At 42.0% G+C, this 476824-nt stretch overlaps 6 protein-coding genes, 1 long non-coding RNA gene and 1 other non-coding gene across 12 annotated transcripts; 3 read left to right on the top strand and 5 right to left on the bottom strand.

Moving 5' to 3' along the window:
- Positions 1–3738: 3738 nt before the first annotated feature.
- Positions 3739–261062, bottom strand: Stx8 (syntaxin 8). Its single transcript, XM_048365223.1, has 8 exons — positions 260933–261062; positions 255153–255252; positions 251110–251204; positions 243768–243878; positions 205506–205630; positions 191101–191193; positions 103354–103455; positions 3739–3920 (listed from the first exon to the last, which is right to left on the bottom strand). Exons 1-8 carry the CDS (start codon positions 260947–260949, stop codon positions 3850–3852), a joined length of 714 nt encoding a protein of 237 aa, XP_048221180.1. The 5' UTR covers positions 260950–261062; the 3' UTR covers positions 3739–3849.
- LOC125366625 lies at positions 115009–115128 on the bottom strand. Its single transcript, XR_007213917.1, has one exon. It is a non-coding gene; the product is annotated as a small nucleolar RNA ACA64 (small nucleolar RNA).
- LOC125365723 (cytochrome c oxidase assembly protein COX11, mitochondrial-like) lies at positions 131580–132407 on the top strand. Its single transcript, XM_048365961.1, has 2 exons — positions 131580–131666; positions 131799–132407. Exons 1-2 carry the CDS (start codon positions 131580–131582, stop codon positions 132405–132407), a joined length of 696 nt encoding a protein of 231 aa, XP_048221918.1.
- An 851-nt stretch (positions 261063–261913) lies between the features above and the next one.
- On the top strand, positions 261914–296313 carry Cfap52 (cilia and flagella associated protein 52). 2 transcript variants are annotated; one of them, XM_048365856.1, is made up of 14 exons: positions 261914–261997; positions 269517–269716; positions 270367–270503; positions 272468–272596; positions 275010–275109; positions 276419–276535; positions 281106–281206; positions 283991–284161; positions 285780–285928; positions 288357–288502; positions 291572–291723; positions 294055–294157; positions 295327–295438; positions 295935–296313. In XM_048365856.1, exons 1-14 carry the CDS (start codon positions 261928–261930, stop codon positions 296108–296110), a joined length of 1863 nt encoding a protein of 620 aa, XP_048221813.1. In that variant the 5' UTR covers positions 261914–261927; the 3' UTR covers positions 296111–296313. The 2 variants fall into 2 exon arrangements, with proteins under 2 accessions (XP_048221813.1, XP_048221814.1); XM_048365857.1 differs by lacking the exon at positions 269517–269716 and having other exon boundaries at positions 261928–261997; positions 270371–270503.
- Positions 295239–298515, bottom strand: LOC125365652. Its single transcript, XR_007213733.1, has 2 exons — positions 298274–298515; positions 295239–295445 (listed from the first exon to the last, which is right to left on the bottom strand). It is a non-coding gene; the product is annotated as an uncharacterized LOC125365652 (long non-coding RNA).
- A 117-nt stretch (positions 298516–298632) lies between these two features.
- Positions 298633–346844, top strand: Usp43 (ubiquitin specific peptidase 43). Of its 3 annotated transcripts, none has more exons than XM_048365854.1 (15): positions 298633–299243; positions 308683–308814; positions 313181–313284; positions 319309–319401; positions 320892–321027; positions 323776–323905; positions 325723–325858; positions 326967–327081; positions 330559–330662; positions 330971–331048; positions 332109–332235; positions 332347–332680; positions 336207–336365; positions 337738–337905; positions 345410–346844. In XM_048365854.1, exons 1-15 carry the CDS (start codon positions 298734–298736, stop codon positions 346492–346494), a joined length of 3411 nt encoding a protein of 1136 aa, XP_048221811.1. In that variant the 5' UTR covers positions 298633–298733; the 3' UTR covers positions 346495–346844. The 3 variants fall into 3 exon arrangements, with proteins under 3 accessions (XP_048221811.1, XP_048221810.1, XP_048221812.1); XM_048365853.1 differs by having other exon boundaries at positions 332347–332695; XM_048365855.1 differs by lacking the exons at positions 298633–299243; positions 313181–313284 and adding an exon at positions 299332–299420 and having other exon boundaries at positions 332347–332695.
- Positions 346845–373468: 26624 nt separating this feature from the next.
- On the bottom strand, positions 373469–386880 carry Dhrs7c (dehydrogenase/reductase 7C). Of its 2 annotated transcripts, none has more exons than XM_048365675.1 (7): positions 386738–386880; positions 386370–386529; positions 382272–382384; positions 380701–380914; positions 378608–378700; positions 375295–375450; positions 373469–373746 (listed from the first exon to the last, which is right to left on the bottom strand). In XM_048365675.1, exons 2-7 carry the CDS (start codon positions 386521–386523, stop codon positions 373538–373540), a joined length of 939 nt encoding a protein of 312 aa, XP_048221632.1. In that variant the 5' UTR covers positions 386524–386529; positions 386738–386880; the 3' UTR covers positions 373469–373537. The 2 variants fall into 2 exon arrangements, with proteins under 2 accessions (XP_048221632.1, XP_048221633.1); XM_048365676.1 differs by having other exon boundaries at positions 380701–380911; positions 386738–386879.
- A 5337-nt stretch (positions 386881–392217) lies between these two features.
- On the bottom strand, positions 392218–418883 carry Gsg1l2 (GSG1 like 2). The gene is given in 7 exon segments (XM_048366055.1): positions 392218–392316; positions 392318–392477; positions 393218–393225; positions 393227–393317; positions 394826–394991; positions 396445–396492; positions 418829–418883. Coding segments are annotated over 7 exon segments (627 nt in total).
- Positions 418884–476824: the final 57941 nt, after the last annotated feature.

The following is a 476824-nucleotide window of genomic DNA, read 5'->3' as shown; positions in this document are numbered from 1 at the left end:
GCCAACTGCTGGTTGGATTTTAGACCTATTGAAGACTGCCATTTCTTGGCAGTTTGATTCTCAGCTTTGATCATTTTAGGTCAAGGGTTCAGTTCACAGGGACTTTCATGATATGGCTTCCTTTGGCCTCTCCATAAAGATGTGCTTGAGCTGTGACAGCAGCCCAGCCAGGCCCTGTATTGACGACTGCAGCCCCTACCCAAGGCCTGGAGAAAACATTGTTGATCAGGCACACAGTAGAACAGGACCGTGAACAGCACGCTACCATCCAGAGCCTTCCACTCTGCCTGGGGTGACTAGGTGTTGACATCCATCCAACTCAAAAGAATACAGGAAGGAGGCTGGGTGGCTGTCAAGCACTGATCCATTTTGCAGACTGAATGGTGAGGCACCAGAGTCAACTCCGAAGCCCAGGGTCTGCAGGAGGTCCCCCGGCACCTCCCAGGGATGCTGCCGGGCATGGGGATGCCTGCCTGTCGCAGACATACTCCTCAGCCTCAGACTTCCCTGAACAGACATCTTTTTCCACGCTCTTTTTAAGACTAAATAAAGACATAGAAGAAATGCGCCAAGAAAAGCAGGGAGTGAAAGGAAGAAATACTGTACATGGACAGATTAACTCATTGCTTTATCAATTGGAGACTCGGCAGGACAGCAAGTCATTTCTGGAAGGAGGTCAATGCCTTTTGTTGTTGGCACACGGTGAGAAGGAAGCCTGTGAAATCTGTGGCACAGTTAGAGGAAAGAGGAGCTTGGGTTCACCTTTATAAGTATGGGGAATCACTGAACTTCAGCAGGACTAGGTTAGAAATAACTAGGTAAGAGATGATTTTTTTTTATGCAAAAAGCTGCCTGCATAACACTGAAGTGGAAGGAGGAAATGGGGTGGGAAGGAGCAAAGGCACAGTTCCCACTGGGAGGGAAGAAGACACAGCTATAGTTCTTGAAGTCAAGGGGGCAGTCAGCAATTCTACAGCAGACTCAAGGAAGGAAAGTTTCAGGAATCTGAGCGCCATGAAGCAAGCATAAAGCCTGGCTGCAGGCAGCAGAGAAAAGGCATGTGCAGGATTTTAGGTATCAAAGCCACAGAGGCTGCTTCTAAACTCAGGTTCTGCCTGTCTTGAAAGGAACAGGTTAATGATTGCTAAGGCTAAGGATAATGATTGTTAAAGTTTAGTACAGTTATTAATTATTAAGTCTAAATGGAACCAAAGTACCAGTTGTACCTGGGTATCTGGATTTCTTTATATGGTATCCAGACTGAAATGCTTATAATTAATATTCAGCTAAGTTAAACAGTTCTATGCTGTTATTTTAATAAGGTTTATTTTCATTGAGAAAGCACTTGAGATGAGGGCTGTAGCCCTGCCTTTCTGCTTTGTCTCCATGAGGGATAAGACCAGCAATTGCAGAGTGCTTGCGACAGGTTGCCAGGCCTGGGGGCCTGACAAGATGGGGGAACCAGGCTTTGCAAATCATGCTGGGAAATGCACATGACTTTAAGGTGGTTTCACAGTGTTGCGTGGCAGCCTCCCAGGTAAGCCTTGCCTGGGAGAGCTTCTTAGCTGAGAAAACCACCCTTGAAGAAGATGAAGGGGGTCCAGGGTCTCCTGCCTGGCATGTTTTTAGCCTCGGCAGCTGGCCTTTGCTATCCTGGGCCTGGATGGGGGCGCCTGTATTCTGGTCTTGCAAGCTGCTTTTCTTCCACTCCCTGCCCGTGGGTCCAGAGAAGGAAAGTTACTTGTCCAGGGTTACACAGCTAACAGTGTGAGGCCGGGCCCAGAGCCCATTCTGCTCAAAGAACAGAAGCTGCTGTGCGCAGACATGGGCCCGGTGTTTTCCTGAAAAGGCCTTTCAGTGAGCCAGAGCCAGGCTCTGTGGCTCTGGTTCAAAGACGCCCCACAAGTTGCTGGGGCTCTGTGCTGAGCCAGTCAAGAGGAGGTGAGAAAGTCAAACAGACCATCAATGCTGCTTCCCTGGAGCTCCAAAGTGGGGGGCTCCAAGGAGACACTGTTTGTACAGATTTGGGGTTTCACACAAGACAGGAAGAGGTGGCTCTGCAGATTCTTGCTCTTCCCTTGGGTGATCCATTAGTAACCACTTACTTCATCCTCAGAAATGTGTCCCAGCGCACGTTACCTCCAAGTAGCCCTGGCCTGGCCAGCATGGCCCTTCTCCTGCAAGCAGGCCTGCTCCTCCTCTCTCACCCGGGTGACAGCGTAGTTCATTTCTGTGGCTGTCTTGCTCCTCACCCTCTCACTCTGGACCAGACATGGCCTCTGTGAGCCTGCTTTGGGGGCTCAGCATGTTCACGAGGTCTGTGGGTGGCAGGAGCTCTGGCTTGGCCTGGCTCAGTCTCATACCTTCACGAGTTTGATCTCAGGCCTGGGGGTAACCTGGAAAGCTGAGGCAAGGGGTACATTTGTAGGGGTGTCTCCCCCAGTCCTCATAGTACCTCCAAGGTGGGTAGGGGATCTGCTCATGTTTCCAGATGAGGAACATACGTGGCAAAGTAAGTTGCCTGTAGCCACACTGCCGGCAAGTGGTGAAGTTGTCCTTGCTGTTCACTTTATTTCAGCAGGCAACCAGTTCTGGCCAGTAAGTTGTGAGCTGGGGCTGTGTGCTAGCTACTGGGCTATTTTACTGCTGGCCTGTGGCTTCCAGAGTCCCCTTTGCTCTGTTGGCATTCTCGGTGGCCATCTACTGGTTGTAGAGTGAAGAGATGGGGTCGGAGCCAAGCAGGTGTCTGGACTCATAGGTCTCAGGCCTTTCCAGAGCACCAAGGTCCCGGGGAATAACAGCAGCCCAGGCTGCACCTTGGCTGTCTTCCTGGTGCCTTTGCCTAGAGAGGGTCTCGGGTGGTGTTCTGTTCAGGAATGCCCAGGACCCCTCCTCTGGCAGTTGCCCCCACAGGCTTGTTCTCTCCTCAGTGAAACAGTGATTGCTGTCATGAACCCTAATTGTTCCTCCTCCTGCTGGGGAGGGCGAAGCCAGGCCAGCAGCTCACTTTGTTTTCTATATAGAAAGGAGAGAGGGTGTGATGCCTAGCCCCATGTGCCCTTCTAACTCAAGACCACCATCTTGTTGGTGTGGCATCCCCTCCATGCCCACCATCAGCCTGGCCTGAGACATGCATATAGACACACGAGCACACACACACACACGCTGTCGACATGCATGCACACAATGGTCCAGGAGCCAAGAAGACAGTGCTCCACTCACTTCATAACCCCACCTTTCTCTGAACCCTAAACAGAAACTTTACTACCTGGTGGCTCTCCGAGTCACCATCTTGAGCAAAAGACTGAATTCTAGCTGCTTGGAAAGATGCTCCAACCTAGAGAAGGGAGTTGACTGGGACTGAGGCAATGAAGAATGTGTTCCCAGGCCTGGAGGCAGGGCCCAAAGTGGAGCCCAAAACTATTTATGAACAGGAGCATATAGCACCAGTGGGGGGCTCTGGGTGGGGCAGGGTGACTGGTGTACACACTCAGATGCATCCAGGAGACCACCTCTCCCACATGGCCCTCATCCCATCCACCTGACGCCCCAGGCACAAAACACGCTGCATGACTTTCCTAAGCAGACCAGACACTGCCACAAGGACATCCAACAGACAGGGGTGGCAATGACCACTTGAGGGGCATTTAGCTAGGCCCACACAACCAAGGTAGAAACCAGAGGGCTGCAACAGGGCCGATGCTTCTCAGCTTTGCCACCCTCCTGAAGCAATGCACATCCAGAGTCCGGAGCTTGGGAGGAATTTATTGAGAGCAGGTGGTGTATACCAAAAGGGCGAGGGCTTGCTTTCCTCACTGGCAGGTGTCTCCGTGGGTGGTCCCTTTATTGCTATCGGTTGGTTGGCCAGACTGCAACAACCACAATAGCCACAAGCAGCAATAAAATCACCATTATCATCCCTGAAAGAGAGAAGCCAGACACACCTCTTAATGATTCAGACCAGAAAAGTGTGGAGAATGGGCAGGGAGGGTGGTGGGCATGGGTGGCCGGCAGGCTGCTGGGTGCAGCAGGGAACCTGGAAGCGGCCCTCACCACTTTATGGACTGTGCCCCCGTCCTGGGGGTCAGGTGAGGAGCCTAGGAGGAGAGGGGGCAGCATCCTCACTCTGGAGGTGGTAGAGGTGTGCTGACCCATGGCTCCAGCCTTGGTAGGTCACCCGGACCCCAAGGATGGTGGAAGTTACTTAAGATGGCTACCCCTGCTGCCCAGTTGGATTCTGCATTGACAGCACAAAAGGTTTAGAGTTTACAAAGCTACAACTCTAGACTTCATTGCCTCCTCCATCTGTGGAGCTTTACTTTGTCTTCTTGAATCAGAGCCCCCTCGAGAGGGGTCAGTCCTTTCTGGATTAGTATTTTCTAGTATTTTGGGCTAGAGACTACTGCAGCCAGTGATCTTGAGTCTCGCTCTGCCTGCCGGCCTCACCCCACCTCCTGAGGTCACTGTGTCCACACTCACGACTGCCCACTTCTCACCAAACGCGGAGGATGTGGACCAGGGAGAGCGAGGCCCTTCCACCAGTGAGCCCGACGCCACATTCACTTAGTTCAGTAGGAGACACCAAGCCTTGCCCCACCTAGGTGCTGGAGGCAACCCCAGGGTGAGCCCAGCCAGGGTGGGCAAGGAGCAGGAAAAGCTCCCTCACCCACATCTCTGGGCCTACTGAGGCAAGTGAGAGCAAATGGGGAAAAGTAGAGGAACAGGGCCAAGCACCTGGGCCAAAGGGGAAGACAGGGCAAGATGGAGCTGCTTCAGAGAGTGTCAGCCCTTAGGCTCCTGCAGGAGGCTTTGGCTGCCCCTCCCAATCCCAACAGCTCCAGCCCTCTCCAGCAGCCTTGCTACACCCCGCTATTCTGCAGAAATCCATGAAGATGATAAAGTGAACATTCCACCTTCTCAGCTGCCCTCAGCTCTACTTCACATGCTCAGGAGTCACGAGGTGGGGGTGGGGGGGGCACAGTGGCCATGGTACTTGGCCGGAGACAACAGAGAACATTTCCACCACATCACAAAGCTGCACTGGGGGACAGAGACAGTGGGGGTTATTGGCACCCATAATGGTGACTGAAGGCAGACTTGCTGAATAAATGCTCTGGCTATACCCAGGTAGTTTCTCAGGAAGTTGTGCCTTCCTTTCCTGAGTTGGGTTTATACAATTATGTTTCTTGGAAATTGTCTTGGTGTTTTGGGTTTTTTTTTTTTTTGAGTACTTGAAATTATGGGCCTAGAGATGCTCGCTATAGTCTCACAAAGTCAACACAACACCATACTGAGGCTCCTCTTTCCACTTTCTTTGGTGCCAGCACTAAGGCTTGAACTCAGGGCTTTGCACTCTTGCTTAACTGCAAAGCTGGTGTTTTACCACTTGAGCCACAGCCCAGTGTCCAAATTTTGCTGGTTAAAGAGTCCCACAGACCTTTCTGCCTGGGCTGACTTTGAATCAAGATGCTCAGGTCTCAGCCTCCTGAGTAGCAGGGATTACAGGCGTGAGCCACCAGTGCCTGGCTTCTTTCTGCATGTAACACCACTTACCTAGGCATTCTCTTACATGGCCACCTAGTTGACCAACCCTGTGTTTCTTTTTATTAATCCTTTCTGAGAAGAGCATTTATCTTTGATAATCTCTCATTTCTTCATTTTCTGCTTTTATTAACATTACGCCTATTAATAGACTTTCTTTGGATTAGTACTGTTATTCTTTCTCCAATTTTGTTTATTGAAAATTAACTCCTTCATTTTCCATCTGTCATTTAACTATTATGTCTATAAGTCCTCAAGTTTTGAAACTGAACAATTTCCATTAGTGTCTAAGTTCTAAATATTTAAAAATACTCCACAGTGATTTCTTCTTTGGTCCAATTATTTCTCAGAAGTAGGATTTAAAATTTCCAACTATAGTAAGACATATTTATCTATGTATATATATACACACAAGTGTATATATATGCATATATATACACACATACTTTGTAGTTAATAACATATATAATATTTTCATCTGGGAAGATTGGATTTCTCTTGGAGACAAAGTGATCACAATTCCTACTAATGAAAATACTGTGGATCCTGGGATGTGGAAATTTTAAACCCAATTCATGAGCACAGCTTACTGATGGCTTCAAACACTGAAAGAGGACCTGAAACACATGGGAAGCCCCTTGTCATTTGCCTGGGGTAACAGAGTTGTTTAATACAGATTCTTTTTATAGGTGAGGAGTGTGGAAGGGCAGGGTCTTGCTACATAGTTCAGGCTGGTGTCAAACTTACCATCCTCTTGCCTAGAGTGCTGAGATTATGGGTGTGCAGCCACCTGTCCATCTCCACACCCAGAAGATCCCATCTTTCTAAAGTCCCTCCTCTCAGGGACCCTCTCAGTGTCTCTGCCCCCTCCTCTGGCCTTGTCTTCATGAGACATAGCCTAAGCCTCTATATCACAGACTTGCAGCCTGGGGTCCATGAACCAGTTCTAGCTGTAGTCTCTTTTTTGTACAACCAATGAGCCAAGACTAGCTTTTATGTGTTTAAAGAGTCGTCAAGAAAGTGAAAGATACTGTGACATGCTGTGTGTGGTCTGCAAAGCCTAAAACATTTTACAGATAATAACTGGGCCCTGCTGTGCATCACAGAGACAATGACCCAGCTGTGGCACCGCTTTGCTCCTCTCTCCACTTACTTCATCTAAGGAGCTCCTTTTTGGGGGATGGGGAGCGGGGATGGCAATAGGAATTGAACTCAGGGCCTCTTGCTTGTTAAGCAAGTTTGTTCTATCACTTCAGCCACATCCCCAGCCCGATGTTTTTAAATTTAGGTCAGGATCTTTCACTTTTGCCTGGGTTGGCCTTGAATGTGCAATTCTCTTACCTCCACTTCCCAAGCACCTGGGATTACAGATGTGTACCACTTTGTCCAGCAAGTCCTTCTTGTAAACTTCTCTATGATCTATTTGGGGTATAGCTACGAGATTTTGGCTAGCACTTCCAGAGGGTTGCAGTAAGAAGGGATGTGTACTAGTATCTTAGTGCCATCTCTGCCTTAGGCCAACTTCTTACCAGGACAAGAGCAGCAAATCTTTTCATCCATTTTTGTCACCAGAAATACCTTCGGGGTAGCCATCAGCTCCCTATGGGCAGGAGTCCCACTACTTCCTAGTGGTTCTGCTATGCATGTGGTGTTTGGTTGAGGAGAAGGGAAGGTTCGTGTGGTTTGGTGTCAGAAGACAATGGGCTTGGGAACAGACTGAAGTGTGTGTGGAGGTGTTATTCCTGGCACTCTAGGGCCTGGGTTCACCTTAGGGTGGGGGGGGGGGTCCTGACTGCTTGGGAAATTGAGAAAGTGAGCAGAGGGAGTTTTGGAAGATACCCGGCTGCTGCAGCCCAGGCAGGCCCACGGTGGTGAGTACTTGAGGCCACCCAGTGTTGAGTACCATGCAAGTCCTTGAACAAAGCTGGGATAGCCCAGCTTTAAGTGATGCTCAATTTTCAAATCAGGGTGATGATGGGAAAAGCAGAAGCAGTGATGAAAGAAATCAAGAACTAATCATAAAGACAAAAACCCAACAACGAGTGCTTTTAGTTTATATTCATAAAGACTGACTCACAAGGGAAGGCAGACCCCCAGGGCTCTAATGGCTCCCACTGTGCTCTAGCCAACACTCTGTGCTCCTGCCCACCCCCTGGCTTCTACATATGCCTCCCTGTCTTCCTGGAGGCCTCTTGCTGGGGCCTAGTTAGTCCCCCATACTTCAGCATCAGTGTGGCTTCTTTGAAGACTGCCCTAGTAAACTCCTGCTAACTGGGCTCGTTTCAACCCTGTCTCCTGGGTAACCTGTGTTACTCTCACTGAGTGGGTGCCCCTGCCACACGACATTCTTACACAGGGACTTTCTCATTCACCACCACATGCCAGTGCCTAGCACAGAGCAGACACAAAAGATGTCCTGCAAAACTCAACAAGAGGATGAGGCAGGAAGACCATGACCAGCCTGGGCTATACTTTGAGAACTAGGGACATGGCTCAAGTGGTAGAGCACCATCTGTATGTAGTAAGCAAGCTGAGTGAGAGCAAGAGGCCCTGATTTTGAGCCCTAGTACACACACACACTCTCTCTCTCTCTCTCACACACACACACATACAGACACACACACACACAGACACACACACACACACACAATGCAGCACTACAAATTTGACTTAAGCTGGGTGCTGGTGGCTCATATCTGTAATCTTAGCTACTCAGGAGGCTGAGATCTGAGGATAGCAGTTTAAAGCCAGCTAGGGACAGTCTGTGAGACTCATATCTCCAATTAAACACCAACAAAAAGCCATAAGTGGAGCTACAGGTCAAGTGATGAAGTGCTAGCCTTAAGTAAAAAGAGCTCAGGGACAACGGCCAGGCCATGAGTTAAAGCCCTAGAACCAGTAGTGTGTACACACACTCACATCCCAAATATTATTTGAGTTTGAGGTGTGGCTCAACTGGTAGGGCATTAGCTATGAGTGGACAGAGAGCATGAGGTGCTGAGTTCAAGCCCTGGTATCACCACATCAAAAAAGAAATGTATGGACTATCTGGAGGGGACAAGTAGATATAAGGAAGATGGTCCAGTAAACAGGGAAGGATGAATATCAAGAGACACGAGGAGAAGGCAGACAGGGATTCGGGTCTGGCTCCAGGGACCGGTCCTGGGACAGTTCTAGCTGAAGGGTGGGCAGGTCTATCAGAATAATAGTATAGTGATTTGATTTGCCTGACACAGAAATTGTGACTTACATAAGCTGTGTCTCTGTAGAGGCATGCCAGACAGGATACAAACTAAGCTGATAGTAACAGGTAATGAAACTGGTGTTTGTCCAAAAACAAAAATAATGACAAATGAGACTTAGCCATCTTATGTCTTTCAGAACAAACAAGGGTTGTTGGGGAGATTTCAAATGGGTTCAAGGAGAGGACAGTGACAAGCAGAAGCCTTGGGGGTTCTTTGGGTGAGAGAGATGGTGTTTCCATATCTTTTTCTTTCTGATCTGAATCTGGAACTTGAACCCAGTACCTGACACTTTCACTCAATGGCCAGTGCTATACCAACTGAGCCATGCCTCCATCCCCCTAGGGCTAGCTTAGGCACCCGAATGGGGTCTCCCTGAACAAACTTTCAGGAAGAGTAAAGCAGGGGCTTTCTTTTTTTTTTCTTTTTTTAGGTTTAAATTTTTTTAAATTTTTATTTATTTAAAACAAATTTTCTTGTCAAACTGATGTACAGAGAGGTTACAGTTTCATACGTTAGGCATTGGATACATTTCTTGTACTGTTTTTTACCTCCTCCCTCATTTCCCCTCCCCCCTCCCCCTTTCCCTTTCCCTGCTGGGCTAAGCTCTACCTCCGTCCATGTGGAGGTTCTGGGCCTATCTGCCTCTTCTGTGTGGTCCTCTACCGCTCTCATGCATATCCTGTGGCCAGTAGGAATTGACTGCGGGAGCGAAGTCCACGGGAGCTCGGTCAGCGTGTGGTTGCGGGACGCCCTGCCCCATTCCCCATACTTGCCAAGGAAGACACGGGTGTGTGGGGTCTCGAGAAGCCTCAAGGGGCGTTCTGGCTTATTCAAGGGAGGGGATAACAGTCTTATACCAGTAATGACACGAGAAGGAGAGGGACTGGCCAGGTGCTATCAATAGGCTAATGAATGAGCTTTCTAAAGTAGGAAAAGCTAAGCCCACTAGCCATGCTCACTTCTGTTTTCTACACAAGGAAGCAGAAGTCTGGAAAGCCAGCATAGGAATACAGGTGGGTCTGACTCTTACTTGTACCACTGGGTCTGGCTGGGGGTCCTGAGATTTAGTAGGCAGAAAGGCCTATAGTCATCTGAGGGGCTGAAAACCTGGGAAGGAGCTGCCTCTCACTTTTCCCCTTCCACTTTTTATGGTGGGAAACAGACTGAGGCTATGCTGACCACGGCAGTTCACTTAGCTCTTCAAAGGTCAAATCCAGGGCCTGTCTGGTTGCACCTGTGCCCTCACCTGCTCCATCTCCAGTGGGCTAAATTTGGAAGTACATCCCAGCTTATTTTCCCAAACATCACTTAAAATGAACATCATGTTCAAGAAGCACTGTAGTGCAGACATGTATATTTCCTTGGGATGGAGGCAGACAGTGCTCCAAGCTTTCAGGATTCCAAGCTGAATGAAGTCCATTCTGCTGGACAATCCCAGGAAGGAACCTGGCTGAGTGAGATGGAACTGCCCAGCGAGCAGCCTCAGGGGCGTTTGTCATCTATCCCCCTGGCCAGGGATATGCTTGACATTTGGGAGTGAAAAAGACAGTTGAACTTCTGGAAAGCTGCCAACTTCTAAACAATGAATGTTCTCTGCCCTGGCCCCAGCGCAGGACACCTGGAGATGCTCTGGACTTCAGAGCCCCGTTTTCTCTGGGCTTCACTCAGCTCCTGCCCTGGCACTACCGGCACCTGGCAGGGCAGATGTTCCTTCCCAGGATCAAGAGTCCCTTTCAGGGACAGATGCAGGATGCCAGGGTTACCAAAGTGGAAAAAAAAAACAAAAACAAAACAACATCCATTTCCCTTGGTCAGATGAGGATTACTCAGCCACATACAATATTTACAAGTCCAGCTCATGGCAATTAAGGGGCAATGCAAGAAAACTTTATTCAAACTGGGAAGAGACATTGACTAGGCTCTCAGGAACAGGGGTGTGTTTTCTGGATTGTTCATGGGGATTAATGGGCCATATTCCTCCTCCCCCCCACCCCCCGTGAAGCACTGGAAACCAGCAAGTGACAGTGCAGCATAGGTGACAGCTCTTGGTGCTTACCGCCATGGCGAGGGAAGGAAACAGGAAATATGAAGCCAGGATTTTCTTGGAGTGTAATGGTAGATCTCTTGGCTACTTCTACTGGTAGCTGCAGGGCATGTGGGAGGTGAGCATGAGGAGAGGAAATGCGGGGGGGGGGGGGGGGGGGCGGAGAGGATGATGTACTTTTACCTGGAACTCAGAGCTTGGGCACTGTCTCTAAGCTGTTTTGCTCAAGGCTAGCACTCTACCACTTGAGACACAGCTCTACTTCTGTTTTTTTGGTGGTTAATTGGAGATATGAGTTTCACAGACTTTCCTGACCAGGCTATTTAAACCATGACCCTCAGATGTCAGTCTTCTGAGTAGTGAGGATTACAGGCCTGAGCTACTGGTACCTGGCTGCAAGTCTTTTTATCTGATTGTGTTCTAAGGAAAGCCTTTAGGATTGTGGCAACTGCTGACTGTCTGAACTAAGATGCAGCACTGATTTGTCTGTTTCATCTGTCACTCTGGAAAAGGACCACAAACAGCCCTGAGGCAGCCAATGGCCTCTTAGGAGCAGTACTCTTTTACATGGCTCAGTACTGGTGGATATTCCCTTCAGTGCCTTCTGTAGGTGACATTTGCTTAAGTATTAACTAGTTGGTTCTTGCTGATCAAACAAGGATGTTTTGCAGCAGATTCCCGAGCCAAAGTAGGGAAGGAGAAGGGACAAAAGTGGAATATTTGTTTTTAAAAGTTCATGTAAATGTCCCCTTTAATCCTGTAACTGGGCAAATAAGCTAAGAAAAGTGTAGACGTGAGCTGGTGAGGTATTTGCTTTCTGATTTCTGGATTGAACTGGGGAGAGCAACTACACCCTGAAATCCCTGAGGAGAGCTGCCTGATCTGGAATTGTCCGCTCTGCTCAGCAGCTGGTGGCGTGAACACCTGTCGCCTGCCTCCACTTCCTCCTGCCACTCACCAGGCTGGAGAAAAAGACTCCAGGGGTGGGAAGAAGGGCACCCACCCACCTCTGGCCTTACCCTTCTCAAATCTGCTTTATTTAACATTCTGTTAGATTCCCTCTAATAACACCTTCATTAATATACCAGGCAAACTAAGCCAGGTGCTGGTGGCTTATGCTTCTAATCTTAGCTACCTGCAAGGCAGAGATCAGAATTGTGGGTCAAAGCTAGCAAGGAAAAAGGCTCCTAAGACATTATCTCAACCAATAGCTAGATTAATGATGCATGCCTGCTATATGGGAAGTTAAAACTGAAGGTTCTAAGATGGGAGTTCCAGGACAGCCTGGGCAAAATATTTCACAAGATCTCATCTAAACAGACAAAAGAACTGGGCATGGTGTTGTAGGTCTGTCATCCCAGCTATTGTGGAAATTATAAAATATTGGAAGGTATAAACTAAGAGGATTGTGGTCCAGGATGGCCTGGGCAAAATTCAAGACCCTATTTCAAAAACGACTAGAGCTTTTGAAAAGGGTTGACAGTGGGTTTAAGAGGTAGAACACTTATGTAGCAATTATGAAGCCTTGAGTTAAAACCTCAGTACTGTCAAACTCCTTTCCACCCCCAAACCAAAAACTGAAAGCAAAAGCCTTCCCTGAATTTCTCAGTTTTTCCTGGGCCTGGCATCCAAACCATCCTTCCTCTCTGTTTTCAAAATAGATCAGCCTTCCTTGCAGCTCCGGGGTTTGACTTTCCATCTCCTCCACTCTCCTCCTGTTCTCTCTGTGAACATATTCATCCTGTTTTCAGACAGCTCAAGGACCCTGGCTCCATGCTCAACTTAAGACTCCACGAACTCCACAAATAGTGTTCAATACTTCCTGCCTCCTCTGGATACCAAGAAGCTCCCACAACAAGGCTATGACTGGCAGATAGTCATCTTTCATCTTTATATTCTTATGTTATTAGTGGTTTGGCCCTTATAACCCAGGATCTCTAAAAACAGGGATCAGGGAATATGGCCTAGTGGCAAGAGTGCTATACATGAAACCCTGGGTTCGGTTCCTCAGCACCCACATATATAGAATATGGCCAGAAGTGGTGCTGTGGCTCAAGTGGCACAGTGCTAGCCTTGAGCAAAAAAGAAGCCAGGGACAGTGCTCAGGCCCTGAGTTCAAGGTCCAGGACTGGCCAAAAACACAAGCCCAAACAAAACAACAACAGGGATCATAGTATCTGATATGGAGGAGGGACAAAGTTTTTACACTCAGGGACAAGGGACTTCAAATCTGCCACTTCCTAACTAGGGGACATTTGAGAAAGTTTTGTGTGTTTGCACATGTGTCAGAACTGGGACTTGAACTCAAGGCCTTGCACTCTCATTTAACTTTTTCTGCACAAAGTTTGTGCTCCACATGAGTCATACCTCCACTTCTGTCTTTTTGCTGGTAATTTGGAAATTAGTCTCCCAAAGACTTTCCTGTCCAGGCTGGTTTCAAACCTTGATCCTCAGATCTCAGATTCCTGAGATTACAGATGTGGAAGTTTCTTAACTCTCTTGAATTTATAACATGAGATCAAGAAACTACAACTTCATAGGTTTCTTGTGAAGATTCAAGAACACAAAGCAATGACGACTTCCAGACCAAAACTGGCTCTTGATAATGGTAGCCATGCTGACAGTATCGATGACTCCTGCCTAGCCACTGCCCAGAAACAGTACCTTGTGGAGGGGACACGTATGAATATCCTGCATGAACACCAGTCTCTCAGAGCAACCACACAAATAATGTGTCATTCAATCTGAGCGAGAAGCAACAGGAACAAACACCGAGGAACACCTGGGTGGCATTTGGTGTAGAAACAGAGGCCAATTCTAGCCAAACCCAGTGGTGACGATGGGCGTCCAAGAAAGGTTGGAAGTTCAGAGTGGAATATCTGGCAGCATCTGCCTTGGTTATTAGCTACAGGAAGGGCAGCTGTGCTGGGCGAGTCTGCTTGGAGGCAAAAGGCAAGTGGAGCCCAGCCAAGTGGACACCAGGTGAGGGGAGCTGTGAAGAGCTGACACGTAAAAGCCTTTGAGGAAGCAGAGGTCAGAGCGGGGGCACAGCTGAGGATGGGTGTCAGAGGCTGGAGCAGAAGGTTAAGGCGAACTAAAAGGGGAATCCAATGTGAGCTCACGTTCAGCTGTGCTGGGGTGGGAGGGGACCAGGGCAGTAATGACAACACGAAGATTAGCAGCAGAGTAGGGAGAAGAGCAATGACAGGTGAGTACCACAGGGCGTTAAGTGTACAGGCTCACAAAGTTTACAGTCCAGATCCCATTACTCTTACCACGAGAGGAGGAGGCTGTAGGGTGGCACTCTGCCCCATCCATAGTTAAGAAAATTGGGAATCAGAGGCCACAGGTGATAAGAGCTGGGACTACAGCAGGACACATTCTTAGGGAGAGAGTGTCATGGAGCTTGGCCATACTTGAGCTGGGCAGGTCTTGGAGTGCAGGATGAAGTTGGCAAACCATAGACTGTGATGCACAAGTTACACACTGTGAGACTCATCAAAGTCACACTACAAGACAAAAAAGTCAGCCAACAAACAGGATCTGCCTGTGTTTGGGTTCTGACTGAGAACAGCAACACTGGAATTAAACAGATCTTCTTTTATTCAGTTCTGTGTCACAGCAATTGAATGTCATCAATAGTCAGTGTTTTCAGGGCAGATCACAGCCTGAGAGCACAGAGCAGTGGGGAGAAGGCCCACAGAGCCCAGTCTGGCCTTGCTCCAGTCTCTGCGGCCAAGTTACCCAATACCTCTGCCCACAGCTGCCTCTGGGCCATGCAGGACAATGCATGCATTTCCCAAGGCTGTGGGGGACTGTATGTGGTTTTGACAGAACCCAGGGCCTGGCACATGGCTGGAGCTGACAAACTGGTGGCTGTGTTCTTTATTCTGGAGGCAAGAACGGTGGACTTTGCTTCTTAGGAATGGCCGGGCCAGTGCAAGTAGGGGAATTGGTCTAGGTTTGTGCTGAGGTGACTTGGGAGGGTACAGACACTTTGTCCTCTCCTAAGTGGCCCAGCCCCGCTTGGAGAGAAGCCACCTTCCAGGCTCCATCCCAACACTGACAAGAGGTAAAGCAAGTTCTTATGGCAATATGTAACAGGAGAAGGCCATAGCTATAGGGAAAGAATGGTGCAGAGAGAGACATCTGGGGGCTGGAGGGAGTAAAAGCACTCTGAGCAAGAAAGCAGAAATCAGGGGAAGTGACTTGAAAGGAGTGGGGGTTGGGATGAGGGGGGGAAAAGACTAGCCTAGAAACAGGAAATTAAAAGGAATTAAGACTGCAAGAGAGAGCCAGGGCAGAGGAGCTGGACGGCGGCCGAGTGTAAGGCAGGCTCCAGAGTCTGGCTTCGGGACTCGAGGCACAGGCACCCAGCCGGGCACTGGTGTCTGTGGAACAGCGGTCATAGTCCCTGGACCATGATCAGGTGGACACCTGGTGCACACAAACCCCTGTGGGTGTTCATCTCATCAGCTAAGAAAAATCATGTCATAGTAAGAGGTCAGGTTTGGTCAAACTTCTGATGCTGAAATCAGAGCAAAGGTATGGTGATATAATCCTAGATACTCAAGAGGTTAGATATGAGGATGGTGGTTCAAAGCCAGCCCAGGCAGACAAGTTCATGAGACTCTTACTTGCAAGTACCTGGCAAAAAGCTAGACGTGGAGGTGTGGCCCAATGAGCAGAATATCCACGTTCAGCAAAAAAAAAAAAAAAAAAAAAAAGAGCCAAATGAGAAATTCAGCACTGGCACCACACACACACACACACACACACACACACACACACACACACACACACACACACAGAGAGAGAGAGAGAGAGAGAGAGAGAGAGAGAGAGAGAGAGAGAGAGAGAGAGAGAGAGAGAGAGAGAACTTACCCAACAGAGTCATATGTATGTTTGTTGAGTCAGGACTCAACAAACATTTGCTGAATGCCTACTGTGTGTCAGACCCAAAGGGCAAAGACACATATTTGGTTCTTTAGGAGTCTGCCGGTCTCAAGAGAGAGGCAAAAAATCAGTCCCAGGCCTATCCACCCTGTAAACAAAAACAAAACCCTGCAGATGATAACTTTCCTTACAGGGAGTAAGTAAAAATTCAGCCCTTATGGTTGCTTCCTGCACAGAAAGTGCTGAGTAGTTCCTAGGACCCATCTGGGTTCTTAACATGTTATTCATTTCCCATTCCAAAATAAGTTGGGCTCAGCAATCACCACAATTCAACAGCAGAATCCAATTGTAAGTAGATAATCCTTCATATCAGCAATCAAAAGTAGCGTAGCATGAGTTGTCAAGTCAATAATTTAATGCCAACTCTCTAGTGTATCAATATTTGCTAAGAAACATCCCCTCCCCGCGCTGTGTCTTACCCCTGGGAATGCGAATTTGTCTGGAGTTTGGCAAGAATTCAAGTGTCTTGGAAAAACCAGTCAGGAACTCTGCTATGGATATCTTGTTTTGACAATTCCCTCTTGACTGTGTGTCAAAAGATTTCTGGATGGCTCCAGGCAGGCTATAGATTCACCACTGCAAACCTCTTCATTTGTCCTGCTTGGACTGAGCTAGATCACCTGGCACCAATTAGGAACACCTGGCCAGGTGACCCAAGGGCACTGCTGCCAAAGTTTTAAGCAGTTTTATCAACCTATCAAATGCATCTGACTCTGCCTTGTGAAAAGCAAATCATTTAACCAATATTCCAAAGACTACTACTACTAGGTGGTATATCTGAGTCACTGAGTTTTGTACTCAGAACATGATAGTCATGGCCTGGCAATCATGGTTGTTCAACTGACCCTACCTACATGCAGCTGAAGTAATGGTGCCCAGGAAGGCCAGTCCGGTGTGCATTCTGAACTAAGCACAGATGGGGTTCAGTCACAGTAAGGTTGTAGTCAACCCATGATGGCCACAAATAGCCCCAAAGGTCCCATCTCAGTTCTGTCCTTTCTGTAGGCTTGACTGACTCAATCATCCCACAGACCCTTGCAAGTAACATAACATGGCTAATGTCATCGTTACTGTTTTAAACCTGAAAGAACAAAAGTCACTTCCTCTTCTTTGTAATCAAGTTCTTTTAGTAGAGAGATCATCAGCAAGAAAAACTGTATGTCATTATTTGAGGAAATGTGAGAGTAACATGAGAATGGGATCATTTTCCCATTTAGTTTGACAGGCCAGTTCCAAAGGCAGTGCACTTAGGTATGTGGCCCTGAGCTTGTTCTGAACTTGTCTAGGTCCTGACAGAAACAGCCATCACTATTACAAGGCCTTCCCAGCTCCCAGACTCTTCTATTTTACACCCACATGTCTTATTTATAAGTATTATTAACTTAATGTTATAGATGTTGTCCCAGAAGTATAAAAAATGAACTCAAGTTGTATAGTAAGAGATACTTGGAATACATATTGGGACAGAAGAGCTCACCCTGTGCAAACAAAAACATGGTAGGGAGGCACACTATTTGGAGTTTTCCTGTTAAGAATCCTTCTTTCTCCAAGGCAGCCATGTAGAGGGCCCATTGGGTGCCTGGTTTGGGCAAGTTCATGGCACATGCACAAGATTCCTTCTAACATCATGCTTCTAACAGGAGCCACGTCCATCACTATTATTGGTACCAAATACTTTATCTACACTTTGCACATATGATATATATTATACACTGAGATGCTCAATAAAGGCTTAAGCAACAAATGAGTTATAAGATTCTTACAAGCTCAGGAAAGCAAAAGCTATTAATATCCTATGCATTCAGCATGTTAAGGGTGGCTTTTGAATTAACACATTGATTGAACACTTAACACAATGAACAAAACAATACGCACTCACTGACTTGATGGGGGTAGGGGAGGCAAAACACACAAAAAAATAAGTAAATGATGTAATGTACCAGAAGATGCTAAGTGTCATAAAGAAAAATAAAACTTATCTCATCTTGGTACAGATCCTAGGTAGCAGCTCAACAGCATGCACCCCCTTTCTCTCAGGTTTGAGGAGCCTGCAGGGGAGAGAGTGCTAATATATTCCAGAAACCAACCATCCATCAGTGGGCTTTGGAAACACACTGTGGGTAAGATTAGGGAGCATTCCTACATGGCATTAGGAAACTGCCATCTTTAAATGTTAATAATATGTAAGCTCAGAAATAACACATTACGTACGTTTGTTGGAATGAAGGTTGAGGTAATGACAACTGGAAGCAGACAGGGGGCTTATTATGGAGCATAAGGAGAGAGTTGGAGAGGAACAATTTCTCAATGGATTCCAGAACTTTCCAGGCCAAGGATACTTGGGCAGTGAACTGCTACCTGCTTGGTCATTGGGGGATCTAGGGTCTCAGATGAAGCAAGAAGCAATGTGTGTGTGTATTGTGTTGCCTTTGCAATACCTTATTCATCAAAAGGCCTGCTTTGATGTTCCATGCCCAAATGAAAAGTACATTTCTTAAACTGATGGCTGCTGCCTTTCTCAGGGGCCGTCTTACTTCATCACAGTGCTGGCTGAGAGCTGCAAAGTGTTGATCACCAGCTGGTTGTTGAAATCGAGAGGAAGCCAGGTTGTGGTGATAGAAGTTATGATGAAACAGAAGATGCAGATGTCATCCTGAGTTTGGAAGAATTTTGGTAAATGCATTTCTAATAAAGGTGGGATTGCTAGCCCCACTTCTGGGGTGCTGCTCCCATCTAATCTCAGCATTCCTTTGGCCTCTAAGGTGACATAGACAATATATAACCAAGGCTCACAGCAGTAAAGGCAAAAGAAAGATAACTGTTAGAGGCTGTGGGAGAAAAGAAAAATAAGAGCTGGTGAGAAAGCAGCCAGACAGGGGCCTTTCACTTTAAGAGTTTTTTCCTAAATAGCCAGAACATAAGTCATAATTATTTGGTGTGGCTGAAGTCTTTCCCGATCATTGAGGCAAAAAAAAAAAAAATTGGCTCTCCTGTGTTCAAAAGGTCACCTCTGCTTTTAAGTGGTCACCATGTACCCTTCCTAAACTCTTGTGCCCACAAACTTCCAACATGTGTGTTACTTCCCACACATGCAATAAAATGACAAGAGGATATTGATGGATACATGCGTGTATGAATGCAGGGTTTCTTTCTCTGGTAAGGCTGTGTAGTCCCTAACTGAAGTTGTATCATGGGCTGAGAAGTTAAGTGCTTACATTCAGACTTTCATTCAGATCTGTCATTTGGATAAAGGACCCAAAACTCTAAGCCTAAAATTGGGAGAATAATAACCCTTGGCTCTGTTGTCATGGAGATGAAGCAAGATAAAATGCTGAGTGCTAAGCATATGACCCAGCATGTGGTACTCTTGTAACTGCTCTGGCTACAGAAGTGGCATTCATAATAGTGAATCCTTGGATGGAAGGCATGCTGATTGCTCCCCATCTGTGACCAGCTTAAGCCTTCAGTGCAGGTCACGTCCTCAACATGGTACCAAGGGACTAGAACAGGGACCTCTGAGGAGAACCTAGGCAGTCCCCTCCGTGTGCGATTGACCATTCTCAGCAAGACCAATATGACTACTTGACTTCCCTTGAACAACCTTCTCTTATCCTTGCGATAGTGTAGCATGAAAAGAGATTTTGAAATTTATGTTCACACAAAGTTCTCCAACAGCCTGTATACCTCTATTAAAAAATATCTAAGTTAAGAGCATGTTGATCCAATGCAATTCACATTTGTTCTGTCCTCCCTTTGGGAGGTGTATCATTTGCTCACAAGTGCTCCACATACTCTACTCCCTAGGCCTTGGGACAGAAACTTAATGCTACCTTGCAGCCAGGTGCTTAGTGACAGGGGAGGCTGGGAACTACCAGGCATACTGGTCAACTGCTAACTTTCCTCAAATAGCAGGATGAGAACCATTTGAGCTGTGAGCATGTGGGCCTCACCAACACTGGCAGAGAGAGAAACAAAAAAGGAAGATTGTGAAGCAATTTTATACTAGATCATGGCAGAAGGAAGGGCCTTTTGCTTAAAGCAGCAGTTGGGCTTAGGGTCAGCCACTCTAGGAATTCACAATAACAATGAGGCAGTTAGGCCACAAAGCTTATATATCCAGAGAGTGCATGGTATGAATATAGACCTTATCACCAGACTGAAGGACCCTGCATGTTCCTTTGTTGTGGAGGAACCTTCAATGCTGGCATTCCATTTTTTACTAGATGCAAACATTTTATCACCACCACACCCAAGGTATCTTTCTATGAACATTATGTCATCCATGAAACATGACCTTCACATAGGGAGGCTTCTGCTTTTAGAGTCTGTATCACTATAGCAGCAAATGGTTGTTACTCCCAGGTGAAAATTTAAAGTCTAACTGGGGTCCTCCAACTTCCTTCATAGCTCTACAATACAGATATCTGAATATTATGAGCAGATTTCACAATTAAACCTCTGAGTCCACTGGAAACAACAAGACAAGATATTAGACCCTAAATTCTGGACTGTGGTTAGCCTAAACTCTTAAGCAATTTTGGCACAGAAGAACCTAAGAATCTGAGACCCAAGGATTCACCATAGTAGTTGAGAGATGCAGCTGTGGGCAGCAGCTAGGAGTTCAATCACTTCTGAGGATAAAGCAACCAAGACAGAGCCTTTCTCCTTTCTCCTCTTACAATGTTTAATCTGTGGGTCTGGGGTGAAATGCCTGGTATTGCATGTGCTTAGCATATGTGAGGTCCTGGGTTCAATTCCCCAAAGTAGAAAAATAAATTAAAAAAAAGTAAATACTGTGTTCAACGTGTAAGGGGCTGTGCTACAACATAGCAAGAGGCATACTGATGACTCCCAGTGAATGTCCAGGGCTCCACATTAGCCTAGCAAGCCAACACCAGGGATTTGTGTGTCATATATCATGGGAACAGCACAAAGTATCTGCCTTCTGAGTGTATGCTGTTAGTGCCAATAATAAAAGGTATGTATGAGGATAATATTAAAATGATGCCATTAGTTCCTGCTTATCCACTCTTCTGGAAAAAAGTAGAAAGATTATTCAGTATGTCAGTTTGGCTTTGAAATATTTGTTGGCTTATGTTAAACATGATCTGTTAGGTATTTCAGAATCTACTTCAAAGCAAAATAAAAAAGGTGAGTTATGACACATTCCCAATGAAATGATCCAGTTTTCCCACCTTGGCCTCCCACTCTCAACATGTTACATTCTCCCACACCTTGGTCTTGGCAAGGAATGGTCACACTGCTCCAGAACCTCCACCAGCTTCCATACACCCAGCTCACAACACTGGCTTCAACCCTCAGCTCAAAACTACTTCCTTCCCTTTCCAGGGACATCACTCCCGGGTCCACAAGTGAGTTAGAAATGCCTTTCCTATACATACCAAACCCATACGTTACAGAAATTAACGTGGTACTTGTTCAAAGTAAACACTAGTCGGGTTTGTGTATTACCATCCCTGAGAGTCTGTAAATTATTTGAAAGAGCAGGCTAGGTTGTTTCTGAGTCTGTGTCTATACACATTACAACCTGTGTCTACCAATGACAGGTTATATGGTAGTCACATTACTTAATGACAGGGCTGTGTTCTGAAAAGTGTCATTTGGAAATTTTGTTGTCCAAACATCATGGAGTATATTTGCACAGACTAGGATGGGTCACTACATTGCTAGGTGACATCATCTTTTGGAACTACCATTGTATGTGTGGTCATTATTGAATGAAGATTGTACAGTATGTGATTGCACAGATCCAATATATATTTGTGGTTTGGGTGAATGACTAGCACATTGTTTAGAATTAAATACTGCCTATGATATTAGAAATCAGTAGCATGGATTTTAAATTACTTTCTTACTCAGTAGGTGTTAATAAGGAGACACTGTAGTGGTACAACATTACTTGGCACATGATATGTGCTCCATAAACATGCTGACTAAGAAAATGAATAAGTAGTGAATGATAGTATATAAACTATGAACAAACTAGGTGATTATGAAACACTAGTGTTAAAGAACTATAAAGGGATTCAACTAGAATAAGTACAGTTGGTACTGTTGAATTCAAAATCAATTTATGCTAGTGAAGTGAGCATAAAATTCTAGGAGAACACAGTTTGAGCTTTCACTGAATGCTCATGGTTTCTTTCTAAGATAATTTGGACTCATAATTTCCATTCCTATTAAACTGAATGGCCCTGGTTCACATTTCATTCAATCCCTGAAGCTCTTTATCATCCTCTCTTTGAACACTTTTTTTTTTTTTTTGGTGCTGGTACTGGGGCTTGCACTCAGAGTCTGAGCTGGTTTTTTGTTGTTGTTGTTGTTTGTTTGTTTGTTTTTGCTAGTGGCTGGTGCTCTACCACTTCAGCCACAGCTCCACTTCCAGCTTTTTGAAGCTAAGAGTCTCACAGGCTTTTTTTTTTTTTTTTGCCTAGGCTGGCTCCGAGCCAGGATCCTCAAATCTTAGCCTCCTGAGTAGCTAGGACTACAGGTGTGAGCCATCAGAGCCTAGCTTGAACACCTTCTAGAGAAGGAAGTTACAGCAGATTCTCTAAGAACAGAAGAGCTGATGCTGAGAGCATTGCTGCTTGCAGTGTGAGGGGGACCACACCTATCTATTCCCTGAGAGCTTGAGAGAAATGAAACATCAAGGATCCTACCCAGGGAATCTATGTTTTAAAAAGATTCTCCTATGTAAAATTTAAGAACCATTGGCTTAGAGGTTAGATTCAAATGTAATACAGCAACAGAGCTGTTAACATGATAGGAAAGACTGAGGCAACCGAAGGAGGCAGTAAAAGGTAGGGGTGGTAGCTAGCCAGCAGGAAGGCCACTGTCCTGGGGGAAGGGGAAGCTCAATGTCTGTTACTGCTGATGATTCATCCATTGTGACAAGTAGGGCAGCTTGGAATGTGTCCTGAATGCAAAAGTCACAATTCACCCCTGACTCTTATGCTAATATCCCTTGGCCTCTTTTCCTCTCCAAAATGCTAGTTTTGCTCGGAGGTCTGCAGGGCCCAGAATAACAGCTATAGAGTGGCCCCAAAGGGCTGATTCTGCTTAAAACAAAGAGAGGTTGGAGGAGCAATCTCTACCAGATTGCCAGACTTTTCTACCTAGTGTGCTTGCTGGCCGAGAATTGACTCTTCTCCCTCACACAGTGTATGGAAAGGCCTAAGAGGAGGAAGAAGGATGGAGATGAGGACTACCTGGCAGGAAGAAGCTTGGGATGCTTTCAGCTTCAGATGTGATGGCTGCACGCCAATGGACCATGTGATCATTATGTCTCCATATCAGGATCCTATCTTGAACAACATGGGCATTTCTAGAGTACCCAAAGATCAAAGGTTCTAAATTCTAAAGGTATAAACTAAGTCACTGGGGGTGGGACTAGTCATAGCTGTCTGCTACCCCAGATGACATCTATAGCACTGGAGAGCTAATTTTCAGGTACATGCAGCCTCTCCTCAAGCTGTGTGGGTGAGGAAACCGGAGAGGGAATGTCTAGTGATTAGTTCCGTATGGTCCTTACATTCTTGAAGTCTATTCTTTATACCCACTGGAACACTTCTGCATTTTTGATGGCAGGATTGCAATATAAGTTCTTTCCCTTCTGAGTACTGTCTTTTATTGACACACTAAAATACCCCAGGAGCAAGCTTTGCTCACACCCCTCCTTCTCTACTGCCACACTCACCACACCATTCTGTGTTCTCTTTCTAAGAATGCAATAAACATTTCAGCACAATCTTTTCAATCCACATTATTTATAATATTCTGAGCATCCATTGAACTTGGCTAGAATGCGAAGTAATAAATCAAACTTAACAGCAACAAAAAAGGAAAAGGGGGAAAAAATCACCCTTTGGCGAAGCTAAAGCCTGAGACATTTCATTCCCCAAAGGGTTTCCTTATGTTAGGGAAATTGAGATGGGGATGAGCTTGGAGGTTTAGAATGACATGGAGCTGGGAACTCGAATCTTTAGACATAATCATAACTTTGTATAAATTTCAAACAAATTTACCTCTCAGGGGTGTCATGAGGATAAATGAGATACGTGGGAAGCACTCTGAGTGCCTGGAATAAAAGCAATTGGAGCCCAATTCTCCTTTCTGGGTCCCAAAGGTCATCTTCTCAGAATAAAGAGGGCCAGAAGCCCCTTCCTCTCCTGGATCTGTGGCCTTTGCTAATTAGTGACTCCTCTACAGACTTCAGTAAGGTGGGGGTGAGCAAGGCACACAGCATGATGAGGACACCTGGTCTCTAAGTCCCGAGTCCAGTTACTAACTACCCTTAGTGAATATCTCTCCCCCGCCCCGGCCCACTGCTAATGAGGACCACACCAGGCCACACACAGCCAAGGATCCATGGATGATTCTGTTTCTGCTGGGGATGGGAAGTGGAACTTGTCCCCAGACTTCCACCCAGCAGTCTGCCTTTCTCCTCAAAAGAAAAGGATCAAGCCCAGGAGCTCACAGATTTCAGAATTTATCTAAATGAGTATGGTGGCCAGCACAAGCCATTGGCTAATTGCATAATTGGCTTGAAGCCCTCTTGCTTTGGTGATTTCCCAACCACTCTGAACTTTAGAATGGAAATCTCGGATGCACAGTCTTGCCATAGAGTGGGTAGGCATTGTGTCTATATGGCTAGAACTTGATTCAGTGGCTCTGTTGGTGGAAAGCCTAACATGTTCAGCTTTATGTTGTCCCTTTTGGCAGTTTCCTGGATATGAGGTGCCTACTACTTTTCCATTCTTGTTAAACAACATTGAAGATTAGAATAAGCCAATCACAACTCACATTTTTGTCAATATACAATCTAATGTTGGTTCTCTTCCTCCTCCTCCTCCTCCTCCTCCTCCTCCTCCTCCTCCTCCTCCTCCTCCCCCTCCTCCTCCTCCTCCCCCCCCTCCTCCTCTTTTCTCTTTTCTCTTCTCCTCCCTCCTCCTCCTCCTCCTCCTCCTCCTCCTCCTCCTCCTCCTCCTCCTCCCCCCTCCTCCTCCTCCTCCTCCCCCCTCCTCCTCCTCTTTTCTCTTTTCTCTTCTCCTCCCTGCTCCTCCTCCTCCTCCTCCTTCTCCTCCTCCTCCTCCTCCTCCTCCTCCCCCCTCCTCCTCCCCCCCTCCTCCTCCTCCTCTTTTCTCTTTTCTCTTCTCCTCCCTCCTCCTCCTCCTCCTCCCTCCTCCTCCTCCTCCTCCTTCTCTTCTTTATTATTATTATTATTATTATTATTATTATTATTATTTATTTTTTGGTCAGTCATAGGGCTTGAACTCCTGGGCACTGTCCCTGAGCTTCTATGCTCAAGACTAGCACTCTATCATTTTGAGTCACAGTGCCTCTTCTAGCTTTCTGGTGGTTCATTGGAAATAAAGAGTCTCAGGGAGCTTTCCTGCCCTGGCTGGTTTTGAATGGTGATCCTCAGATCTCAGCCTCCTGAATAGCTAGGATTACAGGCATGAGCCACTAGTGTCCGGCTCTGATGTTAGTTCTGAGGAAATTACTTATTACAACTTGCCCTTCTTTTGCTTCTGATGACACACCATCCTCTAGGCTCTGACCTATCAGGAGTGTTTACTCAGTCAGACCTCTTGCTGTATTTCCAATTTCACTTCATCCATGAGAACATTTTCCCCTTAGTCACAGCCTCTAGACGCTATTATTCACCCTCCTAGCTTCTTCACTGCCTGGCAGTGAGCGCTGGCAGGGAGACTATCACAGCCCTCTGACACCACTTTTAGTGTCCTCTTTCTGGACACTATTCCACATCATTATCTATTTGCATGCTATCATCTCTTTATTCAGGTAGTTCGGGATGAATGGTCCATGGTTATAGAGTAATATGCCCTGTTCAAATGCTGGCTTCCTCCATTTTTCATCCGTATGATTATGAGCAAGCTATTTAACCCATCTAAAATACAGACTGTGTATCAAGCATCATCTCCAATCCTCTAGCATCATCAGCATCACTGCTGTTACTTTTGAACCTGAAGATGACAGGTGTTAATTAATTTTTCTTTGGTTTCTATTCTCTCTTCATTGTTGAGCCTAGACTTTGAGCCCAGGTTTGTTTCACTCTGATGGCCATAGAGAGTCCACAATAAGCTTAACATCATGTACAAAAAAGGCCTAACAACACTGTTATGAGTGGAATGTCTCCACCAAAAACCAGTGTTAAAATTTAATATCCATTGTGATGTAAGAGGACCTCTGAATGGAGAGGACTTTGTTCTTAAGAACAGATTCTCTGGAGAGTAGGTCTGTTAGAAAAGCCAGTTTGGCTTTATCTTGTAGCTGTGCTTCTCCTTGCCATGTGATACCCTGCTTGGCTTCAGGACTAGGATGAGCCCCCACCAGCAAGAAACCTTGCAACATATGTAGCCCTTTCACCTGGGGCCTCCCAAGTTCCAGAACGGTGAGCTGGATAAATTTTTACTCTTTTTAAGACTATTCAGAGTCTGCATTTTTAGTTGCACAAATAGAACATGGAATACAAATACCAATAACACAGCTATGCGACCACTTCCTTTGCTTTCACAGGCAAGAATCCAGGGCTAGACTTGAATTGTGCACTGTCCTTGAATTTTTAGTTCAAGGCTAGTACTCTACCACTTGAGTCACAGCTCCACTTCTGGATTTTTGCTGGACAATTGGAAGTAAGAGTCTCATGGACTTTCCTACACAGACTGCCTTTGAACTGTGATCCTCAGATCTCTGCCTACTGAGTAGCTAGGATTACAGGTGTGAGCCACTGATGGCTGGTTCTATTACTGACCACAGACTAATCCCAGTATCAATAGGTCTCCCTTTTGTTGCCCAAATCAATCCTCTTCCTGTGAACACTAAAGCTTAATCACATCTTTCCTCGGCTTCCCTTTTAAGAGCAAGAAGAGACAATATTTGTAGGTAAGAATGCTTGACCTGGAATAACAAAATATGATCAACAGAAAACTATTTGAACTAAAGTAGAGAGGTTAAAAATACACTGATAGGTAGGTAGCCGGCAGGAGGGGGTTACGCTAACAAAGAAAATGAAGGAGGCTCAATATTGTTGAAATGGATGATACACAACTATAACAATAGAACAATAAAACTTGTTGAAATTGTTTTGTGGAAAAGGAAAGGGAGGCAGGGAAAAGTGTTGGGGAAGGGGGAGGAAAAGTTCATTGGAATACACTGTAAACATATGGAAATGTAACAGTGAAATCCTCCCCTGCATAAGGTAAGCAAATAACAATATAAATACATTGACAATTTCCACCTTGCTCCCCTGTTCATGAACTAGTTATTGTCAATTAGAAAATAGACTGAAATAAAATTGCCAGTAACCAAGAACAAAGAACAGAGGAAGTAATACTAAAGGGTAGCATTGAAAATTTTGAAAATTCTAAAAATTTTCTGGGACTTTGGTAGCAGTGGGCTTTGAACTCAGGGACTTGTACTTCCTAGGAAGTCACTCAACCCTGAGCCCTACCCTCAGACCTGGAGATTCCACAACTTTATTGACAGCCACAGAGGAAAAGGTGAACTAGACAAAGACACTATGCATTTCACCCAGTTCTGCTGACAGACTCACAGCTACTCCTATGAGTTGCCCAAGGGAATTTGTGAAAATGGTTTGCTATTCCTTGACCCAGAAAATCCTATGAAACCATACAAAATAAGAGGCTCAAATGTTCACATTCACTTTATGAACACCCATGAAATCACCCAGACCATCAGGGGGTAGGCATAGCTGAGAAGCCACAGAGTATCTAAAAGATGTCACATTAAAGAAGCAATTTGTACCACCCAGGTGTTACCATGGAAAAGCTGGTAGGTGTGCCCAGACCAAAGTGTGGAGCTGGACACAGCATCAGAAGCCCAAAGAGAGTCGACTTTTTGCTAACCATGTTGACAAGCACAGATAGTGATGCTGGCCAGGTGTAGGGGCTGGGTGTAAATTCTCTTAGCATTGAACATATCTAGGTAAACAATGTATCCAAAAAGCTGCTACCACACTTACAGAGCTCATGTGGGTTATCTCATTCCTGAACTCTTCACCCCGCCCCCCCCCCCCCCCACATCAAGATGACTCTGACTGGAAAGGAACAAGTCCTTTTAGCCAGAGAGGCAGTTTCAAGGAAGATAAAGATAAAATTTACATCTTGGGAATAAATTCAGCATAAAATATATGCAAATAAAAGTAAAACAGGGGCTGGGAATATGGCCTAGTGGCAAGAGTGCTTGCCTCAAATACATGAAGCCCTGGGTTCGAGTCCTCAGCACCACATACATAGAAAATGGCCAGAAGTGGTGCTGTGGCTCAAGTGGCAGAGTGCTAGTCTTGAGCAAAAAGAAGCCAGGGACAGTGCTCAGGCCTTGAGTTCAAGGCCCACGACTGGCCAAAAAAAAAGTAAAACAAACCAGGAGCCGGTGGCTCATGCCTGTAAGCCTAGCTAGCTACTCAGGAGGTGGAGATCTGAGAATTGTGGTTCAAAGCCAGCTCTGCGCAGGAAAGTCTGTGAGACTCTTATCTCCAACTAATCACCAGAACACTGGAACTGGTGCTGTGGAGAGCTAGCCTTGAGTGAAAAAGCTCAGGAACAGCACCCAGGTTCTGAGTTCAACTGACACACACACAAAAGTAAAACAAAAAACAATCAAATTACAATGAAAAGGGTGACAGGATCTTTCATAACTCAACTAATGGGAATAAAACTATCCCATTCTGCAGAATAAGAAAACCAAGGCCAAGAGAGCAGAATCTGGATATGTGGGCAATTTGGTGATATAACCCCGTTCATTGCCAGGAGTGACTTAGTGGATCTGGCTAACCAGGCCAAGTGTCCCCATCCTCTTTCACTGCTCCACATTCATCCCTCCTGAAACTGTACATTCTGTCAAAGAGGACCTTTCCTGATAAAGGAAGAAAGTTCTCTGGTCAAGGGAACATGAGTACCTGCATTCCCCTGCTAGGACCTCTTAGAATACATTCTGCTTTCTGAAGAGCAGGATGCATGTGTACGTGGGTGTGAGGAGCAGAATAGATCACATAGGCTCTGAACGTTGTCACAATAAATCTGGGCAATGGAGAGTCTGAAAAGTTTTAGCAGGGACAATTATGGAGAAGGTCTTACAGAAGCAGGTCTGAATTTTCCAAAGCTCCCTGAAGCATCAATGTGGGAAGATAAGGGAAAGAGTAGAAGCAGAGCCAGATAAATGAGTTAGGACACAACAGGAGTGACGCACAAGATGAAGGGGGCTGAGGAAGGCTGTGAGTGGGAAAGAAAAGTGTATGGACTCCAACAGACATGAAGGAAGTGCAATCAATGAGAACTGGCATCAGACAGGATGTGGAGCTGAGTAGAATCAAAGGTGATGTCTTGGGATTTGGCCTGATGCACTGAATGGTTGGTGGTCTTGCTCATCAAAACAGAAAAAAGAAAAGGAAGGCTAGAGAAGATCACAAGCCCACTTCTGGACATCCTGCTATTATTGCAAGCAAGGTTTGACAGCACAAACCTTTGCTTTTCTTCCACTGGGATTATAGAGAATTTGTTTTTGGATAGTAAGCCATTGTTAAAAATTTTGCTATCTTGGTGGAGGTTAGGTGTAGAATTACATCAACAGTCAGCATCCTGGATATGAAGCCCACTAATGTGTTAAAAGAGCCCTTTTAGGGGGTCTACCACAGAAAGCTGGTGAGTCTCCTGGATGGACCCTTCTTGGAGTCTTCTTTCCACTCACTTGTCAACAGTCAAGTCTGATGTCATTCTGTTTCCTCTATCCCTGGGGCTCTCACATACACATTTTCTTTTTTGTATATTTGACATTTCCTTACCATTTCTGTTCTGTTGGAGGCAGTAATGGCGGAATCTCTAGGAGATGGGTCCTGATAAGTTAAGTCATTGGGGATGTGCTCTAAAGGGAATGCCAGGAGCCTAGACTTTGCCCCTCTTGGTTCTTGGCTGCTATGAGGCAAGCAGCTTGGCTGTACCACATACCGCCTGTCATGATGATCTGCCTTTGCCACAAACCTCAAAATAACGAAACCTACATCTGTGAGTAAAAAGTCCACATTTGTGAGCCAAAGTAAGTCATTCCTCCTTTAAGTTCATTTTCTCTGGTATCCTGTTACAATGATAGAAAGCTAATAGTGTTGCTAGGTATCTCTGTTCTTCATTTGTCACTATCCATATCACCTTATAACTTACACTTGAATATTCATCATAGTGTAAACAAATAGTTCAACCAACGAGCCCTTCTCTTTATTATATATTCCTCTGGCCAACCTATATGGTTAAGACACAAATGCTCTTCTCACCTGGTAGAAGCATACCCAACTTAAAAAGTCTAAGAAATGGCAAGGCAAGAAATAAGTATGTATGGGGCTGGGAATATGGCCTAGTGGCAAGAGTGTTTGCCTCGTATACATGAAGCCCTGGGTTCGATTCCCCAGCACCACATATATAGAAAACGGCCAGAAGTGGCGCTGTGGCTCAAGCAGCAGAGCACTAGCCTTGAGCAAAAAGAAGCCAGGGACAGTGCTCAGGCCGAGTCCATGCCCCAGGACTGGCAAAAAAAAAAAAAAAAAAAAAAAAAGAAAGAAATAAGTATGTAAACAAGAATACATGGAGAGTAGCTTTATGAAGATTTCGTTTCCTCTACTCAAATTGAAGAACCACACATTTCTATCCTCCAGCAAGTGACAAGCTAAGACACAAGCACAAGTAGATGTCATAGGGGAATGGTGCTTGTCATACAGAGCAGTGGTCATAGAGAATGAGTCCAGGAGACCTGACAGTAATCGTCCAGGGGAAAATTCACTCAGAATTCAAATGAGTAAAACCCCAAGTAATTAGTATCTGAGAGATACTGTGTGACATTCACAGTATGTTCATAGCAATTCTGAACTTCTTATCTATCAAGCTTATTCCAACAAAATTTGTGGGAAAATTAGGAATTACTTTTCTTGGGATGAGAGGATAGCTCTGTAGGTAGAGCTGATGTCTAGGATCCATGCTTTGGGTTTCATCTCTAGCACCAACACACACACACACACACACACACACTCAGAAATTAGTTTTGTTTAATGAATTTTTTGCTATCTATAACTAATCTGTGTTTGAGGTAGACTTTTCAGCATTTTCATGACACTAGATTAACATATAAACTCAAGAGAAGCACTCACTGGGACAACATGGAATGTCCTGTTTGGCTGTGAATAGAAACACATTCTTTTCATAAGTTTAATCTGTACCTACCTTTTAAAATTAAAACCATTTTTTAAACCAACTGTTTCCAACATCTTGGGTCTCTATGGGTTAAATTACAGTGTTTCTTTTCTAATTTTGGAATTATTAGCCAAGCACAAATTTATTATGGTCTCCTCAGAAGTCTGATAGAAATTGTAACCTGAATAATATTTGAGGATTTTCTTTTGAAGCTGAAAGCCAGCAATTATAGTATTGGAAAATACTGTTTTTCCCATGCTGCATTTCCTCAGGAGAGGAAATGATTTTTGAGAATACTGAAGCCTTTTTTATTCTAAAGCAGGCTAGCAACACCTGTACACAATCTTCCTAGACAACAATAAGACTTTTCTGAGGTTTCATGTCATGACCATTTAATTTAATAGCTCTGAGAGTTTAAACAGGACACTAATACCTCAGTTAACTGGCACGATCAGTGAACTGGGGATTCCCGTTAACTTAATTTTTCCATCAACTAATAGTAACCCATTTATGCAATGAAATTTCCTCAGCAGGATATAGGGAACTGGACAACTCTTTTCAGGTATGCATGGTTTGTCTCTCAGTTTTATGTTTTTTTTTTAAATCCACATTTTGCCCTTCATAAATCTTCAAATTAATAAACCAATACTCAGCTACTTGTTGAAAAGCTCACTAAAAACAACAAACAAAAAAGATTAAAAAGCCAGGCACCAATGACTCATGCCTATAATTCTAGCTACTTACTTGAGATATAAGGATCACTGTTCAAAACCAGCTCAAACAGGAAAGCCCATGAGACTCATCTCCAAAAAGTACCAAAAAGTTAGAAGTGGAGCTGTGACACAAGTGGTAGAGTCCTAGCCTTGAGTAAAAAAAGCTAAGGGACAGCGCGGAGGCCCTGAGTTCAAGCCCCAGGACAGGCACAAAAAGAGAGAAGAAAAAGAAAAAAAAAGGGGGGGGAGGGAGATTTAACTCAGTTTTAGCTAAAGAATGCTAACTCAGAAACAAAATATTTTCCTCTCAAAGCATATAGCATTTATTTAATGTGCTAGGCACTGACCTGCACCCTGAGGTTTCATGGATAAACAATACATATTGTTTTGGACCTTAGCAGCTCAAAGTTTACATATAGATTAAGTAGGAAACTTCAAAAGAATTAAGACGGTTATTTAAATATTTTTTTTCTTTAAAAGCATATAAAGCTACGCTTGCTATTGAAAACCCAGGGCAAAAGAGAAAACTTCCCCCCTCCCCCCACAGTGTAACAGATCAAACCTAAGGCCTCATGTATGACAGGAAAGTGCTATACTCCCAGCCCTTCAAAAAAGCTCTGAAACAGTGAGAAGGAAGTTGGGTGCAGTAATTGCCTCTAGACCTTTTAATCAACAGAACAGAAGGAGTGATTTTATATGCAGATTTCAACTTAATATAAGTAGAAATCTTTAAAGTTCTTAGAAAGGTCATAAATGGGTAAAATCAACATCAAACAAGTTTTTGATTTGCCTTGGTCAGGGGGCTCAAAGACCCTATGGTACTTATCATTCTCTCCCTTAGTTTTATGTTTTAATTAACACGTGTGAAGTCTTTCAAAGTCAAGATGAGGATTGGTTTATTTCCTATGATTGTTTCCAGGAGGCAACCTTGATCTTAGGATCCTGTTTTCTGGGATCCTAACTCCCATTCTTCCAGCTTCCCGTGCCTCAATCTAGCCACTCTGATTTGCTGGTTCTAGGATGGAGCCCAGAAATTTGCATGCTTAGGAGGAACTGCTTCTTACCATCAAGCAAATTTGGATCTAGATAATATGGTATACCTACTAATCACAAGCTGAGGGTGGTACTTGGAGAGAAAAGTAGGTCCCATGGCCCCAAGACCCAGGGAATCAGGTTCAGTAAGCTTAGGTTTGCACTGTTAATAGATATCTCAGTAGTTTGGTAGACAGAAACATTGTGTTTGGTGTAAGCCACCAAAATCTATTCCGTAAATGTTGAATATAATATACATAAAAACAGGAGAAAGTAGTCCAAAGTAGTGCTTTAAGGAAGGAAGGGAAGGTAGACACTAATGCATCACCTCTAATTCTAGCTATTCAGGAGGCTGAAATCTGAGAATCCTGGTTTGAAGCCAGCCTGGTCAGGAAGGTCTAAGAGACTTATCTCCAATTAACCAGCAAAAAGCTGGAAAGAAAAGGTGTGGCTCAAGTGGTAGAGTGCCAGCCTTGAGTGAAAAAGCCAAGTGAGAGTATGAAGCCCTGAGTTCAAGCCAACATACTGACACAAAAATAAAATACTAAGTTAAAAAAAAAATTTAGGGCTGGGGATATAGCCTAGTGGCAAGAGTGCCTGCCTCGGATACACGAGGCCCTAGGTTCGATTCCCCAGCACCACATATACAGAAAACGGCCAGAAGCGGCGCTGTGGCTCAAGTGGCAGAGTGCTAGCCTTGAGCGGGAAGAAGCCAGGGACAGTGCTCAGGCCCTGAGTCCAAGGCCCAGGCCTGGCAAAAAAAAAAAAAAAAAAATTTAAAGGAGGGATATTTCTGTGCATCTGTGGCCCTAGACTGCTTGCTGTCTTAGATACATCTAGACAGAACATTGCTCTAAGGCCTGCCTCCACAGTCAGAGTCAGACAAGACTCTGTGGACAAGATGCCCCTGTAAGCCTGGAGCTGGTGGCTCATGCCTTATTCCTGGCAGATAAATCGAAGAGACTCTTATCGCCAGTTAATCAGCAAAAAGCTGGAAGTAGAACTGTGGCTCAAGTAGTAGGCCATCAGCTTTGAGTGAAAAAGCTAAGGGACAGCCCCCAAGCCCTGAGTTCAAGCCCCAAGACTGGCACACGTGTGCACTTGCACACATATACTCACACACAGCTATACATGGGGATGAATTTGGGGCAGATCTTTTGGAACGATTATGACATGATCATATCATGCCTGAAAAAAATCACAAATGAAACTATTATATGTACCATCCATCCCTGGTTTTCTTCTTTTTTTTTTTGCCAGTCCTGGGCCTCGGACTCAGGGCCTGAGCACTGTCCCTGGCTTCTTTTTGCTCAAGGCTAGCACTCTGCCACTTGAGCCACAGCGCCACCTCTGGCCGTTTTCTATATATGTGGTGCTGGGGAATCGAACCCTGGGCTTCATGTATATGAGGCAAGCACTTTTGCCACTAGGCCATATTCCCAGCCCCTATCCATGGTTTTAAATGAACACATTATTTACTACAAATTCTGCTGAAATAAACCTGTCTTCATAATTCAGTTGCTAAGCACTTGGGCTCAGGAAAACAAATACTTTAAAGACAAACAATACCTTCATATTTTCCCTTCCAAAGTGACTAAACACTTCTAAAAAGCTGTAGCTGACTTCTGGAACTTCCACGTTATGGTACTTCGCACTTGCCAATGACATAGGGACCTTTTGGGAAATGCCAGGGGAAATATCAGACTGGTGAGGCTTAAAGAAAAAAAGTAGGACTAGGTCATAAATGGGATGAAAATCTACACTTGAATACTTCCCTAGGAACTCTGTAAATTTCAAATAGTTGAACTCCAAAAGTACCTCAGTTCAGCTGTCCTCATTTCAAACCCCTGCCCACATGGCTCAGAATTACAACTGACAAATACAGCATGAGGACAAAGTGATTTAACTATTAGCACAAGATTCTTCTCCAAAAGATAAGAAATGCACACATTTTGGCCCACACACATACACTGATCTTTGACATGTAACTATTAGTATACAACAGTTACTTTGGCTTTGGAAGGCTATTTTGGCTTTGGCTGTCTGTTGTGCCAGGGTGGGCAGTTACAAAAAAATATATATTGTCTTGACTATGCCAGACCTGACAATTTTATGCATGTGTAGTACAAGCGGTTCTTTTGCATTTTGGAAAGAAAAAGGACTTTAAAAAGGTTTAGTGGGGAGGCTTGGCAGTGGTAGTTCACCCCAATGCATCTTTCAAGTTTGATAGCTTGTAAGCTCATAGCTTTGGTTCTCATCTTCGATGTTCAGACAACTCGAAAGCTGCCCATGGCAGCTGCAGAGGGAGAGTCTTTAAATGAAATCAAGAAATAATTGCTTGAGGGAACAAAGGCAAGGAAAAAGAAAAGCTGTTAGCTGAACTCTCTGGCCCCATGGGACTGTGTGTGGTATGTATTCCTGATTAATACTGCTTGGTGTAGCAAGAAGAAATCTCTGAGCAATCCCAGAGAAGCAGAAAGAGTGGGGTATGGCAAGTAGAGAGTAGACTTGAGAAGTGGGCCTGGGTTTTAAACTTCAGTTCTGTCACTAGTCAGCAGATGATCTGGAGACAGAGCCCTTGCCTCTCAAGGTCTTCCTTTTCTGTAGCAAAGCAATAACAATACCTACAAAATAGAAGGTACGGTTAGGGGCTGAGTGCTATATGCTGATTTTGTTAAACATGGCCAATTGCACACCCATGGTTATCTCTGTCCCTTTCCTAAACTCTAAATCTAGGGTGCAATTATGGTAGAAATCTACAAATCAAAAGAACAGAAGAGAAAATGACATCCAACAGATACAGCAGTAAAATGTTGGAAGGCAAATGTTTAAGGGGGAAATGACTTGCAGAAGGTCACCAGGTCTAAACTAATAGTAAGTCCAAAGCAGAAGCAAAAGAGCTCTAGGTCTCCTAGAAGGCTCAGGGATGGAAGGCAGGGACATGGTGGGGCTAAAACCTAGGGGACAGGTTAAGAAATATGTGAGGACCAAAGTTCTACTGCAGACTCCCTTCCAGAATCTTTCACAACTTAGCAACCTACCTCTACTCTATATTCTCCAGAGAGCAGTTCACATAAGACACTAGATCCTAGAAGCTCAAAACAAAGGGAAATAGGAATGAGAGCTTCATATGGAGAGTTATTTTCATATAGAGCAGTAAGTTTCCTGCCTGTTTTGCCTGCTGGGCTCCCTGACATTAAAGCTGAACTTCCATTCACCAGGTAGATACCACAGGGCTCCACTCAGTATTTGGACTAACGGAAGAGAAAAGGCTGACATACTAATACTAGAGGATCCCCAATATAGTGAGTACGGTCTTAAAAACACTTCTGTAAAATCCCTAACTCAATGAACCTACTCACACCTATGGAGCTTTCAGTTGCATTTCCAGAGCTTCATTCTTTTTTTTTTTTTTTTTGTCTTTTAATGTTTTAATCATCAGGAGCAGTGCAATTCCTTGTAGACAGTTTCACATAGAAAAAGTAGACAGCTTCTCCTTAGAGAACAAGCTTACTAGAGAACATGTGTCAACTGAATGGGGCCCAGGGGTCCTCATCATTACAAACCAAGTGTTGAGGTAGTTCATTCTCACCCAGCCCATTCAGATCCGGGTCTTCCCCATCTCCTAGGGGCAGGGGGTTCCTCGAGTTTTCTTGCTCCCACCCAAGCAGGGAGGGCTAGTGTCCAACTGAGGGTTCTCCCTCCACTGGCCGGGGGTCCAGGCTTGGATGGCCAGGGCTTGGACAGGCCCAGCCACAGAGCTTCATCCTTGAAACCAGAACCAAGTAACATTTAAAAATCAGAAAGTACTAGGAACCAGTGGCTCATGCCTGTAATCCTAGAAGCTGAGACCTAAGAGTTGCAGTGCGAAGCCAACCCAGGCAGAAAAGTTTGTAGACCTCTAAATCCAATTAATCACCAAAAAAAGCTGGAAGTGGAGCTGTGGCTCAAGTGGTAAAGTGCTAGCCTTGAACAGTGCCAGGCTCTGAGTTTAAGCCCCAGGAATGGCACATACACACAAAAAAGCCGGAAGTGGGGCTGTGTTTCAAATGGTAGAGCAAAAAAGCTAAGGGGCGGTGCCAAGGCTCTGAGTTCAAGCCCCAGGACCAGCACCAAAAAAAAAAAAAAAGACAGTAGCAATAAAGAAATCCAATTGAGGCTGGGTACCAGTAACTCATACCTATAATTCTAAATACTCAGGAGGGTGAGATCTGAGAATTGCAGTTTGAAGTCAGCCCAGGCAGACAAATCAGGGAAATTATTAATCTCTAATTAACAACCAAAAAGCTGGAAGTAGAGCTGTGACTCAAGTGGTAGAAGCAGCACCTTTAATTAAAAAAAAAAAAAAAAAAAAGCTCAAGGACAGCCCTAAAAGCCCCAGGACCTGCACCAAAAAAAAAAAAAAAAAAAAAAAAAAAAAAGGAGGGGGTACCAAGAGAAGAGAAGACAGAGGCAGCAGAGGTCTAAAGATAATACTGGGGAGAAGTACTATAACAGAGATGGTATATTAAAGGGAGAAAAGAAACATATTATTATAGCTTCCTCTTGGGCCCAGGAAGCACATAGGTGCACATATACCCCTTCCCCAATCTCAATAACCTAACAGTGCTCTCAAAAACTTTCTCTCAAAACCAACTAAAATTGTGTTCATTTTCTTCCCAAAGGGAGAAAAATTTCAAATCACATCTTGCTACTGTATAGAGAAGGAAATGTCATGAAATCTTTGAAAAGAAAAATTGACCAGTTCAATTTAATAAAAGTTTGAGTGAGAAAGGAAAAGGTTCTATAAACAGCAATCTAGACTGGCCTGGATGCTCTTTTGCAATGTGGTGAGCTACATTAATAACCAGAAAGACAAGAAATGACAATAGGAATTGCTTGGTTGGCGCATTTTGTCTTTTGCCTTATTTGGGTATAATTCAGTATCTTCAACCTCAGTTGCATAGTTACAAGAGCACACTTAGGTTACAACTTGTACATAAAATTAGGTTGTTAATTCACTACAACTGTATTCCCTGAGAGGCTTATTGATGGCAATGTCCTCTGCTTAGGGGGCATGCATATGTGTGTGTATGTGTTCTAATTTTACCTAAGATTAGATTCAAGAAAGAATGAGCATATCTGGTGAAGATGAGAAGAAATTCTGGGAAGAAATGAGGAGGTCATTAGACCTAGAAATAGGATCAACCCAAACAAACACTGCTATCAACCAAATGAAGATGGTTGTGTATGTTCTTTAGTCACTGCAGAATCACATGCTTCAATCACTGTAATAAATATTCCATACCAAAAGAAAGCTTGCCTTTCTTGAAAAAAATATGTTTCTTTCCTTTTTTCTTGGATCTTATTACTGGGTGATAAACTGTATTCCCGTTTTGTGCTGGTTTTCCATGGTTCTATTTTTGTAGTAAATTTAATATGGGATTAATTTAGGTATTTAATATATTCTATTTATGTTCTCATCTACATGTAAACATTTTCTATTTTTTAAACAGCTTTGAGATTTCACATATACATCTTTTATTGTTAAGTTCCTGTGTGTCCTCTCTTTGGAATTCATAAATTATAAATATATTATGAATTATAAATCAAATCTATCTTGGGATAAAAGTTGGCTATCTTTGTGGAAATGTGCTCCACAGAATTCTTAAAGAGATTGAGATATAGACCCTTGGCTTGCTAGTCAATCTCCATTGCTTACTCTTGTATCCTTAAGTCTTGGTCTGCAAACCTTGCTAGTCAACTCTATTGTTTGCTTAAGTCTTGGTCTGTAGGCTAAACTTAGTTAACTTATCCATTTATTTATGTGTGTGTATTTTGCTGCTTTTTCTAAGGAAAGTTTTTTTTTTTTAAATTAACCCTTCCAACTTTGCCTTAGTTGAACTACAGGGATTGAGTTTGTTTTTCTCACATACTATATATTCCTGAGCATAGGATGTGGCATTGCCAGCTAACTAAAGCCCTTAAGAGTTGAGGGCAGAGGCACTGTGAATCCAGAAAGTACAAAACTGGCCTATAAGTGCATGGATGCTGTCCCTATCTAGCAGGCAAATCCTTCATATGCTCAAAGAAGGACATCAAACAAAGAAATAGACACTGAATGTATGAATCCTATGACCACAACAAGGTCAGTGACTCAGTAGGGCTTTCTTTGGCTGACTATGGAGGCCCACCCCTGCAGCTTAAGGGTATTACCACCATGTGGTGAGAGAGAGAATAACAGGTACATAGTACCAACCGGGTTCCTGGTTCAATGGATTTAGAATGCTTTTTCCAAGCCACAGCTAGGAACAAAAATAGTTTATTAAATTTGTCTCTTTTATAACATAAAACAGACCTCACAAAGACATATTCCTAGCAGTCAAAATAAGAGAAAGTGCTCATATATTTCCCTCACTAACTAGTGGTTAACATGCTTTATTATGAGGCCTAAACGAAGAAGTCTCCTCTTCTCACCTCCAATGAAAAAGCAGCCGATTTCCTGCCTTGGGTATGGACTCCTTAGCAGCCTTACACCTGACCAGTAAGCAGACTCCTTGGAGGCTATTTGCAAGACAGATTCAAGTAATTGACAGAAAGAAGAATATAACATAAATGTATGGTAAATTTCATCATGGATAATGGTTGGTTAAGCAAATTTAAATTCAATTCACTAACCCTATAGAATTGGGTTGACATACTAAATAACATTTTGGAGATGGCAGCCATATATCTCTGTGTCTAGTGGATGGATAAAGAAAAATATAGCTAATGTTGAACACTTCCTACAAGCCAAGTATTGTTCTAAGAACTGTGTTATAACCCATACTTGTAAACGTAGCTATTCAAGAGGCTAAGATCTGAGAAGATCCTGGTTAGAAGCCAGCCTGGGAAGACAAATCTGAGATTCCTGTCTCCAATGAACCTGCAAAAAGACAGAAGTGGAGCTATGGATCAAGTGGTTGAGCACTAGCTTTGAGGACAAGAGCTCAGGGACAGTGCACCGGTCCCGAGTTCATGCCCCAGGATTGCCAAAAAAAAAAAAAAAAAAAAAAAAAAAAAAAAAGAGAGAGAGAGAATATGAGAAAGCTCAGTGATAAGTATCAGGAGACTAGGAATTCTCAGTTGTTGGTGTTTAGACTGAAATATAAACTCCAAAATTCATAGAGAAGCCCTTAGCCCTCCATGGGACTAAATCTGGAGAAAGGGCCTTTAGAAAGGGAATGAGGGTTAAATAATCAAACCAGACTGGTGTTCTTATAAGAAGAGATGGGGAATAGCCTGGTGCTGGTGTCTGTCTCACTCCTCCAATCCTACCTACTCAGGTGGCTGAAATCTGAAGTTCATGGTTTGAAGCCAGCCAGGCAGGAAAGTCCCTGGAGCTATTTACCTCCAATTAACTACCAGAAAGTGGTAAGTGAAGCTGGCAACTCAACTGGTAGAGTGTCAGCCTTGCATAAAAAAGCTAAGGAATAGCACTCATGCCTTGAGTTCAAGCCCTAGTACTAGTGCACATGAGAGAGGGGGAACAGGGAGGGCTTTCTTGGCTGACACACACACACACACACACACACACACACACACACACACACACACACACACACACACTTTGATAGGAAGACAGATGACAGAGTAAGAAGGCAAGGAGTAAGAATCCAAGGAGGGAGCTCTCCCTCACCAAACCTAACCTTGCTGACACCTTGATCTTGGATATCTAGTCTCTAAAACTGTGAAAGAATACATTTCTGTTGTTAGCTTGTTTTACATGCTGGAGGCTGAACCTGGGGCCTTGTGAATGCTAAGGACATCCTCTATCACTACAATACACTCCCAGTCCCAAATTTCTATTGTTTTAAAGCAACACAACCCCATATTTTGTTACAGTAATTCAAACAGACTAATATAGTAAACCACAACCTTAAGGCCTTCAGCAAACAAAGTCAGAATCACCTCTTCTATCGTGGACTTTTTCATTCACTGTCACTTCTTCCTTGATGCTTCCATGGTTCCACTGACAGAAAGTGGCTGGGGCCATGGCTCAGGTGGCAGAGTGCCTTGCCTAGCAAGTTCAAATCCCAATACCTTAAAAAAAAATGCTTGCTAACTGGGATGCAATCAGAAGCTATTTGTTAATTTCATTTTTTTTTTATTATGTGGTCCCAAGGATTGAACCCAGGACCTCATGCATGCGAGGCAAGCACTCTGCCACTAAGTTACATTCCCAGGCCCCAGAAGTACTTTGTAAAAGGATGATATGGGACCCCACTGGGTATTAAGCAGCATTCCTAGGAAGCAAAGCCACCTCCATGAGCCTTAAAAAGCCAGACACAAGAGTGGTCCCTAAGGAAGGATAAATAGATGAGTAAGAAGTCTTTTCTTGTCCTGTGTCTTCCTAGCACACACAGGTTCAATGTGCCCAAGATCCCAATGTGAGTGGATTACTGCTGAGTTGAAGTCATCTTCTTTTTGTGTCTCTATTTAGAATGTGGATATCACTCACTGGGAAAATTCCCATCTTTGGTATCTGAGCAGGCTGGACTCCAGGAAACAAAGGCAGCTAAAGGCCCTTAATGACTGGAGAAAGAAAGTGGGTGTTAAGTATAGGACTGTTAGTTGGAGTATGTGGAACCTGACTTCTGCACTCTTGCCAAAGGCCAGTCTTGGAACTTGGCACAGGAGATCCTAACAGTGAAAGCCCAAGTTTTCCTGATTTAGTTTTCCTGATTTTCCTGAGTGCCCTTCCAGTCTCTTTTTTCTAGCCTCTTCCTTCTTGACTCAGCTTTCCCTCTCTCACGTAACTCTGTAAGCAGACATATTTCTGTTCCACTTTGGAGACCCAAAGGCCCTGAATGTCATCTTGCCCTACAGACACACACTCCTGTACACTCCTGAAAAGACCCAGTGCCCTCTAAGGAATAAGGGCAATTGTGGCTGGAAGGAAAGGTTCTGGAGGGGATTTACAGTGTGTGACTAATCAGCCAGATGCGCCTACCTAACCACCTGGTTTTTCTCTTGTGGGAGTTCTGCATGTGCCCATCAGTTTCTTTCCCTCTCTATTCTTTCCAGGTCCTTTTCTTTGCCTTAAGTAGGGAGGAGCCATAGTCTGAGGGCTATCATGTCTTCACATATGTTCTTAGTTTTCTGATGGCATAGGTAACCAAGACCAGCCTTCTCCAGCATGCTATTTAACACAGGCACCATGACATTTTCTCAGATCCTTATCTCATCACAGTTTTCCATATGTATGTAGGTCCAGCTCCAGCTGGTATAAATGTGGTCACATGATTAATTCTGAACACATGCTATACAGAATGCTGACTTTTACCCTATTGGCAAAGCAAATTAAGGTACTGAATTTCGTGTGTGTGTGTGTGTGTGTGTGTGCGTGTGTGTGTGTACACATGCACGCCAGCATTAGGGCTTGAATTCAGGTCCTAGGTGCTTTTGTCTCTTTGGCTTTTTTGCTCAGGTTGGGTGCTCTCTTGAGCCACAGCTCCACTTCTGGTTTTTTTTTTTTTTTTTTTTGTGGCTAACTGGAGGTAAGAGTCTCACCAACTTTCCTGTTCCAGCTGACTCAGAACTTTGATCCTCAGATGTCAGCCTCCTGATGAGCCAGAATTACAGGTATGAGACACTGGTACCCAGCTAAGTAACTGAATTTCTGCTAGGAAGTTCAGATGATTTGGAAAGAAAGTGAACTGCTTGTGTCTGTCTTCTTTCATTTAAGGCTGATCACACCAGCTCTTGCCTCTGGGCAATGGAGCAAGTGATACCTCCATCATTAGTCTGGTACTCTGAATGCAATGTAAACTCCTCTACATTCAGTTTGGGTTTGTTTCAACCAGCTAACTTTTCCAACACTATAGTGAAGAGAACTGTAAGTGGTTCTTTAGTTGAGATCTTTAAACCTAGGCATGGTATGAACATAAATCACACAAAATAAACACTTATTGTGCCTATTTTTACAAATTTACAGACTTGAAAAATTTCCAATTATTTCCTGAGCCAAACAAATTAGAAACGATACATATTTACAAAAGCATTATCATGCATTACACATTCTCATTCCTTTGCAGAAAAGTGTTTACTTTCCCAAGAAAGTACCATTTGCAAACACAAAACAAAATCACAAGTGCCAACTTTTCTGAGTAGCATTTTTCTTTTATGCAAATACTTCTTAAAACAACATTTCCTTCCTATCTTTTCTTGTTCCAGTACTAGAGCTTGAACTTAGGGGCCTGGGCACAGTTCCTGAGCTTTTGTTGCTTAAGGCTAGCACTCTACCACTTAGGTAACAGCTCCACTTCTGCTTTTCAGTGGTTAGTTGGAGATTAGAGGCTTATAGGCTGGCTTCAAACCTCCACTCTCAGCTCCTAGAGTAGTGATTTATAGGTGTGATTTATTTTTGTTGTTGGTGTTGCACTAGGAAGAAACCTAAGGCCTTGTACATGCTAATCAGGTATTCTAGCACTTGAGCCCCCAACTTTAAATTCTAAATGTCATTCACAAACATCTTTACATTCAAAACCCATGTCATCTATCACTACCCCCAATAATGTGCTAAAGTTAGCTCAAGTTCTTCACCAACTCCACTCCATTTTTTTTTTTTTTTGGTGCAACTACTGGTGCATGAACTTAGGAAGCCTCATGCTTTCACTTCCAGGTTTTTTGTTTTTTTTTCTGGTTAATTGGAGATAAGAGACTCATGGACTTTTCTGCCTGGCTGGCTTTGAACCATAATCCTTGACTTTCAGCTTCCTGAGGATTATGGGAATGATTACCCAGAGACCAGTGACCCCAATCTTTGCTTTTATTTCCCCCCCCCCAGTTTGGAAAACGTATCCCCCAGATTTCATCCAAGAATGACAAGCTTTACAATGTCTAGTGCCCATCTTTGGGGAAAGCTAAGCATAGTGAGTAATGAAGGAGAAAGACTGTCTTTTATGTTTATGGAAACATAGGCTGTTGTATTCCGTGAGCAACTCAAGTAATTTGATGAAAGAATTCAGATGTTAGGCCTCTGTACACCTAACTCAGGAACTTTACTAGGTTATATAAAAATTACTCAAAGAGAAAAGCTTTTAAAAATTAGTTGCTACTGAAGGTGACAAAGGAACCATAGTTAAGCCTAGGATAAATGATAAAATCACCATACTAAGATAAAATATACAAACTAAACTGGTTCCTTTTCATTAGGCAGATTTTTCTGAGCTATTCTTACTATATGTTGCTCATTATACCTTCTGATACAATATTCTGTACCTTTGATAACAACTGCTTTCCTTAATTTTGATGTAGCTAGTTTGGGTTAAGTTTAAACCTTAGGAATGTTTGCTAGTCTCCATGATAGATCCTCTTCCTTGAGCTTTTGTAGTATTCATATGACCTGTGACATTTTCTAAATGGCTAAGTGTACTGTATGAGAAAATAGCTTTTGTATATTTATCTTATAGCTAGAAAAGGACTTGGTTTTCTTTTCTGTGTTTCAGTTGATTCTCTTGAAACTTCCAGGTAGGCAATTGTAAATATCTGCAATTATGATAATTTGGGTTTTCTTTATTATTTAACTTTATGCATACTACAGAGAATTGGTTTTTCAAATTAATGATATGTATTACTAGGGAGAGGGAACATTCTTACTTTGTCCCCAATCTCATCTTCTAATTTTTCATCATTAAGTAAAATAGTACCATTTAGTTTTGATAATTATTATTTAGCATGATAATGAATGCCCTTTAATTTCTAGTCTCTGTAGAGTTGCCTTGTTACAAAGGGCCTAGGAGCAGACAGAGTTCTATTAAAGACCCCTTCTGAATATCTATTAAGGTGGTTGGAGGGCTTTTTTCCACTTATTAATGAAATGAATTATGCTAATACATTTCCAAATACTAACCTCTCTTTGCATTCTTCAAATTAATATGGCTTGGGCACAGGGCTTTATTCTTTTAATAGAAAACTGGATTCAATTTACTTGTGTTTAAGAGTTTTCTCTTTTGGATAATTATAGTTATAAATGAGATTGGCCTGTAGATTTGTTCATATGTTATCCTTGTTGAATTTTGATATCAGTTATTCTGACTTCATAAAGTGAAACAGGAAGCCTTTCCTTCTTTTCTGTATTCAGAAAAGATTATTTTTCCTGGAAAGTGTGGAGGAATTTGCCTATAAAACTGCCTAGCACCACAGCATTTAGGGGGAGATAATTCTTTGTACACTCTGCCATTTCTGTTATTATGCCATATTTTAATACTATTTGGAATTTTTTAAAACTATTCTTGGAAATTTATAGTTTTCTAGAATATCATCTTCATGGTGCTATTAACTGTTATAAGCCTATAAATTATATTCCCTTATTTTATTTTTGCAGTGCTGGTAGTGAACCTCACACATGCTAGAGAAGCATTCTAACCACAGCCTCAGCCTTGTTTTAACTCATCATCTGTCTATTCTACCACTGGAGCCACTCCCTTAGCCATGTGGATGTTTTTTAAAAAAAGACTTTGTTGTTATTATAAAGGTGATGTACAGAAGGATTACAGTTACATAAGTCAGGTAATGAATAAATTTCCCTTTGTATAGTGTCATCTCTTTCCTATCTTCTAGTACCATCCTTCTATTTTCACCCGCAAGTTGTATAGTTCACTTTCAACACAGTGTCCAGTGCCCTGTGGCTTTTGGGAGGGTGGTCTTGGACTACTATCCTCCTATGCTTCTTGAGAAGCTGGGTTTATAGGCATGTACCACCAACTCTGGTTTAAATGGCCTTTTTTTTTTTTGGTCAGTTGTTGTGGGGCTTGAACTCAGGGCCTAGGCTCTGTTCCTGAGTTCTTTTTGCTCAAGGTTAATGCTCTACCACTGAGCCACAGCACCATTCCAGTTTTCTGGTGGTTAATTAGAGATAAGCGTCTCATGGACTTTTCTGCAGGGGGTGGCTTTGAACCAGAATCCTCAGATCTCTGTCTCATGGGTAGCTAGGATTATAGGCATGAGCCACTGAAGCCTTGCCTAAATAGCCTTTTTAAATAGTTTACTGATCATGTTTCTAATGCAAAGACCTCCATTTTTTTCCTTTTGGTCCTGTATTAAGTTGTTTTCATCTCTTACATGGGATCCTTAAGTTATTTATATGTTTTTTCTGGCTTATATACATTTATGTTCCTTGTATGATTTGAATTGAAAAGTGTGCTTAAATAGCCATCCTCCTCTAAAAGCCACAGAATATAGTATTTTTTAAATTAAAGATGGCAACAGTTGCATTCTTCCTGTTGCTCATCTCCTAAAAGTAATTTCTAGGCACCAAGACTATGAGTGCTCATTGTTCAAACCCCCCTCCCGCCCAGTTCACACTTCCCGGCTGAGACCTTATACCTCTTCTCCCTCATACATAGTGCTGGCCAGGCTGGTTTTGTACTTAATGACATCTATTTGGTTGTTTCAGTTTCAAGGTCTGCTACAAGGAGTTTATTCATAGCCACCCAACTTGATCCTGAAAATTAGGTGGTAGGAGATTGCTTAACTGTTTTGTATTAAAGTAACTATAATAGGGCCTGAGGATGTAGCTCAAATGTAGACTGCTTGCCTAGTAAGTGTGAGACCCTGGGTTTGAATCTCAGTACTGCAAGATAAAACCCTATAAAACATTGTAATTATATTTAGTGATAAGGAATATGTACATATATATATATATACACAAATATATATGTATGGCATTTCTTAAAATAAATACTTAGCACAGCATTCTAGTACATGCCTATAATCCTAGCACTAAGAAGGCTAAGGCAGGAAGATGAGTTGTAGGCCAACCTAGGCTACATAGTTGGAGGTACTCTGTACCTTCAACCAACTAATTAACCAACCAACAACAACAACAACAAAAAACTGCTTATAGATAAAATTTAAACCTTCTGGGCTGGGAATGTGGCTTAGTGATAGAGTGCTTGTCTAGCATGCATGAAGCCCTGGGTTTGACTCCTCAGTACCACATACACAGAAAAAGCCAGAAGTGCTGCTGTGGCTCAAGCGGTAGAGTGCTAGCCTTGAGCAAAAAGAAACTCAGAGACAGTGCCCAGGCCCTGAGTTCAAGCCCCACAACCAAAAGAAAAATTGAACCTTCAAGAAACCATGACAAGAAAGAGATGAACTCATACAAGAATTGGTCTATTGAGTATGGATGAAAGGGTACAAAAAAAGTCTAGAAAACAGGGTTTTTCCTGGGCTTGGGAAAACCAACTCCTGCTGGGGCCATCAAGAGCAGGTGAGAAGGCAGGCACTGGTGGTTCACATCCTAGCTACTCAGGAGGCTGAGATCTGGCCTGTTGGAGATGATGTCCCAGCTCAAGGGGACTTCCAGCCTTTGAGTTGGGTACAGTAACTGAATAGACAGTGTGTTCTTGGTGTAGACAAAAGATGCTGTGGATATGTGGGTAATAGAGAGAAATACACCTAAGATCTATTAGGATCCATTTTCTTCTATAGGAATAGAGTACATTTGTCAGCTAGGTGGCCATGTAGATAACTTTTCAGTAATGAAAAAATGCAGATGTGATGTGGCTAATTCTAGGCCTGAAAACATCAGCACTGCATGCTTAATGCTCTTTTCCTGTACCTGAAGTGTGGTTACAATTTACCCACAATCAAACCTGGACTAAGTGGATAAACATGCACAGCACATGGGGGAGAAGCAAGACAGAAAGGTAGGAAAAGCAAAACTAGGGTTGGGCATTCAGCTCAGTGATATAGCACTTGCCTGACATTGTAAGGTCTAGGTTTCACCCCTAACACTGGAGGCGGGGAGGACAGAAGTTAATACCACTTTTTTTGCGGGGGGGGGGGGGGGGCCGCAGGTCCTGAGGCTTGAACTCAAGGCCTGAGTGCTGTCCTTGAACTTGTTTTGCTCAAAGCTAGTGCTCTACTACTTGAGCTACAGCTCCACTTCTGGCTTTGTATGTGTGTGGGTGGGGAATAGTTAACTGGAGATAAGAGTCTCAAGAGCTTTCCTACCTAGGCTGTCTTTGAACCACAATCCTCAGGTCTAAGCCTCCTGAGTAAGTAGGATTATAGATGCTTTGCCTGGTTTAAATTAAAGGTTCTTTTCGGGGCTGGGCCAGAGGTTTGGGTGGAGGATGAGGGGATAAGGATATATGAGATAAGGATATATGAAGGAGATACCTAGGAAGTGGAAATATTTAGTACTTGTACAAATACATGTGTGTCAATTCACATGTCCCTTCCACACCTTCATTTCCACTTTAAGGTCACAGGCATTCCTCTCTGTCCTTTCAACAATACAGTGTGAAGAGCTTCCTTCCAGGGAAAATAAATGTTTTTTCTTAAACAGAAAATCTAGGGCTGGGATGTACTTTAATGGTAGAGTGCTTGTATAGCATGTGTAAAGCCTTGTATTTAATTCCCAACACAAGAGAAGAGGGAGGAAGATGAAGGGAAGGAAGGAGGGAGGGAAGAAAGAGAAACAGGAAGGGAGGAAGGGAAGAAGGGAGAAAAGAAGACCACTTTGCAATTGCTGGTTGATACCACTGTCATATGAAAAACTCCAGGGGTAAAGGAAGGGGTGACAATGCCCCCCCCAAAAAAACTTAATCATTACTGATGTATTAAACAGGAACTCCTCTATATAACACCTTAATAATAACAATAAAGTTATATTAAAAAAAAACTCCAGGAGTAGATGTGTAAATGTCATCTAAAAATTATGATCAGACCATTTCAGGAAGTCTTTCCCCCCCAGGAAGTGATTATTCTAGTTGTTTGTTTGCAAAGAGTGGCCTATTCTTTGAATTCTGACTTAACAATGAAAGAGGCAGGGTGGGATGGGTGGTGGGGGGGCGGTGGGAGACAGGGTCAGCAAACAGTGTGATCCATTGGAAATACAGAAACAGTAATGAACCTAAAATCTATGAAGTAGCCAACATCCCAGCTACTTGTAAAACAGTGAGTTCTAATCAAGAGACATTTTTTCTCACTCATTTATACTGCAAGCAGAGACATCTTCCGTGAAGCAGACGTTTTTAAAATTTCAGCTTTTCAAATGCATGGTACTTGTGATAAAGGGAGTTTTCAAGCCCCCTTCTTCACTTAACCTGCCAACTCACATGGGAAACCATTAGCTCAGGCTGCTACAATTAACTCAGGGCTGCTTCTAGAAGGCTCACACAATTCCCAGCTACTTATCATGCAAACAACCTGGGAGACTCATTTTCCTTGCAATGCGGTAGGAGGGGCAAATTACTGAGATAAGTAGATTATTGGGGAAAAAGTCACACTCAGAGGCCTTATGAAATGATTAAACCCTGGGAAATTCATCCCACTAAATCCCTGGCCCCTGATAGTACGCACATTCATTACTGGACCCTGTATAATCTACAATGAAGAACCTTCTTAGAAGCAATAAATACTCCCATCCCCCTGAATTTTCATTTAACTTTTTAAACACTGAATTCTTCAGTTTTGGTAAGTGAGAGTCATCATATAAAGCAAACGAAAGGAAAGAAGGAGGTCATCAGACTTGCAAGATTTTTAAAAATCTCTATAAACAGGAAGGCATCAACACTAAGAGCAATAAATAACATCTAAGTAGGTGAGTGTGGTCTCTCTGACTTCCTTCGTTCCATATCTTGCTCTCAGCAGAAACAATTTCATGTTGATTAATACCACATTCAAACCTCTTGTGACAAAATATATCTTTGCAAGAAATACTTCTTCACAGCAAATATTAGTCAATAGTCAAGTTGACTTAGTAGTCAATTTGATGAACAGCCTGAAATGTTTGTTTTTTTAGAGAGAAAACAGCCAGGAAAGTGACTTAAATTAATGTAGCTATGAGCTAGAGACAGAAAATGAACCTAATTTTCTGGAAAGAGGTAAAAAACAAACATACATCAACAAACAACCTTCTCCCAACTTCCCAGCAAACTCAGCCAAAAATCTAAGTAACAGAGCTTTGTGGTAGAGGTTGTCAGTATGAAGGACAGAGGGTACCAGAGCGGGGAGGAGTCCCATGGTGCCTAGGGTGTTCCAAACTACAGCAGTGGACTCACAAGCACCTTTCACAATACTCAAGGAATCTCCAATTTACAGTAATGCTGAGCCTATTTAAAAGTGGAACGCTGCTGCTGCTGTTGCTGCTCTGTACATAGGCTGTTCAGTGATTCAGGAACCTAGGCTTCCTCGACCTGTGTAAAAGAAACTGTACTAAGGATGGCTTAAGCCAATGCTGCCTGGAGGGTGATGACCAAAGAGGTTGAAGGTAACTGTTGGGGCAATACCAGTGGATGAAAAAGTAGTGACTCCATTCATTCAGTCTCACTTTGTGACAAGGTTTTCCAGGCTGGTCTCAAATTCAAGCTTCTTTCTGCCTTAGCCTCTCCAGTGGCAGGATTATTGGCATGCCATCACCCTGCCTGGCCGCCAGTACTGATTTTTCTTAATTTTTATTTTTTCTTTTAAATGTGTATCTTTTTAATTTATCCTTTCTAGGGAATATTTGCTTTGGGGCAGGATACAGTGTAATTTGTTTCCCTGTCTCAATATGAAGCCTTTAGTAAAGGTTGTAACTTATCAAAATTCTGGGAGCTGATTTTATGTGAGTAGGGATGTGGCCTGTTGGGGAAAAGAAAGTGTGATATTCTGAGTTTTTGTGGTTTGGTGCTAGTCCAAAGTGATCTGGTATCAACATCCCAAGATGGTATTCTTTGTTTCTGAATGTGTCCTTCTGGAAAGATGGAACAGAATTGCTATTTGAAAAGTCAAAGAATCATTGGGGTAATAGAGAAATTCCATCAGCCTGGCTATTTAGTAGCTGCCTGGAATATTTATCTGTAATGGTATTAAACTATATTTAATAATGGAATTAAGATTCACATCAGAATAATATAGGAAAAACAATTTTCATTTTTAAAATGTTGTGCCTAAATTAATGGAATAGTACTTTGAGAAACTGTAGTGACAATAACCATGAGATAATCACTTACAGACAAGTAGGGAAAATATTTTCAGTCTCCATATAATGATTCAGATATCTTGGCATGACTGAACTTTGATGAAAATAGAATGAGGGAACACAAAGAGTACAGTTATTAAGAACATACATAATGTGAATTACAACTCAACCACTTACTAGCTGTGAAGCCTTGGGCAAATCACCTAATCTTTGTAGGCCTCAATTTCTTCATCTCTAAAACATGGACATTACACATCTTACTGGACTGTTGTATGGATTTGGTGAATACCTTAAAGTGCTTAGACTTGCCTGACAGGTCAAATGCCTTATAATAACTATTTGCTAATGTTTTTTTTATTACTAAATATAGGGAGAAACACTAATATAGGGAGAAGTTACTAAATATAAGGGACACCCCAAGAGGCAATCACTGCACAGGTAGGCCAAAAGGATGAAGTTGAGTTCTGTTGTGGAGCTGGAATGGATACTCATTGGGTTGGTGCTCATATGGGAAGCAAGCAAGCTGGGTGAGTAGAAAGTCAGAGTAGATGTCAGATGAGATTAGGTTTTTAATGATGACAACATCCACTCTGGCTAGCTTATCAAGAGGAGATTTTTTTTTTTAAGTGGGAGATTTGAAGCTTATAAAATCTTTAGGATAATTAGAAAACTAAAATTTCTAGGGACACAAATCAAGATTGAACCAGGAGAGTTCCAACCCGGACCCCATTGCTGTGGCTGCCTGCCCAGGGTTACATGTGACAACAGGACTAAATCAGACTTTGCTCAGCTATCTGCAGAAAGCCAAGCCCTCTCAATCACCAGCCCCCCGCCCACCCCCCCCCCTTCCCCAAAGATCTAAGCCCCTGTGCACAGCTCACAACTCCCACTGGTTCTTTCAACCTCGTGTCCTGTTAGACAGAAACTAGCCACCTGTGGTAGGGAGTCAGAGAATAGGACCCTTCTTTCAACTTTCCAAGCTCTATAGCTGAGGAAGGAAAACCAGAAGGCAGCTGGGGTGAGAGGAAAGGAGCCAACCAAAGCCATTTGCCAGAGATAGCAGTAAGGAGGGTTCAGGGACAAAGACAGGAAGGAGATGTTGGTGTTGCAAGGCATGGACTACTCTGGCAGATTAGGGTGCTGTGAAATGAGAGGGAGGTGGCATTCTTCTGGTTCTGAGATAGTAAGAACTACTTCTGCTGAGCAAGGTACTGTGAGAGGAAATGAGTATTGTAATCAAGTCAGTACAAGAATCCTTTTCCTGGGAAAGGGAGTCAGTTCATCATGACATAATATGAGTATCTGAAAGATTCTGGCTCCAATCAGGATGAATAGGTTTGTGGCCTGGACGACTCCAAGCACTCCCTTCCTTGCCTCCACTTCAACTCTTTGCTTTCAAAGAGTCTTAAAATTTTTTTTTGATTGTCCTTACTCCATACACATAGTTGTTAATAAGTAATCTCTTCCTTTACCTTAAATTCCCATAACATTTTACCCACTTTACCTTGTATTATTAGAGTTATTTATATAGTTGAATGAACAAATCTCACCTACTGAACTAAGCTTCTTCAGGCAGATCGTATATCTGAATGACTTCTATGTTCTTCCTGGCAACTAGTACAGTATATTGCACTGTAAAATCTTTGAGAAATGGTGAGTGAATTGTTATATACACTCTGCAATGAATCATTGAACAATTTCCAATGTTTCTGAAGAAAAGCATTGCCAATTTGAGGTTTCTTTAACCCAAATACAAAACCTCTAAAATATGCTCATAATTCTGAGCCTTGTTCTTCTACTTATATGACAGTCTCCCCATAATATTATCAGATTGTGAATATCCTCTTATATCAGCATATGCTCTGTAGTATTTATTATAAGACATACTCAGAATGTTTGTAGTTGAAGTCCAGATATTATCTAGGCTACAAAGACAGACTGTGAACTTTTGTGTTATTATTATGTGTGATATTGTCATACACTCATACATACACACATATGCGCACGCACACACACACACACACACACACACACACACACACACTCCCAGGTCTTCAGTTTACTGGCAGTGGATCCTAAAGCTCTTAGAATCTCCAAAGTGACATCTATATCTTAGAGCTGAGTCCTCCAGTAGGTGTGCAAGGTACAAGGTACAAGGTGTGCAAGGAAGAAAGAGGGATGTGAGGCCTACCACATCAGCTTGCTAATATGGTACAACCTGTCAACCTTTCCATTTCCATAGTCATAGACCTCAAGATGCATCCAGCAGTTAAGCAAAACCTATAGCACATCACAACAAGTGTAAACTATACAAACAAACTGACTTTAGAGAATACAGAAATAATTTTAGCCAAAGTCTGGGATTTGAATTCAGAGGCTCATACTTGATAGGCTACTACTTAAGCCATGCTTCAAGTAGAAAGAATTCTTTTTTTTTTTGCCAGTCCTGGGACTCAGGGCCTGGGCACTGTCCCTGGCTTCTTTTTGTTCAAGGCTAACACTCTACCACTTGAGCTACAGCACCACTTCCAGCATTTTCTGTTTATGTGGTGCTGAGGAATGGAACCCAAGGCTTCATGCATGTAAGGCAAGCACTCTACTGCTAGGCCACATTCCCAGCCCCTCAAGTAGAGAAAACTTGAAAATAGTACACAACATTACCTAAACAAAACAACAACAACAACAAAAATCCTAGTTAATATTCTTAAAGAGTGGAACAGGAACAGAGTGCATACTTTTGCATGTGTGAAGTTCTGGGTCCAACCTCCAGCACCAAAAACATAAAATAAGTAAAAAAGAAAATGCTCTTAGAAATTAAGAGATGGAAACCCAGACATGCTGACATTTTGAAACAGTAACTATGGAAGATCTTAAAAGCTTTTAGGGGGGCTGGGGATATAGCCTAGTGGCAAGAGTGCCTGCCTCGGATACACGAGGCCCTAGGTTCGATTCCCCAGCACCATATATACAGAAAAAACGGCCAGAAGCGGCGCTGTGGCTCAAGTGGCAGAGTGCTAGCCTTGAGCGGGAAGAAGCCAGGGACAGTGCTCAGGCCCTGAGTCCAAGGCCCAGGACTGGCCAAAAAAAAAAAAAGCTTTTAGGGAAAAACAAACAACATTATGACAATAATATGAATAAAACCAAGTCAGAAGCAAATTAGACTGGCATCAGACTTCTCAAATCAGCAATACTATATATTATTAGACATTAAAACAAGTTCTGAAAGAAGATAATTTATAATTTGGAATTTTATATCTAAAACCCCTCATATCTGTAATCATAGCTACTAAGGAAGATGAGAGCTGAGTGAGGATAGCAGTTTGAAGCTAGCTGGGATGAAAAAGTCCATGAAACTCATAATTAATCTGCAAAGATCTCCTAATTAATCACCAGAAAACTAGAAATAGAACTGTGGTTCAAAGTGGTAGAATGGTAGTCTTGAGGAAAAAAGCTCAGGGACAGTGTGCAGGCCCTGACCTGAGTTCAAGCCCCACTACTGATGGGGAAAAAAAAAAAGTTTTATACCTAGTCAAAACAGCAATCATAAACACAGAAGAAAAAAATTTCACAAATGAAGTGATAAAGCATATTACTTTTATGCCTTTTATTTTTCAGAAAGTTACAAATAAAAACAAAGGGGGAGGCAGAAATAAAAAAGAAAAGAGATCAGAGAAACAGAATGAGCCATAGGATAATAGTGAATAGAAATCCTAGTAGGGCAACAGCTCTAAAAGCCTGAGGTGGAGGCTATATTTCAGATTCTAAGCTGAAAGTTCTAGAAGGGAACTCTGGGAAAATTAGCAGATGAAATGTAAACAAGAAAACGAATGAATAAATATTCTTAAATATTAGCGGATGAATTTTCCCATGTGAGAATTCTACAAGTACATGAAACTAAATGAAAGAACAAATCATTAGTATGTGGGAAATCAACATTATACAAGATTGCAGGGCTTCGCTCTACCCCCCCCCTCCCATCCACGTGTGTGTGTGTGTGGGGGGGGGTGCTGGGCTTGTCTGCCTCTTCCATGTGAGATCCATTCTCGCTCTCTCACGTCTTCTGGCCAGTAGAGATTAATTGTGGAAGCGGGGTCCCAATGTAGCCTCAGTTTGCATGTGGTTGCGAGACCCCATGCCCGCCAGCCCAAGGAAAGACACGCGTGGGAGTCCGGGAGAAAGCCTCTGGGGCGTTTTGATTTATTCAAATGAGGAGCCAACAGATATACCCCCAAAGGCCGGCACAGGAGAGGGGCCACTGGTTGGCCACAAGGGCTATCCCTCAAGTGATGTCAAGGGACTTCCTCTATGGGCAGAGACCACAGGCCCCTAAGGACTGGGTTCTGGGGTCCCCGGGGGCTTCTCTTCCTTTAGAAGGTAGAAGGGGATGGGCTAAAGCCAGCTGTCCCTCTTAAAGGCACAGCTGTCCCCAACACAAGATAAAAATTTAATAGGAGCATTCCACCTGGTTCAGCAAAAAAGATTATTTGAAGTCATGATCCCATTCACACTGGAACAGGAAGCCTGAGGGCTTCAAGATGTCTACAGGAAAAAAGAATTCAGAAAAGCTTCCAAACAAAATAAAGGCAATTGGAAACTCTAGGAAATATAAATGGTAATATATAATTACTTAAAGTAAGCTGGTACAATCTTAGAGCAAGCAAACTAGGAACAAGAAGCCAGTGAGCTTCTAGAAGAATAGAGTAACTTCCAAGAAACAAAGAGTTGAAAGTTGGAAGGCATCAGTGTATGGCAAAAAGCCACATTTTTTTTTCTCCCAACAAGAATAAAAAAGAAAAAATATCACAAGTGTAACCACAACATATCTTAGGAAGAAAAATTTAAGAGAATTAAAATGTGTCATACATTTTGTGTGAGTATATGGTGATACTGAACTTGGGCCCTGAGCACTGGTTCCTTAGCTTTTTTTCTACTCAAGACTGATGCTCTACCACTTGAACCACAGCTATATTTCTGGCTTTTGGGTAGTTAATTAGAGAGAAGAGTCTCACAGATTGTTCTGCCTGGTCTGGCTTCAAACCACTATCCTCAGATCTCAGCCTCTTATTGAGAGCTGGGATTATAGGCATGAACTACCAGTGCCTGACCTGTGTCAAAATTTTAAGCTAATGACACTAGAAAATAGATGTGAAGGGTCTCCTTTTATTGACATTGAGATTATGACTTAGGAATTGCACAGAGGAAAATATAATCACAACCATTTCTTTGCTTTTTAGTGTATAATAGTCAAATAGGTATAACATGAAATTGGTTTAAATTGGCTATCAATTCTAGAATCAACTTAACATTGCAATATAAAACTAGGCACAGATGGTACCTACCTATAATCCTAGCTACTCAGAAGGCTGAGATCTGAGAATCACAGTTTGAAGCCAGCCTGGGTAGACAAATTGAATGAGATCCTACTTATTTCTGCAAAAAGCTAGAATTAAAGGTATGGCTCAAGTTGTAGGGCACCAGGAGGTCAAGCCCCAATATGGGCACTAAAGCAAAAAATAAAAATTGTAATATAGAAATTTAATTGTGGTTAAAATGGAATACAAACATTACCAATAATTGATATTTGTATAAGGCAGGAAGATGAAAGAAGAGGGAGAAGACAGACAAACATGCTGCCAACAATTAATGGGACAGGAGACATAGTTTTAGTATATTAAACTAATGATAGTTATTATACAGAGGAATAAAAACAGCGATATTAGAAAGAGAAGAGGTATGTGTAAGGTCCACCCCGGGAGGGCTCCATAGAGATGCCCCCCCTAAGTCTTCACCCATTTATCAGGGTAACCGACATACCTGGAGGCAGTTACTTCCCCCTTCCCTGAGGTCACATCCTAGTCTACCTGGTCACACCTCCCTGCCCCAGCCCTAGATAAGGAGAGGGGGGAGATGGGGCAGGGGCAGGGAGAGACCAGAGGGGAGGTGTCACCCCTTCTCTCCGGCCTTGCATCACCTCAGCCATGGGCCAGCAGTTTGGTAATAAACTTTCTCTCCTGCCTGAATACCACATGACATTCTCCTTTAACAGCTCTTACAGTATGTATGGAGTATGAATGAAAATCTATATGATTGGTCAGTACTACCTACTCAGGAGGCTGAGATCTAAGGATTACATTAATTCAAACTCAGTGGGGGCAGGAAAAGTCTGTGAGACTCATCTCCAGTTAATCACCAAAAAGCCAGAAATGGAGTTGTGGCTCAAGTGTCAGAACACTAGCCTTGAGCAAAAAAAGCTAAGGGACAGCGCCCAAGCCCTGAAATCAAACCCCAGTACTGGGGGGAAAAAAAGTTGAGAAATAAAAATAATGTGCAAAAATTCAACCTATCGAAGATAAAAATATGCAGAAAAATAATTACACATGAACTGGTCACATGCAGACTTTTCCCTGTCAGCATCCCCTAAACAATACAGTATTTTCAACTACTTACATAGCACTTACACTGTATTAAGGTATATATTAAGGTATAATATGTAATTTGGAAATGATTTGAAGTATATGAGAGATAAATGTAGGTTATGCCATTTTATACAACGGACTTGAGCAACTGTATATTTGGGTATCTACAGAGTGTTCTGAAGCCAATGTGATTATATATTACTTAGTTACATGGGAGTACTTACCAGAAAAAGGAAAATCAAATAAAGTGGTTGACTATGGGAATCAGAACAGGGCAGAAAAAGGAATGGGGCAAAAGAGTAGTAAACAGATTTTTTTCCTTTTAAACTGTGCATGTACTATTTAATTCTTGTAAAAGAAGCCTTAAAACATACATTTTTATCTTAGAGCCTAAACTTTTTGACTCATGACTGTCAACAGATTAACCTTTGACATTACTTTTCACATATTCTTTCCAATGTCAGTATGATTTCTGTTCTTAGGTTATCCAGATGCTGGCCAGCAGTACACAGGTCCTAAAGTGGAAGAGTATCCTGATGCATCATCCCACAGTGCATCTGATGCCTGGGAATAGATAATGGAAAGGATGTGTGAAGTTTAAACTGTCTGTTATGGTCATCTCTGAGGCCATCTACCCTGAGTCATTACAAAGAGGAAGATCTCCTTTTGGCTTACTGTTGGAATAACCCTGGGTCTTAACCAGACTTCCATGGTCCCCACAGGACAGAATAAGTAAAATGTCTTATATTTTCCTTTTGAAAGGACTAGGAACAGCTCAAGGATTTGCACAGCAGAATGAAAGAGGAGCTGTCACCGAGTTCCTTAGGACTCACAGCTTGAAAGGAAAGAGGAGGCCCACAGGGGGCCTGAGGAGCAAGCCCAGCAGGGGAGACTGAGCACTTCCACAGCCCAGGGGGTGGGACCAGAGCTCTTAAAGCCACAGATCTCCTCTGTGGGCACAGAGACCCTCACAGCAGGGATCCATTCACACCAGTCACCCTTGGAGACTGCTATTTATGCTAAAGAAATTTATCCCACTCCATTGTATGCTTCTTGTCCAAAGTTCTCTTGGATCCCTTGTTTACGGCCTTAGTCCTATATTGTGAGCAAAGCAATGGACAGGCCATTTGAGAGGGCAGGGATGGCTAATGATGGGTCTGTTAGCTCTGCAGTCAGTCTTTCCTTTGTGAACCAAACCCAATTTGGGTGCATTTGCTTAAAAAAAAAAAAAAAAAGCAATAAACCTCATTTGGGAGATTGAAGAATGAAGAAATGTTAGTTGTGTTCTGTTTCTTTTAGGAGAAAAAGAAGATGGAAAAAGAAAACTACTGGGAAAACTATAATATTTTTTATTTGTTTTCTTGGATGTAGAAATACATAGCCTATTACAAGGTACTGGTACAAAATACTGCAGCTATATCTCCTTAAGACTAGAAAGAACTTAAAAAGTAGATAGACCTTTCATCACCAGAGAGATGCTAATTTTTATGAAGCCCCTTCTGAAATACTTTCTTTTGAGGCAGAACTTAACCATATGCTACTGCTTTCATGAATTCAGTGAGCAAAATCCATATAAATCCTTTGAGTTGACAGATCAATTATTCCTTCTAACAGTTAATGAACTAATAACCTTGGAACTTTCTCCTTTTGTGGGCTTAAAATAGGGAAAAGGAAAAGACACCTTAAATGGGGGGAAAAATCACGCATTATATAGCCATAAAATAATTAAACTCATTATTGCTTTTTAAAAAGAACTATACTTTGCTCAAGAACTGTTTTAAAATTAAAAACATCAGATAAACCTGTATTTTATAAACATGTTCCCCTTTTCTGGCCTGGAACCCAAGGTCTTTTGCTCTTATTTAGGTTTTCCACTCACGGATGGCACTCTTCCATCTGAGCCACACCCACATTTTGCTGGTTAATTGGAGATAAAGATTCTCTTGGATTTGTCTGTCAGGGCTGGCTTTGAATCTTGATTTTTCAGATCTCAGCCTCCTGGTTAGAATTACAAACACTGGTGGCTGATATAAACTTAAAATATGCCTTACTCTCATACTGAATTCAATCAAGAGAAAGGAGGTGAGAAATGGGGGACAGCAGCATACAGAGACAGGCTTTAAAAGACAATAAGAATGATTGGATAAAGCACTGTCATAGGCTCTCTCAATTGAAGAGAACCACTCATATGTACAACACTGGAAGAGGGGGAAGAGTACAGGCAGAGACCATGTTCCTCCAGGAGGCAATGGACTCTGTTAGTTGAGAAAGGAAGCCAGAACTATTGTGTTCTGCTGATGGAATGGGTAGGTATTAGAATCTGGTGGTTACCACCGGATACATGTACAACACAAAGGGCACATAGAGGGCAGGAGCAAGCGGGTACAAGGAAGGGAAGTGACAGAATGGTAAGGACATGGGCCTAGGAGGTAAGTGCTGATTTCAAGAATGAAGTGGTGTTTGTTGGGGAATATGGCTTAGTTGGGCAGAGAGGCACGCATCCTATATTGTGGTCGAGCATTTTAATCAAAGAGAAAACGAAATACTATTCAGTTAAGCCAATGACTTGTTCCAGGTTAACTGGCAGTACACACAGTTACGTAAAAACAAAGTCTAGGATTTTGTTTTGTTTTGGCTTGAATTCGGGCAGGGTGTGTGGGGGTGGGGGGTGGCCCTGTCCCTTAGCTTTTTTTGTTCAAGTCTAGTGCTCTACCACTTAAGCCATAGTTCTACTGCTGGCCTTTTGGTGGTTAATTGGAGATAAGAGTCTTAACAGACTTTCCTTCTCAGGCTGGCTTTGAACTTTGATCCTTAGATCTCATCTTCCTGAGTAGCTAGGATTACAGGCATGAGTTACCAGTGTCCAACCCTGTGTATTGTTTAATTGAGGAATTAGAATGTGGCTGTGGTTTAGCTACTAGTTGATGACTACTCCGCTCCTTTCTTTTGGATATCTCAGATGGTTCACAGGACATCACACTTTGTGTCCCCCTGGAACATAGTGTGACATGTGCAAGGAGAGATGGGTTGGGAACATAGCTTCACTATTCACTGTTATTTGGGTTCAGTTGCTGTAACTGTGGCATGGGGGAGTTTTAACTACATCTTAAGTCATGAATAGGAAATATAATTACATAACCTTGATACTAGCCTGTATGGGCTTTTAGAAAGGCCCAAACCCATTGTGCAACAATAAAGACCTGGGCTTTAGGATAACTATCTTGATAGTGCTAATAATTTATGAGCAAAGATCCCCACACTTTCACTTTGTAACAGGCCCTGCAATTTGTGTAGCTGGTCCTGGAGCATAGAAGGAGATGTCCATCTTTGGCAAATAACTGTTAGTGAAGCTGAAAATTTGTAACAGACACTTGCCCAGTTTGTAGTTGCCGTATCCAAATCCATTTCTTACCTCTGAGGTGCACTTTGCTATCTGAGGCTGGACAGGAGGCAGGGCCAAACAAACCAAATGTTAGCATCTCCTGCCTCCCTACCAGCTGGGGCACAGCCAGTCAGGAGCTACGGCTGTAGAGGTGTGATGCTTAGAAGAAGAGAGTTTATTTTGGTGAATTCTGGCAGCAGGATCAACTAACTCTCTAGGGACATCACTGGTAGCCTGCCTTCTCACCTATGGCCCGTGGTCTCCAGCACGGTAGTTAGTGATGGTGGAGAGCAGTTGTGGCAGTGAGATTCTCTGTGAGATGGTTCTGTTGTTGGGTTGTGGTTACAGTTCTAGCCAGCTTCAACACCTTCCTATTTCTATCTAGAACATTCAGACTTTTCAGTGATTTATTTTTTCACATTAGTCAATATCCTTTTAATAAAGTCCTTTTTTGCACTTAAGTGGTCAGAGATGGTTTGTATTGCTTATAGCTAAGAGCTTATTCTGGCATAGAATTACTTTCTGTTTTGGAGTTATTACCCTAGTAATCCCTCAGCTGACTTACAGCAAATGGGCCCTGTGTCCTAAGACAGAGCTTCCTGAGCCCTGGACCCCATGTGCTGGCATATAACTTGTATATGCCAACACAGAAAAGGTCTTGGAGGTCACCAAGTCCATACTCTGGAAACAGGAATCCTTTCAGAATAATTCAGGGCTGGAGTAATATTCAAATAAAAATCCTCCTACAACCAGAGGATATGCTAAGCAGAGATCCTTAATCATAGGTGACAGACCTTGAGGTGGACCACTCCCCAGTTAAACCGTTCGGGGTCAATAGCCATCTGAGGGCTTATAAGGATATCCCTATCTGTCATCAAACTGTCAAGGCTGAAGTTTGAGAAAATTCCCCATCTCTCATGGCCCAAATAGGAAATGTCACTCCCTCAGTGTATTTAATTAAGATGGTGGCTGAATCTTTGAATCACCATCTGAGGTGCTGATGCCTTTGGTATCTGGATCAAGAATTTCGCAGGGAATTACTGCTTCTTCTTTCTACAGGAATGTGCTAGTAACAATGATAATCTATGATTTTTGCCAGTAAAAAGAGTTCGGACAAGCTCATTTTCCATTTTCTGAACTTGCAGAAAAAAAAATTACTTCATCTTTGGCATCACTCCTCCATTTCTATAGAGCCACTGGCTAGGTGACTTCTGGTCACAGAGAAAGTGACTTAGGGCCCAGGACAGGGTCATTAGCCTCTGTCCTGAGCAGAAAGACCTAATTATGAGGATTTCACTGGAAAGCCCAAGAGGCAGCCCACCCAGTTGGCCCATGTGAGCAGGAGCCACAGTGGGGGCTCCTGGAAATGCAGGGCCATTAGACCACCAAGACAGCCACAAAGCTGGCCTCTAACTGCAACCTACATGGCAGGGCACTTAATGTCCTGTCCTAGTACAGAAAATGTCAACCGGACAGGGTTGACAAAAGGCTGCTAGATATTACACATCGGGAAGAGAGGAGGTGAAGAAACAATGAAGTGGCTGTCATTTATTGTGTGTGGGGGTGGGATTCTGTAAGGCCAATGAGGTAGAGGGGAGCAAGGAGGTTCAGACAGCTCAGGTAAATAAGTACCATGGCTGCAGGCTCAGAGGGTGGGTGCCTGCAGTTGGTTACAGCCAAGAGGAAGGTGAGAAATTGTCAACTCTATTCAGAGGGGGAGCAGAGGGCAGAGGTGTGGATACCCTGGGAGGTCCCAAGGGCTTCAAAGGGAATAGCAGAGATGGCCAGGCAGAAAGAGGAGGGAGCATCCAGCTGGCTTACCCAGAGTGAGTAAAGTACTCATACCCAGGGCTTTTATTTGAATTTATCACCTCTTATTAGTGCCTTTTGAAATGCGAATTAGCTGATTAACTACTGCTCACAGCCTTCCAACTGTTCTTTATTCTCCAGCATTCAGCAACTTTGTTCTAAATAGGGTAGGCCACAGTAGCCCACCAGGGGGAAATTATTCTCAGGGTTACAAGAACAGTGACCAGGCAACATTGGGGCTTGGGCTGGATGGGATACAGATGGGGGTGAGGCTGTGCCTGGAGCCAGGCTCTAGCCATCCCTGGCTTACATATAATGTGCTAGCTGGGGACCCTGTGTACCTATCTCAGTGCTAGCTCCATGATCACCAGTATGACTTAAGTTTTAAGAACAGAACCCAGGAGAACAAGGCCAACTCTTTCCTGCCCCATCCCCTTTGCTGTTTACTATCTTCATTTTACAAAAAGGTCATTAGTTCTACGTCCCTTAGGGAATGGCCATGCACTTGCTGGAACGCTGTTTGGGATGTGGGTTCACATGTATGAACAACAAGGGATGGCCTCTGGCAGATTCCGGCTTGCACTTGCTCCTGCCTCCAGTTTGGCAACACGACACAAAGGCAGCCTGGCTTGTATACACTTTCCAGCCTGAGCTCCTATTCAGAGGGGGCTGCAGCTTGCACGTAATGGGCCCCCTACAGACAAAGCCAGCAAGTTTCTTAATTAAGTCTAAGTGAAAGACAGATCCCGCTTACATCTTCAGAGAACCTTTCCTTCAAGAACTTCAAAAACACCCTAGACTGCCTATCAAATCTAGGCACGAATAACTAGTGAACAAATTTCCCTCTTTTTAAATATAGAAAGCTCCCCCCTCCACTTGCATCAACTCTTCAGCCCCCTCTCACTTTCCCTGCAATTTTAGACATGCCTCTGGTTTATAAAACAGGAAACAAAGGGACTTCTTGTGTGTCAGAGAAGCCCTCAGAGGGTCTGCATTTCATTCCGGCCTTCCCCAAGCAATGCACTGTCTAAAGAGCTCTTTAACTGGTTTAGTCTCATTAACATTTCCACAAGGTATAAAAGGATATGCTTAAAAACCAGCATCTGTGTGTGTGTGTGTGTGTGTGTGTGTGTGTGTGTGACATAAGGACAAATCCTAGTATAGAATATTTTAAAAATTAGTTATTACCAAATTGACTTCTCAGAAATGTGATTTTTCACATCCCTTCTCACCCTCCTGCTGCAGCCAGCCTTTCCACCCCTCACTCCAGAAAGCCTCTTTCAGACAGACCTTTCTGTTTTTCTGGGCTTTGCTGTGATAATGTTCTTAGCAAACAGAAACCAATTATTCTGCAGCAGTAAGTCACCAGGAGTATGAATTGCTTTAATTTTTTCCCCTTTTTAGCAGCTGCCCAGGGTGGGTTGGGAGGTAGCTACAATTATGAAGCCCGAATGAATACCAAAGCAGCACCCAGACTGGGTGTCCTGCCGGGAAAATGATGCTCAGAAATAAAAGTGCGTTTTTGTTGCAGGCAGCTAATCAATGAGTTTGACATTGCCCCAAATGGGCTTTCTGCTCTGAATTTGCCTTGCCAAGGCTGTTTCCCCCAATGTGTCCTGTGCACCTGACTAGCTTGTAAAAATGTCACCTTACTGTTAAAGTGCTAAACACGCCCTGTTTTTCTCGCTCGCTCGCGCTCTCTCTCCTCCTCCCCCCCTTTGCCTTTTTCCTTCTACAATTCTTTGCTTTCTCATTAGAAATGCCCAGCAACGTCCAGCAGACAAAGAGACTGCAAACAAAGTGTATGGAAAGGGGAAAAAAATTAAAAAGGAAAAAAAAAGTGCAGAGGAATTCTTCATTCACTGATCTCTAGAATACATTAATATCTGAAACTGTTGGCACAGTCTAAAATACTTGGGCAGCTAACAATGCAAGCAATGATTCGTAGTCTGGGATCTTCAAATAAACCCCAGTGCTGTCATGGCCACCAGGAAGGGGAAGAATGGCGATATTAGCTGACCTTCATTTTGTTGTTTTTTCAGACCTGACTGCTGGACCTCTGTTTGCTTGTTACTAGGATTTCTTGGCTAAAAAATTCTAGCATTTCCCAGGCAATACAAGAGCTAGTTTATTAGGTAAATAAACCAGGCCTTAAGCAGCCTTTTCTGTTCCATAATGGGAACTAGGCAAAGTGGAAGGAGGGCCTAGTTGGAGTCAGGGGGATGACTCAGAAGCACAGATCTCATCTTTTCTCTCTCACCCAAAGCACCAATGAACAATGAGATGAGAGTTTACAAATCATCAAATCAATAGCTTTGGCTAACTTATCCAACATCATCCACAGAGGAGGGAAGACAGCTCACAATAAGAAGCAGAAGGAAATAGCAGCTTTAGAGAGCTGTATCTTCCATAATATTTCACTTCCCTCAAGTTTACAAGTACCTGCAACTATTTTGCAATAATGAATTTAAATTGAGTGGATGGTATTGTATTTCATTCACCTACTATAATCGCTTAAATGTTCTTAGGTTATTTAAACCACTCTTTGGTGGTAATAATCTTACCAGTGTAATGAAGTCAGTAACATGGAACTGGTTCATTTAGAATGTGGAGATTCAGAGGGCTTTTAGGCTGTGTAGACTGTATCACAACTAGTGCTGATTGTATGTATGTCTGTTTACTGTCTTTTTATCCCTCACCCTAACTGTGACATAAGTCCCATGAGGGTAATGACCACTGTTGTACCCTTCGTTATCCAATACAGCACTGAGAACCCAAAACATACTTGCTCGGGGAATTGATTTTTTTTTTTTTTTGGCTATCTTTGAAAAAATGCATCATATCTTTGAAGGTTTTCAGTTACCACACCCAAAGGCTATAGCATGAAAATGAGATGTGACATAATAGTCCCTTGATATCCAAGAGAACAACTGGTTCCAAGGGTTCTCTACTCTCAGGATACTTTCCATAAAATAGACTATTTACATATAACCTATGCACCTCTTTCCACATATTTTATCTTTTGTGGTGCTGGAGATCTGACCTATGCTCCCAGCCTTCTACAATTCTAGATCCTCTCTAGATTAGTTATAATTCCCAAAGTCATAGAAATGCTACAGTTCTATGCTACGTGTTGTTATAGTGCATTGTTCAGGGAATGATGGCAAGGAAAGAAGTCTGTATGTGTTCAAAACAGAGACAATTTGTTCCTTAAATGTTTTCTATCACCATTGATATGGAAGACTGTACTTCCTACGGTGGGGACTGTATGAAATAAACATATGAATTCCAGTTTCCTAGCGTTCTTAACTTTCAAATTAAAAATCTACCTTATAATACATGTTAGGAAAGTTTATTCTTGCTTCAAGTAGGAGGCTATGTAGATAGATATGATATATAAACACTTTCAAAAAGTTTCAAGAGTTGTAGGTCACTTTGCTTGAAAACATAAAGACAAAAATTTCATACTTCAGGAAGTGGAAAAATTAAACCCCATAGCAAATATGATAGGATTATAAAACATTGAAAAAAACACACAAGACAATTCATGACTTTGGAAGGATGGACCCAAAATGTTAACAGCCATTGTTTGTAAAGGGTAGATTTTTATTTTATCATTCTCTATGTGTAAATTATTTTATAATTGGAAAAAAGCCTTTGGTAAGCTTTCTATAGAAAGATATTAGTAAATGAGCCACTATCTTCCTAAAGAATTTTGAAAAATATTTACAAATGACACTGCATTAATAGGCACTCAAGGGATCTCTCATATGTACAGAAATGTACATATATATGTGTGTGTATGCTAAACATTTCCCCCTTCTGTAGTGGATAGAGTGGGGTGGATTGGTTATTTGTTTATATCTTGAGACAAAATCATTGTAGGAATCTCAGGTTTTCTCTTTCTTGGCATGAAGCAACCAGGTTTCACATTTCTAGTTTTAAGAGATTATATTCAAGGATGCTCAATTACTTTGAATAGGTGAGACATTCCAGGCTGATGGGTATTCATACCTGTCAACAGTTGTGAATTAGTATTTCAAATCTCTTCTAAAGTGACTTATGAACTTGTTCCTAGGAGGCTTCAGCACCTTGCGGAAAAGCTAAGGTTGAATGTGCGCCAGGGTGAAACCCTTTTTTTTTTTTTTTTTTTTTTTTTTGCTAGGGAGCATGGCCAACAAGAATGCCAGAGGCATAGCTGCCAAAGTCAACTTCCACACCTATAAGTGCAAAACCATTTTGCCAGGAATTAGGATTGCTTTAAACTTTTAATTAGGTACTTACAGTGTGATGAATATATCTGGGGCTGGAGTGGCACATTTGGTTTTTAAGGTTTTCCCCTTAGAATATCATTTTGTTTCTAAGGCCTATAACTAGAAAGTGTGAGAGAGAAATGAATTTCAGACAGTTCAGTAAAAATATCTGCTTGAAAATGTAACTTTAATATAAAGTGAAATTGGGGAGTCTTAACTGCTCAGGAAACAATAAAAGTGAATTGATAACTTTATGTCTCAGAAAAATTTGTAGTCAATACCTTAAAGGATTGGAAAGTGGTTTCTAAAATATGTGATCTCTACAAATATATGTGGGAAATTATCTTGAAAAGTCCATGGAAAAATATACATCCATTTAAGGAAACTTGAAGTATTAAAATTAAAGAGCACAGGCTGTTTTCCAGAATGAAACACCCTCTGTCAGCTGTAGAAGAAAGTAGATTTCTCAGTATTTCTGAGAAGGGGGACACTGGAAGGGGGCTCAGCACATGTCTTCAAAATCCTGGGAACCACTTACTCTTTTCCCTCATTTCAGCTTTGCTTTACTTTGTGTGACTGTTCTGTTTGTTTGTTTTCTTTTTAATTGGTATATCATCCACTGGGCTTCTTCTTTTTATTATCTGTTTCATTTTTGTAAATGTCTTTCAAGCTCCTTACTCTTAATATTTCAAATCAGTGTCTTAATTCAGGTATGGTAACTTCTCCCTAAACGTAAGTTACAATTCCTAAAACCCCCTAACTATTGTTAATGGATATTTAGTTAAGGAACTCAAGGTTCCTTGGGGGATGGGCTTAAAGTAGTGTGTGAAAGTGAGAAAGCCTCTATAAAAGGGAATATAAAAGGCAGAACTTTGCACAGGGACTCTCTTCAAGACATTTTACATTTTGGAGGTGATACTTTAGCACTGCCCAATCACTCCTTTAAATCAACCTCTCCTGCAGTTTCCAGCCAATTCCTTCTGCTCAGCTACATATTACACACACACACACACACGCACACACACACACACACACACACGCGCGCGCTCTAAACATTTCCCACTTCTATGGTTGGCCTCTTCCAAATGCTTTAAAAAAATGTCTATACATCAAAAAATTTGGGGTGTGTGTGCAACTGGAGTTTGATCGAAGTTGAACTTTTCCCCTCTACCACTGAACCATACCTCTAGCCCCTATATTCTAGATAATCTGAAAATCTATGGTTGACTGATCCACCACTCCTAGTTTCAAGCTAGATCCAGGAATAGAGAATCCCTTGAGTGTTCCAGTGCTTTGGTGACAGCTACTTCTGCTCTTACTAGCTGCCACCTTTCTTTCAAATTTTCCTTGCCCAGTCTTTTACTTTACTTATTCAATTAAGTAAGAGTCTGTCATGTCAGGCATTGTGTAAATAAGTTCTCTGAGCCAGGTCCAGTTTGGTTTGTATCTTCTGCACCTTTGCATACAATGGATGGCCTTTAACTCTTCTTGAATGAATGAATGCATGAGCAAACTAGACACATTCTCTATTCTTGGGTAGCAGAGAGTCTAGTGAGAAGCAAAGGTTAAACAGGTGTTTATGATAGGGTGTATGATAGGGTGGACAACCTGTTGTCGTCTATTATAATACAGACTTGAGGGTCAGAGGAGAATTTCTGGTGCAGTGATTAAAATTGAACATGATAACTTCCTGGAAAACTCTAAACTCTAAATTTACTATATTCTGGAGCAACTAAATCATTATTATAGAGAAGACGACTCCAGATATCAGTACTTGTTTAGCTCTCTGGGTGAGTCTGATGTGCCGCCCAAATAGGGAAATGTAGATCCTCTCCAATCAGTGGTTACTGACGAAGCAGCAGCATCTATTCCATGAAATCTGGGAATTACTTGGAAATGCAGAATCTCAGTCCTTTCCCCAGATTCACTGAACCAACCTGTATGAGCTATGCTGGAGGCTGTGAATCTGGGGATGGGAATGTGGCTTAGTGGTAGAGTGCTTGCCTAGCATGCAAGAAGCCCTGGGTTTGATTCCTCAGTACCACACAAACAGAAAAGCCTGAAAATGGTGCTGTGGCTCAAGTGGTAGAGGGCTAGCCTTGTGCAAAAGAAGCTCAGAGACAGTGCCCAAGCCTTGAGTTCAAACCCTGGGACTGGCAAAAACAAAACAAAAAATTAAAGTGAAATCTGGGGGCAAAAATGTTAGCATAGGGAAATGATAACTGGAAGCTTCCAAAATTCAGGTGACTGGTACCCTAAGGCTAGACCATAGTATACCTAGGGGAAAGAGAAGAAAGACCATGTATATTGGAGTCAAGGACTCAGTGTGACCAAGGAAGGGGGAACTAAAAGAAAAAAGTAGAGATTCTATCGGAGATTAGCCAATTCTGTTTATCTAGGGAAACTGCTCAAACTGCTAAGGAGCCTGGACTTCATCTTTAGGGCTCCAGAGAACCACTGAAACTTGGGAGTGATATGATCTTGGCTCCTCAAGAGACACTGCCCTCCCCTGCCTCAGTGCTTCAGTTCATTCCACTCCTTTAGCCTGAAATTCCTTTCTCATTTAAAATTTCCAAGACCCCACACATTTTTTTTTCCTGCATTAACTTCTTGTGCCTTCCAGTCACAGTGGCGGGAGTTCAGTTCTCTAGACCCTGAACTTCCGCAACACTTTGGCCTAAGAGCATGGGCACCCTATTCTATAGTTATGGTACTACTGTTCTATCTCTCTTAAAACTAGATGTCAACTTTTTAAAGAAGAGTTTCCAAGGACACCTATTTCAGGTTCATCTGAGAGTATTTGTTAAAATCAAACCAAACTGCAAAAGCCCAAAGTCCCCTGAATTGGTTTCTCTGTGTGTAGGGCCCAGATGTTTGTATTAAAAAAAAAACACAAACATTCCAGGTGAGTATCAAAGCCAGAGAATCATGCAGAAGACATGTCTCCTAAGATTGGAGTCATCTCATAAATCCCAGGACCTACACTCTACAACCTTGTACAGACAAATGAATAAAGTAATTTTAAGTCCTCTCTCTTGATCCATGATCAAAGTATTTGTAAAAAAACAACCCAACCAAGAAAACACAGGGAATTATACACAGAAAAAAAGTGTTGTGGTTCTGGACTCTGACTCAGTTGATTAGCGGATACCCAGTATCCTCTTAAGAGCCAGGAACGCACCTGGTTTTCCTCATAAAAAATATAGGATAGACTAGACTGGAATCAAAGCTCCCACAGTGTTGATGGAAGGACTGAAAGAGATATTACATCTCTGAAAGCTCCAAACAAACTTCTTGCTCTCTTACGACTATTACCTAGTATTTGAAATTGGTCATTTAGGAACCAAGACACACAGATCACATTCTACAGGCATCCCGGTGGCTGAATGGTTCTTTCTCCCTCACAGTGGACTTAAGCAACCTGACGGTGGAACTCTGGAGCTAAACCTCAGTGCAGCTCCACAGAAGGGACTCAGAAAAATGATGAGTGGATGAAAGATGACCATGTCACCGAAGCCCAAATGTAATAAATAATTACTCATTTGGAATCTGCACCTGTGTGGGAATGCACTGCACACCTGCCTAGGCCAGTTCCTCCTGCTTTTTTTTTTTTTTTTTTTTTTCAGTTCATCCTGTGTTTTTTTTTTTTTAATTCAGTCTATCAAAGGGGCAGCTGCTTCAGTTTCTCCCATGACCTTCTCTCCTTCATCCAACTAGGAAAGGCCCAATACACAGACCCTCTCGACTTAGTAGCCATGCCAAAGACTTATTACCCTTTAATATCAGGCTGATAAAGTTCCCTTTAGAATTTTGTTTCATTGAGCATTTTCATAAAATGAAAATCAAATATACTAAAGGCAACTGGCTGTGAAAATTAACACGTATAGGGGCTGGGGATATGGCATAGTGGCAAGAGAGCTTGCCTCGTATACATGAGGCCCTGGGTTCAATTCCCCAGCACCACATATACAGAAGACGGCCAGAAGTGGCGCTGTGGCTCAAGTGGCAGAGTGCTAGCCTTGAGCAGAAGGAAGCCAGGGACAGTGCTCAGGCCCTGAGTCCAAGGCTCAGGACTGGCCAAAAAGAAAAAAAAAAAAAAAAAGAAAATTAACAAGTATAGTCTTAATTTTGTCTGTGAGAGCAAAAACTGATAAATACTAGCATATTTTTTCCTCTTGTCTAAATCCTAACTTCAGAGGATGAGTGTTTGCTTTTTAGTTGTCTGAAAAATTCACCCTGACATCCTGAAAGGTAGAATTTCTACTCTATGTTTTACTAGTCTACTGAGTGTGTTTACTATTTCATGTCTATGCTGCTGCAGATGAAATGATTTTACACTGTAATCTAAAGGGAGTATGTAATCCATTGCCTTTAAGGTATTATGTGAAAATTTAAAAATCAAACAATTTCATAACATGGAGTTCATTTCACTTAGCATCATCTTATGTGTTCATAAGGGTATAGCTAATGGGCTCTTGTGATCCTCTGCTGTAACTTGCCTAAACCTGTACTAATTACTCCCAATAAGGGAGACCATAGAGTCCATGTTTCTTTGGGTCTGGCTCACTTCACTTAGTATAATTTTTTCCAAGTTCTTCCATTTCCTTACAAATGGGGCAATGTCATTCTTTCTGATAGAGGTATAAAATTCCATTGTGTATATGTACCACATTTTCCTGATCCATTCGTCTACTGAGGGGCATCTGGGTTGGTTCCAGATTCTAGCTATGACAAATTGCGCTGCGATGAACATTGTTGTGCTGGTGGCTTTACTGTGAATTTGTTTGTGGTCTTTTGGATAGATACCCAAAAGTGGGGCTGCTGGGTCATAGGGGAGTTCTATATTTAGCCTTCTGAGGAATCTCCATACTGCTTGCCAGAGTGGCTGAACCAGTTTACATTCCCACCAACAATGAAGTAGGGTTCCCTTTTGGCCACATCCCCTCCAACAATTGTTATTGTTAGTTTTCTTGATATATGACATTCTTACCGGGGTAAGATGGAATCTCAATGTTGTTTTGATTTGCATTTCTTTTATGGCCAGTGATGTAGAGCACTTTTTCATATGTCTTTTGGCCATTCTCATTTCCTCATCAGAGAAGTCTCTTTGTAAGTCTTTAGCCCACTTGATGAGGGGGCTATTGGTTCTTTGGGGTTTTGTTTTGGAGGAAGGTAATTTTTTTAGTTCTGCATATATTTTAGATATGAGGCCTTTGTCCTTTGAATGGCCGGTAAAGATCTTCTCCCAGTCTGTGGGCTTTCTGTTTATCTTGCGAGCTATGTCCTTTGCCGTGCAGAAGCTCTGCAGTTTGATGCAGTCCCATTTATCCAACCTTTCTTTGATTTGTATCCTTTCTGGGTCTTTGTTAAGGAAGTTCTGTCCTGCGCCAAGGAGCCCAAGTGTTTCTCCTACTCCTTCCTTTAGTGTTTTCAGGGTGTCTGTTTTGATTTCGAGGTCTTTAATCCATTTAGAATTGATTTTGGTGCAGGGTGATATATAAGGATCTAGTTTTAGTTTGTTGCATGTGTTGAGCCAGTTTTGCCAGCACCATTTGTTAAAGAGGCTATCTTTCTTCCAAGCTATTGTTTTAGCTCCTTTATCAAAGATTAAGTAGGCATAGTTCTGTGGGTTCATTTCTGGGTCTTCAATTCTGTTCCATTGGTCTTCAGGTCTGTTCCGGAGCCAATACCAGGCTGTTTTTATTACTGTAGCTTTATAATACAGCTTGAAGTTGGGTATTGTAATTCTTCCAGCACTGTTCTTTCTGCTTAGGATTGTTTTTGCTATTCTAGGTCTTTTATTGTTCCATATGAATTTCTGGATTGCTTCCTCTATTTCATTAAAAAATGGTGTTGGGATATTAATGGGTATTGCATTGAATTTGTAGATAGCCTTTGGCAATATTGCCATTTTGATTATATTAATCCTCCCAATCCAGGAGCATGGGAGGTTTTTCCATTTCCTTAGTTCTGACTTAATTTCGTTTTTCAAGCTTTTAAAGTTCTCATCAAAGAGGTCTTTCACTTCTTTGGTTAAGGTTATTCCTAGGTATTTTATGTTTTTGGGGGCTATTGCATATCACAGTTGTAATTACTTTGAACGTACCATGTGTATCTGTAGCATCTATTATAAATGATGTTCTTGTATCACCTTCCTGTGGTTGTACCTACACTTTCTCTGCAACATTATCTGAGTATATTGGAAACCGTGTATACTGGTATTAGAACTAGGAAATTGAAAGGGAATACCAAAATTGAGAGACTCAGGGTAAAAAAAGAAAAACAACTACAAAAGCAATACTTGCAAAACTGTTCGGTCTAAGTGAATGGAACACCTCATGGGGGGAAAGGGAAAGGGGGTGGGGGGAGGGGGGTATGAGGGACGAGGTTACAAACAGTACAAGTAATGTATCCAATGCCTAATGTATGAAACTGTAACCTGTCTGTACATCAGTTTGATAATAAAAATTTGAAAAAAAAATATATATGGGCTGGGGATATGGCCTAGTGGCAAGAGTGCTTACCTCGTATACTTGAAGCCCTGGGTTCAATTCCCCAGCACCACGTATACAGAAAATGGCCAGAAGTGGCGCTGTGACTCAAGTGGCAGAGTGCTAACCTTGAGCAAAAAGAAGCTAGGGACAGTGCTCAGGCCCTGAGTCCAAGGCCCAGGACTGGCAAAAAAAAAAAAAATAAATAAAATAAAAAAATAAAAAATAAATATATAAATAGGCAAAAAAAAAATCAAACAATTTCACATGGAGCTTGAGGCTCCTCTCTCTCTCCTTGTATTACTGGGCCCACACTGACACCTGGTGAGTCACCTGGGGCTGATCCAGGTGCGGTAGGCTCCCTTGTTGGATGTTTCCATTTGTTTGACTTGTTTCTCTGCTTGCCCCAGTGAATGCAGAGGAGGTGTGGACCTGGCCCTAAAGATCCTTATATTCATGAGTCTTTGATAAATTTAAGAGTGAAAGTACATGCTTGGCACAAAAGGAAAATAGAGTATTAGCACTGACACAACGTGCCAATGCAGTTGAAGGGAGATGTCTGTGGCCAGGCCACCAATGTAAGCAAGTGCTGAGGGGAGGAAGTGGACAAGCATGGAGGACTGGAACTGGTTTGGCATAAATGGAAGGTTCTCATGGGGGTACAGGAAGAAGGTGGCAGATTTGACAAAGGGACAGATGTAATAGAGACTGCCAACAGCTTGTCAAAATAAGATCTGTGTTTCAGAGCAAAACAAAGGGCAAAATAAGAGAAAAGTATAACCACTGTTGTCCAGCACATAAGAGAATGGTGACAGAGAATGTAAAAAAGGACCTGAGTGCATAAGAAAGGCTATGGCCTGAGGAGTCCAGGCCACTTGGAGGAAGAACTTAACTGTGAAAGAAGTTGAGCCACAGGAAGAATGGTGGTGCCCCAAACAAATATTGTAGAGCCAGATCCCATTCTGTACCTGACTGACCTTACTGTAAGTCCTACCCCCCACCCCTCGCTTCCTGGTAAAGACCATATCCAACTGTGAGTTATGAGTGGAATTTTCAGTATCTAATTGTGAGTGTGATTTCCAGTATTTGTGAGAGGGATTTCCAGTATCCAATTGTGAGTGCAATTTCCAATATCTAATCAAAACCCTGCAGCTGTTCACACATCCCCCCTTGCTACACCCCTATGGCTTAACCAATCAATTTTAAGTGCATCAATCCCTTGAACTGACCAATGACCCTTTCCAGATTCCTTCCCGCCACCAAATGTGCCAAACATGCTTAAGGATTATTTTTTTTAGTTTTCCCGCGGGGTGTGTTGATTTGTTAAAAGATGCTATGATGTATGCTAAGTCCCTGCCTTCCCCCAAAACATGTATAAAACAGCTGGGAGCCCGAGGCTCAGGGCCTCTTAGCATCACTAGTGTGCTGAGTGCGCAGAGGACAGAGCTAGTTCAAAATAAATGCCCTTTTTGCTGCTTGCCTTGGTCTTGGTCTCTGGAGGTCTTTTGGGGGATCCCAACTCGAGCATTTCATTATGAGGGTGGGACAGGCTTCTGGTTTTGGTTTCAAGTGTATGTGATGCATGTGTTTATGGTAGTGAGTGAGGGGCTGCAGATGATAAATGCCAGGAAGTGACAGGATGGTCAAGAGACAGATGTGCAGACAATTGTGGGGATGCACTGAATGGCAAGGACAGCTGGAGAGAGGGGGATGAAGATCTCTAAGAAAGAAGAGCAGATGCCAGAAGACATTATGGATCATAAAGCCCAGAATTACGTCTGCTCCAGGTCAAGAAACAGTAGAAGGGCTACATATGTGACTCAATGGCAAAGTGGTTATCTAACATGTACAAGGCCCTGGGTTCGACTATCAACACGGAAAAACAATAAAAATGGTACCAAAAGAATTGTCCAATATATAGCCTTAGAAAGCCAACGACGCTAATGCCCTGCATAAGCCCAACAACTCCTAAGTTTTTATGGAAACTTTGGAATGATGGATGGGGTTCAATTTATCTAGGGACAGTAAAACCTGACAAATTGTAACAATGGCTGGTCAGGATAGGTAAATAGCCAGGATAGAGTTATGATAAAGTGATTATCTACTTAAATAGTCAAACTGATTAAAATTGACTCCACCAAAATGTCAGACCACTAAAATACAAACAAACTAAAATCTCAAAACACCAACTCTACACTTTTTTTTTTCTTTTTTAGCCAGTCCTGGGGCTTGGACTCAGGGCCTGAGCACTGTCCCTGGCTTCTTTTTGCTCAAGGCTAGCACTCTACCACTTGGGCCACAGCGCCACTTCTGGCCATTTTCTGTGTATGTGGTGCTGGGGAATTGAACCCAGGGCCTCATGTATACGAGGCAAGCACTCTTGCCACTAGGCCATATCCCTAGCCCCCCCAACTCTACACTTTTAGGCACATTCATGCTTATCAAAGCTTCAAATGTAAAGAATCTCAAAGTCAAAGATACCAAAATAATCCTGAGCCGTAAACAGGCCTTGGCTTATTATTTCACAACAGATTCTCACACACTACCTTTTTGTGTCCTTTCCAGTTTTCAGAAGTTTGCTATAAATTTTGCCATCAGATCAGGGGTGCTAGATGTCAGGGCAGCGGTGAGTAGAGATGAGGGCAGATCCCAGCACTCCTAGCAGACTGCTCCCAGACTGTTCCTGGTACATGATACAGTTAGCTCCCTCTTTCTGCTCCTTGCCCTCTTCTGAGAGATGTATCTCCAACCATGCTTCCACTCCTTGGCTTGAGTTCTTGTGTGAAAAATCATCTTAATCACAGTAATCTTAATATGAGAGTTAGGCATAATGGTACACACCTGTAATCACTTAGGAGGCTGATACAGGAGGACTTCAAGTTTGAGAGTGGCTTGGGCTACAGAATAAGACCCATGCCTTCAAAAATAACAACCACAAAAATAACAAAAAGAAGAAAGGGAAAGAATCTTGATATTAAATAAAAAATGTTGAAGGATGGGGCAGGGAAAGGGGAGACTTTTGTCAATGGGTACAAAGTTAGCAGTTACAGACGAAAAATAAGGTCTGGTTTTCCATTGCAAAACATTGACTACAGTTAATAATAATTATTTCCAAATATCTACTCTGTTAGCAGCTCTGAAATATACAAAACATGAGAATTATGGTCATCCTCCTACAGATCTTGAAATCCTATTCCTCTGCCTGAAACAGCCTTTGTATACATTAGGTCCAACCAGGAAAAATGACCCCTTTCCCTTGTTCTCCCTCCATACACATGTGGCCCCTTCTCTAGAAGTCCCCCTCCAACACCTGTGTAACCAAGGTAATGGAGCACGTGGGGCCAGGGGGCGGTCCCCCAGGCTCTGAGGTCATTACTGTGGCCACACCTCCTCCCTGCCCTCTTCCTATATAGTCAATTTCCATCACTAGTTTCACCCCTTGCAGCCTTTCCCTTCCCTTTTACCCCCTGCACACCTCCATCTCGTGTAGGCCGACAGTATGCTCTCTCCCCAATAAACTCTTTTCTGCCTGAACCATGTGGCAGCCTCCTTTCGGTGACCAATATTTCACCATTTTACTCTCTACTGATGTAAATTTAACTTTAAAATTACCTTACATAGATTTTTAGCACTGGGGATTGGACTGAGGACCTCATACTTCCTGAGCTAGTGTTGTTCTGCTTGAGGTTCACCCAAGCCCTTGAAAATTTAATCTTCCTTACGTTCCATATCTAAGTGAAATAATGAAATATTTGTCTTTCTATGCCTGACTTATTCCACCTATGACTACAAGTTGTAGGTTCATGAATGTTGTTGTAACAGGATTGTCTTCATTTTTTTTTTTTTTCCAGTCCTGGGCCTTGGACTGAGGGTCTGAGCACTGTCCCTGACTTCTTTTTGCTCAAGGCTAGCACGCTGTCACTTGAGCCACAGTGCCACTTCTGGCCGTTTTCTATATATGTGGGTGCTGGGGAACCAAACCCAGGGCTTCATGAATATGAGGCAAGCACTCTTGCCACTAGGCCATCCTCCCAGCCCGTCTTCATTTGTTTAAAGACTGCATGGTATTCAAATTATGTGTGTTTATGACATTCATTTTATCCCCTTCATCCATGGATGGCTGTTTTGAATAGTTCTGCTGTGAACACAAGTGTGACAGGACCATTTCAACTCAGTGGTTTCAATTCCTTGGATCTACACCCAGAAGCAAGACAGCTGGTATTTCTGTCTATCTAAGAGAGAATGTGTGTGTGTGTGTGTGTGTGTGTGTGTGTGTGTGTGTGTGTGTGTGATTATGTGTACACACACTCTTAGATACTGGGGTTTGAACTCAGGCCTTAAGCTCTTGCTTGGCTTTTTCCGCTCAAAGCGGGACCTCTGTCATCTGAGCTACACCTCTACTGCCAGCTTTTTGATAGTTAATTGGAGTTTCTTGGATTTATCTGTCCAGCCTAACTCTGAACCTCAATATTCAGATCTAAGCCTCCTGAGTAGATATGACTACAGGAATGAGTCACATGGCCTAGCTGCTTTTGTCTTTTTGAGGCTATTCTAATGAACATTTCCATCAACAGTGTGTAATGATTCCTTTTCTCCACATCCTCACTAACACTTTGGATGAATTATTTTGAGGTATAGATCTTTTCTAGCTTCATGCTTCAGAGCTAGCCATCTGCAATGGATGATCCAAATATATTTTTTCCCACAGGAATCTGGGTGCTGGTGATTCATACATATCTGTAATTCTAGCTACTCAGGAGGCTGAGATATGAGGATCATAGTTCAAAGCCAGCCGGAGCAGAAAGGTCTCTGAGACATTGAATTACATACAAGAAAAGCCCGACGTGGAGCTGTGGCTCAAGTGGTACAGAGCTAGCCTTGAGCAAAAGAAAATCAGGGACAGTGCTCAGGCCTTGAGTTCAAGCCCCAGCAACAGGACAAGAAGAGAAAAAGAAAATGGATTCAGGGAAGTTTTCTACAAATAAGTCACTGTTGGTTCCTTTGTATTAAGACTAAGAAAAGTAATTGTGTATAGGAAAGCAGACTCCAAACAAGAACATGGGGATTTTCCTTTGTTCCTTTTTGTGCCAGTACTGGGGCTTGAGCTCAGGGCCTGGGCATTCTCCCTTAGCATTTTCACTTAAAGTTTAGTGCTTACCATTTGAGCCATGGCTCCACTTCTGTATTTTTTTCTGATTAGATGTAGATAAGAGTTTCACAGACTTTTGTACCTGGGCTGGCTTCAAACTGCTACCCTCAGATTTCAGCCACCTAAGTATCTAGGATTACAGGTGTGAGCCACCAGTGCACACCTCATTTTTTTTTGTCTACCCTGTCCTTCCCATCTCTGTCCTTAACTCAACCATGTATTACCACAGGAACCTACAACATACAGCAGTCTTACTGTCCATCCCACTTAACCTCAACCTTCAACACACTGGTATGTCATGGAAAATTAAGAACTTTCATGAAGTACCACAGAAAGAAAAAGTTTAGCAAACAAAGACCACAAACCACAGACTCTGACTACATATGGTCAATGTTTTTGACAAAACTCAAAAACTATATTAAAAACCCAACAAGGTGGGGTGGGGGGGCTTCCAGCATATGAAAATCTGACTGCTGATTTCACATGCACCCAAATATAGTATTTTAGAAAAGAAAAAATAAAAAGAAAACAGAAAGCAGTAGGCTAGGAAGTGAGCAGACCCTCTGGTGCTTCCAGATTGTTGACTACTCACAGGAATACCAGAGGAATGCTCTGCCTAGGCCTGGATTATGGCAGTGACACAGAGGGACATACTCAGAAATGGCCCCCCTTTCAGCAGCTTAAAAAATTCAATGTATCCTCAACATATCCTAACTACTTTATGTCTTTGTTGTACTGGGGATTGAACTAAGGGCCTCATGCATGCTAAGTGCATGCTCTACCTCTGTGAAACACAATCTGCTCCTTTTTTTCACTTTAATAACCAGTCTATATCCAAGTGGTTTTAATCTTTTAAACCAGGAAATAACTAGCCTTCCCATATTGCCAGTCTGCTTGATACAGTGGCCTGGACTAACTAACTACCCTGTGAAAATTAATCTTTGTTTTTTTTATCAAACAACGATGTATAGGATCTTTTTTATTTCCCCAGTTCAAAATTAGTGCCTTGCACTTATCAGGCAGGTGCTCTACCATCTAAGTCACACTTCAAGCCCGTTTTGCTGTACTTATTTTCACATAGGGTCTCATGTTTTACCTGGACCGGCCTGAGATGACAGTCCTCCTACTTATGCCTCCTACCTAGCTGAGACCACAGTTAAGATGAGATCTCACTAAATGGATAGCCTTTAACTTCGATCAATCTTAACTCTAACTCTCGGAGTAGCTGGAATTAAGGTGTGAGTAACCATATTGGCCTCACTGGCTTAGGGTTCTTTTTTTAATAAACTGGGCTTGCTTTGTGTATGGGTATGTGTGTACACATGTGCATACACAGGCATGTGCTACTTCTTGAATTCAGGACCTGAGTTCTGTCCCTGAGCTTTTTGCCTCAAGAGTAGCACTCTATTGCTTGAGCCACAACCCACTTCCAGATTTTTGTTGGTTAATTGGAGATAAGAGTCTCTCAAGGGGCTGGGAATATGGCCTAGTGGTAGAGTACTTGCCTTGCATACATGAAGCCCTAGGTTCAATTCCTCAGCACCACATATATAGAAAAGGCCAGAAGAGGTGCTGTGGCTCAAGTGGTAGAGTGCTAGCCTTGAGCAAAAAAAGCCAAGGATAGTGCTCAGTGCCTGAGTTCAAGGCCCAGGACTGACCAAAAAAAAAATAAAATAAAATAAATAAAGTCTCTCAAACTTTCCTACCCAGGCTGGCTTTGAAAGTGAACCTCAGGTCTCAGCCTCCACAGTAGCTAGGATTGTAAGTGCAAGCCACCAGCACTGGCTTGGTATTATGAATTATGGTAAAATACACACAAACAAAAGTTACCATTTTAAAGTATAAATTCATTAGCATTAAGTACATTCACAATGTTGCAAGCCTACTATTTATTTTAGAACCTTTTCATCATCTCAGTAGAAAACTTCATGTCCTTTGAGCAGTTTTTCCTCAATCTTCCCCATGTCTTAGCTGTTGGTCATTACCAATCTACTTTCTGTCTCTATAGACTTTGCCTATACTGGAGATTTCATTTACATGGAAACCACAGTGTGTATTTTTTTTTTTTTTTTTGGTATGTGGCTTCTTTCACTTCATACAATGTTTCAAGGTTCATTCATATTGTGTCATGTATCAATACGTCATTTATTTTTAATGGGTGAATAATATTCCAATATGTAGTATGTGTGTAACCTCTTGCAAAATGAATAATGGTGGTTGGGTTATATATGGCTTCAAGCTACTAAAATGCAGGAATTTGTGGAAAAGGGGAGGGGAAAGGATACTTGAGGACAGAGAGGATGGGAAAATGTTAATGTTTACATATGATGACAGCATAATGAAACCCACCAGAGACTATTTGGAAAAGGGGGAGGAAGGAGGATATGTGAATAAGATGAAGAGGGTAAACTTGTTCAAAGTTTGATGCATGTATCTATCTATGTTATTGTCCCAATGAAATGTTACCATATTAATACAAACTAATTTTAAAAACTAAAAATAAGCAAAGAAATTTATCTTATTCTTTTTTTTGCCAAGACTGGGACTTAAACTTATTACCTGCCACAGCTTTCACTCACTGGCTAGTGCTCTACCAACTGAGCCATGCCTCCAACCCCAGGAATTTATCCTATGTGACAAATATTATTTCTTTTAATGGTTCTAGATATTAAATATCAGATAAAGAAATCTAGTACAGTATAACCCTGCTATCCCAGTCATAATACACTTTCTGTCCTATTCTGGTATCTTTCTAGACCGACAAATGTTTTCATAGAAGTTTGAAAACCCAGAAATTCTCCTCCATATTATTTTCATTGCCTTTCAATAAATCCAATTCAAAACCAGCCATTTTGCTAGTTTCTGGAAATAAGAATCCCAATATACAGTCTCTGCACTCAGGAAGCTTGCTCTAGTGAGAAAAGCATCAAAACCATTTCCCCACAATGTGATAAGTTTCAGTATGCAAATCTAAATTGCAAGAACTCAAGTTCACCACAAATCCCAATTGGGAACACTTACATAAGGTCTTCAGAGAAAAACCTGTGATGAAACCAGCCACAAGGCTTTCCTAGCACGTGGGGCCTGATGATTGTGTATGTGTACCATTTATCCTGTTTACCTAGTCTCTCTCACACTAAAATATACTCATCTCTAAAGATCTTCCTATTGTTCAAGATTAGATATAAATTTATTAGTAGTACACCTAGAAGTATCAGCAGGTAGTCATTCTTTCCTTAGGCAACACATTAAAATTTGCACAATACTAACATACAGGAAACTATACAATCTATTCTCTTTTCCTTGACAACTCTTTATTCTGAAGGAATCCAAACCTACAGACAGTACAATGAAGATCTCTACATAATCCAATGTTAACTGAAGATTAATGAATGTACTTTGTTGTATTTTAAAAAAATAATGCATATTAATTTTCTCTATACGTGTGTGTGTGTGTGCATGTGTGGTGCTGAAATTTGGGTACTTCATTTCTAAAAATTTGGGTATGCATCTTTTAAGAACAAGGGGAGACAGAGGCCGGTGACTCACACCTACACTCCCAGCTACTAAGGAGGCTGAGAATGAGGATTACACTTCAATGCCAGCCCAGGCAGAAAAGATCCAGGAGACTCTTATCTCCAAGAAACCACCAAAAAGCTGGAGTTGGAGCAGTGGCTCAAGTGGTAGAGTGCCAGACTTGAGTGGAAAAAGCTAACGGGCTAAGGAATAGCACGCAGACCCAGAGTTCAAATTCCAGTATCAGTACAAAGACAAAAACAAAAGAAACAACAAAAAACCTGCCAGAATCCAATTGAAATCACAAGATGTGATCTCGTATCTATGACAAACGTTGTTTAGTAGACATGTTTTTCTTAATCTATAACTGACCTTCCATCATCTTTCCTTCCATGACACTGATATTTTCCTTGTCTTAACAGACTGTCCTTCAAGATGAACTATTTCTTGATTAGAGTTAATGTTTCTAGCACAGGTACTTGAATGGATGTGACTCTGTGTTAATTCCCAATGTATTGAACCTGAAGCCTTATAATGCCAGTTCTCACTTTACTGGTAATGTGAGGTTTGATCACTATGAACACGCATCTTTCTTCCTTTGTAATTAGAAATAATCTCTGGGATGATTTTGAGACTCTGAATATCCTTCTTCTTGGAGATTTTCCCTTCCTCAAATTCCCAAGCTCAAGTGATACTCCTGCCTCATCCTACCAAGTAAACAGGATTATGGGCACATGCTACCATGTCGGGTAAAATGTGATTTTCCAATATCATTCTTCTACATTTCTTACAGTGTAAGAAAGGATCTAAGCTCATTCTTATTCTCACTTTTTTTTCACTATGGATATTCAAAATCATGGATACAGTTTGAAACCATATTTAAAATCCATTACTATCAGGATTTTCTTATTCCATTTGCCCCAACTCTGACTAGTAGGCGTCCACCGAAGCTAACTCCTGGAATATTTTGCTACTCTTCTCACTACTGCGTGTGCACACCTTGGCTTCTGATAATGTTCTAAAGCTTATCTGGTACTTCCTTGTACCATACACAGAAGCAACTTCTCTGCAAAAAGTCTTGGCTCCTTTCTGTGTGAATAGTATCTAGAAACCAAGATCTGGTGTTCCTTGTGCTCCCCACAATTGGAACATCACTGATGGTTGGCTCTCTCAGTGGTTAAAAGTAGGACATTTATTTAAATCAGAAGCACACAACACTTCCAACTCAAACCTAATGCCATAAAAATTATTACTTTTCTCATTCACTACTTGCATCTCCTTAGTTCCTAGTATCTTTAATGTATTTACTTTCTCCTACTAACACGGACAAACACAAATATTCTACTAGCATCAGCCTAAAGAACATAATATTTAAATATATCCTAATATCAAAGAGTAGCAAACACCCCAGGTAAGTCAGTGAAAAATACACAGACCATCTCAATGGGCCACATCTAAGGCTCCCATGTGCCAGTTCCTGTAGTCTTCAGACTTCACTTCTACCCTTCTCTATCCTGTCCTGTCCTGTTGGGGATTGGGATCTGCAGAATACTTTTCCCTTGCCAGCTGCCTTCCTGCTAGGTTCCGCCAACAGAAGGCACTGGTAGGAGTGCAGAAAGGAAGAAGGTGAAGTGTCCTTCATACTCTTCTCTATGTCTTTCAAGCAGTGTCTCTGCAAGTGTTTCCAGTCTTACTGTGTACCCAGCTGTGGCAGTGGCAGCTCCAGGTATTCATAGCTCTGACTGAGCAGCAATTCCAGGAGGGCAGTGGGGTGCATGGCATCTCTATCTCCAATAAACTACCCAAAAAGCCTGAACTGGAACTGTGCCTCAAGTGTAGAGTGCTAGCCTTGAGCAGAAAAAAAAAAAAAAAAAGCTCAGGGACAGCAGCCAGGCCCAGAGTTCAAGCTCCAGGATCAGGGGGAAAAGGAAGGAAGGAAGGGAAGAGGAAGAGGAAAGGAGGGAGAGAAGAAAGGAAGGAGAGAGAGAGGGAGGGAGGGAGGGAGGGGGAAGGGAAGGGAAAGGAAGGGAAAGGAGGGAGGAAGGAAGAAAGGAAGGAAGGAAGGAAGGAAGGAAGGAAGGAAGGAAGGAAGGAAGGAAGGAAAGAAGGAAGGAAAGAAGGGAGGGAGGGAGGGAGGGATTTTTTGTTGTTGTTGAAGACAGAAAGTGAGATGGGAGAAGGCTGGTTCTGTCTTCAAGTTTATAAAGCAGCAGCTCTGCCACATAACTCAGATGTTAACTCTTTGTCTTTAACACACCAAGCTGTGTAGTGAAAGCCAGGTGATACTGTGTACATTTGGAAGCCCTGATGCAGGATGAATGCATTTCCAAGGCCAGCCTGGGGCTACACAGCAAAAACCCTGTTTCAAAACTACTACAGAAAAACAAAACAAAAACACAATGAAAATAGCCATAACAGGTTAAAAAGATATTTTTCAAAAGTACAGTTGCACTGGGTGCTGGTGGTTCACACCTATAATCCTAGCTACTCAGGCTGCCATCTGAGATTCACTGTTAAAAGCCAGACCAGCCAGGAAAATCCATGAGACTCTTCTGTCCAATTAACCACAAAAAGCAGGAAGTGGAGCTGTGGCTCAAATGGTAGAATGCTAGCCTTGAGCACAAAAGCTTGGGGACAGCACCCAGAACCCGAGTTTAGGAAAGTTGCAAACAATGCCATTACACAATTAAACAATTTTTAAATGCACTTCTTGGGAGTTATATTCTATATCACTTCCAAATGGGTCCATGCTCTGCACCACATCAAAGAGAAAAGGTTTGGGGCAGATGACAGAGCAGGGTTTTGAGTGCTGGCTGGGAGGAATGGGGCCTTTCAAAGGCATAATCTTTTTATTTGTTTTGTTTTTGTTGCCAGTTCTGGGCCTTGGACTCAGGGCCTGAGCACTGTCCCTGGCTTCTTTTTGCTCAAGGCTAGCACTCTACCACTTGAGCCACAGCATCACTTCTGGCCATTTTCTATATATGTGGTGCTGAGGAATCGAACCCAGGGTTTCATGTATACGAGGCAAACACTCTTGCCACTAGGCCATATTCCCAGCCCTCAAAGGCATAATCTTGACTGAGATGATGAGTAGCAGTTCAGAAACAGAAAAGAAAACAGAAGGAAAGGGGAGACCAGAAAGGTAGAGGGAGGAGGAGCCCAGCACTGCAGAACTATAGCTGTTATGGAAGATGAGTGAGCAGGGCTATATTGAATTGGCTCAGAGGATGGTTCAGAGCCCACCAAATTAGACTGGCCTCCTGAGTGTTGCTAGTTTAACAGAGCTATTTGCTCAGAGAAATATGGCTGGGATTAGGTTCGTCATCTTCTCATGGGAACTATTGCTCCTGAGCCTGAACATGGAGAAAAGAGGCTTCCCTGTTTGTGAGAAGTCACTATCCTCAAACACATCCAGGAAGGAAGATTGGCTAGAGAGGCTCGGATCCGTAAAGAGGAATTTGTCAAAGTCATGCCTGCAATCCTACCTACTCAGGAAGCTGAGATATGAGGAGAATGGCGCAAAGACAGCCTGGGCAGGAGAATCCGTAAAACTGTTACTCCAATTAACCAGCAAAAAAGCCAGAAGATAAGATGTAGCTCATGTGGTAGAGTGACAACTTTTGAGTGAAAAAGCTCAGGGACAGTGCCCAAGTCCTTGAGTTCAAGCCCCAGTATAGTACTGGCACACGCACATGCAAGCGCACACACACACACACACACACATTGTCAAAGAACTCATTTTCTTTTGTCACCTGCAAACTGAATAGTTTTTCAATAGTAAAATGCCAAAAATGCTGGACTGGGCTTATTGGAAATAAGCATTGTAGACAAACACAATTTGCATGTTGTCTTGGAAGAAAGAAGGGTTCATTTTGAGTGATGATATTGGTATAACCAATAATTTTATTTCCCCCTTTACAGAGATCTCATATATGCATTTAAATAGTTCCGCTAACTTGTTAAAGGCAAGGGATGCTCAACTAGACAAAGACCAGAGGAAATGGTCACAGGAAAGGATCACTCCATCTGGTTCTCCTTCTCCCCTCCCTTTAGATACACAATTCTATCACAATCATTTGGGAAGTACTGGAAATATATTCACTTAGTGCTTATAGCCTAAGGGAGCTTTTTTTCCTAAAAAAAATTGCCTAGAGGCCAGAATTTATTCACATCACAGGCATAAAGGCACTTTTATAAAAGGAGGGACTATTTAAATTTAAACCCATTATAATCATTAAACTGATTGGAGTCATCACTTGCCACCAAAAATAAAAGATACTGCTTAAGAAATAATGTAAAAGGAAAAACCACAGGATGCAATTCCAAATCACATTTTAAAAAGTAAGTATGCAGAATCAGAAACAGGCAAAAAGAGAAAAAGATATAAATCTGGATTACAAAGAAGATAATCAGGTTTGGAAGAACCACAAATTTAACCTAAGAAACAGAGACTATTGAATAATAGATTCAGTGTCACAATAAGATATGCATGTCCCCTAACTTAAAAAAATTGTATTTGGGGCTGGGGATATAGCCTAGTGGCAAGAGTGCCTGCCTCGGATACACGAGGCCCTAGGTTCGGTTCCCCAGCACCACATATACAGAAAACGGCCAGAAGCGGCGCTGTGGCTCAAATGGCAGAGTGCTAGCCTTGAGCGGGAAGAAGCCAGGGACAGTGCTCAGGCCCTGAGTCCAAGGCCCAGGACTGGCCAAAAAAAAAAAATTGTATTGGTACTTGGGCTTGAACTCAGAGTCTGGGCACTGACATCATTTTTGCTCAAAGCTAGCACTCTACCACTTGGGATATACCTCCATTTCTGGCTTTCTGGTAGTTAACTGGAGATAAGAGTCTCAAGGACTCTCCTGCCTGGGCTGGCTTGGAAACATGATCCTCAGACCTTAGTCTCCCTATGTGTCTTATTTTTTAAGGCTTGATTTTCTACAAATAACAGAAATCACAGTAGTAAAATAGGTTAAAAACCACCTCTCAATTATTACATCTCTTAATTATCAACAATGTATACAATATGCCAAAACTGAGTAGATATTCCTGAAATTATATAAAACATATAATGTCTAAGGACTGATAACAGGATTAGAAGAGTCACCGTGAATGGAACATTCGAGGTGTAAAACCTGTTTCAAAAATAAATTGGCAGTGTTTTGGATGTCTGTATGTATTGGCACCAGTTAACTGTTCTTTACCAATATTAGAAATGGCTAAATAAGAGAGGAAAGAACTATAATGCTTAATTTTATTTACAATTATTTTTTAAATGAGCTCTAGGTTTTGAAACCATTTCAGTTCCAGTTTCTTTGTTTTAAGCAAAATTATGTAGATATAACTAAGATTCAATTTCATCACACAGAAAATGGTTATAGACAGTAAAGTGGCATGTGATTTTAAAGATGCCAGAGAATTTGAGAACTATTATACCAACTTTGCCACAATTTCAGGGAACGGGAGCACAAAGAATTTATTCATTTTTTAAAACTGAAACCTTGGGGCTGGGAATATGGCCTAGTGGCAAGAGTGCTTACCTTGTATACATGAAACCCTGGGTTCAATTCCCCAGCACCACATATGTAGAAAATGGCCAGAAGGGGTGTTGTGGCTCAAGTGGCAGAGTGCTGGCCTTGAGTAAAAAAGAAGCCAGGGACAGTACTCAGGCCCGGAGTTTATGGCCCAAGGCTGGCCAAACAAAAACAAAAACAAAACAAAAAAACAAAAAAACTGAAACCTTCACTGTGTTAAGTACACATGACATACAAACTGCCATTTCTTCCATCTTCAAGTGAACAGCCCAGTGTCCTTAACTGATTCATTCCCACTGTTCTGCTACCATTATCACCACACTTATTTTCAGTTGTCCTGGCAGGCAATAAGTTGGACCAGATAAAATGTCAACAAAATGATAAAAGATTTTAAATAGCATAATTGCAAGAAATATCATTTGCAAGAAATATTATTTTAAAAAAATTTTATTGTCAAACTGATGTACAGAGAGGTTACAGTTTCATACGTTAGGCATTGGATACATTTCTTGTACTGTTACCGCCTCCCTCAAGAAATATTATTTTTAAACATAAGATTCAGAGATTCCCCAAGTCCTTCTAAACGGAATTACCACTTTACGAACTAAAAGAGAGACACAAGCTGGAGCTGAGGAACATTTGGAGATGGTTCTCAGGGACAACTGAGTCATAGCCAATCAGGTAATATCAGCACCCAGCAGTCAGCAGCAGAGAAGCAGAAAGTGAGTCACAGATTCAAGTCCAATACAAAGATTGATTTACTGCTAATCCACAAAAATTGACCTTAGTCTCCATACTCATGGGCAGAGAAAACCAACAGTGATTTAAAATGAACTCCAAATCAATTATTCAGGGGAATTTAACACGGTTCACTGACTGAATATTGTCACTATTGCCTGATCCTGAAATAGAAAGGGAAGGTGAGCCAAAAGATAAATACCAAGTCACTGGTAATAAATGCCAAATTCTGTTGGAACCAATTAATGGATTCCCTAGAGCTGATTAAAAAAAAAAACTTCATTTATGCAACAACATCTGGAGTCGTTATTTAAAAGCTAATACTAGAGCTTATAGGATTGTATTTCCAAAGGGCAAATTATCTATTTTTAAAATTTATTTACTGCAGTATTGGGCAAGTGCTCAACCACTGAGCAAGTGCCAGCTCCAATTTGTTTTCTGTTTTGCTTTTTAAATTATTTATTGTCAAAGTGAGTACAGAGGGGTTACAGTTTCATACATAAAGCAGTGAGTACATTACTTATCCAACTTGTTACCTCTTCCTTCATTTTTCTCCCACCTTCCCCCCTACCCAACCCTCCCAAAGTTGTATAGTTTGCTTACAGCATATTGTCTTGTAAGTAGTGTTCTTTCATTGGTTCTCCTTTTACCCTATGTCGCTCCATTTTGATGTTCCCCTTCTGTTCCCTAGTTCTAATAAATGTATATACAATACCCAGGGTACCAAAATCAGTTACAGTGACATCAGGGATAAAACCATGGGGAAGAAAGACAAAAGAAAAGGCATAATTTCATGTGGTACATTGAAAATAACAATGATAAACCACTTGTTTCCATAACTTGGAGTTCATTTCACTTAGCATCATCTTATGTGTTCATATGTACACAGCTATTAAGCTATTGTGATCTTCTCTTCTAGAAATGAGCTAATTGTTACCAATGAGGGAAACCATAGAGTCTATGTTTCTTTGGGCATGGCTTACTTCACTTTGTATGATTTTTTTCCAAGAATCTTCTCTTTATCATTCCAATTTTAGTATATGTGCTGCCAAAGCAAGTACTCGTGTATGTGTGTGTGGCAGTTCTGGGGCTTGAATTCAGGGAATGGGTGCTATCCCAGAGTTTTTTCATTCATAACTCCACTTCTGGCTTTTAGGTAGTTAATTGGAGGTAAGAGTCTCATGGACTTTCCTGCCCAGGCTGGTTTCAAACCATGATCCTTAGATCTCAGCCTCCTGATTATCTAGGATTACATGTGTGAGCCACTGGTACCTGGCCCCAGTTTATTTTCTAACAGCACAACATCCCTTACTCAACAACCCAACCCCTCCTATTTCATTTCATATGTGTGCAGTCTGAAGTGGGAATCTACTTCATTCTGGCCAGAAATCAGTGAAAAGGGCTGGTTGTCTGTGTAAGCAACAGGCACTGCTTTGCCACTGAGCTGCTTCCTCAAGGGCTTGGGGAGGAGTGAGAATGAAGACTTACTTGTGGGCAGAGCAACAAACAGACCTGTAGAGCTGTTTCCTACAGAATTAATGCAGTCACTATTACTCTCAAAAAGACATCTTAAACCTTGTTTGCTTCCCTTCTCACTGTAGTTCTATTTGTGTTTGTTTAACTTTTAACAATACCACTATTTCTCCTAAGCAATGGTGGGGATCTGTTATCTCATTCTCTTAGCACACTCCAGTAACACACACATCTGGGTTTTTTGTTTTTATGGGTTGTTTGTTTGTTTGTTTTTACAGTACTGGGGCTTGAACTCAGAGCCTCTCTGTGTTCAAAGGCTAGCACTCATCACTTGAGCCATAGCACCACTTCAGGCTTTTTCTGAGTAGTTTGTTGAAGAGTCTCATGGGCTTTACTGCCCAGGCTGGCTTCAAAATGCAATCCTCAGATCTCAGTCTCCCGAGTAGCTAGGATTACAAATGTGAGCCACTGGTGCCTCGCTCATACACCTCTTAAACAGTGTCAAACACTAGATATCCAGGAAGATAATCTGATACGTGAATTTTCTTTGTGATAATGTGCAAAGAAGGTAACTTGCAGATAGTAATCTTACAAACCACTCTTGCGTCCATGTAAAGCATCTTACAGTTAGATTTTTTTAAAAAAATATGTTTATTTTTGTCAGTAACAGAAACTTTTTTTTTTTTTGCCAGTCCTGGGCCTTGGACTCAGGGCCTGAGCATTGTCCCTGGCTTCTTTTTGTTCAAGGCTAGCACTCTGCCACTTGAGCCACAGCGCCACTTCTGGCCGTTTTCTACATATGTGGTGCTGGGGAATCGAACCCTGGGCTTTCATGTATACGAGGCAAGCACTCTTGCCACTAGGCCATATTCCCAGCCCTAGATTTTTTTTTTTAACTGAGCAAAGTCATGAAAAGTTGTACTCCAAACTTGCATTTGAGGGGATCATTTTAGAAAATAAAACATGGACCAAGGGTGTGACTCAAGTTGTAGAGTACTTGGCTCTGGGTTCAAGCCCTAGTACCACAAATACACACATCTGTCTGCCAAGTTGCTTTCTAAAAACGACAAAAACTGGTTCGCGGCCTTGGCAATATCCCTAAGCTTTTTTGCTCAAGGCTACTGCTCTACTACTTGTCACAGCCCCACTTCCAACTTTTTGCTGGTTCATTTGATAAGAGTCTCACAGACTTCCCTGCCTAATCTGGCTTGGAACTGGGATCCTCAGATCTCAGCCTTCTGAGTAGCTAGGATTACAGATAGGAGCCACAAGTACTCAGCTACCAAGTTACTTCTAAATGCATAACTAATGATACTAATAGTCTTAGAAGCATAAAGCCAATTTGAGAGGCAAACATAACAAATCTTCCAATGACTTTTGAACACAGAACCCAGGAGTAACAGTTTCTAGTACTCAATTTCTTTATTTTCTTATACATACTAAGCTCACTACGTTTTCCCATCTCCCATGAAAACATTTCTTTCTTCTTTGGTTCTGATGAAGTTGTATGTACACATAAATACTGTTTAACTGACACAAGAACACAAATACGCTCCTGAATAAGTAAGCTGGCACTGACCACCCTACATGAAAGAAGATTCACAAAGTCTTGTCTAGACCCTAGTCTACATGACTTACTGAAGTGTGTGTCTGTACAGAATGGAGTAAGGTGTTTAATTCTGTTCAAAAAGATAGAAAAATAAAATTAGAGATGAATGGAATAATAGCTATCTAGTCTAGGGCCACTGATTTTTTACATATAAAATGACAGAAGGTGACACCCTCCTCCAAGTTTACCTAGCTTAGCTAATTTCAGCCCCCACTAGAATCCAATTCTTCATTTCTTCATTTCATTTACAAATACAAAGCAAAATCTATATGGGAATGAGGAGTCCTGAGTGTAATGAGCTCCTGAAAGGGTAGGCACTGTTAGCAAAGTACATTAAGCCAGGTGATAGGTGGCTCTTTCTCCTGAGCATATATACACACAAAAAAATCTGAAAAGCATACTTGGAGTATGTAAAACATACTCTGTCCCAAGAATACTGACAGTTCTTCACGATCCAGCCAGTGTATGCTACTCCCATAGAGGGGGCAGACTAATTAACTGAGAGCAGACATTACCAGAAAATGCACACAAACACATACACCAGTAATATCATCAATCATAATTATTACTCAGTAAAGAAAAGAAACTGCCCTCTGAAATCAATGATTGTTCCAAACCACACCAGCAAAAACAATAATGTAAAAAATGATTATGCTTTGTGATCATTCCTGACAATATCCTTGATGATAGCAAAAGTCAATGGCTCCTTGCAGAGTTTGTGAAGCATGGAGGGCTCGGAGGTGGTCCTGGTGACAGCTCTGAGGCTGTCAGCCCCTATCAATCACCTTCTATTAAGAAAAGCCTTTCCAATTCTGTACTCCTCTCAAAGACTTCATTTTTCCTGGATTAAGCTGAAGCACCCCCATTTGAATTTACTGCTCCTATTCCCACTCTCAAATAAATGCTATTAGCAGAAAAACTGGCTTTTCCACTTGTCATAACTCAAACTCAAACAGACAGCAGTGTGTGGTCAGATATTAAGGAGATTCTGACCACAAGAAATTAATGTGCATTACATAAATTTCATGAGCAACCACAGAATATAGTGTTTATGGGCCAAGGGAAGGGGAAAACCTATGAACTGGATATTTCAGCTCCTGAAATGAATACTGAACAACTCCTACAGGGCATAACACATTGGAACATCAAAGTATTTTCTTGGATTCAAGTAGCAGCTTTCCTGATTGTTTCACACTATTTAGATACTATATTATCTTTGTGACAGAGAAGACTTTTTTTCCCCTAAAACATTCCAGATATGTCTGTGAGATGAAGTTTTAAATCCGTCGAAAAAGGTATGTATAAAAAAGGAAAACTCTTCCATTTGATTTGTGTGTGTTGTTATATCAATGGCTGGGTAGATGTTTGGCACATTCATATACTAAAGCTCAACATAGGGGCCACAATTCACATAAATATGATCAAAGTTACAATCATAGATACTTTTCTGTACTGAAAGATTTCATTGCTGTTTTTTGGCAGCTGTGGGGTTTGAACTCTGGGTCTTGTGCTTGCTAGGCAGGCACTCTACCCCCACCTCTTTTTGCTTTTAGTTGTTTTTCAAATAGGGTCTTTTGTCCAGGCCAACATGGACTGAGACCCTCCTATATACATTATCCTTGTAGCTAATCTGACAGTCATACATCATGACACTCAGCTAACGGATGAGATGGAGTCTTGCAAACCTTTTGCCTAGGCTGGCCTCAAACTATAATCCTTTGTATCTCTGCCTCCTCAGAAGCTAGCATTAGTCATTGTTTTCTTTTTTTGGGGGAAGGTGAGGGTCGTACTGGGGTTTGAACTCGGGGTCTCTCACTTGAGCCATGCGCTAGACTTTTTTTTTTTTTTTTTGCTTTAGCTATTTTTCAGATATGGTCTTATGTTCTTTTGCTTATGGTGGTGTGGACTGCCATCCTCCTGCTTATGCATTTTGCTTAACATCATAGACACAGACCACTATATCCAGTTTTTTGGTTGCCATGGGGTCCTGCTAACTTTTTCTTCAAACTATGATCCTCCAGATCTCTGCCTTATGAGCAGTCTGGATTACAGGCATAGGACACCATCTTTGGCTTTAGCTACATTCTATACTTTTTAGACAAGAGTCTTTTATCCCAACCAGCCAGTCCTACTTGTTTGAGAAACTTGGTGGTATCAGGATCTTCTTTAAATCTGTATTTATTATTACCTGGAATGCTATTTCCTTCTCATTGTTACTCTCTACCTTTCTAAACTAAGTTTCAGATATTGGTGTGCTGTCTGTCCAGCAGGATTCTTTGTCTCTCTTCTTATAGTAAGTTCTATCTTTCAGCTGCAGGTCATAGCCCAATGGCTAGTACACAGTGGGTGCCCAGTCATATATTGGCATAGAAGGAGATTAGCCCACAAGGAATCCAGAAGACAAGGTAGTTTCGAAGGCAGACATTCACTGGTGTGACAGAGTAGGTGGTTCTGCACATTAGTAAAGAAAACAAAGGTTGAGTAATTTCATGAGTTACCTCAAGAAGCAATGACAAAGGAAGGGAGAAAAAGAGTGGAAAAAGTCCAAGAAGCAATATTCCTGGTAAACAGTAAGCAGGGAAGGAACCTGCATAATTATTTCTTTTTCTTTTTTTTTTTGCCAGTCCTGGGCCTTGGACTCAGGGCCTGAGCACTGTCCCTGGCTTCTTCCCGCTCAAGGCTAGCACTCTGCCACTTGAGCCACAGCGCCGCTTCTGGCCGTTTTCTGTATATGTGGTGCTGGGGAATCGAACCTAGGGCCTCGTGTATCCGAGGCAGGCACTCTTGCCACTAGGCTATATCCCCAGCCCCATAATTATTTCTTGATCCAAATGAATTGCTTATGTTTGTGGTGGTATTTTTTTCTTTGTGCATGCATGCATGTGTTGCTGTGGTTTGAACTTAGGACCTTTCAGGTACTCTATCACTTGAACCACAGTGGCCAATCCTTTCTTACTGTTCAGGTAGGATCTTCCCTTTCCTAGGCCACCTTCAGAGGGTAATCTTCCTATTTATAGTCTCCTTGGTCACAGGTACATACCAGCACATCTGGCAATTGACTGAGTCAGGCCTTGCTAACATTTTGCCTGGTATGCGTTGAACCATAATCTTCCTGAGTTCTTTCTCCTGAGTAGCTGGGATTATAGGTGTGAAAATCACATCTTGCTTTGTGATAGCTTCTTAAACATGAGGTCTGAACTCAGGGCTTTGAACTTGCTAGGTTGGCATTCTGCTGAGAAAAATGTCCACTTGTTTTTCACTGGTTATTTTTAGGATAGGATTTTGTTTCCCAACTAGGCATACAATGTGAGCTACAATCAGCCTCATTTCAGTCTTCCTGTCATCTCTGGGATTACAGACAAATGCCATTGCATCCAGATTCCCTTTTGTGGAAATGAAATCTCACAAACTTCTCTGCCTGGACTGGCCTACTACCACAATTCTCCCACCTTGGCCTCCCATGTGGCTTGGGATGACAGGCACATGCCACTATAGATGATTATAAATTGAGAAGAAAATCTTGTGAACTTTTCTGCCCAGGGTGGCCTCAAACTACAACCTTCCCATTCTCAGGTTCATAAGTAGCTAGGATTATAGGTGTGTGCTACTGGCATCTGACTGTGGTAGTTTTGTTTTTTTTTAAACAATTTGTTGAATGACAAAAACAGCACTGAGATCTGTTACATTATCTATACAACTTAAACTCAGCTTCTTACCAATGTTTTATAATGTTCAGAACTGAAGATGATGCATATTTAAGGGCTATCTGAAGGTATTAACATAAGCAATATTTCAGAACTGGTAATGAACGTCACCCACAAATGTGTAAATTTCCACTAAAAAAACATCGAAATGGAGAGACAAAAGGTGAACAAATGCAGCAGTGGTACTCACTAGACACTATGTTGAAAATGAACTATACGATATGTGGGAAGGGACAGGTAGGAAAAACTGTGAGGGCGTGAAGAAAGGGTGACATTGCCCAAAAAGAAATGTACTCATTATTTGACTTATAAAGCTGTGACCCCTCTGTACATATAATAACAAAAAAATTAAAAAAAAAACCCAAACTCGAATATGCCAGGTGCCAAGTGGCTCACACCTGTAATCCTAGCTACTCAGGATGCTGAGATTCTGAGGAATCCCTGTTTCAAAGCTAGTCTGGGCAGAAAAGTCTGTAAGATTCATAACTCTAACTTGAGCTATGGCTCAGTGGTAGAGAACCAGCTCTGAGCAAAAAAGTCAGGGATAGCACCCAGGTCCTGAGTTCAAGCCTCAATACTGACACCAGAATTAAAAAAATAGAAAAAAAATCCTCCAGCAGCTCCATTTTTAACTAAGGGAGCATGTCCCTATTTCAGGAAGTTAAGGGGGCATTATTCTCCTTAAGGCCCACTAATGCTGCTAGGCGGCTAGCAGAACCTGCAGGTAGCACAGTCAACATTTACTGAGGCCTCACTGGTACCAATCACAACATTCCCTAACTTGTTTTCTGTGAGTGTACAGAATAACAAATGTGTGTTAACCCAGCACAGGTCAAAATCCCTTAACCTAAATGCTTGAGACCAGAAGTGTTTCAGATTTGGGGTCTTTTCCTATTCTGAAATCTCTGGTCCAGGATATTCCACTGGTAACTGTTATTCTCATTCTATAGAGAAGAAAACAAACTTTCAGAGGCTCCAGGAGGTGCAGATGCAATGTTCCTGAAGCCTGTCCGTGCAGGACCGGCTGGGCTACTTCCCAACCATTTCATTGGAACAGAGCACTGCTAAATATCACGCAAGATGTGCTTAGACAACATTACATAATAGTCAATATGCTGGGAAGCAGGACTGTCCCTCCACCAGCATCATTCACAATTCTCAGTCTGGGCCTTCACAATTGGCTCTCTAGTCAGACTCAGACAGGCTCTAGTTTGAATTCTAATGAGGATCAGGCACACTGAATATTTAAATTGCAATTACAAAGATGCAACTTTTATGTAAATGTCCTTAATACAAGAAGCAGATCCAAAAATACATTGGAGAACTAAGTGAACCTATCAGTCTAATATGCCTTTGGAATCTAGAAAGCAAAAACAACAACAACAAAAAAAACCAATATTGCTTTCTCCTTGGTGCTATCATGGGGCTATGGCTAAGAGAAGAAAAGGGAGGAAAAGACCACACAAAGATTGCAGTAAAAATCTTAAAGCCCGGGCTCTGGAGTGAAAGGTCCACAAAGAGGTTCTTGAATTCTTTGTTAACAACTGAACAAACGAATTCATCATTGGGCCCTTCTCCTGTGTGGTTCCTGGCAGGTCTCGCTGTGTTTATAACTAGAAATCCCCTTGTGTTCAAAGCCTCTATGACTGATGCATCAAACCATCATGGAAAATACACATAGGGCACAGAAACAAAAGGTCATTTCATGGTTCACAACCCAGTTTTATACCCCTTGAGTAAAAGATGATGAGGCACAGCCCCTCCATAACTTGCTCAAGTCTTCTAGGTTACACAGCAATAGAGTGCTCACCATGTGAGCTGCTACCAAGCTACACTTGAATGAGCTGCTTGATTCCAGCACCTGCAGGTGCATGTATGTGCATGTCCATGCTTCCACTTAAAATCATCAGTCTAGCCTTGCATTAGAGAAGAGCAGGTAATGGACTCTTTGCTAGGGCTTGAGGTGTGTAATCGTTGGCCACTCTAGTGCCTTTCCTATTATGATGACATCTTCTAAATGCTAATATTTATGAAAAGGGAATAAGGTTTATTGGTGGTTTTTATTCCCACTCCCTAGATTTATCCTCTGGTTGATTCTCTTTTGCTGGTACCAAAAATGTCCATTCAAGTTTCAATTTTAATTTCTACAAATTCCATTTGGTCTTTTAAAAATTTCTCCTGTTAATTTTTGTACTCGTGTTCTATCAGAATGCTCTCAAGCTTGTCACTTTTTTTTTTTTTTTGGTCTTTTCTTTTTTGGTACTGGGGATTGAACCCAGGATGTTTCATTTGCTAGGGGGATTGCTTTGCCACTGAGCTACATCCCAGCCCACATTTTTTTTTTTTTAAATTCAAAAAACAACTGATGGTGGTGAATACCTGTAATCCTAGCTACTTGGGAGAGGACGATAAGGAAGATTATGGTCCGGAGGCCAGTTAGGGCAAAAAGTTTGCAAGATCCCATCTAATTCAACAAGCCCAGCATGGTATTCACATCTGTTGTCCTAGCTATATAGGAGACAAAGGTAGAAGGATCATGGTCACTGGCCCTGGGCAAAAACATGAAACCCAATTTGAAAAATAACTGAAGCAAAAGAGGGGTGGCATGTGGCTTAAGTGTGAGGCTGTGATTTCAAGCCCTAGTACTGCCTGCACCCCAAAGGACTGAACTGTTATTCATATGCTAGAGCATGGATAATTATAATGATTTAATTTATAACATGAATACATTCTGATACATAATAAAAGCCAAACACAAAGGAATAGTTTATGACTCCAGTTATATAAGTACCTAGAGAAAATTGTAGAGATGGAAGGTAGCAGAAAAGTAGTTACAGGGGCTGGAGAGGGAGAAATGGAGGGGAGGGAGAAATGGGTAGTTATTTTTAAGGCAAATTTCAGTTAGGGATGTTCTGGAGGGCTAGGGAGGAGTGAAGTGTAGAACTGTTGCCTAGAATGTGCCAGGCACTGAGTTCCACTCCCAGTACTAGAAAAGGAAGGGGAAAAAAGTTCTGGTGATACCTACACAATGAAAATGTACTTATAATTTAAAAGCAGCTCAAATGGAAGCCAGGCATGGATAGCTAACACCAGTAATTGTAGCTACTCAGGAGGCTGAGATTTGAGGCTCACAGTTGGAAGCCATCCAGGGCAGGAAAGTCTGTACTCACTCACCTCCAATTAACTAGTCAAAAGCCAGAAGTGGAGGGGTGGCTCAAATGGTAGAGTGCCAGCCTTGATTGAAAGTGGATAAACAAGAGTGAGAGGCTCCAAGTTAAAAAAAACTGTAGCACCTAAAAAACCAAAAGGTATAAAAACTGGTAAAATGTTATCATATATATATGCTATAATCATTAAAAACTTTTAATAACAGGTCAGATTAATTTTGCTATGGCCTGCTGTGCCTCAGTAAATTCTACCATATGCCTTCTGTCCACAGGCTTCATATTAAGTCCGGCAGGGCTTTAAAGACCACCTGCTGAACCCTCATCAGTATGCAAACAAAACAGCGTACACCAATAGATGCATATGTAATTGAAAAATTTCTTTCAAAAATAAAAATGCAAAAAATTCTTCTCCAAATGTTATCAGGTTTGGTATGGAAGGTAGGTAGGCTGCTGGAATGAGCCACATGGGGAATGGTAGTTTCCATAGCAAAGTAAGAGGTAAGAGGAGGAAGGCTAGGATGGGAGGGAAGGTGGAGAGGGAGCCAGTCCTCACCTAGGAGCTGCTCTTGCTGCTGTGATGCCTTTGCAACCCCTAACACATCACAAGGCGGCTTGTTTTGGTTGCGGGGAAGGGTGGCAAGAAATCACATGTGTGGGAGTAAACTGAATTCATTTCATTGCTAAGATGATTCACAGACTTGTAAACATAAAGTACTTAGAATAGCACCCTGCACACAGGGAAGCTTAATACGTTAAATAACTCCATTCTGTGCAGTGCCCCCAAACCAGGCCCAGCCAAGGTAGCCAAGCAGAGGCAATGAAAGTCAATGGAATACACAGCAATAGATGGCCACAGTACCTTTCCTGAGGCCAAACACAATTGCTTTGCTGACTCTGTGAAGGCAATTTTGTTAATGATAACATCAGTTCCTTTACATCTTTGTTTTTTGAGGACTCTACCAATGCCTGGATCATGGTGGAAACCCAGTGAAAAACTGTTCAACAAATATATGTTCCTTTTTTTTCCCTTGAGACAAAGTCTCACTTCATTGTACAAGGCCTATCTTAAATTCACAATCCTTTCCTGGTCCAGTCCCACAGTTGCTGGGCACTGCCACACCTGACTAGATGTATTAAAGTTATATATTTCTTTATGAATTTGAAATGCAGAATCATAAGAGTTTTTATATTTTCCTGTTTTTTCTAGCTCTGAAGGGATTTTGTTTTTTGGAAGTTCTGGGGTTTGAACTCAGGACCCTCATACTTGGTACACAGGTGCTAACCTATTTGAGCAATGCCTCAGCCTTAGATAATAATCCTCTGCCATCTGTACCACTGGGGTTTTAGATTATACCATTATAACCAGTTTGTTTTTGAGATAGGATTGTGCAAACTATTTCTTTTCATTGTCATTTTTTCCATTGTTTCCACTTCCCAGGCATGTACTCTACTGTACTCTACCTTGAGGGAATTCTTACAGTTCTGGGAGTGCTAGTTGGCTAACCTCACCTTAAACAACCCCTAATTTTGTCCAACCCACTGGCAAAATGTTTGTTGTTCCTAAATTAGATAGTATTGTAGTGCAGAATTATCTACACTAGTAAAAGAAGAGTTCAAGTAAGAATATTTTATGTACTGGCAGAAGCACAAAAATATTTCTTGCTTTAATCTTTAAGCAGTTGTACAAGTGGGTTTCAATTCAACAAATCAGTTTATAAGTACAGGGCTCCTTGCTCAGTATCACCCCTCCCATTGTTGACCCCATCTTTCCCATCCTCACCCATACCCCCTCAAGTCACATGGCTATATTTTCACATATGTACACTGAATATAATGACTGTATTTGCCTTCTCTCCATTTGTATGTCCCTCCTCCCCAACCCACCCCCCCCGACAACATATGTTCCAGCCTCGTGGTATTCATTTTATTAAACTGTTCATTAGTTGTTTAGAGGAGTTACCATTGGAATCCTACCTTGAAAATACCATACTTTAACCAATTTGTTTGTGTATATATGCATATGACCCTGTACTTGTCTTCATATATACATAAACAATATTTTTCAAAGCAAAAGACATCAGATAAACCCTATGGTTCAACCTCCAAAACACATCCATAATTCAGCCACTTTTTACCATACTAGCTCACTATTGTGAGCTACCACCAGGACTTTATTATAACCAGCCTCTAACAGACCTCTCACATACTCTAGTGTACCATGTCTTCTCTCAACACAGCAGCCCAAGTGGCAAACAATGCAGATAATGACCCTCTTCTCAAACATTTCAGTCAGCATCCAACCAGGAAGACTAAAACTATTCATGGATGGCTCAAACAGTGGGAATACATCCCAAGATTTGGTTACTAAGATTTAAAACTGAAGGAAGCTACTACCAACTTGGGCTGGAAGAACAAAAGGGAAAATGGTGACTTATGCCTGCAATCCTAGCTATGCTGGCTGGCTGGCATATAGAGGATCATAGTTCAAAGCCAGCTCAGAAAGGTCTACAAGACACTATAATTAACCAGGAAAAAAAAGTTGGATTAGAGTTATGGCACCAGCCATGAGCAAAAAAATTGAGCAAAAAGTCAAGCGATTGAAAATCTGAGTCCAAACTCCAAATTACCAAAGAATAAATTCCTTTTTCAGTATCTAATTTATTAGATAGAACTCTGTCACAGGTAACATACACACATATATAAAAAATAAACGGTGTTGAAATGGTAACCCCTCCATACCCCACCTTAATAAAACAAATTAAAAAATAATAACGAGGCATGAGATAACTTTAGACGAGCACTTTACCACTAGGCCATACTCCCAGCCTATGAGATAACTTTAGATAACTTATTTTAAGATATCAGTAACAAGCTGTTTTGTTCTCTTGTGGCAGCACTAGCTAGGGCTTAAATTCAGGGTTTAGGCACTGTCCTGAGCTTTTTTTGCCCAAGGCTAGTGCTTTACCATTTGAGCCACAGCTCCACTTCTGGCTTTTGGGTGGTTAATTGGAGATAAGAGTCTCATGGACTTTCCTGCCAGGGCTGGCTTCAAACTACTACACTCAGATCTGAGCCTCCTGAGTAGGTAATCAGTGAGCCATCAGTGCCTGACCTGGTAACAAGTTTTTAAAACATTTAATAACTCTGGTAGTTGCTAAATTTCTTCCCTTTGGAAAAAAATAAGCATGCAACAGTTGAGCTGAGAATATTTTTATGGACATAAATAATTTCTCTCTCTCTCCTCTCTCTCTCTTTATATATATATGTCACTAGGTAATACTACAAAATAAAAAAAATTGACAACAGTATAAGGAACATTCTGCATCTGTCATGACATCATGAATGGCATGTGCCAGGGCTACCATGTTGCAAGTACAGGAAGCCACCAAGATGCCTATGGATATATTCATTCCAATGGGCAGGCCACGTGACTGCTTAGAGCATGAGGAAATTGGGAAAGTATTCATGTGAGCACTCTTACAGCTCTGAATACAGCAACAACTAAAACTTGTTCCCTGTAGCAAATACTAAGTGCCAAATACTAAGTAAACTTATTTGTTCCTCAAAATGATCTTCTGGAGTATATTCTCTTATTATCTCCATTTTCAAGATGGGAAAACCAAGGCAAAGGATAGTGTGGACTTTACCTAAGTCCCATAGCTGGTAAGTGGTAGACCTTGGTATGTGTTCAGGTTCCAGAGCCTTCATGCTATAGTCAGCATCTTGGTCAGCATGTGACAATGAGAAGCCAGGAAGATGGCTAGTGCTAGATACTTATTCTATGCAGCCAAATCGTGACAGTTAAGCTGTCTGCTCTTTTACCATGAAGTTTATATAAAATTAAATTTAGTAAGAGGTGGAGATGGAAATAAACCCACATCTTGCAACCTCAGAGTTTCAGAATGGAGTTATGAAGGACAAAGTCCAAGGGGACAAAAATCACAGGAGATCAGTAAAGTAAACCTGGGAAGGTTTTGTCTCTGACAGAGAGCAGGAAGAAGCAGACACCTAAAGGAGCAGAAGCACAGGCTGGGTTGGTGTCTGACAGGCAACAGCTGCTATGGGAGGAGGAAGCAGGACTAGTGGTGACAATGGAACTGAAGTCACCCAGAGGGCTCTACTTCCTGTGGGGTCCAGAAGCCACATGTACCTGACCCTCTTTCAGTTGGTTCTAGACTCTCCATCAGGAAACAAAGGTGAGGGCAGTAACACTTCTCCAGCTGCACTTCTAGGGGATCCTCCCACAGAGGACTTCCTTCCATAGCTGGATCCCTCAGGGAAATTCACTATGCTTTTCATATTGAGAGGCTATGTATCAGACAAAGCTCAGATAATTATACTTCTAACTGCTCTTGTATTGTTAATAAACATAATAACTTTTTAAAGTCAGTACACTTTTATGAGATGAAGCAGAAAATAATCACAGTGGCTGCTCTCAACATCAGCACTCACCTTTGTACACAGGCCATATAAACCAAAACCTCACAAAACTAGAATCAGGATGACTTCAGAAGAACAAGTGGCTGTATGGAGCTGCCAAGTATTCTTAAAACATAAGGAGCACTTTTGAACTCCTCCTAGACCGCCTCAATGAGAACCCCCTAGGCCAGGGCCCAAGAAACAGTACTTGAGGTACTTCCAGCAATCCTTTTCTTTTTTTTTTTTTTTGCCAGTCCTGGGCCTTGGACTCAGGGCCTGAGCACTGTCCCTGGCTTCTTCTTGCTCAAGGCTAGCACTCTGCCACTTGAGCCATAGCGCCACTTCTAGCCATTTTCTGTATATGTGGTGCTGGGGAATCGAACCCAGGGCCTCATGTATATGAGGCAAGCACTCTTGCCACTAGGCCATATCCCCCGCCCAGCAATCCTTTTCTTGATACACGAACCCCTACTTCACATAGATGAATAATGCGACAAAACACAGGATTTTTAACTTGGTCAGACTTCCAAAGCTGAGCAACTCTAACCTGTTCTGCCACAGGTACACTAATTAAACTTCTGGCTAGAAAAGGCATAAACACAAATGTCCAATAAACTCCATAACACTGTACAATTTCCAAACTGGTTGGCTTCCGATTCAGGTTAGGATAAATAGGTCAGAGACTAGGATTCAGAATAGAATTTGACTAATAGGTCGGAATATTAGGCCACGTTGATTAGCTGTATCTCATCACTCATCCTTATAAACTTAACAAACTTTTCTATTTTAAATTAAAACAAAACAACAAATGACCTTCCCTGTGAACCCCAAACAATTCATGACATTTAAAAAAGACATAAACATCTTTTAGCAATTTCAGTACTTCACCAAGTGGTGCTGCCTGTATTAGAAGAGCCACCGAATCCTTGAGCAAAGTAGACACACATGGGAATCTCACAGCTGAATAAATCCGAAAGCAAGATCTCTTACCACAGGATGTCGACTTTCTCTCCACCAGGTTTACACGCCTGGTTTCGGTGCGAAGTTTCTCATCCGTGTTCTCCACGAGATTGGCAAGGTCATCAATGATCTCTAGAAGGGAGAACAGAGAGGCAGGGTTAGCAGTCCTCAATGCCCACCATCACGTTCCACAGCTATGGTAATTCTGGCTGGTAATGGTCTCCCAAGTGCAGCCAATGAAAAGGTACAGAACTCAGATACATCCTTTGAGAACTAAAATTGACTTAAACAGGTGAAAACAGACTGGGGGTCTAGTGGCTCCTGCCTGAAATCATAGCTGTTCAGGAAACTGAGATCTGAGGATGAAGGTTCAAAGCCAGCCCATGCAGAAAAATCTGTGACTCTTATCTACAAACAACCAGCAAAAGAGCTGTGGCTCAAGTGGTAGAGCTCCAGCCTTGAGCAAAAAAGCCAAACAATAGTGTAAGGCCCTGAGTTCAAGCCCCAGTACTAGCACCAAATTTAAAAAAAGAGTAAGGTAATGAAACTGGCATAACAATATTTTAGGAGACAGAAAGGCCAGCAAGTTTAGAGGAAACAAGGCATGGCCCCACAAATTTGTGCCCAGCCAAGTTGTCTTTCAAGTATACAGGTGACATAATAGAGAAGACTCCAGGAATACTCTCAGTCCTTCTTCAGAAAACTACCTGATGATAAAACTAGCCAAGCAAAAGCTGAATAAAGAAACTCTCGTGGCTTACACCTATTATCTTGGCTACTCCAGAGGTGGAGACTGGGAGAATCACATCAGCTCAAGGCCTCATTTTAACAAATAAAAAAGTCAAACATAATGGTGCACATCTGTCATTGGAGATACAAGGGAAGTGTAAATAAGATTGTGGTGCTACAATCAAAATACCTTTCTTTTTACTGTTTTCAGGCAAACTGTGAGACCCTAGTAGAAAATTAAAAAGGTCTGGATCATCTCTGTATTTCTTGTTACTCAGAGGCTGAGATCTGAGGATCAAGGTTCAAAGCCAGTCCAGCCCAGAAAGTCTGTTAGAATCATGTTCCATTAACTACCAAGAAGCCAAAAGTGGAGCTGTGGCTCAAGCAGTAGAGTGCTAACTTGAGCAAGATAGCTCAGGGACAGCTTTCAAGCTTTGTGAGTTCAAGCCTCAGACTGGCATAAAAAAAAAGAAGGAAAAAGAGTGTGGTTCATGCAAGTCAATTAATGTAATCTACCACATCAACAGGAGCAAGGCCAAGAATCACACGGTTGTATCCCTAGATGCAGAAAAGGCGTTCGACAAAACCCAGCACCCATTTATGATAAAAGCCCTGGAAAAACTGGGATTCCAGGAAACATTCCTGAATATAATAAAGGCAGTCTATGACAAACCAACAGCAAGCATAATACTAAATGGTGAAAAGCTAAAGCCATTCCCTTTAAAACCAGGAGTAAGACAGGGATGTCTACTCTCTCCTCTCCTATTCAACGCAGTACTAGAATTCCTACCCAGAGCAATTGGGCAAGATGAAAACATAAAGGGGATCCAAATGGGAAAGAAGTTAAACTTTCTTTGCAGACATGATCGTATACCTAAAGAACCCCATAGACTCTACTCCCAAGCTACTAGAGTTGATCCAAAACTTTGGCAAAGTAGCAGGATATAAAATGAATCCTCAAAAATGAATGTTTATATATGCCAACAACCAGAAGAGTGAGGCTGAAATCAGAAAAGCAACACCTTTTGCAATAGCCTCAAATAACATAAAATACCTAAGAATAACCTTAACCAAAGACGTGAAAGAACTCCATAATGAGAACTTTAAAAACCTGAAAAAGGAAATGAAGGCAGAACTCAAGAACTGGAAAACCTCCCATGGTTCTGGATTGGGAGGATTAACATCGTGAAAATGGCAATATTACTAAAAACTATCTACAAATTCAATGCAATACCAATCAATATCCCAACACTATTCTTCAATGAAATAGAGGAAGTAATTCAGAAATTCATATGGAACAATAAAAAACCCCAAATAGCAAAAACAATCCTAAGTAGGAAGAATAGTGCAGGAGGAATATCAATACCAAACTTTAAGTTGTATTACAAAGCTATATTAACAAAAACGGCTTGGTACTGGTATAAGAACAGGCCTGAGGACCAATGGAACAGAACGAAAGACCCAGAAATGAACGTACAGAGCTATGGCTACCTAATCTTTGACAAAGGAGCTAAAAATATAAGTTGGAACAAAGACAGCCTCTTGAACAAATAGTGCTGGCAAAACTGGGTCAACACCTGTAACAAACTAAAACTAGATCCCTATTTATCACCCTGCACCAAAATCAATTCCAAATGGATCAAAGACCTAGAAATAAAATCAGATACCCTAAAAGCACTGCAAGAAAGGAGAAACTCTAGGAAGAAACTCCCTCAACAAAGGTCCAGAAATGCAACAAATCAAAGAAAGGTTGGACAAGTGGGACTGTATCAAACTACAGAGCTTCTGCAGGGCAAAGGACATAGCTTCCAAGGTAAATAGAAAGCCCACAGATTGGGAAAAGATCTTCACCAGCCATACAATGAACAAAGGCCGGATATCTAAAATATACACAGAACTCAAAAAATTAAATTCCTCCAATACAATCAAAGAACAGCTCTCTCAACAAATGGGCTAAAGACCTAAAAAGAAACTTCTCTGAAGAAGAAATGAGAATGGCCAAGAGTCACATGAAAAAGTGCTCTACATCACTGGCCATAAAAGAAATGCAAATCAAAACAACATTGAGATTCCACCTCACCCCAGTAAGAATGTCCATTATCAGGAAATCCAACAATAACAAATGCTGGAGAGGATGTGGCCAAAATGGAACCCTACTATACTGTTGGTGGGAATGCAAGCTTGTTCAAACCCTCCCTCCTCCCCCTGGAAAGCAGTGTGGAGGTTCCTAAGAAGGCTAAACATAGAGCTCCCCTATGACCCAGCAACCCCACTTTTAGGCATCTACCCAAAAGACTACAAGCAAGACCACACTAAAGCCACCAGCACAACAATGTTCATCGCAGCACAATTTGTCATTGTTAAACATGGAACCAACCTAGATGCCCCTCAGTAGAAACTGGATGAGGAAAATGTGGTACATATACACAATGGAATTCTACGTCTCCATCAGAAGGAATGACACTGCCCCATTCATAAGGAAATGGAAGGACTTGGAAAAAAATCATATTAAGTGAAGTAACCCAGGCCCAAAGAAGCATAAATCCTATGGTGTCCCTCATAGGGAATAGCTAGTACAAGATTAGGCCAGTCATGGTAGAAGATCCAAATACCCCAATAGCTGCACCCATATGATCACAGAAGATGATGCCAAGTGAAATGAACTCTACTATTATTATCATCCCATGTGAAACTGTACCTTTTGTATCTTTTTATTATTCTTTTTCTTGTCTGTTTATTTGTTCAATTGTTTTGTTCAGTTTTGTTTCTCTTGTATTCTCTTCCTGTGGTTGTACCCTGCTTCCACTATATCTCATCTGAATACCCTGTATACTATTTATACAGGTATTAGAACTGGGGAAGGGAATGGGAATACCAAAATTGAGAGACAAAGGACAAAAAGACAAACCATTCCAAAAGCAATACCTACAAAACATTTTGGTGTAAATCAACAGCACAACTTGGGGGGAGGAGGGTAAGCAGGAGGGAAGAGATGGGGGAAAAATGAGGGAGGAGGTAACAAGTTGAACAAGAAATGTACTCACTGCCTTACATATGAATCTGTAACCCCTCTGTACCACACTTTGACAATAAAGAAAACAGTTTAATTAAAAAAAAAAAAGAGTGTGGTTCAAGTGGCAGAGCTTCTGCAAAACAAATGCAAGGCCCTGATTTCAAAAGCCCAGTACCACAAAAAAACATTAAAGAATCTACAGACTGTAACATAAGAGTTGATGGCTAATACAACAAAGGCCTCATATCTAAAATATATGCAGAACTAAAAAAATTACCTTCCTCCAAAACAAAACTGCAAAGAACCAACAGCACCCTCAACAAGTGGGCTAAAGACTTAAAAAGAAACTTCTCTGATGAAGAAATGTGAATGGCCAAGAGACCTATGAAAAAGTGCTCTACATCACTGGCCATAAAAGAAATGCAAATCAAAACAACATTGAGATTCCATCTCACCCCAGTAAGAATGTCCTATATCAAGAAAACTAACAATAATAAATGTTGGAGGGGATGTGGCCAAAAGGGCACCCTATTTCATTGTTGGTGGGAATGTAAACTGGTTCAGCCACTCTGGAAAGCGGTATGGAGATTCCTCAGAAGGCTAAACATAGAGCTCCCCTATGACCCAGCAGCTCCACTTTTGGGCATCTACCCAAAAGAGCACAAACAAGAACACACTAAAGCCACCAGCACAACAATGTTCATCACAGCACAATTTGTCATAGCTAAAATATGGATGCCCCTCAGTAGATGAATGGATCAGGAAAATGTGGTACATATTCAGAATGGAATTTTATGCCTCTATCAGAAAGAATGGCATTGTCCCATTCGTAAGGAAATGGAAGGACTTGGAAAAAATTATACTAAGTGAAGTGAGCCAGACCCAAAGAAACATGGACTTTAAGGTCTCCCTCATAGGGAATAATTAGCACAGGTTTAGGCTAGTCACAGCAGAGGATCACAAGAGCCTAATAGCTATGCCCCTATGAATGCATAAGATAATGCTAAGTGAAATGAACTCCATGTTATGGAAACAAGTGATATATCACTGTTGTAATTATTTTCAACATGCCATGTGAAACCATAGCTTCTATTGTTGATGATCCTCTTGTATCCCCTTCCTGTGGTTGTACCCGCACTATCACTGTATCTTATCTGAGTACATTGGAAACTGTATATACTGGTATTAGAACTAGGAAAGTGAAAGGGAATACTAAAATTGAGAGACACAGGATAAAAAGACAAACGACTACAAAAGCAATACTTGCAAAACTGGTGTAAACCAACTGAACAACTCATGGGGGAAAAGGGAAAGGGGGCGGGGGAGGGGAATGAGGGAGGAGGTAACAAACAGTACAAGAAATGTATCCAATGCCTAACGTATGAAACTGTAACCTCTCTGTACATCAGTCTGACAATAAATAAGAAAAAAAAAGAGTTGATGGCTAAAATTGAATCCATCTAAATACTGATCTGAGAATAAGCAAATACATGGATTAGATAGCCAAAATATGTGTAAATGTCCCAAACAACACATGACAACCTAATTGCAGTTAGGGAGCAGTGGGGAAAGGAAGAAAGGGAAACAAAGTTGAAAATGCAATTTCTTCATTATGTACAGCAGGTCATATTTGGCTGCTGAAAATTTAAACATATAGAAACAGTTTTTGAAATCACCAAAACGTCAATGCTTTATGCCTTTTTTTGTGTGAACCTTCAGTAATTCTTATCTTTTAGTAATTACCGATTCTTGTAACGATCCTTTCTGTAAAGTTCATCTTTTTTATGTTAATGCATTAAAAGTGAAATTAAGCACATTTAAATTTATTTTAAATGGCAACATTTAGAATGGCATATATATTATGATCTTAATTATGTGAAATTATTTCTATCCATCCTTTTACATTTGCATACCCATAGAGATTTATGCAGATGGTGGTAATCTAATGTTAATGATTATTCCTAGGTGGTAGGATCCTCTGTGATTGTGCTCTTCCGTATATTTTTCTGTATTGTTTAAATTTCTTACATTGAGCATACATTATTTCTTCAATTTTGATTCTCTATTCTCTCTCTCCTTTTCCCTATTTCTAGTGACTGCTTTGGAAATCCATTATCCAATGACAGTTACCATTTTTCTTTCAGTATTAAGTAAAGCAAATGAGGAAGCTAAAGAAATTCTCCCAAACAACCTTTGGGTTGAGTTTAAAAGGCCATCTGGTGCAAGGTAGAAAAAGGGCAGTCCACACAGTGAGAATAGTAGGTGAAAAGCACAGCAGAGGAGAGATGACCAGCCACTTGGATATTTCAACACAGACTGAGGGGCCAGGGGCAACTGATAAGAGAGAGGCTGGACATTCCCCACCCTTGCAAGAGTGGCATGCAATTCTTCCAGCCTCCACAACCTTTCCTACAAGTCCTCTTGTAGGAGGTGGAAAGAAGAGTTACTGAGCTGGAAGGTAGCTCAGTGCAGAGTATTTACCTAACAGTCATAGGTGGGATCCTCAAGCATTGCCAAAAAGTTAGAAAACAAAAACAAGTTGGTTGCTGGTGACTCATGCCTATAATTCTAGCTACTCAGGAGAGATCTGAGGACTGCAGTTTGAAGTCATCCAGAGCAGGAAAGTCTGTGACTCTTATCTCCAATTAGCAACCAAAAAGCCAGAAGTGGAGCTGTGGCTCAAGTGGTAGATTCCCAACCTTGAGCAGCATTCAAAGGACAGCACTCAAGCCCTGAGTTCAAGCCCCAGTTCCAGAACAAAAATAAATAGCAGGGCGCTGTGGCTCACGTGTAATCCTAGCTACTCAGGAGGCTGAGATCTGAGGACCACAGTTCAAAGGCAGCTGGGGCAAGAAAGTTCATGAGACTCTTATCTCCAATTAACCACCAGGAAACCGGAAGTGTTTCTGTGACTCAAAAATGGTACAGTGCTAGCCTACCAGGTACATGCCCAGATCCTGAGTTTAAGCCCCATGACTAACACTAACACATACACATACACACACACACACACACACACACACACACACACACACAGAGTATATATGTAAAACAAAACAAAATAAAAAAACAAGCTATGAATGTAATTATATGAATCTCAAAAAGGTTGTTGGATAAGAAAACCAACATACTTAATGATGTTACTGACATGAAATAAGGAGAAATCTAGTTTACAGGATAAAATTGAACAGCAGTTATCTCTGGGGTAGTGATGAGTGACTAGAAATGGAAAATTGGGAACTCACTAGGGAGGTGGAAATTCTCTAAATAGTTGTGCAAATGTATATGGCTGTCAAAAACATGTAGAACTGAGCACTACACATCTGTGCATTTTATTTTAGATTAAGCCAAACTGCAAGTGTGAATCAGAAAAAATAAGTTTACATTATTATGATGTTTTAAGACTTCCCAATAAAAAATAAGGAAGAAATGCTTTAGAATAACAAAAATTTAGACCAGTTAGAAGTCACAGCATGACCTTGTAGCCCTTCCCCTTTTGAGAAACCTGCTACAGGGGACAGCTAATCTTTCCCTCAACACTCCAATTGCCGCTAACATGGAAGTCTGGGGAGAAAATCAGTTCCACTGCTGAGCTACTGGGTGACTAATTATCACAAAGTTTTTTATACAAAACTGAAAATCTGTCTGCTTTCAACTTTGACCTTAGTTATTTCCAGACCAACAAAATGGCAGTGGCTTGTCTTTTCATGATTCTGCTCCAACACTGCCTCTCTCTTCATTTAAGGACAACCCCAAGCCTTAACCATCCTCAAAGGAGCTATGAAATCCTGAGGGTTGGAGACAGTGTTTTTCCTACAAGGTGATGAGAGGACTTGGATATTGTTTCAGGTTTTTGTGTGGTCAGCGGCACAGAATGTTTGTTTTTGGTTTTGTTGTTGGTCATGGGGCTTGAACTCAGGGCCTGGGCACTGTTCTTCACCTTTTGTGCTCAAGGCTAGCACTCTACCTCTTTGAGCCGCAGCTCCACTTCTGGTTTGATGGTGGTTAACTGGAGATAAGAGTCTCACGGTCTTTCCTGCCTGGGCTGGCTTTGAACGGTGATCCTCAGATCTCAATCTTCTGGGTGGCTAGGATTACAGGCATGAGCCACTGAAGCCTGGCTAGAATGTTCAGTTTATAAGTATAAACACACTTGTGGCACATGCCTATAATTCCAGAACCTGGAAGGCTAAGGTAGGAGGATTATAAATTCAAAGCCTATATTGAGAGAATCTGTCTTTGGGAAAAAAAAAAAAAGTCCAAACCAAAACAACAAGATCCCACAAATAACCCTTCATGACCCCTTCCCCCCCCCAAAAAAAAAAACAAAACCCAAACCAAAAGTACTTCTCACGCTTCATGCTCTATCAGGATACTCCACACTGTCAAGCTTTGTACAGTTAATGTGTACAATGTTAGCGCATAATTACTACACTCAAGATTTCATGATAGGTTTTTCTCTTTTCTGTTACTAAGGTTTGAACTCGGGGCCTTATGCATGCTCAGCTTGATTGGCTGAAACTACTATTTGAGCCAAATCTCCAGCATAATTTTTTGCTGGTTATTTTGGAAATGGGAGTCTGGTGAACTTTTCTGCTTGGGCTGGCTTTAAAACACGATCTTCAGATCTCAGCCTCCTGAGTAGCTTAGGTATACACTACCAGTGCTCATATTTTGTTTTGTTTTGTTGTTTTTCTGCAGGTCCTGAGGCTTGAACTCAGGCTACCCCTGGGCCTTTTTGTGCTCAAGGCTAGTGCTTTACTACTTGAGCCACAGTGGTACTTCTGGCTTTTTTGAGTAGTTTATGGGAGATAAGAGTCTCTTGAGGACTTTTCTGCCCAGGCTGGCTTTGAACCTGGATCCTCAGATCTCAGCCTCCTGAGCAGCTAGGATTTCAGGCACGGGCCATCTGGCACCTGGCCTGTGCTCATGTTTTTTTAAACAATGCTGTATTTTAAGTTAAAAAATTGTTTAGTAGCAGTTTATAAGTACTTGTAATGTGAGAGGAGCTCTGGAAGTGGGCAACGGGAAGAAGCTAGGGCATGGAGAAGACTAGAGAGTAAACTGCTGTAAATGTAACAGGGAGGGCAACACTCTGGGGAGAGATCAGAAGAGAACCTTCTCAGTGATTGGTGATTATTCATATGGTTGTGATTGGTTGAGCTGGGCCAGTAAAGGCCATTCTTAGGAGATGCCAGATAGCAATGAGAAAGGGTATGCAGCAGAATGGTGTCAAGACCATCCTTGTTAAGTTGCATCATACACAGATGGCATTTCATTCTGTTCAGAGGCCTTAGGAATGTAGAGCTGAAGAATGAGGAACTAGGATTATGCATCAATGCATTCAGGCTACTGCATGACTTATTTTCCTCCACATAGAGTGAGAGGAGATAATAAAGATGGGATTTAAGATTACAATTAAAAGCAAAACAAAACTATTTGGAAAAATTTCAGCCTGATCACCCAAAGAATAAGAAAGAGTGTGGGAGAAGAGGGTGGGGTTGGGTGATCATTTGCTAAGGAGATTCTTAGGCTTAGAAGGGAGTCAGGTGCTAGTCATCAAGCTAGGAGAAGAGAGGTTTCAAAAATCTTTGTGCTGCCCACTGGCCTGGATGTCAGGATGTGCAGAGGTGTGGTTCCTAGTGCTTGCTTGGGACCCAGGCTCCCTGCATTCCCACACTGTTCAACCACCACTTCAGCCATGGCTGAAGCACATCCAGATACAACTGGTTCCATTACTCTGGAAAATACAAGCAGTAAGCCCCAGCAGTGTCCTGCAAGAGCTGTGGGGCATGCTACTTCCACCAAGACTTTAAGAGATGTTGCAGATTAGCTGAGACTTAGCACTAGAGAGACTCAGCACTGAAGCTATGCGTATGAAACCATAAGAGCAAGGCCTCCTTGAGACTTCAAACTGGAGGTGCTACAGTGTGCAATACCAACCTATAAGGCCTGCTACCTGGCTTGAGGCCAACGAAGCCATGGGGATGGGGGCTCACAGGGCCATGAAGATGCAGCTTCTACCCCAGAAGGATCAGGATATGGGATTTGGAAATTGTTGTCCAGATTTAAGATATAATATATAATGTTATTTTTCCTGTTTGAATTTATTTGAGGTTAACCTCTTCTTGACTACTGATCCCTTTGAAATAGGAATGTCTGTCCTCTACCTGTCTTACCATTATATTTTGGAGTAGGAGAACTTGTTTAATATGTAACAGGCTCACAACTGCAAAGAATCTTCCTCTCCATGAACTGTGACTGCTTCATCTTCCCCTACTCAGGTAAGACTGAAGTTTAGATTGATGATACAATTTGGGGGCTATTGAGACAGAATGAATTTATTTTGCATGTGATAAAGACATTAATTTGAAGAACAGAATGCTATTTTTTGAATGTGTCCCCCAGGAGTTCATGTGTTAGAACTTGATTTCCAAACACATACATTGATAATAGTTAGAGCTGGGATCTTGGGAATAGTTAAGGTTAAATGAAGTCATCAGAGTGGGGCCCCTTATGAGATCAGTGGCTTTATAAGAGGAAGTTTACACATGTGCTCTATATTATCATGTGATACACCCTGCTATGTTATGACACAGCAAAAAGGTCTTCACCAGGTCTTGGGCATTCTACTCTCCAAAACTTAAAAAAAAAGAAAGCATTTCCTTTATAAATTATCCAGACCCTTCTACTGTTACAGCAATAACCAAATGGACTAAAACAAGTTTCTTCTAAGAACTGCATAAACATACATTCTTTCATGTAACTTCAATATATAAACCTCCTCAACAGAGTATGATTTGTATTCTTTCATGCAGCTTTTATATAACTATGCCTTCATGGTTATAATTTCTAAAGGTTATCAAATCTTCATTCCATTAAATAATCATCCATTGACTAACAGCCCATTGTTGAATACTTAGGATACTTCTTTATTTCTAAATGAATAAATGAATTCTTTCCTCGATTATCATTTTCATTCTTTTGTATAATTTCCTTAAGTTAGCTAAGTGTGATTATAACTGCTTTATGGACTTTGAAACAGGCTACCAAAACATTTTTTAAAAGGTTTATACTGCCACTGCTGGTTGGGTGGCTAGAATGTATTCCACTTGTCAGCTACAATGAGCTCAGAAGGAGAATTTCCAGGCCAAGGAGCCTAGGGGAACTCCCATCCTACAGACCACAGTTACCAAGGTGGGAATTCCCTTAACCACAGTCTATTAAAAGCAAATTAAATGCAGGTTTCAGAGTATAAGTTTCAAAACCAACCAGCTGATACTTTCAACTACCTGACAGTTGAGCCTCCAAGGGAAACTGATATCTGGCTTCCTGGTATTTACATTTGGGTCCAAGAAGTAACTTTCATTTCTATAATGTGTTGATTTGAGACCTCAAATGCTATTCTAGCATAGGACATCATGGTAAAGATAAAGAAATGGAAAACCAGACAACGGAAAAATAACATAAAATCCACAATCAAAAGCAGTAAGAAGCTGCTCACACCTGTAATCTTAGCTACTCAGGAGGCTGAGATCTGAGGTTCTTAATTTAAAGCCAGCAAGGGCAGGGAAGCTCATGAGACTCTATTTCCAATTAAACAACAAAAAGTCAGAGTGTCAGCTCTGAGTGAAAAGCTAAGCGACAGTGCCCAGGCCTGATTTCAAGCCCCAGTTCTGGCACAGGCAACAATAATAAAGAGCTGAAAGAATTGTATATATCAATATCTGACTCCAACTATACTTCATAATCTTTTTTGACTCAAGTACAGCCTCAATAAATTCAACATAAAAGCAAGGCATATGGCTATTTTCAGATGAATTTGGTGCCTTTTGAGATCCATAATACTTTCAAGTTTATAAAGTCTTTAGGGATTGTTCTTTCTCTAATATTGCTAATAATGTTTGAAAGACAAATGTTTAGCGCAAATGACTTTTTTCCATGCCTGTTGGGGCCTGGGTTTCATGGTCCCACACCAGCAGTGGGCAAGGAGTGTAGGGCCCTGGATACTGTGGGCACCAAATCTCACACATAGTCATGGCTGGGGGTGATTTTCAATGAGTACCGGTATAAAGCACTTTTTCTTGAACAAATTTAGCATCCTGTATTTCTTAACCCATAATTGAAATCATCAGTAAAGACTCAAAACAGGGAAGGAAGAGGGCAACCTCTAATATAAAGAGATTTCAAAACAGAGACAGAAGGGAAAAAAATCATCCTGTGACTTAGTAAAGGTATAGTAGTAACTTACCCATGGCCAGGCAGTTCAGCTAGCACTCCTGCAGGCCCAAGGAGAGCTGGGAATCAATAAAGCTTGGAGCCTATGAGAAATACTCCTTACCTAGGAGAAAGACCCTTTCTCCAAACCTGCTCACATCTTAAACATAGCCAGGAGAGCCAAAGAAGGTAGGAAGCACAGACTCCTTTTCTACTTCCTCCCACCCACAAACTAAGACATTTCAGCAGGGCCTGAAATATATACCAAAGACCTAGTCTGAGATAGAACCTTTCCAATCTTCTCAAATGGGAAGACATGGAAATCTGTATGCAAAGATAGCAGACAGACAACCGATGTAATTAATAAAAGCATGAAATAAAGAAACACCGAAGGAACATTGAAAAGAAAGTTCTGTCTTTCCCCTTTGGTCATGGGAAATAGAATTCCTTCAAGGAAAGGAGAAGCCTTGAAGACTGTGTGGTTTCTTTTTGAAAACAACAATAAACAACATTCAAGGGGAAAGCACATCCATGCAGTGATAATAGAGCTACAGGAGGAACAGTTATGACTACAGCACTGAATAAAACAGATATGTGAAAAAAAAAGCCACCAGGAAGGTGGCAACCTAGGGAAGAGATTTCGAAATAAGCAAGCCCCAGAAACACAGGAAAAAGGTTTAGAGAGAACAAAATACAAAAGGGAAAATATTGAGTCATGAATGAGCCAAGAAAAAACAGTATCAAACAAATAATTAAAAATTTTTTATTTTAAGTGATAAGATATTTGAGTCTTCTTAAGAACAGAAACCCCAAGTTTTTTGCAACATTAATGTAAAGAGAGATCATGAAAGGTTTTGATTTTCAGAATAAAGAAACAATTCTGCAAGCATTCAAATGGTAGAAAGAAGTTCACTAAGGAAGAAAATTAACATCAGATAGTAAATACTAGAAAAAAACAACAACAGAATAAAAGTGTGAAGCCTAAGACTGAGATAAGTAAGGATTCAAGGACCTAAGACCACTCTGAGCCAGGAGCCATAGTCCCAGACACTCAAGAGTTAGAAGTTAGCCTGAGCAACACAGTGAACTCATATTGAAATAAGAAAATCTAGCCAGGTTATGGTAGATTTTCACAGGTATGAGAAAGAACTAATTTTCAAAGAGTCACCGGTTCAGGGAATGAGACCATGAGAGAATTAAATGACACCATAGACTGCCTAAGAGCCAACATAAGATGATAGTCACTCACATCCTTGTGTGTGTGGCCCCTGAGACCACAATGGGCAGCCACTGGCCACAGTCTTCCTCTACTATCATCCAGTTGCTTGTTGGTTGGCTCTTCCTATCATGCAGTTGTAGGACTTAGACAATTTCTGTCAAAGTAGTTGCTTGAGCCATCTACTAGTGGCTCATGCTGGTAATTCTACTCAGAAGGCTGAGATATGAGGGTTGAGGTTCAAAGCCAGCCTGGGCAGCAAAGTCCCTGAGCCTCTTTATCTTTAACCATTGAAAAGCTGAAAGTAGTGCTATGGCTCAAGTGGTATAGCACTAGCCTTGAGAGAAAAAAAATACCTCAGGGATAGCACCCAGGCCCCGAGTTCAAGCCCTAGGACTGGTGTACACATGGATGTGCACATATATGCATGCATACATGCACATGCATGCACACACACAGAACAGTCACTTGACTGTAAGCACTGCCATTTTTAAGGGTAGCTGCCGTCTTATAAGAAGCTATTTTACTCAAGCCACATGCTGTTATTTTTCTTGGGGCTGAAGGCATGGCTCAAGTGATAACAGTGTCAGCTGAGTAAGAATTGTTTTTCTGACAAGTTTTGGCCAGGTGTCCTGGTTTGGAATGATTGCTTGCATAAACTTTTTCCTGTTACATTTTAATTAAGCAATATCCTGTAGCCAATTGAGCAAGATTGTGAACTTATGTTTTGACCAATTGGAAAAAGGAGGCAGTAATTATGCTAGGGATAAAATCTAGGCGAACTGCTCTCCCAGCACACTTGCTTACTTGGCTTTCTTCTGTAAGTTAGCATGCTTCTCTCCAGAAGTAAAATCTTGCCATGCAGAGTTCCTTTTGAGTTAGTGTCATTTTTCCTATGCAACACCCCAATATCCCAAGACATTTCTAACACAGTAAGGTTGTGATGTCCTTCATAGCATCAAAGCCTTGCTCATCTCCCTGACTGCCTGCCCACCTTTAACTTCATGTACTTGAAATCACTGGAGCTACCATCAAACATGCATATTTTTAAAGATCTAGCAAAATCACCTTCCTATGTTGTTTTATGTCAGATAGAGCAGGATGACTTGGACACTTCTGTCAGCCATTAGAGCACCAAACTGTCAGAATACAAAGGAAGTGGCAGAAAAACCAAGCTGAGTAAATAATACCTGCAACACATCCAGTTTAGGAGGGGGGAATGGCTAAAAGCATTTGTCTGGGGCTGAAATGAAGCTATAGTTTGCTGCTGGGCTCCCATTTTCATAATGGGTAAATACTCAAAGCTAGAGAAAAATATAAATTAACAATATGCCAAAACAAACTGCTACATGTTCACATGTATACATAGATGTACAAATATTTCTGCATCTTTATATATATATACATGTATATATCTATTATATATGGACATACTTTATACTGTATAGTTCCTGACATACACATACATATCATAAAAATATATCAGAGAAAATACTATTACAATATCACTCCAAGGTATGTATGTATACCATTCAAGAATAATTTCTGAAGAAAAGAAATAAAGAAGCATTTTCAGATGACTAAGAAGAAGTGAATATGAAAAAAGGAAATCAGGAATAGTTGAACACTGGAATAATATAAACTACAAATCACAGTAAGCAATAAACTCATTAAACATAAATCTAAATAAAATGCTATTGTGAAATTTAATGCTAAAATCTTAAATTTTTGTTGTGAAAAGCAACTCACACACAGGAAAGTACAAATTATCATGTATAGTTCAAGCACTCATACAACATATACATTCTTTTCTGAATACATTTATATATATTCATATATATTTAATATAAACAGAGAAAAGGGACAAGGAAAATAAAAATGAATATACCCTTAAACCTTAGACAAAGGTGTCACAAACTGTGAACTTCTCAATAGAAATCAGAACCCAGAAGAAAATGTAACAGCATTTTGAAACGTTGAAAGAGCAATAAATACAAATTCTATAACTAGAAATATATCTTTCAGGAATGAGAAAATATAAAAAAAAAAGACCACCACCAACCAAAAAAAACCCCAAAAAACAACCAACCCTATTGTCAACAGATTGAAGCCAAAACAAACACTGAAGAAAATTTTCAGACAGAAAAGAATCTGTATCAGTAGGAAATAACAAAATGTCATCAGAAATTACAAAAAAAGCAATAGAAAAATGGTGAATATCTGGATAATAGTACTTGTCAACTGACTTCTTTAGTATATGTTTGACAACTGAAAGCAAAACTTACATCTGTTTTTTTTTTTTGGCCAGTCCTGGGGCTTGAACTCAGGGCCTGGGCACTGTTCCTGAGTCTCTCTGTGCTCAAGGCTAGCGCTCTACCACTTGGGCCACAGAGCCACTTCCACATCTTGTTTTTTTTTTTAATGTAATAAGTATAACAGGTAAGACCTCTACAAATGTGAAGTGAGGGAGGTAAAGGGGACAGAAGCTGGTAAGATTCTGCACCCTATCTGAAGAGGTTAAATATTGACTCTAAGTAGACCATAAAATTTATGTATATTTACATACATTGTCATTTCTAATAATTATGAAAATAATCTCTAAAGACATCTAGTAAAATATACATAGAAAAATTAAAATAAAACACTAAAAGATGTTTACATGAATGACATATAGGATATTCACCAAATGATTATAGGACATTCACCAAAAGCAAAAACTTTAGAGATTCCAAGAATTAAGAATAGCATAAGGAGAAATTGTTCTGTGTTATGTTTGTGGTAGTGCTGACAGACTTTACATATGTGTAAAAATTCTCAGAAGTATACACACATATGCATATACAGAGTTGAGTTTGTAAAGTATTAATTTAAAATCAAAATCAAAATAAAATTATGTAATGAACAAAGAGAAATATGAATGAAAATATGATCTCAATGAAGGGGATCAAACAAAGAAGCAAAACCAAACAAAATCTCAAGAGGACAGGGCCACACTACAAGAAAGACAATGTGGATGTGTCACATTTATGGCTAAGAGCTGCTTTGAGTGTAGGAGGAAAGGGAAGGAAAACAGAAATTTGCCTGACTTACAGCAATGAATGCATGCCAAAATATGAGGAAGGGAAAAGGGCCAGACCAGACTAGTACATTACTAAAAGCTCACAGTATTTAAAACCATAACAACAACTACTAATATTTACTGAAAACTTGCCATGCTCTAAGCCACAGCTTCCCAATCATGACATGTGTTCAGTTAAAGTTAAAACATATTCTCTCACAATCCTCAATGTTGGTGTTTTATTTTATTTTTTTTTTGCCAGTCCTAGGACTTAGACTTAGGGCCTGAGCACTGTCCCTGGTTTCTTTTTTTGCTCAAGGCTAACCACTTGAGCCATAGTGCCCACTTCCGGCTTTTTCTGTGTATGTGGTGCTGAGGAATCAAACCCAGGGCTTCATGCCTGCTAGGCAAGCACTCTACCACCAAGCCACATTCCCAGCCCCTAATGTTTTTTTTTTTTTAATTTAAATTATCTAATTAAATAGAAAGTAGATGCAAATATGTGATTCTATTTTTATGGATCTGTATGGTAATAAAATATTCATATTAAAAATAAAAACCAACAAAATAAATACTTAACAATAATTGACTATTCACAGAGTTGGAGTACAAAACGCTTAAAACATTACATGGGCACCAGTGTCTCACACCTGTAAACCTAGCTACTCAGGACGCTGAGCTCTCAGAATTGTGGTTCAAAGCCAGCCTAGGAAGGGAAGTCCACGAGACTATCTCCAATTAACTACCAAAAAGCCAGAAGTGGAGCTATGCTAAAATAGTGGAGTGCTAGCCTTGAGCAAAAAAACTCAAGGATACCACACAGGCGCTGAGTTCAAGTCCCAGGTCAAAAACAAAACAAAATACACGGATATCATATACATATCCATGTAATTTAAGTACAATGGTTACATTTAGATGCATATATTATCACAGGTAAGTAAGTATCCAACCCCTGTCTTAGTAAGTTCCTTTCAATATGACCTTTAAAGTTGTTCTGCTGTTCTTCATTCCAGCTCTAGAAACATCCTTCATACACTGTCTAGTGACAATCTTTGGCCTTTGCTTGGAAGAAAATTATTACATATTAATGTACCTTCTCTCATCAGCCAAGAGCTACTGAAATCCAAGACAATTGTACACACATATACAAATGTGAGCTGGAATTGTACAGCAAGATATAATATAATCATTGTTCAGATGATCCAGAATATTATTTTTAAATATCATCAATATGGAAGCACAAAAACTTTTTAAATACAAAAAAAAATACTCAAGAGATACCATTGGCCTAGTTCAAAGACATAGTGCTAAATGCCTTGCATATATTATCTTATTTAGACATTAAAAAGCCCTAAAACAGGTATAGTAAGAAAGACTTACAAGTTTGGATAGCTCTTCAATAAAAAGTTTACTTTTAAATAAATGTAAGCATGGGTATGGGAATGTGGTTTAGTGGTAGAATGCTTGCCTAGCATGCATGAAGCCCTGGGTTTGATTCCTCAGCACCACATAAACAGAAAAAGCCGAAAGTGGTGCTGTGGCTCAAGTGGCAGAGTGCTAGCCTTGAGCATAAAGAAGCCAGGGACAGTGCTCAGGCCCTGAATTCAAGCCCCAGGACTGGGGAAAACAAAGAAAAAAGAAAAAAATGTAAGCATATCAGAACCTTTCCTAAATACAGTAATAACAGAAAAAAGAACAGGAAAAAATGGTGGGGGGACCTTTCTCATTATATTTGAGAAGATTGGAATCCTGATGATAATGTGCTCAGCTCTGACTGAAGTGATTTACAGATAACCAACATGTGTTTCTAAGCAACCTGCATACATAAAAAGGCTACAGTGTACTGTATGATTCCAATTATATGACATCCTGGAAAAGACGAAGCTACAAAGAGAGTAAAATAACCCATGGTGGCCAGAAGTTTGGGAGAAGAGAGATGAAGAGGAGACATGTGGGAATTTTTAGGGCAGTTAAAAATATTCTGTATGATATTATCATAGTAGATAGGTGACATTTTACATTTGTCAAATGTCAGAACATTCTGCCACAGAGTGAACCTTAAGCATTTTTGTAAAAAAAGATTACAAACCATATTGTGTGGGTTTAGGAAGCAAGGCAGACTGTGAGAAGAACATCTGTCTTACAATGTATGAGATGTATCACTAGAAAAGGTATAAGGAAAAGGTGCTGACCTAAGTAGCTTTGGAAAGGGGTGCCAAAACAGGCAGGACTGAATATGAACACTGATTCTACTTGCTGAAGTCAGTCCCCATAGGAGTGTGAGTTATATACATGTGTGTACTGGAGTTAAACAATTAAGGAAAACAGAAGAAAATGGGAGCCAAATTCTCACTGGATTTGTGGAAGTTTATAGGTAAAGGATGAGGCTAGAACACGTGTGGTAATGGATTAGAGCTAGTGATAACAGTATGAATTCATGTTGAATTTAATTCCAACATGGAAGGTTACATATTTTCACAGGTTAGTAAGTACCTATATCTTTCTGTACTTAGTCTCTTGATGCATCTTGGCTAAAATTACTAGAAGTCTATTCCCTTTGAAAAAGCACCCACACCTCAATCCAATAGGAACTATGTGCTAGAAAAACTGCCTTTCTTCTTGTACTCATAGCCTCCTATCCTCGTACCTGTCCCTGCTACTGGATATGTATAACACCTTCAATTCTTATAGTAAGAACAAGGTAAGTAAACCCCCAAAGAGAGCATCAGAGATTGAGAAAGTTTTATATGTTATTTCCGAGTTCTTCTTTTCAGATCTCAACCAAATAGACTTGTTTTTTTAATGGAATTTCTAAAACTATTAAGATTAGAGTTTGTACTCTGTTTCTATTGGATTTCATGTAAGAATTTTTTTTAAAACACATGATGATACTTAGTTTTAAAGTATTATAACTATACGTTACCTCATCTAGCCCTCCTATTAATGCCAAAAAGTAGACAGGGAAATGGTTAGTATTTCACAGATGTCAAACAGGCCCACACAGACTGTGTTCCTGTCCATGCTATGCACCAACATGTGGTAGGGAGGGAGAAGACAGGATCTCTGGGTTTCAAAGCAAATGCTCACTCAGGAGCCCATGATGCTTAGGTCTCAAATTTCAGGTCTAGGTCTAACTTCAGACTAAACATTGTCTGCATTTTTCTCATTCCATAGTAACATCACCTTGGTGTCCCTGTATTTCCCATTCTTACAGCTATCAAGGAAGCTCAGGTAGATAGGCAAAATTTCAGTACTGAGGGATTCAGCAGCATGACATCTGTCAGTCAGAAAAAGCTGAAGTTAACCATGTACTCATTTTTTTACAAAGTAACTTGGGCTGTAGTATAGCTCAATGGCAGGGCATGCGCTTAGCAAGAACAAGGCCTTTGATCTGATCCTCAGCACATACTCCTTCCACAGAGAGAGAGAAACCACTAAAAAAAGGAAGTAATTTGGAAAAGTATTTCTCCTTTGTAAAAAAGTTGCCTCCCCACACTCCCCTGCCTAGTAAGCGTTCTTGAGACATATTTTCAGGTGTGCTTTTCCATTCTAAACAGGAGTATAAAGGAAGAAGTCTATGGCAGCATTTTTCTGGATTAGATATTTATATCTGGTCTCTCACAGCAACAGCTGGCCCATGTTCACACATATACAACACCAGAACTCACTTATACAATAATCTATTTTTGTTCCAATATTGATGCCTGAGTTTCTCTCTAAGCAATGCAAAGAACTACATGGAATATGGTGCTGGAGGAAAAAAAAATAGAGCAGGGAAACCCTATTAATTAAAAACAGAACTGAAACTCTCAGTTATGTATACCTTACATCACGTCATATTCTTCTATGCTAGTTATCAATTTATTTATTTCAGAGGCCCCAAATAACAAGTGGAGCTACAGATAGAAAAAGACAAAAATCATGTGGAGGAAATTAACTATAAAGTAATCCAAACCAGTTCCCAGAATTTAAGAATGTAAGTTCCTAGACTAAAAAGGAGTAGGAGTTGTAGAGCAATGAATGAAAACAAAACAAGAAAATTTCTATCAAGATGAAATTTCAGAGCACTGATGATGAAGAAAAGATTTTTCAGTCTTTCAAGGAAGAGAAAATAGGTCACATACAACTAAGATCCAAATGGCAGGCTTTTCTAAAACTACACTGAAATCTAACAATGCGATAAATTTGTAATTGTGACAAAACAAACATACAAACACCTTCTAGCCTAGAATGTAGTCACTGTTTCAATTAAACATGAAGGGAGAGAACCGTGATTTTCAGACACAGGAAATCTTGTTTACTTTCCATTCATCCTTTATTTAGAAGCTCTACCAAAAATGGAAATGGAAGAAGAACAATTGAGGGCCACATAAAAGGGAATATACATCAAAATATATTACTCAGAATCATCCCAACAGGAGCCTGAGTAGTCTCTCCAGATTGGACCAGTCAGATGGAAGACTCTGTCAACAAAGACAGTTAAGCAAATTAAAAAGTTATAAGCAATTAGAAGGAAAGAGTGGATTAATGGGGAAAAAAAATCATAGTATGTACTATGGCTCAGTCATAACCTACATTTCCATAGTCATGATACCACAAACACTGATATAATAGCAAATGTGTAGTATGGGGGGAAACTGTGTGTGTTAGGTGCTTACTGTAAGTTACATTAAATAATCTTCCTTAGGAAGAAATCAACAATGTCTAAGATGGAAAACACTAAGAAACAACAGCACATTATTTTGAACAATGGACACAGACTAAATTATACTGTAATAGACACTAACATATAAACTACAAGAAGGTCTGATAGAGTGAACTTATGCTTCTAAGCTGCTAAGTTCTGATTTCTAAGCTATGCAAAGGCATTACTTTGATAACAATGATGGAGTCCAAAAGAAGAACATCAAATGAATGAATCAAATGAGTAACATTATGGGTCACTATGACACCAATCTTTAGGGTCTCAGATGCACTGCACAGGTAATAAAGAATCACTGAATGTTTTAGCAAATGACATGATCAGGGACATATCATTTTATTGCAATTAGAAAAACAAAAATGAAACAAAAAATGGATAGCCCAAAAGAGAGAAAGCTTGAAGGTAAAACTAATAAATATTGTTTAAAATCTAGAAATTTCTAGCAAATACTATATAGAACACCGAGGAAAAAGCACTCTAAACTATATCTCTCCCTCCCTCTGTTGTTCCAGGGCTGGCAATTGATGGAAACCTAGAGTAGCCTACTGAGCTATTTCCCAGCCCTGGACTCCATTTGTGATAGGAATATCAGAAGAGGGTATGTGCCATGTCTTAATCTCCATCTATCTAGTAGTCCTCTGGCTGTAAGTTAGTGTCCATCCAAGGAAAGGATGAATAGCCAGTCAGTAAACATAGTCTTTCTTTTTTTTTTTTTTTTTTTTTTTTTGCCAGTCCTGGGCCTTGGACTCAGGGCCTGAGCACTGTCCCTGGCTTCTTTTTGCTCAAGGCTAGCCCTCTGCCACTTGAGCCACAGCACCACTTCTGACCATTTTCTATATATGTGGTGCTGGGGAATCGAACCCTGGGCTTCATGTATACAAGGCAAGCACTCTTGCCACTAGGCCATATTCCCAGCCAAACATAGTCTTTCTTATAGATGAACACTCTCTGTTCTGTGGACAAAGAACTACCTGGCTCATGAATCAGTCTTCCAAGAGATTCCACCAAGTGTGGATTTTAACCACGTCCCAACCAGACCACCCTTGAACAAACTGACCATCAAAGTCTCGGACCTACAAGCTGAGCAGCCAAGCATTAGAAGCACTGATGCTTGGATAGAAACCACAAAGCCACACTTACTCATGCATCCTTCCACTCACCAAGGTCTGGCCAATGTGTCCAGGAACACAGACTAGAGAATATCATAACATATAATGTCATAACCTGGCTACAGAAAGATGGGTCAATGAGGTAGACAGTGTATCCAAATTCCAGGAAAGCATGCATCAAAAGAACCTATGATCAATTAGAAATGTACCCTTTTCCACAGAAATCACTCTACTGTGGGCCCACTGAAGCAAAAGAATTGGAGGTTCCACGAAAAAACAGATACCAAAAAGGATACCCAAATACAGTCAGGACCAAGCCACAAACTGGAAATCAAGGCTCATTCCAGGCGTCACTCCCATCCTCATTCTCACCCCATCCAGCTTTTAGAACCTCTCTGCTCCAAGTGTGGTCCTCAGCCAGCAGCACAGCCCCTGGGAGCTTGTTAGGCATGCAGAATCCCAGGCCCCACCTCCACTCTAATGAATCAAATTCTTCATTTTAATAAGATCCCTCGGTGATACCTCTGCCCATTATGGTTTGAGAAGCACTAACTTTGGAGATAGAGACACAGGAGTTCTCTGACCTTTTATTTCCTTCACTGAGCCCTTTAGGTGTAGGATGGAAGCCTCCCCGCCCCCCCCCCCCCACTAGTGAAGGACTAAAGCTACCTGGACAGTAATAGAGTCTTTTGTACATTATGAAAGTGTTAGGAAGAATCTGGCAACTATGTATCTTCTACAAAATGAATCCAGGACACCCAGATTATTTAATAGGAGCTCACTTTTAGAGTAAAATAGGGACACGAGCATGAATTACAGACTTCTCTTTATAGCTGCCTATTTTATTTAAAGAAAAAAATGCTAAACATTAATTTTAGTTGTACTTAATTGAATAATTTCTCAGGGGAATAGTTCAGGGAGAGTTTAAAATTGCCTGTTTCCAAAAGCCATTACAAATTGGCATATATTCTAATGTCACTGTGCCAACCCAAACAGCGTGCTTCAATGTCCCTGGGACTGCCTTCCCTCCAGATGTGTGCGGAACTCCTAGTAATATAATGCAGGCAAGAGCCATATTTACATGAAGTTGTATTTTGAATATCCTTTTCCAATTATCTGGAATGAGATAATAGACCACTAATTGGAAGCACAGGGGGCAAGGGGAGCCAGGTCAGTGGCTCCTCCCTTGTGAATGCTTTTATTAGTAAAAACAAAACAGGCTTTACAAGAGTAAAAGAGATCTCTTTGCCACACAGTTAATCATCTTAACATCTATAAACTTAGAAACGGTGCCACAGTCATCTCTAATTAATAAGGTGACTTTTAAAAAGCCCGATCTTGTCTTCCGATGAAGGGAATGGGGTTGGAAGGAGAAATGCAATCCAAGTTGGAAGATCCAAACCCCTCTCTGGCAAGAGAACAGACAAAAAGCAGTGAGTGTGCAGGTATCCCCCTCGCTCATCCCACTCCACCCAAATATCTTCAATTCCATTTTATGCTTATGCGAACGCCACAGATTCTGAATTTCCCATCCATTTGTGACTGATAATGGTCATCACACAACTAACTCCCAGAGAAATCATTGTTTACTTTTTATTTGGAACTCCCACTCCAAATTCAACCCATTAACAAGGAATAATCTTTTTATTCTTGAATTTAAGCCTACAAATTAAAAAAAATACATAATGTACCATACCCTTCTTTGCTCACATGGTAAGTTTTTGCCCTTAGCTGCTTATTATCTCACAGAAACACCATTTAAATCAAGTAAGCATTGTCATACAAAGCAGCAGGCCATTCTGTTGGGTGGGGATCCCGTGGCATGCCAGGCACTCAGGCACACGCAGTTACTGAGGTTGTCTATTTTCACAGATGTCACAGAGAAACCATCTGAAAAAACTATGCGCAATGCAGATGTTCTTGGCTGCTAGCAAGATACGCTTGAAAACTTTGTTCCCTAAAATTGTCGAAATTGGAACAGGTTTTCCAAATATAAATTAATTACCAAATTCCATGTGTTGACAAGCAAACTCTCTGTTTATGCTTCAAGTTGACAAAGGAAATTTAAGCATATGACTCCTAGGCCTCTAAAGGAAACATGTGCCATGTACAGAATTTACTTCATTAGTTTTCCCTAAAGTGTTTCAAAACATTTTTTAAAATCATGGAATGCAACATGCAAAGAAAAAAAAAGCAAAAGATTTATAAATACAGTGTAATAAATAGTTACATAAAGCAAACACTGTGTAACTAGCACAATGTTGCCCAACTTGTTAGTGTAATACTAGACCAATCAGTAATAACGCAAACTCAGTCACTTAATAAGCAATTAATGAACACTGACCATATGCCAGGCAGTGTATTAGGTGCCCATGTGGATCCTTGGCAAGTATTACCTGTCAAGATGTTTGTTCTGATAACAGTCCCTACAAAGTCCTGTTGCCTGAGTTTCAAAGCAAATAAATATATAACTTTATCCTATGGACAAAGAGCAATTTGCTCCAATAAATCTACCCTGGAGGTTTACACTCTAGGGATGCCTAACAATCTATCACTTCAAAAAGCACCACAAGAAAGGGCTTGGTGGTTAGTAACACCCAGATGTGAACTTTTCTCTCTGACTTACACTACAGTGACTGATGATCCCAGTGTCTCTCCGCTTAACCCTTGAAGTTGGGCCTCTTCCTCTAGAACAAAGGCCTCTCCACTTGGGAGCTACTTAGAATTTTCCCAAGCACCTTGCAAAGAGCTTTATTTTTCATACTTGGATTAGATCTGAAAAAGGCATTTGTTCTAGTATAAAGACAGTGAAATCCCTGGTTATATGACTGATGTTCTTTTAACCCTAAGAAAAACCTAATCCATAGCTTTGCTTTAAGAGAAATAGTTTTACCTTGTTAATCACCATGTTTTCAAGTTAACTTGGTTGATAAGATTCTCAGAAGTCATTCAGCTGTTTCCACATTGCACATCAGAAATTTCCTATAGTATAGAGTCCAGGATGTTAAAATAATACACACAGAACTATCATTTCCTCACTAGGTTCATTTCTGCTGGGAAAGGAGGGAGAAATTTAAACGAAGATAATGATTTATAGCAAGAATCTACAAAAAAATGTACAAGATGATGCACTGGAGTGAAAATACTAACACTTCTATTAACATGCTCTATTTATATCTTAACCTCAACGTCTTTTAATTTCTGTTCTTAGAAGCCATATAACAGCAGTATATAAAAATCTTATAAAATCAGTTATGAAAGAATATTCAGAAGTCTGTTCATAATTTTGTATATCCTTTTTTTTGTGCTGAGGATTAAACTCTGTGTGTGTGATTTGATCACTAAGCTGTAACCCAGCCATAGTTCATATTTTAATTAATGTGATGTATGATCTAAAAATATCAGATAAGGTTGGGGAATATATAGTTCAGTGGTAGAATACTTGCCTAATGTGTGGAAGGACCTGGGTGGGGGTAGGGATAGAGAAAAATAGAAAAGGAAGAAAAAGAAAAGGAAGATAATTGGGGGCCATGGCACAGAGAGAAGGTTATCTATAACAGAGTGTAAGCATGCACACACACACACATGCACACACACTCACACATATATCTCAGATGTCTAAAAGCATCCGTCATTATTCAAGAAAATATTAAAAAGTCCTAACAGCAACAAGTGTTCAGTCAACCCGAGGTGGAGAAATATTAAAAAACACACAAATACCTACTCCAGGGAATGCAGTATGATGTAAATACTAGGGAAAGTGAAGGAGAGATACAAGAGTTTGCATTTTTGCAACTTTTCTATTAAATTAACGCAGAGTGGAAGCCAAGCTTGAAATGACACTGTAGCTCACACATAAGACAAGACTGGACTGCCAAAGTAGTCTCGTAGCTATTTCCCTCTCTCAAGTCCTCATCTCTCCTCAATCCTCATCCCTGCCTGACCCTTCACTGTTACTGCTGATCTTATTTTTCAGATACAAGATACTGGTAAACTACTGCCTAGGGGCCAAATGTAGCCTGCCTTCTCTTGCTATAAATAAAGTTTACAGAGGATGTATTGCAATACAGCTGTGCTCAACTGTTTACAAATTGACAGTCACTACTTTATGCAATGTGAATTCCCTTTTCTTTTACCAAGGTGAAATTCATGTTACATAAAAGCCACTTTTAATTGAATGATTTAGTAGCAGTTAGTACATTTACAATGTTGAACAACCACCATGTCTATCTAGTTTCATTTTCCTCACCCCCAAAGCAACCTATATACCATTTAAGCAGTTGCTCTTCTTCCAGCTGGTGCTAACCACCCATCTATCCATTTACCTAGTCCAGGTATTTCCTGTAATAAAATCATATATTACCTTTTGTGTCTGGTTTCTCTCACTTATTATTACATTCTCATGTTCATCTATGTTGTAGCATATATCAGTATTCTTTCCATTTCATAGCTGAATAATATTCCACTGTATGGAAAGACCACATTCTGTTTATATAAGTATGGCTGCTTTTGCACTACAATTGCAATGGTGAATACGGCACAACACAGATTTACTATCTGCCTCTTTGCAAAAAAAAAAAAAAAAATTGCCAACCCTGGATTACACTATACCCCTGTCTCCAGAAGTAGTGTTTTTAAGAACCAGTTTATATTAACAGTCATGTTTGGAACAGAAAAGTACTAGAAATAAAATATCTTTTACTGGTAGATTGATTAAACTATGGTAAACACATACTATACAATATCATGTGATTTATAGACAAAAAAGGAATGGATTCAATTAATAAAGCAAAGGGATACAAAAGTATACAATCTATACTTTTTCCATTTTTAAAAAATTAATGTAACAATTCTCTAAGTCAGGTTATGAGTACAATGCATCTTGATTGATGTCATCCTTTCTACCATTCTTCTTAGTTCCCACTCCCACTCCTTCAAGTTACAAAGTTCAATTTTTACATAATGTACATTGAATATAATCACTACATTTGCTTACCTACCCTTCCTCCCTCTGTTCATGTTCTTGCCCCTCAGTGCTCCCCCCCATCTCCAATATGTTTCCACTTCCTGGTATTCATTTTGATAATTCATTTGTTGTTCAGAGGAGTTCTACCTTTGGACTCCTCCCCTAAGTATACCATCCTTTAATCACTTTGTATGTTTATGTGTAGAACCCTGTATATGTATCATGCATGTTTGTACTTTAGATCTAGCTTCTACATATGAGAGAAAACATGTGCTGTTTGTCTCTCTGACCCTGACTTATGTAATGTTTTCTAGGTCCATTCATTTCCCTGTAATGACAAATTATTCTTTCTAATAAAGAATAATCTTTTACTTTAAAAAGAACCATAAATAAGCATACATTTACTCCTAGAATTTCTTTTCTTTTCTTTTTTTTTTTTGGCCAGTCCTGGGGCTTCGACTCAGGGCCTGAGCACTGTCCCTGACTTCTTTTTGCTCAAGGCTAGCACTCTACCACTTGAGCCACAGCGCCACTTCTCGCCATTTTCTATATACGTGGGGCTTGGGAATTGAACCCAGGGCTTCATGTATAGGAGGCAAGCACTCTTGCCACTAGGCCATATTCCCAGCCCCTACTCCTAGAATTTCAAGAAACTTCTACCTTTCATTTTGGACATCCTGGACTGTGTAAATTTAAAAATATAGTTGTTCACACCTTTTGGCTGAGATATATTTGTACATACTTATAAGACACAATGTGATTCCTTTCTTTAGTAGTAATGGAAATTCATCTCAGGGTCCATGTACTTGCTTAGCAGGTACTCTACCTGAGCCATGCCTCCAGATCTTTTTGCATATTCTCTCTCTCTCTCCTCCCCCCCCCCCTCTTTCTCCTTCCCTCTACTCTGGTGTCAGTCCTGGGGTTTGAACTCAGGGCCTGGGTGCTGCCCCTGAGCTGCTTTTGTGCTCAAGGTTAGCACTTTACACTTGAACCACAGCACCACTTCCAGCACTTTGGTGATTAATTGGAGAGAAGAACCTCATGGACTTTCCTGCTCTGGCTGGTTTAAAATCACAATCCTCAGATCTCAGCCTCCTAAATAGCTAGGATTGCTGGTACCAGGCTGCTCTTATTTTTGAGATAAGATCTTACTTTATGCTTGGGCTGGCCTGGATTTCAATCATCCTATTTATGCTTCCTATATAGCTAGGATGACATGTACATGCCATGATTTCTAGCTACTGAGATGCAAACTTGGGGGTTATGGGAGGGCTCTGGCCTGGGGTATGGGCTCGTGTCGTGTTCTGTGGCTCGGACTAAGACGGAGGAGGGGGTAGGACTTTTTTTTCTTAGGCCAAGGTGGACGGAGGCAGGAGGTGAGGAGAAGGTGGCTCGACGGCTCGGGACGTGGAGGTGCCTGGGTCTGGGGTCGGGCTGGGGTTGGGCCGCCGAGGCGCCGCGGTAGCGGAAGAGCACAAACCGCTTCGCCCAGGCGCAGGAGGACGAATGGCCGCGGCGGAACAAGACCCTGCTCACCTACGTGGCAGCGGCCACCGTGGGCATGCTGGGGGCCTCCTATGCCGCCAGGCCCCTCTATCAGCTCTACTGCCAGACCACAGGACTTGGTGGATCAGCAGTAGCGGGGCATGCATCAGACCAGATTGAAAACATGGTGCCTGTTAGGGACCAGATCATTAAGGTGACCTTCAAAGCAGATGTGCATGCCAGTCTCCAATGGAACTTCAGACCTCAGCAAACAGAAATATATGTGTTACCAGGAGAGACTGCGCTAGCATTTTATAGAGCTAAGAATCCTACTGACAAACCAATATTTGGAATTTCTACATACAATGTTGTACCGTTTGAAGCTGGGCAGTATTTCAATAAAATCCAGTGCTTCTGTTTTGAAGAACAAAGGCTTAATCCCCAAGAGGAAGTAGACATGCCAGTGTTTTACATTGATCCAGAATTTGCTGAAGACCCAAGAATGGTGAATGTAGATATCATCACCCTTTCTTATACCTTTTTTGAAACAAAGGAAGGGCAAAAATTGCCACTTCCAGGCTATAATTGAAGTAGCAACCAAGACCTGCTTCAAATTTGTGATTTTTGAAAAATCATGTGCCCTGCCTTCTCTGAAGAGAAATATTCTACAATCATGTAAATTGAAGCTTCTATTTTTAAATGGTTCTGACTTTCTTTTTCCCTAACCCATTCTACTTAAAACCAACAAGTTCAGCTTGTACCATAAGAAACCTACATGCTATGAAGAATATATGACTGTTTAATAAGACTGACAGTATTAACAGGGACTGCTTTATACCATATATATATGTATGTATGTGTGAATTTGATAGTCCAGCTTAATTTTATAGTTGCCTTTTCGATTAGTAACCTTCATACTTCTAGTAGTGAATCTGAAAAACTTTTAAAGAATTTATGCTCCAGATTGATTAGGCCAGAGGCCAGAACTTCTGGCTGCATTTATTGCTATCTCCAAAATATTTTTCTGCTCATTTCCTTCACTGTTAACACTTACTTTTTTAAATACTCCAAGTGAAGAGAGAGGAATCACTGAGGACTCATAGGTTTTGTTTTTTTTTAATTATTTGAAAATTATGGTGATATTATTGAAATAAAATGCAGGAATTACATGAGGTTGTGTTAGCATTTACCTTCATATTTCCAACTCTTAATACTAAAACACAAGGATGGGATTGTAAACATGTGTCGATGTAAAAGTTCTTTTGAAAGCAAAACTGTAAAACAAAGATTATTAAATTATTTTAATAGTTAAAAAAAAAGAGAGAAAGATGCAAACTTTGCTGCTTGGGCTAGGCTCAAACTGTAATCCTCTAGGTCTCAGCCTCCTAAGTAGCTTGGATTGCAAATATAGGACACCAAGGGCCTGTTTTTTTTTTTTTTATATTCCTATCCAAACATAATTCAGTTTAGGATGAGGTTGTGTGACTACACCCAAAAAGCAGGAAATGTTAACCTAAAGTAATACCTCTCAAAGTGTGATCCACATAGCAGCAGCATCTGAATTACCTAGAACATAAAAGAAAAGCAAAATCTCAGGCCCCACCCCAGACTTCCTGAGTCAGAAACTCTGGAAGTGGGACCCAGGAGCCTATGTCTTAGTAATTCTTATTATTTAGTTATTTTAATTGTACAGATTTACTGAGTGTGGTGTGATAGTTCCATGTATGTATACAGTGTGTAATGACCAAATCAGGGTTGTCATTTTTTTTTTCTTTTATTGGCAATACTGGGGTCTGAACTCAGGGCTCTCTGTTTCCTAGAACTGTGCTGTACCACCCGAACCTTGCTTCCAGACCCTCTTTTTTGCTGATTATTTTGGAGATGGTGTCTAGAAAACTTTTCTGACCTGCTAGCCTTGAACCATGATCCTCCAGATATTACCTTCCTAAGTAGGATCATAGTTGTAAGCTTCTGGAGTCTAGTTCTATTTAGATTTCCTCTTAATGAATTTGCTTATAGAAATAGTGGGAAAGGCATTCAAGATCTGCGTTTACCAAGAAAATTAAAAGAAAAAATATTAATGTTAAATCCTGCCATGAGTTATGGATTTTTATGTGCTACCACATTTTACATGTTTTATTTTTATCCTTAAAGGTCAGTGGTCCCACAAAGAACCTTCCAAAGACAGAAGTTTCCTACTGAAGGTTAAGTTTTCTCTGTCAGAAAGCTAGATGCTACACCAGATGTTCTTTGAAGATGCGGTCCATGCCAGTCCAGGTTTCAGTCCTAGTTTTCCGCTGATTATTATTGAAAAGCATACCACATCTGTCAGACACAAGACACTGCAAATCTGCCACAAAACTCGGTATGGCAATGACAGTCAAGTCAGCCACGACAGGTTGGTTTGTAGGGTTCATGTATGCATCCTGATGGTCCCTAAACATTTTCCAGATGTGTTTGACCTCATAAAACTGCCACCTCCCAGGGGTTGTGAACAAATTGCTCCAAGTCTGGACTTTTCCCCCTCCTGAACTCTAGCAACACCCCAGGCTCCTTGGCTAAGCAGCCTGCTACATTTTAAAGCTGGATTGGGCACCAGACCTGAGCTTAGTTGAAAATAATAGTAAAGTGGCTTAGGAGCAGGGTATTTTCAATCTGCCCAGTCCTCACTCATCTTTTGTACCCCAGTGCCAGGAACTGGTCCATTTCTTGTATTCTGAGGCTCAAATTTCTGTTATGTTCTGGATTCCTGCAATATGGGGCCCTTCCTATTTTCTCAACCATCAATGCTGCTACCTGGGTCCCTAACTTGTCGTTGCAACTTCCTGTCCACAGCAAGATGATGAATTCATGACAAATGTATGGACATTAACAATGGAGTCTCCCAAGTTTCCAGGGTTTTTGCCTGGGGCTAGTATTGTACAGTGCCTGCCATCTTTGCTTTACCTACAGCAAGGATCTCCACTCTTCATTGTGAAAAATTGCCTTCCAGATGTTCTGTGTGTGTGTGTGTGTGTGTGTGTGTGTGTGTGTGTGCACATTCTAGTACGAGGGCTTACACTGGTGCTACCCTTTAGCTCAAGGCTAACATTCTACCACTTGAGTTACAGTTCCACTTCCAGCCTTTTGGTGATTAATTGAAGATAAAAGTCTTATGGACTTTCCTGCCTGGGCTGGCTTCAAACTGTGATCCTCAAATCCCAGCCTCTTGAGTAGCTAGGATTACAGATGTGAGCCACCAGTGCCTGGTTTGGTTTCCAGATTCGTGGCTCCTCCTTCTGGTCCAAGCTTGGCCTTCTATGGATCAGGCCCGAATTATATCAATTTTCTCATGGACAGATAATACATGGATTGCTAGGCCTGGACAATATAGTTTCTAGTATAGTTTCTTCAAAACTGCAAGTGACCTCTTTCTTGCTTATATGCAAAGCACATGGCCTATTATCCAAGGGTCAAAGGTATGCCAGTCCCCTTCTCTTAAGGAGTCTGAAATTTAGTTGAGAAAAGAAATTCAGAAATAACTACAAATCATCCAAAACAAAGGATACTGTATGTCACAGAAGGGTCTGGAGTACCCCAGAGTGTAAAGGATGAAGAGATCAAGTCCAAGTGGGAATACACAGGAAAAGATGCATGAATAAAGCAAAGAGGCAGCTGCTTTAATACAGATGAACAACCAGAGGTTCTATAGAGGGGGATGCAGGCCATAGTTTCTCAGTAGGAGAAAGGATATTTTTTAAGTCCTATGTATTAAATAATGAGCAAGTTTGGCCTCTTGTCAATATGTTCTTTCTAATGAGCCGGCTCTCTGTCTGAAACACTATATCATCCAATATTGCACAGGGAGAAAGATTATCTCTTAGAGTCATCATTCAATCCTGTATAAAGTCTTGAAAAGGTTCATTCTTTCCAATGGTCTCATTAACCACATGATTCATATACTCATTCACTTTAAAATTCTGTATACTATTAACATCTGTATTATAAATCACATGGCTCCTCTGAAGGTCATTAAAGATGTTCACCCAAAATGAAGTGGGAGTATGCTGCTTAGTAATTGTACTTAATAATAACTATTAGCTATTCAGGTAACCAAATACCATACGAACTTTAAACATTACCATTCAAAGGTTTTCACAGTGAAAAGAAAACCATTTAAAAATCTTTGTTCACAGAATGCCAGAGGTTAACATCAAGGTACTTGGGAGGCTAAGAACCAGATAACTGAAGTTTAAAGCCAGTGCAGGTGGAAAAGCCTATAAGACATTGTCTTGTAGGGAAGCATGGAGACAGTAGTGCCTGCCTATAATCCTAGAAATGATCGGAAGCCTATAGGAAAATGTATGGGATTGCAGGCCAGAGCAGGAAGCAAAACCTTGTCCTAATAATAGTCAATAAAAAACAGGACTGCAAACATGGCTTTGCAGGATCAGCCTAGCAAACATGAGGCCCTGAGTTCAAAACCCAGTACTGCAAAAAAAAAAAATCTTCCTCAAAACCCAGCAAAGCAGTTTTCAATTTACTAAGAGGTTATCTTAGAGTAATACTTAAGTAATAAATGGCAGGTAAACTATGCAGCCACATAAGCATGGAATGCCTCTGGGCTGGCCAATGTCCTTCTGAGCTCAGATTTGCTGTAATCATGGAGTTTGGCTCAGTCAATACTGCCACTACCAACAAAAAAAGTTCAATACATAGACCTAAAGACCTGGACTTCTGTAGCTGGGTGAGTCTTACTTTCTCCCACAACTCTTCTTGTGCACGTATACATGTGCACACATACTGGCCTTAAAGGTCACATCCTTGCCCTAGAACAACTGTTTCCTCCTTAAGCAACATCAGCCAACCACTAAAAGGTACCCAAGGTGTTCATGAGAATGCACACAATCTGTTTTTTAATTTGTTACAGTGCCCAAGAAGCCTGAAAATCATGAGTTGCAATAGTCTGGGTAATTCCTTCTGCATCAATATAAAAGTAGAATGAGCCAAGTATGGTGGTACCCACCTGTGGTTACAGCTACTAGAGATGTGGAGACAGAGGAGAACAGTTTGAGGACGGTCCAAGCAAAATCAACATGAGACCCTACCTGAAAAAAAAAAAACTTCAAACAAAAGGACAGGGTACAGCATAAGTCCTAGAGAGGCCAAGATTAATCCCCGGCACTGGGGGAAGAAATAACTAGGGTATTAAAATATATTTTCTGAAGATCTGTAAGTTTTAACAGAAAATTAACAGTTATTGCTAATTACTTTTGAATTTATATGGTTTTTACAATTACTTTTAGCTTGGGGCTGGGAACATGGCCTAGTGGCCAGAGTGCTTGACTCGTATACATGAAGCCCTGGGTTCGATTCCTCAGCACCACATATATAGAAAATGGCCAGAAGTGGCGCTGTGGCTTAAGTGACAGAGTGCTAGTCTTGAGCAAAAAGGAGCCAGGGACAGTGCTCAGGTCTTGAGTCCAAGGCCCAGGACTGGCAAAAAACAAAAACAAAAAACAAAAAAACATGTTTCCTCTTTGCTAAGGGATAGAAGAAATGGGATAATTATCTAGAGGTTTACAGTCATTCACCGATTTCCAAAGAGCATGGCTTGTAAATATGGATTTGTAAGTTGTTTAGAACTCAAGAATGCCAAATATATCGTCTCACAGAAATAATGCTGAATATAGTGGTCTCTGGTTATGCATGGAAAACTGCTTCCAGGACCCCCATAAACACCAAAACCAAAAGATGCTCAAGTCCCTTATTTTATTTTATTTATTTATTTATTTATTTATTTATTTATTTATTTATTTATTTATTTGCCAGCCCTGGGGTTTGGACTCTGGGCCTGAGCACTGTCCCTGGCTTCTTTTTGCTCAAGGCTAGCACTCTACCACTTGAGCCACAGCGCCACTTCTGGCCATTTTCTGTATATGTGGTGCTGGGGAATCGAACCCAGGGCCTAATGTATATGAGGCAGGCACTCTTGCCACTAGGCCATATCCCCAGCCCCAAGTCCCTTATTTTAAAAAAAAAAATGCAATAGTGCTGGCCACTGGTGGCTCTTACCTGTAATCCTAGCTACTCAGGGGGCTGAGGTTTGAGGACTGAGGTTGGGAGCCAGCTGAGGCAGACAAATTTGTGAGATTTGTCTAACTAACCAGCAAAAAGTCAGAAGAAGAGGCATGGCTCAGGTCGTAGAGCAATAGTCTGAGCAAAAAAGCTGAGATCACAGGGCCTCAGTGTATATAACCAATGCAGAGCCTCCAGTATACTTCAAATCATCTGTAGATTATCCATAGCCCCTAGTACAATATAAATGCTATGTAAATAGCTGTTACTCTGCACTGTTTAGGAAGTACTAACAAAGTAATCTGCTCATGTTCAGCACAGATTCACACTCTCAGCCTAACTACATTTTCAGTCCAGAGTGGTTGAGTTCATAGAAATGGAGACCACAGACATGAAGGGCTGATTCCCAAGGCTCATTATACTGTATTTTGTGTACTTTTTCACTCAAGGTTAGTGCTCAACCACTTGAGCCACAGCTCTACTTCCTGCTTTTTGTAGTTAATTGGAGCTCAGAGTCTGACAGACTTTCCTGCCCAGACTGGCTTCAAACCTCAATTCTCAAATCTCAGCCCCTTGAGTAGCTGGGATTATAGAAGTGAGCTGGGATACAGATGTGAGCCATTGGTGTGCAGGTTACACCACATTTTAAGAACAATTAATCTGGACAAAATGAATAACTATGCACACCAGTCTAAGTCTATGGTGCCATGCTAGGAACACATCTTCCCAGTGTGGCTGGCTGTCACCTTTGGTAGCCTGAGACTTGTCTACTAAAACTGCTGGACAAAATTCCTGTGGCTTCGCTGCTCTAATATGCCTGAAAAAAAAACAAAAACTGACATCCTGAAAAATTGCACTCTACAAATAAATAACAAGATCTCTGGTGGAAAACACTGTTGGAGTGAACTGCTCAAACTCCATGTAACTTTGTAACCAGAGGACTAACAAGAGGATAATTAATACCCAAAGAGATGATTTCATCAACACAGGCAAGCAGCTTTGCTCTGGCTGACACAGTGAAGTTCTCAGCCATGGGGCTAGTGTGAAGGTGGAAGCAGAGGAAGCCCAAGTCCCGCTCTGGGGAAGGAGCTCTGGGTACACCATTCACTTTTAATTATCTACAGATGAAACTGCAAGGGTATCTGCTGCCTGAGAGGGCTCTCTCTTCTCTTGCTGAAATCTAAAAACTCTACTGCTACTCCTGCTCTCTTGCCAAAGATAAACTGCTTCTGAACCAATCGAGTATCCAGGAGATATCATTTTCCTGCTTTGCAGCTGAGTTAATTTGTATTGTGGAACCAAGCTCTATTGTTCAACCAAGGCAGTTGAAGCTGTCTTCCTGAGACCAGGGGCTTGGTGCCTCCTTGGTGCTTCCTCCTTGCTAGAGAAGGCCCTTTGCTATGCCTATCTTTTTTTTTTTTTTTTTTTTGGCCAGTCCTGGGCCTTGGACTCAGGGCCTGAGCACTGTCCCTGGCTTCTTCCCGCTCAAGGCTAGCACTCTGCCACTTGAGCCACAGCGCCGCTTCTGGCCGTTTTCTGTATATGTGGTGCTGGGGAATCGAACCTAGGGCCTCGTGTATCGGAGGCAGGCACTCTTGCCACTAGGCTATATTCCCCAGCCCTGCTATGCCTATCTTTCCTAAGAACTTTGAGTTAAAAAAGAAGGGTAGCCATTCTTAGAGAGGAAGTGCTTTCAATATCCACATCAACTCAGGAAATTCTTTATTATCAATTATTTTTAATCTCTCTCAAAGTTAATCTTGGTGACCCTGACTCCTTGTAGAGCCCCCTCCAATAGAAGGTGAGTAACAAAAAGAATTTAAAAAAAATTTAGTAGCCATGTTTTTAAAAGTATACACACACACACACACACACACACACACACACACACACGTGAGTGTTTTATTGGACCAAAGACATAAAGTATTATCACTTCAACATGTGAAGTAAGGAGAATGGGTCTCTGCTTCCCCTAGATAATTAGCCCTTGATTTCCCATAATTTTTTCCTTAGATTGTTTGCTTTTCTATTAGGTGTGTCTTCATCTGGTTTTCTTTGCTCATGTATAATGCTTTTGTTGGGTTTGAGTCCATACACTTATACACATATATATGAATATGTGCTAGCTGCATTTGGGCCTGCTGGTCTTTGAGACATGAGTCCACCAGTTCTCCAATAAAGACTCATAATTTAGTCTTTTAAGTGGTGGCTTCTCTGTTTCTTGGGACTGAATTTCCTTACAATACATGCAATCATTAAATAATTTATTTATTTGTTTGTTTGTCTGTTTATGGTGCTAAGGATGAACCCAAGCCTTGTGCAAGTTAAGCATATGCTCTACCACTGAGTTATCCAGCCCATCAATATGGAAATTATTATTCTTTTGTAAGTTTGTGTACCAAACCTTCCAAGTCCACCGTTATTTTGTATTTAGAGCACATCTCAATCCATACCAGCCATATTCCAAGCACTCAATAGCCGCTGACTGGCCAGGGGCTACTGGTAGATAGCACAGTCATACCCAGAAGCTCTGCATAATCTGAAAAATTTGTAAAGAATGAGCAACCCAGTGAAATCACAAAAAAATGTTTTTCAAGTTCATATTCCTTTTTTTTTTTTGTGTGTGTGTGTGTGTGTGTGTGTGTGTGTGTGTGGCTGTTCTTGTAATATTGGGGATTGAACTCGGGGCCTTGCACTGGCTAGGCAAGTGTTCTACTACCTGATCCAGTCCTTTTTGTCTTTATTACTAATATTATTAATAATATCGGTCATGGAGCCTGGGTGCTATCCCTAAGCTCTCCAGCTCAAGGCTAGAGCTCTACCACTTTAAGCTACAGCGCCACTTCCAGTTTTCTGGTGTTTGATTGGAGATAAGAGTCTCACAGACTGTCCTGCTTGAACTGGCTTTGAACTGCAATCCTCAGATCTCAGCCTCCTGAGTAGCTGAGATTACTGGCGTGAGCCACTGGCACCTGGCTTTTTGTCTTTATTAATTTTCAGACAGGTTCTCATAGTGGTCTAGTCCAAGGCTTGGACCACAATCTTATTTATGTTTCCCAGATACCTGGGATGGCAGGCATGCTACAACATACAGCTTTTATTGGTTGAGGTGGGGTCTTGCGAACTTTTGCCTATTCTGGCCCATTCCTCTCTTCTGAGTAGCTAGGATTACAGGTATGAGCCACCAAGCCTGGCTCAAGCTCAGTCTTATATTCTTTGAAAGGATACCTTTTCTTTCTGGCAGTACTGGAGTTGAACACAGAGCCTTAGCATTACTCACACCTCTAGCCAGCTTTTTGTTGGCTATTTTGGAAACAGAATCTAGTGAACCTTCCTGTCTAGGCTGGCTTCAAACTACAATCCTCTGTCTCTCAGTCTCCTGAGAAGCTAGCATTACATGAATTACATGAAGTACTAGCACACAGATGGAAAGTACTTTTGAGTTGGTGACTTTCAGCACAAAACCTTTCAATCTTTAATTACCTGGAACATTCAACTATACTTTGGTGTTTTTAAAAATATAGGCTTATTGAGATATAATCCACACACCATACGTTTGCCTATTTAAAATGTATAATTAAGTGGCTCTGATGTATTATATATCAATTCTTTTAATTGTGGCAAAAATATAAACCAAAGTTGCCATTTCAAACACCTTTAGGGTAAAATTCAGTGACATTAAACTCACAATGTTGTATACCAATCACTGTTTTATCCCTTCAGACAGAAACACTAACCATTTACACCATAATCCCCCTCACACACGCACTGACTCAACCTTCCATAATCTCTAATCTACTTTCTCTGTAAATTTGGATCTTCTAAATATTCCATATGAGTAGAATCCCATAGTATTTGTTCTTTTGTTACTGGTATATCTCAGTATATTTTCAGGGTTGGTATATTCCATATGAGTAGAATCCCATACTATGTGTTCTGTTGTTACTGGTATATCTCAGTATATCTTCAGGGTTGGTATTGGAACATCCTGTAACATATGGGAACTGTCTTTCTTTTGGTGGCTGAATAATATCTCATTTAATATATACACTATACATTCTGTTGACGGACACTTGAATTTAGTGGGTTCTGTTTTAATGAAGTTGCTGAGCATTTCATTAGGTATCAGGCTTTAAGGAGGAAAGAAAGTAATCAGGAAGCTGATACTGTGATAGACATAGAAGATAGCTTCCTCCCAAATTCATAAACTATGAAAAATGATAAAGTTGACTTGCTTAAGATGAACTTGTTAACAACAATAATACAGAGATGCCAAAAGTACTGGCACTTGCATCACGGTGTTGGGGCCATAAGTGCTGTACTTCCTCTGAATACTGGTGGAGCCTATATCTGCACAAGTTAGTTCCAGAGATGTCCTTTCCTTCTCCTTTCTGCAGCTGGACTGTTCCCAGGATAACATTTTGCTTCAGAAAATGTTTTATAATGACTACCTCAGCATACAGCATACCCCTCTCTACTCACTCTCCTTACCTTCAAAGTAAAGGCAAATGCTTTGTAAATGGTTCTGCTGGAATGGATGAAAGATATACAACTTCATATCATAATATTTGTGTATATGCTGGGGTGGGGACTTGAACTCATAGTCTGGGCACTGTTCCTTAGCTTTTACAATCAAAGCTACTGCTCCACCATGTGAGCCACAGCTCCATTTCTGGTTCTTTGGTGGTTAAGATAAGATTCACACAAACTTTTCTGACTGGGATGGCTTTGAACCTCAATCCTCAGAACTCAGTTTCATGAGCAGCTAAGATTATAGCTGTACACCACTGGTACCCAGCCTTTATCATCATAATTTTAAGTTACAAATATTTGAAGAAATAAATTCTAATTCTATTTAACATTCCTTTGAAGCAACAAAACACTACTCCACAGTTGTTGTTTTTGTACACTTAATTTTTTTTTTAGGTTCCCAAAGAAAACAAAAAAGTTCCAATTCATTTTGTAAGTTTTATTATGGCAAAACAAGATGTGAAAGAAACATTTCAAAGTACCAAACCAAGTTAATTAATTCCAGTGTGATGTTCTCACACAAGGCCAGTGTTTGCAAGCAGATGTGATGGCTAACCATATCAGGTCAATCTCAGCACATGAATGAAAGTAACCTCCCATTCTTCAGGAAGAAAAGTCTGGCAAGCTGCTTGCAGTCTGCAGCAAACAGCTCAGACACATGGAAAACGGGAATTTAACATCTCCTAATAGGCACTCTTGCATTTATTTCCAAACCTCGAATCTAAACAGAAAAAAAGTGAATGCCCCACACAGCCACGGGTTTACACACACACACACACACACACACACACACACACACACACACACACACACACACACACACCCATACCAACCATACCAAGTATTAGCTACTAAAAGAAAAGATGAGGAAGCAATTTTGAATGCAGTTAACCACAAATGTGTTTGGGGAACTTTCACCTTGTTTCTCATAAACTAGAAAGTGTACTTCATGTTCCTTTTGATTTCTAATGAGCAATGCATTTAAACTATTAACATTTCATTTCCAACACGTGTCTGCTTCAGAGCCAGCAGCTGGACTATTTTGCTAGATGGTGATAGAATTAAATACAGAGTCTTTGAAAACATTTACAAGCTTTCCCTCTAACCTTCTGTGTGCTTTCCAAATTAGGCTACTTTGATTTTTATTAGCTAAAGGTTTACATACTGCAATACTAACACTGTTTCCTTCAGAATAAATTGTTTATAGCTCAGGTGTGGTTTCAGACATCCTCCTCCATGGAATACCCTTGAGACTGAGGAGAAGAAAGCTGAAGCAGTTCACTGAAAATCAACAGTTTTCTTTTGTGAATCAAACAATATTAAGGCCACATAGATATGAAATCAGGGAAACCAGTTTTGAAACTCATTCTAGTCTTGTACACAACCTCAGCCTTCTTTGTGAGTTTCCATGTGTGTCACAGTCATCAAAGCACTATCTGTGCAATACATGCTAATGATACATTCTTTGACACTAGCCTTTCAACATGATGGAGGGGATATGAGTGTGGACTTCAAACCAATTCAGGTTCAAATCATGTCTTCTTTATTCATGGTCTGAAATAAGTGAGTTAGAAATAGAAAATGGAGGTGACCATTACCACCTTAATGTGAGCATTTGCACTGAACAGATGCTCAATTAGTGGTTCTGGATCAAGTCACAGTTGTCTTTCACTAAGTTTGTCTCAACATCTTCTGATCTTAATGCCATTCAGTAAATATTCGTTCTTTCACTTAGTCAAAAACTACTTGTTGGTGATATTGAAGAAAAAAAGATCAATCAACTTAGCTCCTGCTTAATAAACTATGATGTTTTCACAGCTATATGATTATCTCCAAACCTGTCAGACTATATGCATTAAGAATCATAACTATGCTGGGTACCAGTGGCTCATGACACCAATCCTAGCTACTCAGGAGGCTGAGATCTGAGAACTGTGGTTTGAAGCTAGGTTGAAGCTAGGGCAGGAAAGTCCATGAGATTCTTATCTCCAATTAATCACCGAAGAGCTGGGAAGTGGAGATGTGACTCAAGTGGTAGAGTGATAACCTTACGCAAAAAAATAAAATAAAATCCTCTGTCACCAGTGTGCATTCTCTCCCCCTCTCCCTCTCCCCTGCCCCCTTCTCATTGCTCACCTGGACACCAGGTAGCTCACACCTGTAATCCTAGCTACTCAAAGGCTGAGATCTGGAGGATCACAGTTCAAAACCAGCCTGGGCAATAAACGTCCTTAAGAGTCTACCTCCAATTAACCAGGAAAAAAGCCAAGCTGAAGGCTGGCTCAAATGGCAGAATGCCAGCCGTGAGCAAGAAAACCAAGCAACAACATGAGGCTCTGAGTTCAAGCCCTTATACCAGCACACACATATACATCACAGCTTTATGTGGAAAAAGAATGATTAGATAGATTAGTCCCTCTGTACTCATAAACTGACATATTGAATTGAAACCCCCTTAAAGTGTAACTATTTTATCTTATTTCAAATTTTTATTATCAAACTGATGTACAGAGAGGTTACAGTTTCATACGTTAGGCATTGGATACATTACTTGTACTGTTTGTTACCGCGTCCCTCGTACCCCCCCACTCCTCCCCCTTTTCCTTTCCCCCCTAAAGTGTAACTATTTTAAAGATAATTTAAAAAGTTAGCCCTTCTCCTGAAGAACACAAAAGTACTTCCTAGTATTACAGATATTAAAATGGGATGATACAAAATAGTGAATAATACTACAGCAGCTGCATAAGGTCAACTCTTCCTATGAAAGTGTGTGAAAGCTTCCTGAAGAAGACGGCATCTGAACTATGGCCTCATCTTTTAGATAAGAAAAGAAGAATGTCCTGAGTGGACAATGAGTAAAAAGGGTAAAGAATTGCGAAATGTCTTGCTGTAGTAAGTGTGGCTTGTGGCCACACCACAGGTGAGGCTGTGTGAGGCCTGAGACTAGCTACAGGATGCCAGCGTCTCAGAGTAGCTATTTTACCCTGGATGTGACAAGTAGCCACTCCAGAGTTTTAGCATAAAATTAACAGAAGCAGATTCATTTTCCAGAAACTAATTCTGTCAGAAGAAGGGGAGGCAAACAGAGCACTGGAAGGCTGGTGGCTGGAGAAGCTGCTGGGCACAAGGGCTTCAAAGAGAGCAGCAAAAGTCTCAGGTCAACACTGCAGGAGTGACAGGGAGGAAAGCTGGGAGACCTCAACTGAATTGAGTGACTGTCCTGATTTCCCCAAAGAAAAGACTAAAGTGCACCTACAAGAATAATAGCCAAGTGAAAGATATAGTCGGAATTGAAACAGAAGAAGCTTACATGCAATTGAAGCGAATTAGGGTTGGATTTAAAGGGGTTTAAGATAACGGCCTAAGGGATTTTAACTTCATCCTTCAGATAAGAAAACAACCAAGGGCTTTACTGAGCTGGAAGTCATGCAACAAAAACTGTGTTTTTCAAGGTTTAAGTATGTAAAGTAATGCATATGTTAATTAATTCAATTTAATCATTCTATAATATCCATATTTCAAAATGTGTTGAGTACCACCAGGTGCTGGTAGCTCACATGTGTACCTAGCCCGCACCCAGCCCTCCCTCACCGGAGGACAATCAGACGGCCAGGGAGACAAGTCGGCGCAAGATCTCATTTATTGGTGAAGTATGTGCCACTAATATAAGGCACAGGAGCCAATCAAGTCTAAGAGGCAGGAAGGGGCGGGATGATCTGTCCATCAAGGGTGGAAGAGCCCGGGGCGTCACAGCCCACAGAACGGCCTGTGGGTTATCACCAAAGACATGTAGCAGCTGCGTGTTGTTGTTAGGCGCCACCATCTTAGCCACACATGGCCCCAAGACTGAGAAACTGGTGGGGCCAGCTAGTTGACTTCCAGGTGTGCCCCACAATAAATGAGAGAAAGTGCTATGGAAAGGAGCAGAAACTAGAGCAAGGACCCCATTAAGGAGTATACTATGAGAATCAAGTCCCTGGTTCTAGGCAAGTAGAGCTAAAAATGTTATAACCCATCCTTGAGTGGAACAACTCAAATGAGCCATAAAATAGTTTTGTAGATGGTTAAACATTCAATTTTTTAAAGTAATAACCACTATTTGAACACATTTATGAGGTGCATTGTGATGCTCTGATTTCTGCAATGACCAATTTAGAGTAAGTAACACACTCATCACCTCAAACTTTCTTCATTTCTTAATGGTAAGTACATTAGAAGATTCTGTCTTTTAAATATCTGGAGATAAAGAATACATAGTTATTTTTTTTTTTTTTTTGCAGGGCTAGGATCCATTACAGGTGCTCACCTATGCTAAGCAAATGTTCTACCACTGACCTACACTTTCAGCCTCAGCAATGGACTGTCCATCCAAACAAAACAAAACAAAACCTGTTCCCCATCTTTAACTTAATAGATAATCACAATAAACCTAACTACTGCAAAAAAGGTGAGCCAAAAGAGGACATGTATATTAGGAAAGGTAGACAAGGGTCTCTGGGTATCTAAAATGTTTCTGGCTAGGTTATAGTGCTGGGCACTGGTGGCTTGAACTTGTAATCTGATCTGATCTGATCTGAGTATCTGAGTTTAAAGCCAATCCTGGCAGACTCATCTCCAATCAGCCACCAAAAAGCCAGAAGTAGAAGTGCGACTCAAGTGGTAGAGCTCTACTCTTAAGCAAAAAAGGTCAGGGATAACACCCAGGCCCTGAGTTCAAGCCCCAGTACTGGCACCCTTACCCCATACACACACATAAATTTAAGTGATTATGGTTTTGAAAAATAACACACACACATCTGTCCAACATAAGATCACTAACATCCCTAGGACAGAACCTACACTCTTTGAACTGCTCAGATTCCCAGTCAGGATAACCATTATGATAGTGATCAATGTAGGGCTGAAGAACTGTCTCAAAAGTCTGAAGGAGCTGAAAGTTGTTTGGCTGGTCAGAATGGCTGAGTTCAGAGATGAAGGACCCATATGATTTATAGAAGAAAAGGCAGCATTGTGCCTGCTACCTTCCTCCATCTGTTCTTCCACCAGGTTGGTGGAGAAACAAACCCTCTGGGCAAGATATTGACTCACATTTTTCAAGTGCTGATTCCTGGTTTGGATACAGAGCTGAGGTCAGAATTCTCCTGTTCTTTTCCAGCCAAACTGATTTTAAGACAGGCAAGCAATCACACAATGCTCTTCCTTGCAATAAATACGAAAATACTTAACTTCCTGGGGGGATTAGGAAGCATAAATCATGTCTTTAAAGGCCCATGACAAGCTAAAATGAAAAGCATTCAAAGTAGAAAAATACAATGAGCCCACTACCTTGGCCCTTACCAGATCTTGAGTGGATAGCTATACTATTGACTTACCAAGTTTTACGGTTTGGAAATATATCAATAGCTAAATATCAGATTGCTTAAATCCTCCCTGACTCACACATCTGTCTATTATGGCTAAAGCCTCCAACATTTATCACCGTTCTCAAAATAGTTTCTTTCCCTCTCCCCCACCAAGTACTTCTTAAAGGAGCCATTAACAAGAAGATTCTCTCATCAGGGTCTACAATGACTTGCAGCTGGTAGGTCTGAGTACAAATGTACATCTATTCATAAGGCTGATAAAATAGATTTCAAGGAAAGGATGTGGAAGAAATGAACCCAAGGGGGGAAGAAGAACAGCAGGAACCCACTTTTAACTGGTTCATAATTAAGCAAGTGAAATTGTGTAAGACTGACAAGTCTAGCTTTTACAGTGCCCACCAGGGAGGGAGATCAAGCACAAACTAAATTACAAAATTCACAGCTCAACATTTATTCTATGATTTTATGTAATGTCGGCTTCAGTAGTTGTATTTCGTTTACAAAGGTAAACCAGCTATTGGGACACTTCAGAGAGATTAATTCAATTAAAACCATGGCTGTTAAGTGAGGCCTCCTTTTCCTGTGCGATTCAGCGCTGCACTTTTCATCTCACCTCCTCTCTTTACCTTCTCATTATCAATCAAAGAAACTAAGCTGAGCAGGTATGGTGGCTCACTCAGGAAGTGGAGACAAGAGGATGGGTTTCAGGCCAGCCTGGACTATGAAATGAGATCTTGCCCCAAAGAAGACACTAATCCACCAGTCCAACCATTTTTCTAATTTAGGAATCGCCTTTCCAATGTTCTTTAGCTTAGCTGCTGCTTGCAGCTATTCCAAGGCTTCTACAATTATTTTGAATCATTACAGAGTTCTTTCTAAGGTAAAAGTCAAAGCTGGAATCCACCGTGGGCCTTATTCTAGCCTTTGGAATAATGTAGAATAATAATGTCCAGTAAAATGATGTATAATATATAATAGTGTAGAACTGCTTGAGAAGATTTGATAATCTCTCTTTTACAAAGGGCCTTGAGCACACGTTAGTGTGCTCTACCACTGAGCTATGCCGCAGCTTGTTCATTTTTTTCCCCTTTCAAATCCCCTGGCAAAGCAGATGAGATCCTGGGACCAGCAGCTTGGTATCATCTGGAAGCTTATAAGAAATTCCAGTCCCACCTTAGCCCTTCTGAACCAGAATCTGTATTTCAATGAGACACCCAGAAAATTCATAGGCACATGAAAGTTGGGAAGACATGGTTTTCCACCAAGGGTTGGTAAATGTTTTCTGCAAGGGGCCAGATGGTAAATATTTTAGGCTTTGCAGGCCACATGTTTCTGTTGGAGCCATCAATCCTGCTGTTGCAGCACAAAAGCAACCGTGGAGAATACAGAGTCAAACAAGCATGGTTGTGTTTTGAGAAAATACAACTTTCTGGACACCAAAGTTTGAATTTGACATAATTTTCACGTCACAAAATTATTTTTTTCTATCAAATTTTTCGATCCATTAAAAAAAATCTCAGCTCCTAGGTTGTTCACAAATAGGTAGCAAGTTATAGTTTGCTGGTCCCAGCTCTATTCTTTAGTACTAAGCATTTTATTTGCCTACTCCATCTGGACCTGGTCTCCAGCTTTAGATAACATACTCTGGTTCATTAGTGTGGCATGCATAACTGAATAAAATACAATGAATGTGGGTGGATGTATATAGCTCAGTGTATACCGAGTGTGTGTGAGGCCATGGGTTTAGTTCCCAGCAACATACATACCATGATGGATGACATGGATGATTTTTTTTTTTTAGTAGTACTGAGTAGGGTACAACCACTGCTTCTCAGGATTCTAAAATAGTGTTTCTTTACTTATATTAGTGTAGTAGCAAGCCCATCTGATTCACAAATTTATTACACGTTTTTGACCAAATGTGGTTAAAAAAAAATCCCCACAAGCATATTACGCAGCTCAATTGATGCAAAAACCCTCAAGAAGTCCTGAATTATTGTCAGTTGTGTTTAAATTCTATATATCCTGAGCAGTCTTGGATTTCCTTATTAGAGGTCTCTTTGGAACCATATACCTGCAGATACAACAGGCCCATTGTACTTATGAGCATTTAAAAAGTTCATGTCAGCTAATGTCTGTAATCCTAGTTACTTGGCAAGTTGAGATCAGGAGGATCACAGTTTGAAGCTAGCCTAGGCATATATATATGTATATGAAACCCATTCTCAACCAATACCTATGTGAGACATGCCTGTCATCTGAGTTCCAAGGGAGGTGGGGATCAGGTTGATCAAAATTCCAGACCATCCCTGGCAGTAAAGTAGAAGAGACTGCATCTCAACAGGAAAAAAAGCTGAGTGTGATAGCACACACCTGTCATTCCAGTTATGATGTAAAGCCTAAAATAGGTGGATCACAATCCAAGAAAATGCCTAAGCAGGAAGTAATATCCTTTCTCAAAAATAACCAGTGCATAAAAGAAATTGGAGGTGTCAATTAGCAGTAGAGTTTCTGCCTAGCAAGCACAGGTCCTTAATTCAAACCCCAGTACCACACTCACAAACACACATACACATGCGCATACATGCACATGTGCACGCACACACACACATGCATGTGTGCGTGCACACACATACACGATGTCATTTTGTAAAATGAACTTCTATCTTTCATAACCATGTCTTCTCTACACTGCAGTAGTTACTATTACTGTAGTAATTATCTACACAAATTTCACTGAGAAAGTACAATCATCACATTTCTGGGGTTGGGGGAGATCTAAAGTGTGGAATGTACCCCCACACTATCATTTTCTTTTTACTCTCACTCACATGCTCCAACATGAACATGGAAAATAAACAAACATGGCAGGGGACAAAGAAAAAGATGAGGTAATTATTCTTACAACTTGATGGCTTCCAAACTGTGTTACCCTTCAAAGCTTACCTAGGAAACACTGAATCAGTTAACTTTAAAAATATTTTCACTTTTTGTGCGAGTACTGGAACTTGAACTTCAAGCTACACATACTCTCTCAGCTTTTTTGATTCACAGCAGGTGCTCTACCACTTATGCCATACCTCTGCTTCTGGCTTTTTGCTAGTTAGACAGAATTAAGAATCTCTTGGACTTGTCTGCCTAAGCTGTCTCCAACCATGATTTTTAGATCTTAGTAGCTAAGATTATAGGTATGAGTAGCTTGAATTACAGGCATGAGCCACCAATACCTAGCCTAAAGGTATCTCTAACTCTAAATTTGAAGATTTGTCACTGGTACTATGATTTATATCAACATACGGATTCCAAGGCTGAAAATCATTTCTTACTCCTCATTTCCTCTCAGACTTCCCTGCAGATCTATCACCAAAGCTTGCCAATTCCTCCTTTAGAATCATTCAAAGGTATCCTTCTTTCCATTCTTATTGCCATCATCCTATTATGCTCCACCCAAAATTTACTACAGTCATCTCTAAGTAGTCACTGGCATCTGTGATAGTTCACATCACTGCCAAATTCACCCTACAAATGAATCATTGTTCTCTCACTTACTATAGTAAATGGCAGTGTAAACAATCTCTGGCACTTTTCTAATAATTAAAATATTAGCCCAGATCAGTCTTCCCAATGCTATTACCCATTCCTCCTTCCCTCTGCTGTGCCTAGCCTCCTCTCAGTCTTCAGCACCCAGGGTTGATTTCACTCTTGTGTCTCAACCCTTCTCTCCTTCTCCCCACCTCAATGCTGGGCCTAACATTTCCACTTCCAGCCAAAAGGGAGGCATAATGATGCTCTTAAATGCTAATCCAATGCTGCTTATGGAGGGATAAATGCTAAAATGGGGTGAATAAAATAAAGTAGATTAAAATGAGAAGAGATCCTTAAACATTTAAAGTGTCACTTGGCATTGTTAATCATACGATCCTGATTTTCCTCACACTTCTCTGGCTGTTGGCATTATTGTGCCTAAAGATAAGGCCCCTCAATGCTCTACCCTAGAGTTTTTCTCCCTCTCTGTTTAGTGCTGTGACTGTGATTACCATGCATGTGCAAACTCTCAGGTCTAAATTTCCAGGTGTAGCCTCCCTTGAACTCTGGCCTCCAAAGCAACTAACCTGAGAGGATTTCAGACATCTCTGGACTAAATGTCTTCTCATTTTATCTTCTTGTATGAGATCCTTTTCCTGGTGTCCTGTATCAGTGAATGACCTTATCACCTATGCTGCTGCACAGGTCAGAATAAGATTAGCCATTTATTCATACCAATTTTATCTCTTTTCATATATGTCCACTTCTCTTCATATCTTCTCATTCCAAACACTCCAATCTAGGCCAACATTATCTCAAGACCAAACTAATTCAAACAACTTTCTCATTAATTTCCCTGCATTTTATCCTAATCTCTACCACACATCACTATTTATTTACTTTATGTAGAGGTAAGCTGTCTTCTTGGAGCAAAAAAGATGACAGTGGCACAAAACATAGAGAGAGAGGCATTACATTCACATGGTAGCAGAGCAGCAGTGATGGATCTTAACAGCCAGTAAAACATCTCAAGAAGGGAGTCTGGGAGATGTGGATATTAATATCAATAGAGCCTCATTGGGCATAACGTTAATGAGAATTAATTTATACTAAAAAGCTGATGAACTCTGGAGACATGCTGGATTGAGACTGAATTACTTAGGTAATTTCAAAGGTTAAAAAACTAAAGAAGGCTGTGAAGAATTTCTCAGATATTTGAGATTATTAGTAAGGGTGGCAGGCTTGGGGACTTAGAAGGCTCATATGGCCAACTCAAGAGGTCAACATCATGATTCTTGTGAGTTGCAACTATTCATGTATGACACTGCCAGACGAAAATGAAACATTGAGTTGGTCATCCATCAAGCATGTACTACAGCCTACTATGTATACCTGGAGCGCACAAAACTAGATCACACACAGTCCCCATCCTGAAAGTACTTTAAATTCAACAACATGATACAGTCTGCCACAGTTTCATATGGTATGATTTTGGAAGGTACATTAAGCCTATTAATCCAGGAATCCCTTCTATGGATCAAGGAGAGTGGCCCAGCTTGAGGCCAAATGAATGTGCCTCTCTTTTCAGGATTTCCATCTTTCAGACTTATGCATAGAATTTCTATTGGCTTCCTCTTGGGTCTGTAGATCTCTATTCTCTAGGAGAAATAAAGAGTTTCATCTTTCCTAAGAAGCAGAAACTTCCACTTCTCTTTTATACATCTCTACTAAATGACAACATAATTTGACACAATGAGAGCTTCCTCATACTTTGGCTTTCCACCCACCAGTACTCACTCTGCTTTTCATTCACATTGCTTTACACATACTTCTACTAATTACTATTTCAGCTCTACCAAATTAAAGTCTGCTAGGCAGAAGTGCTGGACTATGTCACAGTGAACCTTAAGAAAGGTCTCCCTTATAAGGTCACCAATGGTAAGACATACCATGTGTGTTCTGGTTAGCACAGATTCAGTGTAGTCACTTACTGCACAGACCCATAATTGCTCATGTAACTGGCCACGAGAGGAACCTCAAGAAAAAGTCTAGTATTTTTTCACAGCATCATTACCATGCAGGCTCTACCTTGAGATTGGAAGAGACAACTAATCCCAAATCTCAGGATTTTTAAATAGTTAAGTGACAAGTCTCCAGAGATGGTCCAAGTAGGATCATGAGCACCTCATCTTTACTGAAGGAAAACGAAAGCTATTTACCTTGTATGGACGTATGACATATATGTATGACATGACATATATTTCTTCTTTTTTAGTAACTTCCTGACTTCTCAGAAATAATTTCCTTAGGGTACTGGCTGTGAATCTCTGCATTGCTTGTTCAATAGCTGGTTGTATAAAAGGAGACAGATCTTTTGTCTTAACTCCCAAAAAAGAATTGAAACAGACTCTTTCTTTCAAAAGTTGGCAGAGATATGTGGCAGAGGGGTCCAGCTCATTTGTAGAGGCAAACATGTTGCTGTCTAACACAGATTGATCACCAGCTGGGAAGCAAGTCATTCCACTGTAGGTTCACAATAACATTGGCTCTTTGCTGCACTGCTGACCATCAGTGACAGATTGATGTACAGTTCTTTGAGTGGAGAAGCTGGCTAAAGAGGAGACCTTGGGGGAGCTAAGCGGGTTGCAAGTGTATTATTCATGTACTCCTGCCCAGAAAAATAAGGCTTCCCACCTTTCTGACCTGCATTTGGAGAACTGTTAGGGACTGACTGCTTTGTGACTTAGAAGGCTGCTTACAGCTTTCCAGAACAACATAAAAAATGAATACTTATTGGCACTTTCCAATGAATGCCAAAATCCACAAAGCAAATGACCAAGGAGCAGGGTTTTTTTCCCTTTTCCCACTGTGAGTGAGAAAGAAGAGACATGATATTTCATGTCACCACTACAGAGTTTGTTTTATAAGAACAAATGATCCAGCTAGTCACACTGCTTGTAGCTAGATGGGCCAGGGTCTTAAAACAACATGTTGCTGGGTTTCTTTTAGAATGCAGAGCAGGGTGATGACTCACAAAATGAAGCACTTTGGGAACATCATGCAAACAGACAAGATCTATTTAGTGATTTAAGAAAACTAGTATGTAAGGTATAAACATGAAAAACACATTAGCATGGTGAGGTGTTTTATTTTGTGTAAATTTGAGCTATTAACATTTCAAAACCATTGACTTAATTTTTTTTAATAAAACATCCATCCAAACCCATTATTTTCTTTTTAAACCTTAGTGCTTAAGTTATTTCAATGGTTGTTTTTCATACTTCTTTTCCTTTATGTTCTAATTTAGGACATTTTAGCCAAAGACATTTAGCATAGGAAAAAAATAATGGCACGGGGTCAGGGACAATCTTATTCTCTACTTTTAGTATAACTAAGCCTAGAAGAAGGCTTGGCCCATAATAGATCTTCACTAAATATTTGCTGACTGACTATTCATTGGAAGCCAACTTAGCAACACCACAGCTTATTTTTCTAGTCTAGTAGGTTTAATGATAAAATTTCATGAGCAATCTTCCCACAACATTCAAAAACAACTTTAATGAAGGGCTACAATCGTAATTGCACCATTTCTGCTGTTGCCACCTGGCCAACAGTTGAAACTATTAATGTAAATGAAACCTGAATAGCAAGAAGAAATTTAGCCCATGGGATTAATTTCTTCAAGGTCAGTGAGGAGAAGGAAGCAAACTACTGTTTTCCTTTTCACAGGAGGGCTGTGTGGGTTGCTGTCCACCAAGATAGAAAGGAATAAATATGTAGTAGTTAATGACGGAGAGAAGCAACAGGTTTTTGGCAGGAGTATAAAGCCAGGAACTTTGGAGTTTCCAGAGTTATATGTGCTTTTCAGTGAAAAGGTTTGTGATAGCACTTCCTAATGAAATGCCAAAATCCACACAGAGAATGACTGACTAGCCTTTCTCTTTCCCACTGAGAGTGAGATAAAATATACATGATGTTTCATGTTGCAGCCAAACTAGTTTGTTTTGTAACAATATATGAAGAGAGATGGCTTATCCCACCTCTTATGCCATATTATTCATTAGCATTTTAATAGGTAATTAATCTAGATTTGATAAGGCTTAAGATTTTTTATTTTTTGGCACATATGCTCAAGCTATTATGTTATAAATCTCAGACATTTCAGCAAATGTCATCCTGATTGTTCCCCACTGCACAAAACACTACCAGTGAAATATTCAAGGTCAAGAACTTGGATTCTTTACCCAATGTATCCAGGAAAACCAATTTATTGTTCTGTCTCGGTAAAGAGGGTTGATCTCTTTGGGGCCTATATTATATTGGCAGTCAATCTAGAAAACGTACAATTATTTTTAGGCAATGGAGGTTTGGTAAGTACATTAATCTGTCTCTGAATTTAAACACACACCCTGTAGCTATTACAGTGACAAAATTCAGAGTATATGATACCTTAAGAATGGAGTATGTGCTTATTAATATATTTTAAATGCTAAACAAGCTCTTCCAATATAAAGGTAAAAACATATACCTGCACTGACCTAAAGAATTTTAGGAAGAACATAAGATATTTTTAAAGCAATCCTCACACCAAATGGTATTGATATGGCAAATTAGTTTTCTTATCAATTTATTATAATTATTCTAGACTTTGGTATTAAATCACTATTAATCATTTAACCTAAATTTAAGTGCTTTCTAAAATATAAAAATACAGTCAATCTTTATTCACAGACTCCAAATTTATAAATTTGCCCACCTGCTAAAATATATAGCCTCAAAACAATACCAGAGCCTGTAATTCTAGCTGCTTAGGCTAAGGTTCAAGACCAATCTGGGCAAAAAGAAGTTCTAGAGACTCCATTTCAACCAATATCTGAGCACAGTAGTGTGCCTGTTATCCCAGATGGAGGCTGGCTGGGTACACTGGCACATGCATGTCATCGCCAGCCACCATGGGAAAGCACAAGTACAAGGACAGCAGTCAATCCATCCTGGGCATAAAGCAAGACCCTACCTCAAAAGTAATAACAATTAAAAAAAATGGGGGGAGTGGCTAGAGGTGTTTCAAGTGGTAGACTACTTGCCAATCCCCCACAGCCGCTCCAAGAAACAAACTAATACCAGATGTGCTAATACCAGAGTTGTTATGGAGCTGCACAGAATCTGAGTTACTAGCCTGTATGTTCCCAACTGAGGTGGCACAAGTAATGTTCTGCCTTCTTTTTCCAGCTCTTATACTATAAACAAGTGTCCGTTAATCCTTATGCTTATTGCCACCTTTTCCACAGTTTTATGCTTTTTGTTTTGCTTGTTTAAAATGCCCCTTCAAGTATAGTACTGAAATGTTGTCTGGTGTGGCTAAGCACAAGAAGGTGGTAATGTTTTCTCTTATACAGAATTTACTAGGTAGATTTCTTTCAAGCTATTCAATGTTAATGAATCAACATTCTACGTTAAACAATATCTGTTTAGATAGAAACACAATGAAGATAAGATTATGTATTAGCTGTTTGACCAAAGTATTGTGAGCTTTATAAACCTAATCGTGTATGTCCTTTAAGAACAATGGCGTGGCCATGTGCCAGTGGCTCACACCAGTAATCCTAGCTACTCAAGAGGCTGAGTTATTCAAAGTTAGTTGGACTTTGACCATATGGCCATTAATAGTTGGAGACTGTAAATTGAGAACTTTCCTTATATAAATGGACATTGTACATCTTTTGGATGTTCTCTCCTATATGCAGGAGCCTACCATAGTTGGTTTTTTGGTATCTTGTATTTTCTCTAAGAAAAATACATTGGAGAATCATTCATGTTGCTGCATGGTTCAGTAGTTTGCTCCTTTTTATTACTGAGGAATGTCCCATTGTGGTCATGCCACAATGTTTCTCCATCCACTAGTTGAACGGACAGTGAGTAGTTTCCAGTTTGAACAATTTATACACCAGCTACAAAAATTTCTGTTTGGGTGTTTGTATAAACAGATGTTTTCCTTTCTCTTAGGCAAATAATTAGGAGTAGGATTGCCAGTTTATATAGTAAGCATATGCATAGTTTCAGTGAAAGCCTACATTCTTCTAGAAAGGCTAGGTCACTCACATTTCCATTAGCAGTATGTGAGGGTTTCAGTTGCCCCTCATTCTTGGTGGCATTTGATATTGTCATTAAACAAATTTTAGCCTTTGTCAATGTCTCCAATTCCATTAATTAGTCCCATTAATACTTTTTGTTACCCTTCAAAAGCAAAGTCCCTGACTTAATAGTAAAAGTTTCATTAACATCTTTTGGGAAATAGTCTTCCTTTGGGTTCTTCTCATCTCTAGGCCCCATCATCATTAAAAATCAGTGTAAAAAGCTGGGTACGCACGACTCACAATTGTAATCCTAGCTACTCAAGAGTCTAAAGTTCTGAGGATCAAGGTTCAAAGTCAGCCTGTGAAACTATTATCTTCCATTAACCACTCAAAAGCTAGAAGTGGAACTGTGTCTCAATTGATAGAGTGTTGTCCTTGAAGTAAAAACTAAAGTATAGCACCCAGGTCCTGAGTGCAAGCCCCAATACCAGCAAAACCAAACCAAAACAGCAATTTAAATTTTTTTTAAGGAGTAAGATGTTGACTACGGCACCAGGAAGTGAGGGAAGAGAGGGAGGAACCCAAAACTGGGATAAAAATACAAAAGTCCTAGCAATACATCAGTGTAGATTAACAGTATTTACCATAGCAGTCATAAGAGAGCTAACTGTATACACAGTCCTCCATCCAAGACTCTCAAAATTATTTACAAAACTTTATAATTTATTACTGCAATCATTAAGTTTATGCATTTCTCCCATGAAAAAACAGATCAACTAATTCACAAACACACCCCTCTCCAATCTGGTACTGAGGACACAAGTTACTATTCCCAGTAAACCTCTCCTCTCTACCTTAAAAATAAAACTCAGATGCACTCCAACACAGATCCTAGCAAGCATGATCATGAGCAAGACTAAGCAATGAAACATGCAACCATCAAGGAAGACCTCACTATTTAGGCAGCTGCTGTACACCAAATAAGAGAATTTCTAGTTCTCTATACATATGAATTTCACTTCAGAAAAACTGTTTAATGGTGAAGGGGAGGAGAGGAAGGAGGTAAGACTAATAAGTTAAGGTACCTGGGGCAAGTGGCAGACAGATTGAGTACAAATGGTGGTTTTGAGTCTCACAATGGTCTTTGGAAACACTACAAAAATTAATTTGAAACCCAGAAGAGGTGGAGAAAAGCCTTGGAAACCAACTGAAATAGCATTTGATCTTTGGCCTCTCTGATCTGAAACTGGGCTAAGCCTCCAGCTGAGTTCACAAAGGCCACTGAACAGCTGTCTGATGATAACCACGTTCACAGTTGTCAGCAACATTTGTTTAAAGCCAGTACTAGGCTGTTCCTACTCTATGGAGATGGAAAAACAGGCTATGTTTCCCTTTATTTCTACCTCTGCCTATACGGTCCTAAATTAGGAAATCATCTGGATTTGTAAAAATAATCACTTCTTGGCATGCTCATAGGGTCTGCTGAAATGTTATTTCGGAAAAGAGAATTTGGATGCCTGGAGGTCACAATAGGAAATGAATCTGGCAATTTGAAAGTGCACCTGCTGAAGTTCCAACCATCTCAGTATTCAAGTAGTTTATCCATCCTTTCAAACATCTTTTGTGTCTTTTATTTGAGAGAGGGGGGGGAAGCTCTGACTTATTACACTTAGTCTGAATCAGAAAACAGCCCTGTTTCCTTAGGTAGGGATTCTCAAGTTTTTCTCCAGTATTGTGTTCACTATTCAATAAATGCTCATATATGGTCAACTATGTGCATTGCTTTGCTAAGCACATAAAGATCAAGTTCAGAACAACATAGGCTGTAGACAGCTAAAGATCTGATTCAAACAGGATTAAACAACAGAGACATTTGTCTGGGATGATAAGAAACACAGGGATAGAGCTGGAAGTGACTGAATCAGAGAATAAGCAAAAACATGAAGTTCCTAGTTCTTTTCATTTCTCCATTAGTTTAGTCCTCTGTTGATACCATCACCCAGACTTGGTGACTTTTTAACAATATAGATTTTCCATATTCCAGTTCTAGACATCAGAAGTCTGATGCAGGTCTTGCTGGGTGAAAATTGATGTGTCCACAGAGTCCATTTCTTTCTCAGGGCTTTAGAGAGAATCCATTTCCTTGGCTGTGCCTGCTTCTAGAGCCAGCATGCTATGGCTTGTGTCCCCTTCATCTTCAATTCAGCAATGACTAGATGTTTCTCTCTCTTACAGTATCACTCCCATACTGACTCTTCCACTTTTCACAGCTCTCATTTAAGGACCTTTGTGATTATAATAGGCCCGTAGGAAAACACCAAGTAATCTCCCTATCTCTAGTCCCATACCCTTAAGTCACATCCACACATGACTTCACATTTGTCATGTGAAGTAACATATCCACAGGTTACAGGAATAAGGATATAGACACTTTATGGGGCATAATTCCATCTAGCACAAGCCCTGTGACCTCCAGCCTCAGTGAGGGCTCTGTCTTCGGACTGACTCCTCTTGTGGTCATGAGAATAATTTGAAGGTCACAATTACATACATTCCAAAAGAGAGCAGAAGGGCAAACCACAGTTTTCTTGCACCTCTTTCTTAGAATGGAAGAACCATTTGCCAGAGGCCTTTGAGAAAATTTCCTTTATGTTTAATTGCTTGGAACCCAATTACACAAAACATATTACTGCCTTGTTAATCCAATTTTTAACAAGCATAGTAGAATCATGCTTGGTGCAGATTAATAATCTGAGATGGATGTTAGAGTCAGCCATCCTGTGTGCTATCATCTAGCAAATGTCATGAAGGAAAAACAGTCACTATTGACAGGATCTTTATTACTAATAGTCTAGAAACATGCTACATGCTAGATGCTTTACATGTCATTTCATTTATCTCACATCAACCCTGTGAGGGAGAAAATTAATTCAATTTTACTAAGAACACCAAAGCTCAATTTGATTTTTTTTCACGCTGGTACTGGGGCTTAAACTCATGTCACTATCCCTTAGGATTTCTGCTCAAGGCTAGCACTTTACCATTTGAGCCATTCTGGCTTGTAGGTGGTTACCTAGAAATAATAGTCTCAGACTTTCCAGCCCAGGCTGGCTTTGAACTGTGATTTTTCAGATCTCAGTCTCCTGAGTAGCTAGGATTACAGGTGTAAGACACTGGCCCTGGGCTTCAGTTTGAATTTCACTGTGCAAAGTACTTAAATACTTTGTATACATATTACATTGATCCCATATAGCTGTAGGTTTTTGTACCCACAGATTCAACTAAGCTCCATTGAGAATGACAGGGGAAAAAAATGTACCAGCACTGGATATGTACAGACCTTTCTTTTATTATTCTGTAAATGACAGAAATAACTATTTTCATAGCTTTCACAATGTATTTGGTGCTATAAATAATTTAGAGACAATGTAAAGTATGGGTTATATGCAAATACTTTATTTTATATAAAGGGACTTGAGCATCTGCAGACTTTGGTCTGTGGGGGTCCTGGAACCCATCCCTCAGGGATGGTGAAGGATGACAACATAACTATATATGGAGATGTATACATGTAAGCTATTAAGAGCAAGAGAGGTAGAACTGGAATCCATTGTTTTCTCTTAAAGGACCTCTTCAATACCATGGCAGTACTGTCAGAAGAAATCACAATTTTAGGAAGCTAACATCATAGCTTCTTAGAGGGTTTTCATGCTCTTGTCCTCAAAGGTTGTTAAAAAGTCACCATTCTCAATATAAGTAATGCTCTATCTCTCAGGGTAGTGGGCTCCTTCATGTCCAATTAACAATATTTGTTATTTATGTATGTGATAAAATATGCATTTATATTAATTTTTTTTGGAGGGGGACAATCCTGGGCCTTGGACTCAGGGCCTGAGCACCATCCCTGGCTTCTTCCCGCTCAAGGCCAGCACTCTGCCACCTGAGCCACAGCGCCCCTTCTGGCCGTTTTCCATATATGTGGTGCTGGGGAATCGAACCGCGAGCTTCATGTGTAGGAGGCAAGCACTCTTGCCACTAGGCCATATTCCCAGCCCCTATATTAAATTTTTAATCCAAAATCTTTTAAACTAAATTGCATTGACAAATGAGTGTTTACTTAACTTGAAAAAGAATGAAAAGTATGAGTTAATGAAAGGCATTAATTAGATAATGTGTTTTAGTGAAAAGAATTGTAAGGAATGGAAATCAAATGTAATATGTTTACAGGCAATGGAATGTATAGAAAATAAATGGAAAAAAAATCTAAGGGAAAATGTCAGCATTCCCAATGCAGAGCAAACATGCCTGTAAGGCCACTTACAGAACAGTGTTTTCTCCCAGATGAAAACAGTGAAATAAGGGACAATGAAGCTGAATGAAACTAAACACGAGTGTTAACTGTGCATTACACCAGTTATTTTATCAGAGAAAATTTAATATAGGGAATTGTAACCACACATAAAGTCATTAACTAAGTAACATAAAACAGAGAGCATAAAAACAGAACTCTTGGATATAATGGGAACAGAACAGGTAACAAAGAGAGGGTTAGAATTATTAAGAGAGTTCTCTGTAACCTTCTAAAGAGGAGGTCTGCCTGACTGGGATTAGTCTCTCTAGGGTGCCAAAAGGACCAATTCTGCAAGTGCTGAGAAGACTGAGAACTAAACTCAGCTGCCCAGTGTAGAGTAGCACCACTGTGTGATACAGGCAGGAAACACTCAGGAAGCAAGGAGAAGTATGGCCTGCTCCTTTGTCCAACTTTGCAGCATTACACTAGTTAAGTTTAATAAAGCAGAGAAGGCAAAAGTGTGTCCCACCCCATATCACAAAAGAAAGCAGAGATGGTGTGTTTGAAATTGAGTATCAATGGTGGAATAAAAGGCAGAACAGACAACTATACTATGATGCCTAAAATCATGGTTGAGTAGTATAACTCTGGGAATAACAGATGAGACTCAGGAATGTAAGGGCTTTGGGATTTTTTTTAAAGCATTTATACCTGGAAATTGCCTATTTATTTCTAATTGTGTATGTGTGTGCTGGTACTGGGGCTTGAACTCAGAGCCCGGTGTTGTCCCTTAGCTTTTTTGTCTAAGGTTGGTACTTCACCCCTTGAGCCACAACTCCACTTCTGGATTTTTTACTCGCTAATTGGAGTGTCATGGACGAAAATTTCCTGTCTGGGCTGGCTTCAAAACTCAATCCTCAAATTTCAGCCTCCTGAATGGCTAGGTGTGAGTGCCAAGTGCCCAGTGAAAAAGGCTTTTATACACTGGGATTGTTTATTTAGCTTGTGGGCTTTAATTTTTCCCTCTTGCTACAATCACAATATTCACCAATAATTCTTTTTTGCCAGTCCTGGGACTTGAACTCAGGGCCTGAGCACTGTCCCTGGCTTCTTTTAGCTCAAGGCTAACACTCTACCACTTGAGCCACAGCACCACTTCCAGCTTTTTTCTGTATATGTGATGCTGAGGAATCAAACCCAGGGCTTCAAGTATGCTAGGCAAGAAGGCCACATTCCCAGCCTCACCAATCATTCGTGAGTGTTACTGTTACTCATGGTAGGGAAAGAGAGACAAGAACATGATATTTTTAAAGTATAATATAATTTACTACTTTTGCAATGTTATTTTTAGTAAGTAGAGAGGCAGTAAGTACATATGGTGGATAAAAGAACATACTTTGTTCCTGAAAGGATCTGGTTTCAAGTTCAGATTTTGATACATAGTAAATAACTGCCTTAATCTGTTTTAGTTTCCCTTCTCAGGTGTTATATGGGGATAATAGTATTTCCTTCATGAGGTCCATGTGAAGATTAAATTAATTATAATTTACCACCATAAAAACTTTTATGTTGACCACCAACTGTGTATTTAAATTTTTATTCTGTGAGTCAACAACCTAGAAAGGAAAAATATTTCCCATTACTGCTTTTAAGGAAATACATCTGCAGCATTCTTTTCTTTTTCCTCTTTCTCTTATTTTCAGTGGTGAGAAGTGAACCTGGGGCTTCATGCATCCTAGGCAAACATTCTACAACTTGGGCCAGCCTTCAGTCATTTTGTTTGTGTTTTGTTTTTGAGACAGTATCCGAGTAGCTAGGATGGCAAGTGTAGGCCACCATATGTGGCTTGTTTGTAGCCTTTCTACAGCAGTTCTACCTTGATAACAGCACTGATCACAACATGTAATAATTATTTTTAAATAAATAATAATCTTTCTAGCCAAAATGAGAATGATTTAAACATTCAATTATGCATTTTTCACCATGAACAAAGCTTCTGAAAAATGTTATCTTTCTTGACAGACCTAAACAATGACCCAAAGCAAACCACAAGCAGATGTATAAAAGCCTACATACCCTCTAGGATCCACTGAGGGAATGGAAGGCAAGGCAAAATTTCTGGTCAGTATGAGCAATGGTGATTTTTGTTAGTATGCGCACCAGAATCACCCATAACATCCCCTCCTAGACCTAGATGCTATCACCACTCCTAAGGTCTAACGCAGCTTCTATTGGGGGCTAGTTACAGAAGCCAAGTCAAATAAAGAAAACACAGTCATGCTTTCTCAGTAAATGAAGATTCCCAATAAGCTCAAATGGTAGCCAAGCTGTTCAGACTTGAACGCGAGGAGGAGAAAAAGTGAATTTGCACATGGTGAGGGGGAACAAACCCCACAGGAACAGATTCTAACAGGGTAAAGGCACAGAGAGGCACAGTCACATACCAAGAACCTAGGAGTAAGGCTTTCAATAAGGAAACTTGTTACTGAGGAAGAAGGCAGGAGGAGGAACACAGGGTAAACTAGTGAAGACAAACTAATACAGCAATTTAGTAAGTTTATAGCTAACCAAGTGCTATGATTTGAAAAAGGTTCTCCCCAAGTTTCATATATTAAAGGGGCTTGGTCCCCAAGATGACACTTATAGAAAGAAGTGCGATCTTTAGAAGATAGAACCTACTAGGGGCCTACAATAGAGCTATGCCTTTGAAGGAGATGATTTTTCTCTTTCTTCCTCACTCTGTCTCTGTCTCCTTTCTCCCTAACTTGTGATGTGAGTGATTTTGCTGTCTTGTGCTCACACCATGATGTAGTGCTCTGCCAAAGCCAATCAATCATGGGCTAGAACCTCTACAACTAGGAGACAAAATAAATCACTTATATTTATAAGATTATCTTGAGTATTGTGATATAGTGACAGGAAGCAGATTAACACACCAAGGCTTAATCTATATCTGAGCTAAGCACATAACCTGATTTTAATCCAAGTTCTTCTCTCTTTCAAGAATTTCCATCAGGAAAAAAAGCACATGTGGTGATGAAACATCCAATAATACCATAACAATTGTCTGGGGGAAATGTACATTTCTAGATACCGAATTTGTACAGTGAGGGACTAGTGGAAGTAGTAGAAGTACTTCCTGAGTTTCTCTACACTGGGAAGAATTAGCTGAAGAGTTAGAGAACTAGCCAGAGAAAGACATCAGAAAGGACACAGCCATACTTCCCAGGGACCAGAATAAGGGGGGATCTACTAAATCTAAAAAAGAAGTAGCCACTTGACCTGGGCCCTAAAAACAGTGATCTAGTCTTCTAGTTAGAGAGAAAGATTCTCCATTCCAGAGCGTACTCCTGTGCCAACTGGGATAAAGCTTGCAATCTGGTATACTATGCCATGCCATGCTACTGGCTGTGTGATTGTGGACAAGTATTCAGTTTTCCAAGTCTCAGTTTTTGCATCTGTAAAGTGAGAATTGCATTGCTACTCACAGGCTGCTGTGAGGATTAAATACCACCCCTTCCTATAAAGCAGGAAGCAGAGTCTTTGGAATAGAGTAGGCATCTGATATGCAGTCACATACTTGTATTCCTACTACAGATGACTGATAATAGAAGGTTTCACTGCAATCTATTTCATCCAGACTCTTTTTGTTAGCATTAAGTTCTTTCTTCCAAAATAATTTTCCCTAGCCAATTCGAAGTCATTTTATTTATTTATCATAGGATTAAAGCATTCTAAGACAGTTACCATATGTGCTCTATGTCTTAAATCTAGTTCTTAAAACTCAGCAAAATGCAAGAGATAATTATCAAAGTATAGTTACTTTTTAAAAAATATTCTCTCGGGTATTCTTTTTGTTTTGTACTAGGGCTTGAACTCAGGACCTGAGCACTATCCTTTAGCTTTTTTGCTCAGGGATGGTACTGTACCACTTGAGCCACAATTCCACTTCTGGAATTTTGCTGGTTAATTGGAGATAATAGTCTCATGGACTTTCTTGCCTAGGCTGGCTTCAAATCTTGTTCCTCAGATCTCAGCCTTCTGCATAGCTAGGATTACAGATACAGTTCACTAGCACCTAGTTCTCGTGTGTTCTTACAAATAAAAAAGTGTGTTGAGGAATTCAATCTATGATGTACAACTATATTCTTTCAATTTTGATGTGAAATTATATCAGAATACAGCTACAACTCAAGACAAATGTCTACATTATAAACATTTATGTATTATACATCTCCTGTTAGGTAAGGTACAGTCCTTAAAGATTCACTTAACTTCACACTTTATACAGAGTAGGATGAACACATGATTGACAACTTGAGACTTAAAACAGCACAGAATTTTCTTTCCTTTTCTCTTTCTCTCTCTCTCTCTCTTTTTTTTTTTTTTTTTGGCCAGTCCCAGAGCTTGGACTCAGGGCCAGAGCACTGTCCCTGACTTCTTTTTGCTCAAGGCTAGCACTCTGCCACTTGAGCCATAGTGCCACTTCTGGCCGTTTTTTATATATGTGGTGTTGGAGAATCGAATCCAGAGCTTCATGTATAAAAGGCAAGCACTCTTGCCACTAGGCCACATTCCCAGCCGCTCCTTTTCTCACTTACTCTCTTTTTCTTTCCTTTTCTCTTACTCTCTCTTGCTCTTTTTCTCTCCTTTCCCTCTTTTTCTCTTCTTCCTTCCCCTCTGTCTCCCTGCGCCTCCATCTTGTATGGGCTGGCAGTTTGCTCTTCTCCCAATTAACTCCTTTCTCTTGAACCATGTGGCAGGTTTCCTTTCTAGTGAACCTTACATCTGGTGCCATGACTTGGGAAGGGACAGAGTTTGGAGTCGCTGGATCTCCTCCTCCTCCTTCTCTTCTGAGAGTTAATCTGCCTCCTTGACCACTCCTCCTCGGAACAAACTGCTGAAAGCTGGAGGAAACTCACCTTGGACTTCTCGCCTTTACCATTGCTGGTTACACATCCACACCATCATCATCTCCTTTCTGTCTGGTAAGAGACTCCCGTATACAGATCCTCTGTTTGTCTGACCACACCAGAGAGACCCCTTATCATTTCAAGGATGCCTGAATTGAGAATTTTACTCTATGATCTTGCAGACCCCCTGTTGACCTTGTGAACATCCCCACATTCCCCCCCATCCCGTCTACATCCTCGTGAACCCTGACCCCCACATCCTTGTTGGACTCCTATGTCATCACCAGACTACTCCATAAAGTCAAAATGCCTCATAGGCTAGAAAATCGGTCTCAATGGCCCAACCTTTTGGCTTGTATCCTTAAAAGTACAATGCAGGTTGAGTTCCAGGGACAACACCCCCGCCTCCCCCCCACCCTCACCCCCCCACCCCCACCAAGGTTCCCTCTCAAAGGCTACCCATTCTAGGTTTGATCTAAAAATCAAAATAATTGCAATCACTGACCTAAGTTTTCTTAGCATCATAAGTTGTTCAGAAATTCGTCATTTTGGTCACATGGTAGGCAGAGTCACAGTTAATCTCCCTTCAATTCTAAGATCACCTGACTCCACAGCCAAAGGAAAAAGTGAGCAGTTTTAGAGAAATAACTCTGACAAGTATTTGTGGTCAATTCTTAGTAAGTTACAGCTCCTGCCTCATGAGACTTCTTCCAGGCTTCATTCAAGGACTAGCATCTACCACCATGGGACAGCTGCTGCTTGCCTTCTCGTGGAGGGGGCCACATTTCTGCCTTTTGCCCCTAATGTTGAAGCCCTTTGCCAGCAGAGAATAGCCAGAGATATTATTAAGAGGCCAGAATGTAAGGTCCACCCCAAGGAGGGCTCCATGCAGATGCCCCCCACCTGTTTAAGTCTGCGCACAGTACCTGTGTTACCTAGGTAACTGGCACTCCTGGAGGCAGTTACCTCCCCCTTCTCTGAGGTTACATCCAATCCACCTGGCCATACCTCCCGCCTTTCCCTATATAATGTGGCTCAACATGAGTCGCCACTCTCTTGCCTTTCTCATTCTCATTTTCTCTTTCCTTTTCTCTTACTCTCTCTTGATCTTCTTCCTTCCCCTCTGCCTCCCTGTGCCTCCATCTTGTGTGGGCTGGCAGTTTGCTCCCGCTCCCCCCCAATAAACTCTTTTCTGCCTGAAAAAAAAACAAAAAACAAAACAGCACAGAGATTCCTTGAGGCCTGAAGGAACTGAAAAATCTGAAGGCAGATCTTACATGGAGTACAGAAGTAGGCACATAATAAATGTTTAAAACAAGGGCAGGAACTAGATGCAGGGGCTAGCTACAGAGCAGAAAGTGCCCTTCAATGACAATCTCATCCTCTTACATAACATGTTGGGACCCTGGAGGGTTTTGTTTTTGTTTTTTGGGTGTTTTTTTTCTTGTGCTGGTATTGGGGATTGAACTTGGAGTGCTGTCCCTTAGCCTTTTCACTCAAGGCTGGCACTCCACTACTTGAGCCATACCACCAGTTCCTACTTTTTGCTAGTAACTGAAGATAAGAGCCTCATGCAGTTTTCTGCCCAATCTGGCTTCAAATCTCAATCCTTAGATCTCAGCCTCCTGAGTAGATGAGGCCACAGTCATGAGTCACTGAGGTCTGCCTCAATTGCATCCTCTTTCACCCACACTTCAGGACATAGCTTTGATTAAAGTATTCTCCATCTCAAAGCTCTTCGGAATTATCCATCTTCTCTAACTCATCTGCTTTTTCCTCCTTTCTCACTTAAAAAAAACAACAACAACAACTTCCTCAGTAAAAGGCAGAGGATTATAACTTGAATTTCTTTTTTTCCTTTTTCTTCTTCTTCTTCTTCTTTCCAAACCAGAGAAATGTCAGGCATGTTATTTCCAAAGTGATTTACACAGCTCTGGTGTTATAACTAAACAGAAAGAACAAAGATGCTAAAATATTAATCATCCTGCCCAGCTGCCCACTGGGAGTAGCTGCACACAGCAACCCGCTGCTGTCTCCTGGCCTCAGGTCCACATTACTGCCTGTGCAGTTCACAAACACTCCCTTTCCTGAACATATGGAGCAATCTCAGGAAAGAATTTGCCTCAGTGAACCCTGACTAGCCAATCAAAACCAGAAGGTTCCAAGTTCAGTGACTAATATCAGGAATGAATTGTGCGTGGTGAAAAGGAAATTTTGTGTGCTGGGGAAATTTATACCCTGAGTTCAGCCATATCACAGGTGTGCAGGATCACCTGGTGAGACTGAACTTAAAAAACAAAAAAGGGCAAGTTCAAACATTTCTTCAAGCAGCATGCCTGTCATCACTAAGTATGAGAAACCTAGCAGTGCTGTGTGGTATCAGATCCCTCCAACAACAGCAGCAGCGATGGCTGCTCGTAAGGGAGGGCCACGGCACTGGACCTGGGGTGGTTGCTAATCTGAGCCCTGCACCTCTAGGAATACATCTAATGGAATCCTCATAATCCATAAGGAAAGTGTTATGGTCTCCAACAGAGATGAGCACAAGCTTGCCAAGTTACCACCAGGAAATGGAACTTTATCGCTACACATTTGACAATTCTTTCCCCCTTTCTATGTCCTGATATTCACAGAAAAGATTAAAAATTAGAACAAAGAAACACTCGGGCTGGGTGTTGGTGGTCCATGCCTGCAATACTAGCTATTCAGAAGCCTGAGCTCTGAGGATCATGGTCCAATTAGCCACCAAAAAGCCAGAAGCAGAGGAATGGCTCAAGTGGTATAGTACCAGCCCTGAGCAGAGCTAAGGGGACAGTGCCCAGGCCTTGAGTACAAATTCCAGCACTACTTTCCCCCAAAATAAAAGAAAGAAATGTTCAAACATAAATCTTTCAAACATTTAAATATTCTGGCTGTGTAGAATGGCCTTAAAAAACATGGGGACACCTAATTCTAAACAGTGGACTGGATTAGTTTCCTAAGGAGATAAATTAAGTAGTGGGTCAATATTCCTTATCTTAAACTCCTACTTTTGAAATGGGCCAAAAGTCCAAAACTTTTTGAACGAAAACGTGTCACAGGTAGAAAATTCCATACCTGACCTCATATGACAGATTACAGTCAAACACAGGTGCACTAAAAATGGCCTTCAGGCTAGGTGCTTAAGGAGTACATGTAACATCTTAATTGTGATTAATTTGGGCCCCACCGCTAAAACAGTTTATTATGTATATGCAAATATTCCTAAATCTAGAAAACAAATTAACACTGATATCTAAAACACTTCTGGACCCAAGCGTTTCAGATAAGGAATCCTCAAACTGTATTTCCAAGATGAAAAACATTTTGGCTCCTGAGAGTAAATGTCAATACAGAGGAAGGAAATAAGCACTGGAGAGACATTTTTTAGCTCTTTAGACTCATCATAAATAGCCAAAATTCAAGAAGGGAATTACAAATTTCTGAATCATTTCATACTCAGAAGTACAATGATATTCAAAACATACACCTTCAGTGTCAAACAGAACAGCAAGGAAGCCCTGTGGCTCCCTGAAAACCAGTAGAATTTCAACTGAATGGTCACTGACCACTTACAAAGCAGGAGACATCAGAATACCAGTAACAGTGAACACAATTTTTTTTAATTTATTTATTTATTAAACAAAAAAAATTTTTTTTTTTTGTTTTTTTTTTTTTTTTTGGCCAGTCCTGGGCCTTGGACTCAGGGCCTGATCACTGTCCCTGGCTTCTTCCCGCTCAAGGCTAGCACTCTGCCACTTGAGCCACAGCGCCGCTTCTGGCCGTTTTCTGTATATGTGGTGCTGGGGAATCGAACCTAGGGCCTCGTGTATCCGAGGCAGGCACTCTTGCCACTAGGCTATATCCCCAGCCCCAACAAAAAATTTTTTGACAAGGTGTTATGCAAAAGGGGTACAGTTACATAGTAGGGCAGTATGTACATTTCTTGTGTTATCTTACACCATGTTTTTCTTTCCCTTCCCTAGGTCAGGTAGACATATATACAATACACAATGTACCAAGAGCATATACAGTAGCCATGTGGCCTACACCAAAGAAAATTCGCCTAGGTCTTTAAATGTAATGTCTACAATAGACAGTATGTCGACAATAGTCTTATATGAACGTACATACATAGCTTTTGAGCTATTGTGATCCACTGAGAGGTCAATTTTTGGCCTTCATATGTTGAGTAGTTGTTTGGTTTTAGTTACATAATGTAGGGTCGCTGACCCAATCCTGTGGGAAATACCATTTGACAAGAGGTTTTTGGTTTCACAGACTTGGTCTCTACTGTCTCCCCGTCACCCCATCTTAACAGTCATATATCAGGGAGATCATGTCCCTTTGTTTTCTGTGTTCTATGCTTGTCTCGCTCAACATTATTTGTTCAAGTTCTGACCATTTCCCTGTGAATAACAATATTTCACCATTCCTAATCACTATATAGTATTCCATTGTGTATAGGTACCATATTTTTTGGACCCATTCATTTGTGGAGGGGCTTCTGGGTTGTTTCCATATTTTGGCTATTGTGAATTGTGCAGTGATAAACATGGAAGTGCAAATGTCTTTTTGATATCTTGGAACCTGCTGTTCAGGATAGATGCCTAGAAGTGGAATGGCTGGGAGTGAACAAAATTTTCAAAGTAAATGGTGCATATTGACAAGATGGATGAATAAAAGGTTCCATCATTACCTTACTAATTCAGGACACCAAGAAATTTCTGTCCCAACAACAATAGAAGTAAGAACTGAGATACAGAGAGAACTTTCAAGCAAAAGTCCTGATGAAAGCTCTTTCTCAAAGAGGGAGGGGAATGGGAGTAGGGAAGTGGGGACACTGACAGAGAGATCAGTCTGACCCCAGTGAGAGGAAAGAACTGGCTCTTTATCAGGGTTTTGGAACTGTAGTAATTTTCCACTAGTCATAAGCATGGCCTTCTCATGTTTTAAGAAGCTCAGTCTCATGGAGATACAGATCATCCAGATCATTTTTGGAGATATCATGACATGGCCCTGCACCTGGTAGGTTTTCATCCTTGTGTAAGGGCAGAATGGTAAGGAAGGGCACATTCCACACATTGCTCACAAGGGGAGAAAGAGATGCACTTTTACTTTCAGAGTACAGTATGAATTAGGTACTGGAGAACCTGTCTGCCTCTTGTACCCATGACAGTCCTGTTTTGCCTCATAGCTGTTCTACTGCTTTAAACAGCCCGTACTCCAGTAGTCTTTAAAACTCAACCCAGGAGGGGACTAGGTTGGTCTGCTATGTTCTTGTCACATAACACTCTATTCTGCTGAACTGAGTGAGCCCAGCTGAGGTATCAAGTCGGCCTTCCATCTCCCCTAAGCTGAACACGTACAATCCTCACCTACTTTAAAGGATCAGAAATGCCTAGATGATCAGATATATTCCATTCAAATCTTAGTCTAAGTCCACATCTGTCAGTCTGTCACACACACACACACACACACACACACACACACACACACACACCCTGAAAAATGTCATGTTTCCCCTTCACCCTTCACATGAAAAGCTGAAGCTCAGCTACATTTCTGTGATATAAGTCAACCACTTGCACATAAGTGCCTGAAGATGAAGAAAATATATGATTACCTCCTTCATTTACTTCTCAATCTACTCCATCAAGACAAAACTCTCAGTGGGCTCACCCTAAATATATCCCATAAGCAGAATTAGGTCTTTTTACATGTTTCATCCACGACAAAAACAAAAAAGTATCAGAGAAAGTAGTTTTAAAACAAACCAAAACAAAAATGGCTACTCAAAGGCTTTTTTTTTATCACAAAAACCAAAATGATAAAGTAAATATTGTCCTTTACTTCCACCCTAGAGGTGGCCATGCCTGTGATGAGTTCCACAGCATGAACCCTATGTGAGTCAGAGGTAGGTCCAGAAGCAGAGATGAGGGTCATTCCCTACTCACCTATTATTCATCCAAATGATCCCAAGATCACAGAAGCACAGTGGGAGCCTCTTTGAGATCATTTATTCATAGATACATACATTTACCATCAAAGCAGATCAGCTGGTCATACACAAGCTCTAAATGACTAACCATTGTCTCTTTGATAACACAGTAAAACACTTTTAAAAAAAAACCGTGTTTATGTATTTCAAATGAAACAAATTGGTTAGCAGAACTATTCACCTTAGATGCAATCCAGTTTCCAAACTACTGTTGTTAAAACAACAACAACAAAAAGTCCTTATCACTACATTCAAATGTTTTCTCTTAAGATTCCACTATACTGGCAGGACTGTCCAGATGGAAGAGAATATCACACCTTCCCCAAACTATCAAGGCCACATTACCTCCCAACCCAGGCTCCTTTAAGGAGCCTAAGTCAATTACTCAGCGATTTCCTTTCTTACACTGTCTTCCCAAGCATAAGCACTTGGTTCTAATCAGACCACTTCCTTCCTGCTGCTTTGGTTTTTATTACCAAAGTTCTTCAGCTGTTTTCATCACCCCATATGCTAAACAACTTCTCCTTTTAGAAGCAATACATTCTCTGAGAACCACACAGAGCAGCCAGTCTCAACCAAAGGTCAGGTCATCGGTTTCAATATTCTACATGGTACTGTGAAGGGCTAAAATCTGTCTTCAATAGTTTCTACCTTTTTGTAATCCTTTCCTTCTGAAGAGCACACTTCTGCTTCCCTCAGGAATCAAGCACTCTCATTCATAGATACTCCAACACAGTAAATAAAACAAGTCCTATTTGGGCTGGGTATATGGTGCACACATGTAACCCCAGCACTTGGAAGGCTAAGGCATGAAGATGGCAAGTTGGAGGCCAACCTGAGAGACTGTTTCTAGAAGCAAGGTTGGCCAGGTGCCAGTTGTTCATAACTGAAATCCTACACTGTTCAAGAGAATTGCAGTTGGAGGCCATCCTTGACAGAAAAAATTGAAAGACCCTATCTCAACCAATACACAGGCATAGTGGCATGTACCTGCCACAGGGATAAATCAGGAGGCTGAGATCAAGAGTATCTGCTTTCCAAGCTAGCCTGGGCAAAAAAAGTTTGTGAGACTTCATTTCAACAGAAAAAGTTGGATGTGGTGGTACACAGTTGTGATCCTGGCTACAGTAATAAGTGTAAATAGGATTGTGATCTGATCCAGCTACAGCAAAAAGCAAAATTCTATCCTAAAATTGACCAGTTAAAAAAAAACAGGGTTGGATGTGTGGCTCAAGTGGTAGAAAGCCTGCCTAGTAAGCATGAAGCCCTGAGTTCAAATACTAATATCATCCCCCTATCCTCACATGTTCTTTGTAGAAAGCTTGCTTACAAGATTTGTCCTAGGGCTGGGAATATGGCCTAGTGGCAAGAGGGCTTGCCTCATATACATGAAGCCCTAGGTTCAATTCCTCAGCACCACATATACAGAAGAGGCCAGAAGTGGCGCTGAGGCTCAAGTTGGAAGCCAGGGACAGTGCTCAGGCCCTGAGTTCAAACCCCAGGACTGGCAAAAAAAAAAAAACCAACACCAAAACAAACAAACAAACAAAAAAAGAAAAGATTTGTCCTTGATGATGTCTAGGAACTTGGATTTAGGGAATATTCCACCATTAAGATAAGAGCGGCTCACAGTTCTTGGAATGCATAAACAATAGGTTTGTGCTAAACATCTGCTTTCCTTTTGGAGTCTGGAATTTGGGTACTAGCCAGGAAAAGAGGACCCACCAACGTGACCAAACAGTCCAAAAGTCTTGCACTGAGTCTCGCTCCCTGGATGGCAGTATTTCATATTTATGGATACAACTCATTCTAAGGGGAATTCAGTTCCTCCTGCATGAGTGTGTCTGGTTTCCTCTGGACTTCGTTCACTCAGGAGCCTTCCCCTTTTGCTGATTCTGCTCTGTATCCTTTTGCCATGTTAAACCTTAACAATGAGTACAAGAGTCGATCCTTGTTATCTGTGGTAGTTTTGTTCTATCAAATCTCTGCAAACAATGAATTAGTGGATAATGAACTACTGATCTTAAAAGAAATAGCACATCTATATATACCTAGCTCGCAGATTATAATCTTAACCCTAAAAGTAGATCATCCTGATATTCTCTTTATATTCCAAAAGAAAAAAAAACACAAAATTCTGTGGTGTTCAGTGACTTGCTTAAAGCTGGAGCACTAAAAGGAGTCAGAGTTAGGATTCATGTAGCCCTAGGGCCAGACTCTCCATCCTCTGCACATTTCTGTGGGACAGCTGAAACAGAAACAGAGCTTTGCCCTGTTCAACCTCAGCTGGGAACAAACTTACGAAACGACTCAAATTTTCCATCACCTTATACATGCCCGTGAATAATTGCAAAAGCACCACAAGTACTGATTTGGAGATTGTACATTTTAGTGAGGCGTGAGCAGATGCTGAATCTTGAATTCTCATAAATTATCAGATATGGGGCCTGGCCTGATAGACCCTGGTCACTAACCTACAAGAAGAATTCCAGGTCTCTTGTTCCTGCAAAAGCACTGAGTCGGGGAAAGGACATCCTCTGTGCTTGCTCTGGCTGCTCCTGAGATTTCTTTGACCTCTCTTTTTGGCTTGCTATGTTGAAGTCCATTCTCCAATTCAGCCGCTGCAGTTCGACAGGCCTGGAGTAGCCTCCCTCTTACAGAACAAATAGGAACGGTGATAAAACCCAGGGGAAAAGATGACTCACCTATGCCAGCTATTCCAGAATCTGGGCACAGTTGTCTTTTTCCTTGACAAGTGCTCCCACACAGCTTTCCCACTTGCCTCGTTTAGCCTCCAAGACCAAGGCCAAGGTCAAGACCAACATATGGGTCTAGAGAAAAGTGGTAAAGGAGGCACTAGTCCAGAAGAAGCAAAAGACGTTCTTGTGACTCAACGTAGGCCAAACCTGGATCATCATCAGACCTAGAGACTGTGTCAAAGCTCTAAGATGAGCACTAATACATGTGTCTCGGAATGTTTCTTGTATCATCAACAGATTCAGATTCTAGGTTCCATACTACAGTATACTAAAGATATAAAAAAAGACAGATACCCTGGTTCCTAGCAAGAGCTTTAAAAATTCTTATTTCCTGAGTGATATAAGTGCCTTCTCCTATCTGTAGTAAGTCATTTTAGACTTACACACTTCAGAGATAACTCCTGGTAGGCCCCTAGATAATTTGGAGGGAAGGTTTTTATATGTAAATGATTAGAGGGTTGAAACTTTCAAGCCCAACTCCACCTTCCAGGGGAAGGACACTAGTGAATGAACTCAATGAAGTAGCAAGTGATATAATTGATCATGTCTATGTAATGAAGTCTCCACGAAATTTTTTTTAAATACTAAGGTTTGGGGAACTTATGAGTCAATGAACAATTGATGTGCTGTGATAGCGCATATGGAAAGTGGATGGGGGCTCTGGCACACCTATCCCACACCACCACACCCTGCTTCCATTTGGCTATTCTCAAGGTTCAACACTGTAATGAAACCATACTCAAGTTGTATCCATTATAATAAATCTTATAGTACTTTCCTGAATTCATGTGAGTGAATTCCTTAACCATGTGGAACCTGATACTAATACTGGGTAGTGTCAGAAATTGCTGGTGTCAGACAATTGTTGAATTCTTGCTCTCCAATCCATCCTCATGACTACAAACTTGCCCATTCCTACAGATGAACAGTCAATGTTCTGATAAAAAGAAAACAAACCTTGATGGTACACTTTCTAAGCATTTTATGCCATGAGGACAAGGAAAATAACTACCCTCTTCTGGAACTCTAGTTGTATTAGACTCAGAGACATTCATTTATGAATATATAAGATGTATCACTCAACTCACAGAAGTCTTAGAAAACAACTTTCACTGGCCATATTAAACATTTATTCTACTAGAGCTCCAGAACACCAGCTGCTGCAGGAAAAATAACATCAATGGCTCCTGAAACCTTAGAAAAAAGTATAAGACCTTGATGAACATTGATGCAAAGCTCCTCAACAAAATTCCGGCCAACCACCTTCAACAAGTCATCAAAAAAATAATATACCATGATCAAACTGGATTCATCCCAGGCATGCAAAGTTGGTTCAATATATGCAAGTCAATTAATGTAATCCACCACATCAACCGGAGCAAGGTAAAGAATCACATGGTTATATCCTTAGATGCAGAAAAGGCGTTTGACAAAATCCAGCACCCATTTATGATAAAAGCCCTGGAAAAAATGGGATTCTAAGAAACATTCCTGAATATAATAAAGGCAGTCTATGACAAACCAACAGCAAGCATAATACTAAATGGTGAAAAGCTAAAGCCATTCATTCCCTTTAAAATCAGGAGCAAGACAGGGATGTTCACTCTCTTCTCTTCAATATAGTACTAGAATTCCTAGCCAGAGCAATTAGGCAAGAAGAAAACATAAAGGGGATCCAAATAGGAAAAGATGAAGTTAAACTTTCTCTCTTTGCCGATGACATGATCCTATACTTAAAGAGCACCATAGACTCTACTCCCAAGCTACTAGAATTGATCCAAAACTTTGGCAAAGTAGAAGAATATAAAATAAATCCTCAAAAATCAATGGCTTTTATATACGCTAACAACCTGAAGAGCAAGGCTGAAGTCAGAAATGCAACACCTTTTGCAATAGCCTCAAATAACATAAAATACCTAAAAATAACCTTAACCAAAGACGTGAAAGAACACTATGATGAGAACTTTAAAAACCTAGGAAATTAAGGCAAAACTAAGGAAATGGAAAAACCTCCAATGGTCCTGGATTGGGAGGATTAACATCGTGAAAATGGCAATATTACCAAAAGCTATCTGCAAATTCAATACCCATCAATATCCCAACATCATTTTTCAATGAAATAGAGGAAGCAATTCAGAAATTCATATGGAACAATAAAAAAACCCCAAATAGCAAACACAATCCTAAGTAGAAAGAACAGTGCGGGAGGAATATCAATACCAAACTTTAAATTGTACTACAAAGCTATAGTAATAAAAAAAAAAAAAAAAGAAAAAAAAAGAACAAGCTTGGTACTAGCACAAGAACAGGCCTGAAGACCAGCGGAACAGAACGGAAGACCCAGAGATGAACCCACAGACCTACAGCTACCTAATCTTTGACAAAGAAGCTAAAAATATAGTTGGGAACAAAGATAACCTCTTCAACAAATAGTGCTGGCAAAACTGGGTCAACACCTGTAACAAACTAAAACTAGACCCCTATCTATCAGCCTGGACCAAAATCAACTCCAAATGAATCAAAGACCTGGAAATAAAATCAGATACCCTGAAAATTCTACAAGAAGAAATAGGAGAAACTCGAGGACTCCTTGGCACTGGAAGAAACTTCCTCAACAAAGGCCCAAAAATCCAACAAATCAAAGAAAGGTTGGACAAGTGGGACTGTATTAAACTGCAGAGCTTCTGCAGGGCAAAGGATATAGCCTCCAAGATAAATAGAAAGCCCATAGATTGGGAAAAGATCTTCACCAGCCACACAATGGACAAAGACATGATATCTAAAATATACACAGAACTCAAAAAATTAAATTCCTCCAATATAAACAATCCAAGAACCAACAGCCATCTCAACAAATGGGCTAAAGACCTAAAAAGAAATTTCTCTGAAGAGGAAATGAGAATGGCCAAGAGTCACATGAAAAAGTGCTCTACATCACTGGCCATAAAAAAAATGCAAATCAAAACAACATTGATATTCCACCTCACCCCAGTAAGAATGTCCTTTTACAAGAAAACCACTAATAACAAATGCGGGAGAGGATGTGGCCAAAAGGGAACCCTACTTCATTGTTGGTGGGAATGCAAACTTGTTCAAACCGTCTGGAAAGCAGTGTGGAGGTTCCTAAGAAGGCTAAACATAGAGCTCCCCTATGACCCAGCAGCCCCACTTTTGGGCATCTACCCCAAAGACTACAAGCAAGACCACACTAACGCTACCAGCACAACTATGTTCATTGCAGCACAACTTGTCATTGCTAAAACATGGAACCAACCTAGATGCCCCTCAGTAGACGAGTGGATCAAGAAAATGTGGTACATATACAAATTCTATGCCTCCATCAGAAGGAATGACACTGCCCCATTCGTAAGGAAATGGAAGCACTTGGAAAAAATCATACCAAGTGAAGTGACTCAGACCCAAAGAAACATAAACCCTATGGTGTCGCTCATAGGGAATAGCTAGTACAGGAATAGGCTAATCATGGTAGAAGACCAAAATACCCCAATAGCTACACCCATATGACCACATAAGAAGATGCCAAGTGAAATGAACCCCACGTTATGGAAACAAGAGTTATACCACTGTTGTAATTATTCTCAACATGCCATGTGAACTCATACTACTTTTTTTTTCTCTTTTTTCTTGTCTGTTTGTTTGACTGAGTGGTTTGTCTAGTTTTGTTTCTCTTGTAGTTCCTTCCTGTGGCTGTACTCTCGCTACCACTGTATTACATCCAAGAACCCTGGATATTGTCTATACGGGTGATAGAATTGGGGTAGGGAGAGGGAATACCAAAATCAAGAGACAAAGAACAAAAAGACAAACCATTCAAAAAGCAACACTTAGAAACCATTTGGTGTAAACCAACTGCACAACTCTTGGGGGAGAGGAAAAGGGGGAGGGGGAGAGGGGAGGGGGAGGGGGGAAATGAGGGAGGAGGTAACAAGTAGAACAGGAAATGTACTCACTGCCTTTCATATGAATCTGTAACCCCTCTGTATTACACTTTGACAATAAAGAAAAGAAAATTATAAGAGAATGAATTCAAAAGAGTAGACCAAGCCTATGTACTGTCCTCTTTCCTCCCCAAGAAGATAATGACATAGCTTTGTTTTTTATGCATGAATCCACAGTGGCACTGAAAACACAAAGGAGCACTATCATTTTGAAGACTCAAGTTGCTTTAAGAAGAGACTTGGGACTGTATGGACAAGTTAATTAAGACTGCAGGGGGTGAGGTACAACTTGAAATGTATGGAAATAGAAGGAGCTAGTTCTTTCTCATAGAGCCCTGGAGAGAAGCTAGGCTTCAAGTCAATGACTACTGGCAGCCAAAGAATAGTCAACAAAGAAGTGTCTATAAGCAGGATTTAGGGCCTTTGGGCAGGGTTGTCTATAGAACAGCTGGGGCCATCTGCCCTGGACCTAAAAACAGCACCATATGTATTCTAGTCTTCAGCATTTGCTTCCAACTAGAGCTCTTGTACAACACTCTAAAGGAAAGTCTACCTCATGTTGGTGTCCAGACTAGGAAATGAATCAAAGAAATTTCAGAACAGGGCGCTGGTGGCTCACGACTGTAATCTTAGCTATTCAGGAGGCTGAGATCTGTGGATTGCAGTTCAAAGCTAGCCCAGGCAGAAAAGTCCATCAGAATCTTCTCTAATTAGCCACCAGAAAACCAGAAATGGAGTTGTGACTCAGTGGCAGAATGCTACCCTTGAGCAAAAATTCTCAGGGACAGTACCCAAGCCCTGACTTCAAGCCCCATGACCTACCAAAAAAGAGAGGTTTCAGGATATATGCAAGTGTGAAGAGAGATAAAACACCAAAGAGAAGTCATGTCACTCCCAAGATAAAGTTCTTCTCTTACTAATTTTGGGGAAAAGTCACAGAAAGAGGTCCTTACTCTGGTGGGTCCCATTCTACTAACCACACACCCTATAGAGAAATCTACCTATTGTATACCTTGTCCACATACATAGCACATGGCAAGTCCTTCTAGTCAAGAAAGAAGCTTCTTGGTTATATAAAGCTGCCCCAAATACAGAGAGCCTGCCAACTCCAGCTACCTGTACTAAACACATCCCTTCATTCACCAACATGAAGAGTTACGGAATCAGCCCACAGATGTGTATTAGTTTACAATGGCTGCCATTAAAAATACTACAAATGAAGTGGCCTCATTGTCATTTATTTTCACATAATTCTAGAGAAGAAACTGATTTCTTTGGAGGCCTCTTTCCTTGGGTTGTCTTCTCTTGTCTTCCCTAGTTGTCTCTCACTGTGCCTGAGTTCTAAGTGTTTCTTCGAAAGGACAGTAATAATGGATCAGAACCTGCCCTACTGAGCCCGTTTTAATTTAGTTTTCTCTTTAAAGAACATTTTCCCAAATCTAGACATATCTCAAGTACTGAGGGGGTGAGGGGTGGGGAAGATTAGAACACCAACATAGAATTTGGGGGGGTGGAGGGCAGGATGGGGAGACATAATTCAGTCCATAACAAAGTGAAAGAGAATGCCTGAGATGAGCAAACTAAACCTTACCAGAAGAAAGCAGAAATAATTCTAGAAGAAGGAAACTTTAAGGCTCTAATACCATTCAAAAATTGAAACGATTTTGGAACCTTAGAAACACACTTCTGTGGTATAAAGCAATAATGAGTACTGAAGATTCTTGGTGTTTAAAACTAGTTTGCCAAACCTAAGAACAACAACAATGAACAATTCAAAGAGCTAAGCAATGAAAGAAATATAACAATTACAACAGAAGCCAGTAAAACATATCTGTAGATCTACATAAAACACCAACTCCAGAAAAAAAAAGTTTCGATTTAAAACATAAAAAATGAGTTTAAAGGGAAGTTTAAGAATTCTAAAATTGGGCTGGGGATATAGCCTAGTGGCAAGAGTGCCTGCCTCGAATACACGAGGCCCTAGGTTCGATTCCCCAGCACCACATATGCAGAAAACGGCCAGAAGCGGCGCTGTGGCTCAAGTGGCAGAGTGCTAGCCTTGAGCGGGAAGAAGCCAGGGACAGTGCTCAGGCCCTGAGTCCAAGGCCCAGGACTGGCCAAAAAAAAAAAAAAAAAAAAATTCTAAAATTGAGCTATTCAGAGTTATTTATTTGCTTTAGACTTTGTTAGACAAATTTAAACTTATGTTTGCATGTTAAAAATGTGTGGCCCATGATCCCATTTTTGGATGGGTAAGGAGGAAATAAGTTTTCCAATAAAACTGCCATTTCTCCGTGTCTAGCTTTAGCTAGAAAGCCCACTTCCAGCTGCTCACAAGACCTAAGAGCCCTAACCCCTCTCTTGCTCAGATACCTGGAGCACTCCTTTTGTTGCTTCTAAGCCCAGCAAAGAATTCTAACACACTTTTAAGAAATGTTTTAATCTAACATCTCTATGTGTTAAATAAAATATTGTAGGTCGTCATTGATTTGGACTAGACTCCTGTATTGGGTCCAACCAATATTGGCATGCATGCCAAGTGAGACTTAGGAGAATACTTGTGTAACAAGTATCAGCAACAGGAGCTGAGCCTTAATCATCCCTAGGTGGCCAACTGAGTCACATAAGGCAAACCAAGTATGCTCTGTACTACATTCCTAGTGTTCTGCCCACAATTGTGGCCTGACCACACCATGACCTCCACAGTTCTTTCGACCTAGTCAGAAATGTTTTCTAGTTCAAGAATTAAAACTGGCCTATATTTTTAAATGAAATTTGTTTTAGCTTTGTATTTTGATATGTGTTTTTACAAAGAATGGGAAGGCTCATCCATTAGCTCTACTATTTTAATCAAAAATCCATGTTGTAAACATAGTGAGTGGTAGAGAACTACTACAGAGTGCTTACAGGTGAGTGTCACAGAGACTAATCTTTTGTTTCAAACATCATGAACAGCTTTTATAAATCCTTATTCTACAGACAAAAAAGAATATAGAAACAATTCAGTTGCTCAAATAAGCTAATCAGCTAATAAGCATCATAGACTATTTGGCTCTCAACAAGGAAATATACTACTGTGATATTAATTCATATCACTACAATGTTTTCAGCCTCTTCTTCCTTTAACCAAACTTACTGATTTTTGAGCAGTATCTGTGTCTGAGCAGTATCTATGTCCCAAACCACCTCCCTCAGGGGGATTAAAGCCCTATAAGGACAGAGGTTTCACCTTTATCATGGCTGTAAATGTAGACTCTGACCTAGTCTTTAGCCTGTGACAAGTGTTCAATAGTTGCACTTCACAAATAAACTGCTTGGAGGATGTGATAAGTAAAAAAAAATTTCACTGGATTTAGAAAAAAAGACCTTACTAGATTTAATAAGATCTTTTCTTAGTAAGGAAAGGTTTTCTTACTAGAGAAAGGTTAGTGTAGTAAAGTAGTCAAACACATATCCACATGGAGACAGAAGAAAGGTAAGCCATCATTGTAGCTGATGACTCTGTACATCAAGAGAATGTAGGATGCCTTCCAGGCGGGTCTTAGAAGCAGGAGAGTCTTAGAAGCAGGAGCAGATGACCTAGGTCAGAGACCAGTGATAAGACAGCAGGGGTGCAGCAGAGTGTAACTTCATTGTCAACCCAAGATTCTCAGAGACTAAGAAACTAGCAAACATATATATGAAGTCCAGACTTGAAAAGTCACACCACTAATCCCAAAGTGGTGAAAGATATTTGAATGAAATCTCATTAAAGAAAACTTGGAATCAGTTTTGTAGAAAACTATTCCTCACCTGACAGTGATATCTGCCAAAATCCCAAATTCAGTGAACAGGGGTGGAAGTATTAGGCTAAGCTCTGAACAGTGGATGGGTTCCAGAGTTTACATCCTACTTGCCAAGAAGCAACAGGGACTCTCTATACCTCAAATCAGTTCACAGCTCCTTTAAACTCACAGGGTCAGGGAACATCTGGCCTGCAAACCAAATAAGGCTCTTGAAATCATTTGGTACAAGACGAGACAAACATATACCGCTTCTCATCAGCTGCCAGTGACTGCCTGCCTGTATAGCCCATTAAGATGTTATAAATATCCAAAGGGGCTAGGTGCCGGTAGCTTATGTCTGTAATTCTAACTACTCAGGAGGATGAGATCTAGAAGATTGAGGTCTGAAGCCTAGTTGGGCAAAATAGTCCAAGACTCCTCTCCAAAATAACCAGCCAGCAAAAAGCTAGCTGAAGGTATGGCTCAAGTGGTATAGTACCAGCTGAGCAAGCCAGCCAAGCACTAGGCCTAGAACCTGAAAGAAAAAAACTTCAAAGGGTCCTTAGCAGAAAATAAAGTTCCTTTTCTATGTAAGAAAAGTAGTTTCTACTTGCCTTGCTCCTTTTATACATGAGGAAAATCTGGCTGAGCTTCGTTTTTCTCACTCACCTATCTTTAGTCCATCCGTTTTCCTGAAAATGACATATTTTCACTCTTTTCTGCTAAATAGTACACCATTATGTATATACCTAACCTCCTTATTCATTCATTGGTTCTTGGCACCTAAGCTGATTCCACAGGTTGGCTATTGTGACTAGTGCTGAAGTAAATGTCTGATCTTATACTCCTTTGGAAGTATATGCCCAACACTGATACAGTAAAATCATATTGTAGTTATATTTTCAGTTTTCTAAAGAATATAGTGATTTCCATATTGGCTGCACTAATTTACATTCCTACCAACAGTATATAAGGGTTCCTCTTCTTTACCCTCACCAGCATCTGTTTTTCTGGATTGCTATTCTGACTGGAATGAGATAGAATTTCAGTGCCATTTGATTTGCATTTCCCTTTGGCTAAGGATATTGTACATTTCTTCATGTACTTTTGTACTTTTTCTCAGAGCTGTTCATTCCTGTGCCCATTTACTAATTGGATTATTTGTCTTATGTGTTTTAATTTTGAGCTCTTCAAATATTCTGGATATTAATCCTTCGATACTAATTCTTGAAATATTTTCTCTCTTTCTAATTGACACATAGGACTGCATCAAGCTAAAGGGTTTCTGCAAAAGCCAGAGTTAGTAAGCTAAAAAGACAGCCTATAGAATGGGAAAAAATCTTTACCATTTATACATTCAACAAGGGGCCTACGATTCTAATAATCAAAACAACACTGAGATTCTAACTGACTCCAATAAGATTGACCAGGATCAAGAATTCAAACAATAAGAAATGCTGGCTGGGATGCAGCACAAGAGAGAGAGAGAGAGAGAGAGAGAGAGAGAGAGAGAGAGAGAGAGAGAGAGAGAGAGAGAGAGAGAGAGAGAGAGAGAGAGAGAGAGAACACAGAGGAACTTTATTACACTGTTGGTGGGGATGTAAACTAGTACAACCACTCTAGAAAGCAGTTTTAAGATTCCTTAAAAAACTAAATATAGAACTATCCAGTGATACCACTCTTGGGTGTCTACTGAGAATATTACAAGTCAGGATAAAGTTAAATCACTTGCACACCCACACTCACTGTAGTACTATTCATGATGGTCAAGTTATAGAAATAACCCAGATTGCCCTACAACAGATGAGTATATTAAGAAAATGTGGAACATACATAAGTGCAATTTTACTTACCTATCCAAAAGAATACTATGCCATTTTCCAAGGAATAGCTAGACCTAGGAAAACACTATGTTAAGTGCAATAAGAGAGGCTCAGAGAGACAGGTGGTGAATGTTTTCCCTCATACATGGAAGTTAGATCTAATATACAGACATACATGATAATATATACAGTTATATGTATATATACACAAACAAATTGAATAAAGAATACCATACTCAAGGGAGGAGTCCAATGGTGTAAGTTTTCCAAAAACATTTCTAGAAAAATGAAAATAAGTCAAACATGAAATCACTTGTAGATTAGGGAAGAAATTAATGAAATGCAGGGTAACAAAAAAAGCTATATAAAGAATGAAAAACATTATTTGAAAAAATAAGATTGATAAGTCCCTAGCTAATCTGACCACTCAAAAGAGAAGAGATTTTAATTAATGAAATTAGAGATAAAAAAGAGAGTATCACATCAAATACCAATGAAATCCAAAGAATCATGAGGGAGTATTTAGAAAAATTAACACTAGAAAATCGAGAAGAATAAATGTTTAGATACAGATGACCTATTAAAAGTGAACTACGAGGATATAAACCACTCAAATAGATTCACAACAAGCACTGACACTGAAGCAATAATGAAGAATCTCAAGAAAAAAAAAAAAAGCCCAGGGACTTTTTTAGATTCACTTTCAAATTCTACCAGGCATTCAAAGAAGAATGAGCATCAATATTCGTCAAACTCCATGAAATAAAAAGGGAATAAGGGGCTGGGAATGTGGCTTAGTGATAAGAGTGCTTGCCTAGCATGCACAAAGCCCTTTGTTTGATTCCTCAGCACCACATAAACAAAAAAGCTGGAAGTGGTGCTGTGGCTCAAGAGGTAGAATGCTTGCCTTGAGCAAAAAGAAGCCAAGGACAGTGCTCAGGCCCTGAGTTCAAGCCCCAGGACTGGCAAAAAAAAAAAAAAAGGAAGTAAGGAAGGGAGGGAGGGAGGGAAGGAGAAAAGGGAATGAATTCTATCAAATTCATTATATGAAGAAGTATAACTCTTGTTCCAAAAACAGACAGAAATAGCCACAGCAGGAGAATTTTAGATCAATCTCTGATAAACACTGATGGATAAATGCACAATAAAATTCTTGCAAACACAAGCCTAGCTATCTTATTTTTTGTGAGAATTACGAAGAATTTTTCGGTAGACCAGAATCATGATTCCATTTTCTAACTGTCTCTGGGAGATTTGTTATACTGCTTGTACCTACCCATCCTCACTGACAATCCTTTTCCTCCTCAGGCTTGATCACTGCTAATGTCTAGGTTTTAACCCGAGAGACATGAACAAGATAATGACTGGTGTTAGCCTGGACCTCTTTAAATCTCTATAAGATGACTGAAAATTGAATTCCTAAATTGAAGATAATTCAACCTTTTGATTTTGTGGTTAAGTTCTAAGTACAATGAATTTCATTAATATCATTTTGATATTCGATTCCAAAATGGTATGGCTGAACATTATTCTCTCAGCTTATTGTTTCTCTCATTTAATGAAAACCAAAAGAATAATTCAGTAGCTCAGTAAGTCATATGGAGATATTTACAACACAAGCGGTATCCTTTTCCAGTGCCCCTGACTTCTTATGACACAGTTAGATCACAATAATGATCCAGATGGGGCTGTGATTCTATCCTTACCACATGTAGTTACAACAGCTTTTGTTCACTTTAGCAGAAGGAAGAGAGGCTAACTGTAGTCCCAGCAGGGATGTAATTTTTATCCTCTGAGAGTCTCAGTTCCTATGAGAGAAAATGGCTGAGTCTGCCTTATCTCCAGGGAGAAAAACCACAGGTTTAACTGCTGTCTCCCTGGGAGGCCACCACAGAGAAAACCAGCTTATGTTGGCAGCTAATGGAAAAATACCTCATGTTCGTCTATGTACACATGGATCCATCTGGTCCACAACAGAAACAAGGGCTGGGAAGGCATGGAGGAAGATGCAGAGAGATGGAGGAAAGTGTATGAGCAAAGCAAGGACTCCAGCTGCAATGAGGCTCCATGTAAGTACTTGTAACCATATAATGTCCTGTACATGTGCTCCAACTTGTTACATGTGGAAATCAAACAAGCTTAAAAATATTGCCAGGTACTAGTGGCTCATGCCTATAATCTTTACTCAGGAAGCTGAGGTCTGAAGATCATAGATCAAAGCCAGACCTGGCAGAAAAGACCATGGAAATCTTTTCTCCAATTAACTATCAAAAAGCCAGAAGTGGAGGGTGGCTCAAGTGGGAAAAAAAAAATCTAAAGGACAGAACCCAGAGCCTAAACTCAAGTTCCAGTACCTCCCCCAATACATGCATACACACAAAGTATTGATGCTTAAGCCCCATCCCTGAAGTAGTCAGAATAATGGTAGTCAGAATAATGGCTCCCCAAAGATGTCCATGTCTCTGGAACCTGTACGTTAGATTACACAGGAAAAAGGGCAGGCATCAAGGTTGACAACAGAATTAAGGATGCTAGTCAGTTGACCTTAAAATAAGAGTATCCTGGATTATGGGTGAGTTAATGCAATCACAAGGGTTCTTAAAAATGAAAGACAGAGGAAGCATTAACAGAAGTGAAGAAATTTAAGAAGGACTCAACCTACTATTGTTGGCTTTGAAGACAGAGGATGGGGCCATGAGTCAAAAAATATGGGTGGTCTCTTGCCCACTACAGTCTCCAGGAGGGCAATGTGGCTATGTCAACATCTTGGGTTTTACTACAGTGAGACCAATGTCAAATACAACTGTAAGATTCAAGTCTGTGTTGTTTTAAGTCACTGCGTTTGTAGAAAATTAGTGTTAGTGTAGCAGTTACTACTACAGCAGTGATAGAAACCTAACGTGTAGCTGTGAAAGTTTTCACACTTCCAAACCTCTGCTCCCAGTGATTCTAACAAGTGGAAAAGTTTGATAACCACTAAACTAAAGACGAATAAGGACTTGTTGGTATGACTGCTAGGCTGGGAAATGGTAACAGTGATTTCTTTTCACCTGGGAAGGTAGCAAGTCTCCCACTAAATTATCTTCAGTTCTTAGCCTTCTACCCATAGATACTGTGGACTATGTACACATCACAAGATAAGCTTGTTCATCAGTTTAGGGCCAGAGTTCTTTCTACTGAGACCCACTGAGCCAACTAATTTTCACTGCAATAAGGAATAGTTAGACCAAAGCAAATCCTCAAAGAAACAACTGCCCCATAAATAATGGGCTAAAGACTTAAAGAGAGACTTCTCTGAAGAGGAAATGAGAATGGCCAAGAGACACATGAAGAAGTGCTCAACATCCCTGACCATAAAAGAAATGCAAATCAAAACAACATTGAGATTCTATCTCACTCGAGTACAAATGACCATTATCAAGAAAACTAAGAACAACAGATGCTGGTGGGGATGTGGCTAAAAGGGGACACTACTACACTGTTGGTGGGAGTGTAAACTTGCTCAACCACTCTGGAAAGCAGTGTGGAGGTTCCTCAAAAAGCTAAACATAGAGCTTCCCTATGACCCAGCAACCCCACTTCTGGGCATTTACCCAAAGGATCACAAACAAGGCTATACTAAAGCATCACAACCATGTTCATAGCAGCATTATTTACCATAGCTAAAATATGGACCAACCCTGATGCCCCTCAGCAGATGAATGGATCAAGAAATTGTGGTACATATACACAATGGAATTATGTTTCCATCAGAAAGAATGACACTGCCCCATTCATAAGGAAATGGAAAGGCTTGGAAAAAATCATACTAAGTGAAGTGAGCCAGACCCAAAGAAACATAAACTCTATGGACTCCCTCACTGGTAGTATATGTCTAGGATAGTCCTAGGACAGATGACCACAATAGCTCAATAGATATGTATATATGATCACATAAGATGACACTAAGCAAAATGATCTTCAAAATATGGAAACAAGTGGTATACCACTGGATGTGAAATTATTTTTTTCTGTTAATTTTCCCTAAGATTTAGCCCATTGCCACTGTGTTTGATTCTGGTACCCTGGGTATTTTATATATGTTTGTCTGAATTACAGAAGGGAAGGGGAACATTAAAATGGTGAGACTAAGGGTAAAAGATGAACCAATGCAAGAGCAATACTTACAAGGAAATATGTTGTAAACTAACTGTATAACTCAGGAGGGGTGGAAATTGGGGAGGAGGGAAAGTGGGAGAAAAATGAGGGAGGGGGTAACACGGTGAACAAGAAATGTGCTTACTACCTAACATATGTAACTATAACCCCTCTGTACATCACCTTGACAATAAAAATTAAAAAAGAATGTTTAGACACCAGAGAGACAAAAATTTTTATGGCATTGGAGATTACATTCAGAATCTTGCCATCTTGCCTCTACATGTGAGCCATGCTCCCACTCCTTTGGTTTTCACTTTATTTTTCAGCAGGGTCTTGTGCTGGACCCAAATGCCCTCTGCCTTCTGAGGAGCTTGGATTATGTATATGTCCTACCATGACTGGCAAGAACTAATAGCTGAATTATATTCAAGTACATAAACTGGCCTGTTCACAGGAGCCCCATTCAGAAAAGGAGTGAACTGTCCTTTTGCTGAAACTACTGAAAACCACTGTTAGGATTATAAAGATGGCTTCTCCTTTTGCTTAGAAATCTTCTTATGAATGATAGATGATCAACAGATGGAATTTGTTTATTTATGATAGACAAATGGAAGACTACCATGGGAACAAATGAACTCATTCTTCCTAGGGACCAAGAAAAGAAGTGCCTGTTGTGTGATTTTGGCAAAGTACAGCCCTCCCTGCAGAGTATGTTTTCATCTGCTTATCACCAGGATTTCAGTGCTTGCACATGCTGCTGACTTTTCCTGTAGCCCACGTCATTGTAGTACTCCCACAAAAACTAAAATCTCAGAACCTTGTACTTGTACTTTCCTCTCCCAACTTCAGCTCCCCTGGACAGAAAGCTGGTGCAACAGAGAAAGCAGTCAAGTTAGAGACTCAAATTTGAATTTCAGTCTTGTTTCTGACAAATGGTGTGACACTAGAAGGTTTCTCAGCTGCTCTGAGCTTTGTCTCTAACAAATGAGGATAACAGAGCCAGGCACTAGAAGTTCACACTTGTGATCGTAGCTACTCAAGAGGCTAAGATCTGAAGACTGTGGTTCGAAGCCACCCCGGGCAGGAAAATTTGTTAGGCTTTGCCTCCAATTAACCACCAAAAAGCCGGAAGTGGAGCTGCGACTCAAGTTGTAGAATGTTAGCCTCAAACAAAAAAGCAAAGGCCAGGGCCCAGACCTGGAGTTTGAGTCCATGAAAGTGCTTTGCATATGGCAGGGGCTTCTGTAAATGCAACTTCACTGCAACTCACCTATCCTGGGCTTTCATATATCATTGTGTGCTGAAGCTTCTCCCATCTCCTTACCTCTTTGCCCTTTTCTCTCACTGATCTCTAGTACCTTATCATTCTTCAACTTAGCCCTTCCATCTGGACCACTCAGTGACTTCTCTGATTGGATACATCGAACCTGGCCTTACTATCTTCACAGACAAATCAGTGAGACCTCTCAATTTCCCTGTGTCTATAACTGTGATAGCACCACCAGGGCCTTGCACCATACTCATTCCTCCTCATATTACAGTTTGAGCACAAAAGTTTTCCTGGTGGCCTACATGTCTGAAAGCTCTGTCTCTCCCAATCCAGACCATTATAGTTTATAAGTTAATTTTCCTCAAGCCAGACTTGTCACATAAAGCCCTGAACAAGCATCTCCAAACACTTTTGGTCCCTGCAGCCTCATACTTAGGATAAAGAACAAACTCCACTAGATGTATAGATGATACAAGGCCCACATGCAAAAGCTTCATATCAAAGGATACCAAGTACTGAGCAATTTCACATCACTGTCACATTAAAAAAAGAAAAAAGTTCTTGGGACAGATGGGTCATCAAAGCATTTTTAAAAGATAGTGATGAGACTTGGAAATGTTTATGGCAGAAGTTTGTAACTATAATTTGAAACTGCCACAAAACACCTTGAATTGTATTAAGCCACAACAATCAACTGATACTAAGCAACTTTACCTGTTATACAACATGAAAACCATTCAACAAATGTTTGCTCACCAAATGACAAATGTGATTAATCTCAGAACTTGTTCTTACCATTTTGTTCATCCAATTCATTCCCAATTTCCTGCCCCATTTGCTTTTGGCGACTTATGATGGAGGAAAGGGCATCAAGGCCTGCATCTTGTTCTGGAAAGAAAGAAAAAAACCACAATTAAGCAACTTAAAGTTCATATATAGACCTCACATAGACCCACACAATCCACTATGTGACACAGCAGAGAATTAATAATAGTAGACAACAAAAATCAAATATTTAACCTCATACCTTATACGAGGCATGACATAATTTCTAGATTAAATTTTTACTTTATTTTTGCATAGAGAACACCATTATCTATTTTATTAGTGTTTTTATCAATATTTCTTAAGTGTTCAATTTCACAATTAGTTTCACAAATTTTTTTATTTTTATTATCTTTAAGTAGTTGGACAAAGGAGTTTCAATTCAACATGTCAGTTTATGAACACAATGTATCTTAATCAATGTTATCCCTCCCATCATTCTCATCCAACAATCAAATTTTTAAATAAAAAAGATATGGTTATGTAAATATTTCAGCTTTGTTATCTAATACCTAAACAATATTTATAAGTGAATAATCAAAAGACAAAGTTCCTTTTTTTTTTTTTGGTCAGTCCTGGGACCTGGGCTCAGGGCCTGAGCACTCACTGTCCCTGGCTTCTTTTTACTCAAGGCTAGCACTCTGCCACTTGAGCCACAGCGCCACTTCTGGCCGTTTTCTATATATGTGGTGCTAGGGAATCGAACCCAGGGCTTCATGTATACAAGGCGAGCACTCTACCACTAGGCCATATTCCCAGCCCCAAAGTTCCTTTTTTTAATGAACAAAGGACAAAGACAGGAAATGAAGGAATTTTTATTTATTTATTATTTATTTATTTTTGCCAGTCCTGGGGCTTGAACTCAGGGCCTGAGCACTGTCCCTGGCTTCTTTTTGCTTAAGGCTAGCACTGTACCACTTGAGCCACAGTTCCACTTCTGGCTTTTTCTGTCTATGTGGTGCTGAGGAATTGAACCCAAGGCTTCATGCATGCTAGGCAAGCATTCTACCACTAAGCCCCATTCCCAGCCCAAATGAAGACATTTTAAAAAGAAAAAATAAACACATAAAAGCTTTGACACCACTGATTTAAAAAAGAACAACACAAAAATGATGAGAATTTTTTTGCTTATCAAATCTGTCAATATTAAAAAGAACAGTGATACCTAAGGCTAACTACCATGTGAAGAATTACAAACTCCTAAGTGCTAGGTATAAAAAAGAAGGCAAGTTCAATTTACACATCAAAGTGTTTCTCGAGATCGGACTGCTTCCCTTTTAGCAATTCTAAAAATCTATCCAAGAAAATATTCAAGGTAAGACTCTAAAATATGTTTTTCTTTGCCAGGGTTTTAGCTTCAAAGTTTCAATCCTTACCCATTCTCTTTCTCACTCTATCTCTCGGCCTCCCTCTGCTCCTCCCCTCCCCTTTCTCATTTCTGAAAATTTAAAGAAAAAGTAAAAACTCAAGGCATATATATATACACACACATACATATGTGTATATATCCATACATACATACACACACATGTATATATGTGTGTATATACATATTAGGCAGGCCTAGTGATCTCTGTGTAAGATTCTTTCCCTTGGCCTCACTGTACCTCGAAGAGCACTTTAAGACGGAGTATACTGACCCTCTTTACCCAAACAATAAGTGAGGGAAGCATAATGCCACCTGCAGCATTATTTATGTCTATGTTTATTTGTGTACATACTTGTGCACCAGTACTAGGGCTTAACCTCTAGGCCTAGGCACTGTCCCTTAGCTTTTTCCTCTAAGGCTTTATCAATTGAGCCACAGGTCCATTTCTGGCTTTTTTTTTGGGGGGGGGGGGAGTTGAAGAATCCCTCCTGTCTGGATTGGCTTTGAACCCAGATCCTCAGACCTCAGCCTCCTAAGTAGCAAGAATAACAGGTACCAGTGATAGCTTTTTAAATGATTATTCCATAACGGTATGTCCACAACATCAGAAAGCACAAAAACCATTGTAATATACATTAAAAGGGCTGGGGCCCGGCCCAGTAACAATGGCTTGTGCCTATAATCCTAGCTACTCAGGAGGCTGAGATCTGAGGATCACAGTTCACAGCCAGTCTGGGCAAGAAAATCCGTGAGACTTTTATCTCTAATAAAAACCACTCACAAAAAGCCAGAAGTAGAGTTATGGCTCAGTGGCAGGGACAGTGTCCTGGCCCTGAGTTCAAGTCCGATGACTGGTATCGAAAAAGGGGGAGGGCCTGCAAACCAATATACCCAAACCCTTGAGTCTGATTCCTCACTATACATCCCCCCCACCCAGTCTTTTTATGGAATTAAACCATTATACTTAGCTCCTTGATTCATCTGGAATTTATTTAATGTATAAGTGTGAGGTAAGGACCCCTTAGTGACATTTTTTGACACTATGTACTTTTTAGAACTATAAATGACCTCCTGTCTCCAGGGATCATTCCAAGAGACCATTTTATGGCAAAATCACTTTATAATGAGGCCTTTTTGGTCTTTACTAACAACCTTCTGGGTGGCCTCCAAGACAAATCTATCTTCAACTGAGTACTGCTTAAGGATGCCCAATGCTGTAGGAAAGTTCTAAAAACACTGCAAGAATAATCTGTATGTGGTACTGTGGGTGACAGTGTGAATTCAAAGACAAGACAAGTGCAATAGGAAAGTAGCTTCCTCTAGGGTTTCACTTAGGAAAAGAGTTGCTGAAGTACTGAAGCTGTTGTATCTACTAGGGACCTAGATTAAGAATAAAAAATACTTACAATGTACTTTTCTCTCTAAATTATTGTCTGACTTAACTATGTAAAGGTCATCTCTCTCCTATACAACAAAAAGAGGACTAAAAATTCACTCTAATTTCTTTAAGACATTAGCACCTCCTGTTTCAATAAATTTTCATCCTACGAAGAAGACCAGAAAAATTCTGATAATCAAGACACTAGAAAGGCAATAAGCATTGCTTTCAAGGTGAGGTGGCTTAGTCACTTAAAGATAATTATTAAGGAAGCGGAGCTGTGGCTCAAAGTGGTAGAACACTGCCTTGAGGAAAGACCTCAGACATTGCCCAGGCCTTGAGTTCAAGCACCATGACAAAAAAAAAAAAAGATAAATATTAAAATAAGAGTGATGCTTGCTACTTGAAAAAATAAAAGCAACCATGAGCCACACAATCTATTATTACCAGCAAAACTATTACATCATGATGAGAGCTCATTGCTATTATCTGCCCAACTATCACATAGCCCAAGGCATTATAATATCACAACAGGTCAATTGCAACACACCACATTCAATTTCACACCAATCAGACTTTGCAGTGGTAAGAATTTTAATACATGGAAGATCACTGTAATAGGAAGAGTAATGTATATACATGCATGCACAGGCGCTCCCTCTCACGCTCTCTCTCTCTCTCTCTCTCTCTCTCTCTCACACACACACACACACACACACACACACACACACAACCCCTTACCAAAAGATGCCCATGTCCCAATCATTGGAACCTGTGAATATGTAGTCATAGTCAAAGGGACTATACAGATATGATTAAGATTAAGGAATTTCAGATAAGAGATTAGTCTACATTATCTAGGCAGAGCCAATATAATCTTACAAGTCCTGAAAAGCTTGAGACCCTTTCCAGCTTTGGTCAGAGGCAGATATAAAGAAGGGTCTAGGAGATGCCATTGCTAGCTTTGAAGATGGAGAAGAGGCTATGAGCCAAGAGATGTGGTTGGTCTTAGAAATTGCAAGAGGCAAGAGAATGGGTTCTCTACAGATCTCTCAGGAAGGAATGCAGCCCTGCTGACATCTTGATCTAAGTCCTAAGGGACCTGAGCTGACCTTCTGACCCATAGAAGTACATGATAAGTGTTTTAAGCTGTAATAGAGAACTAATACAATTCTCCTCTTGTATAACTAATGTATGCTAATTTAAAAACTAATATTGTCTTTTTTTTTTTTTTTTTGCTTGTCTTGGGGCTTGAACTCAGAACCTGCGCACTTTCCCAGAGCTTTTTTTGCTCAAGGTTAGTGCACTACCACCTGAGCCACACTGGCACTTCTGGCATTTTCTGAGTGGTTTGTTGGAGATAAGAGTCTCACGGACTTTTCTGCCAGGCTGCCTTCAAATCGTAATCCTCAGATCTCAGTTTCCTGAGTAGCATGAGCCACCAGTGCCCAGCTAATACAATCTTTTTTTTTTTTTAGAGCTCTTTGAAATAATTAGGTATGCAGATACTTCCTATCTTTAGATATTCAGGAAAACCATCATCTAAATAAATATATAATTATGATAAGATAATCCGATGGCTGCAGGTAAAAGGAATCATATGAATGTTTTTGTTTTGTTTTGTTTGCCCAGAACAACAGATCTGATTCTGATCAAGCCATAAAATCTAACTGCCAATTCATAGAATAATTTAGGAGAGAAGAATACTCAAAACAACATGGATACAAACTGCAAAAGCTAGATGATGGGAAACCATAAGGTATATGATTCACTTTCTTCAAGGAAGAAACTGCACAGAAAAAAAAGCTTGAAAATAATCTCATATATTGTTAAGAAGTTTCTTAATGTATCAGTTCATTGTAATGTATGCACCATATTCAGTGAAATGAGCAGTCTAAAACGACACAGAATTAGAGAAATCTGAACATTGACTATATATGTATAGGAACTGTTAATCTGGTTAAGGACGATAATCACACTATGACCATATGTTAGTATCATTTCCTTTTGTGGTGTGTATGTGTGCATGTGTGCACTGGAGCTGAACTCAGGGCTTCAATCTGACTCTTTGCTTTTTTGTTTAAGGTTGGTGCTCTTCTACTGGAGCCACACGTCCACTTCCAGCTTTCTGGTTAATTAGAGAAATGATTCTCTGGGATTTATACGCTTGAGCTGGCTTCAAACTGAACTAAGATCCTCAGCTCTCAGGTTCCGTAGTAGTGAGGATTACAGGTGTGAGCCACTAGCACCAGGCATGTACAACTTAAAAAACAAATACTACATTCTACAAATATTGTTTAGAGATCTTTTCTGAAATATTGGCCAATGAATTGAGACAATGTTTGGGATTTACTTCAAATATAACCCAGGGGATAGGCAGGTGGGTAGACACTGAGAGGAAAGCAGGCTGGCTATGGAGTACTAACTGTTGAAGCAGAATGAGGTAGGGGGGAATGAAGTCATTATTCTTTCTCTCACTACTGAAAATTTTCATAGCAAAAAGTTATCAATATTGTAATGTGTAAATAAAATGAAGGGAGCTACAACGACAGTTCCTTGTCTGAGCACATGGTAAGGACCCTCAGGACTAAGGATGTGTCTTCTTCCCTAGTCTTTGCCCCAAACAGAAGCCCAATGGGTAGTACAGACCCCTCCATGTTTATCCAAGGACTTACGCACATAGCACTTGTTATTGAAATATCAGTGCATGACCACAGAAGGCCTTCCACACTTACAGAAGAAAATATAGTCACTCTTAGGTCAAAAGGTTCTCGTCAATGCTATCTAGTTTAGATAGTAGAAAAAGCAGTTGCTTTTGGGTCGTCCAGCACCCAGAGAGAAGCAATAGGGATTTCTTATACTTAACACATAGGAGCTCTCCCTGGATAAGGGAAAGAGAGAAGAATGAGGGAACAGTTGGATCTATCTCAAGAAGTTAATCATGGTTAGGAAGACTATCAGATCAAGTTCTAAGAGTAGATGGGGTTTTGGGGGGACTGATTTTTTTTGGATGGTATTGGGGTTTGAATTCAGGACCTCCTACTTGCTAGAAAGGTACTCTACCACATGATCCATTCCACCAACCACTTTTGGTATTAGTTATTTATGATAGGGGTCTCACTTTATGTCCAGTGAGACCTGAAGTTTGATCCTCTTATTCATGCTTCTCTGTTTAACTAGAATGATGGGCTGGCCACCCCACCCAGCCACTGTCAGCCTGGGATGACTAAGGCATGACAACATGCCAAGCTATAGAGTCTAAAATGGAGTCTCAGCTGGGTACTGGTGGCTCACACCTGTAATCCTAGCTACTCAAGTAGCTGAGATCTGAGGATCAGGGTTCAAAGCCAGCCTAGGTAGGAAAGTTGGTGAGACTCTTATCTCCAGTTAACCATCCCAAAACCAGTAGTGAAGCTGTGGCTCACAGTAGTACTCATCTGGAGTAAAAGAAGCTCAAGGACAATGCCCAGGCACTGAGTTTAGGCCACACAACCAACAAAAAAGATAAAATAAAATGAAGTCTCATGACCTTTTATGCCCAGCGGGCCTTGATTGAGACACCCCTGGTATCTTACTCTAAGGTAGCTTGAATTATAGGTTTAAGCCACTGTGTTTGGCTAAGAGTAGATGTGGGTTTTGTTTGGTTGTGCTGTTCTGTTCTGGGGCTTAAACTCAGGATCTGGGCACTGTCCCTGGGCTTTTTTGTTTCTCTACCACTTAAGCCACAGCTCCACTTCTGGCTTTTTGGAAATAAGAGTCTCATGGACTTTCCTTCCTGTGCTGACTTCAAACCACAATCCTCAGATGGTAGCCTCCTGAGTAGCTGGCATTACAGGTATGAGCCACCAGTTCTAAGCAAGCAAGAGTCAATTTTTTTTTTTCCAGTCATGGAGCTTAAACTCAGGGCCAGGTCACTATCCTTGAGCTTTTTTACTCAAGGCTCTACTTTGTGGCTCTACCACTTTGAGCCACAACTCCATTTCCTGTTTTTTGGTGATTAATTTGGAGATAAGAGTCTCACAGACTTTCCTGCCCTGACTGGCTTCGAACCACAATCCTCAGATCTCAATCTCCTGAGTAACTAAGATTATAGGCATGACCAACTGGCATCTGGCCAAGAGCAGATATTTTTATTTGTATATTATTTTGAGGTTTTAGAAAAGGAATCTTTCTAGTCTATATGAAAGCTACAAGAAAGGATATCTTCAAAGAATGTTGTCAATGAAGTTGTGCTTACAGTGGTCCAAAGACCAACTATTGGGATTTCCAGTGTAAACTGGAGTCTGGCTTGCCATCTTCCCTGCCCCTACTTCACAGGAAAATATTTAGAAACCTAAGAATACAGAAATGTAAAACCAATGTAAAAATTCCTGCACAACTCTAAAAGGAATATCTTTAAAATAATGACTAGATTGTATTGATTTAGCAGTTCTATCCATGTATCTCCTGATTAAAGATGGAACAATACTTCACACCTGAGGCTAGCTGTCTAACTCAGGGACAAGAGTCTACATTCAACACAGTTTCCATCCTTTGGTGGTATCATCAGCATGGCCATCTTTTCCCTAATGCCCATTTATGACTCAAAGTAAGTTTATGGAACACAGACCTGGCTAGCTGATTGTGATAAGATCTAGTTTCTGGGTTAGGCAAGGAAGGCATTCACTGCCCTCAAGTCTAAAGTTCTACTGATAAATGTGTTATTTTCTGGCTGATTTCCAAAGTGTTCCTAAAGATCCATGGGTGTACAGAAAGGTAAACAGGTTCTATGGACAAAAAGTCAGAAATGATCTTTTATGGTTCTTTATCTAGTGGAAGACATGGCGATGAAGCAGAAACAAAGTAACCCCAGCACGTGCTAAGATTCCAGTGGTAAAGAAAAGGCTAGTAAGAGTTTTATGTAAAGATTACTTCCATTTTTGTGTTTATCCTTGGTAAACAGCTTGATAGAAGAACATCAAGAGACACATTTCAAAACATGAAAAGTAACTACTGCATTTTCCATTCCTCACCTTCTTACCCCTAAAGCCTAGAAGGCTTTCAAAGGGTGAGATTCCCCAGCCAATGCACGGTGTGTAAAGCTGTATTGTTTTTCATTTTCCTACTTTCCTTCAAATACAGTAATGGGTGAGGCATACAAAACTGAAGGCACAGAGTCAGTGTTTGATTTACTAGATAATTTCATTGTGAAAAGGGAGTGCAAAATTGAATTAGACTTCTGCTTCTGGCCAAGATAGATTGACAGGGACCAGATTTCCCTTTGGCTTGAAACAACTAGGCAGGGGATGGGGGAGAAGACAAAATATTCAAAACAACATTTCAAGAAACATACGTCAGGAAATGAAGGGCAGTGATCCCTGAGAGGGGAAAACAAATGAGATGAGCTCTAAGACTGCTCCAGATTGCTGGCTTAACAGAGCTCCCAGCCCAGATGGAGCCTGGCGGACTCTTGTTTCTGTTTTTCTCAGACAGGCAAATGTTAGAATTGTAGGTATGGACCACCATACCCAGCTCCAGAAGAATCTAAAATATAAAATAGGTCAAGTTAACTTGAGTATGTGGGAACAGTACTCAAGAGAAAAGCTGTACAGAAAGAGCTGTAGACCTGTACTGCGTTTACACAGTTCTCAGCCAAATGCTATTTGGGGCTTCCACAAGTAAGTGAGAAAAGGAACCACTCCAAGAAGGAAATGATCCTCTGATCTCAACCAGGGTCAGACATAGTTCCTATTCCCAACAATCAGGTCACCTCATTATTTATGAAGCATCACGAAGAATATTTAGGATGGTTTTGGCTCACTAGTGCAGTAAATTACCTCTAGACTGGCATCAGTAAACACTGTCTGTAAAGGGTCATATAGGAAGCATTTTAGACTTTGTGGTTCACATGGTCCCTAAAACTACCACTGAACTCTGTCATTGCAAATAGGAAAGCATCTACTGATAATGTGTAAATGAAGGAGCATGACTATGTTCCCATAAAACTACTTATGAGCCTTAACTAAGTTTCCTATAAGTTTTACAAGTCATAAAATACTTTTCTTTTGATCACTTTCCACCATTATAAAAGTTAAAAGCCATTTTTTAACTTGTGTATCATATAAAAAGAGGATAGTAGGCCAGATCTGGCCCACAGGTCAGGGTTTTCTGATCTCTGCACTATAATAAACATCTCTTTGGTCTATTTTAGAAATAAAACCCAAATAATAACAGCATCCAACAACAACTCTCAAGAATATGTCTAGACAAGCCTAGAACACAGAAAACAAAGGGGCATGATCTCCCTGATATATGACTGTTAACAAAGGGAGACGGAGAGACAGTAGAGACCAAGTCTGTGAACACTGTATATGTGCTTGATACATTGTATATTGCATATGGGTCTACCTGACCTAGACAAGGGATGGAAAAACAGGTTGTAAGATATCACAAGAAATGTACACACTGCCCTACTATGTAACTGCACCCTCTTTGCACAACACCTTGTAAAAAAATTTATGTTCAATTAATAATAAAAAAATAATAAAAAAGAATATGTCTAGAAATTCAAACACATCTAGTACTGATGAAATAAAAAAGCACATTAACTTATATCCAAATAAACATTTACCTTACAAGAAGTCTGTTCTTACCATTCTCACATAATATTGTGCTAGAAGTTGCAGCAAATGTAAGAAGAAAAATAAATGGCATCCAGATTGAAACAAAGAAGCAAAACTTCTCAGACAACATGATCATTTGTGAAGAAAAATCCTACAAATAAGCAACTAGAATATATGAGTAAATGTTGCAAGGTCATACAATGTATAAATGACATACAAAAACTAAGAGTGTATACACACACACACATGCAAACAGCAGACATATTTAAACACTAAAAATTTTAATAATGAAGTCTTAAAATGTTTATAATAAAGTATGAAATGCTTAGGAATAAAACTTATTTTTAAAAATCTAATATGACAGGGGCTGTTGTCTCATGCCTGTAATACTAGCTACTCAGGAAGCTGAGATCTAAAGATTGTGGTTCAAAGCCAGTCCAGGCAGGAAAAGTCTGAGAGACTCTCCAATTAACCACTAGAAAACCAGAAGTGGCACTGTGCCTCCAAGTGGTAGAATACTAGCTTTAAGTAAAAAAAAAGCACTCAGGGACAGCACCCAGGCCCTGAGTTCAAGCCCCATGATCAACTAAAAAAAAAGAGAAAAAGAACAGAAAAATTAAGCAGACTTATGTAGAACTAAATAAATCCATATTCATGGATTAGGAGATGCAGTCAGTTAAGACATCAATTCTCTCCAGATTCATCTAAAGATTCAATGTGATCTCAATCAAAATTCCAAGACACTTTCTTTTTGAAGAAATTGAAAACAGATTCTAAAATTCATATGGAAGTGTAAAAAGACCTAGAAATACCCCAAAAAAATTGTGAAAAAGAACAAAGTTGGGTGATTTATATTATGTGACTTAAAGATCTGTCAGAAAAACTCAATAATCAAGACAGTGTATGTAACAAGGGAATAAAGATAAACAAACAGACTAAAAGAAAAGAATAAAGAGTACAGAAATAGGGCCATACAAATATGACTGATTTTTTTTCAAACAAAGGCAGAGACGTTCATTAATAATAGTCCAAGTTATTATTTTAATGGTGCTAAAAAAAACTGACTAACTGGACTTCAAAGTTAGGAACTTCTCTTTGAGTGACACTGTTAGGAGATGAAAAAGAAAGGAGATTGAGGAAAAAATGTTTCTAAAACATATGCCTGACAAACAACCTATAAATGATTATCTAAAAAAACTTACAACTTAATTTTAAAACCTCAATTTTTTTTTAAAAAGTAAATGATTTGAAGAAAAGACAGTTCACCAAATATAACATAGAGGTGTAAATATGAAAGTACAGGCAAATATTCATTATTCAGGAGAGAAATATATAACAGAACCACAGTGAAATATACTTTAACACTTAGTAATATGGGTAAAATGAAAAAAAAACTACTAGAACTCTTAGACTTTCTGAAAGGGGTATAAAAATGGTACAGCCACTTTTTCAAACTAGTTGGCAGCTTCTTTAAAAATTAGATACATACTTCAAACTAGGAGATAGCAAAATGTCAAATAACAGTTATTTATAAATGGTCAAACATCTAAACTGACTCTTCTTCAAAGAAGACAAATAGCCAAGTACACAAAGTGTTCAAAACCACTAATTTTCCAGGAAGAACAAATTAAAACTTAGAAATTAAAACCAGAAGGTATCATATCACTTCACTCCACTGAAAATGACTTAACAAAAGAAAATAATAACAAAAAAACCCCACAAGAATACAAACATTGACACAGATATAGAGACAGGAAACCCTTAGACACTGATGATGGTAATGTAAATTAAGACAGCTATAATGGAGATGAGTATGAAAAGAAAGTTCTTCAAAAAAGAAAAACAGGAGAAAATGAGGGAGGAACACTGTTCAAAAAGAAATGCACTCATTACCTTACTTATACAACTGTAACCACTCTGTACATCACCTTTACAATAAAATTTAAATTAAAAAAGTGCCAGGCACTGACTGTGACTCAAAGCCAGTAAGACAAATCTATGAGATTCTTATCTCCAATTAACCAGCAAAAGCTAGAAGTGTAGGTGGGGCTCAAGTGGTAGAATGGTCACCAGCCTTGTGTGAAAAGACTGAGTGAAATCAGAGGCCAAGAGCTCAGGTCCCAATATTACTGCACACATGTGCATGTACGCCACATGAGCATACACACACACTCATACACATACACACAGACCTACTATATGAACTAGCAATTCCACTACCAAGTATTTCTCCAAAGGGACTGAGATAATATGACAAAGAGACATCTGTACTCCCATGTTCATTAAAACATTACTTCTAACAGCCAAGAGAAAATAATTATAAATGTCCACCAATGGATGAATGTATATGCTATGTATACACAATGGAATACTATTCAGTCATAAAAGAGAGAAATTCTGTCATTCGCAACATGGATGGACTTGGAGGACATTATATGATGTGAAATAAACCAGACACAGGAAGACAAAGACTGCATGATCTCACTAATATGTGGAATCTAAAATCCTCAAACTCACAGAAGCCGAGCATAGGATGTGGTTACCAGATGTTAGTTAAAGGATTCAAAATTTCAGTTAGGCAGAAAGATGTTTAGAAGCTCTATTGTACACTGCAGTGACTAATACAACTGAAAATTGAGAATAGATTTTAAACTTTCTCACCACAATATGTGAACTAATGCATATGCTACTTTGATTTAACCATTCCACAGTGTATACAAACATCGGTTATACACCAAAAATACAAACATTTTAATTTGCTAATTATAATTGTAAAACCTTTTAATAAAAATACTTCAGGAGAGTCAGGCTTTGGAAGCTTAACTACTCAGGAGACGGAGATCTGGAGAATCAGAAAAGGAAGAAAAGTATTAGAGCCCTCTCCCCCTCTAACCAGTTAAAAGCTGGGTTGGAGGTGTGGCTTAAGTAGTAGAGAGCCAGCTGAGCAAACAAGCCAACCTGAGTTGAATCCCCAATACCAGAAAGAAAACAACAATGAGAAAATCAACTTAAGATCCCAGGGAAGTAGCTCACTGGAAGAATATGCATCTTCTATTCACCAGGTTCCAGATTCAATTCCCAGCACACACACACACACACACACACGCACGCACGCACGCACACACACAAACAAACAAAAAACAAATCTGCTACATGGTTCAGTCATTCTACTTGTAGATATCAACCAAAGGAAAATAAAAGTTTATGCCTAGGCAAAAATTGAATACATAAATGGACATATCAACTTCATCTACAAGCACTTGGGCCAGCGGCGCAATGGATAACACGTCTGACTACGGATCAGAAGATTCAGCTTCATCTACAATTACTCAAACTGAAAACACAAATATCCATAAACTGAATGGATACAAAGACTGCAGCAAATTTTAAAAAATGGAAGACTATTCTACAAGATGAGAGAAGGAAATCCTGATGCCCACAATAACACAGATACATTTAAAAATTATGCTTAGAGAGAGAAGCCAGATCTCCTTCCTCTCCCACCCCTGCCAATAGTTAATACTGCATAATTCTACTTACATAAAATTATAGAAAATAAGAATCTAACCTATAGTGATGGAAAGCAGACCAGCAGTTGTCTAGAGATGGGACAAAGACAATAGGAAGAACTACAAAGAGACATGAAGACTTCTGGGAGTAATGATTATGTTCCTTACTTCGATTTTTTGATGCTTTCATCAGTGCATAGATATGTCAAAGCTAATCAGATCATACGCTTGAAATATGTGCTAGTTATGGTACTGACTATTCCCCAATGATGCTGTTTTGAGAAAGAATCAAAGAATGACATAAACACTGACATGAAAAAAATGCTGATATTAAAATGTACATATTAAGTGAAAAAAAAACCTGTGGAATGATACATATGTAGCAGATAGCTGGATATCTCACAATCCCATTTACATGAATGTATTTGTGTTCATTCTGAATATATATATGTGTGTGTATATATATATATATACATATACAAGAAGTCTAAGGAAACACAATGATCATGTACAGTTTTGAGATTGGAGAAGGAAAAAAGGAAGCTTTTTCAGCTTATCTGTCTCTATATTGCCTGACTTTAGTACAGCAAACATGCATTACTTCTGAAATGAAAAAAAAAAAAAAAGAAGAAACAAAGTTCAGACAGCCACCAGTGGCTCAACCTGTAATCCTAGCTACGAAAGAGGCTGAGATCTAAAGATCACAGTTGGAAGCCAGCCTGAGCAGTAAAGTCCCCTGTGAGACTCTTATCTCTATTTAGCCACTCAAAAACCAGAAGTGAAGCTGTGGCTCAAAGTACAACACTAGCCTTGAGCAAAAAGCTCTCAGGGGCAGAACCCAGGCCCTGAGTTCAAGCCCCATAACCAACAACAACAAAAAAGAAAGTTCAAAACTAAAAAGTTATTAGGTTTAAAGCTAGGGGACAAAATGAACTTGAAAGCAAAAGCTACAATAACTTATTATTTCAAAGAAGAAAAAGATGGCATCTTGTTTGTGGAGAAAAACAAAGGACATATGTATCATGTTTACCTGGATGTCAGACCTGCTCTCTGCAGTCACCCAAGAGTGGTGCCAAGACAGAAGCCAGCCCTGTCTAGTCTCCAGATTATTCTGGGGCACAAACATGTCAAGAGCTTTAAAAGACCAACAACTTTCACTCTAGTTTTCCATGGGAGAAGGACCAGTCAAAACCACAATCAAAATCTAGCAAAAGGGGCTGGGATGTAGCTCAGTGGCAAAGCACTTGCCTAGCAAGTGCAACGTCCTGGGTTCAATCCCCAGCACCAAAAAAGAAAAGACAAAAAAAAACATCTAGCAAAAGGAGGGCTGGAAATATGTGGCCTAGTGGCAAGAGTGCTTGCATTGTATACATGAAGCCCTGGGTTCAATTCCCCAGCACCACATATGTAGAAAACAACCAGAAGTGGCGCTGTGACTCAAATGGCAGAGTGCCTTGAGAAAAAAAAAAAAAATTAGCAAAAGTTTTGAGGCCTATGTTCCTTGAGAATTCAAATACCTTGGATAATTTTCTGTTGCTGTTGTCGAATTTCATCAAAGCCCAAACCTCTGGTCTCCTCTGGCTCCTCAAAGAGCCAAGGATTGGGTGCTCCTCGCTTAGCCTCTTCACTCATCAGGCTGGACCTAAGAGAAATATTAAGTGCATTCATTACATATCTCAAAAGACTATAGCCCAATTACAAATTATGCATATAAATGCAGAGGTGGCCAGTATTACAAGCTTTGAAAATTACACAATTTATTGCATCATTAGTTTATTCCAGGAATTTGTTCAGTGCCTGTCAGAAACAGGAGGATGAATAAGGCACAGACTTGGTCCCCAGAGAATGACTGTTTAAGAGATATGGGGGATGACTTGACCCAATAATTGCAGGAGAGGTTGTTAATGGTCTTATAGTTTGAAAACACAAGGTCAATTGGAAGTGGTCTTTGCATTATAAGTCTGTCTTACCAGCTATGTGACATCAAAAGTACAATTTGGGGGGGTGTCTTATTTTGGTACTGGGGGTCAAACCCAGCATATTGCACTATACTAGGCAAGTGTTTTGCTACTGAGATAAATTCCAGCCCCAAAGGTACAACTATTATTTCTCTGACAGTTAATGTTGTAATTGCATATTAGAGCACAAAAACAACTGCCTAAGTCTGCATTAAAGAATACTTGCTTGCTCAGACACAGACAGAAACACAAGCAGAGTTTCAAATTCAATTCTATGAATATTGTGCAGTGATCATAACATGACCAAACACCATACGAATTATCAATCCTAAGGTTTATTCCCTGTAGTTACCCACAGGCCCTTTTGCACCAGACAGGCCCATTTCACTGTCCAAAGAACAGTTTCCACCTCTGCACCACCTTCCATAGGCTTCTTTTTATCCTGAGTCCCCACTGTCCACATTCTTTGCAAGCTGTTGAGATCATCAAGCCTAGGAAACTGTCTCTGACTACTTCAGCACAGAAATGAACATTCTCATTATAGCTCTCATCAGATTCAGAAAAAATGATAATGACAATGTCTTAGGAGTATCAGTGACAGCAAAATAGTGAAAGCATATTAAGCAGTTGCTATGTGCAAACCCAGCCTTAGGGGATTTACACAGATTCACTCATTTCTCCATTATTTATCTGTCTTCTAGCCCTGACGGCTTCTTGTGGATTGTCTAGAAATAACTGCACCCCTGTTGTTTAGGCTTTTATATACATAAGTCTTATGTGCACTTAGAAGGCAGAAACTGAAAATCACCTTCACTGGCCGGCACCCTGTTCCCTACAGGGAATAGGAAACTTCCAGAACAATGCATCGTGGCAAGACAGGGCACAGGTTATTGCTGGGTGGGCTGAGTAATAGAATTCATTTATTCAAAACTTACATGGAACATTTTATGGCAGGATTAAAGTAAAATAAGTTGTTAACAAAATAAAGCAGATTCTCTTTGTAGGGACTAGTCTCATTCTGGGCCAGGGCGGGGTGGTGGTGGGACAATATGCAGAATGCATGTAAGTCTTTGATGTAATGCTTGGAAAATAATAATTATTCAATAAATTATCACCCACTATTGTACTATATACATTAAGAGGTCTTGAAAATTATTTTTAATAAGCATACCTAAAAGCAACATTAATTTCATCTTTTTAGCTCTTTAAAACTGATAAGATATATGTATCAAATGCTAGAAGGATATATGTATCAAAGAACAAACTCAGGCCAAATTAAAAAAAATGTTTATTCCTTGCACTAAGATATTTAGCATAGATCTGGTCTCTTATCCAAATATACTGATTAACATGCCAAATAGAAGTATGCTTTTCTTCCACTCTCTCAAAGATAGATGTCTTTTTGAAACCATACTTTATATGACTGGTCCCAACAATCCAAGATGTCAAAGTCTCAAACTTATTTCATGTACTAATCATTCAACTTCACCTAGCTTTGAAGACAGAAAGAAAGCAACAACAACAAAGAAGCAGCAGCAGCAGCAAAGGAGGAAATTTGCAACCAAAACATACCCTTTACTCCTAAACAATCTTTCTGCGTGCCAACTTTTGTTGTAATAGGATCCATGTGGAACTCTGAATAAGGCTCACTACCATAGGTTCAAGATACTAAAAGTCACCTCTAAAGTGCACTGGTAACCAGCTTTATCCATAAGCATAGTACAATTGGTTGACATTGCTTCTCTAAAGTTAGTGTTGGAATAGTTCACTGTTGGCTCTTATAAGAGTGTGCTCTGAAAATTTAGTATTAAAGGCTAGAGATATAGCTAAGTGGTATGGGTAAATGCTTAGTATGACTAAGACTGTGAACACACACACACACACACACACAAATACTAAAAGGGGAAAATAACAAGTGTGAATTTTCAGAAATCTCAAAAACGATTTATCAGGACTATAGCTATATATTTTAAATGCCTATGCATAATTCAAATAAAACACTCATTTCAAGCAGATATATAGAGAAGATGTTCCAGCGTTATATAATCCTCAAAGCCGAATTGTCTTCCTTGCCTTCCACACTTCTGCTTTGGTGTTTCTATTTTCCTACCCAAACTCCAGCAAGGGATTTTATTAGGAAGAGCAGCTAAGATTAAGATCACAGGCATTCCTATTTACAGAACACTTGATTTTCTTTTCATCAGACTTATGCTAAACATTTGGGGTGATACCTATTGCTACTTGCTGTTCAAATCATGTGGGCCTACCCTAATTGGACCACATCAGCAGCTGGGGCTAGGGAGATTATACACAAATAGTTACATAGAAAAGGCATGTCTTCCTTATCCTGATTGAAAATTACTATGTTAAAGGCTTGCTAGCTTAAGTCTACCCATGATAGTTTCTATGTATTCTATGTACTTGGGCATTTTCATTCAGGTTATCTCCAACTAGATTCATCCCCAACTCAACAATCCAAAATCAAATATGTTACTTTCATACCCCATAAGATTTTCTTCTTCTATACACTCTATTTTGGCTATTAGCAACTCATCCAAGTTTTTTTTCCCTTTTGTCTATCTCCCACATCCCATCAATGACTAAGGCCACCCTCAGAGATGTTTCCCAGTTCCCTACCCTCATTTCCATCTCCTTGATACAGCACTGATTCAGATCTTCATCATTTCTGTGTATGGGGACCATGCCTACGACCTTCTGATTGGTCTCCTTTCTTCCAGTCACCTTCATCCCAATCATCTTACACACAGCTGCTGGAGTTATCTTTCTAAAGCAAAGATCTTGCCATTACCATTTGCTTAGTTTAAAACCTCTGTGACCCCCCCCAGAATCTACAAGTCAAGTGTAAGCCTTACAAGATGGTCCCAGTGACCTTTCTGATGTCACCTCCCCACATCCTGCTTCTCCTTCAGCCACACACACTGCTGCTCACCACAACTCAGACAAAGGCACAAACTTTCACACTCTCATGTTTTTGTATGAGTCTGGAGGGTCTCCGCCCCCACCCCTTTGTCCATCTGGCAAAATTCTATTCATCCCCTAAGGCTCAACTTAAATGTCACTTGTGCCTCTCAGTCTTTCCTGATCCCCACACCATCCCCCTTCCCAAGAATCAATCACTTGCTGCTGCTCCCAGGGCACCTTGTTCACAGCCTCCAACGTGGTATTTATCAAGCAGGATTGTAGTTAGTTATTTACGCATCTGTCTCCCTTCCTAAATGATGAGCTCTGTGAGGAAAGAGGCCACATGACAGCCAGGTTTATATGCCCAGCATTAAAAAAAAAAAAAAGCAGACTGGACTGGAAATATGCTAGAAAAGCACTGTCTGTAAATGTTTATGAAACAGAACTGGGGAACCCAATAAGGGTTTCAAGCTAGAGAAAGCCAAAATGAGTAAGGCATTTAACATTTTTATCTTAGGCAGTAAAGGCTGATATTGTTCATGCAGATGGAGAGAATTACTTGAAAGGGAATTCTATTAGTATATGAACTTTTACTTCATCCTCACTTCTAGAATGACAAGGAGCATTTCTCCTTTGGAAAGTTAAAGACATGAAATGAACATTATTATGCCTCTGAGTTTAGGACATTTTTTTTTTCTGTGCTAGGGATGAAACACAGGTCCTTGAACAGCCTAGACTAGTGATGTATTACTGATCTATACCCCCACCTCTTTTTATGTATTGTTGCGATGGTACTGGGGCTTGAACTCAGATCTTGGCACTCGTCCTTGGCTTTTTCAGCTCAAGGCTGGTACTCTACGACTTGAGCCACAGCTCCACTTCCAGCTTTTTGGTGGTGGTTTATTGGAGATTAGAGTCTCACAGACATTTCCAGGCTGGCTTTGAACCTCAATCCTCAGATTTCAGTCTTCTGAGTAGTTAGGAATATAGTATTAGCCTACCACTCTCCTTTAAGAAAAAGAATCGCAGACATTACCAAGCTAGCCTCAGACTCCTTGGCTCAAGAAATCACACTGCCTCAAAATCCTTTAGCTGGGACTACAGGTCTTCCACACCATGCCCAGATCATATTTTTCGTTAAAACACCTAGAAATTTTTATCCATGTTGCAGCTGGAACTTACCTAATAAATGGAACTTATCAAATAAATGATATATTATTAAATACTATTAATCTTACATTGACTTTTAAACCAAAATGGTCTCTTCTAAAGACATAAAATAATTTCATTTTCATCCCCTAAAGTAGTGTGCATTATTAGATTATAATAATATTGAGGGCTTAGATAGCCCATCTCTCAGCTGATAAATGTAGTTGGAGCTTGTCAGTACACAGGAAGATTGAATAGGGAACTGAAAAGGCAGTGAATTCCAAGAAGCAGCTTTTTTTAGCATTTCAAAAAGATGTACAAGTAACTATATAAAATATTTGTCTGGGAAAAAATGGCAGTATTTGAGTATTCACCAAGCACAGGCTGGTTTACAGAAAAGACTAGCAAAGCTCATTCTAGGGAGTCAGTAAACTGAGTCATATTAGAACAGCCCAGAGTGTGAAAATGCTAGTCAAGGAATGGGCATTTCTTCTTTCATAACTTTTTGTGTAGTTTCACTCTGAATATACAGATGCACAGAAGCTCAGGTTTCAATCAGAAATAGATTCTTTCACATCAGTTCTTTAGAGACAAAGTCTGGCAACAATATGCAGGCCACCTTACACTGAGGAGAGGCTGTGGTAAGCAAGCAGGCCAAAAGGCTGTTGCAGTAATTTTAATGGACCACGATGGGGGTCTGGATGAGGATGGAAAATGACAACAGGGTACAGAGAGAAAGGGACAATAAACATACCAATTAAAAAGGGAAATTCTGGGGCTGGGAGTATGGCCTAGTGGCAAGAGTTCTTGCCTCGAATACATGATGAAGCTCAAGGTTCAATTCCTCAGCACCACATATATAGAAAATGGCCAGAAGTGGCACTGTGGCTCAAGTGGCAGAGTGCTAGCCTTGAGCAAAAAGAAGCCAGGGACAGTGCTCAGGCCCCAAGCCCAAGCCCCAGGACTAGGGAAAAGAAAAAGTTTTAAATGTATATGTACAGATACATATATGCATCCAATTAATAAAACATATCATTTAAAAAAATAAAAAGGAAAATTCTGCTGGGTGCCAGTGACTCATGCCTGTAATCATAGGTACTTAGGAGGCTGAGATCTGAGGATCATAGTTTGAAGCCAGCCCAGGCAGGAAAGTACATGAGACTCTTATCTCCAATTAACCATCAAAAAGCTAGAATTGGAGTTGTGACTTGAAGTAATAGAGTGCCAGTCTAGAGTGAAAATGCCAGGTGAAAAAAAAATGCCAGGTGAAAACTCTAGGCCCTGTGTTCAAGCCCTAGTACAAGCACTCTTGTGTGCATGCACACACACACACACACACACACACAGAGACATACAAACAAGGAAATTACACAAGTTCTGGTGAATAGACTGGATAAAGATGTCCAAATTGGTTGAGTTGGCAGTTGACACAACTTAAGGTAAATTTCTCATTACTTTTCAAACTTCAGCAGTGTCTAATAACAAGCCCAAAACAGTGCTGCTCCTTCAAGACCATGGTCCCTGATCTGTGGATGTATGGAGACTTGTAGTTGAATTTACACAGCATTTTCAATCCAGTATTGCATCCTTTTGTGTGTGTGTCCTATTCATCTTAATATCAATAAAAATCGTTCATATTGATGAAAATCTTAAAAATATTTTAAAGAAAAATAGATGGTAGCTCACACCTGTAATCAGCTACACAGAAGGCTGAGATCTGAGGATTGAGGTTCAAAGCCAGCCTGGGCAGGAAAATCCATTAGACTCTTATCTCCAATTAACCACCAAATAAACCTGGGAATTGGCACTGTGGCTGAAAAGCTCAGGGACAACACCAGGTGCAGAGTTCAAGCCTCACAACCAACCAAAAGAAAAAGAAAAAGAAGAAGAAGGAAGAGGAGGAAGAGGAGGAGGAGGAGGAGGAGGAGGAGGAGGAGGAGGAGGAGGAGGAGGAGGAGGAGGAGGAGGAGGAGGAGGAGGAGGAAGAAGAAGAAGAATAGATATGCGGGGCAGGACAGGCCATCAAGGTCATTAGATTAGTTTGGCCTCCAACTTAAACTTCAGAAATTGTAAAGTAGTGTGTCTCAGAAGAATCATCCAGCCACTCTAAAATCAAACTGGAAAGCATGTGTTCTTTACCTGAAGTGTTTGCTTATCATTTGTATCTTAAAAGGAGAAGAGGAACCAGGAGTGATATACAAAAACCCTAAGAATTCCAAGTGTGAGCCCAGTTGACCACTGTCAGCCCCATGGCAGTGGAGAGCCACCTACTGGTTAGTAGTCAAAGTTCAACTCTAGCAACACATGGCCAACTTTTACAGGAAGCAGCTCAGTACTTAATTATTGCACAATGCATGCTTGCAAACATGCTTAGAAATATAGCGTGTAAAAGTCGACACTACGTGCATCTAGTGTGACAGAGCTTCTCTCCCCAGAGCCAGGCCCTCTGAGTACCATTCTCAGTAACAGCTCTGCCCTTCACTTGGTTCTTCACCCCTCAACACACTAAATGACATCCAATGAGTATCCAATTGAAATGAACAATTTGCACTTAGGTCTTTGCCACAATGCCACTGATTTTCCTTTAACATATCTGTTTCTATTTTGGTTCATGTTATAGTGATCAAATGCAATAAAAATGTTCAATCAATTGTACACTCACTGCTCTAGGGACAAAGATACAAGTGTAGTGACACAAAATCCCTGGCTGGCAGGCAGTGCATCAACAGTAGAAAATTTTGTGTTTGGATACTGATGGACAGGAATCCCAATTTGGCACTAAAAGACTAAGGCTACTGATGAATAATGTATATAATTTGAGAAGCACAAAGCCAAGGGCTGACTAGATATTCATCATTATCTCCTCAATTACTTGCTTTTATTATATCAACTCACCTAATTCATACCTAACAATGCATTCTGTTGAGATGGACATTCACACTTTGGGAGGGGAGTATACTCAGGCCTGGGCACTATCCCTTAGCTAGCACTCTACCACCTGAGCCATGGCTCCACTTCCAGCTTTTTGGAGGTTAATTTGAGATAAGAGTTGCATGGACTTTCCTGCTTAGGCTGGCTTCGAATCATGATCCTCAGATTTTTGCCTACTGAGTAGCTAGGGTTACAGGTGTGAGCCACTGGCACTCAGCTCCAACACATACTTTTAACCAAGGCACCTTATCCCTCTGGAGACAGAGCCCAAGAGTCTATAAGAAACTATAAACTCTCTCAGATGACTTTCATGCAACCAGCTGGACACCATTGTGCAGTCTGGTGTGGAAGCTGGTGCATTAAAGTAAGTAGGACTCAAGTACCTGAGTAGGAGAAAGATACACCCAGTGCCTAAGTTCTACTCACTCTACCGGGGCTGTTCATGTGTTCATTCCTTCCAGTCTCCAGCTTCTTCCTCTCATATTGTTTTCTCACTTTTCTAATCTCTTAGATGGCTTTTAGCCATTGTTTTGCACAAGATGGAAACACTGCTCCAAATGGCACAAAATCTGTCTTCCCTTCTGCTGAGATCACTGACAATGATCTTATAGAGCAATTGCCAGTTCACAAAGGGCCTTCACATACACTAATCTCATTCACCTTCACATTATTTTGAAGAGTTATGAATGTCTTCATGAAATGGAATCAAAACCCTAACCTTAGTTCCTTCCACCAAGTGAAATGCATTTAGCACCATTCAGATGCCTGATTGGAGCGAACACAGCCCACAGGTTCAGTGGACAGGAAAAAGGGCAAGTACTCAAAGCTTGGGCTCTAAGAGGGCTCTAAAAGGGAACTGCAGTAGGAAATGAAGATCAGAAGAAATAGGGTGGAGACACAAAACCAGGGCAAAGGACAAGTAGACTACAATTCCAGTTCTCACTCTGCCCTTAATTCAACTTGGACAGAGTGATAACTCTTCATCTGTAAATCAAAACACAATCCCTTCTCAGTTGTATGAAGATCAAATAAAACAATACACACAAAAGTACTTGGTTAGATAGGCAAGAGGGGAAAAGAGAGATCTAAATAAGCCCCCTTCCTGTTCAAAAAATAAGCCAATAAATTTCAATGTAGTGTTTTGATGTATAAAAAGCACAAGTTGGAAAGTAGTAAACAGATTTCTCAAATAACCAACATAATGACCTAAATATAATATGCATAGGTAATTTATCTTTTTTACTTATCTGTTAGTAATAGGCTGGAACCTTGCCCCCTACACACTTCTCGTTAAATTCTAAGTGACTTTTGAAATTTAAAATTAATGCATGCAAAGGTAGAGAATGTCTTTATCATAACCAAACCACGTGAGTTAGGATTGAAATTCAAAATAGGTACCAATTTATCCATAAATTATTAACCAAACTGACGAAGCTTCGCAACACCCACAGCTGTTGAATGTGGGGGCAGATACAGCTCAAGGAAGGCAGAGAGAGCATTCCAGCTTCTAAGAAACAGACTCAGTGGCTCCTGACAAACTCTGAACACCTGGGCCTGTTGTCCTGGGATGCTCCCTGAGGCCTCTGTCCTATAGGAATGGAGGCCACACTCCATATGGACATTGACCTCAGCATTGTATGTAACTGTAAAACACAAAACAAGTCAACTATCTATCAGATAGAGGGTGAAACCATGATGGTGTATTTATACTGTAGAAACTGAGGATGGGACAAAATCGATAGAACATCACAGATGATGATATTCAAATACAGAAAATGGATTTGCAGCTCCTGGAAGAAACAGAAAAGGGAAGAGAATGAAAATGAAAGCCTTTCCTAGAGTTAAGAAGCACAAGGCAGTTTCAATGTTCTCTCCTGGCTTTGAAGAAAGAGTCCAAGTTTTCTAAATCTAGTATCTTCTATTATTGACTTACATCTCCACCTTGTGGAGAGTTCAGAAATAGCTCTTAAAGTGTATGCATCAAGCATAAGTGTAAGTTTACTTGAACAGAGTATATATGTTTACATGTCTATAGCCATATATTAAGACACTCATATGTAATATATAGGGAAATGTAGGTGTGTACACATTTCTAAGTTCCTATGCCCTAAATGCTCTCTTGTCTGACCTTTTATAGGAGACAGCAGAGGTCAAGACTTGTTTATCTTATGGACATCTAGTTGACCTAATGGCACTTACTGAAAAGACAGATGAATTTGAGCCAGATGCCGGTGGCTAACACCTGAAATCCTAGCTACCTCAGAAGGCTAAGATCTGAGGATCACAGTTCTTGGGCAGGAAAGTCCACGAGACTTATCCAATTAACCACCGATAAGCTAGAAGTGGAGTTGCAGTTCAAATGGGAAGTCATCAGCCTTGTGTGAAAAAAGCTCATGGACAGTACCTAGGCCCTGGGTTCAAGCTCTACTACCAGTGCATGCGTAAGCACACACAGGCCTTTCAAGTAAAGAAACCTCCAGATTGTAACTTCCCACCACTTACAAACAGACTGCTTGCTCACATTTCCCATGGTAATAGTTGGATACCTCTGCTGACTTGATCAATGACATGGACTTTCAACAACTAATAGCTGTGCAGAGCTCTTAGGTCTTTGCTTTTACTTGCTCAATCAATCATCCACATAAACAATCTCTCCCTATAGTCTCTACTTAAAACTCAGCCTTTCTAGTTCTTTCTAGCCCATAGAGAAAAGAAATCATCCACAATAAATGACTATAGAGATATCTTTGAGCAATAATGTCTCTAAGTACATGCATAGCCTAAAACTTCAGACAGCTTCTTTGCCAAGTTCTGAGACAGTTATAAGATATTTAACAGAACAACTTTAAACATTCTACTTAATCTTCAAGATACACTGTTGAACAAAATGAAGTTTCACAGTAAGAAGTACATAGTAATACCTCACAATACAAGTCAAAAAATAAAATAGGTGAGATAATGAATGTGTGTCCTTGTGTATGTCCAGAATCGCTCTGGAAGAATACACAAACTACTAAAAGTGGCTACCCCAGGGAAGAAATGGGAAATCAGCACACAAGAATGTCAGGGAGCCTCACTATGCATTCATAACTCATTTGTACAGTTTGACTTTTTTACCACATAAATATACTACTCTAAATTTTATATTATAGAATATATAAATATAAATATATAAAATTTTTAGTGGCAAGAGTGCTTGCCTTATATACATGAAGCCCTGGGTTCGATTCCTCAGCACTACATATGTATAAAATGGCCAGAAGTGGCACTGTGGCTCAGGTGCTAGCCTTGAGCAAAAAGAAGCCAAGGAAAAAAAAGAAATATATATATATATATAATTTTATTTATCTTATATTTTAACATATTCTTCAAAAACAACCTATGAGGGCTGGGGATATAGCCTAGTGGCAAGAGTGCCTGCCTCGGATACACGAGGCCCTAGGTTCGATTCCCCAGCACCACATATACAGAAAACGGCCAGAAGCGGCGCTGTGGCTCAAGTGGCAGAGTGCTAGCCTTGAGCAGGAAGAAGCCAGGGACAGTGCTCAGGCCCTGAGTCCAAGGCCCAGGACTGGCCAAAAAAAAAAACAACCTATGAGTTCCTATAAACCACTGGAATATCCAAAGGTGTCCATCTTTGGCCTAACAATGTCAATCAAACTTTTCTTAAACCAAGAAGAATCACAGTGCTGGGAATATGGCCCAGTACAGTGCTTCTCTAGCATGTGGCCTGGGTTTAAGTCCCAGAACTGGAGGAGAGGAGAAAACAAAAACAATGCAAGAGTAAAAAAAGTAGTAAGTCAAAAAAGTACTTTGTGTGTTAGGAGGGGGAGAGGGGTAGGGATTAGGAGGTTCGGCCATGTTTATCTAACACTACCTCAGAAGGGTGTAGACACTATCTTTTTGCTACCTATACCCTGCTCCGCCTCTCTTATATGCTGTATTTTGGGCTGGCTTTCAGGGGGCAGAAAAGTCTTGGCCTACTATGTAGCAAACAAAAATGTTAGCTGGGCTGGGAATGTGGCTTAGCAGTAGAAGGCTTACCTAGCATGTATGAAGCCCTGAGATGAACTCCTCGGTACCACATAAACAGAAAAAGCCAGAAGTGGTGCTGTGACTCAAGGTGCTGTGGTAGAGTGCAAGGCTTCAGCAAAAGAAGCTCAGGGACAGTGTCCAGGTCCTGAGTTCAAGCCCCAGGACTGGTAAAAAAAACAACAAAAAAGCTGCTGGCAACCCAGAGGAAGGGGTACTTTGTCATGTGACATAGTTAGTGGCTAGATATGCAGCTCAAAGGTAGAGCACTTGCCTAGCATGTGCAAGGCCCTGGATTCAATCCCTAGCACCGCCAAAGAGCAAAACGCGCAAACAAAACACCAACTATATTCACTGTACACAGTCCATATGGTGAATATCAGGGCACTGTTAATACAAAAGGAGAAAAAAAAATCTGCTAAGACCACATATGTGGCAGATTTTGCTTTTGTTTTGTGGTACTGGACCTTGTGCTTGCTGCACAGGTGCTCTAGCACTTGAGCCACCCCCTCAGACATTTTAAAATATTGTCTCTCGGGCTGGGAATGTGGCCTAGCCCTAGGTTCGATTCCTCAGCACCACATATATAGAAAAGGCCAGAAGTGGCGCTGTGGCTCAAGTTGGCAGAGTGCTAGCCTTGAGCAAAAAAAAAGAAGCCAGGGACAGTGCTCAGGCCCTGAGTTCAAGCCCCAGGACTGGCAAATAAATAAATAAGTAAATAAAATATTGTCTCACATTTCTGGACCATGATGCTCCCTATTTATCTGGGATGACAGGTATGTACCAACAGGCCCAGCTTTTTCCTAATTGGTTGAGATGGAATCGCAGAAACTTTTTTTTTTGGGGGGGGGGGGAGGGTCAGTCCTGACTGGCCTCAAAACTACTGTCCTCTAGATTTCTGCCTCTCAAATAGCCAAGATTACAGACATAAGCTGCTGCACAGGGGCTTGTACGGCACATTTTTCAGGTCAGCCAAATACTATCCCAAATACTCCCTCTTGTCACACTATCAGTCAATGCACCACATCAGCCTGTTTCATTTCTCCATAAGGTGAAGACAAAATGAAAAATTATTACTTTTTTAAATAGAAGTAAAAATGTATAAGAATATAAAATACATACGAGGATGTCTGCAGAAGAAACCAATTCAGTGAAACTGTATACATGTGGCATTGTTTAAACTGGGTTCTGCTTCACAAGTGCTTCTCTGCCACCTCTTCAAGAAGACAAGTGTCAAAATCAAATTGGAAAGCTGGGTGCTTGTAACTCACATTTGTAATCCTAACTGCTCAGGAGGCTATGACCTAGAGGATAGCGACTTGAAGCTAGTCTGAACAGAAAAGTCTGTGAGACTCTTATCTCTTTAACCAATAAAATACCAAGCTGTAGGGATGGCTCCAGTGGTGGAGCACTAGCTGTAAGCAAGAAAGCCAAGAGTACCAGGTGCTCTACCACTAAACCACATCTCCAGTCCTTTTGTTTCCCCCTTGTCCCATTATAGTTTATGCAAAAATAAACAAAAGGAGGCAAAAGTATTTAAAAAAATAAAAAAAAAGCTTGACAAGCTGAGTGCCAGCTCACAGCTCTGTAAACCTAGCTACTCAGGAGGCTGAGATCTGAGGATCGCAGTTCCAAGCCAGCCTAGGCTGGAAAGTCCATGAGATACTTATTTCCAATTAACCACCAAAAGCCAGAAATAGAGCTATGGCTCAAGTGGCAGAGCACTGGACTATAAACAAAAAAAGCTCAGGGACAGCACCCAGACCCTGAGTTCAAGCCCCAGGAACAGCACACATACACAACATTTGTTTGATGATAGGTAGGAGACTGAAACTAGAAGTCTAGAAGAATGTGAACAAGCTCATAAGCAGAACACACGACAACGTCCAAAAATAGCCATTGACATGTCTTCTATATCAGAATCAAGATCTCAAATCTGAAACGAAGAACGGATGACCTACTCAGTAACAAAAGTAGAGGAGCCAGCGGATTTGTACTCTTCACCAATTAAACTCCAAATGATCTAATATTGAATTATAAGCAAAAGTAGTACAGAAAAATTTCTTTAGTCTTCATTCACTGTATTATATAGTAATTACATAAAACTCTATAAGGTGTAACCACAATGAGCTGTATGCCAATGTCTTATACCTACAATCCTAGCCACTCAGGAGGCTGAGCTATTAGGATAGAGGTTCAGAGCCAGTCCATGAAGGAAAGTCCATGAGAGTTATATCTCCAGCAAACAACAAAAAAGATGGGAGTAGAGTTGTGGCTAAAGTAGTACAGCACCAGCCTTGAGTGAAAAAGCTTAGTCACTGCCCAAGCCTCGAGTTCAAGCCCCAGGACCCATACACACATACACAAAAGGTGTAAACAATGAAACTATGTCACTTTGAAATCATATACACAAGTATAGAAACTATAGGAGGTAGGTGGACAACAGGAGTCATATAAATCTCTGGTTTATCTAAGCTCTCTGTGGCCTTCTGGTGGCAATGTGCCTGCTGCTAAAAAATGACCAAGGAATGCACCAATAGATCCATAACTTTCCTTTTGTGAAAAACTTAGAGACAAACTTTCATCGCGCAAAATCCCGTCCAGGTCAGGCTGCTCATGCTATGCATTTTTATAACAGAAAATGAGGACAACACATACTCAATCACAGGAGAGTAAATGACTTAAGGTGTGGGCATACAACAAAGCATTCTGCTGCTTCCAATCAAAATCCTTAAATCCGGATGGAACAAAAACCTCCAAGACATTTGATCAGGTACAAGAGAACATGATGGGATGGGGCATACAGTATGCTACCACTGAAGGATGATGGAGGGAAGACAATGTTCTTATTTGTGAGTATTCGCCCAAGAGCCTTGAAGGGCTGTGTCCCCAAATTATGATTCATAACTATTTTTTTTTGCCAGTCCTGGGCCTTGGACCCAGGGCCTGAACACTGTCCCTGGCTTCTTTTTGCTTAAGGCTAGCACTCTGCCACTTGAGCCACAGTGCCACTTCTGGCCATTTTCTATATATGTGGTGCTGGGGAATCGAACCCAGGGTTTCATGCATATGAGGCAAGCTCTCTTACCACTAGGCCATATTCCCAGCCCCTGATTCATAACTATTAAAAAATATTTATTGTAATCACTTTGTTGAAGGGGAGGGTACACAGCAGGAGACTCTTCACTGAATCCTGTTCAAAGATTTTCAGATTTCTCATCCACATGTTTCTTATGCAAAATATCTCCATCTCCTGTTATGTCAGGATAGTGGCTAGAAGCTGCTGCAGCTAGTCTAACACCATGCAGGGATTTTGGTGAGAGATAAAGGGCAGCACTCGAGGAAGAAAAATGAAGAGGCAGCCAGAAGAACCTGGATCCTGAGTGACACCACAAGTCGATGAATTAACCCTCCCACCTCTCTGACCTGCAACTTACTGTACAGGATGATTTCTTTAGATCATTCTGGGCAATATTATGAGTTAAGTGTGGCTGAGGGCTATCCTAACTGCTAGAATAGCACACTAAGCTAATAAACCCAGGCAGCCACTTGACAAATTACAGCTAGAATGAGCAAAAATAATAGATGTTATCTTTAGTCACACCAGTACTTGGTCTTCTTCCAACTGCTGTGGCAACATCCTTCCCTTCTAAATCCATAAAATGAACCTACACATCATTTGTACTAATGTCACTGGATTGTAGTTTTTAAGTTCCCTTTATCTGGTAGAATTCAAGAATAAGCTGAGCACAGAACTCATAGCTATAATCCCAGCTACTTGGGAGGAAGAAACTGGAAGGAGAGTGGCTTGAGGTCAGACAGGGCGAAAAGCTGGTGTGACCCCCACATCAACAAACAGGCTGGGTGTGATGGTATAGGCTTAATCCCAACTTCAAGGGAAGCAAAAAACATAATACCCTATCTAAAAAATAACCTAAAGCAAAAAAGGTCTGAAGGAGTGGCTCAAGTGGTAAGAGTGTTTATTAGACAAGCATAAGTCCCTGACTTCAAATTTCAGTATGAGAAACAAAAATACTGGGCATTATGATAAATATTAGTGTTGATCAATTGTACAAAATAGCTTTCACTGTAGCATGTATGTACATAAAACTTGATTCCATTTGCTCCCACTGCCCACTTTTATACTCCCTCCCTTCCCACAGCCTCTCTCCTCTTCCCCGGAGATCCTCCTTCTACTTTCCTTTTACCTCTAGGTTCCATGAAAGCAAGCATGTGACATTTTTCTGAGTCTCACCTATTTTGCTTAACATAATGGTCTTCAGTTCTGCATTTTATTCTTTATGGCTGAATAATACTCCATTTTCTTTATCCACTCATCTACTGATGGACATTGAAGTGGACTCCTAATTTGGCTATTGTGAATGGTGTTACAATAAACACAGTGCACAGGTATCTCTTTTGTTGATGGATTCCTTTGGGTATACCCAAGAGTAGTAGAGCTGAGCCATAGGCTAGTTCTACTTTTGGCTTTTGGAGAAACCTCCAAACTAATTTCCATATTGGCTGGATTAATTTGCATTCCTACCAGCAATACACAGGGTTTTCCCCCCTCACATCCTCATATATATATTCTTGAGGAGAGCCACTTTGAATGGGGTAAGACGGAATGTCAATGTAGTTTTGATTTAAACTTCCATTTATTGGCCATTGTACTTTCTTTTGAAATGTCTCCTTAGCTTTCCTTTGACCACTGATTAATTGTTGTGTTGGTTTTCTGAGTTCTTTGTACAGTATATCCTTCATTTTCTCCCACTCAGCAGGCTGCCATGCTCTGTTACTTGCTATGCTGTGCAGAGGCTCTGCACTCTGATGCAACCCCACTTGTCAACTGTTGCCATTATTTCTTGGACTATAATAGCCCTATTCAGAAAGCTATTACCTATGCCGAGATCTTGAAGTATTTCTCCTCAGTTTTCCTCTAGTAATTTCGAAGTTTCGGGTCTTAAAATAAGGTCTTCAATCTACTCAGAATTGATTTTTGTACAAGGTGAGAGACAGAAGCTAATTTCAGTCTTCTGCTGATACAGATTCAGTTTTCCCAGCATTCTTTGTTGAAGAGGTCATATTTTCACTACAGTGTGTTTTGGGCACCTTCCTCAAGAATCAGATGACTGCATTTATGTGGGCCTCTTGTCCTCTGTTCTATGGGTTTTGTGCCAGTGCTATGCTGTTTTGTTACTATAGCTCTGTACTTATATCTGAAGTCTGGCATTGTGATACCTATATTAACTTCTAATTCTAATACTTACTAACAGCCAACAAGGTTGATGGTTATGGCCAAGATGTTGAACGTAACAACACTTGTGGGCCAAAGCATCTAGGAATGTGTGCAATCTCCACATCTCTGCTCCACACATGAGAAACACAGAGGTTTTGTGGCATGACCGCACATCCCTGAGATGGAGATCTCCTAAGTCTCAGAATTGACATTCAAGCAAGAAAGCTTTCATTTTCTTTTCTTTATTTTATTTATCTATGTTTACTTTTTAAAAGTTTTTTATTATACTTTGAAACCTGGACCCCATAATCATCTGAAAATTCTAATTTGAAGTTATCCCAAAATACATTGGAGGGGGGTATGCATAGTACTTTAGCTTCCCCTGCTGGTGAAATGGAGAGCAATATCAGCCAAAATTAAGGAGGGAAGTGCAGTCTCCACCCAAGAGAAAATGGCCTCGGAGTTCCCATGGCTGTGAAGTACCGAGCAGTATCATCCATCCCAAAGGTATCTTTCTGATAAAGAACTATACCACAGAAAGTAAGGAGCCAATTTTACAACCTGGCACCAATTCTTAAGAAAAACAGAACAAGGAAAAACAAGAACTCAGGCAAAAATTAAGGCTCAACTGGGGCCTAGTAAGCCCCCACCACATCCCTACCTGAACTCTTGAGTGTTCCCTATTAGCAAACTGAATCCAGAGTCTGCTGAGTGAACCTGCCACTCCCACTCAGCTAGCCGAACTTCCTATTGCACAGTATGGGAGCACTACCAGGTGCCAGCTGGGCAATCCAGAGACCCCCCCAACCACGGCCCCACACCTGGTAGTCTCTTATCCTACCACGGCCAGACCAGATGCCTGGTAGAATACTACCTAGGCCAGACTAAATGCTGTGGTGAGTGGACCCCTCAACCACAGCCAGGAATGCCAAGTGGGTGGCCCCCCAAACCATGGCCAGACCAGGCACCAATAGGGAATCCCCAAACCATGGCCAGATTAGGCACTGGGTAAGTGGTCTCTCCCAACCACGGCCCTACACCCAGGTAGTCTCTCACTCTACCACAGCCCCAGGCCAGTAAGTCTCTCACCCTACCATGGTCTTCCTGTACCCTCACCCTGCTGTCGCAACCTGAAGGTAATGGATGGGTTACCGAGTGCGTCCACTCCCCATTGCCTCCACTGTTTCAGACAGATAGACCCCCAGAATTCAAAACATGCAGACAGAAGATAAGACAATCAGAGACTTACTTCCAGAAGATTTCTGAGTGACTCCAAAAAAGATTTTTGGGTGGCATGTCTGGCACTGGCAAGCTGGCTGTCAGAGAGGCAGAAAGACCACAGGATCCTGGAACTTTCAGGGGGCGTGCCTCCCCTGTAGGGGTTTTCATCTCCTGGCAGCTGTCCGCCAAGCCTGTCCGCCAGTGGGCTCAAGGAACCCAGGTGTCCTCCTTGGCACTAGGGTCTCAGTGACTGGTTTCCCAGTCAGGGAACAATATGTTGTGTAGTAAAATATACTTTAAATCAGATATAAAACCAGTCATAAGAGAAGCCACATCTTGAAAGTCTGAATTTTGGAGTTTTTATTGGGAAGCTAGCAGTCTGCAGGTGGGCCAATTACAAAAACCTGCAGCCAGCTTTCATGTTTTAAATGCCTGGCATTCCCAGGGATAGTCATTACAGAAGCACAACCTATAATATCCTGACTCAGGCAAACCTAGTCAACAACAGTTTGCTGAGTCAAAATATACCTGCTATATACCCAAGTTGGTGCTGTTGCAAGACAGAAAAAAAAAAAAAAAAGGAAAGATGTGCATCCACCAAGTATTGTGTAGGTTTTGGTCTTTGACATCACAGTACTTCAAATCTTGATCAAGAGACAAAACACAGTTAAAAAAAAAATGAACTATGCAACTTGTGGTCAAGAATGAGAGGGGGGAAATAGGGGAAAGGGAAGGAAAAATTGACATTGTTCAAGAAGCATTGTGCTCATTACCTTACGTATGGAACTGTAATCCTTTTGTACAACTCCTTAATAACTTAAAAAGACAAAACACACTTCCTTAAAAAAAAAATCAAGCCAGGCACTGTGGCTCATACGTGTAATCCTAGCTACTCAGGAAGCTGAGATCTGAGGGCCACAGTTCAAAGCCAGCCTGGGCAGGAAAGTCTGTGAGACTCTTCAATAAGCCACTCAGAAAAAGGCAGAAGCAGTGCTGTGGCTCAAGTGGTAGAGTGTTAGCTTGGAGCAAAAGAATCTCAGGGACAGCACCCAGGCCCTGAGTTCAATCCCCAGAACTGGCAAAAAAGCAAAAAAGCAAAAAAAAAAAAAAACCCAAAAAACAATAGTATTAAAATGTGTGGCATTTCCCTAGCAGCTTCCCATGGATATTGTCTTTTGACACAACCTACTTTAATGCTGAATTTTTGACTTGTGTGATGTCTTGTTCTCTCTCTCTCTCTCTCTCTCACACACACACACACACACACACACACACACGCACGCACGCATGCACGTATACTGGAACTTAAACTCAGGATCTGGGTGCTGTCCCTTAGCTTTTGCTCTCAAGCTGGGGCTCTACCACTTAAGCCACAGCTCTACTTCTAACTTTTTGTTTGTTAATTGGAGATAAGAGCCTAATGGACTTTCCTGCCTAGGTTGACTTCAAATCAAGATCCTCAAATCTTGCTAAGATTACAGGCATGAGCCACTGGTGCCCAGATAAGCACTGTGTATTTCCTATCACTGCATGGGTAGCCAAGAAGGACAACTCATGACATCTAAGCTACAAAAAGTAGGTGCTTGGGTTGTTTGTCATCATACTGGAAGTCCCAGCAAATCGTAGGTAGTATTCAATAAATGTCTATTCAATAAATGTCTATAAAGGAGATTTGCTTTCTCCTGGCATACCTGCTTCCTTCCTTCTCCACTCTTCATTAAATCAGCAGGAAATGTTCTTAGTACCTTCTTAGCATAACTATCATTGTTTTTTGTTGTTGTTATTTGGGGAGGGGGGAGTGTGGTACTGGTCTGGGGCTTGAACTCGGGGCCTGGGCACTGTCCCTGAGCTTTTTCGCTCTCTACCACTTGAGCCACAGGTCCACTTCTATGTTTCTGGTGGTCAATTGGAGAAAAGAGTCTCATGAATTTTCCTGCATGGGCTCCTTCGAAATGTAATCCTAAAATCTCAGTCCTGAGTGTTAGGTCCTCTCCCTGAGGGCTCCATGTAGCTGCCCCCACCTCATTAAGTCTCCACCCAGTTACCTGGGTAACCTGCAGACCTGGAGGCAGTTACCTCCCCTTTCCCTGAGGTCACATCCTAATCCACCTGGCCACACCCCTTGCCCCTGCCCTAGATGTAAGGCAGGGCTGGGTGGGGATCGCTTTCTCTCTCCCTTCTCTCTGGCCATGGAACATCTAGGCCACAGGCCAGCAGTTCGGTAATAAACTTTCTCTCCTGCCTGAATACCGCGTGGCGTTCTCCTTTACCGGCTACTTACTTTAAAAAACCTAACACTGAGTAGCTAGGATTATAGATGTGAGACACTGGTTCTGGGCTATCCTTGCATTTTACTTAAAGAAGAAAAAAACAAAACTGATTTTGGCCCTTCTTTCCATATCAGAAAAGCTTCAAAGGAAAACGCTTGTAGCTTAGCTACTAGATTACATGTGCTAAGTGTTGGTCCTGGGTTATATAAAGTATAAATCAGTGCTTCTGCAGGGAATCAGGACCAGCAGGTACAAATCCCCATTCTCACAAACCATGTGCTGTAATAAAACATTCAATGGCATAAAACAAGGCAGAGATTTTTAATGTACGACTTAATTTTTCTTTTGCCTATTTGGGCTACCCATTAGTACTGATATAAAATATACTGGCTATACTATGGTGTTTTTTTTCCAGCTCAACAGGAAAGGATCTAGTTAAACTTGTACTCTATAAAAATGTAAGCATTTCTTTATCTCATTTTTTATTTTTTTAGCAGTTGGTCAGTATGCCCTTGCTAAGTAACTCACACACACTCTAAGTAATTTCCCATTCCCTATAAGCTATGTGTGATTGTTGGGGTGAAGATTAAAGCTGAGCCAATTAGCCACCCAACACAGGCCAGGTCATCACAATCTGTGAGTCAGTCACAGGGCAGTAGAGTATGCAGTGACTTTTCTTTCTCTTTGAAGACAAAGATTTGATTAATTGTAAGACTGAGCCATGCTCTTGACGATAAAAGACAGTGAGCTTTTAAGTCAGAGGCTGTGTCAGGGCTTTCTAAGTGAGGGCTTATCTTCTTCTAAGAGACACTGTTGCATGGAGACTTCTTTAACAAGTTCCCAAATACCCGAAATTAGTCAACCATTGCCTTCTTAGAGCAAGGCTACTGCTCTAGAATAATGATCGGTAATCCTGTGAGGTTTAAAAAATAAAAAAAAAACAAGGGCTCCTCACATGGCGGCTGCACGTTCAGTCCTGTGACTGGCACACTAATCCAAACTGATGCTTGACAATACTCTTCTCTAATAAGGCCATACTAGAAGGGGAAAATAAAGAGGAAGAGAATCTGTTAATAGGACTCCCAGGAATGAGGGGTGGAAAGGAAGAGGAGGTTACACAAAGTAAACAAGAAAAACAATGAGGTAGGGAGTTCAAGAAGCTCACAGGGTTCCAAGCTCAAGCTAGTCTTCATCAGAAGGTATTGTTGTTAGTTACTACGGGGCCCTGAAATATTGATTAACCCCCAACCTCGAAAAGTGAGTGCATCTTGTGTAACAATCTAGCACTAAGGACACATGTCATAGAAGGCTTGGAATACTGCAAAGTTCTCACGAGGTTTTCTGCACAAGATTTTTTTTTGTCATGGCCTAAGGGAATACATGTCTACCACCTTACTCCAAAGTGACAAGGTAACAACCTAAGTGACCTCACATGAAGAATTACAGAAATAAAGCCAGGAACCTGTGGTTCATGCCTTGTATTCCTAGCTCCTCCTCAGCTCCTAGGAGGCTGAGATCTGCGGATGGCAGTTTGAAGTCAGCTCTAGGGTATGAAAGTCCATGAGACTTTTATCTCCAATTAACCAACAATAAACCAGAAAAAAAAAAAAAAAAGAGGTGTGGCTCAAGTAACAGAGTGGCCATCCTTCAGGAAAAAAAAAAAAAAAAGCCAAGTGAGTGTCAGGCCTTGAGCTCAGGCTCCACTATTGAGACATACACACACAAAGGTGGGCATAGTGGATCACACCTGCAATCCCAGCTACTTAGGAGGTTGAGATCAGGAGGACCATAGTTCCAGGCTATCATGGGCAGAAAATTTATAAGGTCTCATCTCAGCAGAAAAAGCTGGGATGATGATACATGTCTGTGACCCAACCATTGTGGGAAGCATAGGCTATTAACAGTTCAAGATGGCCCAAGAAAAAAGCAAGACCCAATCTTAAAAATATCAAGAGCAGGGGCTGGGAATGTGGCCTAGTGGTAAAAGTGCTCACCTCGTATACATGAAGCCCTGGGTTCGATTCCTCAGCACCACATATATAGAAAAAAGCCGGAAGTGGCACTATGGCTCAAGAGGTAGAGTGCTAGCCTTGAGCAGAAAGAAGCCAGGGACAGTACCCAAGACCTGAGTCCACACCCCAGGACTGGCAACAAAAACAAAACAAAGATATCAAGAGCAGGGCTGAGAATATGGCCTAGTTGTAGAGTGCTTGCCTCGAATACATGAAGCCCTAGGTTTGATTCCTCAGCACCACATACATAGAAAAGGCCAGAAGTGGTGCTGTGGCTCAAGTGGTAGAATGCTAGCCTTGAGCAAAAAGAAGCCAGGGACAGTGCTCAGGCCCTGAATTCAAGCCCCAGAACTGGCAAAAAAAATATAGATAGATAGATAGATAGATAGATGGATACAGATAGATCTCTCTCTCTCTCTCTCTCTCTCTCTCTATATATATATATATATATATATATATATGTATATATCAAGAGCAGCTGGGCACCAATGATTCACATCTGTAATCCTAGCTACTCAGGAGGCTGAGATTTGAGGATCTTGATTCAAAACCAGCCCAGGAAGGAAAGTCCATGAGACTTACCTCCAATGAACCACCAAAAAGCCAGAAGTGGAGCTTGTGCCTGAAGTAGAGAACCAGCCTTGAGCAAAAAGAAAAAGCAAAGGGAGAACACGCAGGCCCTAGCATCAGCAAAAATATAAAATAAGATCAAGCAAGTAGTAGTGTTGCCTGTTTTGCAATTGCAAGGCCCTGAGTTCAGTACCCAGTACTAACAAAATAAGTACATAAACAACAAATAAGAGTAAAAAGAACTGGAGAAGTGGCTCAAGTGGTAGAGGCCTGGCTAGCAAGTACAGAGCCTTGCATTCAAACCCCTGTACTGCACACACCACCACCACCACCACCCCACCACCACTTCTAGCACTCACTTGCCAATTACCAACAAAACAAACTAAAATTGTCCCCATCATTTAATTTACTTTGGTTGAAATTCTAGGATACAAAGCAGCTATGATTAAAATACGGCCAGAAGACAAGTCATTGCCAGACTTGCTTCCATCACTAGACCTAATGTGAGTCAGTCCCCTAAGAAGATAAGAGGCAACAAGCTGGCTTCTAACTGAACATGACAAAGAACAAAGTTTGGAAGAAGAGAATAGGAAAGCAGCACATGGAACATGACAGCACAGGAGGCCAGCCCCTTTCCCTTCTCCCTCCCCCAGAGCATCAAAGAGTATGGTTGGAAGGACCCAGAGTCTGGGGAGCAAGGATGAAACAAGAGCCCCTAGCTACCCTGCAGTGGTAACATCTTGTACTTGTAATGGTGCTGGCGTATGCAAAGTCCTTCACATAGTGGTCACCCTGTTGGGGCTGAACAACAAGGAAAACTGGGCAGAACACACAGGCCAGTTTCAGGTCAAGGATGCTGAAGTGAATCCCAGATGACCGAGGGACTAAGAAGCTAACTGAGACAAGCCTGATATAGCTCTTTGTATGCCTTGGTGATTAAATCCAAATTTGGATGAGACTGACTCACTTTAGAACTGACCCCTCTGTGCCTCAGTTTCTCTTCTGCTAAATAGGGTACTGTAAAGAACTCCTGAGAAAATACACAGGAGGAGCTTAGCACAGTGCCTGGCTTACAGAAAAACAAAACAAAACAAAAAAAAAAACAGCAAACATCAATAGTGTCATTGTTGTCACCCAAGATTTGAAGCACCTTCCAGAATCCTGGGGTGCTCTATTTTACCAACATGGGTCATAGTTACACACTTACTTCAGTCCTGTATCCATGAAACTCAACATTGGCAGTTACGAGGAGCCACAATAAATGTGTCCACCCATGCAAAATTGCTCCCTCGTATGCCTCAGATCTCATTTCTGTGCAAAGATTACTTTAAAACTTTCACAGTTTCTTACATTCTGTCATTGTGTGTGTGACAGTCTTGGGGCCTGAACTAAGGGCCTGGGTGCTCTCCCTGAGATTTGTGCTCAAAGCTAGCGCTGTCACTTAAGCCACAGCTCCATTTCCACCTTTTTGGTATTTAATTGGAGATAGTCTCACACACTTTCCTGCCTGGGCTGGCTTTGAACTGCAATCCTCAGATCTCAGCCTCCTGAGAAGCTAGAATTGCAGGTGTGAGCCACTAATACCTGGCTGTAATTTTCTTTTGAAAGCCCTGTCCCCTTCTGGGAAGACTGGAACCCACAGAAAATAAATTATCCTCTTTAATTGGTCCTTAAGACAATAGTCTGGGGGATTGCAAGATGGTGCCGTCACGATAGGGATACACCCCAACTCGCTCCAACGGAATAGTGAGCTGGGAACTCCAGCACCCAACACCCCATCAAGAATCCAGCAAACCCAACAATCAGAAGCAACAGAGAAACACAGTAAATGAAAAAGAACAAAAAAAGAAGACTATAACCTGCATGGAGCCGGAAAATCTCCGGGGTACCCCCCCACCGGCTGACCCCGGCCCGAACAGGGCAAGGCTGGGAAAGGGGACCCGGCGCCGGCAAACCAACAGCTGAAAAGTCACGCCAGGAATGCAGAGTCCAGACAGCAGGAACTCCACAGACCCCAGACGGAGTGCAGACCGACCAAGACAGATGGCGGCAGCGAGGGACTGGAGCTGCGGGACCAAACGGCCAGGATCAGATGTAAGCAGTAGGGGAACCCGTGGGGCAGATAGAGAGAGCCAGGATGGCAACCACCAAACGACCAATCGCCACACCCCAGCACCACATCCCCGAAAAGCCCACAGCAGCGCGGGACACACACACAACCGAGGACCAGTAAGTTCCCCATTACCCCCCACCTTGAAACGGGAGACCAGCTCTAGCAGAGACCCAAAACCTACAAAGAAGCTAGAGCTCCCTCCCTCCCCCCTCCCCCCCGAGGGAATAAAGCAGCCCCATATCTGGCAGCGCTAAGACCTCTGGGAGGACACGGGAACTAACAGAGGTGGAGCAGCGCCAAAATATCCCCCCCAAAGCCCCAGCAGAGGAGCTGGAACCTGGCCGCACGGGCCCGCCCCCTCCCCAGCAGGGGCCCGGGAACTGGTAGGTATTGGAAGCCCCACCTGAGGCACCTGGTCCTCGTGGACTTTTTGAACAACAGTCACAGGCTCACTGGTGTGCAACACCAGCACAGCAGGGACACCTGGGCCCGAACACACGCCTCCCCCCTCACAGCGGAGGCACAGAGAGTCTGTGGGCACCAACCCACGCCTGAACACTTGATCCTGCTGGGGCCCATGCATACCGCCCCCCACAGCAAACTCTCAAGAGGGCACAAGCACCCTCCAACAGCTCGGGGCAGCACGTCCCCAAAGGAAGCACTAGAGGGCACATGCACGCGCCCCCCGGAGGGCCAGTGTGGGCCAGCGTGCTAGCCCTCCAGCAGGAGAATGTCCTGCCCAACCCAACACGGGAACACACAAGCGGGCAAGCTGCAACTCCTGCTCTGATAGGCGCACCCCGCACAAGTAGGCAGGCCGCCCCTCAACAGCAACACCTGCTCCAACAGGAGCAATCCACACAGGGGAGCGAGCCACCTCTCAGCGGCAAATCTCAATCTGAGAGGTGAGCTCCTCTGACCAAGGTACCGAGTGGAAAAAAGAACCAAAGAAGAGAAAAGCCTCCACGCCACGCTGAATCAGTGACCCGCAAACCCCCACCAGGGGCACACTACGGTCAGCACAACCCAGTGGCAGGACACTATCCTGCAGAGAAAGACACAGAACCTACCCACCCCCAAGTGCAGTGAGGGTGGCCACCCTGGCAACAACCGAGATGGGCACGCTCACCCATTGGGCAAGAAGGTTCAACAGCCAAACTCAAACCCAGAGCCAGGACACAAACAAGTCTCCCATTGATGGACCAGCGGGAACCAGCACAAAGCCAACCCAAGGAAGCCACTTCCAGATCTCCAGATGGGCAAATCAAAAAGAAATATTACAAATTACATGAAAGGGCAAGCCAACTCGCCAGCTCCAAAAAGCAGTATGCCCGAAGAGGAGATGGAGAATAAAAAAGCAACTGAGGCTATGATAGCAGAAATGATGGAAAGCCTCAGGAACAAAATCAGAAAACAATTCCAGGAATTTAGAATGGAAGTCTTGAAGGACCTTCAAGAAGCCAAAAAAGAGGGGCTAGGAATATGGCCTAGTGGCAAGAGTGCTTGCCTCCTACACATGAAGCTCTTGGTTCAATTCCCCAGCACCACATACATGGAAAACGGCCAGAAGGGGCTCTGTGGCTCAGGTGGCAGAGTGCTAGCCTTGAACGGGAAGAAGCCAGGGACGGTGCTCAGGCCCTGAGTCCAAGGCCCAGGACTGGCCAAAAAAAAAAGAAGCCAAGAAAGAAATGGAAGCAAAAATGGATACAATGCAAACCTCCGTTAAAGAAGACCTTAATATCCTGAGAAGCGAAATGCACGAAAAAATAGATTTAAAATACAACTCTTTAAAGGAAGAAATTTCCACGATCAGAGCTGATCTGGCAACCATAAATAGCTCCCTGACATCAATAAACTCCACACTTGAATCCACAGCAAAAAGAATTGACCATATTGAATCCAGAATCTCTCTCTTGGACAATGATGCAGCCGACAAGGACCAGAAAATTACCACACTCCAAGAAATGGTAAAGCTCCAGGGCAGACTAATCCAGGAGCTAGTGGACAAAGACAAAAGATATAATCTGCGCATAATTGGAATAGAAGAAGGAGCCTAATACCAGAGCAGAGGGCTTCAACATATTTTCAATAAAGTGATTGCAGAAAACTTCCCCAATCTCACAAGGGACCTCACCCAGGTAACCGAAGCCTATAGGATGCCTGGTAGACCAGACCCTAGAAAATCTTCGCCCAGGCACATAATAACCAAGACTTCAGATCTCAAGAATAAAGACCAAATTTTGAAAGCAGCCAAAGCGAAGAAAGAAATTTATTACAATGGGAAAAGGATCCGAATAACAGCAGACCTCTCCACACAAACCTACCACGGGCGAAGAGAATGGAAGAACACCATCCAAGTCCTACAGGCCAACAATTGCCAACCCAGAATAAGATATCCAGCGAAGCTAGAATTCATATTCGAGGGAAAAACCAGATCGTGCCATAGCAAAGAGGATCTAAAGAAGTATGTGAATAAAAAACCAGCCCTACAGCAAATTCTAAGAGGGGAACCCCACCCAATAGAAACCCTACAGGACACACAGACAGAAACAGAAAGAAACTACAATAGCCAGAGCCCAACAGAAAGAGCAGCTCACTAATGACAAGAAAAAAAAAAAAAAGAGGAAAAACAGCCTAACAGGAAAATGGAAGGGGAAAAAACACTCTTACCCTTGATCTCTATGAATATAAATGGTATAAACTCTCCAAAAAAGAGGAGCAGACTGGGGGCTGGGAATATGGCCTAGTGGCCTACACATGAAGCTCTCGGTTCGATTCCCCAGCACCACGTATATGGAAAACGGCCAGAAGGGGCACTGTGGCTCAGGTGGCAGAGTGCTAGCCTTGAGCTGGAAGAAGCCAGGGACAGTGCTCAGGACCTGAGTCCAAGCCCCAGGACTGGCCAAAAAAAAAAAAAAAAAAAAAAAGAGGAGCAGACTGGCAGAGTGGATCCACAAACAAAAAGTTGCCATCTGTTGTCTACAAGAGACCCATCTTACAGCAAGGGATAAAAACAGGCTCCGAATGAAAGGATGGAGCAAGATCTTCCAAGCAAACACACCTACCAAAACGGCAGGAGTAGCCATCTGACCTCAGACAAGCTGGATTTCTCATTAAAATCAACTCAAAAAGACAAAGAAGGACACTACATATTAATACAAGGAAAAATCCAGAATCAAGACATCACGGTGATAAATATATACTCACCGAACAAAAGAGGCCCTACATATGTCAAGCAAATTCTCACAGAACTACAGAACAAGATAGACCCAAACACAATCATAGTGGGTGACCTTAATACCCCACTCTCTCCAAGAGACAGATCCAACACCCAGATTAGCAAGGGAGCTGAGGACCAAAGTAACACCATATCCCAAATGGATCTGACAGATCTATACAGAATCTTCCACCCTACAGAGACCCAATACACCTCCTTCTCAGCAGCCCACGGATCATACTCCAAAATAGACCATGTCATAGCCCACACAAAGAACCTCAGCAAATACAAAAGTATTGACATCATCCCATGTATTATATCTGACCACAGTGGAATAAAGGTAACCCTCAATAACAATGGTTACCACAGAGGCTATACACATTCTGGGAGGCTAAACCCCACACTGTTATCTAACACTTGGGCCACAGACCAAATTAAAGATGAAATTAACAGATTCATAAGCCACAATGACAAGGAAAATATATCACAAAGAAACCTATGGGATACAGCTAAGGCAGTACCGAGGGGCAAGATCATTGCCCTCAGCACTCACATTAAAAGAATGGAAGCAGAGCAGGTAAATAACCTCACGATGAAACTAAAACAATTGGAGAAACAAGAAATGATCGAATCTAAAATGACTAGGAGGAGAGAGATCACAAAGATTAAAGAAGAGATAAATCTGACTAAAAATAGAAAGACCATTCAACAAATGAATAAGATTAAAAGCCGGTTCTTTGAGAAAATAAATAAAATCAACAGACCCCTCGCAAAACTTACCAAAAAAAAGAAGAGACTCATATACATAAAATCAGGGACTCCACCGAAAAAATTACAACACATACACACGATATTTAAACAATCATAAGGTACTATTTCCAGAACCTCCACTCACTAAAAAACAATAATTTTACAGAAATGGATCAATTTTTAGAGAAGTATAAACTCCCCAAACTGAACCAAGAAGAAATAAATCATCTAAAAGAACCAATAACTTACAGCAAGATACAGGGGGTGATCAAGAGCCTCCCAACAAAGAAAAGCCCAGGCCCAGATGGATTCACCAACAAATTCTATAAAACCTTTAGTGAGGAGCTAATACCAATACTCCTCAGACTCTTCCACGAAATAGAAACAGAGGGAGAAATCCCAAACTCATTCTATGAAGCTAATATTATATTCATCCCCAAACCAGGCAAAGACCCAACAAAAACAGAGAACTACAGACCAATATCACTAATGAACACAGATGCAAAGCTCCTCAATAAAATATTAGCTAACAAGAAAATTATACATCATGACCAAGTAGGCTTCATCCCACAGTCACAAGGATGGTTCAACATCCGTAAATCAATCAATGTAATTCACCACATACACAGAACTAAAATCAAGAATCACATTGTTATCTCAGTCGATGCCCAAAAAGCCTTTGACAAAATACAACATCCATACCTATTAAAAGCTTTGGAGAGAACAGGAATAGATGGAACATTCCTCAAAACAATAAAAGCCATATACAACAGACCAACTGCTAATATCATATTAAATGGAGAGAAACTTAAATCATTCCCCCTAAACTCAGGAACAAGACAAGGATGCCCACTCTCCCCACTTCTGTTCAACATAGTGCTGGAATCCCTAGCCATAGCAATAAGACAAGAGGAGGACATCAAAGGGATCCATATCGGTAAGGAAGAAATCAAGCTATCCCTACTCGCAGATGACATGATCTTATATCTGAAGGACCCAAAAAACTGAGTCCCCAAACTCCTACATCTAATAAACCATTTTGGCAAAGTAGCAGGATACAAAATCCACAAAAGTCAGCAGCTTTTCCGTACACCAGCAATATACAAGCAGAAAAGGAAATTATGGAAATAATTCCTTTTACAATACCCAAAAAAAGAATAAAGTGCCTAGGGATCAACCTAACCAAAGACGTGACGGACCTATTTAATGAGAACTGTAAAAATCTAATAAAGGAAATCAAAGAAGACACAAGGAGATGGAAAGACCTCCCATGCTCATGGGTAGGCAGAATCACTATAGTGAAAATGGCCATATTGCCCAAATTGTTATACAATTTCAATGCAATCCCCATCAAAATCCCAGCTACATTCTTCACTAAAATAGAAAAAGCAACCCATAAATTCATATGGAACAGCAAAAGACCTAGAATAGCCGAAGCAATTCTAGGCAAAATAGCAGTGCAGGAGGTATCACAATACCAGACTTCAAGCTCTACTATAGAGCCATCATAACAAAAACAGCATGGTATTGGTATAAAAACAGACCTGAAGACCAATGGATTAGAATTGAAGACCCAGAAATAAAACCGCACTCTTACAGTCAGCTGATATTCGAAAAAGGAGCTAAAGACATACAATGGAATAAACATAGCCTCTTCAACTACTGGTGCTGGGAAAACTGGGCAGCCATATGTAGAAAACTCAAAGTGGATCCTAGCCTATCACCATGCACCAAGATCAACTCAAAATGGATCAAGGACCTCAACATCAGACCTGAATCCTTGAAACTACTGAAGGACAGAGTAGGAAAGGTGCTAGAACTTATAGGCACAGGAAGGAACTTCCTGAATAGAGTCCCAGGGGCACAACAAATAGGGGAGAGACTCAACAAATGGGACTACTACAAAATAAAAAGTTTCTGCACAGCTAAGGACATAGCCACCAAACTAGAAAGACAGCCAACCATATGGGAAAGGATCTTTACCAGCACAGCAACAGACAAAGGCCTAATAGCTATCATCTACAGAGAACTCAAAAAACTAAGCCCCTCCAAGCCCAATAAACCAATTAGGAAATGGGCAAAGGAGCTAAAGAGACTTCACAGAGAAGAGATAAAAATGGCAAAGAAACATATGAGGAAATGTTCAACATCCCTGGTGGTAAAGGAAATGCAAATAAAAACAACCCTGAGATACCACCTCACTCCAGTTAGAATGGCCTATACTCTGAACTCAGGGAACAACAAATGCTGGAGGGGGTGCAGGGAAAGAGGAACCCTTCTCCATTGTTGGTGGGAGTGCAAATTAGTACAACCACTTTGGAGAACAGTATGGAGGTTTCTCAAAAAGCTCAACATAGACCTACCCTATGACCCAGCCATACCACTCCTAGGCATCTATCCTGAACAGCAGGTCCCAAGACATCAAAAAGACATTTGCACTTCCATGTTTATCGCTGCACAATTCACAATAGCCAAAATATAGAAACAACCCAGATGCCCCTCCACAGATGAATGGATCCAAAAAATATGGTACCTATACACAATGGAATACTACATAGTGATTAGAAATGGTGAAATATTGGTACTCGCAGGGAAATGGTCAGAACTTGAACAAATAATGTTGAGCAAGACAAGCCTAGAACACAGAAAACAAAGGGGCAAGATCTCCTTGATATATGACTGTTAAGGTGGGGGGAGGGGGAGACAGTAGAGACCAAGTGTGCGAAACCAAAAACTTCTTGTCAAATGGTATATCCCACAGGTTTGGGTCAGCGACCCTACATTATGTAACTAAAACCAAACAACTACTCAACATATAAAGGTCAAAAATAGACCTCTCAGTGGATCACAATAGCTCAAAAGCTATGTATGGGGGCTGGGAATATGGCCTAGTGGCAAGCGTGCTTGCCTCCAACACATGAAGCTCACGGTTCGATTCCCCAGCACCACATATATGGAAAACGGCCAGAAGGGGCGCTGTGGCTCAGGTGGCAGAGTGCTAGCCTTGAGCGGGAAGAAGCCAGGGACAGTGCTCAGGCCCTGAGTCCAAGGCCCAGGACTGGCCAAAAAAAAAAAAAGCTATGTATGTACGTTCATATAAGACTATTGTTGACATACTGTCTACTGTCGACATTACATTTAAAACCCTAGGTGAATTTTCTTTGGCGTAGGCCACGTGGCTACTGTATATGTTCTTAGTACACTGTGTATTATATATATGTCTACCTGACCTAGGGAAGGGAAAGAAAAAGAGGATGTAAAATATCACAAGAAATGTACACACTGCCCTACTATGTAACTGTACCCCTTGTGCACAACACCATGTCAAAAAATTTTGTTTAATTAATAAATAATTTTTGAGGAGAAAGATGGCGCCAAAAGAATAGGGAGGCACCCCGACTCGCACCAACTGAATAGCGAGCTGGGAACTCCAACACCCAACACCCCATCAAGAACCCAGCAAAACCAGCATCCAGAAGCAGTGGAGAAATGCAGGAAAACAAAAAGGAGCAAAAAAGAAGATCCGAAAACCTACACGGAGCCGGAGATTCTCCGGGGCACCTCCCCCCCAGCCGACCCTGGCCCAAACAGGGCCAGGCTGGGAAAGGGGAACCCGGCGATGGGCAGACAGGCTGCCAGGAGCGCAGAATTCCTATAGCGAGAGACCCCACGGACACAAGGCAGGGTGCGGACCAAGACACACACTGGCAGCGACAAGAAGTTCGGGTCCACACTGGGTTCGGACAAGGGAACCCAGCGCAGCAGAAAGAGGGAACGGGGAAGCCACCACGACACTTCGCCAACCCCTGAAGGGCCAACGGCTGGGCGGGACACACACACAAAGCAGCAAAAGTGAGTCCCCCATTATCCCCTCCCCCATCGGGAGACCAGCTATCAGAGACCCAAGCCCGACAAAGAAGCTAGATCTCCCTCCCTCCCTCTCCCCACCCCCAAGGGAACAAAGAACCCCCAAATCAGGCGGGAAGCTTCCATCAGGCGCTGGGAAGCCAGTTTGGCAGGGGAAGGGCGGAACAGCCCCAAGCCCCCACAGGTTCCTGAACTGGCAGAACCGGCCCCGCCCCCTTCCCAACAGGGGCCGGGTGAGGGCAAGCAGGGCAAGCCCCGCCCGAGGCGCCTGGACCTCGCAGACTCTTACAACTAAAATCACAGGTGCTGGTGGGCAATACCAGCCCAGCAGGGTCACCTGAGCCTGATCACGTTCCCCCCTCACAGCGGAGGCAAGGTCTGAGGGTGCCAATCCACACCCGGACAGTTGATCCCACTGGGCCCCACACATACCGTCTCCCCCAACGGACTCACAGAGGGCGCAAGCACAACCCAACAACACAGGACTCACTCTGGGAGGCATATCCCGCTAAAGTGCATGTTGTAGTGGACAACAGCGCACAGGAGGGCGGGGCCCCCGGCGACAGCGCCCACTCTGGTAGGCGTACCCTGCACTGGTGGGCGGAGCCATAGCGGCAGCACCTGCTGCCGATACGCCTACAAAGGAGGGAGGAAAGAGCTACAAACCAAACCTGAGAAGCCATCCACAGATTTCCAGATGCGCAAATCACAAAGAAACATAACTCAGTTCATCAAAGGACAAGCCAACTCGCCAGCTCCAAAAAGCAGCACGACTGAAGAGGAGATGGAGACTAAAAAAGCAAATGAGGCCATGTTAACAGGAATGATCGAAAGCGTCAGAAATGAAATCAGAGGGCTGGGGATATAGCCTAGTGGCAAGAGTGCCTGCCTCGGATACACGAGGCCCTAGGTTCGATTCCCCAGCACCACATATACAGAAAACGGCCAGAAGCGGCGCTGTGGCTCAAGTGGCAGAGTGCTAGCCTTGAGCGGGAAGAAGCCAGGGACAGTGCTCAGGCCCTGAGTCCAAGGCCCAGGACTGGCAAAAAAAAAAAAAAAAGAAATGAAATCAGAAAACAATTCCAGGAGTTTAGAGCGGAAATCTGGAAGGACACCCAGGAAGCCAAGAAAGAAATGGAAGCAAAAATGGATACAATGCAAGCCGCCTTTAAAGAAAATCTCCACATCCTGAGAATTGAAATGCATGAAAAAATAGATTTAAAATACAACTCTTTAAAGGAAGAAATTTCCACGATCAGAGCTGATATGACAACCATAAATAGCTCTCTGACATCCATAAACTCCGCAATTGAAACCATAACACAAAGAGTGGACCATATAGAATCCAGAATCTCTCGCCTGGACGATGAAGCAGCTGACAACAACCAGAAAATGACCACACTCCAAGAAAAGGTGAAGCTTCAGGGAAGACTAATCCAGGAACTAATGGACAAAGACAAGAGATATAATATGCGCATAATTGGAATAGAAGAAGGAGCCAAATACCAGAACAGAGGGCTTAATCATGTTCTCAATAAAGTTATTGCAGAAAACTTCCCCAATCTCACAGGGGACCCCATCCAGGTAACCGAAGCCTATAGGACACCTGGCAGGCCAGACCCCAGGAAAACCACCCCAAGGCACATAATATTCAAGACAACAGACCTCAAGATTAAAGAGCAAATTCTGAATTCAGCCAAAGCGAAGAAGGAAACTTTTTTCAATGGGAAGAGGATTCGAATAACATCCGACTTATCCACACAAACTTACCAAGCACGAAGTGAGTGGAAGAACACCATCCAAGTACTTCAGAATAACAATTTACAACCTCGGATCAAATATCCAGCAAAATTGGAGTTCACATTCGAAGGGAGAACCAGATCTTTCCACACCAAAGAGGAGCTAAAGGAGTATGTGAATAAAAAACCAGCCCTACAGCGAATATTAAGAGGGGAACCCCACCCAACAGAGATCGTAAAAGACACACAGACAGAATCAGAAAGAAACTTCAATAGCCAAAGTCCAGCAGAAAGACCAGCTCACTAAAGACAAGAAGAAAAAAAAAAAAGAGGAAAAAACAGCCCAACAAGAAAATGGAAGGAGAAAAAACACCCTTATCCTTGATCTCTTTGAATATAAATGGCTTAAACTCCCCGATTAAGAGGAGCAGACTGGCAGAATGGATTCACAAACAAAAAGTTGACATCTGCTGTCTACAAGAGACCCACCTTACAGCAAGGGACAAAAACAGGCTTCGAATGAAAGGATGGAGCAAGATCTACCAAGCAAATGCACCCACCAAAACGGCAGGTGTAGCCATTCTGATCTCAGACAAGCTGGACTTCTCTTTAAAATCCACTCAAAAAGACAAAGAAGGACACTACATATTAATACAAGGAAAAATCCAGAATCAAGAAATCACGGTGATAAATGTATACTCACCGAACAAAAGAGGCCCGACATATGTCAAGCAAATTCTCACAGAATTACAGAGCAAGATAGACGCAAACACAATCATAGTGGGTGACTTTAATACTCCTCTCTCTCCAAGAGACAGATCCAACACCCAGAGGATTAGTAAGGGAGCTGAGGACCTAAATGACACCATTTCCCAAATGAATCTAACAGACCTATATAGAACCTTTCACCCTACAGAGACCCAATACACCTTCTTTTCAGCAGCCCATGGATCATATTCCAAAATAGACCATGTCATAGCCCACACAAAGAACCTCAGCAAATACAAAAGTATTGACGTCATCCCATGTATTATATCTGATCACAGTGGATTAAAGGTAACCCTCAACAACAAAGGAAACCACAGACACTATACACACTCTTGGAGGCTAAACCCCACGCTGCTATCCAACACTTGGATCACAGACCAAATTAAAGATGAAATCAAGGAATTCATAAGCCACAATGACAAAGAAAACACATCACAAAGAAACCTATGGGACACAGCTAAGGCAGTACTGAGGGGCAAGATCATTGCACTCAGCACCCACATTAAAAGAATGGAAGCAGAGCAGGTGAATACCCTCACGGTGAATCTAAAACAATTGGAGAAACAAGAAATGACAGAATCTAAAACGACTAGGAGGGGAGAGATCACAAAGATTAAAGAAGAGATAAATCTGCTTGAAAATAGAAAGACCATTCAACAAATGAATAAGACTAAAAGCTGGTTCTTTGAGAAAATAAACAAAATTGACAGACCCCTTGCAAGACTTACAAAAAAAAGAAGAGAAGAGACTCATATACGTAAAATCAGGAACTCCATCGGAAAAATTACAACAAGTACACACGATATTCAAACAATCATAAGGAGCTATTTCCAAAACCTCTACTCAGCAAAAAGCAATAATTTTACAGAAATGGATCAATTCTTAGAGAAGTACAAACTGCCCAAACTGAACCAAGAAGAAATAAATCAACTAAATAAACCAATAACTTACGGTGAGATACAGGAAGTAATCAAGAACCTCCCTACTAAGAAAAGCCCAGGCCCAGATGGATTCACCAACAAATTCTACAAAACCTTTAGTGAGGAGCTAATACCAATACTCCTCAAGCTCTTTCGCGAAATAGAAACAGAGGGAGAAATCCCAAACTCATTCTATGAAGCTAATATCATACTCATTCCCAAACCAGGCAAAGACCCAACAAAAAAAGAGAACTACAGACCAATATCACTAATGAACACAGATGCAAAGCTCCTCAATAAAATATTAGCTAAAAGGATCCAGAAACTGCTCAAGAAAATCATACATCATGACCAAGTAGGCTTCATCCCTTAGTCACAAGGATGGTTCAACATCCGTAAATCAATCAACGTAATTCGCCACATAAACAGATCTAAAATTAAGAATTACATTGTTATCTCAGTTGATGTCCAAAAAGCCTTTGACAAAATACAACATCCATACTTACTAAAAGCTCTGGAGAGAACAGGAATAGATGGAACATTCCTCAAAACAATAAAAGCCATATACAACAGACCAACTGATAACATCATATTAAATGCAGAGAAACTTAAATCATTCCCCCTAAACTCAGGAACAAGACAAGGATGCCCACTCTCCCCACTTCTGTTCAACATAGTGCTGGAATCCCTAGCCATAGCAATAAGGCAAGAGGAGGACATCAAAGGGATCCACATCGGCAAGGAAGAAATCAAGTTATCCCTATTCGCAGATGACATGATCTTATATCTGAAGGACCCAAAAAACTCAGTACCCAAACTCCTACACCTAATAAACCAATTTGGCAAAGTAGCAGGATACAAAATCCTCATCCACACAGACAGAACCCCACTCCAGCCCATCCTCATCCAGACTGACAAAACAATCTGAGATGGAGTCTGATAGTGCATGGTTGGCATAAAACCCACCACCATCCTGTATGGCCACATTATTCCTGCCTAGGAACTTAGCAGAAACAAGCTGCTTCTCCTCCATGCATGCTTCTCCCTAGTGGAGAAGGGGTCAGAGGCTAGAGGCTAGTTTCCCTCCTAAACCCACATCCTGTTCATGAAGAAAGTTCTAGAAGCCAATTTGTGGATGTGGGTGCAGGTGCAAACTGGCAGTCCTGGGGTTTGAAGCTAGGACCTGGTTGCTCTCCCTGAGATTTGTGCTCAGGCTAGCACTCTACCATTTGAGCCACTTCTCCACTTCCAGCTTTTTGGAGGTTAATTAGAGATGAAGAGTCTCAGACTTTCCTGCCCAAGGCTGGCTTTGAACCATGATCTAAGAGATCGCAGCCTCCTGATTAGCTAGGATTACAGGTGTAGCCAGTGGCTCCTGGCATTCTAGAAGCAATTTTAAAGATACTGCAGTTTATGGTTCACTCACCTCAGCCCTGGAAAGTCAAATCTCCTTTTTAGGTCTTCCTACAGGACCTAGTTCAGAGCAGCTGTAAGATCTGTGGAGTGCAAATCGCTAACAAAACCAAGCCGAATCCAACTGCAGATATCTCTGCCTCTATGAACCCCAGGCTACATTCTTAGCACATTTTTACTTTTTACTGTTATTATAAAGGAGATGTACATAGAGATTACAGTTACATAAATCAGGTAGCGAGTACATTTCTTTTTGGACAATGTCACTCTTTCCACTTACTCTCCCAGTTTTTCCCTCTCATCTCCACCCCTAAGTTGCATAGTTCATTTTCAATGTAGTGTCTAGTGAGTACCACTGCTGCATTTGTTCACTTTGTCCTTCCATTTGTGTCTTACCACATTTTTAACATGCCAATTAAAAAGCAAAACCTATCTTCTCACACAGGTAATGCCTTTATAAGGCAGCTAATGATGCAGAAAATTCAACAAAAACAAAATGCACAAGAAATTTTCTGATCTTGTGTTCTACCTAAGTATGCGCACCCAAGATAGCACACCAGGGACTATCATGAAACACTGTGAAGAAATAGTAGGAATTTTTATAAAGAACGGTTCTTAGCAAACAGCTGTACTAACTGCCCATACACCTTTACCCGCCAAGCAATGGCTGTAAATGGAAATATCATACCTGATCAGATCTGGCTCTGCACCCTCATTCTTAAAGGAAGCCAGAAGTAGTCTCTCTCGAGTTACAAGGTCATCCAGGAGGTTCTGTCTTCGATCCCCTTCCAGTTGTGTGCTGCAAACATTTAGTTAAGGTCTAATGGTGGATGGATTACCTCATTTTACCTAGTACATGATTAAGTTTACTCTTTTAGCTACTTGGGGCTCATATAGATTCTCTACTCACCACTATCTGGAATAGAATACTCCAGCTTTTTCTGCTCTGACCTTCAACTTCACTGACATTCCAGACAAATGACCTTGTTGGTGGATGCCATTGGAAAGGCATGTATAACCACTGACACAGATCATAAGTTATTACACTGAGAAATATGGTAGAGATTTTCTTCCCAGTCTGGACCAGGGATTCCTTGAGTTGCAGGAGTTAGCATTCAAGAGTTACTTCCTTATGCACAGCTACCCTAAGATAGGGTTGGGGAGACTTGGCTTACCTGGCATGCATGAGGCTCTCTAAATTGTCTGCTTTCTTCCCTGTGAATACCTATTAACAGATATGAATATAGTCTGCAAAAGTGCTACTTTATGCAACATCTGCTGTAAAAACTGTTACTACTGGCTCATTATCTTTAAGGAAAATAGTCAAGTAGTGGTCATTTAATGTGTCAATCTAGTAAGTGTGCTAAACTTGGAGTCACACTTCCTTCACCTCTTAGCGGCTATGTCTTTATATGTGACACCAGGTCACCTGCTACACTTTTTCCAGCAAAACCCAAATGATGGCTAAAAACAAATCAGAACTTAATTCAAAGGTTCATGGTTGTCTTTTGATGCAGGGGACTGAGCTCAAAGCCATGTGCTCCCCCACTGAGCACCACCTCACCCTCTCAACCTGAAACCCAGTTTTATAGACATGCTTTCTTGAAGCAAACTATACAAGTTCTTCTAGGCTGAATTCAGGATGTATGCATTTAAACGGCTAAAGTAAAGGAAATGTTGAAGAAAAGCTGCTATAAGGTGAAGAGCGGAGAAAGCTACTGAACTCTTTTGAAAGGATATTTAAACCAGATCCCCAAAAAGCACAAAAATAAGCTGCTCAACTCAATTTCATCTAGCTTTTAGTTTTCTTAATCAAATGGCCTCTGTCTTACTATCTTTGAAAGGGTGGTGATTCCAAGTACCCCTGGCCACAAATACATAGTCCTACTCACAGCAGCAAGGCATCCACAAGAGGGCTGATTTGGCAAATAAAAAGAAGACAAAGGACCTAATAGAGCACAGGGAAAAGGATACTAGTATTTTAATCAAGTGAAAAGATAAGCAGTCACACCACGTTCACCTATCCCATTACGAATGGGAGAAGGCAGACTTAGAGGTGAAGGCGGGCCCCCTCCCATGTGCATGCTGAGGTTGCAGACAGGTGGCCCAGCTGCCAGGCTGCCCTCTGTGTAGCTAACAGCACTAACAAGCACATTCCTTCACCAGCCATCCCTCCTGCAGCCACACTCACATCCGTATAGGCCTTTGGAGCAAGAATATTTGCCTCAGCAATGTTAACAATGGCCAGACTCTGGAAACACCCCAAAAATCATCAATAAGGAACCAGTGTACCTATGCAGTGAAATACTTTGTAGCATCCAGGCAGTGATGTCCACCACTGCATGCACTTGTACATCTGTGATAGCTGGGCAGAGTGAAGAGTGGACAAGATGTACCTGGTAGTAATAAGGTGAAACTAGGACACACACACACACACTGACTGACAATGGCTGGTGCTAGGCATCTCCTCTCCTATCAATAAAATAATCAAAGACAGAGAACAAATACAGAAATATAGTAACTGGCATAGTACGTTGCCATTTGGGTAGGCTACCTTTACATGTAGTCCTAGCCAATTCATGGAAATGTCAAGTTGTACATGCCATGAGAACCGACTTCCTAGTCCCAGCTCCTAATACTGGGCTGATTGGGTCTACCTTTTCCACTGTAACATTGTCAGCACTTTAAACTACTGGAATTCTTTGGGACGTCAAAAATGCAGAAAGAGGGCTGGGGATATAGCCTAGTGGCAAGAGTGCCTGCCTCGGATACACGAGGCCCTAGGTTCGATTCCCCAGCACCACATATACAGAAAACGGCCAGAAGCTGCGCTGTGGCTCAAGTGGCAGAGTGCTAGCCTTGAGCGCGAAGAAGCCAGGGACAGTGCTCAGGCCCTGAGTCCAAGGCCCAGGACTGGCCAAAAAAAAAAAAAAAAAAAAATGCAGAGAGTGGAATTAGAAATGACTTCTCAGATTCTCTGAAAAATTGCAAATGCAGATGGAGTTTGTGGCTAGAGAAGTCCAGCCATATTCAGCTCTGGGTTCCATCCTTAATTAGTAGTGTTAAGAATTTAGGCTGTCTTTGTGAACGAACTGCTCTGGAGAAGGCTTTTCCACATTACAGCACAGAGCTGCCAGGACAAAGCAAACTCCACTAAATGTCTAAATGTACCAGGCCAAGTCCTCCACATCTTCCTCAAAGTGCCCATCACATTTTAAGTACCTTTTTTTGTCAGTCATGGCGCTTAAACTCAGCACTTGCCCCTGAGCTCCTTTGCTCAAGGCTAGCACTCTACCACTTGAGCCAAAGTGCCACTTCTGATTTTCTGGTGGTTAACTGGGGATAAAAGTCTCACTGACTTTACTGCCCAGGCTGGTTTTGAACTGGGGGGGGGGGGGTCAGATCACAGATCACAACTGCTAGTATTACAGGCATGAGCCTCTGGTGTGTGGCTTCAAGTACCTTCTGAATCCCATTACCTTTATGCTTGATAGAAACGCCTTACCTGATTATAAGTTCCTGCATGGGAGGCCACTGAGTTCTTGATGGTGATAATAATTCTTACAATAAAGATATATAAAGAACAGCCAGATGCTGGTTGCTCATGCTTATAACCCTACTTAGAGGCTGAGATCTAGGGATTGTGATTAGATTACAGTGAGACTCTTATCTCCAATTAAACAGCAACAAGCTGGAAATGAAGCCATGGCTTAAGTGGTAGAATACCTGCCTAGCAAATGCAAGGCCAAGCTCAATTCTCATATTGCCTTCTCCCCCGCCCCCACAACAAAAACAAAATAAAACAAAAAACTAACGACTTTTTATGAAAGCTTTAAAAAAAGGAAATTTACACCAAAACCTGGAAAAGACCCGTGTGCTAGAATGCAAATCAGGAAATCTCTATGGACATTAATACTGCCTTCTCCTTATTTGTCATGTTCCTAGACAATGGTGACAACTATCCTGGTCAGACATGGTGTAAAAGAACCACATTACCTCCACTGCAGCTACCAGGGAGATTTCTAGAATCTACTCAGCCTCTCCACAACATCATTCACCTTTATTAAATTGTGATTATCAAAAGTATCTGCCTAAAATTTCCTTCCAAAATAGAGAGTTGAGAAAAGGTTTTTTCTTTTTTCTTTTTTTTGGCAGTCCTGGGCCTTGAACTCAGGGCTATGTAATTTTGTACTTGCTAGGCAAGCACTCTACCATTTGAGACACAGCTCAGCCTTTTTTACTTCTAGTTTGTAGGTCTCACATTTTTACATGGATCAGTTTAGACCACAGTCTTTCTAATAAACTGTTGGGGAATTGGGTTGAGGGGTAGAATCTAACTTTTTACCTCAGGTAGCCTCTGTCATGTTCCAAATTTGCCTCCTGAAGAGCTGGGATGATAGGAACACACCAGCATACCTGGTCAAGTTCCCCCCACCCCACCCACACAGGCCTTCTACTAAGGTACCAAAAATACCTTTTGATATTGAGTACCTTTGTAAAGGAATTATTTTTATACTTTCAAAATAGATAAAGGCACTGCCTTAGAAAAGTTAACAAAAAGACACGTTCTGTATGAAGCCAATTCTAGGAGTATTTTTAGTACTACCTGAAATTTCACATGCAGCTTGCAATAGACACAGCTTCTCTCTACAGGTGAGGCAATTATAATTTCTGTGTCAAAGAAGCTCTGTGAAACTAAGCCAACATTTTTCAGCAATTTCAAACTTTGTGGCTTTAGGACCCTAGCTTATTAATCACAAACTCATGGATTCAAAAGCACAGTTCATTTTGAGTTCACATTCACTCTTGCCAGAGAAAACTACTTTTTCAGGAAAGAGCATAAATATCTCCTACTAAATTTCATGAATTTAATTATTTACGTTTTTTCTTCATAGGACTTATCATTCTAGCAAATCCTAGTATTCTTCAGAAAACTCCACAAATGCAGAAAGGCATAAATTTATTAAGCAAGGTACCATAAGTACTCAACTCCAAGCACACTAAGAAAATGTGGTACTGACATAGTCACTTTAAAAAGTCACCCAACATTAATTAACATTAATTAACCCAAGAGTAATTACTGTATGGACAATGGCCAAAATGTTTTCTAAGCCTTACATCAGTCTAGTAGACCACAGTGAATAGTCTTTAATCTTTCTGATCATTTATGAAGGTTTCTAAGGATTTGCATTATGAACAGGATGTGTCTTGGCACTATAGCAATATGCCAATTAATAGAATTCCACTTAAGAACAATGTCAGGTGTCGGTTGACTATTATTTTTACTGAAGTACAATTCAGTTTAAACAGACATGGAGCCAGAAAGGCTTGGATTTGAATTTGGATCTTCCATTTCCTAGCTCTGGGGTTCTGGGTAAGCTAACAAAGCTTTCAAATATTGCTCTCCATGGTGGGGAAACTCCTGTGCTAGAATGTTGGATTCTATAACTTCATCACTAGCTTACTTGAGGTCCAAAGTTTGACCCAACCTTACTACTTTTTTGTAGACAGAAACAAGTGTTATATCACTGGTGTAATTACTTTCAACATGCCATGTGAAACCATAGCTTCTTTTGTTGATGATCCTCTCGTATCCCCTTCCTGTCGTTGTCCCAGAGCTATCACTGTATCTCATCTGAGTCCCTGGATACTGTATATACTGGTATTAGAACTAGGGAAGTGAAAGGGAATATCAAAATCGAGAGACAAAGGATAAAAGGACAAACAACTCCAAAAGCAATATTTGCAAAACCATTTGGTGTAAACCAACTGAAAAACTCATGGGGAAAGAAGAAAAGGGGGAGTGAGGGAGGAGGTAACAAATAGTACAAGAAATGTACCCATGTCCTTACATATGAAACTGTAACCCCTCTGTACATCACTTTGACAATAAATGAGTTATTATTAAAAAAACATATAAAAACCAGTAATATAAGGTGACTAAAAGTGACAAGTTGCTATCTGATGTAGCTTAAAACTTTAGGAAGGCTCCCAGAGTTTTTTTTTTTTTAGCATGTTTGGGAAGCAGCAGGAAATCAGAAGAAACGATGGAGAAGAATTACAAAAAAAAACTGTCTCATCTGGGGAAAGAAAGGGTATAGACAAGTGGAAGAGTGCATGCTCAGCATGTCTAAGGCCTTGGGCTTAGACAACAACACATAGTTGTCACAATATAGAAGCTATCTCCCCTTTTTCATGCCATGGAAAGAAAAATGGCCTCCCTAAAAACAGAAGTATAGAAGTGCCCCCATGTGGTGGGTTGTATGAATAACACCTCTGCAGTATTGGAGGCTGTTACAGCCCACACTGATTCAATAATTTGAAAACAGTAAGATTTTTTAATAAGATTTTTTTAAAGAAACTGCTATATTCTAGTTGAAGTTATTGCTTTTCCTAGGAAATTATGGATAATCCACGCTTAGGTCCCTAAATATATTTGTAATGTTTTACATAACTCTGTTCAGTACATTGAATGCTTTATGGAAGGTAATTGAGATCACTGAAAAACCAAATCTAGATTTCAACAGATCATCAGATTCTAAGCACTTAGGAGAACAAAGCTAATTGTTACTGTGGCATGCTTAACTAGTTCATTAATAACTAGCAGAAATTATTAGTAGGAAAAAAAAGTCTTGGTGGTACTTAAGTTTGAATTTAAGACATCACACTTGCAAAGCAAGTACTCCATCAGTAAGCCACGCCCCCAGCCAAGAGTTCCTAATTTAAATATTTCTCTTATTAGGTTTAGCACATAGGATCACCTTAATGGAAGTTAACAAATACAGTAATGAACACTGTACCATGAAACAGTACTCGCTTGCTTTCTAATATAGGTGGTTTAGGTAACATGAGCACACACCTTGTCACTTTCCCTGTGCACACTTCTCAGCCTTGGTACTGACAGCACAGGAAATGGCCTCACCCATTAGAAACAGTTTATAGTCTATCTATGAAGCTATGTAAAAGCTCTTTTACATAATCAGTTAATGAGACAGTAACCGATACTCTACTTACAAGAATAAGGGTACAGTTACAAACTATTATTAGATATCCTAATTGTGCTGAAACAGACCCCAATTATTTAATGAAATTAAACTTTTTACTAGAGGCCTTAATGGACTAATAATTAAATGGAAAACAATAGAACTAATCTAAGCCAATTTTCCTAAGGACATAAAATGGTTACACATGGGAGAAAATATTTTTTAAACACCTTCAATTGCTCTATCTACAAGACTATACCTACATTATTCCTATATATAAAGCTGAGTCATACAGAACCATTTCCTCTGCTACTCCTTGAGTATTTGGCACGAACTACTGAAAACTTAAGAGAAATAAGCAGAAGACTAAGATCAGTTTTCAAACCAATATAAACTGATCTTAAAGGATACAGTTAGAGGTCACACTGATCAAATTAGAAATTTCTAAAAACAAGACATTTTAATACTTGACAATTGTCAGGAGGTTAAACAATGGCTCAGCATGCTTTATGGAAGTCCTGCCCACCCTCCATCCCCAAAACTCCCAAACTAGGGGCAGTATTTGAGCCTGGGGTAATAGGGCAATTGAGTCATATCTCAGTAATCACAGTAGATCTGGTTTATACTGGTTCTGACCCGTTTGGATCAATATTATTAAGGACTCAGGGAGAGTCCAAAAGCAGACCCCTGTCAAGACTGTGATGGCAGCTTGGCCGTTCATCCTCAAGACTGTGGACGGAGAAAGTAATGTATACTGGTAACAACAGTCCTGACAGCCCTAGCTTCCTGTCCCAAAAAGGTCACACCCAAACAAATTAATTTCTAAGCAGAAATTAATTTTAAGCAGAGGCTTACCCAGTGGGCACTTTCACTGTAAAACATGTAAGAGACACTCAAAAGACAGATCAAGATTATAGGGCACTGTGTGCAAGCCAGGACTTCCTCAAGCTGTGGAAAAACCTGGGTAGTCTAGATTCCTTCCTTTCTTAAAATAAGATTGCTTTTCCTCCCACTCCAGAAAAGAGGTGGAAATGTTTACATGGATACATCTGATGTGTTGACACAGCTCTTAGCAATAAGTCCTTCAAAAGGGCGATCTTTTCCTTCAGATTCTGCAACAAAGTTCTGACTGTCACTGTAAGCTGCAAAGAGAAAAACACATCCTAAGTATTGGAGTCCAGATGTGGAGCTTCTATCACACTAAACCACTGAAGAGGCCTTACAGATGATGGCACCATCAAGGAAGGGCTGGAGGACCACTTAGCCTTCCAATGATAAATGCAGTGTAGGCTCGGTGCCTCCTGATCCAATCACCACCAAACACTTGTACTCACCAGTAGCCCAGCAGTGGCAACTTGGTCTATACCTGAACAGGGACACTAACTGCAGACTGTTTGTCCTTATGCCTGGCTGAATTCTCTGCCCTGTGCTTCTACCCACTGATCCTATTTATGTAGCCTGGAGCCACACAGGGAACTGTGTTCCCATTTTATTCAACAGCAGCACCCTCACTGTTCCGTCAACCATGCTTCAAATGACAGGGTGTCAAGTCCCATTACCATCTTGTCCGGTCTCTGAACACACTGCTATATTTATAACCCATTTGAACATTTTAGAGCAATGTGTTCTTTTCATCCAAGAGTAATGGTAACCACATAAAACTCTTTTTCCAGGACTGGATGAATTTTTTCCAATCATTTTCAATTTTCATTTGTGACTCTGAAGTGCTGAATTAGAGCATGGAAGGGAGGTGGGGAGAGAGCCTCTCTGGAATATGGAAATGTGAAGACTAGAACTTCCCATTTAAATGACAGCATTCTGCTGGACACTGGTGATTCACACTATAAACCTAGTTACTCAGGAGATTGAGATCTGAGGGTCGCTGTTCAAAGCCAGCCCAGACAGAAAAGCCTGTGAAACTCTTTATCTCCAATTAACTACCAAAAAGCCAGAAGTGAAAATGTGGCTCAAGTGGTAGGGTGCCAGGATAATGCCCAGGCCCTGATTCCAAGTCCCAGTATCAGTTTGAAACAAAAATACACACATACATATATGAAAACATTCAAACAAGGAGGAAATCAGAGATCTGGTAAAAAGAATATTCCATTTGATGCCATGTTAGGAGAAAACATTATGTAATTTAGGTGGAAGCAGGTGCCTCTCCTTTAGGGGTCACACACCTGGCTAGGATGTCAGCAGCCAGAAAAAAGGCTGCGTTCTAGTATCTATAGAAGCCAATTGAGAATCAACCACAGAGTTTATGGGAAAATCATCAAGGAAATCAGGTAAATAGCAAAATAAGTGAACAAAAAAGCACAACAAGCCAGGGGCTGCAGCTTATACAGGTAGTCTGCCTTGGATGCTGAAGCAGGAAGATCACCTGGGCTCAGGTGTTAAAGGTAAGCCTGTGCAATCTAGTGAAAGCCCATAAAAACAAAAACTACAACCCACATATACATTTCAGACCTATGAACAGCCTACAAAATAAAAGATCAAAATTATAACTTAAATCACAATTTGTTAGCAAAGAAAAGATGGTTTAAAAACACAATCAAAGTTGGGCATGGTGGCTCACACCTATAACACTTGCTTCTGGGAAGGCAGAGATCAAGAGAATGGAAGTTTAAGGCCAGCCTGGGCAAAAAATTCTCAAGACCCTACCACAACCAGTAAAAGTTAGGTATGATGGTACATACCTGTCACCCCAGCTACAGGGGAATGATAAATAGGAGGACTGAGGTCCAGCCTGAGCAATAAAAAATGTATTAAAAAAAAAAGTGACACTAGCCAGGCACTGGTTAGTGGAAAGGAAAAAATCCAAAAAGTAAACAAATGAAAATATCAAGGATTGTTAACTATAAACAGTGCTATTTCTTCATATTTTACAAGAAAATTACCAGCTGGGCACCAGTGGCTCACACCTGTAATCCTAGCTACTTAGGAGGCTGAGAGCTGAGGACCTGGGTTAGAAGCCCGTCTAAGCAGGAAAGTCCAAGAGACTCTTATCTCCAATAAACCACTCAAAAACCAGAAGTGGTGATATGGCTCAAAGTGGTAGAGACTAGCCTTGAGCAAAAGAGCTCAGAGAGAACACCCAGGCCCTGAGTTCAAACCCTAAGACCAACCAAAAAAAAGGAAAGAAAGAATAGAAAATTACCTTATAATTTTGAAAAAGTTCCATTATCACATGTAGAAACTTCTAGAACACCGAAAAAAAGATAGGAAACCTCACGCCTACTTTAAGATAATATAACCCTTGTCATAAGCTCTAGCCAAGATAATGAAAAAATGGAATCTCCACATCAATCCCACTTAAGGCATAGAAATGTAAAACATTTTTAAAATATTTAAATGTTTAAAACATTAGCAAAACAAATGTAATTATTACATAAGAAGGACAGTCTATAATCAGCAAATAGCACTTATTTTTAGTAAAAATTGACACTAAGGCCTAAAAATAAATCACATCATGTTAGTGATTAAAAACAAACATGATTAATATAGTCCAGAGGAAACTGAAAATAAAATATAAACTAAGAATAGAGTACTGCCTAAAGTGAAATATCATTTAACTTTGGAATGGAAGTTCTAGCCAACAGAATAAGACAAATCATAGAAATATGTAAGGACTTTAGAAAGGGAAGGTAAGGATCATTATTTGCAGGTTGAGAATAACTTACTTGGGAATATTAAAATCAACTGAAAGGATACTTGAACTAGAGGGTACAAAACTCAAGGAAAAAACTAAAAAAGTGTAGCAGTAGAACTCACTTGGCACTGATGAAAATGACCTATACAACTTGTGGGTAGAGGCAGGAGGGAGGGACTAGGAGAGAGTAAGGGAAGAGAAGATACTCTACTAAAGGAAATGTACTTGTTACCCAACTTGTGTTAATTGTTATTTTAAAGGTGATGTATAGAGGGATTTCAAAGTTAAAAAAAAGTTGAGAGGTCAAGCCCCAATACCAGCACCAAAAAAAAAAAAAAAAAAAGATTCCTGAATCTTATCCATACCTACTGAATCAAAATCCTGAAAATCCTGAAAGAAGAACTTAGTCATCTGTATTACAAAAGCTTCCTGGTTAATTTTTATCCCCTTCTGAGTTATAGATTATAATAGAAAAATTCAAATTGGGTATCAGAACTTGAGCTCAAAACTGTTTTATTTTTCTTTCTCAGCCTTTTTTCACTGCTTATTCCACTTCTACAAATCAGGCAATCTGCCACAGTTCTCTGCTTCAATTCCAGTCAAGTTCATAAATGAAAATGGGTGTGAAGATGGTACTATGACTATTATATAATTTTCTTGTGTATCTGTCTACCTCAATCTCCTGACTGGCTAGGATTATAGGCAAAAGCCACTGGAACCCAGATAAGGTTTAATTAAAAAAACAAAAACACATGGTGCAGGGCTAGTGGTAGAGTCGTTGCCTCGCATACATGAAGCCCTGAGTTCAATTCCTCAGTACCACATATATAGAAAAAGCCAGAAGTGGCGCTGTGGATCAAGTGGTAGAAGGCTACCCTTGAGCAAAAAGAAACCAGGGACAGTTCTCAGGTCCTGAGTTCAAGACCCAAGACTGGCAAAAAACAAAAATGGTGCCTGGCACATATCTATGGAACAAATATTGCTGAAGCAATAAAAAGAAATTTGGCATAATGAAAGTATTTACATTTCCCCCAACTTAATGTGTAAATATACTACATATCTATTGAAATCCCACTTGGAATTCTGGGGTTTTCTGAGGGGTAGTTCTGGGGCTTGAACTCAGGTTGGTTGAGCAAAAACTCTATAGGAGAGCAACTAGGCCCTGAGTTCAAGTCCCCAAACCAACAAACACACAGAGAGACAAAGAGACAGAGAGAAAGCTTTGTTAGTCTGTAGTTTTATAAACATCCAGTGAATAAGGACTACCTCACTCCTCTATCTTGGGAGATATCATAATTTAGCGAATAGGGAATAAAACATCAGATATCTGCAACATATCAAAGTAAATGTCAAAGATTCTGACACATTGCTCAGGTCTAAAAAGGTTTCCCCACCTCAAAGTTGCCATAAATCATTTTAAGCACTAAATCTTTCCTATTACCTTGGGCACCTTTTCGCCTCTTCTTTCATACTGATTTCGTTGTTGAATTTTCTCAGCAATTTCTTGGGCGATTTGACAAGTGGTATCATATGTGGAGAGCCTGCATCAGAGTCATGTAGAGAGAAGATGTTTGAGGTTCTTTAAAGGAATTTCTGAGTGGTCCAAGTTTTTAATTCCAGTGACATGTTCAAAAAGGCAGGGAGAAAAATAAAGAGAAGCATAATCACACAACACATTACTACGTGGTACTTCCTGTGTGCCAGGTACAATTCAGAATACATCATTTCTGACAAGTCACTTAATCTACATGACAACGCCTTAAGGTGGGCATCACTACCTCCATGTAGACACAAGCAAACCTGGCACAAAGAGGCAGCACTTACCTGAGAAACTAAACTGGTCACCCCACAACTTGGGTTCTAAGCCACCTATGCCTGACAAAGCATGTGTTCCTTTGCAAAACACTCAGAAACCATCCCCCTGGAGGCCTGAACCGTATTAAGCACTGGGGTCCAGGTATAAACATATAAAAGATAAAACACTTAGATAGGGTGGCCAAGAGGAGCCAACCTTGGGCTGAGTACTAGGTTATAGCAGAAGACTCAGAAAACACTGGAGAACAAGCAAAAAAGAAGGGAGAACAACCCATGTGACCCACTGTGCCAACAAGAGATCATGGGGGACACACAGAGAGCTGGGGGACAGCTCATATGGGAGGGGTAAGTAGAAGTTACTTTTTTTTTTTTTTTTTTGGCCAGTCCTAGGCCGTGAACTCAAGGCCTGAGCATTGTCCCTGGCTTCTTTTTTGCTCAAGGCTAGCACTCTGCCACTTGAGCCACAGCGCCACTTCTGGCCATTTTCTGTATACGTGGTGCTGAGGAATCAAACCCAGAGCCTCATGTATAGGAGGCAAGCACTCTTGCCACTAGGCCATATTCCCAGCCCCAAGAAGTTACTTTCTGCACAGCCTGGAATAACAGTCTCAGGAGGTTAGACTTATGGGAGAATTTGAGATCCACCTGTTTGTTGGGGGTTTTGTTGTTTGCTGAAGAGGACACCTGTAACACATTAAGATCTTGTAGAGGTCACATGGCTCAGACAAACGCCTAAGTGCCTTGCCCCTAATCCATTTCTCATTTTAGATCTAAAACAAAAGAAAAAAAAACTGGCTCACTGGGCACCAGTGGCTCACACACCTGTAATCCCAGCTACTCAGAAGGCTGTGATTATGAGGACTGTAGTTTGAAGCCAGCCAGGACAGTAAGACTCTTATCTCCAATTAACCACACACATATAAAAAAAAAAAAAGCCAAAAGTAGAGCTGTGACTCAGTGGTAGAGTGTTAGCCTAGAGCACAAAAGTACACACACACACACACACACACACACACACACACACACACACACACACCCTCTCTCTCTCCCTGGCCAGCCCAAGCACTTGAAGTAAATTAATATGGGGTTTAGGGGTTTACCCTAGCTGCAATCTATAACAAAGTTTGGGAATCAATGCCTAAAGATAACAGGCAATGTCATCAAGGCTCTAACACACAGGTGTCTAATGTACTGAAATATAAATAGCAATGGGAGAAATCAACAAAATAGAAGCAGGCAGCCAAGAGATTTTTCTCAGACTATTTTACACGCATTCACCAATACTTACCATCTGCAAGGTGTTAGACTAAAAGGGCCTGTCCTATAGTAGAAATAGCAAAAAAGAAATGGCAGAGATGTTGTATTCCAAAAACCAATAGAGATTAAGGAATAATCTGCAATGAGGGGTAAAGAAAAAGCAAATGGTTTGTTTTTAGACCCAAGTGACTAAGACAATAATGATGCCACACATGTACTGACAGAAGAACTAGAAAAGGGACAAGTTTCCAAACCATGAGCTGGGACTCTGTTCTCCCAGAAAAACACTGACTACATAAAGTCAAAATATGTGCAATATTTACTCATAAGTAAATATACCTGGAAAAGTGGGGTGGGAGGCAAGTGCAAAACAAGGGCAGAACATCAATAATTATAGAACCTGGGTGATGAACATGAAGGGCTCATTTTAGTATTCTACTTCACAGACCTTTCACCTATGATTTAAAAAATTAAATAAAGGGGGGGAAGTGAAGAGGAGGGAGATGCGGGGGGGGGGGGGAATGAGGGAGGAGGTAACAAGTTGGATAAGAAATATACTTGCCTTACATATGAAACTGTAACCCCTCTGTACTTCATTTTGACAATAAAGAAAAAAATTAAATAAACATATCACTGGAAGGGTGGCATAAGTGATAGAGCACCTACCTAACATGAAGCTTTGAGTACAAACTCCACTATGGCCAAATAAACAAAAAAAATGCTACCAACATATTTTAAAAATCCAAGCAGAATATAAAACTATTGAAGCTTAGGACATTTTCCGGAATTAACAAATAAAGGTACTCCCCGAGCAAAGCTAACTTTAGCAAAGAGCTAGTACAGACAGGTACATAGCTGCTACTTCTATTAATCAGTGAGCTTACCACTTGCATTGAAAGAGCAGCAACTGCTCCACTCCATTTGTAAACGTTAGGATCCAAAGCAAGGGATCATCATCAATCTCATTTTCAGGAGCAAAAAGTCAAATGTATAAGAAAATCTGTTTTCCTATGCTTTTTAAAGTCCTATTCCACATTCCTTTTTGTGATAATATCTCATAGAAGTGTCACATAGGAATAAAAACAGTTGACTCAAAAGGCAAGATTTTACTTCCACAAAAAGCCATGCTACTAACAAGAAACCAAGTAAGCAAGAGAGCTTGGTGGGCATTTCACTCGGATTTTATCACTCACTGGGATTTTATCACCAATGAATTACTACATTTTGTTCTGATTGGCCAGAACTTAGATTCCCAATCTTACAAGATTGGCTATGGTCAGAACTTAGATTCACAATCTTGTGTGATTGGCTAGTTTGAATGGGGTTAAAAGTTTATATGACCAACCAACCAAAACTAGGACACATGGCCAAAATCTGTGGGAAAACAATTCTCTATCACCTGAGCCATGTCTTCAGCATGTAGAAAAAAACCATTCTAACAGAATTTGGCTCAACTAAAGTAGCTTCTGGTAAGGTGGCAACACTTAAGCAACCATTTTGACAGGAAAGATTCTCTTATAACTTTCGACCTTCCTAACCAGTGTCTCCCACTATGTTGCTTTTTACCTGTCACATAGAAAGCCACTTAGTCCAACAATTGAAAGTAACAGAAAAAGGTGCTTTTTCAGTGTTCGCTGTGGGGGGGGGGCAGGGGAAAAGCTTTTTTTTGTCCTTTTTTAAAAATTTAATTTATTTATTAATTGAACACAAATTTTTTGACAAGGTGTTGTGCAAAAATGGTACAGTTACATAGTAGGGTAGTGTGTACATTTGTGGTATCTTACGCCCTGTTTTTCTTTCCCTTCTCTAGGTCAGGTAGACATATATACAATACACAATGTATCAAGAACATATACAGTAGCCACGTGGCCAAGCCCAAGAAAATTCGCCTAGGTCTTTAAATGTAATGTCGATATTAGACAATATGTCGACAGTAGTCTTATATGAACGTACACACATAGCTTTTGAGCTATTGTATTCCACTGAGAGGTCAATTTTTTACCTTTATTTGTTGAGTAGTTGTTTGGTTTTAGTTACATGCTGTTGGGTCGCTGCCCCAATCCTGTGGGAAATACCATTTGACAAGCAGTTTTTGGTTTCACAGACCTGGTCTCTACTGTCTCTCCGTCTCCCTTTCTTTTTTTTTTTTTTTTTTTTGGCCAGTCCTGGGCCTTGGACTCAGGGCCTGAGCACTGTCCCTGGCTTCTTCCCGCTCAAGGCTAGCACTCTGCCACTTGAGCCACAGCGCCGCTTCTGGCCGTTTTCTGTATATGTGGTGCTGGGGAATCGAACCTAGGGCCTCGTGTATCCGAGGCAGGCACTCTTGCCACTAGGCTATATCCCCAGCCCCGTCTCCCTTTCTTAACAGTCATATATCAGGGAGATCATGCCCCTTTGTTTTCTGTGTTCTAGGCTTGTCTCGCTCAACATTATTTGTTCGAGTTCTGACCATTTCCCTGCGAATAACAATATTTCACCATTCCTAATTGCTATGTAGTATTCCATTGTGTATAGGTACCATATTTTTTGGACCCATTCATCTGTGGAGGGGCATCTGGGTTGTTTCCATATTTTGGCTATTGTGAATTGTGCCGCGATAAACATGGAAGTACAAATGTATTTTTGATATCTTGGGGCTTGCTGTTTAGGATAGATGCCTAGGAGTGGTATGGCTGGGTCATAGGGTAGGTCTATATTGAGCTTTTTGAGAAACCTCCATACTGTTCTCCAAAGTGGTTGTACTAATTTTCACTCCCACCAACAATGGAGAAGGGTTCCTCTGGGGGAAAAGCTTTTTACGTTCTGCTTCATGGGTAAACAGAGGGACTTAGCTTCCAGGAAGTCAGGAAGTAGCAACTAAACAAAGTGTACTAAGGGCCTTAAAAAAAATCATACCAGGGGCTGGGGATATAGCCTAGTGGCAAGAGTGCCTGCCTCGGTAAACCCGAGGCCCTAGGTTCGATTCCCCACACCACATATACAGAAAACGGCCAGAAGCGGCGCTGTGGCTCAAGTGGCAGAGTGCTAGCCTTGAGCGGGAAGAAGCCAGGGACAGTGCTTAGGCCCCTGAGTCCAAGGCACAGGACTGGCAAAAAAAAAAAATCATACCAGCCAGGTATCAGTGGTTCACACCTGTAGTCCTTGAAGTGGAGCTGTAGATCAAATGGCACAGCACCAGCCTTAAGCAAAAAAGGCTCAGAGGTAGTGCCTAGGACTTGAGTTTAAACCGTAGGACCAGCATGCATGCATGCATGCATGCATGCATACATACATACATATACATACATACATACACACACACACCCGCACACACGCACAGTCATCTACAAATGGGAAAAATGCTACTTATTTTCTTCTCTGCAAACACAGTATTCTCCAAATACCACACGTGTATGCAAATGCTAAAAACCACAAATGGGAGTAGTAATACTAAGTTCAAGCAACAGATAACTTAGATCTCAAGGTAACTCTCAACTTCGATACTGGGATCCACGTTGTATGCGACTTAAACAAGGATAAACTGCACTGGGGGCAAAACCAGCCTAAGACATCAACTCCAAGGGGAACCTGGTGGAGCACAAGGTTCCAAGTTATTCAACAGGAAGGTCAAGTTGGCTGGATACAGCACAGTGCTCCTCGGGGCCGGGAACCTGAATGAAAGGACCCACCCCGGGCAGCGGTCGCTCTCCGGCAAAAGCTCCTGAGAGTCGTCCGTGACAGAGGGCAGGGGGCAGGGTCGAGGGCTGAAGGGCACACACGTCCGTCACTTCACTTCCCCGACTTCGACAAGTTTCCGGACGGGCCCACGGCACCTGCGTGCAGCTGGGGACTGACGCGCCGGTGACCCTGAGCTGCGGACCTCGAGTTTTACCGGAGTCCAGAGAAGCCAGGCCCCACCGGGCGCGCGGGTAGGGTGGGCGAGAAATGCCCCCGGGCCTCGGCCCCTGAGGGAAATGCCGGGACGCGGCTCGGCTTCCCGTCTGGGCGGCGGGACGCGGCGGAGGGCTCCACCGCGGAAGGGCCGCTCCGCCCCTCTCCACGCCTCCCAAGGCCGCGGAGCCCCCACGCCGCACCGCCGCCCGTCCTAGACGGGTCCGACCTTCCCGCGGGCCCCTCCGCACCCCGCTGCCGCCCTAGCCCGGCGCTCACCAGGGGTCCGGTGCCATCCCGCAGCCTCCGTCCGCCCGCCGCCCGCCGCCCGGACGCTTCCTGCTCGCCGCAGCTGACTACGGCGGCCCGCGCCGCTCAATCCCCGCCGGCCGCGCCCCGCGCAACCCAGAGTCCGGAACTGGCCTTGGCGGACTGAAACGTGCACTGGGGCGATGAAAACCCAACAAATGAAAATAAAATAAAATAAATAAGGTAGCTCTCCCCCGGCCATTTCCACCGAGACACGAGTTGCGGGGGCCCGTGGAAAGCAGAAGTGCTGAGCCGAATCTAAGCTCCAAAACCTCTGCGTTGGTGGGAACGCCGCACAAAACTTCCCCGTGACAGCTCCCCGCGTCCCCAAAACAGCGAAACAACACGGGATCGCGGCGAGGGCTGCACACAGTGTAAAATGTACGGAAACTCACTGTGAGTGAATTTGCAATAGGTAAGCCATATCTCAATAAAGCTTAAAAAATCTTTTTAAAATCGTTTGACCCGGCTTCAAACAAACGTCCCTTACAGTGCATGCTATTTTATACGGCTATCTACCCAATAAAAGCGATCTCCAAGTTATATTTTTAATCGCATTAGTTGCTTAATTATATAGTTAAAAACTCAGAATTTACAGTGGGGAAAGGGAAAATTGTTCTGTGCATATAATGTCCGACTCCCTCACACATGCCTATAGAATAATAGAAGTAAAGGAGAAACACACTTAGAGAAGGGGGAGGAGAAAGAAAAATGGGAAGAAAAAAGAAAAGGCAAACAGGAAAGAGAGCGAGAGAAGGAAAGAAAACAGAACCGTGCCTGGGTTTGCAGGCTTGGATTCCGTCCCCCTTTCCTCCCCTCCCCGCTTCCCTCCTTCCCCGCCCCCCCCCCCCACCCCCGCCTTGCCGCCGAGGAGAACCTGGCACGCATGCGCGCGCGTTGCCATAACGACCAAGAGACGCGGCACTGGCTGCCTGTGGAAAGAGAATGAGTTGAATCTCACCGAAATGGATACTCAAACTTCGCCTGAGACTGATTTGGCTGAGCTGGAACTTGAGGCTGTGATCGGCTTCAATGGTGAGACCCCACGCGCCCATGGGCCGGGTGGGGGAGGACTCCCAAGGACGGGCACTGCGTGCAGGGACAGGCACACACAACCCGAGGACGCCTGAGAGTCAGTGCGGGACAGTGACCGGAGCCTGGAGCAGAGGCAAGCCCGGGGGACCGCAGCCTCCGTGCCTTAGCATCTCCGAGGGCTTCCATTCCAGTGAGCAAGAGTGACTGAGACCTTCTCCCATGCGGACAGCCCTCCTTAGCTCCGAGCCTCACAGTGCCCTCAACCACCTCTGCTTGGGTAATCACCAAAGGCTGGCTGTGTGGGCCACCCTGGGCAGTTTTCCTCAATACATGTTTTTGTTTTTGTTTTTGTTTTGCCAGTCCTGGGGCTTGAACTCAGGGCTTGGACACTGTCCCTGAGCTTTTTTTGCTCAAGGCTAGCACGCTACCACTTGAGCCACTGCGCCATTTCCGGCTTTTTCTGTTTATGTGGTACTGAGGAATTGAACCCAGGGCTTCATGCATGCAAGGCGAGCACTCTGCCACTAAGTCACATTCCCAGCCCCCTCAATACATTTATTTATTAAGGTCTGTTGTACAATTAAATACTATATAACGCAAAAGACAAACGAGATAGATCTAAGTGAAACAGGAAAGGATGCTTAAAGATACATTAAGGGTAAAATACAATTTGTCAAATTGTATATGGTTTGTATATTATAAAGTGTGTGTGTGTGTGTGTGTGTGTGTGTGTGTGTGTGTGTAGGGGGAGAGAGGAGGAGACTGAACAGCCGTGAGTGACTACATACAGAGATCACACCTAGATACTCAGGAGGCTGAGATCTGAGGATCACAGTTGGAAACCAGCCTACACAGGAAAGTCCATCAGATTCTCATCTCCAATTAATCACAGAAAAAGCCAGAAGTGGCACTGTGGCTCAAGTGAGCAAAAGGAGCTTAAGGACAGAGCCATGCCCAGAGTTCAAGGCCCAGAACTGGCAAAAATAAAACAGAGTATCACTTAATATACAAAGAACTTCTACAGAGCAATAAAAAAAACATGAACTTACTAATAGAAAAAAATGGACAAAGGAATAGAAATGGGCAATTTATGATGAAGAAAATTAGAAACCCAGTTAACCCATGATGTTCTTCACAAGTAATGAGTGAAATGCATGGGTTTTCTTTTCCTAAAATGTCATCCCCACCATAATGGCTAATATTAGACATCGGTGATGAAATTCAATGAAGAAACTGCTTGCTGGGGCAGTGAATAGCTTTGGAAGACAGTGTTCTATACTAATGATAACTTGAATACATAACTACATACTGTATGCATCATATACACAGAAGTGCCCTGGGTTCTCTGGGAGCAGCTAGCCCACTTCCAAGTTCTATAACCTGCCCAATGGAAAGACATATACAGGTGTATATGTCTTCAAAGCTCTAGTCTTTGTCTTTAATAGTTAGAATTGTTAATTACAAAAAAAAAAAGAAAAGTTAGGCTGGGGATATGGCCTAGTGGCAAGAGTGCTTGCCTCATATACATGAAGCCCTGGGTTCAATTCCCCAGCACCACATATACAGAAAACGGCCAGAAGTGGCGCTGGGGCTCAAGTGACGAGTGCTAGCCTTGAGCAAAAAGAAGCCAGGGACAGTGATCAGTCCCTGAGTCCAAGCCCCAGGACTGGCCAAAAAAAAAAAAAAAAAAAAGTCGGGGCTGGGAATGTGGCTTAATGGCAGAGTGCTTGCCTTGCATACATGAAGTCCTGGGTTCTATTCCTCAGCACATTACAGAAAAAGCCAGAAATGGCACTGTGGCTCAAGTGGTAGAGTGCTAGCCTTGAGCAAAAAGAACCAGGGACAGTACTAAGGCCTAAGTTCAAGCCACAGAACTGGAAAAAAAAGAAAGAAAAAGAAAAGTCAACTCTGGATAAATGTTGCTAGAAGAAAGAAGAAAGAGGAGAAGAGAAAGAGGAAAAGGAGGAGGGGGAGTTATTTCATAGAAGGAATACAGGTAGCTCATAGAAGAGCAGAAAATCATACTTAAAAAGAGTGCAGTCCTAATAAGCTGAACTAACGAACACTTCTTTCACTTGAGCTATGTAGATAGCACAGCTTCCCATTTTTTCTGTGATTAATAGGAGATAAAAAGCTCATGGGCTTTCCTGTTCAGTCTGGCTTCAAACTGTGATCCTCAGATCTCAGCCTCCTGAGGCTTGGATTGCAGGCATAAGCCACTAGTGCCTGCCTAAGTGATACTCTTTTGTCTTATGGATATTACAGACATCTTTTCCTGGTTAAGTTTTTCTTTTTCATTTTGTCTTCTGTAAGACACACACACAAACACATACACACACGTGCATGCGCACACGCGTGCATACATGTTAGTAGTAGGTCTTGAATTCAGGGCCTGGGCATTGTCCCTTAGCACAAGGCTAGTTCTCTACCACAAAAGCCACAGCCTTTTTGTTGTTATTGTTGTTAATCGGAGATAAGAGTCTTATGGACTTTCCTGCCCTGGCTGACTTCAAACCTCGGTCCTGAGATTCAGCCTTTTGAATAGGTAGGATTACAAGCAGCTGGATTTTTATTACAACTTAATTGAGTTTTTGCACATGGTTATAAAAAAGTCATTTCCTATATCTGTGTAAATAGTCTTGAGTTTTTTGTTCACATTTAGGCCTTTTATACACTTGGAAGGCATTCTTGATGTGTGGTGTGAAATAGAGACCTAATTTTATTTTTCCATATGGATAACCATATGAATTTTTATAAGGGTCTTGCATTAGGAAAAATATATATTTAGTAAGAGTAGGTTTTTCTAAGAGCCATACACTTTAGTCTTGTAAGCAGTTACTTCTTAAAAAGAAAATCCCACAATTACAATGAAAGGAAGCATTTCTTCAATAACTGCATTCAGTCATTTGAATAAAAGTGTGTGTTCGGCTATCAAACTCACATAATGTCCAAGACATTTCCAGAGGGAATGAAATATGGGAGAAATCAGAATACTGGGGAACATTATGTGAAGTGAAACAAGTTAGCACACACACACACACACACACACACACACACACACACACACACACACACACACCCCAAAGGCATGTTTTCTCACATGTGGAAGAGAAAAGTTGACCTTTGGGGATCAACTTTTGGTCTTTCTCCTTCACACCCTTGAAGGGTATGGAGAAGAAAGGAATGGAGAATGCTTAACAGATACAGGAGTGTGCCAAAATAGGAGGAGTAGCTTTTAATGCTCTACAGCTTAGATTGTATAGCTTATCTATGGTTGACAACAACAGTGAATTTTATTTTGATTGTACCAGAGTTTGAACTCAGAGTCTTGTGCTTGCTAGGTAAGCACTCTACTACTTGAGCTATGACCCCCAGCCCTTTTCTGCTTTGGTTATTTTTGAAACTGGGTCTCACTTCTTTCCTTGGGGCAGCCTGGACTACTCTCCTCCTATTTATGCTTCCAACCATAGTTGAGATGACAGGCATAAGCCATTGCACCCAGATGTTTCCATTCAGGTAGTGGAGTCTTATGAACTTTTCTCCTGGAGTGACCTCAAACCATGATCCTTCTGAGCTCTACCTCCTGAGTAGCTAGTATTACAGGTATAACTCACTATGCCAGGCTTTTGACTGTATAAAGAAATGATACATGTCTAATGTTACACTAATCTGATCACTACATGTATATCAAAATATCACACTGTACTTACTCTGTGGGTGTTGGCTGTTTTCATAGAAAAAGAAATAGCAAAATACACTTAAAATACCCAGTTATAAATATAGCAAGAAGTGTGTAAGATCTGCATGAAGAAAAGTCGGATATGTTGTTAGGGAATCATAAAAGAGTACTTCGGTGATAAATATTTCTTGTTTTCAGAATGGAGGCATAATATATTGTTACGAAGTTATTGTTCCTTAAATTATGTTGTATGATTAATGCCATATCACTAAAAATACAATAATTACTGTTTAAAGTAGCCAATCTGGCTCTAAAGTTTATAATTGTAAAGTAAACATGAAGAGTAACCACAATTTTTCTAATCTAAGATGAGTAACTATAGCTAATAGTTATTTCATGTTTAAACATTGCAAAGTTTTGTCATTGTTGTGGTGATTCTTGGCACACATTTGGAGGATGGACATAAGGAATGAGATCCCATTGTGACTGCTCCCAATCTCCTCCAGGGCACCCAGTGGTCATTTAGAACTACCACAGAATTAAAAATTCCCATCCAGACTGAGCACAGTGCCTCACACTTATAATCCTAGCTGCTTGGGAGGCTCACATCAGGAAGATCATAGCTCAAGACCAGTCCAGGCAAAAATAAAGTTCACAAGATCCTCTCTCAGCCAATTGCTGGACATGCTGGTATAGACCCATCATCCCAACTATACAGGAGGCTAAGATCGGGAGGATTGGAGTTCCAGGCCAGCCCTGGCAATGAAAATCTGTGAAGCTCTGTCTCAGTGGAAGAAGATGAACACAGTGGTGCATGTCTGCTGTCACAGCTACATTGGAAAGTGTAAATAGGATAGTAATCCAGGCATGGGCCTAGGCAAAAAGTAAAGACCCTGTCTCAAAATAACCAGTGGGAAGAAGGTCTGGAGTAGGGTCTCAGAGGAAGAACAACTGCTGAGAAGTGCAAGCTCCCAAAAGTGCCAAAGAAAAATTTGGTTTGAATCATATTGACATATACTTGATAAAAGATTATAGAATCCAGGCATGGTGACACATAACTGTAATACTAGCTATAGAGGAGGCAGAAATCAGGAGGATTGTGGTTTAAGATCAATTCAGGCAAAAAGTTAATGAGACTCCTAAACTAACAAGCTACAGGCAGTGGCACACCCACAAGTCCTACTACATGGAAGACTCAGGTAGGAGGATTGTGGTCTGATGCTAGCTCTAGGATAGACCCTATCCAAAAATAACTAAAAGGAGCAGAAAGTGTGGCTCAAGTGGAGTTATTGGTCCTGCTAGTTTAGCATAAGGCCCTGAGTTCAAAAGGCTTGAGCCTTTAGTGCCATAGAAAGTGTACAAACTTAAAATATACAACTTGATATTTTGTATACATTGTGAAATTACTTACACCATCAATATAATGAACGAACACATCTGCCTTGCAAAGTTACTATTGCTTTTGTATGTGTGATAGGAATGCCAAAGGTCAATTCTCTTACCTAGTATATAATGCAGTATTATTAATTGTGCCTCATCTGTATAGTAGGTGTCCAGGACTTAGCATCTTGGGTAGCTAACCTTTGTTATCCCTCACCAGCATCGCTGATTTTCCTCATCTGCACTCTGACGATCACCATTCTGCTCTGCTTCTATGAGTATGGGACATTTTTAGTTCCTTCAGGAGGGAGATTATGCAGTATTGTCTTCCTGTCCTGGTTCATTTCCTTGGTCTCATTTTCTAAAGGGTCATTTAAAAATAGGCTAAGGATGTTGGGTGCTAGTGGTTCATGCCTGTAGCTATTCAGGAAGTTCAACTCTCCTAGTTTGAAGCCACCCCGGGAAGGAAAGTTGACAAGACTCTTATCTCCAATTAACTACCAAAAAAGCTGAATGTGGCCAGGCACCAGTGGCACAAGACTATAATCCTAGCTACTCAGGAGGCTGAGATCTGAAGGTTGTGGTTTGAAGGTAGCTGGGGCAGTTAAGTCCATGAGACTCTTAATTCCAATTAACCACCAGAAAACCAGAAGTGGTTCTGTGGCTCAAAGTGGTAGAGTGGTAGCCTTGAACAAAAGAGCTCAGAGACAGAGCCCAAGCCTGGAGTTCAAGCCCCATGACTGACCAAAGGAAAAAAAAGCTGAATGTGGGGCTGTGGCTCAAGTGGTAGAGTACCAGCCTTGAGCAATAACTTCAAGGATAGCACCCAGGCCTTGAGTTCAAGCCTCAGGACTGGCAAAGGGAGGAGGAAAAGGAAGAGGAAGAGGGGGTGAAGAACTAAGGACTCTGAAAAGATATTTCTGAAAAAGATATACAAATGGCTAGCATATATATAATATATATACTTAAAAAAGTGCACAACACCGCTGATCATTAGATAAATGCAAATCAAAACCACAATGAATTATCACCTTCCATCTGTTAGAATGACTATCACCAAACAGACAAAAGATAGCAAGTTATTGATGAGAATGAGGAAATGTGATGTGATTAGAATTCCTGCTGTTGGTGGGAATAAGTTGTTATAGCCATTATAGAAAGCATTATAGAAAACAATGAAAAAAAGTAAAAACAACCCCTATATGATCCAGAAACACCATTTATGCATATAAACACAAAGGAAATGAATTCAGAACCTTGAAGAGAAACTGATTACACTCTCATATTCATCACAGTGTCATTCACAATAGCCAAAATATAGAAACAGCCTAAGTATTCATAATCAAAGAAATGGATAAAGAAAATGGCTCTCTCTCTTTCCCTCTCCCTCTCCCTTTCTCTCTCTCACTCTCTCTCCTCTCTCTCTCTCTCTCTCACACACACACACACACACACAGGACACAGGCACACACCACACACATAAGAGTAATAGTGTTCAGCCTTAAAAACAGAAGGGTAGCTACTCGGAAGGCTAGGATCTGAGGATCCTAGTTCAAAGCTTGCCAAGGCAGAAAGTCTATGAGGTTCTTACCTCCAATTAACCAGCAAAGAAAAATAAACAAACAAACCCAGAAATGGAGGTGTGGCACAAGTGGTAGAGCACTAGGCTTGAGAAGAAAAAGCCAAAGGAGAACAGAAAGTCCTGAGTACAAGCCCCAGTACCAGCACAAAATAATAATGAAAAGCAAAACAAAGCAGCGACAACAATAAAAAGAAGAGTGAGCCTGTAGGAGATTGTGCTAAGTGACAAGCCAAAGTTTTGTGTTCACAGAATGACCATAGGGCTGCAGATGGGCTCCGTCTCCTTCTCTGCCTTTCTGTCTCCCAAACAAGCTGCCCATTCTAAAGCTCTCACATTTTTTAGGATTAGGAAGATTGGCCCTTGGAACTTTCCTGTCCAAATAGAGCTTCCTGAACCAGCATCAGCATCCCTCAGGGGCTTGTGGGAGGCACAGAATCTGAACACCACCCCAGACCTCAGATCAGAATCTGTATTTGACCAAGATCCCTTGGGGAGTAATACACATCCAAGCTGGACAAATGATGTACAGTGCCTGCCTTCTTGTCCAGGGAATAAAAACTAAAATTATCTGTTACTCCATATTTATTTTAATTGAATTTATTTCAGGTGGGGGGGGCATGGGTGTGTGTAACTTGAACTTAGAGCCTGGAACTTAGCTTTTTTGCTTAAGTCTGGCACTGCTACCACTTGAGCCACAAGTCTACTTCTGGCGTTTCTGAGGAGTAGTTTATCAGAGACAAGAATCTCATGGACTTTCCCGTCCCAGGGTGGCTTTGAACTGTGATCCGCAGATCTAGGCCAGAAATTCTGAGTAGCTAGGATTACAGGCCATGAGTCACCAGAGCCTGGTTTATGACTTTTTAAAATCTCTCTTTTAGGACATGTTCCCGTAGGTCTCAAATGCCATCCTGACCAGGAGCATCTGATTTACCCTCTGGGCTGCACTGTCCTCATCCAGGCCATTAATACCAATGAGCAGAAATTCCTCCATGGCCATGGCAACAACGTTTCTTGTGTGACCATCTCCAAGAGTGGAGATTACATTGCTTCTGGACAAGTCACTTTCATGGGCTTCAAGGTAAATGGAGTGAACATAGTTCATTATAAATTTCTTTTCAGATGCCTTCCCAGGAGACCAGTGGCACCCCAAGTCCCTAGCTTGGAGGCTATTGTGCTTTTACCACTGCCATCCCCTTCTTTGATTTCTAAGTTATTTCCATTCTACAGGCTGCTGGTGAGGAATCAGCTAATTTTTTAATACTATATTGCAGCTTTGGACTGGTAATATCTAAGAATAAAAGACCCTATTTGAAACTGCTTCTATTTTGTTGCTGTTTGTCATGTTTATAATATATAGGGGGAGCTACTATTTTGGAGCTAGTATTCTGATTATATGAAAGTTTATCAGCCATCTGAACATGTATTCTGTGTGTGTGCACATGTGTGTGTGCATGCATACATGCACACATGTGCATGTGCCAGTACTGAGACTTGAACTCAGGGCCTACATGCTGTTCTGAGCTTTTATTGCTCAAGGATAGTGCTGTATTACTCGAGCCACAGCTCCATTTCTGGCTTTTTTTTTTTTCCCTGATAAATTGGAGACAAGAGTCTTAGGGACTTTTCTTCCTGGGTTGTCTTGGATCCTTAGATTCCAGCCTCCTGAGTAGCTAGGATTATAGATGTACGCCACCAGCACCTTGTCTGACAGTATAGTCTTGTTCCCAGGCAGATATTATCCTGTGGGATTATAAAAAGAAGGAGCTGATGGCTCGGCTGTCCCTTCACAAAGGCAAAATCGAAGCTCTCGCCTTTTCACCCAATGAGCTGTACTTAGTATCACTCGGAGGCCCAGATGACGGAAGGTATGGAACTAAACTTATTTAGTGTATTTCAAGAAGTGTCAGCTATCCTGTCCTCTCTAATGTCCTCTATTTGCCTGGACCTATTTGAGTGTGCCGTATATGAAGTGCTTATGAGAAAAGTACCACAAATAAGTGTCAGCTTGGTAATCTCTCTGCTCTTACTGATGCCTAGAGCCACTGCTGTGTCTGATTTGATTGGCTTGGACTCTAGGACTTATAAAAGTTTCCCAGGTGATTCTCACCTATAGCTAAATTTGAGAACCGTCGTTTTAAAAGAAAGACATGCTGATGAAGCCAATGATGGTTATTCTCAAGGACAACGGCTGTGTTTCTAGAGCACTTGCTGTGGGACAACAATGATCAGAGCATGATCACACACAGGTCATGTCCTTTAAGCCACACAGCCACTCCTTTAGGAGGAAGAGGTTGATATCTAAAGGTGATTGAGGAGCTCAAGTCACCAGCTGGTGACAGAGCTTGGTGACATACCTTGGCAGTTTAATTCCACAAGTGACATTTTTAAACTTGCCTTGTCAAGACATAAATGTTGACCTTGAGGGACTCAAGATTGGTAAGCTGAGAACACAAACAAATGAATTGAAAGCAAAGTATATGGAACACATTATAGAAGCTAGTTGCCATTAGCTCACACCTAGAATCTTAGCTGCTTTGGAGACAGGCTAATTTCTGAGAATAACAGTTCAAAGCCAGCCTAATCAGAAAAGTCCACAAGACACTTATCTCTAAAAACTAGCAAAGAAAAGCTAGACTGGAGGCTGACTCAAGTAATAGAGTAAGTACTAGCTTTGAATGAAAAAGCAGATTAAGAGAAGCTCTGAATTCAAGACCTGGTACCCACATCTCCTCCCTGCCCAAAACAAACAAATAAAACTCCCAAATTATAGGTAGGTGTGATTGTGCATGGTTGTACTCTCAGCACTTAGAATGGATTGTGAACTAGTGAGACCTTGCCTCAAAATGACTAAACAAAAGGACTACATTAGGAAAAAAAAATCCAACACTACAGTGAAGTATATATTTCTAATATAGATATTAAGAAAACACATTCTATTGAAGAAAAAAATAGTACCTGAAGTTTGTGTAGAATTTTTAAATTATTGCCATTAGTTTTTGTTTTTGTTTTTGTTTTTGTGTTTTTTGGCCAGTCCTGGGCCTTGGACTCAGGGCCTGAGCACTGTCCCTAGCCTCTTCTTGCTCAAGGCTAGCACTCTGCCACTTGAGCCACAGCGCCCCCTCTGGCCGTTTTCCATATATGTGGTGCTGGGGAATCGAACTGAGAGCTTCATGTGTAGGAGGCAAGCACTCTTGCCACTAGGCCATACTCCCAGCCCGTGCCATTAGTTTTTGTTAGTACCAGGGTTTGAACTCAGGGCCTCATACTCAGGGCTTAGCTTACTTGCTTGACTGTCACTCTGACTCTTACTTATCCAGGCCTGTAGGCTGGTTTTATTTTTTCTTATTTATTGTCAAAGTGATGTACAGAGAGGTTACAATTTCATACATTAGGCATTGGATACATTTCTTGTACTGTTTGTTACCTCCTCCCTCATAGGTTGGATTTTTGTGCCTCTCCCTCAGTCTCTTCTCCCCTCCTTGAGCACTTAATCAAGGAAAACTCTTACAAGAGACAAATGGATGTTAAACTTTCATGTTTACACATTATAATCATCTTTATTTTAGCAGCAGATTTGACTGACAGGCTCACTGATGTCTAACCTCTTAATTGTTTCCCTTCAAAGCTTAAAAACAAACAAACAAAAAACATTTGACTTCCAATACCAGTATGCTTGAAGAGATGGACGTAGGAGGTGCACCAGTATAATTTTTGTTCCCTTGTTAGTAGCTCGTTTTGTGTTGTTCTTTTCTTCTGGAGCCACTGATATAGTTGTTGATTATTTTGAAAGCCTGAATTTCCTTGTTTTGTTTTCTTCTTGTCTTGGCAGTGTAGTGGTATGGAGCATAGCCAAGAAAGATGCCATCTGTGGCAGCCCGGCAGCTGGCCTCAACGTTGGAAATGCCACCACCATGATCTTCTCCAGGTGCCGAGATGAAATGTTCGTTACTGCTGGAAAGTACGTTCCAGTTGTCAGTCAGAAGTCATGGACGATCTAGCTGTTTGCCTGTCCAGAAAACACAGTTATACCAGTTTGGGGACACATACCTGTAGTCCTGGACCAATACTTTATTTACATCACCATTTTCATAATGTTTGTAGTCATTCAAACATTTAGGCATTGTTCAATAAGGTTCTCGGAAAATGTTGTGAGCCCTACTGAAAAGATTCTGCAAAGATCTACTGAACTCAGATTCCTTTTTTGTTACTGAAAACATGTGAGTCCCAGTCTGGGCTCCTAAGGTATTTGTATGGTTTGCACAGATTCACTGACGGCTTGGAATTTCTCACCACCTGCTCTTGACTTAGGTCATGAAATGCCATTTTACAAATCAACTGTGCCAGGAAATTCAAATATATATATATATATATATATATATATATATATATATATATTAGTCATTTTTTTTGGAGCTTGAACTCAGGGCCTGAGCACTGTCCCTGGCTTCTTTTTGCTCAAGGCTAGCACTCTGCCACTTGAGCCACAGTGCCACTTCTGGCCTTTTCTATATATGTTGTGCTGAGGAATCGAACCCAGGGCTTCATGTATACAAGGCAAGCACTCTTACCACTAGGCCATATTCCCAGCCCAGAAATTCAAATATTTAAATGATTAACCATATGACATGATTTCTGGCAGGGTCAGCTTCAACCAGCTCATGGTGATCAAGCTGAACCTCAGAACAGAGGCCTATATCTAACAGAATAAATAAACATACAGACTGTCAATTAGAGCCCTGTTTGGAGTTTGAGGAGAAGGTTACACACACATAAAAGACCAAAAAAAATCTTTGTTTTATATTACATACAGGTTCAAATATGACAGCTTTGAAAATATAAGGTCACATACTTTTTTTTGGTGCTAGTACTAGGGCTTGAATCCAGAGCCTCTCACTCTTTCTTGGCTTTAGTCCGCTTAAAACTGGTGCTCTACCATATGGTTAATTAGAGATAAAAATCTCATGGACTTTTCTTCCAGGGTTGGCTTTGAACAGAAATCCTTAGATTTCAGCCTTCTGAGTAGCTAGGATTACAGGTATAAGCCACCAGCACCTGGCAAGAATTAGCTGAAATCCTGGTAATGTTTATCTTGATATTTTTATACAATTACCAACCAGACATTTTGTCCTGTGTGAGGTACTTCATTTAACTTTGAACTGCTGAGTCTCCTTTCTCCTTCCTTTAAAACAAGACTCTCTGACAAGATACTTCCCTTGAAAAGTTTTCCACACAACTCAGTACCTTAACTTTTTCCTCCTAACAAGCTTCCCTTACTTCCCCCTCCCACCCAGGCTTCAGGAACTCTGTTCCTGTAAGTGTGGCCCTTCAGATTCCACAAGAATGAGATCATTCAGTGTTTGTATTTCCATACCAGGCTTGTCTTCTACTTAGCCTACTCCTCCATGTTCATCCATGTGGTCACCAATGACAGGATTTCCTTCCTTCTTAAAGCTGAAGAATATTCTTTTGCACACACACACACACACATATCTCCCGTGTGTGCGTGTGTATGTGTGTGTATGGTGTATGTCTGTGTGTGCTGATACTAGAGCTTGATCAAGGCCTGGGTGCTGTCCTTTAGCTTTTTTTACTTAAGGCTGGAGCTCTTTTTGGTAGTTAATTGGAGATAGGAGTCTCATGAACTTTGCTGCCTGGGCTGGCTTCAAACCTTGATCCTCAGTCCTCAGATTCCTGAGCAGGTAGGCTTACAGGCCTGAGACACTAGCAGCAGCTATGCTACATTTTCTTTATTTATCTACTGATGGACACTCAGATTGTATATCTCATGATGACTACAGTTGCTGTATCAGATTGTATATCTCGTGATGACTACAGTTGATGTATGTGCCATATATACAATATATAATATATAAAACAGTAAATACTAGATTCTAAGCACTCTTACCACCAAAAGAGAAGTATATGTGGTAATGTATATGTTTAGCACCTGGACTTAGACCTCTCACAATGTTAACATCTATCAAAAATATACATTAAATGTATAGATATAGTCTGTACTTGCCAGAAAGTAGGTGGACAAGAATGAAAGTTAATGAATCTTGGTTTGCTCTGCATTTGTTTCCTTGATTCTATATGTTTCTTCTTGGTTCTATGTGCAGAGTACACACCTCAAGGTAGACAGCTGAGTGTGAATTCCTGCTTTGCATCATCTCATTAGGAGAATAAGGATCATACAAACCTGCCTTATGGTTGTCATGCAGATTTGGTGAAAGATCCTAAATAGAACAATAGGCCATAAAAATACCCTTTGAAAATTGGTTCTTTTTCTTCTAACTTCTCCTTGATGAAGTAATTAAGTGATAAAGTGATCATTAAATAAATATCCACTTAATTGTGATTTTTCCTTATAGTGGGACAATTCGAGTGTGGGAACTGGATCTCCCAAATAGAAAAATCCGGCCAACAGAGTGCCAGACAGGACAGATGAAAAGAATAGTGATGAGTATTTCCGTAAGTGTCCCTTTAAGTATCATGTGAAGTAACTATTAGGTATGTTAACAGTTCTGATGGGGGAGGGCATGCATGTGTGGGTATATGGAATGTGGACGACAAGATCCAGATGGCACGGACTTTATTTCTCAGATTCTCTTCGGGGTGGAGGAGAAGCTGCTTCAGGTCCTATATCAACTGGGACCTGAACTTGTCACCAGACACCCAAACCCTGCCTCACCCAGAGGGAAGTGGTATAGACAGGTGGCATTCAGACACCATGATACATCTCTATGTCACCAATGTTGATTATACTACCAGAAATAAGGTTCTGATAGTAAAATTCACTGTTGAAATGTGGTCTCTCCCTCTCACAAAGAGAAATGGTTAATGTTTTTAATGTGGACTTGTATGTTCATACGTATAACTCCATTCTCCATGGATTTATTCCTCTTATTTAACTCATAGTCTTTTTATGAATATAGACTTTGGGAACTATGAAGTGAAGCAAATTATAGCCTCTTTGTGTGTGTGTGTGTGTGTATGTGTGTGTGTGTGCACACGCATGCACAATGTGTGCACACTAGTTCTGGGACTTGAACTCAAGGCTTGGGCACTGTCCCTGAACGTTTTTGCTCAAGGCTAACACTTGAACCACAGCTCTACTTCCTTTTGGAGGTTAATTGGAGATAAGAGTCTTACAGACTTTCCTTCCCAGGCTGGCTTCAAACCATGATCCTCAGATCTAGGCCTCCTGAGTAGCTAGGATTATGGGCATGAGCTACCAGCACTTGACTATAGCCTCTTTGTTTTTTTTGTTTTGTTTTGTTTTTGGCCAGTCTTGGGGCTTGGACTCAGGGCCTGAGCACTGTCCCTGGCTTCTTTTTTGCTCAAGGCTAGCACTCTGCCACTTGAGACACAGCGCCACTTCTGGCCATTTTCTGTATATGTGGTGCTGGGGAATCGAACCCAGGGCCTCATGTATATGAGGCAGGCACTCTTGCCTCTAGGCCATATCCCCAGCCCCGACTATAGCCTCTTTGAAGGAGCACACCTTCATCCTAGGAGCACTAGGTGTCTTGGGTGGGCACTAGGTAGGTTGTGCATGCCATTATCAGACCTAAATAGATGTCAAGTGAGATACACATGTCAATTGGAAACTAGTATTTCTTCCAGGTTTATATTTGGCCCAGATACTGCTCCTTCAGAGCTGTTTGTTACTGTCTTTGAGACTGGGGAGACCTAGCTATGAGCATCTTTGTTAGTCCTCACAGGGATTCAAAGGACTCTTATCCTCTCTCTGATCAGGTTTCTGTTTCTTTCTTCCCAGATGGCAGATGATGACAGCTTTTTCTACGTTGGCACTACAACTGGAGATGTTCTAAAAATGAATCCCAAGACCAAACTGCTGGCAGACACTGGGCCTAAGAAGGACAAGTACAGTTTGGTAAGTGGAGACCCTCAGAATATCCTCTGCCCTCCACCAGCAGCACAGACTTTTCATTAAGAAAAAGTAGAGGGGCTGGAAATATGGCCTAGTGGCAAGAGTGCTTGCCTCATACACATGAAGCCCTGGGTTCAATTCCCCAGAACCACATATATAGAAAACAGCCAGAAGTGGTGCTGTGGTTCAAGTGGCAGAGTGCTATCCTTGAGCAAAAAGAAGCCAGGGAGAGTGCTCAGGCCCTGAGTCCAAGGCCCAGGACTGGCAAAAAAAAAAAAAAAAAAAAGAAAAAGTAGAGACACTGAGTACTATGGCTCATATCTGTAATCCTAGCTACTCAGGAAGCTGAGATCTGAGGCCTGAACTTTAAAAGCCAGCCAAGGAAGCTGAGTTGTGAGACTCTTATCTCTAACCAGCAAAAAGCTAGAAATGGAATGGTAGCTCAAATGATAGAGAATATTCCTTGAGTAAAAAAAAGCCAGGCAAAACTACCCCAATACTGGCATAAAAAAACAACAACCAAAAAAGAGTGTAGAAGCCAGGTAGGTGTCAGTGGCTCATCCTGTCATCCTATCTACTCAGGAGGCTGAGATTTGAGGAACACAGTTTGAAGCCAGTCTGGGCAGGAAAATCTGTGAAACTCTTATCTCCAGTTAACCACCAGAAAACTAGAAGTGGCCTTGAGCTGAAGAGCTCAGGGACAGTACCCAGGACCAGAGTTCAAGCTCCACAACTGACAAAAAAAAAAAAAAGCCAGAAGTGGAGTTGAGGTTCAAGTGGCAGAACACTAGCCTTTAGTACAAAAGGACAGCAAGCATTCACCCAAGCCCTGAGTTCCATCTCCAGGACTGGCATGTGTGTGTACGCGCATGCACACACACACACACCACACACACACACACACACACACACACACACACACACCCTGGGGAAAAAAAGTGCCACAAATGAGTGATGTTCCCAAGGCTACATCTGCCTTTGCAAAGGGTTCTGGCTACTTCCCCAAGCTGGCATCTCTGGCTATTTCCCAGGCAATACCATTGCTGGGTATCCTTAGACACAGACTCAGCACTTTACCTGCTTTTACCTCTTCAAAGGACAAGAGCCATTGCTTTAGGATTTGGATCTATATTGGTCTCAGACCAGTAGAGGTGTGCCCTTTGAGCTACAAGACTATATCTACATATATGGTCTTATAGATCATACATATACATATACATGCATGTATATGTATATGTGCATATACTTTGTTTCTACTGTAATAATAAGATCTTGTGTTTTAGCCTCAACAGACCTAAGTCATAATGAGACCTAAAAATAGTCAACTCTTCATATTTGAAAAATTTCTAATAACTCTCATTTAAATCCAGTTAATAATGTTGAATTTAAACCAAAATAAAATGCTTACCATCAAACAATGACTTTATACAATAAGTGCTACTATTCCCAACACCCCAGAAAATCTCAGGAGCTGTTTCTACTAAACTCTGAATTTGAAAGTTTGTGCTAAGTTCTGATCCTGTCTACTTCACATTGGATAACAGAACAGATGGTTCTATCTCCTTCCTTAACAGATATCCTCAAGAAACTTTGAAATATAGCACTGTGCTCTTGGGGAAATGTCAGAATTTTCCTAATCATATGATAATTTAATATTCATGCTTTTAGCTTGAATACAAGATCTGTATGAAGAAACCACAAAATTCTAGTGAAAGAAATAAAAGAAGAATAGATAGCTGGTGTGGCAGTTCAAGCCTATAATTCTAGATACTTATTGGGTCTGGAGAATAGTGGTTCTAGGCATTCCCAAGCCAAAAAAAATAAAGCCCATGAGATTCTATCTCAATGGTGTGTGGTGGCATTTATCTGTCATCCCAGCTACAACAGGAAGCATTATATAGGAGGACTGTGATCTGTCTGTGTGCCTGGGTGCTGGAGGGCAGGGGGAATCTAAACTGTAGCTCAAAAAGAACCAGTACACCTAGACATTGGTGGTTCATGCCTAGAATGCTAGCTACTTGGGAAGCTTAAATCTAGAGGATTGGAGTTGGAAGCCAGCCCGAGCAGAAAAATCTGAGCGACTCCATCTCAAACTAACTAGCAAAACTCCAGAATGGAGTTGTGATTCAAATGGTAAGAGTACAAGCCTTGAGCAAGAAAGGTGAGTGAGAATGAGCAAGAGTACTGAGTTCATTTCTTGGTACCAGCACAGACACACACACACACACACACACACACACACACACACACACACACAAATAACCTGTGCAAAAAAGGGCTTGAGAAGTAGCTCAGTGGAAGAGCCCTAGCAAATGTGAGGCCCTAAGTTCAAACCACAGTACTGTCAAATAAAAGAAAAAACATGGAAAGATAGTACACGTTTATCTACAGGAAGACTCAATTTTGTCAAGATGTCATTGCTTTTGTGTGGATTCATAAATCCAATGTAATGTGACCAGAATTCCAACAAGTTATTTTGAGTGTATTGATAAACTGTAAAGTTTATAAAGAGAGGTAAAAGATCTGGAATAGTTAACACCACCTTAAGAATAAAGTTGGAGGACTGACACTACACTACTAACTTCAAGAGTCCCACAAAGGCACAGTGAAGACAGTCTTTCATCAAATAATGCAGGAACAAGCGAATCTCTACATGCAAAAACAAAACGAAGCCCCCCAAATCTAGGCTTTACATCCTTCATGAAAATTAACACAAAAGGAATCACAAACCTAAAATAAGAACCCTAAAAGATAACACGAGAAAAATCTAGATGACCCAAGGTTTAATGATCTCTTCATCATCATCATTATCATTATTTTGGTACTTGGCTTTGACCTTAGTCTTCAAGCTTGCTAGGCAGACTTTCTACTATTTACATTATGCCTCTGTCACCTTCTATTTTTTCCCCTTTTGTTGTTTTTGAAATAGAGTCTCTCTTTTTACCTGTGCTAACCTGGACCACAATCATCCTATTTATGATTCCCATTGTTCCTAGGATGACAGTCATACAACACCACACCCAGCTTTTTCTGTTGAGATGGAATCTTGTGAAGTTTTTTGCTCAAGTTGGCCTGGCACTACAAGTCTCCCCATCTCAAGCTGGGATTCAAGGCATGCCTCATTGCACCCAGCTGTTGGTTGAGATGAGGGCCTGAGATCTTTTTGTCTGAGCTGGCCTCAAACTACAACCTCTCAATCTCAGCCTTGCAGGTAGCTAGGATTCCAGGCATGAGCCACTGGCCTCCAGGTACTGATCACATTTTAGATATAACATCTAAGGCATAATCCATGAGAAAAAAATTCCTAATTTCATTGAAATTAGACAAAAAGAATGGAAAGTCAAACTACAGAATGGGAGAAAGTATTTGCAAAAAGACATATCTGATAACACATATAATTCTGGCCCCTTCCTTTCCTCAGTTTCTCTTTAGACATAATGGGATGCCTCCTGAATCAGAACCAGCAAAATTCAACTTAGAGATAACTTGAAAGGATGGATGTGTTTTATAATATTCAAACCAGATTAAGACACACATCTGTCAAGTCATTAGCTATATGACTGTTGACTGATTTAAACTAAACGATCAAGCCCACTGGGCAAAATGTTAACAAGGCCTCAATTTAACAAGCTGGGTACTTGTGTCTTAGCGGTGAGGGAAGTATAGGTAAGAGAATGATATCTAATGTCAACCCACGCAAAAAGTGCAAGACCCAAGCTGGGTGCCAGTGGCTCACGCCTGTAACCCTAGCTACTTGGGAGGCTGAGATCTGAGGATCAAGGTTCAAAGTCAGCCCAGGAAGAAAGTCCACAATGAGACTCATCTCCAATTAACCACCAGAAAACTACAAGTGATGCTGTGGGTCAAAGTGATAGAGCACTAGCCTTGAACAGAAGAGTTCAGGGACAGCGCCCAGGGCCTGAGTTCAAGTCCCACAACTGACAAAAAGTGTGAGAGCCAGTCTGAAATAAAGAGCTGGAAAAAGAGCTGCAAGTGTGGCTCCAGTGGTAGAGCAATTGCCTAGCAAGGATAAGACCCTGAGTTCAAACCCCAGTATTGCAAATTGGAGAACAACTAAAACAAAATATTGCAGGTGATTCTTAAGAAAGAAAGATGATGAAGCATGTCTGCTTTTTGCACGACTAGGACGGCTACTTCCTAACACATACTCCCATTGTTAGCATTGAATCCGCAAGCTCTACCATAGCCAATACCTTCATAAACTTCATCAAGCCACATGTGTAAGAGTCATATGGCCTGGGCCATGCTCACTGTGTCACGTGTTACCTTCATTCTCTTTGTGTGCATGTGTGTTGGTATGTGATACTGGGATTTGAATTCAGGGCCTTACACTTACTAGGTAGGTGCTCTACCACTTAAGTCATGCCCTCAGACCTTTTTGCTTTATTTTTTAAAAAAAATAGGTTCTTGACTTATGCCCAGGGCTGGTTTCAGGTCATAGTCCTCCTACCTATACCTCCTATATAGCTGGAATTACAGGAATGTACTACTGCATCAATTCTTAATGATGAGACCATTTGGCCTTTCTCATAGTGCTGTTTTTCCTGTTTAGGGAGTGACGGTTATCAGATGCCTGCAGATGGGTGGTTTGTTGCTGGGCTCTGGAGCTGGATTGCTGGTCTTTTGTAAAAGCCCCAGCTATAAACCCATCAGGTATGTTCTGGGCCCAACAGGGTTGGGAGAGTAAAAGACCTACTACAGGGAGGTCCACTTAAAGCCACCAACTAAAATGGTATTAGCAGAGTCATATATGGTTAAAGAAGTTCACCTCGCTATTAAAATGAGTAGTTGCAATCATAATAGAGAATGGTTTCTTTGCCAATGATACAGTTTATGTGATTTAAAGTCATCTAGTACAACCCAGAGAAACACTGCCCTTTAATAAACATTTACATTTTTACTCAACATATAGAGACACAACAAAGGACATATGTTGCAAATTCATCACCTCCTACAACCCTCAAATTTTATACTTCAAAATTGGCTTACTCTTATTATGTAAAAAATGAACAATATAGGTTGGGTAGGGATAAGAAAGGAAAAAGGGGAAAGAAGCATTGTACTCATAACCTGACCTATGGAATTGTAACCCCTTTGTACAACTCCTTAATAATAACAGTAAAAATTGGATTATTCAATGAAATTTATTACACAGTGAGTAGCTATTACATGTAAATAGTGAACACTTTTAAATGCAATAGCCAATGTTCACCAGCTATTTTCATGTGCCAGATACCAGGCTATATGGTTTCCATGGCTCATTTAATTGAGATAAACATAAATAAAACTTTATACACTGCCATTATTGAGTACTTATACAGTCCTTCCTCCATCCAAACCAATGTGCTAGATCCTACTATAAAATAAGACATAGCCTTTGTCCTTCCAGAACTAACTTTCTGGTTTGTGAATAATATATGCATGAAAAAGGTCACTATAAGACCAGATAATCTATAAGTACCAACCTCATCACCCAGATAAAGTAAAAATATATCATGGAGCCAGGCACTGATAGCTTATCCCTATGATTCTAGCTCATAGGAGGCTAAGATGCAGTGACTCCTAGTTCAAAGCCAGCCCAAGCATTAATGTCTACAGGACTCCATCTGCAAAAGAACTAGCAAAAATCTGGCCTGGCTCAAGTAGTAAAGCACTAGCAGTGAACAAACAAGCCAAGTGGGAGAATCAGGTTAAGCCCTGGAAATGGGGTTTCACTAGCCTCTAGTTGGTGAAAGAGCTAACAATGAAGTCCCACCAACAAACAGGACTGCATTTCCTGGCTCCTTGAAGAAGAACATGATACCCTCAGCCATGGAATCATTTGTGATAGTGTATTACTGGGATTGAACCCAGGGCTCGTGCATGCTAGGTAAGTACTCTACCACTTGAGCCATATCCCAGCCCTTTTGTTTGTATTTTGCTTAAAGATAGGGTCTCACTAACTTTACTTGGACTGGCTTTCAACTCAAAGTCTTCCTGCCTCTACCACCCAAGTAGCTAGAATTACAGATGTGGACCACAAGGATCCTCAGGCTGTGTGTGTGTGTGTGTGTGTGTGTGTGTGTGTGTGTGTGTGTGTACTTTTTAAATAGTGTTAGAGAGGAAGGAGAAATCTGAAATTGGAAGATGGGAAAGTAATCTCTGAAGCTTCTCACAAACACCACTGCTATCAATGTTTTTCTTTCCAGTGCCAGAGACTGAATCCAGAGTTTCATACATTCTAGGCAAGCATTCTATTGCTGAGCTACATGACTGCCTTAGGCCCAACATGATTTTTTTTATTTCATCCAAACATCGTATACTTATTACTGCATGCTAATTTTTGTTGCAATGATAATGTTTACGTATACTTCACAATACATAAACTTCATAGATGTATACACTGCCTATATACATCAACTACATATTCCGTGAATATCACTCTAGTGACTAGGCAAATATTCAAATTATGAAGTTGCATCCCATAGATCATTTAAGTGCTCCATTACCATTGGTTATTTAAGTTGTTTCTAACTCTTAACTCTTCTCTCTTTTAGATAAGGTGAGCATCATTTGGTATAAAACATCCCCTCCCCATCCCCCCCCCCCCCCATGAACCAGGCACTGTTGGCTCACACCTGTAATCCTAGCTACTCAGTAGGCTGAGATCTAAGCATCACAGTTCAAAGCCGGCCCAGGCAGGAAAGTCCATCAGACTCTTACCTCCAATTAACCACCAGAAGACCAGAAGTGGCACTATGGCTCAAAGTGGTAGAGCAGTAGCCTTGAGCAAAAGAGCTCAGGGACAGTACCCAGGCCTGGAGTTCAAGCCTCATGACTGAGAAAGAAAGAAAGAAAGAAAGAAAGAAAGAAAGAAAGAAAGAAAGAAAGAAAGAAAGAAAGAAAGAAAGAAAGAAAGAAAGAAAGAAAGAAAGAAAGAAAGAAAGAAAGAAGGAAGGAAGGAAGGAAGGAAGGAAGGAAGGAAGGAAGGAAGGAAGGAAGGAAGGAAAAGAAAGGAAGGAAGGAAGGAAAGGAGGAAGGAAGGAAGGAAGGAAGGAAGGAGAGAAAGAGAGAAAGAAAGAAATTTTTCCCCAGTTCCCTGATTTTAGGGTTATTTTTCAGAAGTGGAATTAGTAAAGGGCTTAGTTGACTTATAGTCATTTGTACCTATAAACCTGCATGGCTGTTTTCTCCATGTAAATGCTGCCTGTTTTGTACAGCCCACTTCAGACCACACCCCACAGATGGATCACATCCTCCCCCACTTTTAACTTATACCCCTTTGCTGTCCATGGGTAGAAAGCACTGTAAATAAGCCATGCCTTTCCAAGCATGCCACTTCCTTGAAGTCATGTCCCCAATCTCAAAGCTGATTGGCTTCCTCTCAAGTGCCTCATATGGGCAGCACATATTTGATGATGGAGTGAATCTACTTTACCTTTTTGCTTCTCCTCAAAGGAAGATTCAGTTACAAGGTGGCATCACTTCTATCACACTTCGAGGAGAAGGACACCAGTTTTTTGTAGGAACAGAAGAATCACACATTTATCGCATCAACTTTACGGAGTTTGAAGAAACTCTCATTGCGACTTGTCACTTTGAAGCTGTCCAGGATATTGTCTTTCCATTGTAAGTAGAAGCAGAATATTATATGGCAGAGATTTGATATAGCATGTAAGGAAATTTTTCTGTTTTTAATTTTTTTCTCTTTAAATGTTTCTAGTTTAGTGAATTATTTTAACAGACCTTCTATTGTCTTTACTATGCAGTTAAATTAATTGTGCCAGTATTGGGATTTGAATTCAGGGCTTTGTGCTTACTTGGCTTGTTTGGCTGGTGCTCTACCACTTAAACCATACCTCCAGTCCAGTTTTTTTATCTGTGTCTTTATTTTTTTCAATAATTACTTATTTATTGTCAAAGTGATGTATAGAGGGGTTACAGTTTCATACATTGTACAATTTGTTACCTCCTCCCTCCTTTCTCCCCTCCCCCTCCCTCCAGTCCAGTTTTTTGTTGGTTATTTGGAGATGGAGTTTCTTGGACTTTCCTGCATGGGCTAGCTTCAAACCATGTTCATCTGGGATCTCAGCTTCTAGAGTAGCTAGGATTACAAGCAGGAGCCATGGTGCCCAGTTGTTATATATTGGTAATTGACATTCTATTTACAAGTTGCCTTTTCTTTAGCCTGACTGATTAAATGCTCTGTGATATACCCATCCGTGTGTGTGTGTGTGTGTGTGTGTGTGTGTGTGTGTATTACTAGTACTGAGGCTTGAGCTCAGGACCTTGCACACTTGCTTAGCTTTTCTGCTCAAAGCTAGTTCTCTACCACTTGAGCTATACCTCCACTTGCAGCTTTTTGCTGGTTAATTGGAGAAGAGAGCCTCTTGGATTTATCTGCCTAGGCTGGCTTCAGACTTTAATCCTCAGATCTCAGCTTGTTGAGTAGCAGGTGTGAGCCACCAGTGCCTAGGACTTTGAAATTTTAATAAGATCTTCTATGTTTTAGGAAAGGATTTCCTCCTTTAGTGTAATTTTTCTATGGAAATACTTATCTCAAGAGATGTTATTATCAAGTACTTACTTTCAAATTCATCCAGTTATATATATATATATATATATATGTATATATATCAACAATGTAAGTTTGTGTCAATCATACCTCAATAAAGTGGGTTTGGAAAAGGAATATGACTATTATACCAGTTTAAATAGACTTCAAGTTGACTTTTTAAAAAAATTGTGCTTGTCCTGGGGCTTGAACTCAGGGCCTGGGTACTGCTGTCCCTGAGCTTTTTTTTTTTTTTTTTTTTTTTCAAAGATAGCATTCAACCACTTGAGTCAGAGCTCCACTTCTGGCATTTTGGCAGTTAACTAGAAATAAGAGTCTCATGGACTTTCCTGCCCAGGCTGACTTGAAACTGAGATCCTCAGATTTCAGCATCCTGAGTAGTTAGGATTACAGACATGAGTCATGGGTGCCCTGCTTGGCTTTTTTTTTTTCTTTTTTAAAGCAATGTTGTCCCAATCTTCCCTAAAGGGTAAACTCTAAAAAATATTTCCCATAGCAAATTTGAGGTCATGGAAAGCCACCTAGTGTGAGAAATCTTTACAATTTGGGTAATCAGCATAGAAAAAGCATCCTGCCCTATATCCTGTGAAACACATTTGGGTGTCAAATGTGCGCCTAACACCACATGTCATTAGTGGCACCATCTCTTATCTCTCGGTGACTTCTTTGCAGTGGTACCGCTGAGCTATTTGCCACATGTGCCAAGACGGACATCAGAGTGTGGCATACAATGTCCAATAGGGAGCTGCTTCGGATCACTGTGCCCAATATGACCTGCCATGCCATTGATTTCATGAAAGATGGCAAGAGTATCATTTCAGGTAAGGCCTATTGGTCAGGATTTAGCACTGGGCCCTGCCTGTGGCTTTGACCTTTTGTCCTTCTCACTCTCTAGTGGCCTCCATGTGTGCTTGATGTGTAGAAGGATAACCCATAACTTGGGACAGCCTTTGCAGGGCCACTTGCTTTGCTGTTAATCTGGCCTAACCTCTCCTTGTCATTACTTTCCAGATGGGGGAATCTTCTGATCTAGAAAGGACTGAACAAGCAATTTCTTTTCTCTCAAATTGCTACATGTCACTTTTCTGTTTTGCTCAGTAAGGAAATTTACTAATTCAATTTTGAGATGGAGTTGAACCCTTAAGGAAGAACATAAGGATCCTTGTATTAAGACCATTTTTGTTGTATGGGAGAAAGATATGCTACTCAAGCTAGTTATGCTCCAAAGGGAAGTTTTTAAAAACTCAATTTATACCAAAGTATTATTATTAGTAGTAGTAGTAGTAGTAGTAGCAGTAGTAGTAGTATCCAGTATTGAGGCTTGAACTCAGTATTGTATTCAGTTTGCTTGTTCTCTTGGCTGGTGCTCTACCACTTTAGCCATGTCTCTAGTCTGACATTTTGCTGGTTCAGTGGAGATGGAGTCTCATAGACTTTTCTGTCTGGGATGGCTTAGAACCTTCATCCTCCAAGTCTCAGCATTCTGAGTAGCTGGGATTATGAGCAAGAGCCACCTATGCCAGGCTTATGCCAAAGTACTTTAACATAAATTGTAGATATCATGATAGTCTACTGCTAAAGATTTAACTTCTAAAAATATTTTCTTATAAAATAGTAGTTTCTTAATACAATCTATATGTAACCTACACCAAATTTCCCTGGGTGTCAAAAAGCAAATTTACTTTTGACATCAATGAAAAGTCAAGCAAATCTTTAGGGGGCAGCTTATTAAAATGGTACCATTGAGAACCTGCCTCATCCCTTCTTTTCTTGACTCTGCTTTCCCTTTCTTCAACTCAATATGGTCACCAGGGCTTGTATTTCACTTAGAGCTGACAAATCCTCAGGTCAGAAATGGCCAACATTTGCACAACAAATGTTGAGCTTTTGCTCAACAAAGTGATGGATTTTCAGTTCCTGGCATAGTCAAGATTCCATTACTCATCACCGTGGCTTAGCCACTACCTTCTCCTCCTAGGACAGCCCAGTAGCTTCCTTCCCACATATCTCTCCAATTTATTTACAACCAAAAATCCAGAAATCTGTCTTAACATATGGAATCTAGTGATGTCATTCACAGGGTTCAAAAGTCTTATGTCTTGTTAATAAAGTCCAGGTAAGACCCTGCATGACTTTTCCCCCTCCTTCCTTCCCCCTGCTCACCTGGGACATCTACCCCTACTACTCACCCTCTCCAGCCATCCACACTAGCTTCTTGGCAGTTCCTTAAACACACTGGGCTTGGGGCTTTTGCTCTAGCTGTTCTCTTTACCTGCTGCTCCTCCCCATGATTCTCCTATGGCTCCTTCCCACATCCTCTCACTACCTCATCTTTGCTGAAATGGGATTTACCATGAGCATCCTATTTAAATTACGAAGAGGTAACACTAAAGCTAATGGGAAATCACCAGCCATGTGGAGACCTGGGGAAGAAGCATTTTTAGAAAGAATAGCAAGTGTAAAGGCCCTGAGGTGAGAAATAACTCATCAAACTGTTAAAGCTTGGCTAGAATGGTACGTACCACTGGAAGGGGAAAATGGTATATAGATTCTGGATGCTTTTTAACAGTAAGGGCAGATGGGACTTGCTGATGGATTGGATGCTGAATTGGGTTGGGTGGGTAGGATAAAGATACTCTGAGGTTCTTGATTTAAGAAACTGGATGGATGGATGGATGGATGATGGATAAGTGAATGGATGTGTGGGTGGGTAAATGGGTAATGGATGAGTAGATAAATGGCAGGTGAATGGATGGACAGACAGAAGGATGGATGGATGAATGGATGGATAGTTAGGTAGACAGAAAGAAGGATGGTAGCAACATTTATTGAGATGGGCAAGAAGCTGAGAATGGGGAAAGAAGCATCTAATGTAAAGCTGTAGTAGCAAAGAAGGAAAACCAACAGTTACTTGGAATTGTTCAATGATACATCCAGATATGATAAGTTACTAGTTAAGTGTATACACTTAGCTTATGGAGACCTGGGAACTGGCCTCCCTCTTTCCACCCCCTCACCTGGCATGAATACCTGCAGATAGAGACAACCAAGGCTTACCTCTTCTTCTTGTGTCCCAGGTGGGAGTAGTTTGGTGAAGCAGGAAAAGGGGATGAAGGGACTGTCACCTGATTCATCACTATTGCTTCTCCAAATCCTAATTCTCATGTATGATTCAGGAGAGGGGCAGTCAGGAGAAAGGGAGTGTGAGTAAAACCACCTTGCTTGCCTTTTGTCTCCCTTTCATGCCAGCCTGGGACGATGGCAAAATCCGAGCCTTTGCCCCTGAGTCCGGACGACTGATGTATGTCATTAACAGCGCTCACAGAATCGGAGTGACCGCCATTGCTACCACCAGTGACTGTAAAAGAATCATCAGTGGTGGCGGGGAAGGCGAGGTACTGTTTTTGAAGATACATTTCTTAAAAACAAAACAAAAAAGCCCATTTAGAGCAACTAACTAATAGAACATCATCTATTTGATTTTTTTTTTAAGATGAATTAAGTCTCAGGTAGTAAGTGTCAGGGAGGGCCAAGTTAAAGATTTTTGATGAGGGCTGGGAATGTGGTTTATTGGTAGAGTGCTTGTCTAGCATGCACGAAGCCCTGGGTTCCTCAGCACCACATAAACACAAAAAGCTAGAAGTGGCCCAAGTGGCAGAGTGCTAGCCTTGAGCAAAAAGAAGCTCAGAGACAGAGCCCAGGCCCTGAGTTCAAGGCCCAGGACTAGCAAAAATAAATAAATAAATATATATATATATATATATATATTTCTTATGAGACCCTAAAGTTTATTACAAATGAAGTTCTAACATGAAAAACAGACATCTAAATACATTTGTATTTAGGAAAGGTAAAGAAACAACCTGTGAATCCAGTTGGTGTTTTGCCAGAGTTCTGACATGCTTGTTTTTTCCTCTATGGTTGTTTGTATAAATCATCATCATTTTACCTTTTAAAGTAGATATTTGCACATTAAAAACATAATTATTTACTTATTTATCTTAATACATCCATTATTTACTTATTTATTTTATTTTGGGGAGGAGGGGAGGAGAGGGTATCCTGGAACTTGAACTCAGGTCTGGGCACTGTCCCTGAGCTTTTTTGCTCAAGGATAGTGCTCTACCACTTGGCCTGCAGCTCCATTTCCAGCCTTTTCTGAGTAGCTCATTGGATAAATGAGTTCACTGTCTTTCTTACCAAGGCTGGTGTCAAGCCTCAGTCCTCAGATCTCATCCTCTTGAGTAGCTAGGATTGTAGGAATGAGCCACTGGAGCCCAGCTGTTATTTATTTATTTATTTATTTATTTATTTATTTATTTATTTATTTATTTATGACAGTACTGGGATTTGAACTCAGAGCACTGTACTTGCTAGGCTGGCTCTCTATTAAGCCATACCTCCAGCTCTTTTTGCTCTGGTTATTTTGGAGATAAAGTCTTGCTTTTTTTGCCCAGGCCAGACTAGATCATGAAACCCTTATTTACACTTCTTGCCATAGTTGAGATGGCAGACATGCTTCACTATACCCAACACCCAGCTTTTTCTGTTGAGATGGAATGTCATGAACTTTTCTGTCCTGGCTGACCTCAAACTGTAATGCTTCTGATCTTCAGTTCTCATGTTGGGATTTCAGCTGTGAGCCACTGTGCCTGGAAAATCACATTTACAGTAGTGCTCTTGGCTTGCTTGGTGATATTGTCACAGTTCCATGTCAATTCTTCCTTTCTTTCCTTCTGGGCTATTGTAGGTCTCTCCTTCCTAAAGACAGTCTTTCAGGGCTTTGTAAATATTAGAGACCTAACTTCTTGAAGGAATGCACTGAAGGAAATGTAGTGTCTACTAAAGCATTCAGGTATATCCACATTCAAGTGCCCCTCTTACAAATACCCTAATCTAGAAAGATGTGGTGGTGCATGTCTACAATACCAGCTTCTCAGGAAGTACTGGCAGGAGTATCACTAATTTGAAGCCAGCCCTGAGAAAAAAGTGGCAAGACTCTGTCTTAAAAACCAGATGAATCCAGGCACTGATGGCTTACACCTATAATCCTAGCTATTCAGGAGGCTGATATCTGAGAATCATAGTTTGAAGCCAGCCCAGGTAGAAAAGTAAAGTCTAACTAAGTGGAGCTATGGCTCAAAGTGGTAGAGCACTAGCCTTCAGCAAAAGAGGCCCTGAGTTCAAGCCCCATAACAGAGTGGGGGGAGGAGGAGGGAGGGGCAGGAGATGAGGAACAAACAGATGAGGGCAGGCCAGGATCAGGGTTCAAAGCCAGCCTGTGTAGGAAAGTCTGTGAGATTCTCATCTCCAATTAATCACTGAAAACCTGGAAGTAAAGCTGTGGCTCGAGTAGAGTGCTAGCCTTGAGCAAAAAAAGTTCAGGGACAGTGTCCAGGATCTGAGTTCAAACCCAGGACTGACAAAAAAAAGAAAAGAGAAATTTGTTCTCTTTGACATCAGTCATTACCTCACCCATGTCATAAGATCAAGAATTACTTAAACAGCATAAAAATGAAACCATCCTAGCTCTTGGGGGATAATCTCATACCTCCATTATCTTCACCCTAACAATGTACACAGTGTTCAAATGCTTTTCTTATTTCATGTAAGCTTATTTCTCTCTTACTAGGTATAGAGATATCCAGCCTATTCTGATTTATCTTAATTCTAGCTTTTAATCCCCCACACTTCTATTTTCTCACTGATTGGAGGCTTCACATAGAACAGTTTCTTCTGTTCTTACTTTTATTTTTTGTAAGTCTAATATATTCATTTAAAAAAGGTATCGCATCAAATCACATTACTAGGTTTTCTGGCATGGTTGTAACACTGCTTTTATCCAATAAATGACATACTATAATAACTAGCCTTCCTTTTATTCATCCCTTTTTAATTACAATGAGAACCTCATATTGATTGTCTTGGAACTTAGTATGTGGTTGTATCATCTATGAATTTCATCTCAGGAGAACAAGCAGGTATTAGAAAATATATGCAATGGAGAATGGGTATTGGATTCCATGGGCTTGAGAGCCATTGCTTTTAAGTGATTAGTACTGAACAGCTGATGTGAAAGTTTAAATATGGCTCTGGGTACCCAAGAAATTTCCTGATGGCAACAGAAATTTGAGAACAGTGCTCAGCAGACACGAGAAGGCAGGTTATTTCTCTTGATTTAGCAGAGGCCTTGGCATGATCGATTTTCATAGTGTGTGTGTCTGCTGAAAGCAGATGCAGTTACCAGATCATCTGTGGCATTTTCCGTGCTCTGCAGATGACAGCATTTTGTCCAAGAGTATCCCTGCCCTTCAGGGTACCATTCCCACTTATGATAAACATGGAAAAGTTTTGTGTTTTTTTTTTAAAGCCATGCTTAGCAAGTGCGAATCTGCTCTTGGATCTTTTCTTGTCCCTTCAGATGTCCCTAGTTTGTGTTAAAGCTTGTGGTTTGGGGCTTTCAGGTGAGGGTATGGCAGATTGGTGGCCACACCCAGAAGCTAGAGGAGGCCTTGAAGGAGCACAAGTCCTCTGTGTCCTGCATCCGGGTGAAGAAAAACAACGAGGAGTGTGTCACTGCCAGCACTGATGGCACTTGCATCATTTGGGACCTTGTGTAGGTACCTGGGATGACTAAGGAAAAGCACAGGACACATGACTAAACGCCAAAGGAGGGTGGGTTCCTATCTTATTTGAGGCAACAGTGATAAAGTCCTGAGTCTGCGGTTGCTGAGATTTACTGACACATATGGGAAGGGTGGAGTCTCTGGGAGAAGTGGGAAGTTTCTGGGAAAAGAAGGGTAGCTTGTATGATTAAATTTGCATTAATTCAACAGTGAATGTTGCAAAGAAAAAGAAGCTGGGAAGGAAGAATGTGAACAGTTTCTTCGTGCCCCTTAGTCACAAGATTCTCAGAAGGCTTGGGACAAGGGGATTCTAGGAGCATAAATTTACCCTTCCCCTCAATTTGCCATGTTTCCAGAGACCTCTTACACCACAGTGAATGTGTTAACTCCAAACTAAGTAGACCAAAGCATGAGAACTTCATTGAAGGAATTCAGAAAATTTGCAAAGATGATTTCTGAATTTTTGGTTAGAAGCATTTTTTTTTTTTGGCCAGTTCTGGGGCTTGAACTCAGGGCCTGGGCACTATCCCTGAGCTTCTTTTGCTCAAGGCTAGCACTCTACCACTTGAGTCACAGTGCCACTTCTGGCTTATTCTGTTTATGTGGTACTGAGGAATGGAACCCAGGACTTCATGCATGCTAGGCAAGCACTCTACCATTAAGCCACATTCCCAGCCCTAGAAGCACTTTTTGCTCTATGTTTTTATTTTGGAATCAGATCCCTATTTTCCCAATTCCCCCTCCCACCCATCCATAAACATTATATATAATCTATGGAAGAAAGTGATACTTACATTTTTCTTGGTATGGGATAAGTATTCCTAATCTAAAAATTCAACATCTGAATGCTCTAAAAATGGAAACATTTTTTAGCATCATATTAGCACTCAAATGTTTCAGATTCTGGGGTATGTATTTGTATGTATGTATGCATGTATATATATGTATTTACTGTGCTAGAACTCAGTGCCTCATGCTCTTGCTTGGCTTTTTTTTCTTTCTCAAGGCTTGTGCTCTACCAGTGAGCCACACCTTCAATTCCAGCTTTTTGTTGGTTAATTAGAAATAAGAGTCTACTAAATTTGTGTGCCCCAGCTGGCTTTGAACCAGGATCCTCAGATCTCAGCCTTGTGAATAGCTACAATTATAGCTGGCTGATCTGAAGTAGTTTAGACTTCAGATTAGAAATGTTCAACCTATAAAGTCTAAGCAAGATCACTAAGATGCCTAAATTCAACACTGCAACACATATTTCTGGTCCAAAGCATTTTGGGTATGGGATACTCAACCTGTTCTCAAAACTCCTGAGCACAGCACAGTTGGTTTAAAATGCAGGTCTTTGGACCTCATTCAAACTTATGAAAGCGTCCATTGCAAAAAAAAAAAAAAAAAAAGCAAAATTCACTATGCCACTGAGTTCTACTTGGCCAAATGGTAGCCAGAAGAAAACACCTTATGAGGGAGGCAGCAGGTGAGCTCAGTTCAGCCTCTTCTATTTCCTTCTTCCTGGAACTCTAGGTTTCACATTCACATTCTATGTTTAGAAACAGCCCTCAAGTCCCCTGTCTTCTGACTGCTGCTGATAGATAAGATGTGAGGATATAGAGGTAGAGAGGACTGAGAGCACTGAGAGGTCTGTTTTTCCCCCTCTCTCCCTCCCTTCCTCCCTCCCTTCCTCCCTCCCTCCCTTCCTCCCTCCCATCCTCCTTCCCTTCCTCCCTCCCTTCCTTTCTTTTTTGTGTGCTGGTCTAGGGGCTTGAACTCAGGGTCTGAGAGCTATCCCTGAGCTTTTTTGCTCAAGGATAGTACTCTACCACTTGAGCCACAACTCTGGTTTTTTGGATGGACTTTCCTGCCTAGACTGGCTTAGAAACATGATCTCAGGTCTTAGCTTCCTGAGTAGCTAGGATTACAGGCATGGACCACCAGTGCCTGTTCTTCCAGAGGTCTGATTTTTTTTTTTTTTTTTTTTTTTGGCCAGTCCTGGGCCTTGGACTCAGGGCCTGAGCACTGTCCCTGGCTTCTTTTAGCTCAAGGCTAGCACTCTGCCACTTGAGCCACAGCGCCGCTTCTGGCCGTTTTCTGTATATGTGGTGCTGGGGAATCGAACCTAGGGCCTCGTGTATCCGAGGCAGGCACTCTTGCCACTAGGCTATATCCCCAGCCCCAGAGGTCTGATTTTTTAAAGATATTCATGTATTGGGTACTGTGAAAACTTGGAAATAGACAATCCCAATCCAAGCTAGTACAGTTGGCATAGTACAGGTGTTTTTCTTGGGAAGAGCAATTAGAGTGTTGCAGTTTTTGAATCTACTTTTCAGGCGTCTTAGGAGGAATCAGATGATTCTAGCCAATACCCTGTTCCAGTGTGTGTGTTATCACCCAGAGGAGTTCCAGATCATCACCAGTGGGACAGATAGGAAGGTGAGTGGTTGGCCTCTCTTATCCAAGTCTACCAACTCATTTAACCATGGAGGACTGAAAATGTTTGGGGGGAAATTGGATCTAGACTGAACATGTAGACTTTCCCTTATCATTATTCCCTAAACAAACAGCATCACAACAATCACCATCACATTTCTATTGGTTGCATTAGATGTGGTTAAAACGTATAGGAGGGTGGGCAAATGTTCTGATACAACAGCCTTGAACATGTAGGTTTTGGTATTCATCGTGGTGGGTTCTGGAACTAATCCCCCTGGCTGATACTCAAGGATTATTATAACCTATAATCACTGAAATCTCCCTTTGTGTGTGTCCTAATTCACTAAAATAATTTTACTCAAAAGTCTCCCTTTTAACCAGGCACTGTTGGCTCATGCCTGTAGCCCTAGCTACTCAGGGGGCTGAGATATGAGAGGGTCATGGTTCAAAGCCAGCCTAGGCAGGAAAGTCTGTAGGACTCTCATCTCCAATTAATCAGCAAATAATGCACAAGGCCAGGTGTGGCTCAAGTGGTAGAGCCTTGAACAGAAAAGCCAAGCCAGAGCACAAGCCCCATTACCAGCACAAAAATAAACACATAAAATAAAAGTCTTCCTTCTAAGGGGGGACCATGGTACAAATTTGTCTTCAAGTCTTATCCTATATTTTGTTGCTTTGGAGAGGGAGAGGAGTCAGGACAAAAGAAGGTCCAGTCACAGTGGGTAGATGGCTGTGTAGGACCAAGTTTTTAGAACTCTCCAGAATGCTAGTTCCTCCTTCCCCCATCCCCATCTGGAATCAAGGAGCTTCCTCTCCCACCAAGCTTGCAGCTTTGCTCTCCTCAAGCACAGAAAGTGCTTATTTTACACTTCTTTATTTTACATTTTTGTTAGAGACCCAATCTGCTTAGTCTCATCAAAAGCTTTCTATGGAAATCCAGGTTTATCAGCATATCAACATCTCTTTAAATAGCCTGCAAATTTAAAAAACCAATACTAAAAATCTTAAAATGGTTTCTCCACCCCTGCTGTAGCCTATTTCTAATTTCAGCCAAAACCATCCTAGGGTGTAGTAGTTTTTGCTTTTATATAAAGTGGAATCATCTTTGTTAGCATGTGTGTGACAATGCCACTGAGCACCACCTAATGCCTCTTTTTCCTGAATTCCAGATTGCTTACTGGGAAGTATTTGATGGGTCAGTAATCAGAGAGTTGGAAGGTTCCTTGTCTGGGTCCATCAATGGTATGGACATCTCACAGGAAGGGCTGCACTTTGTCACAGGTTAGTCCTAGGATAAGAAAGACACAAAGCTTGGTTTATTTAGAGAATGAGGAATTCCAGGTGGGAGGCAATTGGAAGAAATGCTGGAAGAATCTCAAAGAAGGACAAGATGGCTCAATTTACCTAAAATACAATAGCGAGCATAGATTAAAAAAAAAAAAGTCCAGAGCTGGGCACTGGTGGCTCAAACCTATAATCCTAGCTAACCAGGAGGCTGAGATCTGAGGATCAAGGTTCAAAGCCAGCTTGCCCAGGCAGGAAAGTCTGAGACTCTTATCTCCAATTAACCACTAGAAAACTGGAAGTGGAGCTGTGGCTCAAAGCGCTAGAACACCAGCCTTGAGCACAAAAACTCAGGGACAAGCCCTGAGTTTAAGTCCCCAGACCCCACAAAAATTCAACACATGGAGAATGTATTGAAAGTGATGAGTTCTTTGAAACCAGAGCTATTTCTCTTCTACTGAAGCAATGCTGTTTGCCTTTTTTTTTTCTTTAGGTGGAAACGACCATCTGGTCAAAGTGTGGGATTATAATGAGGGTGAAGTGACTCACGTTGGGGTGGGACACAGTGGCAACATCACACGCATGCGGATAAGTCCAGGAAATCAGTACATCATCAGCGTGAGCGCAGACGGAGCCATCCTGCGGTGGAAGTTTCCTTTTGCTTCTTGAAGCACCAGGCCACCTTGCACTCTGGTGCACACACTCTAACCCAAGACCAAGTTTGGATAACTCCAGCTAGAGTCTTGATTTTCTCATATCTCAGGTTTTATTGCCCAGTCAAAATACTTGATCTCTAAAATTTCTTTCTTTTATTAAATATATTTCATTCTTAAATTGTATATTAAAAAGTTGAACTTTGTTCAGGAATACTTTGCCAGACTATAAGTTTCTTTTAAAATTATGAATAAGTTCCCAGTTATCATTTCCTGTACACTTTTCAGTGACACTGCAAGCTCCACACATATCCCTTATGTTCCATTCCCAGATAGAATTGGCCTTTTGCTAGTTAATTGGAGATGGAGTCTAGAGGACTTTTCTGTCTGGATTTGCTTTGAACTGTGATCCTCCAGATCTCAGCTTCCTGAGTGGTTAAGATCATACGCACGAACCACGAGTCCAGCTGAAATTATCTTCATGATTATCAATTCATTGATCAAGCTGCAAAACTATCAGGTTCAATTTGTTACTTTTGTCAAGTGACTGCACATTCATGCTCAAAATGTTATTGTGAGGACTGAGTAAAAGAATGTGATAACACATCAGCAAGATTCCCCATCCAGAAGTAAATTTGAATGTTTTCTTATAGATACTCTGTTGTTGGGGTCTGACTCCTAAAGATGAAATTTCAGAGATGTTTTATCAGAGCTGTTCCTGAAATATTTCTCCAGTGCTTAATACCAGAAAAAGTGATGAAAGGGATCATCCAGCTAGGCATCTATCCTCCCCAGAGAGGATGAATGGTGGCATTTTCCAGATACACTTTAAGACTCTGGGTCATATTTCAGTTTTCCATTTGAAATATGTATGTATGTATATATGTATGTATATATGTATCTATTATATTTTTTCAGCGTATGTGTATGTGTGTGTGTGTGTGGTACTGGGACTTGAACTCAGGGTCTAGGCTCTGTCCTTTAGCTTTTTTTGTTGTTGTTCAAGGCTGGCACCTTACCACTTGAACCACAGATCTACTTCTGGCTTTTTGGTGGTTAATTGGAGATGAGTCTCATAACTTCCCTGCTGGTCTGGTTTTGCACCACTGTCCTCTTGAGTAGTTAAGTTTATAAGTGTATGCCACCAGTGCCCAGCTTGGAAGCATATCCTTATCCTTTAATAGTAGTGTGTGTGTGTGCGCGCGCGCGTGTGTGTGCGCCGCTTGAGCCACATCTGGCTCCACATCTGGCTTTTTAGTGATTATTTGGAGGTAAGAATCTCAGGGCCTTTCATGTCCAGGCTGGCTTTTGAACTGAAATCCTCAGATCACAATGGGTAGTCGGGCTTACAGGCATGAGCCACCAGCACCTAGCATGCATTTTTTTTTTCTTTTTGCATCAAAAAACTTCTGCAATCTGATTTGAGACTATTTAATGAGTGATGGCCATTTATTAAATAATAGACATTTCAGTGTGTTGGTATAATCCTGCCTCCTGCATTCTGCTATCGCCCGTTCTTCTTCGAGCTAGCAACTGATGAGAAATTCATTTTGAAAGACCTTCCCTGATTAATTATAAACCTGACAGTTGTAGGCTGAAGCGAGCAAGGTTACCTAGGGAATCTAGGGCGGGGCAAGGCCCGGCCAACTCCCATTGGGCAACTACTCAGCGAGGATTTTGCGCGTACCGGGGCACAGGCCGCCTCGTCGGGGGCGCGCCGGGGAGGCTGGAAAACTTCCTGCCTAGCCTACGCGGAGCCTGGCGAGGGCCGGAGCCCGGCGCGGTCCCCAGCTGGCTCCAGTTCCGGTTTCCCCCCCTTACCTTGCATTCAGCAATCGGAGCCCCTTTCTCCGACGAAAACGACGGTGATCCAGTCTCACAAGTTTTCCTAACAAACAACACCCCCTCTCCCCCCCCACCAGCAAAACCTCAACCGCTCCGAGTGTTTCCTCTAAGGGTGACCGGCGGCTCTCCGACCAGGCCCGGGGTGGCGAGGGCTGGGTCTGGGCCCCCGAGGAGCTGACGGGCTGCGGGGAGCGGGCGCCACGCGACCGCACACCCCTGAGCCTGCGGAGAACCGGCCTTGCACAAAAGCACCCCCCCCCTACACACCCCTTCACCACACCCCGCGCGGGTCTCGCACCACCCTGGGGAGACTCGTCCTTTCTCTCCCCTCCACTTGGCTGCGAAGTGCAAGACATTTTGCGATAGCCAAGGGCTTTGCAAATTCCTGGGCGCTTCCGAATTTCCCATTCGTCTTCTGCCTATCAGACTGAAGGATGGGCGGGGAACTGGAGCAGAGGTGAACCGCAGGTCTGCAGGGATAGGGAAGGAAGGGTGGGGGAACGGGTCCACACTGACACCCACGGCTCTTGGTCCCCCGCAGGGCTGCCGGGGAGGAACGCGGCGGGCGCTGGGGTGGCCGGCACTGCCCCAGGGCCGGCCCCTAAGGCCGGATTCCCGCGCGGGGCGGGGCGGGACGAGAGGCTCCGCCTTCGGCCCCGCCTCTGTCCTGGCCCCGCACACCTGGCCCGCAGGTAGCCGGCGCCGGGCGCCTTTCTGAGGCTTTAAGGGCCTGGGCTGGGAGTTGCCTGTGTGCCTAGGGCCCGGAGACTCCGGGAGTCGATCGGGAGGGAGCCATGGACCCGGGCCGGGGGGACCCGGCGGAAGAGCGGCCGCCCGCGCCCCGGCCCCGCCGCCGCCGCTCCCTGCGCCGCCTGTTCAGCCGCTTCCTGCTAGCGCTGGGCAGCCGATCCCGGCCCCGGGACTCGCCATCCCGTTCCCAACCCCAGCCCCAATCCGGACCCTGCGATGGCGACGGCGAGGGGGGCTTTGCCTGCGCCCCAAGTCCGGCTCCAGCAGCCCCCGGGAGCCCCGGAGCGGAGCGCCTGCTCGGACCCCAATCCCAGCTCCCCGCGGGCAATGGGGCGCGGCCGCCCGGTGCGCAGGGCTTGAAGAACCACGGCAACACCTGTTTTATGAACGCCGTGGTGCAGTGTCTCAGCAACACCGACCTGCTGGCCGAGTTCCTGGCGCTGGGGCGCTACCGGGCGGCGCCGGGCCGCGCCGAGGTCACCGAACAGCTGGCGGCGCTGGTGCGCGCGCTCTGGACCCGCGAGTACACGCCCCAACTTTCCGCCGAGTTCAAGGTAGGAAGCGCGCCGCAGCCATCGCCCTAAAAAAGGAAAGTGTTCAGCGAGGGTTTCCTTGGGACCTTGTTGTGCTAGAGGGCATTTACCCAGCTCTTCCCGGGGTTGCCGCCTTTGTCTTTTGAGGTGACGTGGTACGCGCCTTGCATGTTTTCCCAATGAATTAGTTTCTTCCAGGTATGTTGAGCGGGGGTGGAGAGAGCTGGCAGGCTTATGAGTATTCCGCACTCTGTGTGTGTGTGTGTGTGTGTGTGTGTGTGTGTGGTGTGCACGCGCGCGCGTGTGCATTCAACAAACATTCGTTGGAGTGTTGTAGGCTGGGGGCCAGGGTTCGAAACCCAGGGTTTCGGCTTTCCACCGGGCTTCGAACGCCGAGGCCTCCTGGGGAGGAAGTGATGCTGGCGAAGAGAACTGACTGAGAAGGACGCAGACTGCTTAGTTCTAGAAAACGACCCAGACCCAGGGATCAGCAAGTACAAAGGCCACAGGCTCCACGGAGCTGCCAGCTTGAGGCATGGGAAGGAAAAGCTAGTGTCGCTGGAGCTTGGGAGGCCGGCGAGGGCCGCAGGAGCGGGAACGGCCTTGGATTTTATTCCAAATCCACGTGAGAACCCGTGGGGCCAGGTACTGTGTAGAGCGCGGTGTGGGAGGGCAGCGGGTGTGCTATTTTGGAGGTACATCCTTTAGTTGAATACACATTAAATCTACAGTGTAGGAACAGGGATTGCCTTTCTTATCCCTTAGGGTCACTTTCTCCGTGCTGAAGTGTTTACAGTGTCTCCAGACTTGGTAACATTGGGTGTTATCATTTTGCCCCCCCCCCCCACTCCCCGTTAAAGTGGGGTGTGTGTGTGTGTGTGTGTGTGTGTGTGTGTGTGTGTGTCCAGGAGCCCACGTGGATGAAAGTGTTCCTGGTTCTTGATGCATAGGGCTTGCTTCCTGCTGAAAAACCGCAGCTTTGGACAGAGAGTTGAAGCTCCCCACCTATGTGGAATTGTTGGGGGTGGGTGGGAGGGGAAGGGAACCTGTCAGTGCTCATTCCACAAGCATCACTGCTCTTGAGTTTCAGCTGGAGAAAGCAGTCTTTGCCATGTGACTTGCAAGGATGCCAAACACCCTCTCCCCCTTCCCTAGGGAGGTAGCGCTGTCTAGCAGAGATTCAGTGGGTGGCCATAAATGTCTCTTTTGGCCACTGTTATCTTTTTAAATAGGAGAGGCAGTGTCTTATAGTGGCTAAGAGCAAGGTCTCTGGGGGCTTTGTGATTTTTGAGCCAGTTACTAAATTTTGCTGTGCCTCAACTGTGCTCATCTGTAAAATGGGAACTTATTGGACAATCTTTTGTTATTGGGTTGTTACCAGTATTAAGTAAGTTAGATGTGCAATCTGGAGGACAGTGCCTGGCCCCTGAAATGTGCATTGTTCTAGGTTAGACCTCCTTACCTGCAGAGACATAGAGAAGGGAGGGGGGTAATTTCTGAGCTTTCTCTTGCCAAATGTATTCCCATCCAGTTACTACTACAGCCTGGAGAGAGCAGAGTAGTTGAGAATCAGCCAGTAAGTGACTCACCAGGATCTCGCACCCCTTTCCAGCTGTCAAATCCCTGGAGTTTGGGAACTCCTTGGTTAGCCCTGGGGAATTGATGGATAATTGAGTTGTTTTTAATATGTTAATGAGGCAGATAGCATCTGGGGTTTCCTGGGATTTTGTGGTTATTGAATTTGAATGGTTGGAAGGGCGATTCCACACTCTGGGTCTTTAAGCATTAGGGGTTGATATCTGAGTGGGCTCTTCCTATTTTACCCATGTTTAAACATTCATCCATACCACACATTCTTATTGACTGTGGAGACTACTGTTGGGAATGTGGGGTGAAAGACAACTACAAATCCAGATCCAGAGGCTATTGCCTCAGAGCTTACTGTACCCAGGGAGAAGTAAGTGTGCTCATGAAAATGATCCATACAGACACAGGACTAGAACTTATGACAAGCTAGAGAAAGGAACAATGCAAGGTGCTCTGACAGTTAATGGGAGGAGAGTGGGTTTTGGTTGAGCAGGCTTTCCTGGGGAGGCATCCAACTATGGGTTGGGTTTTGAAGGACAATGTGTTAACTGAAGCCATGGAAGGTGGGAAAGTGCTTTTCAGGTACTGGGTATGGAAAGTGCCGATCACTGAGGTGGGTGGGGCTGAGAGGCCTGCCAAGTACTTTAATGGACATACTTACCCATAAGAAGTAAAAGTTGAATTAGCTGGGCACCAGTGGCTCCAGTCTGTAATCCTAGGTAGTTGGGAGGCTGGGATCTGAGAATTGTAGTAGTAGGCCAGCCTAGGCAGATAAGTTCATAAGACCTCCCTTCCCAATCCATCACTGGGTCTAGTGCTGTGCACCTGTAATTGGGAGCTATGTGGGAGGTAGAAGGGTCAAGGCTCCAGGTGAGGCTTGGCAGAAAAGTCCTTGAGACACCGTTTCAGGGGAGGAAAGCTGGACATGATGGCTGGAGCCTGTTGTCTCAGCTACAACAGAAAACCTACAATAATTGGATTATGATCTAGACCAGGAAGCCACATCCTATTGTTTTTTAATTTAATGACCAGCAACAGGGCTTGGGGCTGGGGGTAGGGGGTTGTATTAAAATGCATTATATACATGTGTGCTAATGTCACAATGAATTTCCTTCTTATCTAGCTCATGTATGCTTAAAACAAAAACAAAAACAGAGAAACAAAACCCAGGGCTAGGAGGTGTGGTTTAGCAGTAGAGGGCCTGCCTAGCAGCCTAGTGAGTGTGAGACACTGAATTCAAACCCTGGGCCCCACTTCAAAGTGTATATTTACAATGAATAGCATGAGTTTATATATATATATATATATGTATATATATACATATGTATACATATATATCCATGGGGAAATGATTAATTCAAGCTAGTTAACATCCACCAAACTTTCATACTTAACATTTTTGTGTGTGATGCAAACACTTAAAGCCTATTTTCCTTTCAATTTCCAAATACATAATACATTATTCATTATAGTCACCATGCTGTGTAATAGATCTCTGTGACTTATTGAACAAAAAGAAATAGCACCTTGCTTTTCTTTTGATTTCTTTGATTAGGAGCAAGCCAAAGATTTTTTTTTCTTTTTTCTTTTTGTCTAGTTTGCTCTTGGTATTGTCTCTTCATGTTGTTTGGGTGTCCACTCTGTTATTTATATATTTATTGTTTCCCTTCCCCTCCTTCCCTCCCTCCCTCCCTCCCTTCTTCCCTTCCTTCCTTCTGTCCTCTCTTCTTTCTTTTTCACCCTTCCTTCCTTCCTTCCTTCCTTCCTTCCTTCCTTCCTTCCTTCCTTCCTTTCTTCTTCCCTCCCTCCCTCCCTCCCTCCCTCTCTCTCTCCCCCTCCCTCCCTCCCTTCCTCCCTTCCTGTTCCTCTGTGTAGGCCAAGCTAACCTTGACCTCCAGGTCCTTCAGCCTCAGCCTCCCAAATATATATCTACTTTTGTCTTAATATTACTTTGATATTTTCTTTCTCTTGGGGCTGGGAATATGGCCTAGTGGCAAGAGTGTTTGACTCATATTTTCTTTCTCTTAAGTTTCTCAACCTTTACCATAATTGCTACAAATATTTTCTCCAGATCATCTCCTTTTCCCCAGTTCTGGAAACTTTAGATTTATGTCAGATCTTTTGATAAATATTCTATTTTATGTCCTTTATAGTTTTTCTATGGTTATATTAAGGGTTTCAGCCATCTGGAATTTATCTTAGCTTATGTGCATAAAATCAAATTTAGATCTACAGTGACGTGCTAGAGGCATTGCTTTTTAAAAAAAACAAGGATTCCTTTTCCATCCGTCTTGTGTCTTAGGAGCTCAAATAAAACAGAAATGGAACAGGAAAAAATTGCAAAATGGTTCTAGGAATCTGTATTTTAGAATTATTGTTGTGATTTATGAGGTCAGATACAAGCTAGAAAGTTAAAAGCAACAACTGTTTAGAACATATTAAAAGTTAGGTTTCATGGGTACTGGTGGCTTACACCTGTAACCCAAGCTCCACAGGAGACTGAGACATGGAGGATCAAAGTTTGAAGTCAGCCTTGGTAGAAAAGTCTGAGAGACTCCATCTTCAATCAACCAGTAAAATACTAGGCTCAGTGGTATAGCACCAGACAAGCAAATGTGAGCCAGAGCTTGAACTCTGGTACCAGCAACCAAACAACTAAAATCACTTATAAAAATCCAGAAATATGAAATAACTAGTAATAAGAAATATGCTAAAATTTGAGAGAGAGAAAACAACACATATGTACAAACAACAATGTCACATTACAGGATAGAAATACCAAATATTAGATGGGCACTAATGGCTCACACTTGTAATCCCAGCTGCATGGAAAGCTGAGATTGAGTGGATCATGGTTCAAGGGCAGTCTGAACAAGTGTTTTTGTTTGTTGTTTTGTCAGTTGTGGGGCTTGAGCTCAGGGCTTGAGCACTGTTCTTGAGCTCCTTTGCTCAAGGCTCTGTCAATTTGAGCCACAGCTCTACTTCTGGTTTTCTGGTGGTGAATTGGAGATGTAGCTCATGGACTTTTCTGCCTGGGTTAGCTTTGAACCAAGATTGTCAGAGCTCAGCTTCCTGAGTAGCTAGGATTACAGGCATTAGCCACCAACACCCAGATTAGGGAAGAGAAGTGGGTTTTTTTGTTTTTTGTTTTTGTCAGTTGTGGGGGCTTTAATTTAGTGTCCCTGAGCTTTATTCCTCAAGGCTAGTTCTCTGCCATTTGGAGCTACAGCTCCACTTGTGGGTTTTGGGAGGTTCAATTGGGGATAAGAATATCACTGACTTTCCTGCCTTGGCTAGTTTTGAACTATGATCCTCAGATCTCTCCCTCCTGAGTATCTGGGTTTACAGTCTCACTGGTGCCCCACCAGGAGGGACATCTTTTTTTTATTATTAAATTTTATTGACAAGGTGATGTACAGCGGGGGTACAGTTACATAATAAGGTGGTGAGTACATTTCTTGTCATATTTGTTACACTCTCCCTCATTTTTCTTTCCCTTCCCTAGTCAGAAGGGATATCTTTAAGGTCCTGTTTTGTAGCTAGGCTAACAGGAAGAGAACCAGTCTGAGCGAATTATCATGATAAGCTGGAAGGTACTGGATTTACATTCAGGGAAGGAGGAAGATGCAGGTGTAGGCCACAGAAGCAGGCAGACCAGTTCAAGACAGTGGCTTGTTTATTTGAAGCTTTGAAATCTGTAAGGAGAGAGGTAAAAGATGTGGATGAGGGCCAGAATGGAGAAGGAATTTGTACTGTTGGGAGATGATTTGGAGAGTAAGGATGGATTCAGAGCTTGGTCTAGCATGCACACTGGGCCTGCAGGGAGAGAGAAATACTTTGGGCAGGCTTCTCCTTAGGTACAGGTTCTCTGGGTCAGGTTTAATTAGAACTGAACAGTAAGACTTAGAATGAACTGTAGGAGAGGAGCAGAAGCCTTTTGGGAGCCAGAATCTAGTCTGCTTGCAACTGATTTGGCAGCTGCTAATGGGAGGGAGATTGGGAGAGATGATGCCTACATTAAGAGAGAGGGCTGGCTTTAGATCTTCTGAGTTGGAGGGACACTGGTTGCTCATCCGGAAAGGAATGTCAGTATTAAGAGATGGGTTTGACAATTATTAAAGGGGCAAAGGAGCTAAAGAGAGACTTCACAGGAGAAGAGATAAAAATGGCAAAGAAACATATGAGGAAATGTTCAACATCCCTGGCAGTAAAGGAAATGCAAATAAAAACAACCCTGAGATACCACCTCACTCCAGTTAGAATGGCCTATACTCTGAACTCAGGCAACAACAAATGCTGGAGGGGGTGCAGGGAAAGAGAAACCCTTCTCCATTGTTGGTGGGAATGCAAATTAGTACAGCCACTTTGGAGACCAGTATGGGGGTTCCTCAACAAGCTCAGCATAGACATACCCTATGACCCAGCCATACCACTCCTAGGCATCAATCCTGAACAACAGGTCTCAGGATATCAAAAAGACATCTGCACTTCCATGTTTATCACTGCACAATTCACAATAGCCAAAATATGGAAACAACCCAGATGCCCCACTACAGTTGAATGGATACAAAAATTGTGGTACCTATACACAATGGAATACTGCATAGCGATTAGGAATGATAAAATATTGGTCTTCGCAGGGAAATGGTCAGAACTTGAACAAATAATGTTGAGGGAGACAAGCCTAGAACACAGAGAACAAAGGGGCATGGTCTCCTTTATATATGACTGTTAGGGTGGGGAAGGGGGGCCGGTAGAGACCAGGTCTGCGAAACAAAAACCTTCTTTTCAAATGGTATTTCCACAGGCTTGGGTCAGCGACCTTACATTATGTATAAGCAATAACAACTCCAAGAGAAGGACACAGGAGGATTCTATTGTTGATGTTACATTTAAAGTTCTAGGTGAATTTCCTTTGGCGTATGCTACATGGTTACTGTATATGATTTTGGTACACTGGTTATTGTATATATGCCTACCTGATCTAAGGAAGGGAGATAAAAATGAGGGTGTAAGATATCACAAGAAATGTACTCACTGCCTTATTATGTAATTGTACCCCTTTTGCACAACACCTTGTCAACAAAATTTAATTAATAAAAAAAAGAGATGGGTTTGAGGGTGGCTTGCTGGTAGGGTTGTCAGATAAAATGCAGATCTCAGTTGATTTTGAATTTTACCATTTTCAAGTGTATAATGCACTATTATTAATTATAATCACCATACTGTGTAATAGACTTCTACAACTTGTTAATTTCTTGAACAAAAAAGAATAATACCTTGTTTATATTTGTTTGATTAGAGGCCAGTCACACCAGTATAGGCAGATAAATAATGAATGTCTTGAGTACAAATATATTCCAAATATTGCATTAGGACATATTTCTATTAAAACAATCATTGCTTATTTGAGATTGAAACTAAAGTGTATATTCCCTTTTTTTTCTTTTTCTATTTTATGTTAATACTGAGGCTTAAATTCCAGAGGTGAACATTGTCCTTTTGCTTTTAAAATATTTTTTTTATTTACTTGTTTGATATCTTGTTTATCTGTCCTTTTGCTTTTTTTTCTGCTAAAGGCTAGTACTCTACTACTTGAGCCATGGTTCCACTGCTGTCTTTTTGGTGATTAATTGGAGATAAGTATCTTGTGGACTTTTCTACCCAGGCTGGCTTCATATCTCAGTCCTCAGATCTCAGCCTCCTGAATAGTTAAGATTACAGGTATCAGCCTACAATTCCTGGCTTGTTCTATTTCTTGGAGAGGGGGTAAGGCAGGCAGTGCTGGGGATGAAACCTGGGACATTGTACATCCTAAGCCAAGTATTCTATGACTCAGCTACATGTTTACTCCTGTGTTTCCCTAATTCTTCCATGGGAAAAGTGCAGAGAAGCTTAGGGGGAGAAATTCCAAGAAAGATGATTGGCATGAAGATGCAGAAACAGCATTTCAATTAATTCGATTTGGAATTTTGCTTCAACTCCTCCTAAAATTTCCTGTAAGTCTCCAGGGAAGATTGAAATTCATGCTGTTTTGTTGGATTGATAGTCATGTGGATTATCCTGGTGTCTAGCATTGTAGGAGCAGAGAACAGTCCTGCTGGGATGGGGCTAGAGGCCTGGCCGGCTCCTAAATCTGGGAGTGGAGGCCTGGCTCTGCAGTCTAAGGGTGGAGGCCTGATGCTGCCCTCTACCAGGGGACATTTGGCCATACAGACTGTGAATACATGTCTTTGTGCATGCAGACACAGGGACCTTGCACACCAAGGGAAGAAAATCCCTAGGAAGGTGCTCACAGTGCTGCTGAGAATTCTATATTTTTGAAAGGTGCCACCAGAGAAGGGTTGGAGATTCAGTAGAAGAAAGACATTTTGTTACTGCTCATATATATATAACTTAGTATTGCAGTGTTCGCCTTTGAAGCAGAAATATGCATCGACATAGAATATGACAAAGTTGTTGCACAGTTTAGCAAAGGCCAGGACAAAAAGAGCCGGAAAATCTTGTTTTGTTCACTTTTGGACCCCAGGCCCTAGAACAATGCCTGGCGTGGGGGGCGGGGGGAGGGGAGGCAGTCAGAACAGACGTATTAAGGGAATGAAGGACCAGCTCAACCATTTCATGATGTAACTACAGAAAGTGAAGTTTATATAGTTACTTTTTGATCTTGATGTAGTCCTTACCTTTTTGTCCTTAAGGGTGGCACTCTACCACTTGAGCTATAGCTCCACTTTTGTTCTGTTCTGTTTTGGTGGTTAATTGAAGATAAGAGTCTCCAGGCTGGCTTTGAGACTCTATCCTCAGATCTCAGCCTCCTGAGTACCTAGGATTAAAGATGTGAGCCACTGTTTCTCAGCAGTATTCTTACACTTTTTCATATATGAAATGACTGGAATGGAGCTACATATATTGTATTTTAGGAAGTCAACTTTGCTACAAGTGTGATCCACTCTCAAAGAAGAAATGAGGGGCTGGGAATATGGCCTAGAGGTAGAGTACTTGCCTCATATACATGAAGACCTGGGTTCAATTCCATATATATGGAAAAAGCCAGAAGTGGCTCTGTGGCTCAAGTGGCAGAGTGCTAGTAGCCTTGAGCAAAAAGAAGCCAGGAACAGTGCTCAGGCCCTGAGTCCAACCTCCATGACTAGCAAAAAAAAAAAAAAAAAAAAAAAGGTTTCCAAAGAAGAAATGAGTGGATGCTATGGGAATGAATGAAATGAGAGAGGGAGCTAGTAGGGAGAGTAGATCTAGATGAAGCATGGGAGGGAGGGCCAATGGCTATGGGATCCTAGCCATCAAAGAACACAAGCTTTAGGGAAGATAGATGGTTCGTAATTTCAAAATATTTAACAGAGGCCTGGTGTTGGTCACTCATACCTGTTGTCCTAGTTACTTAGGAAGCTGTGATCTGAGGATCATGGTTCAAAGTCAGACTGTGCAGGAAAGTCCATGAAGCTCTTATCTCCAATTAACCACCAAAAAGCTGGAAGTGGAGCTGTGTTTCAAGTATTAGAGTGCTAGCCTTGAGCAGAAAAAACTCAGGGACAGTGCCCAGGCCCTGAATTCAAGTCATATTACTGGCATGCGCATGCATCCCCTGCCCCCAATACAGATAAATTCCACAGAGGTAATCCCTTGGCTTTCAAGGGATAGAACCTAATATGGAGCCTTCTGGAAAAAGGGCCTTCTATTCAGAGGAACTTTATACCAGATGCGGGGCAGGAGTCAGTTAAAAAGAGCATTTTTAGCTGTGCTGTTATCCCAGGCTGCTGCTGAATGATGGGTGATCCCTGGTGGTGTAGCATGTATGGACATTCATTCAGGAGTCTCCGTGCCAAGGTGACCCCAGGGTTCATTTCTTTCCTCACAGAATGCTGTTTCCAAGTATGGCTCTCAATTCCAAGGCAACTCCCAACATGATGCCCTGGAATTCCTGCTCTGGCTTCTGGATCGTGTCCATGAGGACTTGGAGGGCTCGTCCCGTGGCCTGGGGACGGAGAAGGTTGGTCACACTCAGAGCAACACATTGTATTGCTTTTTTTCTTCTTTGGATATTTCCTTAACTCCTGGATTCCTGTATCCGCTTGCTACAGGGTACACAGTGCTATTTCTCCACTTCCTTCTTTTAGCTTTTGTTTGTTTTAGGCAAGGCATTTCCTCTTCCTGTATTTCTCCTCTTTCCTAATCCCTAATGGTGACAAGGGTTTTGTTTTGGCTCATAATTTGAAAAAAGTCTTTCTTACTTCCTCCTTTTATCTTCCATGGATTAGCCTGGCCCAGCATCTGAGGCCATGAGGGCCAATTTCTTATTATTTTTAGACAGTCCTTATCTAACTCTACCATTGCTTTCTTAGTGACCATGTCCCCTCCCCCAGCCACAATTCTGAACTATTTTACCCAAGATGTAGGATGTCTTTTACATGCGTGTACTAGCATTTCCTTTTCCCTTTTTTCTTTGTAATGACATTTGGGACAATACATTGAACAAGATATAAATAAGCTGGAATGGCAAGCATTTCTGGTTTTCATGTAATCCCAGACCTTCAGGATGAGAAAACCATTAGTCTTTGTAATTACCATAGTTAATCCATAAATCCTATGTTCTTTGTCAACTTTGCTATATAAAGACTCATAGTGACTTATGCTTGAATGTTATCACTACATCTGCTTAAGGATGTAAAAATGAATGAAGTTGTGTCTTTGGGTGTGTGTTTACTGGTACATACAGAAATGAAAACAAAAAGCCAATGGTTAAACCTAACTAAACCTGGAAGGACCGTTTTCAGGTTAGGGTGGTTTCTCTGGGTTGTGGGTTGTAGTTGAATTTTCTATTGATCGTATTCAGGCCTTTTTAGTTGCAAGTGACAGAAATTTCACTGATCCAACTCAAGGAAAGGGCGTTAGTTGGCTTTCATAATCTGTTGAGGCAGTGGCTGAAGCAGCTTCAGACAGGGTGGGATACAGTGACTGATGACGTGGCTGCGTCTTTAACCCTTATCTCTGGTGTAATTCTCACCCTGACTCTGCCCACATGGCAGCAAGAAGTTCCTTCTGCAATTTTCATCTGGCTTTTAGAGCCTTGAACTCCAGAAACGGTCCAGGGAAAAGCCTGATTATCCTAGCTTGGATTGTGTGTCTTTTTTTTTTTTTTGGTTGGTCATGGAGCTGGAACTCAGGGCCTAGGTGCTGTCTTTGAGCTCTTCCACTAAAGGCTAGTGCTGCACTACTTTGAGCCACAGCACCACTTCCCATTTTTTCTAAGCAGATAAATGTGTGTTTTTTTATGTTGTATCTTCTGTAAGTTTAAGTGAACACATTTTGAACATTGGAAATGTGTGTGTGTGTGTGTGTGTGTGTACACACATACCTTTTTTTTTTAAAGGCAGTCTCACAGGCCAGGCTTAGAACTTGCTTTATAGCCCAGGAACTTGCCATATGGAGCAGGCTAACCTTAAACACATGGTCCTCTCATCACCTTGCATATGCTAGGATTACAGATATATGCCACAATGTCTGGTACTATCTACATGTATACATATATCCATGGATATGTACAAATACATACATACACATAGTGTTTACTGAATTTTCTAGGCCAAGTATCTACTTTTGTGCTTTCCATCACTTATTTCACTATCTGACACATAACAGACACTCAAGTTTTTGAGTTGTATATTTGTCATACTTTAGCATTAATTAGGAAAACTTACATTCTAGAATTAATGGAGGTGTAAGTTCAACAAATTGCCAGAGGTTACTCTCCTTCTCCTTGGGAGAAAATGGATGGAACTTGGATTCTCCTGTTTAAAATCCAATGTGCTGGACCCCATTTTGGTGTCTTGTGTGTTCTGAGTTCTTCCTCTTCATGCTAATTAGGAAAGGCCTCGAATCTCTTTCCTTGCCTCCCCTCTCCTTCTACACCAGCAACAACTTCTTCCTGGAAAGTAACTGGAATAGACAGCTGTGGTTGTCAGCTTCCTGTTCCTGCCACAAAATACTTGGGATAAGCAACTCCAAAAGGGAAAGTGTATTTTGGCTCACATTTTTAGAGGTTTCAGTGTGTGTGTGTGTGTGTGTGTGTGTGTGTGTGTGTGCGAGCGCGCGCGTGCCCTCCCTCCCATCGATGCCTAAGTTTGAACTCAGGGCCTTTTACTTGTTAGGTAGGTGCTCTACTGCTGAGCCATATATCCAGTCTTTCTTTTTGAGATAGGGACTCACTTCACTCCAGTATGAGCCTGGACTTTGATCCTCCTATTTTTTGCTTCCCATTGAGGCTCGAGTGACAAGTTCATTTTCCTAGCTAGTCTGTCTTATATGACTGGGCTGAACTTGAACCATGATCTTTTCAATCTCAGGCTAAGTTGCTAGGATTCCCTCCCTCCTTTCCTCCCTCTCTCCCCCTCCTTCCTTTCCTTTCCCATTCCTTTCCTTTCCTTTCCTTTCCTTTCCTTTCCTTTCCTTTCCTTTCCTTTCCTTTCCTTTCCTTTCCTTTCCTTTCCTTTCCTTTCCTTTCCTTTCCTTTCCTTTCCTTTCCTTTCCTTTCCTTTCCTTTCCTTTCCTTTCCTTTCCTTCCCTTCCCTTCCCTTCCCTTCCCTTCCCTTTCCCTCCCCTCCCCTCCCCTCCCCTCCCCTCCCCTCCCCTCCCCTCCCCTCCCCTCCCCTCCCCTCCCCTCCCTTCCCCTCCCCTCCCTTCCCCTTTCTGTCCTCTCTCCCTATCTCCCTCTCTCCTTCCCTTCCTCTCTTACTTTCTGTAGTGATGAGAGTCAAACCCAGTGCTTCATACATGATGTAGGTGAGTGTTCTATCACTGAGCTCCATTCCTACCCTCTCTTCATCCAATTTATACAGCTACAATATTCTCCATAGTGCAGCCAGATTTTTTTTCACAAAGGAAATAAGATTATGCCATTCCTGCTTATATTGTTCCAGTATCAGCTTCTTTTCAGTGCTGAGGACTGAACTTAGGGCCTTGCACTTGCTTTGCACTAAGTGAAACCCCCAACCTCTCTAGTTGTTTCTTATTGCACACAGAACAAAATCTAGACTTGGGGCTGAGAATGTGGCCTAGTGGTAGAGTGCTTGCCTAGCATGCATGAAGCCCTGGGTTTGATTTCTCAGTACCACAACAGGAAAAGCCGAAAGTAGCACTGTGGCTCAAGGGCTATCCTTGAGCAAAAGAAGCTCAGAGACAGTGCTCAGGTCCCGAGCTCAAGCCCCAGGACTGAAAAACAAACACACAAGCAAATGCAGACTCTTATGTAGCTAACAAAGGCCAACCTGACTGGGCCTGGCAACCAGTCAGCCCAATTCCACACTCCTCACCCTTCTTGCTCACCAAACCAGCTGCTCTTGGTGCCTTAGTTGGGCCAAGGGTTTAAGAATAGGGCACCCCACAGGCTGAACCAGGAATTATCTGTTGGCAAGAGAGGAGCTTACCCAGCCCTTACCTTACTTGGACCTGATAAAACCAGAAAACATTTTCTGTCCTGGGGTCAGGACAAAGCCTGTGGTAGAATTTGGTCTCAGGAAACGGAATTGGCTCTGGAGGCCTGGCTGTGTGTATATGCAGGTGGAGCGCAGAGCTCCTCGTATCACCCCTTTCCAAGAAGGAGAGCCACTGCTCTCGGGGTTGCTCTGAAAGGTTTTTCTTTTTGAAGTTATTTCTGTTTTGAGGACAGAGGAAAACCATAGAGCTAGATTTATTTGTAACTCAGAGAGAAAACTTTTCCATTACTTTAACAGTCCTCGAATGTTTTCATCCTGCAAAAAGGTATATTTTTACGACCCTGTTAAACACCAACACATAAAGCAATCTTCTTGGCAGTTCCTTTTCCAGAAAGTGCCACTTTTCAGAAGAAAGATAGGGATGAGGCTGGGGCGAAGACCAGCAAACTAACATTCATGAAGCACCTACTTTGTGCTGGGCAGGAGGCACACATTTTCTCTTCCATGTGGAAGGGATGCAATGTTTATTTGTTTGTTTTTTGCTGGTCTTGGGGGCACTTGAACTCAGGGCTTGGGTGCTATCCCTGAGCTTTTGTGCTCAAGGCTAGTGTTCTACCACTTGAGCCACAGCTCCACTTCCAGCTTTTGGGTAATTAATTGAAAATAGTTTCATGGACTTTCCTGCCTAGACATCAGAGCTCTATTTCCTGAGTAGCTAGGATTATAGATGTGAGCCATTAGTGCCTCACATACTCTTTCTGGGTGGTTCTGGCACAAAGAATGCCAGAAGGAAGCATTTATTTCAAGGTCAAAGCTCCACAGAAACTCACAAGGGGAAGCTGTGGGCCCGCAGGGAGGCAGCTGAGCCACCAGAGGTAATGTGGCTGGGATCTCATCTGCTTCTTGTCCTTGCTCTCTTTGCAGGTGCTTCCTGAGGGCCGCAGAGCCTCTGAGAGCCTCCTGTCCCCACCTGCTCAGCTTTCTCTAGGTCCAAGCTTCGTGCAGAGTCATTTCCAGGCCCAGTACAGGTGAGGGGATGGGCCTGGCATGTGGCTCCCAAGGATTCACCCAGCTTGCTGCTGCTCCTCTGCCTTTCCTCAATGTGCTGCTTCTGACGACAAAGCAACAAGGCCTAGAGTACCTCCTGTCTCCTATCATAAACCCAGTCATCCATTCTGGTTGGCTCTGACTTGTAATGTTTCTCCTTTGCTTTCTTCTCGGCTTTGGAATCTTCTGCCTCCTCCTCACCCCTCCACCAGCCCCCCACGAAGGTGGGGGTAATGGAAGGCAATCCTATAGAGCAAGAATGTGGGAGTCTGGATCCCCAAAGAATGACTACTTTGAGGTTAGAGGTGTCCCGTGTGGCCAGGCAGCTCAGTGGAACAAGTCATTCTGAGTTTCAGAGTTCCTACAGTGTGAGGATCCGAAAATAAAAATAAATACATGGTCTTTGGGGACCTTCCTTCTTTCTTTTCTTTCATTCTGGTACTAGATTGAACTCAGGGCCTCATGCTTGCTAGGCAAGTTGCTCTACCATTTTGAGGCACTTTTGCTTTTTTTGTTATTGTTCAGAGTTATCTCTTCTACACTAGCCTTAGACTGTAATTTTCCCACCTTTCCCAAGTAGCTGGGACTATAGACATGCACCACCATGTCCAGCTTGCCTTTGAGCTAGGGTCTTGCTCACTTTTTTTGAGCCTTGAATTATGGGCTTTCTGTCTACCTTCTGAGTTGTTGCTGCTATGTGGAAGTACTCACACAAAGCAGAATAGTTTCAAGAATTACATTGTTTAGTGTTCAGTGAAAGTATTTAAAACCATGAGAGGGGAAAGAAGAGAACATTTCTTTCCTGGGCTTCTTGGAGGAAGTGTGCTTTTGCACGGGTTCTGGAGGATGAATAGGATCCAGTGGGTGGGACTATATTGAACCAGAACAAATCAGAAGCTTCAAGGTGAGGTTTCAGTGGAAAGGGCCCAGGAAGGGACTACAGAGGGTAAAGCAGGATGCAGTCTGGTTCATCAATATAAAGTGAGGACTCTGGTTATTATGGGGGATGGAGGAAAGCAGCGAGGAAACAGGTGTTGTCCCAGGAGGGGATGATGGTGGCTGGAACCTTGGCGATGGAGGGAAGTGGACTCTGGAGTTGCTAGTGGACTTAGAGGGGATGAGATAGAAGAGTTGAGAGAAAGATGAGAACTTAGGCTGATCCCAAGGTGTTATTTTTGAGGGGGAGGGGGTCAGTTGTGGGGCTTGAACTCAGAGCCTGGGTTCTGTCCCTGAGCTCTTTTGCTCAAGGCTAGAGCACTACCACTTTGAGCCACAGTGCCACTTCTGGTTTTTGAGTGTTTAATTGGAGATAAGAGTCTCAAGTGGACTTTTCTTCCCTGGAAGGCTTTGAACCATGATCCTCACATCTCAGCTTCCTGACTAGCTAGGAATACAGGCCTGTGTCACTGGCACCTGGTTGATCCCAAGATTTTAATGAAAGTATTGTTGATTAACCACATGTGGCGGCAAGTGCCTATAATCCCAGCTCCTCAAGAAGAAGAGATCTGGGAAGTTCACAGCCAACCTGGGAAAGCCCATCTCAATCAATACCCAAGTGTGGTGGTGCATGTCTATGGTCCTGGCAAGAAGACCTTCCTAAGTAGGAAGATCTTGGCCTGAGCTGCCTTCCCTGCCCCCATCAGGTAAATAACTAAAGCAAAAAAGGGTTGGGGCAGTAGAGGCCCTGCCTAGAAAGCATAAGGCTTTGAATTCAAAACTCAGTACTAGATTCTCCCACCACTTCAAAAAAAAAAGTTATTGATGATGGGCTTTGGAGGGAAAATTAGAGGTGTTTTCAAGTCCATATTGCAGGTACCTTTGGGTGATCAGGTGAGAAGGGCAAGCCGTGCCCTTGGGGAGATTTCTCTCTTGCTGGAAGCTAAGAGGTGAAGTGTTCATGCTCAGAATGGACTGGAGATAGCTAAAAATACTGCTTTGTGCTGAAAGTCCATGGCAAAGCAAAGGTGTCATTATGATCCCAGGTATTTGAGCTTTCCTGAAGCCTGGGTGGTGGCTGCTCCAAGCTGGCATCCATGGAGTGGTGGTCCCTGCTCCCCCTTTCCCGTTTCCATGCAGGAGGCTCACCGGGGGTGTGATCAGCCTTCCTCATGGAAGTGGGGCTGGATAGGTAATGATGGTGTAACTCACAGGCCCCTGTGCTCTGAGGCTCTCCTTCCTCTGCCTCCTCTTAAGCTTTGCCCCAACTCCCCTACCCTGGGGGCTCCCCAAGATGGGGATTAAGATCAGGGCCTCTCCATGTCAGAGATTTTCTGCAAAAGCAAAAGCTGCCTCTCCACCCTCTGGTGGATCTGTTGATCACATTCATCTTATCCTCATTTTTCAGTCTTTGAGAAACAGAACTGTTTTGAAAGTTTATTTAGAAAATAATAGGTTTTCTTTTTCTTCTCCTCCCACACCCCTCAGTTCTGGGATTTGAACTCAGGGCCACATGTTTGCCATTCTACCAGCCACTTTTGTGGTGGTTACTTATTTATTTATTTTTGGTTGGTTGTGGGGCTTGAAATCAGGACCTGGGTGTTATCCCTGGACTTTTTCACTCAAGGCTAATGCTGTATCACTTTGAGCCACAGAGCCACTTCCAGTTTTCTGTTTGTGAATTGGAGATATGAGTCTCATGGATTTTCATGCCCTGGCTGGTTTTGAACTGCAATCCTCAGATCTTGAACTCCTGAGTAGCTAGGATTATAGATGTGAGCCACCAGTGTTGGGCTTGTGTTAGTTATTTTTAAAATAGGGTCTTACTTTATGCCTATATTGGTCTGGACAGTGATCCTCCTATTGATATTTTCCAGTTTCTAGGATGACAGGCACGTGTCACTATACTCAGCTATTACTTTCCATTCCTTTCTTCCTTCCTTCCTTCCTTCTTTCCTTCCTTTCTCCCTCCCTTCTCTCCCTCCCTCTTCCCTCCTTCCTTCCTCCTTCCCTCCCTCCCTCCTTCCCTCCTTCGTTCCTTCCTTTTCTCTCTGCTGGTCTCCAGGTTTGAACTTAGAGCTTGGGTACTATTCTTGAGCTTCTTTTGCTCAAGGCTAGTGCTCTACCATTTGAGCCACAGCTGTACTTTCTTTTTTTAGTGGTTAATTGGAGGTAAGCGTCTCATGGACTTTCCTGCCTCATTGGGCTTTGGATCATGATCCTCAGATCTCAGCCTTCTAAATGGCTAGGATTACAGACCTGAGCCACTGGTGCCAAGCATGTGGTTCTTTCATAGCCTGGAATGACAAGTGTACTACCTGGACCAGCTATTGGTGGAGATGGAGTCTCTTGAACGTTTATGCCTGGTCTGGGCCTTAGACCACAATACCTGGATCTCCGATTTCCAAGTAGCTAGGATTACAGGCTTGAGCTATGCTGCCTAGTTTTATATTTTAAATATAAAATTAGTACATCAGTTTAGTGGTACTGTGCATGCTTAGTATGTGCAAGGCCCTAGGTTCTATCCCTGGAACTACTAAATAAGTAAAAGGACTAGTTTCTTCTTTATTTTGGTCGTGAGGCTGGAACTCCAGGCCCGGGTGCTGTCCCTGAGCTTTTTTGCTCAAGGCTAATGCTCTGCTACTGTGAGCCACAGCATCACTTCTAGTTTTCTGGTGGTTAATTGGAGATAAGAGTCTCAGGGACTCTGGTGGTTAATTGGAGGTAAGAGTCTCAGGGACTTTCTTGCCCAGTCTGGCTTTGAACTGCAATCTTCAGATCTCAGCCTCCTGAGTTGCTAGGATTACAGATGTGAGCCACCAGTGTCTAGCATAACTTATTCGTTATGGTCTCCTATTCCTATTTTTTTTTTTTTTTGCCAGTTCTGGGCCTTGGACTCAGGGCCTGAGCACTGTCCCTGACTTCTTTTTGCTCAAGGCTAGCACTCTACCACTTGAGCCACAGCGCCACTTCTGGCCATGTTCTATATATGTGGTGCTGGGGAATCGAACCCAGGGCTTCATGTATACGAGGCAAGCACTCTTGCCACTAGGCCATATTCCCAGCCCCCTATTCCTATTTTGACCAAGCATCTTTTGATACGTGACTCTGGTTTGTGGTTAAAATAAAGGTCATATCACTGGACTAGCTCATGAGAAAAAAAAAATGCAATCTGGCTTAGTCTTTGTAGACTGGAAAAATGAAGAAGTCAACAAAAAAATCTTTATCATCTGTTTGCATAAATGTGAAATGGAGATTTGGAAATTTCCCAAAGGCAAAAATGCATCTTTAAAGCCACTTTTATGCCTAGGTAGGTGGTGAGGTAGGTGGTGAGTTAAGGTAGGAGGAATGGAGGGGAAACAGGTTAGCAGAGGAGATCCCCACAAATGCTGCGTCCTGATATACTGCGTTTACCAAAGCATCACCGTGATTCTCCCCAGGGCAAATCTACCAGAGGGCACTTTGAACATAAAGCTCTTGGAGACGGGAGGTAGAACTCAGTGGACGCTGCTTGCCTAGTGGGCATGAGGCCTAAACTCACCATTGTTTTTTTTTTGTCAGTCATAGGGCTTGAAGTCAAGGTCTGGGCTTTATCCTTGAGCTCTTTTGCTTAAGGCTAGTGCTCTACCATTTTGAGTCACAGCACCACTTTCAGTTTTCTGGTGGTTAATTGGAGACAAGAGTCTCACAGACTTTCCTGTCCAGGCTGGCTTTTGAACCCTGATCCTCAGATCTCAGTTTCTCAAGTAGCTAGCGAGGATTATAGGCGTGAGCCACCAGCATCTGGCACCCATGGATCTTCTGATAAATACACCAGCCCCTGGATCCCATGGATCTTCTGATAAATATATTCATTTAGAGAATTTGTATCCCAGAGTTTAGTAGCTGGGAGCAGACCCCTGGGATTCTTTTCTGGTGTTTCTTGTTTTGTCTGCTCAGTAGAAAGTGGAGAAGCAGCCCAGATGTGTGAGGATACGAAGGGATGCTCCAGTGCCTCCACACACAGCAGTGTTCTAACACTCCGAAGGGGCCCACAGGCCATCTTTCCAGTGCAGGGACTCAGCCCTGGTCCTGACGCCTTTTCTACTTTTCTCTCTGCTGCCCAATCCTGGTCAGGCCACCTGGGTTACAGGAAGAACCTGTTACCAAGCTTGGGCGCTTGTCTGAGGAAATGGATGCAGATTTTTGGAACAGTAACGTAATATTCAGAAATCCCTTTTATCTTGGATGAATATGTAATTAAAGAAACACAATCGGAGCACTCATGTAGAACGTACAGTCTGCACTTTCAGAGCTCCTGGGTAAAGCAAGGAATGTTCTGTTGGAGAGAAAGAGTGCAGAGAAACAAGATTTACATCTGCCTAGGAATAGGCTCTGCTGCACTTGTACTGAAGGACATAGGAATGATGAAAAGATGGCCAAGGACTCTTAAGAGACCTGGCCACAAGCTGGGAATGTAGCTTAGTGGTAGAGTACTAGCCTTGAGCAAAAGAAGCTCAGGGACAGAGCCCCAGGTCCTGAGTTCAAGCCACAGGACTGGCAAAAAAAAAAGTCCTGGCCACAAGTTACTTCTCTGAGCTTCAGTCCTCTCTTACAAAATGGGAACAATACTAGCTGTTGATGGACAGATGGGTCCTTATGAACATTTTGCTAGGAACACTTGTATACAAGTGTCAGTTGAACATCTGTTTTTTAAAATTTTGTTATTTATTTATGATTTTGTTTATCTTTGGTGCTGGTCCTGGGGCTTAAACTCAGAGCCTGGGCACTGTCCATGAGCTTTTGTGCTCAAGGCTAGCACTCTACCACTTGAGTCACATTTTCACTTTTGCTTTTTTGGTGGTTAGCTGGAAATTTTAATAAAGTGATCCTCAGATCTCAGCCTCCTGAGAAGTTCAGATTATAGGCAGCGTCCAGCGGAACACCTGTTTTTAATTCTTACCAGAGCATACCAGAGTAGAACTGCGGGGAAGGGAAACACAATGGCAATTCTGTATTTAGAATTCATGTTTGGGGGGAGGGGGGAGGGAACTGTGTGTAATTACATCTTCTCTGCTTTGTCTTCACAGATCTTCCCTGACTTGTCCCCACTGCCTGAAACAGAGCAACACCTTTGATCCCTTCTTGTGTGTGTCTCTTCCCATCCCCTTGCGCCAGACGAGGTACAGGAGTGATGCTAGAGAAAAATCTTTTTTTTTTTGTTCATTGTGCAAATATGGGAATTTGGTTTATTGAAGGAGCAAAGAGATGGAGAGGTAGGCTCAGTGGGAGATCAGTGGGCTGGGCTGTATAAGAAACAGGAAATGTAGCCCACTTCTCTGAGGCCCAGCTTAGCAGTGTCCATCAAGGCAACCAGACAACATCAGTGTCAGAGCATGGAGCAGTAGTGAATTTCCATTGGGTAGTGTCACTGGATTGAGATGCAGGTATTTCTTTATTGTATTCTTACTTCCTTTAGTACCATGTCTCCCACAGTCTCTGGTTGACATCCTCCATATTTAGGATGTAGCAAAAGCCACAGTGTCTTCATAAAGCCTTCCCTGGGCTAATCGAATAAACACCCTCTATCCTCCCCCTGCCTCCTTTTTTGGCAGTACTGAGGGTGTAGTGTACACTCAGGGCCTCGTGGTCTACTACTCAAGCCATGCGTCCAGTCATTTTATGTACTGGTTATTTTTTTTTAGACAAGATATTGCTTTTTGCCTGGACTAGCCTGGACCATGATCCCCCTATTTATACTTCCTGCTGTAAGTGGGAAATCAGGCATGTACTGCCATTTTCAGCTTTTTCTTTTTTTCTCCTGTTTGCTCTGGTTGTCTTCATACCATGATTTTCCTCATCTCTACCTCCCAAGTAGCTGGGGTTACAGATATGACCCTTGGTCTAAGATTCTTAAAGCACAGTTATTAAGATTGTAGACTATAGGGCAGAAATGGCAGTCCACCCTCCCCAAAGAGAGGACTTTGGGGTTGGCAAGGGTGAGAAGTGGAAACAGAGAGTTGCAGAGGAGCGTTTCATTCAAAAATAAAAAAGAGAAGAGAGAAAAATGGGATGGGGGCATAGCTCAAATGGTTGAGCTCCTGCCTAGCAAGTGTGTCACCCTGAGTTCAAACAACAGTACAGCCTTATTTAAAAAAAAAAAATAGCACCAGTAGAATTGGTTTGTACTGGTGGTAAAAGTAGCTTTTCTGTTCTTTTTTTCAAACTTAAAAAAAAGAATTTGTTTTTCAAGCTTTTTTTTTTTTTTTTTTGCTTAGTATTATCTGTTGAACAATTCATCTTGGGAGATGTGCATCGTGGGGTGTGTGTGTGTGTGTGTGTGTGTGTGTGTATGTTGGCAAGGTCTGGCTATGTAGACAGGCTAGCTGGCTGGCTGGGAACTACTAGGCTTCTCCTGCCTCAGCCTCCCTGGTGCTGAGATTTCACCCCAGGTTCCCAGCATGTGGTGATTGTTAAATACCTTTTCAACTCTCTGGAAAAGCAGTTTAGGAAATGCAGACTCTCTACTGCCACCTAGTGGCAATTTACCTAAGGTTCAGGGACCAAGCCAGGAAATAGAGATTAATGATGAACTTCATTGTCAGTGGGGTTGCTGAGCATTCATGTCTTGGGCATCAGTCCTTTAAAGATGTGGCTCTTTCCTGTTTTCCAGGTTCTTGGGTGTTACTTTGGTCTTCCCCTCTAAGAGCCAGCGTTTCCTGCGGGTTGGCTTGGCTGTGCCCATACTTGGCACAGTGGCCACCCTGAGGAAGATGGTGGCCGAGGAAGGAGGCATCTCTACAGATGAGGTATGATAACGGTGTGTCGGGAGAGGGCCCTGGTTGGTTACTGGGTGGCAGAATGCTGACTGGACTGGCTGCTTAAGCTAGTGTGTGCTTCCCAGGTGATTCCAGCCTGACTCTCTGGCTTCTGTTTCATTAATAGTCCCTGGTGTCAGTGGTGACAAAGCCTGGAACTTCTCCCTGCATTACGCATGGTCACCACAGAAGGACACTTTGTCTTCTAAGAAGGCCGTGGTAACGGCCAGAATAATTTCAACAGTAGCCTGCCTCTGTTGTGCTTCACTTGCATTTAGAGCTGATTTAGTGACCATGACTCTGTAATGTAGATGGTATAGCAGTTTTCGCTTTGCCAGTGATAAGAATAAAAGTCCTGGGCGAACTTTGTGACTTGCCCAAGGTCACAGCTAGGAAGTGGTGGAGGCAGGGTTCAAATGCAGTGGTTTGATTTCAGAGCTTGGGGGGCGGGGGTTGCTATTCTGCTTTTGCTACTGAGAAGATCCATCAGTGAACTTGAAGGAACAGTACGTGAAGAGTAAAGAACTGCTGTGGAACAGATGATATGTGACATGAGAACACTAGACATTTAGGGCTGAGTCCTTCCTTCCTTCCTTCCTTCCTTCCTTCCTTCCTTCCTTCCTTCCTTCCTTCCTTCCTTCCTTCTTTCCTTCCATCTGTCTTTCTTTTTTGTGTACATGTGCCCATACTGGGCTTGAATTCAGGCTCTTGTGTTTTTGTTTAGTTTTTTGCTCAAGGCTGGCACTCTATCACTTGAAGCACAGCTCTACTTTCAGCTTTTTCCTGTTAAGGGGAACTAAGAGTCTCACAGACTTTCCTGCCTGGACTGACTTCATACTGCAATCCTCAGATCTCAGCTCCCTGAGTAGCTAGGATTACAGGTGTGAGCCACAAGCACTCAGCTTTGTTTTTGTTTTTTAAGGACTCGTGGTGAAGGATGGAGTCCCTATGTCTGGAGGGTCCCTGGGGACATGGCAGGAAAGGCGACCATGGTGGTGAGCAGCAGGATAGACAGGCTCTGAATGGAGTACTAATTGTGACTTGGTTACACTCTAGCTCTCTGACCTGGGACTATGTACTAGCCCAACCACACGATGGGATCATTGTAATTAAAACATATTTTCAATCTGTTTGTAAAGGTATAATATGCATAAAACAAAAAAAGTGTCTTAAGACTGTGGTTTGTTGATATATATGTAGAACCTCCATGAGATGGTGGCATCTCAGTGGGGTCCTTTCTACCACCACCTGAGCAACCTCTCTGTCCTCTTTCATGGCTTGAGGGTGTTTATGAAGATCTCATAGTAGGGGCCTGAACTCAGGGCCTTGTGCTCTCACTTGGCTTCACTCCCCCACCCCCACCCCAAGCTGGCACTTCACTACTTGAGCAGCACGTCTAGTCCAGTTTCTTTGCTTTTGCTGGTGGAAATGAACCTTGAGAACTTTTCTGCCTGGGTCTTCAGACTCCTGAGTAGCTAGAATTACGGGTGATCACCAGTGTCTACCTCCTATGTGGCCTTTTTGAGTTCAATATTGTTGTGGGTAGTAATCATTGTTGTTCTGTACTCTTATTTCTTCTCCTCCTCTCCTACTACTTATAGAAGTGGCAATAGTATTTTAGTTTTACATAGTCAATGCATATTTATATTTATCAATGTTTACCATTTCCTTTGATTCCTTATTTCTTCTTACAACCTAGATTTTCTTTCTGACCCATTTATTCATGATTTAATTAATTAAATTTAATTTAGATAGGGTTTTGCTCTATAACCCAGGTTGATTTTGAACTCGCAATCTTCTTGCCTGTTTCCTGAGTATTGTAGGCATATGCCATTATACTGGCTTATTTTTTTTAAATTATTACTATTATTTTTTGCCAGTCTTGGGGCTTGGACTCAGGGCCTGGGCACTGTCCCTGAGCTTCTTTTTGCTCACTCTACCACTTGAGCCACAGTGCCACTTCTGGCCTTTTCTGTTTATGTGGTCCTGAGGAATCGAACCCAGGGCTTCATGCATGCTAGGCAAGCATGTCTACCACTAGGCCACATTCCCAGCCCATATCTTGAGCTGTCTTTTATGAGAGAACTTCCTAGTTCTATGTACCTTGAATAGGTTATATGAGTTATGTATATTCAGATATTGAGTTGGGTCTGAGGCCAAGAACTCCTTTTTCCTGTGCTATAAAAGTATCTTTCTGGTTTCCATATTCCATCAACATGTTTTTTATGTATGACATAATATGAAAAACGTTAGTAATACCACTTAGAGATAGTAACACTATTTTAGAAATTTTCTCAATGAAGAGACATGGTAAATATTTTTTGTGTTGTTTCTTAGAGGAGGGCTTTGGTGTATTCTAATTTCTTCCATGATAGTTTTTAGCTGGATATAAAACTTCAAGTGGTCATTTATTTGTTTGTTTACTTTGCCAGTACTGGAGTTTGAAGTCAGGGCCTTGCTTGCTTGGCTAACACTTTACCTCTTGAGCTATGCCTTCTAGCCTTGCTTTTTGGAGATGAATAAATACTCGCTTTTTGTTGTTATTGTTGCAGTTGAGATGTCTGTGGTCAATCTTATTGTTACAGATAGTATATTTTATATTACTTAAAATAGGTAGCTACTTAGTCCTAAAGAAAGGAAGAGTCAAAAGGAATTTTAAGGTTCCAGTCACTTTTTTATTTCTTATCTGTTAGGCTACTTTAGAGAACTTAAGAGGGAAAATGATCTTTCTTATTCTAGGTGATTTTGGTTGAACTGTATCCCAGTGGATTCCAGCGGTCCTTCTTTGATGAAGAGGATCTGAATACCATTGCAGAGGGAGATAATGTGTATGCTTTCCAAGCTCTTCCTGGCCCTGGGACACACTCAGGTACCATGGTGATATGCATAATTCTACTTAGATATTAGGAGATATGGGATTGAGGAAGTATTCCAGGGAGAAAAAGCAGAAAACATTTAGTTTTTATATTTGGAACAGTTGGGCTTCTTTTCCCTGACAATTGGTATACAGTTAGGTGAGAATTATTCAATGAATACTAGTGTTCTCAAAACCTTAGTGAATTACTTACCTTGCCAGAATTACCTAAAATTACTTGTTAAAGCAGATTTCCCAGCACTGTCCCCAGAGGTTCTGATTCAGTAAACTGGGATGGGGCCTGAGAATTTGCGTAGCTAATAGATGCTGGTGCTGGTCTAGAGACATCATTCGAGAACTGTCTAGTGCAGGTTTGTGAGTAATCTTTTCTTCAGGAATTCTGTGGTTCATGATTTGTGTTTGTTTGGGTGCTCTCCCTTAGCTTTTTCACTTCAGTCTGGTGCTGTACCACTTGAGCCACACCTCCACTTCTAGCTTTTTGTTGGTTAATCAGAGATAAGAGTCTCTCAAATTTGTCTTCCCAGCTGGCTTTGAACCTCAAACCTCAGATCTCAGCTTCCTGAGTAGCTAGGGTTACAGGTGTGAGCCACCAGCATCAATCTGACTGGCTAACGTTCAATTTTTTTTTTCTGGTGGCTTGTTGAGATAAAATTGATATGAACTATATAAGCTTAAAGAATTTATTCTGTCTATATGTCTTAATATGCATAAACCTATGAAACCACAATAGTCACGATACTGCATATATACATCACCTTCAAAGTTACTGTGTCCCCTTTGTAATCTCAGTCTTCCTGGCCATTTAGCTTTATGAGTTAACTGCCAGTTATTGCTCTTACTTATCATGTGTTTTCACCATACACTTGTTTGCCTTTTCTGCATTTTATGTAGATAGAACCAAAAGATGTGTATTTCTTTTTCTCTCCCCCACCCCCCACTGCATCATTATTTAGAGATTCATCCATGTTGTATGTATGAGAATTTTATTCTTTTTTCCCCTATACTATACATTATTTTCTTATATGTCATAACTTACCATCATTTTCATCTGTTAACAGACCTTTGGGTCAATTCCAATGTCAGATTACAATAAATAAGGCTGTAAGGAATAAACCTGTAAGAGTCTTTGGTGTCTACTTTAAAGTGCAAGGGAGGTAAATGTTTATCACTCTGTAAGCTAACCAACTTCCCACATCAGTTTCTAACAGTCTTTCATTTCACACCATACATCGCCCCATTTCTTAAGCTAACCTAGGTGTCTGGCCACGGGAACTGGATTTTTGATGTTCCTGAGGCTACAGGGGGAGTTGGAATCTGGAACACATTTCAAACCTGCCTGACCTTCACTCTGTTACAACCCAGTGGAACAAGTCCTTGTTTCAGATTGATCCCCAGTGACACACTTGAACTGAAGGGCAGAATTTCTGAGCTGGTTGGAAATGGAAAAGCACTCTCCTCTGTATTCTTTCTTGTGTTGGCTTCCTATAACATTGGGTACTCAGAAGGCTCTTGAATCAAGTTGTAACAGCAACCATAATCATTTTGGAATCCTTTTCAAGTTGGTTTGGAAGCTGCTAATTCACTCCAGTCCCTTCTTTTGAAAGGGTTGGCTGAAATAATAGCAAATTCACTTCCACATATGCAATCATTGTGTGTCAGATGGCACAAGTGCCAGAAACTCTTATCTTCCAGGTGCCCTCTTCTCCTGGAGATGACAGACACTCAGAGGGAAACAGGACAGGCACAGCTAAGGCTCTGGGCCCAGCACAGGAGCTCCTTTAAGAACATAAATGTCATTCTCTCTCCTCCAGCTCATCCCTCCGGTCGCTCAGTGTCCCCACGCCTGGTGGCCCGCGAGGGTCAGCGATTCTCTCTGTCTCATCACTGTGAGAACAAGGTGCTAATCCTCTTCTGTAACCTGGTAGGGTCAGGGCAGCAGGCCAGCAGGTACGTTTACCTTCATCTCATCTCCGTCTGATGTCTGGGATGTGTAGAACTGTTCTTGGGATTCTGTCTAGCATAATTCTAACTTGACAAAATTAAATATCTATTCCCAAGGCTAATAAACTAGGAAAGGAGAGCAAAGGTACTTTTTGATCAAGAGGCTCAGAACTAATTGCCTTTAGCAGATGGCTCCCATCATCTTTAATTAAACACCAGAGCTTTCCCATTAATTGTAGGAACAGTTATTATTGTCTTCACCATTATTATTTCATATAATAAAGAAAGGCTAGCAATGCAGTCATCCCAGGGCAAAGAAATTGATTAGAACGAGAAGCAGGGAATGGTGGCACATGCCTGTAATTCAGGCTATTCAGGAAGCTGAGGAAGAAGAATCATGAGAGTTAGGCCAGCCAGGGCTACATAGTGAGATTTGTTTAGGAAAAAAGAAAAGAAAAGGAAAAAAGAAGAAGAGGAGGAGAAGAAAAACAACAACCCTGTTTTTAATTTTTTAGATAAAATAGATTATTTTAGATAAAACAGTTTTGTAGTGCAACATTATGCCCCCAAACCTCTGATAAACTATGGGTTGGAGGCGTGGCTCAGTGATAGATTACTTAAAGCATGAAGCCAAACTCCAGTACCTAAAACAAGCAAACAGACCAACCCCATAATCCAGAAAATGATAGGAATTAATGAAAAGGTGCAGAAAAGTTATATTACAATTTTGCAAAAAACAGCTAACTTTCTTATATAGTCCGCATATAGTTTTTACGGGAAATGACACCCCCCTCCCACCCTATGGTAGCTGGAAGTAGCACTGTGGCTCAAGTGGTAGAGTGCTAGCCTTGAGCAAAAAGAAGCCAAGGACAATGTTCAGGCCCTGAATTCAAGCCCCAGGACTGGCAAAAAACAAAACAAAACAAAAATCCCTTAGCAGCAGCAAGAAAGAGAATACCAATAAAGTGAGCAGAGATTGATATGGTATTTCTAACATTGATGTAGAACAATCAACTGGAAAGAACAGGCAAAAAATACTGGGGGCGGGGAGTGATTATTTTAGTAAAATAGAATGAAGTTTTATTTTTGAAATGTTGTGATTTTTGATTTTCAGGTTTGGCCCACCATTCTTGATAAGAGAAGACAGAACCATTTCCTGGGCTCAGCTCCAACAGTGTATCCTCAGTAAAGTCCGCTGTCTCATGAGGACTGAGGCTTCTTCTGCACAGGTATGGGGTGCGCACGTGTGCGTATGTCTGTGTGTGGGCGTGTGCATGTGCGCGTGCACATGTGCGTGTGCACGAGTGTGTGTGTGCATGTGGGTGTTGAGAAAAGGATGGATCTAGGGAGAGAGAACAATTTTCCCTTAATGAGGGAAATGGTCATGTCATTTTATCAAGCCATTTTGATTTATGTGCCGAGTGGTAACTATTTTGTGGCCAGTGACTTTTTAATCTTTTAGTTTTTTTTCTGGTCAGTTGTGGGGCTTGAAATTAAGATTTGGTTGCTGTTCCTGTGCTTAAGGCTAGTGCTCTACCACTTGAGCCACAGTGCCACTTCTAGTTTTTAAGTGGTTAATTGAAGATGAGAGTCTCATAGGGCCTTTGCTGTCTAGGCCAGCTTTGACCTCAATTCTCAGATCTCAGCCTCCTGAGTAGCTAGGATTACAGGGGTGACTTACCAGCTCAGCTACCTTTTAATCTTTGTGGTTTTACCGAATACCTAGATGGATAAAGTCTTTCTTTTTTGTTGAATCTTTCCAAATACTATTGAAAAAGCTGTGTGTATATTATTTTCAACTCTTTTCTTTCTCTGTGTGTGTGTGTGTGTGTGTGTGTGTGTGTGTGTGTGTGTGTGTGTGTGTGTGTGTGTCCCAGTCCTGGGGCATGAACTCAGGGTCTGAGTGCTATCCCTGACCTTTTATGTTCAAGGCTAATGTTCTACCACTTGATCCACAGCTCTACTTCTGGCTTTTTGGTTGTTAATTGGAGATAAAAGTCTCAAGGACTTTACTGCCCAGGCTGGCTTTGAAAAAGGATCCTCAGATCTCAGCCTTCTGAGTAACTAGGATTACAGGTGTGAGTCACTGGTGCCTGGCTCAACTCTTATTTTCATGGCTCTTAATGGTTCCCCCAGGGTATCCTACTGTAATAAATTGTAACTTACACATTTGAATAGAAAATTTCAAAGGAGGGGATGGGAATGTGGCCTAGTGGCAGAGTGGTTGGCACTGTGGTTCAAGTGGTAGAGTGCTAGTCTTGAGCAAAAAGAAGCCAGGAAGAGTGCTCAGGCCCTGAGTTCAAGCTCCAGGAATGGCAAAAAGATAAGAAAATTTCAAAGGACTTGACATAATTTGTGTCTATATGTAAAAAAAAATCTAGATATTAAAATAACTATTAAAAAGAACTATTTTTTTGAGAACTTAAGATTAAAAATTCAAGGGCAAACATTTTTTTCTTGTCTTGTCTATTTACTTATTGTCATATGGCTCATCTCCAAATTAAAATATATACATACATATGTGTATGTGTGTGTGTATATATATTTAGCAGGGCCCTCGTGACTGACTTATCACACTAGCTATTCAAGAAGCTGAGATTTGAAGATTGCAGTTCAAAGTCAGCACAGATGGGAAAATCCACAGGACTCATCCTCAGTTAATCACCAAAAAGTCAGAAATGGGGCTATGGCACAAGTAGTCAAGTGCCAGCTTTGAGCAAAAAAGCTAAGGGACAGCACCGAGGCTCTGGATTCAAGCCCCAAAACACACACACCTCTTTATTTTAACACCTTTAAAGTCATTGTTTTTGAGCATCTACACTATCAGAAACTCTTCTTATGGCTGCCTGACAAAGAACATGTTGAAATTTTTAGGGACAGGTTAGTAGCACTGGAATCTTGTTTCTCTCACTGTCTTCTTAATGAGAACCTTTTCTTTGGAAGAGATACCAGACTTTTTCCAGTGCTATTTCCTCATAACTGACATTTCTTTCATGCTCAGAAAAGTTCATATATTTGATTTGACTTAAGATTGACACCAAATACCACTCTGTTAAAGATCTTTGCTTGCATTTGTACCAACTTTATCTCTAAAGGATTTTGTTCATTGGAATACAGAACAGATCTGACCCAGGCCTCAAATTAGAAACCAACTTGTCTACAAGTAGGTCAGGATATGCAGTAATAGCATTTATCATCCTCCAAGCTGTGGGCTACTGATGTTTGAAAGGGGATGAAGCGACTTCTGTGTGAACATTCATCTCAACTGTCCTTGTCCTTTCCCTGTTACATACATGCACTTTTGCTTCTATAGAGTTTCTCATTTCAATTTTAGGAATGAGTCAAGCATTCGGCAAGGCCAGCAGAATACAGAAAACCTTGAGCTTGCTTTTTCTTTTTCAATAGATGGGGTTGGCCAAAGGTTCACCGCCTAGCTCACCTAGTTAACACATGGTTCTTTTTAATACTGTATTAAATATTGGTTTCATCTCGTAATCATTTACAAAGAACATATTCAAAATTTTCAACATGGAGCTGAAGAAATTAAGCACTGTGAGCCTATATTGAAAGTACTTACAATGAATCTGCTTAGCCAAGAATAGAGAGAAAACTGTTTCTTACCAAAAAACTTGATTTGCTAGAAGGGATTAATTTGCATGAAGGATGAAGAAAAGATTTATCATTGCAGGAAAATTTTTTTGTGGTCCCACTGTCAACGTGTGCGTGTGTGTGTGTGTGCGCGCACGCGTGTGTGTTCAACACTGGCAGGATCAGCTGCCTTCATGAAGATGTTAGAACATTGTTGATGGATGCACTGGCCATGCAAACGGCAAGGATCAAATAAGAGGGGACAGGAAAAAGTGTTCTCCCCTAGGTGTTCTTAAGAAGTACATACTCCTGTGTTCAGCCCTGAGTCAAAGACATTGGTTTGCTTTTTGATGAAAACATAGATAGATCACCATGTAATTATAGATCTGATACATGCACAGGCTCCCTCAACCTCACATTACTACAGAGAAGTCTCAAGGAACTTGACTGGTACATCGGCTTATTCTGTCCATAGTATTTGGCAGAATTTCTGAATTCTTTAAAACCTTTCTTTTTTTTGTGGTGTTGGGGATCAAACCCAGGACCTTCCATTAGACAGGCACTCTACCCCTGAGCTACATCCTCAGCACTAAAAGTTCAGGAGAAGATAGTAATTGGTGAATTACTAATACATAAGTAGTAGTTGTTGTTTATTATTATTGTTATTACTATCTTATGGTACCAGGGATGAAATCTGGGGCTAGGTTGTTTTGTTTTTATTTTTCCTCATGGCTGGTGCTCTACAACTTAAGGCACACCTCCACTTCTGGCTTTTTTGGTAATTCATTGGAGATAAGAGTCTCACCGACTTTCCTGTCACGGCTGGCTTTGAACCTCAATCCTTAGATCTCAGCTTCCTGAGTTCCTAGACATGCATACACATATGTGTGCATACACGTACACACACACACACACACACACACACACACGATAGTATGAATCTTAAAAAAGAAGTAAAGACCTTAAATATCTTGATTTAAAGGAGGCAGATGTTAAAGGGAATGTTCAAAATACAGTTATGGAAAAAGTAATTGTACTTTTTGATTAATTCATGTGCCACTTGAAGAGTTTAATTTAGATCACACAATGACCACATGATGGCTGCTTTGTCTTGGCAGAATCTGGGGCCTCTGTTCTCCATCCGTGTTGTGGGACTCTCCCTGGCCTGCAGCTACTTATCCCCACAGGATGGCCATCCCCTCTGCCACTGGGCAGTTGACCGGTAAGGAAAAAAAGGCCTGTGCACTCGTCCTAGACTCCCCAGATTTAAGTCACCACACCTCCCCTATCCAAGCAGAGCTCCTACAGCTCCCACCTTGCTCCACCTTTATAATGGAAATGAGGAATTTGAGAGTCCCGAAGAAAGAGGCTTAGATACCTTGTGTGTCTCCTGAGAATCAAACTTTCAGTATCCTCAGCGTGGGCGTGGCACTAAGCCTTACTTTCTGCTTAGGTTGGGGTATTTCACTTTGGAAGCTGTGAAAAGGAGGCTTGGTGTTTTCGGATGGGCTCTTCTATTCTTCTTCTTAGGGCCTTGCACGTCAGGAGGCCAGGCGGCCCCCCCCACATCAAGCTGGCTGTGGAGTGGGGTAGTTCCATCAAGGAGCGGTGAGTTCATGGGATCTGCCTCCTGGTGACTTTCCTGGGTCCACAAACCTTCCTGGGACCCCGTTTCTCTGGAATGACTGAAAGGAGCAAGTGCAAATACTTGACCCATTCTTCCTGCAGACCTTAGTGAGTGCTATCTGATGGAAAAAGCCAGTCTGCTCCTGGTAATTGTGACGGTGGTGGGTGGCGGGCGTGGCCCAAGGCATCCACCTTCTGAGACCCTCATTGCTCTGGGCACTTTATTTGCCCTTTACTCTTCATCATCGCCTTTTGGTGGGCACTGTAAGGTAGATACTATTCTGCTCCACACTTCTCTCAGGTGCAGACTGAGGTACACAAGAGAGTTAAGTCATACAGCTTGTGCATGCAGAACTTGGATTTGAACCCAGGACATCTGGCGTGAGTCCAGCTCTTTATCACGCTGCTTGACTGAGCATATCAAGCTTTATTTAGTCAACAGACATGGTGGTCCAATAGGTATTTATTGATCTCTCACCAGTATGTAGGCCTTGTGCCAGTCCATGAAAAGCATGAATAAGCCCAACACTCCATCCTTCCAGAGTTGCTAGGGGGAGAGAGGTAATTCCTATAACAGAGTGAGCATAGCTGGTTCCCATGGCTCAAGCTTGTAATCCTAGCTATGAAGGAGGCTCAGATCTTACAATTGTGGTTTGAAGCCATCCTGGGTAGGAAAGTCCATGAGACTCTTATTTTCAAATAACCAGCAAAAAGTAGAGTAGAGCTGTGGTTCAGGTAGTAGAGTGCCAGTCTTGAGCACAAAAATAAAGGACATCACCCGAGTTCAAACTCCATGATTGGTTTAGAAAGAAAAGTTAGGAAAAAAGGAAAGAGAGGGAGGAAGAAAGAAAAAGAAAAGAGAAAGCACGTGAGCATGAAGTCTGGGTATAGGAGATTTCCAGGAACCATATTGGTTCCTGTAGTAAAGATGTTGCAGCTTGCACTGCTCAGTGCCCTCCACCATGTTTGCTGTGAGGAGAGACAGAGGAGACCACTCTTGGAGGGGGACTCCTGAATGCCACAGTGTTGCCTTTCTGTCCAGGCTATTCGGAAGCCTCCAGGAGGAGCAGGTCCAGGATGCGGACAGTGTGTGGCAGCAGCAGGCGGTGCACCAGCAGCCCAGCTGTACCCTGGATGAATGCTTTCAGTCCTACACCAAGGAGGAGCAGGTCCTCCCTGGGGTCCTTTCCCTGGTGGGGAGGGGGGTCTGGCTGCCTCACAATGAGTTGACTGAAGGTTGAGGGGGGGGCACCTCATGGTCCTAGTGGCTTCCTTTGCAGCTGGCCCAGGATGACGCTTGGAAATGTCCACACTGCAAAGTCCTCCAGCAAGGCATGGTGAAGCTGAGCTTGTGGACCCTGCCTGACATCCTCATCATCCACCTGAAAAGGTTCTGTCAGGTGGGGGAGAAAAGGAACAAGCTGTCCACGCTGGTCAAGTTTCCACTGTCTGGACTGGACATGGCACCGCATGTGGCACAGAGGAGCACTGGTTCCAAGCCGGTGCCTGGCCCCTGGCCCTCCTGGCAGCAGCCAACCCACCTGCCCACTGCCTACCCACTGGACTTCCTGTATGACCTGTATGCTGTCTGCAACCACCACGGCAGTCTGCAAGGTGGGCATTACACAGGTGAGCCTTGCCCTGCCTCTCTGCATGGGATCACCATGGCCACATGGCTCTGCTGTGGCCTGAGCTTCCGGTCTCCCCGTCTCCCATGCTGAGCCCTGTTGACCTTCTGCTAGCTGACTCCTCTCTAGGGAGTGTGCCTGGGACATGGCCTCCACCCCTGGACCTAGCTGAGGAGCTGATGTTCGCTTAGGCAAGTTAGTGGTTAGAATATAAAGTCAAATACTGCCCAGATTTTCAGGTATATCAGATGTTGGGGGGGTAATTATTGGAACCAGCAGAGTAGTATTTATCCTCATCTGTGATTCGATACATGGAATCTTACTTATCAGAATTGGTATCTATACTCTGCCTCCCCCCAACCCCGTGCTTTTTCCTGTTTTGCTTCCCTCCCTCCTTCCTTTCCTCCCTCCCTCCTTCCTTTCCTCCCTCCCTCCCTCCCTCCCTCCGTCCCTCCCTCCCTCCCTCCTTTACTTTCCTTTTTGTGCTGGTACTGGGGCTTGAACTCAGGATCAGGGAATGTGTTTGGCCTGGGAAACTGGAAAAGTTTCTGAGAAGAGTCCAGGCCCATCTCTTTATCTTAAGGTCAGAATGCAGCCTTGCTCATGTCTTGATTTTATACCAGCAAGGCCCTGCTTGAATTTTTTTGTGTGTGTTCTGTTTTATTTCCTGGACTCTTCAATAATACCTTTGTGTTGTTCTAAGTAGCAGCAGCACTAGGACACTTCCTGGTCATCTCTCATTCTCCTCACCTTTCCTGTCTTTATATGCATTCCCTTGTCTTCTCTCTAGGAGATTTGCTCCATTTCATCTTATCACTATGTCACTGCAGGTTCTTACTGTGGCTGCTAAATGCTCCTTCCTTATCTTAGATTTTTGTCATAGTGCTCTGGTTTGGTTTTTGACTCACCTGGCCCAGCCTTTTGTTGTACCAGATACCTTCAGTTCTGAGCCTCTTGGGTGGGACATCCTGGTGAATGGCTCCCTTCCATACCGCACCCCCCGCCCCCCCCCCCCCCCCCCACGCAAGTTGACACTTGGAGTTGAACTGTCAGCTTGGCTCCTGGAGTGTCTCCACTGCCTCTGCATGTTGGCCTCTCCAGATCTGAGCTGCTGCTTTCTCTCACATTGCCTTTTTGCACCAGGGGTTTCTTTCTTTCTTCTTACTGGAAGCATGGTTGTTACATTTCAGAAATATCTGTTTTTAGAAATCTCAAATGCCTTCTGTTTCATTTTAAGGATGTTGAATATGTTTGAATCTCTCATTTCAGAACTCACACAGCCTAAAAAAAGATGGACCATGAAAAATGTATCCCATGTGTGTGCCTCACTTATTCCTCCTATGTTCAAGGGTGACCCCTGTTGCCCCCTACAAATGTGTTACTACCTGGCCCCCACATTCAAGAATAACCCTTACCTGCACCCCATATTCAAGTGTGATCTCACCTGCTACCCCCCACATTCAATCACTTGTAATTACTTCTTATCTGTTTCTTCATTCTTTCCTTCTGTAAACACCAAGCAATCAGCAATGTATTTTCCTGTGCATTCTATTACTTTTTTCATGTATTTCCAATAAAGGTACTGCCTTTTTGTGATACACTTGACATTTTTCTCTTTTTCTCTCCCTAAAATCTATATTGGAAGCCTTTATAGATGCCTTTATAAATGCACTGGGTAGATATTTCAATTTATTAAGTCAGTGCCCTGCAGGTGGACATCGGGCTGGTTCATTCTTTTGCTACTACACTACCTCACTATCTCAACTTACACTACCTACATGTCCACATTGATGGGTAGGGTGGTAAAATCTCAGATTTGGGATAGCTTGGTTTGTAATTGTGTGTGTGTGTGTGTGTGTGTGTGTGTGTGTGTGTGTGTGTGTGTGTAATACAGGGGATCAAACTTAGGACTTTTTGCACACAAGGCCAGTGTCCAACCTCTGATAGGGCTCTGATCCTTTCTCCCTAGAAGGTACCATTTTGCACTGACCACCACTCATTGAGCAGTTCACTTAATTTCTTCCTTAAGATGACATCTGCCATACTGAATATGGTTGTATTTGGATCCATTTTTGGACCTCCTTTTTTGTCCTATTGGCTTAGAATTCTAGCCAGTGAATTTTCCCTTGGTCTTTCTGGTCATTACCCCCCCCCCCCCCCCGTCTTAAGGCTACACAGGGGCTTCCAGCCATTATTCAACTTATTAGCATAGAGAAAGAAACCATTGCTTTGGAGATTCCAAGGTTAGGAAGCATTTCATGCATCACAGAAGCCATTTGAAGACATTAAGTAGAGGAGTAAAAGCACAACGCTAGTATACAGATTGAAATGTTCACTCTGGGGGAGAATGTCCCCTCTAGCAGGAAGGGTGACGAATGGGAGCTGGCCTTCCAGCTTCAGGGATGTTTCTGGGCTATAAGTAAGAGACAGGGTGCCTGGATATTAGCAAAGTATTTAAGAAATGTTTTGGAAGGAGAATCAGTAGGAATCATTTTTGGATGTAGTGTGGTAGGAAGGGAGAAGAAGAGCAAAGATGGATTCACGGTACCTGGCTCAGATATGTGCAAGGGTCCGCACACTGTGGTCCAGTCTAGGGCCTGTGTATCCCAGATGTTTAAAATAGTTTCTATAGCTCTAAAAGTGATGAGGGAAGAAACAGAAAGGACATGTGGCAGTGTGTGTGTGTGTGTGTGTCCCAATCTATCTGTAAGGCCTGAAGTATTTGCTTATCTGGCTTATTACAAGAATAGTTTGCTAACTTCCAAATCATTAGGTTTTGGTGGTGCTTGCTGAGCCTCAGGGTTAAGGAAAATGTTACTTTGTCATAGTTGTTTGAATCTCCCCAATCATGTTCATTATTTTTCCTTTAATATTTGACTTCAGTTCTTAAGAAAGCAGTATAACAAAAATCATAGTTTCTCCTTTCTCTCTCTGTATGCCAGTATGGGGGGCTTGAATCAGGGCCTAGGCACTGTCCTTTTGCTTTTTTATTCAAGGCTGGTGCTTTAACATTTGAGCCACAGTTCACAGTTCCACATCTGAGTTTTTGGTGGTTAATTGGAGATAAGTGTTTCAGGGACTTTCCTGCTGGTACTGGCTTCAAACAATGATCCTGAGATCTTGGCCTCTTGAGTAGGATTACAGGTGTGAGCCTCTGGTGCTCAGCTTGATTAATCTTTTATTGTGTACCTGGGCAGAGATGTACATTTTAAAACAGCTAAAAAGAAATGGGTCGAAAGTTAACATTGTCTGGATGTATAATGTGTGGCTCCCTTTTATGGGAGATTTTGTGTTACTGAATAAAGGCTATAGTATGATGATTCAACTTCAACCAACCCACTGTAGCCATAAAAATTGCAAGTATAACCTATGAATCATTGCAGGATCTACAAATACGTTTCTGGCTCCAAGATGACATTTTTTTTTCTTATTCTACTTAAAGTATGCCCATTTTCCAGTCAGCTCTGCCTTTGGAGCTGGAATCACTGAAACTTGGGGTTTGGCCTTTGCAGCCTACTGCCGGAACTCTCTGGATGGCCAGTGGTACAGCTATGATGATAGCACGGTGGAACCGCTTGGAGAAGATGAGGTCAACACCAGGGGGGCATACATCCTGTTTTATCAGAAGCGGAACAGCATCCCACCCTGGTCAGCTAGCAGCTCCATGAGAGGTGGGCACCACTGCTTTTTGGGATGGGGAGGGGGAAGAAAGGGTAGAAGTCACTTTAAGATTCAGAAGGATGCTTAGTTGAACGTCCAGTACCAGGAAGGTAGGCAGGGATGGAAAAGAACCAGTCCTGGATGCTGCTATAAAAAAGCCCTAGACCTTGGACTAGAAGCCCATCCATCATGCTGTAGGACAGATACTAGTAAATCAAGAAAGGGGAAAAGAATCATTTTTGTGTGTCTGTGGCAGGTGATGTTGGAGAGAGTCTCATATGGGGTTAGATTTAACTAAGGTGTGCCATATATACCCATGTGACTGCTGTTAGAAAGGGAGGGGCTGTTGTAAAAGCCACAGGACCTTTCTAGAAAGAGTTACTTTAAAGCATGCCAGGCATTTGCTTATTAGCCTTAAACTTGATTGGAAATCTAGATTAAAACAGTGCCAAAGCTAACCCTTTTATGTGACCTGCAAGCTAGCCATCTTTATCTCTGAGATGAAAGAGTATATAAAAAAGAAAAAAAGAAAAAGATCGCTTGGGTACTGGTGGCTCATGCCTGTAATCCTGTAATTCAAGAGACTGAGTTCTGCGGATCATGGTTTGAAGCCAGCCCAGGCAGAAAAGCCAATGGAGCTGTGGCTCGAGTGAGAGTCAGCCTTGAGCAGAAAAAGCTAATGGACAGTGCCCAGGCCTTGAGTTCAAGCCCTAGTAGTGACAAAACAAAACACAACAACACAAACAGATTTTTCTCCTACTTATTTCTGGGAGAAAAAAATGGCCAGATGAAACCAAGAGTTCTTAACATGTCTAAATTAAACCTAATTCAAGCCTGCCTTCTATTTTTAGAATGTAGACATTGAAAGAACAGTAGGACACTTAGTATGTGAGAGAAGGGCTGGTTTTCTTATTGTCCAGCCCAATAAAGATAAAATGTCTGTCTCCAGATCAGAGTAGGTGTGCTGTGATGAAGCACTGAATTCATGTGTGCCCCTATAAGTCTACCTAGCTCACTGCATATTGATATGTGAGAACTGGGCATTCAATGCTATTTAATCTGATTCTGGCTACTGCCATGAGAGATAAAGTCTTTTGGCTCTGAAAAAACAAACTAATATGCTAGGAAGCCAGAGTTGGTAGCAAGCAATTTCACAGAAGGCATTTTTGTACTCATTAGTGAGTATGGAAAATTTGGCGCCCCAATGTCTCTCTGAATTTGCATGCTGATCACCTGGGCAGGCATTCTCCATTGTTCCTTCAGTTCTGCAGTCCTGGACCAAGGTACAGGGGTGAGCAGGGGACCTAGTCTTAAGATGCTCTCCCTAGAACCCTGCAGGGACAGGTTGGGTCTAGCCTCTCCCTCTCTGTGTTTCCTGTGCAGGCTCCACCAGCTCCTCCTTGTCTGACCACTGGCTCATGAGGCTTGGTAGCAACAATGGGAACAGTGCAGGGGGCAGCCTGCTGTCCTGGAGCTCTGCCCCCTGCCCTTCCCTGGCCCGGGTACCTGATTCTCCTGTCTTCATAAACAGTCTTTCCAACCAGGACAAGGGTATGTTGGTTCCATTTGCTGATTTTCATTTCATTGTCTATAACAATCATTATTCCTCTTCTTTCTGAAAATGTTGGTACCTCATAGGCTTGAGTTCTAGCTAGAGTGGATCATTTTGAGAGAACTGTCCTGTGACCTCCCTTACCTGCCTCCCTCCTCTCATCTTGCTTCCACATCTATAGCCTTGGGTTGTTCATGGGTAAAGTCAGTCAGCTACAGATTAAAAACATCTGAGGGGGAAAATAAAACTTGCACCAATGCTAAACACATAGACTTTTTTGTTATCATCATTCCAAAGTCAATATAGTTTAACAGCTATTTACATCACAGTTCCACTGTATTAGGTATTATGGCAATCTAGAGCTGATTTCAAGTATGTGGGAAGATGTACAACAACACCAGAAAGCCAAAACACAGTGAAATACAGGGCTGGAAGCCTGGCTTTTAGCAATAAAGCATCTGCTTAGAAGTTTTAGGCTCTGAGTTCACAGTCTAGTTCACAACCTCACTACAAAAAAATAGTCCTTCATTGTAAAAGAACAAAAAAAGGTCATGTTTTATTCATTTATCCAATCATAGTAAGATTTGGAGTTATTGCCAGAGCATCTCTAATCTGGAAATCCCAAATCCCAAACCTTCAAAATCTGTAAAATCTTGAGCATTAATCACATGGTACCACAGGTGGAAAATATCCTCACCATGAAACTTTGTCTTAGGCACAATAATAATAATAATTATTATTAATTTATTGCCAGTCCTGGGACTTTGACTCAGGGCCTGAGCACTGTCCCTGGCTTCTTTTTGCTCAAGACTAGCACTCTACCACTTGAGCCACACCACCACTTCCAGCTTTTTCTTTTTATATGTGCTGAGAAATCGAACCCAGGGCTTCATGCATGCTATGCAAGCACTCTACCACTAAGCCACATTCCCAGCCAACAAAAATTATTTTTTAAAAAAGTAAAATTATCTTTAGGCTATGTGCATACGGTATATATGAAACAATGATTTTATATATAAATGTGGATCCTGTCCTTAAGATAGCTCATTATGTATATACAAATATTCCAAAATCTGAAACACATATAAAGCCCTGCATACTTCTGGTCCCAAGCATTTTGTATAAGGGATATACAGTCTGCACTGCTATAACATTTTTGTTCCTATCTTTTGGTGTACATATGTCTGCACTTCTGTTGGGGATACTTAGCATGGGATTGCTGGGTTACAGAATATGATTCATCAGTTACTTGCTAACTTAAACTTTATGTCACTACTGTTTCCAAGTACCCAATACACATCCTGCGACACATACTGTGTCCACATACTGAGGGACACTGTAGTAAGAAAATGAATGAATTTGGGTTTCTAGGGGATTATACCATATAGAAGTGGGGCAGATACAAGCACATCTTTTGAAGTTATTAGGGAGACTTGACCATGTATAAAACAAATTGCCAAGGATCTTCTGCGAGGACCATGTCCTGGGACCAGGGCATCTCCAGCCTAGCAAGGCAGGGGCTTGCTTCTGTTGACACATTTCCTTTGTGATTCCCATGCACAGCAGAGGTTTGGGTTTTCTCTTTTTCAGGTCTCACCAGATAGTGTTTCCTTTCAGTTTTCATTTCTTCTTCTGATCCAAATGTTACCTACTAGTTTCAAGTATGTACGTTTGTTTGGCTACATTTTTTAATACATTTTTAAATTTTTATTTATCTTTGTCGGTCATAGGATTTCAATTCAAGGTTTGGGCATTATTGTTCCTGAGCTTTTTTGCTCAAGTCTAGCACTCCACCAATCTCATCCACAGCTCCACTTCTGGTTCTCTGGTGGTTAATTGGAGATAAGAGTCTCATGGAGTTTCCTGTGTTTGGCTACTTTTTTTGTTCTCCCTTTCACCCACTCTCCTCCCCATCTAATTTGGTGGAGTATAACTCTAAGGTGTGATCAAGTCCATTGCTACTATTTTAGAAATGATCTGTTGACATAAAAATGTTATCTATTTGAAGGATATGAGTTTTAATTCCCTTGTCTTTAAATTTGTGTGTGTGTGTGTGTGTGTGTGTGTGTGTGTGTGTGTGTGTGTGTGTGTGCGTGCATGCATGTGCATGTGCTACTATCAAAGTTTGAACTCAGGGATAAAGACTTCTATTAGGCTAGCAGTCAACTACTTGAGTCATACCTTCAGGCCTACTTTTTAATTGGAGATGGAATCTCATGGACTTTTTTCCTGGGCTGGCTTCGAACCTCAGGCTTCCAGATCTCAGTCTTCTGAGTAGATAGGATTATAGGTGTGAACCATTGGCACCTGGTTATAACAGTGTTTTTGTGTTTGTTTTGTTTTGTTTTGCTGGTCCTGGATTTTTAACTTGGGGCCTGGGCACTGTCCCTGAGCTTCTTTTTTGCTCAAGGCTAGTGCTCTACCACTTGAGCCACAACTCCACTTCTGGCTTTTTCTGTGATTAATTGAAGATAAGAATCCCTTGGCCTTTCCTGCCCAAGCTGGCTTTGAATCCTGATCCTCAGGTCTCATCTTACTAAGTAGCTAGGATTACAGGTGTGAGCCACCAGTGCCCAGCTGTTTTTAATTTTATTTGTTCCAGCTTAAGAATTTGACCCTCCCTTCTTTCTTTTTGTTTTTAGCTGCCTTTTACCTTCTTTTGCTTTGTGAATCTTTCTTTTAAAATTAGTTCTAATGGTTTCTGGTAAATAATATGTTGGTAGATTTTAAAATTTTGCTTAGTGTTAAAAATTCAAAGCTTGTCTTTTAGTTTTAAGTTAATTTGTTTATGGTGCGGGGATAGAACTGGGCCTTCATACATGCTAAGAAAGTAATTTACTACTGAGCTACACAGACTAGCTCCCAAATCTGTCTGTTTTCTTTTCTCTTTTATGTGACTGGGATTTGAACTCAGTGCCTCATGCTAGCTAACTAGCCTCCCTACAAATTGAACCCCACCCCAGCCCAAGTCTGTAGTATGACTGGAGAATTCAGTTCATACATACAATGTGTAACAATTGCAAAACTGGATTTTATTTGTTTCATTACGTATATGTATCTTATGTTGCTTGTTTCTTGTCTTTCCTTTCTGTTATTTTCTGACTTGATTTCCTCCTTTTCCAGGTTTATCTGGAAGTTTTGCTGTTTTCCTTGAGTTTCTTGTTCCTTTCCTTTCTCAGCATTTATCATCCACCACATTTCCTGCTAGTACATTATTGTAAGAAGCTAATGCCATGGGAGGCGTTCTAGTTTTCTTTTTTAATTTTTATTTTAAGTAGTTATACAAAGGGGTTTAAACTGAGGTGTTCTATTTTAACACTGCCTTCTCTTCTTTCCCCCAACTAAGTGAGAAATTTAGTCCTCCCTTTTCCTGCCCTTTCCCCAAAGGAAAATGTCAAAATATTTTGCATTTTAGGATTTTGCATTCTTTCTCTGATTGCCCTCAACTTGGATTTTGTTGAGCCAGTCTAGAAGTCTCTGATGCAGACTGCTGTTAGAATTCCTGCCTGCACACTGTAATTTGACTTGAGGTGACCTTCAGCTGCAGGGACAGCTCCCAGATTGTGGAGCGCACAGTACACCCTGGCTTTCTGCCCCACCCCCAACCCCCACACGGGGTCTAAGGTCTCTGCTGCCTTCATTAAATCTCTGCAGAGTCACCTGGGCCTGGAGTGGATGCCTGGCTGGCCCCACAATCCTTGAGTCATAGCCCTTAGCTTTCAGGTGTCTGTAGCTGTTTTCTCATAGACTCCCTGGCCCTGGGGGTGGGGGTGGGGGTAGGCAGGTGAGAAGCCCAGGCTGAGCTTTTTGACATGAGTGTCACTTGTTCTTTCTGGCTGGAGGTGTTTGAGATTCTCTCTTTGACCTTGGAGTCTGGAAATTCTACCAGCTCTGCCTGGGATGATTTTGTGCGTGAGACCCTGGGGATACTTTGCCTTCTACAGACTCTCAACTTCCTCTGGAGAAATAATCTTTTATTTTGGCTGTTGTTGCCTCTTCTGCTTTTCAGACTCCCGTGATTTGCCCATTGGGTCTGCTGGCTCTGTCTAGCCAGTCTTCTTTCTTCTCTCTTGTGGTTACTCTTTCTTCGTCCTTTTGCTTTGACTTGAGATATTTCTTTCATTTTATCTTTCTAGACACTCAGGTGAGTCTCAACAGTGATTCTAAAAGCCTTTAATTCATTCATTTATTTTTGTGAGGGTACTATTACTCAGGGCCCCTGCTTGGCTTTTTTTGCTCAATGCTGGTGCTCAGCTGCACCACTTCTAGTTTTTTGGTTCATTGGAGATAAAAATCTCTTGGACTTTTCTGCTCAGACTGGCTTTGAACCTTGATCCTCAGATCTCAGACTCCTGAGACAGGTGTCTTTCTCGGACATGAGACACCAGTACATTAGTATAAGTTGGTTGTACAAAGGGGTTTCGTTACAATATTTACATAGGTGCAGTGCATATAATGTACTTTGATCAAATCCACCATGCCTACATTACTCTTTATTGAACTTTATTATTTTGTTTGGCACACTGGAGTTTGAACTCAAGACCTTGTGCTTGCTAGACAAGTTCTTGACAGCTTAAGCAATGCCCTGAACTCTTTTTGCTGAAGTTATGTTTAAGGTACAGTCTCAACTTTTTGCCTGGGGTGGTCTCAGATATCCTACCTATGGTCTCCTTCATAGAAGTGAAGCACTATGCCTGGCTTGTTGGTTGTGATGAGGTCTCACCAAGTTTTTGCCTGGGCTGGCCTCTAATTCTCCTGATCTCCAATTCCCAAGTAAGGTGGGATTACAGGAGTAAGACACCACAGCTAGTGGCATTTATTGACCTTTAAATCCTGGAAGTCACACTTTTCAGTCTCCAATGTTCTGTACACGGGTCTCCTGGAGATTCAAGTTAATTGGTTACTTGGGCATTTGTTTCCTCCAGCAGTTGTTTCTTTAGGGGCTGGCTTTCATTCTTCTTATTCTTCTTACTGTCTGACTGCAGAACCACTTTAAATGTATTTCTGCTCTACCCTCTCTGAAGGGGGGGCTGGTTCTAGGATTCTGGAATGGACAGTGACTTTGGCTCCTAAGTTGGTAATGCTCATAGCTCTTGTCTGCCTCATGGTGTTGGCTCAGAGTGGGAGGTGGGCAGATCTCAGTTCATCTACATGGCTTTGCCTTACCTTTTGGGGTAGGGAGTAAAGGAGAAGAATAATTCTGGGTGTCTGATTGGGAGAAGATGGCATTCTGACTTCCATGAAGAAATGATGACCAGGCTCAGAGGAAATTGTAAAAAATACAAGATACAGCCAGGTGCCACTGGCTTATACCTATAATCTCCACATCTATAATCCTATTTACTCAGTAGGCCAAGATCTGAGAATTGTGGTTTGAAGCCAGCTAGGGAAGGGATGTCTGTAAGACTATTATCTCTAATTAACCACCAGAAAAGCCAGAAATGGAGCTGTAGCTCAAGTGGTGGAGCACTAGCCTTTGAGCAAAAAGCTCTCTAGGCCCTGAGTTAAAGCCCCAGGACCAGCACAAAAAATAAAATAACAGCAACAAAAGGCATAAGAGACAAAAATGAAAGAAAACTAAGATAGGGATGAAAAGGTCCTATAATTGTCTTTAACGCGGAAAGCTAGAGACATCTTGTTCCCAGAATCCAGCAAGTCTGTCTCCCAGGAGAGAGATTCCAGGACTTGCAAACATCTTGCATAAAATGTGGGATGTTTAGAAGCTGGTGAGCAATTACCCCACAATGTGTGTATGCTTCCTTGTTCCCTTCCATCCTTTCTTCTCCATTCCATCTACATCTTACCTCTACTTCACAGATCTTGTTACAGCAGGGCAGTAAATAGAATGGAAGAAAATAAAGAAAGAATGTTTTTCAGTGCAGTCTGGAGAAAGAAGAGAATCTAGTTCTCTGGGGTTCTGCTTCCTGTGCAATGTGGTGGGTGCTGCCGTGGGTCTTGGCCTGAAGCCAAGCAACTTGTGAGGCAGAAATTAGAAGGATTGTAGTTTGAGTCCACTTGGGTAAAAAGATACCCAGACCCATTTTAACAAACATGCTGGATGCAGAGATACATGCCCTGCAGGAGGCATACACAGAATTGCCAATTAGGTTCGCTTGGAAAAATATGCGAGATTTTATTTGAAAACAAGAACAACAACAAACTAAAAGGCCAAAAAGGCTGAAGACCTGGTTTAAGTGGTAGAGTACCTGCCTAGAAACCAGAGGGCTTTGGGTTCAAACCTCAGTTATTGTGAAAAAAAAAAAAAAAACAACACAAAACAAATAACAAAACCCAGCTATGTAGGGCAGTGGCCAAGTCCTCTCTAGCCCCCTGCCAGGGCTTCAGACATGCTCTCCCATGAGGAAAGGGGCTTTGTCCTCCTAACACAAAGCTGCCCTTTCTGCCCTTCCCAGGGCTGTGGAAGAGGGGAAAAGAAAACTTCACAGGTATCTCTGGCTCCAGAACAGCTTGTGCCTTTCCTGAAGCAGGGGAATTTAATGATGGAGTAAGAAGGAAGGTCAAGGCACACTGTGACAATAAAGTATTTTGGGTAAAATTGTGTCTATTCTTGGTAAATCTAAAGAAGCACACTAAAGAAAAAAAGTATCTGAAGTTATCTGTGAAAATAGTGAAAGGCCAAATTCTTGTGAACCTCTGAGCTGCTTCCAGACTCTTCCTGTGGTTAGTCTTGAGCATCTTCTCCTTCTGTGGTCCTTTCTTGGATATGATAAGAAAATGGTGGGTAGATGGCTTCCTCTAGCAGAGTCCTCTGGGCTCCTTGTCCCCTGGAACTTGTGCCTGTGCACCTGAGTAGATAGGGTCTCCCCTTTCTTGCACGTCTTGTGGTCTCTGCTACTGACAAAGGTCTTTTGGGGGATAGGGGAGCTTTCTTCTTTTCAGAGTTCCTCTGTGTCACAGTCCATCTGGGCTGTGGTGACAGTCTGGGCAGAAGGCCTATGAGACTCTACCTCCAAAATAACCAGCAAAATGGCTGTGTCCATGCATGGGACAAGTGATAGAGCTCCAGCTGTAAGCAGGCAAGCTGACTAAATGTAAGGACCTGAATTCAAATCCTAGTTGCAGGAAGTAAATAAATACATTTGTACTAAACATGTACATGCTATTCTACTTCTTGTGATTCCCAGTGTGATAAAATATGACAAATGCTTATATGGCATTTACATTTACATTGTACTAGGTAGGCATGGTGACAGAAAGCCTGTGGAAGGATGTGTCTGGATTTTGTGTAGATACGCAGCTGTTTTACATCAGGGGATGGAGCATCTCCAGTTTGGTATCTGAGGGGCTTCTGGAACCAGTCCCACAGCAAGTATCAAAGGATATCTGTCCCTTCTTTGATTCTGGCTTTCCTTATATAAATGTGTTCTTCTCTTATGCAGTAGGTGAAGCCACTGGTGTCTCCTGTGTGTCATTGTCACATGGATGGCACTGCCCTTGACTCTTACCTTTGACAGTGATTTGGGTGCTTGTGGTCTTTTTCAGGAGGGCTGGAGTCCAGACCTTTGGTTCGGGGCCTCCATGGCCGAAGCATCAGTATGAAGGCACCCACTGCTTCCCGAGTCAAGCATGGGCCCTTTAAGACCATGCCCCTCCGCTGGTCCTTTGGGCATAGGGAGAAACGATCTGGTGCATCCGTGGAGTTGGTGGAGTACTTGGAGTCTAGACGGAGGCCACGCTCCACCAGCCAATCCATTGTGCCTCTCCTGATGAGCACTGCCAGTGGGAACGAGAAGTCAACATTGCCAGGCTCAGAGGTCACCCTTCCTGCTAAGGGTGATGACAGCGGCCAAGCCAATGGGAGAGGAGCAGTGGGGCTGCCCTGTCCCTTGAGGCACCCCAACTACCACCCGGCCCCTGGATCCTTAGATGGTCTGAACACAGCCAGGACACTGAAGGAAAATGTAAGCCAGGATATCAGGCTTCCCAAAAAGTTTGACCTGCCTCTCAGTGTGATGCCCTCAGTGGGGAATGAGAAGCCAGCCCGTGCAGAGGGCCAGAAGGGTGCCAACTGGAAGGGAAGTGGCCCAGTGGGAAGCCAGAGCAGCCCACCCTCCCCCTCTGTGGCTTTGTCTAGAAATATCAAGGACAATGGCCCAGGGACTTTGCCCAAGATGAAGGCTGCTGCTGCTGCTGCTGCAGAGGAAAGGGCTTCTGAGAAAGAGAGGCTCCCACAGGGGACACTCACTCTTCTGAGATCTGTGTTTTGGAAGAAAGAACACAGGAAGGCTGACAGGGCTGAGGGCTTACCGCCAGTACCCCCAGTGTCCCTGGCAAGTGGCAGGTTGAGCCCTGCCATGGACGGACAGGCTAGAGGCTCATCTCCTGCTCTCAGGTTACCAGAAAGCCTGGTCAGGGGCGCTGGCAGCCACCTGGAGAGGGATGTTCGATCTGCACCCAGCTCTCTCCACCTCCCTCGCAAAGCTGGCAGGCCCCCCAAAGCCATTGTTACTGGTGTCCCCCAGAGGAGTGTTCCGGGAGAACAGACTTCGTATGGTACCTTGCAAAGGGTGAAATATCACACTCTTTCCTTAGGTCGAAAGAAAACCTTACCAGAGTCCAGCTTCTGATGGAACATTTTGGGATTATGTGAAACTGCCATTTTGGAACTGGGCACTCAGCAGCTGTGGGAATCCTGGCTTCAGAGTGGCTTTTCTGGAAGCCAGTTGTCTGTGAGCCCTAAAAGTAAAAGAAAAACTCCGTAGCTGGACTTCCAGTATCTAATGTCCAAATAGCCTACTGTATTGTTGGGTGCTTTGATACATCCTGGCCACTAGAGAGTGGTATCGGGCCAACATAATTATTTCAAGAACTGATATTTTGCTTAAATAACTCCAGAACCTGAGTATTAAAAAGAATCTTCAATGTCATGTCAAGTATTATCACTGGCTTTTCTTTTTTTTCCTCTTTAAAAAAGTTTTAATAGGGTTGGGATGTAGCTCAGTGGCAAAGCACTTCCCTAGCAAGTGCAATGTCCTGGATTCGATCCCCAGTACCAAAAAAGAAAAGACAAAAAAAAAAAAATACAGTTAAAAAAAAGTTTTAATAGTGGACTTAAAAAAACTTCCCATTAAATGCCTTTCTGGCATAAGCGGTAAAGATGCCAAGAAAAGAAAAAGAGAAAGAAATGATAGTAACAATAAGGTGAGAGTCTAGGAGAGATGGAAGAGAAAGTGCTGATATATTAGGAGATTATTTAATATATAACAAAATAATTGTTTTAAAGTTTGTCATTATTTTAAAAAGATAATTATTTTGATATTAGAAAAAGGATTTTTTAATAAAAATGGGAGTATGAGATCTATGTACAATTTTAATAAAGTTATGTCAGTGAAGCCTGGTAAGTGTCTGAATTATTCAAAATGACCTTCTTTCCTATTGAGTAAAGTGTGCATTATTGTTGTCACTTGAGTTCTGAAATTTAAAAATGCTGTTTGTTGAAGTGAGTGCTGTTATCTAATGAAGTAGATGTTTTGGGCAGTGTTCTCTCTCTAGAGGTCTTAGGTCTGTGAGGATGTGGGAGTCTGAGCCTGTCTCATATCACATGCTTCTTACATCGCTTTGTACAGTCTAGCATTTCTTATGAAGAAAATGTTAAGCTAGATCCTAGGCATGGAGCTAAACAGTGGCTGGCCTTGAACCCTCCATCTTCCTGCTTCAGCTTCCTGAATACTTGGATCACAGGTATTACTACACACTTAGCCCGATTTTGGAGCAACAGAAAGAGACTGTGATGGGCTGGGTATGGTGATGCACACCCGTAATCTCAGATATATGGGAGGCGAAGGTAGGAGGAATGTGGTTGGAAGCTAGCCTGAACAAAAGTTTAAGACTGTTCCCTAAAGAATAAACTTAGACAAAAGCACTGGGAGCCTAGCTCATAGAGCACCCACTTAACAAATCCAAGGCCCTGAATTCAAACCCTAGTACTGGTAGGTAGGTGGATAAATAGGTGGATGAGGCAAAGGACCAGATAGATAGATAGAGGATGGATGATAGAGGATAGACAGACAGATAAGGCAAAGGACATTTGAGCCCTGGTGGGTAGATGTGCTATCCCAGGTCTCCAAAGATGCCCAAGTTTCCTTTGTATCCTCTTTGCTGCCTTTCCCTCAAAAGTACTGCTTGTGCAGTTTGTAAAACAGAGCCTGGGAAGTGCTGAGCCAGCTTTCTGCCTGGGTTGGAGGCCTGTGGTCCCAGCCTGGGAACAGTGCTTGTAGGCCATGGGCATCTAGATAGGTGATACTTGGAAGTGAGTTTAGGAAGCCTGGAGGGGGAATATGGGTGCTTGTCCAGTCACAGAGATGGTCCCTCAAGACCTGGTTAGAGAAAGATTGAAAGCTATGGAGTCAGATAGGAGCCAGCTCCATGTAGAGACAGGCCTTCCCTCCTCCCTGTCTGTGTGTACTGAGGGAGGTCACTGTCCGGTGACAACTCACTAATCACTCCTTATCCCCACTTGTCCAGTTGTGCAAAGAAGGGCTTCCAAGTCTTGGGCTGGATGTCATACTGGTGATGCCAGAAGCTCCAAGGGCTCATGTGCTCAAGTGACTTAGAGAGTGATGATGGTTCTGGGAATTGGTGGAGGGGTATACGCTGGCTATACCCCATCAGCTGCATGTCATCTGCACCAGCCGCATGGCATACTGAGGGACAGGCTAGTTTACATCTTGAAGTTGCACAGGTAAAAGCTAACAATGACAGCTGACTAGTATTTAATACATAGTACTTGGCTGTGTATAAGAAATACTCTGAGGAAGGAGGGAAGATGGTGCCGCCACAGTAGGGAGGCACCCCAACTCGCTCCAACTGAATAGTGAGCTGGGAACTCCAGCACCCAACACCCCATCAAGAATCCAGCAAACCCAACAACCAGAAGCAACAGAGGAAGTCAGGAAACGAAAAAGAACAAAAAAAAGAGCCTGTAGCCTGCACGGAGCTGGAAAATCTCCGGGGTACCCTCCCCCCCACCTGCCAACCCTGGCCCGAACAGGGCCAGGCTGGGAAAGGGGACCAGCAAACCAACTGCCAAAAAGTCACTCCAGGAGCGCAGAGTCCAGACGGCAGGAGCTCCACGGATCCTAGAATTGAGTGCAGAGCTGTGGGACTGAATGGCCGGCATCGGACATAGGCAGCAGGGGAACCGGGCGGCGCACACGGGGAGAGCCGGGGACGCCACCACCAAACTACCAATCGCCGAACCCCAGCACCACAGCCCCGAGGAGCCCGCGGGCCGCTCACACAACCCGGGACCAGTAAGTTCCCCATTACGTCCCCCCCCCCCCCCATGGGAGACCAGCTCTAGCAGAGACCCAAGGCCTGCAAGAAGGCTAGAGCTCCCTCCCTACCCCGAGGGAACAAAGGAGCCAGCCATAAGTCAGGCGGCAAGAGTCCCTGCAGACTCTGGGAGGACACAGGAGCCAGCAAAGGCGAAGCTTCCAGACACTTGGCCCAGCTGGGGCTCACGCAAACTGCCCCCCCCCCCACAGTAGACTCACAAGAGGGCACAAGTGCCCCCTGGCAGCTCGGGACAGCACGCCCCCGGAGAAAGTACTGGAGTGCACACACACGTGTCCCCCATGCTCCCCCAAGGGCCAGTGTGGGCCAGCATACTAGTCCCCCAGCAAGAGAACCTCCTGCCCAAACCTCCGCAGGAGCTTCGCACAAGTGGGCGGGGCCCTGAGTGGCGGCGCACGCTCTGGTGGGCACACTTGACACAGGTGGGCAGGGCCCCTCTGCGGCAGTGCTAGCTCTGCTAGGCCATCTCTGCACAGGTGGGTGGGCCGCCCCTCAGCAACACTGGCCCTGGAGCAACAGCCAAACTCAAAACCAGAGCCAGGACACAAACTAGTCTCCCACTGACAGACCAGCTTGAGCCAGCACAAAGCCAAACCAGGGAAGCTACCCACAGATCTCCAGATGCGCAAATCACAAAGAAATATAACACAGTTCATCAAAGGGCAAGCCAACTCGACAGCTCCAAAAAGCAGCACGACTGAAGAGGAGATGGAGAATAAAAAATCAACTGAGGCCATGTTAGCAGAAATGATGGAAAGCTTCAGAAACGTAATCAGAAAACAATTCCAGGAGTTTAGAGTGGAAGTCTTGAAGGACATCCAGGAAGCCAAGAAAGAAAGGGAAGCAAAAATAGATACAATGCAAACCTCCGTTAAAGAAGACCTTAACATCCTGAGAAGTGAAATGCATGAAAAAATAGATTTAAAATACAACTCTTTAAAGGGAGAAATTTCCACGATCAGAGCTGATCTGGCAACCATAAATAGCTCTCTGACATCCACAGCTCTCTGAACTCCACAATTGAATCCACAGCACAAAGAATTGACCATATGGAATCCAGAATCTCTCTCTTGGACGATGATGCAGCCAATAAGAACCTAAATAGCTCTCTGACATCCATAAACTCCACAATTGAATCCACAGCACAAAGAATTGACCATATGGAATCCAGAATCTCTCTCTTGGACGATGATGCAGCCGATAAGAACCAGAAAATTACCACACTCCAAGAAACGGTAGAGCTCCAGGGCAGACTAATCCAGGAGCTAGTGTGCAAAGACAAGAGATATAATCCGCATAATTGGAATAGAAGAAGGCGCCGAATACCAGAGCAGAGGGCTTCATCATATTTTCAATAAAGTGATTGCAGAAAACTTCCCCAATCTCACAATGGACCCCATCCAGGTAACTGAAGCCTATAGGACACCTGGCAGACCAGACCCCAGAAAAGCCATGCCAAGGCACATAATATTCAAGACTTCAGATCTCAAGAATAAAGAGCAAATTTTGAATGCAGCCAAAGTGAAGAAAGAAATTTACTTCAATGGGAAGAGGATCCGAATAACGGCAGACCTCCCCACACAAACCTACCACGTGCAAAGAGAGTGGAAGAACACCATCCAAGTTCTACATGCCAACAACTGCCAACCTAGAATAAAATATCCAGAGAAGTTGGAGTTCATATTCGAGGGGAAAACCAGATCTTTCCATAGCAAAGAGGATCTAAAGGAGTATGTGAATAAAAAACCAGTCCTACAGTGAATTCTAAGAGGGGAATCCCACCCAATAGAAACCATACAGGACACACAGACAGAAACAGAAAGAAACTACAATAGCCAGAGCCCAACAGAAAGAGCAGCTCACTAAAGACAAGAAGAAAAAAAAAAAAAAGAGGAAAGACAGCCCAACAAGAAAATGTAAGGAGAAAAAAACACTCTTATCATTGATCTCTTTGAATATAAATGGTATAAACTCTCCAATAAAGAGGAGCAGACTGGCAGAATGGGTCCGCAAACAAAAAGTTGCCATCTGTTGTCTACAAGAGACCCACCTTACAGCAAGGGATAAAAACAGGCTCCGAATGAAAGGATGCCGCAAGATCTTCCAAGCAAACACACCTACCAAAATGGCAGGAGTAGCCATCCTGATCTCAGACAAGCTGGACTTCTCATTAAAATCAACTCAAAAAGACAAAGAAGGTCACTGCATTTTAATACAAGGAAAAATCCAGAATCAAGACATCACGGTGATAAATGTATACTCACTGAACAAAAGCGGCCCTACCTATGTCAAGCAAATTCTCACAGAACTACAGAACAAGATAGACCCAAACACAATCATAGTGGGTGACTTTAATACCCCACTCTCTCCAAGAGACAAATCCAACACCCAGAAGATTAGCAAGGGAGCTGAGGACCTAAATAACTCCATATCCCAAATAGATCTGACAGATCTATACAGAATCTTCCACCCTACAGAGATCCAATACACCTTCTTCTCAGCAGCCCATGGATCATACTCCAAAATAGACCATGTCATAGCCCACACAAAGAACCTCAGCAAATACAAAAGTATTGATGTCATCCCATGTATTATATCTGACCACAGTGGATTAAAGGTAACCCTCAATAACAATGGTTACCACAGAGGCTATACACATTCTGGGAGGCTAAACCCCACACTGTTATCCAACACTTGGGCCACACACCAAATTAAACATGAAATCAACAAATTCATAAGCCACAATGACAATGAAAATACATCACAAAGAAACCTATGGGACACAGCTGAGGGGCAAGATCATTGCCCTCAGCACTAACATTAAAAGAATGGAAGCAGAGCAGGTGAATAACCTCATGATGAAACTAAAACAACTGGAGAAACAAGAAATGACTGAACCTAAAATGACTAGGAGGAGAGAGATCACAAAGATTAAAGAAGAGATAAATCTGATTGAAAATAGAAAGAGCATTCAACAAATAAATAAGACTAAAAGCTGGTTCTTTGAGAAAATAAATAAAATCGACAGACCCCTTGCAAGACTTACAAAAAAGAGAAGAGACTCATACGTAAAATCAGGGACTCAACCGGAAAAACTACAAGTACACACGATAGTCAAACAATCATAAGGAACTATTTCCAGGACCTCTACTCACTAAAAAACAATAATTTTACAGAAATGGATCAATTCTTAGAGAAGTATAAACTGCCCAAACTGAACCAAGAAGAAATAAATCAACTAAATAAACCAATAACTTACAGTGAGATACAGGGGGTAATCAAGAACCTCCCAACAAAGAAAAGCCCAGGCCCAGATGGATTCACCAACGAATTCTATAAAACCTTTAGTGAGGAGCTAATACCAATACTCCTCAAACTCTTCCGCGAAATAGAAACAGAGGGAGAAATCCCAAACTCATTCTGTGAAGCTAATATCATACTCATTCCCAACCCAGGCAAAGACCCAACAAAAAAAGAGAACTACAGACCAATATCACTAATAAACACAGACACAAAGCTCCTCAATAAAATATTAGCTAACAGGATCCAGAAACTGATCAAGAAAATTATACATCATGACCAAGTAGGCTTCATCCCAGAGTCACAAGGATGGTTCAACATCCGTAAATCAATCAATGTAATTCACCACATACACAGAACTAAAAGCAAGAGTCACATTGTTATCTCAGTTGATGTCCAAAAAGCCTTTGACAAAATACAACATCCATACTTACTAAAAGCTCTGGAGAGAACAGGAATAGATGGAACATTCCTCAAAACAATAAAATCCATATACAACAGACCAACTGATAACATCATATTAAATGCAGAGAAACTTAAATCATTCCCCCTAAACTCAGGAACAAGACAAGGATGCCCACTCTCCCCACTTCTTTTCAACATAGTGCTGGAATCCCTAGCCATGGCAATAAGGCAAGAGGAGGACATCAAAGGGATCCACATCAGCAAGGAAGAAATAAAGCTATCCCTATTTGCAGATGACATGATCTTATATCTGAAGGACCCAAAAAACTCAGTACCCAAACACCTACACCTAATAAACCATTTTGGCAAAGTAGCAGGATACAAAATCAATCCACAAAAGTCAGCAGCTTTTCTGTACACCAGCAATGTACAAGCAGAAAAGGAAATTATGGAAACAATTCCATTTACAGTAGCCAAAAAAAGAATAAAGTACCTAGGGATCAACCTAACCAAGGACGTGACAGACCTATTTAATGAGAACTATAAAAATCTAATAAGGGAAATTAAAGAAGACAATCAAAGACCTCCCATGCTCATGGGTAGGCAGAATCAATGTAGTGAAAATGGCCATATTGCCCAAATTGTTATACAAATTCAATGCAATCCCCATCAAAATCCCAGTTACATTCTTCACTGAAATAGAGAAAGCAATCCATAAAATCATATGGAACAGCAAAAGACTTAGAATAGCCAAAGCAATTCTAGGCAAACAAAGCAGTGCAGAAGGTATCACAATATCAGAATTCAAGCTCTACTATAGAGCCATCATAACAAAAACAGCCTAGTATTGGTATAAAAACAGACCTGAAGACCAATGGATTAGAATTGAAGATCCAGAAATAAAACCGCACTCTTACAGTCAACTGATATTTGACAAAGGAGCTAAAGACATACAATGGAATAAACATAGCCTCTTCAACTACTGGTGCTGGGAGAACTGGGCAGCCATATGCAGAAAACTCAAAAGTAGACCCAAGCCTATCACCATGCACCAAGATCAACTCAAAATGGATCAATGACCTCAATATCAGACCTGAATCCTTGAAACTACTGAAGGACAGAGTAGGAAAGATGCTAGAACTTACAGGCACAAGAAGGAACTTCCTGAATATAGTTCCAGGGGCACAACAAATAGGGGAGAGACTCGACAAATGGGACTACTACAAATTAAAAAGTTTCTGCACAGCTAAGGACATAGCCACCAAAACAGAAAGACAGCCAATGATATGGGAAAGGATCTTTACCAGCACAGCAACAAACAAAGGCCTAATATCTGTCAACTACAGAGAACTGAAAAAAATAAGCCCCTCCAAGCCCAATAAACCAATTAGGAAATGGGCAAAGGAGCTAAAGAGAGACGTCACAAGAGAAGAGATAAAAATGGCAAAGAAACATATGAGGAAATGTTCAACATCCCTGGTAGTAAAGGAAATGCAAATAAAAACAACCCTGAGATACCACCTCACTCCAGTTAGAATGGAGTATACTCTGAACTCAGGCAACAACAAATGCTGGAGGGGGTGCAGGGAAAGAGGAACCCTTCTCCATTGTTGGTGGGAGTGCAAATTAGTACAACTACTTTGGAGAACAGTATGGAGGTTTCTGAAAAAGCTCAATATAGACTTACCCTGTGACCCAGCCATACCACTCCTAGGCATCTATCCTGAACAGCAGGTCCCAAGATATAAAAAAGACATTTGTACTTCCATGTTTATCGCTGCACAATTCACAATAGCCTAAATATGGAAACAACCCAGATGCCCCTCCACAGATGAATGGATCCAAAAAATATGGTACCTATACACAATGGAATACTACATAGCGATTAGAAATGGTGAAATATTGGTACTCGCAGGGAAATGGTCAGAACTTGAACAAATAATGTTGAGCGAGACGAGCCTAGAACACAGAAAACAAAGGGGCATGATCTCCCTGATATATGACTGTTAAATGGGGTGATGGAGAGACAGTAGAGACAGTAGAGACCAGGTCTGTGAAACCAAAAACTGCTTGTCAAATGGTATTTTCCACAGAATTGGGTCAGCAACCCAACATTATGTAACTAAAACCAAACAACTACTCAACATATAAAGGTCAAAAATTGACCTCTCAGTGGAATACAATAGCTCAAAAGCTATGTATGTACGTTCATATAAGACTACTGTCGACATATTGTCTAATGTCGACATTACATTTAAAGCCCTAGACAAATTTTCTTTGGCGTAGGCCACGTGGCTACTGTATATGCTCGTGGTACATTGGGTATTGTATATATGTTTGCCTGACCTAGGGAAGGGAAAGAAAAACCGAGTATAAGATACCACAAGAAATGTACACACTACCCTACTATGTAACTGTACCCTTTTTGTACAACACCTTGTCAAAAAATTTTTGTTTAATTAATAAATAAATTTAAAAAAAGAAAGAAATACTCTGAGCATGTCACATTATTAGCTAAACTTAATTCATAGCAACCCTCTGGCATAAATATGGTTATCTCTGTTTTACAGGTGAGGAATCTGAGGCACAGAGAAGTAATTTGTCTAAGGTCCGAAGCTAGTAAACAACAGAGCCAAGATTTGAACACAGATAATCCTTGCTCTGGAGTTATTTCTCTGAATCCCTAGAAATAAGTACAGTACTGAATCTATTGCTGAAGCCAGATTACTTCTGACATCAAAATGGAGAAAAAAATTGGGTCTCTATTTTTTTTTTATCAAAATGGAGAGAAAATGTGTCAGATCAATTGCCTGCTCTAAGATGCCAGCAGCTGTATTTACTCTGGCAAGGGGATTGCATCTGGAAAAATCTTTGTCATTGGACTCACTACTTTTGTTTATGTGTCTATCCTAATTTAATTTTGTGTACTAATACAGGGGCTTGAACCAAGGGCCTGATGTCCCTTAGTTTCACTCAAGGCTAGTGCTTTACCACTTGAGCCACAGCTCTACTTCTAGCTTTTTGGTACTGGAGATAAGTTTCATGAACTTTCTTGCCCAGGCTGGCTTTGAACTGTGATTCTCAGATCTGAGCCTCCTGAGTAGCTTGGATTACAGATGTGAGCCACCAGTGCCTGGCAGTCACTTCTTGTTTGGATAATTAATATTCTTCAGATATTAACTTTTTACACCAAATTTGGGAACTGAGTGTGATAGGAATGAATTAGGATACACAGCAGGTTGGTTTCAAGTGTCTGTGGTTTTATTTCTGATTCTTGCAGGGATGCAATTCTGCTTTTGATCCATGCTATTTATTGGGAAAGGATTGCTAGTGACATTTGCCTGACCCTACGGAAATTGACTCTATAAACATCTAAGGATCCATTAGACAGTAAACACTATTTCAGGCTCTGGCAGTGTAGTAGGAAATAAAATAGACAAGCTCTTGCCTACATTGTAGTTGGAAAAGACACACTGACCTAGTAAACATAGCTAAGGTAATTTGAGATAAATAGATACAAATTTCAGCTACCACAAGTATATGGGTCACATGAGACTTGGCTGAGGGAAACCAAATGTAGCAATCTGCTACTTGCTGAGGCTAGCCAATTAAACACAGAGTATTGAAATAACCTCAGAAGTGTCCCATTTCCACTGGGTCACCCAAGATGCAAACTTGAGTTCAAACTCTGCTTATTACTTGGTTACCAGAAGTGCCCACTCACTCAGACAAAACCGCATGGGGTCTGTGTTCCTGAGAATCAGTGTCAGTTCAGACAGATGGCACAGTAAGGTTGTCCTGGTAATGTTTGGGAGAGGAGTTTATGGCAGATGTGATGGGTGGATGGGGACATTTGTATCTAGCCTTCCTGTCATTTTAGGAATCCTGGATTTGTGTACCAACTCAGATTAGGATAAAAGTTAAGATCCCCTCATGCAAGTCAGGGTTCTCTTCCCCTCCTTGAGAATTTTTGGTTATGCAAAGTTACACCCTGCATGTTGACTTGATTCTGGAGCACCAAGCTTAGGCAGCATTCTCTGAAGATTTGGTTACAGGGCTGCACTTGACTGACCTCTGATATTTAACTGCTGTTCCTTGTAGGCTTCACCACGTGGTGCTTCTTCCTTTACCACCAAGATTGAGCTCTTCATTTGAACAGCAGCCCCATGGAGCAGCAGCATTCCTGTTCATGTAGCCACTAAACGCTTGTTTCAGGGGTAGGGTGTGGGGGAGAGAGCTTACTGGGTTACTGGGGCTTGAACTCAGGGCCTAGGTGCTGTCCCTTAGCGCTTTCTATTCAAGGCTTGTGCTCTACCACTTGAGCCACATCTCTACATGTATTTTTTTTGAGACAGGGTCTGCAGTGTGTAGCCCAGATTGGACTAAACTATTCCTCCTGCATCCACCTCCTGAGTACTGGTATCAGAGGCATGTGCTATCTCTCTTAGCATCTGAACAATAGTTTAGAGGGTTTAATTGTACTGTAGAAAGAAAATCCTACAAGTTAGGCATGGTGGCTTAAGCCTGTAATCCTAGGTACTTGGGAGGTGGAGATTAGACTGCTTTTTGAGACCAGCTTGTGACCTCATTGGAAGGAGGAATGAAGTCAAGGGTAATTTAATCTTGCAAACCAAGGTGCTTCTGTCAGAAGCCTTGCTTGCTTGGAGCGCTCAAGAATTGGGAGGCTCAAAGAACTAGACCCAGGCTGGGAATATGGCCTAGTGATAAAGTGCTCACCTCGTATACATGAAGCCCTGGGTTTGATTCCTCAGCACCACATATATAGAAAAAGCCAGAAGTAGTGCTGTGGCTTAAGTGGTAGAGTGCTATCCTTGAGCAAAAAGAAGCCAGGGACAGTGCTCAGGCCCTGAGTTCAAGCCCCAGGACTGGCAAAAACAAAAAACAAAGAACTAGACCCAAGAAACATTTCCATGTATGTAATGGATGAGCAGCCACACCCAGGAAAGCCAAGTCAAAGCCTATGGAGCTGATTTCCAAGGCCTTTTGTGCTGGGTCCAAACTGGGATTGTTTATCTAGTCTCCCAGGAAACTTCTACTTAACTTAGGGTCCTGGTTGGCTTGGCCTTTGGGACCTTTCATAGTTGACCTAATGGCATCCATATATTCCTTTTGCCATTGGGAAGCACTTTGAACTGGGAGAGAAGAACCTGTGTTTGGTAAGGTTTGGTAATAATAATTTTTAAAAGGTTCATGGCTTTTGTGAAGTCCCTTCACTATCTGTCTTTCTTCTCCCAATCTGTTGTTTGTTATTAAATGAAGTCCTTTCTGGAGACATCACCAGCCCTAAAAGTTGTCCTTCTCCTCTTCTTCCTAACTTTCTTCCTCCTACTCCTTTCTCCTCCTCTTCTTCCTCTGCCTATTTTTCCAGAGTCCAGTTACGTTGCTCAGTCTGGCCCTGAACTCCTGAGCAAGTGATCCTCCCACCTCAGCCCGCCAAGGTACTGGGATTACAAGTGCATGCTACTCTGTCCAGCTTCTAAAAGTCTTTATTTACTGGATAGCAAAATATTACGAGATCAGACTATGGAGCCAGACAGCCTGGTGCAAACCTATTTTGTCGTCATTTAGATGTTTGACTTTTGCCAAATTACTTAATTTCTCTGTGCCTTTTCCCATCATCTGTGAGGTGGAAATAATAAGAGGATAGTTATTATATGGATATTATATTGGATAAGTTAACCATTGAACACTAGTTATCACTATTACCAGAACTCTGTGGCCTACTAGTAGATGACTCAAGTCAGTCATTCTCTAAGAACTAAAAATTCCAGTTCTTAGAACAACCTAGTTTGGGCCTTGAGGATACAGATGACATAGGGTAGATCCCTAGAGAATTAGGAGATTCTTTCATAGAAAACAAAATGAACTGCAATTGATTATTAAGGCTTAAAAAAATCTTTTCTAGATGGTGGCTCATCCCTGTAATCCTGGGTATGCAGGAAATTGAGATTTGAGGATGGAGATTTGAAGCCAGCCTGGGCAGGAAACTCTGTGAAACTCTTATCTCCAGTTAACCACCAGACAATGGAGGTACAGCTCAAGTGGTACAGCACCAAACGTAAGCAAAAAAGCCAAGCAAGAATGTGAAGCCTTGAGTTCAGGCCTAGTTCCTGTGTGTGCAAGTGCATGCACATATGCAGCCATGTACAATCTATCTTAGGAGAAATTGACCAATAGACCCCTTTTTAGAGATCTTGTCACTTCATCTGTCAGCTTTTCAGCACTCTTAGAGGCTATATTTATCCTTATGTTCAAGTCTAAATCTAGGTGTTTCCTACACAGAACAAAATTGTGACACGTTAACTAGCAATTTTGTAAAACTTATTCAAGATGAGTGCTCATGAAACCATTTTAAAGTTGACCTATATCTCAGTTTCTATCAGGCAGGTCCTCCACTATGTGGGTGGCTGGCATGACCCCTAGGCTACAGGTCACAGCCAAGGTCACTATTCACATTGTAGCAGACCCAAACTACTGGAATAGAATTTTAAGTGGTCCATTAGTGGCTGTGCATAGTTGTGGCTTGGCTGGAGCTGGCCTTGGTGTCCCTGAGCTTTTTTTTTTTTTTGTTTTAGAAAGTAATTGGTTTTTCTTTTGTATTTTTATTTTATTCAATTTTTTTATTGTCAAAATTTGATACAGAGGGGTTACAGATTCATATGAAAGGCAGTGAGTACATTTCTTGTTCTACTTGTTACCTCCTCCCTCATTTCCTCCTCTCCCCCCTCGCCTTTTCCCTCTTCCCCCAAGAGTTGTGCAGTTGGTTTACACCAAATGGTTTATAAGTGTTGCTTTTTGAATGGTTTGTCCCTGAGCTTTTTGTTCAAGGCTAGAGCTCTACCACTTGAGCCACACTTTTTGAGCTCATTTCTGGCTTCTTTTTGGAGATAAGAGTCTCATAAACTTTTCTGCCTGGAAGCTGGCTTTGAACCTTGATCCTCATATCTCAATCTCCTGAGTTGCTAGGATTATAGTCTGTTGGGGTCAGCTGCACCTTTAAGGGGCCACAGCTGACCTCAGCCTGTCCCTCCCCTTCCTGTCTTTAACAGGAAGAGAAGGAAATCTGACATCACTTGAGGGACAGCCCCTTGGGACCAATCAGGGGCCCCTCTCTTGTGCCCGCCTTTGGGGTATATCTGGGAGGCTCCTCATTTGAATAAACAGAAGCCCTAGAGGTTTTCTCCAGGGGCCCGCGCATCCGTGTCGTTCTTGGCGGTTTTGGGGCACCCTGCGACCACATGCCACCGAGGCTACCTGTGGCCATGGCTCCCTCGGGAGCGATAATGGACCACCCAGGAAGGGGTGGACAAGCCCCTTCCCCCCCAAGCGAGGGGAAGTCGAGAGAGAGAGAGAGAGAGAGAGAGAGAGAGAGAGAGAGAGAGAGAGAGAGAGAGAGAGAGAGAGAGAGAGAGAGAGAGCGCCCACAATAGTCACTGGCACCTGGCTTGTCCTCGGTCAGCTATAGTAAAGCTTGGCTGGACAGTAATAAAAGCAAATCACTTGGTCAAGTCCCAAATCACTAGAGAAGTGCTGAGTACCTGCTTTATTCAATGCATGACTTGCTGGCAAAGTCTGTAAGCTCTGTAAACCTATCACAGGGACGATATTAAGATTTGTGAGCAAGAATCAAGCCAACCACAATAAGATTGCTTTATTTTGTAGGGCTCCTGAGATTTGTGTTCTGTTCTTCATGCCTCAAAAGTTATGAAAACCAATCCAGGTCCATACTTGTAATCCTGGCTACTTGGGAGGCTGAGGAAAGGAGGATCATGGTTCAAGGCTAGCCTGCACAGAAAAGTTTGAGATCCTACCTACTCCAGGAAGCCTAATATAGGTGAATCATACCTAGATGTGAACCAGAGCAGGAACCCATACTCCATACTCTATCTTAAAAATAACCATCAAAAAATAGGACTGGAGGCATGGCTTAGTGATAAAAGTACCTGCGTAGGAAGCATGGGGCCCTGAGTTCAAACCCCAGTACTACAAAAAAGGCCATAAAAATTGAAGAACTAGTTTTCTAAGATCAGCAGATACTCTCAGGGCAAAAGCAACTTTAATGTCTTAGTTATCTTTTTGAATTTCCCCTTCTTGCTTAGACCTCTTCCTACCAAATCATACACTCAAGAATAAAGTGTTGGAGCTTTTTTCCCCCTTAAATTTTTATTCAAAGTCCTAAGATTGGCATAGATGGGCCTGAGACAGTTCCTATGAGCATCTTTGACCACTGTGGCCAGAATAGTAACAGTAGACTAATAGGCTAGGTGTGGGTGATAGCCCCTTGCTGGATTTGGTAGGAACCTGTTCCATCTAGACAACTTAACTGAAGGTTAGAAAGAAGGGTTTCCCAAAGAAAAATCAGAATAAAATAGATGCTTCACAGGCCAGGACAATAGATGTCTCCTTTCTGAGCATATACCTAAAATAAAGGATATCACAGACAGGAATTGAAGAAGGATTTTCTGATGGAGTGATAACATACAAGTAAGAGATGATGGGATTGTATGGAGGTTGTGGTGGTGTCTTTTCACAAGGATGTAGAAGAGGTACGGGGCTGTGGAGTGGAATAAAGTCCTAATATCTTTGGTCAGTTAATGGTCAAATAATGAATAAAGATTCTGAGATATTACTTATCAAACAATGACAAGTCCCTAATTCAAATATTCCTTGTATATTTCTACACTTCCAAAAGTATTAGGCAGGAGAGAAAGACGAACAATGAGAGACAGGATATGATGGCTGATATGGGTCAGGGTTAAAATAACTTCATCAAAGGAACAATCAGGAAGCGGAGACTGGGGACTGGCAGAGAGTAGAGGGGAAGAAGACTCTGGTCCTGTTGGGTGATGACCAAGGGTGGGCATCTGCTGACCCTTACCAAAGGTGGCCTTGGCCTGCCATGGATGTCAACATGGAGATAGTCACTCCCAATAAATCCACCATGTCTCTGCCTTGCTCTCCTTCCTCTTGACTCATTGCTGGATGCACTTTTTCTCTAGTCTCCCTGTTTACCACTCCTCTGATGACTTTCATCCTACCTGCTTTCAATCCAACCACCTCCCTTTCATCCACTCCACAGATGTCTCTCAGCATGTCATTTTTCCCTCTTTGGATCTTTAACTGCCCTTCTCTAAAACAGTATTGCTTTGTGCTACACTCTCTCCATATCTTCCAAATTCTCTATTCCTCTCTCCAATCCTAAACAAGTCCCTCTGTATTCAAGTCCCACACACTCTTATACATTTAAGTTTATTTGCATTTGCATACATTCATCATCAACTGTATATATCTTGAATTAAAAAGTTATTATTGATTTGTGCTGGTTCTTGGGACTTGAACCAAGACCCAGGTGCTGTCCCTTAGCTTTTTCGTTCAAAGTTGACATTCTATCTCTTGAGTCACAGCTCCACTTTTGGCTTTTTGGTGATTAATTGGAGATTAAGAGTATCACTGACTTTCCTATCTGGGCCTCTTTAGTTGCTCTGATTACAGGTGTAAACCAGAAATTCCTGGCTTAACAATTTTAATCTCGGGCTGTTTAAGTTTCTCATCAACATGGGCTAAATTCACACAGTTCTGTGCAAAAACAAGTTCATTCACTTTTTAGGCTAGGGGAGCCTAGAATAGCTTTCAGAGATCCTAAGTGAGCTACTTTTCTAATTATGTGACTTTTACCTCTTTAGGTTGGAATTTAATATTTGACTTGTCTGCTTCCCAGAGATGCTATGAGAATCCAGTGGGAAAACCTATATACCTTTGTCCAGTGGAAAGTCCATCAAAATGTGACATGCTGAGCTTGCCAGAGTCATAATGAGCATCCTTTCAAGTGCTGGGTGCAATTGGGGACTGAAATGTAGTCAGAGCTCACAGAGAGAGAGAGAGAGAGAGAGAGAGAGAGAGAGAGAGAGAGAGAGACAGAGAGACAGAGAGACAGAGAGACAGAGAGACAGAGAGACAGAGACAGAGAGAGAGACAGAGAGAGACAGAGACAGAGACAGAGAGACAGAGAGAATGCAAAATCTGCCTATTTCTCTCTACCTGAATGACTTACTGCCCTAGTCTCTACAGCACCAGATGGCCCTGGGTCATTTTAGCAGCCTCTTGTCCTACTTCTCTTCTCCACTGTTACTCTTATTACCACCCCCCGACCCCACCCTGTGCATGCTAATATCCACAATTGTGGAAAGTGGCTCATGAATCTCCCTTGCCTCAAGCCACCACTGGTAAGGTCAGATGACAACCCCCATGTTGAACCACGTGGCTTCTTTTGGCTCTGCCCACACAAGTTTCTATGCTTCAATCACCCTTTCTCTCACAGCCTTTCTTCTCATCATCCAGGAAGGTCAAATATCACCATGTGTGGGAAGTCCTTGCTGAGATCCTTTTCTGAAGTTGCATTCCTTTTGTTTATTTGCCTAATCTCACAGTTGTCCTTAAGTACTGTTCAGGGTTATTTCCAGAATCTTCACTGAATACTCAAGCCTACAGATGCACAAGTCCATATATCATGGGTGCAATATTTACCTTCTTCACATGTTCTTTCATGTATTTTGAATCATATTTAGATTTCTTGTGATACCCAATCCAGTGTCAATGCTTTGTAGATAGCTGTTCTACGGTATTGTTCAGGGACTATTTCTATGATAGATCTGCTCTAGCCATGGTTGACTAACTCTATGGATGTGGAACTCCTGACTGTACTAATCATTATGGGATTTGTGTGGGATCACTTGCTTCTGTGATTACGTTAAGCATGGTGAAAGGAATGTCTCTGAGTCTCCAGTGCAGAGTATATACTCAGGAAATACTTGCTGATTGACTGAATGTGTTCCCAAAGCATCCATAGCTTTCTGGTTTGGCTATAGTAGTTCTAGCTTTGACAATATCACATTTCCCAACTATTCAGGAGAGAACCAGATGGGTCTTATAAACCTAGATTCCAGCCAGTCTTAAAACAACAACACTGATTCTTAAATGTTTCTTAAATGTCAAGTTTCTATCTTTTCAGCTATAGCTTAGTATCGCAATGAGGGAAAATAAGTGAAGCAAACACTTGGCTCCCAGAAGAAGCCCTTGTATTCAGATTGAGCCAAATATAATGATTGAGCTAGAAATGAAGATTTGCTGTAGAGGGTAGACTCAGTTTTTTTTGTTTTCTCCAAAATAGCTGCAGAGTCAAAGGCAATGGATGTTGTGAATCTTGGTTCAAAAAGATTCGTGACAGATTTATCTTTACTTTTCCTTCTCCAGTAAGAAATTGTGCTGTTGCTTACATTTTTTTATTATAATGGGATATTCTAAATAGTCTCCCAATTGAAAAAAGTGTATAGCATTCTGGAAGGGCCTTTATCTCAGTGATTGTGAGTGGAATTGCATCTTCTGTGAGGATTCTGTTGGAAAGTCTGTCAGAATTGGCCTTGATGCCCATTTGCTCACACAAGAATGCAGGACGCCCATTTTCCTGAAACTATATAATCCTGCAGATGCTTTGATTGCGTCTTTTCTTATTTAGTTTTTCTCTCTTCCTCTCTTTTCCTCTTTCATTCTTTTTTTTTCTTCCACCGTGTTGAGGTTTGGACCAAAGGCGGGAGTTTCTCAGTAAATGCTCTACCACTTTAGCCACTCTCTTCAGCTTTAGTAAATAAAGTCTTGACTTTAGATTAGGTTGGACAGTGATCTTGTTTTTGCTTCCCATGTAGCTGGAATGGTAAATTCAGGCCACCAAACTCAGCATTAAAAAAAATCGATTGAGGTCAGGTCTCACTAACATTTGTCTGGGTTGGCCTCAAACTGCAATCTCCCAATCCCTGCCTCCATGTAGCTAGGATTGTATGTGTGATATATTGTACCCAGTTAGTTCCTCCTTTTTGAATTAGCATGCATTAGTTTGTATAAGGAAAAGTTTCATTGTAACATTTTCATACATGCATACAATATATTCCAATCAAACATGCTTCCTACTTCTTTCCCTTACCCCTTCTCTCCCAGGTTCTTAAGAAAATTGCAACAAGTTTCATTTCTCTATTTTCATATATGCAAATAAATCTTTCACCATATTCATCCTCATTCACTCTGCTTGCTCTAGCCTCATTCTTTATTAATGCTAGTAATTCACAAAGTATTTCTAGAGACTTTACCTGAACTCATATGCTGTCTATTGTAGATTTGCCATTCCACTATAATTGATTTCCATATATTAAATGTATATACATTAAATGCATGGATAATGTGACTCTATTGAAACAGAAGGAAAACAAATTGTTAGTATACTTTGTTTCTGAAGGCCTTACTGACCTGAGGGCCCAAATATGACACCAGTGAAAACCACCAAATTCTAATGGTTCTCACAATCTGAAAATTTCTATATACAGTGTAGAAATATTTCTAGGAATTTGCAGAGAGAGACTTCATGGATGTTCATGAGCAAGTTCACTTTTTTTTTTTTTGTCAGTCATGGGGCATGAACTTGGGGTCTGGACGCTGTCCCTGAGCTTTTCACTCAAGGCTTGTGCTCTACCATTTTGAGCCACAGCTCCTCTTTTGGTTTTCTGGTGGTTAATTGGAGATAAGAGTCTCATGGGCCTCCCTGCCCAGCTGGTTTTGAACCATAATCCTCAGATCTCAGTCTCCTGAGTAGCTAGGATTACAGTTGTGAGCCACTAGTTTCCAGCCATGACTTCACATTTATTGGTAACTATTGCTACCTGCCTAGAAGGCCCTCATCTTCTATGCAGATTACTCCAGTTAGACCTTACCATCAATATTCCCCCTCAAAATTGTGCATCTGGCATTACTGCCACAGTGGAAACAATAGCTATTGGAACTACCAATCTTGCTTATATATGCCTTTTTCCTTACCAAACCTTCTCATACTTGATTACATCAGGTGGTGATGAACGGTATGAAGAATAATGATTCAGGGTAAACGTGAAACTAATGAGAATCTCAGCCCAGGAAGGGTCAGATTGTTTAGATGGGAAAAGAGCAAGAAATGCATGATTTCTCCTGTGTCCTTAGACTTCCTGGAGTCTTTGAAACATTCTTGACTTTTCCTTTCAAGGTTGGCACTCTACCACTTGAGCCATCCCTCCACTTCTAGCTTATTTACTTATTCCTTTTTATCTGAAAATGCTAAAAACAGAGGGGTTGTAGTTACAATTCTGGCTTTCTGATGGTTAATTAGAGATAAGAATCTCATGGACTTTCCTGCCTGGGCTGGCTTTGAACCACAATCCTCAGAGCTCAGTCTCCTGAGTAGCAAGGATTACAGGTATGAGTCACTAGCACTAAGGCAAATATGAGTTTTGTAGACTATATCATCTCACTCTCTACAACAGAACAAATTATTTACCTTGACTCTTCATGTCCTTATTCCTTAAAAATATAGGTTAGCCTTTGAGACAACTTTTCAACAAGACTAAATCTCTCTTCACAATACCTGAATAGAATCCAAGAGTAGAAATAATTTAACATGGAGCAGAGCAATTGGTTATTTTAATAGTTGGCTCCCTGGGGAGCATATTTACTCATCCTCCAAAGTTTATCCTTTTATGTTTCTCTCCTTGGACCTTGATGTAAACTCAGTAGTGGCCCTGCTTTGGGAGAATCCACATTTCCAACATAGCAATTGTCACACCAGGTGATAATTTTTGGCATACATATTTGTGCCTTTGGCAGGTATGATCTTCAAACTCAATTACAGTAATGATAGACACTGAGACGTATAAGATGACTATGTGGAGTCACAGAATATCAGAACCCAGATTGATGGGACATAAAATTCCAGCCCTGGGAAGTTGACTTCAACTTGTTTATGTGTAAAGTCTGCCTGGAGAATTACACAGGAAGGAACTCATTGAGATAAAGAGAAGTGTGTGGAATTCCAGAAGAGGAGTCAAAAAATGGAATTTACTTTACAGCTCTTTAAAACTCCAGGGATCCCACATCACTCAGTGACTATTTATCCAACACATATGTTGTTATCTGTAAAGAAAGAGAACAACTCCAAGCTTTGCTGGGAGCATGGTGTTGCTCCACACAGATGGCTTGTTGCTGGAAGGAGGAGAGATGATTGATCACACATGGATTATCAGGTTTGGATCCAGGACCCTAGTGGGTTCCAGGAGGCAAGGTAGGTAGATTTTGAGTTACATGATCTTGCTCTCCATGTCTCTGTCATGGTTGTTGGCCCTGGATGGCTCCCCTTCTTCTTCCAACTCCCCCTCCCTTTTTTTTATTGTAACACTGGGACTCAAAATTGGTACCTGACATGTTGCTCATTGGCTCATACTCTACTAACTGAGCCACACTTCCAACTCCTCCATCTTCCATCCATTCCTTTAAGATTTATGTATTTATTTATGTATATATGTATGTATGCATATATGTGTGTATGTATGTATGTATGTATTTATGTATTTATTTATTTAGTATGGGTATTGGGGCTTGAACTCAGGGCTGGGTAGTATCCCTTAGTTTTTTTGCTTGTTATTTCTTACTTGTGTGCGTGTGTGCACACGCGCGCGCGCGCGCGTGTGTGTGTGTGTATGTGTGCATGTGTATGCCAGTTCTGGGGCTTGAACACAGGGCATGGGATTATGCTTGTAATTCTAGCTACTCAGGAGGCTGATATCTGAGGATCATAGTTCAAAGTCAGCCCAGGCAGAAAAGTCAGAGAGACTCTTATCTCCAGTTAAACAAGAAAGCTGAAAGTGGACCCATGGCTCAAGTGCTAGAGCACTAGCCTTGAGCTAAAATGCTCATGACTCAGGACTGGTACACACATACACATGCACTCATAAGTCAACCCTTGAGACTTTTTTTTTTTATCTCCAATTTACCAGCAAAAAGCCAGAAGTGGAGCTGTGGCTCAAAGGGTAGAGCACCAGCCTTGAGTGAAAAAGCCAAGAGAAAGCACCCAGGCCCTGAGTTCAAGCTCTAGTACTGGAGAGAGAGAAAGTAAAAGAGAGAGAGAGAGACAGAGACAGAGACAGAAAGACAGAGAGAGAGAGAGATAGAGACAGAGAGACCAAGTCAGAGAGAGACAGAGAGACCAAGACAGAGAGAGAGAAGAGAGTGAGAGAGGAAAGGCAGAAATGAGCTGAATCAAATATGTCAATCTCAGGTGGTAAATATCTGAGTATTATTTTTTTCTCTATAATGAGCTGTGGGTGCTTTCATAGCATGACACTGGTTGTTTGGGATTGGATTTCATGCTCAAATTTGCCTAGCCATCAAAGACTTTGCAGAAGTGAAACAAAATGTGAACAATAGACTATAATCATGACAAAAGGTAATTTAGTCAAGTAGAAAATTATAGCCATTCATAAAAGAAAGGACAAACGGGTAATTCTAGACTCAATGGGCTTAAATAAAAACTTATAGGCAGAAAAGAACAGATTTTAAGTGTTTAAAGTTCAGAAATAAGCCAGCTGAATCAATGTACAATTTAGGTATATGAGATGTACATATGTGAAAAGACCCCAAAGAAAAGCGAAGGAGGGATCAGCAGCAATCAGAAAGGCGACAAGTGGAGACGTGATCTTAGGAAAGAGGCATGTGACCTTAGGAGAGTGGCATGTGACCTTAGGAGAGATGCATGTGACCTTAGGAGAGAGGCATGTGACCTTAGGAGAGAGGCATGTGACCTTAGGAGAGAAGCATGGTGGCTTGACTATGTGCTGGGGATCTGGTCCTTCTCAAAGGTAGTGATGAGTTACTGAGATTTTTGCCATTGTCTTTAAACTATTTGCATGCATGATTTACACTTTTATGTTAATGGGTCTATTTTATGATTTTTATAAGTGAATAAAAGGACAACATTCTTATTTCCAGATGCACATGCAGCTGCTATGTTTACTGTTCTCAGAGTATGATGGCTGCTCCTCCCTGAACCACTGGGAAGACTTTGGGGTTGTTTGATGGGCTGCAATCTAGGAGAGGTTAAGTGTCAGCTCAAATCTGAACTCTCCAATTCTTCCCTAAATTACAAAGGCTAGTAGTCAGAACTATAAGAATTGTACTCTATCACTGAGTTGCTATTTGTTTTATTTGCTAGTATGGGGGCTTGAACTCAGTGCCTCAAACTCTTGCTTGGCTTTTTTCCCCCTTCAAGACTGGGGCTGTACCAATTGAGCCATGCCTGTACTTCTGTTTTTTTGCTGGTTATTTAGAGATAAGAATCTCTTGACTTTTCTACTTGGGCTGGCTTTAAACCTTGATCCTCAGATCTCAGGCTTCTGAGTAGCTAGGGGTAATAGGTGTGAGCCACCAGGACTCAGCTAGTGCTGGCTTTTTGCAGCCCAAATATCAGAACAATGGGCAAGGCAATGCCTGCTGTCTCTTTACCTTTCTCTTGTACATCCAGATCTATTCACACAAGTTGGAAGAGGACAAACTGGGGTGGATCCCTGAGTCAAGATAAGCCAGTGCCCTCTCAGCCATTTGGAAGGGGAGAGGCATTTGAGACTTGAGCCAGTTTGCCCTAGACAATCAAGCTGTGAATTTCCAGACAGTTGGGGTTGCGCTTGACAGCTCAGCAAATCAAGATGGCATGTAAGCCAGAGCTGGGTGGTACCAGAAATACCACGGAAACAGAAAATCACAGCCTGTAGGAGAAGAGAAAAACGAGGCTGCCACACACAGAGAACCAGAAAGATGCCAGGAGGAGTGAGAAAATGAGAAGGAAGAGGAATGGAGAGGTGCCCTCCATGTAGTCCAATTTCTAAGAACCCTGGGTTTCTTTGACTGAGGCTGAGGCAAGGGCTGGGAGAGGAGGCTGTGGGGAAGGTGGTGCTTCCAGGAAGCTAGGGCCCCAGAGGTGGGGAGAGTGAGTCAGGCAAAGAGAAAAACCAATCTGGGAGCCACATGTCTCTACTTGGCTTCTAGGCAGTTAGAACACTGGGAGCCACGCGTGTCCATCTCCTCATGACCACGGGCAGAGCAGCTCAGGGTGAAGCCCACAGAGGTGAATATATTATTAAGGCATAGCCCCCAAAAGAATCCTGAGGGTCTTCTGTTTCCTCACTCTCGGCCTGTCAGGGAGAGACACTGTGTGAAAGGAAACCTGACTCATGTATTGTAATCCGTCTGTACATCACCTTTATAACAATAAAATAAATAATAATAAAAAAGAATCTTGGATGTACCATTTGGCTGTCCAATCCTGAAGGTGATGAAATAACACTTTACAGGCACTTGGGTGAATAAATGTGTGAGCTGTCCCTTTCACCCCTCAAAGCAATCACTGATGTAGCATTTGACTTTCTAGTGGTCAGTCATGGCACCATGAGTGTGAGAGATGAGGAACAGCCAGCGTGGCCCATTTTCTACCTTGGTTTGCTCATGGTAGGTTTCCCAAGTGAGAAATCCCAAGTCAGAGAAAGCCATTCACTTCCAGGAAAGGTCAGGGGATATGGCCGGCAGCTCACAGAGACTTTCTTAGCTGGGGAATTCCATACCTTGCTGGCCTGGAATGGTGCTGGCACTGAGGGTTCATTTTCCTGCACAGAGCTGGCCCACCATGCAGTTTAAACCATCTTCATTCAGGACATTGCTTCTGGCCATCTATCTGCTGTCCTCTTCCTCTCAGACACCTACCACTGAACAGACTTGCTTAGCATATTCTAAAGGTAATAGTTTTACCCTGGAGGGAGAGGGGTTCCATTTTGTTGTGTGAATTTCCCACAAGCCATTTGGGAATAAATAGCGCCCTCCAGTTAGACAGCTGTTTAGTTCTCCAATGACTTATGGGGCCAGTTGTTTCTTTGGGTAGAGTGAGGGCATCTGGAACGATGCTTGTGTCTCTGGAAAGAAGGACCTGTTTCCTCTGGTTCTTGAGTTTCCCCAGATGAATCCCATGGATTTCTTTTGGGTATTATCTCAGTCAGTCAAGATCCAGGCTGGAAACAGATGGAATATATTAGTTTTTGAGAGCTGCTATAACAAATGGTCACACCTTATATGATTTGAACCAGAAAGTTTGAATTCAAGCTTTCAGTGGACCCTGCCCTCCTAAAAAGGAAGCAGGAAAGAAAAATTACTTGTTTACCCAGAAGCAAGTTAGCTGTGGCTGGCAAAGGGTATGCCGTGGCCTGTAGCTATAGAATGGTGGCTTCTGCCTTCAGTTCCACATAGCCCACGTGTCTCTGTGTGTCTGTCTGTCTCCACATAGTTGCCTTCTTGTGAGGACATTGGTTATATTGGACAAGGAGCTTTACTATTGTAGTATGACATCGTGCTACCTACTCCATGTGAAAAGACTACCCCTAATCAGGTCATATCCTCAGTTACTGGGTATGAGAACTAAGTTGTCTGAAAGAGAAGCTGGGCACTGGTAGCTTACACCTGTAATCCTAGCTACTCAGGAGGCAGAGACCTAAGGATCATAGTTCAAAGCTATGAGAGGAGAGTCAAGGGATTATTATCTCCAACGAACCAGCAAAAACCTGGAAGTAGAGCTATGGCTCAAGTGTGAATGCTAGCAGTGAGTGAAAAATGCTCAAGGACATTCCCCAGGCCCTGACTTCAAGTCCCAGTACTGGCACACAAATTTAAAAAAGATATTATCTGAAGAAGCCACATCTGTGTTGAAGATCCTGGAGTCTGGCTAACCACAACTTCCTGATTGTGGAGTGATGGAATGTTGCCAATTGAGAACCAGAATTATCTTAGGCTAGCTCTAGTTCTCATATCAGTCATTTATCACCAGTCTTCGTGTCCTAACTTACCATCTTTGTGACTATTAGGTAAGATTTTGTTTTGGAATATATTGTTCAACTTAGCAGGCTACCAGCATCCATCAACCCTAAAACTATGACTATTATAATTTTTGTAATCTGCAGAAGAACATTGCCCCTTGTTCTGTTGTAACCTGCTTTCCCGATGTTGCAACAATGGATTCAGTAAATGCATTGGTTTATGACTTTGTTTGGTAACTGTAAGAGTTTATGTCACCTTGTTCACATGGAACCTGTCTTCCACTAAGACAAATCAATGCTCCCAGGCCACAGTTACTCAAATGTGGGTCAAAATAAACTCTCTTATTCCTTTTGGTGCTAAAGCAACGTGCTGTCTGTAAGGACTCTGGTCTTTCTGTGAAGACCAAGATGGGAAATGTGATTGTTGGGGAATGTGATCCCCACCCCTTCTGTTTTAGTAGACTTTCTACTTAGTCCATTTAAAACAATTTTGTAGATTTTTTTTGGGGGGCGGGGGGAAAGCCCTTAGGAAAATCATCTCCTTCTCCCCTCCACCCCCGCCCTGCTGTGGTATAGGAGGGCTGCTTCAAGCTCAGCAGTGTGTTTGGGTGGCTACTCTGTAGTTGGGGGCAATCAACTACCTGGTCCTTCTAGAATACAGTCCTTTTGGGTATCTGGGCCTCCCCTTGTTCTGCCCAGAGTAGCAATTGCTAGTATCTCCATGGTGTCCGTAGTTTCTCATTTGTGAAATGGGTTGTTAGCATTTGCAAAGAACTGAGGCTGCTAGGAGGGCCACATGAGACCTTGAAAGGGAAGTTTTGTTAGAGACTAAGGACTTGAAGAACATAGCTGCTGTGCTTTGGAGGGGATTTCAATGGAGATGTTTGTAGCAACACCGACATCTTGTGGCCATTACTCACATTACATGTTATGTTCTTCCCAGCACCCACCTTCTGCCCCACAACCCTTTAAACATGTTGTTTTACCCTGTGTTTCCATGCAAGAGTTGATGTTTTCCATTGTTAGGTGTATGTGACAGCCAATTCTGAGTGGGCATTAGGGACCCAGCAACATCTGAAGATAATAATGGGCACCTAGAAGGAGACCAAGGTCTACAGATAGGGCATTAGACTGCCCAGAACTTGGGAGTTTCCCAAGTACTAGCTAGCTACATGTGTCTGATGACTACCATATTGGATGACATTGATGATGGGATATTTCCATTCTTACAGAAGGTCATATTGGGCAGTGCTGTCCTAAAGGGTTCCCCAGGCCCATCTGGTTGTTGGAGGTTGATGTGGACAGATCCCTTGGCCTTCTCCTGGTCCCTTGTCATGCAGCTCTCCCCCCACCCCTACCTTACTGGGACTTGAACTCAGGGCTTGGGCAACTGTCCCTTAGCATTTTCTGTTAAGGCTGTGCTCTCTCATTGGAACCACAGCTCCACTTCTGTCTTTTTGGTGGTTAATTGGAGGTGTAAGAGTCTCACAGACTTTCCTGCCTGGGCTGACACGTGTGAGCCACCCAGCAGGTCCCTTTGGTACCATAAGACACAGGTGGTTTTGGGGGTGACCCTCAGGTGATCCATTGTGTGGCTACTGGTCACAGAGTATGTGGTGTATAATGCCGGATGCGGCACACGATGGCTCCTGCGTCCCTGCTCAGTTGTCACTTCACAGAGCAGAGGGAAGCGTCTGGAAGCGTATCCCAGAGTGCGGAGTGGGTGATCCTCAGGGGCCCCCCACAGCTCCCTCCCAAGGAGGGTGGGCGCCTCCCGCCCAGCGCTCCCCGTTGGGGAGGTGCGGTCCCGAGCCAGGCAGCGGACAGGATGGCCAGCCCTGGCCGGGAAAGGCCTTTATTCCCCGGGGATGCCCCATCGGGCCTCCCGCCGTCAACCTTCCTCGGGGACACTGAGCTTCTCCTTCACCCCGCAGGCCACCACGGCGAAGAAGAACTCGGGGAAGAAGGTGCGGATGTAGACGGCCGCCTTGGGGACGGGGTTGGCCATGAACACCTCTTGCTTCTTTCTCCGCACCGTGCGCATCACCTCCTCCGCCACCTCCACCGGGTGCACGCCGTAGCCCAGCTTCCTGGAAAAGACTGAGAGCCCCGAGATGGGGAGGGCGTCGGAGGCCTGGGCGGGGGGTCGGCCTGGGGAGAAGCCTCTGCCCCGCCCAAGGGACGGGAAAGGCGGGCAAGGGCACCCACAGGGCTGCCAGGCCCCGCTGCGTGCTGCCCGCCACGGCCCCGGGGTGAGGCTTTCCCCCACAGGGCTGTCAGGCCCCGGGCACCGCACCCACGGGGCTGCCAGGCCCCGCTGTGCGCTGCCCGCCACCGCCCCGGGGTGACGCTTCACCCCTACGGACTCCCCTCTGCGGCTGTGAAGTGGGCCTCGCGCCTGCCTCAGTGCCTTCACAGGGGCCTGAGGAGGCAGTGGCAGGGCTGTGGCAGAGCTTAGGGAATACTGGGGTGCCACATGCGTGATGGGCCTGTCAAGCATCAACATGAGGGAAATGAGCGTGTTCAGTGCCTCCTGGAAGCATATCCTTCTCTCCCCACCCTCCCTCCACACACACACACACACACACACACACACACACACACACACACACACACACACACACACTTAGAGCCTTCTTCAAGTTAGACCTGGAGCCTTAGGCAAAGATGAAGTGTCTCAATGTGTAGAATGATCTAGAGTATGACATCATGTATTTAGAATATTCCCTGTTGGCTGGTGAGCTGGAACCATCATCCTTCTCACAACTCAATGAGGATAGGTATTTCTATTAGTCCTCAATTTCCAAAAGGGAAACAGTATAGAGTCATTAAGAGACTTTTTTTTTTGGGGGGGGGGCTGTGTGCCAGTCCTGGGGCTTGAACTCAGGGCCTGGGAGCTGTCTCCTGAGCTTCTTTTGCTCAAGGCTGTAGTTCTCTACTACTTGGTGTGCTCTAATGTCTGGCTTTTATTTTATTTTATTTTTGTCTTGTTTTTAGCCAGTTCTGGGGCCAGTTTTTAGCCAGTTCTGGAACTCAGGGCCTGAGCACTGTCCCTAACTTCTTTTTGCTCAAGGCTAGCACTCTACCACTTGAGCCACAGCACCACTTCCGGCCTTTTCTATACATGTGGTGCTGAGGAATCGAACCAAGGGCTTCATATATATGAGGCGAGCACTTTACCACTAGGCCATATTCCCAGCCCTGGCTTTTATTTTTATTTTTGGTAGTTTTTTTTTTTTTTTTGATAAGAAGAATCTCACAGACCTTTCTGCCCTGGCTGGTTTCGAACCATAATCTTCAGATCAGCTTCCTGAGTAGCTAGGATTACAAGCATGAGCCACTGACACCTAGCTTAAGAGCCTCATTTAAGGCTAGAACCTGTGTGCATCCATTTTACCTGCAGCAGAGGCAAGCTTCCAGGTGTGTCTTGGGCCAGAGCAGCAGGATCAGGGCAGGTGTTTGCTTGCCATGTCCTCAGAGGCAACTTCAGTGCCTGAGCTCAGTTTGGCCTGGTTCTCTTGGCTAGAGGTTGAGCTTCTCTATCAACAGGCCCCCAGATTCATGCTTCAGGAACCCCCACCTTGGGCCCAGCCACACACACACACACACACACACACACACCAGTAACACTTCCCTGTGAAAGCTCACATTTCCAGATGGAGGGCTCCCAGCGTCCTTGCTCTGGATAAACATGGTAGGACCGGATGAAAGTTGGGCTCACAGTGCTAACCACCACGTCATATTCCTCCACTTCTGCTCGAAGGCAGTCAAAGAAGCCCAGGGCAGCATGCTTGGAGGCTGCGTCTGGAAGGAACATTAGCCAGAATTGGGTGTTGGTGTGGGAAAGGCCCATCCCTGCTTCCCTATGACAGCTGACATACACCTTCCTTCAAGCTCAGGGCCGAAAGGGGCCTCACAAGTCCACCTTGGGGCTGGCACTGGTGGCTCACACTTGTAATCCTAGCTATTCAGGAGGCTGAGATCTGAGGACCACAGCTTGAAGATGCGGGATGGGGGTGGGGGGCGGAAAGTCAGTGAGATTCTTATGTTCAATTAACTAGCAAAAAGCTACAAGTGGAGGAGGTATGGGTCAAACAGTAGAGTGCCAGCCTTGAGCCAAAAGCTAAGGGACAGCGCTTAGGGCCCTGAGTTCAAGCCCTAGTATCTACACACACACACACACACACACACACGCACGCACGCACACACACACCACGCAACAACAACAAAACCTTTGCTTTATAGATGAGGACTGAGAGCCCTCTTAGAGAAAAACATGGGAGCAAAAATCAGAGTTAAAATTAAATTCAGATTAGTCACTTGGCTTCTAGGTGCTTAATTACTTCTTTTTTTTGTGGCACTAGGATTTGAATTCAGGGTCTGGTGCTTTCTAGGCAGCCATTTTATAGCTGAGCCACAGCTCCCTTCCTTCTTTTCCTTTCCTCTCCCTTCCCTCCCTTCCCTCCCTCCCTCCCTCCCTCCCTCCCTCCCTCCCTCCCTCCCTCCCTTCCTTCCTTCCTTCCTTCCTTCCTTCCTTCCTTCCTTCCTTCCTTCCTCCTTCCTTCTTTCTTCCTTCCTTTCTTTTGTGCCATTATGGGATTTTACACTCAGGGCATGGGTGCTTCCCTGACCTTTTGTGCTCAAGGCAAGCTCTTGACCATTTGAGCCACATCTCTATCTTGGCTTTTTGGTGGTTAATTAGAGATAAGAGTCTCATGGATTTTTTTCCTTTACCCAGGCAGCCTTTTAACTGTGACCCTCAGATCTCAACTTCCTGAGTAACTAGGATTACAAGTGTGAGCTACCAGTGCATGGCTTGCACTGATTATTTTGAGAAAGGTTCTTCCAATCTAGCCAGATGTGATAAGAACACCTTAGCTTCAACAGGTCAGAAAAAAAGTAAAACGTGTGTGCCATGAGCAACATGCAGACATGGCTGCGAAGCAGAAGAGGGTAGGGGACCATAGTGAATGAGAAAGCACAATCCTTGCGCACGGGTGGCCTCATCACGTGTCTAGCCAGCCGTTGCGGAGGGAAGTTAGGTCCTGGGGCTCTAGATTGTTTGAGAAAAGATGAAAATCCTGATATTCATTGAAATGTCCCAATATCTAAATAACCAAATATCAAAATAAAGAGAAATGGCTCTCATGCTGGCTGCACTCAATGCATGCTGGCAGTGAGTCAAGAGACTACCACCAGCCTGGTGCGTGGCTGTGTTGGAAATGGCCTGGCGGTTCCTCCAACGCTTAAGCTCAGAGTTCCTTTGTGAACCCACAGTTCCTCTCTGAGGCACATAACCAACAGAAATGAAGACGTTTGTCCCCACAGAGATCACACCCTGAATATTTTCAAATGTCCATCTAGGGACAGAGAAATAAAACGTGGTATGTCCTTACTGTAGAATATTATTTTGCTGTACAAGGAAACACACATACTACAACAATGGACAAAGCTTGGAGGTATCCTGCTAAGTAAAATGCTCCACAAAGAGGCTCAGTTCTAGTATGATTTGTGTCCTTATGAGAAGAGGAAAGTTGGACACAACGAGAGACCACACACACACACACACACACACACACACACACACACACACACACACACACACACACCAAGCACAGAGGGAAAGTCGCACAAGGACACAGCAACATGGCGCCATGGCAACAGCAGAGACCTCAGTGGAGATCAGTCCTGCAGTCACCATGACTGTGGTGGACTGCAACAATGCAGCTGTACAAACATCATTTTCTGCTGGTGAAACCTCTCAGTCTATGGTTATCTTGTTGCAGAAACCTAGGCAAACCCATATGGGATCTACCCATTTTTCTTCCCTCCTTTCTTCTATCCCTCTGGCTTGTCTACCTGCAGACATTGAATAAACTCCTGCACTTGATACTGTGGGCCATAGAGAAATAGAAAAAGCACATCACCAGCCTTCTAGAACCTAATTCATGGGTAGTGAGAGTGTTTCCTGAATTTCCCCAGTACTGTGGTGAACGCCCACTGGGAAGTGCTCTCCCTCTCACTTCTGACCTTAGGTACCATGGCGATTCTGCCCTTTCCTCCTCCTTCCTTCCTCAGAAAGTTTCCCCCTCTCTCCTTGCATTTTGTGATGTGGACCCATACTTTTCTTTCTAACTTGTATTCTCACCTGTCCATCTTCATGGAGAAGGGGCATTTGAGGTGCATACCCTTGCGGCTGGCATCCATATTGAGGGGGGGGGGGAAGCTTCTTCTCAAATTGTCATGAGCTGCCCTACCCTGCTGTAAGACCAAGCTTTGGGTGGAGAAAAACCTGATGTCTTACTCCTCAGCATCTTCTGAGAGGACCTGCATGCTTTGGGTGCTGTAAACATAAGAACTTTGCTGGCTGCTAGTGGTTCACACCTGTAATTCTAGCTATTTGGAAGAGTGAGAATGGGAAGATTTTTGTTCCAGGCAGAAAAGTTCATGAGAATCCCTTCTGAACCTGTGGATGGGAGCTGTGGTGCATACCTGTCGTCCAAAGATAGAGAGGAGGCTGACTGGGAGGATCCAGGGCAGAAAAATCCATCTCCGCAAAAAGGAGGCTGGATGTGGTGTATGAGCCTGCTCCAGCAATGACCAGAGGCTTACAGCTGGCACACGGCAGCTCGGGGGCATGCTCAGGTGGGCAATGAGACCCTATCCTAAAAGTCAGCAGTGAAAAGTAGGGCTGGAGCTGTGGCTCAGTGGTAGAGTGCCCTGAGTTCAAATTCTACTACCACCATTGCCAGCACCAAAAAAAAAAAAAAAAAAAAAGAAAGAAAGAAAAGAAAAGGAACTGGAGGAATGAAATAAGACCCAGCAGAGAGACAGCTCATCTCATCTCTGGGTGAGACATCCCTCCCCCTGTGTAGTCATGTGCCTGGTCATAAGCAGACAGCACCTCTGTCACTTAAGGCGGGCAACACACAGATTCAGCATCTTTGCCTTTGCAACTTACAAGCCGTACGGAAGGGAACTCCAAACTTTCCTTGGATGTTGTTCACTAATACAATCTGGCCGGTTCTCCGGGAGATCATATTGGGAAGCAGGACTGGAAAACACAAAGAGTCACAGTAAGGAATCTGGGAGATGAGGGAGACAACAGCATTCTCTACAACCCCTTTGACACACACACACACACACACACACACACACACACACACACACACACACGGCTCCACAGTTCCACAATTCATTCCCTAATGTGGATCTTTTCATTTTCTTTTTTCTTTTAGATAGGCAGGGTCTCACTATTTATTTTTCCTGGGCTACCCTTAAACAGTGATCTTTTTGTCTCTGCCTCCTGAGGAACCAGGATTACAGTCAGATGCCATCATGCCCTGCTTTGGATTTCATTTAAAATGAAGTAATGTGGGAGAAAGAAATGAAATAAATTAAGAAACACAAGTGGAGTATGGACAGAGGCAAAAATGAAAAAGAAACAAAGGTTGTTTAGAGACTCAATTTCCAGAGGGATCACCTTCTTGTTAGCAACTTCTTGTTAGGAGAAAATGGGGACCCTCACAGCTATGACGAGACTCAGGTGCCTGAGCAGGGAGAGGCCTACCAAGCAGTAGCAGCCAGCCTGGCCTGGCCCTTCCCACTCTGCTTCCTTCCCTCTGCGAGCTGCTGCCACTGAGCAGTTGCTGTTGGAGCTTGGTGGGCCAATTCACCTTTTGGTGGCCCATTTGGCATCTGCTCAGTGCCTCACCGGAGGGAAATTGTTTTCTCTGGTCTAGAAAGTAATCTTTCTGTCCCAAAGGCTTCTTTTCTCTTATTGATCCTCCATCCCTGGAGGCTCCTGAAATGGAGCTGATTAGTGATACTATGACTGGAAACCAGGCCTTCTCAGCTTCTCACCCAAAGGCATGCTTATGTTTCCCCAGGGGTTCTGCTGTACTAAACATTCAGTTTGTGGAGAGGAAGGGACTTAGATTCTGTTCTGTGGGCATCTCCATCCCTAACTTCACAGGCTGCAGACTGAAGTCTTGAGCCCCAAGGTGAGAAATCTGAACCTTCCAAGCCCTTCATATGGGCCCATGCAGGAGCTACCACTTCCCCTCTAAGGGAGACATCTTCTGCCTTCCCTCTTTCAGTGAAGGGATTGAAAGAATGAATACCCAGAAAGCATGAAGCTCTGAGTTCACACCCCAGTGCCACAAGCAAACAGACAAAAATGGTCAGAAGAAAATAGCATTTGTGTAACAGAGAAATAATCCAGAATAACACACAAACATATGTTTAAAGAATACTGGTTGAGAGTAGGGATGGGAGGGGGAAAGACCAGGGAGAATGATGGAATGACACTGACTAAAATGCATTGTATACATAACCTGATTTCTGGAATTGGAACCTCTTTGTCAATTACTCAATAAATATTAGAGAAAAGAATACTTTGCCAGGCACTGGTGGTTCACGCCTATAATCTTTGCTCCTCAGGAAGCTGAGATCTGAGGATCACAGTTGGAAACCAGCCTGGCAGAAAAGTTTGTGAGACTGTTATCTCTAATTAACCAGCAGTCTAAGGCCATACCACCCTGAACGCGCCCGATCTCGTCTAATTAACCAGCAAAAAAGCCAGAAGTGGAGCTGTGGTTCAAGAAAGACATAGCCAGCCAAACAAGAGCATGAGGCCTTGAGTTCAAGCAAATAAAGTATTGCAAATAAAGAACACTGGGTCTCTTGTGGCTTAGTGACAAATCTATTTCGCTTTTTATTTCTGAGGACAGGAACATTATCCAACTGTAAAGTTGATATAGGAAAACATTGGTCAAAGATAAAAAGACATTTCCAGATAGGTTGAGGGAGAAGAGGGCTATGGATGTGGGAGCACAAAGAAGCAGAACTGGGGGCAAGAGTGTCATGGACAGATTGGAATGTAATGGTAACCTATTTCCAACAGCCCTTTTCTATTAACATTCTCAGCAAGAGTGTTTAAGGTTCCTATTATTCTGATAGATCACGTGAGATGGCTATCTGGCTATGTCACTGGTCCTTCCTTAGTATGTAGTGGCCTAGAAACCCAGGGAGAAATGGGGAAACTCGTGAGACCTTTAGTCAAAGTGATGGGTCCAAAGTAATTGGCGTCCATGATCTTTTTGTCGAACTCCAGGGAAATCTTGTGGGCAGGCCCCTTCATCTTCACACTGGCATTGTTGATGAGGATGTCCACACAGCCATAGCAATCCAGGACTTCTTTTGCTACATCTTGGACACAGCTGATGTCTGAGAGATCCAGGAGGACCAACTTTGGGGTGAATGTCTGCTGAACCAATGAAAGAGTTAGGGCTTATGTGGCACCACCTTCCCCTTGTAGGCCCGAGGAGCTTTCAGTACAACAGTCTTCCACTGCTCTGGAAATTCAAAGCTCACGGGATTCCTACCAAGGGATAAAACTAAGAGGAAGATGTAGAAATGAATCAGAATGGAGATAGATGGGGGATCTATTCTTGGAGAGCAGGATGATAAGAAATCAAGACAGAAATATACAATTCTGGCCAGGGTTCCAGAACCAATAATTCCAAGTGAATATTGTTTTTGATAGTGATCCACTTTGGAGGCTCTGATCCCAGTGATCATTGCTTTGAACATTTCTATGCTCCTTTTTGGAAATTGATTTACAAACTGGGTGACAGGCCATAAGAAAATCATCAGCATGGTAAATCCACATTAGACCAGTAGCTGAGCTAGGTACTGTGTGTAGCTCTAGACATTTGCTACCATTAAGACTATTGGCTCTAGAACTGGGAATGTGGCTTAATGGTAGAGTGCTTGCCTAGAATGCATGAAGCCCTAGGTTTGATTCCTCAGTACCACATAAACAGAAAAAGCTGGAAGTGGTTCTGTGGCTCAAGTGGTAGAGCTCTAGCCTTGAGCAAAGAGAGGCACAGGGACAGAGCCCAGGCCCTGAGTTCAAGGCCCAAGACTGGCACAAAACAACAACAACAAAAAAAGCAACAACCAAAGGAGATTGGTTCTAAGGTTAGGGACAGTTGGAAAAATTGGTGACACCATGTGATGGTTCATTCCCAGTGTTTGACAAACAGTAGTTCTGGGATATGCCCTTAAAGAGTAGGTTCCCCCCACCCCCTTTTGTTGTTGGTCATGAGGCTTGAACCCAGGGCCTGGGTGCTGCTCCTGAGCTCTTTTGCTCAAGGCTAGAACTCTACTGCTTTGAACCACAGTGCCACTTCCAGTTTTCTGGTGGTTAATTGGAGATAAAAATCTCACAGACTTTCTTGCCTGGGCTGGCTTTAAATTGCAATCCTTAAATCACAGCCTCCTGAGTAGTTAGGATTACAGATGTGAGCCACTGGTGCCTGGCTGAGCAGGTTCCCATTATGTGGATAGGGTCCCACATCTGAGATATCCTTGATCTTCTGGATTCTTACACAAAATCAGGGTTAGGATCAGTGCTAAATTATTGATGTGGTGAATGGTCAAAATGAACAAATCCCTGGTGACTGACAGACAAACCTAGATCAAGATCACTGGGCTAATCACCCCATCTTTCCCCCATGTAGTTACCACACTTCCTCCATTCAGCCCAAGGACTGTTCCTGAACAACAGATGGAAGCCAAGGATACCTATGAGTTCCTGAGGCCTACCAGGAAGGCCTTACCTTGCTGGGGTCAGCCACACTGATCAAGGCATCATAGAGGCTTTCCAGCCTCTCCCAGTTCTTCCCACACAGCACCAGTCTTGCTCCACCTGTATGGAACACTCGAGCACATTCTGTGGAAAAGAAGGAATGAGGGTAGGGGTGCACTTGGTGGATGAAGCCAATGGTGGTTGAATCCCTTCGCTTAGGAACTCAAAAGGTCAAAATAATTCATCATGATATCCTTCAGATGTAACTTCATTTAACCATCTTCCAAGGCTAGAAATATTTTTTTGGGGGGGTGCCTTTCACAAGCTGAGCAAGCACTGAGTCACCCCCACTCACCTAGAGCCTTTAGGACCACTGTCCTAAGATATGTCCATCTAAAGATAGAGGGGGCCTCCATGTTTGTGCTGTCCAAATGCCTTTCTTCCCTCTGCACTTTCTCTGTGGATAGGTTCCCCAGCCAGGGCTCTTCTTATTAAAAAATGTGAACCTATTGCCTATCTACCTAATTTAACTCTGGGCTAATTCCTGATTTACCCATTACAGGACTTTCTCAACTGGTTGGCAGACAAGTAGTATGCTTGTGGAGCAATAATCTTTTTTTTTTTAAAGGTAAACACAGTAAGTTTATTTGAAAGCAGTGAAAGAAAGGATTGAGAGACTCTCCATCCAGAGAGAGGCCCCAAAGAGAAGTCCTACAGAGTCTTCTTTGGAGCATGGTTGGAGAAATCATCTTGATGCTTAAAAATATCAGTGACATATGTGGAAAGCTTGTTTGTTCCACGAACTATTATTGAAACAGATCTCTGTATATTGTCAGTTGTGGAGAGATGAATTACCACCCTCTGCATATCTCTAAGAGGCAGCATATGCTAGTTTAGGTCCCGTAGACGCAGAATCAGAACCAGAAATACAAGGGGCTGGGGTTCTTGAGGGATTTCCCTTCAGAAAAAAACAACTCACCAGTGAGGATGTAGAGCCAGTACCAGGCAAGGAGGTGGTGCCAGGCAAAGTCTAGCTTTGGCTTGACCTGAGTCTGAACCCCATGCAGTCTGAACTCCACTGAACCCCATTGTGCTAACCAAGAGGACCATTTTATAGCATGTCCATCAGGAAGAGGGTAACAAAACCAAAGGTAACAATGATAGAGGGGAGCCTGCAGGGACTGAAAGAGGCCGAGAGTTGACTTCAGCAACATTTAAAGGAGAAGATCTGGGTGTTGGCAGGTGGTCACAGGCAGGGCTGAGATTCAGTGGCTGTTTTCTGAGGAAGGCGGGATTGTCACTCTTGCTGCAGATACTCTGAGTACCAGGTGACACAATACCCCACTTAGTTGAATTGTGGTTTGGGGCAAGGTCAGGAGTGGATGTGATCCATCTGTTTGATTTTCATTGCAAGCAACCTGGTTCATCACTATAGTGAACCTAGGGTCATTCCTGTTCAGTAGTATCCAGTGTTGCTTTGGACTCTGTCTCTGTCTCTGTCTGTCTCTGTCTGTCTCTGTCTGTCTGTTTGTCTGTCTCTCTCTGTCTCTGTCTCTCTCTGCATGTATGTGTATGTAACTCCTTACTTTTTGCTTGCTTTGGGCTTGGGCTTGACATAGGAGCAGTTGGAGCCTGGAATCATTGTTTTCAGCCACACATGGAGAGCAAGCAAGCATTTATTTAAAGTCACACACACACCCAGCTTCTCAAGTTGCTTGTAAATGCTTGGATGTATTTCTTTTTGCCTTGTATCTCTTTCCAGGGTGGGCCAATGAGATATAGTCAGAAGGAACTATAACAGTGGCCATGACAGGTTCTCTGCCAATGTTTCTCTGCCAATGTGAGTTTTACTCTGGAGATGTGATTCCTGGGGTCCTGATTTATACAACCAGTGACCATAACAGAATGAAGTTTAAAATACAAAGAAGACTATCAAACCATATATACATCTTATAGCAGTAGAGAGAACAGGATGTCTATGTAGTAAGATACAACCAATGAGGACACAGAAGAGCTTAACTGTATCTTCAAACAACAGGATAAAGAGGACATTTGTAGACCCTTCATGTCCCAACAGCAGCTCCAGGCAATTCCTCCCAAGCTGGCAAGGGGCATAGACCAAGCCCATTAAAAAAAACCCTCAAGAAATTCAGAATTGAATTCAGAAGTGAATCCTATGACCATATCGGAACCAGACTGGAAATTGATAAACATTACAAGAACATTTATCTAAATGAACGCCTTCCCCAATCAAATGTTTGGACTAATCAAACCATTAGATTGTTTACTAGATCAACATTTTTTCTTTTATTGCTGTTACTGGGGCTTGAACACAGGGCCTGGACACTATCACTTAGCTGTTTTTGCTCAAGGCTAATACTCCACCACTTGAGCCAGAGTTTCACTTCAATTGGAAAGAAGCATCTCATGGACTTTCTTATCAGAGGTTGGCTCTGAATTGTGCTCCTCAGATCTCAGCTTACTGGGGAAGCTAGGATTATAGGTATGAGTTACTAGATAGGTATGAGTTACTAGTGCCTGGCTAGCTCAACACATTTTGAGCATTGTTGACTGAGCATTTGGATGCTGGGGATACCACCTGCACAGAACCCTTCACCATGGGGACAACTAGGGAGCACAGAGAGGGAGCAGTGTGAGAAATGTGTTAGTGTGGGTGCATGTGTGCAAAGAGCCATGGGATATAAGATAGCAGTTAAGGTGTCAGGGAAAGCTCCCTGGTAAAGGCATATTAGTGTCCACGTATCAGAGGCCTGTTCTGTTTCTAGATCACAATTCTATTTGTAGAGTTTGCTTTCCTCAAAGCTTTCAGCTGAGATCTGTGGACATGTCTCTTCAGTTGTCCTGGGCAATGCTGTTGTCCGCTGTCAGATTTGATTGGTTAAATATAGGTACCCTGGTTTGGCCCTGGAGCTGGAATGTGTGTCCCCTATTCCCTTCTAATGAGTGAGACAGGGGATCTTCTTCAAGAATTGCTTCTCAAACCCACTGAGGGGACACACAGAGAGAGAGAGAGCCATGTCTATCTGACTTATGCTTTTTTAAAAAAAATAAACATATGACTGACCCAAGAGGATCATTCACTGAACTATAAGCCAGCCTCAAGCATGCAGACTGACTCCCACTGGTATGCTCCAGAGAAGAAGAAGCAGGCCCGAGAGGAATCTCAAAGAAGGTGGTTCTCGTGGTAGGATGCTCCCGGCCTTTCAGAATTACTCTTTGGAAAGAACAATGCTTAGGACACAGTAGGCTGATAGTCATTTGTTGAGCGACTAATAGATGTTTGGTTGGATTAGAAAAAAATAACAAAAACAATAGTGAAAATTGCAACTCAGTTCAATAGCAGATAGGGTTTCACTACCATTGTTTGTAATGGTAGAGTCAGAATTTTGCAAAACCAAAGGGCATTTATTGGCTGCTCATCTCAGAAGCCACTAGAGGAAGGACCCTGAGACTATCTAACTCAGAAGATGCTAATATAAATGCTTATAAAACTAGGAGGTAGATGTGGAAGAATCAGGCCATCTGTGCCATGGTAGGGCATAGTGGGGTGTGTGGCCCACTGAAGCAGGCACACTGATGGTCATCATCATTATTGCTAATGCTTAGTGGTGGGGGACATGGGGAGTACTGCCAGGTGCTCTGGCAAGTGCTACCTGCTCTGAACTTACTCACTGCTCACAGCTATGTCACAAGCTAGAAACTGCCTAGCATCCTTGCTTTATGGATGAGAAATGCAAGGCAGGAAAGGGAAAGTCACCAGCTAGAAGAGTGCCAGAACCAAGTCAGGGCTTCAAACGAGTATGCCACCAGCTTGCAGCTGCAGCACAGGGCTCTCCTTGCCTTTTGCCATTTCTGGAAACTCTGTGAAAGCACAACCAGTCACAGCATACCCCACTTTTGGCTCTTAAGACAGTGAGCTTGCAACCCCCAAACATCCTAGTCCTCTTAGGTATCCCTCAAAGAAGCCATAGCTCCCCCCAAAGGCAAGAAACCTGATGGGCAGTGACAGTTCCTGAGGAACCACAAAGTGACCCCTCCCTTCCTGGCAGGTGCTTCTTGCTGGTCCCTTGGGTGGAGATGGGCACACATATGTGTGGAGCCAACTTACCCTTGCCCAATCCTGAGATGGCATCTGTGATGACCACCACTTTGTTCTGCACAGCAGACTTCGACCACAGCCTGGATACCTCCTGATAGATGAAGAGGAGGCCGCTGATCCCCAGCAGTAGCAGAGGCAGTATCAGCACCACCATGACTCCCATCTTGTTCTGAGGGATGGGGGCACAGCAAAGTGGAAAGAATTGGCTTTGTCTGGATTGTGACCTTCAGGGCAGGGCAGGGCTGGGGCAGGCCTGGGGCTGCAGGATCCTTTCCTTCCTGCAGCCGTTTTTCCAGGGACCTCCGCTCTGTGCCACTGCAGGCTGCTCCCCAGCTAAGTGAGCCCATGAATCAAATAAGAAATAAGAAATTACTCACGATGTCTCCAAAAGTAAATTGAGTCCAAGGAGGCCTGCCCGCCCCTGCAGGTTAATGACAAATTTAATTAAAATGGGTCTGCATCTTTGGAAGGCAATCCAGTGTGAAGTCTACTTGCTTGGGCCCTAATGGTTATTTATAGCTTTCACTTGTACTAAAAGGCTTTTCAGGGTAAATATAGTATCTATTCTGATACTCAGGAACACATGCTGTCCGGGTCTGATTTCCAAGGTCTTGCCAGGACTGTTAAAGCTCTCCTGGCTTGTTGGACTATCAGAGCTTCCCTGAAGATTGGGGCTGAGCACTAAGGATCAGGCCCTGGGATTTTTGGCATAGCCACCCCTGCCCTCACTTCCTGTTTCAGGTAGCTGGAAGATAGTTCCCCTCAGGATTGGGAGTGAAAAAGCCCAGAAACACTGGTATTAAGCAGAGTGGAACTTGTTGCAGAAGGAACCATTGAACATGCAGTAAATGAAAGAGCATTTTTCTAGAGCAGTTGCTCACCTCCCCGAGCCTGTATGCATGCCCTCATCTGTAAAATGGGAGCAATAGGCTTATCTTGGAGGACTGTCAGATGGACAAAACAAGACAGTGCATAGCATAAATCTGGCATAGACCTTCATGCACAATAAGGTAACTGTAACCTTTTAGGATGAAAAATGCTAAGAAACATGGTTTTTTGGGGGGGGGCGATAAAGGGATTGGGTGCACAAAGGAGGGAGGAAGGGTGTACAAATGACAAATGCAGTCATGGTATGTAGAAAATGAACTATGTAACTTGTAGGCAGGGATGGGAGGGGGAAACTGGGAGAAAGTGAAAGAAGGGGTGACATTGTCCAAAAGAGAAAGGTACTCATTACTTGACTTATGAAATGGTAACCCTTCTGTACAACACCTTAATAATAACAATAAAATTATATTAAAAAGTTAAAAATTTGTTCCAATTTTTTCTCTCACAGGTATGTGCATGTGTATGTATGTGTATGTGTGTGTGTGTGTGTGTGTGAGAGAGAGAGAGTGCTGGTGCTAGGGATTGAACTCACATTCTTGTGTTCCTCCTTGGCATTTTCACTCAAGGTTGGCAGTCTGCCACTTGAGCCAAACTTCCTCTTCTGGCTATTTGCTGGTTAATTGGAGGTAAGAGTCTCATTAATTTGGAAGATAATAGCAGTTAGTCCTTCCACTGTGCCTACCAAAATGCCAGACCTTGTTCCTAGATCTGCACACTTACTAATGAACTTAGTCTTCACAATCTTTCAAATAGGTAGGGTTATTGTTCTCCTTTTGCAAGAGAAAACTGAGTCATAGAGATATTAAACCCAAGTAAAATGGAAGATCTGGGATATTATTATTATTATTATTATTATTATTATTATTATTATTAGCAGCAGCTGTGGGGCTTCAACTCAAAGCCTGGGTTCTGTCTCTGAGCTCTTTTTGCTCAAGGTTAGTGTTCTACCACTTTGAACCACAGCCACCTCTGGTTTTTGAGTGGTTAATTGGAGATAAGAGTCTCATGGGGACTTTTCTGGCCAGGCTATGATCCTCAGATTTCAGCAATCTGAGTAGCTAGGATTACAGGCATGAACCACTGGCACCAAGCCTGGATCTGGGATTTATATGCAGTATGTTAGGTTGGTTTTTTTTTGTCACTGCAACCAAATTCCAGATTAAAAAAATCCTTATTTTGACTAGTCTACAATCATCTGGCCTTGTTGTTTCTGAGCTGTGGTGAGGCCGACCATCATGGCAGAAGGGTTTGGTGGAGGAAAGCGCTGCCCTCATGATAGCCAGGATGCAGAGAATTAAACATAGGAAAGGGCCAGGGATGAGATTTATTTTCAAAAGTGTGCTTCGAGTAACCAACTTCTTCCAACCAGACCCATTCTAATCTTCCAACCTTCTAATTGCCCATTCATCACTGCATTAGTCCATTAAGGAAGTTAGTGCTGTCATGTGGTGATCACCAGTGGGGGACTAAGCTGTCATCACATGAACCTTTGGGGCCATTTTATAACCAAGCTGTAATAGGCAACAGGCAAGTTGTCTAGTTCCCGAGTTCATTCTCTTAACCACATCTATTTTCTTTTCTTTTCTTTTCTTTTCTTTTCTTTTCTTTTCTTTTCTTTTCTTTTCTTCCCTTCCCTCCCCTCCCCCTCCCCTCCCCTCCCCTCCCCTCCCCTCCCCTCCCCTCCCCTCCCCTCCCCTCCCTTCCCCTCCCCTCCCTCCCTCCCTCCCTCCCTTCCTCTCTCTCTCTTTCTTTCATTCTTTCTTTTTGCCAGTCCTAGGGCTTAGACTCAGGGCCTGAGCACTGTCCCTGGCTCCTTTTTTGTTCAAGGCTAGCACTCTACCACTTGAGCCAAAGCACCAATTCCAGCTTTTTCTGTGTATGTGGTGCTGAGGAATCAAACCCAGGGCTTCATCCATGCTAGGTGAACACTCTACCACTAAGCCACATTCTCAGCCCTTTTAACAATACCTTATTTTCCATAAAAATGTGTGTGTGTGTGTGTGTGTGTGTGTGTGTGTGTGTGTGTGTGCTAGAATTGGGACTGGAACTCAGGGGCTCAGCTCTTCTTTAGCTTCTTCACTCAAGGCTGGTATTCTACCACATAAGCCATACCTCTACTTTCACTTTTTGCTGGTTAGAGATAAGGGTCACTCAGAGTTATCTGCCTGATAACTGCTTTCCTAAGTAGCTAGGATTACAGGTATGAGCCATCAGCACTTAGTTGTAAAGGAAGTCTATCTTATAAATTTACACACACACACACACACACATCATTCTAGATGCTAGGGGTATAAGGCACAATTTCTATAGAGAAAGTTACAGTCTATGACTGAACAGATATCAAACAGATCATTTCAGTACACTGAAGTAGTAAAATCCAGTGGGGCCCATCTTCTAACAAGGCAATCAGCAGGGGACGCCTTGGCTCTGTCTCTGTCTTCAGTAGTCCACAGGGGGCACTTACTGGCTGAGAATTCCCTGTGTTGTGCACATGTGATCTGTATGCTTTATTTAAACACAACTGGCCTTTTTAAACATTAAGAGAAAACAAAATGCGTTGGGGGCTCAGGAATCAATTCTGACTTCAGCCTCCATGACCAATGGCCTTCGTTCCTGTCGTCCCTGGCTCCTCTCTGTCCAGTGATTCCAGCTTCACTCATGCGGCTCCAGAAAATTCATTTCTTCCTGGGTACCTTCAGCATCAGTCTCCCAAGACATGTGTATTCTCAAGAGAGAAGTATGTGTCTTTGGGGGAACATTTGCAGTGGGTTTTCTTTTCTCTAGCATCAGATTTGACTCAATACCCTCACAATCACACAGGAAGGAACTCCTTACATGAATATGCAGGGTGACAGGCTGTGTAACAGAACCAGCCTAGAGCCAAGGGCAGAGGCTTGTGGGTACCAACCTCTCTTCTCAAGAGAGCAAAGGGCCCAGGGAACACATACCCTTTGAGATATACACTTTGCAGCAAAAACATTCTATACCTTTTCAAATAGTCTCCATGCAGCAAAAAATAAAATTCCATGGGACTAACATTATTACACACATGCACTCAACTGGAATCCCCAAGTATGAAGTTAGTTGGATTTTTTCCCTTATTCTTTGTGGTGGTTCAGTACAAAAAGATCCAGTATTTTCTTTTAATTGGAAACACCAAGTTCAAAAATGATATGTTTACTAAATACATAAATACATTAAAAATGAATGTGAACTATGACATGGGTAAGATTATTAGAATTTGGCAACCCATTTTCTTTTTCTAACAAAGCTCAAATTATACACAGGTGTCTGTGGCAAAAACAAAACAGAACAAAACTAAGAACTAAAAGATAACAACAAAAAATTCCCCCCAAATTATGTGGCTGACAGCTTGTGGCCTCAAACAAGATATAAAATAGTTTCATATGATATTGTAATCAAGCACATTAGGAAACCCACAGTCCTGCATTGCCACACATGAGATTTGCATGCTTGGCATTGTTTATTTTTAGAAGTAAAAGCACCAATGGTTTCAGTTAAGCAGGGCCATTCAGTCTGATTAGCTGAGCTGTGATGCCAGTGTTTTCATTTCTATATTTGACTATCCTTCTAAACTGATTTTTTGTATGAGTAGATACTATGAAATTTCAAAGAAAAGCATTTTAGAATAAGAAAACATATTTTTTAAATTTAATTTATTTATTAATTGAACACAATTTTTTTGACAAGGTGTTGTGCAAAAAGGGTACAGTTACATAGTAGGGCAGTGTGTACATTTCTTGTGATATCTTACGCCCTGTTTTTCTTTCTCTTCTCTAGGTCAGGTAGACATATATACAATATACAATGTATCAAGAACATATATAGTAGCCACGTGGCCAAGCCCAAGAAAATTCGCCTAGGGCTTTAAATGTAATGTCGATATTAGACAATATGTCGACAGTAGTCTTATATGAATGTACATACATGGCAAGAAAACATATTTTTAAATGTCAATATTTAATTTTGTGTGTGTGTGTGTGTGTGTGTGTGTGTGTGTGTGTGTGTGTGTGCCAGTACTAGGGCTTGAACTCCGGGCCTGGGTACTGTCCCTTAGTATCATCTCTTGAAGCTGGTGCTCTACCACACTACTGCTTCCAGAATTTTCATAGTTAATTGGAATAAAGAGTCTCATGGACTTTCCTGCCTAGGCTGGAAGATCCTCAGACCTTCGCCTCCTGAATAACTAGATGTGAACTACCAGTGCCTGGCAATTTCTATCTTTTTGATGAAAATAACAACAGAAAGCATAAAATGGCTATACATGCTTTATTTGTGTGCCAATTAAGGGAGAACATTCTGGGATTTTCTATGAATAAATCTGACAAACAATGTCTTTTGTGTCCAACTGTAAAAACTTCCTTCATCTTCTCTTTCCCCTGGTACTTCCACCCCTCTCTTTCTTGATACCACCATCAAGAAAACTCAAGAGCCAGGTGCTAGAGTCTCATGCCTGTAATCCTAGTTACTCAGGATTGCTGAGATCTGGAGGACCAAAGTTTGAAGCCAGCTTACTCAGAAAAGTTTAATAGACTTCCTCTCCAATGAATCAGCTAAAGCCAGCCTGGAGGTATGACCCAAGTAGAAGAGTGTCAGGTTAGTAGAGTGCCAGATTAGCAATAGAAGACCCTGAGTTCAAACCTCAGTAACACCAAAAGAAGAAGAAGAAGGAGGAAGAGGAGGAGGAGGAAGAGGAGGTGGAGGAGGAGGAGAAAAAGGAGAAGAAGAAAAGAAAACTAAGACGGTCATTTATACTAGAGTGACAATAGTTGATATCATCTTACAAGTTATCTCATTTGAAGATATTGGTATTTTAACAGAAAGAATGGCAGAAGCCAAAGGTATTTGGTAAAGGTTGACATGACAGTTTACATATACCCCATGCTTCTGGAGCCCATCCCAGGGTGATCAATGGCAGGGCTGTCTGTCTGCAGTTACAGAACACCAGCTAGCATGCAGACACCTTGCCTGGAGCACCTGGTGGCAGAGGCCAGGCTACCTTCACAAGGACAAGTCTAGCAGGGTTGGGAGCAGCTTCTGTTTGCCACCATATCCTTCAGAGTGTCAGTTCCTAGGTTGTTGTGCTGAGGGCGCTGACTGCTCTGCGTTGCCCTCTGCTTCTCCCAACACTCCAGGCTGGCTGTGGTGTATCTACTGGTGGCGGTCATAGCCACGGCCATACAGATGGCAGAAGAACCCCAGGCAAGGCTGCCAACAAAAGGCACAGTTAGAGATGGCCTGCAGCTGGGATTCCAGGGTCTCATGGTGGGGGGGTGATGAGGGTGGAAGTTAGCTCATGGTGCTGTAAGCAGTGAGGTTACCAACACTTGGTAACACAGATTTCAAAGACAATCAATGTGGTTTAGTGTGCTGGGTAAGAGAACAGATCCTAGGTCTCCTTTCCTTGAAGTATTTATTAGATATTCTAGTTCAGAAAAATTTCTTTCAATCTGTGTTTAAAAATATGATTATACTAGGTGCTGGTGGCTCATGCCTATAATTTTTAGGAGGCTGATATTTGAAGATGATGGTTCAGAGCCAGCCTAGGCAGGAAAGTCCACGAAATTCTTATCTCTAATAAATTTCCAAAAGAAGTGTAACTGTGGCTCAAGGCTCAAGTGGCAGAGTACCAGCTATGAGCAAAAAAGCTCAGGGACAGCACCCAGGCCCTTAATTCAAACTCCAGGACAGGCACTTACACACACACACACACACACACACACACACACACACACACAGAATATGATTACACACACAGGGAATATGATTGCAACAATATTGAGGACTTTACTATGTGCCAAGCATATGAACATAACCTCTTTAAATATCTGCCAAACTATTGGGACAGGGACCCTCATCATGGATGAAGAAACAGGGTCTACAGGAAATTTACAAAACTCACCCAAAGTTATAAGAGTAGACATGGGTGATGTGATGAAGCAACTTACCAATATGACCCAGCCATAGTCCCACATCTGAGGCCTCCAGTCTTCTGGTCCAAGGTTCACAGAGATTTGAAACATAGTTGTGTACATCATGTGAGCCACAGTGAAGAAGGCTGCACAATGGGCAAGACTCTCTGCATTGTATGATTTGGAGCTATCAGGCCTTGAGCATCCATACAGTCCTGTGTGTGACGCATCTCCATGTATACCCTGTGAAACTTTCCACCCACCATATTGTTCCCCAAACTTGGAAGTGTGAAACATCTAGAAAGAGGCCTAATCACTAGCAAGAACTTTGTGGAGTCTGGGGACCTGGAAAGGAGTTTCCAAGAGTCCATGGCTTGGTTCTTTGATAAGAAGGATGCAGAAATTGGATTGTATGCTTCTCTTCACCGATGATAGAACTTGAGACAAATCATGTTATAATTACCAAGCATATCCAATTTGGTGTACAAATCGGGCAGCTGCACTGTTAACTTACTCAACTAGAGGAAGTCTATGCTTGGGGTCTTTTGTGGAGGAAAAACTTATTCACACAACCTTAGGAGAACAAATTAAGTTGCTTTAAAGCTAGCTTGGAGAACATGGAGATAGAACTAATAAAGGAGTTCTTTATGGAATATTGACACTAAATGTGGACAGTAACATTTTTAAATCCACATTGGGACTTGAACTCAGGGCCTGGGCTCAGTCTTTTGGTTTTTTCACTCAAGGCTGGCACTCTACCATTTGAGCCACAGATTCACTCCCAGCTTTTTGGTGATACATTGGAGACAAGCATCTCATGGATTTTCCTGCCCAGTCTGACTTCGAAATGTGAGCCACAGATCTCAGCTTTATAAGCAGCTAAGATTACAGATGTGAGCCACTGGCACCCAACATGGACAGCATTTTTTTGTCTGCTAGTCCTGGGGCTTGAACTCAGGGCCTAAGCACTGTCCCTGGCTTCTTTTGGCCCAAGGATAACACTCTGCCACTTGAGGCACAGCACCACTTCCAGCCTTTTCTGTTTATGTGGTGCTGAGGAATTGAGTCCAGCACTCTGCTGCTAAGCCACATTCCTAGTCCCTGGAGAGCAATGTTTAAAGCTACCATTTACTGAGTCCCTGTACATTCCTAGTTATCTCTCATTATAGCCAAACTAGGATAGCTAACTTGGAGAAAATAAGTAAGTTGCTCAGAATCTCACGGCCATTAAACAGCAGAGCTCTGAACCTAGTAGGATTCCTGCATAGACCACTGCACTAAAGAAGGCCAGTTGTGTCCTCAGAGCCAGCTCACCTTCTCCCTGGTGGTAGCTAAAATGGACAGGTAAATATCAGCCTCCATCTGTGCCTTTCCCTTTTCTTCCTGTTAGTCTCCCCAGGAAATATTGCTTCCATCTACTGGGGATAGCTCATAGATGTGCCCAGGGGACCATCTGCCCTGCACAATTGCCTGTGTCCCCTTGGGGAAGGCTGTGGAGAATCTGCCTCCTCCTCCACCTCCTCCTCCTCCTCCTCCTCCTCCTCCTCCTCCTCCTCCTCCTCCTCCTCCTCCTCCTCCTCCTCCTCCTCCTCCTCCTCCTCCTCCTCTTCCTCCTCCTCTTCCTCCTCCTCCTCTTCTTGATATTGCTGGAATGTACCTTCAAGCATCATGAGAATGGCCACCAAGGCATCCACCTTGAGCCAGTTGAATCCTGAACTGTGATAACTCACTTTTGTACCCAAGAGGAGGGCACTTGTCAGCATCAGAAATATATTCAGGACCTCAATTCCAATGAAGAGCTACAAGACACTTACAAAAGGGAGGGAGGACAGAAATCCTGGACATCTTCAACTCAGAAGCTCTGGGAGATTCAAGCAATGGATTTAGTTCCCTTCTGTACAGTCAGTTTTCTCTTACTACCATGAAATACTGGAAGGTAAGTACTTTACAAGGAAAAAAAAGGTTCCATGAACTCACAGTGTTGGATGCTGAAATTCTAAACAGCATGGCACTTAGTTGTATTACATCATGGAGCATGACATCATGGCACCATGCTCTTTATTTTAATAACACTTCACAAGAACTAACTCTGGGTCACATGAACAACACTATACTATCTTTTTTTATTTTTGCTCAAGGCTAGCACTCTACCTCTTGAGCCATAGTGCCACTTCTGGCTTTTTGTGTTTATGTAGTGCTGAGGAATCAAATCCAGGTCTTCATGCATGCTAGGCAAGCACTCTACTGCTAAGCTGCATTACCATTCCCTACATTATCTTTTTTGAGTGCAGTGACCTCAATAACCTTAACACCTCTGGTCCCCATGTCTAAAGATTCTTCAATATCAACATCTTCAAAATCATATCCAACACACAGTGAATTGCAAATAATAAAGAGAAAAAAGAGGTGACTTAGAATAAAAGCTACAAAATGCCTTTGCTGTAACTTGGAAAGTTGGTAAATGAAGGAGGTTCTTAGGGCCTCAGGAAGATGATCACAAAGATGGCCTGTAGTTGATAGTTAACAGGGCTAAAAACTAAGGAGAACCCTGAAGTGAGCTATTAAGAGATGTCCACGTCCTAACCCAAAGTTCACCTGCCAGTTGGATTCCAACAGATGACACTATGCCTTTTAAAAGAAGACACACATACTTGAATACAAGGGAAGAGGTTCTGGGAGTTGAAGAGCCTTGTCTGGGGCGCACTGGTACTATGATCCTACTTGTTCCTGTGCCAGCTGCTGCTTCCCCCCTCTGACTGGGATCCTGCCTATACCTTGAGGAACTTTGTGACTATGGAGTAGAGTGGGGGTAGAGTGGTCAAAGGGATGGAAAAGGGAAACTTAGCATTGTAAAAAAACAAGTTAGGTGATGAACCCTAGTAATGTGTGAGACACACGCAACCCATGCCTTCACTCCCATTCCAGCTAAGAGAACAAACATGAAGAACATACCTATAAATTTTATGAGTAAAAGAGGAAATAAAATGAGCTGCCTTACCTGAGTAGCTTGAAATTGGCCATTATGAGAACAGTTACACCATGAAAAGCAGAAGTTATGGCCAACCAAAGCTTCCTCCAGCCCTTGAAAAGTTTGTTGTCTAGCATACCAAAGTTATATAGCGCACAGTGCTGCCTGTAATCCTGGCTTTTGGAGATGACTTCCTGGGAAAGTCAGGCACATCATCTCATCTTTTTCCCACTTCTAATAAAATAATAAAAATAATTAACATGACCAGTGGACAGAGAATGAAAACATTATTTAGCTTGTTCCTCAGCTGGGATTAGACTCCAGAAACTTTGACACTGTTCACCTAAAAAGTAGAGAATGCAGTAATCAGTGGGTTAGACTTGACACATGGTGGGAGGGGGGGAGCAAAATGGTGATTCCAGCCCCATAACTGAGCCATAGATGACTTTGAGTGCGAAATGAGGAATATGGATGGTTTCTTCAGTACTCATAGACATGGACATTCCTCTCTGTGGAGTGTGATACACACTCTATGGAACTTAGGCCATGTGACCATCTACTTCCAGTGAACTGGGGACAGAAGTGAGGTGGATGGGTCCCTCTTTCTTAGGACATCCCCCAAACAGAGCTCACCTCTGCTTCCTCAGCACAGCCCAGCTCCTCTCCCATAGCAATACCATGTCTTTGTCATTCTGGACAAATGTCACAGATGATTGTAGAGTGGGTGGCTTTTCAGGACAGGAATTTGCTCCTTGGTTCTGGAGGTTGGCTTCGGAGTTCAGAGTACCAGCGTGAGTAAACTATGGTTGCAGGCTGTCTTCCAGGTTGCATCCCTGTCTATATCTCATATGTAGAAGGAAGTAGGTAGCTCTCTTGATTGTTCCTATAAGGCCAAAGATCCAATTCATGAGGGTCCAATCCTCTTGGCTTAATTACCACCTAACTGCATGGTAAGACTTCAACACATAGCCACAGGGAGGAAGCCATCATTCATCTATAGCACATGGCAAGGGTCACAGGTCCGAGCAGGCACATGCTTTTGATGGTGCAAATATAAAGGTTGTAAGTCTTCAAGATTCGCCACTTTCAGCTGGATGCCAGTGGCTCACGCCTATAATGTTAGCTACTCAGGAAGCTGAGATCTAAGGATCAAGATTTGATGGTAGTCTAGGCAGGAAAATCAGAGAGACTTTTTTATTTCTAGTTACCAGCAAAAAGCCAGAAGCAGAAGTGTGGCTCAAGTGGTAGTGTGCCAGCAAGGAGTGAAAAAGCCATGTGAGAGAGTGAGGTCTTGAGTTCAAGACCCAGTACCAGCACACTTACATGTCCAACACACACCCACCCACATGCACACGCATGTGCACATACACACAAAGCGCCTTGAGCTCATTTCTTCCCACTTCTTTTTTTTTTTTTCTCAAATTTTTATTATCAAACTGATGTACAGAGAGGTTACAGTATCATACGTTGGGCATTGGATACATTTCTTGTACTGTTTGTTGCCTTGTCCCTCATGCCCTCCTCCCTCCCTCCCTTTTCCTCCCCCCCCAGGTGTTCAGTTCACTTACACCAAACAGTTTTGCAAGTATTGCTTTTGTAGTTATTTCTCTTTTTTTACCCTGTGTCTCTCAAATTTGGTACTCCCTTTGAAATTCCTACTTCCAATACCAGTAAACACGGTTTCCAATATACTCAGATAAGATTACAGAGATAGTGTAGGTACAACCATAGGAAGGTGATACAAGAACATCATCAATAATAGAAACTACACATACACATAGGACGTTGAAAGTAGTTACAACTGTGATATATCACTTGTTTCCATAACATGGAGTTCATTTCACTTAGCATCATCTTATGTGTTCCTAAGGGTATAGCTATTGGGCCTTGTGATGCTCTGCTATGGCTTGCCTAAACCTGTACTAATTATTCCCAATAAGGGAGGCCATAGAGCCCATGTTTCTTTGGGTCTGGCTCACTTCACTTAGTATAACTTTTTCCAAGTCCTTCCATTTCCTTACAAATGGAACAATGTCATTCTTTCTGATAGAGGCATAAAATTCCATTGTGTATATGTGCCACATTTTCCTGATCCATTCATCTATGGAGGGGCATCTGGGTTGGTTCCAGATTCTCGCTATGACAAATTGTGCTGCGATGAACATTGTTGTGCTGGTGGCCTTACTGTGATTTTGTTTGTGTTCTTTTGGATAGATACCCAAAAGTGGGGCTGCTGGGTCATAGGGGAGTTCTATATTTAGCCTTCTGAGGAATCTCCATACTGCTTGCCAGAGTGGCTGAACCAGTTTACATTCCCACCAACAATGAAGTAGGGTTCCCTTTTGGCCACATCCCCTCCAACAATTGTTATTATTAGTTTTCTTGATATATGACATTCTTGCTGGGGTGAGATGGAATCTCAATGTTGTTTTGATTTGCATTTCCTTTATGGCCAGTGATGTAGAGCATTTTTTCATATGTCTATTGGCCATTCTCATTTCCTCATCAGAGAAGTTTCTTTGTAAGTCTTTAGCCCACTTGATGAGGGGGCTATTGGTTCTTTGCAGTTTTGTTTTGGAGGAAGGTAATTTTTTTAGTTCTGCATATATTTTAGAGATGAGGCCTTTGTCTGTTGAATGTCCGGTAAAGATCTTCTCCCAGTCTGTGGGCTTTCTGTTTATCTTGAGAGCTATGTCCTTTGCCGTGCAGAAGCTCTGGAGTTTGATGCAGTCCCATTTGTCCAACCTTTCTTTGATTTGTAGCCTTTCAGGGTCTTTGTTAAGGAAGTTCTGTCCTGTGCCAAGGAGCCCAAGTGTTTCTCCTACTCCTTCCTTTAGTGTTTTCAGGGTGCCTGTTTTGATTTCAAGGTCTTTAATCCATTTGGAATTGATTTTGGTGCAGGGTGATATATAAGGATCTAGTTTTAGTTTGTTGCATGTGTTGAGCCAGTTTTGCCAGCACCACTTGTTAAAGAGGCTATCTTTCTTCCATACTATTGTTTTAGCTCCTTTATCAAAGATTAAGTAGGCGTAGTTCTGTGGGTTTAATTCTGGGTCTTCAATTCTGTTCCATTGGTCTTCAGGCCTGTTCTGGTGCCAATACCAAGCTGTTTTTATTACTATAGCTTTATAATACAGCTTGAAGTTGGGTATTGTAATTCCTCCAGCACTGTTCTTTCTGCTTAGGAGTGCTTTTGCTATTCTAGGTCTTTTATTGTTCCATATGAATTTCTGGATTGCTTCCTCTATTTCATTAAAGAATGGTGTTGGGATATTAATGGGTATTGCATTGAATTTGTAGATAGCCTTTGGCAATATTGCCATTTTGATTATATTAATCCTCCCAATCCAGGAGCATGGGAGGTTTTCCCATTTTCTTAGTTCTGACTTAATTTCATTTTTCAAGCTTTTAAAGTTCTCTTCAAAGAGGTCTTTCACTTCTTTGGTTAAGGTTATTCCTAGGTATTTTATGTTTTTGGGGGCTATTGCAAAAGGAGTTGCTTTCCTGATTTCAGCCTCGGTCTTCGGGTTGTTAGCATAGAGAAAGGCCGTTGATTTTTGAAGGTTTATTTTATATCCTGCAACTTTGCCAAAGTTTTGGATCAGCTCTAGTAGCTTGGGGGTAGAGTCTATGGGATTCTTTAGGTATAGGATCATGTCATCTGCGAAGAGAGAAAGTTTAACTTCATCTTTTCCTATTTGGATCCCCTTTATATTCTCTTCTTGCCTAATTGCTCTGGCTAGGAATTCTAGTACTATGTTGAAGAGCAGGGGAGAGAGTGGACATCCCTGCCTTGTTCCTGATTTTAAAGGGAATGGCTTTAGTTTGTCACCATTTAGAGTTATGCTTGCTGTTGGTTTGTCATAAACTGCCTTGATTATATTCAGGAATGTTCCCTGGAATCCCAGGTTTTCCAGGGCTTTTAGCATAAATGGGTGCTGGATTTTATCGAACGCTTTTTCCGCATCCAGTGATAAAACCATGTGGTTCTTTACCTTGCTCCGGTTGATGTGGTGGATTACATTAATTGACTTGCGTATATTAAACCAGCTTTGCATCCCTGGGATGAATCCAGTTTGATCGTGGTGTATGATTTTTTTGATGACCTGTTGAAGTCGATTGGCCAGAATTTTGTTGAGAATTTTTGCATCTATGTTCATCAGGGAAATTGGTCTGTAGTCCTCTTTCCGTGATGAGTCTCTGCCTGGTTTTGGGATGAGGGTTATACTGGCTTCATAAAATGAGTCTGGTAGTGAACATTCTCTTTCAATTTCATTGAAGAGTTTGAGAAATATTATAGTGAGTTCTGTTTTGAAGGCCTTGTAGAATTCTGCGGTGAATCCGTCTGGACCTGGGCTTTTCTTGGATGGGAGATCATTTATTGCTGTTTCTACTTCAATACTGGATATGGGTCTGTTTAGAAGGTTTAAGTCTTCATAGTTGAGTTTGGGGGTATCAATTTTTTCTAGGAAATCATCCATTTCTTCCAAGTTCTCGAATTTGTTGGCATAAAGGTTTGCAAAATAGTCCCTTATTATTTTCTGAATTTCGGTTATTTCTGTGGTGATGCTACCTGTTTCATCTCTTATCTTGTTTATTTGAGTGTGCTGCCTTCGTTCTTTGGTCAGGTTTGCCAGGGGTCTGTCTATCTTGTTGATTTTTTCAAAGAACCAACTCTTTGTTTTGTTGATTCTTTCGATGGTTTTTTTCGTCTCTAATTGATTTAATTCTGATTTGATTTTAATTATTTGCTTCCGTCTATTGACTTGGGGTTTGGCTTGCTGTTCTCTCTCCAGAAAATTAAGGTGCTTCCTTAAATTACTGAGTTGCTGTTTCTCCAGTTTGTTGATGTATGTACTCAGAGATATAAATTTTCCTCTGAGTACTGCCTTTGCTGTGTCCCAAAGGAGCTGGCACTTTGTGTCCTCAACTTGGTTGAATTCCATAAACATTTGAATTTCTGTTTTAATTTCTTCAATGATCCACTGATGGTTCAGCAGTGTGTTCTTTAGTCTCCATGAATTGTGGGATTTTCTGTGGTGGATGAATGAGTTGAGCTCTAATTTTATTCCATTGTGGTCTGAAAGAATGCAGGGAATGATTTTGATACTTCTGAATTTGTACAGATTTTCTTTGTGCCCTAAGATGTGGTCTATTTTGGAGAATGTTCCGTGTGCTGCCGAAAAGAATGTGTATTCTGTCTTTGCTGGGTGGAATATTCTGTAGATGTCGATTAAGTCTAGTTGGTCTATGCAATTGTTTAGTTCTGTGGTTTCTTTGTTCAGTTTTTGGCATGTTGATCTGTCCAGAGGTGATAGTGGAGTGTTAAAGTCCCACACTATCATTGTGTTTGGGTCTATGAATGTTTTTAGAGCCAGTAGTGTTTGTTTGATGAAGTTGGGTGCTCCTGCATTTGGTGTGTAGATATTTAGGATGGTTATTTCTTCCTGTTGGAGAGATCCTTTTACTAGTATGTAGTAACCTTCTTTATCTCTTCTTACCTTTTTAAATTTGAAGTCAATTTTGTCTGATACTAGGATTGCAACTCCAGCCTGCTTATGGGGGCCATTTGCTTGATAGATTTGTTTCCAGCCTTTCACTTTTAGAAGATGTTTACTTTTGCTGGATAGATGTGTCTCTTGGAGGCAGCAGAAAGATGGATCTTGATTTTTGATCCAAGTTATGAGCCTATGTCGTTTGATTGGAGAATTAAGTCCATTAATGTTGACAGTTAGGATTGAGAGGTGATCGTTTGTTCCTTTCATTATCACTATCTTGTTTAAAGCTGTGTCTTCCCATTTCTTGATCTAGTGTTTACTAATTAGGGTTCATTTCTCTGTCTGTGTTGGGATCTTGATTATTTTCCCTGTATAGTACATCTTTAAGGATTTTGTGTAAAGCTGGTTTGGTGGAGATATATTGTTTCAGTTTTTCTTTATTGTGGAAGACTTTTATTTGACCTTCGGCTATGAAGGAGAGTTTGGCGGGGTACAGAATTCTTGGTTGGTAGTTATTTTTATTTAGAGTTTGGTATACTTCATTCCAGGCTCTCCTTGCTTTCATGGTCTCTGCTGAGAAGTCTGGGGTAATTCTGATTGCTTTTCCTTTATATGTGATTGTTTTCTTTGCCCTAACAGCTTTGAGTATTTTTTCCTTGCACTCTGCTGAAGCTGTTTTGATCACAATGTGTCGGTGGGAAGTCCTATTCTGGTCTGGTCGATTTGGGGTTCTAAATGCTTCTTGTATCTGTATAGGCCTTTCCTTCTGGATGTTTGGGAAGTTCTCAGCTAATATTCTGTTAAATAGGTTGCCTATCCCATTAACCTCTTTCTCCAAGTTTTCCTCAATACCTATTATCCTTAAATTGGGCTTCCTGATCGTGTCTTGAATCTCCTGTAGCGATCTGTTTTGTTGCTTGGACTGGATTTGTATTGATTTTTGATCTTTCTCCATAGAATCTAAGGAATCTTCAGCTCCTGAGATTCGATCCTCTGCTTCAGTTAGTCGGGAGTGTAGGCTAGCTACTTGATTTCGAATCTCTTTTCCTTCTGACTGGTCTTTCCTGATGATTTCCATGTCATTTCTTAGGTCCTGTATGGACTTCTTTACTTCATTAGCTTCATTACTTTGGTTTTGAGTGTTGTCTCTCAAATCTTTAAGTTGGGTAGCTATCTTTTCATTTGACTCTTGAAGCTCACTTATCTTTCTATTTGTGGATGCCATGAAATTCTCCATTAATTTTTGCTTTGCCTCCTCACGCTCTAACATAATTGACTGAAGAGATTCAAACTTTTCATTTATCATGTTTATCAGTAAACTTTGTAGAGCATTTTGGGGGTTTTCTTCTATGTTTTTGATTGACTGCTCTGCTTCCTGCTTGTTTTGAGTGGGGGATAAGACTTCATTATTTGCCAATTTTCTTGTGTTTCTTCTGCCCATTTGAATTGGGAATGCCAGTCTACCAGCACCTGTGAGCACTGTTTAAGACCCAAAGCAGCCCTTACCAAGCACTGTTGTGTAAATCTTACAATTTCACAATTATATACAGATAACTTGTATACCTGTCTATAAAGTTAGATTTGGTGTTCCTAAAGAATACAATTTCAATATAACAACTGATCCTGGGCCCTGTATTCAGTAGTTACTTATTTACTGTTACAACCTTATACGCAATTCTTGTTTTTATATTAAGTTCTTTTAGGACTGGCTTTCTCTATGAACCCCTTTGATTCACTCGTATTAAGCTGGGATACCCTCTATCCAATAACCCGGAGTCAATGGAACCTGGAGGTCCAGGCAGTAAGTCAGGAGGGTAAGTTGGAGGTAGTAAAGAGAATAGAGTAAAGTGTATTGGGGGTGGTGGTGGTGATTTTGGTTTAGTTTCAGTGACGTGGAAATGTGGAGAAGAGTAGAATCAGTAGAAAGAACATTGATAAAATGACAGACACTGGAGAGTTAGCAGAAAAGGGTGTAGGTGTTATTTATAGGAAAGTAATTTTTAAAGGAAGAGGACGCAACGAGAGAAATGAAGTAAAAATACTGGAAGACAGATACACAAAACAGAGAAAAATTATTTAAAAAGGAAGCATAGGTAAATAAAAAGGAAAATAACAGAAAAGGAACAACCCAAACAAATAAACAAACACAAAAAAAACTTGATAAAACAAACCAGTAAAAATGGAAAACAAACAAAAAACAAACAAACCAAAAAAAAAAAAACAGCCAATGATGTTTCAGGTGTGAAAAAAATTAAAAAGAAAATTTAAAAGAAAAGTTTAAAAAAAATGTTTGAAAAGAAAAAGAAACCAGTCTCTGGTTTCCCTGCAATGGACTGCAGTCTATTTTCCTGATTGGCTGGTTTGACTTGATTTCAGTTGGCAAGGGGTGGTTCTGTTCTGACCTTCTCCCCTGTTGGTGCAATCGTGGGTCTCTGAGGTTCGCACAGCTTGCAGGCAGGCCTTGGGCGTCCTCTGTCGATGGGGACTTGAGCAGTCTCAGGAACTGTGGCTCCTCTGTCTGCTGTGGGGCAGCTGCCTTTGATGCCTGGACTTGACTAGGCTGTGTACTCAGCAGAGCGGGGCGCCTCTGGCCTGTTTTGCTCCACTGAGAGTTGCTTGCCTGAGGGAGACGGCCTCCTTGGCATAGGTAGCTATGGAATGCAGCTCCGTTTTGGGCTGGGAATTAGCTTCCTCTGTGACGGGACCGTTTAGCTGTCCCCGGAACTGTTTGTTCCTCCGTCTGTTGTTTCCGTGCCCCTGGTAGCTGCTCGCAGCTTTTGCTTTAAGTTTAGAAATTCCGGCGGGCAGGGCGGGGCATCTCTGGCTAAGCCCCGGACTCGCCTCCCGCCAGGGCAGGGGGCGTTCTTCTGGGCGGAGCTGGTTCTCACTGATTCCGCCCCTCCTGCCCTTTTCAAAGATGGCTTTTTTGACCACGCTTTCCCCAGGCCCGCTTCAGTTCCAGTCTGGTCTGACCCTATGCCAGTGGCAAAGATGGCGCTTTGCTCTGGCGGTGGGGACAGGGATGCCTTCCAGAAGCTGGACTGTGGGCACAAGTGAGGATAACTTTTGGGGTACTCACGCTGTCTCTGCGATGTCAGGTCCTCCGTGCTCGGCTGCAGTCTGGAGTATTTAATGCTTTAGCTGTGCGGAGTGCGGGGGGGGGTGGGGGCTGTGCCCGGCACTGTGCCGGAGCCGGTGCTGGCGTGGCGGCGGGATGCCGCCCGGAGCTCAAATCTGTGTTTTCAGACCAGCAAAGTCGATTTTTCCTTCCTGTTCAGAATCCCTGTACTGTTAGAACTTACTTTGGCTGTCTTTCTCGGAGAAACAGTTTCTATGAGGTGAGAAAACTACGATATCGGAGGGAGCTCTGCAAGGGCTCAGCTGCTCCTCCACCCTCTTCCTCCCTTCCTCCACCTTAACTGTCATTTCTTCCCACTTCTGCATTGCTTCTCTGCTGTGTCATGGGAAGAAGAGAAACGAACACTGGATTTATGATATAACATTTGTGCTGGAGCCAGCCGGCAGCGAAAGGGAATCCTGATTGAGGGGGCGAGGATTAAAGAAAAAGAAAGATACAAGACAAGAGACAAAAGACAAAAGACAAAAGATGGGGTCCGGGAGGTCTGCAGCTCAAGACTGTAACTCAAGACTGCAGCCCAGTTTATTCTTAACTTCCAGTTTATATACAGTTTAGGAACCAGGGAGCGGCATAGAATTAACTAAAGTTTAAGAAAACAAGAAGGCCCTGAAGTTGGTAACAAAAGGCAGTAAAACACGATAAGGTTGAATGGTTTACATAAAACACACTCTTGTGGACATAAAACATCTCTGGATTAGTGCTGTCCTTCAAGTAAGCCATGTCCTTGAACATCCTTAAGATAACAACATAGCCAGAGGTCAGGATGAACTTTGTTGTTAGTTTCCTAAGCCATGACCTTGCATGCCCTTGAGATAATCATCGCTGTTGGCTCCCTACACATTTGGTTGAGTTTCTTTCTGGGATCTTTTTTTTTTATTTAAAAATAAAACATGTATCAAGGGTAAGTGCTTCACACAGCTGTGCACTCAGATGGCCTAATGCAGATGGAGGGAACAGAAGCAGGCACCTCATTTGCCCACCTGCAGCCAGCCTGGCCCCTGTGGCATTTAAATGATGTCATCTTTAGATGAATGCAACTGGACATGTTTCCTGTTGATGCTTGGACACAGGCAGCAGTATCTTGGTTATGGAGGCAAAAGTTCATCTGAGTCTCCTCACTTCTCACAGGGGTCCCCATAGCTTTAGTAAAGCTCAGTACTCACACCCCGCTCTCTGGCAGGCTCTTTGGGGCTGATGGAAGACATTTTTTTTTCCACTTTACCTCATCAAATCCTAACTACAACCTGTGAGAGACAGTGGGCTATGGGCCAAAAGGCCTAGTTCTACTACAGTCAGGGCCTTTCCTGGCCTCTCTGGACCCTGCCTTCTTCATCTGCAACACGAGTATCTTCAAAATTCTCCAAGAACGCTGTGGAGGCATTTTATAAATGGCTTTACACATCTTTGTGTTTAATTGTTGATTGGTACCAATAAGTATAAAAATCTCTCTTTTCCAGGTTTGGAAGGAAGGTTTAAATAGGTTTAGTAGAATCAGGAATTGAAAATGAGATATTTTTTTTCCTCCTGGAGACTCCCTTTCTTTGTCTCCATCACAACCTGCTAGCTCTCTACTTAATTCTTGGAGGAGTGTATTAGTATGTTTTCTGTGGCTATCAAAAAGTACCTGAGGTGTGGGGAGGAAGTACCTGAGGATGGATATTACATGGAGGATGGATAGCTCATGGTTTCTAGAGATTCAAGAGCACAGTGCCAGTTTCCTCTTGGAACTGGTGAGAGAGCCTGTGGCAACGCTACATGGTAGCAGATGGTATCACAGTGGGAGAAAGCAGCCACAGGAAGCAGAAGAGATTCAGGAGTCAGTTTTGTTCTTTTCACAGGAGCCTGTTCTCTCAGAAACTAACAAGAGTCCCAGGATAACATCAGTCTTTTCTGAGAGTGGTGCCCTATTGGCCAAATCACTCTTCAATGCATCTCTCCTCTTAGAGATCCTCCTGCCTCAACTTCATCACACTGGGGGCCAGGATTCCAGCACATGGGCCCTTGGGAGACATTAAAATTGCATCCAGAACATAGCAAAGAGTAAAAGTCTCTCTTGTTTCTGAGGAGTGCTTGCTTTTCTAACAGGAGTAAAGGAGAAGCTGGGAACTGGGCCAGAGGCAAGGCATGGAGAGACTGGAGGCCAGTCAAACAGATTTAAGAGAATCCACAATAGCTTAGAAGGGTGAATTTAGCTTGGGCCCTGAGAGTCAGACCATAATGAGCCCTTGATTAACATGAATCCTCAGAAATGATGCTCCTTTCGAATAAAGCCAGCAGGATTAAAAGGAAAAATCTTCACAAATCCCATGAAGCCAGAGAGGCAGGTGTTACATTGCTTGGCAATACTTGGGCAGCCAAGCAGGGCAATCAAGCCAGCCCTGGGAGATGGTATCCAAGTCTTGGGTGCCATCTCCACCTGCTTGTCCCTCCTTACCTGCCTTGCAAGGATGCCCAGCTTCCTCTCTCTTTAATTTTAGAAAAGAAGCCTAGAATTTAAAATGAGCACATCCTCTTGATTACTGGATTTGCCCAAGGAAGAGAACGTTTAAGCCATTGCTTGACCAGGATTTTTTATTTCAAATATTATTTTCAGAATGTGTCTGGGGGGTGGCGCGGGAGGGGAGGTGTGGACAGAGGTGTTATGTGCAGAAAGTGTCCCAAAATAGCCCTCCGGCTAAGGACTTCTTAGGAGGGCCTGCTGGTGGGAAGATGGCACTGACCCAGAAGGGAACTTTCCAGTGAGGCCTCTGGGGCAGCAAAGCTGGGATACCAGGACACCAGGAAGCCATGGGCTTGGACTTGGCTTGGGCAAAGGCTCACCCTCCCCAGACTTACAATTCTAAACAGTGGGCTCTGGTGTGACCCATTTTCCAGCTGGGACCCCAGGCTACACTCTTCTATAAGCATACTCTTCTTGGTTTCATACAATATTCTGTGTGTGTGTGTGTGTGTGTGTGTGTGTGTGTGTGTGTGTGTGCATGCGCACCAGTCCTGAAGCTTAAACTCAGGATCTGGGTGCTGTTTGAGTCACAGCTCCACTTCTGGCTTTTTGTTGTTTGATTGAAGATAAGAGCCTCCCAGATTTGTCTTCCCATGGTGGCTTTGAACTATGATCCTTCAGATCTCAACCTCTTGAGTAGCTAGGATTACAAGCATGGGACACTGAAAATGTTAAGAAATAGAATGCAAATATCTTACTTCCATTGAAAACTCATTGAATCTGACCATATCAGGTCCCACACAACTAAGCAGACCACATAGCTAAGCAAAGTGAGTGGCTGACCCCATTATCTTAGGCAGGAAGTTCAAGGTCATTGGCTAGGTCTATTGCTCCATCTACTTTTATTATCACCTCCTCTAAGACACTAGAGTTTGTAACTTCTAATATATCCTGTAAGATGTTAATTTATTTCATATTACGAATTTATTATTATTATTAGCTAGTCCTGGGGTTTGAGCTTGGGGCCTGGGTACTGTCTCTGAGCTTCTTTTGCTCAAGGCCAGTGCTTTACCACTTAAGCCACAGCTCTACTCCTGGGTTTTTTGTTTTTTTTTTGGTAATTTATTAGAGAAAAGAGTCTCATGGACTTTCCTACCCAGGCTGGCTATGAACTGTGATTCTCAGATCTCTTCCTCCTGAGTAGCTAGGATTATAGGCATGAGCCACTGGTACCTGGCTTAAGAATTTAATTTTAAACTTTTTTCTTTAGTGACAATCTAAAACATACGTTTCTTTATAGGGGAGAAAAATGTTCTGGGGAAGTTGTCTTCTTCCTTCTTAATAAAGTGATGATATTATTTAGAGACCCTGTTGACATTATACCAAGAAAATAAGTAAAATGTGAGCAGATGATGTTTAGACGGATCGACACAGAACTATTCATGGGCATATTTTAGAGTGGTATGAAGTTTTCGTGCCTTGTGTGGTAACAGGAATAGTCCAAGCAAAGAGTTCAGAAGTTTGGGGGTTGGGGATTTAGCTCAGTGAAAGAGCACTTGCGTGGCAAATGCAAGGCCCTGAATTTGGTCCTCAGCCCTGGAAAAAAAAAGCTATAAGAGTTCAGAAGTTTGAGTCTGGTGTCCAGCTCTGTTAGTATCTAGCTGTTCAGTCTTTAATGGGACACTTGTACTGGAACTAGGTGTTCACATCTATAAAATGGCTAGGTTCTAGGCCAGCCTTTTTTAGGGTGCATCACCAAACACTAGTCTCTTATAGAAGATTAGTTAGTCAATTTCTCTCTCTATACATATATATCTATATAGTATCTATATCTATATAGATGGGCCTATACATAGATGGATATTGATGAATACATATGCACACATATATGATCTCCATATATGGACATATGAATAATATATGTATGTGTGTATACATATATACATTTCTTCTATGGTCAATGAAACACTGGGATATCATATTAAACAAGTCTCCTGTGGGATTTTAAAATGTTTAATATGAACGTTGTGAAGTCCCTAAATAGCAAAATTCTTCATTTACTTTTTACAAAGAGCCTCTGGAAAGAACTTCTCTGTGGAGTAATCTTAACAAGTGGGACACTTGTTGAGGGCTTTTTCCAATCTGAGATCAAGTACATAGTTGCACTCAAATCAAGAAGGGGTCAGAAATCACCTTTATTTCTCCTTGGAGAGAAAAAACCATGGAAAGCATGCCCCTATCAGCCATGCTTAGAATTCAGCATGTGTCCTGCCTGCCGTCAGTGCTGTAATTGAGGTGAAGGTGTGTGTGTGTGTGTGTGTGTGTGTGTGTGTGTGTGTGTGTACTATGTGAACTGACAGAAGTGCCAACAGGCCTTCCTCTAGAGTGAACCACCTGACAGAGCCTTACATAGTCTCTTTGCTATGCTCCCAGCTCCATTTTGTATTTTTGACTCAGAAGGACCCCCTCCCCCAATGGACACAAACTGGGCTACAATTTTATCAGAAGTCTTGGGGCTAGTTTATCTCTCCTACCTGCCTGATGTTTTTGTGGTTATGGAAGATCTGCATCGAGGGATATGCAGTTGGCCGGTCAACTTCTCCCAATCCTCCCTTTGGGGGCTGGGGATCTTGCCTAGTGGCAAGAGTGCTTGTCTCATATACATGAAGTCCTGGGTTCAATTCCCCAGCAACACATATACAGAAAACAGCCAGAAGTGGTGCTGTGGCTCAAGTGGCAGAGTGCTAGCAAAAAGAAGCCAGGGACAGTGCTCTGGTCCCGAGTCCAAGCCTCAGGACTGGCAAAAAAACAAAAACAAAAACAAAAACCAATCCTCCCTTTGGGTTCTGCCCCACCCTTTTATCATGGCTAGCCTTGTACTTTCTCCCCATTCCCTGACCACTAGGGAAACAGCTCCCATCTAATTTTCTAAATCTGTCCTTGGGTTCAGCTTCTACTGAGGTCCAGTCCCTCTGACATTACTTACAGCAATGTCAATGTCATAGAATTATTTTCTAGCTAGATTCTTCCCTCCAGGAAGCATTGTCTTGTCCAGTTCCTCATGCTGGTGTGACTGTGACCCTATGCTTCAGGGGAGGAGAAGTTGCATGTGTATTTTGTTGATGTATAACAATGTCTCCTCCCTCCCCTGCTTATGTTCCAGTACAGGTGTTTTAAGCTGTGCTGCCCAGATGTGGGCTCAGTCAGCTCTGTCTGCCTGGCATATCTCACTTGATATCCATTGATATCCCAGTGGCTACCTCTTTATGAAGCTTTTCTCATGCTTAGAGCTGTAAAGAACTCTTTCTCCTTCCCATTACAGTATCATAGAGGAGCCTTCATTCTTATTTTACTTCCAGCTTAGGTCTCCCCCACTGATCATTAGCTGTTATCATGGTAGCTCATTACCACTGCATCCTTCCATTCACCTACTCTGGTGCCTGACATGGTAAACACTATTGGTGCATTTGCTCCCCACTGTGCTGGATTCCTTCTTTCCCATGGACTTTCTGTACGCTGGAATATGCTTCTGTCATTTTCATTTGCATCATAATTATTAGGGGAGCATATTAGAAATACTGATATTACAGGATAAAGTAGAGTTCAGCAAAATAAAAGGATAGGAAAAGAAAAGGCAATGAGAAACTCAAGGAAAAACAAACAGCTGTATAATACAATACATGTATTCATAGAACCTTTTTTTTGGTGCTATAATGAAAAATAGTTATTCACTCAAGATAGTCTGTTTATTGTCTTCAGTAAAACAGATATCATTTTAAATAAAACAGTGATGTCACTTTAGTAGGAAAATGGCAGAGGGTACATGGTAGATTGTGGGGTGACCCTTAAATCCCATTATTAAATCAGAAACCCTAAATGTCTAAAATTAAGACAGTAATATCAGTATGTTGTTTGGAAACATGGAAACAAATACCAGGAAAAAAACCCAACAAGTAAATCAGAGGCAGTGTCTCCTGTAGTATAGTTTCAAGTTATGGACAAGGAAAGAACAGTAACTACTGATTTTTCTTTTCAAAATGAGCCAATCTCTTATTTATATGTAAACATTACCTTGTCAAAACCCCCAAAAGAATGCAAGTTTCTAGACCCACTCAGGACTACTGAGTTGCAAGTTCTGGGGCTGTGTACCTGGAATTTGTTTCTTTTTGTTTACAAACTCCCTGATTCTTGCCAATATTTAATAGCTAGTGTGTGGCTTTGTATTCAGCTGTGGAAATAAAATGAGTAGTTATCAGATGGGGGTTTGGAAAGAGAAGATATTCCAAAGCAATTTGCCTATAGGAGTGGTATTTGTAGACTGCAAGTATCTGGGGTTATCTTGAGAACTCTTGAAGATGCATTCCAACATCTTCCTGGGAATGTATGAAAGGATTTAAAGAAAGACAGCACTCTTTGAGGAGAGAAGAGTTGGGAGGCCCCTCCCATAGCCTAGCTCCAGGTAGCACTGTGCCACTACTACTGAGCTGGATGAGTGGAAGCACAAGGCCAGACTGCTTCTTGGTGGCTCCCTTTGGGGTGGAGTTACATACAGGGGTGTGGGTTTGTTCTTGTTACATTTTAATTATGCCTCAGGGATCACAGGAAATAACAAAAGGGTATGAGGATGGAAAAAGAAAAGGCAAATACAAACTCCAGAGAAGCCAGGTGCTAGTGGTTCACACCTGTAATCCTAGCTGTTCAGGAGTCTGAGATCTGAGGATCATGGTCCAAAGCCAGCCTTATCTTCAGTTAACCAGCAAAAAGCTAGAAGTGGAGCTGTGGCTTAAGTGATAGAATACTAGCCTTAAGCAAAATACCTCAGGGACATCACCCAGGCCCTGAGTTCAAGCCCTAGGACTGGTATATAACATGCATACACACATACAAACAAAACTCCAGGGGAAATATATAATAGGTCTGACATAAGAAAAGAAATAGAGACAGACTTGGAATGCTTTCCCTTTTACCAGTGAGTTTTTGCTTTGCATGTAAGAAGTATGTAAAATTATATCCAGCCTAATATTGAGGGGTCAAATTCCTTTCTTTCCATTTCTTTGTTATTTGAGGACAGTCTTTTATGAAAGATGTGTTCAAACACTAACTCTTATTTTCTATTTTCTCTTCTTCCTTCACCTCTTGCTTCACAACCGTATCCTCAAACAGTTGATGAACTGGGGCAGAATGATATGGCAGGAGAGGAAATGGACTTACCAGCTTCAAAAGCTGAAAGCTCTGCACCTCATTTACTCTGTTTATAATGTTTATGAGATGAGGAAATAACATTTACTGAGTAGAGTTATTTCAAGGAGGGACTGAGATAAAGGTTTTATTCATTAGAGGTAGACGTAGTAGGTGACCCAGTGGTGTAAAAGTCTTCCTTCCTTCCTCCCTCCCTCCCTTCCTCCCTCCCTCCCTTCTTTGCTTCCTTCCCACTTTCTTTGATTCTCTTTCTTTCCCTTCCTTCCCCTTCCTTCCTTCCTTCCTTCCTTCCTTCCTTCCTTCCTTCCTTCCTTCCTTCCTTCCTTCCTTCCTTCCTTCCCCTTTTTGGAATGGACTCATCCATCCCAAGATCACTTATAAGTCCAGGAAAGATATGATAGCAAAAACTAATGTTTAATAAGCACAACTCATCAGGCACTGTTCTGGTGTGTCCTGGGAACTGGTTCTTTTACCTATACACTTACTCCAGAGGATAAGCTCTGCTTAGGGTCCCTTTTTTTCTGGAGGAGAAGGCTGAGGCTCAGAGGTAAAGGGACTTGCTCACAGACACATAGACATTCCATGGCAGAGCTAAGATCAAGCCCAGGCAAAAATGGGAAGAGAAAAAGAGAGAGAGAGAGAGAGAGAGAGAGAGAGAGAGAGAGAGAGAGAGAGAGAGAGAGAGAGAGAGAGAGAGAGAGAGAGAGAGAGAAAGAGAGAGAGATTGTCCAGGAAAAGTAAAGAGCTCTACAAGATATTAATGAGCTCGAAGTTAGGAAAGAATGGAATGAGGATGGAAGACTGCACAGCATTTGACACATGAAGGTTTTAAAATTATTTTTTACAGAAACATTAAGAAATAGCGTTTCTTTGTGGCATTTCCATGCATGTGTATGTTGTGCTTTTGCTCTTTCTTATTGGCTATTTCTGTTCTTTCCTTTTAAACAGTGGGTTTCATTCAGGCTCCGATTATATGCTGAACAGTTCTCGAGGAACCCAGGTGTAATCAGAGAGCTACATGCCTGAGCAAGGACACAGGGTTAATCTCACTCTGTCTATGCTTTTCTGCTGATGAGACAGGAGGAAGAAGACTGGAGGAAAAGATCTTACTACATGCACGAGTGCTATCAGCTGCCTGCTCACCAAAAGACTTTACCATATTTGGTCACTAGATGGCACTCATCCAATGGGGAAGGAAGTCATTTGCAGAACCAACCCCAGCTCTTTCAGAAATAAACAATGTTTTTGAGAAAACATTCAAAGAGAGGAGATAGAATGTTCTTACCAAGCAGGTATTTTCTTTCTCTGCATCCAGCTTGGAGGCTCGTCTTTAAAGCCATATGCCTGGACCTGGACCAGAGCCCATCACTCTCGGACTTTTCCTCCCTTTCTCTTATTTTATGCTACTATCTGCTGTTCCAAAGAGAGATCACCATGACTTTAGAGATTATATCATTGTGTGAGCCTGTTCTGTGGCTCTTTGTTCAGACAGAGCATTTTGCTACTAAGCTTTAAAATCGTGTTGCATTCTATTATATGATACTTATCTTTACCCCCAAGCTGTTTAGAATTCACCTCATCAGATAACTTAACCAAAATGAGCTTCAATTTGACTTAAATGGAAAAAAAAAGGAAGAAAAGAAAGGAGGGAAAGAGGAAGGGAGGGAGAAAGGAAAGGAGGGAGGGAAGGAAGAGGCAAGAGGGAAGATGGGAGAAGAGAAGGAAATGGAAATAAAGGGAAAGAAAGGGAAGAAAATGGAAGGGAAAGGAAGAAGAAAGAAGACAGGAACAAAGTAATAAAGAAAAACGAAAGAAAAAGGATGGAGGAAGAAAAAAGAATTACAAACTAAATGCAAACATAATCTTGTCTCTCGGTTACCTGTTATTCTTGCTTATCTGTTGTTCTATTGAGACACTTTTAATTTGGGCCTCCTGTTTGGGAAGGTGGGAAAAGCTGTAAGAGGGTGCTGGGAGAGATGGGGTGAGGGAGGGCCCAACAGAGGGGAGCTTATTAATGACAGAAGCTTATCTGAGAAGAGACACCTTCTCAAATATCTATAGTCAGGTGACTGGTTAGAAGACCTTGCTATTCTGTCTCTGCCCTTTACTTGCTGTGGCTTTAGATGAGCACCCTTCCCTCTCTGAACCTTGATGATTCTCAGCTGTCAAATGGAGAGTGAATGGCAGAGGTTCATGTAAGGAAATGAAATATGACAGTGGGCAAAAAGTTCCCACAAATGTGAACTGGGGTGAGAAGGTGCTCTTATGTGGGTGATTAAGTGATGGCTCACAACTCCCATGAAAAGCTGTATCTGCCAAGTGGGTGAAGGACATTGTTTTCGAACATGAGGCTGTGTTCAGAACAAGTAGATATTCAAGAGGAGTGAAGGCTGGGCATTTTTCCTCCATACCATGTTTTGTGACTGTGTAGACTGAGCTGAGTCATTGATTTAGGATTTTGCTTCATGATCTGGGCCAGGAGCTGTGTCTAGAGGGCTAAGTGACAGCCTCCAGTTCTGCCAGGACCCTCAGGGTCCAGAGGTGGCCCGGCCTCTGTGGCTGCTTCTAGCCCATCCCAGATGAGCTTAACACTTTAGGAAAGAAAAAGCAACCCTTATAGAGACAATGCCTGGGAATGAGTTCCAGCCAGCTCTTCTGCCAGCTGTTTGAACCCCAGTGAGGCTGGCCTGAGCCCTGTGCACAAAGCACAACATTTTGAGCAGAAGCCTTTGAATGCCTGCCTTTTTCTTATGAGGAAATCCTAGGAAGTGTAGCCATTATGGAGAAGGTCTGGGAAAAAATATCTCCTTGCTTTTGGGAGGGGACAGTGGGGGATGAGAAACTTGGAAATCGGGTAGGTCACTCTAGAGGGGTTCAGACGCTCAAGCGGAGGACTTGTGCACACTTGCTCTCTGGTACTCTGGATGAGGAGGCCACCTGTGGTACCTTGTGGACTGCTAGAGGGATGTGGCCAGACTTGTGACCAGAATCCAGGAGGGTGAAGCCCACAGACAAGCTGAGAAGTGCCTGGGAAAAGGAGTGAGGGGACCCAGCCTGGGGCACAGGCTCTGACCATGGGCATCAGGGGTGCCCAGAGGACTGACCGTCTTTCTTCCAAGGAAAGCAAAGGTGCTGGGGCTCTGGGAGGCTCTTCCTCGCCCTACTGCTGCTAGTTCCCATCAAATAGATAAGAGCAGCTTTTCTTTCTTCTATTTTTAATACAATTAGTTGTGCACATTTGACTTAAGTCCCTTATAAGGCAATTTGAGAAATAGAAACCAGTGTTAAGAAAATAATGATTGGCTACAACTTTAGCATATAGAGATAATCATATTTTGTTTGTATTTTGGCATGTTTTCCTTAGATCTTTTCTATGCATTTGTTTACACAGCTGAAATGATAAAGCATGAAAGATTTTCTATGTTTGTCCTGACATCATGTTATAGGCATTTTCCCATGTCTATGACAACTCTGGATAGCATTTAAAATTGCTGCCTGTACCTGGGTACCTTTAGTCTTTCTCAGGTTTATTAATGTTTAGTGGACAAGGTTCTATTCATTATTCTTTCTTTTCCTTTCCCTTCCTCTATCCTTCTTCTTTCCTTTCCTTTCCATTCCTTTCATTTCCTTCCTTCCTTCCCCTCCTTCCCTCCCCCCTCCCTCCCCCCTCCTTCCTTCCTTCCTTCCTTCCTTCCTTCCTTCCTTCTTTCCTTCCTCCCTCCCTTCCTCCCTCCCTCCCTCCCTCCCTCCCTCCCTCCCTCCCTCCCTCCCTTCCTCCCTTCCTTCCTTCCTTCCTTCCTTCCTTCCTTCCTTCCTTCCTTCCTTCCTTCCTTCCTTCCTTCTTTCCCTTTTATTTCCTCCTTTCAATTTATTGTATAAATATAAAATGATCAGCATTTGAAAAAGATGTATAAAATCTAAGGAAGTTTATGTATGAACCACAGCTAGAGATCACCATCATTCCTTATCTGGGAAGCTAAGCAAGTGTTCTACCACAAGACCTATGCCCCCAAAACTTTTTGCTTTTAGTTTCTTTTTTCTTAAAGATAAGGTCTCACTTTTGCCCAGGGCTGGCCTCAGACCAACACCATCCTAGCTAAACTCAACTCTCCAAGTAGCTGGGATTACAGCCATGTGCCATTGTACCCGACTCATTCTTTGAGATAAAGGTCTTGTTAACTTGTTTCCTGGGATGCTTTTGTTATGCCCAGATTTCAGGGTCCCCAAAGACCACCAAGGAGCTGAAAGCCAATGTAATCACACAAGAGTCTTTATTGCAAGCTCAAGCATGGGCTCACGATCGATCGTCACGAACGCACCGGGTCTGAATTGACAGCCCTGACCCTCCATTCAGCAGGGTTTTGGGGAACATTCCATGCGTCACAACATCACACAGCAAATCATGTCACACCGCGGATAATCATAAAACAGCATAGCAAATGGCAGCAAATCATTTCGTATTGCGGGAAAGTTATAAAATAATTCTTAAGAACGATTAGCCTAATCAATGGCGGGATGGGCCTGGTGAAGGTGATTGGCTAGCTTATGGGGTTCAAAATGATTGGTTTACACAAATGACCTGGGTTGCAAGGGTGTCGCCCAAGTCATCCTTAGCTTGAGGGGACATCTGGAACTTCAGGTATTTCCTGTTATCTTGATTTGGGTTGGGTCAGGTTGTAAGGGTGTCGTCCGAGTCATCCTTAGTTTGAGGGGACACATTAACCATGTTTCACGAACATAAAACACACAGGCTATACCTCAATACGTTTCTTTTGTGTCACAATGGTTAAAGCATTCTAACTTAACTGACCTCTGGTCAAATGAAGTCTCTCTAGCTACCTTCGTTATTTTAGATTGCATCTTGTTCAGGCTCTTCACATTGACATGTTCTGCAGTTATTCCAGGAAGCTTCAGGGCCCAGTCAGGCCCAAGCTACAATATAGAGGTGCACCGGCTGCTCAGGTTCTTCATTTCCCCCTTCCACTGGTGACTAAGGGGGCCAATCATGGTCCCCTTCTGTCCATTTCAATGGCTTGCATGTCTAGGGGCTGGTATTGAGATAAGACATGGGCCAATAGTTAAGGCCAAAAGTAGAACAAAAGGGCCTGTCAATACAGCTATTAGGAGAGTTGCCCATGGTGACCAGGAGAGCAGTGGCTGATACCAGTTCTCTTCTTTTTGCTTTCTATTATATTTCTACCAAATGCCAGGTTTTCCCTAATGATTCCTGACTGATTGGCATAAAAACAGCACCCTTTTCTTAAGGCTGCACGTGAAGAGCAAATCCAGGCTACACCTACCCAATAAGGCTAAGAATTTTTAAAAAAAAATGACTCTGGTTCCTTGATCTTGAAGGGGGAGCTGATGGGCAGAGATCATCCATCTTCTGTAACTTCTTCAGGCTTACTCAGGGGCGTTGACCTTACCTAGCCAGGAAACTATAGAACCTTAGCCTACTTTACCAAGGGGTTGTCAGGACTAGATGTTACTAGGAACTTTACTCCAAACTTGAGGAAATAGTTAACCTTTCAACAACTGCACAGACCTCTTTTTGTTATATAAGATGGCAATCTTTTAGCACTCTGGTTTGTAAAAACATTTTCTTGACTGGCTGGGGAAACTGATCATGTAACAATTCCTAAACTACCTTTGCAGGCTTTAGATCTCAATAAGAACATGATCTCAGATCCACAAACTTTCTTTCCTGAATAGATGTATCAGCTTAAAATTCTCACGGCCAGTTAGGGCTTTGAGGAGATGCAGGGAGTTGGGATTTTAAACTATCCCCCCCATTTAACAAACTTAGCTTTACTACCCACTACCACAGATGACCAGCAAGTTCTTGTCCAGTTACAAGGTGGATAGACATGGGCAATAGAAAGGCATGCTTATGAACTATTCTTCTAGGACCTCCAGGCCCTGATTAACTTTTGAAAGGCCAAACACCAGTGACCCTAGATCATCCATCTTCTGTAACTTCTTCAGGCTGACTCAGGGGCAGTGACCTTACCTAGCCAGGAACCTATAACCTTAATCTACTTTACCAAGAGGCTACAGGATCCGATGTCCATTAGGAGCTTTACTCCAAACTGGAAATTACATTTAACATTTAACATTTAACTATACAGACTTCTTTTGGGCTACTGCAGTGTAGCCTTTTAAAATTCTAGTTTGTAAAAGCTTTTTCCTGACTGGCTGGGGAACTGATCTCTGATGACTTAAAAAAATGCCTATATTACCTTTGCAGGCCTTTAACAGATTTCAATAAGGACACAAGCTCAGGTCTACACACTTTTTTTTCCCTGAACAGATATATCAGCTTAAAATTCTCACTGTCAGTCAGGGCTTTGAGTAGAGCGAGGGGTTGGGATTTTTAAACTATCCTCCCATTTGACAAACTTACCCTTACTACCCTCCACCACAGATGACCGGCAAGTTTCTGCCCAGTAGACAGACATGGGCATTAGAAAGGCATGCTTACGAACTATTTTTCTAGGACCTCCCAGCTTTGATTAACTTTTGAAAGGCTAAACAGGAGTGACTCTAGGATCTGACACCATCTCTGCCATCCAAGCAGTGGCTTACTGCCTCTGGTTGCTCCATCACTTTTGTCCCAGGAGTGACTTTTCCATGCTGGTATTGAGGAGCCTGAGCAGCTGTTGCACCCTTATATTGTAGCTTGGGCCTGACCAGGCCCTGAAGCTTCCTGGAATAACTGCAGAACATTTCAGTGGGAAGCTTGAACAAAATGCAGTCTAAAATAATCAAGGTAGCCAGAGAGACTTCATTTGATCAGAGGTCAGTTAAAGTTAGAATGCTTTAGCCATTGTTTGTAAGACGCTTCACTGCCTTGTTTGATAATTGTGCTGTGTACTGAAATATCAGAAGACAAATATTTGAAGTGTCAGGTGCTCCACCAGGCAACTAAGCCCCTGACAAGTTACTGCCCCAATAAGTAACTAATGTATACAAGCAGGAGGGGACTTGTGCCTAAAGTCCCTTGCAGCACCCCCCAAAAACAGTCCCGAGGTCAATAACAGGTGAAGGCTGACCCCAGATATCTTTTGCAAACTTTGACTAACTGTCTTGCTGTTAAGCAATAATGCCCCAGCTAATCAGGAGTAGATAACACACTAAAGGCTAACCAATCACATGTCTTTTTAACTGAGAATCCCCTAGATTTGTTTACTATAAAAACCCAGTGTAATCTGTGCTGGGTCCTTCATCCATCTTGGCTGTGTCCTTGTGGGCGTAGGTCCAAGCTTGAGCTTGCTAATAAATGACTCTTTGCTTTTGCATTGGAATTGGCTTCTCGGTGGTCTTTCGGGGGGAGGGGGGGCTCAAATTTTGGGCATTTCAGTATAAATGCACCTTTGGCATTTTTCTTAGTACATCACTGGACTTGGACTCAGGGCCTGAGTGCTGTCCCTCAGCTCTCCAGCTCAAGGCTAGCACTCTGCCACTTTGAGCTCCACACAACTCCGTTCCCAGCACTCTGCTGGCTGATTAGAGACAAGACTCTCACAGAGACCTTTCTCTGCCTGGGCTGGCTTCAAACTGCAGATTTCAGATCAATGAGTCTTCTTATAAAAGGCCACTTTACTCCAATTAAAAGCAACAAGGTGGTCCACACAGTAGTTTTTTTTTTTTTTCCTTTTTTCTATTTTTCTCCTCAAGATCGTTTTTTTTTTTTTTTTTTTTTTTTTTTTCCCAGTCCTGGGCCTTGGACTCAGGGCCTGAGCACTGTCCCTGGCTTCCTTTTTTTGGCCCAAGGCTAGCACTCTGCCACTTGAGCCACAGTGCCACTTCTGGCCATCTTTTTGTATATGTGGTGCTGGGGAATCGAACCCGGGGCTTCATGTATACAAGGCAAGCACTCTTGCCACTAGGCCATATTTCCAGCCCCCACACAGTAGTTTTTAAATATGATCTTAGCTGGAACTTATTAAGGGCCAACATTACATCTGACAAACTTGTAGGAATCGTCTGTCCTTTTCTGTGGTCCTGTTGAAATCTGTTGCAAAAAACCTACAGACTAACTGGGATAGCAATTAAACAATCATTTTGGCAGCCTTAATTATTTATTTTGTCCAATTTAAAACAAACATTTAGGAAAACTTTATTTTCAAATCCCACATCTAGAAATCCATTCTTGATCTCTAAATTCTTTCACCAATCTCAACTTTAACACTTACTCTTTAGCTTTCTCATTTGCATTTGCAGAACTCTGAAGCCTAAGTTTTGTCCATTGCTCCAGGCTGCTGTTTCCACTTTCAAATTGTTTTTTTAATCTAGAAATGCATTCTTGATTTCTAAAGCCTTTTACTAACCTCTGCTTTAACACCTTCACTTCAGCCTTTATTGGCATCGGGAAGTGGCTCTGTGGTTCAAGTGGTAAAGTGCTAATCTTGAGCAAAAAGAAGCCAGGGACAGTGCTTAGGCCTTGATTTCAAGCCTGAGGACTAGCAATAATAATAATATACCCTTCTTTTAGCTATGGCCCAAGAGGTAACAAGTGCATTTATTAGCATATTATTAAAAAATAGGGCTGAGAATATGGCCTAGTGGCAAGAGTGCTCACCTCGTGTACATGAAGCCCTGGGTTCAATTCCCCAGCACCACATATGTAGAAAATAGCCAGAAGTGGCACTGTAGCTTGAGTGGCAGAGTGCTAACTTTGAGCAAAAAAGAAGCCAGGAACAGTGCTCAGGCTCTGAGTTTAAGACCCAGGACAAGCCAAAAAAAAAAAAAAAGTAAATATTCTAATGGGACTGTATCTGACTTATGCTATTTTAAAAAGATTTAGCAGTTAATAAATAGTAAGCAGTTAACTAAATAGTAAGTTTCCAGAGACCTCAAAGTCATCCCTTTCCTTGCACAAAATGTTATTTATGCCTTCAGTGACCTTATGAAGAGATAACAAAATCAGTCCTACTCTCCTAGCTCCCTTGCTCATTGCTATAATAAATGACCACAGCCAAAATCCCAGGTACATGGGAAGTGGATATAGAAGAATCAGTTTGAAATTGAAGAACCTGAGCAGCCGGTGCACCTCTATATTGTAGCTTGGGCCGGAACGGGCCCTGAAGCTTCCTGGAATAACTGCAGAACATGTCAATGTGAAGAGCCTGAACAAAATGCAGTCTAAAATAATGAAGGTAGCTAGAGAGACTTCACTTGACCAGAGGTCAGTTAAAGCTAGAATGCTTTAGCCACTGTGACACAAAGGAAACGTATTGAGGTGTAGCCTGTGTTTTGTGTTCCTGAAACATGGTTAATGTATCCCTTCAAGCTAAGGATGACTTGGACAACACCCTTACGACCCGACCCGACCCAACCCAGATTGAGATAACAGGAAATACCTGAAGTTCCAGATGTCCCCTCAAGCTAAGGATGACTTGGGCGACACCCTTGCAAGCTAGGTCATTTGTGTAAACTAATCATTTTGAACCCCATAAGCTAGCCAATCACCTTCACCAGGCCCATCCCGCCATTGATTAGGCTAATCGTTCTTAAGAATTATTTTATAACTTTCCTGCGATACGAAATGATTTGCTGCGATTTGCTATGCTGTTTTATGCATTCCTGTGGTGTGACATGATTTTCTGTGTGATGATGTGACTCATGGAATGTTCCCCCAAACCCTATAAAAACCCTGCTGAATGGAGGGTCGGGGCTCTAGATTCAGACTGCTGCATTGGTGATGATTGTGAGCCCAGGCTCGAGCTTGCAATAAAGACTCTTGTGTGATTACATTGGCTTTCGGCTCCTTGGTGGTCTTAGGGGACCCCAAAATCTGAGCATAACAGGACATTTTTGAAAAAACTGGTTGTGATAAAAAGCAAGTACTGAAACAGAATCTAACTCAGTGTGGAACAGGAAATGAAAGTGGGGATATCTGATATCCGGTCTCATTCTAAAGCTTGTGCAATTGTGCACAACCCAACAGGCTCTAAGTTGTTAAGATATAAATATTTATGAACAGTTTAGACCTATTTACTTAATAAAGGCTTTTAAATATATCTTTTAGTCTAGGAGTACCTTGGAAAATTACTGAGCTAGTAGGGTTGCATGCACGGATTAAAATCTGGGAACCTCTGCGCTAATGATGACCAACTATACAAGCTCTTCTTGAAAAAGCTGGTTGTGTCATTCTCTGGGGGAGATACAAAGGAAGTACCTACAGAATCTCATTCATGGAGTGTTGGGGGAAGGAAGATTGGACTCACTACTCAGGGGGCAAGAGCAGGCCACCCCATGGCTCATAGATAGGGTAGGAGTTGATTGATTGATTGATTGATTGTGTGTGTGTGTGTGTGTGTGTGTGTGTGTGTGTGTGTGTGTGCATCTACTTCTCCTTTCCATATTGTGACACCATCTAATCTACCTGGTTGGCCCCAAACAGTATTTAAGTCTGTTTTGTCTTGTGAGAAAAGACAAAACTTCAAAGTCAAGGGCTGGACTACACAGAGAAGAAATCATCAGGACATGAAGATAGGATGTGACTGTACTTTATTTGTTTGTTGGTTTGTTTGTTTTTTTGCCAGTCCTGGGTCTTGGACTCAGGGCCTGAGCACTGTCCCTGGTTTCTTTTTGCTCAAGGCTAGCACTCTGCCACTTGAGTCACAGCGCAACTTCTGGCCATTTTCTGTATATGTGGTGCTGGGGAATTGAACCCAGGGCTTCAAGTATATGAGGCAAGTGCTCTTGCCACTAGGCCATATCCCCAGCGTGACTGTACTTTAAAAAATTTTTTTTTTGTTGGGGCTGGGGATATAGCCTAGTGGCAAGAGTGCCTGCCTCGGATACACGAGGCCCTAGGTTCGATTCCCCAGCACCACATATACAGAAAACGGCCAGAAGTGGCGCTGTGGCTCAAGTGGCAGAGTGCTAGCCTTGAGCGGGAAGAAGCCAGGGACAGTGCTCAGGCCCTGAGTCCAAGGCCCAGGACTGGCCAAAAAAAAAAACAAAACAAAAAAAATTTTTTTTGTTGACAAGCTGTTGTGTAAAAGGGGTACAGTTACATAATAAGGCAGTGAGTACATTTCTTGTGATATCTTACATCCTTGTTTTTATTTCCCTTCCCTAGATCATGTAGGCATATATTCAATACCCAGTGTACCAAAATCATATACAGTAACCATGTAGCTAATGCCAAAGGTAATTCACCTAGAAATTTAAATGTAATGTCAACAATAGAATCCTCCTGTGTCCTTCTCTTGGAGTTGTTTTTGCTTATCCTCATCTTATATGATCATATGTACATAGCTGTTGAGCTATTGTGATCTACTGTTAGGTCTATTCTAGACCTTTTTATGTTTAGTAGTTGTTTGGTTTTAGATACATAATATAAGGTCGCTGACCCAAACCTGTGGAAATACCATTTGAAAAGAAGTTTTTTTTTTGTTTTGCAGAACTGGTCTCTACTGTCCCCCTCACGCCACCCTAACAGTCATATATCAAAGAGTCCATGCCCCTTTATTCTCTGTGTTTCTAGGCTTGTCTCCCTCAACATTATTTGTTCAAGTTCTGACAATTTCCCTGTGAATACCAGGGAATATCATTTCTAAACACTATGTAGTATTCCATTGTGTATAGGTACCATATTGTTTGTATCCATTCATTGTAGAGGGCATCTGGGTTGTTTCCACATTTTGGCTATTGTGAATTGTGCAGAGATAAACAGGATGTGCAGATGTCTTTAAGATATCCTGAGACCTGCTGTTCAGGATAGATGCCTAGGAGTGGTATGGCTGGGTCATAGGGTAGGTCTATGCTGAGCTTTTTGAGAAATCTCCATACTGTTCTCCAAAGTGTTTGTACTAATTTGCACTCCCACCAACAATGGAGAAGGGTTCCTTTTTCCCTGCATCCCCTCCAGCATTTGTTGTTGCCTGAGTTCAGAGTATAGGCCATTCTAACTGGAGTGAGGTGGTATCTCAGGGTTGTTTTTATTTGCATTTTCTTTACTGCCAGGGATGTTGAACATTTTCTCATACGTTTCTTGGCCATTTTTATCTCTTCTCCTGTGAAGTCTCTCTTTAGCTCCTTTGCCCATTTAATAATTGGTTTACTGGGCTTGGAGGGGCTTAGTTTTTTGAGTTCTCTGTAGATGACAGATATTAGGCCTTTGTCTGTTGCTGTGCTGGTAAAGACCCTTTCCCATATGGTTGGCTGTCTTTTTAGTTTGGGGGCTATGTCTTTAGCTGTGCAGAAACTTTTTATTTTGTAGTAGTTCCATTTGTTGAGACTCTCACCTATCTGTTGTGCCCCTGGGACTATGTTCAGGAAGTTCCTACTTGAGCCTATCAGTTCTAGCATCTCTCCTACTCTGTCCTTCAGGAGTTTCAAGGGTTCAGGTCTGATGTTGAGGTCCCTAATCCATTTTGAGTTGATCATGGTACATGGTGATAGGCTAGTGTCTACTTTGAGTTTTCTACATGTGACTGCCCAGTTTTCCTAGCACCAGTAGTTGAAGAGGCTATGTTTTCCCACTGGATGTCTTTAGCTCCTTTGTCGAATATCAGCTGACTGTAAGAATGCGGCTTTATTTCTGGGTCATCTATTCTATTCCATTGGTCTTCAGGTCTGTTTTTATACCAGTACCAGGTTGTTTTTATTATAATGGCTCTGTAATAGAACTTGAAGTCAGGTATTGTGGTTCCTCCTGTGCTGCTTCTTTTGCCTAGAATTGATTTGGCTATTCTAGGTCTTTTACTGTTCCATATGAATTTATAGGTTGTTTTCTCTATTTCAGTGAAGAATGTAGCTGGGATATTGATGGGGATTACATTGAATTTGTATAACATTTTGGGCAATATGGCCATTTTCACTATATTGATTCTGCCCACCCATGAGCATGGGAGGTCTTTCCATCTCCTGGTGTCCTCTTTGATTTCCCTTTTCAGATTTCTATAGTTCTCATTAAATAGGTCATTCACATCTTTAGTTAGGTTAATCACTAGGTAATTTATTCTTTTTTTAGCTATTGTAAATGGTATTATTTCCATAATTTCCTTTTCTGCTTGTACATTGCTGGTGTACAGAAAAGCTGTTGATTTTTGTGGGTTGATTTTTGTATCCTGCTACTTTCCAAAATGGTTTATTAGGTCTAGGAGTTTGGGGACTGAGTTTTTTGGGTCCTTCAGATATAAGATTATGTCATGTGCGAATAGGGATAGTTTGATTTCTTCTTTGCCAATGTGGATCCCTTTGATGTCCTCCTCTTGCCTTATCGCCATGGCTAGGGATACCAGCACTATGTTGAATAGAAGCGGGGAGAGTGGGCATCTTTGTCTTGTTCCTGAGTTTAGGGGAAATGGTTTTAGTTTCTCCCCATTTAAAATGATATTAGCGGTTGGTCTGTTGTATATGGCTTTTATTGTTTTAAAGAATGTTCCCTCTATTTCTGTTCTCTCCAGGGCTTTTAACATGTATGGGTGTTGTATTTTGTCAAAGGCTTTTTGGGGATTGGCCGAGATGATGATGTGGTTCTTGGTCTTAGCTCTGTTGATGTGGTGAATTAGGTTTATTGATTTGCAGATGTTGAACCATCCTTGGGTCTGTGGGATGAAGCCTACTTGATCATGATGTATAATTTTCTTGATCAGTTTCTGGATCCTGTTAGCTCATACTTTGTTGAGGAGCTTTTCATCTGTGTTCATTAGTGATATTGGTCTGTAATTCTCTTTTTCTGTTGGGTCTTTGCCTGGTTTGGGGATGAGTATAATATTAGCTTCATAGAATGAGTTTGGGATTTCTCCCTCTGTTTTTATTTCATGGAAGAGTTTGAGGAGTATTGGTATTAGCTCCTTACTGAAGGTTTTATAGAATTCATTGGTGAATCCATCCGGGTCTGGGCTTTTCTTTGTTGGGAGGCTCTTGATTACCTCCTGTATCTCGGTGTAAATTATTGGTTTAATTATTTGATTTACTTCTTCTTGATTCCATTTGGGCAGTTTATACTTCTATAAGAATTGATCCATTTCTGTAAAATTTTCATTCTTTAGTGAGTAAAGGTTCTGGAACTAGTTCCTTATGATTGTTTGAATATCCTGTGTATTTGTTGTAATTTTTTCCAGTGGAGTCCCTGATCTTACGGATATGAGTCTCTTCTCTTCTTTTTGTTGTAAGTCTTGTAAAGGGGTCTGTAAATTTTATTTATTTTCTCAAAGAACCAGCTTGTAGTTTTATTTATTTGTTGAATGGTCTTTCTATTCTCAATCAGATTTATCTCTTGTTTAATCTTTGTGATCTCTCTCCTAGTAATTTTAGATTCAATTTTTTTCTTGTTTCTCCAGTCATTTTAGCTGCATCATGAGGTTATTCACCTGTTCTGATTCCATTTTTTTTTTTTTTGGCCAGTCCTGGGCCTTGGACTCAGGGCCTGAGCACTGTCCCTGGCTTCTTCCCGCTCAAGGCTAGCACTCTGCCACTTGAGCCACAGTGCCGCTTCTGGCCGTTTTCTGTATATGTGGTGCTGGGGAATCGAACCTAGGGCCTCGTGTATCCGAGGCAGGCACTCTTGCCACTAGGCTATATCCCCAGCCCATCTGATTCCATTATTTTAATGTGTGCACTGAGGGCAATGAACTTGCCCCTCAGCACTGCCTTTGCTGTATCCCATAGGTTTCTTTATGATGTATTTTCATTGTTGTTGTGGCTTATGAATTCGTTAATTTCGTCCTTAATTTGCTCTGGGACCCAAGTGTTAGATAACAGTGAGGGGTTTAGCCTCCAGGTATTTGTGTAGTCTTTGTGGTATACTTTCTTATTGAGGGTTACCTTGAATCCACTGTGATCAGATAAAATACATGGGATAATGCCAATACTCTCGTATTTGCTGAGGTTCTTTGTGTGGACAATGACATGATCTATTTTGGAGTATGTTCCATGGGCTTCTGAGAAGAATGTGGTGTATTGTGTCTCTGTAGAGTGGAACACTCTGTACAGATCTGTGAGATCCATGTGGGATATGGTGTTACTTAGGTCTTCAGCTCCTTTGCTAATCCTCTGTGTGTTGGATCTGTGTCTTGGAGAGAGTGGAGTATTAAAATCTCCCACTATGATTGTATTTGGGTCTATCTTGTTCTGTAGTTCTGAAAGAATTTGTTTGACATATTTAGGGCCTTTTTTGTTTGGTGAGTATAAATTTATCACTGTGATAGCTTGATCCTGGATTTTTCCTTGTATTAAAATGTAGTGTCCTTCTTTGTCTTTTTGAACTGATTTTAATGAGAAGTCTAGCTTGTCTGAAATCAGGATGGCCACCCCTGCCATTTTGGTAGGTGCGTTTGCTTAAAAGATCTTGCTCCATCCTTTCATTTGGAGCCTGTTTTGGTCCCTTGCTGTAAGATGGGTCTGTTGAAGACAAGAGATAGCAGTTTTTTGTTTTTTGTTTTTTGTCAGCCCTGGGCCTTGGACTCAGGGCCTGAGCACTGTCCCTGGCTTCTTTATGCTCAAGGCTAGCACTCTGCCTCTTGACCCACAGTGCCACTTCTGGCCGTTTTCTATATATGTGGTGCTGGGGTATTGAACCCAGGGCTTCATGTATACGAGGCAAGCATTCTTGCCAATAGGCCATATTCCCAGCCCCGAGATAGCAGTTTTTTTGTTTATGAATCCACTCTGTCAGTCTGTTCCTCTTTATCAAAGAATTTATACCATTTATATTCAAAGAGATCATGGATAGATGTGTTTTTTTCCCCTCCCATTTTCTTGTTGGCTGTGTTTCCTCCCTTCTTTCTTGTCTGCTCTTCCTGTTGGGCTCTGGCTATTGTAGCTTCTTTCTGTTTCTGTCTGAGGGACCTGTACATTTTCTGTTGGGTGGGCTTCCCCTCTTAGAATTTGCTGTAAGTATGGTTTTTTATTCACATAATTCTTTAGTTCCTCTTTGCTATGGAAAGATTTGGTTTTTCTCTTGAAAGTAAATTTTAATTTTGCTGGGTATCTAATTCTATGTTGGCAGTTGTTGGCCTGGAGGACTTGGATTGTGTTCTTCCAGGCTCTTCGTGCATGGTAAGTTTGTGTGGAGAGATCTGCCGTGCTTTGGATCTTTTTTTCCATTGTAATATAGTTCTTTCTTTGTTTTGGCTGCATTCAAAATTTGCTCCTTATTGTTGAGATCTGAGGCCTTGATTATAATGTGTCTGGGGAGGATCTTCTAGGGTCCGGTCTACCATGTGACCTATATGCTTCTTTTATTTGGGTGAGGTTTTCCCTTTTGAGATTGGGGAAATTCTCTGTAATAATTCTATTGAATATATGGTGTGTATACCTCTTCTTTGGTACTCCTTCCCTTCATCTATTCTGATTATACACATATTATATCTCTTCTCCATGTCCAGTCTCCTGGATTAGTCTGTCCTGGAGTTTGACAGTTTCTTCGAGTGCAGTAATGTTCTGATCCTTACCAGCTGAATCATCATCCAAAAGAGAGACTCAAAATTCAAGATGATAAATTCTTTGTTATGTGGCTTCAAGTGTGGTTTGCATTGAGGTGAGTGAGCTGTTTATGGTTGCCAGATCATCTCTTATTGTGGTAATTTCTTCTTTTAATGAGTTGTGTTTTGAATCTATTTTTTCATGCACTTCGTTTCTCAGGATGTTAAGGTCTTCTTTAACGGAGGAGTAGACTGTATCTATTTTTTCTTCTACTTCTTTCTTGACTTCCTGAAGATCTGTCAAGGCTTCCATTCTAAACTCCTGGAATTGTTTTCTGAATTCGTTCCTGAGGCTTTCAATCATTTCTGCTATCTTAGCCTCAGTTGTTTTTTTACTCTCCATCTCCTCTTTGGTCGTACTGCTTTTTGGAGCTGGCAAGTTGTCTTGACCTTTCATAAAATTTGTAATATTTCTTTGTGATTTACTCATCTGGAGTTTTTGCACTTTCAGGGGCCTGTAGGTGGCAGCCTTGCCTTGGCTTTGTGCTGGTTCCTGCTGGTCCGTCAGCGGGGACTTGTTTGTGTACTGGCGCTAGGTTTGAGTTCAGCTGTTGAACCTTACTGCCCTATGGGTGAGCATGACCATCTCGGTTGTTGCCGAGGTGGTTACCCTGACCACAGTTAGGGGTGGGTAGGTTCTATAGCTTTCTCTGCAGGACCGTGCTCTGCCGCTGTGTTGTGCTGACCCTTGTGGGCCCCTGTTGGGGGTTCATGGGTTGCTGATTCAGCGTGGCATGGAGACTTTTCTTTTCTTTGATTCTTTCCCCTCTAGTTGCTGTGGGTCAAGAAAGCTCACCTCTCAGATTGAGTATTGCCGCTGAGGGGTGGCTCACTTACCTGTGCAGAGTGTTCCTGTTAGTGCAGGTTGCTGTTGAGGGGAGGCCTGCCCACCTGTGCAGAGTGTGCCTACCAGAGTGGGCGTTGCCGCTGAGGGGCAGCTTGCCCACTTGTGTGCTCCTGTGTGCGAGTGGGTGAGACCCTCTTGCTGGAGGGCAAGAACGCTGACCCACGTAGGCCCTCTGGGGGGCTGTGTGTGTGTGTGAGCTCTTGTGCTTCTTTTGGGGGGCGCGTTGCCCTGGATTGTTGGAGGGTGCTTGTGCCCTCTCTGGAATCTACGGTGAGGGTGGTGTGTGTGGTCCCCAGCAGGTTCATGTTTCTGGGCTTTGGTTGGTGCCCACAGACTCTCTGCACCTCCGCTGTGAGGGAGGAGCATGTGCTCTGGTTCAGGTGACCCTGATGGGCTGGTATTGCACACCAGCAAGCCTGTGACTGTTCTTCAAAAAGTCCTAGCAGACCAGGGCGCCTCAATTGGTGGTCAAATGCCTACCAAAGTCCGGGTTCCTGCTGGGAGGCGGGGCTGGTGCAGACAAATTCAGGTTTCCCAGCTGGGGCTTTGCGGGACACTGGCCTAAGGTGTCTCCCAGCCACTTTCTTGGGCACTGCTCCACTGCTGCTAGCTCCTGTATCCTCCAAGGTGCTGCAGGGTCCTAGATCCGCCAGATATGGGGCTCTTCTGCTCCCTAGGGGAGGGATAGGGAGGGAGCTCTAGTTTCTTTTTCCCCTTGTTATGAGCTCTACATTTAGGTTTTGGGTCTCTGCCAGAGCTGATCTCCCATTTGGGGTAGGTGGGGCAATGGAAAACTTACTGGTCCTGGATTGTGTGTGTGTACCATGCTGCTGTGGTTCCGGGCTGGGGTGTGGTGATTGATTCTTTGGCGGTGGCAGACCTGGCTCTCCATGTCTTCAGCACCCAGTTCCCCTGCTGTTATTGTATGGTACCGGCTGTTTGGTACTGCACCGCCATCTGTCTCGGTCTGGTCTGCGCACAGTCTGGGGCCTGAGGAGCTCCTGCTGTCTGGTCTCTGCACTCATGGCAGGACTTTTCCACTGTTGCTTCTGTGATTGCTGATGATCTGCATTCCCCTTCCAGGGCCGCTTTCCCAGCCTGGCCCTGTTTGTGCTGGGGTTGGGAGGGTATCCCGGAGATTTTGTGGCTCCATCCAGATTATAGACATTTCTTTCTTTGTTCTTTTTCATTTCCTGTGTTTCTCTGTTCTGGTTGTTGGGTTTGCCGGTCTCTTTTTCCTTTGAAGGTTCTATTTAAAGATCCATATAACAGCTCCTGTGGTATTTCTGAAGAATCAAATACACTCTTAAATATATGGGAGATGCATTTATTTTTTTTCTAGTTTTATAACCTTTATCTAAAAGTTTTTGTTAGTGTATATTGTGTCAAGGGGATACATTGTGATACTTCCATGTATAACATTTATTGATGAAATTTGTCCTCCGTTACTCTTTCATATCTGTTCCTCTATTTTTATTTTTATTATTTTAATTTACTTTTATTGTAAAGGTGATGTACAAAGGGGTTATAGTTATATAGGTCATGTACTAAGTACATTTCTTTTTGAATAATGTCACCTCTTCCTTCATTTACTCCCCAATTTCCTTCCTCCCCGCCTCAAACCACCCCCAGGTTATACAGATTAATTTTCAACACAGTATCTGATGAGTATCCCTGCTACATTTGTTCACATTTTGTTCCACCATTTCTGTACTTCCCTTTACTCTCCCCAAAACAGATAATCTTACATACAAGGCAAAAAGCACAGAAATCAAAAACAGCAACAAAAGGGGTAAAATCCTAAAAAGTCAAATAAAAAAAACTCTTGTTTCCATTTCTTGAAGTTCATTTCAATAAACATCCTTTTGTATGATCATGTGCACATAGCTATTGAGCTTTTGCGATCCTTTCCTAAGAATATCCTTCTTTGGTCTTACTGTTTGAATGTCTAGAGTCCTGTATAATTTATCATGTCTAAGTGGTATTATTTGTCTTTACCATCCATTGTGTTTTCCTGTAGATTCCTAGGCCCATTCTAATGACTATGAATGAAGGAAACCATGCAACATATGTTTCTTTTGGTCTGGCTCACTTTGCTTAATATGATTTTTTTCTTTTCTTATTATTGTCAAGGTGAAGTACATATGGGGTACAGTTACATACATTAGTGAGTACATTTCTTGTCCAACGTGTTACCCCTCCCTCATTTTTCTCCTACCTTCCCTCCTTCCCAATTACCCCACCCCAAGTTGTACAGTTAATTTCCGACATATTTTCTTGTAAGCATTGCTGTTGCATTGGTTTGCTTTTTACCCTTTATCTCACCATTTTGATGTTTTCCTTCCCTTCCCTAATTCAGACAGACATATATTAAATAACCATGGTACCAGAATCAGCAGTGACAACAGGGGCTAAGTCATAGGGAAAATGAACAGAAGAAAAAAGAAAAAAAATCACACAGTAGCGTGAAACTAACAACATAATGGTAAACCACTTATTTCCATATTTTGGAGACCATTTCTCTTAGCATCATCTTATGTAATCATCCGTATATAGCTATTGAGCTATTGTGATCATCTGCTAGGACTATCCTAGACATATACTAATTATTACCAACAAGGGAGAACATAAAGTTTATGTTTCCTTGGGTCTGGCTCTCTTCACTTAGTGTGATTTCTTTCTAATTTTTCCTAAGTATTTCCATTTCCTTATGATTAGAGCAATATCATTCTTTCAGATGAAAGCATAGAATTGCATTGTGTATATATGCCACATTTTCTTGATCCATTAATTCACTTGAGGGGCATCTGTGTGATTCTATATCTTGGATATGCTAAACAATGTTGCAATGAACATGCGGTGCTGGTAGCTTTAGTATGGTTTGTGGTTAATTAGATAAATATCCAGGAGTGGAATTGCTGGGTCATAGGAAATTTCTATGTTTAGTGACTTGAGGAACCTTTATACTGCTTTCCAGAATAGTTGAACAAATTTACATTCCCACTGACTGTAGAAGAGTTCCCTTTTGGCCATATCCCCGCCACCCCCCAGCATCTCTTATTGTCACTTTTCTGTTTTTTCCTTAATTTATTGTCAAATTGATATACAGAGAGGTTACTGTTTCATACGTTAGACTTTGGGTACATTTTTTGTACAGTTTGTTACCTCCATCATTGCCCCTTTCCCCCTCCCCCTCCCCCCTTGTTCGGTTTGTTACCAGTATAATTCCCCACTCTCCCCTCCCCCTCCGATCACCCTTGTACTGTTTCTTACCTCAATCATTCCCCCTCCTCCTCCCCCTCCCTCTCCCCCTTATACTGTTTGTTACCTCCATCATTCCCCCTCCCTCTTCCCTCTCCCCCATCTCCTTCCTCCTTTGTACTGTTGTTACCAACATCATTCCCCCCTCCTCCCTCCCTCTCCCTCCCCACTTGTACTGTTTGTTACCTCCATCATTCCCCTCTCCCCCTCCCCCTCTCAGCTTATACTGTTTTTAACCTCCATCCTTCCCCCCTCCCCATCCCTCCTTCTCCCCCTCCCCCATGTACTGTTTGTTACTTCCATCATTCCACCATCCCCGCTCGCTGCTTGTACTTTTTGTTACCTCCATCTTTCCCCCTCCACCTCCCCCCTCCCCTTACCCCTTGTACTGTTTGTTACCTCCATCAATTCCCGCCTTCCCCCTCCACCTCCCCCCTTGTAATGTTTGTTACCTCCATCATTCCCCACTCCCTCTCCCCTCCCCGCTTGTACTGTTACCTCCATCAGTCCCCTCCCATGTCCTCTCCCCGCTTCCCTCCCCTTCTACTGTTACCTCCCTCATTCCCCCCTCCCCCTCTCACCTCCCCCTCCCCCTAGAATGATGATGTTTATCATTGGGAAGGTTAAAATGTATACTGTGGAATTTATGTAGATACTAAATCTCAATAAAAATATATAAGTACATATATATATATATATATATATATATATATATATCTTCATAATTCGAAGCATTGGGGTGGGGTCGGGGAGCCTGTGCTTGAACTCAGCCTGGGCACTGTCCTAAGCTTTTTCAGCTTGAGGCTAATGCTCTATCACTTGAGCGACAGCTCTGTTTCCATTTATTTATTTATTTTTCAAGCAGGAGAGAAAAGTTCATTACCGAACTGCTGGTCTGTAGTGGAGGTGACCCATGGCTGGAGAGAAGGGAGAGGAGGGGCAACCCCACCCAGCCCTGCCTTATCTAGAGCAGGGGATTTGGCCAGGTGGATTAGGATGTAACCTCAGGGAAGAGGGAGGTAACTGCCTCCAGGACTGCTGGTTACCAAGTTATTGGGTGGAGACTTAATGTGGTAGGGGCATCTGCTTGGAGCCCTCCAGGAGGGACCTAATATTCCAGCCTTTTAATAGCTATGGAAAAGTACGACGACTCTCTGGCTGCTTCCTGCCTGCAAGGGGCATTGAAATTAGGGATAAAAGGCAGAAATGTGGCCCCTCCTGGAGAAGGTGAGCAGCAAAGTCCCATGGTGGTAGATGCCAGTCCTTGAATGAAGCCTGGAAGTCTCATGAGGCAGGGGCTGGACAAAAATAATATATATTTTTTTTGTTCAGCCTCTGTTTCCCATTTTGAGGTGTTTTTTTTTTGGTGGGTTTGTTTTTGTTTTGCCAGTCCTAGGGTTTGAGACTCAGGGCCTGAGCACTGTCCCTGGCTTCTTTTTGGTCAAGGCTAGCACTCTACCACTTGAGCAATAGTGCCACTTCTCACCTTCTCTGTTTATGTGGTGCTGAGGAATTGAACCCAGGGCTTCATACATGCTAGGCAAGCACACTTTATGTTAGATTCACTTTACTAACCCTGGACAATGTCAACTAAATTTCTGCAAACTTGTAGATTATGTCCCCTCCCTATTTCCCTGGTAGAAAACATCAGTCCTTAGAACTACTTGCTCTTAACCATATTATTTAAGAGGAAAAATATTATTCTGATCAATTTATATATACATTTATTCTGCTCCAAAGGAATACATTTTAATTTTCTAAACCTCTTGGGTTTGTTAAATGGTACACTGCTGTTGTGAATTGTGACTCACCATTCACAAATTTTCCACTAAGTAAACGTGCTTATATCTGTTTGATTCTACGCACATGTAATTTATTGAACCTTGAAGACCTTCTTCCTGGTACCCTTTGCTACCATGAAAAGGGAGCATTCTCCGGAGGACCATAGTTAAAAGTATGGCTATTCAGGAAAGATGCTGTAATGCAAGCATCATGGCGAAGAAGACACTTCTAAAGGCCCTCATAAACAGATTGAGAGCAATAAAAGGAGAAGATGAAGGGGCCACTGAGTTCTGCCCTCCAGTCTCATGTTCTAGAACAGTATCTTCACAGAGTCAAAAGGACTTAAGATTTGGGGTGGGGGACGCAGTTTTAATCAAATTTCCAAGTCCTATGAAGCCCAGAGTTGGAAATCACTGAAATGATCATGACTGCAATCAATCCGGACAAGGCCAAAGTTGGATTTTCTACAAATTGGATGGACATTTGGTGTGAAAAAAATGTGACAAGTTGCCAGGCACCAGTGGCTCATGCCAATAATCCTAGGTACTCAGGAAGTTGAGATCTGAGGATCACAGTTTGAAGCCAGCCGAGGCAGAGGAGTCTATGAGACTCTTATCTCCAATTAAATGATAGAAAAAGCTTCAGTGTGCTCCTTCCCTTTAAAACTTGTACAATGACAAGTAGAGAAGGTAGGACTTAGTAGCATATATGAAAATAATCAGAAGTTTAAATCAGCATGGAGCTCTATGTCTGCGGACAGAAGTACAAGTCCAGAAAGAATATGACTGCGATTGGAGGTTCCTTAGTAGGCAGTATGATATATAGAACTGAAGTTTTCTTCTCTGACCAAACTGCAGCTTTATTCAGATCTGGTATTGCAAGCAAGCACTCTAATGAAGAACAAACTCAAACTGCCTAATAATCTAAGGACATTAATCCTAAAAATAAAAACATTTATTCTGAAAATAGTGGGAAATACAATCTGTGATTTCACACATCTGAAGAACTGTCATAAAAAGAGGTATTTCAGCTTTTTAATAACATTGGATGGTGATCATGTCCAGAATCAAATGATGGATACTATAGGAAAACAAATGTTTAACCTAACAAAAAGATGAACTTCTCGAACAAATGTGTCCAAAGACTGAAGGCTGTATATTTCAATAAAACCTACACTGCATGACTAAGCAAAATCTCACTGGAAGAATTCAAGGATCCAATGTGAAAAAGTCTAGCTAGCCTCTGACTACACACACAACACTGAGAACCTTCGAAGGCAGCACAGGTGCCACAATAGGGAAGGGACGGGAAACATCAAAATGTTGAGATAAATGTAAAACGTGAACCAATGCAACAGTAATAACTACAAGATATGTTGTAAACTAACTGTAAAATTGGGGGTGGGGGGAATACGGGAGGAGGGAAGCTGGGAGGAAAATGAGGGATGAGGTAGCAAGTTTGACAAGAAATGTACTCATTACCTTAGGTATGTAAATGTAACCCCTCTGCACACTTCCTTGACAAAACATAAAATAGAGAAAGATGCCCTCAGCTCAAGTACTAGTGCACATATGTATATGTATACTCTCTCTCTCTCTCACACACACACACAGACACACACCGACACACACACAGTAATATTTATTTTGACATACCCAATGGATGGCCTGAGGCTGTGTGGAATAGAAGCAGAAACCGAGGTGATCTCCTCAGCAAACAGTAAAACCGACACAGTTCACAGCAGCATCTTTGAACTGTCCAACGAGACCTTCTTTCTCATCAACCCAGGGTTCACTTCCACAGCAAGATACTGTGCCTCCATGAGTACACATGATATACTTCAGTGTGCACTGACAAAGTCCACCCGGCCCACTATGCAACAGTGGACTTCTCTGCATAAAGATGTGTGGATTGTGCACCCTTATTACTCCAGTGTGTGCATGATCACACACATGTACTGTGTAGGAACACTAACAGGTGGATATTGACCTGTCATATGGCAGCAGAACCAATCACAAGGTGGAGGGAAGAGAATTTGTCTTCTACTGTTGCATCCACCACCCCAGTAGAAGCAGAGAATTCTCCACCACAGGAAGACCACAGTGAATGCCTCCAACTAAAGGGAGACCCAGATCCTGATTATCCTAACCACCCTCTGCTTCCTTTACTCCTAAACTAGCCCACACTGATCCCCATCATCTTTACTCGCAAGGTATGCTTCAAACAACAGTTCTCATTTGGGACATTATTTGAAAGCATCTGGAAACATGTTTGGTTGGAGAAGTAGGGATGCAACTGGCTCCTAGGTCAAAGCCAAGGATGTTGTTACACATCCAGCAGGCCACATGGACAGCCACCTAAAGGGAGAAATTAGCCAGAGTTCGACACCACTGTTTCTTATAGACCCACCTGAGTGGGTCTCTGATTTTTTCAGCACCAAGGGGAGCTTAGCCAACACACAAAGGTTTTACTAGTAAACATGGCTGCAGTACCTGAATATATGTTTATGAGAGCCGGTGAGGGTCCTTAAAAATAATGGCCAGGAAAAGCTCACCTGCAGAGGGGTTAAAAATATAACAGTTGACCTAACAACTGACAGGGGTCATTGAGCTTCAGCAAAACCACCTAATTGGTATGTCAACAGCATTTCAACATGTTATCATAATCCTCAGCAGAGAATTTCCCAAATTACTTAAGAGAAAGAAAATCAAATACTAATTTCTCTACAAAAAAAGGGGGGAGGGGGCTGCTACTTTAGAAGTTGCAAAAAGTAAACTACCTTGGAATTATGAACTCAAATACCCATCATAATATAGGGTTAAATTCATTAATATTGGGCACAACTGATTATAGACTACATTTTTTTTACACACTTTTAGTTATTTTGGAGACTTTAATCAGTTTGCTACCCAGTTCTTACCAAGACCTTAACAGCCCATTTCTAGCTCTAAATAATAAGGCAATCTTAGTCACAATGAACATTTCACTATGTCTCTGGGTTTTTGGTGCCAGTTCTGGCCTGGCCACTGTCCCTGAGCTTTTGTGCTTAAGGCTAGCACTCAACCACAGCTCCACTTTCTGCTGTTTTGATTTTTTGTTTTCGGGTGTCTTTTTTTGTTGGTCAATTGGAGACAAGAATCTCAATGACTATCCTGCCCAGGCTAGCTTCCAACTGCAATCCTCACTTTTGAGTCTCCTAAGTAGCTAGGCAATGAACCACCAGTACCCAGCAATTTAAAAGTATTTTCCCTGAGTGGAGGAGCAGCAGAGCCCTAGCTAAGCTCTCTCCAACACCCCAGTTTTACCACCCCAGAAACTTTTACTCGTGGAAAGACAGCCCAAGTAAGTTATAACAGTACAGAGATTCTGGCCAGGAAGGAAAAATCGACTTTGCTGGCCTGAAAACACAGATTTGAGCTCTGGGTGGCATCCCTCCGCCAAGCCAGTGCCGGTGCCTGCACAGCGCCCCGCACTTCGTGCACCTAAAGCACACAGCAACAACCAGAAAGACATCCTCCAGATGGTGGTCAACAGACGTGGATCACAGGCTGAGCATGGATGGGCCGAAATCACAGAGAAAGTGTGAGTACCCCACAAAAGACATTCTCACTCGCGCCCACAGAGCAGCTTCTGGGAGGTAGTCCTTCCCCCACCTCCAGAGCAAAGAGCTATCTTTACACTGGCATAGGGTCAGACCAGACTGAAACTAAACCTGGCCTGGGGAAAGCGAGGAGAAAGGGGCCATCTTTGAAAAGGGCAAGAAGGACTGACCAGTGAGAGCCAGCTCCACCCAGGAGAACAACCCCTGCCCAGGCCGGAAGCTCATCTGTGCCACAGTTCACACACTCAGGTGAACTCAGCCAGAGCTGCCCCATCCTGCTCGCCAGAATTTCTAAATTAAAACATAAAGCGGCGAGCAGCTACTGGCAGCACGGAACAACCATACAGGAGAACAAACAGTTCCCGAGACAGATAAATGGCCCGTCACAGAGGAAGCCTAATCCCCAGCCAAAAATTGAGCTGAATTCCAGAGCCAGCTCTGCTCAGGAGGCCACCCTGCCCAGGAGGGAGGAACCACCCCCAGGCAAGCGACTCTCAGACAGGTAAACCAGGCCACAGGTGACCTGGCCTGCTGAGTCCACAGCCTATTCAAAGCCAGGCGTTAAAGGCAGTGGCACCACAGCAGATGGGAGTAGCCAGGGTTCCCAAGACTGTTCACGTCCCCCATCTACAGAGGACGCCCATGTCCGACCGGCAAGTTGTGCGAACCACAGAGCCCCAGGATTTCACTAACAGGGGAGGGGGGTCAGAGCAGATTCACCCCCTGCAAACTGAAAGCAAGTCAAACCAGCCAAGCAGCAAAATAGTCTACAGACCATTGCAAGGAAACCAAAGAGTGGAGAAAGCCAACCCAAACAAGGAAGAGTCTATTTTTTTTTTTAACATTTTTTAAAATATTTTTTTCTATTTTTCATTTCTGAGATGTGGCTGGATTTTTGTTATCTATTTTTGTTTTTTATCTTTTTTTTTGTTTGTTTCGTTTTTCAAGAGGCGGGTTGTCATTTTTTTGTGTTTTGTGCAGTTGTCTTCCAGGATTTTTTCTTTGTTTCTCTCTTCACATTTTCTTTTAAATTACTTTCCTATGACAACACCTTCACTCTTTTCTGGTAACTCTCCATTATCTATCATTTTCACCTTGTTCTTTCTACTGATTCTACACTTCTCCACATTTCTACATCACTGAAACTAAACCAAAATCACCCCCCTTCCCCCCGGATACATTACTCTATTCTCTTCACTACCTCTAACTTACCCCCCAGATTTACCTCCAGGACCTACAGACTCCACTGACCCCTGGTTATTGCATAGAGGGTATCCCTGTTCAATCCAAGTGAATCAAAGGGGTTCATAGAGAAATGCGACCAGACCAGAATAGGACATCCCACCAACACATTGTGATCAAAACAGGATCAATAGAGTCCAAAGAAAGAATCCTTATAGCTGTTACAGAGAAGAAAATAATCACATATGAAGGAAAACCAATCAGAATTACCCCAGACTTTTCAGCAAATACCATGAAAGCAAGGAGAGCCTGGAATGAGGTATACCAAACCATAAATAAAAATAACTATCAACCAAGAATACTGTACCCTGCTAAACTCTCATTCATAGATGAAGGTCAAATAAAAGTCTTCCAAAGTAAGGAAAAACTGAAACAATATATCTCCACCAAACCAGCTTTACAGAAAATCTTCAAAGATGTACTATACAGGGAAAATAATCAAGATCACAATACAGACAGAGAAAGGAACCCTAAATAGTAAACATCAGATCAAGAAATGGGAAGACACAGCTTTTAACAAGATAGGTACAATGAAAGGAACAAACGATCATCTCTCAATCCTAACTCTCAACATTAATGGACTTAATTCTCCATTCAAACGACATAGGCTCATTAGTTGGATCAAAAATCGAAACCCATCTTTCTGCTGCATCCAAGAGACACATCTATCCAGCAAAAGCAAACATCTTCTAAAAGTGAAAGGCTGGAATAAAATGTACCAACAAATGGCCCTCAAAAGCAGGCTGGAGATGCAATCCTAGTATCAGGTAAAATTGACTTCAAATTATAAATGGTAAGAAGAGACAAAGAAGGTTACTACATACTAATACAGGGATCTCTCCTACAGGAGGATAAAACCATCCTAAATATCCACACACCAAATACAGGAGCACCCAACTTCATCAAACAAACACTACTGACTCTGAAAACACTCATAGACCCAAACACATTGATAGTTGGAGACTTTAACACTCCACTGCCACCTCTGGACAGATCAACACACCAAAAACTGAACAAAGAAAGCACAGAACTAAACAACTGCATAGACCAACTAGACTTAACCAACATCTACAGAATATTCCATCAAGCAATACCAGGATACAAATTCTTTTCAGCAGCACATGAAACATTCTCAAAAATATATCACATCTTAGGGCACAAAGAAAATCTGTACAAATTCAGAAGTATCAAAATCATTCCCTGCATTCTCTCAGCCCACAAGGGAATAAAATTAGAGCTCAACTCAAAGAGCCACCACACAAAAATCCTACAATCCATGGAGACTAAACAACACACTGCTGAACCATCAGTGGGTCATTGAAGAAATTAGAAGAGAAATTCAAATGTTTATGGAATTCAACCAGGATGAGTACACAAAGTACCAGCTCCTTTGGGACACCGCAAAGGCAGTACTCAGACGAAAATTTATATCTCTGAGTGGCTACACCAACAATATGGATAAACAGCAACTCAACAACTTAAGGAAGCACCTTAATCTCCTCAAAAGAGAACAACAAGCCAAACCCCAAGTCAATAGATGGAAGCAAATAATTAAAATAAAATCAGAATTAAATAAACTAGAAACAAAAAATCCCATTGAAACAATCAACAAAACAAAGAGTTGGTTCTTTGAAAAAATTAACAAGATAGAAAAACCCCTAGCAAACCTGACCAAAAAACGAAGGCAGCACACCCATATAAACAAGATCAGAGATGAAAAATGTAACATCACCACAGAAACAACCAAAATTCAGAACACAATAAGGGACTCTTTTGTAAACCTTTATGCCAACAAATTCGAGAACCTGGAAGAAATGGATGATTACCTAGAAAAAAATTGATATCCCATAACTCAACCATGAAGATTTAAACCTTCTAAACAGACCCATATCCAGCATAGAAATAGAAACAGCAATAAGTGCTCTCCCATCCAAGAAAAGCCCAGGTCCAGACGGATTCACAGCAGAATTCTACAAGGCCTTCAAAACAGAACTCACACCAATATTTCTCAAACCCTTCAATAAAATTGAAAGACAAAGTTCACTATCAAACACATTCTATGATGCCAGTATAACCCTCATCCCAAAAACAGGCAGGGACTCATCACGGAAATAGAACTATAGGCCGATTTCCCTGATGAACATAGATGCAAATATTCTCAACAAAATTCTGGCCAATCGACTTCAACAGGTCATCAAAAAAATCATACACTATGATTAAACTGGATTCATCCTAGGGATGCAAAGTTGGTGCAATATACGCAAGTCAATTAATGTAATCCACCACATCAACCGGAGCAAGGTAAAGAACCACATGGTTATATCTCTGGATGGAGAAAAGGCGTTCGATAAAATCCAGTACCCATTTATGATAAAAGCCCTGGAGAAATTGGGATTCCAGGGAACACTCCTGAATATAATAAAGGCAGTTCATGACAAACCAACAGCAAGCATAATTTTAAATAGGAAAAAGCTAAAGCCATTCCCTTTAAAATCAGGAGCAAGACAGAGATGTCCGCTCTCACCCCTCCTCTTCAACATAGTACTCGAATTACTAGCCAGAGCAATTAGGCAAGAAGAAAACATAAAGGGGATCCAAATAGGAAAAGATGAAGTTAAACTTTCTCTTTGCAGATTACATGATCCTATAACTAAAGAACCCCATAGACTCTACCCCAAGCTACTAGAGCTGATCCAAAACATTAGCAAAGTTGCAGGACATAAACCCTCAAAAATCAACAGCCTTTCTATATGCTAATTACCCAAAGACCGAGGCTCTAATCAGGAAAGCAACTCCCTTTACAATAGCCTCAAAAAACATAAAATACCTAGAAATAACCTTAACCAAAGAAGTGAAAGACCTCTATGATGAGAACTTTAAAAACATGAAAAACAAAATTAAGGCATAACTAAGGAAATGGAATACCTCCCATGCTCCTGGATTGGGAGGATTAATATAGTCAAAATTGCAATATTGACAAAGTCTATCTACGAAATCCATGCAATACCCATTAATATCACAACACCATTTCTTAATGAATCAAGGAAGCAATCCAGAAATTTATATGGAGCAACAAAAGACCCAGAATAGCAAAAACCACCCTAAGCAGAAAGAACAGTGATGGAGGAATTACAATACCCAATTTCAAGCTGTATTATAAAGCTATTGTAATAACAACAGCTTGGTATTGGTACTGGAACAGGCATGAAGACCAATGGAACAGACTTGAAGACCCAGAAATGAACCCACAGAATTATGCCTAAATCTTTAAGGAGCTAAAATGGCCTTTAGAAAACTAACTAAAACTAACAACAGATAAGGATAAATGATGTTAGGGATGTGGTCAAAAGGGAATTCTCCTACATTATTTCCAGAATATAAACTTGTTCTACTAGTCAGAAAAGCGGTATGTGGCTTCCCCAAATAATTAACCATAAAACTTACCTCAGAGCCAGCAAATCATTCCTGAATGTGGGGGTGCTGGCTGTATACATAGAGGGGCGGTCCCCGCTTGACCTCCTCTCCTCCCGCCCTGGGACCGAATGGCCGGAAGCCACTCCTACGCCTTCTGGGTCCGGAACCGGAAAGAGTAGTTCTGGCTTGGCCCGCCTCCCGTCTCAATTTTGGGTCCACGTGGATGCCTTCAAGATGACACCGCCGGTCCCAGGGGCGGTCCTATTGGGGCGTGATGTCAGCCCGTGGGGGGAATCCCAAGATGCCACTCTGGCCGAGACAGCCCGGCTCAGCCAATTAGCAAAGCCCGCCTTCCCACCTTCCCCACCGTAATAAAAGTCTTCCCTCCACCCCCTGGGCGAGGAGTTCAGTTCAAAACCCCAGACTGCCTCCCTGGAGTCTTCTGTTTCTCTGTGCCTATCGCTGACACGTGAGAAGGGGCAGGAGCGGGAGATTTCAGTAGCTCACTCTCCTTGGCTAAACGCAGCCCAACGAGAGCCCGCCTTCACCTTCTGCAGGCGGAAGGTAAGGCCGAGTGCTTTCTCATAGTTTTTGGGGTTCGGGCATTTCCCCGGGAGATAGGGGAAACGGGATTCATCAGATCCCGGCATCTGGGCGGAATCCCATGGCTGGGAATTTCGAGGTACAGTATCCCCACAGACTGCGTTTAGCGATTGGGTTGGAGGAGAGATCCCACTAAGATGGGCCAAGCGCATAGCAAGTGGAATGAACCAACCGTTAAGATATTATGGTTCATGGTCAAAAATACCGGACAGCCCATCTCAGATCCTACCATCATGAGTATCTGGGAGAAGCTGACCCAGGCCATCTCGTGGTTGGTTAGAGATAACCCGCTTTCCTGGGAAACCTGGGACCAGCTGGGGAGGGAGCTGGACGGCAAGGAAGAGGAGATAGGAGATGACCTCCCTCTTGTGATTTTTCCAATCATCACCTCTCTCAAAGACTGGCTTTCTACAGGCGAGAATCCATTGGGTCGGGGGGAGCTGCAGAGGAGAGCTCCAGGGGAGAAGGAGGAGATCAACCTGCGGACCTGCAGGAGGAGGGCCTGATGCCCCATTCCTGACGGGCTTGCGTAGGGGCTGCAGGCCAGTCTCCATCATAGGCCTAGTTCCCAGAATCGCGGACTAGATGCCACACTCCCGAGACACGCGGCCAGGGAGGGGGGCAGCCGGCAGCCTCTGCTGTCGTTCCCCCCTCCCCCACCAGACAGGTCGCCATGAACCCGCGATGGCCCGCCACGCTTCCACTGTGATCACCGCCAACCTCGCCACTTCTGCAGTTCGAACAGCTGCTGCCGGACTTTCTACCAGGTATAGAGATGGTAGACTTTGGTAGCAAGCATCACAGCTGGGTGGGAACCTGAGAAAGTCAAGGAGTTTCCAGATCTTAGGAAAACGGTCACTGAGAGGGGACCAAACTCTTCTTGGGCTCACGCCCTACTCCGTGGCCTGAGCAACCGGTTTTCCAACGCACAAACGTGGAGACGCATAGGTCAGACCGTGCTTGATAAGAAAGATTACGTGAGGTGGTGTGCATCCTTTAGGAATGCATGCTCTGATCAGGCTGAGAAATTTCGTGCAAACAATCCTCCAATCCCCATCACCTTTGAAATGATGTATGGGTCTGCCAATCCACATGTCACTGACTTTCCGCAGGTCTCTCTTCCTGCATCCTACTGGAAGCGAGTGTGGGCCTTGGGGATGTGGGCATGGACATTCTTAGGGAAGAGGCCCTCAAAGACCACGACATTAGAAGTTACTCAGGGGGCGACAGAGGACCTCGTCTCATTTATCGAGAGGGTGGAGGAAAGTATTCAGGTGAAGGCTCCTTGGTCTCAGATAGATGAACTTGCCAGGTCCTTGGTGTGGGACGGAATGGCCTCAGACCACAAACTAGTTTGTGCAGGTATGAAAGACAAACCTCTAGAAAGCTGGATATATGCCTGTTGGGATCTCAATACTCAGACCCGCCGTACACAGGTGCTGACTGCCTTGCTTAATGAGGAGCCCGCTCCTGCCACTGCCAATGGGGTAAGCAGAGGGCGATGTTATGGGTGTGGTGGCCGTGGCCATTTCAAGAGAGAATGTCCTTCAGGCTCTGTAAGACCTAGTGCCTCATCAGGACGAAACTCCGGCCAAACTAAGGTGCTGCCTAAGACACCTTGCCCCCGGTGCAAGAAGGGATATCATTGGCAGAGGGAGTGCAAGTCCAAGTTTGAAGCTAGGGGGAAGCCTTTAAACTAGTAGTGGGGTGCCCTCCAGCCCCTTCACCCAAAGGAGGCAGCCAGTCTAGCGACCAGCTCTGTGACCAACCCGGCGACCTGCCTAATGACCAACCTGAGGTCCACTGGGTGGTCCCGATTGTCTCAGAAGACAGGCCAAGTATGGAGGTTACTATAGCCGGGAAGAAGTTCCGATGCTTATTTGATACCGGAGCTGATCGGACTGTATTAAGGAAAGAGGAAGTTCCTCCTTGGTGGGATTTGATCTCCGGGCCCCAGACGACAGGAATAGGGGGAGAAGTTGCCAGTGAAGTAACTAGGAACTGGCTTGCCTGGACTGATCCGGATGGCAAAAGGGGAGAAGTGCGTCCCTTGATAATGACAGGCTTATGAGACAATCTACTGGGTCGGGTTATCTTAGTGAAGACCAAGGCCATGGTCTCGTCAGGCCATGACCTGACAGGTGGCCCTAATGACCATCAGGGAGTGCCTCCGCCTGAAACCTCAAGTCAGGAGGCTCCTGTTTATTCTACAGGGCCTCACCTCCAATCCTAAAGGCCACTGTTCCTACCGTCCCTGCCATTCAATGGCTTCCGGGACCCCCAGTGTGGTTGGAATAGTGGCCGCTCCCCTCAAACAAATTAGAGAAATTAAAGGAAATAGTGTCAGAACAACTGTCTCTAGGGCATATTAGACACTCACTGAGCCCTTGGAACAGCCCGGTATGTGTTATACAAAGGCCTCAGGTAAATGGAGGATGGTACAGGACCTAAGAAAAATTAATGAGCGAATAGTTCCCGTAGGCACCCCCCCAAGGGGGCTGCCATGGATTCCCTCCATTCCTCGAGACAGACATCTGATTGTAATTGACATCAAGGATTGTTTCTTTTCCATCCTCCTTAACCCCCAAGACTGTGAAAAGTTTGCCTTTTCCATGCCCTCAGTTAACCACCAGGGGCCAAACCAAAGGTATGAGTGGGTGGTTCTGCCCCAAGGCATGGGTAATAGTCCATCCTTCTGTCAGCATTATATGTCACAAGTCCTTCATCCTCTTCGGAGCCAGCCAGATATTATTCTGTATGTTTATAGGGATGACATTATTTGGGCAGCCGATGTCCGAGTATTGGACTCGGCCTACAGGAGATTACAAACACTCCTGCAAGGAGGAGGACTGCATATAGCTAGGGACAAGGGTCAGAAAGTATACCCCTTTAAGATCTTGGGGGGCAGAACTTAAACTAGACTCTGTGTCCCCCCTTAAGCCTCAGTTATCCTTCAAGCCATCTTATACTACGGTAGAGATGCAAAAACTGCTAGGTGAGATTAATTGGCTGAGCCCTTGGCTTCACCTGCCTACAGAGGAGCTGCTTCCACTCAGTGACTCCTTAAGGGGCAAGGCACCCACTGATTTTATTACAATAACTCCATCACTCCAAGCAATATTCCAGAAAATCCAAAAGGCCCTAGATGTGGAACAGTTAGCTCGTTATAAGCCTGAGTGTCCACTCTGTCTTTGGGTCCTCCCTGGATCAGAGCTTTTCTCAGCCGCTATTACCCAGCCCGGCGAGCCTCGGTGCACGCATTGGTGGGAGCAGCTCCCAGAGTTTATTCCCAGCTGGACCAGCTAGCTGACTTAATAATTAAGGGCAGGGATACTTCCCTGAGGCATTATGGGCAAGAGCCCTATGTGATAACCATCCTATACCGGCTGGTAGATATTGAATGGGTCAAAAGGAACCATAACCGGGTATCTAGTGCCTTAGAGGGCTTCATGGGGACATTAGATTGCCATTATGGAACTTCAAGGTGTGTGACCTCATTCTCCAAGCTACAATGGACCCCTCCTGTGTTCTTTTCTACCAGGCCTCTTGTCAAGGCTGAAAATGTTTTTACAGATGGGGGCAGGGCGGGGTCTGCTGTGGTGGTATGCCCCGCCTCCTCCCCTGCCTGTGGGAAAGAAAACACCCATTATTTTGAAGCAGTTACTGGGTCTGCGCAGTTTAAGGAGCTATACACAGTTGCCCTGGCACTGACCCATGTCAAACAGCCGATGAATTTGTTTTCTGACAGTTTGTATGTGGTTAATTTGCTACCAAACCTAGTGTCCTCATATATTAAATTAGATGAGAACCCAATCACCCCTCTGATGATCCAAGTCAGGTCTCTGTTAAAAGAGCGAGCTGAGCTTGTATTCTTGCAGCACCTTCGCGGACACCAAGGACTGCCTGGGAACCTGGCACAAGGTAATCAAGTGGCCGATCATCTGGCCACTAATGGGATTGTTACAGCTGTGGCTGTCTGACAGCCTCGAAACCTTCAAATGGCCCAAGGACTCCATGAGCGTATGCATTTAAACTGGAGAGGATTACATCACAGATTTCCTTTAGTTCCTATAAAGGATTTAAAAAAGATTATTAGGACTTGCAAGGAATGTATGCCTTTTCTGTAAGTCCCTCCTTTGCAATCTCCTGGAGTCAACCCCAGAGGCTTAAAGCCTAATGTTATCTGGCAGACTGATGTAACCCACTGAGCTCCTTTTGGAAGGTTAAAATAGATATTTATGTCCATCGATACCCATTCTGTGGCCTGCTGGGCCTCAGCACATGGTGGGGAAAGAGCCCGGCATGCTGAGAGCCACTTCTTACAATGTTTTGCTATCCTAGGGCTTCCCCTACAAGTAAAGACAGATAATGGACCTTGTTTCACCAGCAAGCCTTTACAGGCCTTTTTCCTAACGTGTAATATTAAGCATACCACTGGAATACCATACAACCCACAGGGTCAAGCCATAAGTAAGAGGCATAATAAGACCCTGAAGGATCAATTATTAAAACAAAAAGGGGGGGCAAGCCCCCATGACCAGCTGAGGACAGCGATGTTTACATTAAATATTTTAAACTTTTCCAAGGACCAACCTCTGTCGGCTTTCCAGAGACATTGGTCAAGCCAAACACCTTACATAACGGTGGAAGTCCGTTGGAAGGACCCCCTCACAGGAGCATGGCGAGGCCCAGACCCACTTAACAGTGTGGGAAGGGGCTTCGCATGCATTTTCCCAATCAGGGAACCAAATCCAATCTGGATACCAGCTAGAGACTTAAAATATTGTTTATCTGAATGATCACCCAAGGGCACCTGCCCTTGAGGGATGTCTCCCTTTACTCTCTCTAGGAAAAAAACAGAAACCCTGGTGGATCCTCAATGGGGAGGCAGAAGGCCTGCCTGTGTACATTGGCGATGGACCAGTGCTAGCTCTGCCTGCTTCCTGGGCATCGCCTGGTGTCCCATGGTGCAATGTTTTGCTGTGGCAATGTCTGCAGCATTGCACAAGGACTAAAGAAAAATTTTGCACACTGTTGCCCCTTCCTTGGCTCCTCCCCTTGCTGCTTACCTTGGGGCCCCCATTGGGAGGAAATAGGAGTTAAAGGGTTTTGACACCTTAATGTTTTATGATAAATGTTTGCAATAAGCAAGAAAATTGGCACCTTGCTCCAAAGGTTTACGTTAAAAAAATGTTTACTAACCAGTGCTTTAACCTACCAGCACCTTGGCTGCTGTGGTCTAACAAAAGTCGCTGGAGCCAAAGCTTGGACCTGTTACTACCTCGCTACTGGAGAGAGGGGATGTTGTCTGCGTCATCTCGGGTGTCACCAGATTGGATCAGGACTTCTCTATCTCTTATGGACTGAGCCAGATAAGAGACCCTCCATTGCATTGTACCTGTGTTATAATTGCTCATGTGTTACAACTGTTCATGTTTGCATCCGCTCTATGTTACAATTGTTCATGTTATAAGTGCCTTATGTTCACCTTTGCACCCTCTGTTAGTCAAAACAGGTCTTCATTTGTGGCAGTGGCTAGGGCTGTTTGGGTCAACAGTGGCTTCTTGTTTTTGACCAATTGGGAACCCCACAAGGTTAGTCATAACGCCCATTAGGACCCGCTACTGGCCGGGGCCCACAGGCATGGAGCAAAAACATCAGGGCTTTCTCTCCAATGCCAATCCCACTCTCCCCGAATTCTCTCATCGGGCTAGCCGCCTGGCAGGTAGGTCAGCCTGAAGTGCCAGGACGTTCTTTTGCCAATGACGGGTAAGAACTCCCACGGGGGAGGCAACCTAAGACAGGCGTGCCCTAAAGTAAGGCCCCTCCTGCTCTTTAAATAATAAAAGAGGAGGAGATGTGGGGGTGCTGGCTGTATACGTAGAGGGGCGGTCCCCAATTGACCTCCCCTCCTCCCGCCCTGGGACCGAATGGCCGGAAGCCACTCCTACGCCTTCCGGGTCCAGAACTGGAAAGAGTAGTTCTGGCTTGGCCCACCTCCCGTCTCATCTTGGGTCCACGTGGATGCCTTTAAGATGGCGCCGCCGGTACCCAGGGGTGGTCCTATTGGGGCGTGACGTCAGCCCGTGGGGGAGTCCCAAGATGCCACTCTGACCGAGACAGCCCGGCTCAGCCAATTAGCAAAGTCCGCTTTCCCACCTTCCCCACCGTAATAAAAGACTTCCCTCCGCCCCCTGGGCGAGGAGTTCAGTTCAAAACCCCAGACTGCCTCCCTGGAGTCTTCTGTTTCTCTGCGCCTATAACCGACATGTGAGAAGGGGCAGGGGTGGGAGATTTCAATAGCTCTCCTTGGCTAAACACAGCCCAACGAGAGCACGCCTTCACCTTCTGCAGGCGGAAGGTAAGGCCGAGTGCTCTCTCATAGTTTTTGGGGTTCGGGCATTTCCCCGGGAGATACGGGAAAAGGGATTCATCAGATCCCGACATCTGAACATAAAGGAAATGCAAATCAAAAATATACTGAGACCCACTTCACCCTAGTTAGAATGGCCATTAGAAAAACATAAACCTAAAGTAACAACAGATAACCACAGATGTTTGTGGGGTTGTGGTCAAAGGGGAATTTTACTACAATATTGGTGGGAATATAATTTTCTTCAACTACTTAGAAAAGCGGTATGTGGGTTCCCCAAATAATTACAAATACAATTTACGTCTGAACCAGCAAAACATTCCTGGGCATTGATGAAAATGTCCACAAACCAGGTCACATAAAGCCACCAGCAACACAATATCCACTACAGCATTGTTTACCCTACCTGAGATATGGCATCAACTATATCCTATCCTAGCCTATGCTATCCTATCAAATCTAGATCAATGGGATTCTATAAAACTGAAACATTTCTCAATAGCCAAGGACATGACAAGCAAGATCAATAGAATGCCCCCGGGATAAGATCTTTACTAGCTATGCATCAGACAAGAGCATTATATCAAAATGTACTTAAAGGTAAAAAAATTAACCCCACCAAAAAGAAATCCTCACAGAATCTGCAACCCGATTATTAAATGAAGTAGAATCTTCAAATGAGTCTTCTCCAAAGAAGAAGTAAGAATGGCCAATAGACAAATGAAATGTTCACCATCTCTGCCCATAAAAATAATGCTAATAAAAAATACACTGAGATCCACTTCACCCCAGTTCGAATGGCCATTAGAAACAGTAAAACTTAAATGACCACAAAATGACCACAAACCAGGTCACAAAAAGCAACCAGCACAACACAATCCACTACAGCATTGTTTACCTTACCTAAGCTATAGCACAAAGCAAGGATTATGTCTGATTGAAGAGCCATGGCACAGAAATGAACCGAACTTCAACTATGACACTGCAACCCAAGGGCTTCAGCAAGACTGACAGGATGACTGGAGTGTGCAGGTGTTTCTACCATAGGATACGAAGGCACTGTAGCAGGCAGGGGCAAGGCTAAGCCTACTGATGGAAGATCAGGGGGTCTGCCCCATGGGGAACTGACGTATGCAAACGCTGGGCTGACAGCTACCATTTATAACAGATGATCTGCTAATTGCATTTTATTAAATACCAAAAAAAAGTTGGATGAGTAAAAGCACAAATAATACTTGAAATGAGAGTACTAACCATAATAAGGGCATCCAAAGTCACAGGAAAACATTTTTAAGCACAAAATTGTATACCATCACAGCATTTATTTCAAATTTTCTGTCTGCTCATAATTAATGTTTTAAACAATGATTAGTATAATGATCAATATTCCAATCGTGTTCAAGTTAATGCATACAAATAGAGATAAGCCTCCACGCCACGCTGAATCAGCGACCAGCAAACCCCCAACAGGGGCACACTAGGGTCAGCACAACAGAGCAGCAGGACACTGTCCCACAGAGAAAGACACAGAAGCTACCGGCCCCCAAGTGCAGGGAGAGTGACCACCTCAGCAACAACTGAGAAGGTCACGCTCACCCACTGGGAAGCAAGGTTCAACAGCCAAACCCAAACCCAGAGGCAGGACACCAGGACACAAGGCTCCCACTGACGGACCAGTGGGAACCAGCACAAAGCCAAACCAGGGAAGCCACCCACAGATCTCCAGATGCGCAAATCACAAAGAAATATAACACAGTTTATCAAAGGGCAAACCAACTCGCCAGCTCCAAAAAGCAGCACGACTGAAGAGGAGATGGAGAATCAAAAAGCAAACAGAAATGATGGAAGTTAACAGAAATGATGGAAAGCGTCAGAAATGAAATCAGAAAACAATTCCAGGAGATTAGAGTGGAAATCTTGAAGGACATCCAGGAAGCCAAGAAAGAAATGGAAGCAAAAATGGATACAATGCAAACCTCCATTAAAGAAGACCTTAACATCCTGAGAAGTGAAATGCATGAAAAAATAGATTTAAAATACAACTCTTTAAAGGAAGAAATTTCCACAATCAGAGCTCATCTCACAACCATAAATAGCTTTCTGACATCCAGAAACTCCACAACTGAATCCACAGCACAAAGAATTGACCATATGGAATCCAGAATCTCTCTCTTGGACAATTAAGCAGCTGACAAGAACCAGAAAATTACCACACTCCAAGAAACGGTGAAGCTTCAGGGCAGACTAATCCAGGAAGTAGTGGACAAAGACACGAGACATAATCTGCGCATAATTGGAATAGAAGAAGGAGCCGAATATCAGAGCAGAGGGCTTCATCATATTTTCAATAAAGTTATTGCAGAAAACTTCCCCAATCTTACAAGGGACCCCATCCAGGTAACCGAAGCCTATAGGACACCTGGCAGGCCAGACCCCAGAAAAGCCAAGGCACATAATATACAAGACTTCAGATCTCAAGAATAAAGAGCAAATTCTGAATGCAGCCAAAGCGAAGAAAGAACTTTACTACAATGGGAAGAGGATCCGAATAACAGCAGACCTCTCCACACAAACCTACCAAGCGCGAAGTGAGTGAAAGAACACCATCCAAGTTCTACAGGCCAACAATATGCAACATAGGATTAAATATCCAGCGAAGTTGGAGTTCACATTCGAAGGGAAAACCAGATCTTTCCATAGCAAAGAGGATCTAAAGGAGTATGTGAATAAAAAACCAGCCCTGCAGCGAATTCTAAGAGGGGAATCCCACCCAACAGAAATCGTCCAGGACACACAGACAGAAACAGAAAGAAACAATAGCCAGAGCCCAACAGAAAGAGCAGCTCACTAAAGACAAGAAAAAAAAAAAAGAGGAAAAAACAGCCCAACAAGAAAATGGAAGGAGAAAAAACACTCTTATCTTTGATCTCTTTGAATATAAATGGTATAAACTCTCCAATTAAGAGGAGCAGACTGGCAGAATGCATCTGCAAACAAAAAGTTGCCATCCGTTGTCTACAAGAGACCCACATTACAGTAAGGGACAAAAACAGGCTCCGAATGAAAGGATGGAGCAAGATCTTCCAAGCAAACGCACCTACCAAAACGGCAGGTGTAGCCATCCTGATCTCAGACAAGCTGGACTTTTCATTAAAATCAACTCAAAAAGACAAAGAAGGACGCTACATTTTAATACAAGGAAAAATCCAGAATCAAGACATCATGGTGATAAATGTATACTCACCGAACAAAATAGGCCCTACATATGTCAAGCAAATTCTCACAGAACTACAGAGCAAGATAGATGCAAACACAATTATAGTGGGAGACTTTAATCCTGCACTCTCTCCAAGAGACAGATCCAACACCTAGAGGATCAGCAAGGGAGCTGAGTGTGGGCTCTCTCTCTACTTCCCCTCGCTTGGGGGGGGGAAGGGGCTTGTCCGCCCCTTCCTGGGTGGTCCATTATCGCTCACGCGGGAGGGATGGCCACAGGGAGCCTCGGTAGCGTGTGGTCGCAGGGTGCCCCAAAACTGCCAAGAACGACACAGATGCGTGGGCTCCTGGAGAAAACCTCTAGGGCTTCTGTTTATTCAAATGAGGAGCCTCCCAGATATACCCCAAAGGCAGGCACAAGAGAGGGGCCCCTGATTGGTCCCAAGGGGCTGTCCCTCAAGTGATGTCAGACTTCCTTCTCTTCCTGTTAAAGGCAGGAAGGGGAGGGACAGGCTGAGGTCAGCTGTGGCCCCTTAAAGGTGCAGCTGACCCCAACATCCGAGGACCTAAGTAACACCATATCCCAAATGGATCTGACAGATCTATCCAGAATCTTCCACCCTACAGAGACGTAATACACCTTCTTCTCAGCAGCCCATGGATCATACTCCAAAAAAGACCATGTCATAGACCACACAAAGAACCTCAGCAAATACAAAAGTATTGACGTCATCCCATGTATTATATCTGATCACAGTGGATTAAAGGTAACCCTCAATAACAATGGTTTCCACAGAGGCTATACACATTCTTGGAGGCTAAACCCCACACTGTTATCCAACACTTGGGCCACACACCAAATTAAACATGAAATCAATGAATTCATAAGCCACAATGACAATGAAAACACATCACAAAGAAACATATGGGACACAGCTAAGGCAGTACTTAGGGGCAAGATCATTGCCCTCAGCACTCACATTAAAAGAATGGAAGCAGAGCAGGTGAATAACCTCACGATGAAACTAAAACAACTGGAGAAACAAGAAATGATCGAATCTAACATGACTAGGAGGAGAGAGATCACAAAGATTAAAGAAGAGATAAATCTGACTAAAAATAGAAAGACCATTCAACAGATAAATAAGACTAAAAGCTGGTTCTTTGAGAAAATAAATAAAATTGACAGACCCCTCACAAGACTTACGAAAAAAAGAAGAGACTCATATATGTAAAATCAGGGACTCCACCAGAAAAATTACAAGTACATATGATATTCAAACAATCATAAGGAGCTATTTCCAGAACCTCTACTCACTAAAAAACAATAATTTGACAGAAATGGATCAATTCTTAGAGAAGTATAAACTGCCCAAACTGAACCAAGAAGAAATAAATCAACTAAATAAACCCATAACTTACAGTGAGAAACAGGGGGTAATCAAGAACCTCCCAACAAAGAAAAGCCCAGGCCCAGATGGATTCACCAACGAATTCTATAAAACCTTTAGTGAGGAGCTAATACCAATACTCCTCAAATTCTTCCGCGAAATAGAAACAGAGGGAGAATTCCCAAACTCATTCTATGAAGCTAATATCATACTCATTCCCAAACCAGGCAAAGACCCAACAAAAAAAGAGAACTACAGACCAATATCAATAATGAACACAGACGCAAAGCTCCTCAATAAAATATTAGCTAACAGGATCCAGAAACTGATCAAGAAAATTATACATCACGACCAAGTAGGCTTCATCCCACAGTCACAAGGATGGTTCAACCTCCGTAAATCAATCAACGTAATTCACCACATAAACAGAACTAAAATAAAAAATCACATTGTTATCTCAGTCGATGCCCAAAAAGCCTTTGACAAAATACAACATCCACACGTATTAAAAGCTCTGGAGAGAACAGGAATAGATGGAACATTCTTCAAAACAATAAAAGCCACTCTTACAGTCAGCTGATATTCGACAAAGGAGCTAAAGACATACAATGGAATAAACATAGCCTCTTCAACGACTGGTGCAGGGAGAACTGGGCAGCCATATGCAGAAAACTCAAAGTAGACCCAATCCAATCACCATGCACCAAGATCAACTCAAAATGGATCAAAGACCTCAATATCAGACCTGAATCCTTGAAATTACTGAAGTACAGATTAGGAAAGACGCTAGAACTGATAGGCACAGGAAGGAACTTCCTGAATATAGTCCCAGGGGCACAACAAATAGGGGAGAGACTCGACAAATGGGACTACTACCAATTAAAAAGTTTCTGCACAGCTAAGGCCATAGCCACCAAAACAGAAAGACAGCCAACCATAGGGGAAAGGATCTTTACCAGCACAGCAACAGACAAAGGCCTAATATCTGTCATCTACAGAGAACTCAGAAAACTAAGCCCCTCCAAGCCCAATAAACCAATTAGGAAATGGGCAAAGGAGCTAAAGAGAGACTTCACAAGAGAAGAGATAAAAATGGCAAAGAAACATATGAAGAAATGTTCAACATCCCTGGTAGTAAAGGAAATGCAAATAAAAACAACCCTGAGATACCACCTCACTCCAGTTAGAATGGCCTATACTCTGAACTCAGGCAACAACAAATGCTGGAGGAGGTGCGGGGAAAGAGGAACCTTTCTCCATTGTTGGTGGGAGTGCAAATTAGTACAAACACTTTGGAGAACAGTATGGAGGTTTCTCAGAAAGCTCAATATAGACCTACCCTATGACCCAGCCATACCACTCCTAGGCATCTATCCTGAACAGCAGGTCCCAAGATATCAAAAAGACATTTGTACTTCCGTGTTTATCGCGGCACAATTCACAATAGCCAAAATATGGAAACAACCCAGATGCCCCTCCACAGATGAATGGATCAAAAAAATATGGTACCTATACACAATGGAATACTACATAGCGATTAGGAATGGTGAAATATTGTTATTCGCAGGGAAATGGTCAGAACTTGAACAAATAATGTTGAGCGAGACAAGCCTAGGACACAGGAAACAAAGGGGCATGATCTCCCTGATATATGAATGTTAAGAAAGGGAGATGGAGAGAGAGTAGAGACCAGGTCTGTGAAACCAAAAAACTGCTTGTCAAATGGTATTTCCCACAGAATTGGGGCAGCGACCCAACAGTATGTAACTAAATCCAAACAACTACTCAACATATTAAGGTCAAAAATTGACCTCTCAGTGGAATAAAATAGCTCAAAAACTTTGTATGTACGTTCATATAAGACTACTGTCGACATATTGTCTAATATCAACATTACATTTAAAGCCCTAGGCGAATTTTCTTGGGCTTGGCCACGTGGCTACTGTATATGTTCTTGATACATTGTATATTGTATATATGTCTACCTGACCTAGAGAAGGGAAAGAAAAACAGGGTGTAAGATATCACAAGAAATGTACACACTGCCCGACTATGTAACTGTGCCCTTTTTGCACAACACCTTGTCAAAAAAATTTGTTTTCAATTAATAAATTTATTAAATTAAAAAAAAACATGAAAAAAAAAACAGCTCAAGAGTAGAGTTCCCCTTACAGTTCCTCAATTACCAGCTCTTTTCTGTTGGAAAAAAAAAACAAACTAGATTGCCTATGGTTCATACCTGTAATCTAGCCACTCAGAAAGCTGAGATTTGCAGATCACAATTTGAAGCCAGCATGGGTAGGAAATCCCATGAGACTCACGTCTAATTAATCACCAGAAAGCAAAAGAGGAGCTGGGGCTCTAATGGCAGAGCACTAGACTTGAGCAAAAATGCTCAGCTATAGTGCCCAGGCCCTAGTTCAAGCCTCAAGAGCACACACACACACACACACACACACACACACACACACACACCAGCTCAGAGATTACTAGACATAATAGCCTAAAAGTGGTCATTTGAGCCTAAATTAAGGTATATGCAATGCTGATTAGGAATAACTATAAGGCCTTTAAAACTAACAAATGTAAGACTTACAGAAAAGCATGAACTGGATGATAGCAAGACAGAAAATAAAACAGCAGGCGGCTATCAGGAGGAATAGAATGAGCCAATAGAGTCATTCTTGGAGGTACTATGTAGAAGGTGACACTAACACATTATATTTTGGATGACAACCCAGTAACTACAACTCAAAACCCCAAAGCTGAAAGTCAACACAGAAATTTCCTCCAAACAGAGGACACCGTCAATATCAAGACATTTAAAAAAAAGAGAGAGAAATCCAGTAAAATTCATGGGGGCTGTTCTTGCCAGCCCAAGCAAGAAAGGATTCTGAGGGGAAGAGAGCAGCGAAAAAGAAGACAATCAAGAAAAATGTCATAAAAGAGGATGTAAGTTTGAGCAAGGAAGAACACTCAGAGAGACAAATGCTGGAGAGAGGGGAAACGCCTGAGAAAGAACATACAGTCTTCCTGTCAAAATCATCTGTAGGAATGATTCCTCTTTCACACAGCCTACATTATTGTTAAGACGATGACTGGTCTACTCCTTGGCTAAGGTAGTTTGAAGTCTTTTAACCTATACCTACCTTGGCCTATTCATGACATGGGATATGAATATCTGGGTTCCACGCGAAGGTTAAAATCTCATTGCTACCCAGGCCATAAGCATGTGATCTATAATGGCACTAGACTCGGCTCTCCACTCCACTTCCCTCCACAGACACAGCACTTCAGAACAATTTTCACCAACTACCTATCTTCAGAACTAGCTTGAAACTAAGCTTTCATCCATCTCTACCCATTTAATGCAATCAAGCCAAGCCACTGCATGAATCACCTCCCAGCTGCCCCTCCTCTCCTCTCATTCCCTGCACGGGATCATCTGTTGGTCGGACATCAATCCTACTCTCTGGTGAACAGCTGACTCCATTAGGGGTGGATGGAAGGGCCACCCAGCAGCTGCACCATGTTTTACAGACAAAGCATGGTGGCCACTGTTTATGAGGAGTTGAATATGGGGAAGGAAAGCAGTTAAACCCTTGGTAAGTGAAGAAATACTGTGCAATTAGCTCTTGGGCAAATGTTCTCCAGTGACTTCTCTGACATCATTCACAAGGCAGACAAGCAGGTAGTAACAGTCAACTTGCGGTTTATGCACTTATTCCTCATGCATTTATTGACACTCTACCAGGTGCCATACATTGTGTAAAGACTAGATCATTTACCCACTTTAATTCATAGGCATGACTGTAATCCTGAAAGACTCTTGTTCAAATCTAGTTTGGCTTTAAGATCAGAGATCAAATGCCAGCTCCTGCAACAGATATCCATGAACCTTTCTCAGGCAACAGTAACAACTCTTTTCTCCCAAGACTCATAGAATTCTGTTCATGGATTTCTTTTATGAAACACAATGATCCTCATACATTATAATTCTTTACATGTGTTCTTTCCTAATAAACTATATATATATGTATCTATACACATGTGTATATATATGTGTATACATATGTGTATATACATGTATATACATATGTACGTATATGTGTATATATGTATATATGTATGAATACATATATATATACATAACTTAAAGCCAAGATTCATGTCGTGCTAATACCCCATTATCTTCCCACATCCCAAAGCATAATGCATCTCCTTCGATAATGACTGCATCCATGAGCTAGAGTTTGTCCACCAAAGACTCAATACATATTAAAAGTTTGGTTATGTAAAGGCATTAATCTAATTCTCTGCAATTAAAAATCAATCTTAACATCTAAAAGTAGAGACAAAATAAAACTGTAAATAAGTACAGCATAGCAAATTATCCTAATTCCAATGCTAACACTGTATGTAGTACAATTTGATCAAGATGAGATTCAACTTCACCTTTATATCTATCTAATAGAGTTTTCTAAAAAGAAACAAATATATTAAATTATTAAAAATTTATGACTTACTTAAGTTTTCCAGGTGAAGTGTTTTGAAGTGCTTTAGAACATTTTTATTCTTAAATCTTAAGGATTCATTAAAACAGCCCCAATGAGTATCTGCTTCTCATCTATCAACAAAGTTATTTGTGAGCAAGGAAACTGGGTTACTGTGTGCTCTTTGATAGTTTGGACGAGCTAAAATTCACATAGTTTTCTAATTTACCATCACTTGGTTCAAATGGTCTAATTTACCAAAAGGAAATCTTGATTCTTTTTGAGAAAATACTGAGGCTACATGGGCTAAATAAATAGGAGACAGGACCCTAAACCTTTTTCATTTCAGGAGATGAGTACCCAGTAATAGAAGGGGGGTATTGTGAAGAGAGTAATGGGATAAGTGTTTAGAATTCTAGGTCCATGCTTAGATGAATGAGGTTTTTGTTCTCAGTAAGTAGTTGGCTTTGTCATTTTATTTGGTGCCAGTTTTGGGACCTGAACCCAGGTTCTGGGTGCTGCCCATGAGCTTTTATGCTCAAGGCTACTGTTCTACCATTTGAGTCAGAGCTCAGCTTCTGACTTCTGGGTGGTTAATGGCAGATATGAGTCTCACAGATTTTCCTGCCCACACTGACTTTGAAGCACAATACTCAGATCTCAGCCTATAGAGCAGCTAAGAATATAGGCACCTAGGTGTCTAGTACCAGGTTACTGGTTCTCTTGCCATTAAAATTAGTTATCTCTCAAAAGTTTTAAAAATGAGATTTCATCAGTATGACACAATCAGAATAAGTTGAATCAAGTATCTCAGTACCTGTGGCCAACTGAAATTGACACATAAACCAATTAACTACCACAAATCTGCTCTTATTTATCAATACACATCATCTTACATTATACACAATATCTAAATACTGACAGTTACAAGCTTCCTTGTATCATAATTCATACATATATAAGCAGACACACTAGCCTTTGCCAGAAGGAAGACACAAGTACATGGGCAACTTTTATACTTCACAAGATCCCATCATTTAAGTGCAATAATAGGATGTACCAGGCAAGGCACTGGTGGCTCACACCTGTAATCCTAACTACTCAGGAGGCTGAGATCTGAAGATCCCAGTTTAAAGTCAGCCCAGGCAGAAACATCCATTGAGATGCTCATCTCCAATTAATCACCGGAAATCCACAAGTGGAGCTCAAAGTGGCAGAGTGCTAACCTTAAGCAGAAAAGTTCAGGGGCAGGACCCAGTCCCAGTTCAAGCCCCATGACCATCCAAATTTTTTTCTAAAAAAAGGCAAGTGATATCAAATTAACAACACTGAACACTATGATACCTCTTAGGTTACATAACAAGCAACTTAAAGAGAACACTGGCTTAGTATATTTACATATGTGCACAGAAAACACCAAAATGCACAAATACAATCATAAGTAAAGAAAGAAGAAATACTCCTGACAATTATTTCTATAGTTGCCCATGTGGTCATCTGTGGTTACTTACAATTACTTTCCCCCTTTACTTATTCTGAATTACCTTTGTCTCACCAAGTGCTATTAGCTACTTATGGTTTTATACTGGGCCAGGTAATACAAACCTTCATTCCTAAAAGGTCTGTACAATTGATAGTCCATTAGCTATGGTAACTGTAATAGTTTTCCATCCACCCTAGTCATAGAACACGTTAATACCAAAAGGCATCTTAGGGGATCTTCTAGGACCCAGACACTAGGAAGTAGCTATCCGATGCCCCCTGATTGCAAACAGGTCCATCACCCCAGCCAGCACAGTAGCTTCCTTCTTTGCTTGTCCATTCAGAGGCATACGGAAGCCACAGCATCCAGGGAGCAGAATTCACTTGCAGTTCAATGGAACCACTGTGTCTCCCGATTGAAACATTCCTCCCTTTAGGACAAAGGCCTCTAGGTCAGCCCAAAGTAAGGTCATGGGAACAGGAAACAAAAATTTTGTTAATGTGTTACTAAGAGTAATTGTGGGTGGTGTCACTACCATGTTCACCATATGATTCTTTTTTTTTTTTTTTTTGGCCAGTCCTGGGGCTTGGACTCAGGGCCTGAGCACTGTCCCTGGCTTCTTCTTGCTCAAGGCTAGCACTCTGCCACTTGAGCCACAGCACCACTTCTGGCCATTTTCTGTATATATGGTGCTGGGGAATCGAACCTAGGGCCTCATGTATACGAGGCAAGCACTCTAGCCACTAGGCCATATCCCCAGCCCCCACCATATGATTCTTCAATCCATTGATTCTAATTCCAGAGAAAAATGCCACCTATTCAATTTACAGTATCAGAGTCTCCTGGGGAAGCTTGGTAGGGTTGATGGGAGTTATGGCATCATGACGGAGTCTTCCATCCTACTGTCCTGCCAGCAGCTGCAAGATTTCATAGTGAATTCTACTACTATGAGCATTATGTCTATCCTTTGCTGGAAGGTGAGAACCTTGACCAGTATCAATGCTATTTGAATACCATGATGGCAAATCAAACATTCTATAAGTCCATGGATGGTAATTTATCACAATCATTGCGTGCAAGGAAGGTGTATATATAGGAAATGTGAATTCCAGTAAGAACAAATACTCCTCTATGACAGAAGTGATTCAAAGGAATATATCCACCATCATTAGCTGTAATCACTCTGGAGAATAGTACCCTATCAGCCACCCACTACTCATCTCTTCGGTCAGCTGACTGAGCAATCACCAATGGCCATAGGTGGGTCAGCAAGGCAAGTCAGTCATGCTTTCAAAGCCATGCATAATCCCCACCCAGTGGTTCATGGCCATTTTGCACACGGCTCCATTGTGCAAGAATAGGAGTGGCATGGGAAAAAGGATGACTGCTATCCACAAAAAGGAGCCATCTTTTCACTTAATTACTAACATCCTCCTCCACTCAGGTTGTCTTTTGGTATTGTGCCCATTCAGCAAAGTCTACCACCTACCTCATCCCCAATTTCCTTGTGACCAATTTTCCAGTCATGTCTCTACTAAGTCCCTAACCAGCTAGCCCAACAATTCACTCAAGAGCTCATACATCTATAAAGTCATTCCACTGGCCACTTCTCCTTGAAAGCCAACCACCAGAGACACTGCTCAATGTTCTGCCCACCTGGAGAGTTTCCCTTTACCAGCGTCCTTTCAAGGTCATCCTAGTACAGAGTCAAAGTGCTACAGCTATCTACTCTTACATGGTGCCTGAATATCCCACAGAAGGTTCTGTAAAGCAGGCCCCAGTTTCTTCTTCTGTCAGCTGATCACAGGAAACTTACTATAAAGCCACAGGTACGGAATGAGAAGAATAAGAGTGCGACAGGAGTTGAGACCATAGGCATTTGGGCTATTTCTTATAACTTACTTGCTCCTCTCTTTACTACTGGGAAGCGTGTATATTCTCATCTGAATATTTGAGAGGTATTGAATTATTGCAATCCCTTTTGGGATTCTATCGTTTTAGATTTTCAGAGGAATAGGAGTAGAAAGAATCATAAAAGATAAAGATTAACAGAGTTTTAGTCCCACATCCTATTATTATTTTTCCAATTTCACCCAAACCTCATTTTCCCAGACTAGTGTTCAATTGAAATCCTGTTAATGCTCATGAGGCTTTTGTGGCAAAATGGCAAAATGTCTCAGAATTACAAAGACCTAAATTTGATATTTGCCAATACCATTGCTGAAGTCTTGGCAATTAAATCTCTAGGCCTCCTGTAATTTTGGGTCTTATTCATAACCTCTTAATCCAGTGTCTGGGTCCTAGAAGATTCCCTAAGGTGCCTTTTGGTATTAACGTGTTCTATGACTAGGGTGGATGGAAAACTATTACAGTTACCATAGCTAATGGACTATCAATTGTACAGACCTTTTAGGAATGAAGGTTTGTATTACCTGGCTCTTAATCTTAATCTGAGAGTACAGAGTAGATGTTGAGTGTTTTCACCACAAAACTTGATAAAATGTGCGATATGCATGTTAGCTAGATTTAACCACTCTATATGTAAAATATGTTGTACTTGATAAGTATGTATCATTTTACCTGTAGATTTTTATAAATATGTTGATTAAAAATGGAGGGAATACTACCTATGAGATACTGAATGGGCTCTAAGGTAATGAATTCAATCAGGGAAAAGCCTTATATAGGTAATGTTTATATTTTAACAAGAGCTTAGGATTTTTTTTATTTTTTCTTTAGAAATTTTATGTATTTATTTAAATATATGGAAAATTGTTATGGATGGCTCAAGGTGGTATTTCTCCTGTGTTTTTTTAATTTTTTTTTTATTCTTTTATAATTAAGAACGTGATGTACAGACAGATTACAATAACATGTCAGGTAATGAGTACATTTCTTTTTAGATAATGTCACCTCTTCCCCAAGCTCTCTCCCAGTGTTTTCCTCCATTCCCCACATACAAGTTATATAGTTAATTTTCAACATAGTGTCTAGTGAGCATGTCTCCGTTTCTTTCATGGTTCTGAGCACCACAGTTATTGATAGTTATTGATATCATGAACCTGCTTCCTGACTCTCTCATTTCACCCCTTGATCCCAATCTTTCTACGACACCACAGCAATCAAGGGGTGTTGGGGTCCATCTTCCCCCCTAGATGGAAGGGGCCTGATGCACCTCCCCCAGCTGGGGAATGCGGCCCTTCCATCCTCTCTACATTGGAATCCGGAGAAACCGGTTGGGCAAAGAGACCCCCAACTTAGCTGGCAGCCAGCCTGGCGCCTACCAGCCCCGCCCTGGTTTGGCGCGCTCAGAGTGACGTAGCCCCTTGGAGGTCAAGTGACCAGCCCCTTGGAGGTCACCTGACAGCTCGTGGCCTATGGGAATCCTGGCCAACCCCCTTCCCCCGATCATCTCCCCTTGTCCCTCTCTCAGTAAAGTTAGTTCGCTCTCAGAAGCTTACTCCGTGGTCTATGTACGTTAGCTCCCAGGGTAGGATAGCGGTCACATTGCCACGCGGGTCGCGCGCACGCCAGACCGGAGCCGCCCCTACGTCTCACCCTGACAGACCTGCAGGCCGAGGGTTAGGGGAGAGGACGATACGAGGGTAATAAGAGAGAAAATAAGCATTTGAGCCGGAGCAGAGAAAGCAGACCCAACAAAGGGGATCTTTCTAAACCACGGTGCATCACTTTTCTAACTAAAACTTTCCAATGTGTTCTTAGAATATTTGAAATTAAATCTAAACTCTACCATGGTTAATAAAACTACACACAACTTCTTTTCTGACTCTATATCAGTTTTATTTAGGCTAGATAAAGTGTGAAATACTCTACACACACCCACAGAGACACCCCCCCGCACACACACACACACAACTCCTTTAGTTCTTACAAGAAAGTTTTAGAAGGTTGGCTGAAAGAGAGAACAAAGCTGAGGACTTGTTAAGATTAACAAACCCTCCCAAGATCACCTAACTAGAAAGGCTTGCAACTACTTCACACCCAGTTTTTACCAACAACTAGCCATTAGTACATATCTTGTGCTAGGCACTGAACTAATGTCTTTATATAAAGGTACCCATTTAATAGGACATATGTCACATAATGAAATTATTATTCTCAAATGACAAAAGAAACTGGGACTAAAAGAAGTTAAGTAACTGGATTAGGTCACAAATGTAGGAAATGGCAAGGCTAGAGTTTAAATAAACCCAGGACAGTCCCACTTCATGCTGCTAACCCTAAGCATTTCCTCCTCCACATCCTCCTGCTCTTCCTCTTCCTCTTATGCCAGTCCTGGAGCTCAAGCTCAAAGCCTGAGGACTGTCCCTGGGCTTATTTTGAAGAGCTTAGGTTTTTTAACACATTTTTTTGCAAGTTTACTTAGGCTCATCTACCTTCCCCCCGCAAAAAGAAAAAGTTCATATTATTCTGTATGAGTCAGTACTTTGCTGAGATAAATTTTTTCAATAGCATCTGCTTCATCAAATAAAAATCCTACTCTAATTGCTACATAAAAGATTAGCCATTGTGTCATTCATACCATCTGTACAAATACAATTTCTAGATACATAAGGGGTTGGAAATTTTTGTTTCATATATCATGTTCCTACAGCTTGTTTTATGCTGTATTTTGGAGTCCAACTGGAAGATAAATTTTCGCCCCTCTGTCTGAAGTAGTTTCACATACAACCAGTTTATGATTATAACTATTTTATAATTTCTATCTCTTATATTTTTAGAGTATTAACTCATTTCATGTTTGAAACCAAAAGACAATCGCTGTGTTATTTATGTATGAAAGGTGATTGTGCACAGTTTAACATCTGGCAAGCAAACAAAAACCATGACTGTTTGTGTTAATATATGAGGAATCCCAATCAGGGAAGTGACTTCAACTGAAGGGAAATATTTGGATAGGAGGAAGAGGGAAGAAAAGAAAAATAGCAAATTAAACTTGTCAAGGGACCACTGTGTTGGGAGCCTTTACTCTAGACTCCGTGCATTGAAAAACTCCATTATGGGGGTATCATTCAAATTCACACTTGAGCAAAACAGTATCAAAGACTATTATTCCACAACTAATATGTTGAAGATGGGAATGGGGCCCAGCTGTCTCCTGCCATGAAGTTGTGCAGCTTTCAGACTGAAGCTAATTGGACAGCATATCTACCCTGTAGCATAGTGGAGAGGGAAAGAAATGAGTCCCAGATTGAGATAGTGAAGACTGCCAACTTCAGAAAAGAACCACTGAAGGAGGGTGGGAGGATTGGAGAGCTGAGGTGCAACAGTGATCACCAGCACAAAGGAGGAAAGATAATTTCAAAGGAAGGGTAGTTGAGAATGGTCAGCATTAGGAAGTTCAATCAATAAAAGAACAGGCTCTCCACCTGTTAATGCAATCACCAATAAGCCGAAAAAGCATACAAATCATCATTAATGCCTTCTTCTCCCTCACCAATTAGTAGCAGGGCTCAAATGAATACCCTTCCCAGCCCTCCCTTTCCTTCCTTTCTGCTCTCACTCTTCCAACTTTTACTCCCCAGCTGAGAAACTTGTAGCCCGGTTTTATGATTCTAGTGGGTGCCCTGGAATCACCCAGCTTCCTCTCTTCAAAATAGTTTCATGTGACTCTTCTGTGCTGAGTTCAAAAGGGCTTGCCCCCCCCTCACCACAAATCCAGTATTTTTGTAGTCTTTCCCCTCTCTAGACATCTTTTTACTTTTAAGCTGCTCTCCCATATGGCACTAACTAACCCTATGAGCTTTATCTGCTTGACTTGATCGGTGGCTGTGAGCTACTTGCTGTCTGACCTTCTTTATACTATCTGTACCTCTATCTGTATCTGCAAACATGGAAATAAAATTTTTTAAAGAAAACATAGTGCTTATCCCCTATAATTAAAGAATAAAACATGCAAAACTCTTGAAATAGTGCCTGCCTGCACTATTGAATAAGCACTCAATGAATTTTAGCTATAATTGTATTAACTTTATGATTTTATAATTACCTTTTCAGCTAAATGTCATACAAAAAACCCAACAACAAACAGAACAGTACTATAAACAGTGGTATTGGTAGCAGTCAACATTTAGCCTCCATGTTATGCTTTTAGCCACTTTGCCATGATCCCAACAAACTGCCCAAGTTCTGCCTCTAAAAGGCTCTCCAGGTATTTGTTCTGAATGTCTACTCTGGAAAGCCTTTCATATTCAAATTTCTGAATCCTTCAATACACTCCTTCTAAATCCAGTTACTACCCTTTCAGAAGCATTGCCGCTGAACTCTTTCTGAGAGCAATAGCCTACCAATTTGGAATTTTTTGTTTGTTTGTGTAATGCTCATTAATTTATTGCTTGTAATTTTTTGCCAGTCCTGGGGCTTGAACTCAGGGACCTGGGCACTGTCCCTGAGCTTCTTTTGCAGAAGGCTAGCATGCTACCAGTTGAGCACAGCACCACTTCTGGCTTTTTCTGTTTATGTGTTACTGAGGAAATGAACCCAGGGCTTCGTGCATTCTAGGCAAGCACTCGACAACTAAGCCACATTCCCAGCCCTGATTTGTTGGGTAAAATTTTAAACTACTATATTTTCCTATCACTTTTAAGTCTACAAATCACTTTCAAATCCATCAGCTCCTTAGATTTTATTTCCCTGACTATGAGTGCCTGCCCTAGGTGGAAGGAACTGCAATTTTGATTGTCTATGTAACTCTGCCCTGCTCAGGGCACTGCCAGAGAGTAGATTCCTAAACACAGGTGCATGAAGGGCATGGAAAGAATGTATACCCACATCCTCGTGATTCTTGTGTATGTATGTATGTATGTATGTATATATATACATATACATATATATTTAATGCTGTAAAGTATGGCTGTTTATGTTGGAAAGCGATGTCTACTATCTAAGAATGCAGAGCAAACACAACAAGACACTGGCATGCATAGACATAGACCACCTCTCCAAAACACACAAGATACCAGTTCTGGAATTTCTTCTTCTTAAGTAAGCAGTTTCGTTCAAGAATTAGGAATAATGATTTGTATATGCTTTTCAATTAACCTGTATAATCTATTTCTCAGAAACTAACAAAATATGCTAGGCACCATTGGCTCATGCTTACACTCCAGCTACTGAGGAGGCTGAGAGCTGAGGATTGCTGTTTGAAGCCAGCCCTAGCAGTAAAGACTGTGAGCCTGTTATCACCAAGTAACCAGCCTCCCTCCATCCCCCAAAAGAAAGCCTGAAAGTAGAGCTGTGGCTCATGTGGTAGAGCACTAGCCTTGATTTAAACAAAGAAAAAAAAATCAGACCACTCCCAAGCCCTGAATTCAAGCGCCCAACAGGCACAACACACTCTAAAATGAAACATGTGAAGATACATGCAAACCTAATTCAATAATTAATGAAACAGAAAAAGACCAGGGGTCCATCATGATACCCTAGTATGAATGAGCAAAGTAGAGCAAATGCTAAACGTGGCGTGCTTTCCCTGCTCAGGTTTGGCCAGCCCAGGTTTTACTAAGGCTCATCAATGAATGAGGCCCCACAGGACTCCTGCCCTTACAAGAAGACCATTTTCCACCAGGGTGGGACCTTCCTGGTAATGACCACTTTGCCCTGAACCCATCCCTATCCTCAGGTGAGGCCTTGGGAGGCAAGTCCCTCTGCTGGAACTTTCTGGAGAATGGAGCCAAGTTCTTTTTTCCTGACAACTCTTGGATTTGAGGACATTTGGATACTTCTCCACTTGGGAGCTTCTTTGCAGTTATCCTACTCATATTTATACCATATGGCACGAATGAGATGCCCAAGTAAGCATTCTTTGCACACCATTTTACTAACTCACTCAGATCTTCAGTATTTATTAAGAGTATCATGGGCTGGGCACTGGAAAACCCGTAGCATACAATTCTTTCATTAAACCTTTGACTCTGAAGGCCATAGTAACATACCTCTTAACTAGCGTCCTTCTATGGAAATGATTTTAGACTACATTCCTTACATGCTGTTTTAGTTCTAGAGAGCTTCCATGCACTACTGCTAATCATCAAGAGGCGCTTCTCTTTCCATTTTTGATGGAGGAGGTAACTGAGGCTGGAAGCACTTAAAGACCTTCCAAGCCTAAACTACTCATTAACAGTGGAGCCAGACTTTCCAACAATTCTGATCCTCCAACTGAGTCCTTTCTACTGGCTACACCAATGCTACCTTAGTAGGGGGAGAAATAGCCAGCATACTTTTTTAGACAAATTATCAATATGGCGCTATTTATGTTACCGTTGTTTACTCCAAACCATTTAAATGAAAAAATCTTTAAGAACATAGATAAGCAGAGCTGATATGTAAAAATTTAATGAAGGTCAATACAAATAATACTGGCTGCTAGAGAAAAATTGGAAGAGAAAATGCCGAGTGTACCAAATTCTACTTTACCTAGCTGAAACTAATTCTTTGACCTTATTTTCTCTGACCTAAGTGTCTATTCAAGAGAATAGTCTTTCCCTTGCTAAAATAAATTAGGTGAGTAGAGTGCTTACACTTAGTGATAAAGAACACCCAGGAGACCAACTATGTGAACTTCAACACTGTACTCACCATAATGTGAAAATCCCACCTACCATCTTGGATTTTCTCTTTGGAGGCCAACATTTACTAAACCTCTGTAATTAATTATATTAAATATTACGGTCACATCATATACTATGAACTTTGCAGACGAGAAATCTGACTGGTGTCTTTACAGGGAGTACAATTATATATAATTTTTTTCAACCCTGGACACCATAGTTACTCTGCATGCTGATTTCCTTTCTATTTCACATTATAAGATGGAACATTGAGAGCCTGGGGAAAAACTATTTAACTTTTACAATATTTGTACTAAATTTAATACAAAATAAAAAGGGAAAAAATTCACCTCAGAATTCTAACAACGTTTTTACTGCAAACACGACTTGCCGAAAAAGAGCTCTTCAATTTAGCACATTTTAAAAGAGATTTTACAAATGACGATACAGTATGTTAATTTAACCCTTCTTTTACTCTCATATTCCCTGTCCCCTCAACCCCTATTATTCAATAGCTTTCACTGAGTTTTGTTTTGCCATCTTCATTCTCAGATGCAAAACGTTTCAGTATCGTTCAACCTGTAACATTCTCTGCCTAAACGTGGTGTACTTTGTACATATCTTTTAAGATTAAGAAAGCTGAGGCAAGGCATGGGGCTAGGAGAGATGGAGAGAATGATGGAAGGGGATGCATTGTACTCAACTGGTATGGTGAATACAACTCCTTTGTACAACCTCTAAAAATTTTTAAAAGAAAAGAATCACAATATCTCTTTCTATTTAACCAAGTAGAACAGTATGTAAACTTTCCATGTTCTATTATTAAAACAAATTGTTTTACAAGGCCAAATTTGAAGGCAAGAATGACATTTGGAAGTCCTTGAACCCAATCCCATTATCTAACAGATATAGACAATAGAGGTATCAGCTAGGATGAACCAAATCACTTCCTATTGGAACACGAGTTCATTGAGATCTGTCTTTTTCCCAGCTCTCTGTAGAAGTCTGATACAAATGTGCTATAGAGGAAGACACTATGGAGACAGACCAACTCAAAAACAAACTGGATGTGAATTATGTGGCATTATTAGGAAGAGCAATATAACCAGTACTAGCACAGCTTCTGATCTACCAGGAAGATTTGAGAGAAGGCTTATCATTTCAACTTGACATCTGAGTAGGTCATTAAGGATGGGTAGCCATTTGACAGGCAGACATGAATGGGGAAGTTTCCAGGAAGAAGAGACAGAGACAGAAAAGCAGGAAGAGAACTGGTCTCTAGAAACCAGGAATTCCTACTGCTAAATGCCATAAGCATTGGGAAAATTAAAGAGGCTGGGGTCAACTTGGGCTCCTTCCATAAGGCAGTGGAGAAGATGTATTTAAGCATAAGATCTACATTTTAGAAGTGTGCCAATGTGCAGGGCGCTGGTGGCTCATGCCTGTCTGTAATCCTAGCTACTCAGGAGGCGAGCTTTGAGGATCATGGTTTAATGCCAGCGAGGACAAGAATGTCTGTTAAAGAGTCTCATCTCCAATTAACTACAAAAATAAAAACAAAAACCTGGAAGTGACACTGTGGCTCAAAGTGACAGAGGAACAAGCCTTGAAAAGAAAGGAAGAAGGGCTGAGAATATGGCCTAGAGGTAGTGTTTGCCTTGTATACATGAAGCCATGGGTTCAATTCCACAGCACCACATATATAGAAAAATCAAGAAGTGGAGCAGTGCATCAAGTGGTAGTGTGCTAGCCTTGAGCAAAAAAACCAAGCCAGGGACAGTGCTCAGGATCTGAGTTCAGGACTGGCAAAGAAGGAAGGAAGGAAGGAAGGAAGGAAGGAAGGAAGGAAAGAAGGAAGGAAGGAAGGAAGGAAGGAAGGAAGAAAGGAAGGAAGGAAGGAAGGAGAAAAGAAAGAGCGGAAGAGAGAGAGAGAGAGGGGAAGAAAGTGAGTGAACTCAGGGACATCACCTGCGTTCATGCCCCAAAAACAATAACAACAACAAAGGATCCACAAAAGGCTAGTTTTGCAATAAAAGGTTAAACATTTGTTAGAAATATATTCATTACTTATTTTAAAAAGACCCCAACATTTGAATTTTTAAATTTAGCTCAAATGAGCAAAGCATCAGCCAGAACTTCATATTGTCCTATTTAAAAGGATCACATTGGCACTGAACTACATTGAGCTCCTAGAACATCATCAGTATACAGAAAATGAGTCTAACCTTACATTTCTTGTTTTTCAGAAAATAGAAAATGCTAAGCTGTCCAGATGATATCCTCTCATATAATTATCACTTCTAAATAGGCATAATTATTTGGTTGAGAGCAATCATGACTGACCTAGTTGTCTTCAATGTTATCAGAAGTTTTAAGGCCATCTTTGATCAGCAATCTTATTTTAGAATGACCCTCACAGCTACCATGTACCAGCAAAAAAACTCAGCCTTGTAATTAGAAAGACTCCATCACCTGCACTTCGAGTAGCCAAAGTGATGTACAGAGGGGTTACAGTTTCATAAATTATGCCATGTTTTCTTATATGCAAATTATGATTTCAGTACATACCCGATCTTATATTCAGGGAGTTCTAGGAATGTAATGAGATAATTAATGTACGATCAATTACCAACAATTTTTAGAAAGCTGAACTGTATGAAAGCTCAGACTTCAGTGTTGGATCCTCAGAATTCATAGCATCTAGGATCATACAACTCATTAAATTGTGTTTTACATCACACTTCTTCGTATACATATTGGACCACCTTATCTTTTTTCATTGTCCTTTCAAGGGTTTTACTCATCTATATTTTAAAAAAAATCCTCATGATCAAAATGTGCACTCTAGTTCTCTAATTCTCTAGGAATAATGTAGTTTGCTGCATACAAATTACTGTCATCACTCATTTCTAAGCCACGTACATTGAATATAACAAAACAGGTTAAAATTAAAACACATGATTTAGCCAAGCACCTGGGGCTCATGCCTGTAATCCTGGTTACTCAGCAAGCTGAGATCCAGAGGGTCAAGTTTCAAAGCCAGCCCAAGCAGTAAGTCCAAAAGACTGCATCACCAATTAACCAGTGAAATGCTGGGCTAGATGTGCAAGGGGCAGAGCACCAGCTGAGCGGGCATACATGCCAGAATGAAGGACTGAATTCAAACCTTGTTACTAGAGGTGGTGGGAGAGGTGAGGAAAGGAGAAGGGAGGGGAGGAGAGGGGAGAGGAGGACAGGAAAGAGAGCGCACAATACATGCTTTAATAAGATTCTAATAGCCCAATACCTATTGTGGTAGCTTTAGACTGGTTTATAGAAGGAACAGGCTTATCACAAGTGAATGAACAATTATGGAAAGCAAATTGCTGTCTTCCACATAATAAACACATAAACATTCTTCCATGTAATGTTTATTCAGCATGACTGATTACCTAGAAAAATGCCAAAATATTTGAGCTAGGAAAAACAGTTCATCAATTAAAATATTGTAAATTATCTGTCCAATCAGTTTTTAAAAACAACAACAACAACAACAACAACAACAACAACAAAAAGTAGCTGGTAAGTGGCAGTGGCTCACACCTGTAATCCTAACTTCTCAGGAGGCTATGAGCTGAGAATCACAGCTGAAAGCCAGCCAGGCAGGAAAGTCTGGGAGACTCATCTCCAAATAACTACCATAAAAGCTGGAAGTGGACCTATGGTTCAAGTGGTAGACTGCTAGCCTTGAGCACAAAAGTACATGGACAGCGCCGAAGCCCTGAGTTCAAGCCTCAGAACTGGCAAAAAAAAAAAAAAGGACAACATTAAGTATATAACCTTCCTGGAAATACTAATGGGAAATCATATTTTATATATAATCAGAAAATAATTACTAAATAAATTAAATTAGCATAATGAATATTTAAGAGGGTCAAGAACATAAATGCTTACATACAGTACTTACAAATTTTCTAAGCACTCTATGCTGTGTATCTGTTTTATAATGCTGTACAGTAATACAGTAATACTATCATAATATTATAGCGGATTAATATTCTCTATGAATTTTTTAGTAAGTGCCACCACAGTAAAAGAAACTAAATATTACCACAAGAACTGAGACTCAGAGTGACAGGTGGTTGAACTTCTCTTTGTGTTTAAAATACAAAATGAGTTTTTACACAGAAGGTACACATGTATAGCTCCCTTCATGAAACTTATGTTTGACCAAAGTCGTTTTTCATCACCATACAAAAGGGCATTCGAAGCCTACCAACCAAATATCCAAAACAACAGGAGAGCAAGTAAAAATCAACCTCCCCCCACCATCAAGGCCTTAGGAATCGAGTGCTGCATATTGTCCAGGCTGGGGACCCGAGGTCAGGTGGGAACCACAAGCTGGTTGTGGGGCTGGGTCCTCCCTCCACGTGCTCCTGCAGCCCGGGCTGAGGATTTGGGGGTTCGTGAGTTCGTTCTGCCATAGCCCCTGTGCCTCTGGGAGCCCTGAGAGCCAGTTGGGGGTTCTGCAGACCAGTAGAGCGGGGGCTGCGCGTTCTCCATGGGAAACTGGAGTTGAGGGTGCTGGTCCTGTGTTTTTAGGAATGAAGCCTGGCAGTGCTTGAAGGAGGGCACCCTATGAAAAGCAATCCCCCTCCTGAAAGGACAGTCCTTGTCAACTCTGACAAGACTACAGAGCAAGGGCAGAAAAGCACAAGAAGGGGAAGATGCTTTTAGCTTTCCTTATCTTCAGCAATAATTGGTTCTACTTCCCAGAGCAAAAGATTCATTTGACCTAGTTTTTCCTACTGATCAATTTACTTCCACATACTTTGTTTTTAATACACTTGTGTTTTTATATATTGAATGCTCATGATTAGGAATCATGAATATGGGGGACATTGTGTAAAATATGAGTTCTATACATTCCTTTATACTTAACTACACATTGACTATTTTAATGACCCTTGTTTTAAGTGTAGATCTGTGTTGGCATCTTTTGTTATTCTCTTGAACCAGGATAATTTATTGTAACAATCTTAATATGCAGATGTGGTATTGATGAACAACCCCAAGAATACTAAAGGCAGATGTTAAGTACTCTAGTTAAACCTCCAACAGTGCATAGTTGAATACTTTAAATACATATTTGGTCTGGGGAAAAAAGAAAAATCTGAAACTGAGAAAACCATTATTTTCCATTGTAAAATGTCAGTATTGCCTTCTTGATTTACACATTCGGGAGAAAAGCATATGTCCCTCATAAATCAGTTCCTTCTTTGACATTTAAAAATCTCTTAGCAGTTAGGATGAGAGAAAATGCCTTTACTTTTACATTAAGGAATATTGGGATATCATTTATGTTTTTGTCTTTCTTCTATAACTCATTTTAGATGCTGAAGAAATGGAGAAGATGATTAAGACCTGCCAGGACAGTACAGATGAATGCCTGTGTGAAGTAGCAGTCATGAATATGAAGGCAGTGAAAGAAAAAGTAACAACAATTTTTTTTTTTTTGGCCAGTCCTGGGCCTTGGACTCAGGGCCTGAGCACTGTCCCTGGCTTCTTCCCGCTCAAGGCTAGCACTCTGCCACTTGAGCCACAGCGCCGCTTCTGGCCGTTTTCTGTATATGTGGTGCTGGGGAATCAAACCTAGAGCCTCGTGTGTCCGAGGCAGGCACTCTTGCCACTAGGCTATATCCCCAGCCCACAGCAACAATTTTTAAACTCAGCTCAAAACATAAGCCTGAGCTGATGAAGAGTAATGAGAATTCCTTAGGAATGAGGACTGAGAAGTACTTTCAGTGTTAGCACATGCTTCTCTGCAGTGAGCCAGAGCATATGCAAGCTACATATAGGCCTGGTGTGTCTCCTGGAATTGAAGAATGTAACCACTGTGGAAAGTCTTTTAAAAAGACAGGAGTCATACCTGACTTTGCATCAGAGAACCCATACAAGACAAAAATCTTATGAATGCAACAATTGTGGAAAATTTTTCACCCGGAACATAGGCCTTAGGAACACACATTGGAGAGAAACCTTATAAATGCCACAAATGTGAAAAGATCTTCAAGTGGAAGTCATGGCTTGGCACACATAACTGAATTCACACAGGTGACAACTTTATGAATTTGACAAATGGGAAAAGTCCTTCACCCCCAGTTCACACTTTTTCTAGCATAAGAGAATTCACACAGGAGAGAAATCTTACAAATGTAACAAATATGGAAAGTCCTATACCAAGGAATCATGGATCTGTGTTCATGGAACTCATAGTGGGAGAAAACCTATGAATGTTATAAGTGTATAAAGTCTTTGATTCAGAAGACATACCTAAGTGTTCTTCATAGAACCGCCTCACATAGCACAAAAGGAAACTAATGAATACAAGTTACACAATGATGGTTAATTAGAAGTCAGCCTCAGTGCACCTGAGAAGCACACAGGAAAGAAACTGAGTATAATGAATGTAGAAAAACATTTACCCAGAAGTCATATCTCTACAGGCATGAGATACCTGGACACATGACTGAATCTCTGTAAATGTAAACTTTAGAAATCTTTCAACCAGAAGTCAACCTTCAACAAACATTAGAGCACTCACAAAGGAAAGAAACCCAGTGTAGGAAAATCTTTGTCATAAAGCTATGCAAATTATCCTGAGCATTTCATGGCAGAGGTAAACTAGGTGAAATGGGAGACCATTCTTAATTCGTGGGATCTCACTGACCCAACAATTCTCATCCTCTCATTGTGTTGAGTGGGGATGATGTCCCTGAATATTACCCAAAGGATTTGGACACAAGTGATGGGCATTAATTACTTCCAGGCTTGACAAGTAATTAAAAGAATGAAGTTATTGACTTCTGTCTTTTATAATAAGGAATGATTTCTCAAGGTAATTTTGTAAGTTCTTCCCAGAAATAAGACTTGCGGCTCTTGGGCTGGGGAATATGGCCTAGTGGTAAAGTGCTTGCCTCGTATACATGAGGCCCTGGGTTCTATTCCTCAGTATCACATATATAGAAAAAGCCAGATGTGGTGCTGTGGCTCAAGTGGCAGAGTGCTAGCCTTGAGCAAAAAGAAGCCAGGGACATTGCTCAGGCACTGAGTCCAAGCCCCAGGAATGGCAAAAAACAAAACCAAACAAGAAGAATTAAAAAGTTGAGTTGGAGGCATGGTTCAAGTAGTAGAGATCCAGCCATGAGCAAGGGAACTGAACAAGAATGAAACTTGAGTTCGAGCTCAGGTGCTGGCCAAAAAACTAAAAGAAGAGGGGGAAAAAAGTGGAATTTGAGGTAATTAAATATAAAAAATGTATATCTGGAGAAGCCCAGACAATCACCCCTACCCTACCCCTACCCCAACCCTACCACCCCCCACCCCGTCCCCGCAGGGCACCCCAGGGGTTCCCATCCGAAGCCCCAGTGCCTCCACTGTGCAGAAGGATTCAGAGATAAAAGGACCGCTTGTGATCCAGCTGGGAGAAAGGATTCCAAAGGAATGACTCTCAATCTGGTCTTCAAGTCCCTGAGGGTTGTTTTTTTTATCCCCCTGTTGTTATGGTTAGGAAGACCAGCTGGGAAAGGGGAGGGTTAACAGGAACGCATTTTAAATCTACCCGGAAAGTAACCAGGGATGCTTTCCCCCTTCTGTATGTAAGGTAGTAAAAAATGAAAACATGTACAGCAGCTTTCAAAGA

This window comes from Perognathus longimembris, chromosome 17 (assembly GCF_023159225.1).
Source record: "Perognathus longimembris pacificus isolate PPM17 chromosome 17, ASM2315922v1, whole genome shotgun sequence".
NCBI lineage: Eukaryota > Metazoa > Chordata > Mammalia > Rodentia > Heteromyidae > Perognathus > Perognathus longimembris.
The sequence above is the reverse complement of the archived record's forward strand: the minus strand, read 5'-3'. Positions and strand labels throughout refer to the sequence as shown.

Bases quoted from the DNA above. Each gene is read 5' to 3' on its own strand.
- LOC125365723 (XM_048365961.1), top strand. From the start codon at position 131,580: ATGCAAACTTGGGGGTTATGGGAGGGCTCTGGCCTGGGGTATGGGCTC. The intron at 131,667-131,798 runs GTAGGACTTTTT...GCGCCGCGGTAG, and splicing joins GGACTAAGACGGAGGAGGGG to CGGAAGAGCACAAACCGCTT.
- Stx8 (XM_048365223.1), bottom strand. The intron at 243,879-251,109 runs GTATCCATGTAA...AAATGTTTGCAG, and splicing joins GCTGTGTCAACACATCAGAT to CACACAACTGGAAGGGGATC. The intron at 103,456-191,100 runs GTAAGAACAAGT...TCTCCCTTCTAG, and splicing joins TGAATTGGATGAACAAAATG to AGATCATTGATGACCTTGCC.
- Cfap52 (XM_048365856.1), top strand. From the start codon at position 261,928: ATGGATACTCAAACTTCGCCTGAGACTGATTTGGCTGAGCTGGAACTT. The intron at 272,597-275,009 runs GTACGTTCCAGT...TTTTCCTTATAG, and splicing joins ATGTTCGTTACTGCTGGAAA to TGGGACAATTCGAGTGTGGG. The intron at 288,503-291,571 runs GTACTGTTTTTG...TGGGGCTTTCAG, and splicing joins GTGGTGGCGGGGAAGGCGAG to GTGAGGGTATGGCAGATTGG.
- Usp43 (XM_048365853.1), top strand. From the start codon at position 298,734: ATGGACCCGGGCCGGGGGGACCCGGCGGAAGAGCGGCCGCCCGCGCCC. The intron at 299,244-308,682 runs GTAGGAAGCGCG...CTTTCCTCACAG, and splicing joins AACTTTCCGCCGAGTTCAAG to AATGCTGTTTCCAAGTATGG. The intron at 330,663-330,970 runs GTAAGGAAAAAA...TCTTCTTCTTAG, and splicing joins TGCCACTGGGCAGTTGACCG to GGCCTTGCACGTCAGGAGGC.
- Dhrs7c (XM_048365675.1), bottom strand. From the start codon at position 386,523: ATGGGAGTCATGGTGGTGCTGATACTGCCTCTGCTACTGCTGGGGATC. The intron at 382,385-386,369 runs GTAAGTTGGCTC...TCTTTTCCACAG, and splicing joins CATCTCAGGATTGGGCAAGG to AATGTGCTCGAGTGTTCCAT. The intron at 373,747-375,294 runs GTGAGCTTTCAC...CGGGGCTCTCAG, and splicing joins GGAGCCCTCCATCTGGAAAT to TCTTTTCCAGGAAGCTGGGC.